The sequence below is a fragment of the Tiliqua scincoides genome, chromosome 4, assembly GCF_035046505.1.
Source record: "Tiliqua scincoides isolate rTilSci1 chromosome 4, rTilSci1.hap2, whole genome shotgun sequence".
NCBI lineage: Eukaryota > Metazoa > Chordata > Lepidosauria > Squamata > Scincidae > Tiliqua > Tiliqua scincoides.
Window position 1 is genome coordinate 10143608 of NC_089824.1, and position 543466 is coordinate 10687073.

General features: G+C 45.0%; 7 protein-coding genes and 3 pseudogenes across 14 annotated transcripts in view; 5 read left to right on the forward strand and 5 right to left on the reverse strand.

The window, feature by feature from the left end:
- Positions 1–25082: 25082 nt before the first annotated feature.
- Positions 25083–25201, reverse strand: LOC136650178 (5S ribosomal RNA; annotated as a pseudogene).
- A 14519-nt stretch (positions 25202–39720) lies between these two features.
- Positions 39721–89649, forward strand: NDRG1 (N-myc downstream regulated 1). 2 transcript variants are annotated; one of them, XM_066623106.1, is made up of 17 exons: positions 39805–39886; positions 57926–58004; positions 59199–59234; positions 68345–68450; positions 70271–70391; positions 72006–72068; positions 73050–73110; positions 73586–73672; positions 74824–74880; positions 75745–75848; positions 76434–76490; positions 83361–83412; positions 84734–84781; positions 86200–86235; positions 87125–87176; positions 87919–88074; positions 89477–89649. In XM_066623106.1, the coding sequence occupies exons 2-17, from the start codon at positions 57942–57944 to the stop codon at positions 89506–89508; spliced, it is 1131 nt and encodes a 376-aa protein (XP_066479203.1). In that variant the 5' UTR covers positions 39805–39886; positions 57926–57941; the 3' UTR covers positions 89509–89649. The 2 variants fall into 2 exon arrangements, with proteins under 2 accessions (XP_066479204.1, XP_066479203.1); XM_066623107.1 differs by having other exon boundaries at positions 39721–39886; positions 87919–89649.
- A 3562-nt stretch (positions 89650–93211) lies between these two features.
- Positions 93212–123646, reverse strand: CCN4 (cellular communication network factor 4). Its single transcript, XM_066625069.1, has 5 exons — positions 123570–123646; positions 100233–100545; positions 96444–96701; positions 94589–94782; positions 93212–93652 (listed from the first exon to the last, which is right to left on the reverse strand). The coding sequence occupies exons 1-5, from the start codon at positions 123615–123617 to the stop codon at positions 93353–93355; spliced, it is 1113 nt and encodes a 370-aa protein (XP_066481166.1). The 5' UTR covers positions 123618–123646; the 3' UTR covers positions 93212–93352.
- A 39663-nt stretch (positions 123647–163309) lies between these two features.
- TG (thyroglobulin) lies at positions 163310–328910 on the reverse strand. Its single transcript, XM_066623268.1, has 48 exons — positions 328847–328910; positions 327604–327712; positions 326157–326251; positions 324886–325089; positions 324301–324460; positions 317997–318103; positions 316438–316581; positions 315426–315611; positions 313224–314267; positions 310391–310978; positions 307879–308112; positions 305479–305604; positions 303571–303648; positions 302338–302450; positions 301419–301530; positions 300903–301103; positions 298331–298546; positions 295165–295319; positions 294292–294448; positions 290855–291079; positions 286649–286798; positions 285777–285947; positions 281434–281556; positions 280684–280799; positions 279330–279438; positions 278645–278842; positions 277456–277623; positions 276652–276717; positions 275626–275706; positions 274495–274632; positions 272949–273125; positions 270308–270419; positions 268550–268629; positions 266239–266382; positions 262244–262297; positions 252903–253037; positions 251613–251777; positions 250514–250736; positions 248269–248362; positions 246645–246804; positions 240970–241169; positions 201532–201696; positions 200060–200227; positions 189112–189293; positions 179634–179741; positions 169900–170040; positions 165300–165493; positions 163310–163652 (listed from the first exon to the last, which is right to left on the reverse strand). Exons 1-48 carry the CDS (start codon positions 328908–328910, stop codon positions 163540–163542), a joined length of 8253 nt encoding a protein of 2750 aa, XP_066479365.1. The 3' UTR covers positions 163310–163539.
- SLA (Src like adaptor) lies at positions 212274–238709 on the forward strand. Its single transcript, XM_066623124.1, has 8 exons — positions 212274–212365; positions 218816–218913; positions 224624–224723; positions 229041–229127; positions 230065–230168; positions 232074–232205; positions 234854–234986; positions 236238–238709. Exons 2-8 carry the CDS (start codon positions 218853–218855, stop codon positions 236446–236448), a joined length of 828 nt encoding a protein of 275 aa, XP_066479221.1. The 5' UTR covers positions 212274–212365; positions 218816–218852; the 3' UTR covers positions 236449–238709.
- LOC136649907 (5S ribosomal RNA) lies at positions 223464–223580 on the forward strand (annotated as a pseudogene).
- A 2527-nt stretch (positions 328911–331437) lies between the features above and the next one.
- Positions 331438–395011, reverse strand: PHF20L1 (PHD finger protein 20 like 1). 5 transcript variants are annotated; one of them, XM_066623220.1, is made up of 21 exons: positions 394896–395011; positions 391647–391760; positions 380582–380753; positions 380254–380338; positions 378997–379085; positions 374963–375025; positions 369403–369610; positions 366472–366591; positions 365653–365735; positions 359302–359554; positions 356222–356407; positions 355819–356025; positions 352001–352057; positions 350025–350126; positions 349001–349165; positions 346426–346607; positions 345976–346075; positions 344340–344535; positions 338360–338729; positions 334212–334377; positions 331438–333316 (listed from the first exon to the last, which is right to left on the reverse strand). In XM_066623220.1, exons 2-21 carry the CDS (start codon positions 391727–391729, stop codon positions 333174–333176), a joined length of 3030 nt encoding a protein of 1009 aa, XP_066479317.1. In that variant the 5' UTR covers positions 391730–391760; positions 394896–395011; the 3' UTR covers positions 331438–333173. The 5 variants fall into 5 exon arrangements, with proteins under 5 accessions (XP_066479317.1, XP_066479314.1, XP_066479315.1 ...); XM_066623217.1 differs by lacking the exon at positions 374963–375025 and having other exon boundaries at positions 369415–369610; XM_066623218.1 differs by lacking the exon at positions 374963–375025 and having other exon boundaries at positions 356330–356407.
- A 3097-nt stretch (positions 395012–398108) lies between these two features.
- LOC136648140 (dynein axonemal assembly factor 11-like) lies at positions 398109–456110 on the forward strand. 3 transcript variants are annotated; one of them, XM_066624168.1, is made up of 18 exons: positions 398109–398252; positions 400846–400936; positions 401713–401925; positions 403180–403352; positions 407030–407068; positions 409567–409642; positions 411020–411081; positions 421897–422064; positions 423791–423868; positions 428144–428316; positions 429938–430170; positions 430595–430780; positions 432660–432737; positions 435179–435244; positions 435597–435666; positions 437385–437480; positions 444541–444626; positions 455805–456110. In XM_066624168.1, the coding sequence occupies exons 1-18, from the start codon at positions 398240–398242 to the stop codon at positions 455989–455991; spliced, it is 2088 nt and encodes a 695-aa protein (XP_066480265.1). In that variant the 5' UTR covers positions 398109–398239; the 3' UTR covers positions 455992–456110. The 3 variants fall into 3 exon arrangements, with proteins under 3 accessions (XP_066480265.1, XP_066480264.1, XP_066480266.1); XM_066624167.1 differs by lacking the exon at positions 398109–398252 and adding an exon at positions 398259–398355; XM_066624169.1 differs by lacking the exons at positions 398109–398252; positions 444541–444626 and adding an exon at positions 398259–398355 and having other exon boundaries at positions 455805–455926.
- Positions 456111–488056: 31946 nt separating this feature from the next.
- On the reverse strand, positions 488057–488174 carry LOC136649875 (5S ribosomal RNA; annotated as a pseudogene).
- A 6183-nt stretch (positions 488175–494357) lies between these two features.
- Positions 494358–543466, forward strand: part of KCNQ3 (potassium voltage-gated channel subfamily Q member 3) — a 159068-nt gene continuing 109959 nt past the window's right edge. Inside the window, exon 1 of the mRNA XM_066623376.1 lies at positions 494358–494704. Within this exon, the coding sequence (XP_066479473.1) occupies positions 494358–494704 (347 nt within the window). The remainder of the gene's footprint in view (positions 494705–543466) is intronic.

Sequence of the window (543466 nt, forward strand, 5' to 3'; positions counted from 1 at the left end):
CCTCTGTTTTGCTCCCCCTGCCTGGAATGACTCCAAAGGGGGATAGGAGCTGCTTGCACACCGCGGTGAGACTCCCTGCAAAATTTAGTGCTTTGCACCCCTTCTAGCTACGCCACTGCACCACTGTATTAAAATCAAGTCATTAGTTCAGATTCCAAGTCATACAAGCTCCTTGTTCATTAGTCATTAGTTCAGATTCCAAGTCATACATAAACCCAACAAGGATTTAGATCAAAGATATCTCCTATTTGCCTTTCCAATAGTTTCTAATTAACTCCTAATTAGTCCATTAATTAGCTCCTTCCCCAGCAAGCTAAGTAGGAGATGTCTAGACTGAATTTATTCTGCTCTGTTTGCAAACTCTAATCTATTGTTCAGCCATAAAGAATGGCTAGGACAGCCACTTTTTTCCCCCCACCAGGCTTTATCTGCACCTCTGACAACTTTGTAACAGGAAGGAATTAATTTCTTTTTCTTGAAACTTTCCTTCCCTGGAACTCCCCAACTCACCTGACTGTGTAATAGAACTATTGAAAGGCATGGGAGCCCCAGCAAAGAAAAATGTGACAATCTTCACATCTTAAATGAAGTTGCTGTTAGTGCCAAGATAACGCAAGGCTGTCAACTTTTTATGAGCCCTGCTCTTGTGCCTGCAGCGGACCAGTGAGAAGCAGACACCCAGTCAGTGTGGCTTTTTTCCCACGCACTCACCAACACTGCTTCCCACATGTCTGGGCCTATTAAAGGCAGAGAAGCAGGACCAGTAAAAATGGTGGCATTCTTAATTGAGCGGCATGACATGAATGAGTCCAAATCTTTAGGCAGTCTGGATTTTGTGGAGGTCAGATGACTGCTATGACTTTCACAACTGTACAGAAAGCAGAAATTTTGCAGGTGCAGATCAAGCTGCTGGTAAGGGCTCAGGAGCAGAGCTTTGTAAAAAGTTGGCAATGCTTTTTCTTGTTTTATGTATGATGTCCAAAAGCGTGGATATTAGAAATCAGAAACAACCAGATTCCTATTCTTTTGAATGTTTAAATGGTGGCCAGGTGTTTGTACAGTATATTCATAAGTGGGAATTGATTTGCATTTGTTTTAGAAATGTGTCCCTGTAAATTTCTGTAGAAGAGCCCTTCAGTCTGGATTTTTCACTGTGCCTAGGGAAAAATTAAGGATAAAAGTTTATTCATACAACAAATGATGTAGAATCGGCACATGGGAATGGGACTGACCCTGACCTTTGAATGTTGATTGATTCCTCTGGTCCTCTGCAGACAACCTGGGCCAAACTGTCCCCGAGGATTACTGACAGGCAGACGTGGTATAGACGACACCCTGAATCCACTACCCTCTTGCCCTCCACAATGCGCAATGCATCGCCTCATGGATGGGCCTCCCCCATCTGTTGTCCAGTATCTCCATGCTCCTCCTATGCTCCCTGAATTGGTAAAAGAAGAGGAGAACACGGAAAAGAAAGTGTAGAGGAAGGGACACTGGTGAGCTAGAGCACCTGGGAGATGCATTTGCACACCATTCTCCTCTCCTCTACACATCTTATTCTACACTGTTCCCTTCATCCTTTCAAAGCCAGAAAGCACAGTGGCATTTGGTTCCCTGCCTCCGTGCCAGAAGTTCTTGGGGCTGGCCTTACAGACAGCCCCATTAATATATGGAGGTCAGAGGTCAGGTCAAGGACATGGCTCTTCTCCCCATCTGCATGCATAGATTCTACACATATTTACTAGCAAGCAAGGGCAACAATGAGAAAGGTGAACTACAAGGGCTGTAGGAAAGAACAAAACAGTGGGGTTTTAAAACCAATCAGGGGTGGTGGGATCTTGCCTGTATCCTTTCCCCTGCCTGGCCAGAGAGAGAAGCCACAAAACGACTTGACAGTGAGAGGCAGTCTCCGGGAGACTAGCTGCTGTCGCTGTCTGTACTTGTTTCAGAGCCCTGTAACACATCTGTCTGGATTTCCTGATGGTGACCCTGAAGAACAGGCAGTGGCCCACTTCTCCCTGCCAAGTGCTACTAGCGTTCTGCAGAGCGCCATCAAAGTGACCATGCGTGAGGTTTTCCAAAGCGACTCTTTTTCCAGACACACTGCCAAGCAGTTGCCCATGAAGCCGACTATTAATGGCACAGGTTCAGAGGCCAGTTGAAAAGTTGGCAACTTTTAACTTCGAGGCACTGTTGTGTGATGTTCCGTTCCACACTGTTCTCAACCTCACAGAAGACCTTGCATGAGTGGCTATTGTACCTAACAAAAATTGTTTGCTGTAATGTTATTTCTGATAATATCTGCAAGACGGTTACAGTAGCAGATGAAAGATGGACTTACAATAAATAGTAAAGCAGGTTTGTCTAAGCAAAGTGTACTTATAAAAATAATTTCAAAGAAGCAATTGATGGCATTACTTGTTGTTTCACTTACAAACTTCTGTTGAGAATGTCCCATCCCCATCTCAACCTTTCTTGCAGCCCCTTCTCAAAGCTTATCTCTTCCCCTTCCCACGTCTTTCTCATCACCATTCTTGATCTTTTCCCTGGTAATTGGTCTGTTGGGAAATGCTTGTAAAAAGAAGAGATTGTTCCTCTACCTTCAGTGCCCTCACAATTAAGGTGCACATGGATATTAACTGTACTCTTGTAATGTACTCTGGGTGATCCTAAGTAAATAAGGATGGCGGCAAGGGCAGGTAACAGTCTGCCTCAAGCTTGAAGTTCCCAGCTCTGCTTTGCTCTCCTCCTTCCTGTTCATACCTTCTAGAACATTCCTCCACTGTTGATGGAAGGGAGACATGACCATGGTCCGTGTTTGACGCCGAGAAGTGAAACAGTGGTGGGAAAATGAGGAAGGATATGGCCTTCCCAGGGGAGATTCCCTCTACCCACAGAATGACTAGCTACTAGAGTCTCTAGATAGTAATGGATTGAAAACAATAATTAAATGCTACCTAGTAAAGGTTATGAAGAAACTTGTTACCAGTTGTAGAAATGCTTAGAAACAGAGTTGGAAGTGATCCCGGGCCCAATCCTATCCAACTTTCCAGCGCCGGTGCAGCTGCAGTACAGCCTGGAGGTAAGGGGACATATGTTCCTTCACTTTGAGGACTCCTCCATAACTACCCTCCCACCACAGGGTGCACCACACACTGCATTGGCACAGCTACAACAGGACTGGAAAGTTGGATAGGATTTGACCCCCAGCGGTCTACCAGCTCACTACCATGGAGTAGGTAATTACGTGAAAAACTGAAAGGAGGAATTCTGTCTCCAGGCCTGGATTTCCATTAAATATACCAAACAGAACGTTCACCCTGTTTCGTATGTATGCCCATAATTCTCTGCATGATCAGTCTTGGGATGTGTCAATCAAATCCTGAATGGAATTTTGCTCCCAGTCATTCTGCGTCAGGAATTTTAGCACATACTTTGTATGACGTTACCCTTACTAACTGGGCAAAGTTGTACTTTTTCAAGTGGTGCTCCTCTTATATTTAGCAGGGGGAGAATAATTGTCCCTCTTCACTCTAGTGTAATTTTTTTCTAGTAGCTATTGCATTTTTTATTTTATTTTTTAGACTGTGAGTCCTTTTGGGACAGGGAACCATTTATTCGTATTGGGATTTTTCTATCAGCCGCTATATGAACTTTTTTTTTTGTTGAAAAGTGGTATATAAATATGTTGTTGTTCTGTTATTAAATCCCCCTGGGGGCTGGGGATAAGAATAGGCCCTCAGTTTGGCTGTACTTGTCGTAAGAGGCAACTAAACAGCCACCGGGTAGATGGGACTCGTCAGCCTGGGAAGGCAGCTCATCTGAGAGAAGGAAAACTCTGATCCCAAACCTCCACTGCCTTGTGGCTACATCCAGTTATGGAAAAGGCTCCAGGAGTCAACCTCGAGGCAAAATCTGGAGCCGGAGTCCCTGAGGCAGTTCATGGCTGAACACAGTCACGTTCTGGCAACTCCTGCGACGCCGCTGGAACCAACCGTATTGGCCTCTGCCTTTCCATTGGACCATTTCAGCGATGTGGAGAGGGGGGATTTGCTGCATGGGTAACAGCCTATCCTCCATACCTACTTTACCCAGGCTTCACGCACTGGAGAGGACACTCTGTTCCAGAACCACCATTCAGAGCGTGACACCATAGTCTTCCAAGACTGAAGGATGCCAACACACTGTTGTTAAGTCATGTCTGACTCTTCATGACCCAATGGACTACAGCACGCCAGGCCTCCCTGTCTACCACTAACTTCCGGAGTTTGTCCAAATTCATGTTCTTTGCCTCGGTAACACTATCTAACCATCTCATCCTCTGCCGTCCCCTTCTCCTTTTGCCTCCAATTTTTCCCAGTGTCAGGGTCTTTTCTAAAGAGTCCTCCCTTCTCATGAGATGACCAAAGTATTTAAGCTTCAGCTTCAGTATCTGTCCTTCCAATGAACAGTCAGGGTTGCTTTCCTGTAGGATTGACTGATTTGATCTCCCTGCAGTCCAGGGAACTCTCAAAAGTCTTCTCCAACACCATAATGCGAAAGAGTCTATTCTTCAGCGCTCAGCCATCCTTATGATCCAGCTCTCACAGCTATACATTACAACTGGGAAAACCATAGCTTTGACTATACGGACCTTTATTGGCATGGTGATGTCTCGGCTTTTCATTAAGTTGTCTAGGCTTACCATAGCTTTCCTCTCAAGAAGCAAACGTCTTTTAATTTCATGGCTGCAATCTCCATCTGCAGTGATCTTAGAACCCAAGAAGATAAACTCTGTCACGGCTTCCATTTCTTTCCCTTCTATTTACCATGAGGTGATGGGATTGGATGCCACGATCTTAGTTTATTTTAAGTTTCAAGTCGCATTTTGTGCTTTCCTCTTTCACCCTCATCAAGAGGTTCTTTAGTTCCTCTGCCCAGTGGGCCATCACACCAGAGGATTGGAAATTTTCAAACTGGTAAACGTTGATTCATTCTAATGGGCGGGTTTTCAGTCTTGACACCAAAGGTGACGTTGCAGGATTAGGAAAGATTACAGGTGGTGATTTGGCTTGAGCAGGATGAAAATATGATTGTAGCGATGTGGTGAGGCTGCAGGAACTCACTGCGGTAAGTGTAGCAACAAGGAAATGGTTGTGATCTGGGATTTGGGGCTTGGTGGAAGCAGGGCAGCAGGTATGACATGTCTGGCTGCTGTGGGTTCCCAGCGTCTGGTCTGAAGCTTTGCTGAAGCTAAGTGAGTGCTTGGGTGGAGACTGCCTACCAGCCCTACGTACACTCTCATGGCTGCAGCATGAAAATGAACATAAATATAATTGTTGAACCCAGGTTCAGAAATACCAGACAAGCCACAGTAATCTGTGCAAAGTATTTTTAACTTATTTTTATTTATCTTGTTGCATAACTAGGTGGCAATAAAAGCAAAAGAAGCATAATTGGAAGCAAAAATAAAAATGTGTAACTGGGAGACCAATCAGATATCAATAATTCCAAGAGAATACAATTGCATAATTCCAGTACAAGCAGCAACTGTTACCTTGCACATGCTTGATCTTGTCTGATCTTGGAAGCTAAGCAGGGTCAGGCCTGGGTAGAACTTGGATGGGAGACCGCCCAGGAATACCAGGTGCTGTGGGCTTATACCATAGTCTTTCAAGACTGAAGGTTGCCAAACAACCAAACAACAACAGTTCATATACATGTTTCAAGAGTGTGCATAAGACTAAACCACTCTCATTTTCCTCGAACGTTTGATGGTTACGTAGAGGTTAATGGTGTTGATGGTTAAGTGGAGATTGATGGGAATCACCATTATTATTTGGAAAAATAATTAAGGTTTTCCATAGCATAGAAAGGGCCTGGCCAAACTGTCCCTTTCGAAAGGCAAACTTGGCATGTGACTTTCTCTGAATGGTGCTGTTCCTGTATCTCTGTCATATCACATATCTATACAGCCCTTTGGAGCTTTTCACTGTGAAAGGCTATTCCCAACCTTGCTGCTGTTAAACATGCAACCATGGTCTAAAGATCCCCATGTGTTTCTTCAGGAAACACCAGTAGAGTATGTTTGCAAAACGTGTTGCTTAACTGTTTGGGGTATTTCTCCAGCTGTTGTACCATTTCAGTCGCACACAGATGGCAGGGACATGCGGTGGGTGGGGAGGCAGGTGAGACAGCACCTTCCCATCCGAGTCCTTTGAAAAGTGGGCCACCATGGGAGATGCTCAAGCACTCACAACCCACATGCTTGGACACCTCCCGTGGCAGCGGTGCTTTTCAAAGGACTCCGGAAGAGAGGCACTGCCTCACCTGCCTACAGGGATGGGAAAACCCAGCACAGCATGACTTGAGTTGAGCCTAGATTCTCTGCCCCCCCCCATGATTCGACTCAAAAACGAGTCATAAGGGGGCACTTTCTGACTCACCGAGTCATCCCTTCATAACTCTAAAGGATTCATGTCAAATCACCCCCCCCCTTTAAAAAACCTGCCGCTGCTCCACGAAGGGAAATGGGGCTGCTACAGGGCTGTATATGTGTGTGTCGGAGTTCTCTTTAAACATTCCCTTGCTGGCCCATCCCATCTGTAAACAGGGCAGGAGGTTTAGGAGGGACTGTGAGAGAGCGGGGACAGAAGTGGCAAGAGGGAGGAAGGTCGCAAGCAGCAGCTGCGAGGCTTACCAGGATGGCCCAATCCCTGGTGGCTCTGCTCAGAAGTAGTCCCACTATAGCCAGTCATTCGATGAGGCTTCCTCCTTCCAAGTAACAACAAGCCCATAGACCTGTTCATGAATGCTACAAACCAGCTCCCCCGCTTCCCTACCTCCTTTTCCCCCTCCAGCCAACCATAAGGCAAGAACCCCCTTGGGCTCCTCCTCCTGCCCTTCGTCAACCAAAGATCCAATGATCATCAGTTCCTTCCTTTCTATCAGAGACCTGCTCCTACCTCCCCCTTCCTATTCATTGAAAGAGGAAAACATTAACCTTTCCGTGCCTTGTGGCTAGAATCTCCCTGCTGCTCATTTGGTCAGAATTATGGCCCCACGAGGTTTTTCACACCATGAAAACAGTAAGCAAGCACGCCCAGACACAAGGAGGCTCAAGTCAGCACGTGTGGGGATGAGGGCCAAGTCAGGGGGGCCCTGACTCAAGTGCTTTTTCCAGTCTTCTATGTGTGCACAACTCACAAGTCAATGAGTCAGTGGAAAATGAGCATTTTTGCAACTTGAGTCTGTCATCCCAGTTGAGTTCCCAACCCTGCCTACCTCCCCACCCACTGCATGTCCCTGGCACAGGGCCTATTGGGGGGGGGTAAAGGGGGTAATTGGTACCCAGGCCCAGGTTCAGAAAGGGGGCCCAGGAGCCAAAGGAAGGGGCCCAGAAATTTCCTGGAATCTTTCAATTTCCAACCTCACCCAAACTCACTGTCCACCTGGGATGCTGGGAGCATTCCTGTGGGCACATGGCAGTGACTACTGCCACAGGCCATACACACCAGGCCCAGGAATGCATGCATTACTTAACAGTGTCACATCTGGGAGGAAACTGACCTGCTCCAGCTGCTGTTTGGCTTGTGGATCCACTTACCATGAAGAAGTGTAGAGGAACTCAGCGACACAGCTGTGGGACTGCAGCTGCTGCAGAAGTCAGTTTTGGTGTACGCAGGACACTTTCCATTCTAGTGTGAGCCTAAATACAATGCTGCTCATCTCCTGCAATGATTTTCTATATTTGAAAGATTTTAGAGAGATTTAGGAGTGTGTTTGGTTTTCCGTATTACTGTATCTAGCTACCAGTGCTGGGCAGGCAGGTAGAACCTGAGCTCTGCATTGGGTAGACAGGTAGACCTGGGCTCCAAAGATTATTCCAACTGTTACCACTTTCCCCCTGCCAGTTGTGCCCCCATTATGCCCACCCTCATCACCCTCCCCCACTCTGTTTCACCCGCTCCCACTTTGGGAAGGGTCCCAAAAGAAACTTTGTACCCCCTGGTAAAATTCCTCTCGGAGGCCCTGCCCTGGCAGATGGACACCTGTGGCCTAAAGCCACAGAAGTCAATCCTACTTCAATCAAAAGATTCCACTACCTCTTTTAAAAGTTTGCCCTGTAGTGGTGCTAATTTGGAAGCTTTTGCTAATGTTGGACTGAGACCTATCTGCCTGTAATGTAAACCATTTGCTTATTGGCACAAGATTGGATGGACAAATGTTTTCCTTTCTCCTAACTACTTTTTATCTGTCAACCTGTCTTCTTCCCTGCCGCTTGTGTGCCGCTCGGTCCTCTACCTATGTAATTAAAAAAAATAAGTCTCACTTGGAAGTGAATGGAGTTACTCCTAGTAAGGATGCATAGCATTTGGGATAATCATTTTCCCCCTGTCTTGACTGGTATTGATCCCAGTTACAGGCGATATCAACGGGGTATATGATAGTGCCTGCTTCCAAAAGAGAATCTCCTTCAAGTGATTTCTAACGAGTGTGATGTTTGAACCAAATACTGAATCCTTGGCAGCTGCGGTACTTAAACAGAAGTGTCGAATTTGGTTTGGCACCGAGATAGCGCAATGTGCTATGCAGAAGAGGGCCTTGACCTTTTATATAAACATCTTGCTTGTGGCAGAACGGAATTGGGTGGGAGAAGACTGAAATTCATTCCTTAAGTACTCATGTCCATCCTGCATCCTGAAATTCGTCCCGTGTCCTATTTAGGCCAAACAAGCTGAAGATTTTGTTTAGACTGTGTCATAGATAAGTTGACGGGTTAGTCAAGATCCAGAATATCTGGGGCAATATAAACTTCATGAACTTTGTCACACTTCCTGGGACTGTTGAAATCGGCACATGTTGCAACCTATATAACCTCCTGATATTACCAAGTAAAATCACCTTTTAGGAATCCTTGACTTGAACTTTTTAACTATTTTGCAGGTTTTTTTTTTATTTAACTTTTTTTTTTTTTACAATTTATAGAATACAAAAAGAACAAAAGATAGCATACATATGGCCTTCATTCCTGTGTCATGTTGTCAGAAAACAGCTTCCAAGTAAGAGACAAACAGGAGGCCAGAGAAAGGATATTGTTAACTAGGCAAAGTTTTAGCCACAACAGGAAGCCTATTTAGCCATTCCTGTTTAAGGGAGCCAGTAGCCAGCCTGGGAGAGCATAGGCAGTGGTGTAGCTACAGTGGGGCAGCACAGTAGTGCAGGTACCGAAATGCACCATGTAAGCAAACCCTCCCAATCACCATCTCTGCCTGGATTGGCTCTGACAGTGAGTGGGAGGGGCCGCCAGTCTTCATGGTGTTCTCTAGGAGCTGTTATGCATGGGTGAAAGAAACAAGATATTCAAAATTCAGTTATGGAATTTGGGAGCAAATGTCAAGACATACTTGGGCTTACTCCATCAGGAATCCACAAATCTGGGAACTGCTACCCTATGGGTGAGCCATTAAGAATTTGTGTATTGGCAACCTTCAGTCTCGAAAGACTATGGTATTGAGCACTGAATGGTGGTTCTGAAAAGGCTGATTCGGGAGTGACAATCCCTTCCACACTGGGAGCAAGTGCAGTCTGTCCCTGGTCTGTCTCCCTGGCCAAGGGCCTTCCTTCTTTGCCTCTTTGCCTCAGACTGTTGGCCAAGTGTCTTGTCAAACTGGGAAAGGCCATGCTGCACAGCCTGCCTCCAAGCGGGATGCTCAGAGGCCAGGGTTTCCCACCTGTTGCGGTCCACTCCTAAGGCCTTCAGATCCCTCTTGCAGATGTCCTTGTATCGCAGCTGTGGTCTACCTGTAGGGCGCTTTCCTTGCACGAGTTCTCCATAGAGGAGATCCTTTGGGATCCGGCCATCATCCATTCTCACGACATGACCAAGCCAACGCAGGCGTCTCTGTTTCAGCAGTGCATACATGCTAGGGATTCCAGCACGTTCCAGGACTGTGTTGTTTGCAACTTTGTCCTGCCAGGTGATGTCAAGGATGCGTCGGAGGCAGCACATGTGGAAATAAAAGGTTCCTGAACTTCAGAGTATCTCCCAGTGATGTATCTACTGTGGTACCCAAGGGCATTGCTACAGGGGGGCAGCATGGTAGGAGTACTTCAGGTACTGCAGTGCATGCATGGCACTGCAGGGACCGCAGTGTGCTGTGTAACAGCCCACTCCTATCCACACTTTCCTGGGAGTAAACCTCATTGACTCTAATGGGACTTACTTCTGAGCAGACATGCAGTTCCCAGATCTGTGGAATCCTGATGGAGTTAAGAACATAAGAACAGCCCCACTGGATCAGGCCACAGGCCCATCTAGTCCAGCTTCCTGTATCTCACAATGGCCCACCAAATGCCCCAGGGAGCACACCAGATAACAAGAGACCTGCAAGGCTTCCTGGGAATTGTAGTTAAGAACATAAGAACAGCCCCGCTGGATCAGGCCATAGGCCCATCTAGTCCAGCTTCCTGTATCTCACAGCGGCCCACCAAATGCCCCAGGGAGCACACCAGATAACAAGAGACCTCATCCTGGTGCCCTCCCTTGCAGTGGCGTAGCTATATGGGGTGCAAAGCACTAACAGGGAGCAGGGAGCCTCACGTTGGTGTGCAAGCAGCCCCTCCCCCTCAGAGCAATTTCCCTCTGTTTTGCTCCCCCGCCCGGAATGGCTCTGAAGGGGAGGGGCTGCTTGCAGGCCGCGGTGAGTCTTAGTGCTTTGCACCCCTTCTAGCTACGCCACTGCTCCCTTGCATCTGGCATTCTGACATAGCCCATTTCTAAAATCAGGAGTTGCACATGCACATCATGGCTTGTAACCCATAATGGATTTTTCCTCCAGAAACTTGTTCAATCCCCTTTTAAAGGTGTCCAGGCCAGATGCCGTCACCACATCCTGTGGCAAGGAGTTCCGCAGACCAACCACACGCTGAATAAAGAAATATTTTCTTTTGTCTGTCCTAACTCTCCCAACACTCAATTTTAGTGAATGTTCTCTGGTTCTGGTGTTATGTGAGAGTGTAAAGAGCATCTCCCTATCCACTCTGTCCATCCCCTGCATAATTTTGTATGTCTCAATCATGTCCCACCTCAGGTGTCTCTTTTCTGGACTGAAGAGGCCGAAACGCCGTAGCCTTTCCTCATAAGGAAGATGCCCCAGCCCAGTAATCATCTTAGTTGCTCTCTTTTGCACCTTTTCCATTTCCACTATGTCCTTTTTGAGATGTGGCAACCAGAACTGGACGCAATACTCCAGGTGTGGCCTTACCATCGATTTGTACAAGGGCATTACAATTTTAGCTGTTTTGTTTTCAATACCTATTCTAATGATCCCAAGCATAGAATTGGCCTTCTTTACGGCCACCACACATTGGGTTGACACTTTCATCGAGCTGTCCACCACCACCCCAAGATCTCTCTCCTGATCTGTCACAGACAGCTCAGAAACCATCCGCCTATACGTGAAGTTTTGATTTTTTGCCCCAATGTGCATGACTTTACACTTAGTGACATTGAAACGCATCTGCCATTTTGCTGCCCATGCTGCCAGTCTGGAGAGATCCTTCTGGAGCTCCTCACAATCACTTCTGGTCTTCACCACTTGGAAAAGTTTGGTGTCATCTGTAAACTTAGCCACCTCACTGCTCAACCCTGTCTCCAGGACATTTATGAAGAGATTGAAAAGCACCGGTCCCAGGACAGATCCTTGGGGCACACCGCTTTTTACCTCTCTCCATTGTGAAAATTGCCCATTGACACCCACTCTGTTTCCTGGTCTTCAACCAGGTCTCAATCCAGGAGAGGAACTTCCCTCTGACTGTGGAGTTTTCTCAGTAGCCTTTGGTGAGGGACCATGTTGAACGCCTTCTGAAAGTCCAGATATATAATGAACATGGGTTCTCCTACATCCACATGCCTGTTGTCCTTTTCAAAGAATTATATAAGGTTCGTGAGGCAAGACTTACCCTTACAGAAGCCATGCTGATTCTCTCTCAGCAAGGTTTGTTCGTCTATGTGTTTTGAGATTCTATCTTTGATGAGGCATTCCACCATCTTATGCTGGTTATGTTAGGCTGGTTTATGTTAGGTAAATGTTAGGCTGACCGGCCTATAGTTTCCCGGGTCCCCCCTCCTTCCCTTTTTAAAAATTGGTGTGACATTTGCTCTCCTCCAATCTTTTGGCACCGTGGCCATTTTGAGGGACAAGTTGCATATTTTAGTCAATAATAATAATAATAATAATAACAACAGTATTTATATATCGCTTTTCAACAAAAAGTTCCCAAAGCGGTTTACAGAAAAAAAATCAATAACTAATGGCTAATGGCTCCCTGTCCCAAAAGGGCTCACAATCTAAAAATATGCAACACCAGCAGATAGCCACTAGAAAAGACACTGCTGGGGGGGAGGTGGGCCAGTTACTCTCCCCCTGCTGAATAAAAGAGGAGCACCCACTTGAAAAAGTGCCTCTTACCAGTTAGCAGGGGTAAGTCAAGAGATCAGCAACTTCATTCCTTAATAACTCTTGGGTGGATGCCATCAGGGCCCGGTGACTTATTGATCTTTAATTTATCAATTAGGTCTGAAACATCTTCTCTTTTAACCTCTATCTGACTTAATTCCTTGGTCAGGAGGGGCCATTTGGGCAGTGGTATCTGCCCGAGGTCTTCTGCCGTGAAGACAGATGCAAAGAACTCATTTAATTTCTCTGCCATCTCTAAGTCTCCTTTTATCTCCCCTTTCCCTCCCTCACCATCCAGAGGGCCAACCGCTTCTCTGGCGGGTTTCCTGCTTCTAACATATTTGAAGAAGCTTTAATTGTTCCCCTTAATGTTGCTGGCCATGCGTTCCTCATAGTCTCGCTTGGCCTCCCATATCGCCTTCTTACATTTCTTTTGCCACAGTTCATGTTCCTTTTTATTCTCCTCATTAGGGAAAGACTTCCATTTATGGAAGGAAGCTTCCTTGCCCTTTATAGCCTCTCTAACTTGCCTGGTTAGCCATGCGGGCACTCTCCTGGACTTAGTCGAGCCCTTCTTTCTTTGCGGTATACACTTCCGCTGGGTCTCTATTACTGTTGTTTTAAGCAGCCTCCATGCACTCTGGAAAGATTTGACTTTTTTTACCTTCCCTTTCAACCTCCTTCTAACCAGACTCCTCATATGAGGGAAATCCACGCATCGGAAGTCAAGGGTTTTTGTGAGAGATTTACCTGGTGCTCTTCCCCCGACATGCATGTCAAAACGAATCGCAGCATGATCACTGTTCCCCAATGGCTCAGTAACATTGACATCTCTAACCAGTTCCTGAGTACTGCACAATATTAAATCCAGAGTCACCTATCCTCTGGTGGGCTCCATGACTAGCTGCTCTAAGCCACAGTCATTTAGGATGTCATTTAGTATCTCTTGACATTTGCTTCCAGATTCCATGACTGAATTTTTAATATCTTGTTTCTTTCACCCATGCATAACAGCTCCTAGAGAACACCATGAAGTTCACAAAAGATCTACACTGAGCAAGTGATAGACATCACATCATTGAATAAGGACTTACTGGGCCCATATCTGGCTGTACCAAGAAAACTATGTTAATTGATGTGGATATTCACATCAGGGTTGCATTTGAAGTATTGATGGGGGAAGGATACGCAGAAGTTCCTTTATCTGAGATCCATCTTCCTTTGGAGAAGCAAAGGCACATTTTTTTTTGGGGGGGGGGGGAAGAATATCTGTTTCACAAGGCAAGTGATGTTAGAAATAAACATGGGCATCCTCAGAACAAAAACTTTTGACTTTCAATTCACCCAGAAGCACTCCAGTTCCCTCCCCAGAGCTCTGATTTTGCAGTAGCATTTTCTCCCAGGCATAATTCTGTCAACACACAAATGAGAGAAGACCTCACTTCTCTCCCAAGAAGGAAGAATGGGGACGGAATGGTGGCAACTGGGGACAGTTATTTTCCCCCTGCAGAATAGAAAAGGAGCACCATTTGAAAAAGTGCCACTTTACCCAGTTAGCAGGGGTTAACTGTATTATGATACATGGAAATGAGAGCTGACTCATATTAACACCTTATTGGTTCCCTGCTGTATCATAATAACACCTAATTGGCTCTCAGAACAATCAATCTCTTTGGTCAGTTTTGAGTTAAGAAAATCCAGTTTTTGTTACATAATGCAGTTGTGTTTTTATTCTCTGGTTATTTGGCTATAACTTTTGATTGAATAGAGATATTTTGACGTGGTTTGTTTCATTGCATTCTGCATTAAATTCTGGATCGAGTGGTGTATAACATGATGGCGTTATTTGAAAATACCAAGGTTTTCACAATTTTGGCCACAAGTGTCAAGCTGAGGTTGTTGCCCCCTAAAGCTTGTTGCCCAGTGCAATTGCTACCCCCTCCTCTTAGCTACACCACTGACTACAAATAATGGCCAAGGTCCAATTTGTGGAATTAACTGGTGTTTTTGTTTTGTTGTTGTTGTTTTTTTTAAAAAAAGGTTTAAAGCTTGAAGGCACAATCTACAACCTTGGCTTTGTTGATTAACTCTTGCGCACTATTCCTAAGCACTGATTTGTCCCTGCAGTCTCATCCCTCTGCTGTGGTACCTCCATTGATCTGATTGTGGTCCATATGCTCCCCTTATATCTATTTACAGTACTGGGGCCAGTCCCTAATTTTTGTTACTTGTCCCTGGTAAACATCATTCTGATTTGGTCCACATTTTTGTCTTTTAAGGATGCCTTGTTAAAATGTTGTTTGTCTCTAGAAAGTAAAACTACGAGTAGCTGGGTGGGTGCATTTTGAATGCGTTTTGACATTAAGAATGCAATCCTATGTATTTACTTCTACTCAGAAGTAAGTCTCACTGTGTTCAATAGAGCATATTCCCAGGAAAATGTGTGTTTCAATCTGTTGGTCATGGCCCCAATGGGGTCGCAAAACCTCATTGGGGGGTTGCAATCACCTTTCAAAGCCTGTGCAATACAGGACTTGGATTCAATCCAATAATAGTATTTTCTTATCAAAACTGAGTTCTACACATATAATTGTGCACAGCCTCTTCTCACTGTCTTGCCCGTCAGCTCCTAAGGCTGACTATCCATACTCAGGTTGCTATCAAGCAGGGTTGTTGCGAAGACACAAGAAGTATGGGGAAATGGGGCAGGCTGGGGTGGGGTGGAGTGGGTGGATCAGTCCTGGGAGGGGGGGCAGGATCAGTGGTGGTTACTTGAGGAATGGGGTCCACAGACCTACCATCTCTGGCTGATAGCTGTTGCCTTCATAGTAGTTGTATTTGACTTGACAGAGGTTGCTCACCTAATGGTAAATCATGTAGCATTTTGGAAACAGGCTGCAATGCATGCTGGCAGTTTGCTAAAGCTCAACTGGCTGTGCTGATATGGGACTGCTGTTCAGTCCCATGCAGGAGAAGGTCAGAGTTGGCATAGTTGGCACAGTCACAGATTTGTGAATCTTACTGTTAACTGATTAATCACATAGATTGTTCAGTTAAAGCCATGCAGCTGAGCCTCATTATGCCAGCTTGCAAAAACAGAGGTGAATTCTTGACCTATTGAAATCAATAACAGAATTCTTATTGACTCCAGCAGGGTCAGAATTCCACCCCAGTCATGAAAGTAGTTGGAATCTTTATTAGATAAGCCCAGGACAAAGTAAACATCGATTGCAAATGATTAGCCAGATTGACCCCAGGTTTGACTACAACAATGTCTTTTATTTGGAATACTTTCAAAGGGCCATGAAAATTCAAGTGTGTGACTGCAATTAACATTTATTGTATGGCACTTTGTTCTCGGTGTGCTCTCTTAAAGGAAAAGGCTGGTTATAAAACGTGGTTACTCTTCAAGCTTTCCGACCGAGCTGGATTGCCAAGCGAAGACACATGATGACAAGCCAAGGGTGCCACAATCCAGCTATGCTTAAGTAAGTCAAAGTCCACGTGGATAAACGGGACTCAGAAGGCAGTCAAATCTGTACCACCTAAACCAGCAGCTATGGGGCTTTGTTTTGACTGGATCATATTCTAGCACCCCAGCCTGAAAGACGTTTACTCGGACACGTCCTACTGGTTTCCATAGGGCTTAGGACTGATCTATATCTGCAGAAAAACCAGGCGGTACAAAATTCCTGGAACCCTACCAGGCGGTACAAAGTTCCTGGGACCCTACCGTTTCAGAGCACGGATGGGGGGGATTTTTAAACATTTCGTTCCACATCAAAAGCTCTCTAGAAAACTGAAAAGCCAAAGGTCACTTTCCTTTTCCATGATGTGCTCAGGTTTGGGAACATTTTGGGTTTCAAACAGGAAGTCACCTGCAATCGTTTATAGACCCACACATTCTGTACAGTACGTGATGTTCTGTGTCAGTAAATGCCTCATCTCCAGATGCATACCAATGAGGTGGTGGAGACATGAAATTGTAGAATGGGTGGCACCACTTCAGCTACAATTCAGGACTCATACTTAAAAACAAAACAAAAAAACTTTCCCAGAAAAAAAAAACAAATTCACAAACCCCCTAGTGCATGAATAAATGGTAGTAAAAAGTAAAACAAACAAGCAACAAAAGAGTAGCAGGCTATTCCAGCAGGGAAGAGCTGGCCTGGAACCTTTCCCCCTGATGTGCTAGATTTTTACTTTCAGGGATTTCATTTTAACAGAGAGAAGCACGAAATATGACATCTCCCCACCTGTAGCCTGAAGTAGTTCAGTCCATTCTACCACCTCAGGCTTTTTACTGCCACAGTCAATTGCATTTGAATTGAGGCTTTGTTCATACTACCACAAAAGCATGCATGAATGAGACTTACAGCACAGTCCAATGCATGTCTCCTCAGAAGTAAGTTCTATTTTGTTCCATGGAACTTACTTCCAGGAAAGTGTGCATAGGATCACAGCCTTAAATTCTTGTTATCTACTTTATTTCCTTATTTATTAGTCACCTTTCTACCCTATGACATCCATAACAGCAGATAATATAAAAAATGCATGAAACTATTATTGCTGCAGCACGACAGAATGCATTAAACATTTCTCTATCTTCAAACAAACTTTTGCCTTCTTCATTATTATTATTTTTATGATGATGATGCAGGTGCAAATTCCTTCACTGGCATTCCAAAAATCTGGAATTTCTGCTGACATTCAAATGAAGCAAAACTAAAGAGATAATGAAATGTTGGGACAATCATGAAGTGAAAGGGTCCTGCCTCCTGTCAATATCAGAGCATAAGACCAGCATGGAAACCCCCACAATCACATGCACAGCCTGTCTTTTCAAGTTCCCTCAATTGTTGTTTTGATTTCGCATCAAAAAACATAAGCAGAAACATCTAGCTTTGCAAATGCTCAGAGCAGCAGTGCTGGAGTTCATTCTGGCCAGTACCGGGCCTTGGAATGGACTTTGGCTCTCAGTGTGTTTTGTACCTTCTAGATCCATCCCTTGCAAACACAAAGGCTTGGTTTGGCTTGGAAAGGGGGGAAAAAATGGCCCATTGCAAATGGTGAGGTTAGCCAACAGCGCTTGCTTTACAGTCCAAATTAGCAGGGGCTCTGTTGATGATTCCAGGAAGCCTACAGACATGAGAGAGCATTAATAAAAAGAATGTTCCTTTTTTTTATTTTAAAGAACTTATGCTAATAAAACAGGAGTAAAACTAGTAAAACTCCTGTTTATGTCTCAATTTCCCCCAAGACTTCGGAGGCACTGACAAATGAATCACAAATTAAGAAATCATTGCCAGCGAGAAAAACAATGCTTCCATTTAGAAAATCCCAGCGAGGCTGGCATGTGCTGTAGTTGCTGTTTAGAAGTCACTAAGAATCCGAGGGCTGATGTGCAAACTATATGGATCTATACACTTGCTACCCAAAAAGCCAGAATCTGGTTTCTGCTGCACAAGGCAGCATTCATCTCAAACGTTTAACAAAAATGTTTCTAGCCCTCAAGGATACACACTGAAGACTGAAAGTAAATATGCGGGTGGTGTCAGCTGATGGCCCCCTAGACTACAGGGGATGTGCAACTGGACAAAGCTTTCAGTAATGCATAAGAAATGCACATTCCACTTTGCCTAAATAGTGCCAATAAGCACTAAGTAGGGCAAATACTGACATGTGATCTGGGCTGGAAGGAAGATAGCACAGTCCTCCCCAAAGAGTCTTCAAATAAAGAGGACGCTTAAGACTTTTCACATGGTGGGAGGGGAGAGCATAGCAGTGGGACAGCTCAGCTCCAAGCTGGACTGGGAGACAGAAGGCTTGTTGGCAGATCTAGTATAAGAACTCTGGTTGCCTTTCGAGTTATCAAACTCCAAAAAAGAATGACTTAAGGGTATGGTTATATATATAAACATATATATATATATATATGTTATATATGTTATATATATGTTAACATAAATATATATGTTATATATATGTTAATAAATACAGCCTGCATTTGGAACAGATACATTCTGTACAGATCTCATCTAATGTAGGCCTGCTGGTCCTAATCCAGGAAGTGATACCTGTTCACATGGCTGCTCCTGTTTGCAGGTCTCCTTAGCTGGATCAGACAAGAAAGCATGGTGGGGTTTGAAAAGGATAAAAGCCTGGCAAATCTCTTTGTCGTCTCCCCTTCTTTGGAGACTGTAGGTTACCCCTCCCCCCCCCCCAAAAAAATGGTACAAGCAAAGTGCACAAATCTCACACATTTTTTTATAGGTCTACCCTTGAGAATGAAAGAATTCAAGAAAAACACATAAAACATTTTTCTATAATTCCCACTGACTTTCGGTTTGACAATTTGACCTTAAAATCCCACCTGGAATTTGGGAAACATTTTTCAAGTTCTTCTCTCACTTTCTCTGTAGTTGGTGGTCTTTCTCTTTGGGAGGCAGTGCTCTGAAACTCTTTGTGTTAAAGCATTTAAAGCAGGCGGTGTTTTGCTCTTCTGAGTTCCTCCCAGGCCCTATTTTTTTGGATCTGACACACTGCAAATAACTCACTACTGTTAGGTTGACTTCCACCGCAAAGATGATGAGTCACTGTTGCCTCCCTGCTTTCAGATGTCTTTGTGATGTGCCAGTGGATTCCAGATAACTTGGAGAACTTCCTATGTTGCTCATGAGAGACTCATACAACTGCACTGGAGAAACAGTTCAGAAACAGTTGCCTTGAGTGTCTACGGAAGGATCAGGGGAAGATTTTTTTTGAGGGTCTTTTTAGAGTGATATGGTTGAAAATGATCTTTTCTCTCTCAAATCTGAATCTGATTTAACTGATTTGCAGGAGCGTTGGGTGGTCTTAATAATATTGGATAGCATTTTAAAATAAATTAGCTTGGAGACAGGAGATATAGCATATTTGCAGCCCAGTCCTATCCTCCACCATGCTATAGCATGCACTTTATCAAATGATGGGCTGGGGACAATTGATCAGCCTGCCCTAGTTTTTACTTACTGGCAAGGCACCAGGAAAAGACAGCATCCCTGCTGAAGTCCTAAAGTGCTGCAAAGAGATCATCGTCACTGAGCTGCATGAAATCCTCTGTCTTTGCTGGAGAGAAGGTGGAGTACCTCAAGACATGAGGGATGCAAACATCATCACGCTGTACAAGAACAAAGGCGACAGGGGTGACTGCAACAACTACCGTGGCATCTCTCTCCTTAGCGTTGTAGGAAAGTTGTTTGCCCGAGTTGCACTAAAGAGGCTCCAGGTACTTGCAGAGAGCGTTTATCCAGAATCACAGTGTGGAATCCGAGCCAACAGGTCCACCACTGATATGGTATTCTCCCTTAGACAACTGCAGGAGAAATGCAGGGAACAACGACAGCCACTCTTTATAGCCTTCATAGATCCCACGAAGGCTTTCGACCTGGTCAGCAGGGATGGCCTCTTCAAGATTCTCCCCAAGATCGGATGTCCACCCAGGCTCCTCAGCATCATCAGATCCTTCCACAAGGACATGAAGGGCACTGTTGTCTTTGATGGCTCCACATCAGACCCCTTTGACATCCGAAGCGGCATGAAGCAGGGCTGTGTTCTTGCACCAACCTTGTTTGGGATCTTCTTCTCTGTCCTGCTGAAGCAGGCCTTTGGAACTACAACAGAAGGCATCTATCTCCGGACCAGATCAGATGGAAAGCTCTTCAACCTCTCCAGACTGAGAGCAAAGTCCAAAGTCCAGCTGAAATGTCTGCGTGACTTCCTCTTTGCCGACGATGCAGCTATCACTACCCACTCTGCCAAAGATCTCCAGCAGCTCATGGATCGTTTTAGCAAGGCCTGCCAAGATTTTGGACTGACAATCAGCCTGAAGAAAACACAGGTCATGGTTCAGGATGTGGACTCACCTCCCTGCATTACAATCTCTGCACATGAACTGGAGGTTGTCCATGACTTTGTGTACCTTGGCTCAACGATCTCCGACACTCTTTCTCTCGATACTGAGCTAAACAAGCGCATCGGTAAAGCAGCTACCACATTTTCCAGACTCACAAAGAGAGCCTGGTCCAACAAGAAGCTGACGGAACATACCAAGATCCAGGTCTACAGAGCTTGCGTCCTGAGTACACTTCTGTACTGCAGCGAGTCATGGACTCGTCACTCACAGCAGGAGAGGGAACTGAATGCTTTCCACATGCGCTGCCTCCGACGTATTCTCGGCATCACCTGGCAGGACAAAGTTCCATATAAACACAGTCCTGGAACGTGCTGGAATCCCTAGCGTGTATGCACTACTGAAACAGAGACGCCTGCATTGGCTCGGTCATGTCGTGAGAATGGATGATGGCCGGATCCCAAAGGATCTCCTCTATGGAGAACTCGTGCAAGGAAAGCGCCCTACAGGTAGACCACAGCTGCGATACAAGGACATCTGCAAGAGGGATCTGAAGGCCTTAGGAGTGGACCTCAACAAGTGGGAAACCCTGGCCTCTGAGCGGCCCGCTTGGAGGCAGGCTGTGCAACATGGCCTTTCCCAGTTTGAAGAGACACTTGGCCAACAGTCTGAGGCTAAGAGGCAAAGAAGGAAGGCCCATAGCCAGGGAGACAGACCAGGGACAGACTGCACTTGCTCCCAGTGTGGAAGGGATTGTCACTCCCGAATTGGCCTTTTCAGCCACACTAGACACTGTTCCAGAACCACTTTTCAGAGCGCGATATCATAGTCTTTCGAGACTGAAGGTTGCCAACTAGTTTTTACTTACTTTCTGTTAGGCTGCCCAATCATCTATGAGTCTCCTTAGGCCAGGGGCAGATCCACTGTTGGGGGTGGGTGGGCATGAGCACTACCTTCACTCCAGAGCCAGTGTCAACAGGCAGGTAGACATGGGCTCCTATTTGAACTTTGGCCTCCATGACCGAGGTTTGCTGGGTGGGTAGACTTGGGCTCCCACCTGGACTCAGAGCCCAGATCTAGACCTGGACTTCCATTCCGACTGCCCTCTGGACAGGGCCGGGGGGGGGTAAAGGGGGTAATTTGTACCCGGGCCTAGGGTCTAAAGGGGGGCCCTGGAGCCAAAGGAGGGGGCCCAGAAATGTCCTGGGATCTTATCATTTCCTATCTACTCAGACATGTTGCCTGCACATGATGCGAGGGACACTACTGATGCCACATGGGTTGGAAAATGGGGATAAGTCCAGTGAAAGTCACTGCTGCTGGATCCACCCCCTCCTGCTCTTGACATGCCCCCAGTTCCTCCCCCTCCACAACCAGTTGCTCCCCCTCCCCCATGCCCTGGCACGGTCTGGTGTCTGTGGTGGTGGGAATCTTCTGCAGCAACTACCAAGGGACAACAGCCTCAAACAGCCCTGCAGCGGCGGGATACTTGTGCTGTTGCAGGGCTTTTTACACCAGTGGGACACTACCTGCTACTTTTTTGATGATAAAAGGGCCATATGATTGGAACTCTGAATAAATACGTACATTGCTGCCAGGGTAGTGGTGGACTGGGCAGCTTTATAGATCAGCTTTACAGATCAGGCTGGGCAACTTTATAGATCAGGTAGGTCTTAGAGATAGCTGGGTGGATATTTAAATTATGCTGGCAATTTTCAGTCTCGGAAGACTATGGTATCGCGCTCTGAAAGGTGGTTCTGGCACAGCGTCTAGTGTGGCTGAAAAGGCCAATTCGGGAGTGACAATCCCTTCCACACCGGGACAAAGTGCAGTCTGTCCCTGGTCTGTCTCCCTGGCTATGGGCCTTCCTTCTTTGCCTCTTTGCCTCAGACTGTTGGCCAAGTGTCTCTTCAAACTGGGAAAGGCCATGCTGCACAGCCTGCCTCCAAGCGGGCCGCTCAGAGGCCAGGGTTTCCCACTTGTTGAGGTCCATCCCTAAGGCCTTCAGATCCCTCTTGCAGATGTCCTTGTATTGCAGCTGTGGTCTACCTGTAGGGCGCTTTCCTTGCACGAGTTCTCCATAGAGGAGATCCTTTGGGATCCGGCCATCATCCATTAAATTATGAGCACTATGATAACACAAGGGCACCACTGAGGTTACTGAAAAAGGCATGGGAGAGGCATGCTTGGAATACTGCAGGTTGTAAGAGAAAAATGGGGTGTCCATGCCTCTTGAACTAATCTCCAGGCAGCACCCAAACAGTCTGGTGTATTTCTGGTAGCATTTACAGAAAAATAGGGGCAATGAACTGAAATAAATGTTAGTTTCTATCCACAGTAAATCCTTGCTATCTGCTGTTTCCACTCCCGTTTGTAACCCATTTCGCTGGACCCACGGTCTCTAGCGACTAAGATGATTACGGGGCTGGGGCACCTTCCTTATGAGGAAAGGCTATGGCGTTTGGGCCTCTTCAGTCTAGAAAAGAAGCGCCTGAGGGGGGACACAATTGAGACATGCAAAGTTATGCAGGGGATGGACAGAGTGGATAGGGAGATGCTCTTTACACTCTCACATAACACCAGAACCAGGGGACATCCACTAAAATTGAGTGTTGGGAGAGTTAGAACAGACAAAAGAAAATATTTCTTTACTCAGCGTGTGGTTGGTCTGTGGAACTCTTTGCCACAGGATGTGGTGATAGCGACTGCCCTGGACGCCTTTAAAAGGGGATTGGACAAAAATCCATTACGGAAAAATCCATTACGGGTTACAAGCCATGATGTGTATGCGCAACCTCCTGATTTTAGAAATGGGCTATGTCAGAATGCCAGTGCAAGGGAGGGCACCAGGATGCAGGTCTCTTGTTGTCTTGTGTGCTCCTTGAGGCATTTGGTGGGCCGCTGTGAGATACAGGAAGCTGGACTAGATGGGCCTATGGCCTGAGCCAGTGGGGCTGTTCTTATGTTCTTAACTACAATTCCCAGGAAATCTTGCAGGTCTCTTGTTATCTGGTGTGCTCCCTGGGGCATTTGGTGGGCCGCTGTGAGATACAGGAAGCTGGACTAGATGGGCCTATGGCCTGAGCCAGTGGGGCTGTTCTTATGTTCTTAACTACAATTCCCAGGAAATCTTGCAGGTCTCTTGTTATCAGGTGTGCTCCCTGGGGCATTTGGTGGGCCGCTGTGAGATACAGGAAGCTGGACTAGATGGGCCTATGGCCTGAGCCAGTGGGGCTGTTCTTACGTTCTTATGTTCTTATTTGTGGCCAGGCATAGTAGCTCTTTCACCACAGTGCATACCTTATATACCGTCCTGGCCTCCTTGGAGAATGGGTAAGGGAAATTAATAAAATTCTTTGAGTGTTGGACTTGGGTTCAAATTTCCACTTTGTCATAAAGCTCACTGGGCGCCCTTGAGCTGGTCACTGTCTCTCAGTCCACTTCAAGACATTGTAGGATCAATTTGAGAGGGAGGAAGTGAAGCATGTACGTGCCACTCTGGAATTCTTGGAGCAAATAATGAACAGTGGTTATGAGGAGGACAGAGATGGGTGACGATCTTCTCTAGCATAGGCTGACAATACACAGTTGTACAGACCTTCTCTCGCCAACCACAGCACAGCAAAATTCTAGATTCTACCAAGCCCTAGCATCATCTCAGTGGATTCTGTCAGGATTTGACTTCAAACTGGTCTCAGGCTCTGCCTTGGTCCTTCCCTGCACCATTAGATTCCTTCAGGGTGTGCCCCTGGCTTTAGGTCCACCCTGCCCAGAGGGATGGAACTATTGGCAACTATGGTAAAAAAGAATGGGGCAGCTGCCTGTGTCAGCCTGTGCCAAAGGCTGAATTCTTTTCCCTTTTGTTACAGATACTTAACAGAACACAAGGGGAGGGTTAGGGGAACAGAACTGGGTTCAAAAGAGTTTTGACAAGAGGAAAGGGTATGTTTTGTTCTGGAGTTTCCAAAAGCTCATTTCAGAAAATGCACCCATACAAAAGGCCTTCAGCACCATACAGGAATGGCCTTCAGGTCAATGTTTGCTTCCTGAAATGAAATACCAGTCTTGGGAACTGAACTTTTACTGCGGCACCTAGCAAATTAGAAGTTGAAATAATGAAGGTTTTTTTTTTTTACAGACCACTGGCTTCTATCTTTGTATGCTACAGTTGTAAGGCTTTGATTCGCATTTCCTTAAGCTCAACTGGAGTTGAGATTAATTAGCCAGTCAAGAGAGTCCAGAAAACTATTGCTTTCTTCGACCAAGCAATACTTTACAGGAGTTTAAAGCTCAAGCGAGGTACAAATGGGACTACATTCACAAACACACATACACACCAGGGATGTGCAGTGGGTGGGGCGGCAGGTGAGGCAGAGTCTGCCCACTGCGGTTTTTCCAATAGCACCTCACATAATGGTGGCGATGCTTTTCAAAGGACTACGGTGAGGAGGCTCTGCCTCACCTGCCTCTCCATCCACTGCATGTCCCTGATGCACAGAGGTGACATTACTGAGTTAGGCCATTGGTCCGTCCAGTTGATGGTGTTGAAGAACTTCCCTATTCATTTCAATTGAAGTTCAATGTACCAGGTACAAACTTTTGAAATGGTTCAAGAACAACCAAATTCTTAGAGCACAGTCCTATGCATTTCTACTTAGAAGAAAGGCTCATTGACTAGGTTCAGCCTAGTCTTTATATTAACTGGGGAGTTGGTTGGCTGGCAATCTTCAGTCTCGAAAGACTATGGAATAAGCCTATAGCACCCAGTACTCCCAGGCAGTCTCCCATCCAAGTACTAACCAGGCCTGACCCTGCTTAGCTTCCGAGATCAGACGAGATCGGGCATGTGCAGGGTAAAGTGCAAACATACTGTTAGAACTATGTACACAGGCCTATTAATGTTTTATTATTACTTTTAATGTTGTAAGTCATCTTGATTGTCTAGAATATAAATCCCTTAAATAAAGAAATAATAAATAATATGCCTAGTAATTAGCATTATTTAGTATTTCCTACTTCAGTTATTTTCAACATTTTTCTTCTCATCATTGTACACTGACCTCTATGGTCTTCTCTATGGTCTTCGTCTCTTATGATATCACTTCCGGCTTCTGGGAGACTCTTCCCAGTTCTGTGGCTCTGTTTCTAGGGTAACTATCCATAGTAATGAATTGTTTGTGCGGAGCCAGCAGGGGAAGAGGAACAGGCAATATGTTACTACAGACACCTGCCCTAGAAAGAAACTGTAGAACCTGGAAGAGTTTTTCCAGCAATTTGCAACTGCTGTGCTCCAAACTCCCCTGGAACACGTAAAGACCTTACGTGTACATCAGGGTACAAGCCATGATGTGTATGTGCAACCTACTGATTTTAGAAATGGGTTATGTCAGAATGCCAGATGCAAGGGAGGGCACCAGGATGAGGTCTCTTGTTATGTGGTGTGCTCCCTGGGGCATTTGGTGGGCCGCTGTGAGATACAGGAAGCTGGACTAGATGGGCCTATGGCCTGATCCAGTGGGGCTGTTCTTATGTTCTTATGACCTTTCATGGCACACCAATGTGCCATGGCACAACAGCTGAAAAACGCTGGCCTATTTGGACTGAGAGCAGCTATCCAGGGTCTCAGCCTCAGTGTCTTTCTTAGCAGTTGTTTCTGGTCCTTGAAGTGAAGACACAAGGGATTGAACCCAAGACCTCCTATATGGAAAACATGTTCTCCCCAACTTAGTTCTGACCCTTCCATCAAGTACAGCTAGTGTGAAGAATTCTGCCATAAAGCACCACTTTCCAAAGTGTGAGCACATGAATTGGTGGAGGGCATGACATTGCCACTGACAGCTTTGAAAAAGCAAGATTCTGTGAGTTTACAGAGCTCCGTCCCTTTCCAAGACAGACAAAAGATGGTTGCGAGTTATGCACAGGGCCAGCTCATCCACGAGGCTGATTGAGGGGGATTGCTGCGAGGGTTTGTGTGTGTGTGTGTGTGTGTGTGTGACCTCCAGTCACTCAATCTGCTCCCTCCACTGCTTGGCTCCTTCTCCCATTGCCGGGATTGTAAAAGGAAGAAGGGGGTAGAGTGGAAGAGGAAGGATGGGGGAAGGCTCTAGCCTACCACTCTATTCTCTTCCTGATTCACCCCCACTTCCTTTTCCAGTCCAGATTGTGAAAGGAGCAGAGACCGTCACATCTCCAGGTAATGGGGGAGAGCATTTGACATGCCATTTTAGGCACCAGGAGACCTTGGACCAGCCCTTGAATGCAGATGGATAAATTACCCAGAGCGCAGCAAACCAGCCTGTTTTGAACTTTCCATTCCATCTGAGGTCAGCTTCACTCTTTTCCGCAACACATAAGAGTGCTTATTTGTTCCTTACTTTTGTTTCTGAACAGAAATAGGCTTTAACACTGCACAACTTTCCAAGTTCAGAAGTAGATGGTGGCCTTGCTGAATGAAACTGAAGGCTATTCAACACACTGTGTTCAGGAAAAGCACACACCACAGTCCCCTTGGGCAGTTCAGAAAGCAGGTGAAGGACTGTCTAGCTGCCTAGCTCCCTGCACCAAAAACTCTCTTCCTATCAGTGTCAGGAAGGAGGTTCTAGCTTGATCCTCTCCTACTAGGCTAGTTTTCTAGGAGCATGGACTTTTTTTTCCTTTTCAATGTGACGTAGCATTCAAAAATGTGATCTTTTTGCCTGCAGTTCTGAAATGGTACTTGTTATCTCTTTAAGTGAAAAGCCTAGAAGGCCTCAGGATGAGAAGTCCATGTGAGAGAACGGGAAGGATGTTATTTTCAGTTTTGCCGCAGAAGTCTATATGACCACCTGGGCCGATTTCCTCAAGAATCTGGTCAGTCCTTGGACCAATTAGACAGAAACTAGGGACATATAGACATTCTGCATATAAGTTGTACAGTGCTTGTTTATCCACTGGGCACTCCTAGTGAGTCGTTATTTCAGTTACTTTTTGTTTTCAGAAGAGCTCTGCAGGGAGCTGCCTTGTTCACATATTTAAATGTGCTGTCTAAGGAGGGCTTATGCCTTATGACTTTTCTAAATGCATCCATGGGCTTTTATGGAGCAACCCATGCTGATCTGATTTAGGGGACTGGTAATAATGACTCAAGAAGCTTTCCGCTGTTACTAGGAAACAGCTTGAAACACTCTTTTTTCAAATCTCCAGAGGACCAGAGGCTCATTGAGAGGCCTCGAGGGCCGCAAGTGGCCCCAGGGCCTGGGTTTGGGCACCCGTGCTGTACACCAATGGTTCTCACACATTTAGCACTGGGACCCACTTTTTAGAATGAGAATCTGGCAGAACCCACCGGAAGTGATGTCATAACTGGCAGTGACATCATCAAACAGGGCCATTTTGAACAATCCTAGGCTGCAATGCTAACCACACTTACCCAGGAGTAAGTCCCATTGAATCTTATTGTTAAAAGAATATACATAGTAGCTTGTTAAAAGTACAGGTCTGTAGCATTTTCCCAAATGCAGTCACATACAATGGTAGCATCAAGTCTAATATATTAAAAATAAAATATTGAAATGAATGGGGATCCACCTGAAATTGACTCATGACCCACTTAGTGGGTCCCAACCCACAGTTTGAGAAACACTGTGGTACACACTTACCCTGTACATCCTCTGCAGAAGAGCTAATCTGATTTTGAATTGGAAAAGTGATACATTTTATTCATTATCTGTCCTCAGGGACTTTTCTATCTAATGGGACAAGAATGAAACTCCCTCAGTACCACTGGCTGGGATGCACACCCCCTCTGCATTGTTTCCGCCCAGTTTCTTCATGTCTTCGTTCAGTAATCTGAGTGAATCATCGGTGTCTGCAAGTCTTAACTCTTCTAAAGCTGAGGCAATCTGGTGCACAGCCGTTCTTTAAAACATGATGATTCAAGACCTCATGACTGGCTTACAAATTGCAAAAAGGAGCAAACTGCAGTGACCTAAACACAGTTCACAAGAGCAAAGGGAACTTAATGCACTGGGCAGCTTGGCTTGACCTCAGCTGGACACATGGACAGGGAGGATGTAATACGGGGCTTGGCATGTCCCTGGATACGACTGTGGCTTCCCAGGGTTAATCTCCCAGATGCAATGATGTCTCTTCAAGCAAAGCCCTGTGCATGTGGGAATCACCACTAGGAAAGTCACAGCCATATTTAGTTGGTTGATTTCTATTGTGCCTTTCAAACCAAAAGGATTCACCAGATGCTCTCGAGTAGCATATCCAAACCCCACCCCATTCCACCCAACCAAGATTTCAATAGGTCGTCCTGGCTGTCTATATCTTCTTTTAGCCCATCAGTGTCTCAGGACTGTTGGTAGTGTGTGACCCATTGCCTGGCTGTACGTGCCTTACTCCTTTAGCCCCAGAACAGCAGTCTTTGTCCAAGGCAGCGAGGGAGGAAACAGGTGGGAGATGGCAGTTAGATGCTCCATTGCCTGGCTGTTGAAGGCTGCTGTGTGTCCCCAGGGATGCAGCCAGCTCACACATTCCATCCTCTGTGTGACTTTGACCCTGGCGACACATAGAGTGGAATAGCTTTCTTTAGATTGCATGAATTGGCCCCTAGCCAAGAGCCGGGGAGGGTACATAGACTTTCTTCTGGCTTTCATTTGTCTTAGGTAGTGATTCCCAACCTTTAGGAGCTCACGAACCACTGAAGCAAAAATTGGAATAATTGTGGATTAGGTGTAAACCCCCCCTCCCCCACGCACAAAAAGTACAATTAAATTTGTAATAATTCAAGAAGATTTATTATAGTTTTATTGGATTATTTACAGAGAAGATTTGTGGGTTGCTGCTTTTGTTGCCATTTGTGGGCGGTATGTTCTCCACCCTCTCTGGTGGTCTGTGGGGAAACATCTCCCAAGCGCATCTCCTGAGCAAGTGCCGCTCAGAGGCCAGGTTTTCCCACCTGTTGAGGTCCACTCCTAAGGCCTTCAGATCCCTCTTGCAGATGTCCTTGTATCGCAGCTGTGGTCTACCTGTAGGGCGCTTTCCTTGCACGAGTTTTCCATAGAGGAGATCCTTTGGGATCCGGCCATCATCCATTCTCACAACATGACCAAGCCAACGCAGGCGTCTCTGTTTCAGCAGTGCATACATGCCAGGGATTCCAGCTCGTTCCAGGACTGTGTTGTTTGGAACTTTGTCCTGCCAGGTGATGCCGAGAATGCATCGGAGGCAGCGCATGTGGAAAGCGTTCAGTTTCCTCTCCTGTTGTGAGTGAAGAGTCCATGACTTGCTGCAGTACAGAAGTGTACTCAGGACACAAGCTCTGTAGACCTGGATCTTGGTATGTTCCGTCAGCTTCTTGTTGGACCAGACTCTCTTTGTGAGTCTGGAAAATGTGGTAGCTGCTTTACCGCTGCGCTTGTTTAGCTCGGTATCGAGAGAAAGAGTGTCGGCGATCGTTGAGCCAAGGTACACAAAGTCATGGACAACCTCCAGGTATCCAGGTAGTCTTCAGGTATCAAAAGTAGTTAGTCTCAGTACCACTTAATTTCAGTCTTCAGTGGTCTACTTTTTAAATGAAATTCACTAATGGGGGCCTTGTGGCTTTTAATAGTTATCCAGGCTGTTTGTTAATTAGCCTTGTTAATATATGACTTGATTTTGGGGGGTTTCCTTATTAACTGCCCACTGTTATTTTCCTTTCCTCCACACTTCCTCCATCCCTCTACTCCGTCCCTCTCTTCTGATTCAGGCCATGGAGCAAGGAGGAACAACAAAAGTGGAGGGAAGTGGGTGGTTGGAGGTGGGCACCCCCCCCATTTGCTTCCTGAGGCAATTGATGGCAACTGATCAACCTAGTCAGATCAGAATAGAAAGGGGAAAAGGAAGAGGGGGCGGAGCCGATGAGGAAGTGTGGAGGAAAGGAAAGCAGTAGAGCACTGGAGACTCTCTAGTCCACCACTCTCTTCTCTTGCACACTTCCTGTTCCAATCCAATCCCCTCTTCCTTTTCCAAACTAGGGTGTGGAAGGAGCAGACTGGCATATTGCCAGGTAAGGGGAGGGCAGCATTTGGCACACTGCCTCAGGCTCCAGGTCTTGAGCCAAACCTACATCCGTTCATTTCAACCAGACTTACAAAAAACAGTTCTAGCGGATTCTAGTCCCAGAGCTGCACCTGCAGGGCTTGTCGTTTAGTGGCGAATAAAACAGACCACTTATTCCTTGAAGGAGTCATCTCCCTTCCCCAAATTGTATGTCCCTCTTTCTAAATGCAGAACATAATAAGCTCAACAAAGAAACTAAAACATGGTGTAATTAGTCTGTGGAACTAACATGGTGTAATTAGTCTGTGGAACATGCTGTGGAACAGCGTGTAATTGGTCTTTGGAACTCCTTGCCATGGGAGGTGGTGATGGCGTCTTGCCTGGATGCCTTGGAGAGGGGATTGGTCAAATTTCTGGAGGAAAAGTTCATCACGGGTTACAAGTCCTGATAGGTGTGTGCAGGCTCCTGGTTTTAGAGTTAGGCTACCTCAGATTGTCAGATGCAGGGGAGGGTACCAGGAAGCAGGTTGTGTCTTGTTGTCTTGAGTACTCCCGGAAGCATTTGATGGGCCACTGTGAGATACAGGAAGCTGGACTAGATGGGCCTTTGGCCTGATCCAGCTCTTCTTATGGTGCATTTATTGTTGCTTATAGAGTAATTACCTTTTGACTCCAGGGCATGCATTCTGCTTGATTAAGACAGCAAGCCTATACATACACATCTGGGAGTAAGCCTCTCTAAACACAGTGAGACTTCTGAGTAAATATACAAAGAATTGTGCTGTAAGGGCATATGATTTCATCTCTTATTTCGGGGGGGGGGGGGAGGGAAGACTACAGTGAAATGGCACTGTTGCCTTATGTGTACGTGCTCAACCTATCATCAAACAGTTGAAAATGCTGCCTGTGAATTTAGGCACAGGGCCTGATCCACCCAGGTGCCGATCCCATCCAACTTCCAAAGAAGGAAAGTTAACCAATCTAAGCAGACTTTCTTCCCTTCCTTCCTCCTTTCTCTCCTCCCCCATACACCACCTTGGCATGGAAGAAAATAAGCCAGTGACGGCTCCTCCTAGAAATCATTTCCTCAACTAATCAGAAGAACCTGCGCAAAGCAGTTCTAGGTGGGAACTTCTGCAGGGACGTGAGTAAGCTCAGGTGAGCCTCTGACTCAACGGCAAAGCAAAAACTGTAAATGCAGCCCCAGCAGGCAGAAAGTGTTTGGCTGGGCACTTCCTTGAAAAAGTGGAATTACATACTTTGATTCTAGTAATTGTGGGCAGCACCCTCAATGCAACTCTGCAGTAGATGTTTGCTAGAGGGTCACCTGGTCCAATAAGTACATGCTGGCTTCTTCATGGGGGAGGGGGAGCTATAATGATGGTAAGAGTAAAACCAAACAAACTGTGACATGGGAGATGAGTAAACAGGATCTTCCATGGTTTAGGAGAGGAGGAAATTGGATCAGGCCCATGGAGCTGATAAAAAGTGATATTAGATATACACCAGCCCTCATCTAGCAACTGCAGTATTTATGGCCTTCTAGAAAAGCCCACTGCGTACATCTCAGATCGCTTTTTGAAAACTAGCAGAATTAGCACAATTTATCAGGAGAAGGTTTTTAATTTCCAGCAATCCATCTGGGACTATTCAGGCCCCAGTTGAGATCATGTTGGCTCCAATGGCTCCCAGTTGGCTCCAATGGGAACTTCCCTTCTAGGCAAGTTGCAGGGGCACAGTCTAGATTGGAGCCATGGCAAGTGCAGTTAAAACCACCTCCTCCTTCATGCCATGGTCCTGATCTGGACCACAAGTTCCACAAGGCTGCTGCTTAAGAAACAAAGAGCATCAGGGCCAAGGACATGCTGAATGCAACACATCATTTGACCCTGACATCCCAGGAACACTGGAGACCGGTGCTGCCAATAGGATTTACAGGTCACATCAGATATGGGAGAACATGATGCGTGAGGCCTCTGGCCTCCAGCATGCATGAAAGACTTAGCACAAGGGTGGGCAACTTTTCAACTTTAAGATTCCTGGACCTTTAACAATTGTGTAGAGGAGGGAATTTCAGCTCTTCTGAATTGTGTAGAATTCCCTCTTCTACACAATTGTTAAAGGTCCAGGAATCTTAAAGTTGAAAAGTTGGCTACCCTTGCCCTAACACTTGATCCCAGGGACAGAGAGCAATGTTCAGAAGTGTCACTCATGTTTACTTACTGCACTGGAAATGTGCTTTACCCACTCCCCATATATCTGAAATGTAACTTCTAGACAACCTGGGGGAAAAGCTGAATTCAGCTACGTGAGCAACTCACACTAAAGTCATTTGAACAAGGCACCCCTCAAACCCTAAACCCAGGTCACAACTGGGAGAGAGATTTGTTAGGGGCAAGGACCAGAAAACCAGCACTGTCTCGGATACTTATGGACAGCTGGACCACTTGCAGCTCTATTATGAGAAGCAGTCCCGTTTCATCAGTGGCAGAGAGTTCTGTAAACGGAAGGGACCCCACAAAAGGGTTGTTTCACTCCAATGTGGCTGGGCAAACATTTGATCCAGTTTTTAATATGCTGTGTGTATAGCACAATTGCTTTTGACATCATGGCAGCAGCATTGTGGTGGGGAATAAACAAATGGAAAGCCCCAGAGTTACTCGTGCAGAGAGAGCACATCACTGGGATGTAAACAGTGCGTAGCAGACAGCTGAAAGTAAAAAAAGCTCACGGTATTCCAACTAGAAAAAACCACTCTGCTGTTCTGCTTTTATGGACGGCTTCTTTGAAACTAATGGTGGTAGTATATTTACAACCCAGTTCCATCTGATTTCATTTAGCTTAGTAAGGGCTTTCTATTTATTGAATGGGTCCCCTCCCCCAACACCTTAGGGCAGAGGCTTTCAAACTTTCTGGGAGACTTGGGACCTGTGGAAGTTGGTATGGGGGCAGGGCAATGGTGGTGATGGCACCTCCAGGATTGCACATCCATCACACCAAAGTTACCAGGGGTACCACCAGCCCTCAGGAAGGGTGCAGGCCCCCCACAGACCCCACTGCGGTCCTCCCTGCGCCTCAAAATGGCTCCATAATGTGATCACGACCCATGTCTGGTTTTTGTCTGAAACCTGAGTCATGATCGCATTACGGAGCCTTTTTGAGGCATGGGAAGGTTCACAGAAGGATCCATGGACCCCCTGCCCCCTGCAGAGGGCCGGTGCTACTCCCACTAAGCTTTTTTCTTTTAAAACCCTTTTTCACAGCGACAGCACAATCCTGGAGGTGCTGCCACTGCTGCTGCAACAGCACTATGGGGGGTAGTTAAGGGGTTAGCAACCGGGTTCACCTGGTTGGGGCATCGCAGTGCCCCAGTTTGGGAACCTCTGCCTTAGGGACTGAGGTTGCCAACACTTGAAATTAAAAATTTATGGGAATGGTGCTTCTGGAAACAGTGGTGGAGTCTGGAGTGGGTTCAGGGGCAGAATCTGGGAATGGATCCCATTTTTTGATACTCAAGGACACAGCCCAGCAGTTCTGGACTGCTCCAAGGTCAGAGTTTGGAGGATTTCAGCTGGTCTGATGGGAGATCCAAGCTCAAAAACTGCCCGTTGCCTGGTGTTGCACAGCTGAGGAGGAAAATAGCCTTGCCACTTGTTTTTCTGGCAGTGGATCCAAAAGTCAAACAGTAACAAGTGAAAATGTTTCACCTGCTGATATCTGCAGATCAAATTGCTATGACAGGCACCGGAGCAAGACTAGCCAGGTTTTCTTCGGTTCAACTGGCAGCCCTACACATTCTTAAGGTAGTTCTTCTATTGCAGAGATACCACATTTTGCAGAGTCTCAAACAGCAATGTTTTGTCAATAGAAAATGCAGCATGTATAGATGTAACCCTTTTAAAAAAAAAATTGAACAATGCTCTCTGGTAGCCCTAAGTCCTTCTAAAGAGAATCACTGCCAGTCACACTGAGCCAGATACACGTTGGTCCAAGGTGCATTCATATGTTCACATCGTTTTTGCAGATCAAGCCTAAGTAGCACCAAAGGGGGCAAATAATCCCCCCCCCCCAAACAAGTGGCCACCCCACTCCATTCCAGTGTGGGACCCACTGCTGAATCATGAACTGGAAATTAAAATAAGGCTGCAGTCCTACACATTTATGCTTGAAAAGTAACTTCATGACTTATTTCAGAGAAATAAAGTTGAGATCTGTGTGTCCCTGTAAAATGTAACTTTATTTTTGATGTGGAACAGAGTTTGCCTCCCGATAACACACTTTATTTTTCACATTTTTACACCACTGTTCCTGATCTCAGGGTGGTGTACATGGTTCCTTCCCTCTTCCCTTTTATCCTCACAACAACCCTGTGAGGTAGGAGAGACTGATAGTGACTGGCCGAAGGTCATATAGGCAGCTTCATGGCTGAGCAGGAATTTGATCTTCCAGGTCTAAGTCCAACACCAGAACCAGTATATTATCCTGCAATATTTTGCCTACTGCTGCCACTGAGATCAAATTGCTGTTAAAAGGCCACACTGAGTTGTTTTTTTGCCCCTGCTGAGCTGGCTCCCCAAATCTGAAAGGACATGGTTCCCCATTTTGTTGCATCTACTTGCAAGTTAACTTACTCAACAGAAAAAATTGAAATGAGGCCTCTTTCTTTCCAGCTCAACTTGAAAAGAACTCTCACTGACCCTAATTAGTAAATACACAATACCCCAAACCAAGAGTCTTGTTTTTCATTGCAAAAGTTTGTATTCCAGCTGTGGGTTATAAACAGTGATTCTTTCCCAGGGCTCATTCCCAGGGAAGATGAACAAAGTTCACATTTGGTTTTTTTTCAATCTTACCTGCAAAGCTGCTTCCATACAATCAGATTTGTGACAATGATCACCATTTTATTATTATTTTATTACATTTATATTCCATTTTTTCCGTTGTAGAATGCAGGGCAGCTCACATGGAACTTCCAGGTAGTAAGCAGGTCTAGATGCGCTTTGCTTTAGCAAGTATATGCCCTCAGATTGCATCCTTTGTTAGTGTAACTTGAGATCTTGCACTGATGGATGAGAAGAAGGTATATAGCTAGAGATATTTTGACCTTTTTTAAATTGCAGCTGATCACCTAGCGGAGCAAGCAAGCTTATTTTGAAATCAATGCTAAAATTACAGTGGGGGGAAAGGGTCTGTTCCCCAACCTTTACCTGATCCATTTCCCCATATTTTAAAAGACTATGAGGAGCAAGATTTGGCTAAAATGGAAAGGTTTTGGGGATGGGGTTTGTGAATTTCCTTAATGACCTCCTGTCTTTCTCCTCATAATTTAAATATGGGCTTACACAGGGGTGTGCAAACCCTGTCCCGGAGCCATTTGCAGCCCTCAGGTACCCCCAATCCAGCCCGCAGGGAGCCCCCAGTCTCCAGTGAGCCTCTGGCCCATCAGAAACTGTTGGAGCCCACGCTGGCCCGTGACTGCCGGTTGAGACTGCCAGACGCAAGCTGCGGGCCAAGTTGGAGCAAGGCCTTTTATAGTCTCCATGTGTTTACTGCTTTTCCCTGGCCATTATGTATATTTTCACTGTGCAAGAGGTGTGTCGCAAACAGTTCATCGTTCTCATGTGGTTCTACATGCCTATATTATAGTTCTCATGTGTATTATAAATAAGCTCAGTAAAATTCATTCATTTATATAAGTTCCATCTTTAATGTATTCATTTATGTAAATTTGAAATGTAAATTAATTCTTTTTTTTTCTGCCCCCCCCCCCCCACAGTGTCAAAGAGATGATGTGGCCCTCCTGCCAAATTATTTGCCCATCCCTGGTTTAGGTTTACACAGAAAAGCAGTTTGTGAGTGAAAACAATCAGTTGTGCTTGTTCTTCTCCCATGTTGCCTTGGCTGCGGCCTATATTCACAAATTGAAGGGCCATAAAGTAGCTTTATAAAAGAATTTTCCAGATGCTTAAGAATTCAGCATCCAGTACCAAAACTCTGCACTGTGCAAAAGTATAGGATACAAACACAGCCCTGAACTGGTTGTCATACCACATATGTCTTTACCATATGTGTCTTTACCAAATGTCTTTACCAAAGACACATATGTCTTTACCACATATGTCATAGAACAGACAAGAGAAAATATTTCTTTACTCAGCGTGTGGTTGGTCTGTGGAACTCCTTGCCACAGTATGTGGTGACGGCATCTGGCCTGGACACCTTTAAAAGGGGATTGGGCAAGTTTCTGGAGGAAAAATCCATTACTGGGTACAAGCCATGATGTGTATGCGCAACCTCCTGATTTTAGAAATGGGCTATGTCAGAATGCCAGATGCAAGGGAGGGCACCAGGATGAGGTCTCTTGTTATCTGGTGTGCTCCCTGGGGCATTTGGTGGGCCGCTGTGAGATACAGGAAGCTGGACTAGATGGGCCTAGTGCAAGAGACCTGCATGCTGGTGCCCTCCCTTGCATTTGGCATTCTGACACAGCCCATTTCTAAAATCAGGAGGTTGCATAAACACATCATGGCTTGCCTACCACTACCACTGACACTGACCACTGACACCTGCCCTTGCTGAAAAATGGCATTGATCTTGAGAAAGTCTGTATTCATTGCTAATAAGTGCTCAGGAATAAGACTGTCACCTTTAAGTTAACACTGATACAAGGGACCCCTCCCCATCCTCACCCATTTGGTTGTTAGCCAAGTTAGCCAAAGGGACCCTCCACACACAGAATCAGTGTACTTTACCGAGATGCTGTACTGTACCAGGAAAGTGAGATGATCCAGCAAGGCCATGCTTACTTTTACTTCCTTCCTCCCCAGTTAATAGATTTTAATTGGGGCACAGCCTGTTCTGAATACAAGGACTCACTGCTGGGCTATGTCAACAACACAACTGCTACAGGTGATACTTTCCCTCTTGCTGCCCAGACACTAGAATGCTGCAACAACAGGCCTTATGGTGGACTAGATGCACCATCAGGCTTGCAGTTCCCATCCTTTGTACCAGAGGTGTAACTAGGGTGGGGCCTCAGGGGCACCTGCACCAGTGCTACATGGCGAGGGGGTGCAACATGCAAGGCAGTCACTTCTGGGTTCTTTCTGGAAGAGGAAGTGCTGGCAGCGTTGCACTCTCCGTTCCGTCTCCTGTGGAAAGCCTCCTGTGGCAAAGGGGAGCATCCACAGGAGAAGGAACGGAGGGGGCGCAAACCCCCAGCGCCTTCTACTCCTCTGGGGAAAACCCAGAAGTGACATCCCAATGTCATGTGACATCATGACATCACTGCCCCAGGTGCTGGGGCATCTAGTTACACTTCTGCTTTGTACATTTTTCTGCTGGAAGGCTACATTTCCCTCAAGTTACACTGAACTTGCTGCTGATTCTCGAACAGATGCTCACAAGAATTGCCATAAGAACCTAAGAAGAGCCCAGCTGGATCAGACCAAAGGCTCATCTAGTTCAGCTTACTGTATCTCACAAAGGCCCCACCAGACAGGGCCTATGAGAGGAATTTTATTGCGGGGTACAAAGTTTCTTTTGGGCCCCTACACAAAGGGGGGTGGGTAGAACAAGGGGCAAAACTGGGCAGGGGGAGGGTACTGACAGCCACGATAGTCTTTGGAGCCCAGGTCTACCAGGCTTTTTGGTGTAGAGCCCAGGTCTACCTGACCATGGGGCATTGGCAGCCCGATAAAATAATATGGAAAACCAAACACTCTCTAAAATCTTTGAAATACAGAAAATCATTGCACAAAAACAGCATCATCGTATTTAGGCTCACACTAGAATGGACCAAAAAAAACTTCTGCAGCAGCTATAGCCCTGCAGCTGGGTCCCTGAGCTTCTATTATACTTCTTCACAGTTATGGAATCAACAAGCCAGAGAGCTACTGCAGGAGACCAGTTTCCTCCCAGATCTGACACTGTATTAAGGAGGGTCATGGATGCATTCCTGGGCCCAGTGTGCATGGCTTGTAGCAGCAGTTAACACTGCATGCACTGCACCTGGTTGTGCCCCAGCATCATGCGCAGGAAGTGGGTTCAGGTGAAAAAGGAAAAGATAAGATCCCAGGACATTTCTGTGCCCCCTCCTTTGGCTCCAGGGTCCCCCTTTAGACCCTAGGCCCAGGTACAAATTACCCCCTTTACCCCCCTCTCCTAGGCCCTGCCACCAGATGCCTCTGGGAGCACATAAGACCTGCATCCTGGTGCCCTCCCTTGCATCTGGCATTCTGAGGTAGTCTACTTCTGAAATCAGGAGGTTGCACATACTCATCAGGGTTTGCAACCTACGTATGATGGACTTTTCCTCCAGAGATCTGTCCAATCCCCTTTTAAAGGCATCCAGGCCAGATGCCATCCCACATCCTGTGGCAAGGAGTTCCACAGACGAATTACATGCATACACCTGTCATGGCTTGTAACCTGTTATGACTTTTCATCCAGAAATCTGTCCAATCCCCATTTAAAGGAATCCAGGTCAGGTGCCATCACCACAACCTGGGGCAAGGAGTTTCACAGATTAATTACATGCATACAGCCATCATGGCTTGTGACCTGTGATGGAATTTCCCTCCAGAAATTTGTTCAATTCCCTTTTAAAGGCAACCAGGCCAAATACAATCCCCACATCCTGTGGCAAGGAGTTCCACAGATTAATTACATGCATACAGCCATCATGGCTTGTGACCTGTGATGGACTTTTCCTCCAGAAATTTGTCCACTTCCCATTTAAAGGAATCCAGGTCAGATGCCATCACCACAACCTGTGGCAAGGAGTTCCACAGATTAATTACATGCACACACCAGTCATGACTTGTGACCTGTGATGGACTTTTCCTCCGGAAATTTGTCCAATCCCCTTTTCAAGGCATCCAGGCTGGATGCCACCCCCACATCCTGTGGCAAGGAGTTCCACAGGTTAATTACATGCATACACCCGTCGTGCCTTGTAACCTGTGATGGGCTTTTCCTCCAGAAATGTGTCCAGTCCCCTTCGCAAGGCCAGCCCTTTTGGCCTCCAGTGGCCCCTGCAGAAGGAAGTTTACCCAGGGAACTTCCTCCTGAGTGAGGAGAGCAGGCGGGATCGGGCTCTCGCGAGCCACAGAACAGCTTGCAAAGCAAGCAGCGAAGACTCCCCTTCCTCTCCATGCGCATCTGTGCGCGCGCCAGGGAAGGACGCTGCGCAACAGCTGGTTTCCTCGACAGGGGCGGAGGAGAGAGGCGAGAGGGCGGGGCGTGGAAGGAGGAGTGTGGGGCAGCCCCCCCCGAGAGCGGGGAGAGGGCGTGACCGGGCGAGCCTATAAAAGCTCCTCCAGCGGGGACACGCGCTTGGATATCAACAAAGCTCGTGAGACAGCAGCAGCTGGAGCGCTGTGGGGATTCCCTGGCTGGAGCGCGCTGTGGGCGGTTGGAGAGGAGACGTTGCGAGGGACGGGAGGAAGGAAGGAGGCGGTGCTGCCTGTGTGAGGGGGAGAGGCGGAGGCTGCTCGGCTCCGGTGCCTATCTGTCGCTCCCTGCCCAGGTAAGGGACTCCCCACCCCAGCCTTCCTCCCCCTCTGCGCAGGCTGCGGGCGGGTGTCCTCTTTCCCCTGCCAGCCTGCTGGAGGCATCCAAAGTCACTCGGGATGGAGAGGGTGGCTGGAGGGATGCTCTTTTCCCTCTCGCCCAACACCAGTACTAGGGGACAGCCACGGGCAGTGAGTGCCTGTGGCACTGTTTGCCACAGGGGAGAGTGACTGGAGAGATGCTCTTCTCCCTCTCTCAGCCCCTCACGGTGAGTGTCTGTGGAACTCCTTGCCACAGGGGAGAGTGACTGGAGAGATGCTCTTCTCCCTCTCAGCCCCGAACAGTGAGTGTCTGTGGAACTCCTTGCCACAGGAGAGAGTGGCTGGAGGGATGCTCTTCTCCCTCTCAGCCACTAACAGTGTCTGTGAAACTCCTTGCCACAGGATATGGTGAGAGAGTGGATAGAGAGATTTTCTTTCCCCTCTCACTGAACACCAGAACCAGGGGACAGCCACTAATAGTGAGTGTCTGTTGAACTCCTTCCCACTGGATATGGTGAGAGTGTGGATGGAAGAATGCTGTTTTTTCTCTCACACAGCATCAGTACCAGGGGACAGCCACTCAAATTGGGTGTCTGTGAAACTTCTTGCCACATGATATGGTGAGATAGTGAATAGAGAGATGCTTTTCTCCCTCTCATACAGCACCAGAACCAGGGAGAGCTGCTATAATTTGAGTGTTGGTAGAGTTAGAACAGACAAAAGAAAATATTCCTTTACCCAGTGTGTAGTTAGTCTTGTGGGATTCCTTGCCACAGGATGTGGGGATGGCATCTGACCTGGATGCCTTAGGATGGAGAGAGTGGTTGGAGAGATGCTCTTCTCCCTCTCACCCAACACCAGCACCAGGGGACAGCCACTAACAGTGAGTGTCTGTGGAACTCATTGCTACAAGATATGGTGAGAGATAGAGTGGATAGAGAGATTTTCTTCTCCCTCTCACACAATTCCAGTACCAGGGGACATCTGCTAAAATTGAGTGTCGGGAGAGCTAGGACAGACAAAATAAAATATTTCTTTACCCAGCATGTAATTAGTCTGTGGAACCTCTTGTCACAGGATGTGGTGATGGCATCTGGCCTAGATGCCTTATAAAGGGAATTGGACAGATTTCTGGAGGAAAAATCCATCATGGTTTACAAGCCATGATGTGTGTGTGCAACCTCCTGATTTTAGGAGTGGGGCTGCATCAGAATGCCAGATGCAAGGGAGGTCATCAGGATGCAGGTCTCTTGTTGGCTTGTGTGCTCCCTGAGGCATCTGGTGAAGCCACTGTGAGATACAGGAAGTTGGACTAGATGGGCATTTACCCTGATCCAGTGGGGCTTTTTTTAATGACAGGGTGCCTGCCTGTCAAATGAGAATGTGCACTCTGTACTTGCTCCAAAACACTCTTGCCACAACAGCAAAGTCTCCTGTGATCTTGTGTGCTCCCTGGTGGGCCATGTGAGGTATAGGAAGCTGGACTGGGTGGGCTTTTGGTGTGATCCAGTGGGGCTCTTTTTATATTCTTGTGTTCTTAGGAGGTGAATTCTTTGAACAGTTTTCTCTCAAGGAGGGAATTAAATGGGTCTCTTTTTGTACCTGCTGTACCCACCTGTTTGTCCTCCCCAGTGCTTCATTATGGATTTTTGCCCTGTTTGTTTTTCTGCATGCCCAGCCAATTCCGCTCTCCCCCACTTCCAGTTGTCTCTCCTTTTGTATCTTCTCTTGTCTCCCTCCCTCCCCCCCCCCACCAAAAAGTGTGGGGGAACCTTTGATGCAGCTTAAAATTTTCTGGTTTCTCAAACAATCCTTAAAAAAAAATTTTTTTAATTGCACAGGTCCTAGCAAGTGAGAAAAATCTAGTAAAGGGTATTTGCAAAGAAACCGAGAGTGCTCATTTTAAAATGAAAATGCATCCAGTGAGAGGATCAGGAAAATCTGTTGTTGTTTATGTCTTTTTGCTTGATCTACAGTTCGGTGATCATGAGATTCTCCATAACAGTGACCCACATTCAGCTTTACAAATCCTCCCTGACCACATGTCCAATAATGGAGCTTGTATCTCCCCCTACCAATCTTTTTATTGGGGGTGGGGGTGGGCTGAGAGGAAGAAAAGAGGTGCTTTTCCTGGCCCTCAAGTTGCGTTGGAAGAATAGGATTGAACATCTTTTGAAAAGCTGTTTTTTTCCCCTCTGCCCCTCCCTTTCATGTTTTGTAATGGTCTGCCCTCCTTCAGTTGTAAAGGATGGAAGAAGTACCCTGCAGGATCAGACCAATGGCCATTTAGCCTAGCATCCTGTTTTTCAGCAACAGCCAGCCAGATGTTTCTGGGATGACAGCAAGCAGGGTGCAAAGGCAGCAGCCCCTCCCCTCTTGGTCTACTGTATCTGATATTCAGAGATATCCTGCCTATTTTGTTCTTGTAGTAGTTAGATGTTAATCTGAGAAGACTGCCTTGGATCTGACCACCTTGTTTGCAAATGTGTGTGAGGATCAGGAAGTGTTCAGCATTTGTTTTCTTAGTGGGAGAAGGAAAAGATCTTGTGTTTGGGACAGTTGAAACTTTCACTCCAAAATAAGGGGACAAGACAAGCATCACTTTCATGTGATGAGGAATCTGGCTGGCAAATTCTGGCAAACAGACAGAATGCTGGACTGGATGGACACTTTAATTCAGCACAACAACACTTGCATACTGGAGTTCATCTCAGGGCACTTAAAAAAAACTGGATTTTAAGCACCATTTATTCTCTCCTAAGACAAGACTATAGACATGTTCAATCCCTTCACACTTTAGCACTAAGACCCTTTTCTTATCTTAAGGGGGATGGTTAGTGCTGTGCCAGTCAGGAAGCAAAAGGAAGTGTCAGTGAGGAAGCTGGTGTCATGGTTGTACTGGAAAATGTAGGCTGCAAGCAGCTGGTGTTGAGGCTCCCTTGAAATGCATGCCTTTGGGAAGAAATAAAGAGTGGGGGCCCTATCCATGGCTCTGGGCTGCACTGACTGTACCATCTCTTGACAGTGGTTGTTCCAGCTGTGATGCAGGGGCAGGAAGCTTGACATGTGAAGCTTTTTCTTCTCTGAAGTATGATGACAGAAACTAGATTCACACTTTAGATGTTAAATTCCATAGAGGTGCCTGTTTTCACTGCAGAGTCCTGCGGCACACACAGTCACAGTCCACTTCCTTAACTGGATCATCTTGTCCACAAAGTTTTACAGCACAGTAATCCTGTTACTCTTTAAAGTGACACAGGACTCTTTGCAGTTTTTAAAGTCATTATTAATAATGGCCCTTTCAGTCAGTTTCTGTTGCTTGCCTAATTTTTGTGGGCGTGGCTTGATTTTTAGTAGGATGATAAGTAGAGTGATTGCTTCTTGTTGTAGAGTAATTAAACTGGTGGCAACCACAAACATGGGCGTTCACAATGCTTGAAACGTCTACTGTCTTGTTGGCTATCAGCTGGTGCTTAATAGAGTGTCCTAACATGGGATAAGGCTAACAGTGCAAATCCTGTTCATGGCTGCTTAGAAGTAAGCCCTATTGAATTAACAAGATTTGTTCCAGGTAATAATAATAATAATAATAATTAATAACAACAACAAGTATTTATATACCGCCTTTCTTGGTCTTTATTCAAGACTTTATTCAAGGCGGTTTACATAGGCAGGCTTTTTATTTAAATCCCTTATTAAATAGGAATTTTTACAATTTGAAAGAAGGTTCTTTCTTTCAAGAACCACTACATTCAAGGTGTTTCGTTCCAATCTGGCTTCACATTCTGGCCTCCATCCTCCCACGCTCAGAGCAGATGGAATAGCTCGGCTTCAGCTTGTCAGCTGCTTCAAGGTCGCATGGTGCTGGTGGCCTCGAACTGGCGACCTTGTGGATGTTATCTTGTGTGTGTGTAAGTGTGTGTAGGATTGTAGTCCATGTGTGCTAACTTGTTGGATGTTAGGTTAAATTGTATTCACAAAGACTTTTCAAGCATCCATGCTATTTGTTCAGAGCATGAATGTAGCAACTGATTAAGCATCCGGACACTCATGGTTGGAAAAAGGCGGTACCCGTTTTCTATTTTGGGCTCTGTGCATTTACAGTAAATAGATGTGTGTAGTTACAAATGGGAGTGTTATTTTGGTGGATAGGGGATCTGGTTAGTGGAGTGTGGGGGACCATGAAGATAAAATGTGTGCCCTGAGTGAATAGCTGAAGTTGACTAAAGGAAACGTATTTTTTTAAAGGAGGGCTGTTAATTGTTCTACTTGGGAAATGAAAGCGGCATCCCTGCTGGATCATATTTGGTTAGCAAATTCTCCAGAACTCTTTCTTTGCTCCTTTTGGAAAACAGTAGAAATGACTGGAATACTATAGAAGCTTGCTAAACAGGGACTGGGCTTGGAGCAGGAAAGTGGTTTTGTCTCTGCAGGAAGGCGGCGGCAGACACTGTAATGACATCTAGCAAGTTAGGAACACTTCCAAGCAGAGCTGCTTCCTGTGATTGCGACAAATTCCACCAGGCAGTTACTCGTTGGCTTTTACCAGCTCATTTGTTGCTCTTGCAGTTTAATGGAGAATATCTGCTGTAGGGATATAAGCCCCGGTGTCCAACACAAAGGAGAAGGAGGTCACCTATTAGGACACCCTCAGTTCTGCCTTTTAGACTGTACAGCTTCTCCTTATTTCTGTGCACTGTTGGAAGAAAGAAGTCTAGAGAACATTTTGTCTTATTCCTACTAGATAATATGAAGAAAAACACAGTTTATCTAATTAAAGTATTTTTATCCTATCTTCCCTTCCAGTCAAAAGATGCTCAAGGTCGCTTACAGTCACTCGTAAATGAACAAAATGCAATAGGAAACAGTCAGAATTCAAAGCTTAGTGACAGATAAGACATTTTCTGTTGCTGAACACTTAACCATTTCGAAGTCTTGAGTTTGGTATACAGGCGTGCACCACATGACAAAGGACCGTGGTCAAAGCACAACAAAGATGTTCTTAATGAGGCGATCAGGTGTCCTATAGCCTTCAGCAGAGTGTTTACTGACCAAAGAGGCTCTTAATGCAAAGAGGCTGTTCTTCTCCAGTAGCCTGCACAGCCAGCAAGTGTCTGGCAGGGAGTGTAGGTTTACACAATGAAGGCTCTAGATTGGGTGGAATGTTCGCTTAATGACCTAATTGCATAATAAAGCATCGGAGAACATATCCCCATTGTTAAGTGGGTCACACCTGTAGTTTGTATTGGTTACCATAAACAGCAGATCATTGGGGAATTTTCTGCTACAGCTGAAGACTTGAGTGCTATACTCAAGAACTGTAAGAACCAATTTACTCCAAACATTCCTCCAAATAAGAATTTTTCCTCCTTGGTTCGGTTGTTGCTTATTCTATGCATAACAAAAGCATAACTGAAGAACTGCCTTGCAAGATTACCCAGAGGTCCAGCACATTGTTTTCTAGTAATGGCTGACCAGGTGTCTTAATGTCTTGCTTAGAATCTTCAGAGACAAGTATCTTCCTCTGTTCGCAAAGGAATACATGGAAGTATTTTGCCAAACTCCATAGGGGCTCAATTACCTGTAATGAATAAATAGGCAATGTGTAGTCATGCAATTCTGTACATGCATTTAAAATATTTATATTCCACTTTTCTGCCTGAGATGGGTCTCCAAGGCAGTCACATGATTAAAAGCAATCCATTGAAATGGATTAAAAAACTGCAAATAGAACACAGTCATAATCGCTTGGCTAAATCACATTCTGCGAAAGACTGAGCAAGCGGGAAGGCTTTTAACTGGCACTGAAGTTGTAATATAGATGGCCTGATGAATGATAGAAGGGGGAGGAGGTATTTCAGATCTAGGCACCATGACTGAAAAGGCCCTGTTCCCGCAGGCATTCTTCTGATCTCCAAAGCCAGGAATGTACTGAGCAGGGCCTCACTAGAAAAATCTTAATGCAAAAGACAGGTATGAATGTAGGATGTGTGTCTGGAGAAAGGGACTAATTGTTTTTAATATACATTGTATTTATGTTTCGCATTGTTAGCTACCTTGAGTCCCCTGTGATGTGGGAGAAAGGCAGGATAAAAATACTTCAAATAAATAATGGCCTGGGTGGTGTAATGATTAGAAAGTTGGACTTGGCACCAGAAAATCCAGGTTCAAATCCCTGCTTAGTAACAGAGTTTCCTGGGTGAGCTTGGGCCAGTCACTGTCTCTCAGCCTAACCTTACAGGGTCATTGTGAGAACAAAAGTTGGGAATAATCTGTGTACACCTCCCTGAGTTCCTTGGAGGAAGGGCAGTATCAAAATGTGATCAGTAACTAATATGTTGGCACCATAAGGTATTGCGCAGTATTTATTGATCTAGAAAGTTCAATTTAAAATATTTGATTAAAAGTTCAGATGTTAAAGTAGGAAAACAAGGCGTTTTGTGGAATATAGATAATGTCTTCCATGGGAAAGTTTGCAGATTTCGCTTGTAAGTCTGAAACTCGTGTCATTATTAATAATGTTCACAAAGTGCCTTGTTTTTAGGTGCTTAATGCTATTTCTTACACTTGACCTGATGAAATGTGCTGGACTGGAAAAGTCTCAAGCTCATGAAACATCACTTCTGGTTCTTTGAACTTTGTTCGGGCACCCAAGAGCACCCAAGCAACTGATGCAGAGGGCCTGTGCATCACTGTAAAGGAGAGTGTTTACTTGTTAAAAACAACATACAGGAAGGATCATGTTTGAAATAATATGAGCTGCCATGTGGCAAAGTAGTAAACAGTTGGAGGAATGGTGGAACTCTGCCAAGCTTCTGGTGAGCAACGTTGGCCATTCCTAAACAGTCCCTACTTTCAGCTAGATTTAGCTATGGTAAGCTGACTTTAGCAACTTGAACAAGAAATGGACAGCTACCAAGTAAATAGTTGAATTTTAAAAGGTAACTTGACCTTTGCAGCACTTTCTTCAAGTGAATTTGAAGTTCAGCAAATGAATACACTTGTTTCTTTTATCCATTAAAACAACCACCTTGAAGTTACTGTTAGTATTTTAGTTAGAACAGTGTTTCTCAAACTGTGGGTCAAAACCCACTAGGTGGGTTGTGAGCCAATTTCAGGTGGGCCCCCTTTCATTTCAATATTTTATTTTTAATATATTAGACTTGATGCTACCATGGTATGTGATTGCATTTGGGGAAATGTTACAGACCTGTAACAAGCTACTGCGTATATTCTTTTAACAATGATAGTAAATGGGACTTACGTCTGGGTAAGTGGATAGGATTGCTGCCTAGGATTGTTAAAAATTTTTCCTGCTCGATGACATCACTTCTGGTTATGACATCACTTCCGGTGGGTACTGACAGATTCTCATTCTAAAAAGCGGGTCCTGGTGCTAAATGTGTGAGAACCACTGAGTTAGAAAGTAATAAAGGAGCACCGTCACATGACTGACAGATCCAGTTGTGTTTTCTCAAGTGGACTAGAGAGCTAGTGTAACATGAGTGAGGGCACCACTACATAATGTAACATAATGACTCACCTAGTTGCTGGGAGAAGTATTTCCTTATATTCACTGAATCTTGCAAGAGAGATGGAAAATATCCTCTCTCTATTTCACACCTTTCTTGATAGAGGAGAATTGGTCGCTATGGGCCTTCAGCAGGCAGTTCAAAACCCAAGTTGTGATCTCATCTGTTGCCACCACCATTTCATTTTGAGGTTCAAGTTGAACAGTGGTCAGGCTAGAGGTCCAAGATGGAATTGATCCTTCAGGAGACTTGGTTGTACTTGCCTAAGCCCTGCCATCTTCAGTAGGACCTCAGTCTCCTACCCATTGGCCTGCTTCGCCTTTCTGCAACACTTCTGTTTTTCCACCTTGCCTCCTCTTTTACTCATTCCACCTTTTAAAACTGGCAGGGTAACAGTGTATGCTCTTCTTTCCTTCTAATTGACCTGAAAGGAAGGAAGGGTAGGCCAATATAGTAGCAGTGTGTGCTTATTGGCGACTACTGGGCAGGATGGAACCATGGCCACTCATTCTTCATCTGCTGGGCTCTTGGAGGAAGGTGCCTTGTTGGAGCTTTGGCTTGAGATGGGTCCCAACTCCTGACAAGTTTCTCTGCTGACAGTGATTTAAACAATGTGGAAGTTTCTCTGACATAATATGTGCTGGTAGAGCATCAGCACTTGCTCATGTGCAGAGTAGTCTGGCCTTGTTTTGGGTTTTGAGTCCTATTTGCTGCTCACGTATATGTGTTCAGCATTGCACTGTTTTAAGGCTGCTGGTTCTGTTGGCATGGATAGAAATGTGCACTGTACTGTTCATTTCTGTCCTGCCTTGTTGACACTTCCCTTACAACATGTCGTCTTACTTATGCATTGATTGTATAACATTACTGTACTGATGCTACACTTTAAGATAACTGGAGTGCAAATAGAGATGGATCTCCTGTTCACTTTATCTTGCACATTTGACCATAAAGTTAGGTCACTAATATTTTGCACTTTCCCAGCCATACAAAGAATCCTGTTGGCTGTAGTGCTCCAGAATGCAAACCTACACATGTCTAAACATGGAGGATAGCTCCCATGGTGTATAGAAAATAAACTTATGTAACAGTGCAGCTTCTACTGATGGTATTCTAATGAGGCTTTGAAGCTGGAATGTGGATTTCATGAAGTCATGCAGAAGATGCCTGATAATTAGTTGGAGGTCTTTAAATGTTGACAGTTTTGCATGTGTTTAGTGTATCTCTCCTGCTCCCCTTTTGTTGGTTCCTGTTCCTGAAGTGACACCCCATTGATTTTGACTGATACCTCTTGTGATCCTGCTTCCTGTTATTGCTTGTCCTTAACTTTTAGTTCTGGGAAAGGGCTTAGAAAAGACAAACACTCGTGTTGAACTTTGGTACAGATGGATATGTTCTAGTTATTCCCATTACTGCTTGTTAATATTGGCTTCCAGATCACTGCAGCCTTGGAGCATAGAAACCCAGTTTAGTTCCTAAAAGCCTCTAGCAAGCAGCCACAGAAGACAAATGGTGGCCTCTGCTGTGCTGTTGTAGAGCAGGATGTAAAAAGTACGTGCCTTTACTAGGTAGTTGTATTGCAAAAATGAAAGGTTTCCTCACAGGGAAATCTGTGCATGGCAGAACTAAAATCCTATAAAACTTAACACTAAAGGGAATGCTCTTCTCAGATATTGTTGCCTGCAAATGTGCTGCTGAATTAAAATCTGGGTTAATCTGCTTTGGGGATCCATGGTTAGCAGTATCATTCAGTAGAAATTCTTAGTAGTAGCATCCTCACTGCTACAAGAAGGGTAGAATATACTATAAAGCAATCGGAAGTTTGCATTATGGACTGATGTACAAGATAAAAGCACATACTTGTTTAATTAGCTGATGAGAAAATAGCAGTAAACAGAATCGTACCTTGAACACAGATTGAACTTAACTTCAGTAAGTTTTTAATATACTGTATATAAAACCCTGGTTATGCTGGATTGGCTGCTTTCAGATTAACTGGCACTCATAGCTTGTAATGCAAGGACAATCAGATGGTCATGTGGCTGCATGACCACGGCACAGTGCAAACTGTCTCAAGCCTGTTTAGTAAAGTATGCAGAAGCCTGGAGGGTCTACCCTGGTTCCTGTGTTCTGACACTCTGTATCCAAGAAATAGAACAGAAAAAGAAGCTATGTGGATGAAGGTCTAGGGCTGTGCAGCTGAGTGTCAAGCTTGATTGTATTGCTATGTTGGCAACCTTCAGTCTCGAAAGACTCTGGTATCGCGATCTGAAAGGTGGTTCTGGAACAGCATCTAGTGTGGCTGAAAAGGCCGATTCGGGAGTGACTATCCCTTCCACACTGGGAGCAAGTGCAGTCTGTCCCCGGTCTGTCTCCCTGGCTATGGGCCTTCCTTCTTTGCCGCGGTCTGTTGGCCAAGTGTTTCTTCAAACTGGGAAAGGCCTTGCTGCACAGCCTGCCTCCAAGTGGCCCACTCAGAGGCCAGGGTTTCCCACCTGTTGAGGTCCACTCCTAAGGCCTTCAGATCCCTCTTGCAGATGTCCTTGTATTGTATTGTAATACCCATTGTATTACAATGGCTTCAATTGGAGATACCACTTAGGGGACATAAAACCTGCTTCGCTTCAGGCATTTGGAGCCCTAGGGCCAGAGATCAGGTTTAGTGTTCTTTACAGTAGAGTCTCCTCAGGCATTGCTTGACTGAATGCATGCACCCGGTATGTACATCTCTTGGCTCTTTCCACCATAAAAGTGGAAAGTCTCATCTCCTTCTGCAGGAAGAAGTAAAGGCCAGCATTTGTGCAGCTGAGGTGGAGTCGCTGCACTGGGTCCACCCAGAAGACAATGTGAAGTGTTTGTGTGCCTCTCCTGTGTGTGCTGTGCTGATTTCAAATGAGTTGGGCTTCTTAGTTGTGCTGAAAAATTTGCCCAACCCAGCCGACAAACGAAGTGAGGAATGAATAAAATCAAAACCGTCCATAACGGAAAAGTGCTCTGCATGTAATTTCTGTCTTCAGCGCTTTGATTATGCAGTGGCATTAGTTTGCAAAACAAACTTATGAAAGTCTTCCCATTGACATCTCAGGATTTGGGAGTCATTGCGGTGGTTTGGGATTTTTTCTTGAAGTGGAATTCTAGGCCACCTTTCCATAGCTGGTATTTCTTTCTGTCTGATAACAGGTCAGAATTTGTCCCAGAACTTCTGCAGTCTAAGCAGAAATTCCTTAGAATGAAGAAATGTGCACCTGAGTCTTGCTCATAGCTGTTATGCCCTGAAAATACAGCCAGAATTCTCGAAGGTGGTGTCTGAATTGATTTGAAACTGAAGGCACTGAATTTAGTGAGGGACTAGGGGGACCCAATTCCAAACTGAGGGGTTATTTTGTTGCAGCCTTCAAGCTTCACTGCAATCTCCTTGGAACTCCATGGCCTTGGTTTCCAGGCTAGATTCCAGGCTAGAATCTTTATCTTCCAGTATTGGCTGTGCTGTTCACAGGCTATCTCCAATCCAGGGGTTTACTGACTTGGTCAGTACAGACCATTTGTGCAGCTTGATGGCTGAGATGAGAAGCTTAAAAACAGAACTGCATGAATCGGAACTGGATAAAGAAGGTTGCGTTTGAATTTACGATACCTGCTTACCCAGTGATGAGAACATTTTTGCAACTCTGAAGTTCCGGGATCTGGATGGCCTTTTAACTTGCAGTTCAAGAAACTCCAAAGCAGCCTTGTACATAGTTGCTGCTTGATCATGTATGCTGTGTGGAGAGTTGGGCTGATAGATGTAAAGAGCAGGAGGATTTTTGAAGTTCCTATCAATTGCTTGAACTGCTGAATTAATTCACTTCGGCGGTAAAAGCAACTGCAGTGCAAACATTAAATAAATGTTAGTTCCATGCACAGTTGCCCATCCTTCCCTCACCCCACCCCCAATGTGGCACATATTTCAATATGGCTGCTATAATTCTTTTTTTAAAGTGAGTTTTCTTATGACATGCCAGTGATTTCTAGCTCTGAACTATGGAAATCTTGAGTGAATAGAACAGTTGATTTAGCTTTATCATTTGAAGGCCAGTATAGTCTGACTCCACTAAGCAACATATAAACATGTGACTGACCAAAGTCCTTAATTTCATCATATTTATAAGCTTTGTTCAAAGAACAAAGCTATCTGATAAAGTAGTCAGTTGCAGGAATTACAGTATGATATTTGAGCATGTCAAAATACTGCAGCCTACATCTAGGTCAGGGGTGCCCAAACCCCAGCCCTGGGGCCACATGCGGCCCTCGAGGCCTCTCAATGAGGCCCTCAGGGAGCCCCCAGTCTCCAATGAGCCTCTGGCCCTCTGGAGGTTTGTTGGAGCCCGCACTGGCCTGACACAACTGCTCTCAGCATGAGGACGACTGTTTGACCTCTCGCGTGAGCTGTGGGATGAGGGCTTCCTCCACTGCTTGCTGTTTCATGTCTGTGATGCAGTAGCGACAGCAAAGGAAAGGCCAGTCTTGCTTTGTGCAAGGCCTTTTATAGGCCTTGAGCTATTGCAAAACCTTCATTCATTCATATAAGTTCATCTTTAATATATTAATTTATGTAAACTTATGCAAATTTATTCAAATTTTAAATGTAAATTAATTCTTTTTTCCCCCGGCCTCCGGCACTGTCAGAGAAATGATGTGGCCCTCCTGCCAAAAACCATGGACACCCCTGATCTACGCCATGTTTACAAAGAGGAAAAGAAATGTTGGGCATCAGTGGCACAGAAAAGGGCTTGCAGAATATAAAGTTAACTTCCAAAGTCATTCTGCTGCTAAGAGGATTTTCCTGTCTTTGCAGGGAAATTCAAGCCTAAAATGGAAAGAAGCATTTTTAGACTGCCAAGTGCAGTCTCTGGATTATTCTGAATGTTGCCATCCAAGATGATGAAGTTGCCAACTTGTCAGCACACGTAATTGGCTGCACAACTGAGAAGTGTGCCCACTTGCGCAACTGCCACATGCTGAGGTGCAACATTGATCCCAAGAGCTGCTAGGGTGGCCCTCTGGGTAATGCAAAAGTTGGACTGGGATGCTCTGAACTGCATTGCTGGGAAGGTCTGCAGGAGTCTTTGATCATGCGGTGTGAACGTTTTGTTTTCGTGGGGTTTGCTGACCCACCCATAACTGAGGCAAAAACCCAACTTATTATCGATCTAAATATATAAAGGACGAGAAGGAAGTGAAACAGTTTGCTTTCTTCAACTCAAATGTCAGCTGCAGTCTGGTTGGAGCTGACAGGGCAGCACATCTAGTTTTCCCTCCTCATACATAATGTAATGAAATGTGTGGGGTAATGTGCGTTTTCCGGTTCCATGTCATTGACAATCTCAGATCAAGGAAATGGACGATGAGTTTCATTACGATTGTATGCGTTAGGGTGGGAAAGAAAACTAGGCACATGTAACTTCCTCCTTGAATAGTTTACTGCAGTGTCACTCAAACTGTGGATCGGGATCCACTACATGGGTCACGAACCAATTTCAGGTGGGTTCCCGTTCATTTCAGTATTTTCTTTTTAGTGTATTAGACTTGCTGCCAACATGGTAGGTGACTGCATTAGGGAAATCTGTACTTTTAAAAGGCTGCAATGTATATAACAATGATAGTCAATGGGGCTTACTCCTAAGTAAGTGTGGATAGGATTGCAGCCTAGGACTGTTAAACATTTTTCCTTGATGATGTCACTTCCTGCCATGACATCACTTCTAGTGGGTTCTCTCATTCTAAAAAGTGGGTCCTGGTGCTAATTGTGTGAGAACCACTGGTTTACTGCAAGCATGGTTTGAGTACTGAACCTGAGTCCCACTGCCAGTGTAAGAGCTAGGAGGAGTGATCCACCGCTGTAGAAGAATTAGCTTTTTAACTTGTTGGGTAGAACTTAATGTGGAGATAGGCAGCAATCTTATTAAAGTCAAGTCTTTCCATGGTGTCCACACACCTCTTTTCATGTCACTGTTGGCTATGATCAAACAGTTTATTGTTTTGTTCCAGGGGCAAAAGTGGACGGGACTACACACTGCAGGCAGCAATCCCATTCCCAAACTGCATTCAGCTCCTTACAAAAATCTTGCCTTCTAAGAAGCTGTTTTCAAACAGTTCCTTTATTTAGGCTGTTGCTGTGACTTCCTGGAGCACTGCTTGTGTAGCAAGCTAATACCCCACCAGTCACTCAAAACAAACAAAAAGGAGCCACCTAAACACAGTGCAGTGTGGAGTTGGTGTCTTGCCAGTAAGATGAAAGCATTATCAAGCAATAAAACCTTGTTGCAAAGATCCTTGAGGGAGCCACCCACCACATGGTAGATAGCAAAAGCAAACCAAATTAAAGCATAGCAACCTGAAACAAGCTGTTCCTTGCTCTGAACAGTAACAAAGTCCTGAAGAACATAGCTGAACATTACACTGGTGAGGAAGACCTGAAGGGGGGAGAGTTACAAAGGCAGTGACACCAGAGTTCAAGATTGGTAGGGATGACTAAAGTACCTTCCGTGGGTACCAAAGATCACAAAGTGGTTTTCAAGTTAGAAATTGCATTGTCTGGAGTCCTATAACACTTTCCTGGGAGTAAGCCCCACTGAAAAAAATGGAATTTACTTCTGAGTAGACGTGCAAAGGATTGTGCTACTAGGGTTATTTATGGTGATGATTCTGGGAAAGGGCATGATGGTAGAAAAGCTAAAATTGAGGCTTGCTGATTGATGATATTTCTCTGAGCAGATCCAGCTTAATATCAGAGTTTACTTTTATGTTAAGGTTCTCCAGTGACTGTAGGTGCTCCTCTTGCTGTGCTTCTGTTCATGTTGTTCTCTGTCACAAAACTTTGAGATGTGGTGATTTTTCTCTGTATGGAGACATACATATGTAGTTTCTAATGTGATTCAGAAAAGCATTTTAAAATTGGCAAGGATAAAAATTATTTTCTACCACCTCTGTATTCTCAGAACTTGCCTTGCAAAGTGCATCATAAATGGTCAATCAACAAGAGGTGTAGGGGAGTTGAGATGATGGAGCAAAGCAGTATTCTTTGGGGTGTGATGAAGGATCTATTCTAACTAATAAATTAGTTAATGATTAGGAGGAGTGGCTGAAAAACTCTCAGCCCAAGACTTTATTTCTTTACATACTTGGGAGCAAAGGCTCACTGGATTCAGTGGGTTTCCACATGCAACTGAGATAGGATAGGGCTTTGAGGTTTTACGTTAAGCCCCTTGGACCTCTTTTGATACAATAGCATTCTTCTCCCTGTATTCTTTAGGTCAAATTTCCAGTAGTAATTGTTGCAACTGCTCATCGGCCACTGAGGCTTTACTCTTCTGTAAGAGTGGCTATGGGTAGTAGTTACAAGTCTGATCCAACGTATTGGCATTGCACTGTGTCTCTTGCAAGTTAGTGATCGTTATAAAAAACATTTAAAGAAATAGTTTGTCAGTGAAAGTAAACTTTGAACAAGAAACCACAGTATTTTCCAAAGCAGTGTGAAGCTTAAATATCTTGTAAGTGATGTCTGCCTCCCCCACACCCACCAGATCTAAGGGAGTATCAGGCCTAACTTTTCCTGGGGAGTTGAATTGAGCACCTGGGCTGTTCACCTCAGACTGCAAGGGGGCTTTGCCTCCATTCAAAAATGCCTTGTACATAGAAAACTAGCACGTTAGGAGAGAGGTTCTCTCCTAGCCTTCCCTTCTCCTACCTGGAGCAAGAATCTAGGGCATGTTGATTTACCAAAGTGGAAAAACATTGACCTGGCAATACCTTTTAGTAAAGATAAGTCAGAATTATGTTTGTTTGCCAGTAGTCTACCATTCCAATCTCTGTGCTGACTTACAGCTTCTGCTGTACCAATAATATTAACACTGTGGTTTCTGCCCTTTTGGGGTCAAATCGGATTATTTTCTAGGAAATGTTAATTGTATGACCGTGTACTGTTCCAGAGATCATATGGGGTGCGCTAGATGTTTTGACTCAGTGTTTTCTTGAAATTGTGCTGCTAAAAGAAGGTAGGTAAATGTGGGCTAGTGAGGTTAAACTATTGTAAAAATCCCTATGGGGGTTTAGAACAGCCTGCCTATGTAAACCGCCTTGGATTAAAGTCTGAGGAGAAATCTGATGACCAAAGAAAGGCGGTATATAAATACTTGTATAAATAAAGTCGGATCTCCTCTGGATAAAATGGCTTAACACAGGTGTCTGTCCTGTGAAAGTTTTGGACTGTGGCTAATAAGGAAGATACAGTTGAATGACTAGAACAAGTAGAGAATAAGAGCTGCCTATTATTCCCTGTAATTGCCAGGCTATGAGGAATCGCATTCCAAAATGTTTCTTCAAGGCTTTTAATGCCTTCCAAAAAAGGTTTTAGAGGCTTTTATCCAAGAAGTGAGTTTTTCTTAAGTTTTAGTCACGGTTGCATTTATGAACTCATTCTCCTGAAACACTGATGTACACTTTGTACGAACAGTGCATAATTGGTGATTGTGCTTCATGCAGTGAGACTGGGAAGGGGGTAGAGATCTGCAGACCAGATGGATGGAAGCACCCATCAACTTGGGCTCTCCATGTGCATGTCCTTAAGTGAAGAGAGATGTCCGTGACCCAAAGGTGTACATGCTATTTACAGTCATGGTAAATCAAATACCATTGATGCCATGATCATTGTGCACTTGTGATGCTCCATCACTCTGTATGGTTGTGTATTTGCTCCTTCCTCATCCTTTCCATTTTTGCAAATTTATGTAATCTGTTTGAAAAGAATTAGCTACACAATTAAGCTCCATCAGCTCTAACAAGTATGACAGGGTTCAGCCTTAATCCATAACTAAATTGCCAGACTTGTGTTTAATGAGACTGAGGTTGATGGGAACCTAACTAGGACTACGTAAACAGGCTATTCTGTTATGAGGCCTTGTGACCTCTGAATGCTGAATTGGCAAAAGGGGGAGAGATAAGGGGAGAGCCTTGTTTAACACTCAGCTGTAAATTTGCAAGCACTAACTGCTTCAGATATAAACCAAGCTTTGTATTTTGACGACTTGAATGTGGGAGCAGTTGTCAAATATACAGTACGTGTAGAAACCACTGTTATGTAGTTCAGCTACTCAAAGATTGCAGTTCAATGTGGGGGGAAATTTGTGCATGGTGGATAATTCAGTTCAGGGGTAGGACACACTGCCACTAATCACCATTCACTACTCTTTAGATTAATCACTAACCACTACTTGTAGTGATCTCTCTTAGAAATGGCAATATAACCTATTGATTTGTAGATGCCTGGTGTATTTGCATGGGCAGGGGTCCTATTGTGTGCCTGGAGCTGAGACACTCATCATAATACAACCCTCCAACCAGTTAAACAGTAGTTTGAGCCTCTGCTTTGTAGGCTGCATGCAATTATAAATGATTTCTGGTAGTTTTAAGGGTGCAACACTTGCTCTCAGTGCATTCAATGTCTTTGGGTGGTGCACAAGCTTTCCATGTTGGAGGGAGTTTGGCTCATGTCATGGGTGTAACAGTTGCTATTTGAAATGGCTTATGGAAAGTTGTATGAACTTTCTTTATGAAAAAACCTGCCAGGTGATCTGGTACATTATACGTATAAACTTTTGAAGCTATCTTTAATAGTTCATTGGTTCCTGTAGCTCAACAGTATATTCTGACTGGCAATAATTCTCCAGGGACTCGGGCATAGATTCTTCCATTCCTGCTGCCTGATATTCCTTTAACTGGAGATTGAACCTGCATGCAAAGCCTGTGTCCTATCTGTGACTAACAATTACTAAACTTTTCAAACTGGCATGGTGAAAATCAGAACAACATGGAAAACTGCTTAAACATTAAGCCACACAAAGTAACTTGCATCTTTTCTCTGCTTGATTTTTTTAAAAAGCATTTGGCATCCTCTTCCATCTTCATCTGACTAATAAAAATGCTCCCAATATTTCTGGTGTAAGATAGATTTGCGGAATTATTCACATGATTTTTATAACTCAGTATGCAGTTCTTGGCTACTGTGAAGAAGCAGGAGCTCAGAATAGGTTGCATTCATGTGTTTTTAACTCCCTCTTGAGGCGGGAACTGGATAGGCAGTCACCGGCATTAAAGTTGTTTCTCATTAGAATTGACATAAGAGGCTGCCCCAGCTTTTGTTTGTGTTTTGCTGTTGCTGTTCACTCTATTATCAAACAATCCAATATTTGCCTTAATCCATTTTCCTTCTATTTATCAACTTGAAAAACTTAGATAATTAACATGATCAAATCTTTAAAAACTCAGCAGCTATATAAAAATCTTATTTGCCGAACGTTTGTTGTTTGTTGATCACTGCAGCAGTTTGAGCCATTAAACATTTTTCTCTTTAAGCTTAAGCTTGTATGCATAAACCTACAGAAATTTTTGTGTGAGGGAAGTATATGCAATTGAGGCTAATGTATATTTGTGTTTTCTTTTCTACAGGTATCAACTACTGACAATGTCGGGAGACCCCCAAGACCCTCGTATCACAGAGGTGAAACCACTGGTTGACAGAGAAGAGGTAAGCATGAATTGTGGCACTGGATCAGGAATTCTCATGCCTTGGTGAGAGGCTGGTAGCCAAGCACTCCACAGTGGTGGTGATGGCTGGGTGGAAAGCGACATGCTGGATTTTTAATCTGTTGTCTCTTCCCTGTGCCCTCACCCATCAAATAGTTCACTACGGGATTGTACATGGGGCAGATAGATTCACTTCATCTGTCATGGTGCTTTTTTGAATTTTTAGTGCCTAGAGCAGGGGTGCCCAAACCCCAGCCCGGGGGCCACTTGCGGCCCTCGGGGACTCCCAATCTGGCCCGCAGGGAACTTCCAGTCTCTAATGAACCTCTGGCCCTCCGGAGACTTTCTGGAGCCCGCACTGGACCGACGCAACTGTTCTCAGCATGAGGGTGACTGTTTGACCTCTCGCATGAGCTGCACAGCAAGGGCTTCTTGCTGTTTGACATCTGTGGTGGAGCAGCAGAAGCAAAGGAAACACTGGGCTTGCTTTGTGCAAGGCTTTTTATAGGCCTTGCGCGATTGCAAGACCTTCATTCAATCATATAAGTTCCATCTCTAATATATTCATTTATGTAAATGTATTCATATTTTATTTCTGGCCCCCCAGCACAGTGTCAGAGAGATGATGTGGCCCTCCTGCCAAAAAATTTGGACACCCCTGGCCTAGAGGGATGCAGCAGTGGTCTAGAAGACCATCGTCTTGGCTCTGGAATTGGAGTACCACAGGTGGAGGAGACAATATAAATCAATGACTCCTTTATGGTATATCACTGAACTATGGCTTAGAGCTGTATTAATGAATGTATGTTTGCTGTGATATTCTCTCCCACCATATTCCTTGTTGTCTGTGTTAGAAGAGGGGAAGCATCCTCTTCCTTGAATTGATGTGTTGCATTTGAACACAAGAAACTGTGGTTTAGCCAGCTTCAGTTAGAACCAGTCAGGTTCCAATCAGACAAATGCTTTAACTTTTCTTTTAATTTATGAGAGAAGAGAAGGAGAAGGGTGAGCTTTTGATCCCCCAACTCCTTGGTCTTGTTCACATAGCACAAAACTGGACCACTGCAATGAGAGTGTAAATTTCACAAAGCATAGGTCTAAAATGTAATTCTTTCACACAGTGTCTTCAATCCATACAACATTTACATTTTAGAACTGGAAAAACTTCCCTGAATTACTTCTCTGATTTTTCTAGGCGATCACACGTCTCCTGCCTGACTTTGATGTTCAAGTAAGTGCCTTTTCAGTTTGCTAAAACAAAATTCCAAATTATTAAATTTGGCGCACTTCTAATCTCATGTATGCATTAAAATGAAGCAGTCAACTACACTTAGGGTGCCATCCAGACTGGCAGATGGGCAGGCGCCAGGGCCAGCCCATTGTCGTCACAAAAGTGCCATAAAGCACTTTCGTGTCCGCATAGGGGGAGATAGGCCAGTGCTCAGATATGCGCTGGCCTCCCCATGCCAATGCGGGTCCCAGGCAGGATGAGTTTGTGTTGGCCAAGCTTGGCCCGTGCGGGGGGCAGGAGGGAGGCATTTTGGGGCAGAAGAGAGCAGGCAGCAGGCTTCCCGCGAATGGGGAGCGGGAGGTTTTGCTGCATCCTGCCCCCCTTTTCGGACAGCCTGGGACAGTCCCAGGCTACTCAGATTTGTGACACCAATTTAGGCAGTGCAGATCCAAGTAGACCCCTTGAGGCTGCTGCGGCTCTCCCCAGAGTGAGGGGAAAAGTTTCCTCTTGCCTCAGACTAAGCCTCAGACAGTCCCAAACTTGTGCTGAATACAGTTCAGGCTCACCGGCCTGTCTGTTCCAGTACAAGATAGGATTGGGCTGTTAACTATGTTGCCACTTTCTATAATAAGCTTGTTGACATGAAACTTCTCTTGAGCATCACATAGAAGATGAGCTCTTTTTGTGCCTGCTTAGAGTGTACTTTTGTTTGGGATTTTCTTCGCTGTCCTGCTGAAGCAGGACATCCCTAGCATGTATTCACTGCTGAAACAGACGCCTGCGTTGGCTTGGTCATGTCGTGAGAATGGATGATGGCCGGATCCCAAAGGATCTCCTCTATGGAGAACTCGTGCAAGGAAAGCGCCCTACAGGTAGACCACAGCTGCGATACAAGGACATCTGCAAGAGAGATCTGAAGGCCTTAGGGATGGACCTCAACAAGTGGGAAACCCTGGCCTCTGAGTGTCCCACTTGGAGGCAGGCTGTGCAGCATGGCCTTTCCCAGTTTGAAGAGACACTTTGCCAACAGTCTGAGGCTAAGAGGCAAAGAAGGAAGGCCCACAGCCAGGGAGACAGACCAGGGACAGACTGCACTTGCTCCCGGTGTGGAAGGGATTGTCACTCCCGGATTGGCCTTTTCAGCCACACTAGACGCTGTGCCAGAACCACCTTTCAGAGCGCGATACCATAGTCTTTCGAGACTGAAGGTTGCCAATACATAGAGTGTACTTGCCAGGTTACTCAAACCTCATGACCAGCTGGACTGGAAATCTTTCAGAGGTTTGTTGGCAACACAAAAAGTCTAATCCTGTGCTTTTGACAAGATAATTACTGACATGGTGCACTTTGGCACAAGGTAGAAGTTTTCAGTGCTAACTAGCAGTACCACACCACAACATTTACAGGAGAACATGCAATGGCAGCAACAAATCAGTACATAGCTAAGTCTTAGCACAAACCCTAGTACCACGGCAGAGCAGGCAATCCTTGAGATGACACCAAGGCCTAATGGTATGAATTGTTAAATAGAATGCAGAAGCGGTAGAGCCAATGCACTTACCAGGCATCCAGAACCCAGGCGTCATGTTTGGACCATCCTACCCATATACTTGCATTCCGGTTAATAATTTTCAGTTCCTGTGCATTCCATTGGGCATATTTTCTGTCTTAAGGTGTGCCCAGCAAATACAAGCTGCTTGTTCACTATGTGTTTCTTTGTTTGCAAACTACTATGGAGATGGGGACACAGCTGTATTACTTAAATGCCGTATTGCCAGCATTTGTCAGTGGTGGATATGCTGGACGCATTAAAGCACAGGTCAGGTGGTACAACATTGCAGTCCTCCAGCAAGGTTCCAGCTAGGGAGCCTTGTCCAGTTCTGCAAGTGATAGAAGGCTGAATGCCTTATCTTGAGATGGAAAATATATACGTAATATTGGTGTGTAACTTGATAGTTCTGAAATTGTTGCAGTGAATGCAAGTGCCTCCATTGGATGCTGTGCTCTGTTTCTACACAGCCACCTTAACTTCACCGCATCTGTGCTAACCTTCTTCGAGGAGTTTGGTTTCAGTGGTTGAATCTCAGACCACCACTGACCAAACACTTGCATGTGATTTCTTGCAAGATCAGAGGGAATAAGGTTTGGATTACCCAGTGTTCTGGTCCGTTTCTTGCTCTCTGGCTGTGAAGGAAGAACACAGCAGGCGTGTGTATTTGGCGGGTGGTGGTTGACTTCTTGCTCAGAGCTGAGATTCTAAGGAGCTAATCTATAAAGTATGTGATATATATAATAAACTCATCCAATAGACTAATAGTTAGCTCAGCTGGTTGAGTGCCAGTGAGTTTGCATGTGAAACAGGGCTGTCCATGGTCATTGTGGTGATTTCTTCATACTCAAATTCCCTAGGCATGCAGAAGTAAATATATTTGTAAATAAAAGAGAGAAAAAACAGCCCAGGTTAACCTGAGCATGCTCAGTACCTTCCCCCAGAAAACAAGTCGAATGTTGAATTGTTTGGGGGGGACGGGGGGGCACTGTTCTGGGAGAGGGGTTTGACCCAATTCAGCCAGTTGGACTCTGGGGTTGGGAAGGTGCTCAGGTCTCTCTTGTGTCTAGAATAAAGATAACCAGGAAGCCAATCTGTCAGGGGGTGTGTAAGTTTGAGCAGAGAGAGCTCTGATCTCATTATTTAAATGTTGATAAATTTGGTGTTGCAACTTTCTCTAAACATTTTTTTAATTTGAAATTCTGGTATCCACTTCCCCATCAATTGTTGAAAATCATTCTTATATAGTAGTGGAACTGGGAAAAGCATTAAAACACAGCTTTCATTAAATCAGGATATCGCTGCACAAATACTGATGCAGCTCCTAACCCTGTAGTTATCTAAATAGAGGGCTGGGTATGAAGCCTTTTGAAATTTTTTGTTATGGTCTCAAGAGTTGCTACTGTTGACCTATATAGGGGCCCCCCTGTATCCATGGATCCTATATCTGCAGATTCACTTATCCATGGATTGGGTCCATGGGGACCCTCGCATGCCCCCATTGCTTGTGCCCCCTCCAGTGGCCAGCAGAGGCCTCAGATGTCTGCCCACAGCCTCTGCCAGGTTCAGACTGAAAGTTAAAAAAAGGCAACTTCTGGTTTCTCTGTGAAACCAGCTCCGGATGGAGAGGGGAGGCATTCGCCTGTATCCATGGTAGTTTCAGTTAATCATGAATTCCAGAACGGGGGCACACCTGTTTTTCAAAGAGGTCAAGCATATTTCCTGCTACACAACTGTAGGTGGCAGTGAAGAATCAAGTAGCTACTTCCAAGGACCATAGCTAAGGGGTAAGTCTCTGACCACTAGTTGAACTCTTCCTTATGCCATGTGTTTGGCATAAGGGTAAATAGCCACAAGGGTGAAGAGCCCTTGTGGTCAAAATGAATGCATTCTTTTCCATTGCAAAAATTGAATGTAAATCTCCTAATGGAGATGGGAGAAGTAAAAATGGGGGTGCTTTGACACTGAAAAAATTGTGCCCAATATTCCTGAAACTGTATATCTGCTAGTAAAGACTTAAAATGGAACACTAATGTTGCTCCTTGGCTGTGCCCTGAGCATATAAGAGCATTAAAAATGCCAGAAATAGCAGCTTGGAGGACAGTATGCTTCTACTATGCTAGTCAGGCTTGTGCTGGTGATCAAAATTCTTTTGTCCTAGTTTCTTGTTGTTTTTTTTCATAGAGGCAAGCTTGTGTCTGGGGTGATACAATAGGCAAAATCTTGCATGACAGACAATAAGCAAAATCTTGCATGACTGAGTATATCTTAATACAAGCATTCCCTCTATATAGAACATGAGCTTGTTGACCAGGTTAGAACCCTTTAAGCCCCTTCTTCCTGCCACATAGTTACCTCTGTAGGAGTCTGTTGTTGACGAACATTCGATCACGTGAACCCCCCCTGCAGCTTGAAGCAGCACAGTCTGACACAGATAACTCACCTTGGCGACAACTGGTCTGAGTTCTGGCGCACTCAAGTGTTGGATATGGCCAAGAGATTGTGCTTAACAAGTAGTGTCTGCTGGTTTAGAGGACAATGGATAGTGCAGAGTTCTGTAGCAACTCTGGCAGCAGCAGGTCCAGTTTTACATTCTTTTACAATTGAAAATAAAATAAAAAAACACGTTCTTTTAAATTAACCCATTTTTGCCTGGCCCACAGGTGTACACATTTAGTCCCTGTTGCATATATGCAAGATTGGGCAGAAATGGCTTGAGCCAGTTTTTTAGCATCAAGATCCACTTTTTAGAATGACGATCTGTTGGGACCCACCAGAGGTGATGTCATGGCTGGAACTGACAGCATTAAGCAGGAAAGGTTTTTGACTCTCTGAGGCTGCAATCCTACCCAAACTTCGCCAGGAGTAAGCCCCATTGACTATCATTGTTAAAAGCATATACACAGTAGCCTGTTAAAAGATCGGTAACATTTCCCTAAATGCAGACACATTCCATGGTAGCATCAAGTCTAATATATTAAAAATAACATATTGAAATGAATGGGGACCCACCTGAAATGGGCTCGCAACCCACAGTTTGTGAAACACTGGGTTAAACCAATCTAGTTGGAGTTCTCTATACACTGTGGTAGTCTGCCTAGTAACATGGACTTGAACTTTTTTTATTAACCAAATAGGACTGGACTGTAACTAAAAGCCATCAAATTGTAGCTTTGGCTATGACTGTTGTGAGATTTCTCAGCTTTGTGACATGCATGCACAACAGTGCGGTGTGTTGCCTTTAACACTGTGCAGAGAACAAACTGGTGGGCTGCATCACTTCCCAAATAAACTTGAGTAATAGTGGCATAGGCTTGATTAGGTTTATATTGAAATATTCCAGATAAGATAAATGTACAGTGCATGTTCTTCTGAGCAGCCAATTTTTTTTTAAAAAAAAATTCTGCTTTGGGCAGAACTTGAGAGAGGTTGAAAAGCTGCTGCTGCATCACCCATTTGTGGGGCTTGTGATGAGAAATCAAGTCTAATGGCCCATAGTGGAGACGGCAAACCAGATCCAAAAGTGTGTGCTTGAGTTAACATAGGATAACTAGATTCTGCCTGTGATGTCTGAACTGTAAAGGCAGTTCCTTGACACATGCAAGCCTTTACTTCCTTCATGTGAACTGTGTTGTCACTTTTATCCATAGAAGATCAAATGGAAGGCACCAAATGCGGGCACAAAAGTGGATGTGATTGGAAAGGTGCTCACAACATTTTGAGAACCTGCCTCTACTTCTTCCATGGAAAGCCTTGGAGTTCAGTGCACAAACTACCATAGCCTCTGCCTAGTTTTGTGGCACCCAGTTTCATGCCAAAAACCAAACAGGCCTCTAAAAGTACCGTGACCGTTTTTACGTACAGTATCTGCTGCTCACATGGCTGTTTCTTAGAAACTGGCATACAGATGTCTCTTCTAATGAAGACAACTATCAGTCAAGTTGTCCAACTGCCATAGTTCAGACTGATGGCTCCCCTCCAACTTGTGTCTAACGGTCACGTGCAGTTGTGTAGCCTCCTGAGCAGGAATGTGCCTTGTAAAAAGCTAGAGAGGCATGAACAGATGGCACGTTTGTCTTTATCCTTCTAGCGGATTAGTGTACCTTGGATTTTTTTTTTCCAAGATAGTGTTTTAATACAAATCGGTCAGTAAAGAGCCTCTTACTATAACGTTGACGTTGATTAGGATGTGCTACCATCTGTTTTCAGTGTGCCACATCTTTAGGGGAAAAAATTCTTCCTGGAATCACAGGGGTAGCAGACATTTAGGTCAGTTATGTGAAGCTGGGAGCTTTGTTGTGATGAAGGGGTGTTTGATTTGCCTTTGCAATTAACACTGTCTTGGATTCTTCTGCAAGTAATGCTTGCGGTTCACTGAGAAAGTATTCATTCTTTTTAATCTGGCAAAGTACATAAACAAGAATGATGGTGGTGACTTGGAAGGCAGCAGTTATAATCTCTGCCTAGGATTAATAACCATGTTTTCTGGAACAGAAACCAAAAAGTCAAGTGTGAAAGGAGATGCAGTTGAGAGCAATGAAGGGCCTTTTACATTACAGAATGTTTGTAGAGACACTGTTTGTTGAGTAACCACACCACCTGAAGGGGGCTGCATAGCTCCAGACTTTTGAACAGGTGCAGCAGGGCTTGCAGTTGGCTGTGGCTCCCTAACCTGTGTCCACTGTGTATGTCAGTGATTTTCAATCTTTTTCATCTCACGCCACACTGACAAGGTGCTTAAATTGTCAAGGCACACCATCAGTTTTTTGACCATTGTCAAGGCACACCATGCTGTTGGTGGGGGGCTCACACCCCCCAATGGCCCTACTAATCAATGACCTTTCCCCCAAATTTCCACAGCACACCTGCAGACCATTTGCGGCACACCAGTGTGCCACAGACCAGTGGTTGAAAATAGCTGGTGTGTGTTAAGATGCGCAGCTTCTATACCCTGCCCCTTCACTTCACACACATGCCACAACAAATATCATCAGTGCAAAGTGTTAACACTTAAGGGTTAGTTTTTACAATATGGGTGTTATGCAGGGTAGCCTAACACCTCTGCCTGCCTCATCACATGGTTCCTGTGTACCAGATCACAACCTAGACTTGCCCTAATTCTGCAGTGGCTTCCCTGCCAGTCGCTAATGTCCAACGGATAGAACTGTGGAATTGAGAGTCTGACACTGGATCAGAATTTGGGTGTCTGCAAACACGAACCATGCCAACAGCATGGGTCTTTTCCACCTGGTTGGCACCCTGCCATGTGGCTGCGATACACAGCGCAGTAGCACAAAAACAGCAGCTTTCATGTAGCCTGCATGTGAAAGGGCCCTAAGCCTGCTCTTCTGCTGGTTTTCTATTTTCAGATCAGCCCAACTGACCCCTGGGGCTTAGTAGGCTGTAGCAATTGATAATCCTGGGGTATAGCCTGACCTCCAGCGATTGACACACAATAACCTCTAGCTGGAAATGCCTCTAAATCACTTCCAGTACTGACTGCATTCTGACAGCCAGTAGTTGTTTGCACTGATTTTTCTGTGTCATTCACCCCATTTTCCTTCCTCTCCCCAAATGTCCAATTACTTTCTTTACCTAGCTTTGGTACTTGGAACACTTTACTGTCTTCTGTGCTTGTTGCCCCTTTCTTACCTCTCTGGGGCAATTAACTACCATTAGTTTTTTTTAATGATCAGCTCCTGAGTTACCCTTTCTGAGCTGCCCTCCTGACCCTGGCCTTTCTTCATCATAATATTTGGCATTTATATGTCATTTTTTGGTTGTGCAAGGTGCATCAAAGGGAACGACTTTCAGGAGGGTGAGCTCTGCAGCTCTGTCCAGAATAAACTGGAGGTTCTGCTGCCCAGTAGTAAGACTGTCTATCTACTTGGGAATCGCATATTATGTTAACAGTACTATATAGTACTAGGATGAGTGTAGATTCCTGCAGAGAGTATTGTCTAGAAAGGCCCTTGTGAGCTCCTCGCCTCTTTCCCTATCACTCCAGTTGTCTGAGCTGTGTGGTATGGGCTCTTGCGGTCAAACTTGTCCTAAATCCTACTTAAGAATGACGTCCTTCTGAACTAGTTTGTGTTAGTTCTTGTGCTGAGGCATGATGGGAGCCCTGGGCTTAGGCAGAGCAGCAGGTTGGCTATATAACCCAGCTTACCACAGAGACCAAGTAAAACCTGATCCTCATTTTCTCTGTGGACTCCTTGAGATTAATATCAAACTGCGCTGTCTAAAAATGGTGTTGGACGTGGAAGATACTGCTTATTTATTACATAATGCTGTAAGTATTTCACCAGGGCAGGCAAGGGAAAAATTGAATGTTTAATAATAAGGTCTGTTTTAGTATTGGGGAAAACTTAAGCTGACTTGGGTGTTAAGTGCCTGTATACAGAAGTACTTGTTAAAACTTGGAGTAAAAAGGAACCCTGATACTTTTTCTTGCAGGTTGGTCTTCTTGGCTGTTATTAATGGTTGATCTAGCAGGAGTGCATTCCTTAATTAGCTCTGCTTCAAAACTTGCTACATGCAATGCTATTTAAACATGCTGATATGTGCAGCATGATGCGGTGAAAGCCTTTGAATCCAGAGCAAGAGCTGCAACACCAGATTTTGACTTTTCATCCTTCATTGTGTAAGGGCGCATGTTGTAACCTGGACCATATTTGTTGATGGATACTGGGCTTGTGTAAAAAAATTGTTGATGCTGCAACTTGAAGGTCAGGCTTGCTGGCAGCAGTACTTGTACAGATGTAAGCAAGTAGATTTCTAGACATTGAAAATCATTTTCCCATATCCAAGTATCTGTTTACCTGTTCTGTTCAGGGGCTGTCCAATAGCACCTCAGAGGTACTACTGACAGTGCAGGAAATGTTTTTCTAATCTTGTATTGACAAATTTCAGGCAGTTTTAAAACTTTTTGTAAACCTTTAGAATTTTTGAGTAAACAGCAAACAAACTTATTGTGCAGAGATACGGTTGCCTAGCAGACTAGGATTGCTTTGTTTATATTCCACCTTCACCTATGGGAACTCAAGTTGATGTGGAGTGCATCAGGTTCCCAGAAGGTATCTTATCATGCAGATCCAGTGCTACAGAATATAAAGCAAGGTTGCTGTATCACTGTCATTCAGACCATCCCCTGAGCTTGCAGGCAGAAGATAACAGCTTAATATTCTTGGCGTAATGAAGTCATCATGGTAGAATTTTGCAGATTTTTAAAGCAGGCTTCCTTTTCCTAGTAAAACATTAAATGGGGGGTGAGTGGGAACCAAATGGTCAAATCACTTTATCCAATGCAAGGTATTTGCCAGGGCACAGATCACTGTGGATGCAGTGAACTGAAGCCCAAACAAAGTTTTCTTATTCTTGTTGCAAGGCAAGACTTTACTGCTGGGACTTAAGAGCAGTTGTAAACAGACACCTGCATGCAGTCTGTCTTTATTAGTAATATTCCACGATTAAAGAATTCAGGCATCCTTTGGTTGGAGGTAGGAACTTTTTCTCTGGCTGTTCTGTGCAGTGTTCATAAGGTTGTCATTCTCTTCCATAGGAGCAAGATGTTGAAACTGTGCATGGCTCTGTCCATGTCACCATGTGTGGGACTCCGAGAGGAAACAGGCCTGCCATTCTAACATACCATGATATCGGACTGAATCGTAAGTGTGATAATAAACTGTCTTAGTTAGGACACATCTTGATTCCTATCATAGTTTATTGTGCCTTAAGATCTGCATCTAATCTCAATTGCTTTACTGCCTTATGCATTACTCCATGCTTGCAACACACTGGGTAATCTTAATGTTCATGCAAGTGACCCCCATGGTAAGCAGAATCTTCCTAGCAGTTATCAAGTGTAGCCATTGGTAATATAGCTAGAGACACACCTAGGAATCCTACAGCAAGTTTTCATAGTGCCTTTTTTTTTTTGCTGCACTCTTCTGTACTGATCAGCTAAGAAAACAGAGTTGCCTTTGAAGTGGGGCTTGCTTTGTCAGTACAACAGACCATGCTTCCAAAGTTGACTGTAGAAGAATCCATTTATCCTATGCTCGGAGCTTAAGGCAGGTGTTGCAGTTCTTGAATCTGTGGTCCAGATTAGGGTGTCCAGCTTTTTGAAGTAGATTCTTCCAATTTGTTTTAAATTCCTTACCCTTTTTGCATCTCCTTTCTTTTTTCTCTCCCCTTAATTCCTTCTCTGCTTTATAAATGATTCACAGTTCAATATACAGTTGTCTCCGCTTTTGGTGCTTGGACAATTAATTTATTCTGTGGGGTGGGGAGGTAGGGCAGTTTCACTTACTAGTTATGAAAGGGGAATTATAAATTTAAAAAGAGTACTGGTTACCAAATGTCCATCTAAAAGGCCAAATCAAGTCCCCTCAACTTGAGGGGCTTTCTGGCTGTTGCCATCCCTCTCTACAGCAGGGGGCAGATCCAAGGGGGGCATGGGTGTGTGGCCCCCCCAAACTGTCACGCCAGCAGGAAAGGGCGCCCACTGGGATGGGGAGCAAAGTTGGGTGAAATAGGAACACCCTCTGGGGGGAGGGGTCTGATGAGCCAAGTTGGAATGGGGGCCCAGGTCTACCCAGGGAGTAGATCTGGGCTACAAGTCTGGGTGGGAGCCCTGATCTACCCATCTAGCAAACCTTAGCCAGAGAGGCCAATTCAACTGAGAGCCCTGGTCTACCTAGCAGGTAGATTTGGGCTTGAAGCCCTGGCGGGAGCCCGGGTCTACTTGCCCAGCAAACCACGGCCACAGAGGCCATGTTCTAGCAGGAGTCCAGGTCTACACAGCAGGTAGGTCTGGGCAGGAGTCCAGGGCTACCTGCCCAGCAAACAGCCGTGGAGGTCGTTAAGTTGAACTGGGAGCCAAGGTCTACCCAGTTAATGGAGTACTTATGGCCCCCGCCCCAGACACAAACACTGGATCTGCCCCTGCTCTGCAGGCATGAGCCCCAGTACCAGCTAAGTGCCTTCATAATGCCATCTGTGCACTGTATCAGGTCTGGTAGAGAATGCCCTCTGTTTCAAAACTATTCTCAACTGGAAACAAAGTGCTGTGCAGATTAGCATTTAGTGCCTGGAGCAACTGGAGCTTACAGACGCTTAAAGTTTACCTCTCCCAATTCTTGATGCAAAGCTTCTGTTGGACTGTGTATTGCAAAAGTGCTTGTAGTCCGTGGCTAGTTTGCTTAACTGAAAAGTGAGGTCTTGCAGAAGCAGACGAGCTTTTTGGAATTATACCTTGTCATCATAAGCTTCCTGTTTTGGCAGTATTTCTCAGGAAGCTACAAGTTGATGAAGACTGAGTGTCACTCTCACTTTCTTGCCAAAGAAAATCCTAACTGCTGCTACATATGTGGACATGTTATCAAACTCTAGGGTGGACAGGTGTGTGGGTGTGCACATGGGCTCAGAGTCTTCCTACTGCAGGGTCACACAAACATTTAACAGTTCTCCTCTTCTTCCCCCAAAGATAAAACTTGCTTCAACCCTCTCTTCAATTTTGAAGACATGCAGGAAATCACACATCACTTTGCAGTCTGCCACGTGGATGCCCCTGGGCAGCATGATGGAGCAGCCTCCTTTCCAGCTGGGTGAGTGGATTCTGCAGTTTAAGAACATAAGAACACCAGAAGAGCCCCACTGGATCAGGCCATAGGCCCATCTAGTCCAGCTTCCTGTATCTCACAGCAGCCCACCAAATGCCCCAGGGAGCACACCAGATAACAAGAGACCTCATCCTGGTGCCCTCCCTTGTATCTGGCATTCTGACAAAGTTTATGCAAAGCATTTTCATCATGTCTGCCTTGCTTTCTTTAAGCATTCAAGGTGACTTGCAATGAGCTCTTGCCTCTCTGTAAGGAAAAGGCTGTGATTTCACACCCTTGAGGCTTCCTTGGAATCCATCTGTTTTGGAATCCTTGAGCTGTTGCTCAATGTGCTTTCAGTCTAAACTTCAGATTCAGAAAAGTACACTTCAAGAAGTCTTTGCACATTAAAATGACAGCAAACATGGCTGCTTCAGGGGTGGCATCAGAACATAAGAACGGCCCCAGTGGATCAGGCCATAGGCCCATCTAGTCCAGCTTCCTGTATCTCACAGCGGCCCACCAAATGCCCCAGGGAGCACACCAGATAACAGGAGACCTCATCCTGGTGCCCTCCCTTGCATCTGGCACTCTGTCATAGCCCATTTCTAAAATCGGGAGGTTGCACATGCTCATCATGGCTTGTACCCCGTAATGGATTTTTCCTCCAGAAACTTGTCCAATCCCCTTTTAAAGGCATCCAGGCCAGATGCTGTCACCACATCCTGTGGCAAGGAGTTCCACAGACCAACCACACGCTGAGTAAAGAAATATTTTCTCTTGTCTGTTCTAACTCTCCCAACACTCAATTTTAGTGGATGTCCCCTGGTTCTGTTATTATGTGAGAGTGTAGAGAGCATCTCCCTATCCACTCTGTCCATCCCCTGCATAATTTTGTATGTCTCAATCATGTTCCCCCTCAGGCATCTCTTTTCTAGGCTGAAAACTTTTCTAGGCTGAAACCTAGAACTTGTCTGGGTGGGGTATTGCCTGAGGACCCATATCAGAAGGCTTGCCTAGCTGAACCCTTGGGTGCAATGACAGCTCCTAGAATGCATTGAGGGTAGGCAGGGCAGCACAGAGAATCCCTGGAGTTCATTGCACATTTGACCCTAGTCTGACAAATCCAACTCTCTGCCTTGTATAGTGTCTGTACCTGAAAACATAACTTGCTATGTGTATAGTATAGTTTTATATGAAAACTTTTTTCCACTACATGTCTGTATGCACACTCCTCCTGCAATGCTTCAGTGCAATTGAAGGAAGGCTATTCTTTGGTGGCCAGGCTAACCCTGACTATTCAACTCCCATAGTGGTAAATGGGATTATTGTCACCAGGTGCAGCCTCTGTTCAAAAACATGACAGTGAATAAGGTGCATGAAACTGTCACACCATGTAATGAAATATGAAAATTAAGCTAAGACATCCAAATGCTTTTCCTGACGAACATTTGTCTTATAGGATAGTCTCAGCCTAGTATACTGGCATAGTTTGAGGCAAGCAAGTTTGCACTGTATGAGCTTTTGTCTGTTTACATTAGCCTTTGTTCAGGATTTTGCATCCTAACCTTTAACTGAAGTTGAGAAAGAATTCTGACTATTCAGTCATGTTTCTTGTAGATACATGTATCCTTCCATGGATCAACTGGCTGAAATGCTTCCTGGGATCCTCAAACAATTTGGGTGAGTAGAGTTATTCCTTTATAGCTGAGTCGTTTAGGATTACCAGTGTCACTTCAGTCAAGCAATTGTTCCCATATTATAGCAAATCTCAGTTGCCTAAAGAGGTTTATTTTGACACCTGATGACTCTGTCACAAATGTTACATTCAAAGTGCAGCAGCCCTGGAGTTCATTGTACATTTGACCCTAGTCTATAGGGTCACAGTTCTATAGGTACTGTGCTAACTGCAGAAGTCACTAGATAATGGAGGCAATCCTGGCTGGCCCAACACAGTAAAAGAGGCCCTTTGCCTATCTAATGTCTCCGTTTTCAGACTTTGTTGGACACCCTAATTGTGAAACTTGATTACCTCTACTGCCTGCCTGGAATTATAGTTACCCTTGTCCAGGAACAGTGCTGCTTGTAAGGTGTAGCTATTGTATAGGAAATGCCTGTTGTCTGTCCATTTCGTGGCAAGGCTTAGCTTTTTGCAACTCTTTAAGCTGTTCAGTATGTAGACTTGCACCTCATTTGAAATGGATACAGTGCTATTGCTCAGCTAATTTAAGTTGGGCTTCAAGTGTCTTTCTTTCATTTTCAGCCACATGATCTCATATTTCCATACCAGTGTGGAAGAATTGGGCTCCAATCATAAATAAGACCAATTTATTATAAAGATGCTTTTTGCACATGTCTTAAGAGGCTGCGGTGACTTGGCTTTGGCACACCTTAGTGTCATATGAGGAGAAAAAAGTACATAAGAATGTAGCGTGCTTCTCTGTGGTTACTAGGGTAAAAGCTATGCAGGCCAAGTAAATGGAACTGATTTCACATGGCGGGGTGATATGTATGGGTCGTGTCCCACATGGCAGAATTGTTCCAGAGAAATATCTGTGTAAGGATTGCTGAAATGAAAATGGGAAAGAATTAGCACGCTAGCACAAGCTGTTTCTCAGATGTGCCTAGAGCGTATTTGACCACATCTGTAACTACCCTTCATAGGTTGAAGAGTGTGATCGGAATGGGAACTGGAGCTGGTGCCTACATCTTAACCAGATTTGCTGTAAGTGTTTTTTGGACGGTGGCTTTCTTACAAGTTTCTGCATGTTACAGTATGGGACTATATTCAACATGCTATCTGCAGCTTCTGTCATACCATTGCATGACACGTGTGCATCTGGCTATCATATGGCAGGCATAAAAATCATGGCTCATAGCTTTTTAACTGCATTCTTCTATATTAAAACCTGGGTAGGAAAAGTACAGTTTGAAGTGCTGGATAAATTCAGATGGAAATGCTTTATTTGTCCTTATCATAAGGTAGGCCACGGTTCATAAAGCAGTACTGGGAGTACTACCAGTTCAGGACTAGCGGATGTGTCATGCATTAATTTGTTCGTTTATGTGCCTTCAACATGAAGATGGCGGTGTACTCTGTATCTGACATGGAGTTGTTTAAGTCCTTTTAAAAATGAAATCTTCATGCTGCATTTTGTTTCTCCACTGGCCATTTTTTCACATGACTTCTCAATCTGCAGCTCAACCATCCTGACATGGTGGAGGGTCTGGTCCTTATTAATGTCAACCCATGTGCCGAAGGGTGGATGGACTGGGCAGCAACCAAGGTAAATATTGCATCTTTTTTAAAGCCTGTGAATTCTTCTATGCAATATCAAGCGTTGCTGAAGCACAGTTTTGGACTTTTCTAGCCCATTGTTCTTAAACACTGGGGGAGTCTTTTGCCAAGTACAGCATATCTCTCTTCAGACAAATACTTTAAGAGGAGCTGGGGGAGTGAATACGGTTTCAGGACATGTTGATGTTGGAGTGGGACTTTGATGCCCATTTCCTTCTATGGGCACTGTACCTGTGTACACCATCCAGAGGTTTATAATGTTTGAACAGTGCTTGGTTTATTTAAAAGATGTGTATCCTTGCCTTATGTATGTTGGTGGCATGATGGCAATAAGATATACTGGTTGTGGGAATTATTGTTCCTTGATTGTGACTGATCTCTCTGTTCAGGGGTAAATGACTCTCAACACCATGATTGTGATATACTGGTTTGTTTAGAATCTGACATATCAAATGTTCATGAAGAGGCCCTCTCACTATTTTGGTCTCCGTGCTTAATCAGGGTGTTGTCTTGCTTGCTGACAGTTGATGAATTGGCATTTGAATTTAACTAATGCCATAGTTTGTAGTCTCAGTAAAATATTTTGACCCATTTGACTTGTGTCTGTAGTACCTTAACATAAATCCTCAAGGACTATAGATCTTAAAGCAGTGATTTTCAACCACTGTGCCATGGCTAATTGGTGTTTCACGAAAGGTCGCCGAGTGTGCTATAGGAGTTTGGAGCACTGCGGTTCAAAATTGCTAAAAAACCAATTCTGGCTTTTGTTTCCCGGGCAGCTGACTGTAGTAATGAATTGTGTGCCCCTCTTCCTCCGTTGTCTCTGTTGGTGCAGGAAGAGGGACAGACAATTTGTTACTACACACAGTTGCCCTAAGAACAGAGCTGCAGAACCCAAAAGTGTTTTCCAGACATCACAAGATATGAGAACCACAGAGGTCAGTGTGCCATGAAAAGAAAAATGTTGAAAAGCATGAAGTTGAACTGCATTGTTCCGTACTTAAAGATCTCTTTAGCTTGGGGAGAGGGAGAGTGTAAATGGACTACAGTATGATTTTATGTTTGAAGAATTTAAGAATTTTATTTTTTGACCACCAGAGACTGTTTAAACTATCTTAAAACATGTTTTCTGAACTCTAGATTTCTGGGTGGGCTCATGCCCTACCAGATATGGTCATCTCTCATCTTTTTGGCAAGGTAAGCATTGCAAAGGATTCTTCTCTTAACGCCGTGTCTCCTTGTGTTTAAATTTCAAACATCTACAGATGAGTAGAATAGGTGATATGTAGTTAAACTCTTCAGAACATTAAGAACTGTCCAAGGTTCACTTTTTCCATATGCATAGGAGATGCTGGTAGCTTACATAAAACTATAGCTTGTCATGTCATGGATTCTAAGACTTAAGGACATAGTCTTGTATGATCACATGTCACTAAAATTAATAATGCAGTTCAGTCCCTAAGACTTCTGCGTGTAAATGCGGTGGCACTACAATAAATTTGGGAGACTGAGGTTGCAATCCTACCCCATGCTCCAGCACCAATATAAGGGCAATGCAGCTTTGAGGTAAGGGAACAAAGAGGCCTCAGTGACTGCCACCTAACTGCAGGATGCCCCATACATCCCATTAGCACAGCTATGCCAGTGCTGGAAAGTTGGTTAAGATTTGGGCCTGAGAACCAAGCCACTTGTGTAACAGTGCTGGTATGAATTCAGACGGACTGCTATCCATTATAAAACTTCTGCTGCATGAAATATTTGGTAGTCACCTAAGTATTGGGTTGCATAGGTTATTTGCCTTTCTGCAAAAGCTCTATGTCATGTATTTCTGTTGTCAGGTTTTGGCCTTCTGTCTTTGAGCGTATGGAAGAATTCCATTCTTACAGCACTGCATAGTATGTGTAGTGCTGGTCATAATGAATATGGGGGAGTATTTGATATTCAAGCAGCCTTCTGGCTCAACAACAGCTTATTTCCAATTAATGGAAGTCAGCATTGAGTTTCATTGGATTGTGTGGCCTCCTTGCTTGTTTTTTGACAGCTTCATTTTTGTAAATTCAGGAAGAGATTCACAACAACCATGACTTGATCCATACTTACCGCCAGCACATCATCAATGATATGAATCAAAACAATCTGCATCTCTTCGTCAACTCGTACAACAGGTAATCTACTATTGGTTTCTTCAGTTTTCTTAAAGAAAACATACTCTGCAATTAGTTTAGGAGAATCTGCTACAGAAACTCAGGCTTCCCTGCAGGTCTAATATATAGCACAAGCTTGGTGCTAAATTTTGGGTTTCCATTTATCAAACTGGCTTGCTGTACTACTTACAAAAGAACTGAAAGCTGAAGGTTCAAACCCGTATTCCAGGTTGCTTCAGCCATTCTGGTTCCTAAAATTGAGTCTTTGTTATTACTGCTCCCAAAACTCAAAACCTTGTTTTCAAGCCCTTGAAAAGCAGTAGAGAGAGGAGGGAGAACTTGGAGATCTTGGAATATAAATCACATGAAATTTGTATTTACCTTTTGGTGTGTGAACTTTTAAAACACCAGCCTTGTGTTCTCAAGTTTGAGTAACCTTGAGAGCTAGAAATATTGAAAAGCTTAACATTAACAAGTGTGCATGCACCTTGGGGGGTTGCACATGGCTCCCCAGCCATGTGTTGCCAACTCTGAACCATTTAAGGAAATAGTGCACAAAAGTTGCGAAAAGTCCTTGTGCTTAATGCTCTTCTGCTCATTTTTCAGCCGAAGAGACCTGGACATTGAGCGCCCTGTCCCTGGGACGCAAGTTGTTACTCTACAGTAAGTACTGATCATGTTTGAATGCTATGGGTATAAGAAGGGGCAGAGGAATAAATCCGTCTAGGTTCCTACTGCATGAATGACATAAGTCCTAGGATACGGTGAACATGTTACAATGCATTAGTAAGTTGATGCGAGTCTTTTAGGCTAGTAAGAGGTGGGCTGTATAGGCAGTGGCCTTGGCCCAGTACATAAGAACATAAGAACAGCCCCACTGGATCAGGCCATAGGCCCATCTAGTCCAGCTTCCTGTATCTCACAGCGGCCCACCAAATGCCCCAGGGAGCACACCAGATAACAAGAGACCTCATCCTGGTGCTCTCCCCTACATCTGGCATTCTGACTTAACCCATTTCTAAAATCAGGAGGTTGCGCATACACATCATCGCTTGTACCCCATAATGGATTTTTCCTCCAGAAACTCGTCCAATCCCCTTTTAAAGGCGTCTAGGCTAGACGCCAGCACCACATCCTGTGGCAAGGAGTTCCACAGACCGACCACGCGCCGAGTAAAGAAATATTTTCTTTTGTCTGTCCTAACCCGCCCAACACTCAATTTTAGTGGATGTCCCCTGGTTCTGGTATTATGTGAGAGTGTAAAGAGCATCTCCCTATCCACTCTGTCCATCCCCTGCATAATTTTGTATGTCTCAATCATGTCCCCCCTCAAGCGTCTCTTTTCTAGGCTGAAGAGGCCCAAACGCCGTAGCCTTTCCTCATAAGGAAGGTGCCCCAGCCCCGTAATCATCTTAGTCGCTCTCTTTTGCACCTTTTCCATTTCCACTATGTCTTTTTTGAGATGCGGCGACCAGAACTGGACACAATACTCCAGGTGTGGCCTTACCATCGATTTGTACAACGGCATTATAATACTAACCGTTTTGTTCTCAATACCCTTCCTAATGATCCCAAGCATAGAATTGGCCTTCTTCACTGCCGCCGCACATTGGGTCGACACTTTCATCGACCTGTCCACCACCACCCCAAGATCTCTCTCCTGATCTGTCACAGACAGCTCAGAACCCATCAGCCTATATCTAAAGTTTTGATTTTTTGCCCCAATGTGCATGACTTTACACTTACTGACATTGAAGCGCATCTGCCATTTTGCTGCCCATTCTGCCAGTCTGGAGAGATCCTTCTGGAGCTCCTCACAATCACTTCTGGTCTTTACCACTCGGAAAAGTTTGGTGTCATCTGCAAACTTTGCCACTTCACTGCTCAATCCTGTCTCCAGGTCATTTATGAAGAGGTTGAAAAGCACCGGTCCCAGGACAGATCCTTGGGGCACACCGCTTTTCACCTCTCTCCATTGTGAAAATTGCCCATTGACACCCACTCTCTGCTTCCTGGCCTCCAACCAGTTCTCAATCCAGGAGAGGACCTGTCCTCTAATTCCCTGACTGTGGAGTTTTTTCAGTAGCCTTTGGTGAGGGACCGTGTCAAACGCCTTCTGAAAGTCCAGATATATAATGTCCACGGGTTCTCCCGCATCCACATGCCTGTTGACCTTTTCAAAGAATTCTATAAGGTTTGTGAGGCAAGACTTACCCTTACAGAAGCCATGCTGACTCTCCCTCAGCAAGGCCTGTTCGTCTATGTGTTTTGAGATCCTATCTTTGATGAGGCATTCCACCATCTTACCCGGTATAGATGTTAGGCTGACCGGCCTATAGTTTCCCGGGTCCCCCCTCTTTCCCTTTTTAAAAATAGGCGTGACATTTGCTATCCTCCAGTCTTCTGGTACCGTGGCTGTTTTGAGGGACAAGTTGCATACCTTAGTCAAGAGATCTGCAACTTCATTCTTCAATTCCTTAATAACCCTTGGGTGGATGCCATCAGGGCCCGGTGACTTATTGATCTTTAATTTATCAATGAGGTCTGAAACATCTTCTCTTTTAACCTCTATCTGACTTAACTCCTCGGTTAGGAGGGGCCGTTCGGGCAGCGGTATCTGCCCGAGATCTTCTGCCGTGAAGACAGATGCAAAGAACTCATTTAATTTCTCTGCCATCTCTAAGTCTCCTTTTATCTGCCCTTTCCCTCCCTCACCATCCAGAGGGCCAACCGCTTCTCTGGCGGGTTTCCTGCTTCTAACATATTTGAAGAAGCTTTTATTATTCCCCTTAATGTTGCTGGCCATGCGTTCCTCATAGTCTCGCTTGGCCTCCCCTATCACCTTCTTACATTTCTTTTGCCACAGTTTATGTTCCTTTTTATTCTCTTCATTAGGGCAAGACTTCCATTTACGGAAGGAAGCTTCCTTGCCCTTCACAGCCTCTCTAACTTGGCTGGTTAGCCATGCGGGCACTCTCCTGGATTTAGTGGAACCCTTCTTTCTTTGCGGTATACACCTCTGCTGGGCCTCTATTACTGTTGTTTTAAGCAGCCTCCATGCACTCTGGAGAGACTGGACTCTTTTTACCCTCCCTTTCAACCTCCTTCTAACCAGCCTCCTCATTTGAGGGAAGTCTGCCCGTCGGAAGTCAAGGGTTTTTGTTAGAGATTTGCCTGGTATTCTTCCCCCAACGTGCACGTCAAAACGGATCGCAGCATGATCACTGTTCCCCAATGGCTCAGTAACGTTTACATCTCTAACCAGGTCCTGCGTACCACACAAAATTAAATCCAGAGTCACCTGTCCTCTGGTGGGCTCCGTGACTAGCTGCTCTAAGCCACAGTCATTTAGCATGTCAAGAAATCCGGTTTCCTTATCGTGACCAGAACACAAATTGACCCAGTCAATATGAGGATAATTGAAGTCCCCCATGATTACAACCCTGTCCTTCCTTGTCACCTCCCTGATCTGTTTCCTCATTTCAAGGTCCCCATCAGATTTCTGGTCTGGAGGACGATAGCACACCCCCAGTATTACATCGCTGCTCAAGCCTGGTAATTTAACCCACAGAGATTCTACGGTGGAGTCGGACCCACCTTCAGTCTCTACTTTGCTGGATTCTATCCCTTCCTTAACATAAAGGGCCACCCCACCTCCAACACGCCCCTGCCTGTCCCTCCTGTAGAGTTTATAGCCCGGGATTGCGGTATCCCACTGATTCTCCGCATTCCACCAGGTTTCCGTTATGCCCACTATGTCAATATTTTCCCTTGTCACCAGACATTCCAGTTCTCCCACCTTTGCTCGTAGACTTCGGGCATTCGCATAAAAGCATTTATACACGGAATGCCCCAGGATGGGCTGCTTATTCGCTCCTTTGTCCCCGCATCCTCTCATTGTGCCAAACCGTCTATCACATCCCATCACCCTACCTTTCCCAATTTCTTCTCCTACCCTGCCTTTGTCTTGTTGTTCTCTAACCTCCCCATCCTCATCCCATAGGGATGAGGAGTCCCGAACCGGATGCCCCTCGGCTCCTGTCGGCCTTCCCCCAGGGATCAGTTTAAAAGTTGCTCTGCCACCTTTTTAATGTTATGCGCCAGCAGTCTGGTTCCATTCTGGTTCAAATGGAGCCCGTCCCTCTTGTACAGGCCCCGCTTGTCCCAAAACGTTCCCCAGTGCCTAACGAATCTAAACCCCTCCTCCCTACACCACCGTCTCATCCACGCATTGAGACCCCTGATCTCCGCCTGCCTAGCTGGCCCTGCGCGTGGAACAGGTAGCACTTCAGAGAACGCTACCTTTGAGGTCCTGGCTTTCAGCTTCCTGCCTAAAAGCCTAAATTTGGCCTCCAGGACCTCCCAGCTACACTTGCCCACATCGTTGGTGCCGACATGCACCACAGCCGCTACCTCTCCCCCAGCACTGTCTACCAGCCTGTCTAGACGAGAAGTGATGTCCGCAACCTTCGCACCAGGCAGGCAAGTCACCATGCGGTCCTCACATCCGTCGCAAACCCCCCTCTCTATGTTTCTAATAATCGAATCCCCCACTACAAGAAGCCCCCGACCCCCCTCCCGCCGAGGAGTATCCCGAGTGCGCTCGGATACGGGCCCATCCCCTGGAGAAGGGATCCCCCCTAGGGGATTGTTTCCCTCCGCTCCAGGATGACGTCCTCCAGTCCCGAGACTTCCCACCCGGGCAGCCGAGGAGCTGCACGCCTGAGGTTGGGACGAAGCCTGATCGTCCCCGGAAGTCTCCCCACGGTCCTCCTCTGGCTGCCTGCGCTTCTCCAGGTCGGCCACCAAGGCTTCAAGGGAGCGGACGCGTTCCCTGAGAGCCTGGAGCTCCTTGCACCTAGGACACACCCATGACTTATGGCCCAGAGGCATATAATCATACATGTGGCACTCGATGCAGAACACTGGATAGCCCCCACCCTGCTGCTGGCTGTCTGACTGCATAGCTTTTTTGTTGTTGTTGTTGTTTTATTTAGGGGTCCTTTTGAAAACTGTACACTGGATAGCAGCCCTCTTCTCAAGGGAAGAGGAAGGGCAGTGTATGGGGCCCTGGCCTCCTCGCCCTGCTGCTGAACTCGCCCAGATGCTAAACTCTTGTGCCTTACCTGGCACTTAGTTCCCAGAGGCACTTGGTGTCCCAGAGGCCACACGTGTCTGCAGAGAGCCTCACGCGATGGCCTGCCTAGCTTTATACTCCTGGCTGGCTCCTCCCCCCTCCTTCCTTCCTGATTGAAAGGGGGCTGGCCTTCCCAGGTGAGTTTACAAAAGCTCAGGAAGGCAAATGGCTGCTGATGGGCGTGACCTACTCTGCAGGCTCCTGAATGGACTGCTTGGATTAGCCTAATGGGGCTCTTAATGGGTTGGGAATTGGCCCTTCCTAGGTCCTTTCCCTCCTAGTTCTGTTCTCTTAGGCTGGACTGTTTTTGTAACCTCAAGCTAGTTTTTATTTGGGTTTGTTTAATTATTTATTGCTCTCTAGATCCTGTGTCCCAATTTACTGACCTGTTTAGGTTATGTTCTAACTTAGATTAGGTTTAACCTGGGTTAAGTATAGGTTTAATTTAAACAAGTAGAAAAAAAAACCTGCTTTCCACTTTAGAAGTAGAAGTAGAAGTAACTGCCTGTATTCCTCTATTTCATTTTAGATTTTTCTCTCCAGTTTTCAGGTAGATTGCAAAGAGCTGTATTGGCAAATATGGCACTGTTGTAGAATAGGAAATGAAATTAAGGAAATTAAGTCTTGACATTTAGAGTTGCGTTGCATTAGTAAGTGGATCCTGAACCTACCATTATGACCTGACCTTATCTACATGGGTTTATCAGAGCTGAATCCTTGAACTGTACCTGTTTGAAGTTCTTCTCAGGCAGAAGTTTTATATTACGTGTGTGGGGAGGGGGGAGAGACGATAAAACTCTTGTCAGAATTATCTGTGAGATTCTAGGGGGAGGGGTTATACTAGAGTCAAAGGGCCACAGTGCCCTACTTTGAGAGACATATGAATAGACAGGCACCTGCAAAGGACAATTTATGGCTTTGTGCCCTGCCCTCCTTCTGATACTCAGGCAGTCTCTGTATCTCCCTATGCCCCCAAATGCTTCCTCTGATTCTTAAGATCTTAACTTCAACAGTAGACATGAGGAAGGGTGACATCGACTTGCTTTCTAATCTCATTTATTAAGAAGGTAATGGTAGGTAGATCTTAGTCTTTTACCTTTGATGGCTCAACAAACTGAAGCTTACGGGGTTTAAGTACTTAAAAACTGGAAGGTAACTGGCTTATTGTTGAGCTGTCCCAGTTACTGAGTCTCACAAATGTGTAGTGACTTGATAACTGTCATACCGTGAAGTTTATTACCTTAGTTTAAAATGAGTAGAAATAAAAATATAAAAAACATAGAAAGCAAAATACAGGTGGGGCCTCTTTATCCACACCTGCGCATTTGACTTGGCAAAGGTACCAGACCCCCGGTGGAGGGCCTCACCTGAACTACCAGATGTGACTGGATGTGTCTTCTGTGTGAGAGGCTTCCTGAAGTCCAGGGAGGCTACACGGCCTCTCTGGGCCGCTGAATACCACTAGATGCAACAGTCACACCCAGAGGTCCTTGGATGGATCCCACCTGCGGATTCTGAAGTCCATCTGTATAACCCTAGTTATTGTTGAATGATCAGCGCAGGGCTGGCCCATTCATTAGGCCAACTGAAGCAGTCATTTCAGGAAGCAGAGTGGTAGGTGCCTGTGTTTTATCTGCCTACTTATCTTCACTTTTCCTTTTCCTTCCATTCCCTTGATTGCAAAAAGAAGAGAGTCAGAGAGGAAAAAATATGGAGGGGAGGAGAGTGCTGAACATTGGAGGCTGGCACATCACTGGCTAAAGGGGGCAACATTTGGCTTGCTGTCTGGTGTCAGGAAGTCTTGTTCTGGTCCTGAATCAGGGAGGCTGAAGTTCAGAAGCCTCTTTGTTTGAATTGTGGAATGTGGGCAATGTTGACCTTTCTCTTCCACCCAGTCATAAGGCTGTTTTGGATAGAGAGATCTACTGAGGACCACTGTAGTGTTAGGTAGATGCATAGGCATTAAGGCCTGATATGGTTGCCTTGCCTACCTGCTCCTCTGATAAATACAGTTGTCGTCCCCCTAGCCACGAGGAAGATGTTCCTGCTGCTATCACAGATACTCAAAACTACAGATAGCTGCAAACCTTATACTGTTGCTCCGTGCCCATGCAAGCTCTCCAGACTGCTTCCTCTTCTCGCCTGCTTGTTAGTGCTTGCCCTACAAGTGGAGGGTGGTTTGTTGGGCAAGCAGTAACAAGCAGCTGTGAAGAGGAAGTTGTTTGGAGGGCTGCAAACAAGTGAATGAAACAAAAACAGATGAGAAGAGCTTGATGGGGCAACTTAATATTATTAAGACAACCCAAAACCTTCAGTGATGTCTTTCTAACGACTTTCATAAAATCATGAAGCCATTAAGATGAGGAGAAATGACTGTTTCAATTATTTGCTTCCAGGTGCCCTTCACTATTGGTGGTTGGAGACAGTTCTCCTGCGGTTGATGCTGTGGTATGTACAGTCAATTTGAGAAGATTCTGCTTTGTGTTTGCCACTTGTGCAAATCCAGCATGGGGATGGAGTACAGCAGTACTCTGTAGTACTGCCAGTGTTGCTTGCCATGAATTGCTCAGTTTTGTGTATACAGTAGTGTCCTAAAGTGCTTTACAATGTTGTCTTCAGCAACTCTATGATGCAACCCATCATTTTGAAGTTGCCAATAGTCAGGATTTGTTGCTTGCCCGGGGTTGATTTTTGAACCTGGATCAAGGCCACTGTTCTGCTAGCTCTCAGTGACTAACACTTATTTAAATTTCTACACTGCTTTTCTCCCATATGTTGGTGGCACCCAAGGCAGCTTACAACATAAAAACACAAAGTGAAAGATTAAAAGAGTACTAAAACATAAAACAATAAAGGAAATCAGACCCCAATAGAGCACGTAAAACTATTAAAATTCCATGCTTTAAGTGTCAACCTGTCATGTCAGCAGTGAAATACAAACTTGAATGAAAAGTCTTGATGCCCTACCAAAAGGTCTCCAGAGAGGGAGCCATTAATTCCAGTGGGAGAGAATTACACAAATGAGGAGCCACCACTGAGAAGGTCCTATTTCTATAATAAAGTTCTGAGTACCTTCAGTAATCTTTGATTCCCATCTGTAGCTTCACATTAGGAAAAGTGGCTAATTGAGATGCTAGTAGAAGGAAGGGCAAGTAGTTCACTGGGGTTGTCCCCTGCACTTCAGGTGGCAGCACTGACTCAATGCATAGCTACCTAGAAAATTCAACCCACTGTTTTGCTTGCAATCGGGTGCCTACTCAGTTGTCACTGACTAAAGCAGACTAAAATTGTCATCCTTGCATCTGGCATTCTGACATAATCCATTTCTAAAATCAGGAGGTTGCGCATACACATCATGGCTTGTACCCCGTAATGGATTTTTCCTCCAGAAACTTGTCCAATCCCCTTTTAAAGGCATCCAGGCCAGTCACCATCACCACATCCTGTGGCAGAGAATTCCACAGACCGACCACACGCTGAGTAAAGAAATATTTTCTTTTGTCTGTTCTAACTCTCCCAACACTCAATTTTAGTGGATGTCCCCTGGTTCTGGTGTTATGTGAGAGTGTAAAGAGCATCTCCCTATCCACTCTGTCCATCCCCTGCATAATTTTGTATGTCTCAATCATGTCCCCCCTGAGGCGCCTCTTTTCTAGGCTGAAGAGGCCCAAACGCCGTAGCCTTTTCTCATAAGGAAGGTGCCCCAGCCCAGTAATCATCTTAGTCGCTCTCTTTTTCACCTTTTCACCTTCTCCTTTTTTCCTCACAGGTTGACTGCAATGCTAAACTTGACCCAACAAAGACAACGCTTCTAAAGGTAATGTAAGAATTATGTCTGAAGCAGAGCTCTTTAGCTTTAATAAAAAACTAAGCCTTTCCCAATGGATTTTAACATAGTGATTAGTCCTAATGCAGGGACTTCCCTTGGGCAGGGATATACTGAGCAATAGCTCTAAAATCACCAGAGAGCACTGTGTGTGTATGTATGTGTAAGCAATACAGACTGAAGTCCATGAGTTACGAAGCTGCTCATGGCCTCCTTTCTCTTGCTCTACTGTATGCCAAGCGGCTGACCTATATTTTTGTACTCTCATTAGGACTCAAAGCATTGTTAGAGGTCAGAAGATAATGCTACATTTAGAAACTCATTCCATAATGGATTTTAATCCTGGCAAGACTTAGTTTCAGAATATCCTCTCCCGATTTTGTTCCAAGCTAGTGAAGGAGCATCCCCCCCCCCCCGGCTGTTTGGGCAAAAATCTACGGACTTTGATTTTTGATGGAGTTCTTCCAGTGTATGTTCATTTCAATGTCGTGTATGCAGTCATGCTGTTGCATTGCTCAAGCCAGTTATGCTAGAGATTCCTCTATAAAAGTCAGGTATTTTTACTTACTCAAATTAAAGCTGTACATTTTGAAATGGTAGATGATCAGCAGGGCTGAAGGCCAGACTCTGCACTTCTTTCCGTAATTCCAGAGCTCCGTTCTGTTGAAAATAAATTGAATCCTGCCTCTTTGTTTACAAACTTCTCTGTCTTGGGTGGTTATATTCTAGGAGGACAAAATGCATTTGTGGTAGGGAACTGATGAATGCTGGTCATCAACAGACACTTTCTTACTGTGTTTTTACCAAGGAGACCACCAGATTGTATTTGTATAATGACTTGCAGCAATTTTTGTTACTAATATTGCACCTGACCAAAGGAAATGGCAAGCTCCCTTTAACATGAATGCAAATTCAGCTGCTCTTGCTATCTGGCTACCTTTTTAATAATGCAGCCCCTCCAGGTTTGGGAACCTCGGAACTGACAGACATTTCTGCACTTTCCTTTTACACTCTCCCCTAATGAGGTGTCTGGGTGACATACTTTCTACACTTCTAGTGGGAACCAGGAGTCTATCTCATTGCATGAGTGTGTTATTTATTTATTTATTTATTTTTATTTTAATTTATTTAATTATTTATTTATTTAATTTATTTATTTAATTATTTATTTAATTATTTAATTATTTAATTATTTAATTATTATTATTATGGAAGCACCAAAACAAATCCAGGAGAAAATTGTGTTTTCTTCTGCATGATACACTTTCATGCATGAAGATCAAGAGTGTGAGCAGCAGTATTTTAGCACTGCCATGTAGCAAAACGTCTTGGGTGTAAATTGTAGGTGTATGTGACAAAACAGATTCCTTTTAAAATTGTTACAAAATCTTTTTTTTACTTTTTTGCAGATGGCCGACTGTGGTGGTCTTCCTCAGGTTTCCCAGGTAGGATCTGATTAAAGAGAATTGACTGTGGGGATGGTTTTTTCCTAGTGCTACAGCCTAATGTTTCCTCATTGGACCCAAGTACTCCTATCTCTGCAGTAACAGGTTTCTGAGGATCTCTGTTACAAGATGCCCGAGTGTCCTTGCAGCTTGTCTAAAATACGGCCATAAATTTCCATTCCAGTTGCAGTATACTTTTCTCTGAGGTGGTGCAGTGAACATCAAGACTCCTAATGGGTAGCGGCTTGTTTGCTTAAACTTTCTTTACCAGGCCCTAGTCATCCATTGTAGTTTCAGAGCAAAGCAAATGAATGAGCACGACTGCTACTTCCAGGCCTGTCAGAGATAATGGAACATATCCTAATTTATTTGGAATTGCTGCTAACTTCTTACTAAACTCTTCTGTCTGGGATATGGAAAAATAGCTGATATTTAATAGGCTCTTAACAGTCTTTGTACAGATGGAAAAAGAGACACTTTGTGGAAGGTCAGAGTCTCTATTAGCTGAGACCTACTAGTCTTGCTCAAATAGCAGAGTCCAAACACTCCATACCCCATTAGCTCACCTTCCACTAGGCTGGTGTGAATTTCCTGGCTACTGAGTCAAAAGTTGTTATTACGACATATTCGCATATTTACTCATGTAAATAAAAGCTCAGGATGCCTTACTTGGGGCGATTCCTGACTGTTCAGTAGCATAGTAGAATGTGGGATGTTACCACAGATGTCAGTTCTAGCCATCTTCCCTGATGGCTACTAAATCCTTGGTCATGTGGAGGTACTAAGGAAGTAAATATTGTTCAGAGGTATGGTGTCCAGAGCAGAGAAACTGTCTTCCATTGGCAATATAATGTGTGCAATAATGTCAAAATGTTTTGTTCTTTTGCAGCCTGCAAAGCTTGCTGAAGCTTTCAAATACTTTATACAGGGAATGGGATATAGTAAGTATGTTTTGAAGTGCACTAGCTTTATACTGTGGTAAGCTTGCTTTACAACAGTATAGGGGTATCTCTTGTCTGAGTTGCTGTAGATGCATTAAGCGCTGTGAGCATGTGGATTAGGTTCATTTTGCCTATAAGAAGTGTGGGGAAATGGAAACGGAAAGCCCCCAAGTGTCCCAGTAGTTCACATGGCACACTTTCCAGACCGAAACAAAATGCTGACCGTCTTGGTTCAGAAATTTGACTTGGAAAGTACAGTTGAACTGTAAATAGATACTCATGAAATCCTGCTTTGTGCCACATCTGACCACCTTGGCTGCGTGGGGTCCATTGTCCTTAAGTTTTCAAATCCCAGATGTCTACCTACTTCTTACCATAGCTCTTTCTCCTAAGCCCTAAGGATTATTCATTAGACAGACCTTTCCTCAACTCTGGGCTGCCTTGACCTCTTCCACTTAGGTCTTTGCAAGAGGTCAAGGCCTACTGTCTGCTTTCCTTCTGTCTCCCCGTTGCAAATGAATTTTGCAGCATCCTCGATACATCTTACTGGCATGCTATTGGTCTGTCCATCCCTTTCAGTATCCCCCCCCCCCCAAATCTTCTTGACTGGATCTTCTGAACACTTCTATATCCATAGATTTTGTATGCTGCATTTTATATCTGCTGAACTAGATAACTTTCATTTTTAAAAAGAACTACACAGATAGTCAATGCCCCTTTAACATGTAGATTTTCCTTGCAGTGCCTTCTGCAAGCATGACCAGGTTAATGAGATCCCGCACAGCATCTGGTTCCAGCGTAGCATCCCTCGAAGGGTCCCGGAGCAGATCCCACACTGGCGAAGGATCCCGGAGCAGATCCCACACTGGCGAAGGTGTCAGGAGCAGGTCCCATACAGGTGAAGGCTCCCGGAACCGTGCTCACACAGACACCCACATCGAGCTCACTCCTAACTCTGCAAACAACACTGAACAGCCAAGTCCCAAGTCAATGGAAGTTTCCTGTTAGATGGAAGGGGCTTAATTGAAATCCAGACTTACCAGTCACCCCCATGTATCACAATATTGGATATTTAACCTAAAGTGTTTTTTATAACACAAGGCTCTGTCCCCCACCCAGAGTTCAACAGGGGCCAATAAAGCAAACATCTCAGTCACTGTTTCCCTCATAGAGGTTGCTGCTATTCTTTCTTCCAACTAATTCTAGATCCTTTAATAAAATATGTTCAATGGCAAAACGTAACAGCACTTGTGTGCACCAAGAGTAAAACCTAACGTGCCCAAGGGTCTTGCTGAAAAACAGAATATCTGCTTCAATATCCTATTTCCTAACCCATATGATTTTTAAAGGGGAGGGCAAACTTTGCCCTATTTGAGTTTGCTTTGGGGAAAGCAAAGCACAATGAGATGCTTTTAAAGAAAAAAATTGCAGCCTCATTTTGAAGCTGGAGTTACTCAAATATGTACATATTTAAATCAAATGGTATTGTGTATTTTGGCCTTTTGAGTAGTGTTCAAGGCCTATTTTCTTACATTAATATGTGATTTAAAATAGGGAACTTAATGCAACTTTCAGGCAGACAAAATCTTAAGCCTTCTTTCATGTTATCTGAGACTTCGTTGCAGTGTTTCTCCTTTAGAATTTAAACTGCTTAACCAAGTTAAAGGCGAGGTTAAAATTGAATTAAACAGCGACCTAGCATTTGGTCTTGTATCTCAGCAAGCATTTGGAAGAAGCTAAGCTAGATGGCATAATCATGCCTTTTAGGATTGCTGCCTGGGAAGTAGGCATGGCAGGTGAGGCTGCTGGGTTTCCTTGTTGGTTTTCTCTAATCTCTGCTGACTAAAGATTGTATGTGTTGCAATAGTTGCAACGAGGGTGCTCCAATCAAGGTTGCATGGTGTGCTCATCAAATTCAGCAGTAGGTTTGTCTTTGTCTGGGATAACTTGCATAATGCTTATACAGTACTACATATGCAGCTGCCATGTTGATCAGGCCCTAAAAGTGCTGGATAAGTATATGCTGTGGAGGGAAGGAGAGACAAGACTGTAATGGCAATAGATTTAATGACTGAAAATGTAGGCACATTGATTCTGCAACCTGATGTTATCCTCCTGATCTCAGCAGAGCTGTATTTTGGGAAGCAAAATACAAATTTGTATATGAAAATTTGTTGGGGAGCAAACCTGACAAATTTTCAGCATGGATGGGAACTTTAGTTCTTGCATACTATTTTTTTTTTTACCACTGGCTTCTATTTGGTACATCACAATTTGTAACATAGCTAATGATTTTTCAGATATCAAGCAACTACAGCATCAAATACCTTGACGCCTGAACATCTTGGGTAGTTCAAGAGAACCAAGCTCTAGTGTAGACTAATCAACCTCTTTGTAAAATGACTGAAGAGTTTCCCAGGTGGTTTGCAGGGAAGAACAGCAGACTATAACCGAGAGGATAAACTTGTCTATTTGGGGAAAGTTTATTAATGAATTATTTGTATTTATTTCAAAAACAAAATAAATTTGTAACTTTGCAGCGGTTTGTGTCTGTTCTGTGTCCTGGGCATGGTGGCAACCTTTTGGGAAAGAATTGGTTCTATTAGTATGAAAGGGCATGGCCCTCCCACTTTAGATGAGTCAGTGTAATTGATAGTTATACATGCAAATATAATCCAACCAGAGGTTGAAAATGCACCTTGCTGCTTAGGAGTTGTGTGGACTTCTGCAGGTGTTCACATTACAAGGGGTCAGAGGGGACCTGCCCTTAGTGAAACCACAAGTGTCCTACTTAAGTTTTCAAAAAAAAAAAAAGTAGCTGATTCTGTGTCATCCCATAATTTGAGCACTGGGTCTATTTTTGAGTCCCTGCAAATAAAGATTACGGACAGTCAGGAGCACTTCTGCATCTGTACCTAAATGATGTCATTGGTTCTTTAACAGTTCCTGACCAATGAAAAAGATAAGAGCCTCGCTGGATCAGGCCAAAGACCCTTCTAGCTTCCTATATCTCACAGTGGCCCACCAAATGTCCCAGGGAGCACATAAGACAACAGGCACAACCTGCGTCCTAGTGCCCTCCCCTGATTCAGTTAGGAGAAATGCCAGGGCACGAGACAGTGTTCTGAAGCTGTGCACATGCACTCTTATGATCATAAGATGTATCTAGCTGTTGCCATAATACTTCCAAGTCCCTGTAGCCTTACGAACTAGAAACTTGCCACTGACAGCTGGGACACCCAGAATGAGAAGTTCTACATCCAGAACCAATTTCTGCACAGCAAAACTGCAAATATGTCTGCATCATTTTTTGTCTAGAATGAATGGTTTGAGTTCTAGCTACCAGAAGAAATTGTTCCTGTTTACAGCAGTTAGTATCCTTCATTATTTCAATTAAATACTCATCTCCCTTTTTACATTACAGCTGTTAGGATTTGTTTTTTCTGCATTAACTTGATTTATTTTCCATAATACACCCATATAACTATAATAGTTTAGATCAGGTCGTACCTCACCAGCCTTTGAAAATCCTTCAGACTTAACCTGCCAACTAGCATGCACATAGGAGTGACCCAGTAGCTCTTTTCATCAAAAGGCTTTTATGAAACCTGAGTGTACATCAAATCTGTGGGGTGGGGTGAATCTGGCAGCAATGGTGCACACTAGATCCTCTCCCCTCTTTTTCAAGCCTCCCTATCTCCTTTGTCTCCTTGAACTTGCACCAGTGAAATTGCCGGCACAGGTTTGAAACAGGAGGCTTGCAGTGAGCAATAAGGGGATTTAAATCCCTTTCCCCTCCTGATCTGCCCTCCCCCTCCACTGGTTTCAGCATGCCTATTTTTAGGAAGGATAGAATTGGGCTCTTAACCAGTCAATTAATTAAGGGATGAGAGTTTAAGAAGTTAGCTTTGCTGGGTCTTTATCCAGGGCAGGACTGTTGATTTTACAAAAGTACATTGAAGCTGTAGAGGTAGCTGCCTTTAAAGAAAGGAACAGTTTGGGGGCAGCCTCATGTCTATGATCTCTGTTCAAGGCTGCAGCATGACCATTCTTTACAGACAGTCCTAGCGATGTTTGAATCCTGTCTCATAAATGGATATTTGTTCCATCCAGGAGTGACATCAGCCTGTCTTGTAGCATAAGCAGCTTAGGTTTAATATGGGCAGGAAGCAATCAAATGCTTCTTGAGATAACTGGCCACACCTGCTGCTGTGAACAGAACTGTGGGATAGAGAACATCAAGACACTGCTGTAAGAACTGTGTTTGACACAGATCACATTCCCTTTTAGCATCCAGCGTGAAGACAATTGGGATGAGTCAGAGCAGAAAATAGAGATCCAGGTCATGCAGAGAGAGGCAAAGGCTGGAGACTAGACCTGCATGCCCACAGCAGAGTTTCATGCAGATTGAAAGAGATCCCTGTGCAGTGTCTCTATTCATGTCTTATTGCTCCTGGAAGGAAATGGTGTAGAGAAGGGGTGTCAAACTCGTTTCATACAGAGGGCCGAATAGCATTCATCATGCCTGCTGAGGGCCAGTAGTGATGTCATTAGGCAAGAAGTGATGTCATTAAACAGGTCATAACCAAAAATAAGCACTTTTTTTTCTCACTTAAGAACTCATTAGCTGCAAATGACAGAAGAGAAAATACACAAATCTGGATCATATTTCAAGATATGGGAGAACCCACTTCTCATGTGGGCTGCCCTTTCAGCAGCAACATCTCGGCACTGCTCAGCAGCTGAGATCCTGAGGGCCAGATAAAAAGCTTCTGCAGGCTGCATCTGGCCCCCAGGCCTTATGCTTGACACCCCTGGTGTAGAGGGTTGTACTGTTTCAAGAACTTGTAACAGCTGTTTGGGCAGGGGCAAAAGTGAAGCAAAAGGTGTGCTCGATGTAGGAAGCGATCCATCTGTCAAACCATTTTCTCCTCTTAGAAAAATGCTATCTGTTTACAATATAATAGGAGAGAAGAATTTCTTACTCAATTTCACCAAATATCCAATCCAAGAGCAACTGTTTGGAATATAGATTTTTCAAAAATCCTGAAGGAATACTTTGTCTTCTGGACATAAACTGCACAACAAGGCATCATGTGCCACTTAACAGTGGTGGCTTTCAGTACTCAGTGAATAGCAAATGTGCTCTGCCTAGTGTCTTGTTATGATGCCCGTGTAGCATGAGCCAATTGTGCTGTCATCAGATTTCTCCTGCATAACAGTGTGCTCTGTGTCCTAAGGTACTACATGGAGCACCACACCCATCCCACCAGCCTCCTGCTGCAGTCCAGGTCTCCAGGCATTCAGAAAGCTCTCTGGCATATTGACATTATTTGATTTCCTTCCATTTGATTACTACTACATCAGTTACACGTATGGACCGACTGTGCGATGGGCTATAGCTCAATGGAGCAGTATATATTTTGCATGCAGAAAATCCCAGCTCAATCCCTGGTATCTTAAGGGTTTCAGATAGCCTTCTGCCAGAGGCCTTGGAGAGGAGCTACCATTTGGTACATGGAACCTAGTCTGCTCTGCAGTTACCAAAGTAATTTCTGGTTTCTTCAAAAGGCTGTAAGGGAGAGTGATTTGTATTGGGGCCATGCTGGTGGAGGGTCAATCTACCCTTCCCATACGGTGAATTTGATCCAGCTGTCTGCCTCAGAAGTGCTCTTAGCCATGGAGAAGGAAAACTGATGGGTTTAACTTAAACTGTATTTCCAACTCTACTTCTCTATGCCAGACCACTGTAGATAGTGCATTTACTTATGTGCTAGCTCTGTTGAACTGATTGGAGGCACTGCAACAGCCCAAGTGTGCCCAAGAGCTACTATAGAGAGTAGGCACACACCACTGGAGACCAACATGCACTGAGTGGGTTGTCACTGATTTCTATGGCAGTCATTCTGTTCGACATAGTGAAACACAAATGTTTAAAAATTGGGACCTCCCCAGCTAAAAGATCTACACCAGGCAGAAAATCTTGTTTATTGAAAAGACCCTAAAAATATTCTGATGAACCAGGTTTCACCACCACCATTCCATCTAATACAATGAGGTCCAAATAGTTTCTCTCATGTGTACTGATCAAAAGACTCTTTTTTTTTATTGGGGTCCTCTGTAAAATCAGAGTAATAAAGTGTAGGAACTCCCTCTCCCTCCAGCGTTTGGCCCACTTAATTAGCTATTTCAGAATAATCGTAATAATGAGCCAAGTCAGCAAAGATGTCATTGGGGTTCTTGCAGTTCAGGTTGCAGAAGCAGGCATTGATCCACATGATTTTCCTGGAAAACTCAGTCCCATCCGGACACACAAAGCTCACTTCAATGGTCTTTGACTTGTAGGGTGCACAGCACCGATTGTCCACACAGATTCCACAGAATTTTGGCCTGTAGGTGGTCTTGCTCACACATCCAGACAGAGTATAATTCATTGGCTCATCTCTCCTGTACACTGCGAGGCACTTCTTCCCAGGCTATAAGGTACAGGGAGCAAATTAAAACAGAGAAAAATAAAATAAAATGCTGTATTCTAGTACCCTTGGCCAGGGTGTACACTTAAGGCTTGGATGAAAGTCCTCCATTGAGAACTTTTAATGTGAGATCTTGGGTTTGGCAAAGGGGGAGCTGAAACTGGGCTCTGGCTGATCTTTTATTCAACCACTGCCACCCATTCTACAGCAACACTACCAAATTGTGGAGGTTAGCATTTGTGGATAACACTAAATGTAACACAGAATTTCCCTCAACTTGCAGAGAGTGGGAATGGCTGTAGCCTGGGGCCCCATGAACCTCACATCTGCAGTTGATGGGATATAAAATGAAGTGTCTCTTGCTGATCTGAATGGACCAGTGATTTTCAACCAGTGTGCCACGGCACATTGGTGTGCCGTTAAAGGTCCACAGGTGTGCCACGGGAGTTTGGAGCACAGTGTTGAAAATAACTGAAAAACTCATCTGGGTTCTGTGGCTCTGTTTCTAGGGCAATTGTCAGTAGTAATGAATTGTCTGTCCCTTTTCCTCCACCAGCCAGACAATTAGTTGCTACAGTCACCCTAGAAACAGAGCCACAAGACCGGGATAAGTCTTCCAGAAGCCGAAAGTGACATCACCATAGAGAAGACCATAGAGGTCAGTGTGCCATGAGCAGAAATACATTGGAAAGCATTGGTATAGGCAAAGGCATTTCTGAAGATACGCTGGTTCCAAGCCAGATAGGATCTGATAGGAGCTTAAGTCAGGCTGGAACACCACAGAATGCCAGTGCACATAAGATATGAGCACCCATGCTCTCACCCTGCCTGCTCTCACCCAGAGGTGAATTCAACTAGCTGCAGTCTCCCAACCATCAAAATGTGTGTGGAGGAAGCAATCTTGTGACTCAGAATGGCAGCGGTCTATCTTGTCCATACCTTGATGTGCTCGGCTATGTCTGCCTCGCATGGCCGCATGTTGCAGAGCCGGCTCTCTTTCACGAAGCGACACTGGTCATTGTTATTGGAGATCCTTGTGGAGATGCCCATGTCACAGGTCTTGGAACAGGGACTCCAGGAAGATGTGTGCAAGATGCAGTTTTTCTGCCACACCTCCACCTCACCTTCATACACTGTAAAGCACAAGGACACACTGAATTAGGGAAGATTCAAGCCTAGTGTCCAGGATTGAGGAGTGCTGTGTTTGCTGTTAGGAAGCAGTTCTGATGTCTGTTGAACCTTGCCTGTTGGGTTCAGGCTCTCCACAGGTATTGGCAATTATGGGTGAGCAGGGGTTTGCCTAGTTCCCTGGCAGCTCTCCAGGTACAGACCTGCAACAGGTTGTCTCCTAGGTTGAAAGAAGAGAGGGGAGATGGAAGCTGAGTTGGGATTCAGGGCAGAGTGCAGTCAATTCATTCTGTCTGTATACAACACAGTTGCATCTTCTATTTTCTCTTCTGGTCATGAAGGATTTTATGTTGTGGTGGGGACAGAGAACTAAATTGGATTAGGGAGGATAATGGCATATTGAGTTAATGGTTTGCTATGGACTATGATGGCTATAACTAACCATTATATCTACAATCATAGTTCCAAACAGTTTCTTTCTTTTAAAAAAGCTGGGCTGGGGTGGTGGCACTGGAAAAAGCATTTTTAACCTGTCCCTGAATGAGGATCAAATCCTATCCAACTTTCCAACCCACATGCAGATTCTGGATGACAATGAAAGGTGACCAATTACACAGGCCAACACACATTTGCTTCCTTAAACGTTAAACCAATTCCTGGGTATATTTGGGGTGCTGATTCCAAAAATGGCATCCGTTTTGCCCTATCACATCTAGTATTGGAGACATGACATAGCCTCTTTAGTGAAGCTAGTGCCTGCCACCATGTGAGCCTCTCTGCAGAAGCGCATGTGGCCTCTGGGACACCAAGTGCCTCGGGAACAAAGTGCCAGGTAAGGACTAGATGGGCCTATGACCTGATCCAGTGGGGCTGTTCTTATGTGAATGGTTCAAACAGCTTCCTCATGAGAAAGCCTACACCATGACTTCCTCATGAGGAAGCTGCTTGAACCATTCACTAATGCGGCTATACTGTATCTCCAAAACTAGACGTGATAGGGCAAAACGGATGCCATTTTTGGAATCAGCGCCCCAAATTCATATCAGACCACCATAAAGTTTGGGGGAAAACTTTTCTGACCCTCAATTTTGTAGGCCTATGTTATCAATTGTTTGATGCCTTTTTACATTTTTGACCATCTGGGGTTGGTATGTCCAGAGAGCTTTCATCTGCCTCAGATACCAACATGTTTTTGGCTCCCCTGACTATGGACTTCATCCACAGCCCAATAGAGCATCTTTCATATTCCTGGTTCCTGATCCTTTTAACTGGTGAGGACAAAAATTGAACCTGGGACAAATGGTTGCATAATGACCAGGAAGAGTTTTCACTGCAGGAGGTGGTTGCGGGAGGGAGGCAGGGACAGAATCACCAGGTGGAACAGTTGCAATTGGTCCAAACCACTGATTGATATGATGCTACACTATCCCTGATGGAGGTACCTCCTGCCATGTTCTACTGGGAGAACACATCCAGGGTTTGAACCTGTACTGCCCCTCTGGGCACAGCTCCATTTAGAGCCCAATGGCAAATGAGCTGATGATATACGTAGTGCATTTACATGCAAGAAGGACTTAATGGGTCACTGGCATCCCAAGCTGTTTTTCTACCTTCCCCTGGACAGCTGACCTGACTCAACATTCTCCCACAGCACCATCACCCATACCTGCTGAGGAGATGTGTCGTGGGGACGTCTTCCTGATTTTCTTGGAATAGTCGCAGACCCACTCTTCACAGCACTGACCCCTCATCTTAATCTGCTTGGGGTTGGGGCACCAGACAAGGGGCGGCTTGGAGTCTGTGCACATGGGGGTGCAGCCCACATCCCCATTGAGGCACGTGCAGTTGTATTTGCAATTGGGCTGAAATGTCTCTCCATTCTTGTACCTGATCCCATTGAGGAGGCAGCCCACGCCCACGATTTCTACAAAAGAAACAGGAAGAATTAAGGAAAAAGGAAAAGCACATGAAAAGTGTGCACAGGGTTATATGCTTGGCTCACTCCAGTGGAAGCTCAGCCTCAGCTCTTCCCAGTGCCCGAATTATGGGGGGGGGGGGGGAGAACAGGAAGCCCTTAATGAAGTCCAGCAGCACAATCCCCTGACTTCCACCAACTTTAGCCAAATCAAGGTCTCCTTGAAGCCTTCAACAAACAGCAGCTAAGGGAGCCGCAACACCGTGTACAGAGCTGGGCCAACTCAGCACTCCTGCAATTCAATCAGTGGGTCTTCCAGAATCTAGTTTATTTAATTTTCTAATTTGTATTTTAATTTACAATCTAAGCACAAATAACTAAAAATAATGTTAACTTCTACATTAATGTTCACCCTGCTCATGGCACACTGAGCTCTATGGTCCTCTCTATGGTCTTTGCTTCTTATGATGTCACTTTGAGCTTCCAAGAGACTTTTCTTGGTCCTGTGGCTCTGTTTCGTCTGAAGTAGTGAATTGTCTGTCCCTCTGCTGGCTCTTTAGACCAGTGGTTCTCACTCCTTTAGCAACGGAACCCACTTATTAGAATGAGAATCTGTCAGGACCCACAAGAAGTGACGTCATGACTGGAAGTGACATCATCAAGCAGGAAAATTTTAACAATCCTAGACTGCAATCCTACCCACACTTACCTAGGAATAAGTCCCATTTACTATCATTGTTAAAAGCATCTTCATAGTAGCCTGTTAAACGTACAGATCTGTGACATTTCCCCAAATTCAGTCACTTACCAGGGTAGCATCAAGTCTAATATATTCAAAATAAAATATTGAAATGAATGGGAACCCACCTGAAATTGGCTCGCAACCCACCTAGTGGGTCCCGACCCACAGTTTCAGAAACACTGCTTTAGACAATTTGTTACTACACACAGTTATCCTAGAAACAAAGCCACAGAACCTGGGTGAATTTTTCAGCAAAGTTCAATCTTTGTGCTTTAAACTCTGGCGCACCTGTGGATGCTGCGCGACTCACCAGTGTGCCACAGCACACCAGTTGAAAATTGCTGCTTTACTTTGACATTGTGACAATTCTGTAAGAATAAATGGGGAAGCACTGCAATATGTGGGTCACATCCTGATGATCAGCTTGCCCATGCTCCTTGACCATCCTTGCCCATCCCATGCTCCTTGCCCATGACCTCCTTGCCCATCCAAGAACCCCATGGCATGATATTCCTTATAACACATCCGCAACGTACTATACTGTTGGCGTATGGATATTGCGAGCAATTTCTCTGCAGACGTGTGCCATTTTTCCAAGAACCTAATTGCTATCTGATGGATATTTTCATGGAACGTCCAGTTAATGTCCCATCCACATCATGGCTAGCTTTGGCCCTAAGATAAATCCTAGGATAGGGCAAAACTTGACTTTTTTTATACTGAGGTATGAAACCTGCATGTAAAATATAACTCTTCTATGAAATGCTATTCATTTATCCCTTTGAAATGCAGGTGTCACCTGCATTACTAGAGAGAAGCAAAAACGGGGAAAGGAACACTTCCTTTTTCTCCACAATGAGAAGGGCACCAGCCCCCCCTGGGTGATGTATAAGTTGGGCCAGGGAGCTATTATTATCCAATTGTGAGGCCACACATGACATATCGTCAAGCATCGCAAATGGCCAGATCAACAAAATGGGGTGAAGTGTATAAGAATGTAATAAACTAAAATTTTCACGTGAAATCACCTTCTATCAAGCCAGACCCTTTGTCTTTCAGTTCAGTTTTGTCTCTACTCTTTGGCACATTCCATGGGGGACCGTACCTCAGTTCTTCCAGAAGGAGCCAAGAATTGCTCCTGGCAGTGATGTAGCTAAAGGGGGTGCAAAGCACTAAGTTTTGCAGGGAGCCTCACTGCAGCATGCAAGCAGCCCCTCCTACTACCCTTCAGAGCCAGGCATATGCCTCTGTTTTGCTAACATTCCATGGAATGTCTCCAAAGGGGAGGGGCTGCTTGTACTCTGCTTGTACTCTGTGGAGAGGCTCCCTGCAAAACTTAGTGCTTTGCACCCCCTCTAGCTACGCTACTCGCTCCTGGTTCCTTCCATTTGTTTTGCTATTGAGCTGTGGTGTGGCCCCTTCAAAGGGATGGGCCAGTTTTGTTTCATGTTCTCAGAAGTTTATGCAAATGTATACAGTGCGGATCTCACAGTTCATTATTTTTTTCCCATGAAACACTCACACAACCTGGACATTTTGTTTGCATGACAAAAATGCTAGCTTAGCCTGCAATTTCTGGACTGAATTCCTCAAATTGGAGGTGGATGGTGGGGGAAGATGGAGAGTGATGTTTAGTTTTAAAATAAGACTAGGGAAAAATGCAAACCCCCCCCCCCTTAAAGGGCCAGTCACAACCAGCTCCACATTTCCCCCCCTGGGTTTTCATAGATGTTATTTATGGCTCTGAAGCAAAAGCAAGTTCTCAAAACACTGGTGGTGAACCTTTTTTGACACAGTGGTGAGTTTACAGTGAAATTTCAGACAGGACACATTGTGTGTGAACCTGAATCCTAGAACACATAATTATAAAGGCTTTGGCCTGAATTAACCATGGGCTACAAAGAACACTGGGTGGTCGAATAACTATCCAGGAAGATATTTTACCCTGTTTTCAAAAACACAATTGCTTTTTTAAAGCAAGAGCGAAAGATAATTGAGGTTATCCAAGGTTGTTGCAGGTAATAAACCATTCAGGTTTCTGCTCCTGACTCTGCAGTCCTTGCTCACAAGGGCAAGACAATTCCATTGTTCCGTTCGAGCTCAGGGCACTCCACGCTAGGGATCATTAGGAAAGAGATTGAACATAAAGCTGCCTGTATTATAATGTCCTCATACAAATCTGGAATCCTCCCTATCATTCTGGTTGCCACATCTCACACAGAGCTGGAAGAGGTGCAGAGGAGAACAACCAAAGGCTACAACATGAAGCTGCCATCTTTTTTTCATCAGAGCCTCCGGGATCGGTCATGGGCCCTTTGATAGATCTGGGCCCTTGACCAGTGTCCCAACTGGCTGCCCCATGAAGCTTCCCCAATTTGGTTGATCGCTATGGGAAGCCAGACATTGGGCTAGATGGACTGATGATCCAGCAACCCTTCTTTTTTCTTTTTATCCTGGGTTCTCAAGTGTACAAAAAGAGCCCGACACATTTGGGAACCACATGTGGAGGTCACCTGGGGACACAGTGAACACCATTCTACTAAATCTTCCACGTGTTCAGTGTAATGTGTGTTAATGTGTGGAAACCTCTCCTGCTAAGGAAACAAATATAGCATTGATCACAAACAAGGCAAGCAGAAAGGATGGAGATGAGCTTTAAAATCAGAAGTGTCCCTGCATGCAAAGGGGGAGAATCATTAGCAGATTCAACTTTGCATATTTAAAGAGAGAAGTCTCAGAGAGATGGGAGCTGCCAAAGTTCTGCATCTAGGGCAAAAATATATATGTACATCACTTACGTGCACACACTCCTATTTCGTACCTCGGTCTGTCTCTGCTATAGTCACAGTACAGGGCCCTATGAGTGTCACAGATGTCGGCTTCGGTGCAATTCTCCCCAACCTGCTTGGCACACATTTTACAGCACTCGCAGCCATCCGTGAGCAGGCTGACTCCTGCTGGACAGAGAGGGGCCCTCTTTGGGCACTCACAAGGCCACTTGCAGTACTGAGTCCGTGTGTAAGCCTCGGTCGTGGAGGAAGTGGCCGGAGGCATCGTGGTGGTGGGGGTCGTGGTGGTAGTGATGAGGATGGTGGAGTTCTGGGAAAAGGCCTTCAAGAAAAGCAAAAGCAAACAAAAAAAAAAACAGCAATTAAGTCAGCAGAAGGAAGCCAGTGGCCAGTTCCCAGATCTATCCTGTCCCCATCAATGATGACAAATCCAATACATGCTCTGTATAAGAACATAAGAACAGCCCCGCTGGATCAGGCCATAGGCCCATCTAGTCCAGCTTCCTGTATCTCACAGCGGCCCACTAAATGCCCCAGGGAGCACAAAAGATAACAAGAGACCTGCAAGGCTTCCTGGGAATTGTAGTTTAGAACATAAGAACAGCCCCACTGGAGCAGGCCAAAGGCCCATCTAGTCCAGCTTCCTGTATCTCACAGCGGCCCATCAAATGCCCCAGGGAGCACACCAGATAACAAGAGACCTGCAAGGCTTCCTGGGAATTGTAGTTTAGAACATAAGAACAGCCCCACTGGAGCAGGCCATAGGCCCATCTAGTCCAGCTTCCTGTATCTCACAGCGGCCCATCAAATGCCCCAGGGAGCACACCAGATAACAAGAGACCTGCATCCTGGTGCCCTCCCTTGCATCTGACATAGCCCATTTCTAAAATCAGGAGGTTGCACATACACATCATGGCTTGTAATTATATCACATGGCTTGTATATTATAACATAAAACTCTATACTATTTTATACTGTACACTATAATGCTATATATGCTTTGTACCTCTTTAGTAGTATTACTAGAATGTTACTCATCAATATTTAAGCAGGATATACGCAACACTAGGTACTAAATGCTACAATATTAAACACTACTTTTCTAAAGACTTTTTCTAAAACATTCTAGAAGTGTTTCCATCAAAGCAAATGTCAGGGGAGAACAAACCAGCATTCACAAAAGGTTGAATTCCTACTGAAATTGGACTCTGTTAATTTCATACCTTCCAATACAGTATATGCCATCCAATCCCCAGTAATTAGGCCATGTCCTAAGTACTGATTTTCACACCAGGTGCCTTCTGTGTCAGCAAGGACAGCACCTAATGAGCTTAATCTGTTTTTTCCCCCCCTCTGGATTATTTCCAGCACAATTTGCAACACATCCACAGAACATCAAAACAGTTAATCAGGATCCAGTTTTCCCATAATTCGTCATTCTCCTAGGCTTCTGGTCTCCAGATCGCCAGAGCTCAGGTCACAAGGCACAGTTGTAGTATACAGGGCATGAATGAAGCCCACCCAGATATACCTTGGACAGTTTGACTGGGACATGCCTCAATCATGGCCACCATAGAGCCTTGGCCTCCAGACCCTGGTGCATGGTGTTGACATCATTGCCTTGTGTTAAGGATAAGCACTCCCTAGTAGAACCAGTCATGTGACAAATGTGTCTTCTGCCAGATCAGACTCCAAACCATCTGTACTGTGGGATAAACTGTGTCCATAAAGTACAGCCAAACTACACATTGCAAAGCACATTTTATTTGGCCCTTGCTTTTATGGTTTTCCCTTGTAAGTTAGCACAAAGGGACTCTGCAGTGGTTCCAGCTCTTAGTCCCCAGTTGTGCACCCTTCCCATGCACAATCTGTATTTGAAGAAAAGCTTCCATTGACTTTCAGTGGAATCTTTTTTCAGACTACAAAGAGCATGTAAGAAGTGGGCAATGGGAAGTTGGAGCTACCATGGGAGGCCAAAAGTTAAAGCCCCCATATCTCCCCACTGTCATTTCGGACCATTTTGCAAACCCGCCCTGTACCCCATACTAGTTTAAATAAATAAAATAAAACTAAGGACCATTCTCTCACATTCTTTGTCATGTGTGGGTTGGCCAGTGGCCCAGCAAGAGGTTTTGCAGGGAGCCTCACCGCAGGGTGCAAGGGGTCTCTCCCCCTCCCCTTTGGAGCCACTCCAGACTGTGGGAGCAAAACGGAGGTGTATGCCTGACTCTGAAAGGGAGGGGCCGTTTACATGCTGTGGTGAGGCTCCTTGCAAAACCTCTGCGTTGCACCCCCTCTAGCTATGCCACTGGGTTTGGCCCAAGGAGACTCTCAGTACTCAGCCCAAGTCTGGATTTTGTGGGGTCCACTAATGACTCTATTTCAGTGCCAGATTGGAGGTGGACATCAGTATGACTGCATGGCTTTTGGTATGATGGGTGTCCTGCAGGAATGGTCACTATGCTCCTGGTTTCTCTGCTCCGATGTAGTGTGCTATGGGGCACATTCTTAGTCTGTGCTGAAAGCAGCACTGCTCCTCACTCCACAGTGCCCACATATTCAGAGGGTATGTCGCTTGCCAGATTCAGACTGTAAAGTTGCACACTGGACATTCTACATCTATGGAGCTACAAGGAGTCCTGCATTTCCCAGGATGCAATTTTCATCATACAGAACATGGTTGGCCACCTTCAGTCTCGAAAGACTATGGTATAAGCCTACAGCACCCGGTATTCCCAAGCAGTCTCCCATCCAAGTACTAACCAGGCCTGACCCTGCTTAGCTTCCAAGATCAGACAAGATCAGGCATGTGCAGGGTAACAGTTGCTACATACAGAACAACCCCTATGCAAAAACAGCTGAACATATATAGGCTTCTTCTGGATGATCAGCCAACACTGTGTAGAACACAAGCAGTGCTAGATGCTGACATTCTGCTCCACAATCTCTGCATGAAGTCCCTCCAGGAACCAAAAAACTAGGACTTGCTGCAATGATGCATTATTTTATTCATTCCTTCTGTGTCCCACCTGTCTTCCATTGGGGAACTCAGTGCAAATCCAGGCTGCAGTAATTTTATTTTGTTTTGTACAGTGGTGTCATGTAAACTGAGAATTCATCCTCTTGGGCACTCAAGAAACTACAATGTCATGATTGCTTGTTAGCGGCTAAATCATTCTAATTGCCTGTTTCCCAGGTCACCAGCTTGCTGTCTTGGGATCAGTCCAAGGTTTGACCTGGTTCAGCCACTTGTTCCTCTGAAAAGAGGACTCTAGACCTATGTTTGGCTGACACCCAAAGGGATTTCATTCTGCACCTGTGAACCCGACAATCTCAGCTGAATAGCCAGCTGCTTTTTGTGTAGCAGTTTCAAGGAGTGGGTGCCCAAAACAGGAGCGGTCATAACCATGGGACTGAGAAGAGCCAGGCATTCTTGCGAGCAATTTTAAACAAATCCATTAATTAGCTCCCATTGATGTGCCATACATCCTTGTACAGGGATCCACAGTTGCAAAGGGTGCTTTGTTTTCTACTCTTTTCTTTCTCCTCTAAAGGTCTCCACCATAATGGCAACATTACAATCCAAGCATGTTTCAAGCAAGGAGCGGCCTTAATAGTTTTACTTTTATGTGCATTCAAAGGAAGCGTCAGCCTAATTGCTTTGGAGACAACAGTTCCCAGCACCTCAGCAACTGCATTTTTTTCAATGCCCTTTGTTAATGGCATTTAAAATCAATTTACTGTAGTTTATGGGTTTCCCCAAACTTTCTTTCAGGCCACTGAAGACTAGGAAGTCAAGCCTGAGGAAGTCTCATTTGACATTTATTTTGAGTATTGTAGATCACCCAAAGCTACTTTTAGTACATAGTTTCCCCTTTCTTGTACTTAATGGAAATTATAGCACCCCAATGTTACCTCCAAGCAGTGGCATAACTAGACGGGGTGCAAAGCACTATGTTTTGCAAAGAGCCTCACCACAGCGTGTGAGCCCTTCACCATGGCATGCAAGCAGCCCCTCTCCTTTGGAGCCATTCCAGGCAACGGGAGCAAAACTGAGGCATAGGCCTAGCTCCAAAGCGGAGGGGAGGGGCCGCTTGCATGCCATGGTGAGGCGCTCTGCAAAACTTAGTACTTTGCACCCCATCTAACTACACCACTGCCTCCAAGCTGCTTGATGTGAGATGAGGAAAAACAGAACCACCATTTTTGTTGTATAGTGGGCTATACTGAGAGATACTAGGGCTACTCGCGTGTGATGCTGTATGCATGCATGAACAGGCATATGTGAATGACTATGGACCACATACATTCACTTTAAACATATGTATGGGACTGAACACTGCAAAAATGTAGAGTACACATTGGGCGTACTGCTCTGTGACAAATGAACATGTAGGTGCATACCGATCAGGCATGCGTTCATTGTGCTGCAGACCAATGTATGGTGAATGTCATCTCGGAATGGGGCCAGTGACTTGCCCAAGGCTACTCATTCAGTGTCCTTCATGGCTGGCTGGGAATTGGAACACAGATTCAAGTCCAGCACTCTTCATCATGTTCATGTTTTGTTTTGTGTTTAAGTCCCATTATGTTTTTATGTTGTTGTGCATTAAATATGTTTATTTATTTATTTACTTACTTATTTTCAGACCATGTGCAGATAACAGGTCTCCTTACCCATAATGGCTTGAAGCAGTTCTTGCTTCATTTGGCTTGGAATGGGAAGGTAAAACCTGGCCCTTCAAGAATGTGCATTTGCATTACAAATGCCTCTCGTCCTCCCCTCCATTCAGAATGATCAGACATTTGCACAGATAGCACAAGAGAAGATTACAGCTAAAGGAACAGCCCAGTCCTATCCATGCTGTTTGTGCTGCAGGACAGCAGCAACCTAAATGGCCATTGCAGTATCCCACAGGGCAAGAGAAGCATTTGTTACCTTACCTTGTGTCAAACCCCACTATGACACTATGGCAGCCGCTATGGATCTGCTAGGATCTGGTCCAGCTCAATCACGGATGCAGATCTGAGTCAACCCATTAGGACTTTCAGGTGCAGATGGGGGAATAGGATAGCAGATGGGGGATAGGATAGCCTCTGCTGCCATCCCCGCTCGCCTCCCTGGCCTGAATCATCCTCCTCTCCGCTCTTCCCCACCCAGTTCACCATAAGTCAATGCAGGTTCAGAAATGGAAGAGGGGAGAGCAGATTTCTAGGAACGCTGGTCATCATGCTATATTTATACTTATTTATAATTAAGAGCAGGATTTCAGATGACTCCTAGCAAAGCACGTGTTTTCTAAACCACTGTCTGTCCAGTTAATGCTAATACAGGGCTGAGGATTGGCATTTGTAGGGCAGAATTGGTGGGCAGAGGTGTTAAATTATTCTCACACCTGTTGATTCTCTCCTACAATTCCCACTAAGCTGTATCCCCCCCCCCCCCCAGAGGGGCTCCAAGACTGGAAACAAACCTGTCAGAGAGGGAGAAGGATTAATATCAGACCGGAGCAGTTGGGTGTGTGTGTGTGCACGAGAGCATTGGTGACTGGGTAAAGAGTTATATAACTTCTGTTGATTTTTCACGGCAAATGCCTTCCCACCTTAGACTCTCCGTCCTTATTTTTCCCCCACACAAGAAGCATGATTGCAGAAAGTTGCCTTCTACCTGTTGTGGTAGTAATAGAGCTCCTGTCTCTTTTGGAGTTGTACTGCTAAAAATTCAGCACATAGGCAGACATTCAACAGGTGGTTCTTTCCCAATGCAGCACCTCCATGTCAGGAAAAGCTATACCTGTGGGATTTTTGCTGGTCACACAACTGTGAGAGGTTCAAGAATCTTTCCAGAGCAGAATCAAGACTAATTCATATGACTCTTGGGTCTGGGTAGGCACCTCATGGTCCTCATATGAGCTTCCTGCCTTTACAGAAGAACCTAAGAACAGCCCCACTGGATCAGGCCATAGGCCCATCTAGTCCAGCTTCCTGTATCTCACAGTGGCCCACCAAATGCCCCAGGGAGCACACCAGATAACAAGAGACCTGCAAGGCTTCCTGGGAATTGTAGTTAAGAACATAAGAACAGCCCCACCAGATCAGGCCATAGGCCCATCTAGTCCAGCTTCCTGTATCTCACAGTGGCCCACCAAATGCCCCAGGGAGCACACCAGATAACAAGAGACCTGCAAGGCTTCCTGGGAATTGTAGTTAAGAACATAAGAACAGCCCCACCGGATCAGGCCATAGGCCCATCTAGTCCAGCTTCCTGTATCTCACAGCGGCCCACCAAATGCCCCAGGGAGCACACCAGATAACAAGAGACCTGCAAGGCTTCCTGGGAATTGTAGTTAAGAACATAAGAACAGCCCCACTGGATCAGGCCATAGGCCCATCTAGTCCAGCTTCCTGTATCTCACAGCGGCCCACCAAATGCCCCAGGGAGCACAACAGATAACAAGAGACCTGCAAGGCTTCCTGGGAATTGTAGTTAAGAACATAAGAACAGCCCCACTGGATCAGGCCACAGGCCCATCTAGTCCAGCTTCCTGTATCTCACAGCGGCCCCACCAAACGCCCCAGGGAGCACACCTGATAACAAGAGACCTGCATCCTGGTGCAAGGATAGGAAGTAGCAAAATAAATTCAGTTTTTTTCTCTTTGCACCTTTCCCCTTTCTTGTGGCTCCCCCTAGTGGGATAAATAGTTGCTGCACTACAGTGTCAATTTCTATATATTATAGTAATTTTACAGGCAGTCAAAGAAATAATATAATAGAAAGACAATAAGTCCACCATTATGCTACAAGCACAAAAATAACAGTAAAACAGGGCTCATCTGATCAAGAAACAACTGAAAATACTCACATTGGATATTAAATGCTATACCCGGTATCAGTTCCGGAATCCCTCGTGGTTAACTGAAACCATAGATAACAGGGTATCCCCCCCACCCTCTGGAGGCAAGAGGACCTCTGCTCCCTTTGCCTCCAGAGGGTCCTCTGAGCCCAGCAAAGTCCTCACATGTCTGTCCATGGCCTCTGCTGGGCTCAGACTGAGCCTTACAACAAAAAAAAAACTCTGACTTTTTCCATAAAACTGGAATTAACTTTTTAATGCCTAATACTATAAGGCATTAGGAGGCCCTCCAACTGGCTGTTGGAGCCATAGCAGGCAGTGCTAGCATCACAGTTTGCTCTGATGGAGAGTGGAAGGGGTCACTCACACAGCACATTGTGGCACCTGCAATACTTACTACTGCTATACTCAGCCGCTTTGAGTCCCTTCGGGGAGAAAGGCAAGGTAAAAATAAAGTATAATAAAGTATAATAATACACTACTGGCTGCCATAAGATGTGGAGATGGTCACTAGCTTGGAGCTTTTTAATGGAGATTAGTATGGAGCCCTGTAGGTTTACAGGAAGGAGCAACTGAAAACCAGTTGCTGAATACCAGAGCAACAATGTGAGAGGACTATACTTGCCTCACTCTGTACTTCCCGGGGCATTCAGTCACTATGAAAGCTAGATGCTGTACTAGGTGGGACTCTGCTCTGAGCCTTATGTTCTCAGAAGTCTAGAGAAGTAGTCCGCTTTCCACTCATCCCAACAGCACTCCAACATTTTGAAAGCATGGCTAACAGTCTGGATAACGGGTGTCAAACAAAAGGCCTGTGGGGTGGATATAGCCCACGGAAGCTCTTTATCCAGCCCCCATGATAACTGGGGTCTGCCAGCACCACCATCAACTGATCTGAGCTGCGGGCACATAGGCAGAAGTGACACTGCTCAAAGGGTAGTGCTGGGAGAAGCCAGTTATCATGGGGTGCTACTTTGGTGTCACTGCTAAAAGGGCAGCTCACATGATAATTGGGCTCTTCCAGTGCCATCCCATCAGCAGTGCCAGTTCTGCCAAGGGGCTGGGAGGGAGAGATGGAAGGGGGCCTCAGATGGCTGGAAATGTTATGAAGGAAGAGACAGACCAAGAGGGGGTGTAAAGGGGAGACGGGAGAAGCTGTCAAAACTTTGGGAGAGCCCAAGCATCACATGGGCCACTCTTTCAGCAGCACCACTTCTGCTGAGGCATTATTTCACAGACCACCTCTCAGCTGCTGAGCTGTGAAGTGATGATACTTCTGCAGACGTGGTGCTCCTGAAAGGGTGGCCCACATGATAATTGGGCTCTCCTATACCTTGAGAAAATGATCAAGATGTGCCTATTTTCTCTTCTGCCATTTGCAGCTAATGAGTTCCTAAGCGAGAAAAAATGCTTATTTCTATTCATCACCTGCTTGATGATGTCGGTTCCTGCTTCATGACATCACTTCTGGCCCTCAGCGGGCTCCACGGCCTGCTAAATGAAACAGATTTGACACCCCTGGTCTGGATAGATAAGAGCAAGTTCATTCCATTGTGACTTCTTAAGAATTTGGGGTGGCCAACATTCTCATCCAGCCCACAGTATAGAACAGAAGTATCAAGAAAAATGCTAAAACAAATGGAAAAACTCAATGCAATTTATGAATTGACCTATAGGGACTTATATGTGAATGAAACAGGGCAGTTATTTTTAAGCGAGATACAAGATTGATTGTCACTTCCATCATGTGAGAAAGCATGTCTGTGGGAAATTCCCCGACAAGTCTTTAGGTTACAGATTCCCACATACCGCTAATAAAAATGAGAAGTGAAGGCCCACATATGTTCCTCTTTCCCAAAATGTTGCTTAGATTGGCACCAGCCCTATAGCCTCAACATTCTTGCACATTTTCCCATAAGAGTCACCAGTGGTTTTTTTCTCTGTTTGGTCAGGCAGAAAGAATTCACATTACGAGAGAGAGAGAGAGAGAGAGAGAGAGAGAGAGAGAGAGTGTTTGGGGCTTCTTCATCAGTTGATTTAAGATGTGACTACTGTTCCATGCAAAAGTATTGTTCTGTATTATCCACTTCCCCAAATGGTAGCACATTCTAGAACCACTGTTAGGTTCACTTCCTTTTCCAGAGGACCAAGGACTGAAGGTCATATATCCTAGCCCTATTTACCAGAAACAGTTTCTATTTTATGGCCCTTGTCTCCAGAAAACCACTGTCCGTATTATCACCTTTCAAACATTTTGTAGTCTTGTTAAAAATATTGTTACTGGAAGTTGCTGAGCTTGTCGTTCTCCAGGGTTCAGCTCCGCGATCTCAGAGTTTCTGTAAGAACATGAGCTTGCTGGAACAGGGCAAAGGCCCACCTAGTCCAGCTTTCTGTACCTTACAGTGACCCACCAGATACCTCAAGAGGCATACAAGACAAGAGATCTGCATCCTGTTGGCACTTCCTTGCAGGGAGGAGATAGGATTGGGCCATCACTTGTACTCAGGCTTAATTATAGTGAACTGGCAAGGATCTCCTCTATGGAGAACTCGTGAAAGGAAAGCGCCCTACAGGTAGACCACAGCTGCGATACAAGGACATCTGCAAGAGGGATCTGAAGGCCTTAGGAGTGGACCTCAACAAGTGGGAAACCCTGGCCTCTGAGCGGCCCGCTTGGAGGCAGGCTGTGCAGCATGGCCTTTCCCAGTTTGAAGAGACACTTGGCCAGCAGTCTGAGGCTAAGAGGCAAAGAAGGAAGGCCCATAGCCAGGGAGACAGACCAGGGACACACTGCACTTGCTCCCAGTGTGTAAGGGATTGTCACTGCCAGATTGGCCTTTTCAGCCACACTAGACGCTGTTCCAGAACCACCTTTCAGAGCGCGATACCAGAGTCTTTCGAGACTGAAGGTTGCCAACATAGTTACATAGGCAGTCCAATCTTATCCACACTTTTCTGGGAGTAAGCCCCATTGACTCTAATGGGACTGACTTCTGAGTAGACATGCATAGGATTGGGCTGTAAATCTGCAATCTGATGCACACTTACATGGGGAGTAAGCCCCATTGAGACCAGTGGGGCTTACGTCTGAGTAGACATGAATAGGATTGCACTATAAGACATTGTGCCTTATGGACCTTGTGGAAAGGGGGGTGTTAAGAAGAGATTAGAAAGAATGCAGCATTGCATGGGAAGTCCAGGAGACTGAAACATTGTTGGTGTACACAGAGGCACACAAGAGTAGGATTCATCTCTCTTCCTCAAACCGGGGCAGGGTGAGGGTGGAAGAGCATCATGAAGTAACTGCATGTACAAAAAGGAGATGTTGCAAATAGGTCTCCTGTCTCACATGTTGTATGTGTGGGAAGGAGGGAAGGGTCACATTTGTGGAGGAACTTCAGCTTCTGGGTAAGTGGCATGAACTGGCCTTTGGAGGAGGGTCCAGTAGCATAGCTGGAGGAGTGACGCAGTAAGTACTGCAGGCACTGTAATGTGCCATATAAGTGGCCCCTCCCCCTTGCTGTCAAAGCCATTTTGGGCAGCAATGTGCAAGTGCTCACTGGGTGCCTGCGTATTGCCGTTACTGCTCGGAATAGCTCAGACAGCAAGTGGGAGAGGCCACTTAATCGGTGCATTGTGGTGCCTGCAATACTTATCGTGCCACCCCCCAGCTATGCTACTGGGAGGGCCTCACTGCTCTGATCTTAAAAGGCAAAGTTTCTCCCTGAAGATCAGATGCCATGAGTTTCATCTTGCCCAGTGTGACTTCAGCATGGCGTGTAGATGAAAAGCAGGAGACTTTTAATTAAGAACTGTTCTCTTACTGCACTGTTTTTAGTTAAGCTATTCAGGAGGAGCACACGCAGCTGTAACAACAAGAAAGTAGCTCTTGTAATCAAATACATTTTAGAACTGTCCTTTTTTTCACCTCTTTGGAACACAGAATGGAGGAGATCTGGGCAAACAGAGTAACCACTGGAAAGTCAGCAGCGATATTGGCATCATGGCTGAGGACGCACTCGAGGGACGATGGAAAAGGGCTCAGAACTGTGGCTCTCGGATTGCCCTCCTTAGCACTGAACTCCGTGCTCTCCAAAGAAACAGTGGGAAGAGCGTCCGCACACTCTTCACAGCTGAGGTTTCAATCAGCTCTGTTTTAGATCTGTTCCTAGTGCAACTGTAAAACTGACATTAGCTGCCGAGCGCACGGTTTGATTTCTTTTCCAGATTCTGTTCGGCAGTGCAAAGACTGGTAAGTAGCACAAAAAGTGAGAGAGATGCTGAAATGTGTTGCTTTTGGCGTCAGCATTGAAAATGACTTTACAAGACCCATCCGCTTAATTTGCAGGCCCAAGAATAGATGCCACATGGCAGGGCATGCAGTAGCGTAGCTAGGGGGGGTACAAAGCACTAAGTTTCGCAGGGAGCCTCAAAGCCTTCATTTTGAGGTTGTGGCCCGGAATGGCTCAGGAGGGAAGAGGCAGGGGCTGCTTGCACACCACAGTGAAGCTCTCTGCAAAGCTTAGTGCTTTGCACCCCCTCTAGCTATACCACTGGGGTATGCATGTTACATTTCCTTGGATAGGTCAAAGAGCAGTGGGGGGGGGATTTCCATTAAGAAATGCAGGGAGGGGGAGATTAACAACCCCTCTCCCAAAACTGCAGTACCACTTTGACCACTGCTATTTTTGGCCGAGGGGACTAGAGATCCAGTGGTGGACCTAGTTTAGCCCTCAGTGTGGGTTAAAAAAACAGACCAGAACCATTTAACCACAGCCACACATGCAACACACACCCACAGAGTATAAGATTACACAGATCCTTTTAAATATAAACCAGTTTAAATTTCAGGTGCCCCCAGCACTGTTATCCTGGCATAGAAGACCCCTGGACTACATATGATGCCAAGGGGCTAGAGATAAGTGCAGACTAGTATTTAAACACTGGCTCATCTATCAATTAGTCAAGTTATCCTGGACTTTTTTTTTCTTAGCTACAGATGCTCATGATTTAAAATGTAATTTTGAAAAAGTATTATATGATAATTGCAGAATAACATGAAACTGCCTGCAGCCTATGGTTTCTACCAGCAACTGCAGTATTTTTTCACATACAGAGAACCTCAAACCAGACGTCAAGTAAATGAATCCTTCTGTGGATTGTTCCAAGTCCAAAGGGACTTGGAGGATCAGCACTCAGTAAACACCCACCTTGCAAATCCAGCGTCACTGATTGAAACCGCCACCGCCCTACCTCTCAGGATAGCAGGTAGATTTTTTTCAGCTCTCTGTGCTTCAGGAGAAGCTTTTGCAGCTCCTGCCACTTCAGAAGCCAAAGTCTGGAACCCACCCTAAGCGCACGATGTGCACCACAACTAACAGCCCCCATTCATGTGACAGGCTGCTGTGCAAAGCAGTAGTTTTCTCTGGGAAAAGCTAAAGTTACATCCCAGTCCCACCATGTGGAATAAGGCAAGGTAAAACAGCAACCCCAACCAAAAGCCAAGCCCAACCAGTGAATCCCCCTCAGACAGCCAGTCAGCCCCACCCAGCTTGAAAGAAGCACATCAGCTCATCCTCAAGGTTTGCTGGAGAAGCTGTGATTTTATCTGATGCCTGACGGAACGGAGCGAGGGGGTCACGCGTGCCATGACAGCTTCAGCCATGACATTTCACTTGCTGTATGAAAAATATGCATGCCATAAGAACATAAGAACAGCCCCACTGGGTCAGGCCATAGGCCCATCTAGACCAGCTTCCTGTATCTCATAGCGGCCCACCAAACGCCCCAGGGAGCACACCAGATAACAAGAGACCTGCATCCTGGTGCCCCCGCCCCCAAACCCTCTGCTACATACATTCAAACCACACCCAGACTCAGATATCTGCTCTTTGTACATTCTGGAACCATAAATTGGTTGAATCGCAGCTATATACATATCTTAACATCTATTTTGTAATATACTGGGCCAAGCAACAGGTGATGTTTCCATGTTCTTAGCCTGACAGGCTTAGCTTTACAGTAATTAATAGCATCTGGACTGGTTTTCACAGCTCAGAACTGGACTGCAGTTGTGGGCAGGAGACCCCAACTCAGTCTTCCCACCAGGTCACAGCGAGGGCACCCAATGCAGCTGCTGTTGTCAAAAGAAAAACTAAGCCAATCAAAGCGAAAGAATTGAGCCTCACACACACACTTTGTTGCACACCCTTGATCTAACTGCAGGTGTCATGTGCAAGCACTTATACTTTGGGCTTAAGCCAGGCAAAAGTTTACTTTAAACCAATGCATTAACCGGAATAACAGCACAATCCTAGACATGTCTGCTCAGAAGTCAACCCAACTGTGTTCAATGGGTAAGTGTGTATAGGGTTGTAGGCCTATTGCACAATCCTGCCATGCAGTTACAACAGCAGAACTCGTGTAACGTTTTGGATTTACCTCTCGCTGGCCAGGTGATCAACCCCCCCTTCCCATAGCATGCAGTGCACACGCCATCAGCAGGGCTGCATGCTATGGAGTGGTGGGGCATAGAATTGGGTGGCAAGTCTTGTGCACTCCAAAGCTAAGCTAAGTATTTATTACATTATGTATGATCTGATACCCCATAGATTCTCTGGGGTTGGGAAATGACAAGTTAATCAGACCTACTAACATAGAACATTCTTCATTCGTTTCTTCCACACAGAAAGAAATGTTTATCGAGGGAAAGCATGAATGCACTGGCAAAACCAGTGGTGTAGCTTGAGGGGGGTGCAAAGCACTATGTTTTGCAGGGAGCCTCACTGTGGCGTGCAAGCGACCACTCCCCTTCCCCTTTGGAGGCATTCCCAGTGGTGGGAGCAAAACAGAGGCAAATACACCCCCTCTAGCTACACACCTGGGCAAAACCAACTCTACTTCATAGCCATGCTCCTTATTCCCCTATATAAGGAGATGCAAGGGAGGGCACCAGGAGGCAGGTCTCTTGTTATCTGGTGTACTCCCTGGGGCATTTGGTGAGCCGCTGTGAGATACAGGAAGCTGGACTAGATGGGCCTATGGCCTGATCCAGTGGGGCTGTTCTTATGTTCTTAACTACAATTCCCAGGAAGCCTTGCAGGTCTCTCGTTATCTGGTGTGCTCCCTGGGGCATTTGGTGGGCCGCTGTGAGATACAGGAAGCTGGACTAGATGGGCCTATGGCCTGAACCAGTGGGGCTGTTCTTATGTTCTTATGACAATGTTTGTCTGCATAGGCAAAGTCATGATTACAGTCAATCGCAAGTGTTCACAATCCCAGGGAGAAACTCTCCCCATGGACAGCATTTACCTGTGCAGACAAATGCTCTGCACAGGTGAAAGGGGGGGGCAGTCTACGGAGCATGGGAGTAGGCATGCTTCTAGCATTTTGTAAGCATGAACACTCACAGTGCTGAACAGGGCTACATTCATTTCATTTTGTTATTTCGACTGTTACTTATCTAAGCTTTGAGAACCTGATCACTTGAGAAGCAGACTAGAAACTGCTTGTACTTCTGTCTTCCTACAAAGAGAAAAACAAAGTCTAACTCTGAGGTTCATCAGTTTCTGACGATAATCTTGAAATTGCTTTAAAAAAAAGGTTTCAAATTTTCATACATTGACAATACTGCGTCTAAACATAAGGGGGCAGCATTCAGGCAAGAATAAAGCCAAGCCTCATTAGAGCCGCTGCCTGAGAAGGGAGAATAGTTTACACCACTCTTTCAAAAGCTAAAAGCAAAACAAACAACAACAGCGACATTGACTATCTTTTTAAAGATCTTGTTCGTTTTTTGCTGTTTCTTTTCTGCTATTTTACAGTTTTTATGGATTGCTTTTGCTGTGTTTTCTGATTCAATGCCTTTTTTACTTTGTCAACTATAGGTGCGTGCCCCATAACAACCGTTCATTTAACAATAGACCACATATATGACGGTGGTCAAAGCACAGTAAAAATGCTCCTAATGAGGCAATCGTGTCTCCCATAGCCTGCAGCAGTGTCTGTTTACACAATAGAGGGGCTCAATGCAAAGAAGAGGCGGTCTATCCCCAGTAGCCTATGCAGCCAGCTAGTGTCTGACAGGGAGTGGCCGTTGTCTCAACAAAGGCAATAGATTGGACTGGATGTTCGTTTATTGACGTAATCGCATAACAATGGGGATCAGAGAATGTATCTCGGTCATTAAGTGGTGCACACCTGTACTTTGAACATTCATGCACGTGAAAAGCAACCTACATACTTGTAAAATAGATGAATGGATATCTGCAACATTCATCTCTGAGAGAACATGATAGAGGTGTATAAAATTAAGCATGCTGTGGAGCAACAATTTTCAACATTTTTCTAATCCCGGCACACTGACCTCTATGATTTTCTCTATCGTCTTTGCCTCTTGAGATGTCACATCCGGCTTCTGGGAGACTGTTCCAGGTTCAGCAGCTCTATCTCTAGGGCAACTGTCTGTAATAACAAATTGTCCCCCTTCCTCTGCCAGCAGAGACAGGGAAGTGCTTTGCAACAATGCAAGGCCCAGGCTTGCTGGCAGGAAGGCCAGAGCCTTCCTGCACACAACGGCGGCCATCAGGATGCCTGCCAGAAGAGGTTAATCCAGCACAGGGGTAGGGGTTGGGGTGGAATGGGGAGGGAATGGGGATGGGGATGGGCGGATTGGGCCCAGGAGGGGGTGATATTGCTGGCTCAGGTCCAAGTTTACCCATTGCAACTGCTGGGGCTTACTTACTTACCCTGGGGCAAAGGGACAAATGTCCCCTTTTCCTGAGGAGATGCCCTGCAGCCAAAATTCCCCCACATAGTACAGCAGTACCACGCTGGCACCTTTGCATTGCCATGCAGGGATTTAGATAGGACTGGGCTGTGAATCTTACCTCCTTTCCCACACTAGTGAACATGTGTGATCTGAAGACTTTAAGTGCTTCATCCATATTTGCTACCTTCCTCCAGCAGATTCACACTGTCCTTACAGCAGTCAAGAGGTGTCAGCGATGGACATCTCGTCTCCCAAGACCAGCCAAGATCAAAATCTATCTCTAAGAGATCTCACCAGGCAGGTGTTATTGATCATTCTTAATACACTGTTTGAGCCAAATACAGCGGGAGCCCTCTTTTTTCTGTGGATTAGCACTAGCTTGCTGGGAAAGGCTCACAGCTTAGCGGTAGGACACATGTTTTACATTTCAAGGCTCCATCTCAGGCAGTCCCAATCACCAGTGGCAGGACTGGGGGAAACCCTTTTCAGAAACCTTGGAGAGCTGCTGCCAATCAGAGAAAACAATACTCTTCTGGATGGATAAATCAGTTGGACTATTAATGCGCTGTGCCATATGCATTTTTATGGAATGATTGTGCATGCATTCATTGTAAAAGTGAGCCAAGAGACTGGAAACCTTGGAAATGTAGAGCACCTATTGTCTATATTGCTCTACTTGCACTGAACCCAGTATGTGAAGAACTGGGTAAAGTCATATGGACCTACAAACTATGTACACTGTACATGCATAAAACTTATGTGACTAGCTGGCAGCCCAATCCTAACTTTGGACTATGCTGCCCTTTGCAACAGTGGGACACTACCCTGCTTTCATAAATGGCCATTTGAGGTCTGCTACCACAAATGGTGATGGTGTCACTACCTCCGGCAGCGAAGGCACGTCAGCCACAGTGAGTAGCAGGGATGGGCAGAACAGGGCAGGGTAAGGCAACTATTTGCCCCCCACCAGTGGTTTTTTTTGCAGCATAAAGGAACTGATCTTTGGTATGAGAGTCAAGATCTCCCTATTTTCATCTGTCAAATGTTGGCAGGTGTGCAGGTCCTCGAGAGTATTTTCTGTTGACATTGCTCAGTCTGCAAAATGACAGAGGTTCCAGAGGCAACCTCTGCATGTTTTCCCAGGATCCTCCATGACAAGCACTGACATGCTCCAGTGGGTTCAGTAAATCATTTAAGAAAGATAATAAATACTATGTACCTTGGAGCTGTGTACAGTTTAGCTCAGTGGAATTCCTGAGCTCGTTCTCCCCTCACTTTATTAGGACATATTAGAAGAGTTCACCAAAAATAAAAGAATACTAGCATGGAGCTTCAGATGCAAAGCAAAACTTGAGTGCGCCGTGAGACCCTTATGACAACAACATGGTTCCATTTTCATGTTCTTCAAGTTGGTTTGCAAAGAATTTTCGTTTCCGTGCCATGGAACTTAGATTGTTCTTTGAGATACTAAATTAACATGCCCTACCTATGGAGATCTGACCCTGAACATCTGTGTTGCACAATAAGGAACTTCAATTATTGTGTTATATAGAGAAGGGATGCTTTGTAATATGAAACCATCTTAAGGGCCAAGAGATGCATTATATTCAGCTCATCATTTACTGATGGACTTAAAGCTGAACGTGAACAAGGAATGGTTCAGTTTTGATAAACAGCAGCTGTGGGCTCCCAATTCAGATCAGAATCATGAAATGTATGTGTGTGTGTGGGGGGGGGGATGTTCATCCTGGACAATTTCCCACTTACAATTACACCCAGAGACAACTATTTGCCCCCCCCCCAAGTTGGCTATTTGCAGCAAGCAGGAACTGATCTTTGTATGAGAATCAGGGTCTTCCTATTTTTATTTGTCAAATATTGGAGGGTGTGCTGGTGGGCTGCCATGCGTCAGTGGTGTAGCTAGAGGGAGTGCAAAGCATTAAGTTTTGCAGGGAGCCTCACCACAGCATGCAAGAGGACCCTCCCCCTCCACTTTGGAGCCATTCCGGGTGGGGGGGAGAGCAAAACAAAGGCCTCTGTTTTGCTCCCCCCTGCCTGGAATGGCTCCAAAGGGAGGTGGAGGGGCCACCTGCATACTGCGGTGAGGCTCCCTACAAAACTGAGTGCTTTGCACCCCCTCTAACTACACCACTGCCATACATGACTGTTGGCTACATTCAGCTTGGTGAAGGCCTCCTGTTCTGTGCCACAGCAAGTTCTGTCTTGGGCCCTGCTGCTTTTCTCCAGGCAAGCTACAACTCCATGCTGAGAGTTTCATCTCTGCAGGTATGACTAAATGGGAACAGATTTAAGAACAGAAGAGCTAGACAGCAGGATGCCAAAGAAAGCAATATCAGGGGAGCAACAGCTCTTGAGTTCCCCACTTGCTGGCCCAGTCACTCAACCACTTTCTCTGCTCGCAGGGAGCAGGGGGTACGTATCTGAGTGGGATTCGGAGGTAGCATTTGAAGCCTGGCTAGAACCACCATGTTTTGGGCTGCTCCTGCTACCCATTCAGGATGTCCATCTAAGCAGCATCCTGGCTAACAAGATGCAAAGTCGCAAGCAAGGTAGGAAGGCAAGAGTTCTCACTCTCACACACCACCTTTCTGGTGGTTCCACATAGCTAGCGTCATTCATAGCTGTTGATGGACCTCACTTATATGGATCTGTCTAATCTCCTTTTAAAGGCATCAAAGCTTCTGAGCCTACTATAAGACATCCTTCAGTGGTGGTTGGCAACCTTCAGTCTCGAAAGACTATGGTATAAGCCTACAGCACCCGGTATTCCAAGGCAGTCTCCCATCCAAGTACTAACCAGGCCTGACTCTGCTTAGCTTCCGAGATCAGACATGTGCGAGGTAACAGTTGTTACTGTGACACAATCTTCAGTACAGAGTCAGAATGTCTGTTCCCCTGTTCTCCCCTCTCCCACTCCACTCCCCATCTTATTTCCTCCACCTTTTTCTTTTTCCTATTAAGATGAGTATAATGACAGCCTCAGACTAGAAAACAGAAGGGATCTTGTGAAACAGCACAGGGAACAGTTGAGAAAAGAGAAAAAAAAATGTACAAATGAGTAGTTGGTGGAATTTACTAGCAAATCAAGTATTAGAAATTGAGGTTGGGGAAAACTGTGATAACTAGATAAAAACAAGTAACACCACTTCCTGCACTTCTAATTTTTGTAAAAAATGAAAATGAAAATGAAAAAACTCAAAATCTGTAAAAATCTGGTACCAAGAATGGACCCCTGATAGGAGTACAGCCCAGTGCAGAAGCTGCCTGTTGCCCTTAGAGCACTGCTGACCCATTCATGAGGCCCCCTGATAGGGGCTGTGTCACCTGATAAGGGCTGCATCAGTGGCAGATTGTGAGGGGTCCAAGGGGGGACAGATTTGGGGTGCCTTTCATCCTGAATCTGCCACCCCTTCTTCCCTCCAACCTGCTGTCGATGCAAGCCACCATGATCTGCTCCTTACCATGCTTCTTACGCACTTCCGTGAAACCCTGAAGTGTGGGAGTTCTGGTTTCATTTACAGGGACAGTGCAACAGCCGCATTTCTGAGTTTTATGGAAGTGCGAGAGGAGCACAGTAAGGGTCTTGGAGGTTTTTTGGTAGCACAGAAGTGGAGGAATTGGGGAGGGGGGGAATCAAGCAATGTTTCAGGTTGTAGCACCCCTACCCTAGCTTTGTTCTCTTCTTCCAGACCTCTGCCACCAAGCAATGCCATTCACATTGCACCAGGCTTCTGAATGATGCTCCCAGCATCATTCAGACTGCAACTGTGTCACAAAGCAGGAAGCAGGAAGATTAAGTAGGGAGAAAGCAAGTTACTCAGGACAGTGAGGCAAGCTATACACCCTGGCCACACCACACAAGCATTGCATATGGTTATACAATTAGAGACAGTGGTTCTCACACATTTAGCACTGGGACCCACATTTTGGAATGAGAATCTGTCAGGAAGCCACCGGAAGTGATGTCATGACCGGAAGTGACATCATCAAGCAGGAAAGTTTTTGACAATCCTAGGCTGAAATCCTACACCCATGCACCCAAGAGTAAGTTCCATTTACTATCGTTGTTAAAAAAATATACATAGTAGCTTGTTAAAAGTACAGGTCTGTAACATTTCTCCAAATGCAGTCACATGCCATGGTAGCATCAAGTGTAATATATTAAAATAAAATATTGAAATGAATGGAGACCCACCTGAAATTGGCTCATGACCCACCTAGTGGGTCCTGAGTCACAGTTTGAGAAACACTGCCATAGACAGTTACCTTATAAACAGATCTACACTCAAACAAGTCTCCCAGAAGATGGAAGTGACATTACAAGAGGCAATGACTATGGAAAATTCAGTGTGCCATGAGATGAAAAACACAGAAAATTGCTTCACCTGCAAGCAATAGGGATGGGGGGCATCGCGGGGCATGCTCCTTCCAGGGTATGGGTATCTGGTACATGCCTGACCAGGCTCCACCAGTGATGTAGAAAACAGGCCCAACATTTAAGTAACTGTATGCACATAAGACTGGAACACACACTTATGTTTGAACTAGGGCTCCTGTACATGCCGGATCTCACCTGATCTCAGAAGCTAAGCAGGGTCAGGCCTGGTTAGTACTTGGATGGGAGACTGCCTGGGAATACCAGGTGCTGTAGGCTTATACCATAGTCTTTCGAGACTGAAGGTTGCCAACCAACCGGAGGGTCCAACATTTAAGTAACTGTATGCACATAAGACTGGAACACACACTTATGTTTGAACTAGGGCTCCTGTACATGCCGGATTGAAACAAACAGTGTTGAATTATCTGTATTCTACCAATTAATCAGAAAAAAGAAAACACAACTGCCTTATGTAACAAAAATGTAGATTTCCTTAACTCGAAACCTACCAATGAGACTGATTGTTCTGAGAGCCAATGAGGTGCTATTATGATACAGCAGGGAACCAATAAGGAGTTAGTATCTATAGATAAGATCAATTGATAGATAGTCTATAAAGTGTTAGCATTTCCACGTATCAGAGTTAATACTAGAACATTTATCCCATTGTGTGAGTGTCATTAAGTTGACCACTGGTTTTTTTGGTGGTTACTGATTTGTTGGGTGACCTGTTATATATTAAAATAAATAATTAAAATCAATGGGGGTGACACCAACCCTAGTGATGCCACTGCATTTAGGCTGCACATACAATATTGTAATTAATCCTGTAGGATCTGACACAGGAGGAGGTCCATCGTGGACCGTGCACCTTCCTCCTTCCTTTCAGAACTGGAAGCGCTTGTGCTGATTACTTGTGCTTCCATTCCACAACTGCTTGTGGACATCCCAAGGGACTCCTAAGATCTCTCCACCAGAATTAAAACAAGAGGGTGTGGAAGATCACAGCAAAAGGTATATGGTTTAAAATGTAAATTGTTGCTTCAGTAACAGCCCAATCCTATAAAATACCCCCCCATCAATGCAGCTGTACCGCTGGAGTGCATGTTGCATCCTGCGGGGAGGGGCAGTCCCGAAGGTCTTCTCTGGGTAAGGGAATATTTCCCTTGTTCCCTTGCCTGGAGGTAAGCCTCCACTGCCTTCATGGGTCTACTTGAACCTGAGCCTGTGATTTAGCTGCCTCAAGCCCGAATTGACCCAGGAAGGTAGATTGCAGCTGGGAAGGGGGATAGAATATTGTTGGAGTGGCTGTAGCCAACACCATCCCCTTCCCAGCCTCAATCTGTTCTTGTCCCCACCCCTATCTCAGACCCAGTCTTGCCTTTCCCATCCAGTTCCTTCCCCTACTCGCCCTGTTCCACCCAACTCCACCTCCTGCCCACCCCCTGCACTGACTTACTGGTGCTGAAAGACCTCTAGTGTGCTACCATGACTGCTCATCACTCATGGTGATGGCACGGCTGTGTGAAACAGCATGTTACATTTTGTGACAGCTGTATAGAAACTTACACTTCTGGAACTCTAGTTTTGGCAGCGTAAGACCCTCATAGGATTGGGTTGTAAAGATCCAAATGCAGACAGAAATACAGGTGCAAAAAGGATCTGCCTTCCAAATCCCAAATACAATGTTCTGTAACTCCTTGTCTCTGTGATTTGGCAGATCAGATCCTTCAAATCCCGATACCCACATTCATAGAGACTGTCTTATCTGTTGTGTGTTTGTGCGTGTATAATGTAAAATAGGACATAGCCTTAGACTGGTCCTTGTATGAAGTGATGAGTATAATCAAGAATAGTTCAAGCGTGATTCAAACGCTGCTTTTAAGTTCTTAGTGCTAAGATAAACTGCTCCTGCAGCTTGCCGCTCTATGAATCAGCTCGGAAACTGTGGTTCAAAAACTTACTGACCACTGCTGTTCATCAACAAAAGCTGTCCAAAACATGTCTCCTTTCCTTCCACCAGCCGTGGTATTCAATGGCTGTGTGTGCTTTACTGTACAGAGTAACGAGAAGCTAAGATGCTACTCGGCTTTCTCTGCCATGCTTGTTAAATCTCTCAGGGAGCTGATATTTGGTATTTAACCTTCGACTGTGAAACCATGTATAATTATTCCAAACACCAAAATAAAGTGATCAATAGTTTAACATTGTTTTAATAAGCTAACTCATGCTATGTAACCTTTCTGATACATTTGACATCAGTGTCCAGTTTTTGAGTGGCACAGGTGCCCCATTGCCCCCCCAAGTCATACACCACTGTGGGGGGGGGACCAAAATCCGCAAAAGCAGATAGCCCATGAAGTGGCATAGCTAGAGAGGGTGCAAAGCACTGAGTTTTGCAGGGAGCCTCACTGCGGCATGCAAGCAATCCCTCTCCCTCCCTTATGCCTCTGTTTTACTCCCACTGCCCAGAATGGCTCCAAAGGGGAGGGGGCCAATTGAATGCTGTAGTGAGGCTCCCTGCAAACCTTAGTGCTTTGCACCCTCTCTAGCTACACTACTGAGCCATGTAGTACGTATCAGCCCTCTCGAGATGAGCAAAATGCAACCTGGAATCTGTGCCTTTCAAAACGTTACAATGTCTTGCAAAGTCTCAAGCTGGGTCTGTTTGCCACACACATTTGTCTGCCACAAACCATTTGCCCTTTCCGGATCCCCTCCCTTACATTTCTTGGGCTGCCTCAGACCAAGAATGATTGCCACGTGTGGCATGTCCAAAAGTCACTGTTTCACTCCTCAGCGCCTGATGTGACCAGTCTCCTCCTTTAAATGTGGCTGTGTTTCCCCCCCCCCCAGCGTCCTTTACTGCATTCCCAGTGGGGGCTTTTAAACAGTGGGGAGCTCTCAATAAGCACGACTGCATCTGAAAATTCACCTGGCTGTACAGAGAAGATCTACATGTGTCCCAAAGGTTCATTTCAATTCAAGTCCCATTCACCTCCTTCCCTAGCACATCACTTGATCTCATTGAAACTGTCAAAATAGATTCCATCTGGGTCAAAAGGTGAAATAGCTGGCAGTCTACAAGGAGGGGCGGTGGGCGTTCTAGTTCCTTACCCGTCCAGACATCTCCCCTATTTGCTCTGCTCGGTGCCTCACACTCATTTCCAACAGTCCCATCTGGCTGGCTAGACGCTTCTGTTCTAGCTTGCCCAGTACAGGAAAATTGGCATTTTGCAATTTTTTTTTTTTTTGCAACCAGTTTACAAAAGCAAACAAAAAAAAAAAGGGGGGGGGGTGAATGAAAAGAAAATGGTACCCACCTGCAAAATGCTGTTTGTTGCTAGAATCCAGGGCAGAAGCCACCTCATCACTGGAAGCCAGGATGAAATACATTGATTGAACCCAGATCTTTGAATAAAACCAAGAAAACTCCCTTAGAACAAATATACAACTTTGGGGAATGCAGAAGCGTCCTTTCACAAGCAGCCTGGTTGACACAGATCTGACTTTTCCCTTTTGGCTCTTGGGAGGTTTTATTAAAGACAGATCTGACGTCAGGGTAAAGGACGAGCCCTGCATTTTTCCTCGGGAGTAACTTTTCCTGCCTTCATGTCTTTTTTTTTGTTTTTTTGTTTTTGGGTGATTCGTCCTGTCCCCACCTCCTGCTTTTCACTGTATTGCCTTTAGCCAGAAGATTCTTAAAGGAAAACTCACAGTACACACCAGCACCGCAAGCTATAATTTTAACACCATGCTCACATGCTCAGGGTTCATCCGTAATTATTTGTATTTATTATTCCCCCCCACACCAGTCTTGCAGACTTCGTGGCATGGAAATAAAGACTTAGGAGAAATTTCAACATGTGACTTCTTCAAGAAGAAGAGTCCTGTGCAGTTCTAAGGAAGGCTACTCTGTCCTAGGACTGTCATGGCAACAGAAGCATTGCTTTGCTGGATCAGAAAGAAAGTCCATCTATTTCAGTATTCTGTTTCCAACAGCAGCCTGTCAGGTACCTGTGAGGGAGATCACACTGGAGAAAGCCATTCCACATGGTTCAACCATAGCATCCAGTTCATCTGTCTAAACCAGGGGTGCCCAAACCCCGGCCCGGGGGCCACTTGTGGCCCTCAGGGACTCCCAATCCGGCCCGTGGGCAGCCCCTAGTCTCCAATGAGTCTCTGGCCCTCCAGAGACTTGCTAGAGCCCATGCTTGCCCAATGAGAGTGCTCTCGGCATGAGGGTGATTGATTAACCTCTTGTGTGAGGTGTGGGATGAGGTCTCCCTCCACTGCTTGCCATTTCACATTTGTGATGCAGCAGCGGCAGCAAAGGAAAGACCGGCCTTGCTTTGTGCAAGGCCTTTTATAGGCCTTGAGCCATTGCAAGACCTTCATTCATTCATATAAGTTCCATCTCTAATATATTCATTTATATAAACTTATGTAAATTTACTCAAATTTGAAATGTAAATTAATTCTTTTTTTTCCTGGCCCCCCCCCCCACGCGCACAGTGTCAGAGAGATGATGTGGCCCTCCTGCCAAAAAGTTTGGACATCCCTGGTCTAAACCGTAGCATCACCGCAGTACTGTCTAAACCAGTGATTTTCAACCTTTTTCATCTCACAGCACACTGACAAGGTACTGAAATTGTCAAGGCACACCATCAGTCTTTTGATCATTGACAAGGCACACTGCACTTCCAGCAGGGGACTCACATCCCTCAGTGGCCCTACTAATAAATGACCTCTCCTCTAAACTCCCGTGGCACACCTATAGACCATTCACGGCACACCAGTGTGCCATGGTGCAGTGGTTGAAAGTGGCTGGTCTAAACTGTGGCTATATCCAAATCATGAAACCCCATTCCTAGTTTTTGCCTGGGGCCATCTTTGTTATCTTCCAGGTGCCAAGGAAAGTCCATTTCTCTCGTGCTCTGAATGCTATTTTTAGCTGCTGTCTTTGCTGTTTTTCTCCTTGTGCTTTGACTGCTGTTTCAAATTTATTGTAAATTGGATTTCACTGTTTTTGCTCTTGTTGTGGACCGCATGGTGCCGCTTGTAGCACATGGCAAATGACAAATGTCATAAATAAGGAAACAAACACACTTTGCTGGAGTCAACCATGGGGGTCAACATAGAATCACATGTTGCCTTGACAGTTTGCATGTTGTATCTGGGGTCACTTCTCCTGCCCAGACGTCCCATCTTTGACTTGACATAGCAATAAGCGCTTGCAAGTCAGACCTGGGTCTCTGCACCAAGAATGCTTTGCTTCAGGCCTTGTCTGATTGCCTCACTGCTCTCTTGCAGGCACTTCCTGTGTGTTGCCGTCACGGCTCCAATGGCAAGTGGGAGGGACTGTGCCGCCCCCCCTATAGCTACACTACTGCATCAGCCTGATCAAAGATAACACGAGTCTGGCCTGGATTACATTCTCTTTTCGTGAGCACTCAGGACCATACACATATATTGACCTCTCTGTTGCGCAACTCTGCAGCCTCCTTTTCAGACACAGGTTTGCCACCTCTGTGAAAACATTTGTTTACACTGGACTGAGGGCCCAGTCCTATCCAACTTTCCACCACCGAAGCAGCCACAATGAAACCCCAAGGTACAAGACAAATGTTCTGTTACCTTGAGGAGGCCTCTGTGACCTGTTCAGTACTTCCCCACTGCAGGATGCAGCACACGCCCTACCAACAAGTTGCATTGGTGCTGGAAAGTTGGACAGGACTGGACCCTCAAATCTTGTCATAAACTGAGACTGGCATGCAGGATGCAACCTAAACTTTCTCCTTGGAGATGAAAACTCAATGCAGGGTGAGAACTGGAAAGCATTAACCATGCCAGACAACTTAAACCTGCCTGCTCTGAGCCAGGAGAGCACTGCCAAGCCACTGTGGAGTCATGCTCTCCGCTCCTTGAGAAACAGGATCTCAGTCAAGTGCTCTCTCAAGGATGACTTCATGCACATTACCGAATGCGTACTCCTTGGTCTTCAGCAAACACCAAGGAAAATGGCCAACAACATACACTTGGTAGGCCAGTAACCACAGGGGTCAATAAACACACAGTCTTTTCCATTTCCAAAAGGATATGACTATTTATTTTAGACCAAGTGTGGAGAAATATTTGCAGCCCCTTGATCCATGTTAGGAAGACCTTCCTGAGCTGGAACGTGACTGGTAATTTGCACTTCGCAGACATGTGCTTTTGCACCAACCCCAAAAAGGATAGATGTGAATTTCATTGCTGAAGGTTATGATGAGTTTCTCCTGTGCTATAGCTCATTTCGAAAGACAAATTTGCCGCAGAGTGCCAAGAAGACTGTATGGAGGCTGAACGAATGGGATGTTGTGATCCTAGAGATGGACCAAAATGCATCTCAGAATAAACATAAGGGAATATAAGCTGCCAGGCTGGGCCCTAACTCAGTATCATCTCCGCTAGCTGACGAAGGCACCCCAAAATACTCTCACATAGTGCTTTCCTGAGATTCTTTGGAACTGGAGATGCTGAGGCTTAGGTCTGAGCAGAAGCACAAATAGGGCAGAGCCTGAGGATCACCTGCCCTGGACACTACACCAAGGGAGTGCGAAGCCACCAGTGCTTCCTCCTCGGGGGAGAACATGGAAGGGATTGCCTTGCACCTCAGCGTGTGGTTGGTCTGTGGAACTCTTTGCCACAGGATGTGGTGATGGCGACTGGCCTGGACGCCTTTAAAAGGGGATTGGACAAGTTTCTGGAGGAAAAATCCATTATGGGGTACAAGCCATGATGTGTATGCGCAACCTCCTGATTTTAGAAATGGATTATGTCAGAATGCCAGATGCAAGGGAGGGCACCAGGATGCAGGTCTCTTGCTATCTGGTGTGCTCCCTGGGGCATTTGGTGGGCTGCTGTGAGATACAGGAAGCTGGACTAGATGGGCCTATGGCCTGATCCAGTGGCGCTGTTCTTATGTTCTTATGCACCGCTTACAGTTCTCCCAGAGGAAGGAATGCTTGTGCAGTGGCTTTGTACCCCCATTCCTTTTCCTTTGGAGGCTCACCTTTGAAGGGGGCACCCTCCACAGGAGAAGGAACAGAGATGCAAAGCCACCAGCATCTCCTCCTCAGGGGACAACCCTGAAGTGACGTCATGATGTCATGTGATCTCTTGACCTCACTGCTCGAAGTGCCAGGGCTTCTAATTACACCTCAGGGTCTGAGACTGTCTAGCAGGGGGGACTCCAGTTTAAGAGCATCTGCTTTGCATCCAGAGGTTTTCAGCTCCAATCCCTTGCACTTGCATGTTCGGTAGAGAGAAGATCCTGCCTGAGACTTGGAGAGCTGCTGCCTGTCAGTGGCACTACCTTGTTGTTAATAATAATAATAATAATAATAATAATAATAATAATAATAATAATAATAATAAATGTATTTATATACCGCCTTTCTTGGTCGTCAGATTTCTCCTCAGACTTTATTCAAGGCGGTTTACACAGGCAGGCTGTTCTAAATCCCTGAAGGGATTTTTACAATTGAATAGTTCTAGTCTTTCATAGAACTCCTCATTCCAGCTGGATTCCTTCCCAGTCTGGCCTCTCTCTGGCCCTTTGCCTCCCACACTCCACTTGATGGCAACTCCTCTCTGCCACCAAGGGTCAGCTCATCAGTATATCAGCCTATCAGTTCTCGGGTACTTCCGGTTGTTTCGAACTGGCAGATCTTCAGGCATACAAGGTGGCAGCTCTACCAACTGAGCCAGACCTCCTGCGCTTTCCTAGGTGACTTCCTAGGTCAGCTTCCTAGGTGACTTTGGGCCAGTCACTTTTTCTCAGCTTCACCTACCTCACAGGGTTGTTGTGAGGTCAAAAAAGGAGGAAAGGAACAATGTACAGCACCCTGAGCCAGTGGCATAGCTAGAAGGGGTGCAAAGCAACTAAGGCAGTTTACATGGGCAGGCTGTTCTAAATCCCTGTAGGCATTTTTACAATCGAAGAAAGGTTCTATCTTTCAAGAACCACAACATGGATCAACATGGATGGATCTTTCTGATCTGGTATCACATTCTGCCCTCCGATTTCCTCCCACGCAAGCTGACAAGCAGCTCCTTCATCTCTCACATGGCGGGCAGCCAAGACACTTCTTCACTCACACAGAAGGGCAGGTGGAATAACTCGGCTCAGTTTGTCAGCTGCTTCAAGGTCTCACCATTCGGGGTGCCGGTGGCCTCGAACTGGCGACCTGCAGATGTTATCTTCAGGCAAACAGAGGCTCTACCCTCTAGACCAGGCCTCCTGCCCATGTTAGATGGACCAGAGATCTTACTTGGTGTAAGGCAGTTTCCTGTGCTCTGATTTCATGTCTGAAACGCGTATACCCCATTAGTGAGAGGCCCTCCTTTCCTGTCACCTCCAATGGTTGGTTGAATAAGATAGCTGTTTTCCTTCCTAGGTTATGAGTCATTGCAGGAATTTCAACGCTGTAGAGTTCTCCATTTGGTACTAAAACTTCTGGCATGTTCTGTAACAAAGGCTGCAATGAGAATTTGCTGATGAAACATATCTCATTGGTGCTTCAGAGTCTGCCTTGGCTCCCCATTGCCTTCCAGGTTCAGCTCAACAAGCAGGTGGTAACTCTCTAGTACCTGGGAATGCTTTATGGCTGAACAAGATGCTCCAACATGTAGCCCTGGTGACAGCTGTGCATAGAAGCAGGGACTCACAATGACTCTTTCCCCAGCAGCTTTGGACACAGTGTAACCACAGCAAAAGAAGAGACTCAGAATAAAACCCTGTCTGATATTCCCAGAGCATCTAGCATGGGGCTGTCAGTGTTGAAACCAGTGATTCCCAAACTTTTTCAACTGGTGGCTCTCATGGCCTATTGGGCCATTGGCCGCGGTTGCCCATTGGGGCTACAATCCTATACATTGTATAGGGCAGTAGATTTTTTGCAGGATTCCGTGGCACCCCTGGTTGGTTTCTGCAGGTTCCCTCAGGGTTTGGGGACCACAGGTTAAGAACATAAGAATAGCCCCGCTGGATCAGGCCATAGGCCCATCTAGTCCAGCTTCCTGTATCTCACAGTGGCCCATCAAATGCCCCAGGGAGCACACCAGATAACAAGAGACCTGGATCCTGGTGCCCTCCCTTGCATCTGACATAGCCCATTTCTAAAATCAGGAGGTTGCACATATGCATCATGGCTTGTAACCCGTAATGGATTTTTCCTCCAGAAATTTGTCCAATCCCCTTTTAAAGGCATCCAGGTCAGATGCCACCACCACATCCTGTGGCAAGGAGTTCCACAGACCAACCACGCGCTGAGAAAAGAAATATTTTCTTTTGTCTGGCTTCAACAGAAGATGAGCCCTAAGAAAGTCAAACCCCTGCTATTTCACTCCTGACAAATTGTTTGACTCTGGTAAACTGCAGACACCCAAGCAGAGCTCCAAAGTCATGTTCCAAAGTATGATTGGCAAAGTAGACCTTGCGCCCAGCTGTTTTCTCTGTGTGTTCTTCATGAAAACACCCTCTGTTCATCATCTCCCCTCATTGGAAGCAGTCTCATAAGCATTTTCCTTCTGCAAAATAATTTGTCTTTTGCTAAACCTCTTCCTGGTATGTGAAGAAAATAACACCAAAACAAAGGAGCCTCTTTTTCATGTCCTGACTTTGTAGGGAAATAATTTTTAACAGGATAAAGACATCCCACCAACACAAACAAGTCAAGTCTCTGAGTGGAATATAACTTGGCAAAGCTTGTATGTTCTTCTAGTGCTGGATTGTCCTTAATACACAGGGATAAATGAGGTTACATGAACAGAGGAAATTGTTCAACTAATAGTCTGCCAAGGTCAGTAATGTCTACACTGATGATAGCAGCACTCTGGAGCTTCGGACAGCCATCCTTCCCAGTCTACCTTAGATGGAACCTAGGCCTCTGCCTGCAAAGCACATTCCCTGCTATCGAACTACAGCCTTTTAAATCAACTCTCCTATACCTGCACAAGCTCATAGGATTGCGTGATTCCTGCTCTAGACTCTGATTTTGCAGTTCTAGAGTTTTCTGATAACAGGTGACAAAATAAATATGTGGAGCTATTCTAGTAGTGGGACAGATTCTAACTCATGATCACTCTGTTCATACAACATATCCATGTATGTTAACACATGGAGGGGAGAACAGGATCATGCCCACTGGTCTTGCCCTCAATCTTTATGTGTTTATCCAAATGAACATGTGGAGAATGGAGGCAGAGTGAGCAGACATCACCTTCCTCCCCATGAACAAGCCTAGTGATATCTGATTAAATGTTTTCAATCCAAAACGATCCAATTTAACATTCCACAAAATTTCAAAATGTTGAGATCTGAACATGGGTGTGTTGAGTTTTATTGCTAAAAATCTTTCTGTCATTGAAGTTTGTACCATCAGAAGGATAGGTTTATATTTACTACTAAAGTTAGTTGAGCAAGGAAGGAGACTGGACAGATTGTCATTTGTGAATTGCTTCCTCCCAAATATATTTTAACTCTGATGTTGAGAAAGTAGTGATATGCAGTGACTCTGGGACCATGATGTGCAGTGCAGGACCGGGGAGGCCTTTCCTATCTTGACCACATGTCCTTTCGAGAAACAAACACAAACCTAGAGCAGAGGTTATCTGCATCAAGTGGGACCACTCAGCTGATTGCCACCACCCCCTCCCAACCTTTTCTTCTTCTTGACACTCCTTTTCTTTTTAACCATCACCCTCAGTGAAGTTAGTTCAATATCCCTTTTTGCAGGTATACATCTCTGGTGGAAAGATCTCTGAACATGCCCGTCATAACTCACTTCACAAAACTATACACTTGGAGGGGAAAAAACCTCTCAAATGGAAAGAAAAGCTGAGGGACTTTGGTTGTCCTGGATCTAGGTCAGCTTGGCTATCTTCCTTTCATCCCTCTCACTTTCCTCTGCCCCCTTTTAAGCCTCTAATGTGTTTCCCTGGCATTGCGTCCCTGGCGTGGTCCTTGGAGTTGGAGTCTAAAGAAGCATCTGGCTGTACTCCCAGCACCTTGCAGCTCCTCTGTTAAAAAGAAAAGCAATCCTTCCAACACAGGCTGCAGTATTACTGGTAGCGAGAGATGAAAGTGCAGATCCCTGAAGTGATACCAAGTCACCCCAAGGATGGTGGCACTTACTTGTGCTTCTGGCATTGGGTTACTTCTCGATCCATTAGATTATTTCCATGGGCATAAGAACTACAGAGGCTTGCAGGGAACTTGTCCTCTGTCCAACGACACCATGGGAAGTAATTCCCACTCCATTTTCCCACCTAAGGAGGGGAGGAAATTCAGGACTGGGGGGAGATTCGCAGCCAGGCTCAAAAACCTTCTCCAGCATCCTTTCAGTGCTGAAGGGAAAACAAAACAAAACAGGATTTGTTATCATCACTTGTTATATTCTTCATAATAGCCAGATAGAAGGCTTCTATCTCGGGGTCTCTGTTTTTTTTTAATGGTTCACTGGTTCATAAGAAAGAAAGAAAGAAAGAAAGAAAGAAAGAAAGAAAGAAAGAAAGAAAGAAAGAAAGAAAGAAAGAAAGAAAGAAAGAAAGAAAGAAAGAAAGAAAGAAAGAAAGAAAGAAAGAAAGAAAGAAAGAAAGAAAGAAAGAAAGAAAGAAAGAAAGAAAGAAAGAAAGAAAGAAAGAAAGAAAGAATACAGTAACAAAAGCAATGCACAGAGACATGCAAAAATAGTCAGCGTGTGATTCCATTAAGACTTCATGCACACCTGTAAAAACACACAACATATACCAGAGACATGTGATAATACAGATAATCAGATAAGTAACACCATCAATACCTGCCAAAAGTCATGGTTGGAATCCAAGACCAACTTGTGGACTGAAATTATTTGACCCCATAGCCACCTGAAGGTAATGAACTGCCTGAAACCGCACCCAGCTCTGCTGCCCTCCCCCCCAGGTTTACAACCCCTCCCCTTACTTGGTTACTTATTTTGTGTGGAGTCTTGCATCAAAACAGGAAAGGTGAAGCACACCTGGATCACTCCCAGTGTGCTTTGCATTTCCTCCTTTGTTTAATCTGAAATCTCGCTCCTTCCCCCACCGGGCTCCAGGTGAGGGAGCCAAATTGCCTGACTCTGGGAATCGGAACACAGCAGGGATCTCATGCTTTCCTCCACATGGGCCCATGACATCAACCAGGCAATACACTTCCTGGTCTGATTAGAGAACCATGCAGAGGAAGAGGCTAATAAGGAGGCCGACTCTGTTTGTGGCGATGGAGTGGGAGGAGGTGTCAGCTGCAGGGACATGTGATGTGGGGGCAGCAGGTAAGCAAGTTCTCCAAATATCACCCCAACCTAACCCAGCAATCGCGCACACATTCACAAAACCCTGTCCTGGTTTGCTGCCCCTCTGCTCAGGCCCCAGTCTACCAACTAATACAGACGAGTTCATTTGTATCATGGATGGGCTGGCCGTAGTCACTCTTGCACTGGTTGAAAGCAGCAAAATGTTCTTCTGGCAAAAGTCACTCTTTCTCATGTTCCAGAGCAGGGGTGTCCAAAGTTTTTGGCAGGAGGGCCACATCATCTCTCTGACACTGTGTCAGGGGCCGGGGAAAAAAAGAATGAATTTACATTTAAAATTTGAATACATTTACATAAATGAATATATTAAAGATGAACTTATATGAATGAATGAAGGTCTTGCAATAGCTCAAGACCTATAAAAGGCCTTGCGCAAAGCAAGGCTGGCCTTTCCTTTGTTGCCTCTGCTGCATCACAGATGTGAAACTGCAAGCAGTGGCGGGAGCCCTCGTCCCACAGCTCACGCAAGAGGTCAAACAGTTGCCCTCACGCTAAGAGCAGCTGCATCAGGCCAGTGGGGGCTCCAAAAAATCTCTGGAGGGCCGGAGGCTCATTGGAGACTGGGGGCTCCCTGAGGGCCGCATTGAGAGTCCTCGAGGGCCGCAAGTGGCCCCAGGGCCGGGGTTTGGGCACCCCTGTTCCAGAGCATTCACCATTGTGGGGCTTTGGAGGAGGATATGGGGAAATGACATTTCAAAAAAGAGCTTAAAAGCCTCCATGGGTGAATAGAGCACCCACATGTGCCTGTTTGGAATAGTAAAGTCCCATGAGCCTGCCCCCAAAGAATACCTTGTTTAGATATCATACTTTCCTTTCCATGTATGCAGGGTGGTCCACCAGTATTTCACCTTAATTTCAGCTTACAGGCACAAGTCTTCCTCGCCACTGGCTTTCTGTGCCTTTTAACTGGGAGATCAAATCTGGACCTTCCTGCAGTGGCATCGCTAGAGGGGTGCAGGGGTGTGGACTGCACCAGGTGACACCACTACTCACCAAAAAATTTTAAATCTTGGTATCTTTGAATAATGCCATCCATGTTATACATCAATCAATGCATAATTTTGTGCAGGATGCAATGAAACAAACCATGTTGACATATCTCTGTCCTATCAAACGTTGTAGCCAAAAAACCAGAGGGTGTGGAACTATGGTACATCACCATGCCCACAACTTGGAGCATTGCCCTGCCCACTGCATGGGAGGAGGCCCATCGTGGGGGTGACGCACTGGCCTCCCACACCAGGTGACGCCACTGCCTTCCTGCATACAAAGCATATGAGCTGTGGCCTCACCGATCAGAATCAGAAGTTCATGACCTTTCCTGGAATCAATTTGTGCAATAAAGAAGCAGTACTCGTGCCTAAGCCCGTATCTCTGGCTTCTCTAGATGTGACCATTTCCCCCAATATTGAAAAAAAATGCTCTCCCTTGCACTTGGAGGTCTGCATCTTTTTTCTGTGCAATTCTTCAGAGAATTAAAAAAAAAAGTGCAAGAAAATTGACTCCCATCTCATGTTTCTGGTTGTTCGTTTAGCAGCCACTTCAAACGCATTTTTCCGGAAGCTGTGGTAAGTCGTTCCTGTGCACCGTCACCATTTTTTGACAGTTTGTGGCAACATCAGCCTTGTGCAGAAGTTCTCCCTCCACGCACACACCAGGCACATGGACTTGCAAGCAAGACCACAGCAGCCGAAGACATCTCCAGCGCCAGTGCAGCCATGAGCACAATCGGCGCTGACCTAGTATGGTGTAGTGGTTAGAGCACTAGGCTAGCAGTGGGGCGAGGAGAGTACAAATCCCAGCTCCATCATGAAGCTCTCTGGGTGATCCCTGGTCAGCTGCCAGGTCTGCCAATCTACTTTACAGGGTTGCTGTGAAGGTACAACAAGGGAAAAGGAACCTTGTGTTGCTCTGAGCTCCCTGGAGGAGGGTGGGGTGAAAACATAACCAACAGTAATTTTTTCCCCCAAAAAGGAGTCCTGTGTGTATAAGGCCCCCTTGCACGCAAAGTGCAGTTGCCAGAGGGCATACTCTACAGGGGTGGCATTGCTCCCTGCACATACATTTGGTGTGCATATGAAGGGGAACTTTGGCTTGCAAATATAGCACAAAGCCATTATATTTACTTGGCACAAGCTGTGGCATGCAATGATTTTCCCCAGGGCACTGCTATCTTCCCTGTGGTGGCATTTCAGGCTCAGCACACTGCTGTCTGTAGTGATGGCTGTCTGTAGTGATGGCAAGTAGTGATGGCATCTTGCCCGGATGCCTTTAAGAGGGGATTGGACACATTTCTGGAGGAAAAGTTCATTACGGGTCACAAGTCATAGCAGGTATGTGCAAGCTCTTGGTTTTAGAGGCAGGCTGCCTCTGATTGCCAGATGCAGGAGAGGGCACCGGGATGCAGGTTGTGTCTGTTGTCTTGTGTTCTCCCTCAGGCATTTGGTGGGTCACTGTGAGATACAGGAAGCTGGACTAAATGGGCCTTTGGCCTGATCCAGCGGGGCTCTTCTTATGTTCTTATATCTGCCTCTTGAGAATCTCATTAAAGTGGTGCTTAAGCTGGGACCATGGCCAAGATGAGGGACTTAACACATTTGTCCAAATGTGTTAAGTCCCTCATCTTGGCCATGGTCCCAGCACCCCCCTCTGCATTACTTGAAAACCTTAATTTTAGATTAGATTAGATTACTTTATTGTCATTGTACTTAATGCACAATCCCCTGGGGGCTGGGGATAAGAATAGGCCCTCAGTTTGGCTGTACTTGTCGTAAGAAGCGACTAAACAGCCGCCGGGTAGATGGGACTCGTCAGCCTGGGAAGGCAGCTCATCTGAGAGAAGGAAAGCTCTGATCCCAAACTTCCACTGCCTTGTGGCTACATCCAGTTATGGAAAAGGCTTCAGGAGTCAACCTCGAGGCAAAATCCGGAGCCGGAGTCCCTGAGGCAGTTCATGGCTGAACACAGTCACGTTCTGGCAACTCCTGCGACGCCGCTGGAACCAACCGTATTGGCCTCTGCCTTTCTATTGGACCATTTCAGCGACGTGGAGAGGGGGGATTTGCTGCATGGGTAACAGCCTATCCTCCATCCCTACTTTACCCAGGCTTCGCGCACTGGAGAGGACACTCTGTTCCAGAACCACCATTCAGAGCGTGACACCATAGTCTTCCGAGACTGAAGGATGCCAACATCATAATGCACAACGAAATTTGCTGCACCATCGAGATACGGACATAAGAAACTATACATCAGTCACACTTCACAGACTCACCTACACATTCAATACAACTTGCATCGTATAACATAAAAACAATATTAAACAAAACCATATTGCCCAAGAGCATGATAACAAACTATGTCACCTCTTTGGTGGTAATTTTAAGTTCCTAATTCAATGTAATTATAGCTGTAGGATAAAAACTGTTCAAGAATCCTGTGGTGTGTGCTCTAATAGTTCTGTATCGTCCACCCGAAGGCAACAATTCAAAAAAATTATGAGCTGGATGAAAGGAATCTCTAAGGATACTGTATGAGTTCTGCAGACAGCGAGATGCAAAGATGTCCTTCAAACCTGGTAAATGTAGGCTGATGATGTTCTGCTCAGTCTTAATAATTCTCGGCATTTTTGTTTTTAGTTTTTAAAATCAAGCTGATTTTGTACAAAGCTGTCAGTTCTGATCCCACTCCCCACCCCTGCTAGAGAGGCTCAGTTGCATGCCAGAAAAACAGACCAAATGTAACGATCGATGCCAGGAAGGAACCAAAGCCACAATGAAGTGACATTCAGGTCACAACAGAGGAGTGTGTTGGGTAAGGGAGCCAGACAAAGGTAGAGACAAATGTGTGAAGAATAAAAGCTGGCAAGCCACGTGCAAGGCAAGATGCTATCACTACTTCTTGTGGCAAAGAGTTCCACAAACTAATTACACACTGGATAAAGAAATATTTTCTTTGTCTGTCCGAACTCTCCCAACACTCAACTTTCGTGGCTGTCCCCTGGTTCTGGTGTTATGTGACAGGGAAAAGAGCATCTCTCTAACCACTCTGTCCATCCCCTGCATGATTTTGTATGTCTCAATCATGACCCCCCTCAGGCGCCTCTTTTCTAGACTGAAGAGCAACTTATCTAGGGAGAAAGTCTCATTGAACACAGATTTACTTCTGAGTAAACATATTTAGGATCATGCTGCACACTCGTGGCCATCACCACATCCTGTGGGAGTGAGCTCTATCTCTATGCGCTATGTGAAACAGTACACCTTTCCTTCTGTTCCAAATCTATTGCAAAGCAATTTCATTCTAGCATTATGAGAGTCATGTCTTGATTCAATTCCACACCATGCAAATATCTATAAACCTTGATTATGTCTCTCCAGGGTTATCTTTATTCTTAAAATTAATGCTCAAAATACCATAGCATTTCCTTCTATGGAAACCCCCTTTCAGTTCCTGATTCATTGTAGTAGGTTTCTCCAATGCTTTATCTCCTGTGTACAGCATTCCAAATTCATCTGCTCCAGAGATTTACATCAAGGCATGAGGATATTAGCAAGTTTATTTTCTATCCCTTTCTTAATAATTCTTCACTCCAAGTTGGCCTTTTTAAAAACCTCCTTGACTCCCACGTTGTTTTTGTTTTTCAGTGTGCGCCCACCCTGACCACAAGATTTCCTTCCTGGGTGATCACAAGCAAGTCAGATGCCATCCGAATATTTACATGAAGTTGGGATTTTTTGGGGGCTCCAGCATGTATTGCTTTTATTTTTCCTTTTAAGTATATATCTTACTTTTCAACAAAATTTCACAAAGTGGTTTACATAGCACTTTGCTTACTTTGGAATTACTTATGTTGGATCTCAATTGCTATTTTCTTGGTCAGCTTCTCACTGACACTTGATGTGATGCTTTACCTGCCCCTGATGGAGACTCCCTCCTCCTGTCTGGAACATAGATCAAGGCCAGTATGGTGCTTTCCTACCACCCAGGTTGGAAATGGGGGAGCCATGGATGTATGTGGTGGCTTGATTCAGACAATAGTTTGAGCCAGAGGAGTAATCAAGGGTCCCAGTGTCCAGAGCAGCAATGCTGTGATGTCACTTCCAGGTTCTGCCACAGCGAGTGTGGCAGAGCATGCTCTGGTCACTTCCCGAGTCAGTCTGAAGAAACACTTAGAGTGGGCGGCAACAGGTGTGTGATCTCACTGCTGCCACCCCCTTCCTGTTTGAAAAACAATTCGATGGCTGCTGCCACCATCTTGCGGCCTCTCCTGGCACCCCCTGTAGCCTGGCACCTGGGATGGCCCATCCCCCTGTTCCTCGCTTGCCATACCACTGATTTGATTCATGGCTTAGGTTATCAAGGACAAGCCTACATGAGCCTTGAACTTGTACATGCCTCTTTTTTATGCACTAGAGGCAGGATTGAGAAGCTTCCCCTTTGAACTAACCACAAACCCCTGATACTTCCAAGCTCATGGAACTATGACTTGTTCAAACAGTACTTAGGCAAAACAAAAACCCTGGTGATTAGGTAACTATCCACTGCAGCCCTACATGTAACAAGCAGGACTGCCGCAGGGATTGGGAACTTTTTTGCACCCACCAAAGGTCCAGGATCCTCAGAAGGGGCCACTCCTGATTCCTGAGAGATCTCTGTGTTCATAACCACCATGGGATAGTGGTGGAGCAATTCTTGAGTGCCACCAGAAGAACAGAAGCTCATGGAGGGTGATTTGCCAAGGCCCCCCTGGAACTAGTCTTGGGAACAGGGAATTATGCTAGATTTTTTTGAGACTTTAGATGGTGTGAAATGGGCCTGCCCAGCTTTCCTCTGCTATTGACCTGGGTTAATTCAGTCCTATTGGGGAGAGTTCTTGTTTTGGATATGAAGGCGCTTCAGGTAGGCAGCTGGAACTGTGAACTATCTTAAGAAGCAGAAGCAATAGCATAAAAAACTTCCATTTGTCTCTGCTGAGTGCTGATATGCTGAGGGATATGAGAACCTCAGTGAATACTTTCCCCCCCCCAAAAAAAAAACCCCACAAGCAGTGCCTTATTGGAATTATGGGGCATGCAAAAATGAAAGGTGGAACACCTAAAGGAGAAGGAGAGAAAGAGTGTACAAGCCTGTTGGCTCATTCTTTTCGGTTTATCCTGACTTTTGAACTGGCCAATGCGGACTACTTCACCATCGGATTTTTGGTTCAGCTAGTGCACAGATTCACATACACACAGTGGCATAGCTAGAAGGGGTGCAAAGCATTAAGTTTTGCAGGGAACCTCACCATGGCGTGCAAGCGGCCCCTCCCCCTCCCCTTCAAAGCCATTCCAGGCAGGAGAAGCAAAACAGAGGCGTATGCAAACAAATGGCTCCGAAGGGGAGAGGCTGCTTGCACACCACAGTGAGGTACCCTGCAAAACTTAGTGCTTTGCACCCCTTCTAGCTATGCCACTGTATACACATATTAGAACTGCCAACTCTGACCAAGGCTATTCCTGGGGGGGGGGGATTCCAGCCAGATTTACAATTGGAAATTCCTGGAGGCCCTGTTAAAATCTCCAGGTCTGTGAAAATCTAAGACAGTTGGCAACCCTCACTCATGTCTGTGTGTGTGTGTGTGTGTGTGTGTGTGTGTGTGTGTGTGATGGAGGAGAGCCTGTAAACAAGCCATTTTCAACCACTGTGCCTTGACACACTGGTGTGCCGCAAATGGTCCCCAGGTGCGCTGTGGGAATTTGGGAAATGGTCATTTATCAATAGGACCAGTGGGGGATGTGATCCCCCATTGATAGCACAGTGTGCCTTGTCAAGTGTCAAAAAGCTGATGCTGTGCCTTGACCATTTTAGTGGCTTGTCAGTGTGCCGCGAGATGAAAAAAGGTTGAAAATCACTGCTGTAGACTGTACTCAAGGAAAGAATTAAGGATCTATGAAGAGTAGGAATGCCAACTGGTCAGAAAAAGGGACCTTGGCTTGATCCTGTGCCTTTAACAGAGGTCTGCTCTTCAGAAATCAGCAGGTGATACTTTCCACGTCCTTGACCAAAAGATCATTATCTCCAGCTGCAGAACAAACTGCTCTTAAAAAGACAAGCACATGTGCTTGTTCAAAAGTCGACACTACTGCTGCAGAGCATCCAATCCTCTTCCTGTAAACACTAGAAGGCTTGATCAGATCCCCTCTGGCTTCTGAGATTTCATTTTTTTGTATGCTGGCCATGGCACTTATCTGCCAAGCGATGTGGTGTAAAATGTTTTTCTTAACTGACAGCAGATATCCTGATTCAGAAAGTTTTATGCTTGTGTAAGCACAGGCTCACAGTGCCTTAGGAAAAGCTGGCCATCCAAAAAGCAAGAGCTCACATAGCTAATTGCCCTTAGGTATCACAAATCTGAGTTTTCTTGATAGACCTTTAATTCTGGAGCTAGAATGATATTAACACATTTTTGCCCAGCCCACAGGTGCACACATTTGGTCCCTGCTGCGTTTACACAACATTGGGCAGAAACTGCTTAATTCAAGGGACTTTTCCCATATGAAGCTAAAATCACCTTTAAGCCCATCCCATCATGCTTTATCTGTGAGCTTGCAATTGTTGTTGATGCAGAAAAAAAAGCAAGCAAGGAGCATTTGTCATGCAAGTGAACCTCTTGGCCAATCAATCTTATAGCCACATTAAAAACAGCCTGGAAAGCAAACTAGTGTGAAAATGCAGTAAGAATCAGCAGTCTCAAAAGACTGGACTCCAGCAATTCTTGTGGATCAGCACATATAACAGCTTTTGATGTTAGCTTCAGACAAGCATGGCTTGGAATTTTTCCCCACCTGCATTCCCCCTCCTCTCAATCTTCCTTTAAAATTGAATCAATTATGATTTGATCTTTGGAGAGCTGAATGTTGGAGGGTTCCTTAGGAAACAGTAAAGAAGAGAGGTTTTTGGAACAGCATATCTGCTGTTGCAGCTGCTGGCTTGCTTTGACAGCACATAAAATGATTGTAAACAGGATTCAATTGGAAACTCCCACCCCTCCCACTCCCCAAATAAAATATGCACCGGGGATCCTATCCAGCAGCTGGGAGCCTAAAGTCATCTGCTTACAATCCCTTTCCTTTCTTTCTGATTTACAAACAGGCCACTTCATTCTTCATACACCATGACATGGTTAAGTCCCTCTTGGGAACCTGCCCAGGAGCATATGGATGAAGCAATCCACTGCCACGTGGCTCTGGGAATATTTCTGGAGTTCCATGTGCAGGACAAACTGCTATTTTGCAGAGGCCGTCACTACTTTTCACAACATACTTGGCATTTTTTTCCCCCTTCCTGCCTCTTCAGAGAGGCTAGCGGGTCTAATGCATTTGGTATTTAGAGCTGCAATCTTAAACACACTGCCTGGAGAGTAAACCCTACTGGATACAGTGGAATTTATGTCTGAGTAAAATATACAGAGGCTTGTGCCATTGATTTTTTTTTTTATTAATTTCATTATAACCACTAAATTTTCCTGTCTCTGAATTTTATCATCTCAGCACATTTTCCCATTTTTTGTCAATGCTTCTCGGATTGTAGGAGCTGGTAAAAGCAACCAGAAGCAACTGAAAGATTGATTGATTGATTGATTGATTGATGTTAACAAATTCTAATAACACTGGATATTCTTCAAGGTCTAATGCATTTCAGTGGTGCCTTTTGTCAACGTATCTCAACTCTTTCTTCCAAGTATCTCAGCTGAATTTGGTTTATGGTTGAAAAAAGAACATCAGAACTCCGTCCAGTGCTGTAACCACTGTACATGCTGGCTCTCGTTAATCAGGGAGAGAGCCTGTCAGTGTGTAGTGCTGGTTCTCTTTCTGTGCTTTCGTTCTACATTATGCAGCAGAAACCCCTGGAGCATTTTATACTTTTTTAAGAAAAAGGTATAAAGATTAGCACCTGTTTCCCTGGAAAATGGAGATTTTAGTTTTTCTGGCTCAAGACCCTTCTGGGGCAAGATGATATGAGGCAGATGATATGACAGGTGATGGGGTCAGGGACCTCTTGTGTCCTCTGGCAAGGTTAACAATCCTGCTCTCTCTGGGTCTGATGACCCATGTACCTCATCAGAGAGGTGAGGCCACTCTAAAGCCTCCAGCCTGACTCGTCTGTTGGTGCTCAGAGGATGGGTTCTGTATGTAGGTTCAGGGTTGACCTACTGATGAAGCTGCAAGAGGTGGCAGGTGGAGGCAGTGGTGTAGCTACCTGGAGGGTGCAATAAATATTGCAATGTGCCATGTAAGCTCTGACGGCGAGTAGGAGGGGCCTGCTTACACAGCATGTTGCAGCCCCTGCAATACTTCACCATGCCACTCCCTGTAGATTTGATACAGGATATTGCTGTATCCACTGCTGTTGCTCATCTTCCTCGTCTCACACTCTAAACTGGAAAAGCACGAAGTACACCAAACAAAAGGGGAAAGTGATGGTCTGTCTTCCTATTCTGCTTCACCTGGCCTCCTCCTTTTTCCCTACACAAGCAAGGAGCAAAGAGGCACAGATAAGGGAGGTCAGCATTTGGCATGCCCTCTCAGATGCCTGGGGGTCATGAGTTGGCCTTGTGTCGGTTGCAATGTGGCCATAGCAAGGAAGTCTTGAAATGAAAACTTCTGGTACCAGGGGTGAGGTAGGTAAAGCTCAATGCAAAATCTATCCAAGACATACTGCTAAAAAAAATTGGTTGATTGGGGGAGGGGGGGTAAAAAGCTTGGCTGCCTGTTTTGTTTGTTTGGGAGGGCAATTACTCCCAAAGGAAGACATTTAAAAAAAACAAACAGGTAGGTTGTTTATTTTTGGGGTCAATGGCAGTCCTTGCTGATCTTTGCTGTTAGAAGCACCGAGAGCGAAAGGGTAAAAAAGGATTAGTGCCACTCTCATTTTGCAACTTCAGATTTTCAGAAAATTATAGCTGCTGCAACTGCAGAGCACACCCTCCCTGCTGCCATGAAACACTTCAGTGGACCTGCACCTTGTGTCTGCACATGTAAAACAGCTGGAGAACAATGAGCGAATGCTACCTGAGCACCCCTGGAATAGCCTCTCTTTTTTATTATTGGAACAACATTAAATTCCCTTATATAACAGTGATGCACATAATCAATGCTATATAAACGGCACACTGAATCCTATATTTAAATAGCAATAAGATTTGCTGGCACATTTTGATTGGTTTGCATGTTCTAGTATATTAGACATTGTTTTCAATTTGTACTGTAATTCCTCAACCCTTTCTCTCCCTTCTCAAAATCTCACCAGATGGGTGAGCTGAACCAGGTGATGTTTTCCATGCTTCATGTTAACCCATGAATAGCCTCATGCAATGGTCCCTTACTTTCAAATTCTCTTGTTGCAAAGAAACAGTGCTGGCTTCAATTGCTCATTTCCTCCCATGATTTTTCTTTTCACTTTTATCTAGTGAAATAGATATTCTCCTGGAATCAACAAAATGGGCTGAACCTGGAAACAGGAAGCTTTTAATGAACATTGGAAGGGACCTTTGCAGGATAGGACACATGAGTAAACATTATAAAAGGATTTCGCTTATGGAAGACAGGATAATATAGCACTATACTGGGCTGTATGAAACCAGTGTTTTAATACTGCTGTCAGCTTATTGCAAAATAATAATAGCCTGTAGCAGGTCTCTAGAACAGAATCAATCACAGTGATATTTGATGCCAGTGTTTGATACCTGACTGTTGACATGCGATGTATTCAGTATTTAACCATTCTGAAAGCTGAACTACACAATGATACGTCATAAGGTTTTCTATCTACAGGGTACATTTTTCACCTAGAAGGTTCCCCTGCACCAAGCTGCCCATTTTGCTCCACTTCTGTGCCACCTCACCCCAGGGGTCACAGTGCATCTGACTTCCTTGGTTGAGTTGGCATAAGCATGCCTCAATGATTTTGAGCATGCTGACAAGGTATTAAAATTGTTAAGGCACACCATGCTATTGGCGAGGAGCTCACCTCCCCCAATAGCCCTACTAATAAATGACCTTTCCCAAACTCCTGCGGCACACCTGAAGACCATTCATGGCATACCAGTGTGCCACAGTCCAGTGGCTGAAAACAGCTGCCTTACGCTATGCTGGCCAGTGGCCATGACCAAGGTCATTTTGTGTCATGTCAGCACTCAAAAAAAGTTCGGGATTTCGGAGCATTTTGGTTTTTGGAATTCTGGATAAGGGGTAATCAAATAGACTTGTTAGCCTTCATCACTCAAGCATCATACTCAAAATGTGAATGTGTTTATATACTCAAAATGAGAAGTTTATCTTTCAAAAACAGAGTGCCCAAATTTTTTTGGAATGCTTCAATGTTGTTTACCACAAGATCAATTGTCAGGCAAAGCAGTAGAATGATTTGCTTGTTTTCCATTCAAGTATAAAATTTCTCCACAATTAAAAACACTACTGTATTTCCAAGTAGTACACTTACGTAACTCTTATTTCTGGTGGGAAAGCAAAATATTGTTGCTTTCGGGAAGGAGTTGTAAACTGCTCCAATCTTCTACCAAGATTAGACACAAGACAACTTCTTTGGAGGGAGAGAGGGAAAATCTAATATTTCTTAGGTTTGGATGGGGAACTTGGCAGCTCACCCCCCAGATCTCAAAGTTTACCAGATTTCTAACATAAGCAGCATTTTGTTTTACCTCCAAATGCTGATCTCTGTGGCCTGAAAATCTATGGACAGAGCAGGGTCTTCTGGGCTTCCTAGGCCAGAATGGGAAGAGAGGTGCTTCCAAAGAGGCAACAGAAAAGGAACCAAAATAACTGAAGCACATCAGGGTTGCCCAATTTTAGGGCAACACAATTAATCCTCATCTTGATGAATGGAATCTGAATTTTACTGGCTACACTTTTCTCACTTGGCAGCAAAAAGGCAGCAGAAAATTAACGGCTGTTGTACAGCCCTGCTTCTCAATTACTCTGAACTACATAATTAGGTTTACATGTCACATTTTGCATTTTCAATGGTATTTTTGTTAGAATTCCCAAAAATGTTTCAGTCTGTCTGCTGACTTTATACCTATTTGATCCAGGAATCTCTTTCCTGGAATTGCCTTCTCCCCCTTGCCTCCTGCAATAGTGCTATAGTCTTGGGCAGGGGTGCCCAAACCCTGGCCTGGGGGCCATTTGCAGCCCTCAGGGACCACCAATCCAACCAGCGGGGAGCCTCCAGTCTCCAATAACCCTCTGGCCCTCCAGAGACTTGCTGCAGCCCACGCTGACCCGACGTGACTACTCTCAGCATGAAGGCCAACTGTTTGACCTCTCATATGAACTGAGGCTGAGAGCCCCTTCTGCTGCTTGATGTTTCAATTCTGTGAAGCTGCAGTGGCAGTAAAAGATGGCCTTGCTTTGTGCAAGGTCTTTTGTAGGCCTTGAGCTATTGCAAGACCTTCATTCATTCCTAGAAGTTCCATCTCTCATATTTCATTATCTAAATTTATGTAAAATTTATTCAAATTTTAAATTAATTTTTTTTTCCCTGGCCCCCAACACAGTGTCAGAGAGATGATGTGACCCTCCTGCCATAAAGTTTGGACGCTCCGGATCTTGGGAGTTGTAACAAGATAGCCTGAAGGAGCCAGTCTTGCATGTTCTCCGCGAACTGAATTCAAAGCAATATCTTGTGCCTCTTTATATGTGCTATCGTCATTACAATCTCAGATACGGTGGTCCCAAAATAGCCAACATTCATAACTGCTGCCAAAAGCAAGAATCTTAGTAAATTTCTATAGGTGGGAGAGCTGACTGGAGACATTCTGCAATACCCCCTTTGGGCACCTCAGTGTACTCTTTGGGAACCAATCTCCTAGAGGAATCTGGCTGCCTCTGTGAGAAACACAGTGCGGGTCTGCACTGGCATACCTGGAGGGAGGGCAAGGGAGGCAAATGCCCCAGGGTGCCATGCCTGCAGGGACAGTGCCGACATTGTCACCTCCAGCTGTGTTTCTTGCCCAGTTTGGAAGAGTGGCCTCTGTGGCCCTCCAAAGGCTTTTGGAGGCCTCTGGTGGACCTTTAAAGCAGACGTCTGGTTTTCAGTCTAACGGAAGTGACATTTATGGCTTTCCAGAGGCCTCTGGCCCTCAGAAGGCACTTGGTGGGCAGAGGGCATTCTACTTTTTGGGGCAAGTGACCTTCTGCAGTCCTGGCTCTGGATGGCACAGGGACTAGAATCGCCAGTGCTGGTCTGATCCAGCCAGGTCCTTCTCATATTCTGATGGATTACGCATGCACACATAACAGAGGAGCATTTTCCATGCCCTGCTTGTAGGCCTCCTGCAGTCATCAGGTTGGTCATTGAAAAAAAACAGGATAATGCACTTGATATGCTGGTTCAGCAGGGCACTTCTTTGTCCTTGTCCCAAAAATCGAAGAGCTGACCCTTTCAGAGTCACATAATAATAACAACAACAACAACAACAACTTTATTTTTACCCCGCCTTTCTCCCCAAAGGGACGCAAGGCAGTTTACAACAGGTTAAAACAGATTAAAAACATAATTTAAAAACAGATAAAAGCATATTAATGCATATCATAAAAAACAGTAGTCCAATAAAAAGTAGTAAAAAGATAAAAAGAGCATGGAGCAGCAAATCATAAAAGAATCAGGCCTGTAAAAAATTAAAAGATGTTGAAAAGATGTTAAAAAGGCCAAGAACTCAGAAGGCTTGTTTAAACAGAAGGGTCTACAGGCCTCGCCGAAAAGTCTCAAGAGAGGGAGCCATTCTTAAGTCAAGGGGAAAGGAATTCCATAGCGTTGGTGCCACTACTGAGAAGGCCCTATTTCTTGCCGCCGCCCCATGTACCTCCCTAGGCGGCGGCACTTGTAAAAAGGCCTTCTCTGATGACCTAAGAGGACGGGCCGGATTGTACGGAAGTAGGCGAGCTCTAAGATAACCTGGCCCAGAGCAGTATAGGGCTTTAAAGGTCAAAACCAGCACCTTGAATTGGGCCCGGAAACGAATGGGCAGCCAATGCAGCCACCGGAGAAGCGGACTGACAGAGTCAAACCGCCTACCTCCAGTAACTACACGGGCCGCCGCATTCTGCACTAGTTGCAGTTTCTGAACCGTCTTCAAGGGCAGCCCCACATAGAGCGTGTTACAATAATCTAACCTCAATGTCACCATGGCATGGATCACCGTGGCCAGGTCTGCACGATCCAAGTACGGCCATAGCTGGGCGCACCAGCCGAAGCTGAGCGAAGGCACCCCCTAGCCACAGCCGCCACCTGGGAATCCAGGAACAGCTGCAAGTCCAGGTGGACCCCCAAGCTGTGGACCTGCAACTTCAGGGGGAGTGCAACCCCGTTCAGCGCAAGCCGATAGTCCAGCACCTGCATTGAGGATTTCTGAACCAGGAGAGCCTCTGTCTTATCCGGATTTAATTTCAGCTTGTTAGCCCCCATCCAGATCCTTACTGCCTCCAGACAGTGCTCCCATGCCACATATGGCTCTGGTGGCAGCAACCATTTCATTGATCCACCCCCAGCCATGAGCCTTGATGCTTCTTCGGTGTCACAGCACCTGTACCAAACACTTGAGGGTACAGCAGTTCAAGGTTTGAAAAGACCTTGGGGTCACGCACAAAAATACTAGAGACATTGGTAATCCAGAAAGCCAACGACTCTTTTGACTCAACTGGTGGATTCAATAAGATGTTCTGAAAATAGCAAGTCCAGATGCACTGGTTTCTAGGAGCAGATGTGTCCTCTAATGTGACATTTGAGGAAATCTCACAAGTATATATTTACATTCTTCCTTCACACCACCCAACCTCAGCCTAATTACAGAGCTTTTTCATTTCTCTTTCCGTCTTTAACATGAGAGGGATGGGGACTTGCTCCAGAGGCTATTTAGGGTATGATGGTTCTTGCGGTGAGAGGACTAAGCATTTGGCACAGGTTGGCTGGTAGAATCGAAATGAAACTGCTGTCTTTCAGCATCCTGCAGAAGGATTACTGTCTGATGCAATTTCCCTGTTGGACACTAATATGTCCAACAGCACTGCACGATTGACAGCTATGCTATGTGATTGACCGCTGCGTGTCGGGAGAGTTAGAACAGATAAAAGAAAATATTTCTTTACCAAAAGTGTAATTAATCTGTGGAACTCCTTGCCACAGGATGTGGTGATGGCATCTGGCCTAGATGCCTTTAAAAGGGTATTGGACCGATTTCTGGAGGAAAAGTCCATCACGTGTTGCAAGCCATGATGGATATGTGCAACCTCCCAGTTTTAGATCAGCTATGGAGGCCCGGTCTGCATTCCGCAGGTTATGTTGTTAGCTTTTTAAATTGACACCATTTTATCACGCATCTACAAATTAATCTTTCCACAGTTCAGTACAATTTAAAAAAAATACACACTCTCACTCAGCTGTACTTACTACAGACATTCCAGAGATGCCCTGCATTTTAAAAGATATACGCATGAGGACTGCCGGGTGGGGCCCAGATGGTGTGCCTTCTTGGAAACATGACCACAAAATTTCACAACTTCCATGCATGTGTTCATTTGCTAAGCTTTCTTAACATTTTCGTCTTCAACAGTGTGGTTGTCTCCTCTCCTGTCCCACTGTTAGATTTACAAAAAATATTACTTATCTGTAAGGGCCAAACTGCACATTATTCAGGAGCTTCAGGACTGTAATTCTCAATGAAATATTCCTGTTGCAAAAGCCCCCATGAACATAAGAACAAAAGAACATAAGAACAGCCCCACTGGATCAGGCCATAGGCCCTTCTAGTCCAGCTTCCTGTATCTCACAGTGGCCCCACCAAATGCCCCAGGGAGCACACCAGATAACAAGAGACCTCATCCTGGTGCCCTCCCTTGCATCTGGCATTCTGACATAACCCATTTCTAAAATCAGGAGGTTGCGCATACACATCATGGCTTGTACCCCATAATGGATTTTTCCTCCAGAAACTTGTCCAATCCCCTTTTAAAGGCGTCCAGGCCAGATGCCATCACCACATGCTGTGGCAAGGAGTTCCACAGACCAACCACACGCTGAGTAAAGAAATATTTTCTTTTGTCTGTTCTAACCCTCCCAACACTCAATTTTAGTGGATGTCCCCTGGTTCTGGTGTTATGTGAGAGTGTAAAGATCATCTCCCTATCCACTCTGTCCATCCCCTGCATAATTTTGTATGTCTCAATCATGTCCCCCCTCAAGCGTCTCTTTTCTAGGCTGAAGAGGCCCAAACGCCGTAGCCTTTCCTCATAAGGAAGGTGCCCCAGCCCAGCAATCATCTTAGTCGCTCTCTTTTGCACCTTTTCCATTTCCACTGTCTTTTTTGAGATGCGGTGACCAGAACTGGACACAATACTCCAGGTGTGGCCTTACCATCGATTTGTACAACAGCATTATAATATAAGCTGTTTTGTTCTCAATACCCTTCCTAATGATCCCAAGCATAGAATTGGCCTTCTTCTCTATCGCCGCACATTGGGTCGACACTTTCATCGACCTCTCCACCACCACCCCAAGATCTCTCTCCTGATCTGTCACAGACAGCTCAGAACCCATCAGCTTATATCTAAAGCTTTGATTTTTTTGCCCCAATGTGCATGACTTTACACTTACTGACATTGAAGCGCACCTGCCATTTTGTTGCCCATTCTGCCAGTCTGGAGAGATCCTTCTGGAGCTCCTCACAATCACTTCTGGTCACAATCACTTGGAAAAGTTTGGTGTCGTCTGCAACTTTGCAACCTCACTGCTCACCCCTGTCTCTGGGTTATTTATGAAGAGGTTGAAAAGCACCGGGCCTGCAGGAGAGGTGAATGGGATGCCCAATTTTTCCCTTACAAAAGCTCTGATCTCCAGGCACTACTATCCGTGGAGTGGACAATTTAAGGCCACACCAGTTCACACTAATGCAGAGTGTGTGGCCACCAGCAGTGGTGTGGGTACGGGGGGGCTGGCACGGTGAGTATTACAGGCGCCACAAAGCTCTGTGTGAGCCGCCCCTCCTACTCGCTGTTGAAGCCTTTCCGAACAGCGATAGCACTGAGCAGGCATGCTGATCACCAGGAGGTGTGGAAAGAAACTATTTTGTTGAACAACATATTCTGTTGAAATGTGTGGCCAGCAGACCCATCCCTGCTTCACTGAATGCCCAAGGGAGGGGGGCAAGAGAACAGAGCTCAACCTAGAGCAGAGCAGTCCCACTTTTCATATCAGGTGCGCTGCAAGAATACTTTGGCACAGAACCTCTGGTCCACACACTGAATTAAATCTCCATATCATAATTTATGCAGAGACGCCTGCGTTGGCTCGGTCATGTCGTGAGAATGGATGATGGCCGGATCCCAAAGGATCTCCTCTATGGAGAATTCGTGCAAGGAAAGCGCCCTACAGGTAGACCACAGCTGCGATACAAGGACATCTGCAAGAAGGATCTGAAGGCCTTAGGAGTGGACCTCAACAGGTGGGAAACCCTGGCCTCTGAGCGGCCGGCTTGGAGGCAGGCTGTGCAGCATGGCCTTTCCCAGTTTGAACAGACACTTGGCCAACAGTCTGAGGCTAAGAGGCAAAAAAGGAAGGCCCATAGCCAGGGAGACAGACCAGGGACAGACTGCACTTGCTCCCAGTGTGGAAGGGATTGTCTCTCCTGAATCAGCCTTTTCAGCCACACTAGACGCTGTTCCAGAACTACCATTCAGAGCGCGATACCATAGTCTTTCAAGACTGAAGGTTGCCAACAGTGATCATAAATTAAAGTGTTTACAATATATTTAATATTTAATATACACAATTAATAAATTTAATATATTTAAATATTAAGAAAATCTAATACAAAAACAGATGTATGCGCTTTCGTTAACAATGCATGACAGTAAGCCCAAATTGTGCTCCCCCATCGCTCTAGTCTGCCCTCCAGCTGCCCTCTCCATCTGGTCATTAGCCTCTGTAGTTTCTGCCCCTGAAGATATTCCCCTTTGCTACCTGGTTGTCCTGCCTCCCACAGACGGGAGTCTGTGGTTGGATCACTCTGCCCTATAGATTCCTAACTCCCCATCAAAGAATTACATTTCCCATGGTTCCTTGGAGTGAGAAAATGCCTACTAACCTGGTTTGAAAAAGCATGCTCAAGGTGTACAGGGAGGCCCCAAATCTGCAGATCCCATATTCATGGATTTGGTTATTTGCGCATTGGATCCGCGAGGTCCCCCATGTGTGCCCCTTCCTGAGGGGAGGGGAGCTCCACACCCCTTGTCTCTGGAGGGTGCTCTGAGCCCAGCCGAGGCCGTGGACATCTGCCAGTTCTGGTCACCGCATCTCAAGAAAGACATAGTGAAAATGGAAAAGGTGCAAAAGAGAGCGACTAAGATGATTACGGGGCTGGGGCACCTTCCTTACAAGGAAAGGCTACGGCGTTTGGGCCTCTTCAGCCTAGAAAAGAGACGCTTGAGGGGGGACATGATTGAGACATACAAAATTATGCAGGGGATGGACAGAGTGGATAGGGAGATGATCTTTACACTCTCACATAACACCAGAACCAGGGGACATCCACTAAAATTGAGTGTAGGGAGAGTTAGAACAGAAAAGAGAAAATATTTCTTTACTCAGCGTGTAGTTGGTCTGTGGAACTCCTTGCCACAGCATGTGGTGATGGCATCTGGCCTGGACGCCTTTAAAAGGGGATTGGACAAGTTTCTGGAGGAAAAATCCATTATGGGTTACAAGCCATGATGTGTATGTGCAACCTCCTGATTTTAGAAATGGGCTATGTCAGAAGGCTAGATGCAAGGGAGGGCACCAGGATGAGGTCTCCTGTTATCTGGTGTGCTCCCTGGGGCATTTGGTGGGCCGCTGTGAGATACAGGAAGCTGGACTAGATGGGCCTATGGCCTGATCCAGTGGGGCTGTTCTTATGTTCTTATGGCCTCTGCCGGGCTCAGTTTGAGCTTGACAATCAAAATAATGCAACTTCTAGATTCAAGGAGAAACCAGAAGTGACAATTTTAATGCCTTTTAAAGTATTAAAAATGTTACTTCTGGTTTCTCCATGAAACTAGAAGTTGCATTATTTTGACTGCCAAGCTCGGTCTGAGCCTCTGCCAGGCTCAGAGGACCCTCTGAAGGGGAACCAGGCTCCCTCCACTTTCAGAGGGTCCAAGTTTCAGGGACAGGCATCCACGCGTATCTGTGGTTTCAGCTATCCACGGTGGAACCACTGCAGATAAGGGGGCACTACTGTATATCATGGGGGAGTGACCCTGTTTTAGAAACACAAGCTGAAACTCCTGTGGGCACCGAACTTGTTGTTAGCTACTTTGAAGCCATGCTGGAAAGGAGGTAGACATTTAAAATAATCAAATAAAATAGTTTTTTGAAAGCTTCCAAAAGTCTGCAGCTTAGATATGCCTTCTGGCCCCATACAGACTTTAAGAACATAAGAACATAAGAACAGCCCCACTGGATCAGGCCATAGGCCCATCTAGTCCAGCTTCCTGTATCTCACAGTGGCCCACCAAATGCCCCAGAGAGCACACCAGATAACAAGAGACCTCATCCTGGTGCCCTCCCTTGCATCTGGCATTCTGACATAACCCATTTCTACAATCAGGAGGTTGTGCATACACATCATGGCTTGTACCCCATAATGGATTTTTCCTCCAGAAACTTGTCCAATCCCCTTTTAAAGGCGTCTAGGCTAGACGCCAGCACCACATCCTGTGGCAAGGAGTTCCACAGACCGACCACACGCTGAGTAAAGAAATATTTTCTTTTGTCTGTCTTTAGCCATGCCATGTATGAATAGGCCATTAAATATGTCACTACATCAGTGTGAATATGGCTGGAAATGGGCCTAAGTGCACCTGGGAATGTTTTTCCCATTCACAGCAAGCAGGGCAGAAAGATAAACATATATTTGGATAGCCGTTTTTGAATGCACACCTCCCACCTACCCTTCATGCTCTAGCAAGTAATTCCAGAAAAAAAAATGTTCTCAAAGTGATGTCTCAAAAGAAGAAATTTTTAGACACCTTTTCTGGGCTTGAAGGTGTTGATGACCCAAGCGGATCTCCTTCGTTGGATGTAGAGGCCAGCTTTTTCTCTCTGGCTTGGCTGCAAAAATGTAAGGTCTGATTTGCCATTAATGGAAAGTCCAGCCTGCTCACTCCACTCTTGAATCTAGCAAAGTATAGTCTTTCGAGAGCTTGCCGATATTGATTTTCCTGACAAATTTGGATGACCAAGATTTATGCCGGACCATCAGCAAGCCAAAAGGGCTTTTGAATTTTACCTAAGTAGTATTCATTTCTTCCAATGTGTCTAACGTAACCTAGAAACCTGGAACCCACAGCTTTTCTTAAATCCAAAATTGTTTAGCCAGGTTTCATTACTTCATCCTTGTTTTATCCTTCCTTTTCAAAAACTGGTTCCATGGTTTCTAGTATTTACTTGGCCAGATGAAATAAGTCATCTGAAAAAATAATACAGCAGCATGAAAGCTGTTCAGCTTAAATTCAACACTTTTTAAAATTTCCGTTTAAAGGTGCAGTCGCAAAATCACAGTTGTTGCGTCAAAAAGTACATTAAGAATAACTGCTGCTGATTCTGTATGAACAACTCACACCTCTAGAGTGGTCTAGAGCAGGGGTCTCCAAACTTTTTGGCCAGAGGGCCGTATCAAATATCTGGCGTGGTGTGGAGGGCTGGAAAATAAAAATTTAAATATAAAATTTAAATAAATAAATTAGAGATGGAACTTAGATGAGTGAATAAATGGGCTCATTCATTCAACCTCTCTGGCCCTCAGAACACCCTCCAGAGACAATCAGAGCACAGTTCTGGTTATGTTCAATTGAGTGGGCCAGAGGCTTTCAGGGGACAAGAGGTTGGCCTCGGGCTGGAAAGAGGCTTGCTGTGGGCTGCATCTGGCCCCCAGGTCAGGGTTTGGAGACCCCTGGTCTAGAACTACAACCAAACTCATTATGATGCAGTAATAATTACTCTCCCAATCACTAAATACAATGGGTCCAATATACATAAAACCAAAAGTATATTATATAAGTAAGCCTTATTCAATTTGTTGTGAAGATCAGCAGGGCCATGCCCAAGGCCAGGGCAGGGCAGACCAGGAGGTCTGGTCTAGAGGGGAGAGTCTCTGTTAACCCGAAGAAAACATCAGAAGGTCGCCAGTTCAAGGACACTGGCAGCTCCCTGAATGGCTGAGAATGGCGAGACCTTGAAGCAGCTGACAAGCCCAGTTGAGTGATTCCACCTGCTCTTGGTGTGAGCAAGAAGCGTCTTGGCTGCCCTCCATGTGAGAGATGGAGCTGCTTGTCAGCCTGCCTGGGAGAACCGGAGGCCAGAAGTGAGACCAAACCAGGAAGATCCATTCTGAAATGTTGTTGGTTCTTGAAAGAGAGAACGTCTATGATTGTAAAAATCCCCTTGAGGGATTTAGAAACGCCTGCCTATGTAAACTGCCTTGAATGAAGTCAGAGAAGTAACCCAATGACCAGAAAGGCGGTATATAAATACCGAGTTATTCTTATTATTCTGTGGGGGGCCCTCTCTGGGTTCCAGTGCCAATAGACCTCCCATGCCTGCAGCAGCAGGCCAAAAGTTACCTCTCACCTGGTAACGTGGCAGCGTCCACCCACCCCCACTCCCAGAACTGGAAATGGAAGAGGTGGATGGAGCAGGAGAGGAAGAGTGGTGGACTAGTGGTGGAGAGTGGTTCCAATCCAGGAAATGAGCAGGGGGAGGAAGAGCAGTGGAGGTGAGTGGGCAGGTGGAAGTGGGCACCAACAGAAGTGAGCACCTTCTGTTCATCTGCTGCCTGAGGCAACTTTCTCAGCCAGCCTCATTGATGGGCCATCCCTGCATGGGGCAACTGGGTGAGGACAACAGCAGATGAGAGCTATTGTTTTCATGCTCTACTTCTGGACTTCCAAGAGGCATCTGGTTAGTCACTGAGGGAAGGAGGGTACTGATTGGCCTAGATAGGCCTTTGGTTGAATCCAACTAGGCTCTTCTTATGTTCTCCTGCATTATCTAAGCAAGGGCAGATCCAGTCAAGGATACTTGTTTTAAAACCCCATTCATTTCATGAAGAGGTAAGCATGTGCTTGAGCCAGTAGCATAGCTAGAGGGGGTGCAAAGCACTAAGTTTTGCAGGGAGTAAGTTTGCATATGCCTCTGTTTTACTCCCTCTACCTGGAATGGCTCCAAAGAGGAAAGGGAGGGGCTGCTTTTATGCCGTGGTGAGGTTCCCTGCAAAACTTAGTGCTTTGCACCCCCTCTAGCTACACCACTGACTTAAGCCTCTCTCCTGCAGACGTGCTGCACGGTGCTTTACTAAAAGCTACATTGTGCCCTCAGGCTTTGTTTCCCTTCCTTGCCTTATTTATCACTTTGCGGTTTCTGCTCCCTGATGGACAAGGCATTAATGTGGAATGACTGTAATGAAGTCGCTCCAGGCTTCGCAGACATTTAGATGTCTGGATTTCTTATGCAAAGGAGAAAAAATAAATAAATGGAAGAGAACCGTATGACCAGATCTTCATTTAAAGGTTCTGACTCACCAATTACTGGAGAAGAATCTGGAAAGTTTTAAGCTCTCCTGGCTGTTTCGGGTATTCAGACTCGAGGGGGTGGAGAGTTCCTTCCAGTTGCATTGGAAGCCAGCATCCCTGATCTTTGACTCCAGGCAGAATTTTATGAATGATTTTTGGGCCACTTAGCTGCTCACTAACAAAAAATGAATTGCTGTTCAATTGGTGTGGTACACATCACCCAGTTCTCCATTTGTTCACCCCCCACCCCCCAATTCTGATCTTGGTCTTAAAATGAAAGAGGGTTAAATCACTTCTACCCCTTTCTCCCCAGGCTCTTGCCTCTGCTCATCCTGTCCTCTTGGCTTGCTGGAGTGCCCTAGGGTTTATCCTGCCTGGTGGGCTGATGAACAGCCAGAGACAAGCTTGGCAGGAACCCCACTACAGATCACTCCCCCACCCCCGGCCCATCTTGGCTTCTGGTGGGAGAGGAAATCTCAAGACAGTCGTTGTTTCCCAGTTATCTTGCTCTCCCTCTTGGCAAACCTGGGGTTTGGCACTGCTGCTGCTGAGGCAACCAAGCAAGCAGGGCTTTATTGGGCCATTTGGCCCAACACACAAGCTTATCATGGCATGCCAGTGGACAGCCTAATGATTGGCATGCAAGGGATGTTGCCAGAGGACCCTGATAAAGTGAAATGTAGATGCCTGCAGACTCACAGAATTCTTGCTTTGGAAAGAGCACCCAAGGCTTGTAGTCAAGATCATTACACCACACCCGGATGTGATATTAGTGCCTCTGGATCAATGGCATAGCTAGAGGGGGTGCAAAGCACTAAGTTTTGCAGGCACCTGAATACGCCTTTCCCCACAGCTGACATTTGCCCTGGGCAGAAAGCCTCTGTGGATGCTAATGAGAGCTTCCCATCTGGGAAATAACAGCTGCAGGAATCTGGACTAGGACTACAGCAGGAGCAAAGGCTTAAAGCCTCCCCCCTCCCCCACTGCCCCATGCCATGGTCCTGATCCAGCTCAGTCCTCCATACCTGGTTAATGTAACATCTAGTTTGACCACAGTAACCTTAAGGTGAAATGTCAGAGGCATAAGACCAAATATGGCGCAATCCTAAGCATGTCTACTCAAAGTAAGTCTGATTGTGTTCAATGAAACGTACTCCCAGGAAAACATGAATAGGATCACGGCCTTAATTACACAAAGCTCTACTAGGTGTAGAACAGATCCCAATTGCTTGTACTTCTCTGGATCCAACCCAAAAAAAAAACAGTTGCCTGAACTGATTAGAAAATATTTCTCCCAATCCCTGCTGTGAAGAGTGTAGGTAAAGTCAGGATGTTGGATTGGGCTTGACCCAAGAAGAACCAAGTTCAAATCCCAGCTCAGCCATGAAGCTTACTGGGTGACCTTCAGACAGTCAGCATCTCTCAGCCTAATACACACACTCCCCAGAGTGAATGTGAGGATGAAAGGAGGGGGAAGAGCCATGCCCCCAAACACCTTGTAGGGAGTGGAACATAAAGGTAAAAAATAAGTACTGAAAGGCAGGGCATTCTGGAGGCCAGTGCCATGCTTGGGAGATGGCGGAAAGAGGTTCAAACTCTGGTAAGCTATCACAGATGGATGGCTTCTCCAAATTCAAAATGTCTCTGAACATAGAAAACTAGATGCAGGGGAATCAGGTCTGAATTTAACTTTTCACAGTCATGCTAGTTCTTTATGTGAAGACTTTTCATTTTTATTTTTTTTCATTCAAACATGCATTTTCCACATGCCTGCAATCTGAAGTGGTACAGTCCAGTGTTGGTTTCTGTTAATTTCCTTTCAGCCAAAGAGTGCAGGAGACATGCAACGAAACACGTGTTTTATATTTTCGCAGCAGTCCATGACTAGCAATAGGGGTCCTTCTGATACAGGCAGGCCATCTAAGAGTCCCATAGGATCTATGGGGCAAAACCCAATCAAAACTCTTGGCTACAGTTCCATGGTGGCTGTCTCCCTGTCTGTTGTTCTACTGTGATGTCCTTTCATCCTTCCCACTGTACCGTCCAGCACTCAGGACAGCAGCATCCCATAACCCCAATTCCTTGACAGCCTTCTCTCCTTCTGTCTCTTTGAGTGCTACTGAAGCTGCTGAGTCAGCACAGGGCGGTCATTTCACCTCTTGGTCCCCTTCTCTCCATCAGCATCCCTTCTTTTATCCCTGCCAATCTTCAGCTCCCTTACCCTGCAAGGCTACTACTGCCTCTAGTGCATGTTCAGGGCTTCCTCTCCATCACTGAGACCTTACTTTGACCACAGAGAATCACATGGTTGGCCCATTACTGCCATGATCTCTAACTCAACTCCCCGCAGTCTCACAGAAACAGGACAGGTCACCTTGGTCTACAATACAGCCTTGCCAAAGACCCACCAAATCCCTGCTGTCTTTCCTTGTCATCGTCTCATGTGAGGTCTCACGCTGACAGCTTGGGATCATTAGGAAGGGTATTGAGAACAAAACGGCTAATATTATAATGCCGTTGTACAAATCTATGGTAAGGCCACACCTGGAGTATTGTGTCCAGTTTTGGTCGCCGCATCTCAAAAAAGACATAGTGGAAGTGGAAAAGGTGCAAAAGAGAGCGACTAAGATGATTACGGGGCTGGGGCACCTTCCTTATGAGGAAAGGCTACGGCGTTTGGGCCTCTTCAGCCTAGAAAAGAGACGCCTGAGGGGGGACATGATTGGGACATACAAAATTATGCAGGGGATGGACAGAGTGGATAGGGAGATGCTCTTTACACTCTCACATAACACCAGAACCAGGGGACATCCACTAAAATTGAGTGTTGGGAGAGTTAGAACAGACAAGAGAAAATATTTCTTTACTCAGCGTGTGGTTGGTCTGTGGAACTCCTTGTCGCAGGATGTGGTGATGGCGTCTAGCCTGGACGCCTTTAAAAGGGGATTGGACAAGTTTCTGGAGGAAAAATCCATTACGGGGTACAAGCCATGATGTGGATGCACAACCTCCTGATTTTAGAAATGGGCTATGTCAGAAGGCCAGATGCAAGGGAGGGCACCAGGATGCGGTCTCTTGTTATCTGGTGTGCTCCCTGGGGCATTTGGTGGGCTGCTGTGAGATACTGGAAGCTGGACTAGGTGGGCCTATGGCCTGATCCAGTGGGGCAGTTCTTATGTTCTTAAACTACAATTCCCAGGAGGCTTTGCAGGTCTCCTGTTATCTGGTGTGCTCCCTGGGGCATTTGGTGGGCCGCTGTGAGATGCAGGAGGCTGGACTAGATGGGCCTATGGCCTGATCCAGTGGGGCTGTTCTTATGTTCACACTCAGTGTTGTTTACTTTTCCCCATGTTTATCGAGTGTGTGAATGAAAGTTTTTACTACTTTTTGTACTGTTGTTCTGCCCCTTTCCCCAAACAACTCCCTTGACTGATCTAGCAAGTCCTTGCAACAAGGAGAATCTCGCTGGCCTCTTGCGATCTCCTTATGAAGCTTGGAGTATAGATCAAAAGTGTTTAGTCAGTGGGAGAGACCTGCTCCCCACACCACAAGTGGGTGAAACACATCCATAGCCTGTTTCTAGGCTCAAACCCTTGCCCATAGCTCTTGGTTCAAGCTTCAGGGAAGCATTCCAGTCAGTCTTTTTCAGTGGCCTGAATAGCCTAAACCAGTCGTTCTCAAACTGTGGATCTGGGCTGTGACCCAATTTTTGGTGGTTTGCAAAACGAACAGGGCGGATCAAGGGTTAAAAATCTGCCTGGGGGGGGAGCACTACTGTCCAAATCACAAATTATAGCCACACTCCTTGGCATTTATAAATCAGGCGGCAGCCTCTAGGGTAGCAGTTTTCAACCACTGCGCCATGGGTGTTTGGGGAAGGGTCATTGATCAGTAAGGCCATTGGAGTTGTGAGCCCCCCACTCACAACATGGTGCGCCTTGTCAATTGTCCAAAAAACTGATTGTGTGCCTTGACAATTTTACTGCCTTGCCAGTGTGCCATGAGATGAAGCTGAAAATCACTGCTCCTGGGCCTCTAAGAAGTTTGAGAACCACTGGCCTAAACCCCTCTCTCCCTCCCCCCCAATCTTCCATCCATTCTCCCTTTCTCTCCCTTTTTCTTAACTCTGAAACCTTGCCATTCTTCACCCTCTGGGAAGCCCTGCTAATCTCTCTTGGTTCTTGTCCCATGTTTCCCCCTCCCCACTTCTCTCTGCACTTTCTCCTTCTAAGAACTCCCCCCCCCTCCTTATTTCTCTTCCTTCTAACTACTTTTCCAGGGCTCTGTTCTTGGGGTGAATGTTAGCTGTAGATTCCCTGAATCGGGTAAGTAGGAATGAGCTAATTCAGTTAGACCCAATTTGATTCTTCTTTTAATAAACCTTTGTGCACATTCATCCATGTCTCTGTTTTCCTTTCAACACCAAAATAGATCACATCACTGACCATGACATTGGGTACATGATCCCCCCCCCCCACATGCACATTAGATGGATTTTAAAAAGCACTGCTGGTTAGCTCTAGGAAAAGTTTCTCTGCTTGACTGTTTAAACTGAGCCTAACACTGTATTACATCTTTCTTACTTCTTCTCTCTCTTCCCTGCAGCCTGGAGACCAAAATCAATCAGAGTGGGAGAAACCCTTATCAGCAATTATTATTATTAGGAATATTGATATGCTGCTTTCCAACAAATTTAGTTCACAGAGCTGCCAAAACAAACAAACAAAATCAGATCCTCTAGTACTGCAAGCCAGTGTGGGGTTGGTTTTCTTGGTAAGGATGTCTCATTGCCAACTCATTGACCCAGAACAGACAATCATCAAAACAAACAAATTATCTGCTCTCCCAGTTTCTTAACACGGTGAGAAGAGCAAAACTCTTTCCTGAGTTCAGACAAAACAGGAAACGGGTTTGTTCAAAAGTGATGAAGGTTTCCATCTCTTCCTCTTTGCTTGCAAAAGTGAAAAGTGAAAAGGAGACATAAGCCCAGGGCTCACCACAGTAATCATCTATGGTTTAAACCAGGGGTCTCCAAACCCCGGCCCAGGGGACAGATGTGGCCCGCAGAGTGCCCCTATCCAGCCCGTGGCCAGGCTCTGGTCCCCTGAGAGCCCCTGGCCCAGTTGACCAAACACAACCAGAGTTGTGCTTGTGGGGTGGGGGAATGGGGGTCCAGTTAAGTGTATGTGCTTTATTTCTTGGGCTGGGTTGGTGCTTGGACAAATGCTGGACATTTGAGCCCATTCATTCATTCATTTCAGTCATTTATCTAAGTCCCATCTCTAATGTATTTATTTAAATTGTATGTTTAATTTTTTTTTCTGGCCCTCGACACCACGTCAGATATTTGATGCGGCCCTTCAGTCAAAAAGTTTAGAGACCCCTGGTTTAACCATCATCTGAACTAGGGCACCGTCAACTTTTGATTACCTATGAGTCTTTCTTGCCTGCCTCTCTTCCCAGGCTTTTTTTTCCACATGGGTGGTTACTAATCCAAAATTTGTACTTTGGATCTTCTTACCCAAGTAGAGGATCTTGCCCTTGCCATATCTTTATGCAATTTCCCCCATTTATTGAGACACATTTTTTCCCCAGCATGCTAACTATTCTGAACTATGATTGTGTACTCGGAGAGACTCAAAAGTCACTTAGAGAATGGTGAAGCTAGAAATGGGAAATGGAGGTTGCTCACAAGAGTCATGCATCGCAGGAAACCACTCTGTGCCCTTTGCACATGTTAAAGCATACATTGCCTGAGTCATGCTTCAGCTCTGAACTGTAGTTACACCTCCTGAGTTCCTGATTTTGTAGCTGACATAGAATCTTGGCTTCACGTTCTATGTCAGCTGCTAAATCCAATTTTCAAGAACTGTTACTACAGCTCAGAGCTGTAGTGTGTCTCTGCCAACGGAGGTTTTAGCATGCATGAAGGGTTTGCTGGCTTTCTTTTCCTGGCAAACTTGCAGAGGGGAACAGACCTTGTGTCTAATACTTCAGGGCCAGACTCTTCTCACTCCTTGTGCTAACCTCCTGAACTTGAATTTCAAGTGCACTGTAGTTCCACGGGGCAGCAGGTTTGTGTGTGCTCAAGAGCAGGATAGTGTTGCATTCTGGATGAAAGCATAATACAGCAGCGGCAACCTGTGCTGACTTTTCAACCTGTTGGACTGGTGAAGGAGAAAACTGTGGGCCTGAATGTTAGGCATTCCCTTAGGCATTCTTCTCTGAGTTGCCTCCCTTAGTCCGAAGATAACATCTGAAGGTCGCCAGTTCGAGGCCACCGGCAGCTCCGTGAATGGCGAGTCCTTGAAGCAGCTGACAAGCTGAGCCGAGTTATTCCACCTGCTCTTTGGTGTGAGCGAAGAAGCGTCTTGGCTGCCCTTTGAGTGAGAGATGAAGGAGCTGCTTGTCAGCCAGCGTGGGAGGCAACTGGGGGCCAGAAGTGATACCAGACTGTGAAAGATCCATCTGAAATGTGCGGTACTTGAAAAATAGAACCTTTCTATTGTAAAAATCCCCTCAGGGGTTTAGAGATAGCCTGCCTATGTGAACCGCCTTAAATAAAGTCAGAGGAGTAATCCGATGACCAGAAAGGCGGTATGTAAATACCGATATTATTATTATTATTATTATTAATAATAATAATAATAAACAAGACCATACATGGTCAGCAGTGTTCAGCAGATCAGGTGTTCAAAGCCACCTCCTTTGAAGATACGTGCTCAGTTATTTGAGGTTAAGCTCTTCTTGATATTCTCACTGTGAAACTATGATTCTGTTCAGTCTTCATCTCCCCATGGCTGGGTGGTCTGGCCATGTAGTACTGTGAAGATCTTGCAAAGTGCTTTATCTCTAGAGCACGCCAATGACATCCGTACATAGCCTCTGCGCTCCCCGTGGTCATTCCTGAAATATTCCAGGGCGGCATTCATGGGGAGAAGCTCGCCCCATGTATGGCATTTGTCACTGCAGACAAACACTGATCTCGGGGAGGGCAGAGCTGCAGTGAGCATCAAAGCCAGCTACTTTGTGAGCATGATGTGCACAGAAGTTTGTTTTAATGCAGACTCTCACTGGCTGCTGTATACTTGCAGTACAGCACAGTGAGTACTGTGCTTACCTGGGACTAGACCCAGCAGCTGAACCACAATTATATGATTCAGGAAGTGGGCTTGGCCCTCCTTCCTCCTTGGAAGCTGCAGGCATGGAGGGGAGAAGCCTACTCAGGCACAATGTAACAAATTTGTCCTGAAAGAGGAAGAGGTCGGATAGCCAAAAAGGAGCTGCATCCAAGGCAAATGTGTTCTCTGTGGGTTTTGTTTCTGTTCTTGTTTGGCTGCTATTACTCCTTTCACAGATATGTGCATAGTTATGAAAACTACTGGAGGTGCAACCAATGCACTTATTTGACTCGGCAAATTCTGACTGATGTTAAATCCAGTGTAACTGCAGGCTTTTTAAAATACATGCCACATTACCAGACTACCCAGCCAAGCAGCTTTCTTCTTTGGTGAGTGGATCTTCCTTATTAGAAGTAGTCAGTTCTCACATTTCCCCCCCCCCCCCTTCTATAATATTTATATGATAGTCGTCTGGCTTTTGAGTCTAAATCTTTTTGTTCCCAAACTTGGAGGTAGTATAGCTGGAGTTCCAGGTGCTGCAGCTGCTACACTGAGAGTCACTGGCTGGTGAAACTACACTACAGCTTCCAGAAGGCAATGCAATAATACTCATGGCCATAAAGGGAAGCAATTGTACCTCAGTGGTAGGACAACTGCTTGGCTGCAGTTCTAGGTCCCAGGTTCAATCCCAGGCTGAGAACGTCCCCCACCTGAAACCCTAGAGAGTTACTGCCAGTCAGTGTAGACACTTATGACATAGATGCATCTATGCTCCAACTTTTATGCTTCCTATGTTCACCAACATTACACTACAAACAAGGAGAGGACAGATGAACAGATGAGATAATCTCATAATTACAGAGGTGATTCTAAAGAAAATTCACTCAGTTTATAGATATGCCATTTTGACTGATGCAAGATAGAAACCTTTTTTTTTTAAGTTATTGTTGCTTTATTTAGTGCTATGCTTATAATTTGATGCCTTGTTACCAAAACATGTTTGATCCATTGAACGGTATCCTGTTTCTACCATTTAAGCTCTTGCTTGTCTTGAATGGAGGCACAGTTGAAATTGTAGTAATCCTGATACATACTGCAGTAAGACAGAACAAAACTATTTTCTCTCTCTCTCTCTCTCTCTCTCTCTCTCTTATGTTGATTATCCAATCAGTCAAAATGAGACAGGAGTGTTATATTCTATTTGCTGTAAGCCACCTTGTCGTCCAGTGGCTTCGTTTGGGTGGTTCTCGAAATGGATGCCACAGCCAGTTCATCTCTAGGCCCATCTGTAGCTAGCGGTTCTCTCCTACCTGAAACCATAACACAGACAAGGTATGTCATTCAAGGAAAAGCTCGTGCAATCATTATTCCTATTTGAACTAATGTCTCCTACCCACTACACTTCACTAATTATTCTTTCCAATTATTCTGTTATACAGTTGTCTGCAAACAATTATCTAATGACCTACCCGCAGATTCCATTGCAGGACAGAGATATCATTTTGTACTAATTAAATTATTTGCAAGCTTTGCTTGCTGTAAATTCCAAACAAAACATTCCATTACAATAAGACAGTCTTGATGCAGCTGGGAGATTTCAGAAAGTACGGTTTTAAAAGTTCCAAAATCAAAGTTGGCGTGCTTAAGACGAAGTTCCCATAAGGAACCTTCGGGGTTCTAAAGCTGGCAAGGATTTTTAAGCACCTGCCTGGGACTCTAAGTAGTCTGGTCAGTTGGAGAAGAACAAACAATAAGCAACAGAAGGGCAAATATGCGATTGTTTTAAATGATTCAGTAACCCATTCAGAACATTGATTTCAATCCAGGAGCTTCATATATGAGAGGAAAGGGCAAAGCAGGAAAAAAATCTGGGGGAAAATTAGAATTTTCACCAGAACAATCCATCCTGTTCCATGCACACAATTCATATAGCGGCATGCCTGAGAAAGAATCTCCATTGGAAATTACATTTATTTGAAAAATTGTAAACTGCTTTTTACACACAGGTAGGAACCAAGATGGTCAATGGGATGCCCATTAAAAATGGTTAAAAAAAATACAGTACGGAATGCCAAAGGATTAAAAAAAAACATGAATAATGATTAAATTACCCACCAAAGGACTTTATAAACAGGACAGTCTGCATAAAAAGCAGTGTACAATTTTTGGAGGCCTTCTAGAGGCCCAGGGAGGCTGCGCATACCATCCCTGACCCTCCGAAGGCCTTGGACCCTTTTAAAGGCCTCAGAGGGCTGAAAAACATGACTTCTGGTTTCAAGGAGGAAACCTGAGATGATGTTTTTGGCCCTTAGAAGGCATTCTGAGGGCCAGGAAAGCCTCCCTAGTCCTCAGAAAGCCTTCAAGGGCTTGAAAATGTCATAGTTTCCTCCGTCTTTACAGGCAGCATGCTGCTTCCCCAGCCCTCAGAATGCCTCTGGGCCCCAGGTGCCTGAGTGGCATGAGGGGAGGTGCTGCAGGGGTGGGTGGCAATGTGGCACCGCCCCTAGCCTGGCACCCGGGGGCATTTGTCCCCCTTGCCCCCCTTAGGTACACCACTGTGTGGAAGTTCCATAATTGCTGCTCATAAAAAGAAAAAGCTATTTCTCCAGTTACCACCCAGCACACCCAGAAGGACTTCCAATCACAGCTGCCCAGCAGGGTGGTTCATCAGGAATGCTGGTCCCAAACAAATTGTGTTGTTAAGTGGTGCATTGTAGTTGGGCGTGACTTGCAGTAGAAGTCCTTTGCATTGTGAGTGCATTTGGAGGAAGGATGAAGCAGCCCTGTTCTCCCCATAGTCATGCTAACCATTTGTGCCCACCTAACAGTCAGGGTGGGAGGGGGGAAGGGCAGTGTCTGCAGGAGGGGGTGGATGGACCACACCATATAACTTCAGATATATGGTCATCCTTGTGAGCATCACAGTTTGAATAGTAGCACTATAGTTATACACTTACGACTCGCAGAAGCTTTGAGTGTTTTGATGTAATTGCCCCAGAACGAACACTCAGCATTTTTCAGGCCTTTACGGTTCTCCAAGGCAGTGGTAAATTCCTTGTAATTGTCTCCATCAAGGTCTGCTCGGAACGTAGGCCAGGGTGAAGTAAGACCGATCATTCTTCTTGTGAATTGATAAGGGCTGTTTGGATTTCTACAGAAACAGGAACAATTTATAGCTAAAAAGCCTACAGCATGAACAACAACTTGCGCAATAGCTATTAAGACACAAGAATATCATGTGCACAATTTTTTTCTTCTCCTCTATACTACTAGTTGATCTAGGGGCATGATTTTTTATTTGGTTGCGTGAAGTTCTGGGTTCAAATCCAACAGAGCTTATAATGGAGGCAAAGTAGGGAAGCAGACAGTGTGCTAAGAAAAAAAAAGACAGTCATGGAGGAGAGTGCCTATAGATAACTAGGAGCTATGACTGCTGCATAGAACCTCTAGGTCTTATCCAACCAAGGAACACATATATGTGTTCCATTCAATATTACCATAATGGGTTTGAAGCACATTGTTTTACAAAAATGTTCCCTAGCATGTATGCACTGCTGAAACAGAGACGCCTGCGTTGGCTCGGTCATGTCGTGAGAATGGATGATGGCCAGATCCCAAAGGATCTCCTCTATGGAGAACTCGTGCAAGGAAAGCGCCCTACAGGTAGACCACAGCTGCGATACAAGGACATCTGCAAGAGGGATCTGAAGGCCTTAGGAGTGGACCTCAACAGGTGGGAAACCCTGGCCTCTGAGCGGCCCGCTTGGAGGCAGGCTGTGCAGCATGGCCTTTCCCAGTTTGAAGAGACACTTTGCCAGCAGTCCGAGGCAAAGAGGCAAAGAAGGAAGGCCCATAGCCAGGGAGACAGGCCAGGGACAGACTGCACTTGCTCCCAGTGTGGAAGGGATTGTCACTCCCGAATCGGCCTTTTCAGCCACACTAGACGCTGTTCCAGAACAACCATTCAGAGCGGGATACCATAGTCTTTCGAGACTGAAGATTGCCAACAATCTCTGTCCTTGCAGCAATGGCTTCAGGTGAGTCATAATGACAATCATTTTCCAAGTGGGGAAGAGTGGATCATCTGGTGAATCCATAGCTGAGCTATGGTTTGAGGTCCGTCCTCCCCAATCATCAAAACATCCATACCAGTGCTCGGTGTGCTTCCAGACAGAGTCAGCACGACCTGGGGTCAAGCAGAGCCAGGTTGTGAAACAAACTGAATACTAAAAGGTCACAAGAACATGAAGCAACGAATCTCTCCCATTCCCATGATGATGGTGCTGTAATAAGGAAATTCAGAAATAACTGGCCACATGCCCATTCAAGTGATCTGGGGGACAATGTGGAAAGGGACCTTCCTTCCTTCTTTCCTTCCTCTCTTTTCTGATCAAGTCAAGAAAAATTATAGAACAGGTAGGCCTGATTCAGAGTGCGTTGGTACAAAGTGAAGCACCTTCAGTTCTTTCAAGGCAGCAACTCTGTTCACAAGGGATTAACAAGACAGTACCTGATGGGGAAGAGGCTATAGTTCAGTGGTAAAGCACATGCCTGAGCCACTGTGAGGCCATGATGGCACACTGAGCAAAAGGATTCACTCAGCAAAAGGCAGCCTCCCGTGTCCCTATCATGTAATAAGCAGTAGATCTAAAAAGAATATTGGAAAAATCCAACATCCACTATGATTCCATGCAGACAAATCTGAAAAAAAATAGGGTTATGCAAGCATTATGTTATATGTACATACACATCTGTACATGTTTTTGTGTGAATTGTACACGTGTTCCTTTTAAAAGGACAGGGCTACTCAATGATAGGGGATAGATCAGCGATTTTCAACCACTGTGCCTGTGTGCCACAGGACTTTGAGGAGAGTCATTCCTTAGTAGGGCAATTGGGGGATTTAAGCCCCTTACCAGCAGCATGGTGTGCCTTGTCAAATGTCAAAAAAACTAATGGTGTGCCTTGACAATTTTAGCACCTTGTCAGTGTGTCATGAGATGAAAAAGACTGAAAATTGCTGGGATAGACTGCGCATTCGGCTGTACATGCTGGAACGTTACGTGTGAATAAGTGTACACATGTACAGATCAACAACCTGTACACTAAGCAGGCTACAGTATAGCAAACATTGTATGTGCAAACAAATACACGCACATACAATGAACTTGTGACTATTCCTAATGCGTTTTTGAAATTCGCAAGTGAAATGCAGTTCAAACACATTTGAATTAGAAGGGATGTTTCTTCTTAGGCTGGGCCTGGTCAACAGCTTCAGGGGGTGCTTATTTTCTTTGTTAACTCTCTTCCATCTGGATTTCATTTGTTCCACTTCCTGGAAACTCACCAAAAGTGTTTGATACACTTCACCAGCATTTAGCAGCAGCACAGGTTTAAGCGTAATGATCTTAATTTTCTTTTCTTTATTTGCAAATTATTTCAGTGTCTGAATTATGAGGGAAAGGGTAAACAGGAGCCCATAATGAAAACCACACACCCCCTCCTCTTCCATTTACCAAATCACAGCCACCCCATAGCCAGGACGGTGCAGTGATTCTGGTACTAGATGGGCAGCCCAATCCGCACTCCCAGTGTCCAGATCTTCAGCAGCGGCAAAAATGGCTGCAGCTGCATCCTGCGCACTCTGCTGGCAGCGCCAGCAGCTCCTCAGGAGAAGGGAACTTTTGTCCCACCTCCCTCCCGCCCCGCTCCCTCCCCCCCGGCATGCCTTCCCTCCAACCTCTCCCCACCCCCTGCCACGGAACACCTCCTCCCCACCTTCCCCCAAGCCCCAATCTACCTCTCCAGTGCCCAGAAGTCCATGTGACTGCCAAGCAGCGGAGCTTCAGTGCTTGCCCGGCACTAGCCCAGCACAGGCCAGCACTGGGCTAGCACCAGCGCTAGGGCCCACAAACATGCCTTATGGCACATTTGCAACAGTGTGTGCCAGCGGTGAGCCAGTGCACACTGTATAAGACCCAGGATTGGATGATCCAGGTTCAAATCCCTGGTTAGACATGAATCTTCCTGGGTGACTGCACTAAGGGTGAATCGCTATCTCTCAGCCTAACCCAGGGATGTTGTGAGAACAAAAGGAGGGAAGGAATCACGTACATCAACTTGAGCTTCTTGGAAGAAGGGTAGTACAAAAATGTGGAAAAAATAGATAAAATAGTCTTCTAAAAACAACAGCTGGGGGGAAAGCTCCAAAATTTGAAGACCACAATGCCTCCCTCCCCATAATGGGGTCACCACCAGTCTCGCAAAGCCTGAAAAGAACTTGAGATGTCTTGCAAAGCAGGGTATATCGATGTTGTCAGCTCACTTCTTGGGAAAATTTTTCTCAATTTCAGTTAAGCAGAAACTGAACAAAGGCTAAGAGCCCAATCCTGTGGTCCTTGGCGCACCACTGTGGCTTGGACCACAGTCACAAACGTGCCGTAAGGCACATTTGCAGGGCTTACCACTGGGCTCCTGCCAGAGGTGGCTCATCGCCGGCCGGCACTGAGCCACCGCCCGGCGGGTGCCTGAGTTCCGCAGCTCGGCAGTGCCTGCGACCGCCAGGCTGCAGAACAGGGAATGGGGGTGTTCCCGGGGGTGTGGGGGAGGCGTTCCCAGGGGCAGGGGAGAGGCGGATCCATCCCAGGCGCTCATGGAGGGCTGTGCGCTCTACATGAGCACCTTCACTTTAGCGGCGACCAAACAGTCGCCTCTAAAGTGAGTAGTCCCATTGCGGGACTGCTTCCCTTACTTGGGGGAAGGGAAAGAATGTCCCCTTCTCCTGAGGAGCCTCCCGCGGTAGTGCAGGAGGCTTGGGATCCGGCGGGAGCCCTTTGTGGAGCCGCCAGGTCCCGCAGCTCCGGGCAGCTCAGGATTGGGCTGTAAGTCAGGAGATCAGATTTTAAATGAGAATTACTCAGCATGTGGTTGGTCTGTGGAACTCCTTGCCACAGCATGTGGTGATGACATTTGGCCTAGATGCCTTTAAAAGGGGATTGGACAAGTCTCTGGAGGAAAAATCCATTACGGGGTACAAGCCATGATGTGTATGCGCAACCTCCTGATTTTAGAAATGGGCTATGTCAGAAGGCCAGATGCAAGGGAGGGCACCAGAATGAGGTCTCTTGTTATCTGGTGTGCTCCCTAGGGCATTTGGTGGGCCGCTGTGAGATACAGGAAGCTGGACTAGATGGGCCTATGGCCTGAGCCAGTGGGGCTGTTCTTATGTTCTTAAACTACAATTCCCAGGAGGCCTTGCAGGTCTCTTGTTATCTGGTGCGCTCCCTGGGGCATTTGGTGGGCCACTGTGAGATACAGGAAGCTGGACTTATGTTCTTATGGAGTCTGACTGTAATATTATATTATTTATTACTTAAATATTTCCAAGTTTCTGAACTGCAGGCTACATCTAAGGTTTCCCCATATTAGGGAGCAGCTTCCTGGGAGACCCAAAGGTGCTTTTAGAAAAGAGAGTCCAGAGGTTTTGTTGTGCAAGCAGAAGCCCGTCATTCAATGCAATGCTTTGGGTTACAAGACATACACACACTTACTACGCACCCAGATTTGATGAAGTTGGCCAGGTACTGCATAATGGCTAAGGAAAGAGTCTTCTCTTCTTGAGTATACTGGTTTTCAAAACGTGGATCAAAGGGCAGCCCAAATGCATACTGCACGTCTGGCAAGAACTCCAAGCTTGAACTGAAAACACAGAGAGATTTTTAAAAGTAATGAGGATCTTTAGTGTACTGTATTTATTTGGTGGAGGAAAGAACACAGGTTGACTAGAAGTACAGCTATAGAAGAAGAGATGAGAATATCAAGTATTTGGGAATTTTAATTCCCAGTGATATAGCGCAGCTGATTCAACTGAATTTTGATTAATTAATTACTGATATTTCATTAGATTTGGATAGGTGGTCACCACTTCATATGTCCCTATGGGGAAAAGTAAATACCCTTAAAATGAATATTCTACCACATATAATATAGAGTGGAATCTTTTCAGATATTCTCCTTAGATATATTAACCGTTCATATTTATTGTTTAGAAAATTTTTGTGGGGATAATAATAATCAGTATTTATATACCGCTTTTCAACTAAAAGTTCACAAAGCGGTTTACAGAGAAAAATCAGATAACTAAATGGCTCCCTGTCCCAAAAGGGCTCACAATCTAAAAAGATGCAACACCAAGGATTTTGTCAAAGCGGATGCAATTGCCATTGAGAGATGGTGAGTTTGGGTTGCCTGATTGGCAGACATACTTACTTTCCTCTTGTATTTATTGGGATAACTTAGGGCCCAATCCTATCCAACTTTCCAGTGCCGGTGCAGCTGCAATGAAGTCCCCAAGGCAAGGGGACAAATGTTCTCTTACCTTGAGGAGGCCTCTGTAACTACTCTCCTTTCACATGATGCAGCGCAGAGCTCATTGGCATGGATACACCAGGGATGGAAAGTTGGGTAGGATTTGGCCCTTGGTTTGTTAAACCATTGTGGATGATTTTGGAAGAAGATATTGTTGCCCCATTGTGGAAATGGACGGCTTTAGGATCCACACACTCTAATACAAACCAGAGCCAATTGGCATTATCCTCAACACGATTGGTGTGGAAAATGTTGGCCCATAAATACGAACTTGATCCTTATTCACATTGTAAACTTACATTATGGAAGAACCCTGAATTAAGGCTAGGAAAAGAACCCTTTTTGTGGAGGTCATGTGCTGATAAAGATACTGCAACTCTGGATCAACTAATAGATCAAAATAATGAATTTATCTCCTTTTCTAATTTAAAAAAACAAAATATGCATTACCTGAGTCTGTGAATTGGCAATATCTACAATTGATACATTTGTTAGCAAAAAAAAACTATGGTCCATCTGCCTTGTCTGCTGCAGAGTCTCCATTATTATTAGAAAAGATTATAGAGTTAAATGACAAGAAGAAATCTACAAGTTTTTTGGTATAAATATTTGTTGGTATTTAATAAACGTGACACAATGGTACTACATGAAAAATGGAATTAGGAGCTTACCAGACCAATTCAATATAATCAATGGATTAGCGTATTACAAAATATTTCTTTGATATCTAAGATTGTAATTAATCCAACAGAAGATTATTTTCCAGATATATTGGACCCCTCAACAGTTATATAATAAAGGACTGATTGCTGAACCGAGATGTTGGAGGTGTAATGTACTGACTTATGACTCATATGCTATGGTCCAGCCCAGCAATATGTGGCTTTTGGGACAAAGCTGTCAACAATATTAATATTGTAACTGGACAAAAACCGATATTTACTGATGCACATGTTGTGTTGAACTACATACCCATAATTTGCAGATTAAATGGATTCCTTACGCTCTAAGGACAGCTCAAAGGTTGATTATGAAAAATTGGAGGGATAAATGCCCTCCATACATTGGACTGATAGCCTATTGAAAAGTGCTACGTATGAACGAATGGCTTATAGACACCAATTTCGGATGGATTTATTTGAAAACATTTGGAAACCATTTCTTGATTTATATATACAGCCAGTATCTATCCATTGCTGTATTACTATTTGTATGTATGGCATATTAGACTAAGTGAATGCAGTAATTCTGACAAAAGTTTTTTGTGCATGGGTTTGTGTTTCTATATGGTTTGCAGTTTCTTTTTTTCAAAACGTTATAAAAATAAAGTTAAAAAAAAAAAAGAAGAGATAAGGGAAAAGCAGAACTTGGTCACAGATTTCATAAGAAACCCTCAGGATGCACATACAGGGTGAGGTGGAAAAGGAAGAATTCATGTGGCAGGTTTGCATTTCTTTCTCAAGAAATACACATGCGCTGTTTTGGCAAGATTGCAACAGCCTTTGATCCAGACCACACTCCATGGCAGTTAACTCCAGAACCATGCAGTGCTAACAGTGGGGAAATCCATACACCAGATAAATAGGTCAGCTGGACCCACAGTCCCATGCTACCTCAATGATGCATTAAAGGCCACCTGCATGGTTCTCCTTCCCAAAAGTGCCCCCTCAAAAAAAAGAAAATCTGCCATCATTTCTCCCATACTGCGGACAGAACATGGAGAGGCTGCAGAAGAACCTTCTTGAGTGGGTACAGGAGAGGCTGACCTCATGTAATGGAACAAAGCAACATGGGAAAGGGGCATAATCAAAGAACGATGCCCTTTGGTGACATCTGCCTGGGTTGTTCCTGAGTGAAGCAAGGACAGGCCAACTGCAACTATAATCAACCCACTATATTGAGGAAGGATTGTTCAGTGGTTTGTATGCAGAAAGTCCTGGGTTTGATCCCTGCCATCTGCAGGCAGGGCTGGAAAAGTCGACCCTGGAGTACTGCTACCAGTTCAGCACAGATAGAAATGAGGTAGATGAACCAAAGGTCTGACTCAGAGTAAAGCAGTTTCGTACATTCACATGTACATCATCTGATAGGAAGCAGTTGCCGAGCCAATAAAGATTACATGCACATCAAGAGCAGAAGTCATCCAGTTACAGACAGTTATCCACTAGAGAGTTAAGTTCCTGAAAAACCTAGTGGATACCGAATTAGCGGATAGTGAATCATTGAGCTTAAGGGGAAAATGGAGTTGGGTTCCAGGGGACCTCTTTCACTATATACTCTATGAACCTGATTCTTAACTTGAAGTCTATGGGGCTGGGCAGTACTGAGGGCTTATCAACATCTCCAACATCTGATGCTTTCTTCTCCGTGTTGGACACCCCTAGATATGTTGAAGGTTGTAGTGATGATGATTTCTCTCTGCTGGTTATCCCTCCTCTCACTGAAGGTTGCTGACCCAACAATGAGGCCTCAGAGTTTAGCAGTGGGGAGGAGGTTGTTTCACCTGTCCTCCTCTTCCTCCTCCACCTGTCTCTTGACTTGCCCCAGAACAGCCCTCTGGGAACCTTCCAGAGTCCTCTCATCATCGCCAGGGTTGTGAAGGTTCCACTGGAATCCCCAAGATGCTGCCCAAGATGGTGAGGCAAGTCTGGAAGCAGTCACAAATGTGTCCGACAATTCTCTATGGGCCAATACCAATGTCCATTTGATGTGGCATTGGCACAGATTTCGTAGATGATGAGAACAGAATCACAGATAGGTGGCATTTCTGCCCCTTGTGCGTAAGTGAGTTCACTGATTGGCATACAAAAAGAACTGAGTGTTTTGTCGCTAGCGTTTTTGCTGCCCTCCAACGAATAGCAGCACCCCCTTGCCTCCAGTAAAAATAAATTATATATTCACACGCACATTTTCCATAAAATGCAAGAAAACGTGGGCCTTTCTTGCCTTAGTGGTCCCATCCTAAAACCTCAATAATGCTTTGCATCTGGAAACTGAATTATTTACCAGCACTTCACAACAGAGACAGAGGGAACTGAAACCAGATTAAAGCATATTTTTCCATCTGAAAATATTTAGACAAGGATTAGGCTGGATCAGAGCTCCATAATTCTGCTTTAACAATACTGTGCTTGTTTATTCTGCATTAGGCAAAGTTGCCATAAATATTGCTTTTAAAGTGGTAGGGGCATAAAGGGAAGACGGAAAGGGGTAGAAATGTGCCCCTTGGCAATGGGACAGTTAAGTTCACCCACGGTCTAATTCTAGCCTATGAAATAGCAGCGACTCCAATATCATTGGAACTGACTTGCTGAATAAGATCGAGAGCTTGGGAAAGCTCACAAGAAGCGCATGAAAGTTATGGTTCCCTGCTTTTATCCCTGGGTTGGTTATTCAGAGTTTTCCCACGCATGGAGTGATAGCCTGTTTGTTTCCTTGTAATGACAGCAGGGATGCTTCTGCAGATCATCTGCATGCACCATCTCAAAAATCCAGTGTGGTACAGTGGCCAGAGTGCTGGACTTTGGCCAAGGATATCTACATTCCCAGCCCTACTCATTCTCTCCCACAAAGCTTCCTGGGTGACCCTGGTCCATCTAGTAGCCTGGTCTTCCTCAGAAAAGTGTTGTCAGGGTTCTGAGCTCATTAAAGGAATGGAAGCATAAAAATCTGAATAAAATGGAAAGCGTTTACACAAAGAAGTCTTTTTAAGAATGGCGCATGTGAGGAGACTCTTTATATGTGCTATTCAGGGACCTGGTGTAGGGGAGGTGTGTGGAGGTGTGACACCTCTGAAGAGGTGTGACAGAACGTTAACATGTCGTACGAAGGCCCGGTTTAAACCTCAGAAGCCTCAGACTCGCTAGGTAGCCGCTATCTAAGCCAACAATTTTCAACATTTTAATTCTCACAACACACTGTCCTCTTTGCTTCTAATGATGTCACATCTGGAAGACTCTTCTGGGTTCTATGGCCCTTTTTCTAGAGCAACTGTCTGCAGTAACAAATTGTCTGTTCCTCTGCTGCAAATTCTTTCCTCATTTGTTACTACAGGCAACTGCCTTCAAAAACAGGGTGCAGAACTTAGAAGCAATTTGCAACTGCTCCAAACTCCTGTGGCATACCTGTGGAACTTTTGTGGCACACCGATGTACCACGGCACACTGGTTGAGAACAGATTATCTAAGTCACTCACTTTCAGTGTCCTACGTGTATCATGACGGAAACAATAATGCCATCTTATAGGATTGCTGAATGGTTTACACTTAAGAAAATCACAGTCTAAACATCCTGCAAGTTAGTTTCTTCCTCCTGAGGGCTATTTCCTCCAAGTAGCCACTATAGGGGCAATCAGCTGCTGGTGGGGGTGTATTTAGAGGACAAAAATGCTCCCTCCACCTCTGTATTTGGATAGAAAAGGGCCATTCTCTTATGCTTCCTGATTTAAGCCTGTCTGTGGGTTTACATCACGTGGAGTTTAGCCCTCAGTGAGCGTGACTCAGAATTTTACTTCACCCTGGGGATCATTCTATAGATATCAGTGGTCAACATTTTTCAGTGAATAATAGCAAACCCAAAACCAAAGCGCTTTTTCCTCAGCTCCATAAAACATTTCCAAACCTCATTGTCTAAGACTGCATGATCTCATCTTAAGATATTTTAGCTGCCCTAGTGAATAGTTTTGGTCTGTCATGTTAACAAAGAAATCAAAGACATCGGGGCACATCATCATCTGATGAAGGTCATGTCACCATTCACAGGAAGCAAGCTGCAGACTTTGGTTTGCAGTCACTTAAGATTTTTAAAGGCGAGCATCGTTCTTGGGGATGATTTGAATAAAAGCTGGGGTGGAATTAATGGATCTGCCACATGGAGGTATGGGTGATTGTACGGGGAAGAGTGAGTCCTGGAGGCCATATCAGGAGGTTCAACCAGTCTGGAATTAATGAAATCAATCAACAGGAAATCAGCAGAATGGAGATGAAGCAAGGAGACAGAAGAACCATGGGGAATCAAACAGTGGATTGTCACTACAGAGTCACAGCCCAATCCTAAACAATTTTCCAGTGCTGATGCAGCCACAGTGCATCTCTGAGGTAAGGGAACAAACATTCCCTTCCCTTGTGGAGGCCTCTGTGACTGTCTCCCACCACATAATGCAGTATGCCCTGTTGACACAACTGCATCAGCACTGGAAAGTTAGTTAGGATTGGGCTGTCAGTCTGTAGACAGTGCAAGAAGGGAGCCAAAGGTGGACATTTTTGGCTCAAAGAGATCTCTGCTTTTAAAAAATTAATTCCTTGCAGTGCAGTAGGGGTTATCTTATGACATGTGAAAGTGTCCTGGGCCAGGGTTTGGGAAGTGCTGCCTTATGTGGTTTCCTTAAAAATCCCTGCAGTATAAAGTAACTGATGGAGCAGGAGAGAGAGAGAGGGTGGACCTTGCACCAGAATGTATGCTGTGGGAAGGGGTTAGGGATGTATAGCCTTTTCCAGGTTGAGATCATGCTCTGAAGGGACTGAAGCTGAGCAACTGTAGCTTGCTTGAAGCTAAGAAATTGTGGCTTGCTACCGATGCTTGAGGAGTGAAGGAGGGAGTTCACAGTTCAGTCTCTTCAACCCTGCGCTGTTACTAAAAGAGCTCTCATATATGTGAACATATGTGCTGTGTCACAGGAAATGTAAGGCTTAATGGACACATTCTTTTCTTTCAGCTGTACTGGGGAAAAAGATGACAACATCTAAAATATTTAAATCTTAGCTAAATCAGAGGCAAGACCCATCAAATCCAGTGTTCTGCTCTGCATAGCGGCCAACAAAGTGAGGGCAATTGCCCTATCCTGCTATTGCTCCCAATCAAATGCTAACCAGTGGCATATTGCATCTGGTTACGGAGGCTCCACTAAGCTATCATTGGTAATAGCCATTAATAGACTTCACCACCATAAATTCAAGAGCAGCGAGGGGGGCAGGTCATGCAGGGGTGAGGGTTTATACCCATCAGACAGCCCACCTAGTCAGGCTGACCCCTAAGAGGATAGGAGGAGACATGTAGAACTTTGTTCCAGGGCCTCCAACTAGTGCCAGCACTATATGGATTTGTCTAACCCAGTGGTTCCCAAACCTTCCTGGGTCATGACACCCCTGCAGCCTCTTCTTTCCAGCTCAGCCAGACATCAGTATCTTGAATCTCACAAAATCTTGCGAGATCCAAAATGGTGGCACCCAAATCTCATGAGATTTCATGAGAACCACGATAGTACCACTTGGGGGGGAACAGGTACGGGGGGTCACTGGGGACATCCTGCGACACCCCTGTGAGTGTGCCATAATGCCCTAAGGCACTGCAACACATAGTTTGGGAACCCCTGTTCTAAACCCTTTTAAAGTTATCTAAGCTTGCAACTATCATCTACCTCGGAACAGTGAATGCCATAATTAATTTTGCGTTAGTGAAGAAGGATTTGAAGAGCTAAGATGACGTTATTGTGTCATCTGGTCAGAATTAGACACTCACTTGCATTCCACTGATTTCTAAGTGGCTTCAGTGCATAGTTATATGCATGGCTTTTTTATTTCAGTGAGCCAAATTGTCTCCAGATTGCACTCGGTGAGCTCATATACAGCTCCTATTCTCCAAAATAAGAAACTATAAACAACCAGATGCTCCGTCAGTGCATGCTGTGGCCAAATCCAGCTATTAATATAATATCCCCATTACATCTTCATGATGATTTAAAACCCATCCACACATATCTCTATGTGTGGAATCCACTTCCCTGTGCCAATGTCACGTGCTTTCATTTTTATGAATACTGAAATTATCTGGACAAGGCCAACTGGGTGGGAAGGAACAACAAGGTAAGTTGATCCATTCAAATGGTTCCAAGATTTATATACATACTATGGTGGCCAGGAATCCCACTATAGGAAAGTAAGATATGCAAATGGGGACTTCACATCTCGCACATAAGACGAGAAATTTCTACCAATAAATCAAGCATAGATTGACACCTTGTCTTATCTGTGGGTCACTTGGGGGGGTCAGAACTGTTCAGGCTATTACGACAGCCAGGAGAAGCTTGGAGGAGCTTTAAAAGTGCCTTCGGAGGGTCTGCAAAGTGTCTGAGGAACATTTTGAGTGATTGCATATAGCTTACAAACAGGCAGCTTTGTTTTCATTTGTCGAAGCTCTGCTGTAGAGTCTTCTGAGCTGGCTCCTTAACTCCAAACTCAGAAGTGCCTCTTATACCAAGAGTGAACAGTCTAAAAAGTTGCCAGCAATTATATCATGAGAAAAGCCTCGCTGGATCAGGCCAAAGGCCCATCTAGTCCAGCTTCCCGTATCTCACAGTGGCCCACCAAAACCTTCAGGGAGCACACAAGACAACAGACACAAACTGCGTCCTGGTGCCCTCCCCTGCATCTGGCAGCCTACTTCTAAAACTAGGAGCTTGCACATACCTACCATGACTTGCAACCCATGATGAACTTTTTCTCCAGAAATTTGGATGGTTTTTAAACTGCAAACAGCTTTTCTGCTGTTTCAAACTTGGATTTTTTTTTTTTAAAGCAATTCAATGCAATGTTCAATTCCGTTGCTTTGGGTGGGGAATAACACACAGCGCTACATAAGCACCTTGTTAATATCTTCCAAGACAATGGCATGGCTCAGACTCATTCCCCCCTTTCAATCAGGCTCCAGGGCAATCAGGATCTGCAGCTTCTCCTCACAAGCACCATTCCCCAAGTTTTACCCTGGACTTATTTGAAGTTCATGGAACATTCCATGATTTGGGGCTGAAAACCTGCCCTCACCTTATCCGTGAGATCGACTCATAGGAGAGTGTCTACAGTAAGTTTTCTGAGGTTGAATTCTAGTAAAAGGGCACTGTGGAGGAGCTTTGGAAGCAAGCAGCTGATTTCTGTATTTGTGCAAAAGTTGGCTAGATGTTTTGTTCCCTCATTCAGAGAGAACTTCAAACTAAGAAGAAACTTGGTCAAGGTCAAGTTTGAAAGAATTTTCCCATACGCAATGCAACATTACTTGGTTCGCTTAGATTTTTGCGGTTACTTTTTTTTCTTTTCTTCAAAAGAAGCATTCATATTTAAAAAGTAGTAGTATTTAAAGTGGCTTTCAAAGAATGATTCAACAATTATGGAGACAAGACCAAGGGCATGCATCTTTTCCTGAAAGGATATGCCCTTCAGGTCCTCTGTGTTCACTTGCAGCTGACAGTGCTGACATGTAGCACTTTGTGGAAACCGTAAAGGATTCTTTCTGTTATGTTTGCAGGAGAATGGGCTACTAGCAGCCACAGGAAGCAAGGAACGAGGCCCATCTCCATCCCCCAGAACTTGAGTACCTGCAGTGCAAGCAGAGATACCAGGCTCAGTCCCTACTCTCTCCAGCTAAAGCATCTCATGATCCGACTGGGGAAGGATTCACAGCCTGCAGCCTACCAAGCAGAAAAGGCAGTGGTATGACTTGGTAGAAGGCAGCTTCATATGTAAACACCCGCGAGGGAATGAGGAGGGTGCGAGTGTTTTTACTGTTTTATACACAGGAAGTAATAGAAAGGGAAACCAGAAAGGCTCTATTTTAGCTCAGTTATTTTTTGCTCAAGTTTTAGTTGAGTTCCTCCACAGCACTCATTTAAGTACAGTCACAATGCTGAGCACAGAAGCTGCAACACACCTTGTTCCTTCCGGCACCTTCTGCTGGTGGCACAATGCCATCTGGGTGATGTTAGTTAAGTCATAAAGACAGAAAATGCCCTGGAATATGAAAGCCAGAGAAATGCAACAGAAAGAAAGACTGGACCAGATAACCCATGGCATTTGATCTGAAGGAGGATTTGTGACCTCACATGGTCTATTTTTGTAAACGACATTCACCAAAGACAGTTCCATCCATCCTCTTACCTTCTCAGGGAAGAGCTTTCTGGTACATGGTACATGAAGACCTTTCCTCTGTTGTTAGCAGCCCAGTGCTTAGCCATGTCTATTGTTGGGCAAATGATGAAATGATCTCTGAAAAACAGCAAACAATCTGATTGATTGATTGATTGATTACGTTTTGTAGCAACTGGGTAGAGGAAGGGGGAAACCCTGTTACCAGGGCCTCCCACTGTTGCCCAGATATACTCCTTGCCAGGGCTTTTTTTGTAATGGAAAGCATTGGAACGGCGTTCCGGCACCTTTTTTCCCCCTCATCCTGGCCCCCACCTTTTTCCCCCTCCTCCTGGCCCCTCCTCCTGGCCCCCACCACCTTTTTTCCCTCCCTGCGCCACCCAGCACTGCTGGCTAAGGAGGGATTTGAACTTCCAACCTTGTGCTCCACAGTCCAGCACTCTCTCCATTAGCCTATAGGAAAGCCTAGAGTTACAGTGTTCAGAACTAATATATAAGGTCCTGAGCCCAGCTGGTGGCCATCAGCACCTCAAGTATTAGTTCCAAACACTTTGAGCTTAAGACTTCCAATGGCTCAGTTACTAGAGTGCTGGTCTGTGGAGCCAGAGGTTGGGGGTTCAAGTCCCCGTAAGGAATAATTTTTTTCTTCTTTTTTTTTTTTTAGGTAGGGAAGTAAATAAATAAAAGATTACACTTGTTAATCTTAAACTTGTTCTTGTAAGTGGGTTCCTGCACCTTTTATTTTTTTTTACAAAAAAAACACTGCCCCTGCCTCACCGCACTCATAGCTTTCGCCTGAGCCCAGCCTGCCTTTCCTCTCCCCGCGCTCTGCTTCCCGCACAGCTACCAAGCCAGTGAGGGAGTGGGGACATGTGCTGAGGAGGAGGAAGAGGAGGACGACGATGACGAGGGACAGCCAGCCAGGGAGACGGGTTGCAGCACCCAGGTACTGGCTTGGCAAGAGGAGGGGGGGAAGGAAGCTGGCTGGTGCAGCCCCTGCACCTGAGACAGCCTAGGCATGTCTACTGAGAAGTAAGTCCCCTTGTGTTCAGTCGGGCTTACTCCCAGGAAAATGTGGATGGGATTGCAGCCCAAGCCTATGCAGGTCTACTGAGAAGTAAGTCCCCTTGTGTTCAGTGGGGCTTACTCCCAGGAAAATGTGGATGGGATTGCAGCCCAACCCCATGCAGGTCTACTCAGAAGCAAGTAATTCATTCATTTTTATAGTTATTAATATAAGGCTTGGCTGATCTAAATTAATTAAGCAAAAATTATTACTAATAATATAGTAGCTTTGTAATGTCATCAACAGGAGATTTAGGTTTTTAACTATAAATGGGGAAGCTTAAGTGTCCTTGCTGCTTTATAATAACACTTAGGAAATATGTATTCCTCTGTGCAGTAGGTCAGATCATTGTTGTCTATTAATTTTTGGTTTTTTTTAGACTATATTTAATAATCACTATTATTATAATGGGGAATGGGGACATAGTACACAGGGGAAAGGGGGGAACCACAAAAGATGGGTTAATGAATTGATTAAGTTATGAAGTTATGAATCAAAAATCATGTGGTCACACACCCTCTATTGGTTCAAGATGAGTTGTAAAATAGATTATATTCCGGTATTATATAATTTATCTATTTTACAACTCATCTTTTGTGTTTATTCTTCTGCTCCCCCCCTTGTGTGTTTATATTGCGCATTCATTGTTATCTGATCACATATTTCTCTTTTTTTTTTTTTTGCACCAATCATGTTTCAATGTCTTGAGCCAATAGAGGGTGTGTGACCACATGATTTTTGATCCATAACTTGTTTATTAACCAATTAATTAATCCATCTTTTGTGCCCCCTCTCCCCTGTGTGCTATTTGATTTGGGTTCAAACAAATCTGTAGAGTAATTCTATGTAATCTTTTTTTAATTTTTAGTGTAAAAGTGTGATCCGCAAATTTAAAAATGAAAAAAATTACCAATTTCTTCTCAACCACCAGTCCTGCTAATAAAAAGGCTAGAATGACAGACACAACGACAGTCACAGAACACACAAACATAACAACACCTGTTCATAGTTCTGAATCTGATCTTGAGAAGCAAAGCCAAACTACAAAGGACTGGCCGGACTGCTGGACCTATGATCAAAAAAATGATTTTTGCTTGAAAAATGAATGGCTCTGTGTTTGCAGAATGAAACTTGGCTGTACGGCTTGTAGAAAAGTTGGACCTCTTGGAGTTGAAACAAAAATGGGAATGAAAGTTTCCAAAGAATGGGCCAAGAATGAGATAACCTATTGTGGCAAAGATAGGAAGCAACAGTTGACCTCACTTCGAAAAAAAATATTTGAGCACAGAGAATCTGCTGCACATAAAGCAGCATTAAAAATAGTTGCTGAAAGTGAAAAAAAACTCTTGAGAATGTTTTTTTAGCATCCTTAGCTCACGAAAAAATAATAACTGCAAAAAATTTTCGAACTGCATATAAAGTAGCAAAGGAAAATCAATCATTCCATCATTTTGAAACTGAAATTGATCTGCAAAAACTGAACGGAGTTGAAATTCTTCATTCTACAAATGCATGTATTAACATTGTCAATCATATAAGTGAAGAAATGAGGAAAACTGTGGTTAAAAAAAATTGTTCAATCCAATAATAAAATTTCATTGATAATTGATGAATCAACCACAATAAGCAAAATAACTACCCTCATAGTATATGTTCGATGCTGTATTGAAGGTGTTGGAATGAATGCACCAATAAACTTGTTTTTGGACATGGTAGAACTTGAAAAAGTATTGGCAGAAGGAGTATTTGATTCCTTACTCCAATGTCTTCAATCTTATGGGATGACAGAAGATTATTTAAAAAAATATTTGGTTTCTCTGGCGTGCGACGGCGCTGCTGTGATGTTAGGGTGTAAAAGTGGAGTGAAAAAATTGCTTTCAGAACATTTTCCTTCTATTATAGTTTGGCATTGTGCTAATCACAGACTAGAATTATCAGTAGGTGATGCTGTCAAGGAAACTTCAGGAATAAATAGATTCAAATCATTTATTGATAAACTTTATGTCATATACCATGCCTCAGCAAAGAATAGTAGAGAGCTGCATTTATGTGCAGAATTACTGGGGGCTAAGCTGCTGAAAATTGGAAGAATTTTAAGTACCCGATGGGTATCATCTAGTTTGTGTAGTTTTGGCTGTGTGGAATAATTTTGAATCCCTTGTGTGTCATTTTGAACAAGCAATGCATGATCCCACAAGAGATAAAAATGATAAATGCACTTATGATGGCTTGAAAAGAAAAATCACATCTACAGAATTTTTATTGGACCTAGGATTGATGTGTGACGCTCTCCAAGAATTATCGGAATTAAGTTTGGACCTACAGGACCGCAACATAGACCTGTACAAGGCAAATAAGAAAATAAAAATACTGGTACAAGTTTTTGAAGAAAGAAGACAGAACCCTGGGCCCTATTATAAATGCGCTGTTGCTGCTGTACATGATCTTCACTTTCATGGAGTTTTACTTCACGCTAAAGATTCAAGAAAGGATCCTCCCATTGACCCAAATACATTTTATACAAAGTTGAAAGAGTCAATCGAAAAAAGATTGCTTGATAGCAAAGATGATGAGTTGGCGTATTGGTCTCACGTACTTGATCAAAAACATTGGCCTGAAGATGTTAATACTCAACTGACATTTGGAGAAGTGGAAATTAGAAACTTGTCAATCAGACTGCAACTAAATGAAAGAGAAATGATTCGTGGATTCCGTGAATACATTCTTGAAAAGACATATCCTGAAAAACTGTTGCATTTGATATGGACTCTGAATACCATTCCCATTTCTTCAAGTGAATGTGAACGCGGGTTTTCACAGATGAATCTAATTGTCACCCCAACAAGAGCTTCATTAAAGACTAAGACAATTTCAGCACTTTTGTTCATCAAACTTGTCGGACCACCTCTGAGACTTTTCGATCCTTCAAAATACGTTGATCTGTGGTTACTCAGAGGACGACATTCGGCCATAGATACTAACAGCAAGGAAAGGAGTCGAGAAGATTTGTCGGATGAGAATTGGACAAAACTTTGGAATTTATTATGAACATTTGCATAATACAATAAATTCAATATGTCTCAATAGTGTTGAATGCCTTTTTGTTATCCTCTCTGTACGTGTTAATCACGTGTTGTCTAGTTGTATCTTATTACTTATTTCTCCAATAAAAAATGGATTATAAATAAATAAATAAATAAATAAATAAACAAGTTGTGAGTTCCTGCACCTTTTTTTTTTTTTTTTTTTTTTACAAAAAAAGCACTGCTCCTTGCCCAGGGCGAAACTGGTAGGCTCCACTGCCACCACAAAGACAAAGACAGGGACAAAGAGATCATCTTCAAAAGCCTTCCTTCCAATTGTGTGAAAGGTCTCCAAAACCTCTAATGCAGCTTGTGGTCCAGGAGGGCTAGGGCAAAGGTCTGACTGAGTTTACTCAATGACAAGAAGATGAAGAGTTTAAAAAATAATTTATTAGAGGAATGATTCAGGGGGCAGGGAGGAAACTATTAAGTAGGCTTGGCGGAGCCTACAAAATGACTTTGGGGATCTTGGGTGCAGAATTTCACAAAGCAGCCAATTACTGACAAATCTGAAAGTAAACTAAAAATTCCCTATGTGACTATCTCACTGACCTCTAACTGTACTTACCCTACCTTGCAAATTCCATTACACCTCTTCGATGCATGCTCTTAGGGAACCAGGTCAGAATACACCCAAGCACCTTGGTCTTCGTCCTAACTAACCTAAATTTGATGGCGTGACTGCCTCACTTGGACATCCCACTCGACTCCCAGAGCTAACCAGGCAGGCTTGGATGGACACCCAGTGAGCACAAGCTAGGGACCATTGTTTTTGCTGAACCCAGGAAATGAGGTTCCTCAGTTCACAAAGCGACTTGTCTACCTGGCCTTGCCATTCTTCTGCAATGGTGAGAGTTCCAAGGTTCCTCAGAGAAGCCCCTTTCCTAGTGAACTTTACAAGAAGGCTTTCCTTCATGGAGAGAGATGTGAGGAAAGAGGGGGGCACAATAATCACACATTTGTATCCTGCCTTTCAATTTAAGAATATCCCCTTTACACATATTTGCATGTAACATGCGGTTGGGCCTTTAAATTGCTGGATCTTGAATCCCAAGCCGATCTCAGTGGGTGGCCTTTGACGAGCCTTTGCAGTATCATCTTTGCTTTTCTTCTATAAGGTGGGACAGAACTGCTCAGTCACTTAATTTTTTTACATCTTAAAATACAGGCTGTTTACCAAGAATTCCTGTGAGGCTATTTTGGGCTCTGAAAATTGTCATTTAGTGGAGACTACAAAACCGCAGGTTGACTGACCACCCCGTGATATGCAGCAGCCACAGTAAACAACCATCACACTGAAAGCTGCTGCTCCTGTTCTCTACAACCCTGAAATCAAGCAGGCCCATGTTTGTTAATGCTAAAATTAACATGTGGCGCTTGAGGTTTCAGAGATGCAGAGAAAGATCTTCAAGTCACCATTTTAGAAGCTAACCTTCTGAGCCGTTCAAATGGTTATGAAAGGAAAAGGGGGAGACCTTTTAATTTTGTTTCCAAGAAAGCAACAGCAGTGGTTTAAATGGCATTTCTCTAAATACACTGTCCACAATCCAATGCAAGCATGCTGAGGTCCATTTACTTCAATAGCTACGCATTCACAACTAACTCCCCTCTGAAATAGAGTAATAGTCAAGGAGGGCTGTAATGGGAGAAAGGCTTTGCACACAGCTGAGACACTCAGAGATCAATCACTTGAAATGTATACAACTGCACGCAGAAGCGTTTCTGCCAAAATCTGCTTCAAGCAAAATTTGGGGATGACTTTGGGTGGGCTCTGCATAGGCTTGAGGGGAATTTTCAGTAATCTGCCTTCCTCTTTCATCATCAAAAGTTTCATCATCAAACTCTGAAAAGCCAGCACTAAATTGCTGCCTGCAGCAGCAATGGCAACACAAGAGGACTAGATTCCACAACAGCTGGGCTAGGGTAGTGCCATCAAGGGAAAGGGTCAGAGGACAACGGAACCTGACATGCTTACCCTTTCTAGTTAAAAATATCTTAGGTAGCACGGCTAGGCAAGACTTCTGCCAGGCAAGACACCAGCTATCTTCAAATGTTACAAAATGAGGAATTGGTTTCTGGTGTGTGCTGGGCATGGTTTGAGGCACAGATTCGACCTTGAAAACCCCAGGCAGCTTGGGACTTAAGTACTGTACTCAAAAGACATCCATCTCCCATCAGAACCTGCTCCAAATCTAAGAACTATTTCAGAGGTCCTTCTCCAAATGATCCCCTTCAGCGTTAAGCAGAGGGTGGCCAAGGACAGGGACTTATGAATGTTGTGTCCGGGTGGGTCGAGCTGGGACTCTTGCCACTTGACAGGTGAAGCCCATTACATTCTCCAAAACAGGGCGCTTTTATTGACTTGTCCTCTCTGATTTCATTCACGTGGTATTGTGAATGGTTTTGTGAATTTTAGACTGCATTTCATAACAGGTGGGTTTAAATCATATTATGGTATTTTTGTATTCTTTCACCTGAAAGTTGTTAGAAACCACTTTGGAAGTTTTAACAGATATGCAGCATGCTACACTTTTTGAATAAAAGAATAAAATGGATAAAAGAAGGAACGCCTGTTTTCACTGCTGTTCTTTTCCTGACTTCTGCAGGAAGAATCCAAGATATATCCATTCCCTCTCTCCCCAGCCCCTTCTTACAGACAGAGTTCCGATGTTACAGGCAGAGAATCCTTGAAATCTGTCAGCCAAAACCTCTTGCAGTCGGGGCAGTGCAACCTGGACCGCTTCTTGATGCAATCTCAGGTCTGCTACAAACCTCGGTGCTACAAAACAAAACCACTCCAAAATCCCTACCATGCTCCTTGCATATTGATGAGGAAGTTCTGCACAGTCCTGTCCCTGTAAATAAAACCAGAAGTCCCACACTTCCAGTTTTCACAGCAGTGCGCAAGGAGGGGAATGACATGCTTTTTGGTCAAGCTGGTGGGCAGCAGTTCATGGTGGCTTGCGTTGGCGAAAGGTTGGAGGAAGGTGACGGTGGTAGACTCAGGGCAGAAGGCACTGCGGATCCGGTGCACTCCCCATACTTCTGAAAATTATGGGAGGTATGCCCCAGATTTGCAGCCTGTCATACTGGTAGCCCAATCCTATGGGCTGAAGCCGCCAGAGGAACACATGTTCCACCGGCGGCAGTGGCTGCTGCTGAAAAGCAGTCATAAAGCGCACTCCAGCAGTGCGCTGAGTCGTTTGATCGCTGGCCACCCACTGAAGCAGGTAATCGGTGAGTGGGCAAGGGAGGGCAGACCAGGGGCAAGGAGGGGGAGAAACTGATCTGGAAGGGGGCTGAACTGGGCTGAAGGAGGCTGTGGGAGGGGGTGGATCCAGCAGCAATGGTGTGTGCTGGATCCTATCCCCTCTGAACACAGCCTCTGCTCCCCCTTTCTCTCCTCACACTTGCGCTAGCAAAACCACCAGGAGAAACACAGAGATGCATTGTGGAGCGGGAGGCTTGCAGAGAGGTAAGGGGATTGAAATCCCCTTTCCCTTCCAAAGTCTCCTTATCCACTGCCCCTGCTTGAAACAGCCCTCCCCCCACCCTGTTTTGAGAGCAGCTGCACCAGCAGGGGGAGATGGGAAGGGTAGAATTGGGCTATAAGGGAACTTAACATTTCTTTGTGCCTTTTGCTTATCTAAAGCATGCAGCTGTTGACTGTGTTTACATTTTCCCCTCCAGTAAGCCTCCTATCTCAACAAACCTCAATTCATGTTTGAAACTGGAATGATATTTATAAGGTCATTTACTTATTTGGGGGGGGGGCAAATGGTGCACACTGGGGGTTTCTGGAATGAAACAGTCAGCAGTGCATAGGTGTGGAACTTTGAACAAGCATGCAGTAAGGAACCTCTCCATGCCAGCTGCTTTTTTTAAAAATTGGAGAACAATATCACTAGAGAGAAAGGGTAAGTGCAAACATTCCTGTGAGTATCTGTGTGCCCACAAGTATGTGTGTGGCCCATATGGTGACTAAATGGAGACTGTGTCAGGCTGTGCGGGTACACTATCCTAGCTACATAAAGGGGCATATGGACATACATAAACATAACAGTCATTGCACTCTGGAAGTGGGTTCATCAAATTCTTGTGGGTTCTCCATAGCAGAAGTAAAAAAAAAAAAAAAGTGCCTATCAATAGCACTGTACCTGTACTATCACAAAGCCTCTTCTCTCCAGGGGTGAATCCTGTGTTTGTGTTTGAGGGGGGCCATGAGCTCTCCCTTAACTCCAAAGCCCAGGTCAACCGGATGGTTACACCTGGGATACAGCCCAGACTTGGAGCCCAGATCCTCCTGTGGGGTAGACCTGGGCTCCGGTTGAGCTTATGGCCTCCGTGGCCATTTGCTGGGTGGGTAGACCTGGGCTCCCGCCTGGACATGAAGCCCAGATCTACCTGTCAGGTAGACCTGTGCCCCCATTCCAACTCAACTCCTTCAGCCACCAATGTCCTGCCCAATGGGCATTCCCCTGGCTCCCGACTTTGTTCCCCACTAGTGGACAGTTTGGGGGGGCCATGCACCCATGGCCCCCCTTAGATCCACCCATGCTTCTCTCTCACCTTAAAAAAAAGCAGCATTTTAAAACTCTATTTTTTAAAATGAAGGTCCTGAATGAACTTGCATATTGCTGAAATATATAAAAGCAGCAGTTTGAAAAATTAAAAAACATGGATAGCTGCCTGGACTGGGGCAGGAGGGGGAAGACTGGTGCCTTAATCAGAGGTGGGATTGGTAAGTGTGTAGAGCATTGTAAAAGCAAGGGAAGCCAGGCTCACTTCACAGGAGTAAAAAAAAACTAATAGGCGCCCCCCCCCCCCAAACACATATACACACCCAGTTACATACATCACAAGTGACCTATCAAAGTAAATACACCAACCACATAGACCAGGCATAAAAGAATAATTACTTGTTCGGTGAAAACATCTTTTCCTTTTTCTTCCTTTGATCCTATTTTTAAATAGGAATGGTAACCAGTTAGAACAGCAATTTTCATAGGGCCGTGGCACTCTGGTCTGCCAAGAAAGTTCTGCAGGTGAGCTGCAGGAGTTTGGGGCACAGTGCTTGAAAATCACTGAAAAACTCTTCTGAGTTCTGCAGCTGTTTTTAGGGAAACTGTCTGCAGAGCTGGCAGAAAAAGAGGAACAGACAATTCATTACTACAGACTGTTGTCCTAAAAACAGAGCCACAGAACCCAGAAGAGCCTCCTGGAAGCTGGAAGTGACATCACAAGAGGCTAAGACCATAGAGAAGACTATAGAGGTCAGTGGGCTGTGAGAATTAAAATGCTGAAAATGGCTGAATTAACATAATGTACCAGACTTGCTTACCGAGTGGCATTCTCCAAAGCCCTGGAGAATGAGGCATACTCGTCTGATGAGTGCTGCAGGGAATAAAACCAGGTGGCTGCATCTTGCACCAAAGGATTGGAGTCTTCTCCCCCCAAAGAGTTTTGGAGAGCCTTGTAGAAGGCTGTTTTGCTGTCGGCACGGCCTTGGCTTGCTTCAAATCGCTGTTGGAAAAAGGGACGTCATTCGGAGGATCACAGAAACCTAAGTTCACACACTCCAAAAGGAAAGCCAGTGCATTTCTTAGTTTACTGAACCCTAACTGTGCACTGGAAGAATCATTGATGGACTGAAGTATACTTTTATTTTTCCATGCATGCACTGCTCTACTACAGGATATTTCAAAGAATAAGCAGTTAGGTTCTGGTATTTAAGAGAAGAGAGAGTGTTGACTGGAAGTACCAGAAATTGAAACCAGTATGAGATATTACATTTTGAATGAGATTCCAAACACCAGGCTTGATCTATCATGAACTGTGTCAGATCCACCATGATCCACCTTCTCTGTGGAGCTACTCAGAATTAGGGGCAAAGTTATTATGGAAAATGCATAGTTTGGTTCAGCATTTTTCACTCTCAGAAGTTAAATAGCAGCTGGTGGGAGAATCTGATTAGGATTGCAGCAATATGGGGAGGGAGGGGCTTTAATCCTTTCCCACCATCCTCCAGTATTGATTAAACTTGTGCCCCAAAAGCTGCTGTTAGTCCTGGAAGTAAAACTCCTACTGGTGCAACAAGTTTAACAGCTGGAATCTTGCTTTTAAAGAAAAAAAAAATCGAAGTTCTCTGCTATCCTCAGTATCAGTTTCTGCTCTTGTAAAATGAAAACAACCCTTGCGTACTGTTAGGTTGTTGGCGGGGAGGGGGGGCTGCAGAGATTCTGTGAGGTTGTTGAGGGGGGGCTGCATCAGTCCACCTCTTTCCAGGAACTACACATAGCTCATGAATCCAGCCTGCAAGAATGAAAGTTGGCCATCCACCCCCATTGGCACGGAGCCAAGAATTTTTGGAGACTTGTTCTATCTTTTAAGGAAAAGAATGCCTTGGAAACAATTCCTTTTCCCTTCTGTTTTTTTCCTTTTTTTAGAGGTGGCGTCTCCCACGTCTGAACTGGATCTAGAGCCATTTCCTGACAATCTGGTAACCTGAGCATTCTTGCTGCAATGTCTTATTGGCAGAGTGGCTGAAGAATTTGGTTGAATGATCACTTTCTAAATGGTTCCAGAGACTGACAGCTCAGAATAAACCATCTCTATTTCATATCCTACGCCTGAATCAAATGAAACAGATCTTGGCTTACACGCTCAGAGTTGCTGTCGACACTTAGGCGTAACTGTTCACAAATGGCTGCTCACAGGGAGAAGCTGTAGCTAAGTGAGTGCATGCTTTGCATCTCTTGGCATCTCCGGTTCGCATATTCAAAATATTTTCCCTTAAAAACGTTCAAAACAATGAAATACAAATTCACAGCAACAAAATAAGAGAGAACAGATGAAATAATTCAAGCCATAATGTTAGGAAAATTAAAAAAAAAAAAAATTAAGATCTCAACAGGCCAAATGCTTGCCATGAAGCAACCTGAAGCGGTTGAGTGGCGGTGAGTAGACAAGCTCCCAGGCCATCTGTCTGCCACCGTATCCAGCCTGTTGCTCCAGGGAGGCTCTGATTCTTTTCTGACTTACAGAAGAAGATCATGGCAATAGCTGCCCCCTTCTCCCTCCAAAGGGTCACTCAGACCCGGCCACGGTGACCCACGTCCTAGTGACATCCAGATTAGATTACTGCAATGTGCTCTACATGGGGCTGCCTCTGAAGATGGTCCGGAAACTGCAACTAGTGCAGAACGGGGCTGCTGGGGCTCAGCGGTTCGACTCCGTCGGGCCGCTGCTTTGGCAGTTATACTGGCTGCCAGTTCACTTCCGGGCTGAATTCAAAGTGTTAGTTTTAACTTTTAAAGCCCTACATGGCTCGGGTCCAGGGTATTTGAGGGATCGCCTCCTTCCATACAATCCAACCCGTCCTCTCAAGTCATCAGAGGGGGCCTTTCTGACTGTGCCTTCACTAGCGGAGATGAGGGGGGTGGCAGCAAGAAAGAGGGCCTTCTAGGTGGTGGCTCCCCATCCGTGGAACTCCCTCCCCCTGGAATTGAGAACAGCTCCCTCTTTAGAGTCCTTTTGGTGGGGGCTTAAGACCTTTTTATTTAGAGAGGCCTTTACGCTGACACCAAGGGGCATGGCGCTTTTTGAATGCATTTTAATTTGCAGTCCAGGTTTTTATTGCATTTTATTGTTTTTAATGTCTTATATATATATATATTGTGAGCCACCTTGAGTGTCCTTCATTGGGTAGAAAGGCAGGATATAAATTTCTAAAATAAAATAAATAAAATAAAAGCTGTTGGAGGGGAAAAAACTGCCATGGCTCCACATGACACCCACTTGGTGCTTATGAATCATCCAGTAGGCAAGGAGAAACAATCTGTAGCTCACCCCCTTCCATCCCTTTACTTGTGGGAGTCAAGTGCGCATCCTCTCTCTTCCACACCTTGGGTGCTTGCTGCCCCCCCCACCGGTTGAACACTGGCCTGCTCATCCGCCTGACCACCACTCCATCCACAGGGGTGTGAGTGCACCAGCCAGCACAAGGGTGGGAAAACTGAGGAGCATTCAGATCACGCAGGGGCATGGGCCACCACTGAGACAGTATGTAATTCATGTTATATTAAGGATACTATTCTATGTATGATCTCTTTGCAGCATTTTAGGACTTCAGCAGGGATGCTGTCTTTTCCAGGTGCCTTGCCAAAGGCAAGGGAGTCCAGGGCCATGTGAAGTTCTTCTAGGGTTGGTTCACTGTCAAGCTCTTCCAGCACAGGCAGGCACTCAATGTTGTTCAGTGCTTCTTCGGTGACTACATTTTCTCTGGAATATAGCTCAGAGTAGTGCTGCACCCAGCGTTCCATCTGCTGCGCCCGATCCTGGATGACCTCGCCTGTGGCAGACTTCAGAGGGGCAATTTTCTTCTGTGTTGGACCTAGGGCCTGCTTGATACCATCATACATCCCCTTGATGTTGCCCGTGTCAGCTGCTATCTGTATCTCGGAACAGAGCTGGAGCCAGTAGTCGTTAGCACATCTCCTGGCAGTCTGTTGGACTTTGCTGCGAGCAGTTCGGAGGACCTGCAGGTTGCGCTCACTGGGACAGGCCTTGTATGCTGCTTGAGCTCTCCTCTTTTCCTCAATGACTGGTGTCAACTCCTCAGAGTGGGCTTCAAACCAGTCTGCCGCCTTGTTGGTCTTCTTGCCGAATATGGACAAGGCGGTGTTGTAAACGGTATTCTTGAAATGTTCCCATCTGTTGGATGCATTTGCGTCGGCCGGGCCTGGAAGAGATTCCTCAAGCGCTTGTGCAAATTCCTCCACTTTTCTCTGATCCCGGGTCTTGCTGGTATCAATGCGAGGTCTTCCTTCCTTTTTCGTGTGATACAGTCGCTTTGTTTGCAGTTTCACTCTGCTGCACACCAGGGAGTGGTCAGTGTCGCAGGCAGCACCATGATAACTGCGTGTGATCTTGATGCTGGGAAGGCTGGAGCGTCTGGTGAGGATCAGGTCAAGCTGGTGCCTGTGCTTTGATCTTGGATGTCTCCAAGAGACTCTATGTTGGGGCTTTGTGTTGAAGAACGTGTTGCTGACACAGAGACCGTGATGACAGCAAAACTCTAGCAGGTGTTGGCCATTTTCGTTCATCCTCCCAGTGCCAAACTGACCTAAGCAAGTGGGCCATGAACTGTTATCAGCACCAACTCTAGCATTGAAATCGCCGAAGATGAACAATGGCTCTTTTACAGGGATTTTCTTGACAGTGGTGGCCAGGTCATCATAGAATTTGTCTTTGGCTTCTGCTGGAGACGACAGAGTCGGTGCATAAGCACTGATGAGAGTGATAGGTCCTGCTGATGACTGGAGCTGCAGGGACAAAATTCTTTCACTTCCCACAGTAGGTGGGATGATGGATTTCAGCAGGGTATTTCTGACCGCAAAGACAACGCCATGTTCCCTGGTTTCGTTTGGTGGTTTTCCCTGCCAGAAAAATGAGAAATTTCTCTCCTTGACAGATCCGGAATCTGGCAGCCTAGTCTCTTGAAGGGCGACGATGTCCATCTGCAGTCTGCTCAGCTCCATGTCGATGACAGCTGTTTTGCGTTCGTCGTCTATTTCTTGCAGGTCATCAGAGAAGCCAGGTGTCATTGTCCTAACGTTCCAGGTGCCCAGCTTTAGGGCAGTAGTTTTCTGTTTTCTGTTGCATGGTGCAGAGTTGTCGATCCGCTTGTCGGTTTTCACCCTAAACCCCACGCACCCCATGAGGTTAACGGACCGTGGCGAGGCAACACCTTACTGGCTGGGGACTGCCCAGCTTAAGGCGAGCGGTAGCTGCCCAATGAGATGCAATGATCTCTCCCACCGTCGGAAGCAGCCCCTGGCGTCATGCTCTACGCCAATCGAGCAAAGACTTATAACCGGTAAACTGCTGCTTCCCGTGTTGTGCCGACGCCGTATGGCGAAGTTGGAGTGTCCTCTCCAGTGCGCGAAGCCTGGGTAAAGAAGGTATGGAGGATAGGCTGTTACCCATGCAGCCAATCCCCCCTCTCCACGTCGCTGGAATGGTCCAATGGAAAGGCAGAAGCCAATACGGTTGGTTCCAGCGGCGTCGCAGGAGTTGCCAGAACGTGACTGTGTTCAGCCATGAACTGCCTAAGGGACTCCGGCTCCTGATTTTGCCTCGAGGTTGACTCCTGAAGCCTTTTCCAGAACTGGATGTAGCCACAAGGCAGTGGAGGTTTGAGGTCAGAGTTTCCTTCTCTTAGATGAGCTGCCTTCCTAGAAATGCTAAAATGCTGCAAAGAGATCATCATCACTGAGCTGCATGAAATCCTCTGTCTCTGCTGGAGAGAAGGTGGAGTACCTCAAGACATGAGGGATGCAAACATCATCACGCTATACAAGAACAAAGGTGACAGGGGTGACTGCAACAACTACCGCGGCATCTCTCTCCTTAGCGTTGTAGGAAAGCTGTTTGCCCGAGTTGTACTAAAGAGGCTCCAGGTACTTGCAGAGAGCATCTATCCAGAATCGCAGTGTGGATTCCGAGCCAACAGGTCCACCACTGATATGGTATTCTCCCTTAGACAACTGCAGGAGAAATGCAGGGAACAACGACAGCCACTCTTTATAGCCTTCATAGATCTCACAAAGGCTTTCGACCTGGTCAGCAGAGACGGCCTCTTCAAGATTCTCCCCAAGATTGGATGTCCACCCAGGCTCCTCAGCATCATCAGATCTTTCCACAAGGACATGAAGGGCACTGTTGTCTTCGATGGCTCCACATCAGACCCTTTTGACATCCGAAGCGGAGTGAAGCAGGGCTGTGTTCTTGCACCAACCTTGTTTGGGATTTTCTTCGCTGTCCTGCTGAAGCAGGCCTTTGGAACTGCAACAGAAGGCATCTATCTCCGGACCAGATCAGACGGAAAGCTCTTCAACCTCTCCAGACTGAGAGCAAAATCCAAAGTCCATCTGAAATGTCTGCGTGACTTCCTCTTTGCCGACGATGCAGCTGTCACTACCCACTCTGCCAAAGATCTCCAGCAGCTCATGGATCGTTTTAGCAAGGCCTGCCAAGATTTTGGACTGACAATCAGCCTGAAGAAAACACAGGTCATGGTTCAGGATGTGGACTCACCTCCCTGCATTACAATCTCTGAGCATGAACTGGAGGTTGTCCATGACTTTGCGTACCTTGGCTCAACGATCTCCGACACTCTTTCTCTCGATACCGAGCTAAACAAGCGCATCGGTAAAGCAGCTACCACGTTTTCCAGACTCACAAAGAGAGTCTGGTCCAACAAGAAGCTGACGGAACATACCAAGATCCAGGTCTACAGAGCTTGCGTCCTGAGTACACTTCTGTACTGCAGCGAGTCATGGACTCTTCGCTCACAACAGGAAAGGAAACTGAGCGCTTTCCACATGCGCTGCCACCGACGCATCCTCGGCATCACCTGGCAGGACAAAGTTCCAAACAACACAGTCCTGGAACGTGCTGGAATCCCTAGCATGTATTCACTGCTGAAACAGAGACGCCTGCGTTGGCTTGGTCATGTCGTGAGAATGGATGATGGCCGGATCCCAAAGGATCTCCTCTATGGAGAACTCGTGCAAGGAAAGCGCCCTACAGGTAGACCACAGCTGCGATACAAGGACATCTGCAAGAGGGATCTGAAGGCCTTAGGGATGGACCTCAACAGGTGGGAAACCCTGGCCTCTGAGCGGCCCGCTTGGAGGCAGGCTGTGCAGCATGGCCTTTCCCAGTTTGAAGAGACACTTGGCCAACAGTCTGAGGCTAAGAGGCAAAGAAGGAAGGCCCATAGCCAGGGAGACAGACCAGGGACAGACTGCACTTGCTCCCGGTGTGGAAGGGATTGTCACTCCCGGATTGGCCTTTTCAGCCACACTAGACGCTGTGCCAGAACCACCTTTCAGAGCGCGATACCATAGTCTTTCGAGACTGAAGGTTGCCAATACAAATTCTATGTATATTTGCAAATGACCCAAGGGGGGACATGATTGAGACATACAAAATTATGCAGGGGATGGACAGTGAGATGCTCTTTACACTCTCACATAACACCAGAACCAGGGGACATTCACTAAAATTGAGTGTTGGGAGAGTTAGGGCAGACAAAAGAAAATATTTCTTTACTCAGCGTGTGGTTGGTCTGTGGAACTCTTTGCCACAGGATGTGGTGATGGCTTCTGACCTGGATGCCTTTAAAAGGGGATTGGACATGTTTCTGGAGGAAAAATCCATTACGTGTTACAATCCATGATGTGTATGCGCAACCTCCTGATTTTAGACATGGGCTATGTCAGAATGCCAATGCAAGGGAGGGCACCAGGATGCAGGTCTCTTGTTATCTGGTATGCTCCCTGGGGCATTTGGTGGGCTGCTGAGAGATACAGGAAGCTGGACTACATGGGCCTATGGCCTGATCCAGTGAGGCTGTTCTTGTGTTCTTATGACCAGATGTCACAACCACAAAAAAGGACAAGGTATCCCAAAACCTAGGACATCCAAGAAAAATGTGGGACATGACAAAATAAAGGCTAAAAACTTTTGTATATCGATTCCATGTGGTTAATTTAAACACTATATTATTTATTATTAAATTTAAAACTATATTACATATAATTCATTGCATATAATTTGTTTTTTACAAAAATGCTATGCACTGCCCGCTCACAGGGAAAAGGAGGACATTTAAGTTCTTCTCCAGGACACAAGGCTAAAAAAAGAGGACCTGTCCGGGAAAAGACGACATCTGGTCACCCTGATATTGCCTGGGAGTAAGTCCTAATGAACACAGCAGTGCTTGCTTTTGAGGAAAAATGTATTTCCTTGCTTTTGTAACTCATTTGGGATTTTTAAAAATCTCATTTCCCTACATATGTTTTAAAATTACTGCAAACCAGAAGAGTTTGAGATTAAATTAACGAGATCTTGAACTGAAGTCTAATATGCTTCAAAGCAGAAATAAGTGGCAGGAGAAGAAAATGCTCAATTGAAGACATGACAAATTGAGATGTGATGGGTGATGGGAAGGGAGGTCATGACCAGCCCCTGCACTTCAAAAATTGCCACTATGCCTTTGACTGGAGACCCATTTTAAAGGCATCTAGGCCAGGTGCCATCACCACATCCTGTGGCAAAGAGATCCACAGGCTAATTACATGCTGAGTAAAGAAATATTTTCTTTTGTCTGTCCTAACTCTCCCAACACACAATTTTAGTGGATGTCCCCTAGTTCTGGTGTTATGTGAGAGAGAAAAGACCATCTCTCTATTCACTCTATCCATCCCCTGCATGATTTTGTATGTCTCAATCATGTCCCCCCTCAGGCGCCTCTTTTCTGTGCTGAAGAGGCCCAAATGCTATAGCCTTTCCTCATAAGGAAGGTGCCCCAGCCCAGTAATCATTTTAGTTGCTCTCTTCTGCACCTTCTCCATTATCACTATATCCTTTTTGAGTTGTGGCAACCAGAACTGGACCAGAACTGCATAGGTGAGCACTGATAGGAAACTCCAACAGCAGATTGAAATAATAGAATTTAGTCATATTTTGCTACGTCACCTGCTGTTTGTGAGAATGAAGGCTTCTTCTGGATTGGTTATTTTCAATGTATTGTATCTGGTTTGCATCAGAAGAGCTTGAAAAATATTTCCACAATTCAGCATAGGAAGCAAATGGGGGGAGGCACAGAGATACAAGGAATAGAAGTAATGGCTTTCCCAAAAGATTTGTAGGTGGGGGTCCTTTTTGTGAAATGGTTCACCCTTTGCAAAAAGAGTCCATGAATCAGGGTGTTTGAACAGGGGTGAAAATGTTCACCTCTTTAGCAGCGGCAACTACAGCTTTGCAGCTGCAGAATCTCTCTTCCCATACCCTGGCAAGAGATTCACAAGCAGATGGGGGAGAGTTCCTCCTGTGGTTCCAAGCTGCAGATCAGCAGTCTTTTAAAGTGCCACTTCAAAGGAGCACCTGCCACCTCAAAGAAGACAATTTGCAGCACAGTCTACGTGCAAATCTCCCACCACCCCCCCTTTGGCAAAGCACTTGCCTGGAGGGTGGGTGGGAGAAATGATGCCATGCATCAACCACTGTTGCAAGAAGCAGATTTTGTTGCAGGGAATGGCTTGTCTTTTGCAGGAAGCTTCAACCTCTCCTCCAAACAACAATCCTTGCACAGAAAATCAAGCCAAACAAAAATTCAGCAGCATTAGACAGAGGCCTTCTCTGCTTGCCAGCAAAGGATGGCTTCAAATGTGCATTTCAGTAAATGAGTCCTTGTCAGGTCTTCAGTTTGCAGAGCTCCTGACCAAGCTAATCAGAAGGATGTGAGGCAGGGGTTCAGCCCGTGAACCTCCATTCAGTTGTATGGTTTCTAGCAGAAGCTGGCTGCAAACAGCACCGATTGGCTGGTGTTTTTAAGGTCACCAAAAAACCGTCCTTTTTACATTTTAGGAAATGTCTTGCACTTTCGTTCATTTCTTTCTTTTTAAGATTTTTTTTTAAAGGGCAACAAATGAACAGATAAACATGCTTTTGAAATTTAAAAAAAAGGATGTTCAGTAAGACAGGGGACATCCACTAAAATTGAGTGTTGGGAGAGTTAGGACAGACAAAAGAAAATATTTCTTTACTCAGCGTGTAGTTGGTCTGTGGAACTCCTTGCTACAGGATGTGGTGGTGGCATCTTGCCTAGGTGCCTTTAAAAGGAGACTGGACAAATTTCCGGAGGAAAAATTCATCACGGGTTACAAGCCATGATGTGTATGTGCAACCTCCTGATTATGTCGGAATGCAAGATGCAAGGGAGGGCACCAGGATGCAGGACTCTTGTTGTCTTGTGTGTTCCCTGGGGCATTTGGTGGGCCACTGTGAGATACAGGAAGCTGGACTAGATGGGCGTATTGCCTGATCCAGCAGGGCTGTTCTTACGTTCTTAAGATGAGAGAGCAAGACAGATGACTGAAACAAAACAGCTTTGCAGGTATGTATACAGGTTGCAAAGCCAAGAGGATGCCCAGCTCACACCATGGCTGGGAGATCTATTATTAACTCTTCTATACTCGTCTTCACCTAAGGACAATCAGTGATGGATCACGAAACAAGGTGTGAATAGGCTCAACTTTCAGCGACAGGTGCCATGATATCAAACTGGTACAGACATAATCTATAAAGTAGCTTTGAATTCTAAACCCACCGAAGACTGTTCTGTACAGAAATAAATTCATCACTCTATGAGTAATTTCTGATATCTAATGTTAACCATTCACTGGAAAAAGGGAGAACCTAGAAGAAGTTACAAAAGTGATTTTTGGTGACCTTTCTGAACAACCAGGAGACATTTTTTGTGTCTGCCATTTCAGAGGCAATAAAACCGGTGATGATTAGCAACAGGTCAGCACAAAGCACCTAAGAGAAAACCAAAGGCTGGAATAAAGGAAAGGTCTGGATGCTGAGATGAAAGGACCAGAGAAAAAGGAACGGTTGCTGGTCTTTCGGGGGTGGGGGGGCACATGGTCAGAACCATCTGGCTCCTAAATATTTCAGCAAGTGGCAGACATTTTGCCTCTTGTTATCTTAATTTGAAAAGTATGGTTTCCCACTCTACAGTCATAAAGAAGAAACCACAGAACTCTCAGTTACACCATCCATGTCTCTTGAGAGAAGATTTAGGATCACAGTCCTTTGATAAAGAATGAATCCTCATACATGTGCTGCCCTGAACATTTAAAACACAAACTACACATTACATGCAAACATGTGCAGTGGTAGCACTTGAGCCTTTCCCCCCCACACCCCCATGGCTTCCCCTGCTCAAAATGGCCTCCTGGGCAGCTCTTCATTTTTCAGGGTTTCAAACGCATGTCAGCAAAACTGTTTTCATGTAACATGTATATTAACTTGATCTTGAATACCATGTACTTACCATCAAAAGGACAATTCAGGTGCAATTCAGGATCACAAGGACTGAAAACAGGTAATGCTAGTGATGGGTATGTAATGGTTTTGTGAATTTGGAAGTTTCATTCTAATTCTAAATCTAGAACTTCATGTGGAGTTTGTTGCCAGCAAATATGGCAGCCCTCATGTCAAGTTTTTCCCTCTCTGAGTCATATTTATCCATGTGGTAAATGATGCCAATGATGCGGGCAAGGAACCACCGGGAAAAGGCATTGCTTGACACCAATATTTGGATGTCTATCAATGGAACTCAGATATCCTGCTTCCCCAACAAGGCCTTGCCTCTCTTTTCTCAATTGACTTATCTCTGTTATTACAACCACAATTTACCTCTAATGACCTCTCACCTTAATTGCCTTTGCTCTGCTGATCAAGCCATCTTGTTGAGCACTTCCAATGAGCAGATCTACCTTCGGAGGTCGGGAACACTGTGGGTTTGCTGGAAGAGGCTCCTGGAGGCAAAATTCATCAGTCACTGGGCTCCAGTACTGAAATGGCCCACTTATAGCTAGTAGCTACATTAGGAGCAGAGAGAGAGAGAGAGAGAGAGAGAGAGAGAGAGAGAGAGAGAGAGAGAGAGAGTGTGTGAGTCAGCGTTAGAATAAAGGACATGGAGAACAGAAAATATAGTAGCTGCCAATCTCCACTGGTGCAGCTTTACCATCCCACGTACTCCCATATCCTTCCTCCTGTCTACATTTTTAGAGACAGTGCTACTGGTCCTGTCATCTCTAAAGCATCCTGCATAGCACTGAGCGAAGGCTTTCTCAGAAGCAGCACCCTCTCTAGATAGACTTGATTAGTCAGCTTCCACTTCCATTTTCTGGAGGTTAAGAACATACAAAGAGGATCAAACCAAATGTCCAGCTAGTCCAACATCCTGTATAGGGGCCAGCAAGCAGCTTCCAGGAAATTGCAAGCAGGGCAAGCTCCTCTCTGCACACCCCTCTTCATTGGTTTGTTCCCAAGCAACTGGTAGCTATTGTTCGAAAAATTTCATGTTAAAACTATCTATGCCAGTGACTGCCCGCGACCACATCTTGTGGCACTGAGTTCCACAAGTTAGTGATGCCTTCTGTAAAGAAGTTGACAAAGACCTTCCTTCTTCTTCATTAGATCATTAATTGGTGCTGCCTCCTTGCAGCTATGAACATAAGAATGTAAGACGAGCCCCGCTGGATCAGGCCAAAGGCCCATCTAGTCCAGCTTCCTGTATCTCACAGTGGCCCACCAAATGCCCCAGGGAGCACACAAGACAACAGGCACAACCTGCGTCCCTGTGCCCTCCCCTGCATCTGGCAATCAGAGGCAGCCTGCCTCTAAAACCAAGAGCTTACACATACCTACTATGACTTGTAACCCATAATCAACTTCTCCTCCAGAAATGTGTCCAATCCCCTCTTAAAGGCATCCAGGCAAGATGCCATCACTACATCCTGTGGCAAGGAGTTCCACAAACTAATTACACGCTGGGTAAAGAAATATTTTTTTCTGTCTGTCCTAACTCTCCCAACACTCTTGATTTTTATGGTGTTTTAATATTCCTGATGGTTTTAATTGTAGCGTTCTTTGTTTTTAGAATATTTTATTGCTTATCGTAAGATTATTGCAAGCCCCTTTAGAAGAACCAGTACTGGATAAGAAGGGAGCAGAAGCTTACACAGCTTCCTTTCAAGCTAATAATAGTCACCAAACAGCAGTGCAAGCAACATGATGGTCAAGATATCCAGCAGTTTTTTTTTTTTTCAAAACAGGCTTGAAAATCCCTGCAGCCTTCTCAACTGTAACGTGCTATCAAAACCAGGAAAAAAAGGCACACCCTGGTCTGTGCATCATTGAGAGCTTTGGCTGGCAACTGGCGGAGGCAGGATACAATTTCTTCGCTGCTGGCTGAACGGCAGCCAAATTCTCGAGCCAAAACAGCAGCTTGCACCTGTGCTCTCTGCTTGCTGATTGCTGACGCTGGAGAAAAAGCAGATCCTCCCTAAAAAGAGAAAGCAGAAACCCCGTCAAATTGGCTTTGGATCCATGAGCTTCCCCGATACATGTTGTTTTAAAATGATATTAAAACGCTGGAGAGAAAAATCATTAGCCCGAGAAGTCCAGTACTTGTCCGGACAACTGATGAAAAACATCATGCGCTGAGTGTGATTCAGGACTGTGCTTCCAATCCCACTTATCTGTAATATGGAGATTATAATAGTGCCTTTAGCAGAATAGTGTGTTAAAACATTTCGACTTAGATGAGTCACTTAGACATTAGTGAGTCTGAAAGGGATGCTTGGGTACAATATGACTCCACTTGTCAGTAAGCCTCATCAGCATTCAGTTTAATTCTGACAACCGTATTTGTCACAGGGAAGCCTCACTCTTCCTAGGACCTAGTTAATGGGAAAGTATGAGAAATTGCCTTGTGTAAGTGGAACCAAGATACCTTTCAGTTGCTTTACTCCCTCTGGATGCTCTACTACTTCAGATGTAGGATTTTTCAAAGACTGAGCAACACTCTTAAATTCAAAATCAGAGATACACAACTGTTTCATTTTTAGAGTGTATAACAGTAGCAACTCCCTGTGGTTCACTGGACAAAGATACGCTCAGACCAGCAAATCAAGCAGAGATACAATGGGCAGTCTCAACTGAGGGTGAGGATTTCTGCTATGGGTTGTGCATTCACAACCCTATTTTAGAATCAGACTCAGAATAACCTTTATTGGCATACATCCCAAAAACAACAAGCCAGTGAAAAGCATTGCTGGAAAGGTAACAGTCTCTTATAACTATGTCAGGTGATAGGGTTAAATAAAGCCTAAAAGTTATCCTTAATAACAACAAAACATAAAATAGAAGAAAAAGGTAGTTTAAGCCAAAACCCGAAAATTTCTATCATATGTTGCCTAACAATTTGCATTAAATTTAGCTAGCTATTTCCAAACCACCAAAGAACTTTAAATCCCTATCCAATACTTGTTTGTTATAGTTTGTTGTGTACTGCATTTTTACTTGTCACCACCTAAGGGTTTTTAGAATTACTATATGATATTATTTGCTGTGCTAGCTTTCAGTGATGTTCTAGATTTTTACTGCTCAATTTCTAATTTGATGCTGTATTTTAGGTATTAATTTTTGTAAGCCACCTTGAGCTTTGGGAACAGCAGGGTAAAAATAGTTTAAATAAATAAACAATAAATGGGTCTGCATCAGGAATGGCTAAACAACCTAGTCTTGTACTATAGAAGCAGCAGCAAAATTATCATTCCACCCCTAGCAGTACATGCTGATCAGAAGTTGGAAGGTCTTAAGAGTAAATCACACAGTGACACAATGGGAGAACTCCTTGACTGGCTCTCTCTCTCTCTCTCTCTCTCAGAAGGATTATGTTCTGGGATTTATGTGAAGAAGTATCTATTGCCTGTCTGCCTAAAAACCCCTGGGTCAGAGGTGATATCACACTCTGCTCACATTTTCCATAGAGGTGAAACCTGCAAAGTGGAATCAGTCACTTATGATTCAATGTGGTATACCTCTGTTTTTCCCCCTGGTTCTAATCTGACACCATTTCTGAACTGACATCTCACAGGCTCTGGATCTCCTAGTTTCTGAATCCAAGAAACCCTTCCTCACAACCTGGATCTCTCACATCTTCCTTTCCTGAGATTACAACAATGTTTTGTAAGACGTTGTATTGAAAAGAAGTGGTGTAAGAAAGCCTTTTTCAACTCAGAACAATAGTATTTGATAGCTGCAAAATGTATTGACTTGAAGACAACAGAGGACAACTAGATAGCATCTGACCTATAATAAGAAAGCACAATTACCAAAAACTTGCTTTCACAAATGACTCATTCTACATTCTGAACACTGGTTAACACTCACAGTTGTTGAAACTATTTTTTTTTAATTGCAAAGTATGTAAAAGAAATGCACAAGAACATGCCTGCCTTTGCTTGGAAAACATCTGTTACACTGGTGATGTTACCAAGAAACTTAACTGACACAACTGTCCATAAATAAACTGATGAAAAAAATCAAACATTTAAGGAGAGAGGTGCATGGAAGTACAACTGCACAGTATGAACAGCCTCTTGTCTGGACTTTTAAAATGTTGGATGCGTACAAAGATTCTGTAAAATGGTACCTGAGCGAACAACCATTAAGGATGGTTTAGCTGTGTTCAAATCCCACTAAGAGTAGGGAGAAGACATAGGAGCCCTACCAGTCGCTGAACCTATCAGTCAATGAATTCTGCCTTTTTAAAAGGCAGAAGGCCTCAGAATGAGGTGGCCATGTGAGTGAACTGGAAGAAACAGTTTCTGTTTCTTTCAGTTCAGAAAGCCTGTGTGATCCCATCAAGGACTTGATAGTCCCAAGACCAGATGGACTAGGAACTACAGATGGTCTGCAGACCATAAGAAGAGCCCTGCTGGATCAGGCCAAAGGCCCATCTAGTCTAGCTTCCTGTATCTCACAGTGGCCCACCAAATCAGATCAAAGATCTGTTGCACTTATTTTGCTTCCATCAGTCTATGAGTTGTCAGAAGGCTGATGTGTTTTCCTTAACAAGGGAAACTAATACACATAGAGCATTTTTTGCTGGATGTGGATCATATTGGCTGCAGATCTAATGAGAAAGGGTTGTTGAGTCAATCCTGCACTCTGCAAGACTCTCACTGGGTCTCTGACTATGCTGCACATGAGTGTCGTTCTTTTCACTGCCTGTCTTAGGAGAAAACCATTTCAGGAATCTGGAAAGAAATCAGTGCTGTTTAGGTTTCCTAATTAATGCTGCAAGCCAGAGAAAATTAGGCCTCACCAAGGTCCAGCCTACCTGTTCAGTTATCAGATCCTACAGATGCAAGGTAGGGCACCAGCATGCAGGTCTCTTGTTGTCTTGTGTGCTCCTTGGGATATTTGGTGGGCCACTGTGAGATACAGGAAGCTGGACTAGATGGGCCTATGCCTGATCCAGCAGGGTTGTTCTTATATTCAGGATGTTTAGGCTCCATTGTTGTAACATGTAGCAGCACCACTTGTGTAATTCTTCTGCCTAGTACAGAGTTTCCATGCCAGGAGGAAATACTGTATCCCACTGGAAGAAGCACTGCAGCAGAAACAGGCTCTGATGCCAGGTTGTTTTAAGCTGCAGTTAGACCCTTCCAGGGGCCCTCACTAGAGTGCCCACCTACACCAGTGATGCTCACCTTGGCATTGGGAGAGTTTCTCTCTCCTTTGTTGCTTCTGATAATTCTGGAGGTGGCAGCAATGTCCCATTGCCTCATGAAGGTGCGCATGTCAGGGATCAGAAGCAGGGCCCTCAGCAACTCCCCACGCCTTTGCTGTTAGTGGTTGGCAACCTTCAGTCTCGAAAGACTATGGTATAAGCCTACAGCACCCTGTATTCCCAGGCGGTCTCCCATCCAAGTACTAACCAGGCCTGACCCTGCTTAGCTTCCAAGATCATACGAGATCGGGCATGCATACTCATTTCATGTGATGGCAAAGACACACTGTCCAAAGTTGCTTATGTCTCTTGGTCATGCTGTAGTGACCAAGAGACTTTGCCTTTGATAAACAGGTAAGGCAGTTTTCATCGATGCAGCTACAGTCCATTTCTGAAAAGAAATATTCCACAGGTGGAATGTCTGCTTTCTTCATATCCTCCTAGTTCCTCATGGAGAAATTATAACACTTGCTTTTGTATTAGAGAAATGGTTGGTTAGCAACCTTCAGTCTCGAAAGACTATGGAATAAGCCTACAGCACCTGGTATTCCCAGGCGGTCTCCCATCCAAGTACTAACCAGGCCTGACCCTGCTTAGCTTCTGAGATCAGACAAGATTGGGCATGTGCAGGGTAACTGTTAGTGCACTTACATAAAAAAATCCACATGCATGAACACTGAAGCCAACATGCAGTGCCCAGCCTGCCACTTCTCCTACTGCACATGCCAAGATACATTTTGAACCACAGTTGCGTATTATCAGATAATTATATTTTCCCCCCAATATTATTTATTTTCACATTTTTGTTCTGCCCTTATGCCAGGGAGATCAGTGTGGTGTACATGGTTGCTCCCCTCCTTTTGTCTTCACAACAACCCTGTGAGGTAGGTGATGCTGACAGAAAGTGACTGGCCCAAGGTCACCCAAGAACCTTCATGGCAGAGCCATGAACCTGGCTTTGAACGAGATTTGAACCTGGATCTTCCAGGTCTAAAATTCAACTCCCAAACCACTACACCATCCTCTCAGTACATCTTTACCCAAAGGTACAAACACCTTAAACTCTAAAAAGTTTAAGACATATTTAACCAGATAATGTCGAATAAATGAAAACAGACAATAACAGACAAAGCAGAGACTTTGCAAAATGTTTTCTTTTTCCTAATCAGAAGTGGGCGGAGTGCCTTCTGCAAGCAGAAGAAAGCATTAAAAATTGGTAAAAATCTATTGTACCTGGTGAATATTTCAAGTGATGACATCTTGTCATTGTTTGCTATCACATGCTTGATTTTCTATTGGTTCTATTGGTTCTTTTCTATTGGTTAGAAAAAGGAGCCTGTAATAGTAAACAATGACATGATGTCATATAGAGACTTGGGGTACTTAATGAGTAGTATCTTCAGTGTTCATCTTTTTAATGTCCAGCAGAGATGTTTGGGGAGAACTGGAATCTGAGGGGAGGGTAAGTGAAGCCTTTAGCTGATTTCCTGAAAGTACTTACATTATAAGACTGGGCATTACTTACATTACTTTGTTGGGCCGGGGAGCAGAATTTTAAAATTCTGTTCCCTTTTTCCTAACAAAACGCCTGGCGGAAGGAGAAGAATTTGGGGCCGTGCTACAGGATAATCCAAGTCACACCCTGGCGGAGAGAGAAGAATTTGGGGTCCTACTACAGGATGATCCAGGTCACACCCTGGCAAAAGTAGAAGAATTTCAGGCTATGCTACAGGATAATCCAAGTCACGCCCTGGCGAAGTGAGAAGAATTGGGAGCCATGTTACAGGGTGATCCAAGTCACGCCCTGGCGGAGCGAGAAGAATTGGGAGCCGTGTTACAGGATGATCCAGGTCATGCCCTGGCAAAGTGAGAAGAAGTCAAGCGTCACATCATGAGTACCCACTGGAGTTAAGGAGAACATGTTGAACAGACCAGAATCCAGCCGAGACAGGACGCCTTTTATAGTCTTTTTTTAGGTTATCAGAGAGCCCAAATTACCAGCTTGGGTATGTGGGGCCAGTCAGGTCTGGTCCATCAATGAGGCCAACTGAAGCGGTCACCTAAGGCGTCAGATGGGGGGAGGAATCCATCTCTGTCCACCTGCTTGCCCCCACTGCTCCGCCTTCTCCTTCCTCCGGATGGATTGAAAAGCAGGAGGGGGACACAGAGAGAAGAATAAATGTGACGGGGAGAAGAGTGCTGAGCTAGAACATTGGGGTGTGGGAGGAGCAGAGATAGGCACATCATCATGGACTAGAGGTCCATCATGGGCAGGAGGTCTGGTCTAGAGGGTAGAGCCTCCATTTGCCTGAAGATTAACATCCACAAGGTCGCCAGTTCGAGGCCACCGGCACCGTGCGACCTTGAAGCAGCTGGCAAGCTGCAGCTGAGCTGTTCCATCTGCTCGGAGCGTGGGAGGATGGAGGCCAGAATGTTAAACCAGATCGGAGTGTAACACCTTGAATATGTAGTGGTTCTTGAAAGAAAGAACCTTCTTTCAATTTGTAAAAATCCCTGCGTGGATTTAATAAGCCTGCCTATGTAAACCGCCTTGAATAAAGTCTTGAATAAAGACCAAGAAAGGCGGTATATAAATACTGTATATTATATTATATTATTATTATGGACTGCTTTCATGGTCTGTGACCCTGACTCCCTGTTGGCCATGCTTTTTGCGTACTGTTGTGGATTCCAGTTCCATGTCTCCCCAGGAGTCCTCTCCTGTGTTGAGCTGGCTGAGCTATCTGGAGTTGAAGTCCTGCAAAGAGCTTCCTAGGAATTACACCTGACAGTGGCCAAGCACACGCTGCTGAAGCAGTAGTAGTCCTAATAAGATTATAGGGTAAGTCAACCTGCTAGAATTTTACCAGCTGAGACAGTTTAATCTTGCTGGTCAGTGGACCCAAAGGATGTAAATGCCAGTAAAGTATGTGGTCTGTGTTTTTATTTGCATATGAGATGCTTCCTTTTAAAAAAGAGAAGGTGCCCATCACAAGGAGCACAGAGGATATTTTAAAATCTGTTTTGATTAAAAACAAACAAACAAAACAAGGGGGATTCTGGACATGCCCAGAAGCACTTTGCATTAGGTACTTAACAAAAAAATACATGATTCAAACAAATGGGGTCAGGAAGTATTTTGGTTCTGCTCAGAGACACTCGCCTTGGAAAGCAGAATTGAAAACAAAAGGTGGTCAGTCTAAATGTCACTCATCCACCAGCCAACAAAGCAGAGTTTGAAGGTACAAACCACATTTCAGACCATTTGCCAAGGGGACCATTTTGCACCCGTTCGTTCCTTCCAGTGGTAATTTTGCAATGTGTTCAGCGTTGAGAGTGTTCTTCTGGTTTCTATATTACAGGCCACTTCCTCAAAGTGCATTTTTTGATAACGCTTGTGTCCAGGAAAGTTTCGGCTCAGTCTTCAAATTTGCGTCAGGTCAAGAGAAGTGGATTGTGTTTGTTTATCCTCTTTTTTTCAAAGTTGAAACCAAAAATCTAGTTACATTATGAAGCTTTCCATTCTGTTTCATGACTTTGGCTGAGCTCTGATGGGAAGGGAGCTAAACACTTACAAAAACAAATATGTGCAGGCTGTGTGGGTTTTTTAAAATCCATATCCATTTATTAGCATTTCCATTCTCTTCTCCTGGTGACCTCAGACTTCTGATGGTGAAAACAGAAGTTGGAAACTGCCTGAAATGAAGGTATTTCCACACGTAGGAAGCTGTTTCAAACAGAATACCTGTTTTGTCTCAGGTTTCTTCACTGGGGAGTGTGGGGGAGATATGACATTTGGCAGCCATCCAGAGTTGGCCCAGGGGCCTCTGAGATACCAACCCCTAGAAGAGACACTGTAGCACTAGACCAGGGTTCTCCAAACTTTTTGGCCAGAGGGCTGCATCAAATATCTGGCATGGTGTGGAGGGCCGGGAAAAAAATTTAACTATAAAATTTAAATAAATAAATTAGAGATGGAACTTAGATGAGTGAATAAATGAATGAATGGGCTCATTCATTCAACCTCTCTGGCCCTCAGAACACCCTCCAGACACAATTAGAGCACAGTTCTGCTCATCTTCAATTGAGTGAGCCAGAGGCTTTCAGGGGACAAGAGGTTGGCCGCAGGCTGGAAAGAGGTATGCTGTGGGCCGCTTCTGGCCCCCGGGCCGGAGTTTGGAGACTACTGCACTAGACTGATCCAGTGACAATAGACTGAATGTTCTGACAATAGATGGCAGTTTACTTCAAAGATTTGTAACTCAGCTTTTTTTACAGGTCAAGGTGGCTTACAAAACAACAGCAGGGAAAAAAGTTAGAAGGCATCTTAAATGACATAGCTCTTCATTTACTAAATTTCTAAATGAGCAGCTAGAATGTACCCTTAGAAAGAACACGTCATATGCCCATAAAGGTAAATGAAATGAAATGAAAAAAAAAAACAGGTTCCAGTGGTCTAGAGGCACCAGATATAGCCACCTCGCTGAAGCTAAGCAGTTCTAGGCCTGGCCAGTGACTAGACAGGTATCTGCTTCAGAGCCTGATGTAGACAAACTTGAGTTCCATGATGGAAGACAACAAGATATCAATGGAATAAATAAAGTAAGCTTAGAACATAAGCTGGATCAGGCCAAGGGCCCATCTAGTCCAACTTCCTGTATCTCACAGTGGCCGACCAGGAAGCACTCAAGAAAACAAGACACCCACATCCTGTTGCCACTCCCTTGTATCTGGCATGCAGAGATAGGCTACATCTGAAACTCAGAGGTTGCACATAGTCACCACGGCTTGTAACCTAATTCTCCCTCCACTCAGTTTTAGTGGATGTCTTGATTCTGATTTATGGGATGCCCTGATTATGGTGTTGCATGAGGAAAAAGAACTTCCCTCTATCCACTCTATGTTCTATCAACACAAGATATTGTGCCTCTATCCACAATGTTCATGTCCATGTTGTTACCAACCACACCTGCCAAACGCCATTTGGAAGCATGTGTTATTTCTGATAGCATCAAAATCCACCTTGCAGCAATGTGTTATCTGAGACCAGAAATAAGAGACGTAGAAAAGAAGTCAATCTCGTTTGATTATGTTATCTATGCAAAGCACCATGTATACAGTAAAAGTATTGTAAAAATTCATGCAAACTAGCACAGAAATTGGCTGTTTGGTATAGAAGCCCCCACACAGGCCCATGGCCTATTGTGACCCCACCAGAAAAGAAGAAGGACCACAAAAATCTCATCTTCCTGAAAATGAATTGCTCCATTCAAGTGACGCAATTCTGGTACCGTCCCGGCACTCGCATCAGACATAAGAAGACAGTGAATTATGCAACCATATGCAGTGTCATGAATGAATGTTCTTTGGAAAGACACCTCCCAAGCATTTGCCATAGTGCTGTGTCTCATGGGTAAGGAACACAGTGGTCCCTCTGCCTTCTTTCCCCATACCCAGGAACAAGAACATAAGAACAGCCCCACTAGATTAGGCCATCGGCCGATCTAGTCCAGCTTCCTGTATCTCACAGCGGCCCACCAAATGCCCCAAGGAGCACACCAGACAACAAGAGACTTGCATCCTGGTGCCCTCCCCTGCATCTGGCATTCCTTCTTATACATCACTATCCCATCTCATCAGCAGCATGAAAATGACCTTGATCTAAAAACGGCCTTTCCCTGCTTCAAAGGCATGATCAGTCAAATCAGAGACAGTATTAGAGAAACAGCTGTGGTTTCATAGCAAGGGTAAATAAATGATATATTCTTCATCATGGCTTTCATAAATTCTCAGCTGTCATATCTGGGCAGGTCTGGAATATCTAACTGAAAGCCGGAGTGCTAGCATCTGCCACAAACTTTCCTGCTATTACCATATGCTTCTCTTCTACCCAGGACTGCTAATTTCTTAACTTTCTGAGAACATGATAGGATAGGCGCTGGCCCAAGCACTGAGGGCAGTCCTGCATTGTCAGAAGTACGCTGGGTGGACAGAGGGACAGGGCCTTCTCTCTTCTGGCCCTGAGACTATGGAACGCCCTCCCAAGAGAGATTTGCTAGGCTCCATCTCCACTTGTCTTTCAGAAGGCAGTTCAAACGCTGCTCTTTCTGCAAGCTTTTTAGATGCTGCTTTTAATGGTGCACTGAGGTATTCTGCTAGTTTAATCTGCTGAGTGTCTGTATAGTGTGCAGACTAAACAGACAGAAAGATGCAACTTCATTATATTCTGTAATTGTGCAGTATTTCTAAATAACTTGTCCTCCAGCTTACCTCCCCACAAACCTTTCCACCAAAGTGCTTTCCTTCCACACAGGTCCACTTCTGTATGCAAACTTGACTGAGAAGGAAAGTCTTTGGGGCACCAGACCAAGGGAGAGTTTAGCACCCCACTTGTGTGCCTTTTTTTTTTTTTTTGCTTTAAATATCTGCCCCCCTTTGCCCCTTGATTTAAATCAGGCTGGGGGGATCTGAGTAGATGCAAGCTGCTCTGCTGCTGTTACATCTCATTTGAACCTTCACTGGGCAACTGACTTTCGAGCAAATGGGCACATCAGAGGGCAACGTTTATTACGGCAACACCATTCTTAGGCAACAACCTTCATCAGATACATGTAATGAAACAGGTCAAGCAAAGGATCATCTCCTTGATAGTTTCCACTGACAAGTGAGTGCAGGAATGGCTCCAGAGACCAGGCTGGAGGAGACCACCAGGATGTACCCTCAGAAGAAGTAGATAAAATGTGCATTTATCACACAAACGGCTCTTTGTTTTTCCCCTAACCAGGAATAAAAAGCTGTCAGACCTTTGCACAACTGGGTCTCAGGCCTTGCCTCTGCTCCCCTGGTTGCTAGACCTGGCTCCTGTGCAAATGAAAACTTGCTCCCCTGCCTACCCAATCAAGCCTTGCTAAATACTTGGCCCCGCTGGCTCTATGGATTGTTTGTGTCCCAGCACCACAACACTGTGTCATATCGAGTTCTTTGGAGGAAAGGCACAAGACAATTGCACAACGGTGATACAAAGTGATATCTGTAGGCCATTCATCATGCACCAGGGAGCTGTTTGCAAAGACGGCCCTGGGCACTGCCTATCTTGCAGCAGATCTGTCCTTAGCACAACCATTAAAAACCCAACATTAAAACAACCCATATGGAAAAAAGTGCCACCAAGACGACCCCCCAGCCCAGCTAATCACTCACTGGCAACAGGAACTTCATCTTATGCAAGCGCATTGAGCCCTTCCTTATTTCTCACAGAGGAAGTATGTGGCTTATTTAGCAAGTACTGTGCTACATGATAGGGTGAACTTCCCAAAAGCCTCATTCAGCCAGCTGCCTCTCAACCTGCTTTCCCTTAACCCTGTCATGCAGCATGAAAGTCAGAACCTGCCAGTGAAAAAGAGGGGCAAGATGCTTGGAAACTGAAGTCAAGGTAAGCTTTGCTCTTTAGGCACCCAGACAGAGTGATGTTCTCACTGTCTGAGAGCGTTAGAGCTCTTGCTCAATCCAAGGAAGTTAGAAAGGTGCCGTGCTTGGCAAATAGACTTCAGGGCTCAGTCTTTGAGCAGGTCTACCCAAAGGTGCTTCTCAGTGGTGCAAGAGGGATGGATGTGATGGGGTCAGCCAGGTTCAGACACCCTGTGCACATCTAAAATGGAAGTAGGAGTGGGGAGTACTTTTTATGGCAAAAGAGGTGGACAGGTGAGGGGAAGTAGACTCCTCACCACTCCATCACCTCAAGCACCTTTCTCACAAGTTGGATCACTTTGGGCATCGGAGTTGGGCCAGAAGAAAATTGGCCTGCAGCAATCTATTGCAGGAGCATAAGGTGGGGTATAGGCAGAGTTCAGTTCCCCTCACCTCTGCACCCCTTTTATTGTAAATAGCAGACTTCCCCTATTGCTCCTATTTTGGTGAAAGGCTATAGCTCAGAGGAAAAGCACATGAGCTGCACATAGAAGGGTTCAATCCCTGGCTGCATACCCAGGTAGGACTGGAGAAGAAGACCTCTGCCTGAAATGTGAAAGCATTTCTGCCAGTCAGTGTAGACAACACAGAGCTAGACCAAGGGTCTGACTTGAGTGAAGACAGCTTCATTTGCACTGTCCACTCATGGTACAGGGGCCCTGCAACTGGAGATGGACAATAGGTTGGGCTTTGTAAGAGTGCATCCCTTTTCTCACACGCACATTTCTTTTGCTCTGCTGTTGTCTCTATCAAACAGATGTTTGGAACACAACTCCCCTATCCAAACTCATAAGACCGGCTTATCAAAAGTAAAGGGCGGGTGTACACACTACAAGCAACATCAGACCACGTTAACACTCTGCAGAAAGCTACTATCTGGTCTAACGCAGGAAGCCTAGCTACATAGAAGGGAATAGAAAGCAAGGGCTTTAAAATCATGAATTTTAAATTTTAGACAATCATTTATTAAAATGTAATTTGAAAGATGTTTGTGTGTGAGAGAAACAAACTCTCTTATGCACAGGGAGAAAATCAAACACATTAACTTTCTTCGCTGAACCAGAATAAGAAAGGCTTTGGTGAAGGTTGAACAAATGAACACCTGCATTTCACAAAATACTCTGCATGTTCTGACAGGGCCACGGAAACAATGAAAGGCAATTTCTCTCCAGTGTCTTCATTTAAAAAAAAAAAAAGTTTCTCTCAGATTTTTCTTCCTTTCTTATTTTCTTGCCTTTTTTTCCTTTGCAATAATATTTGAAGACTTCTGCCCAGAATCGTTTTTTTTTAAAACATGCAGAAAGGAAAAAGAAAACTGGATACTAATTACAAGGCTGGTTTGATCCAAGACATGGTCCCATGTTACTTTCAATGTGCAGCTTGAGCATTCAGTGCCTGCTTTAAAAATAAAAATATCATGTGGGGATCCCAATCCAGATTGGGAACCCAGGTGCCAGGGAAAGGAACTTTACTCTTTCCTCTGCCATAGTCCAGCTTTAGATTGCTGCCTGTGTGCGCTATTTGCTCCAGGAGGAAGCAAAACCAGCTCAGAAGATTCTCAAAATTCACTTTGAAAGTGAAATGAAGTTAGGCCCTTAATGTCTACATTGCAGTGATTTGAGACCTATGCTCCAGGAACCCTTGAAACATCTCTGAGAGTGCTGGGTAGGAACTCTGAGAGGAATTTTATCCAGGGGTAAAAAGTTTATTTTGGATCCCCTCCCTTCTCCATTGCATCATAATTTCATATGATAATTGGATCATAATTCCTATGAATTACGATATATAAAACTATGGAGGCATGCACAAAACGTAAATGCTAGTCTTCACAAAACATATTAAAACATTTTCTGAGATCCCAGGAAATTTCCGGCTTTCCTCCTTCGGCTCCCGGGCTGCTTTTTAACCCCAAGCCCAGGTACTATGTCCTCCTTGAAACCCCCCCCCCCCATGGGCCTTGGTGAGATTAGAAAATCTACGATTTTAGGAAATTTTTGAGCCCCCTGACTTCCTTTTTGATCCTGCGTCAAGTACAATTTAGCCCCTGCACTCCCTTCTCAAGGGCCCAGGTGCTGGGGAGGGTTTCTAGGCTGCAGACAACTGCACTGGCAGCTCAAGAAATACTATTGCCCTCTAAACCCATGTATCTGCACCCACTTTGCTTTGATGTGCAGTTAGACTATTCTTGTTACGCAGCAGATTTCCTAAAGCCTGATGTCTATTTTTGTATTATGGAGAATAACATACACAACCATTTGGCCTTCCACATCGGAAGCCCCTGGAACTTTGTGTTTGCCAGACGCTTTATCTGGTAGCCAATAAAAGTAGACATGTGAAAAGAGCATATGAGCTCAACAGATAACACTTTACTGGATCAGCATGTCTGCCAACCCAATGACAAGAGTTTTATTAATTTATTAATTATGCCTATTTATATACTACTTATATACAATAAGTAGTTCACAAAGCAGTTCCCATGACAAAATAAATCAATAAATGGTTGCCTGTCCCCAAAAGCTGACCAAAAAAAATGCAAAGGAGACACCAGCAGCAGCCACTAGAAAAGGTGCCAACCTGGGGTGAAGAGTGAAAGTTGTTTCCCCTGCACTAAATATAAGAGGTCACCACTTTGGGATTTTTCTACCTATCTTTTCTATCACATCTGCATCCCACCCCTTCTCTGGGCATCCCTCCCACTGCAAAAACCAACCAGCGAAAAAGGTAACCCCTTTTCTTTTTGGAAGTGGGGTGCTCTCCTATTTCAAGACACAGAATGACAAGGAAGAAGAAATATGGGGGCAAAGGGAGGCAAAAGGAGACAGCTGTGAAGGTGGCCAGTGGACGCAGGGCAGGGCTGGCATTAGGGCAATTACCAATTGGGCCAAATTGGGCCCCATGCCTGGAGTGGCCCTGCACTTGGGCAGTGAGCGGAGAGCCCTCAGATGCAGCTAGCACCTTGCTCAGTAGCTGATGCTCTGGCATGAAATCTTCCATGCCGAGGTGTCACAAGCAGAGCATGGCAGGCAGAGCATTGCCATTAAACAGCCTTCCCTCTCGTCCACACTTGGTTCCGATTGGCTTGAAATTGCCCCCCTGAAGTGATGCTACTGCCACTCAACCTGGTGAGTGGGGAGCCCTGCTGGTCCCCCACAACAAAAATGTTTTGTATTGAGACCCATAACGCCTAAGGCCAGTCCTGACATGGGGCACTGCTTGCGCCCATCCACCATTTGAAACAGCTGCTTCATGGGCTGGCCTGCTCTGCCAAAGGGGTGCAGTGGTTAGGACATCAGTCTAGGAGTAGGGAGACTCGGGTTCAAATCCTCCCGTGCCACAAAGCTCACTGCCTAACCTTGGGCCAACTACTGCCTAACTACTTTGGCCTGGCTCACTCACAGGGCTGTTGCAAGAACAAAACAAAGGCTGTATCACGACTCTGTGAAGTTGCCTTGCATGGAATTAGGCAACTGTCTACATACACTGATTGGCAGTGGGTCTCCGGAGTTTCAGGTGGAAACTTTTTCAGCTGCACCTGGAGAGTTGCACATGCAGAGGCGTTTGGGCCTCTTCAGCCTAGAAAAGAGACGCCTGAGAGGGGACATGATTGAGTCATACAAAATTATGCAGGGGATGGACAGAGTGCATAGGGAGATGCTCTTTACACTCTCACATAACACCAGAACCAGGGGACATCTACTAAAATTGAGTGTTGGGAGAGTTAGAACAGACAAGAGAAAATATTTCTTTACTCAGCGTGTGGTTGGTCTGTGGAACTCCTTGCCACAGGATGTGGTGACGGCATCTGGCCTGGACGCCTTTAAAAGGGGATTGGACAAGTTTCTGGAGGAAAAATCCATTACCGGGTACAAGCCATGATGTGTATGCGCAACCTCCTGATTTTAGAAATGGGCTATGTCAGAATGCCAGATGCAAGGGAGGGCACCAGGATGAGGTCTTTTGTTATCTGGTGTGCTCCCTGGGGCATTTGGTGGGCCGCTGTGAGATACAGGAAGCTGGACTAGATGGGCCTATGGCCTGATCCAGTGGGGCTGTTCTTATGTTCTTAGAGTGCGGGCTCCCCTCAGCAATAACTACATCACCAGCACACAGCTTATATTCCTTCCTATGCTCCTTGGAGGAAGGCTGGGGTAGAAATCTAATAATAATTAATTAATAGAAATAAATAACATAGGCCAACAATACACATTTTGCTGTCTCAGGGCCCAATCCTATCCAATTTTCCAGTGCCAGTGCAGCTGTGCCAATGGGTCATGCACTTCATCTTGTGGTGGGGTAGCAGTCACAGATGCTCCCTTAAGGTATGGGAACATTTGTTCCTTTAACTTGGGGCTGCATTGCAGCTGCACGGTGCTGGAAAATTGGATAGGATTGGGCCCTTAAACATTAGACCTATTCCTAGGAATATTTGGGGTGTTGATTCCAAACATGGCCTCGGTTTTGTTCGATCATGTCTTTTCGTATATTTTTATTCATTTATTTAAGACATTTATATCTTGTCTTTCCAGAAGCCCAAGGTGGTTAACAGACCCCAATGTGTAAATAAAATACAGTATAAAATTTAAAAATAAAATAAAAATATTTAAAAGCATTTAAAATCTAGTACATAATTTAAAAACCAGCAAGGCAAATGATAAAACAGTTCTAAAAACCCAAAAGGTGGTAAAAATAAAAAGCAATACACAACAAGTTACAGCACAGTCGTATGCCATAGCCTCATTAGTGAATACGGAGGAGAAACAGCATAGCCTTGGTATTGATGGCCTACACCAGGGTCTCCAAACTCCAGCCCATGGGCTTGATCCATTACAAGCAATGATTGTATCCAGGTGCACCATGGTGGTGCTGGAGTCTTACCATTCTGGCATAAAACAACCCATTTTTGAACCATGACTTCGGACAGCTTTGTGTCGGGCCGCCACTTCTGCTAGGAAATTGGGGCGCAGAGCCTCCTGGGTTGATTGGCAACAAAAATGGCTACCCAGCGCAACACTCTGCAAAGTCAGAGCGCAAAAATGGGTCGCTTTGCACCAGAACGGTAAGAGCCACCACACTGAGCCCAGACAAAATCATCAGGTGCGTTGCTGGCCTACAGCATGGCTTCCTCACGAGAAAGCTGCTCGAACCATTCACTAACAAGGCTATGCCATATCTCCGAAACTGGAAGCGATAAGGCAAACTAATGCCATTTTTTGAATCAGCACCTCAAATTCATATAAAACCACCATAAACTTTGAGCATTAAAAAATAGTTCTTAAGACCCTTGATTTTGCAGGCCTGTGGAAGGGATTGTCCTGTTTTCCCATTGCAATAACACTGTGAGCAGGGGCAGCTCTGCAGTTGGAGCCTGGTAGGGTACATGCCAGGGTCTCACACCCATGAGACAGGGTGGGTCCACTGCTACTGCCACTGCTGGACTCCCCAAAAGGTTGAGCTGACACTGGCTGTGAGGTGGATTTGATACAGCAAGAACAGATTTGCTCTTGTAGAACTACAGAGCATACCTATGACAGGTATGCTCAAATGTTTGACTCAAATGTTTGACATTACAGGAAAAAATGTATGTTTTTCTATGTTAACACTGGAACCAAGCTTGGGAAGTCATACAACTGTAGCCTTCATTTTCACCTGACCGTCTGAAGTCAGTGAAAGATGACTGGACCAGACCTGAGGCAGTCATGATACTTTGAAGATAAGCTGATAGGTAGGAATAGCGGTGTAGCTACAAGGTGCTGCAGTGTGCCATGTAAGTACCCCCTCCCACTCACTGTTGCCGTCAATGCCCACAATGGCTCCGATGGTGTGGAAGGGGCTGCTGACATGTTGTTGCGCCTGCAGTACTTACCTCGCGACCCCTCCTGTAGCTACACTGCAGGTAGGAAGCACTGAGTTCCTTTGCACAGCCAGAAAGGAAAGGAGAGAAAGCGCAGGGGGAAAAGCAAACCAGGGCAAAGAGGCTGATTCAGGGACAAAGAGGTTAGCATGTATCTCTCTTTGGGGAGAGGTTTCTGTCCCTTGTTGTGCTCAGTGTCCAGAACTGCTCTTAAGGGGCCACTCTGCATGTGTGTGGGTGTGTCTATTTTTTTCATGGTTCGATTGCAACTTCCTATTATGCTAAGTCAGGGGTAGTGGAAAATGTTGCTGCCTACAGCGATTCTTAGCACCGTCTCGGGCTGTGGTTTGCTTGCGACCGCTGCAACAACCTGAGAGAAGCTGTGTGCATTTTAACAAGGGCATGCAGCCCTCAGACGCACGGCAAAAAATCGAAGTTCAAAAACCCGAGACAAGGTAGATCTTTCTCCCTCCTCCAATGAGCTCTTGTATGTGGGACAGCTTGACATCTCGGCATGGCAGGTGCTAACCCGAGGTTTTGTATCTGCCTTTCCTGCTGCTTTAGTTCTGAAGTTAGTGCTTTGAAGAAAGGAGAGAGAAGAATGGGGAACACTATGAAAGCAACCAGACCCGCACCTGCAGTACACACACCCTGGCAATCTGGTAAGTGCACTTAAACATCAGTTTGGAAGTGGGGTGGGAGGGTGAAGAGCACAGTGCAAATACATGAATTGTTTACATTCATTCTACATGAGCAGAAATGATAGGATTTGCAATCCCAAAATAAGGTTATTATTATTTTTTTTGTGCCACTCATCTACATGGCATTTTTCAAAGAATGAAAGGTCCTTGTGCTGAGAGACTTATAGCTAGACGATTTTATAGCTAGGCTATAGCGATTTTCAACCGATGTGCCGTGGCACGTTGGTGTGCTCTGAGAGGTCTACAGAGGTGTTGTAGGAGTTTGGAGCACAGTGCTTGAACATCACTGAAGGGGAAAAAAAAACTCTTCTGGGTCCTACAGAGAGCTAGTGGAGGAAGAGGGACAGACAGTTGGTTGGTTGGTTGGTTGGTTGGCAACCTTCAGTCTCGAAAGACCATGGTATAAGCCTACAGCAGCTGGTATTCCCAGGCGGTCTCCCATCCAAGTACTAACCAGGCCTGACCCTGCTTAGCTTCCGAGATCATGGTATAAGCCTACAGCAGCTGGTATTCCCAGGCGGTCTCCCATCCAAGTACTAACCAGGCCTGACCCTGCTTAGCTTCCGAGATCATGGTATAAGCCTACAGCAGCTAGTATTCCTAGGCAGTCTCCCATCCAAGTACTAACCAGGCCTGACCCTGCTTAGCTTCCGAGATCAGGCATGTGCAGGGTAACAGTATTACTAAAGGTATTCGCCCTAGAAAGAGTTGCAGAAGCTGGAAGAGTCTCCCAGAAGTTGGAAGTGACATCACAAGAGCCAAAGAGGTCAATGTTTCATGAGAAGAAAAGCATTGACAGTATCTGATCTAGACATTATTGACAAGGGAGAAACAGAGGAAGAGGAGGAAGGAAACAGAGGCAGGTTAAACAGGGAAGACTCTGCAATTATTTCAGCTACAGGTACCATGGGTTCACTGCATTCAAGTATGGGGGACTAAAGTATGGTGCAAAAGTCTTTGTGGGAAAGGGAAATTTTCAGAAGAGACCAGAAAGAAGTAAAACAGGGACACTGCACAGATATTCCAGGAGGTTGTTCCAAGCAGAAGAGCTTCTGGAGGCAAGGGAATCACATCTTCCTTTGCCTCCAAAGGGGGTGCAGGGGGCACATGGCCTTCTGCGGATCCACATACACAGAGCCCCCCATACATATATCTCTATACACCAAACAGGCCTGTGCAACAAGAGAAGTTTTTGCTGCTGATGTCGGCAACAGACTCCCTCTCCCTTGCCCTCTCCTCTCCCTGACAAAAGCAAGAAGAGTAAAGGGCTACTACCTGCTATTCTTATCCCCCAACCAATGCTTCCTGCCTTCTTTCCCTGATGCAATCTCCCTACTCTTGTCTTTCCTGTGGCCGAACCAATTTGAGCCAACTGTTGCATTGACAATCTGGATAGCCCACAACCATCCTTATTTACCAGGGACACTTTCGCTTGTATCCAGGTATCTGGCCCTGATTTTATCTTGATGAGTTTTGTGGCTGCTTGTGAAGCATCTTTGGACAAGTATGTTCAAGCATGCACTAGAGCAGCCATTCTTCACACTCCCAGGCCTCAACTAGTTGGCTTTCTGAATGGGGGGGGGGGATCCTGCATGCTCTTACCATGTGTGTATCTGTTGCCCACTCTATCATTTTGCATACTTCAGCTGATGAGGTTTGAACTTTTAAATATATGATAACATGTTACAGAACAATTACGGGTGTTTTTCCAAAATATACCTTGAACCAAAAGAACAAAGATTCCCTTCAGATCTTATGGGCAGACCTGGGCTGTGGTTAAATGGTTCCTTTCTCAATTGTCTAAATACATAATGCCAGGGCTGTTTCCCTTCCAACCCGCCCACAAATAACCACCTATCCAGGTAGCACATGTTAATGAATATGTTTGATTTCCAGCTATTCCATATTGCGGCCACATTCATTTTGGCATTAAGGATGGGAGTAGGCTCTTTTCACACACAAAGCTGCCTTATACTGAGACACAACATTGGTTTTTCTCATTCAGCATTATCTACACTGACTGACAATAGCTCTCTGGGGTTTCCAATAGGGATCTTTCCCAGCCCTATTTGAAAATGCAAGAGATTGAACTTGGGACCTGCTCCATGCAGAGCACACGTGTCGAGCTATAGCTCTTCCCCTCAAACTATAAGCTTTTCACTATGAACCACCTGGCTCCACCTTTTTTCGATGGAACAGCTCTCCATATCTCCCATAGTTCTGACCACCTAACTTATGTTGATTTTTAAACTTAAGTCAGTCTGATACTATGCACCATGTCTAGTTCTACAGGACTCTGATCTGAAGCATTTGAGTAGCATTTCCTTGACTCCAAGTACCAGTGTTCTGTTGAGCCAAAACTAACTGGGATGTGGGGCTGACATTCAGTGGAAGATCACACAATTTATATGTACCAAGTCCCAGGTTCAACCCCTGGCATCTTCAGGTAGATCTGGAAAAGACCCCTGTCTGAAATGCTGAAGAGCCATGGTCTGTCAAGTGTTGACAAATAGTGAGCTAGATGGACCAAGCATCCATTATGACGCACAATAGAAGGCAGTTTCTTATGTTCCCAACAGCATTAAAATAAAGCAACAGATTCAGTTTCCAAAGAACTGTGGTGCTTGCCATCAGACAATGTTATTTTGGGGCCTGCATGGTCTAATGAGGAAGTAACAGGAGAATCCATTATACTCAGTCATATGATTTCAGCTAAAATCCATATCAAGGATGGAAGTTGAAATGCTCAAAAAAAGGGTCTAGCAGTCTAGGGTAATTTGCCAACTCTAGAGGAGAGTGGGCAAGCAGAGATGCTGTAGTGACTGGCTCTCTTAGTCCAGTCCATATGGAACCCCAACAGATACGTTCTAAATACAGTAGGCATGGACATCGGATTCACAACATCCTTTCCATACATTGGCAGATTGTTTTCGTTTGAACCAAACCTGACTCCATGTAAACTGTGTTCATATATGCCTGCTGCAAATTCTTACAAAGTGGGCCAAGGAAATTCTTCCTGTCCAACCTGCCAGGCCCTTGAGCTCCAATTTCCCATTTGTCAAGGATCAAATCTGGGGGAAACTGCATGGAAAACATGTGCCCTCCCACTAAGCTAATAGATCACTACAACATACAGACCTGTCTTATACAGTTCCAAATTTGTTCCTCTAGTTCCTACTCTATCACTTTGAGAATTTTTATTTTGACGAAAAGTGGTATATAAACAATAATTAACAATGCCAGTGATTTTCCAAGGACTCAGTCAGAAGTCTTTCCTATCACCTGATCCTTTTATCTGGAGATGCTGGGATTGAACCTTGGACCTTCTGCATGCCAAGCATGTGCCCTGTGCTGAGTGAATAAACATTTCTTTGGAGATGCCCACAACCTAACTCTAAAGCTTCTGCAGGCAAAGTCCTCAGCATAAGCCCAGGGCCCAGATGTGGCCCATGGAAGCTCTTTATCTGGCCCCCATGATAATTGGGCTCTGCCCTTGCTGCCCTTTCAGCAGCGCCACATCTGTTGAGGCTCTGGGAGAGAGAGATGGAAGGAGGTCTCAGAAGGCAAGGAATGCTGTGGGAGAAGGGACAGACCGAGATGGGTGAGGGAGAAGCTGCCAAGGTGCTAAGACAGCCCAGTTGTCATGTGGGCTGCCTTTTCAGCAGCACTGCTTCTACTGAGGGATCATTTCACAGACCCCCTCTCTGCTGCTAGGCTGCAAAGTGATGCTTCGGCAGAAGTAGCGCTGTTGAAAGGGCACTCACCCCCCCCCCCCGGCGTGATATTTGGGCTCTCTCATATCTTGAAAATATGATCAAGATTTGCACATTTTCTGTTCTGCCATTTGCAGCTAATGAGTTTCTATGTGAGAACAAAGGTCTTCTTCCTGGCCATCATCTGCTTATGACACTACTTCCTGCTTAATGACATCACTTCTGGCCCTCCACAGGCTTCCTGAATGATATTCAGTCTGCTATGTGAAATGAGTTTGACACCCTTGTCCAAAGCTGTGCTGTCTCCCTTTGGTTTCACTTGATATCCCCCCCCCCCCAAAAAAAAAAAACTATTTATGCATGAACAGATAAGACATTTAAATGTATTTTTCTTCTTTATGTCTAAAAGTGTCCCTACTTTCATGCTCAGAGCAGTTGTAATTCTGATACACTTGAACTAGTCAAGCCAGGAGGCACCCATCCTAACAGCTAATCATAAACTAACTGAACAGGAAGGTGACCTTGATTTTTCTGACTTCCTGTGGTTTTATATTTCCGCCTCATGCTATATTTAAGTCTAAAGCTATTTTTGTCCTATTGGGAAGATAAAGATAGACTGTTTATGCGATATAAAGAAATCATCAGGTTATTTTTTGATATAGTTTAGAAGGCTAGACAAGAAAGTGTCTACTCTCCAGTCCCTTTTTTTCACGGGCAGAAGCACAGAAGCCGTGACCTTCCCATCCCCACAGCTGGCTTCTTCTTCAAAACTGGCTGGCTGGGAGCTCTTAGGATTCTCCTTGCAACTGTTACCCTGCAGATGCCTGATCTCGTCTGATCTTGGAAGCTAAGCAGGGTCGGGCCTGGTTAGTACTTGGATGGGAGACCGCCTGGGAATACCGGGTGCTGTAGGCTTATACCATAGTCTTTCGAGACTGAAGGTTGCTAACCAACCTTGCCATGCTTTCTTTTAAGTAGGAGCACCAATGGAGAAGGGAGTAAACCAGGCCCCATCTTCCTCTTGCTCCCTCTCCTTGGAGCAGCCAGCATATGGGCCAGCAGGTAGGGGTGCAGGGCCACTCCTGCCAGTTTACCACCTCCCCCAGCTTGCTGCTTCATGGGTGGAGTAGTCATGAGGCTAGGGCAAAGCTCCAACTGGAATGTGTTACAGGCACCTGAGCTTAATTTGCATTGGACCCCAGACCTTGAAACCTGATCCCACATGTGTTGGCAACCTTCAGTCTCGAAAGACTCTGGTATCGCGCTCTGAAAGGTGGTTCTGGAACAGCGTCTAGTGTGGCTGAAAAGGCCAATTCGGGAGTGACAATCCCTTCCACACTGGGAGCAAGTGCAGTCAGTCCCTGGTCTGTCTCCCTGGCTATGGGCCTTCCTTCTTTGCCTCTTTGCCTCAGACTGTTGGCCAAGTGTCTCTTCAAACTGGGAAAGGCCATGCTGCACAGCCTGGCTCCAAGCGGGCCGCTCAGAGGCCAGGGTTGATCCCACAAAGGGGTCGGTAACTATACAAGTTCATTTAAAGGATCGCATACAGCTCCCTAGCAGGGTTCTTAAAGCAGGCCTGCAGCCAAGTTTCTCCTTGTCTGAGAGAGAGAATGTAGAAGGTGGTGTGCTTAAGTGGACTGCACAGTTAATTCACCGTGCCCAAACAGAACACAGTCCTGGCATCTTGACTTTGGTTATAATGCCAGGGCTCAACCTCAGAACATATGAAATAAGAGTAAATGTAAAGTGTCTCTGAGCAAGTGCAGAAGCTCAAGGATTAGAAGAATGGCTTCCAGACGAACTTCAGGCCTGGCATCTTTTTTACTAGAAATTAACATACAATTTGCCCCATGTGTTCTTAAACACATCATAGTGTGATGCATAGGGCTACAGCAAGATTTCACTGAACTTCTAGATCAGCCTGCAGTCTACATTTTAAACCTTTCATTCATTCTTAGGTCTCAGGAGTGACTTTCTTGCTGTCCTTTACGACTACCCCGCTCCAGACATAAGCCAGCCGATATTTCAAGTTGGGGAGAAACTACGTGTGATATCAGAGTGAGTGTGTTCCTACTTTTTAAACATAAAATGTTTAAGAGCCACTTGTGTTAAGTTGTGGAGTGACTCTAAATTCCTGTTCTCTTGCATCTGGCTTCCACTATGATTTTATTCTTGGGTGTTGATTTTCCTTCTGGATGAGCTGATCTACAAAAAGCAGCTACCCTTTCGCTTTCTAGCTGACATCCACATTCTTCCCCTTATGGATGTTTAATGGGGCTGTTTTATACATGCAAGCTGGCCATGTGTTTTCTTCATGCACTTCTCCTCTCCATGAACAAGATCACATGGAGAACTGTCAACGTGACCTGGGCTGTGCAGAGAGAGTGTCAAATAACGCTTTCCATGACCACAGCAGCACGTTTTGCAACTGTGGGCTCTTCTTGTGTACAGATCAATTCATTCTGAGGCTTCTCTGTACAAGATTGGGGGGGGGGGGAGAGAGAGAGAAACAGTCTGGCTTGACATGTGAACTGCCTGAGAAGTTTTGCAGGACCCTAAATAATTAGCCTGTCCAGTTCCATCTAGAAATGAAAACCAGCTCACAGAATCAGAGACTTTGAGCAACCCAAAAGGCTCACAACTATCTAAGTAATCCACCAGGCTGCAATATCTACAGCAGTGTTATTTACACTTTCTGGCTTTGGGGAACTTTTGTACATAAATTTGTCTGCCGCAGAGCCCTTCTATGTCCCCGATGACTCTGGGAAGTGCTAAAAGGCACACACTGGGTTTAGTCCTGTCTTGGGGTACTAAATCTGGGTCTGGGCTTCAAATTGCAGTCGCTTCAGATTGCAAGTGGGGACCCACATAACTATTTATGTGCAGAAACAGTTAGTTACCATAATGTGCACAGCCTGCCTTTTAGCACACTGCACTGGTATTTGGAAATGTGGGTAATAGATTGACAATGAATTTGTTTCTACCATATCAACATTCTGTCTCACACACACACATATAACCAGCTCCTTCTTGATTTCTCAAACCAGTTTAGAAGGGGCTATGGCATAGTAAATAAATACAGTGTACAATAGAGAGAGTAGAGCTTCCAAAAATACAGAAGGGAGGAGGGGATTTGGGGCAATTATACGAGTAATGGAGTGAGTGAACAGAGAGAGGTCTTTCTTCCACTCTCACAACACTAGAAGTAGGAGTACAACTGATTGGTGGGAGATTTAGAATTGGCTAATGGAAGAATTCATTTACACCACTCATGATCTATGGAACTCATAACCACAAGATGTGATGGCATATATCTTAGATCGTTTTAGAATGGGATTAGACGCATTTATGATCTTCTCACCAAAGAACCTCCGATAAGCTTCTATGGAACAAAAGGGTTCTCTGGAATAGTCTAAAAGCCACTACTCTACACTTAAGTCACAGTACATAGGTTTAGCACTGAAAATGAAATTAGAAGCAACTTTTAGGATTCTTCCCTAAGAATTTTCAAGACTTTCTACAAGACAAGTGACATTTCTCAGGGGCCTATGCACATCCCTAATACATTCCATCAAAGGCCAGGACACTGAAGAAGATGCATGGATTAAAACACTGACAGGAACAGAAGTACAAAAAAAAACAAACCTGAAAGGGGTAATAAACATGAAAATTAGGAGACCGTAATTCCTTTTATTAAAAAAATATTTTGCCTCCTCCTGCTACTGTTGTTAGTGGGTGAAAGAGAACAGAGCAAGAGAAAGTGGCGGTCCCACCTGTCACTTGTAAACCTGTCACGAGCCCATGCATGGCACCTATGGCACTTATGGGTAGGTCTTAGTACCAACATTTGTGGGCTTTTGTTCTAGAAGGGTCTAAATGATGTGCTGTATAGGCGTAGAACCCACACACGTTCCTGTTCAGAGGCCACAAAGAAGTAGCCAACAGGACAGCAGATAGTTCCCAGATCAATCGAGGCCAAGGATGAGCCCAAATCTCTCAGATGCTCTAACCAACCTGCTCTGGATGGAAATTTCTTTTTCCTAATGCCATATACAGCAATTAGCAAGAGCGGTTTCCAACAAATTCCCCTCCCCTCCTTCCCCGCATGTGAAAATGAGGGGGTGAAGTCACTTTTCCAATACGTAGGCATGTAAGAAAAAGCCCAAACTCTTAAAACAAAAAAAAGAATTGGTAAGGAAAGATAGCTACTGCACTGAATGATTCATATTGCAAGGTACTTTGCACAGTTCCAATATTTTGAAGAGGGTTTCTTATAATACATAGAGGTGTTTTAAGTCAGACAGCAAAATACGGTTCTGTTCCTATATTTATCTGTTGTGTACCAGTCACGCATTGGAGCCCTCCATTGCCAATTATGAAAGTTAGCACTGAGTGGAACTTTCCTCTTCCTGTTATGATTCGGCTGTGAAACATTAAAAGCACTTACAGCCCCTGCTAACAGCCATAACTCTCTTAAATGTAGGTCAAGCTATAGCATGAATATCACCTTTAGTGAGCTTAGAATAGGATATTCCCCAGGAGCTCAGGTCTTCCTGCTGAATTTAGTGATTTGAGGAAGACAACTACAAATTTTCTGTGGAAAATTTTCCTTTCTAAAAATTTGCTTCCTCAATTAAACTGAAAACATTATTAGGGCTGAGTTGGAATGTTCTTCGACCCCACAACCAAGTTGTCATTGCATTTAAAGTTGGCAAAACTGGGAGGGCAAATTTTGCCTACCACTACCTGACAGGAAGAAAAATCCCCTCAGAGGTTGGCTGGACTTATAGTCAGTTTCAGCATATGCGTTATGCCACAGTCACAAGCACATACCCCCAATATGAAAGACATGTGGTAGAAACCACAGGCCTGTTAGAAACTCCATCTATTAGCTGTATGCATCTATTCGCTATATATAGCTAAAGCTGATATGGGCTATCCAATCAGTTCCCCATTTTTCCCCCCTAAGCCAGTGGTTCTCACACATTTAGCACAAGGACCCACTTTTAAAACGAGAATCTGTCAGGACCCACCGGAAGTGATGTCAATACCGGACGTGACATCATCAAGCAGGAAAATTCTTAACAATCCTAGGTTGGAGTCCTACCCGCAAGTACCCAGGAGTATGTCCCATTTACTGTCATTGTTTAAAAAAATATACATAGTAGCCTGTTAAAAGTATAGGTCTGTCACACATAGGTCTGTTACCATTTCCATGGTAGCATCAAGCCTAATATACTAAAAATGAAATAATGAAATGAATGGGGACGCACCTGAAATTGGCTCGCGACCCACCTAGTGGGTCCCAACCCACCGTCTGAGAAACACTGCCCTAAGCTGATAGCTTTTTGGATTTTCCACCAGTTGAGCCACCATCAAAGTTCATTCTTTCTTCCACCTTATCATATTGACATATCATCAGGGATGTGCCGGAGCCCCAGCCCCGAGACTTGAGTTGAGCCCCGAGTATCCGCCCCTTGACTCAAGTCGCCCTTGAGCCATAACGGGCTGCCATCGCAACTCTTCCAGAGCCATTTTTCAAGTCATTTTGACTCGAGGCCAAGTGTCTTTGAAAAGCACGTCAAGCCCCAGAAGTGGCAAAAAAAAAAAAAAAAAAAAAGCAAGCACACACACTAAACAGAGTCGCAAGCACACACAAAAGTGAATCTTGACTCAAGTCTAGTCAAGTCTTTCTTTTTAGGTTAAAACCCCTGAGTCCCAAATCAGTGCCCACGTTTTTGACACGTGTGACTCGAGTCTGTACAGGTAGCAAAAAACACATGTTTTCGCAACTTGAGTCCAAGTCATCCGAATCTCGGCCCATCAAATTAGTGGGTCGTATCTGAGTCTGGGCTCTGCATATCATATTAGATAATACTATCCTGAAACGTCTGACATCCAAAATAACGGCCGTGCAGTTACGACTGCAGAAGCCCAAGATCAGCTGAACAAGCTAAGATACAATCATCATAAAAAAAAAAAACCATCTGAGCTCTCATAAAAGCACCCTCCTTTTGAGAACAGAAACCAGGTGGGCTTTCCAAGCTCATGAAACAACCGCTCCTTGTGATTCACTGGGACAACAGCCAGATGAATAGCCAACATACCATGGGGGGGGGGAGACATTACCTCATCTGGAAACAGGAAGTCTCATTAACTTTACTGTTCAGAGGATTTTTTAAGAAAAAAAAATTAGGTGGAAAGAGGAAGTTCAGTAATTTCACCTTTATCCTTCGTACATACATATGCTAAGTTTTGCAACCCAAACAGTTTTATTTTAGACCATTTTCTGCCTTGGCTGGTTCACTTCAGTGAAGTCGGGTAACGGATTTTCTCACGGGTGTTTTATGGCTTTTTCTCTTTTTGCTTTCACAGCGAAGGTGGCTGGTGGAGAGCACGATCTCTCGCTACAGGACAAGAAAACTATATCCCAGAAAAATGCGTAGCAAAAGTTTTCCATGGGTGAGGAAATTCCCAATATTATATTTTTGTTGGCAACCTTCAGTCTCAAAAGACTATGGTATCACGCTCTGAATGGTGGTTCTGGAACAGCGTCTAGTGTGGCTGAAAAGGCCGATTCGGGAGTGACAATCCCTTCCACACTGGGAGCAAGTGCAGTCTGTCCCTGGTCTGTCTCCCTGGCTATGGGCCTTCCTTCTTTGCCTCTTTGCCTCAGACTGTTGGTCAAGTGTCTCTTCAAACTGGGAAAGGCCATGCTGCACAGCCTGCCTCCAAGCGAGCCGCTCAGAGGCCAGGGTTTCCCACCTGTTGAGGTCCACTCCTAAGGCCTTCAGATCCCTCTTGCAGATGTCCTTGTATCGCAGCTGTGGTCTACCTGTAGGGCGCTTTCCCTGCACGAGTTCTCCATAGAGGAGATCCTTTGGGATCCGGCCCTCATCCATTCTCACGATATGACTGAGCCAACGCAGGCGTCTCTGTTTCAGCAGTGCATACATGCTAGGGATTCCAGCTCGTTCTAGGACTGTGTTGTTTGGAACTTTGTCCTGCCAGGTGATGCCGAGGATGCATCAGAGGCAGCGCATGTGGAATATTATATACCACTGAGCTAATCCAAAAGGCACCACTATTAGTTGGCTTTGGTGCGAGATCTCTGGACACACATGGTGTCTCTTAGCCCTATACTCACATTCGCTCAAAGCACATATAGCCAAAGCATGGAGGGGGACTGCAATACGCCACCGCCATTTTTATGAACTGCTGTCTAGTCATTCATAATAGCTAATTTTCCAGCTATTCAGGGAATCTAGAAACAGAAAACATTTCCACGAACATGTTAAATGGGATTTTCCTTGCTAATTCTGCACTTCAGAGGGCAAAATGGGTTTCTGTTTTCCCCTGAATAATTCTGATCTCTCCCCCCCCCCATTGTATCCCACAGTTGGTTATTTGAAGGTCTGGGAAGAGAAAAAGCTGAAGAACTTCTGCAGCTGCCCAACACCAAGATTGGCTCTTTCATGATTAGAAAGAGCGAGACGACGAAAGGTGAGAAAAAGAGACGTCTCTGCTTTGACTTTTCCCGTTCTGTCCTAGACGTTTCATTTCAGGAGGCATTTAAATATTCTCAGCAGATGGTTCTCTGTAGCTTATATAAAACTTCCCATTCTCTCCAACAGATGATTGTTTCATGCACGCAGTTCCAAATGCGGTATTGTCCTCATACAAGGACTATACCGCCCAGGAGTGGCGTGACACAGAACACCACCTGATGCAGTCTCAAGTCTGTCGCCTTTGCTCTACAGAAAAAACCAAAATCCTTACCATCTCCTTGTGCACTTCCATAAAAATGGAAGTGCGGGACTTCTAGTTTCATTTACAGGGAGAGCATGTTCACACAGTGGTAGGCTCAGTATAAAAGGCACCCTAAATCTGCCACTCACACACTTTACAATTTGGTGTGTCCTAAACCATGGATGGGCTGACAGTGACACTCCCTTATTTTTACAAGAGACATTTCTCTGAAATTGTCCCTATGGAAAAAAAAAATTGTGTATTATGTCAGGGAGACTAGTTTTCAAGCCTAGACTAGTCTAGTTTCATCTAGTTTTGGAGCCTGATCTCAGAGAAAATTGTATGACTTCCATGTGGAGATAAGTCAGGCATGTGCCTTGCCAAAAGAATCGTATACATGGACAGGACCATGTCAAAAATGCACTGGGCAATCAGCAGGTATTTGCAACAGCTGCCTACAAACATTTTGCTGCCCCCCCCCCACACACACACAAAATCACCAAATAGTCCTTTACTGATTCTGCACCTCTCCATTTCAGCAAAGCCACAACTGTGTTTCAAACAATGTACCACCTCTTCCCCATTTCTAGTCCTCCATGAGTTATTGAGTCTTCAGATCAGTGGCATAGGCAGTGGGGGTGCAAAACACTAAGACTTGCTGAGACCTCACCACAGTGTGCAAGGGGCCACTCCCACTTGCAGCCATTCCAGGTGGTGGGAGTAAAATGGAGGCACACATCTCCGTTTTGCTCCCACCACCTGGAACGGTTTCGAAGGGGCGGGGCATGCTGTGGTAAGGTTCCCAACACGTTTGCACCCTCCGGTGAGGCTCTCAACAAGACTTAGTGCTTTGTATCCTTGTCTGGATGTTAAGCAGCCTAGGACGGTTTAAGCCTAGGATATGTTAACAGTCACTACATCATCACAGCGGACCTCCTGTAATGTTAGATCTCTCTACCCAGGAACTCTTAGCATCTTTAGCAAACTACAATTCCCAGACTTCATTGGTGGATATTGATACAACAGCTGTAGTGGTCTAAAACTGAGCGTCCAATCCTAACTAAGCATTACACCAGCATAAGTGCCACCATGATAGCCTGCACACTGAGGCCACCAGCACACATGGCTGGCCACGCTGTTGACACCGCTGCATCAATGGGAGGAGAGCTTTAGTGAGGTTTGGGCTGCAAGATAAGTCTGTAGCAGCAATATTCCCTTAAACATATCAACAGTCCTAGGCTGCTTAACATCCAGACAAGGCATAGCCATTTCTACTATATAACTGCATGCAGATATAATTTATATCAGTGTTTCTCAACTAGTGGTATGGGTACTACCTGTGGTACTTAAGGTGATGTCTGGTGGTACTCATGGGAACCCTGGACAACGAGACCAGAAACAAGACACAACAACAAACATAGGAAGCTCCAAAGCATGCTTTTCCATGCTCGAAAAAGCCCCTCCCCCCATTCACACTGAGTTTCTTACTGGTGTCGGTTGCGTCACATTTGGCCTTCCAACCCAGAAGGAACTAGCAATGATGTCATCGCCAGTTCCTTCCTGTGGTACTTCGAACAGGTGGACCATTCAAAGTGGTGCAGCAGAGGGCAAATGTTGAGAAACACTGATTTATATCATTTGACCTTCCTGTTTTTCCAGGCTTATATTCCTTGTCAGTCCGGCATGTACAGGTGAAACATTACAGAATTTTCCGCCTGCCGAACAATTGGTACTACATCTCTCCTCGGCAAACGTTCCAGTGCCTTGAAGACCTCGTAAATCACTACTCTGGTAAGCGATAGCCAAAACGCACTATTTCCATGATTTCAGAAATATGCAATTGAGAACATCTTTCTGCTTTAATTTACACCAATAGTCACGCTTTTGAATGGGGAATAAGATGGATTATTGCAGGTGACAGTGCGCATGAAATGCTCAACTATTCTTGTGCCATGTTTTGCAATTCAATTTGGAAGATAAATGCCCTGAACATGTGCACATGAAACTGCCTTCTACTGGGCTGTTTGTTAGCTCAGTAGTGTCTACACTGACTGACAACAATCTCTAGGGTTTCAGACAGGTTCCTTTCCCAGCAGGCTTGGCTGGCCTCTGCCGTGCTGTACTCATGAATATTTGCAAGCATTATATCTGTGCTCTGATATAAGCCATGGTCTCAGTTAGGACACCATAAGTGTGGTGTGTGCGTGTGTGTGTGCCTGCCTGCAAACCCTTGTGATCGGAAGCCAAGATAAGTTTAAGTGGTAAAATGACGTCTGCCTTTCAGAATGATGACAAGGAAAGAGGGAGGCAGGTCAGAAGGAGCCTTTCGCAAAACATCTGCAGAGGAAATACAACGCAGCCCTTTGTCAATTAATGCCAATATCCTGAGCATTTTAAATGGTGTGAAGCCACAACATTTGCCTAAAAGCCAAGCCATTTCTCAGAACTCGGTGCTAGCTGAGAAAAGGCAGGAAGGAAAACGGGGCACACCAGTGCCTGCATTTAGAGCATCTGAGGATAAAAACGTCAACAGCCCCACAAAAACAGAACAATAATTATCTTGCCATCACTCGTTGCACAAATGTCTGCTTCTTGCAAATTTGCAACAGAGAATGTGAAAGGCACATTACGTTCAGCAACACAGCTAGCTTACCCGTTTTCTCGGCTTTTTCTACGCAAACAAAAATTACCAAATAAGCTGCTGTTTATCACAAACAAAGCTGAATCAAAATAAAACATGGGATGGTACAATGCTTTTCAAAACCAGGGCTTGGGTGGTATTCTAACTGCTGATGCGCTGACAAAATAATGAAGCATGTCAATGTAAGGCAGAGGCTTTGGCTCCCTGCACCCATATACACAGCTCCATTCTGTGCATGGATAGGGAAGACAGGAGAATGAAGAAACCTTCAGCCCAATCCTAACTAACATCCTATGGTGGGGGGTGGTAAACAGTCATGGAGGTCTTTTCATGGTAAGGGAATGCAAGTTCCTTTACCTTGGGGCAGGACTCCACTAACTGAATGTGTCTCCTTGGATCTCTGCCAGAAACTTTCAAGAACAAGGGACACGGGATGGGGATAGAAACCTGGTGCATGCTGATGCAGCAGGATCCATTACCTCCTTCCCCTGTTCTGGTTCCTGCTCCTCCCTCCTTGTCCAGACACTCCCCTGTTCCTCCTTCTCCCCACCCCATTCCTTCCACCTCCCACCGCACAAACTAGCTTGTGCATACTAGCACATACTACCTTCGCTACAGCAGGTAGCCAGTAGCAGCGGTAGGCCCCCAACACTGCTGCTGTTTCTGGTGGGGGTTCCAAAGTGGCTGTCGGCAGCAAGCACAGCACGCCACCAGATGGACATTTATGACAGTGGAACCTCTGTTCCGTGGTGATAATTCTTAGTTAGGGCTGGGCTGCTCAGCTGCAATCCTATACACACTTACCTGGGAGTAAGAATCCAATCCTAACCTCCCCCACTCTGATGCAGCCTTGCCGAAAAGGGGAATTATTCCCCCTTACCTCTCCATAAGCCTCCCACTCCAAAATGGTTCTCCTCAGAACTACACCCGCTCTTTAGTTCACACAAGTCTGAAGAGAAGAAAAGGGCAAGGAGGTTTCAAAAAGAGGGGATAGGATATGGCATGTGACATTGCCACCAGATCCATCCCCTCCCACTGCCTCCTTCTTCCCCCTCCTTGCCCCATTTTGCCCTCCCCCACCCCATTGTCACCTTCTTTTATCATCCCCCGCTCCTGTTCTACCGTCCCCCAACCCGTCCCACCTCCTCTGCCACTTTATCTTTGTGGGCGGGACCTGACAGAGCCACTGCTGCACACAGCAAGGCAGTGGCCTTCCTGCTGGCACATTGGCAGTGCACTGTCAGTGTGTGGAACTCCTTGCCACAGGATGTGGTAACGGCATCTGGCCTGGACGCCTTTAAAAGGGGATTGGACAAGTTTCTGGAGGAAAAATGCATTACGGGGTACAAGCCATGATGTGTATGCGCAACCTCCTGATTTTAGAAATGGGCTATGTCAGAATGCCAGATGCAAGGGAGGGCGCCAGGATGAGGTCTCTTGTTATCTGGTGTGCTCCCTGGGGCATTTGGTGGGCCGCTGTGAGATACAGGAAGCTGGACTAGATGGGCCTATGGCCTGATCCAGGGGGCTGTTCTTATGTTCTTATGTTCTTATGTCTTTTGTGACTGTCTAAAGGTAGTTGACATTGGTGTAAGGATTGGGCTGTAAGTGTCGTTGAATGCAATAGAATTTACTTCTGAGTAGTCCTGCACAGAATTGTGCTGCTAGTTTCTTTCCACCCTGTCTAGTTTGGCTCTAAGTACACCTTCACCGACGCTTAGAAGTAGTAACAGGGGAAGAGCAACAGCAGCAGATAACTTTGCCTTGCCGCTCATTTTGTGCTCACTTCTTCATTCAGAAGTAGCTGACGGTCTCTGTTGTGTACTCACGACTCCCTGCCTCACCCAACACACTAGCAACAACGAAGTAAAGAACCAAGAGTCACCTGTGGTCATGCGAAACAAAAACTTCACATGGAAGGATAAGCAAAGGTACTATTTGCTTGTAGCAAACCTCACTAATGAAAGGTTATTTCAGTCCAGAAGAAAGAGACCTGGGAGTCTTTTGCCCTAGAATCCCAGTTCTGCAACTGGTATAAATTACGCATTTACCTCTGCTTTGCTAATGTTTGGCTGGTTAGGTTGTGTGGATCACATTAATTATTGTTATTATTAAGAATATTCTATTCTAAATATTGCATTAACACCGTATCTAGAGATGATATTTTGGGAATTGGGAATGCTGGTTCAGTACCTCTGAGATCCACGAGGCCCAAGAGCTGTGCCAAACCCTATGTTGATTCTCTTGGTCCAAAAGCCACAGGGGAATCTTAGCAAGGCCAGCCTCAATGATATAAGCCAAAAATGGCCTTGTTGCAAAGCTGAGCCAAACCTTCTCACTTGAAAACTTTCAGCACACATTTTTGTGGTTTCCCCTTTATTCTGTTGCCTGCAAATGGGGTGGAGATTTTGGCTTATTGTAATAAACTAAATGACATTAAATGAATTTATTAAACAAGCAAGGCAGGTAGTTTGTGGAACTCTTTGCCACAAAACTCTTTTGCCACAAAATTAGTTTGTGGAACTCTTTGCCACAGGAAGTAGTGATGGCATCTTGCCCGGATGCCTTTAAAAGGGGATTAAACAAATTTCTGGAGGAGAAGTTAATTACAGGTTACAAGTCATATGGGGTATGTGGAAGCTCTTGGTTTTAGAGGCAGGCTGCTTCTTATTGCCAGATGCAGGGGAGGACACCAGGCCGCAGGTTGTGTCTGTTGTCTTGTGTGCTCCCTAAAGCATTTGGTGGGCCACTGTGAGATACAGGAAGCTGGACTAGATGGGCCTATGGCCTGATCCAGTGGGGCTGTTCTTATGTTCTTAACTACAATTCCCAGGAAGCCTTGCAGGTCTCTTGTTATCTGGTGTGCTCCCTGGGGCATTTGGTGGGCCGCTGTGAGATACAGGAAGCTGGACTAGATGGGCCTCTGGCCTGATCCAGTGGGGCTGTTCTTATGTTCTTAACTACAATTCCCAGGAAGCCTTGCAGGTCTCTTGTTATCTGGTGTGCTCCCTGGGGCATTTGGTGGGCCACTGTGAGATACAGGAAGCTGGACTAGATGGGCCTTTGGTCTGATCCAGCGGGGCTCTTCTTATGTTCTTAGGTAGCTGCCCTGTGGACGTGTCCTATTTTGAATCAATAAAGAAAACACTAACCAACCTTTATTTGTTTATTTTTTAAACAAGATCGAAGGAGAGTAATGACGACATTGTAGACGCGCTTGGGATGGAGGACACTGAACTCAGCTATGGGTTACGAGACAGCATCGCTTCTTATCTCGCCTTAACTACAGGAGCAGACGCTTCTTATGCAGGCAGCAAGAAAAAGAAATCCCGGTCTCTCATATACCGAAGCAAGTACAAATCGCAAACACCCTTAATTTATCACGAGGACTGAACCAGAGAAAAAGGAGGACAGCCAAGAAGGGACTGAGATGCTCCGTGGTCAGCCATACTCACGAAAGTACCACGACCACCACTTACTAGAGAGGCTCCACCAGCAGGAAGAAAACCTGGTATCTAGCATTGAACAAAAACTAGTTGCTAAGACAAGACTTTTAAAAAGACAACCTCTGTTTACAGCAACATCAAAAAATGCGTCCTGCCCAAGCCATTCAATTTCTAACAGCCACATTTCTGTGGACTGTTATTCAAATGAAAGCTTAATATCCTTCCCTCCACTCCACATTTCACAAGGTATCGTAAGCACACAATACTTTTGTTAAAAAATGTATTCTTTTTACACCACACCCACCTGCCCAACGTTCTCATTTACATTCATTTCTGCAAGACCCATTTATTAATTTTCAGCTCCATTTGGGACCTGCAAGGACTAGGAAATTGCCGTCCTGAACCTTCTCTCTTCTCAGCCTCCTATTTCCCTCAAAGGATCCCCACTTTTGGAACTCATTCATCCATTAACAAGAAAGGCACCTGTCCTTCCTACATAGTTGCACCTCTGGAATGAAGCTCAAAAATCTTTGCTCGCCCCTCTCAGGGCTCAGGTCAGTGGTGCACAAGCCACAATTCCTGCAGGTACAGCCCACCACTGGGAAAATTATGGGACTTTGCCATCATAGCTGATTCTGGGTAGCATGAATAATAAGACTGGAAGATCACCAGGTCTTCCTTAAGAAAGATACGATCCTTTGCAAAGCTTACCATTTGCTCTACCTACAGAGGCAATGCAGACACCTGGGACAGTCAGAGTTCACCACATTATATTTGTGGAGTACGCAGCTATTTGCCATCAGCTGCCTGGAATGGTGCCAACAGCAGGTGGAAGAGACTGCTTACACGGCAGCTCACTTACCATGCTGCTGCCCCCCTCCTGCCCCCTCCCCGGCTACACTTCTAAGTGCTACACTTTGAAGGACTTCTGACTGCCAGTGGGGGGATATTGGTTCTCAAGCTCCCTCACATAAAACTTCCCTTATATGTATTAAGAACAGCCCCACTGGATCAGGCCATAGGCCCATCTAGTCCAGCTTCCTGTATCTCACAGTGGCCCACCAAATGCCCCAGGGAGCACACCAGATAACAAGAGACCTGCAAGGCCTCCTGGGAATTGTAGTTAAGAACATAAGAACAGCCCCACTGGATCAGGCCATAGGCCCATCTAGTCCAGCTTCCTGTATCTCACAGCAGCCCACCAAATGCCCCAGGGAGCACACCAGATAACAAGAGACCTGCATCCTGGTGCCCTCCCTTGCATCTGGCATTCTGACATAGCCCATTTCTAAAATCAGGAGGTTGCACATGCACATCATGACTTGTAACCCGTAATGGATTTTTCCTCCAGTAACTTGTCTAATCCCCTTTTAAAGGAATCCAGGCCAGATGCTATCACCACATCCTGTGGCAAGGAGTTCCACAGACCAACCACACGCTGAGTAAAGAAATTTTTTCTTTTGTCTGTTCTAACTCTCCCAACTCTCCTTTTCTTATTGAAAAGAAACACAGAGAATGGATGCTTTTAGATTACCTGTGGCTGACCAGACATCATTATCAATCTCACAGAGGCTTCCGATATGTATATAAAATTATTTATACGTTGATGACCTTGTAAGATATCAATTGTATTACAGTGTATGAGCCTTTGGTGAAACTGTGTTCTGAAAAGTTGTATAAAAGTGTAAAAACTTAAATAATAAAACATTATAAAGCAAAGAGAAGCCAGCAGATAACGATTACCTCAGCAACAGCTGCTGTGAGAAACTTTGTGTCTGCTTGCATCTTCTCAAAGTACGTGCAGTATAAAGACAATTTGATGTTCCATATCACAGTACCCAAACTTAAGAGTGGTATCAACTGTTACCCTGCACATGCCCAATCTCATCTGATCTCAGAAGCTAAGCAGGGTCAGGCCTGGTTAGTACTTGGATGGGAGACCACCTGGGAATACCGGGTGCTGTAGGCTTATACCTTAGTCTTTCGAGGCTGAAGGTTGCCAACCAACCATTTTCCAAAAGACACTGTGGGCCCAATCCTATCCAACTTTCCAGCACCGGTGCAGCCGCAATGCAGCCCCTAGGTAACGGAACAAATGTTCCCATACCTTGAGGAGGCCTCTGTGACTGTCTCCCCACTGCAGGACGCAGCGCATGCGCCATTACCACAGTTGCATTGACACTGGAAAATTGGATAGGATTGGGCCCTGAGTCAACAAAGGTCTTGTTACCCAATCTAGTAAAACTGCCAAGTATTGCGATTGGTGGGAGATTAACAGGACATTTTTAAGAATAAATTGCAAAAGCAAAAAAAAAAGTGCATTGTTTGAAGCCTGCTTTTGTGCTTAGTTTTTTATACCTTCTAACACCCTGAAAGCAGAACTAGGACCAATTGATCCAAACTGTAAGAGAGGAGATTTCAATTAGACATCAGGAAAAAATTCCTGATAGTAAGGGCGGTTCGGCAGTGGAATAGATTGCCGAAAGAGGTGGTGGACTCTCCGTCACTAGAGATATTCAAAGGCTCGACAAGCACCTGTTGGAGGCGCTCTATGAGGATTTCCTGCCTTAGGCAGGGGCTTGGACTAGATGACCTATTAGGCTCCTTCCAATTCCATGATTCTATGATCACCCAGAGATGCAAGTAAGGAACCATCCACATGCAGCGTATAACATGAAGGGTGGCTGCCCTTCTGTCCACTCTGAACAGCCTCTGATTCTATCACATTCTGAATCAACACCACTGCAGCTTAAGTCCTAACTAACTTTCCAGCACTGGCACAGCTAGGCCAATGGAGCGTGTGCTGCATCCTGCAGTTGGGTGGCACTCACAGAGACTTCCTCAGAGTAAGGGAATGCTTGTTCCCTTGCCTCAGAGTTGCATTACCCTTATGTCGGTGCTAGAAAGTGGGTTAGGATTGCGTCCTGAGACCCTCAGCACTGAAATGTGAACAAAACACAGGTCATGGTTCAGGATGTGGACTCACCTCCCTGCATGACAATCTCTGCACATGAACTGGAGGTTGTCCATGACTTTGTGTACCTTGGCTCAACGATCTCCGACACTCTTTCTCTCGATACCGAGCTAAACAAACGCATGGGTAAAGCAGCTACCACGTTTTCCAGACTCACAAAGAGAGTCTGGTCCAACAAGAAGCTGACGGAACATACCAAGATCCAGGTCTACAGAGCTTGCGTCCTGAGTACACTTCTGTACTGCAGCGAGTCATGGACTCTTCACTCACAACAGGAGAGGAAACTGAATGCTTTCCACATGCGCTGCCTCCGACATATTCTCGGCATCACCTGGCAGGACAAAGTTCCTAACAACACAGTCCTGGAACGTGCTGGAATCCCTAGCATGTATGCACTACTGAAACAGAGACGCCTGCGTTGGCTCGGTCATGTTGTGAGAATGGATGATGGCCGGATCCCAAAGGATCTCCTCTATGGAGAACTCGTGCAAGGAAAGCGCCCTACAGGTAGACCACAGCTGCGATACAAGGACATCTGCAAGAGGGATCTGAAGGCCTTAGGAGTGGACCTCAACAAGTGGGAAACCCTGGCCTCTGAGCGGCCCACTTGGAGGCAGGCTGTGCAACATGGCCTTTCCCAGTTTGAAGAGACACTTGGCCAACAGTCTGAGGCTAAGAGGCAAAGAAGGAAGGCCCATAGCCAGGGAGACAGGCCAGGGACAGACTGCACTTGCTCCCAGTATGGAAGGGATTGTCACTCCCGAATCGGCCTTTTCAGCCACACTAGACGCTGTTCCAGAACCACCTTTCAGAGTGCGATACCATAGTCTTTCGAGACTGAAGGTTGCCAACTACTAGTTTTCAACCTTTTCAGACTGGGGATTCATCTTTAATCCAGACCTGCAACATGGAAACCCAGCTTTCTTTTATTTATTTATTTATTTATTTTTTACAATGTATATGGCCTTGTTTCTCTTTATTCTCTAGGGATCTCTAGGGAGGTACTAGGGATCAGATGATTTTTCGTGCCCTCACCAAACTACAATTCCCAAGAATTGTAAGGGGAAACCATGTAACAGAAACCCATTGGGGGAGCTATGCCAGTTAAACTAGTATAGAACCAGTATAAATGTGTGTTGTAGACATTGTTCCACCCTCTCTCCTCCTCTTATTTTAAAAAGCAAGCATTCTAGCGCGACTAGTGGAACCCACCTTAAGTCAGGCTCTGGCTTCTTGGTGGGTCTCAACCTTCTGTAGCTATACAGCAGTGCATTGGAATGTTCTCTGAAACACTTTTGGAGAAATCAAAACTTGGACTTTCCTTCTCATTTGTCTTCCAATCAGTTGTTACCCTGCATCATTCAATTTAGGCACTGACCTGCCACTAGTATTGTACTGTATCCATGCCAGAGAAGCAGACTAGTAGTAATTCCAGATTGAAACTATTTGTGAAGTGCTGATGTGCACCTATGCTCTAAAAGAAATTGTACTCACCATCAGTAATGCTCTCTTGAAGATCCCTGAATCTATAGTCCAATCAAACAGGTGAATGCTGGCAACATCTGCTCCACTGCGATCAGATGCAATTGTAATCTCAGCAGGATCCCCTCCAAAACTTGCAATGCTTTTCTGTACCCATTTCAGAGCTGCTTCCTGGTCTAGAAGGCCCCAGTTTCCACTCGCCACACTGGAACCTATCAAAAAAGAACCAGAGGAAAAAGACTGAATGTCATAGTGCTACACAAAGGTGATAGAAGCAATCCTGAATGGATAAACTCAGCAATGCTTCCAAATATCAATTGCCTACATTAATTATTATCTTTATAATTATACTCCACGTGCTGGAACTCATAGCAAGGCACACAGAAGTCCAAGATGGTCTGCCATCTAGGCATTGAAAAAGAATCCCAGACCTGCTTAGATTCAGCAAGGTCAGGGAATCATTTGTTTATTGACTTAAGACATGTCTGTCCTGCCTTTTGCCTAAGGATCCAACTAGTTCCCAAAGTAACATAATAACAATAAAACAATAAAGGCAATTAACAATTAAACCAGGTGATAAAAACAACCATGAGCAGTGAATATTAAAAAGGGACCAAATATGGCCATGGATGATTTACAAGTCCATTTTCCATTTTTTTTTTCCTAGTTTAAAATTAAAGAGCACTTTAGCCACCAAGGATGGAGATGTCTTTACATCCTGGGAAGACCCTGGAATTATCGGCCATTCTGGAATCCTCTTCAGACCTATCCAGTGCAAGATGTGGTGAAGTGCCGGAACACAAGAGCTTCACCACAAACTCTTCTTTAAAAGCCACCAGAAAGCAATGTCAATGAACCATTGCACAGTACTTGACTAGATGGGTTTATGAAGGAAGGAGAATATGGAGTTGGCAGAGAACTGACAGGTCATGAGTCAGGCCCAAGGAAAAAGCTGAGGGAAGAAGGGTGAAAACAGCTGCCTCCCCAATGCTTTCACATTTGCTTCCTTCACAGCCCTTCTTAAACCCATCTTTTCCATGAACCCTATGCCAGCACAAATTGCACCCTTATTGCAGCTAAGCTGAGGTACTGTGGGCCCTCGGTATCAACAGAGTATCTAGGTTTCCGCAGATAATCAAATCCATGAGAGGGCCCTGTTGGTAAACAAGAAATGCTTCTTAGAATCCTTCGGGAGGTCTTCTGAGAAGCACTTCTGGTCAACCTGGGAAGTCCTGTGAAGCCCTCCAGCCATAGGGTGGGATCTGTGTTGAGACAAATCTGCAGATCCCAAGCCCATGGACAAGGAGGGCCCACTGAATATGTCACTGAAGTACATGTCATTTGCATCTGCTTCCCCTGTTTTCGTTTCCCTTTCTCCTGTGCTGTTTCCCTTGTATCAATATCTAGACCAGGGGTGTCCAAATATTTTGGCAGGAGGGCCACATCAATTCTCTGACACTGTGTGGGGGGCCAGGAAAAAAAAAAAGAATTAATTTACATTTCAAATTTGAATAAATTTACAAAAATGAATTTATTAGCGATGGAACTTATATGAATGAATGAAGGTCTCGTAGTAGCTCAAGGCTATAAAAGGCCTGCACAAAGCAAGGCCAGCCTTTCCTTTGCTGGCTCTGCTGCATCACAGATGTGAAACAGCAAGTAGTGGAGGGAGCACTCATCCCACAGCTCAGGTGAGAGGTTGAACAGTCACCCTCACGCTGAGAGCAGTTGTGTAGGGCCAGTGCGGGCTCCAGCAAGTCTCTGGAGGGCCAGAGGCTCATTGGAGATTGGGGGCTCCCCATGGGCCGGATTGAGAGCCCCCAAGGTCTGCATGTGGCCCCCAAGCTGGGATTTGGGCACCCCTGATCTAGACTGTAAGAGGGACCAGGAACCCATCTTTGTCATCACTCTGGGTGATGAACCATGCACATTAATGATGCTATATAGATTAATAGTAATACCTCACACAGGGTTAGGTATGAGAGATGCTGTAAGCTGTTGGTGATGTAGAAAGGTGGGGAGGCGAGAGAGAGCGAGAGAGAGCAGTTAAGAAATGAATTTCCAGCCTGGATTTGAAAACAACTACAACTGGTAGCACATCTCTAAAAATAACATCATACTTGAAGTATTTGCTGCCATCATCAGAACAGAAGCAGCATAATTATCAGCAGGCAATAAAGAAGCATTTTTATTTTAATGGATGGAAATCCTTTGGAGTAACATGCTATTATACTGTATTCATGCCAATATGCTGAAGTGGGGGCAGAAATTTCAGCTTTTGACTGCATACTTAGATACATGTTAAATGACTTTATTTTAATGCAGCTTTGCACATACTTTATATAGTCTGTTAACCATTTTTCCTGTTATGTCATTTTTCTTTTTCTGGACTCCTGACTGCAGTTTACAGCCCGTTAGAACTCATATGCTTCATGTTGATTTTTTTTCTCCAAATAGGATGTATATTAAATATTATATCATGAGCTACCTGATTTCACGCTCTGTGGACTGGACACACACACCCACTTTTTACAATGGGGAAAGCTGAAGTATCCAACATTATATATTATCCATCTGCACCAGTCATGGAGATTGTCTACATTGGTGGAAAAAACTGCTGCAAATTTCTTTTATGCTATGAACTGCAATGTAAGGCCTTACCAATGTTTGCAGGGGACTGTTTCTGTCTTCTGGTGTCTCCCCTACATTGAAATTTCAGGAGATTTGGGGGGTCTCCATCATTAATAGTCCAATCCTATCCTTCCTCACCTCCACCCCAATGCAGCAACTCCAAAATGGCTACCATGGCATCCTGCTTCACAAAGGGTGTAGGTATGGGGAACATCTTTTTGATAAGGGAACAGCCTCTGTGGCATGGACAAGTCTACTTGAAATAACTGGCGCAGGTCTGCATGGACCCGTACTGAGGGATTGGGCTTGGGAAGGGGTTTTAAGATTGGGTGGCCACCAATGCGGCTGAACCCACCCACTTCACATACCTGATTCACTATCTCCCACCCTTCCAATTCCATTCTGCCTTCCCCCATCTTGGCCCACATCCCCTGCCATCTTACCTGTGATGGCGGGTCTTCACGGATCTGCCAGCATGCAGGAGAATGCTCTGGCCTCCCCGCAAGGGCTCTAAATACATTACTCCTTATGCACCAGGAGAGTTTTTGCGACTGCCATAAGGCGGTCTATGCTGGCAGAACGTTTATTCTGCCTGTGCATGAGCCCAATAGGATTGGACTCCAAATCTGTGTGTGCAGGAAGTGGAGTTGCATCCTACCTTACAAATACCTGAGCATACCCACAAGTACGGGGGGTGGTGGAAATTAATTTTTGATGTTAATAGCCCCCCAAATTGGATTATGTTTACAAATACATTTTTCTAGCCACACTTGCTAGGCTATTGGCCCAAGCCTGTGTGTGTTTACTCAAAAGTAGGTCACGTTGCATAGCTATGTTTCTCAGAAGGACTTGGAACTTAATGCAGAAAAGAAGAAATAAGAGATTTGTCAGAAGGTCTTGAAAAGGAAGAGAAACTAACAAAGATTTGCTGTGATCTGACTAAGCTACCCTGACTGTGGTCTTCCATTTCACTAGAAACTTTGCACATGGAGTTTGGTGCACCGCAGAGGTAGATGAACACAACAGCAGTGAGGGCTACAGAGGACATTCTACAAAATGTTCACTGAAATAGGATGGACGTGGCCAAAAATAGCCCACTGTGGCTCGAGGAGAGGAACTGGGGAAACATGCTTGCTTAGCTCCACCATTTCCTTCCTTCATTTTGACTTTCACAAAACTATCAAGCAAACTAAGTTTTAAGTTCATCACATTCAAACATTTAGCAAGCAAGTGGGAATTTGTACATTAATCAAGGCATGTTTGTGGCAAATAAAGAACACATGCAATTTAAAAAAAATCCCCTGAATTCAAAGACAAGGGGAGGACTGATGACAATCACCTTGCAAGTATATAATCTTGCACAAATCTCTTCAACAAAAAATATATATACAGGCAGAGTTCCCCTTGCAAGCTTCCTTGGCCGATCCACTGGCAGTCGCATCTCCCTGAGCCATCTTGTTTCCCATCAACCAGTGGCATAGCTAGGGGGGTGCACTAAGTTTTTCAGGGAGTCTCGCTGTAGCATGCAAGGGGGCCCTCCCCTTTGGAGCCACTCTAAGCAGTGGGGTCAAAACAGAGGCATACGCCTAACTCTGTAGGGGAGGGGGACGGCCCCCTTGCATGCTGCATTGAGGTTCCCTGCAAAACTTAGTGACTTGCGCCCTCTCTAGCTATGCCACTGCCATCAACCATAATTTAAAAATCCTCTACCGTGGCTGGCCTTGTGCTAGTCACCTATCTCCCCGATTCAGCGTTCCTAACCAGTAAAATATGATTATTAATTGATTGCTTTGACCAGGGAATTATGAACCTGCTGCCCAGATTTAGAGTTGTGTTCGAATCCCTGATCTGTACTCACTCAGATATAGAGCTGTACTTGTGTAGGCAGGTACTCCCAGTGAATGCCTCATGGGGATCAGACCAGTTGGTAGGTCCCTCCGTGCCCCCCCCGAGCCACCCCCGAGCCATTTTGGGTTTGGTTCCAGTTTGGTGGACTTAAATGGTACTAGTTTAAAAAAAAAAATTCAATCCCCAAGTCTGAAGTCTGCCCTCTCCTGCTCTCTTCCATAATGAACTGGAAGCCCTGGGAGGAGGAAGCAAAACTGCTCCATCAGGTGGGCAAGTATACACCCTACACAAAAGTGCATTTTCCCAAAGTCTTGGTTTTACCTCCTGCTCTCATGGACTACAAGCTGCAGCCACACCTGAGTCAGGCTGATCTGGCCATCGTGGTTCATGCCTTGGTGACAGCACACTTGGGCTACTTTAACACACTCTGGGGCTGCCTTTAAAAATTGAAAATTGTTCAGAAGTTGCAACTGGTGCAGAATGTGGTTGTTGGAGTCCAGTGGATTGACTTGGTCAGGCTGCTGCTCCAGCGGTTTTATTGGTTACCTATTTGATTTCAAGCCCAATTCAAGGTGCTGGTTTTGACCTTTAAAAACCCATAACGGCTAGGGAGCTAGATACCTTAGGAAGCTTCTACTCCCATAATTCCAATTCCTCCCCTAGGATCTTCCGAGGGCATCCTGCTTCATGTGCCAACCTTGACAGAAGTTAAAGGAGTGGAGCTAGAAGCAGGGCCTTTTCTGTGGTGGTGCCTCTTATGTGGAACCCTCTCCCTTTTACATTAAGGACTGAGCCATCTCTGGAGGGGTTCCAGTGAGGCTAAAGAAATTTATGCCAACTATAATGTTGGTGGGACTGCTGTCTGATTTCTCTCTACTCTGCTGGGTTTTTAAACTATATGCACTGGTTTATTTATTGTTCAGTACTGTTTAACTACCTATTTAATGTGCTTGTTTTCATGTATCTTACAATGGCTGAAATCCTATCCACACTATCCTGGGAGTAAGCCCGATTGACTATAATGGGGCATACTTCTGAGTAGACATGCATAGGATAGGACTCAAAAGTTACTTATCTCTTCTTTACTATGTTTTTAGTTTTTATGTTATATCTTATTTATTTTACTATTGTAGGCTGCTTTCATCTTTTTTTTTTTAAGGTAAAGCAGGATATAAATCTTTTAAAATAAGTAAAATAAATAAACTTACCTGTGCTAAAAAAGCCAAAGATTCCAACCCGGTAACTTGCGGTTACAACAATGATGTTGCCGGCTGCAGCTAAGAACGAGCCATCAATAATTGTCCTGGGTTGGTCAACATCTCCACTCACACCATTGTGAAAGAAAACCAGCACAGGTAGATTTCCACCCTTTAACAGTAACAGACAGAATAATGGAGAAGTTAACCAGCACCAGAATCCTTGCTAGAATGACTGAAGAATTTGAATCAACTACAAGCAGCCACAGAGCACATCCCATATATCTTGTTGTCTTGCATGCTGTTACCCTGCACATTTACTGTTACCCTGCACATACCTGATCTCGTCTGATCTCTTGGAAGCTAAGCAAGGTCAGGCCTGGTTAGTACTTGGATGGGAGACCACCTGGGAATACCGGGTGCTGTAGGCTTATACCATAGTCTTTCGAGACTGAAGGTTGCCAACCATTTGCATGCTCCCTAAAGGGGGCGGTAGCATGGTAAGTACCGCAGGTACCACAATGCACCATGTAAGTGGCACCTCCCACTTGCCTTCAGAACCATTCTGGGCAGCAAGGCCATGCATGAGCACCTGTGTGTTGCCATCTCAGCCTGGAATGGTTCCAAGGGCCACTTACCTGGTGTGCTGGGATGCCTGCTGTATTTATTGCGCTGCCCTGGTAGCTATGCCACTGTTCCCCGAGGAATCAGGTGGGCCACTGTAAGATACAGAAAGATGGGCTTTTGGCCTGAGCCAGCAGGGCTCTTCCTATGTTCTTATGCTCACATTATGGTATGCAATGTGTGTTCCATTGACGACACTGAATGCTATGAGCTGGCATTTGCGAAACAGAGGCAATGCTTCCTTTTTGCCCTTAACATAAGAACATAAGAACAGCCCCACTGGATCAGGCCATAGGCCCATCTAGTCCAGCTTCCTGTATCTCACAGCGGCCCACCAAATGCCCCAGGGAGCACACCAGATAACAAGAGACCTCATCCTGGTGCCCTCCCTTGCATCTGGCATTCTGACATAGCCCATTTCTAAAATCAGGAGGTTGCGCATACACATCATGGCTTGTAACCCATAATGGATTTTTCCTCCAGAAACTTGTCCAATCCCCTTTTAAAGGCGTCCAGGCCAGATGCCATCACCACATCCTGTGGCAAGGAGTTCCACAGACCGACCACACGCTGAGTAAAGAAATATTTTCTCTTGTCTGTTCTAACTCTCCCAACACTCAATTTTAGTGGATGTCCCCTGGTTCTGGTGTTCTGTGAGAGTGTAAAGAGCATCTCCCTATCCACTCTGTCCATCCCCTGCAGAGGGGGAAGGGTCACTTGTGTGGAGCGGTGAGGCTCCCTGCAACACTTAGTGCTTTTCACCCCCTCTAGCTACACCACTGATACGAGCTGAAATTCAATTTTCAGCTTCTAAATATTTGCAATATAAAAGGCATTTTAAAAAAAAAAAATTGGCATGATCGCTCAAAATATACATACCTAGAAGTATGACAAACATACTTCGCTGTGAAACAAATACTTTCCATTTGTCTTTGGGTCTGTATCTTTAGACTGGTTAACCTTACTAAGGAATGTATCATCGGGTTATGTGTTTTGCTCATTCAGTACTTACAGTATTATCTGGGACATAAATATTCAAATATAGGCAATCTTCACTGACAGACGAAGAACTGATCTCACCGTCCCCTGGTTGCCAGCAGCTAGCCCTATAGATACAATGATAAACTTTGCCTAGTCAAATAATTACAGTATATGAATTTTCATCTTTTTAACCTAATCTGAATATGGAAATAAAGCAAGAACGTTTTGCATTAATACCAAATAAATATTAAGCTACCATCCTGCTCTTGTGGTAAGGACAGTACACCAAAGAGCTCTTCTCCATGTGCCTGCGGCAATGAGAAAATTTAGCATATTGGCGGAAAGTCCCTGTTTCTCTCCAGGGTACAACAATTGTTACAACAATTCTCTCACTTTGCAGTGGCGAAGTGCCACAGCACTGATGTCCTGTGCTGTCTGTGCTGTGCGGTTCCTGTACTGTCAAACATCCATTTCAGCAAAAGGTGCCTGTTGTCTTCACCTGCCCACCACTGTCTCATGTTTAGATTGTAAGCTCCTCAGGGCAGAGGACCAAGGAGACCACTTTATCATTGATATACTTTAGACTCATGTACGTTAGTCATTTGTTCATTCATTCTCAGTCTTGAACTCAATCACCCGTAAATCTCAAATTGTCTTGCCATCATTGCCATCACTTAATTTGCCCCTGCTAATCAGACAAAATGGCATCTTTAAAAGTGGTACCCTTAAATGTAGTGGGTGGAGAGCGCCTACTCCTCTCTCTTCATTCTAACAAATTGCATTTCTCAGTGGCTGTTTGCTGGTACTACCCTTGTGTTTCTTTTTAGATTGTGAGTCCTTGCTGAGCAGAGAACTATCTCCTTATTCCTTTGCCATGTAAACCATTTTGAGAACCTTCTGTTAAAAACTGGTATTTCAAAATATACGAAATGAATACATAATAGTGACAACCAGGCTAAGAGACATTCAGGGTAGAATCAGCTCTTGCAGGAAGTGCGACATTTGTTTGAGGAGAGGAAATATTTAAGCATTACATCATTCACCCAAATATTTGAGGGTTAACCGTTCCATAAAAGCATTTTCCATGGGGGATTTTCTGTACCGGCCAAAGATTGGTTCAGAACGGGGCCGCTGACAAAGGAAGGTTGCAGTTCATGTCAAATGTACACAGATCACAGCTATGTAACATTTTCTTAGGTACAGAAATGACTTTGTCTTTACAAAGGCAGGGAGGGCCGATGTAGGTAATGCAGCAACACTTTGGATGCTTTTGTGCACCTGGATAAACAAGGCGCCTCATTTCTTATGTTTGGCAAAGCTGCAAGTTTGATGTGGCTAAGTCACCGACACCCACACGACTCAGGTGCACAAGAAATGAGGTCGCTGAAGACCAGGTTCCATCAACCAGCCAACCACACTGCACAAGAGGAGCAAGACTGTGTGGTGTAGAGGATCACCACATTTTTGAACCCCTCCTCTCCCGGTAAAGAACCATTTATGAAAGGTCAGTTCACTCTAAGGGTGAATTTATATGACTAGCTTTTCACACAAACAGACAAAGCATCCCTGTAGCTCTTACATGCTGACTTCCTAATCCAATGGTTCTCAGACTTTTTAGACTGGCAGCTCTCTTGACATCCTAGGCCAGAGATTTTCAATCTTTTTCATCTCATGGCACACTGAAAAGGCACTAAAATGGTCAAGGCACACCACCAGGTTTTTGACAATTGACAAGGCACACCATGCTGCCAGTGGGGGGCTCACATCTCCCATTGGCCCTATTAATAAATGACCTTCCCCCAAATTCCTGTGTCACACCTGTGGACCACTCGCGGCACACCAGTGTGCCACGGCACAGTGGTTGAAAATGGCTGTCCTAGGCCATTGATTGTGGCTCCCCATTAGGGCTACAATCTTATACATCGTATAGGGCAGCGGGGATTCTGCGAGGATTCCACGGCTCCCCTGGTTGGTTTCCATTGCTCCCCAGAGAGCCACAGACTGGGAATCACTACCCTAATTAAATATCATCTCTTGAAGACTTTTTCATTCCAGCAGACATTCAACCTGACCAAAAGTTGAATACTTGTTTGGCTGACCTCTAGGGATGAATTTATCTTCTATCTACCATAAATCATTTGTTTTCTAAGGTTTTTTTAATTGCTTTTGTTTTTTTTTTAAATTGTTCACTGCTTGCCATCTTGAGTGCTTCTGTGAGAGATCAAAAAGGAGGTATAGAAATACCTAAAGAAATCAACATGAATATATCTTCTCACCGAATTGTGGTGGCATTCCAGGATTCCACCCAGGTGAAAGCCTGTGGAGGACTGAACCGGTTCTCTGCCAGGGGGGCTGCTGCATATGGAATCCCAAGGAACTGGCTGACACTCTTCCAGTTGGAACCTATCTGAATAACTTTAGAAGCACCAAACAAAGCTCCTTGTGATGGGATGGTCACAGAAGGGGTGTCGCCCATTTCCATAAAGGTCAAGGATGTATCTGTGCAGAGGGACAGGAGAATTAACTGAAAAGAATCTGCTGGCCTGAGTAAAGACTCCTAGTAAGGCTGGGTTCTCTGTCAGACAGCTCTACTGGTATTTAAGTCAAGGTCAGGATTTGGCAAGTCAATGGGAAAAAAACCAAAACACTACCTAAACTCCACAGATGTAGTAACCTCAAACCATTTACAGGGGTCAATCCCCAGAAGCTGCTTTGAGATAATTCCAGCTTTGAAAATTCTGCACCCCTTGGGTAGCTGCTAGTTTTGCTGGAGGGGCATTTAGAAATGAAGATTAATAAACCACCCTTTGACCACCACCTAAAAACGTCCTTGGGTGATCCAACCGCAACAGCAAGCTATTTTTTCTCACATCTGTTTCATCCCTGGGTTGCAATGGAGGGGCGGTTTTAGCACCATAGAGAACAGTTGCCAATTCCTGACATATGCTGTTGCTAGAAAGTGTGTTAAAAATGCTGTATCAAGTGGAAAAATGGATGATGGAAGCAATTCATCAGCACCATTTCCATTTTTTTTTTTTTAAAACTCTGCCATTTATTTTGAAAGTCAAAACGAATACAACCACTGGCAAGATTTTGCATTTGGCAACCAACACGTTGTGTCACCAAATGTAAACCCACCCACCCACATCAAACAACCTCACGGAGTAATACTTCATACTTCATAATACTCTTCATAATACTGCTGCTGTTTAGTTCCTGCCCAAACCTGGGATTGCTCTAACTCTGTTAACATCATTGTCAACCATGCTGGTTTGCTCCAGCCAAATACTCTGCTCCAGCCAAATACTCCAGCCAAATACTAGACAAATACTAGACAAATTGTAAATTGTACCCTTCTAGTCCTCCTGCACTGACCTTGCCTACGATAGATATACGTAGCTGGTTCCTTGAGCAAAAGTTGGCAGTGGTGGCCTTGGAGGTCAAGTACGCAGCTCTGTGTTTCTGGGTAGAACATACACCGTGTTGCCAAAGGCTGTGTTTCCAGAGTAGTCACCAAGCAGAATTTATCCTTTGAGCAGACTGTGAGGAGAGGGAGAGAGAGAGAGAGAAGGGCTCTGAATTAGAGATATATATATAGAGAGAGAGAGACAAGCAATGAGAGGCAGAAACATATTCTGGTAGATCAACAGAGGGACAAATCAGTAGGACAGGCAGAAGGAAAGGAAGATTGAGGGACACAGGGCTGGTGATGATACCCAACAAGAATGGGCAGCTCCACTAGTACTCCTCTTCCAGTACTTGGGCAAGTCTTTAGAAAGGGTGATGATCAGAATCTCAGAAGCAAATAGGAAGTGTCCTCTTGATGAGGGATATATGTATTGCCTGAAGAAGGGGACTCCTAGCAAATCTTGTACCCTGAGGATCTATTCCAAATGTCCTCTTTGGGGACTTACAAAAACCTGGAGATTGTTTTTTGACCAAGGAGAGAATGAAAAATGCTTGGACTTTTAATGATGCAATAGCATTGGCTCCTCTGATAAGAAGTGCCAGAGGAAGGTAGATATTGAGAAATCTTACTCCTTATTATCGAGAAATCCTACTATAGAAAATATACAGAAGATCTTTACAATAGGTCGCTTGGTGCCCCTCTACAAATACATTGGAGTCACTGGTACTGTGGGTCTAAGCCACGGGTGCCCAAACCCCAGCCCTGGGGCCACTTGCGGCCCTCGAAGCCTCTCAATGCGGCCCTCAGGGAAACCCCAGTCTCCAATGAGCCTCTGGCCTTCCGGAGATTTGTTGGAGCCCGCACTGGCCCGACGCAACTGCTCTCAGAGGGAGGGCAACTGTTTGACCTCTCGCGTGAGCTGTGGGATGAGGGCTCCCTCCACTGCTTGCTTTTTCATGTCTGTGATGCAGTAGTGGCAGCAAAGAAAAGGCCAGCCTTGCTTTGTGCAAGGCCTTTTATAGGCCTTGAGCTATTGCAAGACCTTCATTCATTCATATAAGTTCATCTTTTATACATTTATGTAAGCATATGTTAATTTATTCAAATTTTAAATGTAAATTAATTCTTTTTTTCCCCAGCACCCAACATAGTGTCAGAGAGCTGATGTGGCCCTCCTGCCAAAAACTTTGGACACCCCTGGTCTAAGCAAAAAGACAAGTAATTTTGCTTAAAAAAAAAAAAAAAGACATTCTCACCTGAGAGGCAAAAGTCTCGGACAGCAGAAAAATCATTGGAAACATCTCTGCTGATGTGCAGAACATCAAATTTGGAAATCGAAACATCAATGAAAACAGATGTCACATCAACAGGTTGCCACTTGTCCAATGTCACTATGAAAAAAAATACAGAGGAACCAGAATTCCAGAAGGCTTTAATTGCTATTTGCTGGAACAATATCAAGTAATTTCATTTATCCTGGTAGCCCAAATTTTACATCCATAAAAGGACACATCAGAGATACTCAGAAAGCCCATTTAGCACACCAACATCACTGAAAACAATCAGCTCAGGTTGACTTTACCTTAAAAACATAAAAACAGAAGACTCTTCTATTTATAGTGAAACAGACCAGTGTTCACGTCTAATCTCATGTGCCATTTTTTCACCCAGGCGTCCAATATGAAAAGCCCTTTCTAAACACTGAACGTGTGAATGGGACTAGAAAACTCCAGTCTTAGGAATTGTTAATCATCACCTATACTGCAGCCAATCCCATTGTCTCCAGTACGATCATATCAGTAAATAATCGTCAAACTATATTTTTGGATTTATTTCTAGTGTGAACTTGTGTGGGCTTGCTTTAAAAAAAAAATCATATCAATTTTATTTGTTTTTTTCTAAAGAATTATACCACTGCATGTGTTTTTCTTTTGTTGGAAGAAAAATAGAGCCTTTTCACTAACATGAGTTTAAGTTACACAATTTAAACAATAATTACACATGAATTTTCTACAGGCTGCCACTGAGCTGCTGAGGTCTGCTGAGGTCTGACACAGTGGAAGCGGTATGTCTAGCTCCAGACACAAAGCTGCAAATGACTAGTTACGCTCTTTAAAAAAAAATGAAAAAGGCTTTGTCTGGATTCCATTGTAGGCCAACGTGTCTGGTTTATCTTGCTGATTTTCAGAGTTATTTTCACAGAGATCATTTTCCACTCGACAATTTCAAGTAATGAAATCTCTTGAGTGCTGCTGTATTAGTCAACCTAGAGCTACTGCAGATTAAAAAATTCAGACACTGTCATCAGGAATAATTTCATGCAAGTTAACATGCTGATGACAAAATGGCTAAAAGTACAATTAAGCTTACTCATGTCTGTTTCAACAAAGTGTAGTGGATCTTACTTCCAACTAATGGGACTTCTTGAGAATTCATGAGCAAGTATCTATATAAGGACAAAATGTGCTTAATACTAACTTTGCAATGTGAGAATGGAACTGTAGTTATTTTAAAATAATGATGGCACAGGGAAGTTCCCAGCACAATCTAGCCAAGGGAATTTTGACTACACTTGCTCCCACTGTGGAAGGGATTGTCACTCCCGAATTGGCCTTTTCAGTCACACTAGATGCTGTTCCAGGACCACCATTCAGAGCACGATATCGTAGTCTTTTGAGACTGAGGGTTGCCTACACAACACCCCTCCCCATTTTTTTGTAATTATTGTCAATCTACAGCCATCAGTATACTTACTTGCAAGTATTATTTATGTATGGCTCTTGATCTCCGCATTTGCTTAACTGACAAATGATTTGCCTTTTGTAAGCCATGTTGGGTTCCCATATAGGGAGAAAAGCAGGATAAAAATACAGTAAATGAATATTGGATAAGGCTGCATTTGAAATTTCTGCAAAATTTCAGAATTTGTATACCCCAGACTCAGATTTTCAAATGTGCACACCCTCGCGCAAAATTTGACCTCTTTTTTTCCAAATAAAAATTAATGTTCCACACTTCATGTGTTGCGCTACAGAATCCAAATAGCCAATTGGAAACATTCACATTCGCACTTGAAAATCCAAGATACAAGTGGAGCATCGGTATCCGCGGGGGATCCGTACTTGGAAACCCCACTAATACAAAAAATTGTGGATAATCAAATCTAACTGTTACCCTGCACATGCCTGATCTTGTCTGATCTTGGAAGCTAAGCAGGGTCAGGCCTGGTTAGTACTTGGATGGGAGACCACCTGGGAATAACTGGTGCTATAGGCTTATACCATAGTCTTTTGAGACTGAAGGTTGCCAACCATAGTAATCAAATCTGCGATCTTCAGCCCCGCAATGGCAGTGTGCATCCACCCACTGCCTCTGCAGGCTTCAGAATGGCTGTTTTGGTCACTTTTGGTCAAAAGTGGTGTTTTTATGCATTTTAAAGCATTCTGAGGCCTGGGGAAGCTCCTGGGAGGCTGGAAGAGGCCTCAGGAAATTGGAACTAGCATTTTTTTGTTGTTGAAACAGCCATTCTGAAGCCTGCAGAGGTAGCGGGCGGATACACACTGGCCCTGCAGGCTTCAGAAAGTCCTCCAGGGGCAACTACAGCACAGCTCCATTTGCCTCTGGAAGGCTCAGGTGGGGACAAGTCTGGCTCAACATGGGTTCAGTGAACCCATATTGAGCCAGATCCGGAGATATGGAGGCCCCACTTGTATCTGGAATTTGTTTCTGACCTAAGAACTGCTGCTGGCCCATAAGATGTTATTGGCATTTTTATCGCATTTACCATCATGGCGAAAGTCCAAGGCACCTGTCTGCAGTGGCGTCGCTAGGGGGGTGCGGGCCACACCTGTTGACGCATCGGAGGGGGTGACGCACCCTGGCGGGTGACGCACTAAAATCGTGGCATTAAGAGCTACCCCATCATGCCATACACTGTTGGATGCCGAATGTCCAGCAGAATGCAATGCAAAAAACCCGAATGAACTTTCCTTTAAAAGTTATGGCCAAAAAACCAGAAGGAAAAAATGCATGGATCCCTATGGAAAGTGAAACCGAGCCGTATCGCATGCTTACTCATGAGTAGGCATACTTGCCATAGTCCATCAGAAAGGGCAGGCTGAGAGGAATCCAACAAAACCTGAATGGTCCCAACCCAATGAATGCAGCCCCCCAAAAACACTCAAGAATGTCCCTCCCTCCCAGCTGCAAGTCTGAGCCTGAAACAAAGTCACGTGGCTGCGTTTACTCTCAAGTAGGCAAATTTGCCTTAGTCCGTTGGAAAGGACAGGCTGAGAGGACTCCAAGGACATCAGAATGGTCCTGATCCAATCAGTGCAGCCCCCAAAAACACAAAAGAAGGAGGTCTCTCCCTCCCAGCTGCGAGTCTATTGAGCCCCTATGGAAAGCGAAGCAGCCTCACGATTGCGTTTACTCACGAGTAGGCAGACGTGCCTTGGCTGGTGGTCAGGCCAGGCAAAGGGGAATGTGAGGACACCAGAATGGTCCTGATCCGAAGGAGCTGAAGCACAACAAATGCTCCAGAAGGCAGCCTCCCCCCCCCCCCACTAAAAAGGACAAAAAAAGAGGCTTGAACTGATAAGGGAAAGTTTTCTATTTTACACTTGCAAAGCCAGGAGGGTCTTTATCTTGATATGCCTGAAATAGAAGAACTTTAAACGGGGCACCGGGGAGGACTGAAAATCTCACTGATTCTTTGGGGGGGGGGGGTTATTGCAGGCAGACTACAGAATAAGCTCCATTGACCACTATGGGACTTACTTCTGAGTAGACATGCATCGGTTTGAGCTCACAGGCTGCAATCCTACCCACACTTCCCTGATAGTAAGCCCCATTGACCACATTAGGACTTACTTCAGAGTAGATTCACTTGGTGGAACAGGACTGGCTTCCCCTTATTTAATTATTTCTTTTATTTTAATTTAATTATTTATAATTATTTATTTTAATTTGCTTGATGATGTCACTTCTGGCCATGGCGTCACTTCCAATGGGTCCTGCACAGACTGTCATTCTAAAAAGTGGGGCCCAGTGCTAAAAGTTTGAGAACTGCTGCAATAAGGTGTTAGCAAGTTGACACGGGGTGTGTGCGTGTGAGACTCTACAAGTTTTCAAAATCACTACGATCAGAATTTGGAGGACTAATACCATCATGTTATATATCAACCAATGCGTAATTTCATGCAGAATGCAATGAAACAAACCACATTGAAATATCTGTGTTCTAACAAAAGGTACAGCCAAAAAACCAGTGGGGGCGGGGTGATGGCACATCACCACGCCCACCACCTAGGGTGTTGCCCCGCCCACTGCATGGGGTGACGCACAGGCCTCCCACACCAAGTGGTGCGAATCCTAGTGATGCCACTTCCTGTCTGATGTCACCTTTTTCTCTTAGTGGGGCAGATGCCACAGTATTTCAAGGTCATCGTTTATACAACGTGCAAAAGCTTTGTAGACAGACTCCTATGGTATCCTTGCAGACAGGTGCCTCAGATCTATACAGCTTTCACATTGCTAAGAAGACTCCTTTTTTCTGTTCAAACCAGACCATCCTCATAGTAAACCCACTTTGGTAAAAACTTTCATTGCATAATTATAGCTGCTTGAATCCAACCAGTTCTGTAACTTTTATTGTAAAATTACAGGCAGCCTATGAGAATGGTTTCTGTCTTCCAGATGTTCTTTTTGCTCAGATACGGGCAATGTATCAACGTATAACCACTGGAGTCTATTGTTAGCTTCACAAAGATCAATAATAGAGTTACTGCTTCAAAGTGGTGGACAACAGGAGTTAGCACTTATTTTCACAGCCCATCCGGTTCAATTTCCATGCATTCCAAAACAAGCAAGCATGATGTGTTTAATGGGCATTACTGTGATTCATTTTTGAACACCCATTCGCCACTCATTTGTTTGTGCCCCAGAACAACATGGGTATTTAAGATGGCACATTGCAGCTCCTGCTGTAACCAGCATAAACCGTGGTTAAAAAACCAACCACGTGGTAACTCTAAGATTTTAAAAATTATTGTTACATTACATTATCATATTATCTTAAAGCAAAAAAACGAATTGTGGAGACGGGGTGGAATAGTTTCAAAAAGGAGTTGGGTCCCTCCAAATGGACCACAAAACAAACAGAATTGAACCCAAATAATCCCAAAGTGAATCCAAATGATCCAATGAGGTTTCAAAATGAAAAGAGAGAAAATTCTATGTATATCCCCAGCGGACCACAGAAGTTCTGCTGATTGACACAACCTTCTGGTTACCCTTGTTCCCCACTCCTCCTTTTCCTCTGTTGGTTCCCCTTAACTCAAATTTTAGAATGTCAACGCTCAAAGCAAGGGTTTTTCTTAGTACTGTGCTCACTGATGGCGCCAAGTTAATAAATCAAGGGTCCAATCCTACCCAATTTTCCAGCACAAATACAGCTGCAACGCAGCCCCAAGGTAACAAACATTCCTTATCTTGATGAGGCCTCTGTGACTGCTTCCCATCACAGGGTGCAGTGCGTGCCCCATGGTGCAGCTGCATCAGCACTGGAAAGTTGGATAGGATTGGGCCCTAAATCAACAAAATCATGCTATAAGCTGCCAGCACAAACTCAAACTGTTGAGCACAAACTCAGATGCAACGTTTACTTCATCATGTTAGTCTTAGGCAAATTTGTCCACATGCAATTGCAGCTTTGGTAGGAGGCATGGGTTATGTTGGGCAAACAGCACAGGAGCAAAGGGTTAGATCAGCTCCCTTCTGTACTATGTTCCTATTCCAGGTGTTCTCACATGGTGCATCACAATTACTTAAGGTATCGCAGCACACTCACAGGGGCACCACGGGATGTCCCACGGGACACCACGGGATGCCCATGGTCTCCTACCTGTTCCCCTGGGTACCATCATCTTGAAGCTTGCGAGATTTCATGAGATCAAGATGGTGGTGCCCACATCTCATTAGACTTGCACGCTACCATCTTGGATCTCACAAAATCTCATGACACACCCTGCTCAGCCAGGCTGTAGGGACATTGTGACCCAATACAAATCATACACATATCCCAAGCTGCTAGTAGTTGGCAACCTTCAGTCTCAAAAGACTATGGTATCGCGCTCTGAATGGTGGTTCTGGAACAGCGTCTAGTATGGATGAAAAGGCCAATTCAGGAGTGACAATCCCTTCCACACTGGGAGCAAGTGCAGTCTGTCCCCAGTCTGTCTCCCTGGCTATGGGCCTTCCTTCTTTGCCTCTTTGCCTCAGTCTGTTGGCCAAGTGTCTTTTCAAACTGGAAGAGGCCATGCTGCACAGCCTGCCTCCAAGTGGATCGCTTAGAGGCCAGGGTTTCCCACTTGTTGAGGTCCACTCCTAAGGCCTTCAGATCCCTCTTGCAGATGTCCTTGTATCGCAGCCATGGTCTACCTGTAGGACACTTTCCCTGCACAAGTTCTCCATAGAGGAGATCCAAGCTGCTAGTTTGATCCAAGTGCAAGTGTGAATCTAGCAGCACACTGCTCTGAGTCTCTTGTAATAAAAATTATGTTACTGCCACACTAAAGCCTCTGAAGCAGGGGACAATTCACAGTGAATGAAGTTTATTTCAAGATATTTCAAGAATGTGTGGTGCACTCACATGTTTTTGCCAGCCTAGCTGGAGAGGAATACAGGAACATGTGCCATTTTCCCCAAACTTTCTCATATAATAACTATAATCATGCCCTGGGGACTACTACTTTTCTCTGCCCACAAAGCTGTTATTTGATGGCACGAAGAAGCTTTTCGGACAGGAAATGGAAGCCTCCGGCATTCTTTTGACAGTGCCTATTATGGTATGGCACATCGGACAAAGCAGAAAGCAAGCACACCAGATGTTTATCTAGATTCTGAAATAGGCTTCTTATAAATAGGCTCAACCAAACAAGCCACTACAAGCCCACAGCGCCACTGTCACAAGTCTTGCGTGTTCTGGATTGCCTTGGTCCATTGAGACAGAGTACCTGTGCAACACCAGTCAAATCGTTTTGAAGTCTGCCTCAAGAGGAGCCCGAGAAAAGGAAAGCAACGCTTGAGGTCCCGGAAGCCCCTGAGAGCCGTTCTGTACACTTCGCTACCGCAAGATAAGATTTGTTCCAGCTTCGGAATCTCTCTCTCGACCGATGACTTCAGCCAAAGTCGGATGAGAGGAAAGAAAACAGAGCCCCAAGATCACAAAGGGCACTGATTAGCTGCTGTTGCAGCCCAGGAGAACAGTGTGTGTAAACATGACTGAAGCCTTTATCTTTTGTATGAGGGAATGGATATCAGGAGCAGGAATAAGGACAGGATGATCTAGTCCACAGACTCTGAAAGTGATACCGCAGAACCGCTAATGCCCTCATTTCTTATGTACTACATTCATAATGCATTCATTTCTTTTATCCTCTTATTGCCAAACACGACAAAAATGTAGAAAACCTGTCTGACCAGAGGTGATGGTGAGGGTGATTAAGGAGTGCACAGTAAAGGCTCCAGCATGCTACTTTTAACTCTCTGGGAAAGAAAAAGGCAACACACCAGCCTGATTGTGTGCGGCGGTGAAAGGCGGCCCCTTCTGGCTGGGAAGGAGGACTCTCTCATCAGCAGTGTCCTGCTTGTTAATTAGAAACTCATACTGAATCATCTGGCTCAGGGGTGTCAAACATAAGGCCCTGGGGCCGGATGTGGCCCGTGGAAGCTTTTTATCTGGCCCTCAGGCTCTCAGCTGCTGAGCAGTGCTGAGGTGTTACTGCTGAAAGGGAAACCCACATGAAAATTGGGCTCTCCCATATCTTGAAATATGATCCAGATTTGCATATTTTCTCTTCTGTCATTTGCAGCTAATGAGTTCCTAAGTGAATAAAACTGCTTATTTTTGGTTATAAGAACATAAGAACAGCCCCACTGGATCAGGCCATAGGCCCATCTAGTCCAGCTTCCTGTATCTCACAGCGGCCCACCAAATGCCCCAGGGAGCACACCAGATAACAAGAGACCTCATCCTGGTGCCCTCCCCTGCATCTGGCATTCTGATATAACCCATTTCTAAAATCAGGAGGTTGTACACACACATCATGGCTTGTAACCCGTAATGGATTTTGTGAGAGTGTAAAGAGCATCTCCCTATCCACTCTGTCCATCCCCTCTGTCCATCCACTCTGTCCAACCCCTGCATAATTTTGTATGTCTCAATCATGTCCCCCCTCAGGCGTCTCTTTTCTAGGCTGAAGAGGCCCAAACGCCTTAGCCTTTCCTCATAAGGAAGGTGCCCCAGCCCCGTAATCATCTTAGTCACTCTCTTTTGCACCTTTTCCATTTCCACTATGTCTTTTTTGAGATGCGGCGACCAGAACTGGACACAGTACTCTAGGTGTGGCCTTACCATAGATTTGTACAACGGCATTATAATATTAGCCGACCTGCTTAATAACATCACTTCCTGCCTAATGCCATCACTTCCGGCCCGTAGCAGGCATAATGAATGCTATTCTGTCCTTGGTATGAAACAAGTTTGACACCCCTAATCTAGCTTAATTACTACATGTATTAATTATCTATCTAACTTAATTATAACACAACACACAACTCATACACTTTCATGATCTTTGGATTGCTGGGAAGATTTCTCCTGCAGAAAACCTTAAAAAGTGGTCCTACACTGAGAAAAATCCAAGGTTGGGTATTTATAGGTTGAAAGTGGGCTCCTGCATATCCCTCATCTCCTGTCACATGCTCCATCCAAAACTGGAGGCTCCAACCTTCATGCTTCTTCCAGTTGAGGATCAGATCATGTCCACAAGGAGCAGGACCTTTTTAGTTATGGCACCAGCTTTGTAGAATTCCTTCCACATGTCCCAACACTCTTCTTCAAGACCTAGGTAAGGGCTAGCTTTTCAGGAAAGTCAATGAGGCAATTTTGTTTTCCTGTCCTGTTGCTTATTTTATTTTATATCTCAAAATTGAGTAACACTATAGGCTTTTGTTTATATGGTTTGTTTAGGTTAAGTTACTGCCTTTTTTATAACTTATCTATGCCATTTTAGTTTAGTTTCAATTGGATTTTTTTTTTTTAAATAAATAAATGCAAAATAAAATACACACAAACTTGTTAGGAGAGACTTTGGAGACCAGACGTGATGTGTTCAGAACACAAAGTGCATTCCTAAAAATGGTGGACCACAGGACCAGTCCATCCATGAGACTGGCTGAAGTGGTTGCCTTCGGCAGCAGCCTGGAAGGGGGCACCCACTTCCACCGATCCTATGCACCTGCACCACTCCTCCTCTCTTCCCACATCCTCGTTCGAAAGAGGGGGTTGGAGCAGAAGAGGGTGTTCTAGCCCACCCTTTCCTCTTCCCCACCCTTCCTCTTCTTGTCTATGCTGCTATTCCTTTCCAATGCAGGGAGTAGGAGGACCAAAGGCTGGCACATTGCCAGGTAAGGGGTGGCAAGATTTGGCATGCCACCTCAGTGTCAGGAGGTCTTGGGTCAACACTGGTGAACTGGCTATGTACAAAAGGGAAAACCTTGATTTCAGTGTATCACCATCTCTATTATTTCTTACCGTTTTCTTGCATTCCAGGTAGAAGAACAGGTGGGCACACACTGGGGACACTTCCTGTTCGGAAAAAAAAAATATGAAGTTTGAGGTAGGGTCATAAACTCAGGTGTTCGACAACAACATAAATGAACTCAAGGTCCTTTATTTATAACAGATTTCAGGAGCGATGCGTCCCATCCATTTAAACATTCCACAAATCTCTTCACAAATGAAAATATTTATAATCTATTTTTATACTGCCTCCAGCATTTTTTTAGCAGTCGTCATTGACAAGATTCGACTTGGTGAGCTGAGGCCTCCGATAGGCTGCTCTGGAGTAATGGTGTGTGAGAGAACAGTCCTTCCTTTCAGCAGTGAAATGGAGTTGGGGACCAGCAGTTCTGCCCTACCCATGTCAATGGACTCCTGAGAAATGATAAACGTCTATGCATGAACCAGCTCTCCACTGAACCACGCTACTTCCTTGGCGCTGTGGAATCTCCAAGGGATGGGGATCAGGGGTTTGGCACTGGTCAAGGCCTCATGCCCATCAGAAGTCCTATGTGGTTGGTATGTGATCTGAACCCTCAGAGCTGGTTGCAGAACCCAATGCACCATCGGGGGTAGACAGGAGGCATCATGGGTTGCCTACTGCAAGATTTTTGCCTCAAGACCCACAGTAACCTGGTGGTGGAACTAGCCACTCCTTTTTCCTCCTTCCTTTGCCATTTCCCCACACTGTGAGGTCCTCAAGTCTGGGACCTGGTGCATCTCCTTGATTTGCTGATGTTACCACCATGTACATGGATAGAATTCTATAAAGGTAAATGCATGCATAAATAAAAGCATTTCTTTCAGATATTGCTTGAGAAAAAGAGGCAGGATTTCTCATGCTCTTCCATTTGCTTTTAAGTAAAGCAGGGGTGTCCAAAGTTTTTGGCAGGAGGGCCACATTGTCTCTCTGACACTGTGTTGGGGGCCGGGGGGGAAAAGAATTAATTTACACTTAAAATTTGAATAAATTTACATATGCTTACATAAATGAATATATTAAAGATGAACTTATATGGATGAATGAAGGTCTTGCAATAGCTCAAGGCCTATAAAAGGCCTTGCACAAAGCAAGGCTGGCCTTTCCTTTGCTGCCACTGCTGCATCACAGATGTGAAACAGCAAGCAGTGGAGGGAGCCCTCATCCCACAGCTCGTGCGAAAGGTCAAACAGTTGGCTGTCATGCTGAGAGCAGTTGCATCGGGCCAGTGTGGGCTCCAACAAATCTCCGGAGGGCCAGAGGCTCACTGGAGACTGGGAGTTCCCTGAGGGCTGCATTGAGAGGCCTCGAGGGCCGCAAGTGGCCCCAGGGATGGGGTTTGGGCACCCCTGAAGTAAAGCTTAGAAACTCCACCCATGCACATAGGATAACACTGTGCTTAACTACTTATACAGAAGAAAGTTTTGTTATGCAAAAAGTTTAACGGTGAGCAAGAAGATGAAGGCAACATAAACGGCATTTGCACTGAAGCATGGGTGCCTACTATAAGAAACACCATCTAAAGGCAAGAGGTGACCCAACTTATAAAAAGAAGGCCAAAAGTTCAAGTTTGACTAGGAATTTGGCTAGGAACATTTAAAGTGTTTTAAATTCCAGGTGGCAGATGTCCTTGAGTCTTTAAGTCAGAGCTATTCAAATTGAGGTGGGCACAACACCCCAGCTTGAAGGCCCTGGCCACTTTCCCCTTAAGAGGCGGGGCAGGGGGAAGCAGCACACAACCCCCAGGATATCATTGCTAAGGGGGCTGTAGGGACTGGCATGTACTGGCATATACTGGCAGTCCCTGCAGCAGCCTCCTGGGGTGCAGAGAGCCCTACAAAACCCTCCACAGGGCTCCCCAAAGCTTAAAAAGTGAAAGCACAGCGATCACGCTCCACCTCCGCAAAACCGGAAGTGAAGTGCTTTTTAAACCTCGGGGAGCCCTGCAGACAGTCGCACAGAGCTCCCCACACCCTCAGGAGGCTGCTGTAGGGACTAGTGAGTACACGCCAGTCCCTGCAGCCCCCTTAGCGACGCAATCCTGGGGATCATGTCGCTGCCTTCCCCCCTCCCCTGCAAGGACTTACTGCGGTCCTCAAACTCCCTGAGAGTTTGAGAACCACAGCTTTAAGTTATGAAAGAGAAGCTTAACTGTCCCAGGTTTCAATAATCATTTGCTAACGTGCTTAGTCAATGTGCAATAAATAGTATAAGACAGGAATGGGTAGGATCAGCAGGTAGGCTAACATTTCACATTTGGGGGGATATCCTTAAAGAGCAGCAGAGTGAACACAAAAGTAGTGTCCTAACATCTAGTGGAAGGAGGTTCCCCTGCTTCAGACTTGTCACTGTGAAAACCCTGTTCTGAGCTGTTAGGGTTTCTTCTTCCTATAAGGATGGCACATACAACAAAGCAAACTGACTAAACTCCAGCAGATGAGTGAAGAAAGTCACATAGGGGGAGACAAGGTATGAAAATGCCAGATCATGCAAGCCTCCAGAGCAGGGGTGCCCAAACCCTGGCCCTGGGGCCACATGCCTCTCAATGTGGCCCTCAGGAAGCACCCAGTCGGAACTGCTCGCAGCGTGAGGGCAACTGTTTGACCTCTCACATGAGCTGTGGGATGAGGGCTCCCTCCACTGCTTGCTGTTTCATGTCTGTGATGCAGTAGTAGCGGCAGCAAAGGAAAGGCCAGCCTTGCTTTGTGCAAGACCTTGTATATGAGCTATTGCAAGACCTTCATTCATTCATACAAGTTTGTCTTTAATATATTAACTTATGTAAATTTATTCAAATTTTAATTCTTTTTTCCCCCGGCCCCCGAACACAGTGTCAGAGAGCTGATGCAGCCCTCCTGCCCAAAACTTTGGACACCCCTGCTCCAGAAGAACGCCTGGAAAAAGAACCAGCAAGAAGCTGCTGGCCGGTTGTTGTCATCAGCCCTGGCATAGAGCTGCTTGATAGTTCTGCTGTGCTTTGTCTCTGAACTCATCTGGTTTTGCACTTTTGGTCGTGTTTCCACTGAGGCTGCAAACCACTTTTTCCAACTGTACCAAAAGACTATAGGAGGAGCTTCAACTGACTGGACGCTTTTCCATAGAATATCTGCCCTTCATGCAGAAATCTAGCTGGGAGACAGTTCTGAGCCCAACTTTCTTCCTGATGTGTTACTTTTCAAACATGCACAGTTGAAAACAGGGAAGTTTTCATATATGGGCGCATTCAATAACACTCGTTTCTAGTTCTTTATTACATTGATAATTTGTCTTTCTTTCATCATGGAAATCAAGGCAGCGCACATGAGATTCTCAAGCAGTCATCTATGCAGGTCTAGACCTGCTCCGCTTCAGCAAGATGCTGAATCATGAGTTTGCAAGCCCCCATCCTGAAGTGGTACACCTCAGGCTCAGTAACCACCAGGGGCTGGGTTTGGACTATGTTTTAGTGCCTGAACTGGCCTCACAACATGCATGCTCAAGCTGCACACATGACCTAGCATCTCCCTTCCCTTCTCAGTCACTTCTGCTAATTACACAAGGCTTAAAAGTAGGTTTAGCCACACTCAGAGGGGCAGTGCAGACAAACCATCAATTCCCCACATGTTTAGGTGTGGTCTGAGGGAAGAGTTAAGGAGGAACAAAAGTAGTCTCATTCTGGATGGGAGCTGGAATGCCAGGCTGATAAGCTGCTGCTATCTATTCTAGAAGGATGAAATCACTGCTGAGTTGATGAGACACCAGAATGAGAGAGTGAGGAAGTGTGTGAGAAGGTCGGCTGTCAATGAACAGGGAACAGCCTTGAGGACCTATCCAGCCCTCTTCTGCATTTTCTGGTCTTGCTTGCCTGTCATGGTGCACTTGTTCCTGCTAAAATTTTGCTCTCCAAGCTCTCTGCTCCAACGCCAGCCAACCAACCCTTAACATTTAAATACAAAGTTGTAATCAGAAATAACTCAAATGCTGGCAAACCACCAGACCCGCTACCCACCTGTTTTTTGATACCAGCCAAAGGGATGGATCCTGTCTCCTGTCTCCAAGGATGCACAATTGGAAACCTGCCAGTCACTTTTTAACTTCTCACTGCATGTCTGGATTCCCAAACTGTTCAGTATCAAGCACAAGATCTTGCCACCTGCAGGGAGAACATAAATTATGGCAGTCATCTTCTCTGTAGATCTCTCTAGGTGCTCAATATATGATCATTTGGTGGTACAGTGGGGGTCCCATTTGCTGCCCTAGACTGGGTTTCTGAGAATGCATGGATATAATGTCAAAAATAGATCTTGGAAAAGCTTCTGATATGGTAAGAATTTAGATCTCAGAAGGCAGAAGAGGGCTGTTTCAGGGTGGCTTTGTACTTTGGAAACCTGTAAAGCTTTCTGATGAGTGTAGATACTCCTTCTCTGTGCCAACATTCTGAAAGCAAACATGGTGCAAGGAGACATATTGTTTGGGACGCAGACTAAGGACTCACCAGCTACCCCACATTCAAACTGAAAAGGGTCACATTTTGTATACCTTCAAAGATGTGCAAAAACTTAAGGCCTTTGTAAGAGGCTGATTAGACTGAGTGAAGAAGGATTGAAGGCACATGCAACAACTTTTCCTGCCCCCAAATCCTTGGGGAAGGTGGAGGCAGAGGCAGTGCACTTCTAGAGTTCCAGTGCAGCAGAATCTCTTAGCAGGGACTGACACTACCAGAGTCATAATCTGTAGCTGAAAATTGATGCACTTTCTGTCTTTTCCACCATACAGAAAGGCCATAAGCATGGCTGACCCATCCATGGAGTGAGCAATGTGGCTTGCTACTAGCAACAAGTTGCAAGAAGCAGCAAAGAGATGGGATGCTTTCCATCCCAAGTCTGCCACTGCCTTCCCCCAGCCCACCATGGACATAGCCATTCTGATTCTCTTTTCTGTCCACTCATCTCACTCCTTTTAAATGAAACAGAAAGAGCAAGATACCCTGGGTGTGCTGCCAACACATTCTGCAGTTCCCAATTTGTTTAAAAGGACTGTGCAAGGAAGAAGTGAAGTAAGGGGGTAGGAAAGTGGATTGCCTCTGCACAGCCCCCCCCCAAAAAAACCATATTGAAGCAGTGATCCAGCCACCTACTCTCTTATCTTGCTCCCTCCTTTAAACCAGTGGCCCTCAAACTTTTTAGAACCAGGACCCACTTTTTAGAATGGTAATCCGTCAGGTGACCCATCAGAAGTGATGTCATTCACCGGGAAGTGATGTCATGGCTGGACGTGACATTATCAAGCAGGAAAAATTTTAACACCCCCCATACGACAAAATCAAATCAATTAATTAAGCAAGTAAGGGCGCAGTCCTAACCCCTCATGTCAGTACTTTCCAGCACTGTCATAGCTGTGCCAATGGGACATGTGCTGCATCCTGCAGTTGATTGTCACTCACGGAGGCCTCCTCAAAGTAAGGGAATGTTTGTTCCCTTACCTCAGAGCTGCATTGCCCTTATGTCAGTGCTGGAAAGCTCTGACGTAAAGGTTTAGGATTGTGCCCTAAGTAAATTAAAAGTTTACAATAAAAAGTTTACAATAAAAGTTTACAAAAATAAAATTTAAACTTTGAGTTATCCAAAAGTTTACAATAAAAGTTTACAAAAAATAAAATTAAAAGTTTACAATAACCTTATGTTATTGTAAACTTTAAGTTATCCAAAAGTTTACAATAACTTTATGTTTAAAATTTATTCAAAATAAAGAAGATCCCTCCTAAGCAGTTGCTTAAAAAAATTCCTCAAACATCCCAAAGGGTGTAATCCTATCCACACTTACCCAGGAGTAAGTCCCATTGACTATCATTGTTAAAAACATACATAGTAGCCTGTAAAAGGATATATCTGTAACATTTCCCCAGATGCAGTCACATACCATGGTAACATCAAGTGTAATAGATTAAAAATAAAATGCACATTGAAATGAATGGGGACCCACCTGAAATTGGTTCACAACCCACCCCAGCTCACAGTTTGAGAAACACTGCTTTAAACAAAAACAGGAAGTGCCAAACAGGCTGGATGCCCCGTCAGTCCATTCCATGTTTCCTGTTTTGTTTGACGGTAGGAATTCCTGAGGAAGGCATGAGGGGAGTATGTGGCAGGATCACTGCCTTCCATGAGGTTTTATTTTGTTATTGGGGGGAAGGGGTGCAAAGCCATGACTTTTGTGCCAGCTTTAAGGGCGCATGGACTCAGACCGGGCCTGCCTTTGGGGGGTCCTCTCTCACAGAAATAATGTGAATAGTGTCTGCTTGAGTTGAATAACAACAGTACCTGTTGCTTGGGAAGCATTTATAAATTGAAACCCTGTGCAGCAAGGATCAGCATCACAAAGGCGTTCACAGTCAAAAAACCTGAAAAAAAACACCACATTATATATATATATTTTTAAAAACCTTGGCCGGTTGCACATCTCACTTTTTTCTTATTTAGAAATATGCAACTCATTCCCATGCCTGACAAACATAAATATCTGAATGAGACTAGCTTTCGGAACCACATGCAAGCGACAGAGGCAGGCTGCACTGCAGGCCAAAGGATGTTTACCCACCTGTGGGTGGCACAGTTAATTTGTTTAGCCCCCAGCATGGATGAAAGAGAAGGCAGGCCGGAGCACTACTTCAGCTGAGCAGGCGGAAATGTCATCTAGCCTTGACTGATAGGCATTTTGCCTTTGCTTAAGCTCCACGCCCACGCCCACGCCCACACACACACACACACACACACACACACACACACACAGAGCTTTGAATTCCTTAATATTATTCTCAACTCTTATTACCAAAATATTTAGTAGCTGCTCATAGAGGCTCTCAATGTTCCCATTTAAATGTGTTTATTTAATGCATTTTTATCCCATAAAGGATAAAGGATATTTCTCCAGGTAAGGGCAGGCCACTGACCTACTTACACTTCCATACTGATTAATTGAATATAAAATTGATGTAAGTGTGTGCAGAATACAGTGAAGAGACCCTTCCCTAAATACTATAAAAAGGGGGGGCTGTCTGGGTCTTTCTTTGGAGTTTTGGACCCCAGAATGCTTTTACCATCCAGACTGATGCATTTAACCAACTTTTGAAATACAGTGGACCCTCCTTAACCATCGGTTTGGCCCCCGGAGGATTTGACTCAATGTGGGTGCCAGCCCCACAGCTGGAGGGCCTCAAGGACATCCCAGATGCGACCAGAAGTGCTTTCCAAATGCATTCGGGAGACCTTGAGGCCCAGGGAGTCTGTGCGTGGCCTCCCCAAGCCTCAGAACACTTCCAGTTGCAACTGGGAGGTCCTGGGAGGTTTGACTGCTAATGTGATTATCCACTGAAATCAGTATCTGCCCGGGGCCCTGGAATGGTTCTTCAAGGATACCGAGCAACCACTGTATGCAGGAACCGTTCACTTGGGAATAAACCTTACCTTGTTGGCAACCTTCAGTCTCGAAAGACTCTGGTATCGTGCTCTGAATGGTGGTTCTGGAACAGTGTCTAGTGTGGCTGAAAAGGTCGATTCGGGAGTGACAATCCCTTTCACACTGAGAGCAAGTGCAGTCTGTCCCTGGTCTGTCTCCCTGGCTATGGGCCTTCCTTCTTTGCCTCTTTGCCTCAGTCTGTTGGCCAAGTGTCTCTTCAAACTGGGAAAGGCCATGCTGCACAGCCTGCCTCCAAGCGGGCCGCTCAGAGGCCAGTTCAGTCATAAAGCATACACTTTGCATTGAGAAGCTTCTCAGTCACTGGTGTGAGGACCCAGTCACTCACCATTTACAGTGGTGGTCAGGCCACACTGAATGGCGTGTCATGTTTTGCGACAGCTGTAAAGGTCCCTACACAACTGGACCACTTGGGACAAGGAACCATTCAGTTATCTGATTTTGTCTGTAAACTGCTTTGTGAACATTTTTGCTGAAAAGTGGTATATAAATACTCTTAAGAAGGAGGAGGGGGAGGCCCTAACAGGATTGAACTGTTAAGCTGCTCAGATGAAGACAGAAAGACCCACAGCATATTCTTCAACCTGAACAGGAAGAAATCATACCCGTTTGACACTGTTTTCCCAGACATGTCCATTTTGTTTGTCACAGAGGTTCTTGAAATTTTACGAAAAGGTAAGCGGGTGTAGAAGTTCTTTACGCTCCCTTCTAGAAAGACTGCAAAACCAACAGCAACAACGAGGAATGAAATTTGTGAGGAAAACATTTTAGCACACATTGATTAAAACAGGTACATCCAAAGTTTTTGGCAGGAGGGCCACATCATCTGTCTGACACTATGTCGGGGGCTGGGGAAAAAAGAATTAATTTACATTGAATAAGGGCGCAATCCTAACCCTCTTATGTCAGTGCTTTCCAGCACTGGCATAGCAGTGCCAATGGGACGTGTGCGGCATCCTGCAGTTGGGTGTCACTCATGGAGGCCTCCTCAAAGTAAGGGAATGATTGTTCCCTGACCTCAGAGCTGCATTGCCCTTATGTCAGTGCTGGAAAGCACTGACATAAGGGGTTAAGATTACGCCCTACATTTACAAAAATTTACATAAATGAATATATTAGAGATGAAATTTATATGACTGAATGAAGGTCTTAAAATAGCTCAAAGTCTATAAAAGGCCTTGCACAAAGCAAGGTCAGCCTTTTCTTTGCTGCCACTGCTGCATCACAGATGTGAAACAGGAAGCAGTGGAGAGAGCCCTTGGCCTGCAGTTCATACAAGAGGTCAAATAGTTGCCCTCACGCTGAGAGCAGTTGCGTCGGGCCAGTGTGGACTCCAGCAAGTCCTGGAGGGCCAGAAGCTCTTTGGAGACTGGGGGCTCGCCACAGGCCAGATTGGGAGTCCCTGAGGACCACAAATGGCCTCCGGGCCAGGATTTGGGCACCCCTGGATTAAAATATAGCAGGATGATTAAAATACACCAAGATGCAGACAAAGTAAATTTAGGGGACAGACTCAGTCCACAGTTTGCTAGCTGGCCTGGACTGGTTGGCTTTGGCCCCCTTCCTTACAATCTATGATAGAACAAGGAAAGACAATTTCATAATTCTATGAAGAATTCTATGAAGAGATTCCCCACTCTCACCTCATCCCCTCACACTATACAGCAGCAATCTTCAACCAGTGCGCCATGGCACATTGGTGCGCTGCGAAAGGTCCACAGGTATGCCATAAGAACATAAGAACAGCCCCACTGGATCAGGCCACAGGCCCATCTAGTCCAGCTTCCTGTATCTCACAGCGGCCCCACCAAATGCCCCAGGGTGCACACCAGATAACAAGAAACCTCATCCTGGTGTCCTCCCTTGCATCTGGCATTCTGACACAACCCATTTCTAAAATCAGGAGGTTGCGCATACACATCATGGCTTGTAACCCATAATGGATTTTTCCTCCAGAAACTTGTCCAATCCACTTTTAAAGGCGTCCAAGCCAGAAGCCATCACCACATCCTGTGGCAAAGAGTTCCACAGATCAACCTCACGCTGAGTAAAGAAATATTTTCTTTTGTCTGTTCTAATTCTCCCAACACTCAATTTTAGTGGATGTCCCCTGGTTCTGGTGTTATGTGAGAGTGTACAGAGCATCTCCCTATCCACTCTGTCCATCCCCTGCATAATTTTGTATGTCTCAATCACGTCCCCCCTCAGGCGTCTCTTTTCTAGGCTGAGGAGGCCCAAACGCCGTAGCCTTTCCTCATAAGGAAGGTGCCCCAGCCCCATCTTAGTCGATCTCTTTTGCACCTTTTCCATTTCCACTATGTCTTTTTTGAGATGCGGCGACCAGAACTGGACACAATACTCCAGGTGTGGCCTTACCATAGATTTGTACAACGGCATTATAATATTAGCCGTTTTGTTCTCAATACCTTTTCTAATGATCCCAAGCATAGAATTGGCCTTCTTCACTGCCGCCGCACATTGGGTCGACACTTTCATCGACCTGTCCACCACCACCCCAAGATCTCTCTCCTGATCTGTCACAGACAGCTCAGAATCTATCAGCCTATATCTAAAGTTTTGATTTTTTGCCTCAATGTGCATGAGTTTACACTTACTGACATTGAAGCGCATCTGCCATTTTGTTGCCCATTCTGCCAGTCTGGAGAGATCCTTCTGGAGCTCCTCACAATCACTTCTGGTCTTCACCACTCTGAAAAGTTCGGTGTCGTCCGCAAACTTTGCAACCTCACTGCTCAACCCTGTCTCCAGGTCATTTATGAAGAGGTTGAAAAGCACCGGTCCCAGGACAGATCCTTGGGGCACACCGCTTTTCACTTCTCTCCATTGTGAAAATTGCCCATTGACACCCACCCTCTGTTTCCTGGCCTTCAAACAGTTCTCAATCCATGAGAGGACCTGTCCTCTAATTCCCTGACTGTGGAGTTTTTTCAGTAGCCATAGGAGTTTAGGGGAACGTCATTTATTAATAGGGCCATTGGGGGATGTGATTCCCATGCCAGCAACACAGCATGCCATGTCAATTGTAAAAGAACTGATGGTGTGACTTGACAATTTTTACACCTTGTCAATGTGCCGTGAGATGAAAAATGCTGAAAATTGCTGCTATGCAGTTTCCTTGTTATGGTTCATAGAATCAATGACTCCACTGTGACATCCTTCTTAGCACAGCTGAGATGCTGATTTCACCCTGCTGGGTGCAAGACGAGAATGTAGCTGCTTTCTCACCTGTCTTTTGGTACAAAAGGTGTGGCTTCTGAGGTAACACAACAGGGCACTTCTCAGGAACATTGTTGACGATATTGTCACAGACCTGGGCCCCCAGATAGAGGGTGCAGGGGAAGTACGTTGCAATCGTAACATTTGGGATGTCTACCAGCTGACAGAACTCCTCTTCCATACAACCTAGAAAGAATAAGTAATCCTGGCAATCCTTGTCCACACATCCTGTGCTGCCTCCCCACCAGAACTCCCCATCCCCTGATGCCACTGATTCTGGTCAACTCTTTGTCAGAAGCCACTAGGTCTAAACCACAGCTCTTTGTGCAGCTGCCTATACAGGGCAACCCATCATGTCTGGGTAATGGATCACCACCCTGGGTAATAAAGAGTTCACAGGGAATTCCACCAACCCAGGCTGGCTATTGCATATCATCATCAAGAACTATAAAGGTTCCCTGACCAGCACTGGATTTTGCCTGGGCAGTGGTACTTTCTACTGTAGCCAGTTTCAACCACTGTGCCGTGGCATACAGGTGTGCCATGAATAGTCTACAGGTGTGCCACAGGAGTTTGGGGGAGGGTCATTTATTAGTAGGGCCATTGGGGATGTGAGCCCCCCCCCCCAGCAACAGCTTGGCATGCCTTGTCTATTGTCAAAAGAACAGATAGTGTGCCTTGACAATTTTAGCACCTTGTCAGTGTGCCATGAGACAAAAAAGGTTGAAAATCACCATTCTACAGGCTCTTGACGAGTCGATTCTGACCTCCCCGTCTCCAGCTCTGACCCTTTGCTTGCCTCATCCCTTCTTCTACACTGCCAATGGCTCAGCTATGATGCTCTTGCTAATACAGGTCCAGCCTATTTATACACAGATTTTTTATACATGGATTTGACTCAACACGAATGGCCCCTGCAAATGAGAAGGAATGTGCTGATCCCTGGAGAAGGGGAAAAATGCATCCCTTTAAAATCAGTTTTAAAAACTGAACAGTCCTTTAACAACAGCCTCCTTAATGAGAGAGAAAGAGGGCAGCAGGCTAACAATTCATCAATCCTTCTCTCTCCTTCAGACCCCTCCCTTCCCCCAGCGTGAAAGAAAGGGATCATTTTGCATTGGTGAAGGGAGGGGCTGAGTGATGGATTGTCTTCTTAATGACTCTTATCTTTGAGTCAAAATGTCATTAAGGCTGTTTTTCAATCACTGGAGCAAAGAAACTTTGTTTTTTAAATTGATTTGCTATAGTGCGTTTTGTTTTTTTAATCCAGGTGAGTGCTTAGAACCCATTCAAATTAGTCTCAACCTGTACTTCAGGTTCTAACTAGGGCTGAATCAAATTTTGGAGAAGGGCATTCTCAACTTCCCAAGTTTACCAAGCATTCAATTAATGGGAACTTTTTATATGAGGTCAATCGCATGCAGCTTCTGGGTTTTCTCTTCTCTCTTGGTATTCTAACTGGAAAGTTGCAAGCATTCTTCAGGATTAGGGAATGTCTGGATCATTGACTAATTAATGATGCAGTCACATTTCCCCAAGAGCTGAAATGTCTTACGTGCAAGACACCAGAGAAAGGCTTGCTCTGCCGAATATCTGTGTTTGAAGAGCCAGGACTCTTGGGATGGTAAGGAACGGTTTTGGTCAACCCGGATCAGGCTGCTGTCCAACAGGGAGAAGAGTTCCATGGCAGGATCTGATCAATGCAACGTGGAAAAAAATCAGAAGCATTAATGACAGGGTAACAGAGAATGAAATGCCCGAGTCTTTATTCTGGAATGGTTGCCATCCAATCAAAACATGTGTTCAAAATAAGGTTAGTGCTGGTTAATAGTGCAAGGAAGTGACCTGACTGGATTGGAGCAAAATCTGAAATTCATCTATCTATGCAGCAGAATGAGGGTTGAGGTCTGATGATCAAATGGACAGCATCATTTAAGACTTCAGGTGAGTGTTCAGTTATGCTGACAGTGATCTGCAAAGAGAAAAGCAGCATAGCAGACAAACAACTGAACCAGACCCTTTTTCCTCGACCTCCTAATTTTCTGTTAGCAGGGAGCCCTTTTTTGTTTTGATTCAGCAAGTAAGGTAGCTTTCCAGCCTGTAGTCTGAAACTGTGCAATTCAAACACTTCATTCTGCTGCATGTGTAGACCACACCTCTGCAACACAGCAAGACAATCATGTGTTGTCCAATCATATGATGGCATCACAGTGCACACAACCCCCATGATGGACCTCCTCCTATGCAGTGGGCGGGTCAACACCTTCGGCAATGGGCACAGTGATGCACCATCGTCCCACCCCCACTGGTTTTTGGCTATAACTTTTGGTAGTATAAAAATATTTTGACACAGTTTGTTGCATTGCATTTTGAATGAAATTACGCATCAAATGATATATAACATGATGGCATTATTCAAAAATATCAATATTTTAAAAATTTTGGCTAGTATTGGTGTCGCCCTCCCCCCGTGTGTGTCACTCAATGTGGCCCACACCTCCCACACCCCTCTAGCAACACCACTGGCTACATTAACCCATATAGTCTGACACAGTATAAGTTCATAAGTACCAACCATGAGGACAAAGAAAGGAAAGGGGGAGCACATGGATACATGGCACATTCTCAGTCTTTTGGACTGGCGGAAGACAATGTTCAAATTGAGTCCACCTTTACATAGCAGTACCTGGCAGTAGTGGCTCTGTCTGTGTAGGAGCAACAGCGACATTACACACACTGGATCTTATTCGGGTCAGCATATCAGAATCTAGAAGGCAAGCAAGACAAAGCTTAAATATATATTATATTTAACAGAATAGCAATTTTGTTGGCATCCTTCAGCCTTGGAAGACTATGGTATCACGCTCTGAATAGTGTTCTGGAACAGAGTGTCCTCTCCAGTGTGCGAAGCCTGGGTAAAGTAGGTATGGAGGATAGGCTGTTACCCATGCAGCAAATCCCCCTCTCCACGTCGCTGAAATGGTCCAATGGAAAGGCAGAAGCCAATACGGTTGGTTCCAGCAGTATCGCAGGAGTTACCAGAATGTGACTGTGTTCAGCCATGAACTGCCTCAGGGACTCCGGCTCCGGATTTTGCCTCGAGGTTGACTCCTGAAGCCTTTTCCATAACTGGATGTAGCCACAAGGCAGTGGAGGTTTGGGATCAGAGTTTTCCAGAATAGCAAAAGGAGCAATGAAACTTGCAATCAAAGCACAAAGCCTCAGACTATACACTACAGTTTGAACAAATGTTTTCAAGGAATAGTCTGGTATGTACAGCTCATTAAACCATTTCTGTTCAACATTGCATATACGCAACAGGGCCAAATATGTACAACTGAGGCTGGGCAAAAATGGGTTAATCAAGGCTCCAGGTGAGTTTCCCTGGAGAGCTGGGATATCATCATAGAAAATGTCTCTTCCCAGTCACCACCCACCCACCATAATTTGAGATGGTAGAATGTCTGCAGAAGAGCTTAACCAACAGGCATGTTGACATAAGAGCAGGTGGTCCCTTACATACCTAATCCCCAAGTCATTTGGGTGCTGGGGCTGCATATGGATAATTGCAGAGATACATTCAATTTTGCACTAAAACCAGCAGCGCAGGAAACTGATGTTCTAATCATAATGTGTCCCAGTTTACAACAGTTACAATTTTTTTTTTTAATGGACTACATTCTGCTGACTCAGGAGAACAAATAGCACTCACCTCTCCATAGGTAAACACGCTGAAAGCTGGCAAAGGAACTTGCTGTTTCTTTTACGTCCTCAGATGCTGATGACAAAAGGAAAACCATGTTAATTTCCATTGTGCAAATGGCCAGCACAGTGACCACCGTCTACAGAATCCGTTTTTCATACTGGAGAGAGACACATATAAACTCATAGCCCAATACAACCCCCTTCATCCCAAAGGACAGAGTGTTGCCAACAGAATGTGTGCTGCATGCTGGGAGGGAATCAGATGGCCCAGGAGAGGTAAATAAACAGATCTACAGGGATGTAAGTTTTTTTTTTTAACACTATTTTTTGCTTACTTCCCGGTAGGCCACCTGGCCTCCACTGGGTCTCCTCAGACCTGCTCACCTATTTAGCTGGCATAAGTTCAATGAGCTTCAGGGAGCGTGTCAGGCCAGGAAAAGGAGGATAGGATCTTGGTGTGTGCTACTGCTGTTGAGATCCTCCCCTACCACCTCTTTTTCAGCCTTCTCCCACCATGATCCTCTCCTGAAGCACCCTGGGAGTATCTTACCTGATCCTGTGGGGTGACTGAGCCTTTCTGTTCAGATTGCACACATGCAAGGTCTCCAGCCAATTGCATTGGTGGCCCCGGCCACCGGTCCATCAGAGTGGCATTTGTGTCACTGGCCCAGAACTTAGAGCAGAAGATCACGAAAGGGTGGGTTACACTGTATTGTTTTCAAGTAATTATGGGGAATTGTACTACATAAGACTAGGAAATACATATGCACTAACAATAAAGAAGTATGATATTGAAAACTGGTGAACTTACTTCCTGTGAGGACTTGGCCTCCCAAATGGAATGTGTACTGCTTATTCTCCTCATTATAATTCACTTTTTGACATGCATCTCTTCTCCCACTCCTTGAGGTTCTTTCCCAGTCCTTAATGTTGCAGATTAGAACATCTGGGTAGCTCATGAGTCCGCATATGATACTACCTGGATGTAGCCAAGGAAAGAATTACAGCGTTTAAGTTCTATTTTCTTGTTGCATGATCTCATGTGGATGATTTTCATGATGAGGAGGAGGATGAGTTTGACACAGGCAGGTCAACCCCACAGAAAGGCTCCATTATAGACCTGGGCCAGCTGCTACTTGGATGCCTACAAAGGGGCCATAAAAGGACTTCCTACCTCTGCACGGAGAGTAAAGAGGCTGTCCTCGCCAATCCCAGCACAGGAGAATTTGGGCTAAGTGTTGGGAAAGAAACTGACACAATCCCAGGACTTTACAGTGTTCCACTCCAAAGAAACAAACAAAACACTTCCACCCCATCACACTCCACACCAGATATAGTCCCTTATCCTAAACATTAAAACAACCTTGCTATTCAATGGAAAAGTCAACTAGTTATGAATGCGGATGGGGGAGCCTCTCCCTTGCAGGGTCTACTCTAAACATTTTTACTCACCTCTAGGTTTCTGCAATAGGACTGGGCTGTAGAAGGGCTCTAGAAAGGGCTCTAGAAAGTGCTACCTTTCGAATATCAGGTGTGGAAAAAACTCAGTTCACGGAATGCAGCAGGGCCCCATATGATGATATCATCACTTGATAGCCATTTTGAAAGGAAAAGCTGCTGGCACAGGCGGCCAACAGCTTTTGAACCAAGTACATCCAATTAGCATGTTGAAATTTGGGGGAGGAGGAAAGATGCAGTTCAACTATTTTCCTGGTAATTACACCCTTCTTTGTAATCAGGAGACCCCTTGCATACTTACTCCTGCCAAAAAGATATGGCAGTCTGCTGATTGCCATTAATGACTGTAAATACAAAAGATAACAAGTTGTCCTAAGTGGAGATAAATCACACTGACTTAAAAACCTAATCCTTACATGGGATGACATCAACAAGAATGCATTTCTCTGTTCTCTGTTGCTTTCCTAAAATACAGTTCTTCAACTGGATCAATGCCTGGCTGAACTTCCTCCTCTACATCTGTAGTCTGAGCACTGAGTTACCTCCATCAAGTATGATCTGGCTCAAGATGAAGCCATCACAGCAAGCTTCTTGGCCACAAGCCTGGCGGCAGAAGAGATGAACATCGGTCAAAGATGTACCAGCTGCTGAGAAAATCACATTCCTGAACACGCCAGAAACAACATCCTGGAACTCAGTCTTCTCAAAGGTCTTGACTCCAGCTGTCGTGAGTTCTTGTCCTGGGAAGGAGGAGGAGAAGAACATCCCAATGGAGCACTGCAACATGAACTTCAGCATAGGGTGAGGTGACAAGTTGCCTCTTCAGGCTGTAGAGAGGACTAATCTCTGACCCAGATGTTCTCACTTGTCAGAATGCTGAAGCCATGGGTAAGTCAATGACAGAGAAATCAGGGACTGTGGGAAATCGGTGGGGAAAGACAATGCAATTCGGTGCCTCTCACATTAAATGCCTGTGTTCGGTCTGATTTTGAGGCACTTCCAGTTTTTGTCTGACACCTCCAGGGGATGTTCTGAGGCCCAGAGAGGCTGCGCATGGCCTCCCTCGGCCTCAGAAAGCTTCCCAGACATGAGTGGAACACGCTTCTGGTTATGTCCAGGAGGTCAGGTGGACCCTCCACCATGGGTTCGGAACCCACAGTGAGTCTAATACACAGGTTCCGAACCCACGGGCACAAAGGGCCCACTTGTAAGGTATTTGGAACATACCTTTTTTCAGGAAAACTCTCACTACATCCTTATCTTGGCTTCTCACTCTAATCAGGCAGCTGAGATGGGTAATACGAGTGGTGGCAGGGTTGTCCCAAGCACCCTGAACCTGAGAGAGAGAGAGAGAGAGAGAGAGAGAGAGAGAGAGAGAGAGAATATTGCTATTAATGGTCGCAAGTTAAATGCAGTCTATTGAATTGTCATTCTTCAATGCAATATAACTAACTTTAGTCAAGAAAGGTAAAGGTTTAATCAGTAAAGAACTAGTCAATCTGCACATAAGATTTATAGTGATCATCACTTATGCTCCACATTGCACATTGGTGCAAGAGCCAAGTTTTTGGTGTCCTCAGGAGGAACTGTGCTCTTCTCTACACATTTGGCCACACAGCCCACCCCTTCCGATTTGGTCAGGTTCATCAGTGGCCTCACATAGGACATGCACTGGGGGTACATCCGGGGCTTTACAGACAAAATATACAGGACTCATTTGTGGTTACTTGCCTTCCACAAAATACTCAAACTTTTGTTGACTAATTTCTTTTTAATTGGATGGCAATCCATCTTATTCCATCCTAAAAGAACTGTTAAGTCCAAAGTAGTGTTCCCAGAAGCCTGTGATAAGCTGGTCCTAAGGGTGGAAACTCCAAAAACCCTAGGAAGAAACTAATTCTTGTAATGCCTTCCACAGGATACAAGACTCCACATCATGGGGACAGACCTCATCTTGACAATCTTGATTAAAATTTAGTAGAGCCACTGGTGGATCAGATGGAAAGATTGAAAACCACATTGTTGTCAAAACTACCGGCCTTTGGGTCACTGATTGACCTATTCCCAATATAATCAAGGGCTGACCTCCAGATGCCTTTTTCTGTTCCACTGACACATTCACATGCAATGAACATAGAGAGGGTTAGCTCTATGATTTTGGGAGGGCATGAAACAAAAATGAAGATGAATTCATTGCTGCTGGTGGGATTCCTCTGGATATTGGCAGCTGGTGGCCATCATTTCAATATTCCATAAGTCTCTTGAGACTGATGCAACAACATCATGTGATGTCGCTCCCGGGGGACTGGATTAAAATTGATTAAAATGGCAGCCATCAGCTGATCAGAGGACCACCACCACACTTGCACTATCAGTGGTAAAAAGATGAGTGGAAGCATTTTGGTGGTAGCTTTCACACAGTGAAAGCCTTTGCCCCCAGTCCTAAAGGGAAAATTCTCCAAAGAGAACTATCAGTAAACCTGCCAGCTCTTGAAAATCCCAAAGATGGCCAATGTCTATCCAAATCCCATCCCTTTTCCCTCACCATCATTATCACCCCAAAGTAATTGTGTTTGGTTACCAGTCCAGAAGCAGAACAATTGTAGTTGCTTTCCTGGGCACTGTACAGCTCACACAGTGTTTCTGTTCCCACAGCTGACAATGTGAGATGTCCGCAAGACTCATCCTTCTCGCACTCTGAAAGCAAATAAGGCACAGGAAGCCCTGAGCATGTCTTAATATAAACACTTCACATAGGCATTGAAAATAAACATCCTTCCAATTCCCAGTTGAAATATCTCTGATAAAGCTGCCTCTTTTCAGAGCTGCTTCATTACAGAGGTCTTCACCCCAGGTAGACTGAGCCATTATAGCCAATGGGAGCAGTGTGTTCTAGGTAGGGCAAGGTCAATCAGCTCCCATTTCCTTCAATGGTGTCTCCTTTAGTGCTGTTTCATGCAGCACTTAGCTTGTGAGGAATGGACCTCTGGTGATGTCAAAGATATTCCTATACCACACTAAGGATGCTAAATGAAAGCACATTATTCTAGCAGCTCCTTACAGTCTTTGGTCCACCAATGTTGGCCAAAGTTCTTCAAGAAGAACTTCCAACAGAATAGGGAGGGAGGGTCAGGGAAAAAAATTGTCTGCCTTTTCAACCACCCTTTTGTTAGTCTGACCATGGAAAGACCCTAAGCATTGACCCTCTCCACTGAACTTGTGGGATGAGCACATACACTGTGGACAATAATGCATCTCCGGGTTTCCAGATTGCCTTTTACACAGAAGGCTGTCCTCTTTGGCAAAGAGGAAACCAAAAGCCCCTTGGTACCTGCAACGCACTGCTGGAGCACACTTCCAGGCTCTCCTCGGATGGTCTGCGATCCAACAATCTCTGTTGCCTCAGTTGTGAAGGAAAGTTTGGAAGGAGGAACACTCTCAAAACGTCTGAGAACTGAAATGATAAAATTTTCAGGACCGGTCATGTTTTATAATCATCCGTCAATTAAAAAAAACAACACCTGCAACTGGTGCAGTTTTCTCATTTTATCAAGAATGCTTCTGTGCTGCACGCTGGGCACAGGACCTGATCAACACATGCATAACAGTTGAGTATGAAGATATATGCCCAGACCCCTCTCAGCAGTTTTTTGGTCACCAACCCAACACTAGAGTGAGGACTCTAAAATCATGCTCCCTTGAAAACGTACAGAGATGGATCAATGCTATTCAAGGTGCCCAGGGCAGCCATAGGTGCTTGAAAGAAGGCATTTACATTATGTGTGATGCATTTTGCACACCCTCTGTCCTTGCTCCTGTCCTGGGATGACAAAAACAGGGGTGAGTTGAGAAGCACACAGCAGACAGCACTACCTGCCTCGTGGACTGTGTTCTGCTACTTTGTTAGCTTTCCATTCTGCCTGACAAAGTGACACTCGATATGACACTCAGGGATCTGCACCTCTTGGAGCCCCACATGCACTGTGGCTTGCAATGTTTTGCAGTTCCAAGCAGGTAGCAAAACCAGGAGTGTTATTGAGCTCTTAGCACATTGCTGAGCTCTGCTATCCTTGGTTGATGGTCAGTATTCAGTTTGGTGAATAACAATGTGTGTAGTCTATTTGATGCTGGTTCACTATTCTACCTACTCTGCAACTCGAGTGATGGAATTACACCTCCATTACTTGAACAAATTTTCCTGCACTATAGTCCTTTGAGTCACCTACTGCTTTAATCCTTTGAGACCTGACAGTAATGAACATAAGAACATAAGAACAGCCCCACTGGATCAGGCCATAGGCCCATCTAGTCCAGCTTCCTGTATCTCACAGCCGCCCACCAAATGCCCCAGGGAGCACACCAGATAACAAGAGACCTGCAAGGCTTCCTGGGAATTGTAGTTTAAGAACCTAAGAACAGCCCCACTGGGTCAGGCCATAGGCCCATCTAGTCCAGCTTCTTATATCTCACAGCGGCCCACCAAATGCCCCAGGGAGCACACCAGATAACAAGAAGACCTGCAAGGCCTCCTGGGAATTGTAGTTAAGAACAGCCCCACTGGATCAGGCCATAGGCCCATCTAGTCCAGCTTCCTGTATCTCACAGCGGCCCACCAAATGCCCCAGGGAGCACACAAGACAACAAGAAGACATGCAAGGCCTCCTGGGAATTGTAGTTAAGAACATAAGAACAGCCCCACTGGATCAGGCTGTAGCAGGATTTGGGCAGAAGTGCTTAGATGTTGCCTGACAGTGTCATTCTTGCTGATACTGCCAGGAAGCATAATGAATGATGCCGCTAGTTGCTGGCAGCCACATGGGCTTGCCAGTGACAAAGACACTGTCTACCAGTGTCAGGTAAGGCAGCAGTCAGAGCAGGTGGTGGGAGGAACAGTAGAGTTTCTGGACAGGAAGGGGAATGGGGGAAGGAGGCAGAATGGGGAAGGGGATGGGATCTGTGGCATAAGCATGCGACCAGATCCTCTCCATTGCTCTTAGAGCCCTTGGTTCTGCACCAACAAATTAGTTGGCACAGAACCAAGGAGACCCAAGGAAACCAAGGAACCATAGAACCAAGGAAAGCAGAGGCTTTCCCCAAGATAAGGGGGAAAAAGTTCTCTTATGCTGAGGAGACCTCCGCTACTGTCCCACCATAGGATAATAATAATAATAACAGGTATTTATATACCGCCTTTCTTGGTCTTTATTCAAGACTTTATTCAAGGCGGTTTACATAGGCAGGCTTTTATTTAAATCCCTTACTAAATAGGGATTTTTACAATTGAAAGAAGGTTCTTTCTTTCAAGAACCACTACATTCAGGTGTTTCATTCCGATCTGGCTTCACATTCTGGCCTCCATCCTCCCACGCTCAGAGCAGATGGAATAGCTCGGCTTCAGCTTGTCAGCTGCTTCAAGGTCGCACGGTGCCGGTGGCCTCGAACTGGTGACCCTTGTGGATGTTATCTTCAGGCAGACGGAGGCTCTACCCTCTAGACCAGACCTCCTGCTCTACCCTCTAGATGCACCTCCTTGGCACCAAGCATCAGTGGGGGGGGGGGAGGATTTAGTTTGGATTGGGGCTTTAGTCTTCTGCATGCACACCAGTTCCATTCCATATGGAACATATGTAGCTCAAAACAGCTGGTGCTACTGAGCCTGTGCCTGCATGAAAGTTCTGATGCACCCACCCGTAACTCGTGTCCATAACCTTGGGGAACCAATGTATCCCTGCCTGAAACCTCAGAGCTCTGCCCAGCAATTAGTCAATGGAGACAACACTGAGTAAGATGGATAAATGGTCCGACTCATTAGAAGGGGTTTTCCTCCTGTCATGTCCATCCGTGTGGCACATATCAGAGATTTGTGGTAAGATCCATCATAAGGACCGTGGAGCAATGTTAGCCTCTATACACAACCACAAAATAAAAGTCAGAGATCAACCCTTAAAACGATTATTTGTTCTCGCAAAGCAAAACCAGCCTGCGCTAATCAGAAACAAATGCTTGTTGTCAGCTCTGCAGGTGCCTTTGATCAAACCATCGTTTCAGCTTGGCAAAGGGACATGGGGCTGAGCCAGGAATCGGAGAGAAAGAAATATCCCCACATCTTAGGGCAGCCAGAAAGAGGGTTGCAAGAGGCAATTGGAATACAGTGGTGATCACCACCATCTGTATCAATCATGTGCAGTGAACTCTGGACCTGGGGAGGCAATAACACACACTCCCGCTCCCTTGACCCTTAAGCTCAGTCTCTGAAACACACACCATCTCTTCCCCCACCGCCTGGGAATTTGTTTCTTAAACTCACTTCTTCTTCTCCCACTGGGAGCTAGGGAGAGCTCAGCAGTACAAGCCCACTGAGGCAACTGATAAACTGCCTCTCCTGGAGCTTTTGAGAGCAGGTCATTTGTGCAGGCTCCCTGCTTTTTTGTGGATTTTTTTTTTAAACTGAAGCAACTCTTCCTGCTGCCTCCCCAGAGCTTTCTGATGTAGGGGTCCTGCTATTTTTTGTTTAGAAACCAGCCACCCTGCTTTTTTATTAAGTGGAAGACACATAAGAACATAAGAACAGCCCCACTGGATCAGGCCATAGGCCCATCTAGTACAGCTTCCTGTATCACACAGTGGCCCACCAAATGTCCCAGGGAGCACACAAGATAACAAGAGACCTCATTCCGGCACCCTCCCTTGCATCTGGCATTCTGACATAGCCCATTTCTAAAATCAGGTGGTTGCACATACACATCATGGCTTGTAACCCATAATGGATTTTTCCTCCAGAAACTTGTCCAATCCCCTTTTAAAGGCATCCAGGCCAGATGCCATCACCACATCCTGTGGCAAGGAGTTCGACAGACCAACCACACATTGACACCCATGATTATAGCCTAACCTGCTGGAGGCAACTCTTCCTTCTGCCTCCCCAGAGACTGATGACACAAGATTAGGTGAGGCTCTCTACCTACCCTGACTGCATATCACTGACCTATACAGCATTTTAAATTTGCAAAGAATCTTATCATTCTTGTTGTGCTTTACAACCACCCAGCCAGGGAAGCTCCAAAACATCAGCCTTATAAGCAAAGGGGATGTATATCAGGGTATGATCCAAGTTCAAAAAAAAAGGTTCAGGACAGGCAAGGAAAGATCCAGGCAAGGAAAGAGCAAACATACGGAAAGACCAGAAACGGGTAAGTGGGCCTGGCTTGCATTGGACCACACAGGAAATAAACCAAGCAGTTTTACAAAAAACAAGACAAGAGGCTTGGCTTATTTCAGATCCAACTTCATCTTCTACACCCCCAATCTCCTCCTCCTGCCTCTTTTAGGCAAAACTCACTTGTCTGGGTTTGGGGCAGCCACCACTGAAAGAGGGAATGAGAGAGATCCTAACTCTTCCTCCCCTTTCTCTGGCACACTGCACATGTTATTTGGGAAATTTGGAGTTAATAGCCCTTGGGAAGACTACATTACCCAAGAGTGAAGGGAAGGAAGAAAAGATTGGATTTCTTCACCACAGCATCCTGTATCCCTGGAGAACACAGATACCCACTTCTGAATAATCTGAGCTGGTGGTGATAATAATTTCAGTGGTGACTGCCAGGCTGGCTGAATCCATCCTGCAGCTCATTCATGGATGCAACTGTTTGTATTGTCCTTGCCCAGCCTGCTCACCTAAGCACTGGGAGTCCGTAAGAGGGCCACTGGTTTCCGTCCAGTCCAATATTTCCCCACTCTTATCAACACAGAATGATCTCTCGGTGGTTGGATCTTCGTAGGAGGGTCTATACCGGCCATTGCGATCACACTGTACACCTTGTTCATTCATTTGGCAGTCAGTAAAACCTATTACATGAAAACCACAAGGAAAAACCTTGAATGGCACCTGAAAGCATACTTGATGCAGATGATGAAGCACAGATGATGATATACTATGATATATAATAACTGTTAATAATATACCTTGTGCCCGCCAGTCAATAATTGTGGAGCCGCATTCTTTACTAGCTGAGGTTTCCAAACAGTCTGGGAGGGCAGCCCCACATAGAGTACATTACAATAATCCAAGTGAGATGTGCCAATACTGAGTATAACTATGGTAAGTTCCAATTGGCCAGGAAAGGACACAACTGGTGCACCAGCCTAATTGGGCAAATGCTTGCCAGATCACAGCTGACACCTGGGCAACCAGGTGCAAAGTCAGGTCCAATATTATTCCTAAGCTGCAAATCTGCTCTTTGAAGGGAACTTCTACCTTGACCAGAATATAAAGACAATCCATCCTTTGGGTCACAGGTCTTCCCTCTCAACAGTGTACAAGTTCCATATATTACATGCAAAGAGCTTCTTACAAGGGCAAACATTCAAAAATATCACACACAACCTGCAAATTAACTTAATACAGTCCAGAATCCAATGGCTTCATTTTTTTGGAACTTGTAAAACCATGAGCATTCTAAAAAAAGGACCTGTCTGTCTCTATCTAAGCTATCCACTCTTCAGTTTGCAGCAGAAGATACAGAGTACCATTTTTTCAGAACCCTTACACTGCTCCGCTCTGAACGCGCCGGTGGAGACAGTCGTTTTCTCAGAAGGACATTGGATGCAAGAGAGGCTTCCTGCCTGGTCTTGATAGAATCCGGCAGGACACGGAATGCAAAGGCCATTCTGGAAGAAGGCACCTGGAGGACAGGCGACTGCAAAGGGGGAAAAACTGCCATGTATTAGTGGGACTGAGCGAAAACAGGAAGGAAGCACACTTTTTGGAAAAATAATTGCCCTCTGCAAAAATCACCCATTTCAGGGGAAGAGTGGAACTGGGAGTGAAACTGTTCTCCCAGTCACACCGACTGAGGCTGGAGCATTTGGAAATGAGAAGAAACCAAGGCACTCTTTAAGCCCAGTTCTCATAGTCTTTTCCACACGTTCAGTCAATACACAGAGGGGAGCGGGATTGCGCTGGCTAGGTCCCACCCTGATCAGTGCAAATCCACAGGCCCAAATCTGACTGGCTCCATAATATTAAGATGCCCTCACACTGACTACATCCAGTAGCCAGAAAAGAGGAGGCTCTTTTTGGAGCAAAAACAAAAAACAACTGCCCCAAAGCAGCTGCTGAAAAGCAAAATGGTGCATAAAGAAAAGGTATTTGGGAGTCTTCTGAAGATTTTGAACACTTCCCTCCCCTCCTCCCCCCCAAAAAAAATCCTTTTCTCACACCAAAAATGTTCATGGACAAAAGTTGACTCAGCCCTACTTTATGTCTCCACTTAATTCAATTCCATTCACCAAATATGTGAACTGGATTTGTTTTCCTTTTAGATCTCTTTCATATGTTAATGAGTGGAGGGGGGAAAACAAACACAAAGCCGCTATGAGGTCATTTCCAGATGGAAGGGATTTAAATGTCTACCTGGCAAGACATTCTCACTTTATACGTGCATTCCGTGCCGCAAAACCTTGAGGACTGAATGTTCTGAAGGCAACATTGATGCCCAGAGTTGACAAAGGGGCAGGCAGTGGAAGGCAGTGGTGTAGCTAGAGGGGGTGCAAAGCCCTAAGTTTTACAAGGCACCTCACCGCAGCATGCAAGCGGCCCCTCCCCCTCCCCTTCAGAGCTATTCCGGGTGGTGGGAGCAAAACGGAGGCATATACCCAGAAGGCCTTCCTGGAATGCTCCAGAAGGCGTACGCCTCCATTCTACTCCCACCCCTGGGAATGGCTCCTAAGGGGAGGGGGACAGGCCTCTTGAATGCCACAGTGAGGTGCCTTGCAAAACTTAGCGCTTTGCACCCCCTCTAGCTACACCACTGGTAGAAGGGTCCCGTCTCAACTTACATTTATTTTTCACATTTTTATACCACCCTTCCTCCAAATTGCTCGGGGCAATTTACACAGCCGCTCCTCCCCTCCTTTTTGTCCTCACAACAACCCTGTGAGATAGGTCAGGGTGAGAGAAAGCGACTGGCCCAAGGTCACCCAGGAAGCTGTGTGGCTGAGGGGGGATTCGAACCTGGATCATCCAGGTCTAAGTCCACTTCCCAAACAACTACACCAGCCTGGCTCTCACTTACATGCAGGGCAAAGCATACCGCCCATAACATTATCCTAAGGAAGACTTGGAGTTTTCCACCATGTTGATACAAATAGGGGAAGCAGGCTGCAAAGAGCCTGCAGCAAATCTTGAACTCAAGCCCTGAGGGATATTGGACAGGGGCTGAACCTACACCACTGCTCAGCCCTGCATGAGTGAGAAAACTGCAGTGAGGGAGTCCCCACCATCTTCCTCTGCAATCTGTTGCACTATCTGATGGGACCTAGCTGCACAAGTGGTTAATAAATACTTTGTTGTTCCTCTTTTTCTTAATTATCCCCATCATAAACTTGTATTGTTGCAGCTTTCACCCTCACCTCTCTCATCAGAGCTGGACCACTGGCCACTACACAGCAGTGAAACTCCCCCCCCCCCCGTGAACATGTTAACAAGCACACCTGGTAACAGGTGTCAGAACAATGAGGACTTTTTTATTTGCTCAGGCTTTTCATTGACTGGCTTTTGATGTGTTTTAGATTGGAGGTATCTGTGCTTTATTTTGTAATGGTGTGATTATTTGTGTTTTTAAACTGCAAACCATTCTGGAGGTCTTATGACTGGCAGGCAGTGTCCGTAAATGTGTCATTGGAGCACAAGACTTTTTCAGCAAGCTCTCGATTTCGGTTCAGCGATGTTTAAAAAATTGTTTGTAACTTTTTCACCAATCATTTTCCCCCAGTTAATTTCACTTTATTTTGAACCATTGGTGGGGTTTTGGTATTTTTGTGCGCAATTGAATTTTAGGGCACAATCCTAACCGGGTCTACTCAGAAGTAAGTCCTATTTTGTTCATTGGGGCTTACTCTCAGGAAAGTGTGGTTAGGATTGCAGCTTCAGTTATGTAAGACACATTGAGCTTTTTTCCCCCCTCCCTTTTTGAATTTGAAATGGAAGGTAAACATTCTCAAACAAGCAAGTAGACAGTTTGTACTAGAAAATACATCTGTCTCCACTCAGATATTTAACTATTGGGGTCAAACTAGATGTGCGCCAAATTATGCCACATGGCCCGATGGGGAGGGTATTTTTATTTACACAGAGCTTGTGGAGTGGGGGAGCAAACCAAGGAAAATCCCCAGTGGGACAGGGTTAGGAGGGCTTCAGAAATTTGACCCCACTGGGGCTGGGATCCCAATTGCCCCTCTCTGCCTTGCCATAGGTTATTTTTTTAGTTGAGAAAAGTCTGCCATTGAAAACCAAGGTGGTATCGTACAATCTCGAACTTTAGGTATATTGACAAAAGATAATATTTTTGAATATTTTTGAATTAACCAAATAGGAAATCTTCTCTCATCAACTGGCCTACTAGCCTATTGGCTTCTGGTACTGATTGATTATATTGGGAGGAAAGAAACTAATGGAATGTTGGTAGTATTTTTATCCAGACATGAATTGGTGTCATTTCCACTGATTTTCTCCAAAGCAATTTATGTGTTTGTCTGGATAATTGAATGCTTGCCTGTCCACTCCCTAAGAGGGCCTGAAGGTGACTCACAATGTCTGTGTTGGCTTGCCTAATGAATGAATAATGAATGAACGCATAATGAATGCAACTTAACTTGCCTGTCTTTAATGTTTTACATATTTTCCCCTTGCTAAAATTGTGTCGTAAAAAGCAACACATAGTTCAGATTGTAAGCTTAGGCACAAAGCAGTCCAGGGAAGATCCACCTATGCACTGTGTATACTGTCTTGAGTGGTTTGGGAGCTCAATGCGTGGAGGTAATGGTTTAACCTCTATTTTCCTCAGCATTATGCTCCTGATCCAGAACAGAACCCCAACAGCTGTATTCAGTGCTTAAAAAAAAAATACATGGGAGATCTGATCATGGCTCTCTTGTCGTCTTGCCCAGTTCCTTCCTTGTTTCTCTCCTGTTTGTCTAGATTAGGGTGATTCAACACACAGCCCTTGAAAAGCCCCGCTGCAGCCACCTTCAGCTTCAGTGGCTTTTTGATCTCCCTGCCACACTGTTCTGGCTTCTCCTGATCAAACAGGTACAAACTGCAAGGCAGGAGATTCTGGTTGGATATAAGGAATTATTAACAGTAAGGGCAGTTCAGCAGTAGAACAGATTGCCAATGGAGGTGGGGGATTCTTCATCATTAGCAATCTTCAAGCAGAGGTTCACCTGCTGGAGATGCACTAGGAGAATTTCCTGCTACAGGCAAGGGGTTGACTATATCACCTTGGGTCCCTTCCAGTTCTATGATATGATCCATGTCTCAGGCTCTCTACTTGTTCAGTAGCAAATTTTTCAGATGGGCTTGCATATTTATGAGGACACCTAGTAGTTTCGATATTCATGTCACACCCTCATTCTTTTGCAGTTCAGAGAATGGGATAAGGAGCATAAGAACATAAGAACAGCCCCACTGCACCAGGCCACAGGCCCATCTAGTCCAGCTTCCTGTATCTCACAGTGGCCCGCCAAATGCCCCAGGGAGCACACCAGATAACAAGAGACCTCATCCTGGTGCCCTCCCTTGCATCTGGCATTCTGACATAGCCCATTTCTAAAATTAGGAGGTTGCACATACACATCATGGCTTGTAACCCGTACTGGATTTTTCCTCCAGAAACTTGTCCAATCAAGCAGGCAGGCCGAGGTACAATAAACACCGCCAGGCCAAAACCTGGTCAGGACAAGATGGCACGTACCACATCCTTGTAGATTTGTGGTTGATCCTCCAGCAGCTGAAACTTTTCGGAAACCATTCCTGCATCCAAGGTAAACTCCAGGAGTTATGTTGAAATCAAGATCTCTGAGGAAATGAATGGAAGGACCTGCCTGAAATTGCTTGGAGTCCAAATGGAGAACAAAATCACCGCTCCTTATCAGTGCCTCAAAGCGTCCAATGAGATTTTCACCCACCATTGCTTTTTCTGTAAATAAATAAATACAGCACAGGATTGCAGGGAGGAAATCAGAGCTTGATAAACTTTATCTACTAACATAATCTGATTAACCAGGTGGTAAAATGTATTGATCATGCTCAGCTTTCCTTTTTTTGTTTGTTTTTTTTGAGGAAAAAAAACTTCCTAGTCCTCATGATAGTGATAAAAATGGAAAATATGAACAGACTGGATTAAATGCAATTATTAAATTGCAACAATGCTGTCGCACCTCTATTCAGATGTTTGAATTGCAGACATTCCAGTACACACATGGAGCTCCTATGCCTTAAGAACATAAGAATAGCCCCCCTGGATCAGGCCATAGGCCCATCTAGGTCTTCAATGGTTTCTTCATTCAGTCCAGTAGAAGTAGGCTAAAATGCACATTCTTCTTGCACAAGCAAATTGAAATGAATGGGGTAGGCTGTTGACACATACCTGGCCCAGTCCGACTGAGCTGCTGTGCTTCTGGAATGCATGTCCTAATAGCACAGTGTGCTTCATGGTGGTCACAAAACACGACCAGCCATTCTGTGCAGCCAGGACACTACCACAAGTGGCTTCCAGAGAACCCCCGAAACCAGTAAGTCAATGCAGGGGTGGGAGGAAAAGCGAGGGAAGGGAATGGGGTGGAGACCAGGGCAGGGAGAAGGGTATGTTGAGGCTGGGAAGGGGTGTTAATGTTGGCAATAGCTCTGCCACAGTATCCTATCCCCCTTCTGGGTCTCGATCTGCCTTCCCAGGTCCACTCGGACTTGTGGCAGCAAAATGTTCCTTTACCCATGGGGGACCTCCGGGACTTTCCTCATAGAGTAGCAACTGATGTGTCGCCAAACTTGTGACTGCTGTGCAGCATAAATCAGTCCCTGTTTGGACCAGTGCACGGCTCAGCAGGAGCCCCTCCATCTCTGTGGCACAATGCTCTGGGCAGTCACGTCTGTAGCCCACTGTCCCAGAAGGCGTTGCGCCTGCATTTCAGAACGGATGTGACTGCCTGGTTGCTTGAACAACAGTAATGGAGGGAAGTCTTGTGAGCAGCACCCTGGAACAGCAAGTGCTTCTCACACAGGGGAGAGATGCAGCATTGTGCTGGATCCAGCCTGTGGGTCGTGGTTTGGCAAGCACTATCTTACAGGTTGGAGCGTGTGCTCAAAGGGTATAACTGCATCAGTGGTGAGTGCAAGGTTTAGATAGGATTGGGCTGTAAGTCTACTGGGCTGAAGTCCTACTTTTATCCTGGCAGAAAGAGACAAGAATAACATGTGTACTGGAATTTTCTGTCTCTCTGCCTGCATTCTCATGGGCCATTCACAAGTATCACAAGGGGCATGCATTTTCTACTCAGGTTTCTACAGGCGAGTACATGCATTGCAAGGAGAGACCCTTAGATCTGAAATAGAGTCTCAATGTAAGGCCTTTAGATAAGAAAAAGAAGAAACCTAATCAGCAGTTGAGTTTCATGCACCTTGAAACTATTAAATTGCATGGCAGTCTGGGACATTTTACATCCACTGAGGTTTAATTCCTACATTTTCCGTTTATCATACAGTCGATGATCACTCCTTGTCAAGGAACAGACCCAATATGTTCTCTGGATGGTCCAGAGAGCCTTCTAAATCACAATGTTCTTACTACACATCTAAATACAACTTCTCCGTTGATCCAATGCACATATGAGTCAGTTAATATTGCAACTTTCCCACATAATCAAGCCCAGGTGCATAGTTGTAAACACAAATACGTTGCAGAACTGGTCATCAGACAAGCACACCACCCACAGCCAGCTCCTGGAGATGTTTACATTTGGTCCTTGTTAAAGAAAACAGACAGACAGACAGACAGACAGACAGACAGACAGACAGACAGACAGACAGACAGACAGAGAAACATCCAATTGGAAAAATGAATGCATGCAAGATCACTGGGAACAGAATTAAACAACTAGGGAGTTGGAATGGAACCTTATCCAGAGATAGAACAGTAGCCGTAGTATGAAGTATGAAAGAAACCTAAACTTGGAATTCAAAGTGTGCCTCTTGTCTTTTGAATGACAGGAAAGTGGCAGAAGGAGCCTTCCTAGTTTGTGCAAGAAAACAAGATTTCATACATTGGATCAGAATGCCAGCTGATGGTCAATGTTCCTTTTTATATTAGGAGCAGAACTACTGCTGATGACCATCCATGCCAGCTCCCACCCTGTCCCCATTGCTTCTTGGGGTGCAGAGCTAGAACATTTGGGGGGGGGGGAAAGAGCAGAGACTGGGAACTCTCTTTGATAGTCTTTAACCTTTCCTTTCTGGAAATTTCCTTAAAGATTCCTTTCTATACTCTAGTCCAGAGATTTTCAACAATTTTCTTTTCATGGCACACTGACCTCTATGGTCTTCTCTATGGTCTTTGCCTTTTGTAATGTCAATTCCAAATTCCGGGAGATTTTTCTGGGTTCTGTGGCTCTGATTCTAAGGCAAGTGTCTGTAGTAACGAATTGTTACTACAATGGAGATGGTGGAGGAAGGAGGCAGGTAATTTGTTACTATAGACCAGTGGTTCCCAAACTTTTTAGCACTGGAATCCGCTTTTTAAAATAACACTCTCCTGGGACCCACCTAGGTTTACCAGACTTAAAAAAAAAAACTAGAAGGAAATACTATTTATTTATTTACTATAACCAGGAAAAAGACCCTCAAACTTTTATCTCCCTATATTTATACATGCTTGCAAACTGCTAGAGCTGAGCTCTTTGCAGGGTAATCAGTATCTGATTTTTGAACAGCCATAGGGCTTGAGGCAATTATCTGATCTTTCCATTACCCTTTGGGGACCCACCAAAAATCAGGTCACAACCCACCAGTGGGTCCCCGACCAACAGAGTCACAGAACCCAGTCAGGTTTTCAGCGATTTTTGACTGCTGCGCTCTGAACGCTGTGGCACACCTGGAGTATTTCACAGCATGCCAATGTGCCACAGTACTACAGTTGCACATTGCTGCTCTAGTCAAACCAGAATGTTCTTTGCAGTGCCAAGACTCTGAAAGCTCCAAGATTCCTTCATTTGTGTGTAGGGGGGTTGGGGAGGATTTCTTCATGAATCACTCACAACTTCCCTGGCAGATGCCTAGCACACCATGATCTTCCAAGAATGGACAGAGAAGAACAGATTTGGAAGAACATAGCAGACAAATGGAAATGCTGAATGATACCAATGCTGTGCAAATCAGGAAATGAAGCTGCCGGGACATCCTCAAGCAATGCTCTCCACGTGATATTCACTCCCAGGCGATCCACAGCCAAACACTCCACGCGCACAGCAGAATCGCCACAGACAGGAGCAGATTCCAGGTGCCCAAAAGCATTTCCCTGAAAAGAAAGAAACCAGACTTTCCCCACATCCAAATCGGTTGACATGCTTGACTGCCTGGAACATTGCACATGGTCCTGTGGATGTGGTTTTGCAATGCTAAATACTAAGGGCTGATGAAAGGCTTAACAGAAGGCGTTTAACAGCTCTTAATGTCCTCCAGTCTCTGGAATGTTTCACCCATCAGTGTTTGGGACAGAGAGATGGAAGCAGTCTGCATCCATCTTTGGGACACAGGGGGGTGAGAGAATTTCAGCTGGAGGTGGATGAGAGGTGTTCTGTTGACTGAAGCACTTTTCTCCCAAGCCTGGCTCATTCCTGATATCAGAGTCAAGCTGGGGTATGAATTGCAGTATCAGAATGCCAGAAGCCCAACCCCTACTTTATACATATATAGAACAAAAATGGCTACTTGCATCACATCTAGTTTGGCTTTTCTAACTATTTTGTTTTGTGCTTTTCTTTGATAAATACGATTCCCTTTTTACGTCACCAAACAATGGAAATAAAGAGCTGCTCTATCATCCGTTATGGTCCACCAGGTGTTGAACTAGTGACTGCAAGGCTCATAATATTCTTCAGTCAACCCAATTCTAGTTTAATCAATCAGAACTGGGGCTGCAGTCAAAGCCCAATGGAGAAGTAAAAAAACAAAACCCTGATTTTCTGAATCAAGAAAATATTTATTCGCTTGGCAGAGGGAAACAGACGGTACCTGAATATGACACAAACCACGGGCATTCATCTCATCCAGAATAAAAATCTGGAATGCCTCTAGCAAACCAGAGTAGTCCAGACTGCAGGCCTTCTCAGGGGGCAACAAGAACTGGAACTGACTTTGAGTTTCAACACTCTGGAATGGCTGGAGCTCTAGAAATAGAATTAAGGAAAGAGGTGTTAAATGAAAGATACAGACATATCCACTTTTCCCTCTGAGGGTCACTCTTTATACATTTAACAGAATCATGCCGCAGGAGTACAGTTAAAGTCTCCTACTTCCCTACTGCAACCTGGTCCATGGGGGGCTTAAGTCAGCTGCTACTTGTCAAAGAAAATAGGAGGATATCAAAGGAAAGTGATGCATTTAATGTCTCATGTAGTTTGACCTTACGTGTGATGAGTGTGGTGCTTATTACCAATTAAGTTATATTACAGTTGGCCCTCGATGTCCACAAAGGGATTCATTCCCAAACTCACACCCCTCCCCCGTAGATACAGAAACCTACAGTTAAGCGAATCTGTGGGTCTGGAACATCAGAGGACCTCTGGAGGCAACCAGAATCACCTTCCAATTGTGTTGAGAGGTGTTCTGAGGTTCGGAGAGGCAGCACACGCAGCCTCTAAGAGGCTCAGAAAGCCACACACACTGGAGGTGTTGGAAAGGCACTTTTGGTTTCCACTGGCCTCAGAAAGCCTCCTGGACACAACTAGAATGAGCTTCTGGTCACATCATGAAGGTCAGGTGAGGCCCTCCAGTAGGGGTTTAGAACCCACACTGAGTCAAATCTGCAGGTTCCAAACCTGTGGATAAAGAGACATCATCATCTCATTATCATCAATGGTGTCACAGCCCACCAGCTATTTGGGCTAGGATTTTTGGGTGCTCACTAGTTCAAACTCTATCCAAGAGTTTAAGCAATGGTGAGATATTAACATGTAATGTTCAGTGTTCCTAGTAGCATGACAAACTATTACTTGTCAACGCCTATATTGGCCAGATATTTCTTAAGAGCCTTGGGGTTTGCACCTAGTGCATCAATGACAAAAGGGAGGCTGCTTTCTTTCCCCAAAGGCACTGTATTTCAGTTTCCAGATCTTTGTATTTTGTGATCTTTTCCAATTGTTTCTATCATCATCATCTATTCATCCTCTGTCATTCCATCTGTTAAATGGGTGGGATGAGAAGCAAGCACAAAGTGACTACTCTCCAACTGTACACTATAAAGAATCCACAAATGATAGCAACAGGTGTGGTTTGCTTTTAAATATATATAAAAAAAAATTATGGGCACAAATCCATTCCCAATTAAGCAGCCTCATTGCTTTAGCAAGTACCTACTTAACTCTCCCCGCTTGACATCATTAGGACTCAAAAGTGTGAAACGCTGGCTAAATGGTCCTGAAATCTGTTTGAGGTCATTTTATATTACTTTTAAAGAAAAACACCCAAAACGCCAAGCGGGGAAAAACAGGGAACAGTAGTATAATTTGAGATACTGATTTAAAACGTATGTTCCCCACTGTTTGGCAGTGCTCAGACCTTATATGTAGGTCACCGCTCCTCTCTACTCACATCTACTGACAAGCCAAGCTGTCGAATTATGTGAATGCAGAAGAGAGAGCGAGAGATGCATGCCAAGATTCAGAAGATTTTCTTTCATTATTGTTGTTAGTTTTCCCTCCCCCATTTAAAACGTTTTTCTCAAAATGCCAGAAGGCAAGGCAGTAAACATTGGAAATAAACTTAGAGAACTGATTGCTGCAGAGAAAAAAAAAGGCAGAAGTAACAAAATCCAGTGATTGTGTGAACCGGCTTTAAGCATCTGGCACTCATCAGTTCAGCTCGGAGTAAGCGCCTGTGGTAGCAAGTACAGATGGGTGAAGGGCACAGAGCCCAGTAACTGCCACCCACTGCCAGGCTTCCTGTCCTGAACTGGGTTAAAAACTGGGACAGTAGAGTGTTGCCTTTGGCCTGATCCAGCAGGGCTCTTCTTATGCCACCATGCAGAACCAGGGGAAATCAGATGGGAGGAGGCTGCTTTGGGGAAACCTCCCTCCTAGAAGAATGGAGATACTCAATCCCCATTGGGGGGGGAGAGTTGCTGTAAAAGCCAGGCATCGCAAACGTGAGCAGTCTGTAAAGACGGGGTAAAGCAGTTCACTCTTGAGTAAACAGAAAAGCAAAAAGAATGTTCCGATAAGGGGTTACACAAAAAGATGGAAGGCCCACTCTAAGGACCTCCAAGTGCCTCAGAACACCTCCCATATGCAACCAGAAGTCAAGAATGTGCACTGCCAGTGGCTTTTAGTTGCATCCTAGAGGACTTCTGAGGAGGTGGAGAGGAACGTTGAATAGGAGACAGACCCAGTGAGGCCTCTTGAGGGCCTGCTGTGGCTTTAACATGAGTAATTGTGGTGCCACGACTCTGCTGCCCTCCCTGTGGACTCCAGCATCTGTGGATTTCAGTATCTGCAAGGGGAGGAGCCCTGGAATGGATCCCCCATTCCAGATAGTGAGGGCCCAATGTAATGCCAAAGGCTGATCCAGAGTTATTTATCACATCTGAGTTCCCCCAAGAAGCCCAAGGCAACAAACATGAAATTATGTCCCTAACAAATTTGCCCATGGCCACTCAGGGCCAAAACAGACAATAAATAGATCACATTGTTGGGATGTGCATTTTTTAAACACTCACAGCAACTGTGTGGGTCTCTAATTTGGAAATGAACCCTGGTAAGGGGGTAGGGAGGCTTTAATTCAGCAGTCCTGATCAGGGTAGCATCCCCCACACCACAGGTACTATTTTATAGAGGGGAAAGCTTCCATTTCTACCAATGGGAGCTTCTTCCCTTAAAAACAGCACCTGCAAGGAGGCCAAATCTGGGTCAGGACCACAACGGGTGCAAAGAATTAATGGCCCCATCCCCTACTCCTTCTATGATTACAATCCAAATTGGGGGCCCTTTTATTTGCATTTATTTGTACTTTTATTTGCATATATAAGCAAAGACATGCAGAACTCAAAATGCACAATCTACAGTTGTCTAGATGGGTTCCTATCTTCATAGAGAGTTTCCCCCAGTCAAACCCGAGTCTCTACCAGTCACAATATGACACGGTCTCCTTGCAACCCAAGCAGCTGCTTAACTCCTGTGCTTACTTTGACAGGTCTGAGGATGGGGAGGCTCCCCTAGCCAAAGGCGACTCTCCGTATTGCAGAGCAGCATCTCTGTACTGGAAACTGCACTGTGGAACCCTGGAGCACAAATCACTTTGCACCTCTGAGTCTTTGGAATGTCCGGAGAAGAGGCATTGTTGCAAAAAAGACCTCCATTGATTACATCGGGGTTGTCGAAAGGCAAGCGACACTGGGGACCTAAGAAGATGATGTAGAAGGTCAAGCAAATGAGATTAGAAAGGATACCTAAGTACAAACTCAAGTCTCTCTTGGAAACATTTAGAGCAGGAGGGAGACTCGATCAAATAAATAAGTAAAGCTGTTTCACTTCAAAGAAGTGTCTTGAACATGCCCACTGTATTTCCAAGCAAATTCTTACAACAAGCTTCAGTGACCTTGGTCCCAAGCCTAATGTAAAGCACACCAAATCTAATTTAAAGGGGCAGAGGATCTCCTAGTCTCTGCTCTCTTGGGAGGGGGGAAACCTTCATCTTTTCAACTGATGAAAAGCTCGGGTGGCATAGTGGTTAGGGAGTTGGACTTAGACCTGGAAGAGCCAGTTCAAATCCCTGCTCAGCCATTCTGATGTATCTAAAAGGAGAAGGGATGCAAGCAGTGGGAAGCAGTAAGATACGTGGCATTAAACATCTCTGACATGCATGTCGACAAGCAAATACTGGATCCCACCCAGCTATCCTAGATGGAAGCTGCAAATGACCTCAGGAGAGACTCTCTCATATGGAACCGATTAGTTTGGATGGAAACCTCACTGGATGCAATGGGCATTCCAAAGTTACTACTTGCCTGTATAAACTGTCTCTTGTGATCAGGAGGATGGATTTATTGTTCTTTCCCACCCTCCCATCTGCTGACGGGCCATGTTCCTGCCTTCCAGCTATGCCCCAAATTGTGGGAAACTTCCCCACCTAGTTGCTGGCTTTCTCTAACAGTCAACGAGATGGCTAAAGCACTCTAAAGAAGAGGAAGCATCTCCCATGCTGCGGGGATGAGACCTTGCCATGTGAGGTCTTGTAGAAGGTCTCGGCGCTTGACTTAAGTACCATCATATGCTGTCTGGAAGCAGTTTTTATTAAGGTATTTATTCAGATTCAGCCCATCGGTTTTTCAACTGGCAGACAGCGTAGGCAACAGCTTTTCAAGGTTTCAAGACCTTTACTGGCAGTGGTGTAGCTACAGGAGTAAGCCCAGCAGGCAGGTTGTTTGGCAACCTTCAGTCTCGAAAGACTATGGTATAAGCCTGCAGCACCCAGTATTCCCAGGCGGTTTCCCATTCAAGTATTAACCAGGCCTGACCCTGCTTAGCTTCTGAGATCAGACAAGATCCAGCAGGCAGGAGGGGCTGTTTATATGGTGTGTTGTGGTGCCTGCAATACTTATCCCCTTCCCATAGCTACACCACTGCTTCCTGATTATCTTTTTTGCACTCAATGAGTGGGTGAATAGTGGCCTGAGTTCACATTCAAACATGACAGTTCAGGACCAGATACGTTAAGCCCCACCTGCCTCTTGAGACTGGGAGAAAAAGGCAGGTTTCAGCTTCCATTGCATTGAGAGTCATTGCATTGCAGGCAATGAACACAGATTGGAAACACACATTAGATATCACCGCAGTAAATGAGATCATCTTCCAAAGATTATTTCCCCAGTGACAAAACAGCAAACGGCAACTTTTGCAATAAAACCTGGAACACCAAACAGCTTCTAAACATGCAATTCAATTAATGACGAAATTTAAAAATGTCTGCCACTTTAAATGAAAAGGAGAGTTGGCATCACATTTTAAAGGTATTTTAATTCTGCCAGTTATGTGAGTGGGGGGCACTCATTGGTGTTGGAAATGGTACAAACCAGGACAAACTACCAGCTGATGCTCAAACTGGCCCTAAGAATGATCAACTGAGACAGCTCCCAATATGCCTCTGGATACCAGTTGCAGGGAAGTAACAGCAGTGGAGGTATCACCTCCGGCTTGCGGGCTTCCCAAAGGCATCTAATCCCTCCATTGGGCCCTAGGAGTGTTATGTGACAGCTTTCTGCCCAACTGGCAACTTTCAGGGTCAGGAGACAACTTCTTTGCTGCAGGTGTGGTGACTGTAAGTACAGATTCATGCTCTCTGGAACTAGGAAATACTATCACTTTGGTAGACTGCATGTGTAACCCTAGATTTGCACCATGTTATCCCCACAACAATTCTACAGGAAATTAGGCAGCAAGACCATCACTTGTCCAAGGTCATACAGAGTTTTGTTGTTGAGCCAAAATCTGAGCCCCGGTCTATCCAGCCTTTAAGTGGCTCAATTAACCTTTCAGTCTCAAAGGTGCAGGCAGAAAAATCACATTTGCAAGAGCACCTCCAGGATCCTGAGAGTTGCAATCCCAGATTTAAGGATTTTTGTTTGCGGCCTTTTTAAAAAAGCTCTAAATTCTCAGGATTGCCAAACCAAGCCTTGTAATGAAAAACAGCATCTCCTGCTTGGCTGGGATCATTTTAAACCAGTGAAAAATTGTTCATAGACTTCAGGGGTGACTCACGTTCACATGCAGGCCTCTTGCCATGGACTCGTGTCCCAGGAGCCTCCTCTCCATTTACAAAGACACACCAACAGCTTTCCTGGGCCTCGTCGCATTGCACGGTTGAGAAGGTCCCACTGTCAATCTCACACTGAGGGATGTAGCCTGGACCACTCTCCCGTAAGAGAGCTCGGGACTTCAGCATGCTGCAGTAACCAGGACCTTCAAAATAAGGGGGTGAATGAGAGACCCTGACCAGTGGTACCAATGGCAGCTTCACACCTATCCACCCCCCCCCCAGATAACTGCTTTGGGGGACATTTTTGTCAGGAGTCCATCACAAGGGGAAAGACCCTCCCTGCAAGCTGTGGTCCTGATGTCACAACAGCTACAAAGCAGACATGCAGGGCCAAACTATGAGTTTCATGGGATGTATCATTTGGCCCTGATCTTCCTAGCATGTTGTTTGCAGGACCAAACACTGGCCAGGTGACAGCAGCAACAGGTGAGGCAGAAAAAAAAATCGTAAGCACTTACAACGAGCTGTGCCGTCTGAATCTATGCTACTCTGCTGAAGGACTTCTCCTGACACAGGATCGACGCACCAGGCCTGCGTGCCAGATTTCTGTAGCACAGAGTAGGTACCAGCCTAGGCAAAAGGAGTGGCAAAGTCATGGTAGAATGTTTGGCTTTCTCCAGGGCTGCTATTGAGAAAGGCATGATCTAGAAAGCAGTGGGGCATTTGTTCAGATTGACAGAACCATTTTCCACATGGTGATGCTACGTTTGGGAGCCAAGGACAATATTGTGGGGTTTACTCAGACTGTGAGTAATTTAGACAAATCAGGATTTCAGACCCTGGTTTGTTAACTGACCAGATGTAGAATCAAGAATTCACATTGCCTGAGTTTGGACGCCAGGGAAACTCAGTCTTGAGCACACCACAAGTTGAACCTTTGAATTGCCTTTCCTTGCACACCAAAGAAAAGGGGCGAGGGAGTGTACATGAGACCAAGGCTCACTATGGCTCATTCACAAACATGTCAATCATGATTTAGTGAATCACCTGAATCAGCCTCTGTTTCTAGTCTGGTCACATTCCCCCCCCCCCCCCAATTGGGGTATTCCTGTAAATGTTCCCATAATACTTTTGGAAATGTGCTGTGGGAATGATGCAGATGAATGAACTGCAACCCCAACATCCTTGAGACTTAGGGCATATCTGCCAGCTGTTCAGGATTACCATGGCCCAGTATGCCATATTGCTGCACAGCCAACACCTGGATTCTGTCCCAGATTGCCGTATTCTCATGTTTCATCTTTGGACCATGAATGGCAGAATGCGTTGTTTTTTTTTAATCCAGAAAAATTTGAATGTTCTGAAATTCAGACTGCAAATGGACAGTTTGGATTACAGTTTAATAATCCAAATCTGTTTCAATACTAAACAGCTTGCCTTTTGGCAGGAGGGAGCAAACAGGTCTGCTGAAGTAGCATTTTGTTTCGATCCAGTCCTTCTCCAGCTGGAAATCAATGTGTTTGTTTGAGAGCGCTGACATGATGTCTGACCTGTTTGAAACCAGAAACTTCCTTAGTATGCAAATCCCAGACAGTTAGTGCCTTACTGACCCAGTCATCTATTCCCCTGTGCTGTCCACCCAATAGTTCTAGGTATTAGAAAAGCCAAGCTACTGAACATGCCTAGGACTGCATCCAGTTAAAATCATCAAAGAATGGTGGCAATCTCTTGCCTAGCCTGGGTGAAGGGGTCATGGACTAAGTCCATCGCCAGAATAATTTCAGTGTCTTTAAATGAGTTAGCCAAGGGTGGATGTGTCCTAGAAATCTTCAATGAAACTTGGCTTGGAGAGCAAAGAAGAGGTTACAAACTCTTTCACGGAGCTGCCCAAGAAACAAAATGGCATCAAGTAGGTTTCTGAAGAATTCAAAGCCATGCGCAGGCCAAGCATGGCACACAACTTCACTGATTAATGCCTTTTTTCCCCTTCCCCCTGCCCAACCGGCAGGGCCCAAGGGCTCCCAACCAAGCCCAATAGCAGTATATAACAGGAAGAGGGAAAAATCTCTCTTCTGGATGGAAGAGCCACAGGTAAAACATAATACACACTCATACACACTACTTGCCTTTCACAAGTAGTGCCAAAGTGGTTCATCTGTTTCCCACCTTCCTTCCATGATAGAACTTAACAGTTAGATGCCACTTGCCCATCTAAGCACAGACCTAGACCTGCTGAGTTTCAGCCAGGTCTCTTCATTGCATGCCCTCAGACCACCCCCTGGGTCATAATAGCCCCACTTCCTCACCACCACTGCATCAATGGAGGAAGCAAGATCAAACCCCCTAACCGAGCTCCAGAACTCTTTGTGTTCAGGGAAAGGTGTGAAAAGGATGCTACACAAATGCAGCTGTCTATGCTAAGGTTCTTCCATGTGATTGGGTAGGGCCCCATGTCTCCTGCACACTTCATGCACCTCCAGCAGCAGGAAACACAGAATAGAACCTCTGCAGTGGAAAAGAGTTCCCAGGATGATTTGCATGGGAGAAAGCAGTTCCTGACTTATCCTAGTTCTAGGCCATTTTGTAACAGACTTTATTTTTAATAAGCCTTATGCTAGTCACCTGACCTGGTCTGCACTGCTTATTAACAGACGAGGAAAAGTAACTCACACTGGGGCAGCTGAGCTGAGCGGGTCACCAGAGAATTGGATATGTACCGTCCTCTCCCATCTACACACCAACAGTGCCCTGGAATGCAAGAAAAGGCATATGGAAGACTTGCAGAAATGGGCAGCCCTTTGCCAGGAGATGTTCTACAGAAGAACCAGACCTTGCTAAGGCAGCACAGCTTTCCCAACAATTGGGAGATGGAGACCTCAACAGGTGGGAAACCCTGGCCTCTGAGCGGCCCACTTGGAGGCAGGCTGTGCAGCATGGCCTTTCCCAGTTTGAAGAGACACTTGGCCAACAAACTGAGGCAAAGAGGCAAAGAAGGAAGGCCCATAGCCAGGGAGACAGACCAGGGACAGACTGCACTTGCTCCCAGTGTGGAAGGGATTGTCACTCCCGAATTGGCCTTTTCAGCCACACTAGACGCTGTGCCAGAACCACCTTTCAGAGCGCGATACCATAGTCTTTTTTAAAGGGACCCTGGGTCCCTTTAGGGAGAAGGGCGGGATATAAATAAAGTTTATTATTATTATTATAGTCTTTCGAGACTGAAGGTTGCCAACAACAACTCATGACCACTCAAGTGGAAGGAGGTTCCACAGACAGGTTTTGACAGGATATCTTCTTTCGTGTTGGTGGTGTGGTTGATGCAATGACTGTTTACAAACGTATATGCTGAGCAGATACGATTAGATCAGGGGTGCCCAAACCCCGGCCCGGGGGCCACTTGCAGCCCTCGAGGCCTCTCAATGCGGCCCTCAGGGAGCCCCCAGTCTCCAATGAGCCTCTGGTCCTCCGGAGATTTATTGAAGCCTGCACTGGCCTGACGCAACTTCTCTCAGCGTGAGGGTGACTGTTTGACCTCTCATGTGAGCTGTGGGATGAGAGCTTCCTCCACTGCTTGCTTTTTCATGTCTGTGATGCAGCAGCGGCAGCAAAGGCCAGGCTTGCTTTGTGCAAGGCCTTTTATAGGCATTGAGCTATTGCAAGACCTTCATTCATTCGTCTAAGTTCATCTTTAATATATTCATTTATGTAAACTTATTCAAATTTTAAATGTAAATTAATTCTTTTTTCCCCCGGCCCCCGACACAGTGTCAGAGAGCTGATGTGGCTCTCCTGCCAAAAACTTTGGACACCCCTGGATTAGATGAACACTCCAAATTCAGAATGAAGTCTCCTTTACTGAGTACATGTATATTGCAACCGTCAGCCCACATCCTGAGCACAAGAGGAGTTACACTAACTAGTAGCCACCAGCTACCAAAGACCATCAATGCTCACTTGAAAAGGCACTTTTTAGCTACTATGTGGTCAGTAAAACCATATTAGCTGTTAATTATGCAAAAGCCTAGAGGGAAAGGTCATCTCCTCACCTGATGGATATAAGACAGAGGGGGCAATATTCACAGATTCCCTATCTACGGATTCAAGTCTGCACCCCCCACCTCTGGAGGGTCCTTTGAGACCAGCAGTGGACTCAGTGGACTCACCTCTGGACTGGTCCTTTGAGACCAGTCTGCAGCCTCTGCTGGGTTTGGACTGAGTCCTAGAGCTGAAAAAAAAAAAATCACTTCCAGTTTCTCCGTGAAACCAGAAGTGATGTTTATAATGCCTTGTAAGGCATTAGGAGTCCTGGGGAAGCTCTGAAGGGGAGAAAATGAGTAGAACTTTGCTGAAGTTGACAAAAAGAAATTCAGTAGTACTACTCAAAGGAAGGAAATTATCCCATTCTGATAAATATTTTCATTTAGTTTCAATCTTGCTCATGCCAAGTTAAAACCATCAATTAAAAAACTTATTTGAAACTGTAGCAAAATCTGGTTTGTTGGAAAATTTAGAACGGGAGGGGCCAATCAAGCATCTTGCCCCAGGCCCAGTGGCAGCTCTCAGTGGCCCTGCTCTCACCTGAACTTCCGTAACACTGGACAGGGTCCCAGTACCCCAGCCCATCACACTGGGGGATGTAAGGTTGGAATGCCAAGCCTGCAGAATCACGGGATGCCAAAAGATTCTGCCAGTAGAAACGCAAAGCTGAAAAAAAGGACACACAACCAAAGCAAAGCATTAGGCGTAGAAATGTAGACAAATGAACTACCTTCCTGCAGGCTTCATAAAGAGCTGCGAACGATATACCACAGTTGCGACTTGCATTTCCTTCAAGGAGTTCAAGGCCAGACTACATGTTACATGCAAGCATGGATTTTCTTCTAGAGCTGGCTCAATTGCCCCTTGAAATTTGGTGCAAACGGGCCCCCCCTTTTGCTCCAATTTTTGTGGGTGGGTACACTCACTCCCTACTGTGAGTCATGGGGAGGCATGGGGAGGCATGGGGAGGCATTCTGGGGCATAAAGATAGCTGTCACCAGCTGGCTGGAATGAGTGCCGCCTTGAAGCAGGCAGCAAAGAAAACAGATTTAGGGCCCAATTGTTTTGATCCCCCCTCTTTATGCTACCCCAAGTTCCATCCACAAACTGAAGCTCAGATCTGCCTTAGTTTTAATCCTTGTGGCTGTCTCTCCCCCGTCCCCCGTCCCCGGAATAGCACTACACCACCTGCAGTGGCATAGCTAGAAGGAGTGCAAAGCACTCAGTGGCATAGCTAGAAGGAGTGCAAAGCACTAAGTTTTGCAGGGAGCCTCGCCGCAGTGTTCAAGGGGCCCCTTCCCCTCCCCTTCGGAGCCATTCCAGGCGGAGGAAGCAAAACAGAGGCGTACGCAATACTTAGTGCTTTGTACCCCCTTTAGCTACATCCTGGGGTAGCAGAAGCTTCACCACATCCTATTGGCACAGGCCAATTCTATGCTTGAGATCATTAGGAAAGGTATTGAGAATAAAACGGCTAATATCATAATGCCGTTGTACAAATCTATGGTAAGGCCACACCTGGAGTATTGTGTACAGTTCTGGTTGCCGCATCTCAAAAAAGACATAGTGGAAATGGAAAAGGTGCAAAAGAGAGCGACTAAGATGATTACGGGGCTGCGGCACCTTCCTTATGAGGAATGGCTACGGCGTTTGGGCCTTTTCAGCCTAGAATAGAGATGCCTGAGGGGGGACATGATTGAGGCATACAAAATTATGCAGGGGATGGACAGAGTGGATAGGGAGATGCTCTTTACACTCTCACATAACACCAGAACCAGGGGACATCCACTAAAATTGAGTGTTGGGAGAGTTAAAACAGACAAAAGAAAATATTTCTTTACTCAGCGTGTGGTTGGTCTGTGGAACTCTTTGCCACAGGATGTGGTGATGGCGACTGGCCTGGATGCCTTTAAAAGGGGATTGGACAAGTTTCTGGAGGAAAAATCCATTACGGGTTACAAGTCATGATGTGCATGTGCAACCTCCTGATTTTAGAAATGGGTTATGTCAGAATGCCAGATGCAAGGGAGGGCACCAGGATGCAGGTCTCTTGTTATCTGGTGTGCTCCTCGGGGCATTTGGTGGGCCGCTGTGAGATACAGGAAGCTGGACTAGATGGGCCTATGGCCTGATCCAGTGGGGCTGTTCTTATGTTCTTATGATGAGGTGGGAGAATGTGCTGACCCACCACTGACCAAGGTCATGCTGAGGGGAGGAGCTTGTTTAATCACTGCATTCACTCTCAACACAAGCACCATTCCTGCCGTGTCTTCTGGCTCAGAGGACAGGTCTTGATAGCACTTGTGGCTTTGGAGACAACACAGGACTTCATGGGACAGGTGGCAAGAACTAATGAATTCATTACGTGCACGCACGCACACGTACAGGGTGGTTGGGGAAAGGCCATTCCAGTGGTTCAGTATGTGTAGAGCAGTGTAGAGCAGAGAGATGACTTGTGGGGACAGGAGAAATTGCAGAAGAAAAGCTTCAGGCAGGAAAAGATTGAAGCATACATGCTCCACCCTGCTTCTCCACTGAAAATGTCTCCCTCCCCACAGCCGCTTCCCAAGGAATGAGGGGCGCAGAAAGAGTTGTGCCTCTGTCAATGAGAAATACCAGCAGTCTCGCTGCCAGAGACCAAGGGTTGCCAGAGACCGTTGCCCTGAGGCCAAGGGTTCATCAGCGAATGATACAAGGGAAATCCCAGACCCTGCAGTAGAAACATTTGATCAAGAGCCTCATCTGAGCATCCCCCATATTTTCCGCCCATCATGGAAAGCCCCAGTGAACTGTGGGGAAGACAGAACCAATTCCTTTAAGACTATGCCCGACACATACGTTCCTTTCCGTTATTTCATCAAAGAGCCCACCAAAGTTGATTGTTCTGATAACCACTCTGTTTCACCAGATGAACAGAAACTGTCCTCCTCGCAAACATACTTGATTGTGCAGCCAACTGGATGGCATAGGTGCTGCCGGTTAGCAGCTTTTCTGACAATGTGGTCCCCAGCTGAGAAAAACTCAGGAGTTCATCATCCGTCAACAGGACTCCTTTGGCCAACAGAAAACTCTGTCCAAAGGGAAAGTGGGAGGTGTTTGATGCCCTGGTGAGTTGTTCAACTTCCTTGGCAAACTGCATGGCTTCTTGTTTGGCAGCATCACATGGTCTAGGACCTGCAGGGAGAGGAGAGGTGTATTCAATAGCCTTTTGCACTTTGGACAAAATCAGCACTTCTCTGCTAGGAACATTTCCAATTTTCTCCCATGTTTCCTTCTTTTCCCACTGTTCCCAAAATACACTTGTGTGTGCGCATCTACTATTGGCCATCATGCCTTGTTCAAAAGCTTCCCAGAGGAGACCAACCTAAGAAACACCTTATTGTACATATTGTTACAGCGGCAAGAATATTGTTTGAGCAAAAATGGAAATCCATAGATGTGCCAACTAAAGAAGATTTAATAGATAAAATCTATGAAGTAGCAGAAATGGAAGTTTTAACAGAAAGAATGAAAGAGAGAGATTTAGATAGAGTAAGAAAATATTGGAAGTTTTTTTATGACTGGGTAGATAAATTTAGTTAGATAAAATTTCGTGTTTCGTAAAAATCAATTTTTTATATTGATAAATATGCGAACCTTTGTATTGATGATTATTGTGTTTTTTCCTGTGTTAACTGAATGATGTATGTTGGAATCTGGGGCCAAACCTTATGTGTAATCTGTGCTGTACCCTACCGAAAGTTAAACCTATTTCCTTTCCTGTATCTGTAATGAATAAATAAAATATATTTTTTTTAAAAAAAAAAAGCTTCCCAGAGGAATGTGGTTGGCCTCTGTGAGAAGCCCAACTGCCGATGCATCTTTTGGTCTGATCCTGTAGGGCTCTTCATGTGCATGTTCAGAATTAATTTTAGACGCTCTTCTAATTAAACTGGAATTCAGAGGAGTAGAACTCAAGGCAGAGTAAAGCCACAGAACAACAAAGGAATGAAACCGCCTACTTCCATACAATCTGGTTCATACCCTTAGGTCATCAGAGAAGGTCTTCTTATGAGTGCCACCACCAGAGGGGTGGCACCGATGCAGGTGCAATGCAGCTCTGAAGTAAGGGAATAAATATTCCCATACTTTGCGGAGGCCTCCATGACTGCCCCCCCCCAACTGCAGGATGCACTGCACGCCCCATTAGCACAGGTGTACCAGGGCTGGAAATTGGATAGGACTGGGTCCTAAGAAAGTAAATGAATGAATGAATGAATGAATGAATGAATGAATGAATGAATGAAAATCTGCTTGACTCAAATTTCTCATTCTATTCTACCTATTCCCTTTTATCCCCACTGTTCTGATAACATTAGTTTTTGTGCTCACAGGGAAGTTGGAGACTTTGTAACTCAGCATCATTCTGATGTGTAGCCCTTGGGACCCAGCAGCCACATGTATGGTGTCAGAGCAGTGTGTCAGCAGTTTCCAGTGGTCACAGACACACAAACATACAAACATATAACATACATTTAGGAGTGCTAAATACCATATACCATTACTAATTAATCATACTATTATGTCCAAGAATAATTCTGGATTTTAGTTCACACCCAAGTTATATAATAATGTTGGCAACCTTCAGTCTCGAAAGACTATGGTATCGCGCTCTGAAAGGTGGTTTTGGAACAGCATCTAGTGTGGCTGAAAAGGCCGATTCGGGAGTGACAATCCCTTCCACACTGGGAGCAAAGTTATAGTTGTAATTATAATCCACCACCAATTTATTCCACGACAGAGAAAAAGAGCACTTTCAACCTCCTTAAAAAGTCTCTCGTTAACGCCTCCAATATATCCAGGGCTTTTAACCAAATCAGTCAATCAGAGCCACAGACAATATTAACACTTGCTTATCTTAAATTTCCAGCTTAAACTTTACACTTCACGCTTTTTTCCCCCCTCCATATGGCATCTCAGCACACAGCCAGCAGCTTGATTGCAGATCACTGCAGCTCTCCCAATACTGTCACAAATGGTTAGATTCCTCTGAGAAGAAAGCCCCTCTCGGTCAGGCTTTCAGTTTCCCATATACCTACACCGATGAAGATCTTGACTCTCCTAACAAAGATCTTCAGGTTCTCTTCAGACCTGCAGTATTTGGGGGAAAACAAACTGTCTCCCAGGAGCTCCTGGGGACATGTCTGTTCATCCACTGTTGGCACCTCCTCCTCTCAGATTTAAGTGTTCTAACCCTTTCTTTCTTCTCTCCATCATGAGAAAGCTGAGCCTCCTCAACTTCTTGAATTGCTTGAGGCCTACTCCAGTGAGTACCTAATTCTTAAGACTTTAATTTTAACATGAAAACAACACACTCCAGCAAGGATATGTCTAGTGGTGCTGGATCCCATAAAAATATACAACACAGTTCAGTGTCAAGTATAAGATCAAATGACAGGGGTGAATTACTTACAGTCTGGAACCTTGTTCACATCTGCTTCACTTCCTTGGATTTGTCCCTTTTCATCTACACACCAACAATTGCGAAGGTCAAAATGTCTTAGTGGAGCACTGAAATCACCATAAGATCCTGGGTAATGGATGAGGCGTCCATGAAGAAGCTGCCAGAAAGTGAATGGCTCCAGTAAAATGTTCTCTTGAGAACCTACTGTGGTGTTTCCCACCAGCACATCTTGAGGAACAGAATCAAAAGAATGGTACTTGGAGAACTCTGGGAAGATATTCTGGTGGCCAGCTTCATAAAGGATTTTGATGAAGACTTCAAAGCTTTGCTGAGATCTCTCTTTATAGTCAAGGAGTATGTTCATAATACTTGTGAAGGGAAGAGTATTGCCATTATTGTTGTGGGTGATCCACCTTTGGTACCATTCAAAAGCTTGTTCAGGGGGACCATTGCATTGGACCTGCCTCCACTGACCATCAAGGCTGCACTGTGGGATGTAAACGCTGGAGAGCTGAGGCAGGGAAGTAGGGTCCAATAGTAGTTCCTGCACAGTTCTTAAAAATGCCTGGCCACCTGCCAGTTGGCAGCCACTTGGACCTAAAGGAGAAGAAAGCACACATAAGACAAGATTTCAAAGTATAGCTGAAATATTTAGGGCCCAATTCTAACTAAATCGTTCCCTGTTATGCAGCCACACCAGTGGAGCACCTACTGTATCCTAGATGAGGGGCAGTCGCAGAACTCCGTTCGAGGTAAGGGAATTTTCATTCCCTTACCTGGAGGCAACCCTCTGCTGCCCAGTTCTTTTGCTGGCACAAGTAAGGAAAACAGAAAGGGAACTTGCGCACTGCAGTGCCACTGAGATTCACCCCTCCCTCTGCCTCCCTCCCATCCCTCCCTGCCCAGAAACTGCCCCGTTCCTCCCCCTCCCTAACCTGTCCCACCCAACCCAGCTGCCCCCTGCCCCTGCTGACTTATCTTCACTGCCAGATGTAGCTGGCAGCAACAGTGGGCCTCCAGCATAGTTGCCATTTGCAGCACTGGCCCCAAAATGATTGTCAGTGATGCACGGTGCACACTACCATATGGCCATGTACGACAACGCAACTGTGTTCCACTGTCACCATGGACAGCACAATCCCAGTTAGAATTGGGCCGCCCATTGATTAATCCATTAAAACCTTTGGGTTGACTAAAAGAAGTGGTCTGGATTAACTGGACAGTAGATTTCTTCTTAATTCAAACTTTTGTTTTTATATAAAGTTCTGTCAAAAACTCTGGGCAGTAGACACCAGCTGGGAAGAGGCTTTTCCCATCTGTCACTCCAGATGGAATACCTCTTCTAAAATTATTACTGGCATGACACGTGTGTACATCAGCTACAAAGAAAAAAGTGCCATTTTCTTCAAAATAAGTATCACTAGCATACATGTTTATATAAATAAAATCAACCAACAGTCCTGCTTTAAAGTGATTACTCTATTTCTGAAAAGGTGTCTAAAGAAACTTTTTCTCAAACTCAATGACCCAAATCGTACAATTACGACAAGTTATTCCATTTAGGACGCAATCCTAACCCCTTATGTCAGTGCTTTCCAGCACTGACATAGCGGTGCCAATGGGACATGTGCTGCATCCTGTAGTTGGGTGTCACTCACAGAGGCCTCCTCAACGTAAGGAAATGTTTGTTCCCTTACCTCTGAGCTGCACTACCCTTATGTCAGTGCTGGAAAGCACTGACATAAGGGGTTAGGATTGTGTCCATAACGGTATATTTACAGTAGCATCTTTTGTCAGCGTACATTGCATCCAAAGCTGTTGGCATTCACACCAGGGTGGAGTCACTAGGTAGTGCTTCTGGGCTTGACATTCCAAAGATTGACTAAGCACATAAATGAATTGAGCCCAAGAGCCAGGAGCCTGGCTATATACTGCAAGTATCCCTTCTGATAGCTACGAAAAATATGATTTATGGATAAAGGTTTTCTGAACTTGGCATTTATCAGACCCAAACAACCAGTCCAATATACATGAATGTATGAACCTGACTTGTACTGAACCAGACCATTGGGTCATACAACTCAGTATGGTCTATACCAGTGTTTCTCGAACTATGTATCAGGATCCACTAGGAGGGTCACGAGCCAATTTCAGGTGGGTCCCCATTCATTTCAGTATTTTATTTTTAATAGGTTAGACTTGATGCTCCCATGGTATGTGACTGCATTTGGGGAAATGTTACAGATCTGTTCTTTTAACAGGTTCCTGGTTGGCAACCTTCAGTCTCGAAAGACTATGGTATAAGCCTACAGCACCTGGTATTCCCATGCGGTCTCCCATCCAAATACTAACCAGGCCTGACTCTGTTTAGCTTCCAAGATCAGACAAGATCAGGCACATGCAGGGATACAGCCGGTTCCTATGTATATGCTTTTAACAATGATAGTAAATGGGACTTACTCCAGGGTAGGATTGCAGCCTAGGATTGTTAAGAATGTTCCTGCTTGGTGATGTCACTTCCTGTCATGACATCACTTCCAGTGGGTCCTGACAGATTCTGACATTTAGCTCCCGGTGCTAAATGTGTGAGAATCACTGGTATATACTGACCAGCTGCTGCTCTCCAAGATTTTAGGCAGGAATTCTTTCCCAGATTTACCTGCAGATGCCAGGAATTGAACCTGGGACCTTCTGCACAGAAAACATATTTATTTATAAACTTATTGCCACTGAGCAATAGACCCTCTCCATTACCATCATTCAACATTAAAGACATCTCACAAAAGAAGAAACAGGAATTTCAAAATCATAAACCAAAATTTAAAATATATATATAACTTACATTGTACAGGCTGTTCAAGATTGGCATTTATTCCAGGAATAGCCCTGCCTTCCAAATTGACACAGAAACAATTTATTCCATGGCATTGAACTGGCAAGAATTTTCCTTCCTGGGTACACGAGGGAACAAACAGCTCAGAACCTGCAGGCTGGCTCCTTTTCAACCGCTGCAGACTTTCCCGTTGCTTTTCACACACTGTGGGACACCTCGGCCGGGCGCTGTGTACTCTGGATCCAGGGATTTCTTTACCTCTCCGGTCCACGCACCAGCAATCCCCTGCATAACACTGTATTTCCTGGTACCTCCCATCTTTGGTACATGATGGGACAAAAAAATCTCTGTCCTGCTCCTGGCAGTCTTTGGATTTCAATACTATCCTTGCGACATCACTTAAATCTTCAGAGAAACTTTCAGGGACAGAAATCACTGATCCCAGAAAAGTGAAAAACTCTGGCATTTCAAGGATTGAAGCAAGAAATCTGATCGTGTTCTGGTTGTCCTGTAAATTGACGTTGCGACCAAAACTGTCCTCAATAGGCTGGCTCAGGTTGAACTTCTCTGGGATGTCCGACGAGAGCTGCTGGGCCAGTTCAGCAAATCCACCACTCAACCCTACCTGCTGGGAATACCGATTCAAATTAAACTTGCTGTTAGCACCCAAGGCTCCTGTGAAGTTAAACTGGATTAAATTCTTCAGGAACTTCCCCCCAAAAAGATTCTCTTGGAACTGTTTGGGGTTGCTGGTGAACTGAAGGGCAATACGGGCGAGTTCTCTTGAAGCAAACATCCCTCCAATAGCTTCACCAAGGATGGATTCAAGTGTAAGTCGGTAAGAAGAACTTGCTTTTTCTAGGATGGGAGACAGCACATCAGAATCCACAAAGAGTTCTTTAAATGAAGGAGAACAAGGATTTGAGAATCTGGCTGTTTTCTGCATCTGCTGGGAAGCAGAGAATAAACTGTGCCGGCTAAAGTGTCCAACGGGACCATGAAAAAGTCTGGAGAGTGACCGTTGTCGCTCAGAGACACAAGCGTGTTCCTCACCTAGGCAGAAGATAAAATAAATCTAGTAATTATTCAAACTGAATTACCTTTAAAAAAAAAAAAAATAGCTTTTCCAGTTCAAAACACAGGGAATATGTTACATAAAAATAGGCATACATTTAAAAAAATGTTTAAACAGATTAAGACAGGTGAATTAAGCAGAAGGAAAGCATGAGGGGGAAAAAAATCACATATCAGTCCTAATTTACAGGTACAAGAACAAGACTGTGAGGGAAGGCACCAGGATGCAGGTCTCTTGTTGTCTGTAGACTCCCTGAGGCGTCTGGTGGGCCACTGGGAGATACAGGAGGATGGACTAGATGGGCCTTTGGCTTGATCCAGCAGGACTCTTCTAATGTTCTTAAGGTGTAGGGGCGTGGCTGATCAGGACTGACAGCGGCCTACTTGATCAAGTCACCCCAGAACTTTCAGGATTGGTGCCAGTAATGTCCAACACATCTTTCAGAAGAAATCAGAAGTACCTTTCTTCCAAGGGCCAAAGAGGCTGATTGTCATAGCCTTTCTGGCCCTCCAAAAACCTCAGGACACAACTGGTGGGAGGCAGCATTTCCTTCGGCGTGGGGGCATTTCCAGGCTCACCCCTGGGTAGTACAGGGGCCAGGATCACCCTTGCAGGGAGCATCATGGGAGATGCAGGGAAGGGCCCAGACTAGTGCCACAACATGGCACCAGCACCCAAGGCATACAACTGAAAAGTTATCATTGTTGTTTCATTCTAACAAAAACAAATAAGGCCCATTGCTCTATAGACTCCAGAGGCAGTGCCAGAGTCTTAGGGCACAATCCTAACCCCTTATGTCAGGGCTTTCCAGCACTGACATAAGGGCAATGCAACTCTGAGGTGAAGGAACAAACATTCCCTTACTTTGAGGAGGCCTCCGTGAGTGACACCCAACTGCAGGATGCAGCACATGTCCCATCTGCACTGCTATGCCACTGCTTGAAAGCACTGACATAAGAGGTTAGGATTGCACCCTTAGTCATCTGGAGGCTGAACAGATAGTTATAAGAAGTGTAAGTGAGCCTTGAGATGGCTGTCTATCATTTTTCCAGATTCCTTATCTTCTGATAGAAGATCTGTACTGGAGTGTAGCCCTTTTCTCAACAGATCCATTCCAAGCCTCCAATTATACATACCACAGGATGGAAGCTGCTCTCGCCTCCTTGTTCCAACAAGCTCCTGTCCCTTGGTGTCCACACACCAACACTGCCCATCCAGCTGGCATTGTGTTGCCTTGTAGGCTCCAGTATCATCACAGGAAGGTTTATAATGGTGCTTGAAATGAATGGCAGTGGATCTCTCCATTTCGCATTTGGAGGGGCCTGCAAGAAAAACGTATGCAGTCAACAAGGAAAACACTGAGGTCCTGGGAAAGGTGTTTGTTCACTTCTGTCATTGTCTACCACCATGCATGTGTGGGATGGCATGGAATGTGGTCTGAGCCAAGCATCATTCAATAGAAATAAAGGCCATTTCCTAGGGCTAGTCATTTACATTAGAACTCAGTAGAGTAGGACTTGCCAGCATGATTTTTGTGCCATAGTAGCGGAACGGCCATTCAGGCAGACATGTCAATTCTGGTTGTACCCCAATACAGCCCTCTTTTTGTAGTTTTGTCTTCCAGGTAATGATGTTCACGCCAGCCATATTTGACATCTGGCACTTGTTACTATTAATATCTCATTTATAGAAATAATATTCTTCTGGCTCTTTTGGTCACCTGAACCCTGCTGGGTTAGAAGCTTCAGTACCATCTTCTGGCCACCAGCCATGGTGGTGCTGCAGTGGTCAGGCCTAGAGCTGGATCCAGAATTTAAAGGCCCTTCAAATAATGTCCCCTTTCCCTGGAAGGGATGGGTTAAGGAAGCTGATAATTCTCTCATGTAGTGTCTGTTCTTCCGGGTTGTTCTTTGCAAAGGGTGAATGGTTACCTGGTTGGGGCAATGGGTCCATCTACTGACCTTGGGGCCCAGCATAAATTTGGAATTAACCCTGATGAGGCCATCAGTTCCTGAGGCCTGTGCACTGTTGTGGTGGTCCAAGAGTAATGCACGTGCAACCAGTGACCATGGTCCAAGACCCATTGTATCCTACAGGTACCCTAAAGGGTTACAATGTTTTCTAAGCCTTTGGCTTTATGCTACATACATCTGAACCTGCCAGACAGAGCCAGCTGTATTCCCAGAAAACGCCTCTGGAGGATTCGATACATGGTGGTGTCGGTAAAGGTGCGAGCGGGCTCTTGCAACGCAAAAACTGTATCATAGACGTTCTCAAGCAACATTTCCAGACCTGAGAAAGAAGAGAGCATTTCAGCAAAGGGTCCTATAAAGCTTGAGCCATTTTTTCCCCCTTGATCTGAACTGTAATCTGTCTTACCCCTGCTGATTGGGTAAGAGGCACTTTTTCAAGTGGGTGCTCATCTTTTTTTAGCAGAGGGAGAGTAACTGGCCCACCTCACCCCAGCACTGTCTGTTCTAGTGGCTGTCTGCTGGTATTCTTTTGCATCTTTTTAGATTGTGAGCCCTTTTGGGACAGGGAGCCACTAGTTGTTTGATTTTTCTCTGTAAACCGCTTTGTGAACTTTTAGTTGAAAAGCGGTATATAAATACTGTTAATAATAATTAATAATAAAATATAAAATCCATATTCATACATTTCAAAAGCATCTATGGAATCGTAAGACAGACAGTTTCAAACATAATTTCTGAGACAAACATCTTGAATTTTTTTTTTTTCGTTTTTTGTAACTGATGTATTGGGGGGGAGGGGGGCCTGTGGTGTCAAAATCTCCAGGGTAAGATTTGAGTTTTGCAACCACAAAAATGTTGATTTTGAAACGCAAACGTTTGTCTCGCAATTTTGAAAAAAAAGGAAGTCGTACTGTTTCAAATATGGTGCGAATTTTTATTTTGAAAGGCCATATCAAAAACACAACTGAGAATTCCTTTTAAGAATAGCACAGAGATATTCATTTCGGAACTGTTGTCCTAAATAGTAGCTGATCTGCTATTCAGGGCTTAGCCTTTCAGCTCTCTCAGAGCTGTTTCACAAAGGGGCTCCTTTCAACAATAGTTGTTATGCTTCTCTCCTTCCCCATTTTCCCCTCTGTGAGGCATTCTTATGAATGAACAAAAGAGGTAAAAACAGTTGTTGCCATGAATGAATACCACAGATTTCTAGGTATCATCCCAGCTAGCAAAAAGCAATGTATTATAATTGGCAAACTATTAATACCATTTGTTAACATTGTTATGGTGATCATTAAAATGGCAATGTTTAGTCAAGATGGATTAAAAGTTTTACTGGATTAAAAAGCTGCTCCAATTAATCAGAGAGCAGATTTGATTTTTTTTAAACTGTTAATTCTTTTTCTTTCAAGTTCCCAAACTGACTACCTGGTTCACAGAGCTTTTCAGATTAATCAGATGAGTCTTGAACCTGCATACATTTGCACAGGAATAAAGCAAGGGCTTCCCAGGAATAGCATTCCTCCAATGTGAGGGAGAAAAGGGGCCGTGTCTCACCTCAAACACCTGGCATGTTTAGACTTGAAAATGCATACAATAATTCTTTAACAGTTTTTATAAGGTACCTGCAGCAGGCTCTCATTCTAAGTTCTGCAAAACAAAATTCTATATGCTCTTCTAAACCCACATATATAGCCAGCCTTAGGATAGATCCCCCGGGATTTGATCGACACCAACCTGTCTCCTCTATTTCGCGCCCTAGACTGTCAGCACAGTAACAGTACCCAGAGACCTCTGGAAAAGACCTTCTGAAGGAACTAAATGTCAGGAACAGTTTTGGAAATCTATAAAGGAAAATCAGTTCATTAAGGAGTACAGTACTGACTGTGACCCATTGTGACCAGCTATGCTCTAACAATACATAACTTAAGAGAAGTGTATTTGTACATGTGTATAGAAGAACTTGTACATGTGCAGCATTTATTTATTTTAAAAATTTATATCCTGCCTTTCTCATGCCGAAACAATGCCCAAGGCGGCTTACAAAGTTCCGTAATAAAATGTACAATTGTATAAAAACAATAAGTAAAACCATTAATAAAAATTATAAATCTCTGGGGGGGGTGGCAACTGTTTGGTCCAGAGAGAGGCAGCAGAACCAAAACACTATTACAGAGGTACAGAAGGCAGACATCATCCCAATACACCAAACACCAGAAGAAGCAGAAATGTTTTGAGCCCTCACTGAAAAACCATGAGGGAGGGGATAGATCTTGATTCCCCGGGTAGGGAATTCCATAATTGTGGTGCCACTACAGACAAGGCTTGCCCTCACACCACCATCCCTGCAACATGAATAAAGGCAGCACTTGTAGGCAGGGATGAACTGGAGTCACAGCGCCAAGTCTGGAGTCGAGTCCCAAGTCAGCAACCCCACTACTCGAGTCAAGTCACAGATCATAGCTCCTGCCGTCACAACTCAACTCGTGGAAAATTTCCAAGTCATATTGACTCTCGTCTTGAGACATTTTGAGAAACAATCAAGTCCTTGATTTGAAAACAAAAAAACTTAAGCCTTCCTCCTCCCTTCCACCACCCCGCACCCCTGCTTCCTGGAGCCCTGGTCTGAAGGATGGTTTCCAGATTGCCTACGAGGTCTTTTGGGGCAATGTGGAAGCAATGGTAAAAAAGGAAGTAGGTACACATATGCTATAGTGAGACAGGACTCAAGTCAAATTTGAGTCATGACTCTTTTCAGGTAAAAATCCTGAGTCGTGAGTCCAAGTCAGTGACACAAAATGACTGGAGTCTTCACGACTCGTGAAAAGCACGGGTTGGTGACTTGAGTCATGACTGTGAGTCTCAAGTGCCCATCCCTGCTTGTAGTAGAGTCTACTCAGATGACCAAAGAGGGTAAGCCGGAATGTATAGGAGGATGATACTTGGCTAGTATCCACTAATACTCCACTTGGCTAGTTTACCAAGTCACAGTGACCTCTTGCTTCAAAGGTGGCAGAAAGGGCAGAAAGGGGTTTGCATTAAGCTGCTTAATCTTCCAGGGTACAGTGACAATCACAACATGAACACCTGCAGGCTGGTTTGATGCACCAAGCACACCAAAAAGCTGGTGGCTGTGTGACTTACGCCGTAAACGTTAATAAATAAGCGTAAATGCTTGGCAATTTCAGAAAAAAAAGATCCCAGAAAGAAGTTGGTGTGTTGAGATTCACACAACCCCAATCAATGGGCTATGGGACTGTGTTCCATGCTTCTTTGCTCACTTGTCTCTGTCTTTCACCCTCCTGGCCATGAGTCATGCTTTAACAGTAGTGACAAGGTAGCAGCAGGGTTTGCTGTTAGCAGTGGTGTACGGGGGTGTGTGTCCAGGGGTCACTTGACCCTGGGTGGCATGTGTGGGGGAGGGCAGCACCCCCAAGTCTTGCTGCCCCCCAACCATGCCACCCCTCGCCACGGTCCCACCTGCTGCCTCCCTTCTGGAGGCTTTTAGAGGACCAGAGAGGCCGTGCACAGCCTCCTCAAACCTCCAAAGGTCTTGTAAGGCCCCCAGTGATCTAAAAAACATCACTTCCAGTTCTCTGTGAAGCCGGAGGTGATTTTTTCAGCCTACTGAGGGCCTTATTAGGCCTTCAGAGGCTCAGGAAGGCTGCATGTGGCCTCTCCAGCCCTCTAAAGGCCTCCAGAAGGGAGGCAGCAGACTGAACCAATGGGGAGGGGGTGGTAGCCCAGCCAGGGGGCAGCAGCTTGCAGTTGTGGCCTTGGGCAGCATCAGGGCCAGGACTGCCCCTGCCTGTAAGCTGCACAGCAGTGTGGCCTCACAGCTCTGAGCCGCATTCCACACAGCCTGGAGCTTGGCAGTTCAGAAGCTTGATGATGACACATGACAGCAATTTTGAGCATCTCAGGATGGTGACATGACTTCATCTCAATGTTATGCGCCTGAAGAAGGGGTCCATGTTCCAACTCAGACTGTTTAGAGAGAAAAGTGGGTAGGAGAAACAGACAGTCCAGTTCAGGAAGCTGGCAAGATACTTGTGGAGCTAATTAGGAGAAACCAGATGTGCTCTGGACTGAGAACTTTCAAAACAAGCAAGTAGACCTTTTCTGAAGCCACCTGACGTGTTTTCTTTACTTGATGGGGCAGCTGCTAGGTGGGGTTTCAAATCCAGGAAGCAGAAATTACTGAGTTCTTCAGAACTTACACAACAGGCTATGAGAAAGTTGATAGGGGATGTGCAGTAACTCTGGGGCACTTGAAGCCTGAATGAAGCCTGGGGGCACAGCAGATAACTGGATTGTGGATAACGTTTCTAGTCCTCCTCTCGGCTTTTGCCCCTGCCCTGAGTCACTTTAAGTTACTTTAAGTTAACATACCCTTGTCTACTCGGTATCATGATGGCTAACACAAAGGTCTTGGCTTTTGCAAATACTGGGGGCGATTCTGATTATGAAAAATCCACCCTGAGCCAGGGGAAATCCGGAGAAAGGAAAACAACGTAGGTCTGGTGGATTGTGTTTAGAGATCTACTCAGTGGTGTAGCTACCAGGGGGTGCGGTAAGTACTGCAGATGTTGCAATGTGCCTGTGGCCCCTCCCACTCATCATCAAAGACATTCTGGACAACTATGGCAATGCTCAGGAGTGCTCCTACATGTTGTGCCATCACGGTTCGGGATTGCTCTGATGGTGCTTATAAGGCACATTGAGGCACTGCAGTACTTACTGCACTCCCCCTGCAAAAACATCACCGGCTCTACTGCACTTTTAGGGGGAGCACCAGTTGCTGCATATATATATATATTTAACCTACAATTGCTCCTGTTCCTAAAATAAGCTCTCATTCTTTAAAAAGAGGCTGCCACGTCATAAATTATAGAGACAATTCCCCTCACCCCAAACCCTGGTGGGGTGAATAAGTACTCCAGGAGAGGCAGTGCACCCAGTGACACTATCCTGGCTACAGTCGTGTCAGCTTCGAGCCCTTATCTCAACAAAGGCAAAGATTCCAACACCTGTAACATCTTTTGGAATAGTAACCTCCTTCTAGTCTGAAAATAAAGTTATCGTTTGAAAAACCACCGTGCAATTTGCTGTCTCCAAGAGCCAATTCTTAAACTGGGTCAACACAAATCAGCCACCGGAAATCCTCCTGGTGGCGTCTCTGCACCCATGCCCTCAACACGCTCATTATGTGAATTGTTCCAGTTGGGCACAGAGTGTTTAAGGCGGTGCCAACTGTCCCCAGAAGCTGAGGTGCCAATGTGGACCTTCTCCATTTCATTCGGACAATCCACGCGGCAAGCATTTCTCAGGCTCTGGGCACCTTGTGGGACCACAGCCACACAGAAGCATTGTTAGCAACTCAGATGGCGGCTGTAGGATGAGAAAGATACATTTTTGGCAGGTCATCCATCATGACAACAAAACAGCCCCCCCCCAAGAGTGTTGATAGGTTTGTTCTGTTACAACATTTGAAACCTCCAAGGCCATAAGAATGTGTGTCAGCTAAGCTTCCTTGTGGGAATTATCTCCACCCATTAACTGCTTTCAACACGTCCATGCAAGGTGGCAAACAGCCTAAACGAAATGACTGCTTCTCCCTCATGCCTCTGATTTCTGCCTCTTTAAACTACTACTCCTGAAGTCCAGCACGACTCAACAGATTTAAACGAACATTTATTTCAAGGCAAATGAGACAAGCCAAAGTAAGGCTTTCCAAACTCCTCAAGGCCTGATGCCAGCCCAGTTCCCCCAGTGGAAAAGTTAAGCAGGAAACATGATTGGACCAAAAAAAAGAATCACATAATAAAAGGCAATAGTTTGGACTGAATGTTCACTTAATGACCTAATCGCATAACAACAGAGATCAGATAGTGTATCCCCGTCGTTAAGAGGTGCACACTTCTATAAACAAAGTTCAATAAAAGAAAATGTCCACTGTCTGTACTTCTTCTCTGGCCTTCATTATTCTTCATTACTGAAAATAATTTTGTCATGGTGGGGTGCCAAAAATTTATTGGACCCAGGTGCCAATTGGCCTTGGTATGCCACTGTACAGCATCTAATACAAAGGACAACACAATAGCCATGAAAGCTGCCTGCAATTCAGGCCTGGCAGCAAACTGGCTTATGTGATGATGGAAATGGGTGGTTTTGCTTCCTCCCTTTGCCCAACCCCTTCTGCCCATAGCAAATTATTGAGGGTCCTCCTCATTTGCAAATAAGTATCTGGGTCACAGAATCACTAATCAATCATTAGCAACCTCCTCCAAATGCCATGGTTTTTGTTTTTACTTTAGGGAACTATCCCATAAGCAACTTGGAGCTTACCAGCTCCAATCATCATATTCCCGGACACTGCAGCTGATGCACTGGAAGATTTTATTTGCCAACTATTTAAACTCATTATTTAAGCTCGTTAAGATATAGTGTTTTACCATACTGGTTGCAAGCACAGATTTGCCAAAAGAACAGCAGAAAATTTATCCCTCCCCCACCCCCAGCCTCAACTGGAATTCACTGATTGGAGAAATAGGTCTCATTCAAGCAGACATTGTGGCATTAAATACTTTCCTGCCCTCTAGTGGCATAAATTAATTCTGAATTCTCATTGTACCCACAGATGATTTATACCAATATATAACCATATCCTCCAGTGCTAAGTTGAAAATTCCAAGGCAGGAAGTCTCCCCCCTTCTTATGGATCAGAAGTGACAACAGGGAGCCCATCCAGAAACTGCACTGGGGAACCGTGTTCCTGTATCCAATCAGGCTTGTGGACAACTAAGGCCAGCGATGGGTTGATTGCAGTCTTGTGTGATCTACTCTGCCTACCCCAAATTGCTGTGGTCCATTACTGTTCTGAAGTAAGAGTGCATACTCACGCTTTGCAACACTTAAGGAATAACTAGCCTGTGTAGAATGATTCAGGATGTGCCATGCTTAAGAAGTACCTTTTTGGGTCATAAGAACATAAAAAGAACCCTGCCGGATCAGACCAAAGGCCCATCTAGTTCAGCTTCCTGTATATCACAGTGGCCCACCTGATGCTTCAGGGAGCACACAAGATGATACCTGCATCTTGTTGACACTCCCTTGCACCTGGCCTTCTGAGTAGCCTATTTCTAAAACCAGGAGGTTGCACAAACCCATCACAACTCGTAACCTGTGATGGACTTTTCTTCTAGAAATCTGCCCAGTGTCCTTTTAAAGGTGCCATCACCACATCCCGTGGCAAGGAGTTCCACAGACTAATTACACACTGGGTAAAGAAATATTTCTTTTGTCTGTTCTGACTCTCCTGGTTCTGATGCTGTGTGAGAGAGAAAAGAACATAATTTTGTACATGTCAATCATGTACCCCCCAGGCGCCTTTTTTTCTAGACTGAAGAGTCCAAACACTGTAGCTTGTCCTCATAAGGGAGGTGCCCCAATCCAGTAATCATCTTGATCACTCTCTTCTGCAGATTTTCCATTTCTACTATGACCTTTTTGAGATGTGGCAACCAGAACTTTTGAAGAGACACTTGGCCAACAGTCTGAGGCAAAGAGGCAAAGAAGCAAGGCCCATAGCCAGGGAGACAGACCAGGGACAGACTGCACTTGCTCCTCGTGTGGAAGGGATTGTCACTCCCGGATTGGCCTTTTCAGCCACACTAGACGCTGTGCCAGAACCACCATTCAGAGCACGATACCATAGTCTTTCGAGACTGAAGGTTGCCAATATAACCAGAACTGCATTCCAATACCTCAGATGCAGCCTTAGCATTGATTTGTACAATGGCATACTCAGAACAAGGTCAGAACAAGACCCAATAGTACTAGTACTTGGGATTAGATGGCCCAACAGACCAAAAGGGGACTGTGCCTTTTCCCCATCCATGCCCAAAGCACAGCGTACCATCTCCTTAAAAGCACTCAGGCTCTCTCAAGCTCCATGACTTTCCCCGTCTATTTTCAATGGAATCACCCACAAATAAATTGCAGCAACCCGCCACCACTCATAAAAGTGCGCACCTCATACCTGTTAAAATTGTGAAGAAGATCAAAAACCATCCTGTCGGTCGTGTTGACGAACTTGCACTGGATGGGCAGAAATTCCCCATCAGCGGAACATTGCGGCGGGCTCTTTTCTCCAACACCATGCAGAATACGACGGTCTCGAACCTCACATTTCCCAGGGCCTGACAGGTAAACATACAACATTTGCGATGATATCACCGCACACAGGTCTTGCAAGGATTTCAGACACGCTGTCTCAGAACTAGTGTAGCATAGTGCTATTGTTGTTTTTGTAAAGATGCTGAGAAAATGCCTGTAGAGCTTCCTAGTCCCTTTACAGAATAATGGTTGGCAACCTTCAGTCTCAAAAGACTATGGTATAAGCCTACAGCACCTGGTATGCCCAGGTGGTCTCCCATCCAAGTACTAACCAGGCCTGACCCTGCTTAGTTTCCAAGATCAGATGTGATCAGGCATGTGCAGGGTAACAGTTGCTTTACAGAATGGCAACTCCCAATTTTTGGGTGTGGAGAACCATGAAAGAAGGAAGTCACTGCAGCTAAAATGGGTTCAAATTTATAATCACTTTATATACAGCATGACTTACATTGCACGGGCTTCCCTCTCTGCCTTGTGCCATAAATTTCCATCCCTTCAGCATCCACACACCAGCACTGCCCAAGACCCATGTCACACTGTACTGGGTCAAAGTCACCAGAATCCAGACATTGTGGGAGGTAAGAAATGGTGGTGCTGTTGATGTAACGACTGACCAGGATCCGCTGCTTTTGAAGTTGGCAGAAGGACAAGCCTATGGCAAGAAGAGGCAGTGTTAAACAGTGAGATGTTTCAACACATTGTGAAATCATCACCAGGATAGCTTTACACTGAAGTGCTTTGAGATGATTTGTGGTGCAATGGAAGCTTTCATCTTCTACAAGTACTTGGGGGTGAGGGTGTAATCAAGTAGATAAGTTCTACTAAGTTCAAAGATAAGTCTCCCCCCCCCCCAACTCCCACCATGGTTCCACTCTGTTTCACATATTCCCATCTGTGCTCTTATTAAAAAAACAACAACAGATAAATCAGGTTAACCAGATAAATCATGTTGTTATAGTTATTAAAGTGAAAGATTTATATATCATTTTCCAACAATAACAAGAAGCTCATGATCTAAGAAAGACACAAAAGAGACACCAGCAAATGGCCACTAGAAAAGATGTGGTGAATAAAGACAAGTTGCTCTCCTTCTGTGAAATATAAGAAAGTCATTGTTTCAAAATGTGCTTCTTAACCCAGCCAGCATGTTGCATGATCAGAGGCATTTCTAACTGAGCTCTAAGGGCCCAATCCTATCCAACTTTCCAGCACTGGTGCAGCCACAATGTACCCCTGAAATTAGAGGACAGATGGTCCCTTACCTTGAGAAGGTCTCTGGGACTGCCTCCCCACCACAGGATGCAGCGCATGCCCCATTGGCACAGCTGCACCAGCACTGGAAAATCAGATCGGATTGAGCACCAAGTCAGTGATTTTCAACTGGTATGCCACGGCACATTGGTGTGCCACAGAAGGTCTACAGGCGTGCCGAGCGGGTTTAAAGCACAGCAGTTGAAAAACTCTTCTGGGTTCTTCTGCAGCTCCTTTTTCTGTAGTAACATATTGGAGCGAATGGACTATAGACAATTGCCCTAGAAACAGAGCTGCAGAACCCAGAAGAGTCTCCCAGAAGCTGGAAGTGACATCAAAAGAGGAGAAGACCATAGGGGTCAGTGTGCCATGCTCTTTAGTGTCCCACCTGTAACAAACAAAAATGTGCTTCCAACATCCAAAATGGTTTATGCTCCTAAACGCGAGGTGCAACAATGGTGGACTTACAGGCTATGGCAGATCCAGTCTGCTTGCTACCGGGTACCTCAACTCCTTTGTCATCTACACACCAGCAGGAAAGATTGTTATCACACTGTACATTCCTAGGGGACAAAACAGAAATTTCCAGAATTATCAGGTGTGTATCTCAGAGATATAAACCAGAGGTTCTTAAGCAGTATCACTGCAAATGTCCCTGAAGGCCATTATTGTACACCTTTAAAACTGACACTATTAATCCTTGCAGAGCTACCTCCTATGAGTGAATGGGGCAAGGGCCAAGAGAGTGAGTCCTGATAGTATGCAGCAGTAGAAGTGTCTGAGGTCCTAGAATGGATTGCACCATTTCTGATTGCAGGTGGGACCACATTTTTGAATGCTCTTTTGTGTGTAAAGAAAACAATTTTCTGTTAGAACATTAACACAGCAAGGGGGGAAATAGCTTCCCCCTAATGTATTGGGGAAGGTGTGAGGAGGGGGGGAACATGGAGGAACATTCAAAAATAGCATCTCCCACAACAGATAGGACAGTCATTTTTAAAGTGCTACAGTCCTCTCTACAAGCTCAGGATTAGGTTACACTCACTTCATTCTGCTGTACGTGTGAATTAGGTGTAAGCAACACACCCAGGAATGCCAAGTTGCAATCTGGAGGAACCACCTGTCTTTTTTCATAGCTCCTCAGCTGAAGAAGAGGATGAAGGCAAGGCTTCTTCCATCCTGCTCCTTCACCTACTTGGATGGCTGTCCCTACAATGTTTGGTCTGCCCAATAAACACCCATTCATTCAGGTCATCAACACTGAGATCTGAAATGTCAGTAGACCTACAGCTTGGCCAGGGACCACCTGTGGTCCTAGATATTCCAGCTGGGCTCCACCCCTGGCCCACCAGATCCCTGGAGGCTCTGCCTCTGAACCTTCACATTCTGCCCCCTGCTCAGGCTGGTTATACAACCAATCATTTCGGTGAAGACTTTGACACACATCTGATGTACAGTCAAGTTCTCCTTCCCATTTGTCAGGATCATAGTGATGAACAACCTGCCCAGGAATGAGAAGCTGTTGGCCACCTCGGTGTACCCATCCTTCTTGCCCTAGTCCCACCCCTTTTCTTTTTAATTAAAAACGGACAATCCCTACAACATCAACTTATCTGCCTTGGGACAAAATAAATTCTTGTTGCTATAGCAGGAGAATGTTGATTCCCCCCTAATATTTGTTTCCAAGATTGCCTTTTTAAAGTGGCACATGTTGAATTTTGCAGTCCTGTTTTCTTTGCTGCTTGGGAAAAGTGTGTGTTTTATGCACCCCATGGCTGAGGACAAACTGTACAGTGAGAACTGAGATTGCCTGAGATTGCCCAGGAAAAACGGGAAAAGACTGCAAGAGGAGAGCCACTTTAGTGCTATGGTCTTCTTTCCTGAAATGTCTCATCATGATATTGGGTTATGTTACCTGAACTGGCCATCTTCCAGACACTGAGGGACGTAGTTTTCACCTCTTTGGAAGGCCTTCTCCCTCTGGAGTTCACATGGCCGGAGAGGCTGGGTTTCTGCCTGGTATTCTGAAGGCCACAAGAATATACATTTGTTTGAAAAGATGCTTTTGACCCCCTCTCCAAGATACCTTTTGGAAGATTTTAGCCCCCCATTATAATCCTCAAGGCTGCCTTGATCCAGTCTGGGACACAGTTTCTACACCTTTAAGATGAAATAATTCTGCAGTGGGAGAAATCTGGTAGGTATTATCTTCTCCACATGATGCAGTCATGTGCTGATGTTCTACAGAACTGAAGGGACAGGAGTTTTACCCTATAATACGGGATAGGACTCCTGCTTTTTTGTTCTCTAGAAGGCAAAAATGCCACCTTCCTGATTTCAGTGTTTGCCCAACTGTTGTTTAGCACAGGAGGCAGCGGTGAAAATACTGGTAACCCTATGACCCAACGTGTAAGTACATACAGGATTAGACCCCCTGATCCAACAAGCCCAGAATTATTTACTGTCTGTGGCAGCAGCTCTCCAGGATACTGGGACCAGGGCCAAACTACATACTACCAGAATCACATTAATTGTCCATCATAAGCTTGCAGGGCCTAGGAGAGGGGCTAAAGGGGATAATTTGTACCCAGGCCCAGGATCAAAAGGGGGGCCCAGGAGCCAAAGGAGGGGGCCCAGAAAGTTCCTGGGATCTTACATTTTCCTACCTAATCAGACTTGTTGCCTGCACAGGATGCTGGCAACACTATCACAATTGGGGATGCTGTAGACACTACTGATGCCATATGGATTGGTAGACCTGGGCTCCAAAGACTTTTCTAGCTGTCTCTACCATCCCCCACCTTGTTTCACCTCCCCTGCTCTGTTTCAACCTCCCCCTTTGCACAGGGGCCCAAAAGAAACTTTGTACCCCCTGATAAAATTCCTCTGAGACCCTGTATGCTTGTCCCCCATCCCCATAGACGCAGAGGGAGGAGGGGTGATGCACACTGAATTAATTTCTATACCACACTTAAAAACAAGGGATGTATTGCAAACTGAAAGACACTCTAAAGCATCACCTGAGAAGGCGTCTTTCTCATTGACACCAAATGGTATATTTCCCTTTGAACTGGGAGAGGCAAAGCCTTTGTGGGTCCTGGAGTACATCAATCTAAGCCAGAAGAAGCTGCAAATCAGAGAAAGAGGACTTCACTTACCAAATATGTTGGCTGCCACTGTACCAATCAAGCAAAGAATGGTACTGAGAAGCAAGGGATCCATGCTGACATGAAGACTGACCCCCTTGCCAGCAGGCAGAAAGATCAGACCCACGCATTCCAGATTCCTCTTGACCACAGCTTTTATAGTCTGTGATCACTTGAATAGCTTCAGATCTGAAATGGAAGACTGGGCACTGAAGGGGGCAAATGACGCAGGTTTTAGTTCTGAGAAAGTCACAAGGGCTGTTGACTTGGCTCATCCCCACTGTGGATTTCTTCGTTGCTTGTCTTCTGTTTGCCTTCCAAGTCATGCAGGTACAACAAGCCACTCAAAAGGCAACAGAAGAGGAGAAGCAACAAGGGTGAACTGCTCAAGGGTTGGAGATCTCCATTGAATCAACAATCAAAAGAAAGGATACGAAAAGGGAAATGGTAATATCGACATAGTTTGAGTATACATACCAGCTGGGTTCAGATATAACTCAAAACCAAAGCTTATTTAGCTCAATCATTGCTTAATCTATGTCTAAACCCACAAATAAAGGTTTGTTTGGGACCAACAAACCAGTATCTGACACCACACCACCAACTGTGCTTCGCTATCATGTCAGAATTGACTGACTACTGACAAGCCAGTGAGGGCCAATACTTCATCTCAAGATAGCTACTGCACTGAGTCTTGAGCAGATGAAAAACCAAAGCACCTCTACATGACAGCTTGCCTGTTTGACATCCGAAAGCTAACACAAGGATGGGAATTCTTCACTACTGTCAGCACAAACCATGGTTTTGTGTTGCATCTGAACTTAGTCACTGACCAGGAACCAGGAACATGATGCAAGGGCTTCTGAAAGGAGGTTTATTTACACCAGTGCAGCTGACACACGGTGCCTAATTAGAACCAGTGAACTTGCACCATTTGCTGTATTAAAGCTAAGTATGCGTGTGTGTGGAAAGTGAGCGGCTTCTGACCCCAGACTTGGGCTCCTTCCCCACTTAGTGCCCAATTTCGTATTTGTATGCCAAAAGAAACAGGAGGCATGACTGCAGCTGCAGGAGAATTTAGGATGGTTTCCTGCTTAACTTGATCTGAAGGTTGCCATGGCATATTGTGTCTATGTTCCTGCATCAGTACCAGCTATGACAAAGATATAGGCCTGGTTCTCACTGAAATGAGAAAACTTAGGTGTCTAGGAGAGACTTAGAAGGTTGAATGCTCCGTATCATACACAACTCCCACCACAGAGAACTAGATACATAGAAAGCTAGTGCTGGAACCTTTCACTCTCACAGACTAGCTTGCTATGCAAATTTAATTCTAACTGTAGGCATATTTAATCAGGAATTCCCACCCAGCCCCTGAGGAGCAGGCACAGCTTCATCATCTTAAGGAGAAGTAGGCCAGGCATTCAGTTACTATCATCCATCTCTGACCCAGTTCTTAGGCCATTGTGAGCAGACACTTTCTCCTCTCATTGCTCTGTTCTGGTCATTCGGAAATATGTGCAGTTCTACTTTCACAGTATCCGCTTTACTGGCCCACACAGCAAAACTATAGTCTTGCACTTTTCCACTTAAAAGCACTATATATATATTTTAAGCTCATTTGTCACCAACAAGCAAACCAAGTGAATGTGGAGGTCAACTGGTAGTGCCTGTAAACCTCCTTAGACCAGTGTTTCTCAAACTGTGGGTCGGAACCCACTAGGTAGGTTGCGAGCCAATTTCAGGTGGGTCCCCCTTCATTTCGATAATTTAATATATTAAGACTTGATGATGCCATGGTATGTGACTACATATGGGGAAATGTGACAGACCTGCACTCTTAACAAGCTACTCTGTATATTCTTTGAACAATGATAGTAAATGGGATTTACTCCAGGGTAAGTGTGGGTAGGATTGCAGCCTAGGATATTTAAAAATTTTCCTGCTTGATAATGTCACTTCCAGACATGACATCACTTCCAGTGGGTCCTGACAGGTTCTCATTCTAAAAAAGTGGGCCCCAGTGCTAAATGTGTGAAAACCACTGCCTTAGACTGTTTGCACCCCACAATCCCCCATTAAAAAAACCAAGGCTGGTTGAAAATGAGAGTCCATGGGTCAGATTCTGAATTCTAGATTCAGCACATTAGAGTGCGACTGGAACTGTATGACGATGTCCTCTAATGTCACGTCTCCTCTATCACTCCGAAGTACCTTCTGAAGAACTTGAAACCGTTGCCCTGGAGGCAAAGCCAACAGACTCAAAACACATTGGGTTGATGAACAAACCATCTTCTGTGCACCTTGGAAGGTCTCCTCAATTTGTTCCTGCTTCTTAGAAAGGGAAACTTCCTGTCTAAGCCCAAAATGCTACATCCACAAGCTTAGTTTAAGAAGCTGTTTGGGTATTTTTTTCCCCCAACATTATGAAAGGCATTTATCCCATTTTTCGCCCACAGGTGTACACATTTGGTGCCTGTTGTGTGTACACAACGTTGGGCAGAAATGGCTTAACCAAATCTGGTAGTCTGTGATTTTTAATAGGTAGGTGAACAAGGAAAGGAAAAGAATGCAGAGTATGCAGAATAGTTTAATAAACAGCTTTACATACAGTACCTTACATATAGAACAGTGTATCTGCAAATTTAAATACAGGTAATATACAGTGGCTTGTACTCTCATCCCAGGGGAACTTCAAGTTTGCTGCCCATCAGGCAGTTCTCGGATGCTTCTATACACATCACCAGCACTGGAACAGTCGGGGAGGCATCAAGAGTTCAAGTATCATGCTGCCATCAGTTACACAGTCTCTCTGAACAGTCAGTATTTTTTAATTTTAATTTTATTTTTTTTACAAATTTCAAAACCTGTACATACATTATTTTCATTTGCTGTTTTAGAAACTGCTTGTTAAAAGGTAACATTTTAAATACTTTGTCACCAAGGTCTCAGTCTATTGTAAGAAAACTAGACGTGTCAATATAAATATGTCTCTAGTGTGCAATATGTATATGGATGTGTGTGTGTGTATATAAAACATATACAGACAGACAGACACATATACATATTCCAGCATGTATATTGTAGCACTGGGTGCAGCAACAATGAAGATGAGCGAAGGTCAAGTGAAGGCTCTGGACTTGGTCCAGAAATAATTAAAAACAGCAACCAGAGGCTGGCTTTGGTTTCAGGATGCTTTGCCAATTTGTAACTCAATACTTCTGATAGATGACAGATTTTCATCATATCCAATCCCAAGAGGCAACTACCAACATTGGGATTTGATTCTCAGCACATCCCCCTGCAGGTCACACTCCAGTGTTTCCAATAAAGTGGGAAAAGTGACACAGGTACCGCTGCCCCATCCCCAGATTCTTGGCATACAACTGGTCTATTAGACAGAGAACCTGCATGAACGTCTCCCATGCTGATCCAAGTGAGGAGATGGTCCTGTGACGCACCCAGTCACCACCACTTTGAATGCTCCGGTCATTCCCCAATCCAGCTGAGGAAGACAAAGAGAGCTACCCAGGATAAAGAAATTTAAAATTGTACTGTGAGCCCCAATACTTGCTGTTACAGCTGACAGGACAAACTACATATAGCTCCAGGCGGTTTGCTGGCACCATGGAGGATGAGGAAGAAGAGATCCTTTGAATGACCACTCTTTTGTTCCAGTGGTTTTCAAACATGCTATTATTTGGCACATCTGACCAGCATCCTCTCACACTTTTGTTTCTAAGAAGGAGCATAAGGTCACTGCAAGGAGGGTTATGCTTAAAAAAATTATATTCATAAAGAGACCACCTTAAGAAAAAAAATCTAGCCTCTTTCTAAAAGGGAAGCTAGTAGCTTTCATTCTCTTGGATAAAAACTATCAGTCAAGGGAAAATGGACATTGGCTTGATTTTTCCATCCTCCAAGATACTGATGGGTACAAATCTCCTTGTCCTGCTAGCAACGCTGAAAGAAAACATACCAAATTCATTCCTCCTTCCAACGTAGTTTGATTTAAGGTGGCTTAATGTTTCCCCCCACTACTGCCTGTAAAAACATATAAAATATTTGTAGAGATTTCTACACCCTTGTATAAGGAGAGAAGAAATTATCTTGACATTGATTCGTCACCTTGCAGATTGTTTTGATGAGCGTTTCTGAATTATTTTGACTTTCTTTTATCCCCTTCTCTTGATCTCAAGGATAACAAAAGAATCCGCACAGAATAAGGAACAGTGTTCAGGCTTCTGCTTTTTAAATTATCCTTCCATAAAGTCTTGTAGATCTTAAGAAATTTATTGTAAGAGCCTATTTTTTAATTAAGCTTCTCACGTTCCTTTTGTCATACTGAACAAAGAGTTGCTATTTGCTGGACTTTCCCCATGTCGGATATGAGCTGTTTGATCCGGCGCTTGAGCTGAGGCAGTCGTGCAAGGGGATCTGGGGGCTCCAGTTCTCCAGTGAAGTCCAGCCAGCTTTCTAAAACTACATAAGAGACATGTCAGATTGATCAATATATTAACCACTGCAACCCTCTACCAGTATTATGAAAGCTACTCCAGGAGATAATGGGGCTCATGGTTGAGACAAGATGTGACCTAGAGACGTATGAGCTAGACTCTAGTGTTTCTCAACCAGTGGTACTCATACCACTGGTGATACTTGAGGTACATGTCTTGTGGTACACGTGGGACCCTTAGACCCCACTGCCTGGCAGTGAAAACAGCAATGCAATGCGACAAGCAGCAGCAGGGGGAAACACTCACGGGTAGAGCTCCAGCATGTGCTGAAAAAAGCCCTCCCATCCACCCTGAGCCTCTTACCAGTGTTTGCTGTATTGCATCTGGCCTCCCTATCTAGAAGTAACTGGTCATGGCATCATCGCTAGTAACTTCCAGTGGTACTTCCAAGAGGTGGACCACGCAAAGCGGTACAGTGGGGGACAAACACTGAGAAAAGCTCTACTTTATTTCCAGCAGAGGGCACAAAGAACAGAGGAATAGCCATCTAGCAAATTGGTTATTGTCTTGACTATCTGTCATAACAAAACAGGCATACACTGTACAGCACAACAATCAAATTCTCCTGAAATGGTCACTACACAAGTATCCAGATAAATTTAGGAGCAGAAGTCATTTATTCTTGGTTGAACTGATATTGTGAACTGCACAGAAGTACTTTAGCACTTCAATTAACATGGAATTGGCAGTTCATGTTGGAGGACAGCCTTTGTTCAGGCTGCCATTTCAGCATGCCCGGGATGAACCATTAGATTCACGTTAAAAATGGTACCTTACCTATTTCTAAACAAGCTGCCTGCCTTTGGGCTAGAAACAACCCCCAATTTCAATATATGCTCTTATTTCATTAAGATAGTTACCGTCCACTTCCTTTTCAATCAGGTCCATTCTGCTACTGACTTCGTTCTGCACATTCTCTATATGAGTGAGGAGATTTAGCTGCCACTGAAGACGGGAGTCCACATGTTCTTCAGCTCCTCTTTTTTCATTAAATACAAACACTGTGTTTCCTTCAGCCAAATGCCTCTGTGAAAAGCAGATAAAAAAGTTAACAAAAAGCTTAGTCACTATTTAAGGCAGAAGTCCATCTAAGGCTGTCATTTCACACCACTTGCCCACAGAAGAGGCTCAACTCAAGCACCTTTCCTGTAGTTGAAGGAGAAAGATTAAGATCAACCTGTCATAATGACACAGCAGAATCAGAGACAACAATGGTGATTGATTTGTTTCTGAGGGTTAATGCGACTTAGGCTGCAATCCTAACCACACTTTCGAGAGTAAGCCCCATTGAACAAACTAGGACTTACTTCTGAGTAGACCAGGTTAGGATTGTGCACTTAGCTTGCCTATGGAAGCAAGTTTTGGTATGAATTGTGAGGGGAAGTGGGCAAGAAGCAAAGCTTGGCTACTCCAATTTTGTGTCGCTTTTAAATCTTGCAAAGGGTGTTACTTGCTGCTTTAATGTGATGTCTTTTACTGTTTTCTTATGCTTTTATATGCAGGGTAGTTTGCTTTTTATATTTTTTTAAAAAGTGAGAGAAAGGCATGATATAAATATATTAAATAGAGGCAGAAAGGCAACTGCTACTTTTCTCTCCTAGAATGTCCATGCAATGATGCTACAACGTGACACAGCACCATTCTACGGCATTCTTGGTGGCGGGTGAGATTGGCAGCCACTGCTGACACTGTAGTGGCAAAAGACAAAGGAGAAAAGACTAAAAAGCCACTGTCATTGTCACCCAGACATGCCCTCTCCTCAAAAAATGTCTGGCAAATTTTGCCTGGTCCACAAGAAAAATGGCTAACATGGCTTCAATGCTCACCCCAGCAAATGAGGTCCTGAAAATGGGGGGGGGGGGGAGAGAGAGAGAGTTGCCACAGTCCTCAAATAACCACATACAAATGTAATATCCATGATTTGTCACCACAATTTTGATTCTTTAATGAAGAGCCTGGATTTTCCTTCTATACAGGCAGCCCAGATTACATGCTTGATAATACTAACCCGACATAGGACACTTTAAATCATGAATACTATGAAACAAGCTACGTAGAAGAAAAAAAGCACTGCTGAGAAAATGTATTTCAGTGCACTGAGTTACACCAAAATTAGTGAGCTGAAACTACGAGATGGGTATATCTGGAGGCCTCCAGCAGCATTAGAGAGCTTGCCATGCCCACTTTATGCCACTACAGGTAGGACCTTAGTATCCACTGATTTGACTTACCATTGATACTGAGGTTCACTTTTAAATGCCTTGTAACAAGGAAAAACAAGCACCAAAATCTAATTTCCTACTTTCACACTGTTAAATAATTAGAATTTTATTCCATTAGATTCCATTATTCACCCCATCTAGTGGCTGAATGCGGTATAGTGTCTATACCAATGCACTCTGGGGCGACAATGGAAGAGCAAGACAATGGAAGGTTTTGGAAGAGTAAAACCTGGAAATGGGTCTTTAAAGCGATTTTTCCAATGATTTGGTATCCACTGATATTTTTTAATCCACTGGGGGTTCCAGAACAGAACCCCCATGGATAACAAGGCACGACCTGTATTCTAAAAAAAGTTTCATCATGATTTTAGTTTTTGTTCAGTGATTTCCTAAACACGCATCATTTCTAAGTAAGAAAACTGTGGGCTAGGTCACACAAAAGGACATGGTCAGAATCCTTCATGTGGCTGTGGAAGATCTTGGCTTTGACAACCACAACTGCCCTGCAGGGAACCCCTTCCCACCCACACCGAGACACCTCCTTGCTCACCCCTCCAGGAGCACCTGTCATCTTCTTATAGCAGCAGAGGGGATCCAAAAAGGTGATGCACTTCCTTTGCCCTACCTGCTGTGCTGCAAGAAGCAGAAAGGCACTGCTGAAAGTCAAGTTGGCAAGTGAGGGCCCAAAGTGAGAGAGGACTGGAAAGCTGTTTGAACCGATAGTTGCGACAGTCACCCAGAAGCTTCTGACCGTACAGTAATAACACCACATTGTGTTTTCACACATTCAGATGCTTCACTGGTATCACCTTCGTGTAACCTTTACAACCACAATTTAAAGTTATTACACATTATCACCTCTGTATGGCAGATAGAGGCTTGCCTAAGGCCAATTTCTGAATTCATAGCAGGGGGAACATTTGAGCCAATGTAGTTCAGATCCATAGCTCAAGCTCTCAGCTGCTATGCTAACCCATCTTTCTGGTGAAAAAAATTTGTTCATGGGCTCCTATGAGGACTAGAGCCTTATGTGTGTGACACCCCATGTGCTACTATGTGCTTCACCCCAGAAGTGTATCGGTGTAGAAAGACTTTGCACCTAATGTCCTTCATACTGAATGCATCACTGAACAGTGGGAGAAAAGATAAACAAGTCCAGGGTTTTGCTGATTCAGGGAACCAAATGAAGCAAAAACAACAGTGGAAGAATTTTCAGAACGTCAAGGTTCACCTATTGTTCCACCTCAATCTTCTAGGCACACACACGGTGGGGCTCCAACTGCACAGCAGTGCTGAGCTCCCAAAAGGGCTCTGTGCTGCACAATCAGAAATGCAGAACAGTCTCTAGGAAAGGCATGTTGTTTTTTAATCCCCAAATACTCTGCAAAGACAGTGGGAAGTCTGCCATCAGATGACAGTCCATCAGTTGAGTAGATGGACAGGCAACCAGAGGCTGAGCTGAAGAGAATGCAAGAGCAACATTATCTGCATCCAGTCCTTGATCCTGAAGAACCCTGCAGAGTAGGCGGAGTATGAACACAGCCAAACACATGCAGGGAAACCAGAATTTAAGAAAGGAATGTGGAACTATCTGCACTCTGGGTAAGTTTTCAGCAACACAAAAGGCAGGAGTACCCAAGTGAAATGGAACAGATTGAAAAGAGATGCTTTCTTCAAATACCTGAATGCCTCAAAAGAGGGGAACCGTGTGCTTTAAGAACTCTTTTTGACACCCTGAATGCCATCGCCCAAAATAATACCAGAAAAACCATGAGCAGTCATGTAGAAAATGTGATTGTCCCCCTTAAGAGGGCACCTGTGAAATTAGGTTTTTCTTTCTTGGCTGTTTCCCCAGCAGAAAAGTAAGGCATGTGGCAAAGAAGAGCAAAAGTCTGCATACTGAAATTTTCCATGTAAAATCATGGAATTTATGACTGGCTAATGGGCAGGGGAGGGGGGAAGTAGCCAGTAAAGCAAGTAGTGAGGTTCTGTGGCATTCCTGGACTGGAGCAGGATGGCCTGGCTGTGACCAACTCAGGCAATCATTTTGTTGCTAAACTACGTGGGATAAAGCCATCCCAAAACACAGGGGGACTGCACAGAAAGACCAGACAGAGTCACTATTTCATACTTTGGACTTTTCTAGCAACACACATGCAAAAAAGATTGCCCACTTCTGATGTCACAGGAAGGGGTCCAACAGATGATCTTCAACCTCCTCCCCTGAGGCAAGTCTACAGCACAGGTACAGGGCCCAGTGCTGTGGTTTTGCTTTTGTCTCGAGCAGTCTCTTGCGTTGAGGAGCAAGCAGAAATGTAGTGCAACAGAGACAGGCTAAGGTGCAGGTCTGACTACGCCGCTTCAAGTTGAAGTGTGTCTGCTGCTTCTGCTCAGAAATGACACAATCCCCTCCCCCACTGAGTCTTTCTTGCAGTATTCGCGGTGCACACAAAGCACTCCCAAGCTGTTTCTGAAAGCCTCTGTGGCAAAGGCTCCCCAGCATCCAAATGAGTCCACTGCAAATCTGCTTCTATAACTAGGAAGTGGTTTCTAGGATCCTAACTCAAACGCACCCCATTCAGCTTAAAAGCTGTGTTTCTAGTTCTATCCTGGCATTGTTTCCATGATCCTTCTAAGTATCACAAAACTGCCAGGATATTTCTCCTCCTCCCCACCCCCAATCCTCTTTACTCCTGGCTGAAGACACTGCAGGACTTTAATCAGAAGACAATTTTTCCGTCATAATTGAATTCTGGAAAGTTACACAGGTGATTGGATAGTTTTACCTGGTGGCGAAAACCATCTTGTTTAGATGAGTATTGTAAACAGTTTTTATCCTCTAAGAGAAGTTCCTGATCGTCCTCAAAACTGCTAGCGCCATCGTCGTCTGAGCTTAAGGGATCCGTCATCGATTTGCAGTCCTGACCAAAACTCTGTGGTTTCTGGTAGCTGTGCTCACTTGTAATATAGGTTTCCTCCATCTTCGGGGGTAAATTAGGGGGCTCTTTATGGTTTTGACCATGACACGTCCTTTCAGGGGGGTTAAAGGTATCTGGCACAGCCAATACCCTTCTTTCCACTTCAAGAGTTATCTGGTCTTGATCCTTCCGCATGCCTGTACAAGCCCACAGGTGAAGGTCAGGGTGATGCTTATTCCTAGAAAGCAGAAAAATACTACAGGGTCATGTTGATATAGAGAAGTCGTCATTTATTCACAATCTTGACAGGTGGAACAGACCTAAACATTTTTTTAAAATTACTCAGATAATTTTTTTAAATAAAATCTCTAAAGAAGAGTTTCGGGTGAGCAGTTGCCCAGCCTGCAGGCACAATGCATTATCTAATGGGACCGGTTTGTCTCATGATTGAGGCCAGGGATGCACATGGAAAGACTGTGGGGGAAATGAAGTAGCAGAATGAACTGGGCCACGACAGATTGCAAATCACAATTGTGACATAGTCCCCACACAAATTTCTCCCTACAAGTAGAAAACATGCACAACAGGGAGAGGAACAGGCCATAATCATTAGAATATAAGAACATAAGAACAGCCCCACTGGATCAGGCCATAGGCCCATCTAGTCCAGCTTCCTGTATCTCACAGCGGCCCACCAAATGCCCCAGGGAGCACACCAGATAACAAGAGACCTGCATCCTGGTGCCCTCCCTTGCATCTGGCATTCTGACATAACCCATTTCTAAAATCAGGAGGTTGCGCATACACATCATGGCTTGTACCCCTTAATGGATTTTTCCTCCAGAAACTTGTCCAATCCCCTTTTAAAGGCATCCAGGCCAGTCGCCATCACCACATCCTGTGGCAAAGAGTTCCACAGACCAACCACATGCTGAGTAAAGAAATATTTTCTTTTGTCTGTTTTAACTCTCCCAACACTCAATTTTAGTGGATGTCCCCTGGTTCTGGTATTATGTGAGAGTGTAAAGAGCATCTCCATATCCACTCTGTCCATCCCCTGCATAATTTTGTATGTCTCAATCATGTCCCCCCTCTTGGCACCTCCAATCTTCTGGCACCCCTCCAATCTTCTGGCACCGTGGCCGTTTTGAGGGACAAGTTGCATACCTTAGTCAAGAGATCTGCAACTTCATTCTTCAATTCCTTAATAACTCTTGGGTGGATGCCATCAGGGCCCGGTGACTTATTGATCTTTAATTTATCAATGAGGTCTGAAACATCTTCTCTTTTAACCTCTATCTGACTTAACTCCTCGGTCAGGAGGGGCCGTTCGGGCAGCGGTATCTGCCCAAGGTCTTCTGCCGTGAAGACAGATGCAAAGAACTCATTTAATTTCTCTGCCATCTCTAAGTCTCCTTTTATCTCCCCTTTCCCTCCCTCACCATCCAGAGGGCCAACCGCTTCTCTGGCGGGTTTCCTGCTTCTAACATATTTGAAGAAGCTTTTATTATTCCCCTTAATGTTGCTGGCCATGCGTTCCTTATAGTCTTGCTTGGCCTCCCATATCACCTTCTTACATTTCTTTTGCCACAGTTTATGTTCCTTTTTATTCTCCTCATTAGGGCAAGACTTCCATTTACGGAAGGAAGCTTCCTTGCCCTTCACAGCCTCTCTAACTTGGCTGGTTAGCCATGCGGGCACCCTCCTGGATTTAGTGGAACCCTTCTTTCTTTGCGGTATACACCTCTGCTGGGCCTCTATTACTGTTAAGCAGCCTCCATGCACTCTGGAGAGATTGGACTCTTTTTACCCTCCCTTTCAACCTCCTTCTAACCAGCCTCCTCATTTGAGAGAAGTCCGCCCGTCGGAAATCAAGGGTTTTTGTGAGAGATTTGCCTGGTATTCTTCCCCCAACGTGCATGTCAAAACGGATCGCAGCATGATCACTGTTCCCCAATGGCTCAGTAACATTGACATCCCTAACCAGGTCCTGTGTACTGCACAATATTAAATCCAGAGTCACCTGCACTCTGGTGACTAGCTGTTCTAAGCCACAGTCATTTAGCACGTCAAGAAATCTGGTCTCATCGTGACCAGAACACAAATTGACCCAGTCTATATGAGGATACGAGGGTCGCCCAGAAAGTAATGCACCACATTTTTTTTTCCTCAGCCTACAGTAATGGTACAAATGCGAAACTTTAGATATACATTATTTGAATTTTCAGGAGTGCGCACACAAATTTTTGGTTTCTTCAGATAGATAGCGTAGCTGCAGCAGTGTTTCGAAATGGCATCTGTATGTGATGTACGTTACAAGCAGCGTGTCGTCATTGAATTTCTCACTGCAGAGAAAGAAACTGTTGGGAACATTCACAAACGTTTGTGTACAGTTTATGGAGAATCTGCAGTCAACAGAAGTACGGTTAGTCGCTGGGTGAGGCCATTAGAAGGCAGTTCGGCAGAGCTCCAAGATTTGCAGCATTCGGGGCGGCCATCGACGGCTGTCACACCTGACAAGACGCAGCTTGCTGATGTGCTCATTCGCAAGGACCGACGCATAATGACTAGGCAGTTGGCGCTGAAGCTGTCATAACAACCCAGGTGAATGTTTGATTCAACATGAATAATGCTAGGCCTCACACAAGTTTGAGGACTTCGGAACCCTAAACAGGGTTGGACTGTGTTACCCCATCCACCCTACAGCCCTGACCTAGCTCCCTCAGACTTCCACTTGTTTGGGCCATTAAAGGATGCCATTCGCGGAAGACATTTTGAGGATGACGAAGAGGTGATTCGCACAGTGCAGAAATGGCTTCGTGACCAGAACAAGGAGTGGTACCGACAGGGCATACATGCCCTTGTGTCTCGCTGGAGGAAGGCCATAGAACTGGACGGAGATTACGTGGAAAAATAGGGAGTGTAGAAGAAACATCATTCTTTCTTGTGTGTAAGTTTCATTGTGTTCAATAAATAATTGTTGAAGAAAAAAATGTGGTGCATTACTTTCTGGGCGACCCTCGTAATTGAAGTTCCCAATGATTACAACCCTGTCCCTCCTTGTCACCTCCCTGATCTGTTTCCTCATTTCAAGGTCCCCTTCCGATTTCTGGTCTGGAGGACGATAGCACGCCCCCAGTAATTACATCGCTGCACAAGCCTGGTAATTTAACCCACAGAGATTCTACGGTGGAGTCAGACCCACCTTCAATCTCTATTTTGCTGGATTCTATCCCTTCCTTAACATAAAGGGCCACCCCACCTCCAACACACCCCTGCCTGTCCCTTCTGTAGAGTTTATAGCCCGGGATTGCGGTATCCCACTGATTCTCCGCATTCCACCAGGTTTCCGTTATGCCCACTATGTCAATATTTTCCCTTGTCACCAGACATTCCAGTTCTCCCACCTTTGCTCGTAGACTTCGGGCATTCGCATAAAAGCATTTGTACACGGAATGCCCCAGGATGCGCTGCTTATTCGCTCCTTTGTCCCCGCATCCTCTCATTGTGCCAAACCGCACTACCTTTCCCAATTTCTTCTCCTACTCTGCCTTTTCCTTGCTGTTCTCTAACCTCTCCATCCTCATCCCATAGGGATGAGGAGTCCTGAACCGGATGCCCCTCGGCTCCTGTCGGCCTTCCTCCAGGGATCAGTTTAAAAGCTGCTCTGCCACATTTTTAATGTTATGCGCCAGCAGTCTGGTTCCATTCTGGTTCAAGTGGAGCCGGTCCCTCTTGTACAGGCCCCGCTTGTCCCAAAACCTTCCCCAGTGCCTAACGAATCTAAACCCCTCCTCCCTACACCACCGTCTCATCCACGCATTGAGACCCCTGATCTCCGCCTGCCTAGCTGGCCCTGCACGTGGAACAGGTAGCACTTCAGAGAACGCTAACTTTGAGGTCCTGGCTTTCAGCTTCCTGCCTAAAAGCCTAAATTTGGCCTCCAGGACCTCCCAGCTACACTTGTCCACATCGTTGGTGCCGACATGCACCACAACCACTACCTCTCTCCCAGCACTGTCTACCAGCCTGTCTAGACGAGAAGTGATGTCCGCAACCTTCGCACCAGGCAGGCAAGTCACCATGCAGTCCTCACATCCGTCGCAAACCCCCCTCTCTATGTTTCTAATAATTGAATCCCCCACTACAAGAAGCCCCCGACCCCCCTCCCACTGAGGAGTATCCTGAGTACGTTCGGATACGGGCCCGTCCCCTGGAGAAGGGGTCCCCCCGCCAGGGAATTGTTTCCCTCCTCTCCAGGATTATGTCCTCCAGCCCCGAGACTTCCCACCCAGGCAGCTAAGGAGCTGCACGCCTGAGGTTGGGACGAAGCCTGATCGTCCCCGGAAGTCTCCCCACGGTCCTTCTCTGCCTGGCTGCGCTTCTCCAGGTCGCCCACCAAGGTTTCAAGGGAGCGGACACGTTCCCTGAGACCCTGGAGCTCCTTGCACTGAGGACACACCCATGACTTATGCCCCAGAGGCATATACTCATACACGTGGCACTCAATGCAGAACACTGGATAGCCCCCACCCTGCTGCTGGCTGTCTGACTGCATAGCTTTTTTTTTGTTGTTGTTGTTTTATTTAGGGGTACTTTTAAAAACCCTACACTGGTTAGCAGCCCTCTTCTCAAGGGAAGAGGAAGGGCAGTGTATGGGGCCCTGCCCTCCTCACCCTGCTGCTGAACTCGCCCAGATGCTAAACTCTCGGTGTCTTACCTGGCACTTAGTTCCCAGAGGCACTTGGGTTCCCAGAGGCCACACGCATCTGCAGAGAGCCTCACGAGATGGCAGTCCCTAGCTTTAAACTCCTGGCTGGCTCCTCCTCCCTCCTTCCTTGCTGATTAAAAGGGGGGCTGGCCTTCCCAGGTGAGCTTACAAAAGCTCAGGAAGACAAAAGGCTGCTGATGGGTGTAATCTACTCTGCAGGCTCCTGAATGGAGTGCTTGGATTAGCCTAATGGGGCTCTTATCACCTCCTAAAGGTGGTGATGCTGAATTTCTAAAATGGAATATGCCTGGGTGGTTGGGAACTGGTCCTTCCTAGGTTCTTTCCCTCCTAGTTCTGTTCTCTTAGGCTGCACTGTTTTTGTGACCTCAAGCTAGTTTTTATTTGAGTTTGTTTAATTATTTATTGCTCTCTAGATCCTGTGTCCCAATTTACTGAACTGTTTAGGTTATGTTCTAACTTGGATTAAGTTTAACTTGGGTTAAGTATAGGTTTAATTTAAAACAAAGTAGAAAAACCTGCTTTCCACTTTATCCTCCTCCCTTCCTTCGGTTAGATTAGGTGCTAACTTAGGTGCAGCTAACTTTCAATTTTGATTTAAGTGCCTGACCCTTAGGCTCTTACTCACAAGTAGGACTCTGCTCCTGCTCAGAGTAGACCTATGTACCTCCCTTAGGTGCTAACTTTCAATTTTGATTCTGCCTGATGTGCCAGGGTTTTTTTATCCCCTTGCAGAGAGTTTCAACCTGCTGTCTGAAGTGGTGCAGTCCAGTCTAACACCTCATTCTGCTGCACGATTCTCATTTCTCTGGGCAGAAGAATGCCACTTTTTTTGTTTTGTGTACCTTGTACTGATTAAACAAATATTTAAACAGCTGGTGAAGACAACAACAGCACAAAAGTAACACATCCACAAAGAAAACAAGGCTAAAAAGACAAAGAAATGTTCACATCAGAATGTGCCACAGTGTCCCCCAAACAGCTCACCATCTATGCCATAGTGATGACAAGATTCTTAGTAAGTATTTCACTGATCTATCGAGTAAGAGAATAAAATAACCAGATAGCACCTTTGCTGAGCGGTGATGAGAGAAAATGAACTGTAACATTAGAACTTACTTTAGTATCCCAATCTTCAGCTGCAGTCCACGCAGAATTTCCGTCACACCATACACGTCAGCCAGGAGGTGGTGTGTTGATACTATCTTTTTGGCATTTAAGTGAGAGTAGTTCTCTTTTAAAAATGACAGGCCACACATGTGGCCGTTATTCAGCCAGTCTTTATCATAGAGATATTTGGCACTCCATCTCTGACCTAGGGACAATGTGAAAATCAGATTTTATTATGTCATGCAGTCAAGGAAACTCCTCCCATAATCTTTCTTCCATTGCACAGTGAATAGATGCATAAGAAAAGCTTGTAAAGCGGTAAGTGCCTGGCTTCAGAAGCAGGGACAGAGAAACCACTGGATGAATTTATCAGGAACTGAGCAGATGCCAATGAGACATTCACAAACCATGTTTGTTTGTTTAACCCAGGTATTAATCTCATTATCAGAAAGAAGACTGTGTGAACAGTCTTCATTCCATCTGCTGTTTTCCTGTAGAGCCTAGTGTGGCATAATGTCTATACTGCTGCTGAAGTACAGTACAGGTTCAAATACCTATTCAGTCATGAAGCCCACTGGATGATCTTGGGCCAATCACCATTGCTCAGCCTAATCCATCTCAATGAGTTACTATGAAGATTCGGGGGGGGGGGGGGAGAGAGACCATGCATGCTGCCCTTAGCTCTCTATAGGAAGGAACATCATCATCCGAGCCAGGTCTGTAACTTGGGTAGGTTTGCTTGAGACGCTTGTCACAGAAGTGGTTTACCCCCTTATCACACAACTTTGAATTCCTGAAGTATTATTCCTAGAACTGCAGCTACACCCAGAAGCCCAGTTCGAGACAGCTGGGCCAGTGATGCTTTCTTCATCTTCAATGGGAAAGACCACCATGCCCCTCTCTATCAAGTGTAAATCTTGTGACGTTCATGACTTCTTACCAGCATGTGTCATAAGTCCTGGATACATCAAAAGGTGGAGATTTTGATCTAAAAATTGTTAAGTAGTTTGGCCAAACACATCTAAGATACTTTATCCTTTGTCCTGTTGTAATCCAAGCTCAACCAATGGACACTCCCCCAACAAAACTATCTGGATGCAAGGAGAAGTTTCTCACTTATTGACATGCCCCTCCCTCAAGTTTATGGGATTCCTTCACACTGGAGATTTGTTAAAATTGGACCCTGAACATTTTGAGAAGAGTTATTAGACTAGGCTGGGACAGATCAATATTAAGCTGGGAGGCAAGTCCTTTTTATTTAGTCTTGCTGAATCCTATTCTGTTTTAGTGGGATTTTTACAACTTAAAAAACTTGTTCTTGCACAGAGCTTTTGGAATAGGGTAGGACAAATCAATCATATATGTATACAACAGAAGGTAGCAGCATCACTATATTGGTGGAATACAGTATTACACCATCACTGAGGTGGAGCAGGAAAAGGATGTAAATTTCAACTATTGACCACATAAACCAGCAGGCATACCCCAGAAACCACCACTGTGACAAGCCACGAATGAAGACTGTGTAAACCCACCCTTGATCACTGTAAGAATGGAACTGAGCGGTGGTCACTATGTCAATTAATTAACATGATGACATACAGGGCTTAAAGTATTTGGATTTAGTTTGCAAATTTACTCATACCAGGCGGGTCCCGGCAAACGTAACAGATGTACTGCTCTGGAATGCTGTCTTCCAACAACCCCATGCACACGCTGTGCTGCCAACACAGGCACTCTTCACACTGTGGTGACAAAAGAGAGAGAAGACAAAACATATATAAGCACAGTTCTATTTTGTGCTTGATTAATACACAAGGAATAAGCCTTCTCAAGTTACCATTTAGGGACAGGGTGACTCCTAAATCACTCCTTAATCACTGGTACTTTGTTCAGAGAAAGCAAGTGCTTCACCTGAGAACATGAGCGACATTTCATTTATCTCTACAAGACAGGACTATAAATACTGAATGAAGACACACGGGTTGTGCAAAAGTATACTGATGGCACAGTATAAGTTCCTTACAATGCCTCAATAGCAGCAAGTCTGTAGCTGAATGTCCATAGAAAATCTGACTGCAAACTGATTGCTTACTTGAATCATGAAGCCATTTTCCTCATCCATTTCACAGATACACCTGACAATTTCATTGAGACTATCTTCTTCATCCTGAGATTCTTCAAAGTTGGTTGAATCAAAGTCCTGATTGTACTCATCGCCACTTAGCAGCAAGCTCTCAGTAGACGAGTCATCCAAGAACTCCATATCAGAGAGGTCTGAAATTTGAAAAAAGTATATTATAGATAAGGTGTTTGACAAGCAGATGGCAAAGGAACTTAAGAGAATGGCCTACTTCCAACGTAACACTAAATTATTATCTTGAGTCTTTCTGCTCCCCTCCTCTCTCATGTGCTAGAAGAAGAAATTGAAAGCTTCTGCTTTCACTTTACTAAGAACAAAGCACAATTCCCAAACATACATAACACGTATGTATCACAGAACTGCAACTGCTTTTAATGTGAAAGCTTTAATCTCCTACTTTAGCATGTGAGAGGCAGGACACTGACACTCAATGGGGCTCATTTGCATAGCGCCAACCACGGTTTAACATTGTGTTTGAACTGGGCTAATTAGCTAGATTATATACATTGTTCAAAACACATATGTACTCTTTAGATGACATTTTTCTTGCTAAAAAAAGAAAAAAGAGCAGCCACTTTACTTATTTAGTTACTGAAAAAGATTTAACACTCCACTTTTTAGTTCAAAAAATATCCAGAGCTTATAATAGAACAGAAAACAGTCTTTAAAAAGATACAAAACAGCAACACGGTCTGTAAGAAGTAGCATAATCAGACTAGAAGAACTGGGTAAATAAAAATAGGGCAAATAAAAGTTTTCAATCTCAGATGTTGCAAGTCTGAAAGGGCACGCGTCCCTAAGGAGAGCATTCCACACCACAGCCCCCAAAGCCCTCTCTCTGGTCACTACCCATCTGATGATGCAGACAACCAGAGAAGATCTGTAACCATTATACGGCTTTGTGTAGGACCAAGTGATCCTGGAACACCAAGTGAAAATCTAGTTTTCAGAGTGCTTGTTTCGTGATTTTTTTTTAAAAGCTGATATGCCTACACCACAAAAGAAATTATACATATCTATGAAGTGTACATGTTTTTGGCATTCTCAATAGAACTGCACAATTTTCAGCGCTTTCACAACCTACAATTGAAAACAATAAGTGAAGAGCAAGCAGTTATAAATCACAGAGTAAGAAAGTGCAGAAGAAATACAAGAAAAACATACTGCAGTTAAACATTCAGACCTATCATAGCACAGTGGCCAAGAGCATAAGCACAGTGTGCACACTCAGGCACGCCATGTCACCAGATGCACTGAAGGCCACCAGCTTAGGTGACTTTAAAAAAATTAGGCAGATTGATGGGTGACAGGCTATTAAACATGACAGCAATATTGAATTTCCATTTTTAAATGCAAAATCTCTCCAGTTACTAGATACTGGGGATACAGTTACTAGATGACCAACACAGGATGCTCATCGCCAACATGCCTTGCTTGTGCATTTCAAGAGGGCTGGCTGCTGTTGCAAACCAAATGCTAACAAGACAACCTTAGAGAGCTGCTGCAAGGATTATTGAGACAATGTATGTGAGGTATTTTGAAATGCTCTTTATGCTGTGCAAGTGTACACAAGTTGGATATACTCTACTATTTTTAGTATACATACTGGATTAAATCCAGAGAATCGTGAGCAGAGTTCCACTAATGCAACAAGACTTACCTACCCCCTTCCCACTGTAGCCCTCTGAAAAACCACCCTTAAGAGTTAGAGGGCCTTCTTAGAATGGTAGAGGCACTCAGCAGAAGTGGGGATGTGGGCGGGCAGGAAGAGAGAAGCCATACAAGCTGAAGTGCCTTTCTGCTCAAGCAAGGCACCTTCGGATCCAACCTGTAGTAATTAGTGCAGAAGCACAAGCGCTGGGCTTGGCTTTAGTAACATGGCCACCGGCAGGCAGGCAAACCTGCTGTCCCCCCACTCAGGCAAACCGGAGTGGGCCAGTTACGAAGGCTGAAGCCCAGTGCAAGTAAACAAGATGAGCTAGCTTTGAAGATGTTATGAAGAAACGAAGTTAGCTAGGAATGTGTATTGCAGTTAGCCAGGCCAGCTCAGAGCTGTTAGCATACAGTATTATAACGCATGTTTAAGGATGAATAAAGCTAGCAAGAGACGGGGCGAAACACAGACGGAGAACTCAGATCTGTTCCAGCCTCAGCCTCTCTGCACCTCTGAAATCTGTCTCCCGGCTCATTCATTTTGCTTTGTTCCTCGCTGTTCTGATTCCTTGCTATTTCAGTTCCTACTAACCCTTCAGTGCATCTGCTTTCTGTACTCCCAGCAAGCCACAAGGCCCTAGGCCTTGTGGGCTTCCCAAGCAGTGTCAAACTGCGACATCTTTCAGTGCTCTGCACTCCCAACAAACAACAAGGCCCCAAAAGCCTTGGTTGTTTCCCAAAGCAGCATCTTGCGCTGCTACACAACCCAGTGTGGTTGCTAAAGTGATAAATTTGGTTTTTTCATCATTTTCTCAGAGTGAAAAATGGAATTTATTTTTACTAAGCAGAATTTCACATAGTACAGCAAACTTACTTTCACCACTAAGGTCGACAGACAGAATAGCTCTTGGGTACTGGTACGATGTATTCTTCTCTGTTGTCATGCTCCGTAGTGTCAACGAGCTCCCAGAAGATCTGGTGAACGGAGAAGAGCACCTGTCCAAGTACTCAAGAGAACTATCTTCAAAATCAGAATAATCTGCAAGTGATAACAAAACATGGTTACATAGTATTGAGCAAGAATCAAGATACCCTATTTTCTTTAAAAAAAATTTGAACATAAACATAAGAGATTTAAAGAGCAATCAACTCATGTTCTCCTTCTAAAGCTTTTTTTACAGACTCTTTACTGGCAAAAAGCAAAGTAGCTACCTTAAACAGAGTTACATGCTGCTTCAGTTGGCCCTGCAGCAACTTAGAAAATAAATCTTGCACCAAGGCCAGGTTTGCAGTATACCAGTAACCACCAACAATCGGTGCAACTCTGGGTGACTTCACATACTCAGAGAAGCAACAAGACATTGGCTGCATGAGGGACCCGCCCCTCCTTTTCCAGGCTTTCAAATTAACAGGCAGAGGAAGACCTTACATCTTACTGCCTCAGCAAGATGCACAAGCTTCAGATCTATGCACAAGTTGTGATTCTTTTTACAGCGCAGATGTGCAAGTTCTCCTTTACCACACTACCCAGAAGTATGGGTGACTCAGGCAACAACTTTTCACTTCTGCACATGCAAAGTGAGTCTCTCACAAGGTGTTTGGTTCTTAATGAGAAGTAAAATGGCTAATTAACAAGAAGCAGTCCCTAAAGGGTGAACAACACTGGACCAATGTTGTATATATAAATACATTGCGTACACTGAAATATGATGCAAGAACAATTCTTGTCAGTGATAAGCAGGTGCTGAGGGAACACTGGAGGAATTTATAATTTTATTTTTAAAAAGAGAGTTACATTTAAAACTTGTAATGCAATGAACACCTTCTCTTTACTACCAACAGCCTGAAACAATAAATACAGAATTCTCTGGGCTTAATCTCTTGTATTCTGACTCTACCATGCTGCTTGGATTTCTTCTTTTTCTTTTTCTTCTTCTTCTGTTTTGATTTATGATCCTTTTCTTTCTTCTCTTTTCTTTCTTTATCCTTCTCCTTTTTACCTACATTGCAAATGGGAAGGATCTTGGTTAATCAAATGATAATGATCTAAAACACACATACACCCGTTTCCAAAGTTAGGTCAACTTGCTCCAGTTACCAATCTAAGAGTGGAACTCTACAGTTAAATAATTAAGTGACTAAAACACACATACACAAAAACCCATCCTGCTTTTCTCTTTCAATGGGTAGAGGGATCAGGAAGGAGATGTTTTTTTTAGAAAAGAAACATTGGAACACACACTGAGATGTGACCCCTTCCCCCCAAAAAGGTAACAAGAACTATTTCAGAATTGAAAAGTTTGCCTTAGCTTTGTCTTTTTCAAATTAGAATGGCTATAGACAGGCAAATTAATTTTCTAACTTCTGATGAAGTTAGAAGGAATGAAAAGTGAATTAAGGGGAAAATTATATCCAGTACCAACATGTTATTAAAGAAGTTTAATTTTTCTTCATTTTCTTTTATTGTACCAGAAAAATACAAAATGTATTATAAACTGACTTGACACTTAACAAAAAGCTTTATTTCCAATACTTGAGTCAAAATTTTAATGCACAGGAACTTCTATCATGTATGCTTGAAAAAAAAGGGATCGGCTTACCACTGAAGCTCAGCAGTATTTCCTACACAACCCACCAAGGACGCAGTTACTAAGTACACTTTTACAAATGGGAGAGACTGAGCCAAACATCTCAAAGACATATCCTAGCTCAGTCAGCCATGGTGTAACTCAGATCAACCTTCAAATACAATGTTCCTTTAATCACACCTCATACTGCTGCTTTTGAAACATTAGGTCTTTCCCTCAAGGAAGCTGTTGGTTAATTCTGACAAAAACAGTGGTGTAATATTTCTAGAAATTGTGAAGTGGGTGGTGTTAGCTTTCTGCTCAGTCAAAGCCAGAGACAAAGCTAATAAGTTTGGTTCAAGGAAAGTTGCAGGCAGCTGAGTCAGCAGAATAACACTGCACCTGTGCCTGCCACACCCTAGTTAGCAGAGCAGACTCTAATTGGGTGCTCAGACTACTTAAACCTCAGTCTTCAGCTCCACCAGTGCAGTAGGTGTAAACTGTGAAACTGCTGCAGGAGACTTTGACGATTGAATATCTGTGTATGTATATATTGTTACTGACCTTGGACTGACTGACTGTGTTTTGTGGATACTGAATTGGATACGGTACTGCTGGACTGCTTTACTCTACGTGTATGACCTGGGCTGTATTGACTACTCTGTCTAACTCCTTGCTCAAAAATACAACAGCAAATTTAAAGACTGTGCTGTGTCTGCTGGTTTCTGTGCACCCTGAACTACACTGGGACACACCCAAGGTTCCTATCAAACCTTAACGGGGGGATTGGGGGAGATTGGAATGAATTTCTCACCTTTGAATCACTTTGAGGAAATTTTTTCATTACATCCCTTTTATTTTTGTGGCTTTGGAGCCACCTGGAAGTTCACCAATGACAAATTTTTATGAACTGCAATCTTAACATCAGTAAGGCCATGAGTGCCTGGTGAACAGTCAGCACACACAAGAGGAAAAGAGTACAATGGAATTATTTTAACCACCCCCCTATTGTGCTTGTAATTGAAGAACATGACATTCATTTTTTGCCGGTTTGGTACCTCTGCCCTTAACATTTGTTTTTTTTTTCCTTGCTGCCTTTGGGACTGAAACTAGTAAGCACAAACACACCTCACAGAAGACCAGTCAAACCAAAAACAATAAAAGCCTGATTGCCTGCCACTGATTAAGAACAGATTACAACATGCACCCACGAAGTCTACTAACAAGGAAAACAAAATGCAAGAGGCAGGCTCTGCTCTTGTTCTTGCTCAAGATGTAGACTTTTTGCTGAAGTGTCTTATTCATACCAAGTGATGATGAGCATCTGTCTTCCAATTTCACTTTTTTCTCAGTTTTCAGCATTCCTGTGGATGGAAGAAAGGAACAGAAACTTAGCAGATCACAGCTGGAACCAGAACTATAGTTCTCTTTCTAACAATCATTCTAGTCCAGTGTTTCTCAATCAGTGGTACAGGTACCACCAGTGGTACTTAAGGTGGTGTCTGGTAGTACTTGCGGAACCACCTGACATCTGCTGCCCAGCAGCAAGATGAGCAAGCAATGTGACACAACGAACATCAGTAGGAAGCTTGGCGGACTGAGCTCCAAAGCATACTTTTCATGTAAAAAGCCCTTCTGTCCAGCCTGAGCCTCTTACTGGTTTTTGTCATGTTATATCTGGCCTCTCAACCAGACATAACTGGCAATGAAATCATCACCAGTTACTTCTGGCGGTACTTCATGGATCATGGTGGTACTAGGTGGATCATGCAAAGTGGTAGTGTTGGACAAACGTTGAGAAGCACTGTTCTAGTCAATCCTTTAGTAGAAAAGGATGGCTTTAGAGGGTGAATGTCAAAGGGATACTTTAGAAAGACAGTTTTCTGATGAGCAAACCAAGAATAATTTGACCCAAACAACCTAAATGCAATTGTTGCTCCAATATGCTCACAGAACCAATAACAAGGATTTCCAACTAGTTCAACATCGTGGACAATTCCACGGGCATGATAGAGCTATGTGTACATGGAATGCACACCAGCTTGAAGTGACCATAGAAGCTTTTGTCATTCAAGGAGCACCACATGTGTGTCATGAGAAGGATTATGTGGATGGGACCACTGATATGCAGTCACCTCAAACACTTTCTTCTGAAGCCTCGCAAAACCTACCCTCTACAGGCTCAGAAATGGATTTCTATCCTTCAAGGCCTTGATGGCTCTTTTTAGTTAACTTGCTTTGGTAATCCCTAGTCCATGTGAGAAAAATGTATACTTTCACATGGCCAACTGAGCACACCTTTGCGTAGCTCACGTAGGAATCTCACTAGAATGCTTAGAAATTCCATCTCTCTTTTTGAAATGTGAGTTTCTTGCTTTCACCTTTAGAGGAATTTATTTGAAAAAGTAAAAGATCTGAAACAGAAGCTAGCATTCATTGTTCATATCTTCTCCAACACTGTATTCTCTGGGTTAACAAGGAGGGGTGATGGTTTATGTTGCCCTGAAATTGACACTTGCGAATATATCAACACTACCGTTATCTATTTTGGATGTGGTCTTTGACATTAAATTGCTGGCAATTGCTTTCTATAGGTACTCTGCTCAGAAGACCTCACAAAAAAGTTGCTGAGGGCAAGATGAGATGTTTGCCAGACACCCAAGAAGAGCTAAATTCCTCAAACTAGCATTGTACTCATATTCCTTCCTGACTTCCAAAAGCTCAAGCAACAGAGGTGTCTTATTCTTGGCTGTACTGTTTCCAAGAATATTGTTACTCTCTTTGAAATCGTGATGGCTTGGACAAAAAAAAAGGTCAGTGGAAGATGACGTATTAATGTCACAGATGACTATGAACTCTTGTGCTAATGAATGATTCCTTACATTACAAGAAATAGTGATGAGAAGGAAGATACAGGGCTGCTGGTATACAAACTCTAGTACGTAGGCCGTATAAATATTTTGAAAAGAGCTCCTGAATACAGGTGCAGCCTATTTATCCACGGATTTTTTTATCTGCGGATTTGTCTCAAAGAGAATGGGGTGGAGGAACCAAAAGTCACACGCACACCTTTGCCTCCTTTGCCCTGTGCTGGCGTCTTGCTCCATTTCCAGGCAGCACAAAACACTGCAAAAAGGCTCTGCCTCGCCCAGGCAGGGAAATAATCCTGGAGCCCTGGAAGAGGTTCCCCTTGCAAAGGAACAGTAACACTCCTGGAACCCCTGAGTCAGCAAAGAGGCTGAAGGGGGAAGGAGGGGCCAAAAATCTCTGTAGCCAGAACACGTGCAGCAAGATGGAGCTCTAGCTCTCTCTCTCTCTCTCTCTCTCTCTCACACACACACACACACACACACACACACACACACACACACACACACAGGGGCAGGTGTGGTAGCAACAGAGGGATTGCTTTAAAAAATCCAGGGAGTGTTTGCCAAATTCCCCCCCCCAATTGAGATGGTGCAGGCAATCACTGACACAAGCAAACCCCCCCCCCCCAATGGTGTAGGCAATCACCTACACAAGCAAGCCTTCCCACCAAGCAAAGCATGAGATATACCCTACAATCCTCTCCACACTTTCCTGGGAGTAAGCCCCATTGACTGGAATAGGGCTTACTTCTGAGTAGAAACGCATAGGGCTGGACTCTTAAAAGATCAGCAACCCAACTGTGAAAGAAGTCAGGCAGCTGGCAACGGGGAGGGCTGAGTACGGAGGGGAAGGGATTGATAACAGCTGCCTTAGCTTCCTTCCATCCAGAAGTGTCAGGCTGCAGTCTGTTTGCTTAACTCTATGAAATTTAGCACAACGCATTTTTTGTTAATTGTGCTGAGTCACGGAACGGAACTAACGTGGATAAATAGGCTCCACCTGTAGTCTTGTTGCAATTGAAAGAACCACTGATTTAGGATCTCTTTTCACATACCATGTTGTTCCTATAGGTTAAAAAATAAGACTTCCAGGATCATAAGAGATTGTGTGTGTGTTCGGTGTTAAGTTATTTCACTTCTTGGCCATGAAAGACTAACTACATGGTTAGAGTAGAGCAACATTATAGGTTTAAAGCAGGTTGCAAGACTGCTACTCCCAAGGTAACTGAATATGTAAACACAATCATGGATTCATTACTTACTAAAAAGTGTAATTACTGACCTACAGCCCAATCCTGAACTGCCCACAGCGCCCAGGCTCGGCAGCTCTGCAGAGGGCTGCCACTGAATCCTGCGTCTCCCACGCTACCGCAGGAGGCTTCTGGGGAGAAGGGGGCATTCGTCCCCTTACCCCAAGTAAGGGAAGCAGCCCCGCAATGGGGCTACTTTCTTTAGTGCCGACCAAAAGGTCAGCGCTAAAGTAAAGGCACTCGCGTAGGGCACACAGCCCTCCATGGGTACCCTGGATCCTGCGGAGCATAGCTCCATGGATCCGCCTCTCTCCCTCCCCTGACATGTCTCCCACCCGCCCCCGCTGGTCTCCTCCCTCCCCGGAACGCCTCCCCCATGCCCCGTTATGCAGCCTGGCGGTCTGGGACACCGCCAAGCCGCGGAACCTGGGTCACCGCCCAGCGGGCTAGCACCAGTGGGAGGCCAGCAGTGCGTCCTGCAAACGTGCCTTACGGCACGTTTGCAACTATGGTCCACGGCATGGAGCCGTGCCGTGGACCACAGGACTGGCCTCCTAATCACAAAAACAACAACATCTACAATTAAGGGATGCTTTCATTTACTGTATGGCACTAAACCCAGGACTGCTGTTAAGTACAGGCATACCTTGCACTTTCATCCGGTTAGGGACCAAAGCATGGATGAAAGTAAAAAGTGGATGAATGACAAAGCATTTAATTGAAAGTGGCTGAAAGAGCAAAGCAATGCAAGCCAAGTGGATGAAAGTCAAGGTATGCCTGTCCACATCCTTCAGAGAAGTTTATTCAACCCCTTCTCTCTGATAAGTGTACTATGACCCAGCTATTTACAAACACAGACCTGTCACATTCATACTGCATTTTCAAGCACTATTTGGGAGTAAGTTACACAGCTATGCCCAGATATGGAGTAGTCCAAACCACCTTTAGTATGAGCCAAAATATACTTTTCAAATATATGAGCGGAGTGGTCAACAAACATTTTACCTGATGCTGGTAGGGTTAGTCTGCCATCAGTTACTGGTTTAGATGAATGACATATAACCATCTGATTATCTTCCTTCTCTTTACTGGGATGTTCACTACGGAAAGGGGACTCCGCAGTTAACAATGCTGAAACATCCAAGTTACGGCTTAAGTCAAGAGGGAGACACAGTCCGCGCTTCTCAAGTGAGACATGAGCAACATTGGGAACTATATAAAAAAAAGAACGTAATATTAACAACAGACAAGCATCGCATATCTTGGGATTTTTGAGTTACACTCCTAAAGTAGCACAGGTCTCATCTATTAGTCAGAAGCTCTCATTAGGTGGGCAATGTCTTGCGAAGGCCTTATTTTTAAGTAGTTGATTTCTCTCTGGGTCTTTAGTTAGATTGAAATACATTACCCTCCAGGAATGCTGGCAGTTGATTTGGGACATTGATGGAGAACACTTTTCCATCAGTGACAGGAGAGGGAGAAGGAACTGTTTCTAGAGAATCATGAGGCAACGAACCAGTTGCTAAGCGCTGTGATCTTCTTCTCCGCTGGCTATTTTTGGAGGATCTAAGGGCACTCACTGGTTGTGATGGACCTAAAAAGAGACCTTGCAATGTTCATGAAGCAGACACAGGTCACCGTCTTACTCGAATATTTTTTAAGACTGTCATAAGGCACTTGTCTTAAGTAGTTCCCATCTGGCACAGTGTCACTTATTAAAACAAAAGCAAGACTAGAGGACTATTGGAAGTGTTTGGTGTTTTGAGGTGATGAATTTGTGGGTCTAGCCTTTTTTTTAGTAGAAATGTGCTTTAACTGAAAATGTGTTGAAAAGAGATCCTTGTGTGGGAACAGGTCTGACACAAAAGGTCACAGGCAGTACCAAAAACCTAACTTCAACGGTTCACTTAATTTCTGAATTGCACTTTTCCCTCATCTTATGAGTTAATGCAATAGGATGTAGCAAATATCAGTCTAAAAGTCCACCATATCTCAACATGTCCAGTGAAGTTTATCATTCTTTCTTTGATCTAAAAGATCTATTGCCTTTTGTGTACAGGTGTTGTGTCCATTGAATGCCTGTCCCAGGAGAGCACAAAGTCTCTGGGAACTTTCTAGAGACTAATAAAAACTTGTTTGTTCTGTTGAGCTTTTGGTTAGTTCTTTGTTAAGATGAATGATGTGTCAATTAGTATACATAGCTCAATTTCATAATTTTATTTACTTAAATTGTTTTCCCCTATTCTTCACTGTTCAATGTCAATTAATTGTAATTCAACGTGAGAGTCCCTCTTTCACAACTGAACAGGGTAGAGAGTTATATGATAACAATATATAAATAAAATTGAGGTACTGTACCTGCTTGCAATGCTGTTATAAAATTCTTCACACACAAAAACATTATGTTTTGTGATGTTGGTCCTGGCAAGCATCTCACTAGCTAGGCATGTCCTTATAATTAGGCCTTTATACAGCTTCAAAAATGTGTTTTGTTCTACAGGCTATTAATGCAACATTTGCTGCTTACTGGATAACATTTTGAAGTGATCCCCATTATGCTGTATATAATTTATCTATACAATTGTTCACAGATAAGATTCCTAAACCAAGGAAGCATCCTTTAGTATCTTTTGCTACATTAAAAGACTATCTCTTTGGGAAGAAAGTTATAGTAGTGATTACAATGGGCTTAATTCAGCCAAAGGTCAGTACTTCTAAATCCCATCAACTCCAAGAGAAAAGGTACATGCTTAACTCTCCCACTGAAGGCAATGGGACCTCAAAGTTTTAGAAGGTTTGAGTCCAATGTAGTTCTCACACGCATGCATTATGAGAAGCACTTCAAAAGTTCACACTATAAATGCTACTATAAATGCTAAACACCTTGGTAATTTAAATAAGTCCTTTTGCCTCCAAATCAAAATTTGAGGAAGGCGAAGACTTCAGAAAACAATTCTGAAGATGGGCCTAAGAAAGATGGGCACCATCTTATACCAATGTAAGGCAACAGTGGTAGATTTATTTGCTTTACATTGCTAACTCTCAATACTAAAAAAAGACAACTCATCCTCAGTGAAGGTTACTTACCGCATCAGGTGCTATTGCAACAAGCGTGGATGGTAACATTTAATGAGGGAAGATTTTAGAATGTTATTGGCAATAAGAATTAGAAAACTGAATTTGGGCCAGGTGAATATCCCACTGGTCCCTCAAAAATCCTCTTTTGCTTCATCAAAATACTAGTGGCATGATCCAGTCAAATTTAAGCACATTTAGGTAGTCTTGATTTCAGTGGGAAACTAAAGCACAAGCTCAACTCCCTCATTGAAATCAAAGACTCAATAGTAATTGAGCCATTTAGTTATTTGATTTTTTTCTGTAAACCGCTTTGTGAACTTTTAGTTGAAAAGCGGTATATAAATACTGTTAATAATAATAATAATAATAATAAGCTATGAATGGAAGGTGCCCTAAGTCTTCCAGTGACTATCAACCATGGATGCAAGAAAGCAGCATTCCTCATTTGACTACAGACCAAATAAACATAGGCTAGTGCTTTGCAGAAATCCACACTCTAGGCTACTCTGGAGCAAGGACTAAGGAAACATAGTAAGTGGTGGAGTCTGTAAGAAAGTGGGGAAGAAAAAAAAAGACAAGATCCCTCTCCATCTTCCTGTTAAGAGTTTAAATATCTTCTAAAGCTGCAGGCATTTCACTGCCTAAATATTTCTTGCTGCTTTTTACATTTCCCAGGCCTTATCTAAGCCTACCTCCTTCGGTCCCTTAGCCAAGAGGGTGAAACTCAGTTTACTTTTGCTTATTGTGCCAGAAATAGAGGAATCCTTCCATTGAATAAGAAACAGCAAGTTCAGCAGATGTTTTACGCCACTAGAATTCCTTGGCGATGGGAGAGAAGCAACACATATGAACATGGCTCATCCTCTCTTTTTTGAAGAATCAGGCCCTCTGAGCAGACAGGCGGTACCCTTTTGTTGTTCCAGGTCGTATGAGGAGCTGTTCTCTTGTCAGGACTTTCCACCACTACCACAGAAGGGCCATTCTATACTGCAATTTCATGTGACACCTTGTGTGCGTAATATGAAATAACTCAGGACAACAGTTGGTCCCTTAGGGCACATGAAAAATAGCCACCGGGAGATCTTGCAGGAAAACGTTTGCAAACTGAAAGAAGAGGTGGCTGGGTTTTGGTTTGCTTTCTTCCTCCTTTACAGTAGCCAATGTGCAGGAAACTGCTAACACAGGACACTAAGTACTTTTATAGTAATTCTGTACCTTCCAAGGCTTAATTGTAATGCTGTACTACCCCATGACACATTTTACTTGCAATTCAAATTCTTTTCTCAAAACCCAGCTAGGTATAAACAAGCCACAGTCAAATGAAACAAAAAAATAAAACCCCAATGATTATTATTTCCCAATATGACTGTAATAAGTAATTATGGTATGTTTTAAAATGTCTGTGCTCACTAGTTTTATTTATCACAGAAGAAGGAAGCTGGGAGACCAGGGTCAAATCCTCCACTTGTATTAATTCTGGGGAAATTGGTGGCTTAAGGGGCTTTATACACCCTGCAGAATCTCCAGATTCTTGTTTGCATTTCTTGCTGCGAGCCTTTCCTGAAGACAAAGTTGAGGGCAACAGTGCAGATTTCTGAATGTTGGCAGAACAGCTAATATCAGCTTCATTTTTTTTCTGACTTTGAGGTTTAGGTGATATCTCCTGAATAAATAATAAGAAATTGATACTTTTATTGCAGTTTCTTCATTGCAGCACTTGTATTCTACTTTGATTTCTTAAAAATCAGTTTAGTATTCAAACACAAGCATTTATTTTGAGAACAAATTAAAAATGTTGTTAACTAAGCAAACTAAAAAAGGGACACAGCCAAAGACCTTCATCCCAATCCAGCAATCTGCTCCAGGGCACAAGGGCTATGTGCCACCCTTGCGGCTTTCCTTCCTAGAACAGATTCCCCACTCCCTTCAGAGAAGAAAGACTGATCCACATACGCCTTATTTTGCATGTGCAGGCTGGTTTACTCCATGGAAAGGAAGGAGGACCTCACTTTGCACGCAAAAAAATCTGTATCTGCCCTTCCAACACATGGATCTCTGGATCAGAGTATGAAATTTTAAACATCTCTTCGGTTCTCATAAATTGAAAACAGCAATTGTTTAACTAAAATGAAGAGCCTACTAATGGAATTAAATAAAGCTTTAGGCGTTAAAAGTACCAGCCGATGCTATTTCATGGCCGTAAGTCTTTAAGTTTATCAATGTTCCACAAATTTAGTACAATTTGAATATAAGACATGAAGAGGCTGGCAGTGTCCCTTTATAATTTTGTAAAATCAACAATGATTAAATAATATTTTAGTGTAGTAATCTGAATGTCACCAAATGTCTTTGCATTAGGAAATCACAAGTGCCAAAATTGTTAATAATAATGTTAGCAGCAACAAGAACAAAACCAAAAGAACAAACGTTGTAGGCTAATAAGCTTGGAAAAATCAAAGCATACGGCATTTTCTACTATGTGATTGACTGTGCAATACTTTTGCCTAATACACATAACAGAACATTATTAAAAAACAGGTTTAAAGATACTGGCATTTAGGTATATAGCTGCAAAATTCTACTTTCCCACACAATGTATAACATGGTTTCATATAGTATGCAAGACCATTGTTCCAAATCATCGAAGAAATTCAGGAACTTGTTCCCACTTTTGGTAAAAAAACACACACCACACCACGCAACAAAGACCACCATGTTCATAACCTGAGTGTGCTCTCTGGATTTCAGACTTCTGTATATAAGAAATGCATTTTGGGTATTGATTGCTAGTTTTCATTCCCAGTGGTTCCAGACATTCAAAGTAACAGATCAGGAGAGGACAACCTGACAACTGAGCCATTATAGCTAGCCTTCCTAAACCAGACACACACGCACACACGCACGCACACACCACTTCACCATGGGAATAGTACACTGGCCAGATAAATATGTGAACCAGTCTCCTGCATGGGGTACAGAACAAGCATATGAACTACTACCATAAGCATAGTAAGATTAATGTTGCGTTTGGCATTAGGACTACACAACAGGATATGCTGGATTTGCATCTGACACACAGCCCTTAAGTTTCCACTCATGTTCTAGATACTAAAAAGTCACACAATGTTATGCTGGAAGTACCAAGCAAAGGTCTGGTGATGTGAAACGTTCCATTCAGCTGTGGTCCACTTCTACCTTTGTACCAGATTCCCATGCATACAGAGGAAGATTTATTCAAGTCAAACAAACATTTGAAGGATGGTAGCATACATCTATACTGATCGAGAAACTTATTACCAGAAATTAATTAGAGCCGTAACTTGTAAATAAATGATTTTATTGTTTATCTTCACATGTGTGAAAGACATCACTACAGCAACCATTATTTTCAAAGTTACAAAATTATTTAAAACAAGGTTTTTAAAACTTGTTCTAATAAGGTGCTTAACCTCTTAACAAGGACAAAATGAAACATTAGAAAAACCTTAACGAATGTTATTAATTCATCTAAGCAGATCTTGCTCAAAAGGAATACAACATGGCCCAACCCTAATACAGTTAAATAGACTACTGTACCTGCATCCATATAACCTGAGGATTTAGGTTTAGAACAGCTGTAAACTGGAAGGGGGGAGAAATCAGCAGCAGCTAACTGCTGCACTGAATTCCTCATTTGCATTACAATGTTCAAAAAATCTGAGAGACATTTTAACCGTATCATAGCTGCAGTCAGCTTAGCCACGATTAAGCCATTCTAGCCTAGTGCAGACATAATGTCGGCTCTCAGCATGCATGCTCCCTTGCCATCTTTTCCTCTTCTGAATGATTCTCTTCCCAGTGTTAACCCATTTAGAGTTATAGGTGACCCGATACTAACCATGGCTAACAAACTAACCCAGTTCTCATACGATTATATGAAAACCCACTTCAAACCATGGTTACAATAACTGGTTTAAAAAGAAACCATGGTTTGCACCTGTGCATACGCAACTTTAGAGCATGGTTAATATTGGGAGGGGTGTGTGGAGAAGGAAGAATTGCTTTGAACTGTGGAAAAGGAAGTACATGTTCACACTTATGTTTCCCAATTTAATTCCATGGTTTGCTGGGAGATAGCATTATATATGCTCTGGGCCTCTCAGGTTTCACTACTTGGCCATTATTCATTTCATCTGAGCTAGTAACTAGTTGTTGTTTTTTTTAAAAAGACCCGTAAATGCAAATTCAGAATTTTTTTTTCTACCAAAAAAAGGGAAAAGCTCACATTTTGTTCCCCAATTGGGAAACTGTTTCCTAGTAACTAAATGCTTTTCAAAAACAAGTCCACATAACCAAATGTTTATAGAGACACATTTTGTAGGTTGCTAATGCTGACTACAATCTGTGGATTTTGTTTCTATAGAAAGTTAACAAACAGCAAGCTTAGTTCAAAATATGCAACATGCTCTCTTCCATGTTGCTTACAGAACATAAAGGAAGTCTGCAAAACTGACAACTGCAGTGATGGTTCTGCTTGAAAACCAAAGGGTAGCATGGCATTGTTTGTGGAAGAGTCATCAGGTTGTCAATCATTCCATAATTTCCTTTTTGCATGTCTGACAGCAGCGCACTGTGGAAAAACTGGCTGCAATGCCCCAAGCCATTGACTAGGCTGCAAATTGTTTGAGAGTTGGCAGGCACATTTGGTGAGGAATATTCTGTCTGCTCCTCGTTGTTTCTGGCACACTGTGGTTTGCACGATGTGGATTAATCTGTAGAATCAAACCTGGGTATTTTGTGAGGAAGGGGAAAGATAATTGCCCATTTCAAGGGCAGTGGTTTCACATTTCAAGTATCTTCCAGCCTCTATGGTTTTATGAGGCCTACAACTATCTCTGATTGTACAGTTACTGGGCTGCAGCCTGCATCCCTAATATGCAAAAAGATAAGGACAGAACACCTATGACAAAAAGCACAGGGCTGCCACTCAAAAATACTGAGCACCCCACTCCACGTTTAGTTCAATTTACCATATGTGGACGCCACAGTGATGTGCATTTTTCTGCTTCTGTCATCAACAGCCAATGCTGTGGGAGCAGGAGCTGGGAAAAGCACACCATAATGGCATCAGGACGCAGGCCAAGTTGAACTAGACCAGTGGCCTGCAGCTGATGGGTGGTGACCCCATAAGTGGGCTGGACCACCACATCCAGTTTTTATAAGCAAAAGAAAAAGTGTGATCGGGATGGAGAAGTTGAAGGAAGGGGACGTAAAAAGAATTAGTAGTTGGACCCATGTTGCAGGCTGAGGCTAAAGGTGGGTTCTGAATCAGAAAAGACTGAAGACTACTTGACATACAAAGATGGTGGAGGGAGCAATTCAACATGAGGTTGCCATTTTTGGCAGCCAACCTGTATTCATTGCAACATGTAACTGCCCTAAGAAGCTGCATAGCATAGCAATACATTATCAACTCTTATGCAAAAATATTATGACAACGCATTGACACCACAGTGACTCAGAAATGGCCATTAAAGCCCAGTCAAGACTTACAACTGAACCCAAGCTTAGAGATCATGAGCAAGTTGCAGGATTTCTCTCTCACTCACACACACTCACAATCTCCGAAGATTTGCAAACTGCCTCCTCACCAAGACATACAGTACGGTTTTAAGAACTTTAAAATGAATCCAGATCCTCCAAAGAGAATACCCAGCTCCATTTTAAACTGGTTAGCAGTCACACAACATCAAAACTAGTTACAGGAGGACAGAAGGATTTCATGTGGGATCTCTATGCACAATCTCTAAACTCAGGTTCAGTTGTTAAATCTGAAACTACACACACCATAAACAATGTGTGCTCCCAGAACCAGCACGGGGTCAAGGAAGTAAAAGGAAAAAAATATTATTAACAGAGTAGCTTGTATGGGGTCTTTAAACCTGTTCATGTATAACAGTATGAAGGAAATTTTTAGAAAAGGGTTGGTCAGAAAAAAAAGTGGCAGAAGAAGCTCTTCTTGAAAAGGGGAAAAAATTTTTAAATCCTACTCACTACAGATCCAAGTCAACAAAAAAGCCACATTAAAAGCTATATTAAGGCTCTGATTCAAATAAATAAATGTACTGATTTTAAGACTCTTTAACTAGCCTTTGGGCAGAATTTACCAGAACAAGAACACTTCCACAAGTCACTCATAACTAAAAAGTGCTAAATATGTTGAAGGTTTGACCATATGGCTGTTTTGAGGGGAGATGGATTCCAATGCACGCCCAATATGCACATGCATGCCAAATATGCACGTGAAATATGCACATGCTATTTCACCTTATGGCTGTCTCCACCCACCCACACCACAGGGGGAATGGTCTATATGGCAGAAGTTACTAGCACCCAAATACATGTACTTACCTGTATTTTATTTTATTTTACTTCCTGTGCTTCCTGTTTAGAACACAAACATCAGAACGCAGCAGGAAGCCGTTACCTACATCATGCAATGAGTCTGCAAGTGACTCAAATATGGCTTTTAATTCAGAGGTTCTGTCCAAGTAAGGGGTGGGATACAGACACCCAAGCATTTTTCCTGACAACATATTGGAAAACGCCTGACTCTATTTGCAACAAATTCAAGGCAGCAGGATTGTTTTCAGCACCACATTTGCAGGTTGGACTGTAGGCAAAGCAAGTCCCTCCATAGAGATGAACACTGCTCTCCAGAATTTCTGAACAGATACCTGAGAAAGGCCTCCTGCCAGACAAACAGAAGCCACAACTGCAAAGGAACTTTGCTTCAAATGGGAGATCAGAGCCCTTCCTGACAGTATGCCTACTTATGAATGAAAAGCCCAGACTGTTATTCCCATGGCAGACTAAACTACTTCAATCGTGACACTATTTCCTTAGAATGCCAAATGTACCCCATCAAACAGAAACTGGGGTGGGAAGATGATAATGAGTCCTGCCTGGTGCACACACATCTATAGACCAACATATTTAGCACTTATTTTCACTCTTGAGATTGACTTCTGGGAATGAGCCTGTGTATCAACTGAAGCATAAGCAGCAGCTCTTAGTATGGTTAGTGAGCTAGCCCTGTTATTAGTAGGCACGGTCATGCACAAAACATGAGAGGCAGAGCAAGCTAGACAGAACATGGCCATCTCCACTTTAGAAGTGGGCTCAACCAGACCCCTAAAATGTTTTTAATGTCTCTTTTTCATATTTATTAAAAATATACATCCTAGCAAAAAAACGTATGGCTCATTGAACAGTTTCATAACACACAAACAGGTTTACAACACCAATTCTTACAATAGAAAGGAAACTTCTTACAAAAGAAGTTCTGCTGGATGTCAAAAACCCTGTGTCAAAAGCACAAACTGAACTTGTGTCACGGGTCTTCTAAGCCACTGGGGGTACAATTCCTGCTATACTGAAACAGTACCTGGGGACAGTCATCTGAGGTGTTGATGCTCACAAAAGTTTCAGTTTGCTTTTGAAAATAAAGGTAGCCATGATTTGGGACACAAAGCTTTCTGATCCAAAGCGCATACTGTGGAAGTCAAGTCCAACAGGCTTAACATTTGAACCTGCTTCCATGTTATGCATTCTTAGGATTGCAGAATTACTTCCATTAACTCCAGTTATGCAGAGATGTAAACATACAAACAATTCTTTAGTCCCCCATTACTTTCTGTCTGGCAGGGCAATGTTAATGTCATGGACCTGATATTTCCCATGGTACTTTCCAGTAGGACCCTCGCAAAAGAAATTTCATACCTGCTCCAAGACTGGAGCTGCTTCTTTGTTGCCTTCCTTTTTTTCAGCACCATCAGCACCGACAGCTTTGGATGCCAACAATCCTGCAAAAAATCAGAACACAGCAATAAGAACATTTCAAAACGATTCAAGCGCAACAAGTATAATCTTGCAGATGAGTCTGGGTAGAAACTATTTTATGGCAACACTGCTTCACAGAAACCTCCCTGACATCTCTAGAGAACTTGAAGGGTGTGTTGTTTTTTTTAAACAAAGTTATGAATGCAGAGCCAGGGTCACTGAACAGTCACCACACTGCATGTTATATTACACTCTGTAAAGTGACCTGAGAGACAAAGAGACGGTCCACAATAACATTAAGCTTTTATTAAGCAATTAGCATCAATTTGCAAGAGTGGTATATTTTGCTTTGCTGCTTGTAAAACTAGAGAAAAAGTACTTTATTAGAGTTTCAGTTTAATGAATTGTGGTTTCTATCGAAATGACCTGTGGCTTTTGTACTTTGCTACTTCATTAGATGCATTCTGGGGTAACCCTGGGAGGAACCAGGAACCTCTGCATGACCCAGAAGTGGGTCATTAGTGCTATTTTTAGCCAAGAACTGCACAGGAACTGAAGGTAAGAGGGTTACTTTGCAGGAACCACTTGAAGGTAAGAGATGTGATTTTAGTGCTTTTCTTTTAAAAGAGCACAAATGGCGAACCAGGCATCTGCTGGCATCCTCCGTGTGTTAAATTCACGGATGTTGGATCCGTGGATACCGAGGTTGCAGCTGTCAATGAAAAAGCACACAATATCAACTCTTCAATGAGAGCTTACCCGTGATCTTGTTAAGACGAGCCCGCTTTGCCTGAAATGAGTTGCCTAGATTATTTTTCCTCTTGTGTGCATTCTCTGCTTGCACAAAGGCAATCTTTGGGACATCCACTAGAGGGAATCCTGTTTGGATGTAAAAAGAAGAAATCATGTACTAAGTCCATACTTCAAAAATATGCTTAAAAACAAGTACTTAGAAAATATTCTAGGAGTTTAATTCCACCCACTAAAACAAGGAGAGTACAAATGTTTTTCTTTAATGAACTGAAATAAAACTGCCACATACTTCTGAACAGTATTAGATTTTTACACTGCTTCACAGCAATGTTTTCTGGGTGGTGTACGACTTAAGGAAATAACAAGGCTACAATAATCAATACTGGCAGGCATTTAACCTCTGTAAACAAAGTAAAACGGTTTCCATAAAAGTCAGTGGGAACCCGGAGACAAGTTTTCCATATTAATTTGCTTGATTGCAATCAACCTACACCCTGCTCCACAAAATACCACAGAGCCCCCAAACAGAGGTCCCTTAACCAATGCAAAACTTTAGCAACCAAGCAGTAGACCCCACCTAAGGAAAATTTACTGGCATGGATTCCTAGAGATACCATCCTCTGTGGCTTTACATTCCCTTCTACCAGACCGATCTCTAAAGATACACTTGGAGAGGAGGCACATGGAAGAGGTACTGAGTGTGGTGCCACAGAACTCTGTGTTGTGCCTTGTGCTGTTCAAAAGTAAGAAATGCCTTGGATAAGTGGACAGAGGGATGTGAGGTCAGGGGAGACAGCTAACATTCTGGAAGGTTGAATATTCAAAACAATATTTTCAGGCTCGATGATTGGACCTATATACCAATAAGCTGAAGTTCAATGGAAACAAATGTAAAGCACTGCATATAGGAACAAAAAAAAAATCAAGAGCACAAGTGGGGAGACATGGAGGAGGCATGGCTTGGCAGCAGCACACGTATAAAAGAAGTAGGCGTCTTAGTAGACCACAAGCTGAAATGAGCCAGTAATGTGACGTCATTGCAAAAAAAGCTCATGCAATGCTGGACTGCTGCAGATTATGAAAAGCAATAGATATACTCTATTCTGTACCACTCAGATCTCATTGATTTGTTTTGTCACCACATCTTAAGGAAGACATTATCAAGTTGGAAAGGGTCCAGAGAGGGTAACTAAGGTGAAGTGAAAATCAAGTCCTATGAAGGACAGTTAAAAGAGCTTGACAAGTTTAGGCTGGATAAAAGAAGGTTATGGGGAGATACAGTAGCAGTCTTCAGGTTTCTAACTGTCACACAAAAGAAGGGGGAAATTTATCTTTCTAGCTCTTGAGAGTAGGACTTGAAGCAAAGGGTTAAAAATACAAGGAAACAGATTTCGGGTGGACAAAAGGAAGAATTGCTTAACTGCAATTACTACCAAGCACTGAAACACTCTGCCTCATGTAATGTTGGGCAATCCTTCATTGGAGGTTTTCAAGCAAAGGCTGGACAGCCATCTGTCAGAGATGCTGCAACAGTTGCCTGCAATAAACAGGGGAGTAGACTAGATGACCTCTAAGATCCTTCTGACTAACATGTTATGATACAGGGTATTCAAAAAGTTCTACTTTGGATCCGTCTACGTCGCATGACCAGGCACCAAAATGACAGAGGAGATTCAACATTAGTGGACAATAATTCTAGAAAATAGACACAAACCAGTTAACTACTCATAAAATCTCAATAGGATTACACAGTGAAAGCATCAAGTAATACCAGTAAAAAAAACCCAGAGTGGCAGCAATAGCCAGGCAATGACATGTGGTCCTAAGCTACTGCACCCAGTGTTCCCTGTAAGGGGTCCATGTATTACCCATAATCACTGAATTGCCAGCTTGCCAATCTCCGAGCTGCACGGAGCTTGGTTTCAAGCTGTGTGCCTGCACAGGTGAGAGGGAACAGTGACTGCACCTTGCTTATCAGCCCCTTGTGGTTTTTCCAAGGTCTCTCATTTTAGCCTTTGACTAAAGAATGGTGGCACACTAAAAGAACAGCTACAACGCCACAGCGCCATTTTTAAACAGAAGTTAAGGCAGGTGTGGCAGAATTGCCATATTCTCACTGGGCACTAAATTTATCTTTTGGCCCAAGGATATCTGTCAGAAGACAATCAAGCCATGGAAAGCCCTCTCATTTCTCAAGTCTTTTCTCATTTCTCTTTATTCCTCTTAATGGAAAAGCCACTCGGAAGAAGTGCCTACAGCTTATGCTGATACTCTCTCAGCATATCCAATCAGCACGGCAAGGAAATTAGAACACATTTAAATAAAGTCAAGTTGGATAAACAAAGGACCCTAACCTCAGGGTTGTGTCCACCAACTCAAGACCTCGTATTGCCACATCCTTGTCTATGTTTCATTTACTACAGCAATTGACACTCTATCCATGTTCCAGACATCCATCATCTCCCCAATCGACAACCTTTGTCTCCTCTCACCCAAGAATTTAGTAAACAGGCAGAGCCAATCAGGAGTTCTGGAGTTTGGTTCTTGAAACAGACACAACAATGAGTCTAAAATTCTATACCTTGAAGGGGTGGGCATAAACCCCGTAGCCAATCAGGACACATTCCCTACAAACACACTTTCAAAAAGACTATAGTTGCCCTGATATGGAGATTCCATTTTGAATTCTTACTTCACCTTGGCCCCTGCAATGAAGGGAGTGTGGTTCCCTCTGTTCTGTGTTAAAGCACCTGCAGAAAAATTCAGTAACTCAGCAGGCTGCTTTAAGTTTGAACTGTCCTCCTGTGACGTGCGTCAAGAGAAGTAGAGATACTTGGTGCCTAATGCCACCTGCACTTGATGTTAACATGCAGAGATAAACACCCCCTCACACACTACACTTGGGGGGGGGAGAATGTATAACAATTTAGTTTGTACCAAATGTCTCACTGGATGCAGGCTGCTCTTCCTTCTTTTGGACATCCTGGACAATTGTGGAGGTTGAGGTTTCTTCTTTCTTTGAAGGTACTTTAAACCACTTTCGTTCCTCTTTGTCTTTATTGCTGTTCGCACTGGTTCGTGGTTTAACCCCTGCTTTGTTTTTGGCTGCTGCCACAGCTGCAGCTTTGACCAAAGCTATCCAGTCCTTCAAAGAGGAAAACAGAAAGGAAAATGGAGAGTAACTGTTAGATCAAATAAAGTCAAGCTATAAGAGAAATATAAAGGGACTGGTAGGAAAAGGAACAGTGTTCCAGTTCATATTATGAAGACTTGAACATAAATCTCTAAAGTATTTCTAACATGAACTACAAAACAGATCCTTTCCCCATCACTCTCGATTTGCTGTTTTTCATTCAAAAAGGTACACAGAGATATCAGCTGTATCCTGCTGAACATTTTAGAGGATGTTTTTCTCACATACACCCCCCCCAATGCTATTCAAAATTAGTTTGCATGTGTGAAGGCAGAACTGCAACAACCCTGAAGTTCTGTTGCAATAGTGCCAGCAGGCATAGAAGCAAATTTAGTTTAAAGTCATTTTGTGGCTTTGGAAGTTTGTGGCTAACTATATCTGCTAAGTGCCTACAGATACAGCGGATATGAATCTAGTTTCTTTGGAACACAGCCATGTCATTTACCCACTTTAGTTACAAGTAATTCACCTATGCATAGCACAGAAATTACAGAATTATAAGAATGTAAAGATGATGAAGTAATGACAAGTCCTACACTCTGACAACCATTCAACTGAGGGGGGAAAAAAGATGCTGATACACCAGGTGTTTCTTCTCAGTTAACAGGAGATTATTAAAGACCATGACAACAACCAATTCTTACGCAAGCTTGGGTTCTTTGAAGAAAAATGTTGAACAGAAAGTGAAATTCTGGTCACTCCCTGTGCTTTGCACCACCAATGCTAGTGCAAACAGCTGAAGTGGAAACCCAACATCAGACATTGTTCAAACACCGCAGAGATTCAAGAATTGAACTACAGTATTAAGTCAACATAGGCTATGTTAAGCCTGCATGAACGAACATGGCTTGCACACTGAAAGACACACAGGCCACTACACCAAGGAAAGTCTTGTTTTTAGTTCTGGTAGACGACATTATTTCATGTGAATGTCAACCTGCAAAATCCCCCCTTATGCATCTTTACAATACACACTGAAAGACAGGCATTAATTTTGCATACTTTACCATTACAATCAAAACTGCAAACAGACGCACAAAAAAGCAAACATCCCAGTTCTGAGCCTTATACAAACTCTTATTCCCCGACTAAAGATGCAAATATCACAAAGAAAAGTTACATTGCAGAAAGACAACTTATGAATTGATGTAGCACATATGCGACATGTATTTATCCTATCATACTGTCTGAGGTGAGCACCTTCAGGACAGGCACCTCCTCTGCAGCCAACTCTGCAGCCAACCTTCACAATACTTGGTGCCACCTCAATACAATCTCTGCAATCAGCATAGCCAGCTCTGCCTCGTGCCTCTGTTCAAGACTGAAGGGGTCATGGCAGCTGGAACTGGCGACAGAAGAACTGTCTACACTAGTAGTTTCCAAAATCCTCTGTGGGAGACAGTAACCACTTGAGTCTTTGTGGGGCAGAGCTACACTGCAATGTGGATCACACTGCTGCTGGGGCAGAAGGGGCGACAGAAGGGGGGTTTACCTTCCAGCAGGACCAGCTGGCTTACAGGGGGTGCGAGGAACCCCTCCAGGGGACTCCCTAAGCCTCTGATTCATTTAAAACAGCCATCAGAAACCACTTCCGGTTTCACAAGTGAAAACTGGAAGTGGTTTCCGAACACTATTTTTAGTGAATTGGAGTCTTGGGGACTGCTGTGGAGTGCTCCACAGTACTCCCCGCACTCCCCAGAAGCCAGCCAGACATGCTAGAAGGTAAAACCTCCCCCTTCTGTCGCAGCAGCAGCATGATCATGTTGCTGCCTTCCCCCCCCCTCCCCAACCATTAAATGGGCAGCCACTGCTTCCCAGGCTGGTGGGTCATAACCCACCAGTTTGGGAACCGCTGGTCTATGCCAACAGGACTCCGCCTCAATAACAATGGGGAATGGAGCAACTGACAAAGTTTTCATAGAAGGCAGAGCCAACTGGCATATCATGGGGCTTCCTGCTAGGTTTCTGCTGATGTGTCTTTTGCCAAGATGATACAGGCATTTAGAAAAAATGTGTGGGAGGGAGAAGACTGACAAGCATGGCTGTGTGTGTGTTAAGTTCTGATCAGTGTTCTCATTAAGGTGAGGTAGAGCCACAGAGCCACAATTGTTTAAAAGCAGAATGGACTAAACTCCTGGCTAAATTTTTAACCAGGTTCAATTCTTGAGACAAGAGGATTAACCGAATGACTTCCTAAGGCTTTTTCCAGCTAGTTCTTGCATGTGAGTACAGACATACTCTGTCTTTCTCTCTCTCTCCATGAATGCCAAATGAAGCCTACCCTGCTTAACCCAATTTAATGGTTATATTGATTTTTTTCATGCTGCCTTTAGACGGTTGACCATATTGTAGCTGTATTTTCGATTTCAATTTTTGTAAACTCCTTTGAGCACTATTTTAGGGAAACAGCAAGACTCCTAAATTAGTTCATCCATACATATCAAAGGGTGCCCATTTCTGAAGTTAAAGGTACATAGCCCATTTGACAAAGGTCGTTTTGCACAGTAAATCCAGGCACAATATAGCTGGACCAGAGATGGTCCTTGCTCATCTTGGGTGGGGAACCAGGTTTATGTTCAATGGCAAACCTAAAACCATGTTAAAGTGATGCTTGACAATGTCCTTTTTTTTAGTTGTGATGATGAGGTTCCCCTGCTCCTCCCTTTTCTCATCTAAGGCTTCACTGTGACTTCACACTGTGACTTTCTCATCTAAGGCTTCACTAAGCTAAATCTACCTAATGCTGCATATAAGGATTTGTGTGTAGTGAGATCCAATCGCCTCCCTAGGTTGGAGAGGCATAATGGTGTTCATAAGCTGAGACCCGAGAACATACAGCTAGAAATCAATGAGATGAGACACACAAGGTACCTTATTTTGCTTTAAGGGTTGTATGCAATTGCCTTCATGTACCTTTTGCCAAGTTCTACGCTTTGGCAGTCCAATATCCAAGCCGTTTTGTAAGCCCACTTCTTATTCATCCTCCTTGTTATTACCGTGCCCCCTTTTGATTTTTAATAAGCTTTTTTTTCTGTTTTAAATCTTCAACACCTGCCTGCTGTTGGTTGAACTGCATCAGTTTTGCCCCAGACCTTCTACACTGCTGACTACACATTATTGTATAGGTTTTTTTGATTCTTCACACTACACTTTCAAAGACTGCCTCTTTCAGACTTGTGTATGTCTTTATAGTGACAGTCTACTGTTTAATACTATAGCAAAATATCCCAAGTCTCATTAGAAAGCAACACCACAAATGGACAACCTGTCTGGTTGTTTTGAGTGATCAAAGGAACACAATAAAGCTATACAGTGAGATGTGGCCCAGTGGTTACACTACAGGTAAGTCAAAGATTGATGAAGGTTGAAGTCTCACACTGAAACATGCCTGATACACTTTGAAACATGAAGGTTCAAATAAATCTTTACAAAATACAATCACTATTTTCCTTTAAGGCTAGCCTAAATAGGGATTTTTATAACCCTGTACAAGAGTGGTTATTTTAATTACAACTTCAATTCAAAGTTGTTCCATGTTGATCTGGCTGACCTAGCATAATGCAGTCTTATGCTAGGTCAGCCCAGAGAACCTCATATTACTTTTGACAATAGTGTACACTGATAGTAAGAGGTCATCTGTTCTGAGCCTTCTTAGGGTCCATAACCTTCCAGTGACAACATTCACTTAATCACTTTGGCTTCCTCTATTCATAAGATATACATTCTGAATAAGGTAAACTGGAATACATACTAGGTATGTATACATACACTACATAAACAATCAATCCATAAAAGCTCCAATGTACATTTTAGTGCTACAGCACTGGTAACACTTGTCACAGATTTTTGATTCTACTCCAAAGGCAGCAAAAAAATATTTTAGGTTGCATTCTGAACACACTTTGATAAAGTTGCCTTGCCTAAGGCTACTCAGACCAAAGGTGGGCTACGGCTTTGAGTCAAAAATTTTACCTACTAGGTCATACTGCTTCCATATAATCTTCTCCATATACATACAGAAATCTTTCTATGTAAAAGAAAATGAGTTTTCACAATCTAGTGGTGACTGGTTCAAAAGACACGATTATCTTTGCTTCTCCTGTCATAAGCATTTGGTCTGTAAAACTACTAACATTACAAAGATAAGCAGTTTGGAATAAGAATAATTTTTCCCCTACATTAAATCGACACCTTCATATGCATTTTGGAGAGTTCTGTTGCAAACAAAAAGATTTTCTATTATTCTGCACTTTCAAGTCACTGGCATTTGTGATGAGCACAAATGTTTTCATCTACGCATCAAAGACCAGTGCGTGAAGGGCAAAATTAATTAACGCACTTCTCAACACTTCCCTTGAATATTACTATAATAATGGAAGGGTTTTGCTGCACTGGAATTCAAGATGGAACACACACACAAAAGGCAAAGCGATACCTTTAGGGGAACCAACTTCTGTCGAGTATGACCAAGACATCAAGCTTCACTATTATTTTCCTAAGAAGAATACTTTAATGAATTGAACTTGACACAATAAAGGCATCAACTCTCCTTCTGCGAGGTAACCTGTTATTACAATTATTTTAGTTATATTTGCAGGACATCTCTTTCCTATCCATTTTGCTGAGGGTCCTACAAACCTAATCTCAACACCTTCCAAGTAATTCCACAGTTTTACAATCAAGAACTTATTAAGCATCTCAAAACCTGAACTGTTTCCCCTTGCAATGGTCACCATCCCAGGGCTTCTCATTACGCAGACAGCTAACCCACTGCTATATTTCAAGTTTGCAAAGAAGTACAAAGTCAATGGTATATCGGAGAACTGCTTCCCTAAATCAGAGCACAGGAAACATAACAAACACCACACAGTAACAACACTAAAAACTACCTCCAAAACCTCAATGTCCCTAGAGAATTCTTTGTTTTGGATACAGCAATTTTTCTACAGTTATTTCATAATCTTTCAGCTCTGAGTGGGAAAGCAAACCAGGAGCAGTATTTCACCAACATCTAGGTTCTCCAGTAATGGCAAGCACCCACACTTCTGATTTGAATCCACTACAAGATCTTTCATTCCCTACTGAACATTATATCCTTCCAACTCCAACAGAAATCTTCACAGTTCATCAATCATTTGCTTGAAGTATTAGGCCACTACTTCCCCCTCCCCTCAACTCCTGTTTTCCACCTACTGCCACCTCCTTCTGTTACTTCTTGCTGAACTGGTTTTTGATGATTCCTCCTCTGCTTCCATTTCCTGTGCGCCAAAGCCCTCCCTCTCCTTCAAATCCCTCAAAACTCACTTCATATGGTTCGTTATCCATCACTAATCTCAGCTCCGGCGCTATCTGCTCCCTCTCGCACGCCTAATTATATCGAAGATAAAACAAACACGGAAACACAAAGTTATCATAAGTGCAGCTCCACCAGATGACTCCAGTCAAACACCTTTTATCATTTTCACCAATCTTCAATCACATATTTCTCCAATTCAACAGCTGAAGTTATTTCAGATGGCAACATGGCCTTCAAAATTGACATAGCTAATCAAGATGGGTATAGATTTTTGCCTTGCCTCTCTCAGAGACATGGCTTATGTTCAGTCAAATATTAAAAAACGGCAGCATTAACAGAATCCCAGCGCTGGACAAATAGTTGGTCAACAGAACAGCTGTTACTTCTACAAAACTGAACTAATTACAAGCTCTAAGGTAAGTGAAATAGGAAGAATAAATATCACTGACAATTTTTAAGATGTTTCTCTGTATATGTCGTAACATCATGTCTGTCACCTAGTAGCACTTCATGCATGAAGAATTCAAAGATATAGATGAGAAAGAACACTTAAGGAAATTTAAAGGAATCTCATACTGCATAAACATGACATGTCAGAACCTCAAATACACACCTTTATGATAGAAAAGCCTTTCACAAGAACAGAACAACTTGTGTTACCAGATCATTCAAATTAAACCAATACTTTCTAGGAGTTCTCATTTGAACTAAAAGAGGCCTATGTTACAAGTCAATCATGTGTCACCCAGAATGGTGTCCATTCCCATGGCTGTTGCTGGTACCTCTTTTGCATCTTTTTTTGTTAGTCCTTCTGGGGACATGAAACCATTAATTTGTTTTGCTATGGAAATCTCTTTGGAAGTTTTTTGTTGAAAAGCAATAGATAAATATTCATGCTAGAAAAAAATTAAGAGAATAAACATAATAATCCAAATAATTGGATGACTTGAGAAAGAACCCAGTCCATCAAACCTATGGCCCATAAACCAGAGTTACCTTGGCTCACCTTTCCAGACATTAAATAATGGAATGTGTCTAGAAATGCTCTTAAAACTATAGTTATATATCTAAAGACCACTGTCTCTTCCAAGAAAAGCTCAAATTCTGGAATGTTCTTCAGAATCTTCCACTAGACACAACTTCTGAGATTAACGTAAGCAATACGTAATGATACAAATTTTCAAAAACAAAAAAACTTTCCTTTTTCGCAGCACAACTGTCAAGACCAGTAAAAAAAAAAAATCTCAAGTGTTTCCACTAGCACCTAAAAGGCTCCGTGGTCAAAACAGTTATGTGCATGCTGCTATAAAGAGCATACTGGAAAAAAAGACCTAAAATGTTCCCAGCAGAAATGCATTTAAGTTGCCATTGCAATTCCATCCAAAGCAAAATTTAGAGGAATTTCTAGGGAAGCCAAATGAGCTTTGATAAAACCAACATTTCTCAAGCAGATTCCACAAAGAGAACTTAAAGGTGCCTTCTCATCTGAAGACACAGGAAGTACTTTTTGAGAAGTCAGAAGTTTTGATAAGATTAGCAACATTTCTGGGAGGAGAGCTGTATATATTTTCAATTCATTCCACACTAGACTTAAAATTAAGCCAGTCTTGCTGAAATAAGAGGTCCTGCATCTCACATGCCACTAGTCACCTGGCAGTTTTGTACTATAATGCTTAAGAATGGATACAACTCTGCAATGAAGGACAGGCTGCAAGTAAAAACCCTCTTAAAACAGCTCTTTTGAAAAGAAGAAGATTCTCAATAGCATTGCATTGGAAAAGTTAGTGAAAATTCCTTCTTGATCCACTCAGAAGTTTGTAATACACAAGGTGAACTCTTTCTGTAGTCATTACTGACAATTATTTGTTGTACCAGCACACAAGTTGTTTTGAAAAAATAATAAATGGTCTTCCTGTTCAAACCATGTGTTCAAGAAAGGCACATTTTTTTCGAAAGCTCAGTTGCTGATATGACATATCGGTCATAGCACCAGGACCCTCTTTTTAGAATGAGAATCTGTCAGGACCCACCAGAAGTGACATCATCAAGCAGGAACATTTTTAACAGTCCTAGGCTGCAATCCTACCCACCCTTATTCAGGAGTAAGTCCCATTTGCTATCATTGTTAAAAGCATATACATAGTAGCCTGTTCAGAGTACAGATCTGTAACATTTCCCCAAATGCAGTCACATACCATGATAGCATCGAATCGAATAAATTAAAAATAAAATATTGAAATGAATGGGGACCCACCTAAAATTGGTTCATAACCCACCTAGTGGGTCCTGATCCACGGTTTGAAAAATACTGACTTATACAACATGATCACTTTAGACAAATGTGTTACTTCCAACACACATCTTACAGAGACACAGTGACACTTTGTTCATTTCTAAGGTGCCACTCAAATAACTCCCACCCCTCCTATAAGTTCTCCATCCCAGAAGTGGCTGTGGTAACTCTCATCTTTCCTTTTACTATATCTGGACTGCTTGGAAAAATAACTGCTCTTTTAGCTACTAAGATACCATGTCTCTGTTACAGCTTCAAAAAATGTTAGCAGACAACTTCTTTCCTGTGCAAAAACTCAGCTTTCAAAACATGGCAGATATTTATTTTGAAATCCATAAGAACGATCTAGTGGTTCCCAAACTAGTGGGTTGCGACCTAACAACCAGGGGAAAAACTCTGTGTCTGCCCCCTTAAGGGACAGAGAGGGCAGCAACACAATTGCCAAGATCATGCTGATGCCAAGCACAGAAGAAGGTGCTTTCAACTTACCAGGAGCAGAGCTGGCCTCCTGCAGATGCCTTTGCAGGGCTCTCCAAGCCGCATTTAAAAAAGCAATTGTGACCCACTTCCAGTTTTGCAATCACAAACTGGAAATAGATCATGATAGCTTTTTAAAACATTCTGTAGCTTGGGGAGCCCTGCAGAGGTGTCTACCGAAAGATAGCTGCACAGGTGCCCATGGGCTCTCCGCAGCCCCAGGAAGCCAGGACTGCCCTGTTAAGTTGAAAAGACCCCTTCCATCCCTGGCAGTGGCACAATTGTGTTGCTGCCTTCACCTCTCTCCTGCAAAAATTTATGTGGTTCTCAGCTTGCCTGTAGAAGGTTGGGAATCACTGATCTAGATGGAGATAACAAAGAAAAGAAGATACCTCATACCACTGGCCTACTAGTCCATCCAGCCCGCTTTTATCTCCCCTGAATAGCAGCAGCTCTTCCCTTCTCTCTCTGGTAGAGTCTCTCTCTAGTCCAAACATCTATGATCCTTTAACTTGCAACAACAGGAATTGAAACACGGATTTCTGTATTCAAAAGACATGCCCTATCACTGACACATGGCTAATCTAGACCAAGATGCCATTTCACACAATTGTTTCCATCTCCTGGTGGAGGTAGCATTTCGCAACATGTGGTTTTATATAGGTAGACCGCATATCTGCCATCACAGCTAACACAGTTTCTGCTGAGATCTAGCACAGAAGATAAAAGCAAACCCCAAGAAGGCAAACAAGCTAAAGGAAGATACTGTGTACATGTGCAACTTGTGATAAGTACTTGAGTAAAAGCTCTCAAAATATTCACTCTGCTTCTCCCTAAACTGCAACCAAATGCAATCCTCTCTTCAAGATCAGCTATTAGGATCCACAGCAGTTAACAGGTTGGCTGAAAAGCAACTGCTAACTCCAAGAGGACAGTATGACAGGAACAAGAACAGTATGCCAGGAATTGCTTGGGAAACACTGAATGCTAGGCAATTGTTTTTCCAAGGAGCACAAGAAAAGGACAGTTTTGCTTCAAAGGCTGAAGTCTTGGTGTGGTATTGCTGACCACATTATGCAGTCTGACCAACAAATAAATTAAAGAAGAAAAAAAAGAGCAGTTAACAAGGAACAAATAAGTATTTACCCACTCAGTGAAATATGGAGGCAAAAAGTATAAATAATTACAATTAAAGAGCCTGGACAATGCAATTATTCTGAATAATCAGAAGCTGAGAGGAGCCCTATAGAAGTTAATTGAAACTTCACTTACCTGCCCTTTGGCATCTTCTGGCATAGATTTGATATGCATCCTTTTAAGACACCGAATCACTCCATCGTAAAACTGTACAGTGAAAGTTCCTAGAACAAGATTTATCCACTGTTAAAAATAAGCCATTACAAGTCATGTCACACAATCATGTGTCAAAATTCCCCTAAATCCTATTCACATTGGAAAGGTACAATACAAAACTGAATTCCTTGATGGACAATTGCTTTTTAAACCTTTTTACTCATGTATCTTGCTCAAAATTTCATCATGTTTAAAAATAAGAACTAAGATCTACTTTTCTAAAGCTCAACATTGAAAAATTCACTAAATTGGTCCATCACTTTAAAAGTCACTTTCCAATTAACAGGCATTTCTGGCACAGAAGGAAGCTTCCTCCATTCACAGAAGTAGTAGTTCGCTCATGGAAGCCCCTCTTCCATCAGCAGAATGCTCCTTCCATGAACAGAGAACACTGCCAACAGCAGCAGCACAGACACAGGACAGCTCCTGCAAGTCACTCACATGCCCCAAAAACTTATTGTGAGATGGATTTATAGTCACAACTATTTCTAAGAAAGATAAAAGTACAGCAAAAAATTCCTGGACTTCCTGGAGATCATACATAAATGACACAGAATGAAATCACATATTCTTTGCACATTACATTCATTTATGAAAATAGGAATTTGCATGCTCTTTTAAGGGTGTTGTTCTTAACCATTAAAATGTGACATAGAAGGTCAGCAAATTGAGACAACAGTTACTCAAAGGTTGGAGAAGATAAGCTAAGAAACATTCTCCATCCTCACACATAGGAGAGGGTTGTAAATCTGAATAATAAAATAAGGACTCACTGTGTGTTGAAGACAGCGAGTTGATTTGAAACAAATGGAAATGCTTTTATTGAAGAGCCACAGATATATCTGTGTGTGACTAAGAAACCTTGAAAACTTGGGCAAATGTGCTGCTTAACTTAGTTGACAGCCACATGCTCAATCATATGATTTTATAAAAGGCCTGGAAGAATTCATTCATTGAGAATAGCTCTCTGAACATCACCATAATAATGATTAGCAGAATCTCCTTGTTTAAAGGAAAAAAGCCTATAAGCACCAAATGCAAAATAAGAGAGAGTAATTGCCTTAACACCCTCTTTGTAAACTTCCCAGAAACATGTCTTGTCACTGTTATAAACAGATTGCTGGGCCCTTGGACTGCTCCAACAAGTGAGATCTTACTTTACTGATTCATACGTACCTTCTTTGTTAATTGCTTCAATCTTTGCAGGATAGTATCGACAATCTGTCCAACGAGCTAGAACCTCTTCACCAGGTTTAAAATCCTGTTTTACAAGAAAATTTATATATTTCAGTTAACATGATTAACAATCATTTAGTACCAGAAAAACTCAGCAAGAGCTTTCAATATACGTAGTACCAAACCCTGAATGTGCTACAGGAAGACTGACTTTTTCTACAGATTTGGCTTCCATGCAAGCATGTGTATGATTCTGGTCCAAAATGCCTGTATGAAGAGATTCATATGGAAGAGGAGAAGGGGGCAGGCAAAAGGAATGAACACTTACAATGAATTCATCATCATCTTTTAGACCTTCTTTCCTCAGGGATGGCCGTTCCAAGGGTCGCAATCGATTGCTGTCCCAGTAAATCCATTCGTCATAACGATGACTCCAACGTTCAAAATGGACAAGCATCTTCCCCTCTTCATAGTCTATCTTCTCAATACGTGAAGGATACCTTCCAAAAGCAAGATGGAAAGGCACTATTTCAGCATACTGCTCTCTGCATTACAATATACAAAAGACCAAAGGAACTGTTTGGCTCTGTTCACAGCATTCTTGTAAACTGTTAACAGAGTTGATATTTAAACTTCAGTTATGCAAGTTGGATGGTCTTTTTACATATCCCAGATGTACACAACCAGTTTATCCCAAAGCGTACTTCCACCTAAGATTGTTGCCAAAAAGTAGTCAGAAAATTTACTTATTTCCGCAAGTGGCATTCAAAGATCTAAAGTCACAGATACCAGTGCCACTTAAAACACGCTATTTAACTAGACTTGTTATCGCTGTACAAGCTCATGTGCCTGATAGGCTCTCTCACCCACTTTTGGTGGCTACCATAAAAGCGATATTCAATTAAACTGAAAAGTAGTATATACATATTCTTAATAAAAGTGAGCGTAATCACAAGACTCGTGATATAGCCAGAAATAACAGCCTATTAATTCAATCCCAAATATGAATACAAAGATCCATATCATTTCAGATACAACACTTCTCAACAGTCAGTTCACTCACTCAGCTGCCAATCGAGTATATTAATCAAGTAAAAAATGAATAGATGTACATTACTAAAAATTAGCATCTCTCCATCCCTTACAGAATAATGCAAAGCTTGCCTATACTTGCTGGCTGAAAAAAATTAGAAGTAGAGAGGTTCTAAAACTGTATTATTGTAAAATGTATTTGGAGACAAATGCTTTCACAGTTGTTATCCAGGTCTTGTTAACACAAAATCACAATTTGCTCTTGAACCATTTGAAAACAATTTCTGAAACACAGCAACACATTCCTCTACAACGCATTAACATACATTTGGGTAACATTATCCCTCTTGCAGAAGTAACACTTGCTACCTAGTCTAAAGGCACTTACTAAGAAAACTTTTGCTGTTACAGTTAACTCTGACTCAGAATGGTGCTGATATTATACATCAGTGATTTTTGACCTTTTTCATCTTGCAGCACACTGGCAAGGCACTAAAATGGTCAAGGCACACCATCAGCTTGTTGACAATTGACAAGGCACACTGTGCTGTCAATGGGGGCTCACATCCCCAGTGGTCCTATGTCCCTGTCCCAAATTCCCTGTCCCAAATGACCCTGTCCCAAATTCCCGAGGCACACCTGGGGACCATTCGCAGCACACCAGTGTGCCATGGCACAGTGGTTGAAAATGGCTGTTGTAGATACTGCATATAAAACCTTAAGTTATGTCCTGCTTATAAGACCAATGAGCACATTCCATAAACATATGGATCAAGTTATATAACATATTTCTATTATGCTACCTGTGAGTGGAACACCTGCTTGACAGTAGCACTAAAGTAAGTGGGACATATTGTAGACAGACCATTACAAAGTTATAACCCACAATCAGAATTATATCTTTAAAATTCTAGATAAATATACTGAGCCTGGAGTTCATCATACAGAGGACACTGTAATACACAATGTCCTCCTCATCTGTCACATAGTAATATTTATACTGCACCTAAGATATATATATATGCTGTAGTCAAGATTCTTCTGTACTAAGAAATGAAGGATGAACACAAGCAAAGCAACAAAGACCTAAAATTTTTTAAAGTACATGTGCTAGGATTTGTCTCAAAAAGCTGGTAAACCATGAAGACATTCACTGTACCATATATCTTTATGTCAGTCATGCATGGCTTGAAAGAGAACATTCTTCCAGTTTTCAAAAGTTTCTCTGCCTGGCTGCATAGAAGCAACTCCAACTCACCACAAGCAAACAGGTGAGTAGCTTTTGACAAGTCTAACACATAATAAGACTTCATGCACATAGCAGATGTTATTCCAAGAGGCTATTTAAAATTCAGTGGTGCTTCATTCACTCTACAAACAGTGAATGAGGGGTTCACTTCTAGCTCTTTCAGTACAGGTTGAGACTAATTATTCGCATGGGTTCCCATTCCAAGCACTCACCTGGATAAAAAAACAAAACCTACACTATGGCAAATCAATTTAAAAAACAAAGTTTCTTTGCTCCAGTGATTGAAAAACAGCCTTGCTGACCTTTTGACTCTAAGAGTCATTAAGAAGACAATCCATCAGTACTTCACTCAGACCCTCCCTTCACCAATGCAAAACTTTCTTTCACATGCTGGGGGAAGGCATGCATCTGCAGGAGAAAGAAGGATTGATGGATTTTTAGCCTGCTGCCCTCCCTCCCTCCCTCTCATTAAGGAGGCTGTTGTTAAGGGACTGTTCAGTTTTTAAAACTGATTTTAAAGAGATGCATTTTTCCCCTTCTCCAGGGATCAGCACATTCTTTCTCATTTGCAGGGGGCCATTCCTGTTGAGTCAAATCCATGTATAAATAGGCTAGACCTGTATATAAAATCCTCCCTGCCTGCCATTCGAACAACCACCCAGTAGCAGAAGTCACTTCATTTTATAGATAGAAAACTAAGGTTGAAAGAATCTCACCCAGAAGAGGTCATAACTGAGCTCAGATTTGAAAACACATCTTCCAAGTCTAAACTTAACACACTATTAGTGAGCCGGTGATAAGATTATGTACATCTCTGCTGTTGTCAACTCAATCCCAACTCCCATAGTACGGTACAGACTTCCATCACACCTTTCTCAATCTACAACTCTCACCCTACTTCATTAAACCTCTCCCAACCATATCAAAAAGCCTACGTTCATGGTAGCGCAGGCAGCTACTAGAATGGGACATGGACCTTTTTCTCCCCAAAAGAATCAGACAAGTTCAGCTAGCTCACATGTACATGTTTTAGCATAAGCACCTGAATAGAAACACTTGGAATAGAGAGGGAAGTTGTAACACAGTAAAAGTTTTGATGAGTGCAAAATCTCCTTTTATTTTATGTCAGAACAATCATTTTAGCCACAGCAGGATGAAGAGTTGAGTCTTAAAATTCATGTAATTTTGATAACTTTCTAGTATTTTTTTGGCTTGGAAGTGCAGAACAGTGAAATGTAATTACTGAATGTGACAGTGTGCAAAATATTATAAAATACTGGCTAAGGCTTTAAATAGGGATTTAAGCCATTTCTGCCCAACATTGAATATACGCAACAGGGATCAAACGTGTACACATGTGGGCTGGGCAAAAATGGGTTTTAATCACAGTGCAAACATTACTATATTATTTTGCGACCAACTAATATATACAGTATTATGCATACTTGCGTCACATTTTCTGTATAAGAAATTTTTAAATTTTACTCAATTAACAAATTTTTTAAAAAAATTAAAAAGAATTCCATCCCACCCTTCCTTCTTCAAGGTGACTGCCCAAAAAACTAGGCTCAATTGGGTTAGCCAGCCTCCCATGACTTTGGCTCACAGAAATGTCCTGCAACTCACTGCTATGAAAAGAAAAATGTAGGAGAAAGATTTATATTTGTGGCTACTCACAAATCACACTGGCTTTGCCAAGAATCTGGGAGCAGCCTGACATATCCATGTATATGCTTAGAGCACAGCTATAAACAGTTCCTATTTTATGAAGCTCATTATGGGAGGAAACTATCAGAACAGTTCTTAGTGGGCAGTTTTGAGTAAATAATTTTGTCACGCTTTGGTGACCCCTTATGAAATATGGATGGAAATTGGAAAGCACATTACTCCAGTGCACAAGATACTACACTGGTTGCCTACATGTCTATTAGGAACAACTCCGGGCATGTCTGGTCTACAACTCCAAAGGTCTTGCATAAAAACTAGCTGTTGCTTCACTCTAAGAATCAACGTACAGCCTATAAGTGTAGAATCAATACAACAGAACAAAAGCTTCAAGTGTTAAGGAGCTTTTTCTCTTCTTTCCAGCTGAGATTTATGTTAGGCTTCCACTACATTTTGCAAAACTGTGGCATAATATGGTCAAAACAAACTTCAGAACTTAAAGGTGTAATCCTAACCAACTTTCCAGCCCTAACCTAGCCGCAATGCAGCCCCCAAGGTAAGGAAAAACACATGCTCTTACCTTGAGGATGCCCCCTTGACTGCCTCCCCACTGCAGGATGCAGTGCACACTGCATTGGCACAGCTATGTCAGTGCTGGAAAGTTGGTTAGGATTGCGCCCTATGTTACCTACTCTTAACTAACTAAAATTGATACCTTTTTTCATGGGCCAGGTTTCTGTGTCTTTATAGAAAGCCCAACACAGAAATTTGACAAGGAAAGCTTTCTTGGCAAGGAGGTAAAAAGTCAAGAAAGGCCTAACTGCTAAATTTCTGCATTTAAGGCCAGTCATAAAAAAAAGTGGCATGCTTGAAAAAAGTGGCTATGACTAGCTTGAATTGCTCAACAAAGTCATTCCTGTAACAGAGCAAGCTACAAGTCATATAAGTAACACTTTGGTGTCCACAACAGAACAGCGAAAAGAGTGTTTACAGCAAAAGCACAAAAGACAGGACTGGGAATCTCCACCTATATTAAAATTTTGATTCATATTTGGCCTGAAACCTTAAATAGGAACAATACATTAACAGCTGTGGAGAACAAGACTGTCCTAAGATGTGGATAATACTTTGCCAGGAAATGATACTAGAGACCAGCCTGAAGTATCCAAGTGTTCATGTCCAACCACTTACGGCCCAATCCTATGCCAACCTGCGTCAATAGACTGGGCACATGTAAGGTTGCAAACATGCCAAAAACCACACTGTGGTCTTGCGGAGACCAGTAACGCCAGTGGAGAGGTCTGCGCTGGAGCTGCATCCACCAACTGGTGTAAGTGAACTGCCAGGTGGTGGATAGGCAGGAGAGGGCAGAATAGGGGCAAGGAAGAGGTCTAACTGGGTAGGAGGAGGGCAGCTCATGGGGCAGTTCAGGTCCAGGAGGAGATGGTGATAGCAGCAGAGGCTGCTGCTGCGTCCTATTGCCCCTCCAGGGCCTCAAAGCCCTAAACAGGTTTCCTTGGTTCTATGCCAGTTAGCAACCAAGTAGACCCACAGGGGCTGCCTGGGCCCAACACTAGATAAGGGAATTGATACTTTCTTGCCCTGAGGAGACACACAGTTATCTCCTTGGCCTGTGGGACACAGCAGCAACAGTTTTAGTGCCACTGTACTGCGGGGTGGTAGCCTCCCTAGGACTGAACGACTGCCTATCTTGAAGTAGAATCCTCAACAGGATTGCTTCACTGAAACAATTTACATTACCAATTGTATCCCAACTTAGTATTCTCACCTGTTATCTGTTATACTGACCTTTTCATTCATGGTGGCTACACCAATACCTCAGTCCTAGATGACATGATATTAGGTATGCATCCATCTGACTAGAAGAAAACACAGAAACTAAGGTTCTTGCTTGCCAGCAAGCAAGCACCAGACGGTACAGATCAGCTGTCTCCAAACCACAGGACCACTGCACACTGAAAAGCCTTTCCCTGTCCCACATGGCACTCACCATTCCACACAGCAGCCTCTGGCCTCCCCCAGAACCTCATGCCGGGCAACTGAGTCTGCCTGGAAATCCAGGCAAAGGGCCAGCTTTGGTGATGGACAGTAGAAGTGTCTGCCCGGTGTGAAGTTCTGGGGCAACTGGAGGCAAAGATATGAGGCTACCACATGGAATGGTAAGCACCATGCAGAACGAGAAAGGGTAAAAACTATAATTACTTCAGTATAATACCTGACAATAATAACTAATATACACATTACAATACTTTTTAAATAAATTATTAAGTACAGGGGGTCCCTGTATCTGTGAATTCCATGTCCAGGGATTCACTTATCTGCAGATCGGGTCCACGGGGTCCCTGCGCATGCCCCCGTGCATGCTCCATCTGGAAGCCAGAGGAGCTCTACTCCCCTCGCCTCCAGAGGGTCCTCTGAGCCCAGCAGAGGCCAAACTCATCCGTTCATGGTCACTGCTGGGCTTAAACTGAGTTTTAGAATAAAAAAAGTCACTTCTAGTTTTTCATAAAACCAGAAGAGACTTTTTTAATGCCTTATAACACCTTTTAATGCCTCCAGGAGGTGGGGGGGGGGGGTTTTCCTGGTATATGCAGTTTCAGTTAACCACAAGGGATTCTGGAATGGAACCCCTGTGGATACCAGGGCACACCGGTACAATTAGACACAATCTTCTCATCTACAGTAACGGGCTGCAAAGGCATATACTGATTGCAACCTTAATTAAATATTCCAAGTCTTCTTGCAAAGCATGGTTTATAATTTAACCTCCACTCACCTTTCAGTCAAACAATGTAACCACCCTGTACAATTTACGATTACAAGATTGTCACTAGGGCCACGCCACTTCTACAATTACCACCCACCCACAGCTGTATTGAGAAGGATATGTACAAGACACTCAGTCCTTGATATTTACATATCAGCAGACTACAGTTACTGGGAAGCTTAACTGATTTTACTTTTTAAAAAAACACCACTACTCCCTATCTTCCAAGAATATTCCAACTAGAGCATTATTGGTCTCAAACAAGGAACATTCCTTTTCTTCAGATAGTCAGGAAGCACATTAAAAATTTGTCTTTTCACCAATAAGAATTGGTTCTCTGGTTGGTGTTCCACAATATCAAAAGCCAAATGCACAACCTGGAATGAAACTTTAGGGTGCTAATATTCTGCCTCCACTCAGGAAAAAATTATTGAAAAAGATGGCCACATCCATAGCAAAATCAATGGTCTGATTTTGCCAGAGCTCATGGTGATATTGAATACATAATGGGTACCTTAGGCTGCAATCCTATACACACTTTTCTGGGAGTAAGCCCTATTGAACACAGTGGAACTGACTTCTGAGCAATCGTGCATAGGATTGCCTTGTTAGTCAATCATCAAAAGGCTGAACCATGAACTCCTTTGGGTGCAATGAATACTAATTTAGGTCAAGGAAAATTCCAAAATCATCAGTTTCGTTACTGCATAAACAACTATTTTTTTCCCTATCCCCCTACCTCGACTTACAGCAAGACGCTCAGAAGAAATTCACTGATTATTCTCATATTCTATCAAATTATTGAGGCAGCTCAATAGTTTTTAATCAATCCATTTCTGTACAGAGAAAAAAAATGTTTGAGCATCCATATGACACCCCTTCAGGTATTTGACAGCACTCTTCAAATATCTGAAGGACTGTCATATAGAAGAAGGGACAAATTTGTTCTTAGCTGCCTTTGAGAGTAGAATTAGATTCAATAAATAGACTGCAAGAAAAGAGATTCCGACTGGACAGCAGGAAAAAATTTCTGACGATAAGGGTGGGTCAGCAGTGGAACAAATTGCCAAGGGAGCTGCTGGACTCTCCCTCACTAGAGATCTTCAAGCAGAGGCTCAACACCAACTGGGGATGGTCTAGGACAGTGATTTTCAACCTTTTTTAACTCACAACACGCTGACAAGGTGCTAAAATTTCAATACCCCCATTTCAATACTCCTCGCTGCTGCAGTTTCACCAAAATATGGAGTCCTGCCTTTTGGGCAGGTTGCTGATGCATTCCTTCAAGGCGTATAACTAGTAAGTTGCTCCCTGACTGCTTGATCTTATGGGTAATGTTGTGGGTCTTATTACTGATAGTGCTGCTGTTTAAGATACTGCATTGTTTTAATTTGCATTTGAGCATTGTCCTGAATCCTTGGAGCTAGGCCAGGGCACAGAATCTTTAAAATGAACATACGGCTACTTCAAAAGAGCTAGTCCCCGACAAATATTTTCATGTAATAATGAAACAAATATCATAAACCTGTCACATTTATGTTAGATCACTGGGTGTGCATTGAAGTTATGACCATAACACATTTTAAACTCATGTTTTACAGCATACACAAAATTGATAGCTTCCTTTTTTATATATCAGAATTTACCTTATATAACGTTTTCTCTTTAATGCCCCTTTACTCTACGGATCAGCTATGTCATATGCATATCCGACCTATCCAAAGACAATATGAGCAACCTGCCCAACCAGTTTGCATATGCTCTCAACACTGCAAAAAACTTGACAACATGCACATATTCACTGCACAAGGAAAAAAGGCTCTAGGGAGAGGTGCCTTTCTAGTCCTATGGCCCTTAGGAGCTCTTCTCAGGTTCCAGGGTTCCCCAGTCAAACAGTTTTCAGTCTGTGACCCCCTTCATATGTGCCAAGGCTCCCCAGGGATACATCTGTCTCTCATTGAGAATGGCTGAATGGCCAACACCCAATCAAGTATCTGTTAAAAAAAGGTTGTCTCCTAAGGTAGGTTGATGAGCATACTAGTGTCTGGAATTCTGGATGGAGATGGTCACTGAATACATTTTATTTAACACATTTACAGTTGGCTCTTGGTATTGGTTGGAGATCTGTTGCTGGACAACCCCCCCCCCCCCCCAATACTGAAACCTGCACATAAACTGAATCCACAGGTCAGGGCCATCAGAGGACCTTTGTGTGCAACCAGAAGTGTCTTCTGGTCATGTCTGGAGGTGTTCTCCAGACTTCTGTTTTCCAGAGGTGCAGAGGAGCTGTGCACGGCCTTCCCACACCTCAGAAGGCCTGCTGGAGCCTTCTGAGATGCACTTCCAGTTTTTCACTAAACCAGAAGTGTATCTTAGAAGGCTCCGGCAGGACTTCTGAGGCACAGGGAGGTCACACAGGCTCCCCATGCTACTTTGGGAGGCCTACCTCCCAAAGTGACTGGAAGACTCTTCAGGTTGCATCCAGGAGGCACAGTGAGGCCCTCCTGACTGGCACAGGGTCAAACCCAAGGGTCCTAAACCCACAGATATGGAGGGCTCACCTGTATATCCTGCTTGTCCATTAACTCAAACAAAATTTACTAGAACCAAAAAATCTACTATTCAATCAAAATAAAACTAATCCATAACAATTAAGACAGTTAACCAAAATAGCCTCTATTCCCAATTACAACAAAAGAACTTAGCAGAACATAACATAAAACAGAAAAAAGTCTGCAACCTTTACTAATGGCAAATAGAGTGGAATTAGTCTTTCATAGCCTCACAACATCCCCTATAAAAATCTCATTTCTATCAGCAGCTGTCGTAACCTTACATAGTGAAGCAGATCCTGGTATGAAGAATGCTGCTAACACAGGGACTGATGTATGGAAAGTGCTATCTGAGGTGTGCATGTCCTAGAACAGGGGTGTCCAAAGTTTTTGGCAGGAGGGCCACATCATCTCTCTGACACCGTGTCGGGGGCCGAATCAATTTACATTTCAAATTTGAATAAATTGACATAAATGAATATATTAAAGATGAACGTATATGAATGAATGAAGGTCTTGGAATAGCTCAAGGCCTATAAAAGGCCTTGCACAAAGCTAGGATGGCCTTTCCTTTGCTGCTGCTACTGCATCACAGATGTGAAACAACAAGCAGTGGAGGAAACCCTCATTCACAGCTCACATGAGACGTCAAACAGCTGCCCTCATGCTGAGAGCAGTTGCGTCAGGCCAGTGTGGGCTCCAACAAATCTCCAGAGGGCCAGAGGCTCATTGGAGACTAGGGGCTCCCTGAGGGCCGCATAGAGAGGCCTTGAGGGCTGCAAGTGGCCCCAGGGCCGGGGTTTGGGCACCCCTGTCCTAGAACATGAGGAGCTTCAAAGACTTAAAACCATCACTGCATTTTGAGTTCCAAAGCAAACAGGAAGCCAGGGCCACAGGCACAGCCCAAGACGGTTACATTCACACCTTTCGACATCCATCAGATATGAACAGCATTTTCATATTCAGTGGTATTCAAACTGGAGCATCGCGACACCCCAGCCTGAGGGTCCTGGTCCCTTTCCCCTTAAGGGGCGGAGGCAGCCAGGAGGCAGGGAGGAGGCAGCGGCGTGATTCCCAGGATCACGTGGCTCAGGGGGGCTGCAGGGGCTTGGGTACACTTGCCCAAGCGTGACCTTCAGCAGGGCCCCCCAGGTCAGGGAAAGTGAAAGCAGAGCAACAGCACCCTGCTCCGCTAAACCAGAAGCAGAGCGTGATCTCTCCACTTTCCCTTCTAATGGGGCTGCAGGGACTGGGGTACACTCTCCAGTCCCTGCAGAAGCCGCCCCTGGGTGCAGGGAGCCATGCGTGAGCGCCTGCAGAGCTCCCCAGGTCAGGGAAAGTGAGAGTGGAGACATCGCGTTCTGCTTCCGGTTTTGCCTCCTCCCTGCCTCTGCTGCATCTCTCCCCCCCCCCACCAAGACTTACTGGGGGTTTCAAACTCCCTGAGAGTTTGAAAACTGCAGCACCAGCTGAACATTCCAGGTTGCCTTCAAGGACAGCTCCATGTCTCACAGTGTACATCATTCCAGGCAACTTTCACCCCACTTTTATCTAATGATCCTAGATGCAACCTTAGCAAATGCCCTCTTCCATGTCCCAAAATATACTTCATCCTCTAAAGCAGCACTTCTCAAAGTGTGCTCCTAGGAGCCCTGGCACACCATCTACTCAGCCCTGTGACACTCTGCGTGTGCTCTGGCGCTTTAGGGCTCTTGTTTAGGAATGTAAAGTTCTCCATAGACCAAAATGTTTGAAACCCACTACTGTTAAGTATCCTGGAAGAAAGGGTATTTCTTGTATAGCTATTAACAGAAACACTACAGGAAAGATAAAGCCTATTCCTTTGCCATCAGGAATCAGAATACCATAAATGCACTCAAAACAACTCAACAGACATGCAAACCTGCAACTTAATTTAGTCATAAACATTTTACGTGAAAATTATTTCACCAATCCTTTTCACTACTTTAATCGCTTCTTCAGAGAAAATGACCACATCTGAAACTAAGTATATAAACGAAGAGTGAAAATACATTTAATGTAAAACAATGTTTAATTTAGGACTGTCATATATGGTGTATATGGCCATGGGCACCAGTTTCCATACCATTTCTGTAAGTAATCCAATGCTTCCAAACGAGCACCAATTTCAAAAGTGATCCCAGGACGATTTGGAGGCTTTCTGCTCATCTTGACAGGGTACTATTCCTCTTTTTCAGGTCTAAAAAGAAAAAAAAAAGTATAACCATCAAAAAAGAAGCCATTAATAGGCTCTTCTTAAATTTATTTTTTAAACTATAAAAAAGAAGGGAGCATAGTTAAACTTTACTTATTAAAGGACTTGAGAAACACAGATTTCAGAGTCACTGTTCGATAACCACAGCACTGGAAAGTTGCTGAATGTTCACAGTTACCAACAGGGTAGTTGCATCAAGTTCACTTCATCTTCGTGACCTCAACAGCAGTAGCCAGAAAAATATTTGCCTTGATCGCAAACTAGAAGTGGGGTGCAATCACTCCACTTTCAATTTCTAAAGCTCAGGGAACCCTGTGGAGGGTCACGCAGGGTTCCCCACACCCCTGGGAGGCTGCTGCAGGGACTGGTAAGTACATGCCAGCCCCTGCGCCCCCTTAGTGACACAATCCTGGGGATTGCATCGCTGCTTTCCCCCTACCCCAGCCCCTTAAGGGGGCAGAGTCCAGGGCCCTCTGGCTGGGGTGTCGCGATGCCTCAGTTTGAGAACCACTACCCTGACTGATTGTAAGGATAGGAAATGATTATTTACCTGGGGAAAAACTCTCCAGTTACCACAGAGACTACAGACCCACTCCGTGTTAAGGTATAAAAAAATTATTACTATTGTCTGGATTCGAGATGCAAGAGCAAAAATCCCAGAACCCTAATGCAACCCACACCTCAACCTTACACCATCAGTAGCAGAAAAGGTACAAAGAATCAAGTCAAAGTTGGGGCAACAGCATCTGCCACAAAAATTGGGGGCAAAAATATTAGTAATTAGGGTCCTTCACTGTCTGTGCCCTTCCTTGGGAGATATCCACGTAAACTGCCACATTTTCATATTATATAGCAGCATCCGTGTACAAGGTGCTTTATAAGGAATGAGAAACCAAGGTGGATGCTCTGAGAGGCTTACAGTCTAGAAGTTCTTCTACATTCTTTCTTGTAGTGACATCGAGGTTAGAACATAAGAACAAAGGAACAGCCCCACTGGATCAGGCCATAGGCCCACCTAGTCCAGCTTCCTGTATCTCACAGTGGCCCACCAAATGCCCCAGGGAGCACACTAGATAACAAGAGACCTGCATCCTGGTGCCCTCCCTTGCATCTGACATAGCCCATTTCTAAAATCAGGAGGTTGCACATACACATCATAGCTTGTAACCCGGAATGGATTTTTCCTCCAGAAACTTGTCCAATCCCCTTTTAAAGGCATCCTGGCCAGATGCTGTCACCACATCCTGTGGCAAGGAGTTCCACAGACACCGCAATTAGATGGGTTTAGATGGTGCAATACAGGAAGCAGATTGATCCAAATTTTTCACGAAAAAGGTGGGCTCTGAGGAAGGATTGGAAGAAAGAGGCAACAGAGGTTGCTCTGGGAGGCGCCATTAACAAGGGAGAATGGGTGGTGTGAGGGAAGCAGTGCTAATAAAGAAAAAAGTTGGGTTTTGAGAGGGAATTTAAAAGGTACCCTTCTTTACCTCAATCCTTTCTCTGCCAAAAGAATGTAGGAAACCCCCTTCCACTGAGTGAGGTCAGGGGTCACAGCTTGCTGGCAGCATCTCTCTCCAGGCTTTCAGGCAGGAATCTATTCTCTGCCCTACTGGGAGATGCTGCCAGGGCCACAGCCCAGGACCCACTGCAAGAAACAAACAGGGCTGCTCTGCAAACATAAGAAGAGCAGGATGCAGTGTGTGTCCCGTTAGCATGGCTGCATCAGTGCTGGGAAACTGGACAGGACTGGATCTTCAACTCCACTGAACCCAGGAACTTGTTCTGAGAGGAGAGCTACATTCTTCGGGTTGGCGCTGCAAGGTGAGGGGAGTGAGAACACAATCTTATAAAAGGATGAGAAGAACCCTGCTGGATCAGGCCAAAGGGAGCCCATCCAATCCAGCTTCCTGTATCTCACAGTGGCCCACCAGATGCCTCAAGAAGCACCAAAGACAACAGGAGACCTGCACCTGGTGCCGTCCCTTGCATCTGGCATGCTGAGGTAGCCTACTTTTAAAATCAAGAGGTTGCACATACCCATCACGGCTTGTAACCTGTTATGGACTTTACTTCTAGAAATCTGTCCAATCCCCTTATAAAGGCATCTAGGCCAGAGGCCATCCCCACCTCCTGGGGCAATGAGTTCCACAGATCAATTACATGCTGAGTAAAGAGCTCATCACTCTCCTCCACTCTGCATTTCCTCTCTGCTCCCTTCTTCCTTTTCCAATCCAAGGAGTAGAATGAGAAAAAGGAGCAGTGAAGGCCAATAGGCGGACACCATTCTGCTGTCTGATAAAATTGAACTCATCTGGGCCAGGTACCACCCCCGCATCCCGTGGCAAGGAGTTCCACAGATGAACTACACCCGTTAAAGAAATATTTTCTTTTGTCTGTCCTAACTCTCATAACATACAATTTTAGTGGGTGTCCCCTGGTTCTGGTGTCGTGTGGGAGGAGAAAGAACACCCCTCCATCCACTCTCTCCATCCCAAAGCATCTAGGCCAGATGCCATCACTACATACTGTGGCAATGAGTTCCACAAACTACCTACATGCTAGTAAAGAAATATTTTCTTTTGTCTGTCCTAACTCTCCCAACACTCAATTTGAGGGGCTGTCCGATGGTTCTGGTGTTATATGGAAAAAACATCTCTCTATCCATCACCATACTCTGTGGCAAAGAGTTCAAAAGACACTCAGTTTGAGTGGACATCCCCTGGTTCTGGTGCTGTGTGGGAGGGAAAAAGAAAACCTCTCTCTATCCACTCTATCTATCACCATATCCTGTGGTAAGGAGTTCCACAGACACTCACTTTCAGTGGCTGTCCTTGGTTCTGGTGTTGTGTGGGAGGGGAATGAACACCCCCCTATCCACTCCTCCCACCAACCACATGATGCCTGACCCCGTATCATGTGGCAAGGAGTTCCACCGACTAACACTTCCTTGAGCCTGTCCCACCCTGTACCTGTACTGGTGCTGCGGGAGGGCAAAGGCCGCCTTAGCCCCCAGGGCCTGGACCGGGAGAAGGCCCAGGAGCCCCCCGGCCGAGGGAGGCCTGGAAGACGGGGCAGGCCTGCAGCGCCGAGGGTCGGGATGCCCCGCCCGGCCTTCCTTACCCGCCGCCGACCGCCCGGGCCTGAGAGGGCAGGGCGGGGACGTCCCGCTTGCCGCTCCGCCGGGAAGGTCAGCCGCGCCGCCGCCCGCGCCCCCCCTTCGCCTTCTCAGCGAGCCCCATCGCCTCTCCTCCGCGCAGCCCCGCCTCTCGCCCCCGCGCCCACACCGACGTCACTTCCCCGCGACGCTCGCCGCCGGCGGCGTCCGCGAGGCCGCCACAGGCGGCGCCACGCTCCCTCCTGGCGTCCTCCCCCGCCACGTGACAAGGGAGCGGGCTGGAACGCCGTCGCCGGGCACGGGCGCCGACTGCGCATGCGCGAACTGCGCTCCAAAGGGCTCGAGAGAAAGAGCACCTCCGGCTCCTAATAGACACTTCCGGGCGCCAGGCGACCGTGCGGGGAACCAGGGAAGTGGCTTCATGCAGAGCTTCGAGTGCTTTCGCAGGGAAGAATGAAGGCTGGGAGGGAGACACCCTTTGCCTCTATGGTCCTGCACTGAAAAATGCAGAGGGAGAAAAGACAAAAACTATAATATACAGTATTTTATTTTTTTAATTATATTGTATTTTAAGAGTATTTATATACCTTTGCATATAAATGCATTGTGCATTAATTATATTGTTGTTGGCATCCTTCAGTCTCGGAAGACGATGGTATCGCACTCTGAATGGTGGTTCTGGAACAGGGTGTCCTCTCCAGTGCGCGAAGCCTGGATAAAGTAGGTATGGAAGATAGGCTGTTACCCATGCAGCAAATCCCCCCTCTCCACGTCGCTGAAATGGTCCAATGGAAAGGCAGAGGCCAATACGGTTGGTTCCAGCGGCATCGGAGGAGTTGCCAGAACGTGACTGTGTTCAGCCATGAACTGCCTCAGGGACTCCGGCTCCGGATTTTGCCTCGAGGTTGACTCCTGAAGCCTTAAAGCTTAAGGCTGACGAGTCCCATCTACCCGGTGGCTGTCGCCTCTTACGACAAGTACAGCCAAACTGAGGGCCACGAACACGGCCTCCGGGATGCCCAGGTGCGCCCGCTTGTGGGGCCGTCCCCACAAACCGTCTCACCGCTTGCGGCCGCCGCCATCTTGGGGAGGAGGAGGGGAACGAAGGAGGGGAAATAATTATATTATTATGCAATATATGTTATTAAGAGTATTTATATACTGTTGCATATAAATGCATTGTGCATTAAAAGCAAAAACTGCTAGTCGTTACTGTTATTAAGAGTATTTATATATTGCATATCAATGCATTGTACATAAATTATATTATTATGCATTATTATTATGCAACATATGCATTATATTATTAAGGGTATTTATATACCTTTGCACATAAATACATTTTGCATTAAAAGCAAAAAAATGCAAAAGTCATTACTATATAATCAAGAGCACAATCCTATCCATATCTACTCGCAGGTAAATCCCATTTTAGTCAATGGGGCTTACTCCCAGGTAAAAGTGGATAGGATTGTAGCCTAAAAGCCGAATCCTATCCAACTTTCCAGCTCCAGTGTAGCCACAATGCAGCCCCATGGTAATGGAACACATGTTCCCATACCTTGAGAAGGCCGCAGGGACTGCCCCTCCACCACAGGATGCAGCGCACACCCTATGAGCACAACTGCACTAGCACTGAAAAATTGGATAGGGTTGGGCCCTAAGAGTATTTATATACCGTTGCATGTAAATGTATTTTGTATACCATGCAAAAAAAATGCAAAAGTTATTGCTATATTATTAAGAGTATTTATATACTGCTTTTCAACAAAAACAAAAGTTCACAAAGTGATTTACAGATAAAATCAAATAACTAAATGCCTCCCTGTCCTAAAAGGGCTCACAATCAGTAGCGTAGCCAGAGGGGGTGCAAAGCACTAAGTTTTGCACGGCGCTTCACCACAGTGTGCAAGTGGCCCCTCTTGTTTGGGGTCATTCTGGGCCTCCAGAGCAAAACGGAGGGCAGGAGGTGTGGTCTAGAGGGTAGAGCCTCCATTTGCCTGAAGATTAACATCCACAAGGTCGCCAGTTCGCACCGGCACCGTGCGACCTTGAAGCAGCTGGCAAGCTGCAGCTGAACTGTTCCATCTGCTCGGAGCATGGGAGGATGGAGGCCAGAATGTTAAACCAGTTCGGAGTGCAACACCTTGAATGTAGTGGTTCTTGAAAGAAAGAACCTTCTTTCAATTTGTAAAAATCCCTGCGTGGATTTAATAAGCCTGCCTTTGTAAACCGCCTTGAATAAAGTCTTGAATAAAGACCAAGAAAGGCGGTATATAAATACTGTATATTATTATATTATTATTATTATTACCCCGCCAGCAATGGCCAGCAATGTGAATAACACACAATACCACAAGGTAAAAACCACACAAGTACATCATGAAGAAAAGTTCCAACACGGCCTTCTCTCTGTTGTCTGCATTTTCTTCTTTCAGGGAGAGGTGTTGTTTTGTGTATGTGTGTTTTAAGTACACAAACATTCAAAATTTTGATCTGAAACCAGTTGTGGTTCAGTCCAACTCAGATCTGTACCACCTCAATAGTTACAATTTGTATTTCAAAAGATGGACTTTGCAGCATGAGAATGTTGGCTACTAGGGTGTGCATGTGGTGCAGCAGCCAGATGCCCATGTGCACATATTCTACCCTTTTGCCTTTTTTCAGTGGTGTCCAGATCGTATATGAACACATTACACTGCCAAGTCAGATGGACCATTGGTCCATCCAGTTCTACACTGGCTGGTAGCCACTGTCCCAGGTAAAAGACAAGGTTCTTTCCCAAACCTACCTGTAGATGCCAGGGATCAAATCTAGATCCTTCTGCATGCTTCACAGGTGCTCCACCACTAAGCTAAGGTCCTTTCCATAAGATCCATTTCCCCCCAGATCTTAATGCAATCTAGTCTCCCTTTCTTGATGGGCAGTTTCTGTTCATCCACCGCCCACACCTTTTTCCTGGACAGAGGGGATACCTTGTCCACCACCACGCATTGTGGCTGGGGTGTCTTGCCAATTTCCTGGCCCTTCAGCACCAGGAACAATGGAAAAAGAATGACTCTTTTATTTATAGCTGAACATATCTTAATAAGTTGCAGCCCAGCTCTTCAGGGGGCTAATCTTTGACAGGCTCTTCAAAATGAAGGCTTGTGTGATGTGAGAGGCTACTTAACAGGAAATATGACCTCATTCTGTCTCTGTTTCCTATTGCACAGCCTGTTTTCAAAAGGAAACAAGCAAGCTTTCAGTGTTCCTTCTGTCCTTTTGCTTCTGCTATTTGAACAGTTACGACCCTTGGTCTCTGCTGTTGGATGGATAAACTGCTGGTGTGCTTTTTGTGACAATCAACATGGCTTTTCCAGGTCTGTGAGGTTTTACTCCGTATAATGTTTTCTGGACAGAGTTGTCATCAGATCTCTGAAGAAAAAATTTCTCCACTCATTGTCAAGATGGGAATTTCTATGGGTGCAGTACAAATTCCATTGAACTTCTTTTCATTCCAAAGCGATTCAAAGCCAATGAGAGATGAATGCAAACTAAATCTGTTATGATTCTTTGTGTAACTATGTGTAATGATGTGACAAATGATCAATATTTGAATGACTCAGATTAAGATATTTTATTTTGTTAGTTGTCTCTTTGACAGGCTATCTTTTTTGTTTTTGCTTGCTTAATCCCAGATTTCTACTGGGATTTTCTACCTCTCTGCCTCCACACATTTTGACAGGCATATTCACAAATGTTGACTGGGCAAATAATATGATGAAAAGAAAATAGTGAGATATCCATTTAGGCAGAGTTGCTGATTTAAAGATGACTGCACATTCTTAGACATGTCTATTCAAAATAAATTCCATTATGTACCATGGGGCTTAATCCCAGTAAAGTGTGTATATATCCTAAACACAGTTTCAAGGAAGTAATCCCCATTGATTGGTGAGACTTACTTCTGTAAAATCATAGGTTTGCACTATTATGAGGAAAAATGATCAGAATGCCTTGGCTTCCAAAGTGTTTTAATAGTTTGAGGCCACAATACTAAATATACTGATTTAGGGCACAATCCTATGTAGGCCTACTAAGAAGTAAGTCCTATTGAGTTCAATGGGACTTACTTACAGGTTAGGATTGCAGCCTGAGAAGCAAACCCTGTTTAAGTCAACAAACTTTCCTTCCGAGTAAATCAAGACTTCCAACTCTGATTAGGATTGGGCTGATTATATGTTTGCTCACTTTGTATACCAGCTTGTGATGTGTACTGAACATGTAACGTTAAAGTTTTGCTAGCTTAGCAAAGTGGCTAAGGCTGGAATTATGCTCATAGCCTTTTGCTGAGATCTTTGCCTACCCAAGAGTTTACATCGACTATAAGCACCAAACAGGACACAAACCCAGGATTCTGAATTTAAGTTAAGCCCCATGCCACATAAAGTGTACATGATTTCCCTCGGGCTTGCAAATGAACCTCACTGATTTCCTTCTGGCTGCCTTGGCTTCAGTCATTAAAAATCAAAGGTCTGTAAATGTTTGAAAGGTAATACTACTGCACAGTAAAGCAGATCAAAGATGTAACCCATCAAATGATTTGCCCATAATGCAGCTGTAAATTGAAAGCTGATATTGCTAATAACCTTTTTATTTGGCTTTTGTCCACAGGTTTTTTAAATTAATCTGACGCTCACCTTGTGTACAGTCTCCCCACTGGTGGCCTGAGTTCACCAGTCGAATCAGTGATTACATTGCTGATGTAATCCTAGGACTAGACACCTGTGACTGGCTCATATGTACATACTAACATACATGCCTAGGTGTTTGTAGGTGCTTCTGTGTATGTGTTTATGTATACCTTTTGAAATGCAGGGTTGGTGGATAGGTGACAAGCTAAAGTTCATTTATTGTATGAGAAGTTTTTAAATGCCAGATTTCATTAATTAACCTATTGCAATTCATACACTGGGAGATGGGCAGGAATGAATTGTGTAGAGGTCTATCAATGGCTACTACTCATGATGTACTTCCAAGCAGAGGGGCAGTAATGCCTTTGAATACCAGTTGCAGGGTAGCAATGGAGGGACAAAAGTGTGCCTTTCCCTACTGCTTGTGGGCTTTCCAAAGGCAGCTGATAGACCACAATGGGAAACAGGATGCTGGACTAGTTGGGCCTTTGGTCTGATCCAAAAGAGTCTGGTCTTCACATGTGTTTCAAAAATAACAATATCTTTTAATATATATTTTCAGGGTGTTATCAGTATGGTGGTTTCCAAAATACAAGAGACTAGGTTTCCGCCCCAAAGAGCATACAGTGCAAATGTTGACACAGGAGTGTGATAGAGGAAGGGAAGGCATATAGAGGTGGGGTAAACAGAGGAAGAATATGCACAGATTGCAATTATACATTGTTACAGTGGCATGTCTGGACCAGGGGATTATGTCAAAGGCTTACTGTGGCTTTCAAGAGTCAATAAGAGATTCTTTTCATAGAAGGAAATGCTGCAGGCAGGCTTTTAAGAGTGTTTTTTGGGGGGGGATTAAACAAATAGAGAATTGAATATTTTACTTGCTACTATGGCTGTCACAAAAAGTGGGTCCTGTCAGGTTCAGGGCGAGGTGATGTGTGTGCAGGATGCAGCCCTGGCTCTTCAAGATCAAAGGTTACGGTATAAAAGCCCAGAAGCAGTTCCTGAGAAGATATGGAAAAATGAAAGGAAACAGGAAGCGGGGGGGGGGGAGCCTAATCGTGGAATCAAGTTCTAGCATGATTTAATTCTGGAAGGAGAGGTTGGATTTTGATGCATTTATGTGTTAGGCATCCCTGAAGTTCGGCATCTGAGAGAACTATCTTTATCCAATATTTGTGTTGCACCTGACAGCAGCTATTGACTTCAGATAAGTGCCTTGACCCTAAGCAATGAGTCAGTGTTGGAACATGTGATAATCTGTTGTCTGCTTCAACAGGTCCTGCGCTGTTTGAAAAGGAGCCTAGGAAGAGTCTGCTGTTTGAAAAGGAGCCTAGGAAGAGTCTGGCATTGGAATACATTTTCCCCAGGTAATCCATTAATGAATTAGAGTACATCACGTTTCTACAACAACACTAGGGGAAGTGTACTAAATCTATGCATTGATCCTGTATTTATTTAATTCAGTTCTCCAGAGTTGAATCAAACCTATGCCACTGTAAAGCCCTTGCTAATGTTAGAGATCCAGGTGTGCAGAAGTAAAGTTTCGAGCACTCCTTTCTTTCACGCGCATGCCAGCGCTGTGTCTTTCATGCATTAATGGGGGATTTCTAGGTAAGTTGGCCAGTGTGGGGCTGGTTACAGCAACTTGGTGTACTTCAGGCATACAAAAAACACACCAGCTCCAATCACAGGCTGAAAGTCATGTGGCATTTGAGCCCGGAAACAAGGTTGATAAGTTATTTTAATGAAATGATGATCCCCTGCCAGATCTCTGTGGGACTCCAGATATTCTGTGGAATTTAGTCTGTGGAACTCCTTGCCACAGGATGTGGTGATGGCATTAGGCTTGGATGCCTTTAAAAGGGGATTGGACAAATTTGTGGAGGAAAAGTCCATTACAGGTTAAAAGCTGTGATGGGTATGTGCAACCTCCTGATTTTAGAAGTGGACTTCCTCAGAATGCCAGGTGCAAGGGAGGGCACCAGGATGCAGGTCTCCTGTTGTCTTGTGTGCTCCCTGGAGCATCTGGTAGGCCACTGTGAGATACAAGAAGCTGTGCTAGGTGTGCTTTTGGCATGATCCAGAGAGGCTTTTCTTATGCTCTTATATGTGAAGAACAATATTTTGTTTCTGGTCATTTCAGTTACACAGATGCCTTCCTGGATCACAAGGGCTCCTACAAACTTTGTTCCATCGACCCCTGGACAGACTGTGTCATCGCATGCCGTCGGAGCCCTCGGCTTCTCACTAATGGCTACTACACATTCACAGAGGACAGTTTTCTGTCTGATGAAGATGGCAACATCACACTGAGCCCATCACAGACAAGTATTACCTATAAAGAAAAATCAGTAAAGTAAGTGCAGGCGCTTGAATATGGTTTATTTTTTGCATGAATACTCCTCCTACATTTTGTACAGTTACTTTTATGCTCCTTTTTAATTAATCTGTTCTGGAGATCTACAACTCTCAATCCAATGATCCCCAAAATCGATGTGAAACTGTTGTGTACTGAGTCAGAGCATTAGTCCCTCTAACTTAGAAATATGTACACCGACTAGGAAAGTCTGTTCTGGACTTTGGCCAACCTGGAGATATTAGACACCGAACCTGGGACCTTCTGCATGCAAAGCATTTGCTGTGCCACTGAGCTATGGCATCATCCTAAAAGGTGGTTTATAACAGATTGCTATAATACAAAAAAAAGCAACAAGGAAATCTCACGTATACCCATGAACCTTGTGACTGATAGCAGAGACCAGAATAATCTTCTCTCCTCACTACAGCAGTCCCAGGGCAACTAGCAGTTGAAGCTGAGGTGTTTTTGGCCAGGGTGAGAAAAGCAAGTATTTTGCAGCTGCTTCTTCTCTGTCTAAAGATTGGGCTAGCCTTGGCTTCCACTTGCTGTGACGTTCTCCTTGAAAGACAAGGGACGCCGCCTCCCTGTTGTCCCTGGTCCTTCATAGCTTCTGCCTCCAACATGTTTTGAGCTACGTCTGTGGTTGTAGCCACATATTCACACGCGCTTTCAATTTCCATTCATTCTTCCTAACTATAAGAAGATTAAGGGTGCAGTCCTAACCCCTTCAGTCAGTGCTTTCCAGTGCTTTCCAGTGCTTTCCCATGCCAATGGGACATGTGCCGCATCCTGCAGTTGGGTGTCACTCATGGAGGCCTCCTCAAAGTAAGGGAATGTTTGTTCCCTTACTTCAGAGCCGCATTGCCCTTATGTCAGTATTGGAAAGCACAGACATAAGGGGTTAGGATTGTGCCCTAAGGCTGCAATCCTATCCACACTTACCTAGGAGTAAGACCCATTGACTATAATGGGACTTACTTCTGAGTAGACATGCATAGGCTTGGGCTAGAAGTGCTGTTCATGTAGTCCTGAGCAAGATGTTTTAGCTTTTTGCCTCTGATACTGCCAAGGAATAAGTAAAAGGTTTTTTTACATACCTGTTGTTGGTCACTTCTCTGTTGGTATGACTGCCTGCTATGGAGAAGCAGGGGATAGGATCAGGCTGTTAAGCAGTAAACAAGCTGTATATCTTGACCATTAAAGGCCACTTTTATGGTGTTCTCTTTTATTTTTCTCTTTTTACACCACCAGAATATTCAGGAGGAGAAAGAAAATCCGCCGGTCCCTTGTTGGGCTGTTCAATGTTAGTGCCTCGAATTTGTGGCTGAACAGCACTGCTTGTAATGATATAGAGTCACTGCATGGAGAGGATGCCTGGCTTGAAGGTGGCAGTAAGGTGGATGCCAGTCAGTACTATGGCAATGGTGAGCAGTAACTTTACTTCATTGTACTGCTGGTATAATAGGATTTGCTTCTGTAAAAGTAAGGCCTACAAGCAGAGGAGCAATGCACTGCCCCAAAGCCTGACATCAGTCACTTCTGAGTGCTTCCCAGAGGAGGTGGTGCTTGCAGCGATGGCTTTGTGCCCCTATTCTGTCTTCTGTGCAAGCCTCCAGTGCCTCTTCTGTAACTAGGGTGAAGCCTGAGGGGCAGTCATATGCCCCCCCTTGGTGTAGCACCTGTGGCAGGCACCCCACAGCCTCTGCCCTAGTTATGCCGCTGCCAACAGCTGACCATATTTATAGGAATATGATAGGAGCCAAGGATGTAAACAAGATATAAGGAACCTATATCAGTCAAGTTTTCTAGCTTCAAGAAGTCTTTCCATGTCAACTTCTCAGAGGAGTAATATTTGCCAATCTGTGTGCTGCAGAGGATTCTGGGACATATTCTAGTATGAACACTGAGTTCATGCAGGGTACCATCCAGACCTGTTAGGCCCCATATACCTGCATGTGAACTGATAGTTCCCCCACAATGCCCCTTTATGTACCCAGTGATTCTCAGTGGCTATAGGGCATTGGTTCCCAAACTGTGGCTCACTGGGGAGCCACAGAAACCAGTCAGGAGAGCCATGGAACCCTCATAAAAAACCTGTCACCCTATACAATGTATAGGATTGTAGCCCTAATGGGGAGCCATCCCCAGTAGGTCAAGGGACCCACCAGTCAAAAACATTTGGGAACCACTACTGTAGGGGAATATTAGTAGAGGAGAACACTGCTTTCAAGGACTTGTTTATGGCACTACTGATCACAGAGGCATTACCAATCTCATTGCCTGGTGGCGCTTTAGAACTAACAGAGAATCAGCGATTTCCTCATAACTAACAGAAATTTTCCTCCTCTTGTTGCCAAGCTCAAGTGTCTGTGAACTGATAACATTGGAAACCTATGGCCTGAATAAGAACAATTATTTTTTTAAATTAAGAAACTAGAATTAATACCTTCTTGAATTAATAACATCCTTATATTACCCCTAATCCCCTTAAAGCACTTTGCTGTGCTCACGGTCAGGGTACCTAAAGGCAGTTAAATGTTATGTAAGTCATAGCAATCTTGAATATCCACCTCCAGCTAAGGAAAGTCTTGGATGGGCAGAGCTGAGTGGGTCAGCTGAGTGGAGTTTGGAGCACTGCCTCATAGGGATGATGCCCACCAACAATAATTTTTTTTTAAACCATGTTGTGGCCCACAGGGAGACCGTGGAGCCTTAGCAGGAGTCCAGGTAGAGAAATAGGACCATGGACAGCTCACCATGGAGCTGGGTAGATTCAAGCTTAAAACTGTGTTCTTTTTTTTAACTTGAAAAAATCAACAAGTGACATTTCTAGCAGGTTGCAACGCGGTTATTTTAAAAACCACAAACTGTTGTCCCCTCACTGAAATCAATTGTATGGGTGTTGCCATGTTGTCACCATACACTCTGTGGTGGCACTGTGGAGGCCACCATGTTTCCGACAGGTTCCTGCATTCATTTTGAGTGAAAATAGGCGGAAGTGACATAAGCATGGTGGCAGTCATCTTTTCTAGCTCCGAGTTCGCTAGGAAAATTTCTAGCATGGCTAGCACACTAGAATCTAAAAAAAGAATGTGACCTGAGTGTGCTGGAAGCTTTAGAAAACAAACAAAAAAAAAACAAAACCACTCTCTAGTGCAGTGGTTCTCACTCCTTTAGTGCCAAGACCCACTTTTTAGAATGAGAATCTTTCAGGACCCACTAGAAGTGATGTCATGACTGGAAGTGACATCATCAAACAAGAAAATTTTTAACACTCCTAGACTGCAATTCTACCCACGTTTACCCAGGAGTAAGTCCCATTAACTATTGTTAAAAGCATCTTCATAGCAGCCTGTTAAACATACAGCTATGTTACATTTCCTCAAATGCAGTCACTTACCAGGGTAGCATCAAGTCTAATATGTTAAAAATATAATATTGAAATGAATGGGGACCCACCTGAAATTGGTTCGCAACCCACCTAGTGGGTCCCGACCCACAGTTTGAGAAACACTGCTCTAGTGCTTCTAGCTCTAGAAGCTAAAAAAAGAATGCATGCAGATACAAGGCACCCATGAGCCACAAGCAATAATCTGGAGCTAACCAAAGGTCTAAAATAATTCTATTGTCCCATTGGCATTTCCACCTTTTCTGCATTTGAAGACATGGTTGGATGGTTGGTGTTTAAAGGGGCCATGTCCTGTTTCTCAGACATGATATCTCAGAGAGCTGGGGAGCTTTTTGTCTTGCGAAGGAGATCTGAAGAGTCTTCAGTTATAAGAGAGGGACAGGCTATCTCTTTAGATTGCATCAGTGAAGGCATTGCAGTCACCGGGGGGGGGGGGCCTAACTTCTGGTATGATTTTTCTGGGGATGAATCTGGCACCACTCTTCCCTGTGTGTTCTCAGATCCCTCCTCTGAAAGTAGAGTGTCTCACCAGTGGTCACATCCTGGCTGTGGCCATTTCTGATCATAGAAGTTGGGAGTAACTTCAGCTCATCTAGCCCAGTCACCTCCTCAGCGCAAGCAATTTCAGCATCCCGAACAGATGGCCATCCAGACTCTGCTTGAAAATCTCCAATGAGGGAAAGCCCAGCACTGCATGAAGCAGATGGGCTCTTTCTTCATGTCACTGAAGAATTCCTGATAAGCTTTCACAGAATTCTGAATCACAGATTAAGAACCACTTATATAATACATCCAGACAAAGTTTTGCCAAATTCCCTTTCCAAACTGGGTCTAGAGGACTTATGCCCACTTTGAGCTAATTAAGTCCCCCTGGCTCAAACACAGCTAGCTATAGCGGTGCACAAAACTACTATTGAACCCCAGCACCAGTTGGAAGGTAACCAGTAGATACTCCTTCCCTCTCCAGCTGCAACAACACATTGGGTCTCAGTAGCTCTTGGCCATGGCAGCCACATACCAGTCTCCAGCAGTATCTGTTTCTCCAGTCTCCGGTCGGTCAGCAAGCCAACCCATTGGTCAGTCCTCTTTCCTCCAAACTCCTTCCTTTTACACTCGCACACTCTCCTTTCTCCAGATGCTGCTTTTATCCCCAAAAGCCCTGCTGTCTCCAAGTGGCTGCAGTTTTGCAGTACACTCACTGCTGTCTAATGCTCTGGTGTTAACACCATGCTTCTCACACCTGCCAGAGCAAGCGCCACTGTTGACACCACAACCTAGCTCCTTGAGGGATCTTGTGCATTAAAACATTTTAAAAGTTTTTACAGTATTTGTTCAGCAGTTTCCTCTGTATCAATCTCTGAAAGCTGTTTTAATTTTAACTATCAGCATAATTTGCAAAAGCTTTCCTGTGTAAACATCTACAGTCCATTGTTATCAGTTAACATTTTTGTGTCATCCTTGGCTAATATATTTATAGACTTTTGAAGTACGGTACTGGATACAAGTACTGGATACAAGTACAAGTTTTATACATTTTTTTTACAGACACCATTGGTGTTTCTTTGGAATGCACAACCCAAACAGCAGAAATATATAATTTAGCACGCAACAAACCTACTTCTTTAACAGATGTAATTTTCATAAAATCAGGACAATAGATGCGTTCAGCTCCTTTCCCCTTTCTCTTGGCAGAACAAGAGTACTTCCATGAAAAATCTCTGGCGTCATCAAGTGAGTTAAATTATTTTCCTAATTACAGGAAATAATATATCTTTACTTGCTTATTAAAGGTATGTTCTCATACTGTTCAGCATGCCAGCAAGGTTCTATCAGTCCTTGGATGGAAGCCTCCTGCAGCCCAGAATAAGCTGCAGAGAATCTTGGGATTGCATGTTACCCCTCCCCTTCTCTCCCTCTCCCTCATGAGCAAAGAAAGGACATTCAAAGCTTCCATTTCCACTTGTGTTCCAAACTAGAACTTCCTGCTTCATCCAAATATGAGGAAAATATGGTTTACACAAACCAGAGTTAGCCAACAAACCAGGATATCAAACAGGGAAAAGATGTGTGAATGTGCAAGCTCAATGCCTACCATAGCACATTCTCAGGATGGTAAACCATGGTGTAAAGTTATGGTAATGTAGTGCATATGGTATAGTAGTGCATTCTCAGGATGGTAAACCATGGTGAATTGGCCTTCATGCTCTGCCTTGAATCTGAACTTTAATGACTGGGAAAAACCTAATCCTACATAACTAGCCTATCATTTCAAGGAAAATGGATGTTGAATTTTGAAATGCCCCTGAACATTTTGGCCAACAATTGTTACCCTGAATGTTTTTTAGAACCAGTTATTTGTTTATTAGAACCAGTTTATTAGTTCCAGCCCAGTGGCAAAGCTAGAAGGGGGTGCAAAGCACTAAGTTTTGCAGGGAGCCATTCTGGACAGGGGAGCAAAATGCCTGTTTTGCTCCCCTGATTGGAATGGCTCTGAAGGGGAGGGGGAGGGACTGCTTGCATGCTGTGGTGAGGCTCCCTGCAAAATGTATTGCTTTGCACCCCTCTAGCTATGCCACTGGCTCTAGAATGAGTGCCGGAATATTTTTTCAGGACCTTCTGTGTGCTACAGTTTGTTTCACATGTTTTCTGATAGATTTCAGAAGAAAACTGTTTATGGAAGAATTTTATAGCAAGCAAAAAAAAAAAAAAAGTCCTGAAGGCTGTTTGGGGAAAAAAAAAATACAGAAATAAGATTCAAAACAATACTAACACTAGTAAGATAAATGCTTTTCTAACACCTCTGGTAGGGTTGAAGCAACACTTGTCCTTGGTAGGGTTGAAAAGAACAACAACAACAGGGAGATTAGATCAGTTGATGACCTAATTCCCCTCTTGGCCAGCATCAATGCTTTAGAGTCCTAGATGGCGTCACCTCAATGATATGACTGTGTTGCTTCACTGTTCATTCCTCCTCAGCCTTGCCTGCATTAGAAACTTTCTGCATTGCCAGTTGAGATGGCTGGATGAATGAACATGCAGTCTGCTGGATTAACAATGCACTGCCCCAATTATTATTTGCAGGGGGTTTATGGGGAAAGCTTTACTTTTCCTCAGACAATATAGCTTGTAGAGGAGCAAGATGAAGTGGAGAAGAAGTGGGCGGCATGGGGGGGGATTGTTTAACCATTTCCACATCCACTACCTCATCACTCCAAACCATCTCCCTGAACCAGTTCTTCCCCTTCCCAAATGCACAACCAAGCCATCACGCAATAGTCACTGCTATAATCATGTTAAAAACAAGATGGTGCAAAGCAGTTCTTTAGCTGAATTCAATCTCCAAGGGCAGCAGTTCCCAAACTTTCCCGGGTAATATAGTCCAAAGCCTCTTCTTCCCAGCTCTCCTGAGCACTGCCATCTTGGATTGTACGCGATCTTGCCCGATTCGCGTGAGATTTTGTGAGATCCAAGACAGCAGCACCCAGGAGAGCAGAAGAAGAGGCCACTGGAGACATCTCGCAGTGCCCCCATGAGTTCATCATGGGGCCTGAGGGCACTTCGGCACTCAGTTTGGGAACCACTGTCCTAGGGGCAAGAAACATGTCAATGAGTGAATGATTGACTGCCAGGCAGCAGAGAGGTAGGTGAGGGCGTGGAGCGAGGCAGGGAGGATGAGAGCAGTCTTCCAAAGCTGATCCTGAAACAAATGGGTTAGTCTTTAGGGTGCTACAACTGTCTTTGTTGGTTTTGCTGCAACAGACTAACAGCCTAGTTCTGAGCTTCCCGGCGCCCGCTGGAGTAGTGGTGCCAAAGTGGCTACTGCTGTATCCAATGGGCGCAGGGAAGCAACCAACCGTCTCCTTTCCCCCTTCTCTCCCCCTGGGGAGAGCCCCAAATGGGGCTTCTCAAGTCTCTGCTGGTTATTTTGCTGGTACAGAGTTGAGAGATTCAGGATCCGGTGAAGCTGAGTTCTGCCAATCCTGCACCCTCCTACCCCGGATTTTATGTGCTTTACGGCATTTACTGCACCCAGCACCAGTGCTAGGGCTCAGCACCGGCACTAACCAGGTTCAGGATTGGACCCTAACATGACTACTGGAAAGTCATTATTTAGTAGCTCAGCATTCATATGTTAAATAGGCAAATGTACCGTTTCAAAACAGAGACATTGGTAGGAAAGTATGATTTTTCCATGTATATTAACAATAACTTTGTTCTGTTTATGTTAGAAACTTTTCCAGTGAAAAATAACCTTTCTCAAATGGTCATGCTGTCTGCATGTTTCATCATTTCTCTGTTTGCAAGGTAAGTTTAATAACTTTTGATTTAATGATGTTGGAGCCCTTTTTACGCCATCCTGCCGGTCCATTTATTGATCCCCTTTTCGTTCTGCTTAGTGATAATCAAGCAAACATTACTATAGCAGTTGCTAGTTTTTTATCCCAAATTATTAAAATATCCCCCCCTTCCTAAAAAATTTCCTTTTACTTTTTCTTTCTTCCTCTTCTATTTTTGGATTATTTCCCTCCTCCCTGCCTCATTATGTTTATCCTTTTAGTGATTGTTATAATTTTGTTTTGTTTTATTTTGTTTATTTGTTATATGCCAATAAAGGTTGTGAAGTGAAGATGATGATTTAATGATGCTTTAATATAAAACTGCCTTGAGTCCCTTCCAGGAGAAAGGTGGGGTAACAAAGTTATTATTATTATTTAAAACATTTAAAAATTTGCAAATCTGACATACAGCACAATCCTTGACAGGTGACTAGCCATTTGCCCCCGGAATGGTTTTGAATTACCAGCAAACCCTCCGTGCTGGCTTCATGGCACATTGTAATTCAAACTTGTGATATTATTGATATTTTAAAAATGTGTATCTTTATCTTTTATTAACAAATAACTCAAAGCTGCTAAGAAAGGTTTTGTAAAAATTAAACAGCCACACACCAAAACCAAATCAGATTTATATAGCAAAACTTAGGTTTTAACAAAAATAAACCAAAATGTAGCCTATAGGGACTATAAAATTGCTAACAGGGACTATAAAATTGATCACAGCCATGGTGTTGGGAGAAGGGAGTGTCTAATCCAGCCATTTTCAACCACTGTGCACATTGGTGTGCCGTGAGTGGTCCGCAGGTGTGCCACAGGAATTTGGAGGAAGGTAATTTATTAATAGGGCCAAGGGGGGATGTGAACCCCACTGGCAGCATAGCGTGCCTTGTTAATTGTTAAAAACCTGATGGTGTACCTTGACAATTTTAGTGCCTTGTCAATGTGCCATGAGATGAAAAAGGTTGAAAATTGCTGGTCTAACGATTCCTCAGGCCGTTTTTGTGATCAACATTACCTCCTGCCCTCTGCGTTCCTACTTGGGAACCAAAAAAGGGGGGGGGGAATTTGGGCCAGAGCTGGGGTCAGGGGTTGGGGAGACAGGATTGAGGTATCTTGTCACTCTTCAATTTGATACGAGCAGCTGTATCAAAGAGACCTCACTACTCTGGGAGAGGTCACAGCGGACCTCCAGCATGTTAGGAAAAATAGCAAGGACATGTAGAGCACATGTGTATTGTTTGAATATAACGCAGGTTCCATGTGAGTTGCAGCTGGTGTCAACTGGAATTGAATAGCTTGCATAGGCTTGACCTTCAGTAAATGGGAATGATTTTTGTGGTTTCAGATTCTTTCTGGATGGACTCCTCACCACTCTGCTGAGCTCCTTGTTGTTGATCATATTAATCTGTAAGCAAAAACTTTTTCTTATGCTCACTCTCCCTCACACAGTCGTTCAAAGGATCCTGATGAACCTAAAAATGAGCAATATTCAATATTATTACGGCCAAATCAGTTATAAAATATGATGCAGGTAGAAACTGAGAGAGGAAATGAAATCAGGCAAATTGTGCAGCCAGGATCTAAATATTCATGGGTGACCTGCTTTTTTCTTTCTTTCTTCATCTTGGGTAAATCCGTTACTTAAGATACTAAAGGTATAACTTCATTTTGTTCAACACAGGTGATATTTTATGGCTCTTTTAAGTAAGGTAAGCTTGCTTTGCAACAAAATAACCCTTGACAAAGCAGCTCTTGTTGGGGAAAATCAGTTGCATGTGTTCTGTGAATCAAGAGTTGTAGGAGATTGTCTCATGGTGGGAATCATTTTTGCCAAAAGGTGGGTATAAATCTTTAAAATTTATGTAGTTTGGCCCTCAGTTAAAACTGTCCTGAGATGCTAGCTCTATTTGAGGGCCAAACTACATAAATGCATGCAACTTTACCCTACTACACCCTTTTTTTTAAAGATAAAACACTCTCAACAGTTTGAGTTGAGGTGTTTGAAAATGGTGTTATTTACCTTACTTAGAAGTAAGCCCATTGGGTTCAATAAGGCTGTAATGCTATCTTACTCACTGGAAACAAACACCTCTACGTATGAGCCATTGCTTTAGGGAAATTGGATACTGTTGTATCTTAACAAATGTGTTACTTCCTGTTTTTTGGTCCTGAAGTATGCTCTGTTGAAAAAGATTAGTACTTAGGTGATTTTAAGTGCCATAATTTCACTTTTCCTTTTTTGAAGCAGGTCTGCTGGCACTTTTGCACTAGCCACCTCTTGATGCCATCTTCTGTCCACTATAGAACTGTCCTCATCGGTTCAGCATTACTTCTGAGATACATGTATGAGTGTCTGTAGGAACATCTGTAAACTTGCTTTTTTAAATCACATGCCTTTAAGGAGTATCTGAGAAGTCAGAGCGACATGGAATGCTGTTAAACCCCTTCAGGTTCTTCTGACATCGCATCAAAATGATAATTTGCAGGACGATGGGGCAGGTGGGCAGGACTGGTACGGAGTACAAATCATATCCTTGAGTGGACCTCCTCCTCTCAGCTGTTGTAGTTCCTAAAAGGACCAAGTTTCACAAGGGATGGATGCTGCTTGTAGACTAATTTCGCTCTCTAGAAGTGTGTGCCTACTGCCCAGTGAATCCAACTGAAACACTGTGGCCAAACCGATCCCTCTCAGAAGCTCACAAAAGAAACTGTTCTCTCCCACTGTTGTTCCCCAGCAAATGATATTCAGTGTCAGTACTGTACAGCCTTTGAACATGTCAGTGCCATGAAGCCATCATGACTAACAGCCATTTGTAGACTTCTCTGCCATGAATACACCCCCTCTGTTCTGTTTCTGCATTACAGGGGAAAACAGTAGTCATGAATAATTCTTTTCTGGAATATTTGCCCACTATTATTGATCTCCTCCTTGAAGAGCCCCCCCCCCCAACAGTGTTTTCTAAGAAAGCCTAAGATTCCCTAGAATACAGTTGGAAAACTACTGCCCGTCCATCTAATGCAGTGATTTTCAAACCTTTTAGCACTGGGACCTGCTTTTTAGAATGACAATGACAATCTGTTGGCACCCACCAGAAGTGATGTCAATGACCTGGAAATGATGTCAAGGCCGTAAGTGACATCGTCAAGCAGAAAAATTTTTAACACCCCCATGAGGCAAAAATCAAATTTAATTAATTAAATTAAGTAAGAGAGTAAATTGGTAAACGGTTGGCAACCTTCAGTCTCGAAAGACTATGGTATAAGCCTACAGCACCTGGTATTCGCAGGCAGTCTCCCATCCAAGTACTAACCAGGCCTGACCCTGCTTAGCTTCCAAGATCAGATGAGAGAGAGTAAATTAAAAGTTTACAATAAATACATGTTTAAGAATTTATTTAAAATAAAGAAGAACCTAACCCTCCCAAGCAGTTGCTGATCTGTTTTTTAAAAAATTCCTCAAACATCTAAAAGGCTGCAATCCTATCCACACTTACCCAGGAGTAAGCCCCACTGACTATCATTGTTAAAAGCATATGCATAGTAGCCTGTTCACATTTTCCCAAATGCAGTCACAATCCATGGTAGCTTCAAGTCTAATATAATTAAAAATAAAATACACACTGAAATGAATGGGGACCCACCTAGTGGGCCCCAGCCCATAGTTTGAAAAACACTGAGCTAAAGCATGAGAGTTCAGCATGTTATATATATACCTATATGGACTCACCATGTTCAGTGGAGAGGCTTATACCCAAGTTACAGCCCAATCTACTCAGATTGGGTCTACTCAGAAGTAAGTCTCATTAGTGTCGATGATGCTTACTCCCAGGAAAGTGTGGATAGGATTGGGCAGTTAGAGTCCAAACCCATGAATCCGTGCACACGCAAGGCAGGTTTGCGGGGCTCACCGCCGGGCTCCCGCCAGTGCCAGCCCAGCGCTGGCCGGTGCTGGGCTAGCACAGGGCGGTCGCCCAGGTTCCACGGCTCGGTGGTTTCCCGGACTGCAGAGCAGTGGAACGGGAGGTGGGGCATGGACAGGGGTGGGGAGAAAGCGATCCAGGGAGGGGGGAGGCTGGCGGGGGGCGGAGAGAGGCGTGCCGGGGGATGGGCAGGAGGAGGATCCACAGAACTGCTCTGCAGGATCCAGGGCACTGGTGGAGGGCTGTGCGCCCTACACAAGCACCTTTTCCTTACCACCGACCTTTTGGTCAGTGGTAAAGTGAGTAGCCCCATTCCAGAGCTGCTTACCTTACTCGGGGAAAGGGGACAAACGTCCCCTTCTCCTGAGGCGCCTCCTGCGGTAGCACGGGAGGCACAGGATTCAGTGGCAGCCCTGCTCGGTGCCGCCAAGCCTGGGCGCTCCGGGCAGCTCAGGATTGGGCTGCCCTTGTGTGTAGGATTGCCACCTTTATTCACAATGGCTGCTTCGGATGATACATATTGAACAGCCCATCTTTGCAAATTTTCATTGGGAAAGTACTGTGAAAGTGCATGCTCTTCTTACTCCCAGGCATGCTGAGTCTTTTTATGGACAGCACTGACTGGACAAATGACCTCTCCCATGTTCATTTAAATGGTCATCCCCCTATGTGATTAAGCAAAAATGCTTAGTGGTCCAGGAAGTGGGCAGGGCGTGCATGCACACAGAGTGCTCACCCTGCAAATGCACAAAGAGGGGCTGGTATCAGGCCTTCACCACTAGCTTATCCAAAGGCAGTGTCCATCAAAGGTATCCTTGTGCCAAGGGCCCAGCACCCTGGGGATTCCCTCTGCTGATGCCTATCCTGGCTCCTGAGGAGGACTGGGCCTTGTCAGAAACCAACAGCTGTCAGATCCCCTCCCCTGACCTCAGTGGCCTTGTCTTGATCACCTTGCCATGGTCCCCATCACTGTCAAAGGGCAGGATAAATACATAGAGAGATGAATATTATGAGAGCACAGGATTAGACTGGACATTTCCTTTAGAAGCAAAAAAATCAGGTTCCCATTCAGTTATTGGACAAATCACCATCTCTCAGGGTAAACCTACCTCACAAGGTTGTTGTGAGGATAAAGCATCACTCTGAATACTTGGCACAGAGTTACTTGGAATAAGGACATAATATAAATAAAACATCAGCATAAGTGATACCGAGCTCTCTGTCTGACTTTGCCAGAGTAAATCTCTGAACTGCAAATTTCTTGGGGTTTGTCTTATTTGCATACAAGCATCATCTTGCATAGCTGTGGAACACTGTAATAAGCTATTCTAAGAGCACTTTGCTGAGTTTAACCAGCACGTAACATAAAGAAGCCTAACCCTAAAAGCTTGGCATACACCTGTACTGTACTGTGTTTGTAGCACCTTTTTTACAATAAAGGTATCCATTTATAACATGAATAAAGCACAAGCATTTTTTTCAGGTTGTGGAGATATTTGCTATTCTGAATTGTTGGGAGTTGTTGGGAACTGTGGTGTAGCTAGAGCAAAGCACTAAGTTTTTGCTAAGGATGTTTGAACAAATTTAGGATATTTTGGGGGTGCAGAATCCAAAAATGGCATTGGTTTTGCCTGGTTGTCTCTAGTTTAGGGGGGTATGGCATAACCACCTTATATGCTGATTCAAGCAGCTTCCTCATGAGAAAGACTTGGCTTCAGCTTCCTCACAAGGAAGTTGCTTGAAGCAGTGTATAAGGTGGCTATGCCATACCCCCCTAAACTAGAGACAACCAGGCAAATCTGATACCATTTTTGGATTCAGGACCTCAAATATACCTAAGAATAGATTATGTTTTATGACAATAAATGTGGTACACTTGTGTAATAACTGGTGGAACAGTGTCCTTGTCTTTTGTGCACTGTGGCAGGCTACAGGAAGGAAGCAAGAACCCACAACAACAAAAAATAAACCATTTAGAGGAAAAGGGTTGCATTTGACCAATTTCCTTTTTATTGCCAGGACCAAGCCACCAGATGGTGCCGTATTACAACTGAATGTGTTCATTTTTCCTACAAGGGGCACTTGAAAAGACCAGCCCTCCTTTGTGCACAGAGGTGGTGTCAGGAAAACAATGATTTCTGTTATCTCCCACTTTCCCCTTCATCTCACAGGCTGGGATCAGAAGTTATGACTTATTTCCAAGATCATTCACAGACCCACATTTCTGTTTCAGTAACTGGATCAGTCAAAATGGATTACACGAGAATAAAACCAGTCCCAAAACAAATTAAACTCAGGACACAATGACCAATAAATTCCAAGGCAATAAAATATAATAATAAATAAACTAGATCATGGGAGAGCAAATACAAACACCCAATCATCAGACCAAAGGCTCCTCTGCTAAGGGCCATGAGGGGGTGTAGTACCCAGGCTCAGGATCAAAAAGGGGGCTTGAGATCCAAGGGAAGAGAGCCAGAAATTCCCTGGGATCTCAGAAAATGTTTGCATATACTGTGTCAAGACTAGCTTTCTCATTTTGCGTTAGCCTACATAGTTCTATACAATTTTGTAATTTGTCATGATCCAGTGATTGTATGAAATGATGATCCAATGGAGAAGGGAAGGGGCTGAAAGAAAACTTTGTACCCCCTGTTAAAATTCCTTTCCTCTGTTTCTGCTGTTTCATCCTATTGAAACTGCAGTGAGGGAAAAGCTTTCATCCTCCCTTCTGACACTGGCTGTCCCAATGGATCCCTCAGGCTGGACTAAGCTCCCCATAAACACCCCACCCAATGCAATGTGTTCTTCTCTAATAAATACAAGCAAGAGTGAGATTAACTAGTTACAAGTGCAGAGGAGAGGGTCTCTGCCTTTCTTTGGGAAATGCTGCAGGAGAAGAAAGGAGAAAGGGAAGTGCTCTCTCCCTGTACATTTTTCCGGTTCAGAAAATGTACTTGCACATGCTTTTCACTTGGGGCGTGCCCCCTCCACAAAAGAGCATAAGAAGAGCCCCGCTGGATCAGGCCCATCTAGTCCAGCCTCCTGTATGTCACGGTGGCCCACCAGATGTCTCAGGGAGCACACCAGACAACAAGAGACCTGCATCTTGGTGCCCTCCACTTCATCTGACATTCTGAGGTATGTGCAACCTCCTTGTAAAACCAGGAGGTTGCACATACACATCATGGCTTGTAAACCATGATAGACTTTAATCTGTCCAATCCACTTTTGGCCTGACTGCATGTCCACATCGGGTGGCAAAGGGGTTCCAGAGACTTACAACACTCTGGGTAAAGAAGTGTTTTCTTTTGTCTGTCCTAGCTCTCCCAACACTCACTGTTACTGGCTGTCCCCTGGTTCTGGTGTTGTAAGGGAGGGAGAAGAGCATCTCTCCTTATCCACTCTATCACCATATCCTGTGGCAAGGCGTTCCACAGAGGATGTCCCCTGGTTCTGGTGTTGTGTGAGAGGGAAAAGAGCATATCTCTACCCACTCTATCACCATATCCTGTGGCAAGGAGTTCCACAGACACTCACAGTTAGTGGCTGTCCCCTGGTTGCGGTGTTGTATGAGAGGGAAAAGAGCATATCTCTACCCACTTTATCACCATATCCTGTGGCAAGGAGTTCCACAGACACTCAATTTGAGTGACCATCCTCTGGTTCTGGTGTTGGGTGAGAGGGAGAACAGCATCCCTCCATCCGCTCTATCACCATATCCTGTGGCAGGGAGTTCCACAGAAACACAATTTTAGAACATGTCTCTGGTTCTGGTGTTGTGTGACAGGGAGAAGAGCATCCCCCCATCCACTCTATCTGTTACCATTACCTGTGGCAGAGAGTTCCACAGAGGAACAATTTTAGAGGATGTCCCTGGTTCTGGTGCTGGGTGAGAGGCAGAAGCGCACCCCCCCGTCCACTCTATTACCCTATCCTGTGGCAGGGAGTTCCACAGAGACAGAATTTTAGAGGATGTTCCTGGTTCTGGTGTCATGTGAGATTGTAAAGAGCATATCCTGTGGCAGGCAGTTCCACAGACACTCGCTGTCAGTGGCTGTCCCCTGGTTCAGGTGCTGGGTGAGAGGGAGAAGAGTACCCCCCATTCACCCCCTGCATCCCTGTGTGCCCCTCATGCTTTTGCCTTGGGAAAGGCTCCCTCTGCACAACTCCTACCCCGAGTGGAGGGAAACAGAAGCACTGGGGGGAACGCTCTGCAGCCCTCCTCCAAGGGAAGTGGGGTCCAGAGCACCCTCATTCTCGCCTGCAGAATGAAACCGAGCTGGCCCTTCAGCCTCCTTCCCAATGCAAAGTGATGCAGTCGGGGGGGGGGGGAGCACAAGGCGCTGAGTGCAGAGCCTTTCCAATGCAATGGCCTCTCTAGCGACGCCCCTCGGCCACCGGGGGAATCGCAGCTCGCAGAGGCTGCCAATCCGGCGCCGGCAGTCGCTGCCTGCCTGACTCTCGCTTACCTCTAGAACCCTCCCTCCTCTGGAACGCCGGGCCCCGCCCCCGTTGCCTTGGCGACGGCGGCGTCCGTTAATGGTCCCTGGGAAGGGCTGGAAGGGGCAATCATGGTGCGGGGTGAGTGTCTGGGCGGGGGGGCTTTTCCCTCCCTCTTTCTTGGGGGGGGGTCTTTGGGTCATGCTTTCCTGGGAGTAAGCCCCATTGGCTGCACTGGGGCTTGCTTCTGAGTAGACACGCACAGGATGGGGGCTCTGAGGCTGCCACCCTAGTCACACTTTCCTGGGAGTCAGCCCCATTGGCCAGCATGGGACTTACTTCTTAGTAGACATGCCCAGCATTGGGCTCTCAGGCTGTTCCTGTGGCAGGCTGACCCGGCTCATCCAGGTGGCCAACTGGGCTGGTGCCTCAGGGCTGAGCCCGGTCCGACTTTCTGACACCGATGAAGCTTTGAGGTTAGGGAACAAAGGCCCCCTTATCTTGGGGGGGGGGCTCCATGATTGCCCCCACCCAGTGGCATAGCTAGGGGGGCAAAGCACTAAGTTCTGCAGGGAGCCTCACCTTGGTATGCAAGTGTTCCTGCCCCTTCAGAGCCATTCCAGGCAGCGGGGGCAAAACAGGGTGGGAAAGGCTTGAAGGGGCAGTCATGGTGCGGAGTGAGTAGGGGGCAAAGTCTTTCCTCCCAAAGTCTTTGTTTACCTGGGTAACAATATATACCTGAGAATTATATATACACACACACTCACGTGGGTAGCATATATGTATATGTATTTATATGTGTATATATCTATATCTATATAAGGTTGGGCCCTGAGGCACCCAGCCCAGTAGGCCACCTGAGTGAGCCGGATCCACTTGCCACACCACCAGGCACACTCACGGTACCTCAGATGGTATCAGATATCAGATACCAGGTATCAGATATCTGAAATGGGACTGACTTTCCAATAGGTAAGTGTGTCTGTTGCTGTGGCAGGTGGATCCGGCTCACTCAGGTGGCCAACTGGGCTGGGTGCCTCAGGGCCCAGCCTTATCCGACTTTCCAACATCAATGCAACCCAGAGGTAAGGGAAAAAAGGTTCCCTTACCTTGGGGAGGTCTCCATGGTTGCCCCCACCCAGTGACATAGCTTAAAGGGGGGGCAAAGCACTAAGTTCTGTGGGCAGCCTCACCATGGTGTGTAAGCGGTCTCTCCCCCTCCCCTTCAGAGTCATTCCGGGTAGGGGGAGCAAAATAGAGGCATTCGCCTCTTTCCTGGGTCTACTGTGGCATTCATCTCTGTTTTGGTCCCCCTGTGTGGAATGGCTCCCTCTGAGGGGGAGGGGCCACTTGCATGCAGTGTTGAGGCTCCCTGCAAAACTTAGTGCTTTGCACCCCTCTATGCCACTGGGTGGAGGGCAATCATGGAGGCCATCCCCCATAGGGTAAGGCAATCTTTGTTCCCTTACCTGAAGGCTGCAGGATGCATTGCTTGACAGTAGGCAAAACAGCAGGGAATTGCAATGTAAGGCTGGATCCCCTGGATCAGGTCTTGCAATTTTAAGTGCTGGGATAATACACTGATGGCAGCTTGGAGGAACACACCTGGATGCTGCAAAACAAATGACAAGTGGTAGCTAAAAAGAGGCACTTTTGGGATTGTTGGTTCTCTTTAGACTTAGCAGAGGGAGAGCAACTGGCTGTATTTATTTCAGCATGGCACCTTCTCAGTGACTGTTGCTGGTGTGTCCCTGGGATTTCTTCCTAGATTGTGAGCCTCTTTGGAACCAGCCACCCTTTTCTTCTGCTGTGCAAAGCGCTGTGCAAAGCCCTCCTGTGAAACTGAGGGTCAGAAAAACTGTTCTCTCAAAACTTATGGTGGTTGTATATGAATTTGGGGTGCTGATTCTACAAATGGCATCAGTTTTGCCCTTTCGTATCTAGTTTTGGAGATACTGCAGAGCATCTTCATGAGGAATCTGCTTGAACCATTAATAACTAGGCAATGCCATATCTCCAAAACTATATATGATAGAACAAAACTGATGCCATTTTTAAAATCAGCACCCCAAAAATAGTCAGGGATAGGTCTGACTTTTAAGACAGCAAAATATGGGTTGGCCTGTGCTCTTCCTTAATTTGTGCCTAAAATTTTTTATTCAAAAACAGCATACCTGTATAAATATCTTTAATTTCTTGTGCAACAAATCATTGTTGCAAATGATTTGTAACAAATCTGTTACAGGCTAAGAGAGGACTTCTATTGGCTCCTTTCCCAAGAATTCTGGGAATTGTAGTTTATGAACAGGCAAATCTACCATACTTCTAGCAGCCGTCAGAGATCTATACAGTAGTTTCCATATGGAGAGGAAATCGTTTGAACCAGTTCAAACTGGCACATATACATTCTAGCATTCGCTGCTCTTCCTTAATTTGTGTCTAAAATATAGCATCTCATACACAATCTGAAAATTCCTTAAGGTGAATATGATGATGATGATGATGATGATAATAATAATTAATACAAGGCTTTTGCAGTCTGTACAAATCTCACAGCAAATCCCTAGTTTTTCTGCCAAGGAACTGTTTACATTTCTTGTTTTTCATCTTTATTAACATATTTATCTTTTTTCTGATCCAAGGAAGGCGGGGGTTTGTATAAAAACAAGTTTAATAAACCAAAGATGCTGCCCAAAATATTTCCCATCTCATCCACAGTTGTGTTTTTGGTTTTCCGAATGCCTTTGCTTTTCAAATAAAAGAAGCATAACATCATTTATGCAGCATAATTTCAAAGCTTAAATAAATGTCAGCCATCCAAATCATTCTGTGTAAAGTATTAATATTGGAATGTGTTGCTGTCTTGGGTTTAATGCATATATTTGACACAAAATATGATTGTATTGTAATTCATGGACCACTGTGAGATTTGGTTTTTGGAGATGAGATTTTCTAATGTAGATCATCTAGGCATTAGCAGAGTCTGTCCATCGCATTGGTACTTTGCTCTTATTTTTCTGCCTACTTTTCTACTTTCAGAGCTACTAAGCTGCATACTCCAATGAGGTCAAACCAGTTGTTTTCAAAATTACTGCCTTCAGGAATTCTTTTGAGATCAACTTCTGGGGGAGCGAAATAGGAGTGACATGAAATGCTCTGTCATATTTCTGGTTTTTTTTCAAATATTTTTTTAAACAGCTGAGAGAGCCTAATCCAATTAGGGATTGAAGCATAGGTTAACCCCTCTCCCCACACCATGTTCCCTATCCATGTGGGGGGGGGATGCAAAGCTGCTGTTTGGTCCTTGAGGGAAGCTGCTCTTTGCATCCCCCCCCCCCGTATCATGGTTCTGATTGGGCCCTCACCCAAAGTGGCTGCTCACCCCAGGAAGGAAGATGCTATTTGCACCCCATAATAGCTTCCTTTTTGAAGCAAGGATCAGTATTGGAGACCCAGTGTCCAATCCGATCCAACTTCCGAGCACTAATGTAGCTATGCCAACAGGGCTTGTACTGCATCCTGCAGTGGGGGGGGGGGTGTGAAGAGTACAGAGGCCTCCTCAAGGTAAGGGCTGTACTGCAGCTACATCAGCCCTGAAAAGTTAGATAGGATTGGGCCCCATCAGGACCATGGTATGAGAGTAGAAGTGTTAATCACCTCTACCCTCATACTATGGTCCTCAGCCGAATGGCATTGATATATCTAAGAAGTGCCTTACTGTTATAGACTCCCTTTGTGTTACAAAGAATTTGGGGTTATGTTGTAATGTAGAGTGCAAACATAGGTGATTTTCTGAAGAAATGAATGTGACCTTACTTTATAAAAGAAATCTGTCCATGTCCTCTGATATTTCTTTCAGTCACGGAAGAACTCATTAGACAACGGGCAGAGCACAACAATTGTGAAATCTTTTCCTTGGAAGAAATTTCCTTACACCAACAGAATATAGAGAAACTGGAACATATTGACAAATGGTGCAGGGATTTAAAAATTCTATATCTTCAGTTCAACTTGATTCCCAAAATTGGTAAGTATACTTGTTTGTTGCAACTGTTTCAAGAAGCTAAAATGGTCTGTGATTACCTACAGAGGAAAGAGAGTTAGCAATAGGATAATGTTCATTCTTCCATATATTTGAATGCCATCATCAATTATTGTAAATCAGATAAAGTAGGAGTATTATCCCACACACCCAGGCCTTACAAATCCTTACGAATTATTATTAATTTGAATTTCAATTCCACTCTCATCTACAAATTATACTTTATGATATATTTCAGACCAGCAACAAAGTATTTCTAAGATACAATACACAGATCCTTAAAGTAAAACATTGCAAAGTCTGAGAAGACGAAAAGCCTTCTTTTCCCGCTCAGCTCATAAAAGCATAGTTGTTGGCATTGTTCAGTCTCGGGAGATGATGGTATTGTGCTCTGAATGGTGGTTCTGGAACAGAGTGTCCTCTCCAGTGCATAAAGCCTGGGTAGAGTAGATATGGAGGATAGACTGTTTCCCATGCAGCAAATCTCCCCTCTCCACGTCGCTGAAATGGTCCAATGGAAAGGCAGAAGCCAATACGGTTGGTTCCAGCGGCGTCGCAGGAGTTGCCAGAATATGACTGCGTTCAGCCATGAACTGCCTCAGGGACTCCGGCTCCATATTTTGTCTCGAGGTTGACTCCTGTAGCCTTTTTCGTAACTGGATATATGGAGTTGCAGTGGAGGCAGTGGAGGTTGCATAAAAGCATATGTCATATTAAAAAGACTCAAAATGGTTTGACAAGATGCTATTCTTAGGCTGCTTTGTGGAAACAGGAGGGAATAACCATCAAAAACTTCTTTCTTCTTTATTTTAAGATTTATATGCCACCTTTCCACCCACAAAATATGATGTGTCCAAGGAGGTTTGCAACTTAATACAAGACATAAAAATAATACCTACAGTTAGTTAAAATAGATAAAGAGATCCTCCAGAAACAGTAGCAGCATAAAACAGCAACAATGAAACATGAGAAAGATGCCAAAGCACGAACCGCTAGATAGAAAAATATCAAATGAAAAAGAATTTTAGCCCCCACTGAAAGGTCAACAGTGAGGGGGAAGTACAGGTACTTGGCTCCAATGGGAGGGAGTTCCAGAATTCTTTTTCACACCCTCAAGCTATAAACATAGTGAAAGCTACAGCCAAGAGAAGTTTGCAAGCAATAGGAAAGTGAGGCATTGAGAAGGCCATCCAGGCAAAATCTTCTTCTCAGGCTCTTCCCCCCCCCCCAAAATGCTTATGTGATCTGGCTCGTTTATAAGGGGCATAGTGCTGGTTCTGCCATCCATCCTCATTCCTAGTATAGCCATTGCTACCAGCAATCTCCACTTATTCTTTGAACTGTCACAACTTCTCCAAGTTTTAAGGCTGTAGAGCTGGTTAGTGTGTGTTAAGCTGCTGAATTCCTGAAATGAACAGACAACTCCATCTCTTATTGACTTTTTGGATAAGAAGATCCTTAATTATGTCTTTATTTCATTTCATTGTATTTTTCTTTTTCCAGCATAGGACGTTTGCATGATTAATTCACAAGCTATAAGTTCTCTGCATAAAATAGTAATGGCTTATTCTTTGGATTTTTGTTGAGGATCTTTTTGCTGTGTTTAATTTTTGTCGGTTTGGTAGTTTTAAGAAGTATTATCTGCTGTACAAAGTAGGACATGTTAAGCTGATCCTTGCATTGACATACAATGTAATAAATTCTGTTTCAGAAAATGTTAGCAAATTGAAGAAGCTGGAATACTTAAATTTGGCTTTGAATAACATTGAGAAAATTGAAAATCTAGAAGGTAGGACCTTTGCTTTTTAAAAACTCTTCTATAATAATACTTGTTAGTGTAGGAATAGTTTCTCAACATTTGTGTCTCTGAGTGAGATAATGGTACTGTTGAACATTTCTGAACTTTTGGCACACATCCTTTTCATTAGAAACAAATGTATTTAACTTGTCTCATGCTGTGTTTATACCCACTGGAACGACCCATGAAAACACTTCTGTGTCAAAACACTTAGTGGGTTTTGAACCAGTGATCTGAAGGATATTGGGTAGAGATGTCACTCTATTTCGAGAACAAATTATCTGGTCACTATACCTCAAGAAGGAAATATTGTAGAGTTGGAAAAGGTGCAAAAGAGGGCAACTAAAGATGTCTCCCAGCTCTTTCTCTTGAACAAACTTCATTTTGACTTTTCCATCTGATTTGTTTCCTCTAATTTAAGCTAAATTTGCCCACCTTGAATTCAGTGGGACTTACTTCCATGTAAGTGTGTATAGGATTGTAGCCCTGGCCAAGGGCTTTGTCTGAAGATATACTGCATCCGCACTATCTGAGCAGCAAGTGAAATACTTCATAGCTATCCCCATCTCTCCTTGAGCATTAGAGGGACCCCGATGAAGAGGCTAGCTGGGTTTGTGATGTCCTCATCATAGAAGGGCTTACAGATGGCCTTGTGTTATCAGGTATACTCTGTTCCTTCTAGTTTGAGCTTTGACATGGACTCATGGCTATCTCCACTTCTGAGATCCTGGTGTATTTTGGGAGAGGGGCTTGAAATGGTAGTTGTGTCCAGTTGGAGTGCATCACATCCCCCAACTCTGTAGATTGCTCTTGTGTTCTTCAGCTAGTGGGGCCTTTTGTCCACAGCAAAGACTGAAGAATCTATACTAGGAGACAAGGATTGTGACAATTCAGCCTCCCTCTATGAAGATGTATATTCAGTCTCTGGTTGGAGGGACATAACAAGTACTACCAAATTGTGAATGTTGGGTGTACAGGTGTTACTTGTTGGGTGTCACCTAACTATGGGGATATGTTCTCCAATCCCTGTTGTAAGGTGATTAGGTCGTTAAGCAAACATTCAACCCAATCTAGTGCCTTTGTTGTGTAAACGGATACTCACCTCCAGACGATCACTGGGCTGGCTACTACAGACTGCATCTTCTTTGCATTAAGAGTCTCTTTGTTGTGTAAACAGACACTCTGCTGCAGGCCATGGGAGACTGGACTGCCTCATTAAGAGCCTCTTTGTTGCACATTAATCACCATTATATATGTGGTCAGTCATTAAGCAGTTTGTCATTAAGCGGTGTGCCCCTGTAATCTAGTAGCACTTGAATTACAGTACAGTTCTAGTCTACAGCACACAGTTAAATGCTGAACATCACAATCCTATGCATATATTTAGCAAAGTAAACTCCATTGATTTCATTGGGTCTCCCTCCCAGGTAAGTTACTCCTATTTACTTGGAACTAAACTCCATTACTCAGCAGAATGTACTTTTGGTTAAACAGGCATAGGATTGTGTTGTCCCATGCAAGTCTCTTTGATTGGATCTCAGGAACATCTAACTTTTGCTTGCATCTAGAGCACTGGTTTCCAAACTTTTTAGCATCAGGATCACCTAAAAAAAGTTTCACTTTACCAGCTGCTCAAGCCCCTGTGTCTATAGTGGTGGTTGGGCAGCAGTCCTCCCCACAAGTAGCAGGTTGTTTAACCCTCGATACACATAACCTAAGCTACCCTGTCAGTTTCATAAACCACCCAAAATTGGGTCGTGGCCTACTGGTGGGCCACCGACCCACAGTTTGGGAACTGCTGAGAGACATGCAATAAAAGTCCAACGTACGTCTTGAAATACGGTACTTCATTTCGACTTTTCCATCTGATTTGTTTCCTCTAATTTGAGCAAAATTTGACCATGCTAGAATGAGACCTCAGGGCCAGTTTATCCAATTCATGAACAAAGCTATTCCTGTGCCATTAAATTTTAAAGGGCAAGTGTGATTTATGTCATCTGTCACCTACTTCGAAATCAGTCCCTCTGGGATAGTGCCTTATAAAATCACAACTATTTAAATCCTCTACTGTAAATGACCCAGAAAGATTTACCACTTTCACCCAATCATTCCATAAAAATGTTTGCTAAATGACAAGCCACTAAGGAGGCATTAATTGTTCCATTTAGTTAGGGTTATAGTGGTATTGGTATTGGCAACCTTCAGTCTCGAAAGACTATGGTATCGCGCTCTGAAAGGTGGTTCTGACACAGCGTCTAGTGTGGCTGAAAAGGCCAATCCGGGAGTGACAATCCCTTCCACACCGGGAGCAAGTGCAGTCTGTCCCTGGTCTGTCTCCCTGGCAATGGGCCTTCCTTCTTTGCCTCTTAGCCTCAGACTGTTGGCAAAGTGTCTCTTCAAACTGGGAAAGGCCATGCTGCACAGCCTGCCTCCAAGCGGGCCGCTCAGAGGCCAGGGTTTCCCACTTGTTGAGGTCCATCCCTAAGGCCTTCAGATCCCTCTTGCAGATGTCCTTGTATCGCAGCTGTGGTCTACCTGTAGGGCGCTTTCCTTGCACGAGTTCTCCATAGAGGAGATCCTTTGGGATCCGGCCATCATCCATTCTCACGACATGACCAAGCCAACGCAGGCGTCTGTTTCAGCAGTGAATACATGCTAGGGATTCCAGCACGTTCCAGGACTGTGTTGTTTGGAACTTTGTCCTGCCAGGTGATGCCGAGGATGCGTCGGAGGCAGCGCATGTGGAAAGCGCTCAGTTTCCTCTCCTGTTGTGAGCGAAGAGTCCATGACTCGCTGCAGTACAGAAGTGTACTCAGGACGCAAGCTCTGTAGACTTGGATCTTGGTATGTTCCGTCAGCTTCTTGTTGGACCAGACTCTCTTTGTGAGTCTGGAAAACGTGGTAGCTGCTTTACCGATGCGCTTGTTTAGCTCGGTATCGAGAGAATGAGTGTCGGAGATCGTTGAGCCAAGGTACACAAAGTCATGGACAACCTCCAGTTCATGCTCAGAGATTGTAATGCAGGGAGGTGAGTCCACATCCTGAACCATGACCTGTGTTTTCTTCAGGCTGATTGTCAGTCCAAAATCTTGGCAGGCCTTGCTAAAACGATCCATGAGCTGCTGGAGATCTTTGGCAGAGTGGGTAGTGACAGCTGCATCGTCGGCAAAGAGGAAGTCACGCAGACATTTCAGCTGGACTTTGGATTTTGCTCTCAGTCTGGAGAGGTTGAAGAGCTTTCCGTCTGATCTGGTCCGGAGATAGATGCCTTCTGTTGCAGTTCCAAAGGCCTGCTTCAGCAGGACAGCGAAGAAAATCCCAAACAAGGTTGGTGCAAGAACACAGCCCTGCTTCACTCCGCTTCGGATGTCAAAAGGGTCTGATGTGGAGCCATCGAAGACAACAGTGCCCTTCATGTCCTTGTGGAAAGATCTGATGATGCTGAGGAGCCTGGGTGGACATCCAATCTTGGGGAGAATCTTGAAGAGGCCGTCTCTGCTGACCAGGTCGAAAGCCTTTGTGAGATCTATGAAGGCTATAAAGAGTGGCTGTCGTTGTTATAGTGATATAACTATAGTGTTATAGTGTTATAGTGTTATAACTATAACCCAGTATAGGGTTATAGTGACGTGTACATTAAATGTACTTTTATTTCAGTCTTTATTAGGCATTGCTGTGATTCTATCTTGCAGAAATATATAATGGAAAAAGCCTGAAATAATTTTGAATGTGTTGGCAGAATAGTCAGTCTGATTTAGAATACAAATAAGTTTCTATATTATTACCGTGATCCATATGCTCTACAAAGGGAACCTTCTGACCTGCTAGCAGTGTGCAGAATGCATTGGAATTGTGCAAAGCTACTTTTTTAAAATTACTGTTTCCCTTGAAACACATGCTCTGTTTACATAATTCACTTTTCAATCCATGATAAATAAATGTTTTCCTTGGTCTCTGAGATTTCTTTTCTGTATTTAAGCACGTCCAAGGAGCACTATTGGGGCTGTGATGGCTTACCTGGGGGTAAGGGGAAAGTTTCCCCTTGCCTCTGGTTGACCCACTTCTGGCCCCAATCTTGCACTGGATATATTGCAGGCCTATTCCAGTGCAAGATAGGATTGCGCTGCACTCCTCTCAGGAAGCACATGTGGAAAGGGCTTTCTGTTACAGCCATTAACCACATGGATCAGATTCAGACATGGCTTTGGAGTGATCTGAACAAATTGTTCGATGATGATAAAGCTATTCCTTATGTTTTCCAAGCAGGTTGTGAAGACTTGCAGAAGCTTGATTTGACTGCAAATTTCATTGGTGAATTATCCAGTATTAAGGTCCTGAAAAGCAACATACATCTTAAAGAACTCTTCCTCACTGGGAACCCATGCACTGATTTTGAAGGTTATAGGATGTTTGTGGTTGCCACTCTTCATCAACTGCAAGTATGTTTTACTTACTATATCACTAGTAATCCCCTTCCTCTATGCCAGGATACAGAAATAGTTAATCCAGCATGCTGTTGAAAAATGCAGATAAGTCCTTTTAGCATGCGGTGAAATTATTCATGAATTTGCTTAGCATGAGATGCAAAAGCAGTACATGAAGGCAGATTTTTATAATTTTCTGGAAGACAAATGGCCAGCTTGCATTTAATTTTTCCTGGAACAAATGTTGCAGTGAGGTGGCTCAGACTTAAAACCAAACCATGTGTGACATGAATGAGCTGTGGGGAACTTTGGGCTCACATGCTCCACCTTCTTCCCTTCTGTCTTCATGTGGAGTGATTCCCTCTTTTCCGTCTTTGTTTATGGCAAATCATCATCATTCATTGTTGGCAACCTTTATTCTCGAAAGACTATGGTATCACGCTCTGAATGGTGGTTCTGGAACAGCGTCTAGTGTGGCTGAAAAGGCCGATTCGGGAGTGACAATCCCTTCCACACCGGGAGCAAGTGCAGTCTGTCCCTGGTCTGTCTCCCTGGCTATGGGCCTTCCTTCTTTGCCTCTTTGCCTCAGTCTGTTGGCCAAGTGTCTCTTCAAACTGGGAAAGACCATGCTGCACAGCCTGCCTCCAAGCGGGCCGCTCAGAGGCCAGGGTTTCCCACCTGTTGAGGTCCACTCCTAAGGCCTTCAGATCCCTCTTGCAGATGTCCTTGTATCGCAGCTGTGGTCTACCTGTAGGGCGCTTTCCTTGCACGAGTTCTCCATAGAGGAGAACACTTGGCCAACAGACTGAGGCAAAGAGGCAAAGAAGGAAGGCCCATAGCCAGGGAGACAGACCAGGGACAGACTGCACTTGCTCCCAGTGTGGAAGGGATTGACACTCCCGAATCAGCCTTTTCAGCCACACTAGATGCTGTTCCAGAACCACCATTCAGAGCGCGATACCATAGTCTTTCATAAGAACATAAGAACAGCCCCACTGGATCAGGCCATAGGCCCATCTAGTCCAGCTTCCTGTATCTCACAGTGGCCCACCAAATGCCCCAGGGAGCACACCAGATAACAAGAGACCTCATCCTGGTGCCCTCCCCTAGTCCCCTTTCGAGACTGAAGGTTGCCAACTAATAAGCACAACTCAGGTTGTGTTTGTTCAGTTGGGCCAGAGGCTCTCAGGGGATCAGAGGCTGATCATGGGCCAGATAGAGGCTCTCTGTGGGCCACATCTGGCCCCCAGGCGGGGGTTTGGAGACCCCTGGTCTATTTCAAAGATTTCATAAAAATGCAGTAAAAGCATAATCATTCAGTTATGACACACAGACTAAGGGCCAAATCCTATCCAGTTTTCCAGTGTGGGTGCAGCTGTGCCAGTGGGATGAGTATTGTATCCTGTGGTGGGGAAGCAGTCACAGAGGCCTCCTCAGGGTCTGGGAATATTTGTTCCCTTATCTCGAGGCTGCATTACAGCTGCACTGGTGCTGGAAAGTTAGATAGGATTGTACCCTAAGGCAGTGCCAAATGGTTTCTGGAACTTGTGATTCCACTTTCATGAAACTTGAACAGAAAGTGAGATTGATTTCTTGATTATGTAAATAATTTTATATTTTTGCCCCTCTCTTTCAGTTTCTGGATGGGAAAGAGATCACACGTTCAGAGAGGACTCGGGCTGTACAGAACTATCCTGAGGTGGTAAAACAAATCCAAGAACAGGAGCAGGCCTACCTTCTTAAAAGGTCCACTGAAAGAGAAGAAAAAGCAGAAAGGCAAAGACAAGAAAAATGGAAGAAAGAGGAGGCAGAGATGGAATATCAGCTGGGATTTGATGTACAACACTCCGCAGACATTAACCCCACTATGTATGTGCATGGACCTCTTTTTTGTTTCCTTCTTGTTATATGGATATTTTTCTGTCTTGGACAGTCTTAAATACTTGGCATATACCATATGTAACGTAAGGACTCGGAGACATACATATCTCTTGGTCACATGACGGGGGGCCCAGGGGTAGAACATATGTCTGAAACTCTGGACAAAGCTGCTTCCTGCCAGTCAGCTTAGAGTCAGTATTGAGCTATATGGACCAATGGTCAAGCTCTATAGAAGGTACTTCAAACATAGGTATACGTTCACTTTTGGTTCTTGGAAGCTCTTGGAAGCCCCTGATTTTCTCAACTTCCACTTTCAGAAAGTGAAATTATTAGATGCTATGGCCAGCATTTAGTTGGCACTCTCTCCTATTATTAGAGTGTTTTTAAAACTGTTTCATGCATTACTTTCCAGCCCTTACTCTGTGGAAGAGGGAGAAAACCACCAGAAAACTGAGGAAAAGAATGAATATTGTAAATTGCTGACAGAGGAAGATAAAGAAGAGAGAGACTTTTGGGAGACTCCCGTGCCTCACACTCCAGAGGCAAGGTTAGAGGCTCACAAATATATTGAAAAGAAGAAGAAAGGAAAAGAAAACAGGTATATGTAATTCTGGCATGTATTTCCCAAACTAATGGTAAATGTTTTAATGATAAACAAGTGTGCACTGATTTTTCTTTATTCACAATATCAGATTTTTGTCTTTAAATGGCTTTTTTGATTTTTCCTTCCCTATCAAAGCTGCATTTACTATGTTTGTGTTCGCTAATCTACATGGCAAGTTTATTGGTGCCGGCTTTCACTTTCCTGCTGTAGAATGTATCTGCAGGGGATGATGCCATGAGACCTGATAAAAATAAGAGGAAGTGGGGTACAGCTACTAGAAAAGGAAATGACTGGGAGGTCAGGGGGTAGCAGCAAACTGACAGCCCAGTCCTGAGCTGCCCAGAGTGTGGTGTTGCTGCGGCAGCAAAAACAGCTGCTGCAGCATCCAGTGCCCGGGCAGCCGCCTCCTTGGGCAAGAACAGGGCTCTGGAGCTGCTGCAGAATTAGATAGCTCTGTGTCGGGCTGTAGGGCCTGACACGGAGCTCGGGATCTGGTGGAGCCCTCCCTCCCCACTCCATCTCCCTGGCATGCATCCTCCCTGCCTTCTCGCCCCACCCCAGAATGCCTCCTCCCTGACTCCCCTATGCCTTCACCTACCACTCTGCCGCCTGGCAGCTTGGGCAACTGCCAAGCAGCGGAGCACCAGTTTTCCACCAGCACTCGTACAGTGCTGGCTGGTGCTGGGCTAGTTCCAGTGCTGGGCAGTGCTGGGAGCTCACAAACATGCTTTACAGCACTTTTGCAACAGTACGTGCTGGTGGTGAGCCAGCGCACACTGTTTACAATTGGGCTCTGAGTCAGGTGCCCCTTAGATGTCTTCCAGTGGTATGGAAACCCCTTATTCATGAGCAGCTCCTGCACTACTGAAAGTGCATTTAAATGGGTGCTGGCTCTCACAGTGGTCCTTGGATGGCAGCTGGAATGGGAGTAGATTGACACAACACTAACTTTCCACAGGCCAACAGCAGGGAAGAATATTATGGGCAAAGGAAAAATGAAGAGCAGAAGGCTCTGAAGCCCGGGGTTTTTATAGGATTTTTTCTCCCATAGAATCCTATGAGATTTTAGGTGGCCTGACTTGGTCAGGCAAATTTAAAAGCTGAACAGCATCTTAGTTCACAGATTCCTCTCTGTACTTATTCCTTGGCTTTGGCTTTCTGGACAGCATTGCACCTCTCTGACCCCCAAGGAGGTTGGTGAAAACTTGACTAACACATGCCTTCTCTGAAGGAGCCAAGCTTCACAAGTGTCTCTGGGCTTGCCCTTTAGAAAGCATTGGTCCATCCAATGACCATCTTATGACCAGCTGGACATCTCTACTTGCCCTCTCACCTAGTTAAGTGTAGTTGGATGCCCACTTGGCTTAGACATGCCAATCCAGCAAGTGGGTATTAATCTTATGACAACCAGACAAAGGAGACATGGGATTCACACTGGATGCAACAGGTTTGCTTGGCCATGCAATCTTTCTGCAGTGTTGCCAATTTCAAAGTATCTCAGGGAAACTTCTGTTCTAAACCTTGTGCTGAAGCTTCCTTAAGGGAAAACTAGGGGGAAAGAGAACGTAGTAAGGGAAACTCGGTTACCATGAGGTATTCTAGTAGCTGGTTTTCATGTAAAATGGCCTTCTGGAAGGTTGTCACAGCACTAGTCAGATGTAATTTATTTGCTTATCTAATATGAAACAACACATCTAGGATCAGATATTAAAATGAATGTGTTTTTATTGCTTTAATCAAACATTAGCTCACTCTTGACTGACAGGCTTCCACTTGTCTTTCCAGTTCTTTCTTTGTTACCTAGCAGAAGGAATACAAGAATAACAAAACTCAAAAGCCCTGCTTTTGTACTCTGTTGTTTTTTTTTAAATAGAGATCAAAAGAAGAAAATGAAGCCTCCGAGGACTTTGATCACTCCAGAAGGAAAAGTTCTGAATGTAAATGAACCCAAGTATGTATGGAGGGACAGTCACCTGGGAAGGATGAGCAATTTCTTAGTGATAGGATTAATCGTGTGATTCAGGATTTTAATTGGGCCGCATTTGGTGGGCTGCTGTGAGATACAGGAAGCTGGACCAGATGGGCCTATGGCCTGATCCAGTGGGGCTGTTCTTATGTTCTTAATAGTTTAGTCAGATTCTAAAAATACATGTGTTCTGCTTTATACAGATTAATAAGTGTAGCTATCACCAAAGCTAGGGAATTACTGTATATTTAGTTGGTTCTGCAACTGTTGAGAGGGGAAGATCTTCTAGGAAGTTGCCTCCTTCTCAGTTTGCCAGAAAGGTTCACACACTGCTACAGATGCCGCCCCTCCCCCAAATAGTTTGGAGGGGGTAACTCCATAAACCCTTGAAGGCAATGTGAGATAGAAATATAACCACAGCAACAATAATAATAATGTTACAATTACTCCCTAAAAGCTTTCACAAGAGACTGGTAGGTTGTATTGACTTCATAACATCTGGGCAGTGCGACCTTTATTCCAACCTTTTCCACTACCAAAAAACAATTTTTGTGGCTTTTTACCTTGTTCTACTACATAATGATGATCTCTTTCTTTTTGCCATTCTGAACATCAGTCAACAAATAAACTATATGCTTCAAAAAATGAAAAAATCCCTAACTGTGGGAGAAAAAGTTTAACAAATAGTTTTTTGTGTAAAAGAGAATAGGAAAACATTCCTCCTAACACTGCATAAACACAACATTAATTTAAAATTATTTGTCCAATTTTTCTGGTTGAAATGAGTGAATGACAATAAAAGATATTGGTGTGTGCCTACATTCTCTGCCAAATGTAGGGCAGACCGGACATCAAGAGTTGCTGCATGAGCTTTTCTCATCCTTTGGGTAGAATTTTCCATATGGAGCATGATATGGTCTCTCTTTTTAAAACAGACCAGAGCAGTTATTTTAGAAAACTTTCACCAATGTTAATAGCATTTTATTTACCTAAGGAGAACATTGTGTTTTTGCAACACCCTTGAGTACTGGGCAGAGAGAGAAGAACAGTGGCAGGAAAGAAATATTGGTGTCTCATAGGAAACCCACCATTCTATCAATGTCTCTCTTTAGCTGTAAAAATGTGTTGACAGATGTACAAAAGTAAGAGTAGCTTTCTTGTGCAAGGATGTCGAGCATGTAATATCTTCAAGTGTTGTATTGACAGATGAAAATTATGGTACTGGAGCTACAGAGGTATTGAAGAAAGCTCTAGAGCCCCAGAGACTTGCCTTGTCAATAGTTACTGAATGGTATGCTACAGTATAATCTCTATGCAGTAGATGCATGATTACACGTCTTGGTGAGGAACACAGACCCCAGTTTCGCATTGTGATTTATTGTGATATAATGGTGATATATCTCACCATTACAAGACAAGCTGGAAACTTCAGTCTCTTTCTTTGGAATATTTATGCCTTTCAATCTAATAATCTCCAAGGCAATTTATAGCACACTAAAATAATGCAAAAAAAAATAAACATTCTTGTACCTCTGGCTGTTGGCAGGGTGTTTTCTGCTATCCCAGGGCATCTGACAGTTAGTAAAGGTAAAGGTCTTTCTGTAAAGAGTAAAGGTCTTTCTGGAAGGGAGGGGAGAAGCAAGCCCCTTGTAGCTCAGTGTTCTCTGTTTTCCCCCCTGGGAGGCCGAGGCTACGACTTCCTAATGACAAAGTCCAGAATGTCATCTTCCTCACTTTTGCAGTCTCAGGGCACTTCAGTGGGATTCTGAGAATCCTAATAGCTTTTTTTTCCAAATCACAGGAAGTTTTGCTTCTAATTTAAAAATCCACAAGAGTTTCTGTCCCTTTACTTTTTCTTGTCTAATCTTACAGTCTCCATGATGATATTCCCGTGCATGCCCGCTGAGATCAAAAGAAAAGCCCTGCTGGATCAGGTCTATGGAGACCGGTCTATTTCAGCAACCTGTTTCCCACAATTGCCCCTGGAAAGACATAAGGAGGAGAGCATGGCCCATTTCTCTTGCACCCATTGCTTCTCTGCAGCTGATATTCAGAGGCACATTGCTAGTGAACCAGGAGGTAGAACATAGCTCTTGTAATTAGTGGCCCTTGATGGACCTGTCCTCCATGAATTTGTCCAAACCCCTTTTAAAGCCACTCAAGTTTTTTTTGCCAGTGAGTGTCTCTGTGCCGTCACTCCAGCTTTGAACTAGACTGACTTTATGTCATGCCTATGTTTGTATTTCTAACTGTAAACTGGAACACATATTTATACAGGATTCAACTGATATTTTGAGAGAAGAATGTGTATCTTGTTAACTAAACCATGTTGGCATGAACGTAACACCACTAGTAGCTGACCTTGGAATACTGAACTTCATTCTGTTCTGGTTATGCTACATAAGTCATTTTGCTTTTCTTGCTAGGCTTGATTTCTCTTTGAAAGATGATGAAGAAAACAACCAATTCATCCTAGATATTGCTGTTTACAGGTCAGAATAATTTGTTTTATTTCCACTCTTGCTTTGCCTGCAGAATGTCACTGGATACTGATCAATTGGCTTTTAATTAACATTTTCCTGCATATAGCAGTCTGCAGACATGGATCACCTGTCATGATCAAGATCAAATTTTCTAGATCTTTTCTGGTATACCTGTAAGTTTTCCCTAGCAAGGAAAATATCTTTGGGGAAGGAGGGGGTGATTTATATCAGGTAAATGGCTTGGATGGAGGGCTTTGATCTCCAAATTTGTTGCAGTTCCAATACAATCCACACCTCCCACAGTTCCTTTTTAAAAAAGGGGAAAAAAAAGGAAAAACAGACTTTCTTTTTCATTCTAAAGGCATCTGGACACCTCTCTGCTTGATGTTGATGTTCAGCCTACTTACGTTAAAGTACTGATCAAGGGGAAGGTTAGTACTCTTTGGTGGTTGCTTTGATTTCAGAATGGCAGTTTAATTTTTATTCATTTTCAACTTCTAATTTTGACTCTGTTAGCATGCAAAACTTGACTCACTCCACTGATGGGTCTTCAGGAAAGACAAAGGAAAATGGCACATGAATTGAGAGGGAAAGGCTGTTTAAGGACTAGGGAGTCACATGGGAGGACATGACACATGGTGGAGTGAAAGGCAAGTGAAATTCTGTGACATGAAGGGAGTGAGAGTCAGTTCGTGTGCAGAAAAAACATGTGGTGTAGTTTACCACTGCACTGTGCCATTTGGGAAACTATGTGGTTAAGTACCCTCCCCAAAGTAATTGAATGCCAGAAACACTTGCCTATGGAAAGCTAGCTTGTCAGGGAGAAGTATTCCAGCCTAATATTCCTGACGTGTTACGTTTCCTTTTGTATGGAGTTTTTCTACATGGGTGAACATAAAATATGTGAAACCTCATGCAATCTAATACTGTACCAGCTCAAGAAGGCCTGTGCTATGTGCTTTCTGTACACATAAATCAGCCCATGCATAGAAGGTGTGTGAGAAGAGATAAGGCAGAATAGAAGACACCTTTAAAAGTGAGGCCTAGACACTTGAAGTTGATGTAGAAAGTAACCTGAAGCAAAAGTAAGTCCTTCCCCCTGCACCTTCTTGCAGGTAGCCACTTGTAGATCATCTAGTTGCAAGTCTACTGAATTGTACTAGTGCTCATTTACTCTATAATTATATCTGTAAACCTGAGATGGGATCATTTGCACAAAGCAGCTGTAGCAAGAAATGTTGAAAATCACATGGGGAAAAAGGTGAATGCATTTATCGTTGGTAGTATACCATCTGCACATCTCTTCTCTTTGCAGTTTTGTGTGCTACCTTCTACACTGGCTTGTGCTTCTAGCCAGTTTTTAAATGGAGCCTTTGCTGCACCATAGCTGTTGCCTGCAAAATGGTGGAATATCTTGCTTTGTTTAAAAAGAGTAGTTGTGGAATGGTTGTGCAAAGGCTAAATTTAGTCAAAATGTACTTTTGACTGATGGTGCCAAAAGGCTCCAAAATGTTGAATCAAGTTCTCTCTTCATGACATTTTTCTTTTCCTGCTACAGCCTTTTTAAATTGAGGTAATGTTAAGGTAAATCTTTATAAGTGAAAAGATGATTAGCCCTAAGAGCTGTAATTTACACTGAGCAGAGAGAGCTGAACATAGTCCCCTCCCCTTCATTTTTGGTTTTAAAAATGCCATAGTGCTATCAAGTTAAGCTAAAAACGAGAGTCCCTATTTGTAACCATGTTACTAAATGCAGATTTAAAATGACTTTAAGTCTAAAATAGATTAGCATAATTCTCGTTTAGTTGCCAGTATAACATGCAGCATGTCATAACCTTCTTTAGAAACGCCACATTTTTCAGTGACAACTATATATAGAGACACATGCATGCATACCATACTTGCAATATAGATGAAGACTGTTTAAGATGCAAATTACCCATTAGGACTGGATTTAACTTGATAAATCCTCCCAGATCAAAGTCGTGGTAGTCATATTATTGCATTTTTCTATCTGGGTCACAACTATTCCATCATCTTCATATTTCATCTCAGCATAAACTCACAGAAATAAGTCTGGTAAACTAAAATGTTTTTGAATTACTTGCATGCCACGTGACGTAGACAAGAAACTATTTCTTTTCTGAAGCCATTTCAGCTTGTGCTCCCTGAAGAAGTGAAACCAGACAGCAGCACCGCCAAAAGGTCTCAGACAACTGGACACTTGGTTATTAGTCTGCCTAAGGTAAGCCAAGAAGTGATATAGGGTTGTGAAAATGCACCGTCTGATCAGATTTTATGTACATTCTACCCTTCTAAGCATGCAAAGCTATTGGTAAAACGTCCCTTGTAGTGCCCCTACTTCATGAACATCAAGACCGTGAACCACATCAAACATGAAAGGCTGTAAACAACTCAGCTTAACAGGAAAAACACTTTGAGCTGGGTTGCCAGGATATGGTCATCTCCTTAGTGGTTTTTTCTTTATCACAGAGTTTTAAAACTGATTTTAAAGATTAAAGGTAAGCTGAAATTGCTGAAGTGGAAAGTCCTGTGTCAAGTAGCAGATACCCGAGCTGCATGGTGGCCTCCACTCGAGACACCCACAGATGCAAAGGTTGAGTTGACTATGTTGCATTTCAGTCATTTCCTTACGTGAAAGAACTCCTCATCTGCCTTCAGGATATTTTATCTTCTTTTTTAATCCCTGGTTCATTGCAAAGATGATGCATTTAGATGTTGGCTTTCTGCCCTCTCCCACCTCCTCTTTTGTTATGGATGGGGGTGCAGGAGAAGGCAAACTAACATAATATTTTCCTTCTCTGCATTTATCTCTTGTTCAGCACAATCCTATCTTGTGCTGGAACAGGCAGGCCTCTGTTTCAGTTGATGCTTCCAATAGGAAAGATACAAAGTTGATGTCCGTCGTGGTCCATTATTTAAAGTGAGTAAGCAAACATTTTAGATTTCACCTCTGATGCTGCAGAAGTCTCTGCCTTACTTTTGGAGAATTACATTAAGCCCTGGCAAAGTACAATCTACAAGAAAAAGTGATTAGATTTTGTGTTGACAGCACAAACGTCAACTTTGGGGGAAAGGTCAGAGCAAGACAAAATGTCCTCTTCTGCCAGCTCAACCAAGCAATCCCTGACAGTAACATGGTTGGAGTGGGGTGTGCAGCACACTTTGTCGGCAACAGAGTACAAACTGCTGCTGACAGGCTGCCCCTTGACACTGAGGCATTTGTTGTGAAGATCTACAAACGCTTCCATATCTACACTGTTTGGTTCTAACAATTGAAGGAATTCTTTGTGCTTGCTGATGTGGAATATCAGTAGTCTCTGGGTGCTAGTGGTGCTCTTTGGCATTCTTTGATACCTGCAATTGACAGGGTGCTGAAGCTGTTCTCAGTTCTGAATTCCCACTTTTGCTGTGAAAACAAACCTCCAAGAGCAGTTGGAGACTGTTGGCAAAACCTGACTTTGGTTTTTGCACAACCATCTCTTCAATAACAGCAATGGAAAAGCAAAATGCAAATGGAACTGATGTGACACTGCAGCTCTTGAACCTGAAAGAAAACCGCGTCCAAGTAAGCGATTCATGCTTGATGGAGGTAAACACAAGGGGCCGTCTTAACTCCCCAGAGCAAAGAAGATTGTAATTCAGTAAATCTGTTCATTCTGTGACAGCTGCATTGCTTACCTGGATGAGTGGAGGCCCAATTGTGCTGAACTGAAAACTTTTTTCTAGATACTTCTAAACAATGTGCCACTTTCAGTAGAAGTGGAAATTTCTGTAGAGCTTGTAATGTTAAAGATGAGAAAAAGGTGACATCAGTAAAAACAGGCCATTTGACAAACTGACCAGCATAACACACAAGAACATACACAGGTGAGAGAATTGCACAATGGAATTAGAAGAAAAAGCCAGCAGAGTAACAACAAGTAGAGATTGACACTCATTTTAAGAACAAGGTTATTACATTGTCATTCAGTGTGTGGTATGTCTATGAGGAAGTAATGAATCTTTCCCATCGCAATCAACACCTGGATGGATGAAAGAAACAGCATGGAACTGGCAAGTATTGCTTGTATTGAGAATCAATGTTATCCAAAGCCACACTGAATTCCATAATTAACTTTAGGAAAACAAAAGCATGCTGCAAAAAAATTCATTCCTGGGCAAAGTACCTTGTCCATCAAGAATAGAGGTATCCCCTTACAATAATGGATTGGTGGAAAAAGCTGTGGGACACAGCAGTACTGATAAAATTAACCAACCTAATAAAATTCAGGAAAGGGAGACAGATGGATAAGTTCATCTTTCACTGGAGACTGTGTGCATTATTGGAACAGCAACACTGAGGACATAAACCATTTTTTCTCTTTTTGGAGTAATCTGGTTCAAATACATGGTCAGAATATCATTATTAATGAACACTGAAAAAAATGACAATTGGTTTTGGAGAACATAAGAACAACCCCACTGGATCAGGCCATAGGACCATCTAGTCCAGCTTCCTGTATCTCACAGCGGCCCACCAAATGCCCCAGGGAGCACACCAGATAGCAAGAGACCTGCATCCTTGTGTCCACCCTTGCATCTGGCATTCTGACATAACCCATTTCTAAAATCAGGAGGTTGCGCATACACATCATGGCTTGTACATGGTTTGTAACCTGTAATGGATTTTTCCTCCAGAAACTTGTCCAATCCCCTTTTAAAGGCATCCAGGCCAGATGCCATCACCACACCATGCGGCAAGGATTTCCACAGAACAACCACACGCTGTGTAAAGAAATATTTTCTTTTGTCTGTCCTAACTCTCCCAACACTCAACTTTAGTGGATGTCCCCTGGTTCTGGTGTGTGAAAGTGTAAAGAGCATCTCTCTATCCACTCTGTCCATTCCCTGCATAATTTTGTATGTCTCAATCGTGTCCCCCCTCAGGCATCTCTTTTCTAGACTGAAGAGGCCCAAACGCCATAGCCTTTCCTCATAAAGAAGATGCTCCAGCCCAGTAATCATCTTAGTCACTCTCTTTTGCACCCTTTCCATTTCCACTATATCATTTTTGAGATGTGCAAAACCAGCACTGGACACAATACTCCAGGTGTGGCCTTACCATCGATTTGTACAATGGTATTATAATATTAGTCGTTTTGTTCTCAGTACCTTTCCTATTGATCCCAAGCATAGAATTGGCCTTCTTCACTGCCGCCGCACATTGGGTCGACACTTTCATTGACCTGTCCACCACCACCCCAAGATCTCTCTCCTGATCTGTCTCAGACAGCTCAGAACCCATCAGCCTACATGTGAAGTTTTGATTTTTTTGCCTCAATGTGCATGACTGTACACTTACTTACATTGAAATGCATCTGCCATTTTGCTGCCCATTCTGTCAGTTTGGAGAGATCCTTCTGGAGCTCCTCACAATCACTTCTGGTCTTCACCACTTGGAAAAGTTTGGTGTCATCTGCAAACTTAGCCACCTCACTGCTCACCCCTGTCTCCAGGTCATTTATGATGAGGTTGAAAAGCACCCGTCCCAGGACAGATCCTTGGGGCACACCGCTTTTCACCTCTCTCCGTTGTGAAAATTGCCAATTGACACCCACTCTCTGTTTCCTGATCTTTAACCAGTTCTCAATCCATGAGAGGACCTGTCCTCTAATTCCCTGACTGTGGAATTTTTTCAGTAGCCTTTGGTGAGGGACCGTGTCAAACGCCTTCTGAAAGTCCAGATATATAATGTCCACAGGTTCTCCTGCATCCACATGCCTGTTGACCTTTTCAAAGAATTCTAAAAGGTTCGTGAGGCAAGACTTACTCTTACAGAAGCCATGCTGATTCTCCCTCAGCAAGGCCTGTTCATCTATGTGTTTTGAGATTCTATCTTTGATGAGGCATTCCACCATCTTACCCGGTATAGATGTTAGGCTGACTGGCCTATAGTTTCCAGGGTCCCCCTCCTTCCCTTTTTAAAAATCGGTGTGACATTTGCTATCCGCCAATCTTCTGGCACCGTGGCTGTTTTGAGGGACAAGTTGCATATAAAGGGAATTTACATCTCATACATTGGTTGGATTTACAAAATTCTGCATTTGGTTTATAAATAGTATAAATCTAACAGGTTGCTTAAACATAACAGGGTTCTTTTTTGTTTCCAGGTAACTTAGGGCCCAAGCCTTAACATGCTTGGTGCCGGTGCTGATCTCCAGTGTGGGTGTCACAACCATGCTGTAATTATTAAATACACGTGGTCAAATTATTATAAATAGATTTCGTTGGGTAATTCTACCTAGAAATAGTTCTGTGTTATTATGAATGGAGAGTGGGATTTTTAGGATCTGGATGTTTGTGGCAAGAGAGGTTACTGTAAACCTGTTTTGATATCAAGGATAGCTCCTGTATAGTTTGATATCAAGTAAGTAGGTGCTGTTTATGGACTTTATGCTATGTTTTTAAATTTGAGAACTATTCAGCTTGGTGTTTGTTCTTCACTCATATGTGTGAACATGTAGTTATAATTGTGAATTATGAATATTTTGAAGACATATCATAATGTAATCATATGTAATCATATTTTTTTTAAAAAAAGCAAATAAATAATAGAGGTAAAACAGCACCAATGAATTAAGTATCTCTTCTCTCTCTCAGCTATGTAAACAGTACCTCTGCTTGTTGGTAGTTGAAGGTGCCACCTCACTGTGCTATGTATGCTGGTTTGGGGTTCTGCATATCTGGTCACCCATTGTATACATCTAGTCTCCTTCAAGTTCAGACCATCTGTCTTGCCTTGCCAGGGCTCTCATTAATTCAGATGGTGCATCTGGAATGTCAAGTTTGCAGCCTCATCAATAGTTGGCCTTGTGCCTGCAGTTTTATTCATTTGACCAAAGATTCACTTCTCTGAACATTCAAAATTCACATAAATAAATATCTATTATGTTTCTAAATTGATGTCTCTGAAACCGCTGTGAACATTTAGAAAGCTTTGCAGATGGCTGTTCAAAATGTGTGCATCAGCAGAAATGAATTTTGGATACATTCACTCGTGTTCTTGCTTTTGCACTTAAAGTGTGTATGTTTGTTCGAGGGGGAAGAGAAATCCTCTCTTTGCCCACCATTCTGGGATGTAGCTCCTCTTCTTAATATATTGTTTTGCAAAATACTGTGGATAGCATCCCCTTGAGGACCCGCAAGTACCCACAATTCCATACAGTCCCTGATGTTCAGATGCTGTGATGTTTGGTTGGGAGGGGGGCCCTGCAGCCAGCACCCAGGACTTCCTTCCCGTATTCTTTCAAAGGAAATTTTGCTGTTGCTCTGGCCTCGGGCCTTTTGCCCACTTCCCTGTGGGGAGGGAGGATTCACATGATTCATTTTGCAAGATACCGTTCGGTGGAACCTTGGGCAAGTCACAACTTCCTGTGCTAAATCTCCATTGGGTGGAGCAACCAGTATGAAGCAACCAGTTCCCATCCTTGTAATCTTTGTTCTTGTACCCAGAGGTGGTTGTCTAATTAGAATGGAGGGGTGGCACTGAATATTTACATTTTAAAGAAATATTACCTGGTTGGAATGCACTGCAGCCAGGATAGTGGAGAGGTGGATGGTGATAGAAAAGAGTGAAATTACATCCCTGGAGTTTAGTCTCTCTCTCCCCCCCCCCTGTTTTTGTTGACATGGAGTAAAACCATCAGAGACTTGTCTGTACTTGCTAGACAGATTGGGATTAGGACTCCAAGTCTATGGTAGCCCAAACTAAGTGAGATGCTTATATAGTGCTGAGTTAATTTCCCATTGCTTTACTCTAGCACTGGTCGAAATAAACACTGTTCTGAGATCACTGAGGTTCAGTATGAACTTTTCATTGGATCGGATTCTTAACTCTGGAAAAGTGATCATCCTTCCATCTTTTCTGAGCGATGGATTCCTTTAAAAGACTTTTTAAATATCCATTTCTTGCCCTTCTGATGCCCTTGTGCTAGCAAAGGTCCTGGAGAGACTGAATTTCTACAGCAAGTAAATGAAAGCATTTCATGTGTCCAGGCACACATCTATTACACCTGAAAATTAATGTCCTCCCCTTTTTCAAAGCAAGTAACAAGGGCAGGAAGGGGGTTTGAATTGAAGGAAGTAGACATTTTTCATGCAGTGAACCAAAAGCAAAACTTTGATGTTTCATGATTAGTAGGTTCTCTCCTCCCTTGTCTGCTTGGGTTTTTTGTTGTTTTTTTTTAACTAGAGACGTCAAGAGGGGTCCAATACAGGGCTTTGTCCCAGATCTTCCAGCTAGTGAGCTAAATGGGCCAGTAGTCTGACTTGGTACAAGGAAGCTTCATGGGTTCAAAGCTGGCAAAGTGATTAAACTTAGGATGCCATTAGTAAACTTGCACATTTAAACTTTATGAGCCCTAACCTGTGTTTTCTAATTATATATAATATCTACCGTAAATTTGAATTGTGGTGTTACATTAGCATACATGGATACTGTATACTCCTGGTAACAGCATGTACAAACATTTTTAGTATCTCCATAAAATTTTGAAGTCCATGTCCACTTTTGCACTGGATTAAAAAATCCAAACATATATTTTTTAAGGGGTCAGCAACCTACAGCTTGCCGACAGCATCCGGCCCACCATCCGAAGTCATCTGCTGTTCAGAGCTTGGTTTACACAGTGAAACCCCCTGCCCAGTTTGCCACCTGCCAGATGGGGAATGTTGGAGCTGTCAGTGAACTGAGCTGACATGCAGCCGCTTCCAGGTGCTTTGACAACCTGAAAGTCTGGCTATGATATGATGACGTCACCACTGAAAGTCTGGCCCCTTTAAATAAAAATGTTGCTGACCTTCGTCATGGATACAATCCCACCAAAGTGAAGCACTTTAAGGTCCTTTGATTTTAGCAAGACAGAATTGACCATCTGTGTATTTCTCCCATTGAAGTCAGTGGAACTAACAAGGACTTCTCTTTGGCAAAATTGTGTCTGATTTGTGTGATGGGATGGAAAGTTAAGTTTAAAAAAAAAAATAAAAATCATGTTTTGATATACATTATAAGCATAAGTGTACATTACAGGCATGTGAACATTCATTTCATTTAGAAGTTCTTCAAGACCTTTATTTTTTTTTTCATGCCTGAAGCTAATCCAAGATGACAATTCTGATATACAAATTCAATTTTTGCTTCCTAGCCTGAAAATGCAGAATGTGGTTAACTTTAATCTTACATGAAGCACTTCCATTTTTTTAAACTCTCATGTAGTAATGAAATTCATGTGTTGTTCATTCAGGCTAAAGAGATGATCACGGCTAACCCAAAAGTAGGCACGTCAGAGAAACCCTTAGATGCCAATAAACTGTCAACACATATAAGAAGGTAACTGGGTTTTTTTTTTTTTGTTTCTCATCTTATACAGCATCTCAATTTCATATGGGTTGTTTATTTGCCAGCACATTGCTGCTCAACGAGTATATAATTGTACAAAATAAAAAAAAATATTGATTTGTACCAAGGAAAGCTTTACATGAAGGTAGCTGACAACTCATAGCTTGTTGTTGTTGCTTATAAACCTGTCTGCTTCCCTGACAGAGCCAAGAAGGCTTTTATATCTGCATATAAGTTGTACTTCTCACTGAGCCTCTTTACCATGATATGGATTAGAACTCAGATTTTTCATCAAGAGTAGCCTCTCCAGATTTTGTGTTCTGCACAGCGGTGTTTTCTGAATACCAAAACAGCTGTGGAAGAAAGAACTCATTGGTTTTAATTTCCTTGCCTCTTGTCTTGTCTAGGCTTTCTTTAAAGGGCTGATCTTACTCAGATTTTTCAACATGATTTATAGATCAAGGACACAGAGCAGAGTAAGTTGCACTGAGATCAGTGGAGGGAGGCAAGGGTGACATCTGTCTCCCAAAGGACTGAAATGTATGTTTTGAACAAAGGCAGCGTTCCACTCATGGGCTTCTTTTAATGTGAAGGAAGCTCTGTGCTAGATTATGTGGTACCATCCATTTCCATATTTTGTGTTAGACTTTTTTGAGAACGAGTTGTTTTCAGTTTCTTTCCACATAGATGTATCTGTTGCCATCTTCCCATCTGCTGCCATCTTCCCATCTTGCCTCGGCAAGCTAGGCAACCGACTTTGGCCCACTTGTAGTTCATCTATAGGGAAAAATATCATAACCCACAGAATTTTTAATTCTGGGGGAGGTAGAGGTGTCCTGTCCAGGATGTGTTTTCTCTTGAATAGTTCTTCATCCCACAGGGTTGGAGTGGGGCCAAGTCTGGTTCAAGCTTTCCCAGTGCCTGAAGGGCAGTCTCTGATGCTCTAACCCAAACCCACCAATCTCGTTTCCTTCACACCACCCCTTCTGCTCCACCCTCTCTTCATTTCCCAATTCAGAGAACAGGAAGAAAAGCAGTGAAGACAAGTGGATGAATAGAGATGGATACTCTTCCCCCTCTGAGGAGACTGCCTCAGTTGGCCTCATAAATGGTCCTGTGCATGGAGGGCCAATATCGCTGAGCACAAACCTGCCAAGATATATTTGGAGGGTCTTCTTCCTCAGACAAAGTCACCAAATTTTAAACAATAAATCCACACCTCAAGTGGGGATGCAGGATTAGTCACAAAATACATGGATTTCAAAGAGGAAAGAACAGACATTTTAAGGTGCTTTTAAAAAAAATAATGCATAACACCCCAGAACAGAAGTCAAACCAGATGAGAAGCAGGATAGGAATATGCTTGTTTCAAGGCAGTTGTTTTTTTATGTCGGTAGAAACATTAGTTTCAGCCTCTGGCTGCTTGGCACAATAGGAAAAAAGGCTGTTGAAAAAAGCATCAGGGCTGCCAGATGCTTGATGTATAACACCTCAGAAGTGCTGATGTTAGACTGGACTGTTCCTGCGGATTGTCAGCACTTGCAATGAGGCAGAAAATTCAGGCTGGTTTGGAGAATAGGAGAGGCATGCTGTGGAGTGAGGATTTGTGGCAATTCAGCAGTGGTCTGATTTTGAAGTCTTGGGGTGCAATCCTAACCCACTTTCCAGCACCAGCATAAAGGCAATGCAGCTCCTAGGTAAGGAAACAAACATTCCCTTACTATGAGGAGGACTCTGTGAGTGCCCCCCAACCACAGGATGCAGCACACGTCCCATTGGCATAGGTATGCCAGTGCTGGAAAGTGGGTTAGGATTTGGGCCTAAATTCGATAGCCTGACTGTTTTGTCTTTTGGGCATTTTGCAGACCTGCTGCAACATGTGTGCCCCAGACAATTATGTTGCAGTATGTTTGCGTCGAGAACTTTCTTGGGAGTTGGCAAGGGTAAGCTTGATTGACTGCACGCTTCTTCCATGAGACTTCTTCTTGGAAATGTTGTGGCATGATAATCTTCACATCACAAAAGAGGTGGCCAGTTTGCATGAGCCGGTTCAGAGCTCAAGAGCATCTTAAGCCATTTTTGCCCAACATTGCATATACACAACAGGGTCCAAATGTGTACACCTGTGGGCCAGGCAAAAATGGGTTAAAGCTGCAGAATAGTTTTTCTGACTGAAAACATTTCGGACTTGAATTCTGACCAGTAACTGGCAATGGACAGGTCAACTTTTCTTCATGTCTACTTTGATAATATGTCCAACTTTTAGTATTCTGAGAGCTTTATGAATAGATGATGTCAGAGTGAAGTATCTGGGAGCAAACTAAGAGTCTACCTACAAAGTGAAGATCCCTGTTCCATTTCCCAAAGTGAAGCTTTGTGTGATTCTGAAAATAATATTGCCCTTTGTACTACCATCTTCTAGTTCAACTTATAGATGATGTACTTTCCATTACGGTGTTATATAAGAGCCATTAAGGAGAAAGTGCAGGTGATAGTTTTTGTTTTGTTCTTGGATCATATATAATATAAAATGTTCAGCATTAGCATTGCCTATATGAGAGTGGAGAATAGGGGAAGGAGAAGGATAGATGTCCATGTTGTTTTACAGCTATGTCCCTCATAAGGTTGGTATTCCATCATTGTGGGATGGAGCCCACAGATAAATCAGAAGAACACAGGTCTAGCAAGATCTCTAGGTCAGAGGGAGAGGGCAGGTAGAGTTAAGACCTAAAGCAGGACTTCTAGAAAGAAAGGTGATAGGCTCTGGAACTTTCAGGACCCTGGACAGAGCCCAGATAACGTTTTTGACAAGAGGTTGGTCTCTCATCTGAGCACTTTTATACTTAGCAGGCCAGACTACTATTCAGTCTCCACCCCCTTTCTGGGGGATTCAGAGCCTTAAATGGACAGGCATCTTTCTGTCACCTCTCCATGACTTTTGACTGGTTTTGCTATCCATGGTGAACAGGCTTAGTGCAGCCCTTGGGTGAGGCCCTTAGTTAGGCCCTTGGCTAGCCCCTTGTTAAAATGTTGCTTGAAGGCTATAGTTTCTGGAGACTCTAGATCACAAGTCTTTCATTGTTTGGGGGTTCCTCACTGTACTTGGCTGAGTGTCAGGGCTAAAGCCCAGTGCTGCATCCTCCTGTTGGTAGCTCTGGCTAGTTGCCCTGTGTCTGGGTCACTGCTGGAAGTCGGGTCATGACAGCTCATTCATTTTGGAGTTTTTTGTTCTGTCTTGCAGTTTCCAATGATGCGTTCGAGTCAGCTCACATAGAAAGTCTACGAATTCAGCGATAACAAACTCTTAAGGCATTAATATGCTACCTTTTTAATTGGATGCAGTTTGCAAGATAGCTTATACTAACAATTTTTTTAAAAAACCCAAGAAAATATGCATAAATCAAATGTCAATTAAACTAATAAAATCAGAAGCATAAAACAGCAACAGCAAACGTTGCATCGAAATGAAACATCTCTTCTATGCTGACTGGGAGCAACTATCCAGGGTTTCGCACAAGGCTCTTACCTAGCAATACTTAGAGATATTTGGAATTGAACCTGGGCTCTTCTACATACAAAGCATGCACTCCATAAGTGAGTTACAATCCCTTTCCCTCATTCATTAAAAGCCATTTTAACCTGGCACCAAAATCTCAAAAGAGTGGATGCCAAGCAGACTTCTGGAGAGGAAGTTCCATAAGAGGAGCACCACTCCAGAAAAGGACCCATCCCTAACCACTATCCTTCTGACCCCTGGAAGAAGGCCTCAGAATATGTCAGTGAGAATGTCAGATTTGTTGCCCTTCCAGGACTTCCAGAAAGAAAGGTGTGTTGCCCTGCGCATTTAACATCCATTTTCTCTTCCATTACTTTGTCCCTGACTTTGTGTTTCATGGGGCTCTAATGAAGTAGAATAATGAATCTCAAGTTGATATCACTCCTGAATTCAGTTGCTGATGGCAAAATAGATTACAGATTACATGTATGTTCCTCTTGTGCAGCCATGACAACTTTTAGATTCAAGGCCCTGAGTACCTCATACTGACTCTTTATCGCTTCTTACTTTTGCTCATTGCCCTGTTCCATGAAGTGCTTGCTGATGTAATAGAAGATATGCTTGTTCTGTTCTTAACTCTGTGGGATATCAGTGGTTTTCTTTTGCCTGTATCTAGAATCCTAACCAGTGCTATTATGATGTGTACTTAGAGAATAACCAGCATGTTCTGAGCATGGAGAATTGAACAGGAGTTTAGTGTATGCAGAGAAGATAGGCTTACCCTCCATAACATTTATTTAATTCTCTCAATAGCTATACTACACAAAGGGCTGCTGTTTGATAGAAGGATTCCCGCTGTCTAAGCATACTGTGGTGTTTTGCATCCACAGTGTCTTCAAGTGAAACGCACCATAGAATACCTGGCAGATCCTTAAGGTTCCTCTTTCTTTAGCAGCTCTGCTATGCACCCTTAATGGAAAGAGGCATTTGCAACTGCCCCCAAAATGAATCTGGACTCTTTGATGATCTAGTAATCCAGGATGTGGAAGGACCTGGGGGTACATGCAATTGTGCACACTTGCTTAAGCAGTTTGTCTGCATCCTGGGGTGAAACAAGCTGGAAGTAATCCTGGTTGTTGCAGTGGGAAGATGTTGAGGGCATCTCTCTCTCTCTCTCTCTCTCTCTCTCTCTCTCTCTCTCTCTCTCTCTCTCTCTCTCTCAGAATCTACTGTAATTATGCCATCCATTTTAGAACAGATGTGAGCAACTGGACAGAAAAGTGCTTTGCAAATAAATCAAAGGAAATAGTGGAGGTGGATTGAGCAAAGCTGTCAGAGCCACCACTGCCACCAATTCTCCTGAACCAAATACATAGACAGAGAGGTGACAAAGAATAGAGCTGTATTGACTATCAGCATGGCAAAGGAATAGCCCTTTAGCTGAATCTGTAATATGTTCAGTTGGCTTCTGGGCTTCCTGGAGCCATCTGGTTGGGCACTGTGGGATGCAGGATGCTGGGCTTGTCCTAATTCAGCTGGGCTGTTCATGTGTTCTGTCGTCAACAGCCCTCTGTTGCTTCCACTCAAGCCATCTTTCCTGAAGAAAGACTACTCAAACATAAGGTGTGCATACTATATAGAAGGAATTTTCCACCTTTTGGGGGAACAAGTGCCACTTTTCCAAATATCCAATTCCAGTTTTGCAAAATGCCATCACTGCCACCAAAGGTGGTAATTACACCCCGGAGTGGGTGGCTTGCCTAACAGTTGGGGCTTCACTCTTTAAACTGCTTCCCCAAACAACACTTCTGTTGAACGGCCAGACAACTTCACAGCCACATCTTGCCTGCTGGTGCGTCACTGTCCCCCTAGCTATCTCCATTTCCAGTGGGGTGTGGTCAGGCAGAGCAATGCCTTGTGGTCACCCTGGCAGTGAAGCCAAGCGCCACCTTCCATACTGTGACATACCAGTTGTGGTACAAGTATTGCTAATTGAAAAGCATTGGTATGTATTAATGGAACTGATATGAGTGTTTCTTGTGATGGCTGATAATTTTTCTTCTGTCTACCCTTTGAGGTTTTCTGTGGGGTGGGAGATAGCCTGGAACATTACGTTACATAAGTGCAGAGGTAACAGTGTCAAGCAAGTGTCTTTGAAGCCAACCCCAAAGTGACTAATAATCTGAGTCAAAGTCATGATACATTTTTAGAAATGAATTAGGGAGACAACAATTGGTTGTCTTTCAGGGCTGACCATTATAGAGCATCTTCTGTACTATGAAATTCAGTTCAATTTCATGGAATGTTTTAACATGAAAAATCTGCAGCAGAAGCCTATGCATGTCCCCTCAGAAGTAAGCTCCATTGTGTTCAATGGGGCTTACTCCGAGGAAAGTGTGCACAGGATTTCAGCCCTAGTTGTACAATATTCATCAAAAAATCATTTGCCACCCCTTTCCCTTACTGAAAAGCATTTCAAATACTGCATGTGCGCATGGTACTATCTCACTAGCTTTCGCAATGGCAGGATAGAGTTACACAACCCAGAAACCTAAACGTGATGCACACCTATTCTAAGACAACTAGAAACAGATAACTAGATACTGATAACAGATAACCTGATAACTGGAAACAGCGAACATGAAGTGTTCTCTCAAATGGTCCGGACTAGATTAGCCATGACAGTTAAGAAAGGTACTGCTCGACACTCTCAGGCAACACTGATGTCAGTATATGGGCAAGTCACCAGTGACTTCGTTTTTAGTGAAGCTAGCCAGTGATGGGTTATGATATGTAACCCAGCTGTAAGCAGTGACCTGGATGTTGACAGAGAGGAAGATGGGTGATCTGGGTTCGGAGTGTCAGTTGTGTGGACTGCAGAGGGACCCAGATCCTGATACTGAGTCCAAACCTAATAGCTGAAAACTCCCTAAGACAAAAACCCTCAAGCCAAATTTCCTTGAAGGGCTAGTAATCTTGGCACCAAGGGCCATTCGCTATCCATGGGCTGCTTGATAAAGCAGGCAGTGTACCCAGAGGACAGTAGCAGAGACATGATGGAGTGCTAGGCTCTGGACTAGAGGACTTTCCCTTTAAGGCTTTCTGCTCCGGAAGGGGTCCCCTAGAATGGGTAGTCAGACCCAGATAGTATTTAAGTTCAGCTATCCATTTTGCTAGCGCTTTATAGTTATTTTTAAAGTGTGTAGCACACTCTCTCTTAAACAAGGTTAACTCAAAGTAGCCATCAAGCCAAACATTAAAATATACCAAACATCAGAATAAACAAGCAAAAGCAAAACCTTAATGAAAAATAGAAGCATCCATCACCAGCAGGGAATCCAGGCAGTAATTTGCAAAACTAGCAATGAACACAATAAGTCCAACCCCTATAAAGCAGGATCAATTAAACCCAAAGTCTTTCTGAAAGAGCCAAGTCTGACTTGGGGTGCAATCCTAACCCCTTATGCCAGTGCTTTCCAGCACTGTGTAATTTTCCAGCACTGTATAACTTTCCAGCACTGACATAAGGGCAATGCAGCTCTGAGAAACAAACATTCCCTTACTTTGAGGGGGCCTCATTGTGTGCCACCCAACTGCAGGATGCAGCACATGTCCCATTGGCACTGCTATGTCAGTGCTGGAAAGCGCTGACATAAGGGGTTAGGATTGCGCCCTTGGTGTCCGAAAATTATACAGTGTTGTGGCCTGGCTTGTCTCCCAGGGGGAGGACAAAAGAGGCCACTTCTGAAAAGGTCCTCCTAGCAGACATCTGTCAAAAGTCATTCAGTGGAAGCACCCAGAGCATGATTTGAACAGAACCAACAAGGTGGTCCAAGCCACTTAGGGCTTGATAGGTAAAAAGCAGCACCCTGAATTGAACCCAGAAACATACTGTAGAATAAAAAGTTACATTCTGCAATCATGGATACTTGTTCCTGATTGCATTTGGAAATTCCCATCCACACTGTTTCAAGTGGTAAAGTGATTCACATGGGCAAAGGGAATTCTCACAGTCCAACATCTTGCCTTGTTCAGAAGCACCGAGACCAGATTAGGAGAACCAACAAGCCTTCTTGAGCTAAGGGCAATCATTATACAGGCACCACACACAGGCTTCAAGGCCCATCCAAACTCTAGAACCATAGATTGGCAAACAAGGGCATTCAGGCTGCAATCCTATACAAGCTTACCTGGGAGTCCACTGAACTTAGTGGGACTTCTGAGTAGATACAAATAGGATTGTGCTGTCAATGACAGATTTTTTTCAGGACGCTGGACAGATGACTGGAAGCAGGCAACTTGTTCCATTCAGTTCCGACTTCCAGCTGAGCCCTTGAAGGCTGGATTGCTCCCTTTGGATGCTGTACAGCAACTGTGCAAAATGTATGGCCAGGAGCTACATTCCCAGGCATCCTAGTTTTTCATTGACCTTTCCTGGATTGTGTAGCTGTTGGGGTTGGAAAACTCCTAAGCAGATGGTCATAAGAACATAAGAACATAAGAACAGCCCCACTGGATCAGGCCATAGGCCCATCTAGTCCAGCTTCCTGTATCTCACAGTGGCCCACCAAATGCCCCAGGGAGCACACCAGATAACAAGAGACCTCATCCTGGTGTTCTCCCCTACATCTGGCATTCTGACTTAACCCATTCCTAAAATCAGGAGGTTGCGCATACACATCATGGCTTGTACCCCAGAATGGATTTTTCCTCCAGAAACTCGTCCAATCCCCTTTTAAAGGCATCTAGGCTAGACGCCAGCACCACATCCTGTGGCAAGGAGTTCCACAGACTGACCACGCGCTGTGTAAAGAAATATTTTCTTTTGTCTGTCCTAACCCGCCCAAGTCATCTTGGCTTCCCAACAGTTTGAGGCTGGCAGCTAAACTTATGTGTGGTGGGGACTAGCTAGCTTTCCTGCTGTGGCTACTGCCTCTGCTGGCTAACTAGATGGTGGCCTTGGTCAGGTTAAGGGCCTCCACTGACAAGAAGCAGCATCGCTGCAGCCTGTTCTTAACAATAGTCCTAGCAGGGAACAGGCAAGAAGAGACACAGGTACCAAGAGGATGTGCTTTCCTAGTTCCTGTACAAGTTTCAACTATAATAGTGCGTGATTAGCAGCCTCATTCTCCTTCTGGTGTCTCCCTTCCATGCGGTCATCTCTGCCAATGGATGGCCCTCCAAAAAGAGAGAACAAGCAAATGTGAAGGGCCGCAGAGCAGCTGCTCAGAAAAGAATGAAATGCTGCCGTCTCTGGAAGGACATCTCTTGTTTATTGTTGCATTTCACTGGCAGCGATTTGGCAGGGAAAGTACCCCAGATGAACAATCTGTACTTCAAAGCCGGCTGCCAACTGATTAAGGGAGTTTTGGTTGCATCATCGTCTGTTTTTTACCCAGCAATCAATTGAATTCAACTGTATTTGCATATTACTGGAACCGCAGTGAAGGTGCTTTTTTTGAAGTAGGTTTTTAAGAAACAAAAGCAGCTGCTCTTTATTTGAAGGTCAGTATTTTCCTTTCTTCCCTTTTACACTAGTACCCCAGAGCAAAATACCACCAAAAGTCAAACATGGGCTTTTATGTATTCATTTCATTTTAAACTTTTCAAAGCTGATAGTTCCCAAGGCAAGGTGCATTTAACATTCATAACATAAATAAAGTCATCAAAAGTATAGAAGAATGCCAAAAAGTTGCTTAGCTTCATTGGATTGCAGATCTAATGTTTGCGTGGCTGAACCCATTTTCTGCCATGTCCCACCCCCAGAAATGACTGCTTATCAAGAGGGCAAGTGTCAGAAGGACATGGATGCCTTGCAATGGGACTGCAGTCATGGACTGAGTCTTAGGGGAGTTGAGGTGGATTCCTGAGGTGGAAAAGGGAGGAAATCTCATGTGAGAATACAGCTAAATGATCTCAAGAGATCTCAGAGTGTTCTTTAAATGATCTAAATGTAAATTATCGACTTAGCATGAGGAGAGTGTATCATTGACTCGGGCCAAGACGCTCCATCAGCATCTCCTGCTTGGTCTCCCTAATGTTACTTTGGACGGCTTTGAATTGTTGTGAGCAAGCATGATGTATGGCTAGAGTGTCTGATTTGGTGAAGGAAAGCCCATGTTCACATTCCTGCATCAGCCATGAAACTCACATGATGACCTTGACCCAGTCACTCTCTCAGACTAATCTCCTTCACCAGGTTGTTGTGTGGATAAAAGTACAGGGTGTGGGGGGGATCATGTACACAGTCTTGAGCTCCTTGAGGATGAGCAGGATAAAAATATAAGCCATATGATACAGTTTTGCAGTTCAGCTGTTTCATGATTCAGCATTTCTTGCCTGGAAGGGGCTCCAAGAAGCTCCCCTCTCTTTAAGATCTTCCCCATTTCAACGGAGGGAGTTCTGTCTGTGCATTCTGTTGTAGGTGCGGAACAGCCCCACTGTTGAGATGAACATGGAAACCTGTTTGCTCAGCAGCTTTGAATGTGCTGCCTTGGAAGGCACACAGGGCCCTGGATTGGGTTCTGAACATCCTGCTGCTATAACTTTGGCAAGGCAGGAAGTAAACAGAGGGGCTCCAAGGTACTGTTAATCTCAGAAAGCAGGAGCAGCACTGTATGGAAGAATTCCCTGAATTCTCATCGCTCCAGTGACAAAGTCAGTCTGCCATTTGGGATTCCTCTCTTAACTTTAGCTGGGAGATGGTATATAGTTGAAATCCTCTAGGGGCCATTATACATCAGCACTGGATATCTAAGGCAGGGGTCTCCAAACTTTTTGGCCAGAGAGCTGCACCAAATATCTGGCACAGCGTTGAGGGCCAGAAATTTTTTTTAAATATAAAATGTATATAAATAAATCAGAGATGGAACTTAGATGAGTGAATAAATGAGTGAATGGGCTCATTCATTCAACCTTTCTGACCCTTCAGACCAGACGCAATCCTCTAGACGCAACCAGAGCACAGTTCCAGTCATGTTCAGCCAAGTGGGCCAGAAGCTTTCATGGGACAAGAAGCTGGTCGCAGGCCGGATATAGGCTCACTGTGGGCCGCATCTGGCCTCTGGGCTGGGATTTGGAGACCCCTGATCTAAGGCATGAGAGATGAAAGAGGTCTGAGAAATTGCTTCTCATGGTGCATGTTTATTTCTTTAGTCCTGTTGCGGTACCGATACACACCCCTACAAAACTTGTTTACCGGAGGCAAAAGTTGGATAAATGTAACATATCACAATTCATTGTCCCTCTTTCAAATCATTTTCGGTTCACTTAAAAAAAATTGTTTTTCTCCAGCGTAAAAGGAAGGTTTAAAAAGGGAGATGACTTTTCGACATGGGTATTGGCAAGGAGCTCAAAAGCCAGCAGTTGGCTACCAGGAAATGTTTCAGCCAGCACAGATAAAATTCTGCCAACATAGATAAAACCTGAAGACCTTTTTGGCTGGTTGGTCCCAGGCACTGTGTCTGAAGATGCAAGGTATAGCAACCTTGCTGAAACTGCCAAGGTTCCTGCTTGGTTGAAACACTGCCTACGAATTCTGTGTCTTGGACCTTGAGTTTCATTTTTAAGATGCAGGGTCATAAGTAAATAACTCTGAAATTACTCCAGTTTCATTTCATGTTGAGGTTACATACATGTAACTAAGTCTTCCACTATTGTTTTTTAAATGACAGAAAGGAACAAACAGAGAAACTAGAAGTTGACCCGGACAAGTATTCATTTCCTGACGTGGCCAATATTGTCCTGGATAAAGAACGGATCGGACAAGGGCCCATGAGTCTTCGGCAGCAAAAAGTTGTGGATACAAGGAATGTGTCGGCAGCCTTTGTGGATGACCCAGATGTTCCACCCTTAATCTGAAAGACATCATTTTTTTTCGTTCGGAAGAGTGTAAACTGATAGATCTGACTCAGGGCAGACTCCATGGCATTTTGTCTGATTGATTGCCTTATTTTGTTGTATAAACAAGGGGACATGTTTTTCTAGAAACCTATTGCTCTTAGTGGTCTTTGTTGGTAATTGAAATCCCTGTCAAGACCGAAGTCCTGCTGTATTATACAGCATATCAGTTTGGGGATTACATGGGTCTTCTCTCACATGTCATGCTTTGCCAGGGTTTCTGTATTGGAGAGGCTGAGAATTGTTTTCAGGGTCAGAGGCAAGCCTTTCTCTCTCACATGCTAAAACTGCTGTATGCAGCAAAGCCAGGGTTCCTCTTGGCAGTTCTCCTCCAAAAATGTGTGAGAACCACTGCTATAAGTTGTTGTGACATTGTTATCTTTTTGTAGCCTGCTGGTTTAGGAGAGGGGGCTAGATGTGTGGAATACTGTCCCATTTTTCAGCTTCAGCTATTCCTTTTTGTTCTGCAAACCCAAATAATTCAGGTTAATAATAACAATTCGGGAAGTAATAATTTAATTCTGCAAACTAAAATAATTAGTATTCCTCGCTCAATATGCCTTGTGTTTTCATGAAAACTGCCTGCACTTTAAGATGCAAAGTTCCTTCTGTTTGCACAGGGCAGAAATTCACTCTCTAAGGAGCAGGCCCATTAGCTGTGAGCTGTTCTTTGTTGGTAAGAGACTGGCTGCAGGTAACCTTGGCATTGCTCTCTGTCAGAACACCTGCTGAAGACCAGCTGTTAGTTGTCAAAGCAAGGCAGAGGGTGAGACTGTAATTTCATTTCTCGATTTGTCTACTTTGAACTCTCTTCAGTGCAGCATACTTGCCATAAGACAGCATTTTCAACTGGTGGTGTATGTACCACTGGTAGTACTTGAAGTGTTGTCCAGTGGTATGCGTAGCTTCCAGGGGACACCCATCACATTGTAACAAGACTGTGACGTGATGCTGCAAACAATGGTAGGAGGTTATCTCCCAACTTGGAAGTAACTTGGAAATAACTCCCAATGTGGAAGATGATGTCCTTGTGAGGACCTCATCACAAGTTGCTTCCGGTGGTGCTTAAGATAATTACTAATTAGACCTTGAGAAGTAGTACATCGGGGTACAAAGGTTGAAAAGCACAGCTCTAGAGCATCAGACTCCAAACCGGGGACTGCTGCACTACAAAAAGCATCATGCATGGCACTTTCTGTTCCGCGCTGCTGCTTATCTTTCCAGCCAATCTTGTCAGAAAGTCACACTGGGCAGCTGCTTCCACCCCAAAAGCAGGGCACAGAGTCTGCTGGGGCAACAGGCAGTGGAAGTGCCTGCCTGGCATGACATTCTGACAAAAATGGCTGGAAAGTTAAGAAGAAGCAGCGTGGAATAGAAAGTGCTCCACACAATGGGGAAGGCTGTGTCAGATCCAGTCTGCTGGCCAGGGCTTGGCACCTGCTGCTCTAAGTCATGCTCTCAGGCTTTGCCCACAAAGCAAAGAGTCAACTGATGTTGTTCTGCATGGATCTCTACCAAATCATAGAGCTGGTCCTTCTCCATTCACCTTGACCACAAAATATTTTGAGATTGCTAGTCCTCTGGAACATTCATCTATAGGACTGTTCATATTTCAGGGCAGTGACTAAGGCGATGCTTCCCAACATCTTTTCCCCAGGCTGCCACAGTAACAATTGGAATCTAGAACCATAGAGCTGGTGCCTCCCCTTCCCTCCCTCTGCTTTCTCTATCTACCACAATCCAGCCCTCCCCCTCACTCCTCCATATCCCACAATTCACTGCAATCCTCTCCCTCCACAACCCCAGTTTGGCTGTACTTGTCATAAGAGGCGACTAAACAGCCACCGGGTAGATGGGACTCGTTAGCCAGGGAAGGCAGTTCATCTGAGAGAAGGAAACTCTGACCTCAAACCTCCACTGCCTTGTGGCTACATCCAGTTATGGAAAAGGCTTCAGGAGTCAACCTCGAGGCAAAATCAGGAGCCGGAGTCCCTGAGGCAGTTCATGGCTGAACACAGTCACGCTCTGGCAACTCCTGCGACGCTGCTGGAACAAACCATTCTGGCTTCTGCCTTTCCATTGGACCATTCCAGCAACGTGGAGAGGGGGGATTTGCTGCATAGATAACAGTCTATCCTCCATACCCACTTTATCCAGGCCTCACACACTGGAGAGGACACTCCAACTTCGCCATACAGCGTCGGCACAACACGGGAAGCAACAATCTTTGCTCGATTGGCGTAAAGCATGATGCCAGGGGCTGCTTCCGATGGTGGGAGAGATCATTGCATCTCATTGGGCAGCTACCGCCCGCCTTAAGCTGGGCAGTCCCCAGCCAGTAAGGTGCTGCCTCGCCACAGTCCGTTAACCTCACGGTGTGCAAGGGGTTTAGGGTGAAAACCAACAAGCGGATCGACAACTCTGCACCAGAAAACAGAAAACTCCTGCCTTAAAGCTGGGCACCTGGAACGTTAGGACAATGACACCTGGCTTCTCTGATGACCTGCAAGAAATAGACGATGCACACAAACCAGCTGTCATCGACATGGAACTGAGCAGACTGCAGATGGACATCGTCGCCCTTCAAGAGATGAGGTGCTGGATTCAGGATCTGTCAAGAAGAGAAATTTCTCATTTTTCTGGCAGGGAAAACCACCAAATGAGACCAGGGAACATGGCGTTGGCTTTGCCTGCTGGAAATACCCTGCTGGAATCCATCATCCCACCTTCAGCAGGAAGTGAAATAATTTTGTCCCTGCAGCTCCACTCATCAGCAGGACTTGTCACTCTCATCAGTGCATATGCACCAACTCTGCCATCTCCAACAGAAGCTAAAGACAAATTCTACGATGACCTGGCCACCACTATCAAGAAAATCCCCCCCAAAGAGCCATTGTTCATCCTCAGCGATTTCAATGCTAGAGTTGGTGCTGATCACAGTTCGTGGCCCACTTGCTTAGGCCAATTCAGCACTGGGAAGATGAAGGAAAATGGCCAACGCCTGCTAGAGCTTTGCTGTCATCACGGTCTCTGCATCAGCAACACATTCTTCAATGCGAAGCCCCAACATAGAGTCTCTTGGAGACACCCAAGATCAAAGCACTGGCACCAGCTAGACCTGATTCTCACCAAACGCTCCAGCCTACCCAGCGTCAAGATCACACGCAGTTATCAGGGTACTGCCTGCGACACTGACCACTCCCTGGTGTGCAGCAGAGTGAAACTGCAAACTAAGCAACTGTATCACATGAAAAAGAAAGGAAGACCTCGAATTGACACCAGCAAGACCCGGGATCAGGGAAAAGTGGAGGAATTTGCATGAGCGCTTGAGGGATCTCTTCCAGGCCTGGCCGATGTAGATGCATCCAACAGATGGGAACATTTCAAGAATGCCATTTACAACACCGCCTTGTCCATATTCGGCAAGAAGACCAGCAAGATGGCAGACTGGTTTGAAGCCCACTCTGAGGAGTTGACACCAGTCATTGAGGAAAAGAGGAGAGCTCTAGCAGCGTACAAAGCCCGTCCCAGTGAGCGCAACCTGCAGGTCCTCCGAGCTGCTCGCAGCAAAGTCCAGCAGACTGCCAGGAGATGTGCTAACGATTACTGGCTCCAATTCTGTTCCTAGATACAGATGCCAGCTGACACAGGCAACGTCAAGGGGATGTATGATGGTATCAAGCTGGCCCTAGGTCCAATCCAACACAGAAGAAAATTGCCCCTCTGAAGTCTGCCACAGGCAAGGTCATCCAGGACCGGATACAGCAGATGGAACGCTGGGTGCAGCACTACTCTGAGCTGTTTTCCCAAGAAAATGCAGTAACCGAGGAAGCACTGAACAGCATTGAGTGCCTGCATGTGTTGGAGGAGCTTGACAGTGAACCATCCCTAGCAGAACTTCACGTGGCCATGGACTCCCTCACCTCTGGCAAGATACCTGGGAGAGACAGCATCCCTGCGGAAGTCCTAAAGTGCTGCAGAGAGATCATTGCCACTGAGCTGCATGAAATCCTCTGCCTCTGCTGGAGAGAAGGTGGAGTTCCTCAAGACATGAGGGATGCAAACATCATCTATGTATTGGCAACCTTCAGTCTCGAAAGACTATGGTATCGCGCTCTGAAAGGTGGCTCTGGCACAGCGTCTAGTGTGGCTGAAAAGGCCAATCTGGGAGTGACAATCCCTTCCACACCAGGAGCAAGTGCAGTCTGTCCCTGGTCTGTCTCCCTGGCTATGGGCCTTCCTTCTTTGCCTCTTAGCCTCAGACTGTTGGCAAAGTGTCTCTTCAAACTGGGAAAGGCCATGCTGCACAGCCTGCCTCCAAGCGGGCCGCTCAGAGGCCAGGGTTTCCCACTTGTTGAGGTCCATCCCTAAGGCCTTCAGATCCCTCTTGCAGATGTCCTTGTATCGCAGCTGTGGTCTACCTGTAGGGCGCTTTCCTTGCACGAGTTCTCCATAGAGGAGATCCTTTGGGATCCGGCCATCATCCATTCTCACGACATGACCAAGCCAACGCAGGCGTCTCTGTTTCAGCAGTGAATACATGCTAGGGATTCCAGCACGTTCCAGGACTGTGTTGTTTGGAACTTTGTCCTGCCAGGTGATGCCGAGGATGCGTCGGAGGCAGCGCATGTGGAAAGCGCTCAGTTTCCTCTCCTGTTGTGGGCGAAGAGTCCATGACTCGCTGCAGTACAGAAGTGTACTCAGGACGCAAGCTCTGTAGACCTGGATCTTGGTATGTTCCGTCAGCTTCTTGTTGGACCAGACTCTCTTTGTGAGTCTGGAAAACGTGGTAGCTGCTTTACCGATGCGCCTGTTTAGCTCGGCATCGAGAGAATGAGTGTCGGAGATCGTTGAGCCAAGGTACACAAAGTCATGGACAACCTCCAGTTCATGCTCAGAGATTGTAATGCAGGGAGGGATTGTATGCAGGGAGGGATTGTATGCAGGGAGGGATTGTATGCATGCTCAGGGATTGTAATGCAGAGATTGTAATACATTGCATTACATTGTAATGCAATGTAATACAGTGTAATGCACACTGTACAATAATAATAATAATAACAGGTATTTATATACTGCCTTTCTTGGTCTTTGTTCAAGGCGGTTTACATAGGCAGGCTTATTTAAATCCCTTATTAAATAGGGATTTTTACAATTGAAAGAAGGTTCTTTCTTTCAAGAACCACTACATTCAGGTGTTTCATTCCGATCTGGCTTCACATTCTGACCTCCATCCTCCCACACTCAGAGCAGATGGAATAGCTCGGCTTCAGCTTGTCAGCTGCTTGAAGGTCTTACGGTGCCGGTGGCCTCGAATGGGCGACCTTGTGGATGTTATCTTCAGGCAGACGGAGGCTCTACCCTCTAGACCAGATCTCCTAGAAGAACAAAGGCGACAGGGGTGACTGCAATAACTACTGCGGCATCTCTCTTCTTAGTGCTGTAGGAAAGCTGTTTGCAGAGAGCGTCTATCCAGAATCGCAGTGCGGATTCCGAGCCTACAGGTCCACCACCGATATGGTATTCTCCCTTAGACAACTGCAGGAGAAATGCAGAGAACGACAGCCGCTCTTTATAGCCTTCATAGATCTCACGAAGGCTTTTGACCTGGTCAGCAGGGACGGCCTCTTCAAGATCCTCCCCAAGATCGGATGTCCACCCAGACTCCTCAGCATCATCAGGTCTTTCTATGAGGACATGAAGGGCATTGTAGTCTTTGATGGCTGAGCATCAGACCCCTTTGACATCCCAAGCGGAGTGAAGCAGGGCTGTGTTCTTGCGCCAACATTGTTTGGGATTTTCTTTGCTGTCCTGCTGAAGCAGGCCTTTGGAACTGCAACAGAAGGCATCTATCTCCAGACCAGAGCAGACGGAAAGCTCTTCAACCTCTCCAGACTGAGAGCAAAGTCCAAAGTCCAGCTGAAATGTCTGTGTGACTTCCTCTTTGCTGACAATGCAGCTGTCACTACCCACTCTGCCAAAGATCTCCAGCAGCTCATGAACTGTTTTAGCAAGGCCTGCCAAGACTTTGGACTGACAATCAGCCTGAAGAAAACACAGATCATGGTTCAGGATGTGAACTCACCTCCCTGCATTACATTGTCTGCACACGAACTGGAGGTTGTCCATGACTTTGGGTACCTTGGCTCAACCATCTCTGACACTCTTTCTCTCAATACTGAACTAAACAAATGCATCGGCAAAGCAGCTACCATGTTTTCCAGACTTGCAAAGAGAGTCTGGTCCAACAAGAAGCTGACGGAACATACCAAGATCCAGGCCTACAGAGCTTGCGTCCTGAGTACACTTCTGTACTGCAGCAAGTTATGGACTCTTTGCACACAACAGGAGAAGAAGCTGAATGCTTTCCACATGAGCTGCCTCCGACGCATCCTCAATATCACCTGGCAGGACAAAGTTCCAAACAACACAGTCCTGGAATGATCTGGAATCCCTAGCATGTATTCACTGCTGAAACAGAGACGCCTGCGTTGGCTCGGTCATGTCGTGAGACTGGGCAATGGTCGGATCCCAAAGGACCTCCTCTATGGAGAACTTGTGCGGGGAAAGTGCCCTATGGGTAGACCACAGCTGCGCTACAAAGATATCTGCAAGAAGGATCTGAAAGCCTTAGGAATGAACCTCAACAGATGGGAAACCTTGGCCTCTGAGCGTTCTGCTTGGAGACAGGCTGTGCAGCATGGCCTTTCCCAGTTTGAAGAGACACTTGGCCAACAGACTGAGGCAAAGAGGCAAAGAAGGAAGGCCCATAGCCAGGGAGACATACCAGGGACAGACTGCACTTGCTCCCAGTGTGGAAGGGATTGTCACTTCCGAATCGTTCTTTTTAGCCACAGTAGATGCTGTGCCAGAACCACCATTCAGAGTGCAATACCATAGTCTTTCGAGACTGAAGGTTGCCAACAAGAGCTGGTGCCAATTGTGTGTGTCCTTCCTAGTGAATTGCTCCCTTTCCATGTGACTAAGTGATGATCAGACATACTGGTCTCACTTATGTGATTTCCATCTCCAAGCATCCCTGAAGCAGTATGGGAAGGAGTCATAAGTGTCTTCCAGGTTTTAGAATTCACATCATGTTTCTACAACCTGACATTAAACTTAAAGATGCTACATGTGCTCTGCAGCAGGAGCAGGTAGACTTCAAGCTTCCAGGAACTACTTTGCCTTTTCCTAGAACACCAGAGGTAGGTCCATCAACCGGAGCAAGGTGCAAAATAGTGGCTGGGGGGAAGGGATGGGACAGACTAAAAATGAGGAAAAGCGTGCCTCTGAACACATGACACAGGCCTACAAAACTGAGGGTCAGAAAAGTTTTTTCCAAACTTTATGGTGGTTTGATATGAATTTGGGGTGTTGATTCCAAAAATGGCATCCATTTTGCCCTAACATGTGTAGTATAGCCTCATTAGCGAATGGTTCAAGCAGCTTCCTCATGAGGAACTTTTCCGAGCGGTGAAGACCAGAAGACCAAACTTTTCCAGGTGGTGAAGACCAGAAGTGATTGTGAGGAGCTCCAGAAGGATCTCTCCAAACTGGAAGAATGGGTAGCAAAATGGCATAATGCATTTCAATGTAAGTAAATGAACAGTCATGCACATTGGGACAAAAAATCAAAACTTCACATATAGGCTGATGGGTTCTGAGCTGTCTGTGACAGATCAGGAGAGAGATCTTGGGGTGGTGGTGGACAGGTCGATGAAAGTGTTGACCCAATGTGCGGCGGCAGTGAAGAAGATCAATTCTATGCTTGGGATCATTACAAAAGGTATTGAGAATAAAACAGCTAATATTATAATACCATTGTACAAATAGATGGTAAGGCCACACCTGGAGTATTGTGTCCAGTTCTGGTCATCACATCTCAAAAAGGATATAGTGGAAATGGAAAAGGTGCAAAAGAGAGCGACTAAGATGATTACTAGGCTGGAGCACCTTCCTTATGAGGAAAGGCTACAGCGTTTGGGCCTCTTCAGCCTAGAAAAGAGACACCTGAGGGGGGACATGATTGAGACATACAAAATTATGCATGGGAAGGATAAAGTGGATAGGGAGATGCTCTTTACACTCTCACACAACACCAGAACCGGGGACATCCACTAAAATTGAGTGTTGGGAGAGTTAGGACAGAGAAAAGAAAATATTTCTTTACTCAGCATGTGGTTGGTCTGTGGAACTCCTTGCCACAGGATGTGGTGATGGCATCTGGCCTCGATGCCTTTAAAAGGGGATTGGACAAGTTTCTGGAGGAAAAATCCATTGTTACAAGCTATGTACAAGCCGTGATGTGTATGTGCAACCTCCTGATTTTAGAAATGGGCTATTTCAGAATGCCAGATGCAAGGGAGGGCACCAGGATGAGGTCTCTTGTTATCTGGTGTGCTCCCTGGGGCATTTGGTGGGCCGCTGTGAGATACAGGAAGCTAGACTAGATGGGCAGGAGGTCTGGTCTAGAGGGTAGAGCCTCCATTTGCCTGAAGATAACATCCGAAGGTCGCCAGTTCGAGGCCACTGGCACTGTGCGACCTTGAAGCAGCTGACAAGCTGGGCTGAGTTATTCCATCTGCTCTGAGCATGGGAGGATAGAGGCCAGAATGTGAGACCAGATCAAGAAAGTAACACCTGAATGTTGTGGTTCTTGTGAGATAGAACATTCTTTCAAACTGTAAAAATCCCTACGGGGATTTAATAAGCCTGCCTATGTAAACCGCCTTGAATAAAGTCTTGAATAAAGACCAAGAAAGGCGGTATATAAATACCTGTATTATTATTATTATTATTATTATTATTATTATTATTATTATTATTAGATGGGCCTATGGCCTGATCCAGTGGGGCTGTTCTTATGTTCTTATGCTCTTATGCACAAATTCATTCCCATTGTTCCTCCCAAACATTCTTCATGGCATTTGCTGATTTAAACAAAAAGTTATATAGCACATGAGTAACTAGTCTGATCTCGGAAGCTAAGCAGGGTCAGGCCTGGTTAGTACTTGGATGGGAGACCGCTTGGGAATACCGGGTGCTGTAGGCTTATACCATAGTCTTTCGAGACTGAAGGTTGCCAACCAACTTAGGGCCGAATCCTATCCAACTTTCCAGCTCTGATGGAGCCATGGCAATGGAAGATGTGCTGCAACCTGCAGTGGGAGGATAGTCATGGACGCCTCCTCAAGGTAGGGGAACGTTTGTGGTTGCATTGATGCTGGAAAATTTGATAGAATTGGGCCCTTATGCTATGAAGTTTCAGAGACCCTTGCAAATCACTCAGAAGTCTATCAGTAAATCCAGTTTATCTCCTGCTCATCTTTTATCTTCAGAACTTAGAACAAAAACAGAATGAAGTTCTACCACTGTTTCATAAAGTGCAGGATCTCTTTAGTGGAAACTACCTTAGCATGGAATTCTGCACTTTGCAGAAAAAGTGATAAAATACATTTTAAAAAGTGTCCTATAAATTTGCATGTGCTTCAAGTTGTGGATAGGCTCTGTGTGATGTGACTTTTCTAGTAAGCATGAATAAAGGTCAACAAGGAATGATTTATCGTGTTTTTCAGTGGCCCTTCGGCAAGAAGCTGCTCAACAGCCTCCCACCAGATTTATTGCTGGCGGCCCAGGAGGTGACTCAAACCTCCTTGTTTGCCCTTGCAAGGGTAGCGCAGAAATATGGCATGTCATTTTTAAAAGTGCTTTTTAGCCAAGGAAACTTATGTGATTTTTATGTTAAAGGATATTGTAATCCCAAGATGATCTCACTTTCTAAAAATAGCAACTGTGGTAGAGCTGCGGGGTTTGATTAATGACGCTGAGAAGAACAAATTGGAGGAAGATACCATCTGAATACAGGCATTGAGGAATCTTGGGCCTGACCTGGAACTGTCGTTACAATTAGACAACCACCAGCAATTCATTAGAATGAGGAGTCCTTTGAAAATGCAACCAGTCCGAAACCAGTCCAAGCCACATGGCCTCCGCTGTGTCCAGTGCTATTTGGGAGCTGGTTGGAGGTCTCCTTGAGGTAAGAGAATATTTTTCCCCTTATCCTGAGTAACGCTCCAGTCTGCCCAATGGGGTTACTCAGATCTGCCCCAAGCCATTTTTCTGGCTGAGTCTGAGCAGCTGCACATAGGGTGTTCAGGCCCCAAGAGATAGGATAGGATATGGGGGAGGACTGCCCTGCCAATCCTGCCCACTTATGGGCCTGATCTGCCCCTTGTTTCACCCTCCCCTGCCCAGAAGACCCCTCTGCCTTTGTTTCACCCTCCCACCACCCCTGCCCAACATTTCTCTTACCTCTGTCGCAGCTGATCATCAGGATGCAGCATAGTGGGACAACATAGACCTCCCTACTGGTGCTGCTTTATGGCACATTTGTGACAGCACTGGTGCAGGGACTGTAGAATTGTGCTGTCAGTTTGTGGCATGTTATGTGTGTTATGCTGCTAATTTACCAGTCCTTTGTTAGGCAGATTACTAGTTAGGCAGATTAACTAGATTACTGCTTAATAATGTACTTATTTGCTTTTAAAATAGTATCCATTGCTCTCCTCCCTAAGGATCCACAGTGAGTTACCATGACCGCCACAACAAATGCCAACACCTAATACAAAAATGACAATAAAATATAAATAAAACGGTCCAAAACAACTTCTAAAAAGAAAATCAGGCAAGATATCGGGTGAGATGAGAGAGTACTAGTATAATCAATAACAGCCAGCATCAAAGACCTTCTTGGCCAATCACAGAAAGGTGTATAAAGTCTATCTGGCCTGCAGTGGGAAGGCATTCCACATGATTGGTACCACCATTAAAAAAGCCCTACCTCTTATGAATACCCATCAAGTCTCTGGCAACCCAGGACTGTTAATCAGGGCCTCTGTTGATGATGTGAGCCTATGGTGGGCACATAGCGGTGTAAGACAATCCTTCAAGTATTGTGGCCTCAGGCTGTGTAGGGCATTAAAGATTAAAATAAGCACCTCAATTTGAGCTCATACAAGCCAATGCAAACCTACCTAGCACAAGAGTTTCATCATTCCAGTGAGCTGTCCGGGTTACCAACCCCAAGCCCAACTAATGAGTTCATTAGTGAGATGGAGCTGGCCACCCACTGGCCGGAGGTATTTCTTGTAAGCTTGGAAAGACAGTCCGATGAGAGTTTGGAGAAGGCTGCCGACCTATTCTGCTGCCTAAGTGAGGATGAAGTATAAAAGTTTAGCCCCCCCTCCCCCCCCCGCATCCCACATCACTCTAATTCTGCTGCTACGTCATGGATTTCCAGACTTGGTCTGACATTCAAAGCCCTGAATGATCTGAGACCAGGTTGCTTTCAGGACCACCTCCTCCATCAAAGCCAACCTTCCTACTGGGGTCATTCTCAGAAGCCTATTTCAGACTCTCTTGCTTTCAGAGGTAGAGATGATGATGCAAAATGAGACAAAGACTCTTCAATGAAGTGATACCAAAACTCTCACCTCTCCAAGGAGCCTTGGCTTCCATAACCTCTGGTGGTCTTTAGATGCCAAGTTCTAGAGGCTTCGGAGATAAAGTGACTGCTTGAAAAGAACCTCAGAGTGTTTTTTACTGATCTTTTACACTCATTTTATTGTGCTCAGTTATTTGGTATAGTTTTTGTTTCTATAATTATGTTGTTTTTACTATAATATCGTAAGCTCTCTTATGGATCCTGACAGGTCAAAAGGCAGGATATAAAAGTCTGAAATTGGAAATCAACCCTTCACAGGGGGGCAGTTCTTTTCTGGGGCCCCCCTCCTACAGCATATGGAAAGAAACTCACTATCTAAGACATATCCAGGCAGCCCTCAGCACCTACTCTCTCCATGTTCAGGTGTGCATGCATGCATGTACAGTCCTGTTGCAGTTAAGAGACTAGTGAGAAATGCTAGGCTCTGTTCAAAATACCAACTGTACTATTTTAAGCCATTTCTGCCCAGTGTTGCATATACACAACAAGGACCAAATGTGTACACCTGTGAGCTGGGCAAACAATGGGTTAAGAACATAAGAACAGCCCCACTGGATCAGGCCATAGGCCCATCTAGTCCAGCTTCCTGTATCTCACAGCGGCCCACCAAATGCCCCAGGGAGCACACCAGATAACAAGAGACCTCATCCTGGTGCCCTCCCTTGCATCTGGCATTCTGACATAGCCCATTTCTAAAATCAGGAGGTTGCACATACACATCATGGCTTGTACCCCGTAATGGATTTTTCCTCCAGAAACTTGTCCAATCCCCTTTTAAAGGCGTCCAGGCCAGTCACCATCACCACATCCTGTGGCAAAGAGTTCCACAGACCAACCACAGGGTTGATATTAGGGCTGTAATATCACCCTAGGCACAAAGGCATTGCGAGACAACTGTTCTCTTGTAAATATAAAGCCAAGTGATGTGAGATCCTCTGTGCCCCAGAAAAGTTAATTCAGAGTGATCCATTTTCTACAAGAGAGGTCATCATTGCTCAGTGAAAGAGCACACCAAAGGTCCCAGTTTCAGTCCTGGATATCTTCAGGGCTGGGAGAGAACCTTCTCTGGAATCCTGGTGAGAATCCTGGATGCCAACTGAGCCAGGTGGACAAATAGTTTGATTTAGTGTAAATCAGCTTCCTGCATTCACTTGTACCCTGAGTCGTTCAGGAATCCAGAAGAGGCTGAGCAGCCCAGCAATGTGCCACAACCCTACACCCATAAAAAAATATTATAAAAACCAGCCGTCCCACACCTCGCAAGGAGACAAAGTGGGACATCAACTGTCAGGCATCACCTTCTGCAAGAATCCCGGCAATATATCCATTCACAGTAATCATACATTCCCAATGGTGTGATTGGATACAAAGATCAGAGACGTCTGACTTTTCCAGGGCATGATTGGGAAGCGTCGTTTCTCTTACAGCACTGTGTTAATTGACTTGACTTTTTCCTCCCCCTAAATTTCCGTTTAGCATATCTGGGCTCATTTCTGCCAATGTTATTTTGCTAATCTTAGGGTGGGACCGGCTGTCACTTCCTCTCTCTCTGGCTTCTTAGAACTTGACACTGCCTAAATGAATCGGAGCAGTCCTGGAAAGATATCCTGAAAAATTTGCATTTGCTGTTTGATCATAGCAGCAAAACTCTCTCTCTCTCTCTCTCTCCCCCCCCCCTTTTGCTTCTGGTGTTGTTTTCCTTCATCTCATGCTTCCCAATTCAGCAACAGGGACCATTTAGGAAAAATGGTAAAAATAGTTTCTCCCTTGCCTTTCAAACCCACATGGGGTTATTCCTCAGAGCCATCTATATCTCTGGTTACTGTGAAGCATAAAAAGTAGCCACCAAAGCGCCACACTTTCTAATTGTCCTGATTTATCAGAATCAATTCCTACTTTGGGGTTCCCATCCCTGGTAAGTAACGGCCGTTATTGTTCCTTTCCGAGATACCTTGTTGACATTTTGTTATGGTAAGTCATCAGTGTTGTTGTTCAGTGTTCAACCCCCTCCCCAGGATCTCGGGAAGTTAAATCACAGGGTGAGGTGTAGTCACAACTTGTCTCTAGTGCACATGCAAAAGTTGGTGCATGAACATCAAGGCACCATGCAATGCACATCATCAGCCTGCCATTTTCTATGCTGCAGCTGTGAAGACTATAGATAAATGTTCATAGGCAGAGTGACCAGGTATCCCCTTTTCCAGGACACGTCCTCTTTTTAGCCTCATGTCCTGGAAAAGAACTTAAACGCCCTCTTTTTTTGTTGGAGGAAATTAAAATAGTTTCCACTTTGGGGGGGGGGGAAGAGTAGCTTAAGCAGCTGACCCCCCCCCCTTTGGGTATCACCCCAGGGAATCTCCCTCACCCAGCTGACTGCTAATCAATAAAAGAGGACAAAGAGGCAATGGCTTGTTAAAGTTGCAAAAAAGAAGTTATTTACTTACAGTTCCATTGAGTGTATATGTACAGTATCTGATTAGGATCAGAGGTTCAGCTATTACTTAGAGATGGCAAGGCCCTGGAGCTGCCTTGCCCTGCATGCCTTGTTCTCAAGATGGCCTGGGCATCAGAGCCCTGGTGTGTGCATCTTAACAGGTCAGTGGTCAGAGGACAAGAGGAAGTGCTCAGAGGAGAAGGGAAGGATAAAGGGTTAGGGGCCACACCCCACAAGGATCACAGGTAGAAAGGTCAGAGTCACTGGGCCACAGCTTGACCCCTTCTGGACAGCAGTTGCACCAACTCCAACATTTTTCCCTGTGAGCATGCAGCACATAACCTTCTTGTAATTAATAAATTATATGTAATATAGTTTTAAATTTAACAATAAGTAATATAGTGTTTAAATTAACCACATGAAATAAATGTATGCGTGTTTTTAGCTTTATTTTGTCATGTCCTACATTTTTCTTGGATGTCCTACATTTTTGGGGTGCCTTGTCCTCTCTTGCAGTGATGACATCTGGTCACCCTGTTCACAGGACAAAATCAATGGTGACTGTTTTGGTCCATTTGAAGGGAAAACACTCACAACCCAAAGTCGGGCAATGCCTTTATTAGGACCAACAGAAACGTAACAGATTATCAAACAAACTTTCAAGACGTCTAAGTAGAGGTGTTCAAAAATGGCGCTGTTTATTTTACCCAGAAGCAGTGACGTAGAGGGGGTGCAAAGCACTAAGTTTTGCAGGCAGCCTCACCGCAGTGTGCAAGGGCTGCATCCTCCTCCCCTTCTGAGCCATTCTGGGTGGGTGGAACAAAATGGGGACATACACCTGGCTCTGAAGAGGAGGGGGAGGGGGTGCTTGCAGGCTGCAATGAGGCTCCCTGCAAAACCTAGTGCTTTGCACCCCCTCTAGCTACACCACTGCTCAGAAGTACGACCATTGTGTTCAGTAAGACTTAGGCTGTAGTCCTAAGTGTTACTCACCAGAAGCAAACATCTACCTACAGGCCTCTTCATCAGGCAGATGGGAAGAAAATGATAAGGGGAGGGGAATGATGAAGGCATTTTTAAGAGTCCCAAGAGTATGCAGTTTTAAAAGTTAAAGGCAGAGTTTATGGGTTACTTAAGCATGTCCCTATTTTCCAATGATGTTGCCTTTGTTAGAGGGTATGGTGCTCGTATCTTTTTTTCCGAGGGGCAACCATGTTAATCTGCAGCAGGAAAAATAACAGAGCCACCCAGCACATGCATTCACTGTAGCATCCAGGAGGTCTGGTCTAGAGGGTAGAGCCTCCATCTGCCTGAAGATAACATCCACAAGGTTGCCAGTTCGAGGCCACCGGCACCCTGCAACCTTGAAGCAGCTGACAAGCTGAAGCCGAGCTATTCCATCTGCTCTGAGCGTGGGAGGAGGGAGGCCAGAATGTGAAGCCAGATCGGAATGAAACACCTGAATGTAGTGGTTCTTGAAAGAAAGAACCTTCTTTCAAATTGTTAAAATCCCTATTTAATAAGGGATTTAAATGAAGCCTGCCTATGTAAACCGCCTTGAATAAAGTCTTGAATAAAGAGCAAGAAAGGCGGTATATAAATACCTGTTGTTGTTGTTGTTGTTGTTATTATTATCCACTTGTTCTAGCCCATGAAAACTTATGCTGAAGTACGAGTATAGTATAGTAAGGTGCTACAAGTCTCCTGGTGGTGATTGCTGCAACAAACTTAAGCAGACCGCCCCTCTGGTAGATTAGCGTGGTGACAGTTCCCAGCTGCAGTAACTGGTGATAATAGCAATCCCCCTAGCTCAGGGGTGCTCAATAGGTGGATCGCGATCTACCAGTAGATCGCGAAGCAAAATGAGTAGATCGTGGAGTGCCGACCCCCCCCTTCAGGTGCCTCTGGGAAGAAACGCCGGGAGTAAGGCCCATTGTACTCAATGGGTCTTACTCCCAGGTAAGTGTGGCTAGGATTGCAGCCTCACAGCCTAATCCTAGGCATGTCTACTCAGGAGTAAGTCCTATTATACTCAGTGGGGCTCAAGGTACACCAACATACATTGTACACATAAATGTTATATGTTATGATGGCGCGAACATTGTAAAAATAACTCTGGTAGATCTCCGGGCCTTGCTGGGTTTCAAAGTAGCTCTCGAGCCAAAAAAGTGTGAGCACCCCTGGACTAGCTGATATCCCCTTTAGGTGAGAGGAGGAGAGATAGAAGGTGCCACTGCGTTTTATTCATGTTTACATCAACATCCCATCTCTTCTGTTGTGGAACTTGAGGATATAGCTAGGGTTCCCAGTGGTCGCCTATCTGGAGCTGCTTGGCTTCAGCGAGACAGCAACAGTCGGTGCTCTCCAACCATGGGCTGGGACTCCCAGGGGAGCTGGAGTTTCAAGGGAGAGCAAAGCGAGAGGGCAGAGCTTTTCTAGCTGGAGTGAGCTGTTGGCCCTTAATAACCCCCTTTTTTCCATCTTGGCAAAAGTGGTGGCTTGTACAAGATGTGCCCGCTGCACCCAGGGATGTACAGGGGAGGGCTTGGGAGGATGTCTAAATTGGAGAAGGCAATTTAGTAGCGCAGCGTGACAGGCTGCTCTCTGGAGGGTGTTCACGGAGCCAGTCACCTTCTGTTACACAAGTCTTATAATGGCAAGAGGGAAAACAGAGTGGGAGGTGACTCGGGTGCCTCAGACAGGCAGGAAGCTTCCCAGTTCCCTCTGTAGGGCTTTTGAGAATCCTTTTGGATTTTTGTCCCCAATTCCTTCCTCCCCCTACCCTCTCATTCATTCAGAGACAGTGTCTATACACTCAGGAGAAGGAACTAAAACTCGAACCATAGAAGTGCTATACTAACACAGTGTTTACCAAAGGCTTTCCTCAAAATCTTTCCCCCAAGGCAAGATGGGGACAGTGATTTGCCAGGGACACATCCCGGAAACTGGAGATCGGCTCTGGTAAACAGGGACTGCCGGAGCATATGTGCTCTGTGACACTTTGGAGCGAAGATTTCAAGGGAGACAAGAATAGTTGTTTTTCATCTTTCGTGTTTCCTTCATCAAAGATGGTGCCAAGGCTTCCATATGCTGAGGTATATGCCTATTAATTTTTAGAGATGGTATTTAGAGCCTTGGCAGAATGCATGGGCACAATTTGATTTAATGGCTTCTCTGCTGTTTCCTTTAGACATCATGCATTAAACAGAGAAGTACCAGTCACTTTCCCTCCCAGTGCGGATTCGTCTTTGGCTATCGTTCCAATTAGACAGAGTTGCAAAAGAAAGCTACTTTTCATTGAAGGATCATACGGGTGTCCCAAACTATGCCATCTTATACTGATTCAAGCTACTGATCCACCAAGTAGTGCTGTCTGTTTGGACTGGCATTGACTCTGCAAGGACTTTTAGGACCCAGTTCTAAGAGGCCTAAGTGCTGGAGCTTAGCACTGGTGCTGGGTGTTGCAAATGTGCCATAAGGCACGTCCACAGCAACCGGGGAGGAGGGACTGCTGGCGCTGGGCCAGTACCAGTCAACAGTGGGCCACAGCACTGAGAGAAGGTGCTGCCAGGGTTCAAGGATACGTTGCACCGCCAGGCAGTGGTGTGTTTTTGGGGTGAGGAGAGGCATTCCAGGGTGGGGAGAAGGCAGGGCTAGGGGAGTGACTGGTCTGAAAGGAGACCAACGGAACCCTGCCCAGGCTGTAAAGCCTGATATAGAAGTTCTCCGGTCTGGGCCAGCAAAACAGCCAGCACAGACTCAAGTAGCCCCATTGCGGGGGCTGTACCCTTACTTGGGGGAAGGGGACGAATGAACTGAGATCCCAAGGGCACTTGCTTTGCCACAGTGAACACTTTGTGTACTGGGTATTTCTGCCTAGGGCTGGCCCATCCATGAGGGCAACTGGAGTGCTTGCCTCAAGCACCAGGTTGGTGTGGAGGGGTTTTCATCTCTATCTGCCTTATTGATTCCACTGTTTCTACTATTCTTTCCGCTCCCTGGATTGTAAAAGGAAGTGGGGGAAAGAACATTTAAAAGGGAGGAGAGTGCTGAGCTGGAACATTGGAGAGTGGGGAGAGCAGAGATTGGCACACCATCAAGTAAGGGGCACAGCATGTGTCAGGGTGTCCCAGGCTGTCCTCGTTTCCACCCTCTTAGGAAAAGTGGTGAATGTCTGAATCTGAGATGTTTCTGGTCATAAATCAGAATGCCAGATGTCTCCGTCTGCAGAGGGTCAGGTGGGCAACAACAGGAGAAATGACCCTTCCTGTAGTTGCACCCTGCATATGGAACTCTCTCCTGGAGTTCTTATGCATATGGAACTCTTCACCTGTTTTGTTTGCTTGGTCGCTTGGTGAGTACTTTAATTCATTGGTCTGTTTTGGTCTTGTTTGCCTCTAATATTGGTTTTAGCTGCTGCCTTAAGAAAGATCTTTTGCTGCTTCTGTTTGGTAACTATGTTGTTTTTTATGCTTTTAATGGCTGCTTTTATATTTCATTCATATGCTGCTAACTGCCATGGTTTTCCCTTTGTAGGAGAAAAGCAGCACATGTAATGTTCAAGCACATCCATAAGTATTGCATGGCATACCTCAGCATTCTGTGCAGGCTCAATGGCTTCAGCTGCCCTAAGGCTGCCCCCTAGCAGTGTGGTGGGCCCCAGCCAAATGTGAGGTCCTCTAGTAGCCATCACTGGGAGGGTGCATCTCATCTGCTCAGCCGGCAGGTCTGCACTTCAGAATGTAGGTCTTCTTAATTAAAAATAAAACGACGGCACCCGCTTCTCCCTCCCAAGCTCAGAGTCGGAAATAGCATCAGGGACCCGAGCTGAATACACTGAGGGTGTTAGCCAGACTGAACTGCTGTCGTCAAGTAGCGAGAGGCATTAGTAGCAAGGTCTGTTGCATTAGCATCGGAGAGCAACACAAGGGCCCTCCTTCATCCAACGTGCCGAGCAATCTCGAAGCACAAGAGAGAAAAAGAACAGAAAAGGTGTCGGAGCTGAGAGCCGGAATCACAAAGCGAAAGGGATGCAGCTCAGGTTCGCCATAATCCAGCGGCATCCATTTCCTTATGTATGTCCGGAATGCTTGATATCCCAGGCACGCGTCATCTGATAAGGAGATTAATGGGGTTGCTACCGCATGTCTTACTAAAGCCGTTTTCCACTCCCCAAAAGACTGTGCAAAATGGGTTTTCTGCACTGAACATTTGGACAAAGTTAGCATCCTGCAGTCACTCCCCCCCCCCCCAAATACTTTCATTTGATCCCTGAGCTTCAGCTGCCATCCTGTTGGCCCTCATTCATACCCTTCTAACATAAGAACATAAGAACAGCCCTACTGGATCAGGCCATAGGCCCATCTAGTCCAGCTTCCTGTATCTCACAGCGGCCCACCAAATGCCCCAGGGAGCACACCAGATAACAAGAGCCTGCATCCTGGTGCCCTCCCTTGCACCAGGATTCTTCTGATTCTGCTTGTGGCCCCAAGGCAGCTGCAGCCTCTGCTCCCTGATCGATGCACCCAGAATCTGATCCGCACTCTGTTATGTACACCAAAAATGAAGACTGCCCCTTATCCCAGCTTTATCCCATGATGCCAAAGGAGGGGGCACAGGAAGTGGGGCTGCAGATGGTTCTGGTTTACTAGGGGCAGGCCTGCATTTGATATCAATCACCAACCTACTGGGGATGTCTCAATCCAATGTGACTCCACTGGGGGGTGAAGCTGTGGCACCAACTTGGTGCCCACTGTACCCTGCAGGGGAGTTCTGGCCTCTTGCACCTGTGTTTGTGCACATATCTCATTTGGCCCTAATACTTCCCTTACCAGTGTGTTGTAAGGTTTGCAAGATAATACACTTTGACTGAAGTACTCTGCAAACTCAAAAAGTTACATTCATGCTCAGGATTCTTCCTGATGCCTCTTCAGCGCTGAGAAGATCCAGCAACCAACATATGCCAATGAATGTGTTCTTTGAATGTTGAAATATGATTTGTACTCCAATTTGTACCTTGGAGCCAGGCATCATTTTGCTACCAACCTCCCGGAATGACTCCAAAGGAGTGGGGCCGCTTGCACACTGCGGTGAGGCTCCCTGCAAAACCTAGAGTTTTGCACCCCCTCTAGCTACACCACTGACTCCAAGCAGCTGACTTGTTAAGCTAGAAAAGTGGAGAAGATATGGGATCAATGCATATGAAAATGCATCCATATCCCTTCGGGCTCTGCAGATCCCTGTGACTGTGGCTGTAGGAGAAGTATGGAAAGTATGTTCCCCTCTAGCTTTTATTGATAGAATTACATTGCTTGCATTCCTTCCTTTGTTTTCCTTTGAATTGGAAAGGATTTCTTTCCTAATGTATTTATTTTGCTTGTCTTTTGCCAGTGAAATCGATAGGCTTGTGGCTGTTCAAAAGGCAAAAAATGCATCTTGCAGAGAGATCCTGATTTAACCCCTTCTGGCAGAAGCTCAGCCTTTAGTGACGCTGTGCAAAAATACTTTCACACCTCCTGCTGGAGCTGGAGACAACAAGGTGGGTGAGGTGGGTGTGAAAAATCATCCAGACAGGCGCTAGCAGGGCGAGGCAGAGAGTCACCATCCGAGGTAAGGGGAGAATCTGTGGTTCTCTCTATGGTTTCTGTGGGGCAGATTGCTCAGCACATGCTTCCATGGGTATGTTGTATTTCTCTGGCCGCAGAGACAACTAGGTGGGGGCAATGGCTTTGAAATAAGCAGCAGGGCCCAGTTTGCCCACCTAAGGCTGCAATCTTATGCACACTTTCCTGAGAGTAAGCTCTGCTGAAAATAATGAGTCTTACTTCTGAGTAGACAAGGATAGGCTTGTGCCCTAAGCTTAAATATTACATCAATCATGTTGCTCAGCCATGAAACTCATTGGAAAAAGTTGCGCCAGCTTCTCTCTCTCTCCCCCCCCCCCCGGGCCAGTCCATCCATGAGACTGACGGGGCAGTCACCTCAGACAGCAGCTCGGCAGGCGGTGCTCACCTCCTTCTCCCTACTCACCTCCACTCCTCCATCACTGCACACTGCCCTGAGCACCTCAGATTGAGGGCAAGATACAAATGAATGAAATAAATTGGCTGCTGGTTGTCACTGCCACAACAGCCCTTGAGAGAGCTTTTCTTCCTAGAGGAATAGCCTGTTCCTTGTAGGGCATTTGGGAGATGTCTCTCTCTCTCTCTCTCAGGTGGAAAGATGCCAGTTTCCCAAACCTCATAATAATAATAATAATAATACAGGTATTTATATACCGCCTTTCTTGGTCTTTATTCAAGACTTTATTCAAGGCGGTTTACATAGGCAGGCTTATCTAAATCCCTTATTAAATAGGGATTTTTACAATTGAAAGAAGGTTCTTTCTTTCAAGAACCACTGCATTCAGGTGTTTCATTCCGATCTGGCTTCACATTCTGGCCTCCATCCTCCCACGCTCAGAGCAGATGGAATAGCTCGGCTTCAGCTTGTCGGCTGCTTCAAGGTGGCACGGTGCCGGTGGCCTCGAACTGGCGACCTTGTGGATGTTATCTTCAGGCAGAAGGAGGCTCTACCCTCTAGACCAGACCTCATCTGCTCTTGTCCCTTGTCTTTCAGCTTCCTGACAGTAGCTGTGTCAATGAGTCAGTCCTTCGCTGAACAAGGTCCAGGAGAGGGGGAACTGGCTGTCTTTGGGGGTATTTGACTGCCTTCTCCAGCTCCTGGGCTTTTATAACAGGACTCCTCCTTCCTTGCCCCACCCTCCCTCCTGAAGCTGCCACGTACGGAGTCAGTCCCTTGGCCTAGCTAGCTTAGCTTTATCCGCATTGACGGGTAGCAGCTTTTCTGGAGTTTCAGCCAGGGGCCTTTCTCAGCCCTATTTGGGGAAGGTGGACAAATACATTTGGTTGCAGACATTTGGAACATGAAACACGGGTCAAAGATCTCAATTTCCAGCTAGCTTTCCTACTCCACTTTGGAGGCACAGAATCATTCCCTTATAGCAGTGGTATTCAAACTGGGGCATCGCGACACTCCAGCCTGTGGGTCCTGGCCTCTGGGTGGGGGCAGCCAGGAGACAGGGGGAAGGCAGCGGCACGATCCGCAGGATCGCGCGGCTCAGGGGGGCTGCAGGGGCTTGGGTGCACTTGCCCAAGCCTCCTGCAGCCTCCCGGGGGTGCGGGGAGCCCTGTGCAACCTTCGGTGGGGCTCCCCAGGTCAGGAAAAGTGAAAGCGGAGCGATTGTGCCCCGTTCCGCAAAACTGGAAGCAGAGCACAATGGCTCCGCTTTCCCTTCGGACGGGGCTGCAGGGACTGGGGTGCACCCAGGGAGAGTGGGGCAATCGAGCTCTGCTTCCACTGCTCTCCCTTTCCCTGACCTCGGGCGCCCTGCAGGCGCTCGCACAGGGCTCCCCGCACACAGGGACGGCTGCTGCAGGGACTGGAATGTGCACCCCAGTCCCTGCAGCCTCCTGAGTGACGTAATCCTGGGGATCACGTCGCTGCCTTCCCCCTTCCCCCGCAAAGACTTACTGCTGGTTTCAAACTCCCAGAGCGTTTGAAAACCACAGCCTTATAGGCACACCCCAGACCATGCAGGCCCCACCGAACCACAGCACAAATGATCTTTCTCCATGTGGCTTTCACAACTTCATTGCCCACAGTGCAAATACATGATGGAAAAACTTGCAGAAGGCATTGCAGTACTTATGTAATGGACAAGTCAAAATATACTTGCAAGGACAGAATTCCAGAACTGCTTTCTATGAAGGACAATCTCCTGGCTTTTTTGTCATTGCACCTGAAATGTACGACACTCCAGAAAATCTCCAGCCATCATAGGACACCATACTGTCCTTAAAGAGCCACTAATCTGGGCCCGTGGCTGTTGTCGCTCAGTGGATGAACACTTACTTGCATGCAGAAGGTCTCAGGTTCAATCCCACCCCCTGGATGGCTGGGAAAGACCCCTGACTGAAGTTGGTGCCAGTCAGTGTAGACACATACAGCGCTAGGGATCTGACTCAGCTTCAAGAGGGAAGACAAGATATACCAGCAGGGGTATGGCTTAGGAAGGCAGCCCAAAGCCCCCAAATGCAGCCAGTTTCCCTTCTGCTGGAGCTTACTCAGAGAAGGGCAACAAGGTTTGTCAGGACTATAGAAAACAAGCCCTATGAGGCAAGGTTGGAAGGACACTGTATGTTTAGCTTGGTTACCCAGAATATAACAGAACATCCTTTTCCGAAGTTGCCATACATCAAGAAATGTCTATTGGCACAAATTTACTGTGGTCCTAATGACTCTGAATGGATGCTCCTGCAGTTGTAAATCATGCTCTGTTTTGATGTATGCCCACAGCAAGCGTGAGTGCCACAGAGGGTATTATTTTGAATTTTATACACTGTTCCTGGGAGGTCCACCATATATAATCATTAGCAGGCTGGCTTTGAATGACAGCCCCACTGGGGTCAAAGGATGTCTCCGAGTTGATTCAGTGAGCTTTTGCTCTATGTTCTCAGAGGAAAATAGAGGTAACATGACACCATGTGCATTCCTTGACACTGGACCATAACTGCTGTGGTTCACAGTGCCACTAATAGATGATCACCAGTTATTATCTTATAGGCTACTCTGCTTGATTATATGAGCATCCTCTAATCTTTTACTGCACATGACCTAACCCCAAAATTTGGTGTAAATATAAAGAGAGAAACACATTGAAACCTTCCCTGATCCCTTAAGAGAAGAAAGGGAATCAAGGCAAACAAGTAATTGTCTATGTTCTGGTTAAATCTGTGCAAGACAGCATGTGCTCTACACATCGTTGCATGTGAGCTGTGCATTCTTCACAATGAATATCTCAGTACTTGAGAGGATCTAGTCCCAGGGTTGGAGCTAGTCCAGTGTTTGGAGACCCAGTTGGTAACTTTGTTTGAAGGACCCCTTAATTGGCAAAGGGGAGGTAGAGGCACAGCCAGTAGGGGGGGGGAATGGCCAGTGCAAACTAAGGACATCGCCAAGATTATTCCATCTTCACAGATAACTCTGGAATATGTTAGGCCATGTTGGAGACAGGTCACATAGCTTGTGTGCTGGGTTTGGGCAGAGGCACGTGGCACCCAAAGCAGCAACATCATGATGTCATGCATTCTCATGATATCATGCAATGTCATGACATCACATGATGCCACTTTCCGGGTTCTCCAATCACTTCCTGAGTCAGGAAGCAACTGGAGATCATGGGCACTCACAGTGGCAGCTGGGGTGAAATTGCCCCAGCCACCACTGTGGGTGTCCAGGCAGCCGGAGCTCCAGTCTCTTCCCACTGAGTGTGTGCACACTCTCAGAGGCAGCTGATGCGAAATCACTCAACTGGCTGCTGAGAGGGTGCGCACGCTCCAATTGCTTCCCGACTGGAAAAGAAACTGGAGCACATGCGCTGGCTCCCCTCCAATTGGTGCCCAGGACACCTGCCCTGTCTTGCCCCAGGGCAGATACACTTCTGGGTTTGGTGTGTGGTCCTCAGCAATGGCTTGAGCCGGCCAATCTTATGTGCCAGATGTATCTAATCAGGATTGGCCCAAGGTCTCCTGGTGCACAAGGTAGCATGTCAGATGGCGCTCTCCCTTACTGGAAGTGTGCCAGCCTCTGCTCTTCCCAAACCCTGTATTAAAAAAAAGGAGCAGAATGACAGCGTAGAAGAGGAAATGTGGAAGAGAGGAGAATGGTGGTCTAGATCAGTGGTTCCCAACATTTTTTCACTTATGTACCCCTTGGCAGCCCCTTTCCATAAATTGTACACCTCATATTAGCCCCGCAAGGCATTCTAATACAGACCTGCCTTTTCCGCCAGGAAATTCAATTCTTTTTCAAGTACCTCTGAAGGTCCTGGTAAGTACCCCTGGGGGGTGCATGTACCCCAGGTTGGGAACCACTGGTCTAGAGCATTGGAGACTCTCTAACCCACTCCTCTCCTCTTCCTTTTCCAATTCAAGGACTGGGAGGAGGAGCAGTGGAGATGAGCGGGTGAAGGTGGGCACTCATGGATAGGGTGACCCTGTGTCAAAACCTTTGCTTCCACACTGTTGGGGCATTAGGGACTGTCACAAATAGGCAAGAAGAACTGGGAGGCATCTATAAGAACATAAGAACAGCCCCACTGGATCAGGCCATAGACCCATCTAGTCCAGCTTCCTGTATCTCACAGCGGCCCACCAAATGCCCCAGGGAGCACACCAGATAACAAGAGACCTGCATCCTGGTGCCCTCCCTTGCATCTGACATAGCCCATTTAGCCCATCTGACATAGCCCATCCATACAGCGGGAATATGATAGAATATGATAGAAGAGTATGGCCAGTAAGTTAAAACACTGGATGGTTCTTGGGGTCTAAAGAAAGGGAATAGTGAGCAACTAGAATTAGGCTGCAATCTTAGCCACACTTTCCTGAGAGTAAGCCCCACTAAACAAAATAGAACTTACCTCTGAGTAGACCTGGTTAGGATTGTGCCCTTAGGTAATTTTGTGCTAGGAAACACTTCAGGGAGTGTTTAGGAGTGTTAAGGAGCCACAAATCAAGATGTCTACTTGCCCTTCCAAGACCTGAGATTAAAAAAAAAAAAGGAATGAATAGCCAACAGCTTTCTCAAAGATGAGGCCGGAGAGGAAAGATATTGGTTCCTTTAACTGAATTTCAAGATAATCTTCATTTTATAAGACCTGAAATTGTTGTTTTACTTTCCTGGTAACAGTTATGAAACCGAAAGGATAATGAATCAATCAAGAGAGAAATATAAACTCAACGTCTTGCTTTGCTACTGTGAGCTGGGCCAACAAAATGAAACGTATAAATTTGGTGAGCTATATAAGGTCAAATAGCTGTGAGGGATCGATACTTGCTGAAATGACACATTATTGCAAGCAAGGATGCTGCAAAGAATTTGAACCGTCCTGTGCACCCAGCTCTCAGTAATAAGAACGTCTTGCATTTAGATCTGAAAAGCGCATTATTATAGCAGGCTGCACAGTGGCAGGGCTCACGGTTTGCATGCATTCTGGGTCCAATTTTTTTAAAAAAATAAAAAAGACCGGATGTTCTGACTCAGCAGACGGCAGTTTTGTATGCCAAAGTACGGCAATCCTTATATTCGCATTTCATACATTGAAGGACAGGCAGATGCCTCTAATATCTGTATAAGGGCAAGTAGAGATGGGGTGGCAGAAATTCAGTCTCGAAAGACTATGGTATAAGCCTACAGCACCAAGCGGTATTCCCAAACGGTCTCCCATCCAAGTACTAACCAGGCCTGACCCTGCTTAGCTTCTGAGATCAGACAAGTGCAGGGTAACAGTTGCTGTCGATACATCTGATGGGAATGCTCTAGGATGGATCGATAGATAGATAAGACATCTATAAGACATAAGATGGATAATTGGCATACATAACAAACACAAACACAAACACAACAACACAGCAAAAGTAGTGAGTACAAGTCTATGATATATAATACATAACAATTGAATAAGTCAGGTATATTTGTCCCATATAAAACATAGTGGCCTAATATATCAAATATACTGGATAACCTCTCTTGGGTCTACTTGCCACCATCAGCTGCAGATAGACTGCCACCCTCTCGGTGATAGGACTGAACACATCATTCAGCTGTTATGGCTTATCACTGCCATCATGAATTTTGAAACCTTTTTCAATTCTGAGGGTGAGCAATCATTTAATAATAACTTAATCTTTTCCATATCTGGAAGACCCACCTTATTAACCAGGATGGGCATTAGATAGGTAGAGCGGGCACTATTATGCTGAGGACGATAAAAAGTATACGTAGGAGAGATTCAACCGACCGCATGTTACAAGGGCGGAGACAATCTTGACAGGGAGTCTTGATACCTCCCAACTGTCACCCTTGAGGGAATAACGTTGAACCTTGCCAGGGTTATGGCACGACGTTCTGTGGGGTCTGTCAGTGAGGAGAGATAGATTGCCATTTTCCCTACATCCACTAAAATTGAATGTTGGGAGAATTAGGACAGACAAAAGAAAATATTTCTTTACCTGGCATGTGGTTGGTCTGTGGAACTCCTTGCCACAGGATGTTGTGATGGCATCTGGCCTAGATGCCTTTAAAAGGGGATTGGACAAGTTTCTGGAGGAAAAATCCATTACGGGTTACAAGCCATGATGTGTATGTGCAACCTCCTGATTTTAGAAATGGGCTATGTCAGATGTAAGGGAGGGCACCAGGATGCAGGTCTCTTGTTAGCTGGTGTGCTCCTTGGGGCATTTGGTGGGCCGCTGTGAGATACAGGAAGCTGGAGTAGACGGGCCTATGGCCTGATCCAGTGGGGCTGTTCTTATGGAATGGGATGGAATAATATAAGGGTGAGCAAACCTTTGTTGCCTGATCATTAAGATTTTGAAATTCAATATCCAACAGTCTGACTGTGATGCTCCGATAGGCCTCAGCATATGAACACATGTTCAGATGGTCTAGTGAGATCCCTGTTGTCTCAATTTTCTTCCTTATATAGGTTGACCATGAAGAAAGGTCAGACTCGCCAAGCATCAAATATAGAAGTCTGCCTGGGGGTGAATTGTAATGAATGTGCAACCAATATCGGATGGACAATAGCCAGACTCTGGTTAACAAGAGCTTTTGCCCTGTTTCCAAGCATGTGGCGGCATGGGGGCACACCTAGGTAACCCCAGGATTGCCCTAAAAATTTTTGCCTGAACTTGTTCCAGCTCATGGTTTACTGCCCTAATCCAATTGGAATGCCATATAGTAGTTGCCAACTGACTTGGCATTAAAGATCTTAACTGCCACAGGAATGAAACAATGACCTTTTTGATGGAAAAACCTAAGGATAGCTTGGGAAGTAGCGTGGGCTGAGTTAACTGCCAGTTTATGATGAGTGCACCAAGATAAATTATATTGGAAGTGTACCCCTAGATATTTAAAACTCTTGACCTGTTCGATTTTCTCACCATTTATATTCCAGGTAAGCGAGTTCCAGGATTTGGAGAACACTAATATCTTAGTCTTCTGGGTATTTATCTCCAGTCTATTTTTTGAAAGGTAGGCAGAGCTTCTTTTTTATAGTCTTTTGAGGCCAATTCATGTTTGAGAGATCAACACAGCATCGTCTACATATAAATAAAATGGGAATGTAGGTTGAACCTAGCTTGGGACACGGCCCGTCAACTTGATGAAGGAAGGAGGCCATATCTTTAAAAAAGAGTAAAGAGGAAAGGTGCCAGGATGCACCCCTGCTTCACACCCTTTTCCACCGAGATTCTGGGTGTCAACTTCCCGGATGACGTACATTTAACCTGACAAGTCGTCCCCATGTGGAGTTTTTTAATAAGGGCTAGAAGCCTGGGATCTAGCTCCTTTCTCCCACGGTGCCGTAAACGTGCTTGATGGTATGTTTACAAAAACTAGTGCCGGGAGCACCGGTGCCAGGCCAGGCCAGCACCCGGAAGAGGACATTGTGCAGCTGCTGGAGCAAGATGAGAGTGCCTGGTCTGGCCTTTTAGGGTGGGGGAGGCATTCTGGGGTGAGGGGATGGCAGAACAGGTGGGGGAGGAGCTGGGGGAAGGTGTAGGACTGGCAGAGGTCTCCTATTGGGGGGGGGGAAGCTCCGCCATTCTGTTGAAAGCCAACAGAAGGTTCTTTTCCCCCAAACCAAATAGCATATTGGGGCAATATTGAACAAGGGCAAAGACTTAAATACCCCTTTCAGGGCCCCTTTAAGGCACTATTTAGAGAAAATAAACCACTATTTGAGTGAATAAACCACTAAAATTTAGGGAAAATAAACCACTAGATAACTATTAATAAAGCACTATTTAGAGAAAATAAATGCCATTTCAGGGCCCTTTTAATGCACTATTTAGAGAAAACAAACCATAACCATGCTATGCATGCCTCGGAAGGTGTGGCTTTGGCCTAATTCTTAGTGGGATGCCATCTGTGTTTTGCTCCATCCTGTCATTATCGTTCTCTTTGATAAGATGAAAATGCATTTTTTGGTACAGGAGAGACAGACCCCTGAGCACTGGGCATCTAGGACAGAGTTGCAGCAGGTGGAACTTGCCACCAAATGTTGCAGAGTGTTTCGAGCACAAATTCCCCACCCCAGTTCTAACCTGTCCTCTGCAGTCATTTTTACAAGGAGCAGAGAAGATCAATCCCCCTTTCCCTCCCCTTCCCCTTGCAAGGCCAGTCCAAGACCTCCTGATGTGGCATGCTAGATGCTGCTATGTACTGTGTCTGCTCCTCCTATTCCCTGGTTTGGAAAAGGAAGCTGGGAATGGAGCAGAAGAGGAAGTGTAAAGGAGAAGAGAGAGGTGGGACGTCCTCTCCTCTGCACTTCCTCTTTCTCTTCATTTCCTTTCTGAATTTAGAGAGCAGGATGGAGGGGTGGCATGCAACTTTCACTAACCTGCTGCCAGATGCAACCGCTTCAGTCAGCCCCATATCCATGACTGGACCTAACCCTTGTCTCGAATCAGCGGATACCCTGGTTCAAGAGCCCGCAACATTCCACAAGTCCCGGAAGCTCCCCAGGCCAATGTGGGTCTTTCTAAACATATATTATTAATTCACAAACATATACATTCTGCATACCTAGGAGAACCCCCTTATATGTAGGAACCATAGTTGGCAACCTTCAGTCTTGAAAAACTATGGTATCGCGCTCTGAATGGTGGTTCTGGTACAGCGTCATTGTCTTATTCTTGAACAGTCCCATTTGCTTCCAGACTAGTAGGCACCTACCAGTTTGAATTTCCTCTTTGGGAGAATGGTGACAGTTGTGCTGCTTCAAGTCAATAAGCTTGCTTTGAGTCAGGGCATCAAGCGCACAGTGATGGCTGTTCTGGGTGGCTGCCTTACTATGCGGGAGGTATGCTTGGCAAAACAGCTGCTGGAGATGGGTTGGTCAGCAGGAAAAGGAGCAGAATTCAGTCACTGTAATGGAGCCATCTGGCAAGGAAGAAATGGACAGATGTGTATTATTCGCTCCTAGCTAGATCCTGCTCAATGCACCGTCACGATGAATAGCAGTTCGACTGGCTTTGATGTATTTCACCACCTTTCTTACTTGACTACTGATAATCAACTTTACTCTCAATAGTTTCCCTGATCACTACAGAAACCCTCCCCCCCCCCCCAAATAAAAGAACAGTGCTCTTAGTTCAGTGTCATACTTTCCATGTAGGAAGTCCAACATGAAATCTTTGGCATCTCCAGCCTACAAGATCCTAGGTGGGAAGGCTAGGCATGAAGTAACCTAATCCTATTCAGGATTCAGAGTTCTGCTGTTGTAAGATGGCTGCTGACGGTGCTTGTAGCGTTCTGTCGGGGGCCATTTTGCAAGTGCTACCGCTAGAGTTAGCAGTGCTGCAGCTGTGGCAACAGACCCTATCACACCAGCCAGACCATGGCGGGGGCAGAATGAAGTGGAGGGAGGGTGGAACAGTGGCATTTGGGGGGCATGAAGGAGGCCTCCTGACACACCCCCTTTCTCTCCTCTGACTTGGTCCAAGAAGACCCATTGGCAATTAGGAGGCTTATCCAAGAGGTAAGGGAAAACATTTGTGGCATGGCTGCATTGGCGGGGGGAGAGGATAGGATTGGGCTCTAAGTACCTAAAGAGCCACCCTGACAGCCAGAATACTGGGCTAGGTGGACCAGTGGAGTGCCCCTAACTCCAAGGCAGCTTCATATGTTCTTATTCTCGCATCATGTATACTAGATTGCAAAGCGTTCTCTGATACGTCTCATTTGATTTTTCATAGTGATTACAACACAGTTGTATCCTCTGTATCCTGCACTGTGTCATCAAGGACTTACTCATGACCTCAATCAATTGCACCAACAGTAAAATGCAATACAATGACCTAAACCGAAGATGAGCTTAAGCAAAGCAGAGCTGTTGAGCAGTCCCCATTCCCATAAGAGCCCAAGAAGAGCTCCGCTGGATCAGGCCAAAGGCCCATCTAGTCCAGCTTCCTGTATCTCACAGTGGCCCATCAAAGGCTTCAGGAAGCACACAGCCTGTTTATCCTGAGAACACACAACAGGGGGTTGATCATTCAATGCAGAACTTGGGTGTGGATGTACTCATCACCCTTCACTTCCATATCTATATATCCATTATTTCTTTTGTATTTTTTCAGCCCTGTCTTTGTCCAAAGTTAGCACAGATGGAATTGTGTTGTTGGTGTGCCCCCCATGTTTTGCTGCTACAAAGTAGATATTTCATTGTGTTGTGTCTGTGGTGGTTTTATTAGTTCAACATCATTTATCCTATTCCCCCTCTTACCTGATGACATGCCAGCCTCTGCTCGTCCTTCTTCCTGGAGTGGGAAAAGAAGAGGGGATGAAGAAATAAGCTTCTTCCTTATCTAACAAATGCTCCTTTGAGGCCTTTTTATCACCAAACCTATACAGCAAGCTCATCTTTTTTGGCATCCCTGCTGTCGTTTGTTATTTGGATGCTGAAACGGGTAAGGCAAATTAACAATTGGCTGACTGCATGCCGAAAGCCAACACTGTGCTATCTCCCATCTGGCAGCCATGAGAAGTGGCTGGCAATATATGGACCATCCATCTATTTTCAGATCAACAGTTCCTGATAGCTTTCTTTTCTCATTTCCAATCTATCCATTTGACCATTAAAGGCATTTGTTAGACACTGATATTGGCATTAGACACAAGTGCAGAGACACAGTCTAAGGCAGCCATTTTCTACCACTATGCCGTGGCACGCTGGTGTGCTGCAAATGGTCCACAGGTGTGCCGTGGGAGTTTGGGGGAGGGCCATTTATTTGTAGGGCCATTGGGGGATGTGAGCCCCCCCCCCCACTAACAGCATGGTGTGCTTCAATGGTCAAAAAACTGATGGTGTGCCTTGACAATTTTAGTTCAGTGTGCCATGAGACGAAAAAGGTTGAAAATCACTGGCCTAAAGAATGCTAGTTTACTCTGTGGCGGCCCAATCCATCCCCCCACAGGTTTACCCATATGGTTTGCAACCTTCAGTCTCGAAAGACTATGGTATAAGCCTACAGCACCTGGTATTCCCAGGCGGTCTCCCATCCAAGTACTAACCAGGTCTGACCCTGCTTAACTTCTGAGATCAGACAAGATCAGGCATGTGCAGGGTATGTTACCCTTATATTATTACAGAATGGCCATGGCCCACTGTAATGTCCATGGCGGGCAGAGACCCCGCCCCTTGGAGTGTGACTGAGCACGGGGAGCTTACTCTGTCAAGGCAAGTTGGTCGCCAGCGGAAAGAAGGATGGGAGGCAGACACAGCTGTTTTGCACAGACGGTTTACTCGCGTCAAACTCTTGACATTTATGGGGCCTGTGATGTCACAGGCCCCATTGCCTTACACAGACTCGTGGCGTCGGCGCACAATAGGCTCTTTCGCCGCTCCTTCCCGACCCCTTGAGGGTTCGGAGGCAGAGCTCTCTGGCTGGTGCCTGTCGGCCAGGGATATGGATTCCCGAGGGCTGCAGTGCTGTTGTCTGGGGTCAGCTTAGCTGTCCTCAGGAGGACCCCTGGTACCTCCGGGCTTGCCCCTTGATCAGCTGGCCTCCTCTGGAGGTAGTCGGTACCAGGTCCTTTGTTCTGCAACCTCACCTCTCCTGCTGTCACCCACCAGGGCCCGGTGGGCCTAGAATTGGGGAGCTCCCAGCCCCTCTCTCCAGGGTCAAGGTAGGCCAAGTTCCCTTGGGTCCTGGATCATCTGCATAAGGCTGGGATGGTTACCCCCTCTGGCCTTCCCTTTGACCCTGCTCCCAACTGGAAAGGAGCAACTTCTCTCTAGGCTGCCCAGCCTCCTTATGAAGCCAGCCTCGGGCTGAGCCAGCCCCACCCCTTTTCCCCACGTGGCTGCTGGCTGCTCCCAGGAGGCACTAGGTCCTACTCCCAGGGAGGTGTCTTGCCTGGGACCCCAGTCCTGACAGTGTTTAGGTCTTACTCCCGAGGAGGCCCCTACCCCTGAGGAGACCCCTGCTCCTGAGGAACTCCAGGCCACCCGGGCAGGGCCTAGGTGACACCCACCTATCCAGGAGGCTACCTGATGCAGGCTGTATCAGCAGCAGATTGGGAGGGGTCAGTGGATTTGGGGTGCCATTCACCTTGAATCTGCTGCTGCTGCCTCTCTTCAACTGCTTGCCATGGCATTGGTTGCAATTGCATTGGCTTGCAGCCCATGCAAGCTGCAATCATCTGCTTCCCACTTGCTCAAGCCAGAGGCAGATCATTCCCCTGTTCACCAGGCTCCTTGTGCACTGCCATCAAACCCAGGAGTGTGGGACTTTCTCCCCCAAAGCTGTAATTTGCCCGAGGAAAGAAGCTGCTTTTCATACCAGTAGCAGCTTCCTTTTCAGGGCAAAGGCAGCTCCAGTCACGGAAAGACAATGTGTTTCATGTCATGCCTAGGTTGATCCTCAGACTGAACCATTGGCATAGCTAGAGGGGGTGCAAAGCACTAAATTTTGCAGGGAAGCCTCACCAGATGGTGCAAGGGGTCCCTCCCCTACAGAGCCATTCCAGGGGGTAGGAACAAAACAGAGGCATCCATTTTGTTCCCACCGCCTGGAATGGCTCAGAAGGGGAGGGGCCCCTCGTACGCTGTGGTGAGACTCCCTGCAAAACTTAGTGCTTTGCACGGTGGTGTAGCTAATAGGGTGCAGGGGGTAGCAGTTGCACCAGGTAACAAGCTTTAGGGGTGCAGCAAGTTGAGCTTAACACTAGTGGCCAAAATTGTGAAAAAATTGGTATGTATAATACGATAATGTTATATATCATTGGAAAAGTAATGTAATGCAGAATGCAATGAAACAAACCTCTTTGAAATATCTGTATTCTATCAAAAGTTGTGGCAAATTAACCAGAAAATGAAAACACAACTGCCTTATGGAACAAAAAGTGGATTTTCCTAATTCCAAACTGACCTATGAGACTGATTGTTCTGAGAGCCAATGAGATGTTATTATGATACAGCATGGAACCAATAAGGTGTTAATATGAGTCAGCTTTCATTTCCATGTATCATAATACAGTTACCTCTGCTAACAGAGTAAAGAGGCACTTTTTCAAGTGGTGCTCCTCTTATATTTAGCAGGGAGAGAATAACAGTCCCTATTCACCCCAGAACAGAGTCTCTAACCAATAAGGGGCACACTTTTTATTTATTTATTTATTTATTTATTTAATTACATTTGATTTTGTTTGGGGGGGGGTGTTTACAAAATCTTTTTTGACCCCAGGTAGCAGATAGATGCCTTAACTATGTCACTGGCTGGGAGGAGACGTCAGAGCAACTGTGAGGTGAGCTTCTGGGGGCAGGAGGCAGGTTTTCCCCTTACTGTCACTTTTTTAAAAGCCTGGGCATGGCATTACTTCTGGTTGTGACATCACTTCTGGGGCATCGTTTTGAGCTCTGCACCGGACTACATGATCATTAGCTACACCATTGGCTTTGCACTTCCTCTAGCTACACCACTGCCTGGCATCTCCTCTTGATGAGAACTCAGGTATCATGGCTAAGGATTGCCCAGTGTATGAGCACTGGCCATGAGTAGCTGCACACACAGGAAGCTCAGCTGAAGCACCCCCCCCCCCCCCGCAGAGCTGGGACTAGCATTGGGCCTTCAGGAGGAGGTCTGAGCCAAGAGGTCTGTCCAAAGGGAGGCTGGAATGAGAAAAAGGGAAAACAGAGAGAACGAAGACAATGGGCCAAGCTGCATGTGGCAATGCAGAAGAGTCATTCCAGTCATTTATTTATTTTACTCAAAAGCAGTTATGGGAGGCTGTGAAATGAATTGGAGTCATGTCACCAGAACCCTTTTCCTTCCTGTGCCATTTCCCTGATCTATATCAAGCCTTCTAGAGAACAGGGGTTCCCAAACTGTGGGTTGGGACCTGCTGGTGTATCATGTCCTGATTTTTGGTAGATCACCAAAGGATGATGGAAAGATCTGATAACTAATTGCCTCAAGCCCTGAGGCTATTTAAAAATCAGATACTGTAGCTGCTAAGAGCTCAGCTCCCGCAGTTTGCAAGATAGCTGATAATTGCCCTGCAAGGAACTGAGCTCCTGAAGTTTGCAAGCATGTGTTAATATGGGGAGATAAATGTTTGAGTGTCTATTTTCCTGGTTATTATTACTAATAAATAAATAATATTTCTAGATCTTTTTTAAAAGTCTGGTAAACATAGGTGGGTCCTGATAAAGTGGGTCCTGGTGCTAAATGTATTTGGGAACTACTGTTCTAGAAGCTTCTGTTAGCTATACTGCAGGAAAAAATATATGGTACAGGTACTGTGAGTTTTCCTGAACAGGGTTAAAAGCAGCATGAAGGAAAGGGCTTTAGATTGGGGACACAGTGTGTGGTTGTGGGGGTGGGAGGGGGGGCACGTCCTCCTCAGATCACATTCACACCTCCCTGCATTTTCATTAACAACATCATGGGCAAGGAGATTCAGCCATAGAACCCTGCTTTGCTTTGGCCCTTAACTTTTGGATACACCTCAAAACAGACTGTATGGAGAGGCCTTGACAGGGGAGATGACATAAGGACACACCTGAGAAGGCCAGCATCCAAGACGAGATGCATGCATGTAAGGAAGTGATGGAGGCTTGAGATGGGTGTATCACCCAGTGATAATGCACAAGGGTTCTGCCCATCCTTGAGATGCTCCAGTGCAAAGCCAGAAGAGGGCACCCTGCCAATGATGCGATGCAGCTATTGCAAGGCAGGAAACTCCACTGGGGGTGGTGAATTCAGAAATGCACTCTGTACATGCTTTGAGACACCCCTCTGTCAAGATGAGCCAGGGCATTAAAAAAGAAAAACACACACATATGACACCACCATTTATTGCAGAAACAGGTCTGATGACTACAACTTCTTTAAGGATCTGGAACAGTGGTCCCCAAACTTTTTTTAGCATCCGGACCCACCTAAAAAAAAAAAAGGTTGACTTTACCAGCCACTCAAGCCTCTATGGCAGGGATGCTCACACTTTTTTGGCTCGAGAGCTACTTTGAAACCCAGCAAGGCCCGGAGATCTACCAGGGGGGAAGGAAGCGTCTGACAGACACCCCCTTTAATGTATGGAGCCCCTGCTGGAGTCTAGTCAGTTTCGTCAGTTTTGTTGCTGCATGCCTGAAGAGCAGCTAAAGTGTCAGTTTCAGTGTCAGTTTAGTGTCAGCTAAATATGTCTGTTTTGTCTAGTCACTAGACCAAACTGACATATTAACAGTTTGGAGAGACAGGGCTCTGCGATCTACTCATTTTGCCTTGTGATCTACCAGTAGATCGCGATCCACCTATTGAGCAGTGCTCCCCAACCCCCAGGTTGTAGGTTGTTTAACCCTTGATGCACTCAGCCTTTTAAGTTTCAGAACCACCAAAAATGGGGTCATGACCAACTTCTAGGCAATATATTCAGTTTGGGGACTGCTGATCTAGAGAAGATTCACCCTGGCTTTTTGAAAAAGGGCAACCCAAACCAGTGCTGGAAGGGGAGAGGGTAGGAGTGTGTGTGTGGCTGCAATCCTATACTGTATGTACCAGTGGCATAGCTAGAGGGGGTGCAAAGCTAGAGTAAATAGAGGGGGTAGCTAGAAGGGGTGCAAAGCTAGAGTAGGTAGAGGGGCTAGAAGGGGTGAAAAGCTAGATGGCATAGCTAGAGGGGTGCAAAGCCAGAGTAGGTAGTGGGAGTAGCTAGAAAGGGTGCAAAGCTAGAGAACCTAGAGGGCATAGCTAGAGGGGGTGCAAAGCTAGAGTAGCTAGAGGGGTAGCTAGAAGGGGTGCAAAGCTAGAGGAAGTGCAACGCTAGAGTAGATAGAGGGGGTAACTAAAAGGGGTGCAAAGCTAGAGTAGACAGAGGGGGTAGCTAGAAGGGGTGCAAAGCTAGAGTAGACAGAGGGGGTAGCTAGAAGGGGTGCAAAGCTAGAGCAGATAGAGGGGCTAGAAGGGGTGCAAAGCTAGAGGGCGTAGCTGGAGGGGTGCAAAGCTAGACTAGATAGTGGGCATAGCTAGAAGGGGTGCAAAGCCAGAGTAGCTAGAGGGGGTAGCTAGAGGGGGTGCAAAGCTAGAGTAGAGTAGAGGGGTAGGCAGAAGGGGTGCAAAGCTTAGAGTAGCTAGAGAGCGTAGCTAGAGGGGGTGCAATGCTAGAGTAGATAGTGGAAGTAGCTAGAAGAGGTGCAAAGCTAGAGTAAATAGAAGGGGAAGCTAGAATGGGTGCAAAGCTAGAGTAGGCAGAGGGGGTAGCTAGAAGGGGTGCAAAGGTAGCTAAAGTAGCATAGGTGCAAAGTTTGGCAGGGAGGCTCACCGCAGTGTGCAAGCAGCCCCACTTTGGACCAATTCGGGATGGTGGGGGAGGGAAACAGAGGCGTACGCCTGGCTCCAAAGGGGAGGGGCCGCTTGCACGCCGCGCTGAGACTCCCTGCAAAACGTCGTGCTTTGCCCCCCTCTAGCTACGCCACTGGTGCATCCCTTCCTGAGCTCCATGGAACTGAATCCCAAACCTGCACAGGGTTGTGCTGCTGTGTGTAGGTCACAATCCCCCCCCCCTTCTCCATCGCAGCCTCATTTTTCTCCCGACAACCTTCATTCACGCTTCCCTCCTCCCCCTCCCAGCAGGCAAGCAGCGGGGAGCCCCAGCCTGGCAGCTGGGGGGGGGGATCATCCTCCTCCTCTCCCTCCCTCCGTCCCTCCACCCCCGGATCAGGGCTGGCAAGGAGAGAGCAAGCCAGCAGCCTGCCTGGGCTGGAGCGAGAGGCGATCGCGGGGTGGCAGCCCTGCTTGGCCACTGCAGTCGCGAGGAGGAGGAGGAGGAGGAAGGCAGAAGGTGCCCCCCCCGCCTCGCGCCAGGCAGGCAGCCCCCGATCTGGCACGCCGGGCCCCCGGGGACTGCCAGCCAGCGCCGCTGGGAAGGAGGAGCTCGCTGGCCGCCCATACAATGGGCCACGCCTAGCGGTGGGGCTGGCAGCGGGCAGCAGGCGCTGGATGCGGGCGGAGAGGGGCTGCCGGGGCGCAGGGAGGACCCGCCAGCCCTGCGATGCGCGCGCCGCCTGCAGCAGCATCCCCGATGCCTCCCGCGCAGGGACGCGGCTGATGCTGCCCTCCCCGGCCGGCCGGGGATGCCCTGAGCGGGGAGGCGGTCGCCCTGCCCCGCCCCGCCGCGCCCTGCGGGGGATCTCCTCTCCGGAAGCCGAGGGTGGGCGCGGACCATGGCCCTGGGCTCCCCCCGCTGGGCTGCTGCTGCTGCTGCTCCCGCTCACCCCGCGCTCGCCTCTCCGGACCAGGGCAGCGGACCAGGAGGGACTGGCGCGAGATGGGGCTGAAAGCCAGGAAGGCGGCGGCGGCCCCGGCCCCGGCGGCGCCCGGGGCTGGTGATGGAGGGGGCCCGGCGGAGAAGAAAGCCGGGCTGGCGGCCGGCGACCTGGAGCAGGGGTCCCTGGCGCTGGGCGCCGGAGCGGACAAGGACGGGACCCTGCTGCTGGAGGGCGCGGGCCGGGAGGACGGGGGCCGGAGGGCCGCGCAGGGCATCGGGCTCCTGGCCAAGACGCCGCTCAGCCGGCCCGTCAAGAGGAACAACGTGAAGTACCGGAGGAGCCAAACTTTGATCTACGACGCCCTGGAGAGGCCGCGGGGCTGGGCGCTGCTCTACCACGCCTTCGTGTGAGTCCCCGGCCGCCGGGTCAGCTTGCTGGGCAGGGCCTTTCCTGAGTGGCCCCGTGGCAGTGGCGTAGCCGGAGGGGGGGTCAAAGCGCTGTGTTTTGCAGGTGCCTGAATGCGCCGTGCAAGGGGTCCCTCCCCTTCCCCTTTGGAACCAGGCGGGTGCCTCTTGCCGCCGGGAATGGCTCTGAAGGGCGGCGAAGGGGAGGAACCCCTTGCACTGCCTGGTGACCTGCCTGCCAGACTTAGTGCTTCGATGCCCCTCCAGCTATGTTCCTGGCACCATGAACTGTTCGGGTGATTGTTTGTCCAGGGAGGCTTCTACACACTCGCCTGTGGGGTGCCGTTCCTCAGCAGGGATCAGGGAGCAGGTTGGGGGTCCCATGGGTGAGCTGATGGAGCTGATGCTCCAGGTCAGGCGGGCAACACGTTCTCCCAAGCTGGTGAAGGCACAGATCGGGAAGTGGAGACTCTAACTGGTTGACAGCCCAATCCTATGCATGTCTGCTCAGAAGTAAGCCTCTTTGAGTTCAGTGGGACTTCCACCAATGGAATTTACAGTCTGTGCATAGGATTGCAGCCTTAAGACCAGTTCACACATTACATGGCAGCCAGCTTAGGTTTGCCAGGAGTCTACAGCCAACAGGGAGCTGTCATGCCTCTCAATTCCCTGACAAGTGCGCCTGTAAGATATCTGTACCTAGTGGTGTAGCTACAAGGGGTGTAAAGCACTAAGCTTTGCAGGGAGCCTCACCGCGGCCCCTCCCCTTCAGAACCTCTGTTTTGCTCCCCCCACCCAGAATGGGGGAGGGGCCGCTTGCACGCTGCAGTGAGGCTCCCTGCAAAACTTAGTGCTTTGAAGCCCCTCCAGCTACACCACTGCCTGTACCTGCAAATACATTTTTGTGGCATTTGTGCTGTACATGGAAACTGGATTGTACATGTACACCTAAAAACGTAATGTGTGAATGGGCCTTTGGGCAGACCTATCAGGCTATCAGGTATCCTGCCTCACAAATGTACTTGAATATGGTTCCAGGATCCTTACTCCAAAAGAGCTCTCTGTGGCTCTGGCTCCTGGGGCCTACTTCAGAGTAAGTGTTGCAGCCACCAAAACCCACCCAAAGCAGAACCTTTGCAGAGATTGCAATCTGCATGGTGGGAAGGCTCCCCCCCCAAAAAAAAGTTAGGAAAAGGTGCATGAGGAAATTGCTTTCTGCTCTCATAAGTAGGGTATGTTCAGATGTGTCGTTTGTGGCCCTAGGTGATGTGCTGTTCCAGAGCCCCCAAGCTCTCTTTTTCCTAGAAGATAAACGGCTGACAGGTTGATGGATGGGTGCCCTTTCCAATTGTCAAGTGTGGCTTTATTTGTCTCTTAAAAGCTCAGCCCTGGAGAAATTCACAGGCGCAAGATGTGCAGGCTATGATAACGTAATGTTATCTTGGTCACATGGAAGCGAACATGTTTTCCTGAAAGTCTCAGCCGCTCAAGGTGTTGTGGGGAATTTGCCATAGAAACGGGCTGTGTTTGATGATCCCAGCAGCCTTGCATTATCATTCTGGTCTAGGCAGAAGCCTCATAGAAACTTGTTGTCAACAGGAAAGAAATGTACTGGGAATTTCTCTGGGAGCTAGGCTTGGGCTTTGCAAAGAAATGCTTGGCTGCCTTCAGATTAAAAATGAAGAACATTGATGTGTTTCTCTGGGATCCTTGTGAGAAAGCATGTGTGGTGAAAACGTGTTTCTTTCCCTGGCTTCAGTTGTGCTGCCTAGTTGCTAAAGGTTTAGTTTTTAGAAAAGAAAGGTGATACCCATTGACATTTAGTTCTCGGTTTAATTATGGAGATGAATAACCTTTTAGAAAAGCAAGATCAATGACTGAATATAAGAATTGCCTCCATGGATCCCAGACAGGGTCCGTCTACTCCCATGTTCTCTGTCCAGTATAGCCAACCTGATGCCTCTAGGAAGTTCACAAGCAGGGCACCGGCTATTTATTCAGAGGTTGGCTGCCATTGCGCATGGAGATTCCTTGTAAGCGTTGTGGCTAACTGATAATTCTTCATTAATTTGTTTATTGTTCTGTTTGGGGGAAAAAAATGAATTCACACTAACCAACAGTTAAACCTTTTTGTGCGTTGCAGCAGTAAGAACACAGACACTGAAAAACAAGACTGTAGGTGAAATGGGATAGAGAAAAATGCAGTCATGATGCTAATCTGTAGCAACAGGTATTGTAGCACCTTAGAAGCTGATTGGCTTATTGTGGCATGAGCAAGAAGCAGGGAGGGCAAGAAAGTAGAAGGCCATTGCCTGCCTCCCATTCTGGTAACTGGGCAGCTTTCCTGTGCAAGCTCCATTGAAATGAAATCTGGCTGGGCAACAATCTGGGGCCTGTGTGCAGAAGTCAGTACAGGAACTGGCATGGTTCGTTGGCTGGAATGCTGAGTTTAGACTGGGAGGGACCCACATTCAAATCCCTACTAAGCTGTGAAATTTATTGGCTGCCCTTGAGCTGACCACTGTCTCTCAGCCTAGCCAAGCTTGCAGGGTTGTTGTGAGGATAAAAGGGGTGTGAGACCACTTTGAGTTCTTCGGAGGGAGGGTGGGATAATAATAATAATAGCCTTGCTGCAGTACCAGTACTGGCATATCTGGAGGTTAATGGTGTGTTGCATTAAGAGGGTTCTGGTAAGGACTGTTGGCCTAGAGATTGGTATAAGTAACGGTCGTCCTGCTGAAACAAAGGAAGTTTAGGGAACTGTCCATAAGCTATTCTGAGCTCCTTAGGATAAAATGCACATGCATTTCTTAGTGCTGTAAGCAGTGCTTATGAAATTGACCTCGGAGGAAGAGAAGGATTGCAGCAACCTTATGCATGCCTACCTGGGAGAGAGTAAGAATAAGTACTGCCTAACATAATGGGGCTTGCTTCTGTGTTAGCAACATAGGATTGCACCGTATGCCATCTAAAGAACTATCTAGTATGTCTGGGTATAGGAGTTGTTGTAGAACCTCCTATTAGGGGGAAGCTTCACACTTGCTAGGACTTTTTGTGTTATGCTGGACAGAGCATGATCGTGAAGGGCAGAGCATCTCACAGACCTGTCCCAGGTGATCTTCGATGGCAATCCAGGTCAATGATAATCATTCTGCAAATAGGAACATATGGGATTAGTTGTGTAGCCTTCAGTGTTCATATACCAAGGGAATACAATCAGTTACCATACCCTGAATGACACAGGTTAGGATGAGAATGTTGTTGAGTAACTACACCCCATGCCATGACCAGGGGTGTCATCCTTCAATTTTTTTCTGCTTGGGACTAGCAGGAGAGGTACAGATGTTCGTAAGTCACTTTTCTGACCCCTGCATCCCACTACCGTTTTAAAAATCAGTCAAGGATTCTCTGTTAAGTATATGTCACCCAGCATCTAACCTGAATTTACACATGCGATATGAGGTGGTGGATCCTGAGGTGGTAGAATGGGCTGCATCGCTTCAGGTTGTGATTGAGAATTGTTGGGGAAGAGTTTTAAATTGTGCTTTCCCACTCGGAATCTGAAGTGGTACAGTCCTCTCCAGAGCCCCAAGACTTGACAAATGCATTTGGCTACCTAACTAGATCCAGCCAAGTTGTGAAGAAAAAGAGAAGCAAAATCACGGCGTCTGCTTCTCCGTTTAGCTAACAGGTTCCGTTTAGCTAACAGGTTCTGTTTAGCTATCATGACTCGTAACGCGTCTCCCCCATAAATGTGTCTTTTGAAAGCTGTGTATCTCAGCACTGCCTATTTCCCCACTAAGCAGCCATGATTTCCACACCTTAATTATGCCATGTGTGAAGAAAGACTTCACAGCCTGTGGCAAAAAGTCAACAAATGCTCAAGACCCCCAGTTCTACTACCTTGATTGGAAAGCTTGTAGCTGCTTCTATGGGAAGAGCTACCCCTCTTTGGAAAGCTTCTAGCTGCTTCTATGGGACTCCCAGTGGCCTCCCCATACTGCATGCTCCTTGTATGTACCCCAAACATACAATCAAGGCCTTTCTGTTCTGCATAGAGCTTCTTGGCTTGCTCCTTAAACCTCTTAATGACACAGCAGGGTCCTTTTATTATTAGCAGGCATCGTTCCATAGAGTCAAGGGTTTTGATGTTGGTCTCTTGCAGATTTTTTCATACAGGAAGCTCAATTCAGGAAAAAGCTTGTTGCTAGAAACAGTTGGCAATTTCGAAGGGGCAGCCTGGAAACAGACAATTCCTGGGCAATTTATTTTGCGGCAGCACTTTCTTTCTCTGTGCATATGTGCTTATTTCCTCGACAGCTTCACACGTGTGATGTTGTCATTCTGCTTGCCCTTATTGTGACGATGGTGGGAAGTTAAGCATTTCCCTTGCACCTGGCTGAATCGTGAGCCCTGTTCCTATGTCACCTGTGTTTGGGTAACATGAAACAAGGAAATCACATGGGTGGGGATCATAGGAGAAGAAGGTTCCTGTGGCAACCTCTGCGCAAGCCATTGCTCTCAACAGTGAGCTTTTGAGATGATTAACTTTTGATGGTGATTGAGATGAGGCATGAGTTTCAAATAAATAAGGCTGAAATCCAGTCAGATGTTCCTAGAAGTATGTCCTGTTAAACGCAATGAGACTTTCTACTGCGTAGACATGCATCAGCTTGCTCAGCCTTGCATAATTACACTAATAGGCAACAGCACACAATCCTTCACTGACTGTCACACATTTTGAATGCACGTCGGAAATTTTATAACCTATAAAGTGGCTAATAGCACAGTAATACTGGTTTTGGCACATCCAGATAATTTGTTGGACCAGACTCTCTTTGTGAGTCTGGAAAACGTGGTATCCAGATAATACTTTGACTCAATAGACATTGGATGCTTTGATGAATAAATTAAAACAGTGGTTCCCAAACTGTGGGTCCCGACCCAATTTTTGGTGTGTCATGAAGCTGACATTTAAACTAGACTTAGATAGCTAGATTAGACTAAGTGCATCAAGGTTAAACAATGTGCTAGTCTGGGGGAGCACTATGGCCAAATAACATTTTTAGCCACTGAGGCTTAAGTGGTTGATAAAGCTTTCTTTTTTTTAGGTGGGTCCTGATGCTAAAACGTTTGGAAACCACTGAATTAAAAAGATTCATAGACTGTGAATATTATTGTAATATATTAGTAATATGTAAAGGATGTGATCTTCTCCTTTCAACATGTACAGAGCTGTGGGCTCTGTAGAAATGCAAACAATTTTAACATCAATTAAACCACATCTAAATATCAACGCAGCACAAAATGGTTCAAAGAGGTGCAGTTGAGGCAGGATGGACTCCTAAGTCTGAGATTTGTGCAGCAGCAAGAACAGGCACTAGGGAGCTAACAGGTTGGTATTTAGGGAGTGGAGCTGTTTAGGATAAGAACATAAGAACAGCCCCACTGGATCAGGCCATAGGCCCATTTACTCCAGCTTCCTGTATCTCACAGCGGCCCACCAAATGCCCCAGGGAGCACACCAGATAACAAGAGACCTGCATCCTGGTGCCCTCCCTTGCATCTGGCATTCTGACAGCCCATTTCTAAAGGCAGTGGTTCTCACTCCTTTAGCAACGGAACCTACTTTAGATTAGAATGAGCATCGTGACAGGACCAACCAGAAGTGATGTCATGACTGGAAGTGACATCATGAAGCAGGAAACTTTTTTAACACTCCTAGGCTGAAATCCTACCCACACTACCCAACGGGAGTAAGTCCCATTTGCTATCATTGTTAGAAGCATCTTCATAGTAGCCTGTTAAAAGTACAAATCTGTGACATTTCCCCAAATGCAGTCACATACCATCACATCACACCAAGTCCAATATATTAAAAATAAAATATTGAAATGAATGGGGACCCACCTGAAATTGGCTTGTGACCCACCTAGTGGGTCCTGACCCACAATCTGAGAAACACTAGGATAAGGGAAGGATGTAGTGGGATCTGAAGGCTCGGGGGGGAAAACCGAGTTGTGTCTCTTGCTTCACTGTGGAGCCTGATGCCTAGGTGCTGTGGTGAGACAAACAGCAGAAGCCCTTCAGCCAAGCAGAAAGGGTGTTTCACCCTAGCCTAGACGTTGGGCCCTTACTCTTAAGAGTTCACTCTTTCTTCTGGAAACCTTAGGAAGAAGACGAAAATCTGAATGCTTCAGGTCACACTCTGGAACTTGTCCACCCGAGCAGTAGCAGACTGAAATCAGCACCCCCTAAAGCCGAGGTATTCAATCTGTGCATCCCGCCTCCCTAGTGAGGTGTGGCTACCCTCCAGGGGGGTCGTGAGGCATCTGGGGAGAGAGGTGGCTGCGGCGTTGGCTGTGGCTGTAGCTGCACTGCTCTGTTCAGCTCAGCTGCATGTGCTGATTCCTGACTTGCTGCTTTTCTGCAGCTGTGAAGGAGGTGGGTGGGGCAGTGTGAGGTGGGGAGGGCGTGTGAAACATGGTGGGGAGAGGTGGGAGAGAAGGCTGGCTGGCCAGTGGCGGAGGTGCTGCATCTCATCAGCTCAGGGCGCCCTCCTGGCAGGCTTCAAACTGGGAGGGAAGAGTAAGTACAGGCAGCTCCGCGCTTTCCTCTGTTTGGGAAGGAAGGAGTCAGCCTGCTTTTAGTAGGGGGGTGTCCAAATGCCCCAGCCTGCATTCCTCCGTCTTACCTGGGGGGAATAGGTGTGGCATCTGCATCTGCTGGGGTGTATGTGTGAGAGCAGGCCCCTATCTACTTTGGGGTGAGTTGTAATCTTGCTCGGTGTGGCTGCAATCCTTTCCACACTTTCTTGGGAGTAAGCCCCATTGACTCAAATGGGACTTACTTCTGAGTAGACCTACATAGGCTTGAGGTCTGTGTCAGCTTAACCAAGGATCTTCACCTTTCTCTTTTTCCTCCCCCTTCAAAAAAGAGAAAAAAGCCACTCTTGATGGCTTTGTCTCCAAAAATTGATTAAAAATAAAAATACCCATTCCTTTTCAGCCACCCCCCTTTTTCCTCCTGCCTCCTTTATTTATTTTTTTTTTTTGGGGGGGGGGTACTCTGTTGGCTGCTATTGTAAGACAAAAGGCACAATCCTAGCTAGCTCTACTCAGGAGTAAGTCCTATTGTGTTCAGTGGGACTTACTCCCAGGTAAGTGTGGTTAGGATTGCAGCCTCAGAGTGCTGGCAGCTGTTTTTTTTTGTTTCTAGTGTATAATTCTAACACCTTCATCCCCATTTGGGGGGTAGGTGAGGTGTTGCAATGGGGAGCCCTGGCCAATGGCCACAAGGATCAGGGGAGCCACGGGCTGGAAAAGTTTGAGAACCACTGCCCTAAAGTCTTATCTAACCAAAAGGGGTTTTCTTTCCCTCCTCTGAATGTTAGAGGGATTATAGCTGGCAGGATCCTTATGAAGAGTGTTCCACAGAAAGCATGCCACCAGTGAGAAGGCCCTGTAACTGGTGCATGGAAGTGTCAATCAATTCATATAGTCCATCAGTTATAGCATTTGAAAGGAGCCTTTCCAGGTGATCTTAGGTTGTCCAGCATGCATGTATGAGGGACGTACGGTGCGAGGGCAGCAGGTGAGGCAGAACTGCCCCGTTGTTGTCCATGGAAAAACAATGCAGGCTAATGCAAAGTTTCCTGGCTTGTTAAACCGCAATTTAAACCACATCCTGCCAACTGAGCTCAAACATGGTTTGCAATCCTGGTTTGTAGGGAGAGCAGTCCTTGTTGCCCATCCCAGGAATTCATTCAAGTGCATGAAGGGAAGATGAATGCAAAGGCAGGAAGGTGGAAATGTGTGTACGCAGAGTTTGTTCTCACTCTAACAAACCGTGGTTTGCTGGATCACCTGACCTGAGCCTGTGCCACAGTGTCTTCAAGGAGCACAGCAATTATGTCTCCGTTCTGATCTTTCTTCTTGCACTCCCACGCAACATGCAAACATGGCACCATGTAGGCGAAGCAAGTGTGTGGTAGGATTATCTATGCTGCATGACTGCTCATTGTCTGACCACGAGACAGGCCAGGGCAGACCTTGACAAGTAGAAATCCGTTCAAGGTGAAAGTATTGGATGCTATCAAAATCTCTGATGTACCAAATAACTGGAGACAGAAAAGAAAACAGTGCCTGGACCTTAGAGCAGAATGAATAAAAATGAGAAATGATTTTAAACAGCAAAAGTGACTCATCCTCAGAATAGACAATTAAAAGGATGGTGTTGCTTCTCTGTTGCTTGTCTTCCCAGTCTTAGTTCAGCCTAGAGAGTGATGTTCGGCAGGAATCTTGTGTATTCCACATTTCTGCAGTTCCACCAGGCAAGTGCAGACCAAGAGGCAAAGTTCAGCACCCTGAAAATCTGTTCCCATAAGAAAGAAAGAAAGAAAGAAAGAAAGAACAGTGGCATAGCTAGGGGGGGTCAAAGCACTAAGTTTTGCAGGAGGTCTTACTGCAGCAAACAAGCAGCCCCCCCCTTCAGAGCCATTCCAGGTAGGGGGAGCAAAACAGAGGTGAATGCTTCCATTTTGCTCCCCCTTGCCCAGAATGGCTCCTAAGGGGAGGGGCTGCTTGAACACTGTGGAGAGGCTCCCTGCAAAACTTACTGCTTTGCACCCCCTCTAGCTACGCCACTGAGAAAGAAAGCTGTTTCTAGACTTTAAGGCTCTGGAGAAAGAGTTGAGAGTCTGTGGATAGTTCTGATTTTAATTTTTTGATGGGGTTATTAAATGGTGACTTTGCTCTTTCTGTGTTTTATATTGTTTTACTGATTCAATTTTACTGTATCCTTTAGAGCTGCAATCCTATTCACACTGACCTGGGAGTAAGCCCTATTGACTATAATGGGATTTGCTTCTGAGTAGACATGCCTAGGCTTTGGCTCTAACTGTACACCACTCTGGGAGCTGATTCTGAATAGCACTTTGATGCGGATGGGTGGCTCATAAATAATCTACATACATGAGTACATTGTGTCACTTGAGCATTCCGACTGTCCCATCCTCATGGTTTAATGTCCTTAATGGAGGTGGTAATGAGTAGTTTGTCTTTTTACATTTGAGCATATCTGTTTGTACTTGGCCATCCCTGTGCAAATATCTGGGAAAAGAGCAAGGCCCAGTGGCGTAGCTGGAGGGGGTGCAAAGCACCAAGTTTTGCATGGCGCCTCACCGCAGCCTGCAAGGGGCCCCTGTCCTTTGGAGACATTCCAGGTGGTGGTCCATTTTGCTCCCACCGCCTGGAATGGTTCTGAAGGGGAGGGGGATGGGTCGCTTGCAGGCTGTGGTGAGGCTCCCTGCAAAACTTAGTGCTTTGCACCCCTTCTAGCTACGCCACAACACAGGCCACCTGCTTCTATGCTCTGGGTGGTTTTGGAGAAGCTGAAGTTCCCTTTTGAGCTCTCACCCTTTTGGAGCTTTGCCTGGGCATCTCGCTCCAATTAACCTGCACAATCCTGCTGCATTTGCGGAGGCTGTTCTCGCTCGGTTTATTCAGTTCAATTTTAATTATTGATGCTAATACTTCATGGTGCACTAATAAATATTCGTCAGCACACTTTGTAAAAAGTAATGAAGTCTCGGCAATTTCTGTCCTCACCGCATCCTTTCTGCTGTTCAATCTTTGCTGCAAGCCGGAGGGAGACAGCCGGCCTGCTGCTCTGTGTGCGAGGGTCATATGATACATTCAGAAAATGCCTTCGTGTGATATACTCTACATGGGATCCAAGCTTCACTTCCTTGTAAAATGCTGTGGGTTGCTGCATTCTGCAGCTTGGCAGCATACATGCACGGTATATGCATGCAATGCGCTTCAGCGTTTCTAAGCAAATGAAATGGTCTTTGCTTGCTGTCTAATAGGGACTAAAGAAAGTGCCAGTCAGGGGTCTTTGGGGAGAATATTCCACAACTAGGGCACCCAGTAGCAGACCTGCCATGATCAGAAAGGGGCAAATGCCCTGGGCACAGAGCCTCATGCATCTCTCGGACTGCGCGGAAGCCTCACTGAGGCTCCCTACATGGTCAGAAACTGCTTCCGGTTTGCTGGAAGCGCAGACTGTGGAGATGGCTTCCTGGGCCCATCCTGGAGCCAGGTGATTCGCTCCAGGTGAGTCGGAGGTGGTGGAATTGTGCAGGGGGAAGGGCAGTGGTATCCTGCAGGGGCACCATCACAGGCTACAGGCTACAATACTATGCACACTTTCTTGGGAGCAAGCCCCATTGAACATACTGGGACTTACTTTTGAGGTGACTCACTTAAGAGTGGAATGAAAATCCCTAACTCCTTGGGGCTACAATCCTATACTGCACACACTTTCCTGGGAGTAAGCCCCATTCAACACAATGGAACTTACTTCTGAGTAGCCTTGAGCTCTAAATGCAGTAAACTAGAGAGCTAAGTTAAATGCTGCTCTTTGATGTACTGCTGTATTATGTGCTAATAACTTTTGCAAAGTCTTGACTCCCTCTTACTTGCAGGCTATAGTAGTACTTTCCAGAATCCTACCATCCCAGTCTAGGCAAACTTTTATTGGCAAGCCTCATTCTGCAGGGATGGAAAGATACACTGGGTGATCCAAATGATCCACAAAAGATCCAGATTCCAGGCGGTGAATGCTTTGGCATTTGTCTGCAATCTCCTTATGTGCGTTTCATCATTCTTTGTAGTAATTTGCATCAGTTAAACAAACTGTCTGGTTTATTCCTTGGACATCAAAAAGAATTTCTTGATGGTAAGGGAGGCTTAGCAGTGGAAGAGATTACTGGGGGAGGGGTGCATTCTCCCTCACTGGAGATCTTCAAGCAGAGGTTCGACTGGAACCTACTGGAGATGTCTAGGTCTAGGAGAATTTCCTGCTATAGGTAGGGGGTTGGACTAGATGACCTTGTGGTCACCTCCCAACTCCTTCTGTGATTCTGTTTTCTGTTTCTTAAATCTTAAGTTCTGATCCAGGAACTCATATAAACAGCAAAAATCCAGTGGCATGACTGATCTGACATCTTCCTTAGTGTAGTGATCTACTCAAGCTGTTTTAATTAGCAACCTTGATGCTAATTTATGCTCCCCCCCCCCTTTTTGAAGGTCCGGGTTTTGAGATCAGTTTCTGATGTTACATTTTTTGCCATTTCCCTACGGTCTACACAGAGAGGTGCGGGAAACAGCTCCTTTGTGACCTGTACTTCATGATATTGTACTTCATGAGTGTGTAAATGTACCCTACAGCTGAGAACTCATCTGCCATTCTCTCATTATTAAAGATATTGCTGTCACATCTCATGTAACCAGTCTGAAGTGTCTGTCAACCCATTTGTCCCTAACAGTGCTTTCACGGACATAACTGGAGTCTCCTGCCCAAGCGTGATTACTCTGAGCTGCCGAATACAAACTTGTAACACAGAACCCTGTCCCCCCCTGCAGTGCTGTAACTAGAGGGAGTGCAAAGCAATAAGTTTTGCAGGGAGCCTCATTGCAGCTTGCAACCAGCCCCTCCCTTTGGAGCCATTCTGGGCTGGGGGGCAAAATGGAGACACTGGCTCCCTGCAAAACTTAGTGCTTTGCACCCCTACTAGTTATACAACTGCCCCCCCTATTTTAGTGAAGAACAGATAAATTGGAAGATTGATTGATGTCCTTTTAGCTGCTTTAGGGTATAGGTTTTTATAAATTCTTTACATTTCTCCTGCATTATACAGGGAAATAACAAATAAATTTGCATAAACATCCACAAGCATCCAATTTAGCATCTTTATTTCCTGTAGGGTTAACAGGCCAGGAATCTGGACTAGATGAATAACAATAATAATAATAACAACAGTATTTATATACTGCTTTTCAACTAAGAGTTCACAAAGCGGTTTACAGAGAAAAATCAAACAACTAATGGCTCCCTGTCCCAAAAGGGCTCACAATCTAAAAAGATGCAAAAAGAACACCAGCAGACAGCCACTAGAACAGACAGTGCTGGGGTGAGGTGGGCCAGTTACTCTCCCCCTGCTAAAAAGAGGAGCACCCACTTGAAAAAGTGCCTCTTGCCCAATTAGCAGGGGTCATTGATGAGCTTTTGACCTGATCCAGCGGGGCTCTTCTTATGTTCTTATACTCCCCAGTAAGAGTGTTTTGGATCGCAGCCTTAAATGGCTTCCATGGGAGGTCATTTCAAAGTTCTGGGATTGCTCTGAGAAAAGGCCTTGATAAGCATTAATTTTGGAATGTACAGTATATTTTGTCATTACTCCAAGGAGGTCAGGGTGGCATACATTATTCTGTGCCCCTCACCTTACTTTCACAACAACCCTGTGAGGTAGGTTAGGAGGACAGGCTAGGCCTAAAGGCACTAGTGATCTTCATGGCGGATCAGGAATTTGAAACTCAGGTCTAGGTTCACTTCACACCTCATGTGCTGTCTCCACTAAGAAAGTCTTTGAGCATGCACGGAGTGTAATTCTAATAGTGAACTCAAACAGCATCTCTCAAAGCATTCCGGATTAGGGGGAAAGGACTTTCAGAGTAGAGGGTGTGTTCAGGTAGAGAGAGCTTCAAGCCATAATAAATTAATGTGTAGCTGCTTGGTTGCAGTCCCTGCTCATGAGGGATTTGTTTGCACATTCAGCCAGTTTTGTTAATCTTTCAATACATTTCTTAACAGTGTTCCAAGCTCTCCAGTGCTCTGCCCGTTCAGAAGCCACTGTCAAATAAACAGAGGCATTTCAGACAATATTCTTTCTACCAGCCTATCTTCACATCCTTGTGGAATATGACTGTCATGAGTGCACATGGGTCATACATTTGATGCACGGTAAGCCTGGTAGTTATGGTATAGGATGCTTACCTGAAATGTAAACAGCATGGTCCATCTCTGAATGTTCAACTTGAGTATGGTTCTCACAAACGGTTTGCTGAGATTTGGCTGCGTGCCGCAGTGTTGTCATTACAGCAGGACAATGTTGATACATTTGAATGAAGCCTTTGTCTTCAGACCACAGGAAAAAAAATCATTCTGCTTTTTAAAAAATCAATTTGTCTTGCTTTGTAACACACAGGCTCTATCATTATTTTAAGCTCAGAGATTGCATATATAGGCATATGTAGATAGCTACACAATATTATTAGAGCAACAGGCTGTATAGACACACGCTGGAACAGTATTATACACCAGAACCAGTTTTGGTGCATTAACACATGTGACTAGCAAATAGTAATATTTAAATGAGTTGTGATAGTCTAACTACATTCTAAGGTTTAAGATAACACAGCCAGTTCCGGTTCACGTCAAGGCTACTTCCAGGTTCATAGGTCAGATTTCCAGAGAAAACAATTTCGCAGCAGTTTTTAGATGAACACATACACTGTGACGTCAACGGCAAAGTAAGTTGCATTTCGAAGGCCAGAAAATCATACAATGATGAGATGAGGTCAGCTTTTGAACTAAGGAGTTGCAGTACCACCTACGGCCTGCTCAAATCTGTATAATGTATGAATGAGATGCAGGGAAGTGAACAACTGGTGATGGGTAACAAACCAATGAATTGTCTCCATGTGCGTGTCTCAAGGAGGGAACTCCAGATTGTAATAAAAGTCAGCTGAACGGGACGTTACACGCTTCTCTTCTCCCCACTTCTGGTGCAAGCAGTAATGCTTGCAGTCTCCTTTGGAGACATGGATGGATTTACCACCTTTGCTGATGGATTTACAATAAAGGCCTGGATTTGATCACTTTTGTCTATTGAGTTTGCTTTGGTACCTGGGATTACAGTGCAACATCTGAGATCTCTTGTAACATCTAGGATCCCTTGTAACATCTTGGTTTTTGCACCTTGCAACACATTTACTGGCATATTGGGGCTTTTTCCATTTATGTGTGTGTGTGATATCAAACTGTCCCCCTCCCACAATTAAGTGAAATCATCCAAACTGAGAGTAAGATGGGGGTGTGTGTGTTAAAGAATGGTGGTATGATCTTCAGTGTTTTTCAGCTGTGATTTTAGGAGGGGGGCATAATTTAGTTCAGGGGTCTCCAAACTTTCTGGCCAGAGGGCCGCATCAAATATGGCGTGGTGTGGAGGGCCATTAAATATATAATTAAAAAATTAAATGTAAAATTTAAATAAATAAATTAGTGAATAAATGAATGAATCGGCTCATTCATTCAACCTCTCTGGCCCTCAGAACACCCTCCAGATACAATCAGAGCACATGGTCATGTTCAGTTGAGTGAATCAGAGGCTTTCAGGGGACAAGAGGTTGGATGCGGACGGGAAAGAGGCTTGCTGCGGACTGCATCTGGACCCTGGGCCAGGGTTTGGAGACCCCTGATTTAGTTTAAAACAAAAATAACAAAATGTTTTCTTGGCCAAATTTGAGCTTGGAATTGTCTGTTTGGCTGATAACTTTGCTGAGTCATTTGATAGTCACAAATCGTATTTATTTGGGAGATTTCTAGCCCGCCTTACAATCAAATGATTTCTACTTACTATACAAACAATAAAACTAATGTAGTAAAATCAGTAATAATAATGTCTGCATCTGTGCCCAGTATCAGAGAGGGCCAATATTTGCTGTTGGGATATTTGCAAGGAAAGGATACTTGGAGGTTAATGGCGCAGTCACATTTTGGAGCAGTGGTTTTCAAATGTTTTACCTTTCGGGAAAACTTTTCTGCACCAATTTATCCCACGGGATTGCTGAATATGAACAGGAAGCCCCTGCACATCTCTGCCTTGGGACCTCTGTGGGTTAAAGGATTTGGGGGTCATAATTAGGGCATAGTCTCAGTCCATGCAGACTGGATCCCCAGGTCTGAGTTCATAAGGGTCTGAGCAAAATGCAGGCTCCACAGATTGACATTTAGGGGAATTTGCAGTGACCAGAAGCTATATCCTGCCCCAGGTGGTACCTACATGTGGCTCACATATGATGGGCAGAAAACCAAAACACACAGTGGTTTCCAGGTACTTATTATTATTATTATTATTAACAGTATTTATATACCGCTTTTCAACTAAAGTTCACAAAGCGGTTTACAGAGAAAAATCAAATAACTAAATGGCTCCCTGTCCCAAAAGGGCTCACAATCTAAAAAGATGCAAAGGAATACCAGCAGACAGCCACTAGAACAGACAGTGCTGGGGTGAGGTGGGCCAGTTACTCTCCCCCTGCTAAAAAAAGGAGCACCCACTTGAAAAAGTGCCTCTTACCCAATTAGCAGGGGTACTTCCATGCACTTTTTGAAGGTCACTTGGTCCTAAAATTCAAGACCAGTGTTTTGCCTGGAGAAGAGTAGAGGCAGTTATGATAACTGGTCTAAGGTAAGATTCTGGTCTTAAAATATTTGTTTCATTCTGGAGCTTATAGCTGCAAAACAGCACCTTGAATTCACTTGCTATGGCAACTAGCACTAGAATCATCCCCAGGTTTGAACATTTGCAGGATCAAGAAGCTCTGAATGGGTAGGAGTAGGAAGTTCTCCTGCTAAGAAGTAGGAAGTGTGAACACCATAGAATGTCAGGGATACAAACAAACCAGGTGACTCAGGAACCTCTGATGTCCTCCACTCTTTTCTGATGACTGGTCAGTGTTGGAAACAAAATGCTGGGCTGAATATCTTTGGCCTGATCCAGCAGGGCTCTTCTTGCATGCTTGCTTGTTGTGGGGTCCCCTTCTGATTTAACTAAGGAGTTGAACTTCATCCATCCATCACGTATCAGTTGTGATACATTCCAGTTCAACAGTATCCTTGACCTGGAATAAAACCAGCTGGGGCCTTAGTTACACAATCACATTAACAGCATAAAATTGAGCAGGGCTGGGAACTTGAGTCAGGTGACTCAAGTCTGAGTTGCAAAAACACGTGTTTTTTGCTGACTCGTGTACCCTCGAGTCAGGCATGTCACTGACTTGGGCACGAATTTGAGTTTGAGCCACTGACTCGGATATGGTCCCCATGTGTGCAGACTCGTCTGTCTGTGTCTGCATGTGCTTGCTTCCTTTCTTTCAATGTGTGAAACATCTTGTGGGGCCATAATTCAGACCAGGTGAGTAGCAGCAGGAAGGTTCCAGCCAGGAGGCAGGAAAGGGTTAATGTTTTGCATCGAGTAGGAGGCAGGAGCTCTCTTGTCCATCTCTGAAGGCACCAAGGATCATTGATGGGTGATTTTTTTTTCCTCCTTTGGATGCAAGAGGGCAGAAAGAGGAGCCCAAGGGGGTCCTTGCCTAAGGATTGACTGGAGGGGGAAAAAAGAGTTGGGGAAGCCAGGAGGTGGTTCCCCATGGCTCCAGTCATTGATGTTTGGGAGGAAGAAGTTGCTTCATTGAATGACAGGCAATGGGACTATTTCTGAGTAAAACTGCAAAGGATTGCGTCCTACTCTCAGCATAAACGTTTCAGCTATTGCTGTACAACTCTTCTCCTGCTTGCTGCTTTTGTCCCTTCCCACTGCTGGCTCGCCCCTCCAGCCTTGCCAAGCTCAGGTGCCTCTCAGTCCCTTGGTCTGTGCCCTGATCCTGGTGTGCCTGACCCAAAATGACACTGTCTCGAATCAAAATGACTCGGGGAATTTTTTTTGGGGGGGGAGGGGGGAGTCAGCAAAGCATGCCCATTAAGGCTCCTGCACAATCGAGTTGCAGGGAACAGAGACTTGGAACTCATCTCAAGTCTCGCCCCAGTCCCAAGTTCCCATCCCTGGCACTGAGATGCTACAGCGATCCAACTTTTGCAGGAATGCCTGTGAATAAATAAGCCCCTTGGTTTGCTTCTCTAGCAGTGCTTGTTAAGAGGAATTCATTGAGCCACAAGATCCAAGAGATATTTTCCATTAAAGGGATTTGACTAGCCTTGCAGACAGACACTTGCCTGGAGTGCGAAAGAATTGCCCCCCCTCCCCCAGTCAACTAGGCAGGGAAACTCAGAGAATTGGTGTGGTTCCTTGGCTTTGGTTGTTGATGTTCTGCAAATGACTGACAGATGTATGTCAGCAAGCAAGGAGGTACAGTTGCGTGGGTTGTGTTGTTTTTTTTTTTTAATTTCAGCAACTTTTGATGATTTATTTGCAAAACCAGATTGGACAAACTGCTGGAGGAGGCCTCTCTCCATGGATATTTGCTATCTATGAAATGAAACACTCAGACAGTATATGCCTGAAAGAGAGGGAATGGTAGCCGCCGCCACCACCACCAGCATACCCTGCGTGTGGGCTTTCCAGAAGGATCTGGCTTGGGCACAAGAGCAGAAATGCAACATTGTAGTTAACAGCATTTCTGTTCTTGCTTCTGGAGACAGAGATAAGATATCTTTATAGCTTGTGGATGTATTTCGATCCACATCGTCTGAAAACTTTGCAAATATGTTTCTTCTGGGGGTTTTATATTTGACTTGGTATAAATCAGCAAGTGTGTTTATGTTCTCTTGTTCCACATCATCATATGGTGAAGGAACTCCAATAACTCATTATTTACGCCACTGATGAAGACTACAGATTTGAGATCCATATGGCGCAGATCAATACCTGATCCGTTAGTCCTGAGCACATGAAGGTTGAAGCATAAAAGTGTCAGCCACAATGGTGTTGCTAGGGTTTGTGTCACATACATAAAAACATAAGAACAGCCCCACTGGATTAGGCCATAGGCTCATCTACTCCAGTTTCCTGTATCTCACAGCGGCCCACCAAATGCCCCAAGGAGCACACCAGATAACAAGAGACCTGCATCCTGGTGCCCTCCCTTGCATCTGGCATTCTGACATAGCCCATTTCTAAAATCAGGAGGTTGTACATGCACATCATGGCTTGTAACCCGTAATGGATTTTTCCTCCAGAAACTTGTCCAGTCCCCTTTTAAAGGCGTCCAGGCCAGATGCCATCACCACATCCTGTGGCAAGGAGTTCCACAGACCAACCACATGCTGAGTAAAGAAATATTTTCTTTTGTCTGTTTTAACTCTCCCAACACTCAATTTTAGTGGATGTCCCCTGGTTCTGGTGTTATGTGAGAGTGTAAAGAGCATCTCCCTATCCACTCTGTCCATCCCCTGCATAATTTTGTATGTCTCAATCATGTCCCCCCTCAGGCGCCTCTTTTCTAGGCTGAAGAGGCCCAAACGCCGTAGCCTTTCCTCGTAAGGAAGGTGCCCCAGCCCAGCAATCATCTTAGTCGCTCTCTTTTGCACCTTTTCCATTTCCACTAACCACTAAGTGGGAGACCAACATGTGACCCCTGTGATGGACCTTCTCCCATGCAGTGGGCAGGGAAATACCCCGGCAGCAGGTGCGGTGATGTGTCACCCCCCCCCGCCCCTGCTGGCTTTTTGGCTGTAACTTTTGATAGACTAGAGCTATCTCAGTGTGGTTTGTTTCATTGCATTCCGCATGAAATTACGCCTTGATTGATATATAACATGATGGTATTGTTCAAAAATACCAAGATTTAAAATTTTTTGGCATGTAACGGTGTCACCTGATGCGGCCCGCACCCCTTGCACCTCCTACCAATGTCATCTTTGGTACAAGATGTCAACCAATGTCAACCGAGCTAGTCACCACTTTGATAAGGAACAGAGTGTCTGTAGTAGATAAATGTGTAGTAGGTAAATGTGTCAAGAGAGAACTTCCCACCTGAACACCTGTTTTTGTGTTCCTTTATTCCTGGTGGAATTCCTGAAGCATCCTGCTGGACAGTGGTGCAGCGCCCATGGAACTTTATAAGGTGCACTCCTGCACATTGCCATTATGGCCTGGATTGGCTACGACGGTGAGTGGGAGGGGCCTCTTACAAGCATGTTGCAGCACATACAATACTTACCGGGCTGGCCCCCCCATAGCTACACCACTGGCACTTGCCACACATTCAGACTAATGGAAGTTTACTATAACTCTTAGGTGATGGTTGCATCACTACAATGTGCAAATCACCAATCTGTTGGGTTTGGCAGGCATCAGGCTTATGGGACCTTCTGTGGGCTCTTTTACACAGAAGAACCCAGTCCACCAACCGTGGGCTAGTGCAGCTCAGTGACTAGGAGGTCTGGAACATGTGGGGGAGTCGCATAAGAGAGCTTTTATCATTTTTTGTTTCCTGGACCTCATAAACTGCATCCCCATTGAGTTTCACGTGCTTCTGTTCAGCATTTTCTCTGAGCCACTTCCAGCCTGTCCCTGATCTCCTGATGGAAACACCCATCACAGATGCTCTGTTGTGTTATTCCAGAACTCCAGGATGTAATACAACACCTTTGCTTCTTAAATCCCCAGTTTCCTAACTATATTTTGCTGTCACATTACATTATGAACTCCTGCGGTATTTGCTGAATACTGATATTTGTAACTTTTCTGTAGTGGTTTTTTTTTTTCTTTTTTCCTGGTTCGGCTGTTTTCAAGGTCACACTCTCCCGTGTGGTCTAGCAAGGAAACATTTTGCATCCCCTGTAAAAAATAGGTCATTTGGTTGCAACTGGCAGGCATTAGGGCATGTGAGGTGGGGCAGAGATGGCGAGACTTCAGGCTCATGGGATCTACTTAAAAAAGAAAACAAAAGAAATGAGAACCCTGAGGTTAGAACCCTAAATATGGTGGAGTTGGGCAGAGAAAAATTGTGCTCAGGAGGCAGAGCCAATGACCTCCTGCATGCCATGAACCATCTACTGGGATAAATGGTGTATATAAGTACAGATCTATATTTAAGATACTGTTGTTGACAACCTTCAGTCTCGAAAGACTATGGTATCGCGCTCTGAAAGGTGGTTCTGGAACAGCGTCTAGTGTGGCTGAAAATGCCAATTTGGGAGTGACAATCCCTTCCACTTTGGGAGCAAATGCAGTCTGTCCCTGGTCTGTCTCCCTGGCTATGGGCCTTCCTTCTTTGCCTCTTAGCCTCAGACTGTTGGCAAAGTGTCTCTTCAAACTGGGAAAGGCCATGCTGCACAGCCTGCCTCCGAGCGGGCTGCTCAGAGGCCAGGGTTTCCCACTTGTTGAGGTCCACTTCTAAGGCCTTCAGATCCCTCTTGCAGATGTCCTTGTATCGCAATTTAAGATACTACAGATCAGGGATTATAACACACAACTTCTAAGGGCCAAACGTGATACTGATCAAGTTTAACCACGCTTTTTTAAGCATGTGGACTGGGGCTAGTGGGCTAGTGTACACTGGTAGCAAGATTACCAGCCAGTATAAGCAAGACCTGCAACCATGTCGTCTAGTCTGGGCATGACCAATTCCACAAATTGGGTAGGTTCCTTGAACTCAGTGGTACCTTGTTTGAGGGTGCTTCTGATACATAATTCTATTCAACTCTGTAATGTAATTAACCTGGGTCACTACTGATTGACCTTACACACAGATAAATGCGCTGTTAAGTATTGACCTTTATTTATGAAATGGGACCTTTTTATTATAAAAAGCAATATAGGCAGATCCTGAGCACCGCCAGTAGATTAGAAATCTCCTCATCTTCTCTAAGAAACGTTAGATTTGTAGGATTAAAAGTGGTTAAACTTGATCAGTATCAAGTTTGGGCTTTCTTCCCAATTCCCATGGAAACAGATATTGCTTCTTACATCACCAGTTTCTGAAGTTGCTTCTAGTAAACAGGAACCAAGGAGATAATAGACACTGCTCAGAGAATCTGAGCAGTCCGGGTACTTCAACAACATGGGAACCTCATTCCTGTGGCAAATTCAACTAGATTATGCATCACTTCAGATCTTTAATTTTTGAAGGCTTCCCCTTTATTTAAAAAAAAAAAAAGATCCCTGCATGTAGAACACTAGTTCATCAAGAACTACAGTAGTTGGATCCTTCCCTCTGTAATGTGGTAGTTTACTGGATGAAGCAGATAGATTTTTTTTTTTTTAACACGGGGGAGCATTTGAAAATATGACTCCATTCTGCGACTTGGTACAGGGCAGAATTCTACCATCTCATTCTATGCAACTTGCAAAACATTGCTAAGGAAACATCCAAATCCTGATGCATCTTTGCACCAGTGATGTAGCTAGAGGAGGTGCAAAACACTAAGTTTTGCAGGGAGCCTCACAGCAGCCTGCAAGCGCCCCCTCACCTTCAGAGCCAGGCGTACGACTCTGTTTTGTTCCCACCTCCCAGAATGGCTTTGAATGGAAGGGGCTGCTTGGTGAGGTCCCTGCAAAACTTAGTGCTTTCCACTGCCTCTGGCTATGCCACTACTGTGGAGCTCCAGTGATTTCCCCAATACTTTTGGCCAACAGGTCTGGTGCTTTTTCAGAACTAACACTTTTCAGAGCGAAGCGCTTTGACTCCTGGCCTTTGGCTTCTTGCGGGTTCTCTGGCTCAGACTTGATTCCCTACTTGCCAATGCCTAACCCATAAATTCTGAGTTACTTAAAAACTAATTACAGTGTAGTCACGGGCGTAAAGCTGTCAGCTGTGTCTGGGGAGATAGATTTTTCTAATAATGGATACTTTTGGCACTTTCCCACCAGTCCTTTGGCTCCTAGGCTCTTGTCGAGGACCTGTGCTGATGTTGCTACTGCTCTTGCTTTCAAGCAGCACACTCCTCTTTAGACCAGGGAATATGAGACCTGTGTTCCATGAGCAACAGGTTGGTGGCAAACAGTTGCGGTCCATGTGTGAGTTGGAAAGTGCTCTTTCTGATTGTCACAAGTGAACTGGAGGGGGTTCTGGAGTTGCAGTGAAGGCACTATACTGCAGCCAGTGTCATCACTGAGGCTTTGGGAGTGCTTAAGTGATGCACCGTCCCTTTAACTTGGAAGTCATAGTATTGCTGGGAAAGGCCTCTTTGAAAATATTGTTATGGTGCACTCATTTTTACTCATTATCTTATCTAGGGATTTATATTCTGCTTGTTGGCCTCCAAAGTACCTCCCAATAGATCAGCAGTCTTTCGTTGAACACCCTGAGCCTCCTGCTGAAGGAGACTTGGTTGGGTGTAATGCGGGGCAGGGCCTTTTTGGTTGTGCCCCCCCATTTTATCCTAGAGTCCTGGTTAGCCCCCTCGGTGTTGGTGTTTCGGTACCTGTTAAAGATGTTTTTATTTTGCTATACATTTCAGTTAAGAGAATTCTCCATGCGATGTTCTGTTGTCTTTTTCCCCCTGTTGCTTTTATAGCCCAAACCTATGCATGCTTACTCTGAAGTAAGTCCCACTGTGTTTGAGAAGGCTTGCTCCCATGAAAGTGTATATAGGATTGCAACTATACATTTGCTTTGGTGGACTTTGTTTTTGTTACATTAAATTTAATACTAGTTGCAATTAGTCAATTAGTTGCAATTGTTATTTTAATGGATTAATATTGAAATGGTATATTCCTTGGTACCCCTGGGGGCTGGGGATAAGAATAGGCCCTTGGTTTGGCTGTACTTGTCGTAAGAGGCGACTAAACAGCCACCCAGTAGATGGGACTCGTCAGCCTGGGAAGGCAGCTCATCTGAGAGAAGGAAAACTCTGATCCCAAACCTCCACTGCCTTGTGGCTACATCCAGTTATGGAAAAGGCTTCAGGAGTCAACCTCAAGGCAAAATCAGGAGCCGGAGTCCCTGGGACAGTTCATGGCTGAACACAGTCATGTTCTGGCAACTCCTGCGACGCCGCTGGAACCAACCGTATTGGCCTCTGCCTTTCCATTGGACCATTTCAGCGACGTGGAGAGGGGGGATTTGCTGCATGGGTAACAGCCTATCCTCCATACCTACTTTACCCAGGTTTCGCGCACTGGAGAGGACACTCTGTTCCAGAACCACCATTCAGAGCGTGACACCATAGTCTTCCGAGACTGAAGGATGCCTACAACATTGAAATGATATACAGGTCGTGCCTCATTGTCCATTGGGGTTCTATTCTGGAACGCCCAGTGAACAAAAAACAACAACAACAAAAAAACAGATACCAAATCAGTAAAAAAAAATAGCTTTCAAGACCCACTTCCAGGTTTCTTGCTCCTCTATAGTCATCACAAATGCATTATATAGACGCTATACCGCACTCAGCCACTAGATGGGGTGAATAATGGAATCTAGTGGAATGAAATTATAATTATTTAACAGTGCAAAGGTAGGAAATTGAATTTTGGTGCTTCCCCCCCCCCCTTGTTACAAGGCATTTAAAGGTGGACCTTGGTATCAGTGTTGAGTCAAATCGATGGATACCAAATCAGTGCATATCAAGGTCCCACCTATATTTTGTAGTGTGATGACCTGCCTTGGGGGCCAGAAGATATGATAAAAATACTTACATATCAAGACCATAAATAGGTGCGCAAAAGACAAGAGGCATCCCATTTCTTATTCAGATTTAACTCTATAGATTGGGGGGGGGGCTGAACCCTGAAGAATGAGAACTCCAGAGTTTTCACTAACAAACCTTTCAAAACGTTATCTTCTAAAAGAAAATGTAAGATTAGGGATTTACCAGGAACAGAAACCAGGGCACAGTTGAAGTCTGCGCATGGAGAGAAAAAGCAATTTACAGCAAATATTCCATTTCAGACGCTACCCTGTCTTGGGCTGTCACTGCTAAAACCTCCTATCTGGAGGGGGGAAATGGGGTATGGATTTTTAATATAAATAAATAATGAATAAATGTAGACAGCAAAGAACGGCAAGTATCCCAGTGTTGGGTTTGTCTTCCATAGTCCTCAAGCGCCAGGGAACTGTGCAGAATAAGATGTATCTCATTCCAGGCAAGCCATTTGTGCCCTGTGTTAGAAAAAAGAAATAAAGATTGTCTTCTGGAACTCCAGAGCCAGTGCTAAGGAAAGCCAGATTCTGTGACCTGCATAAACTGTGCAGATGGAACGCATGGTCAGCAATTTCTCTTGCAGCATATAATTTATTCATCTTTGGACTCTTTTGCCTAATTTTGATTTTGGTGGAGAGAGGTAAATAAGGAGTTATGGAGAGCACTGAAGTCCGGCCCCACAACCATCCCTTTGGCTTCTCAGCCTTTCCAGACATTGCCTACAAACTTCCGTGCATATATTCACATAGGGGCAGATCCAGTATTTGTGCTGGGGGGGGGCACGAGCACTACGTTAACTCCAGAGCCCAGGTCAACCAGGCAGATAGATCTGGGCTCCTAGTTGAACTTACTCCATGACCAAAGTTTGCTGGGTGGGTCCAACCTGCCTGGATTGGAGCCCGTATCTACTTGCTGGGTAGACCAGGGCTCCTGGTTGAACTTGACTCTATGGTTGAGATTTGCTAGGTGGGTAGACCTTGGCTCCCACCTGGACTTGAAGCTGGGTAGACCTGGGCTCCAGGTTGAACTTGGGCTCCATGGCCAAGGTTTGCTGGGTGGGTTGAGACAGTTTGGAAGGCCAGGCTCCTGTGGGCCCCCCCCCCTGAATCTGCCCCTGTGTTCCTGGGAGTAAAGACCATAAGGGTTTAAAACATGAAATCTGGGATTCCCAGGAAACTGGATTCTGTTCCAAATACAAAATAGTTTTCACTTTTTCTGTGCTCCTGCAGAATATATGATATTCTGCATCATATGCACAGCTTTGATTGTGTCCCTTTGTGTCTCTCATGCACTTCACCTCTATCAATCAATTCATTAGTCAGCTGCAAGTTTTGCCACCATAAAAGATGACTCTTCTACCAGTACTCTCCGTCATCTGCGTTTCAGCTGCAGCAATTGCTGCTGTCTGTTTTCATTCCCTTGATTATCACTTTCCGTATTTTGGTCGATGACCACCGACAGAGAAAGAAGCTGCGCACCTAAGTGATTCTGGAGGATTCAAATAGATTGACACCTTAGACAGCCAAGCAGACAGATGTGTGCAACCCAATACTTGGGTAAATAATGACAGTGTACAGTGGAGCTCCAGGTAGTACGTGAATGTATATAAAAAACTTGGTTTCACTCAGTGGCATAGCTAATGATCGTGTAGCCCAGTACTGGGCTCAAAATGATGACCTGGAAGTGATGTCACAACTGGAAGTGATGTCACGCCCGGACTTTTTAAAAAATGAAAATTGGGGGAAAACTCCTCCCCCCCAGCAGCATGCTGCCCACTTGCTCTGCTGCCTCCCCCCCACCCCAGCCAGTGACATAGCTAAGGCATCTATCTGCTACCTAGGCTCAAAGAAGATTCTGTAGGCCCCCACAACAAAATCAAGTTTAATTAATTAAACTAATTTATAAAGAATATGTCCCTTATTGGTTAGGGACACTGTGCTGGGGTGAAGAGGGACAGTTATTCTCCCCCCGCTAAATATAAGAGGAGCACCTCTGAAAACCCAATTAGCAGGGGTAACCGCATTATGATACATGAAAATGAGAGCTCTCATACCTTATTGGTTCCCTGCTGTATCATATTAACACCTAATTGGCTCTCAGAACAATCAGTCTCATTGGTCAGTAATGAGTTGAGAAAATCCACTTTTTGTTCCATATGGCAGTTGTGTTTTCATTTTCTGGTTAAAATGCCATAACATTTGATGGAATACAGATTTCCCAATGAAGTTCATTTCGTTGCATTCTGCATTAAATTACCTTTCCAATGATATATAACATGATGTTATTATTCGTGCATACCAAGATTTTCACAGTTTTGGCCACTAGTATCAAGCTCAGCTTGTTGCCCCCCTAAAGCGTGTTGCCTGGTGCAACTGCTACTCCCTGCACCCCATTAGCTTTGCCGCTGGAAAGGGAGGTGAAAGATTAGGTCTCTGTTTGGTCCAAGACTTCTCTGGTGATGAGGCACACGTATAAGAAATGTATGGTGCATCCACTTGCCTGTTGGATTGCCTTTACTTTTTCAGTAGGAAACTCCAAAACTGCCTTAACTCTGTATCTGGGCTTCATCACTTCAGACCACAGACATGATAGAAGCATGATGAAACGCTTCTCCATAAAACAAAAATTCTTGCAGGTAGAAAAGGAGAGACGGCTTGTCAGGGAGAAGGCTTGACTTCTCCTTGGTGCCTGTTTTACGTGTAGGATCTTGGTTTGCTTTTTGTTTGGAGAAGCATTCGAGTTCCCATCTGCAGGTTAAAGTGCTTACAGCCCAGAAACAGGTTTGCTTTGTCAGTGCCTTATTTTCCTGTATGAGAAGGAGGAATCCATATGAAGTTTCCAGAAGGCAATGTCTGGGGAATGCCCACTCTAAATCTCTTGCCCTGTGACAACTTGTCTATATGTTACTTTTATTGTGGTGCTTAGAATCCCCATGATGCATTTTTTATAACCACCATCTAACTGCATCATCTTGCAGAGCTCAGGGTGTGTATGGCACCATATTGCTGTAAGTTTCCCTGATCCAATTGCCCCCAGTGACAACCATTGACATTGAACAGGGGCTGCCTCAGTGAATGAGGGCCCCGGCTCATGCAGTAGTTCTTGTCAGTGCACAGACCTCAAACCTGAAGAGGCCTGTTCTGAGAAAGAGGATTAGGACCCTACTGTTACACTAGGCAGAGGCTGGGACCCTAGGAAACCCATAACATCTGAGAGACCTATGGAAGGGCCCCCTCAAGTGATTTCACCCTGAGGTGGCACCACTGTCAAGGGTCCTAGCATCCCTAACAGAATCCCTACCCCTACTGCAGACACTCCAATACTCCTGGGCTTAATGAGCATGGGTAACAGGCCTGTGCAGAAACCCAGAACCGGTTTGGTCTTCTAAGACCTTTCTTCCAGTATCTCCCTGCTTCCATCAGAGAACCGCAAATCCGTATGATCCTGGATGCTCTCTTTAGTAAACAGGAGAAGCCCTCCTTTAATGCGCAGCTGGTGCGCATGCAGGAGAGGGACTTTTCGATGTCATCCCCCAGAAGGATTCTCTTTCCTCTTCAATGTTTTGCTGTCAGCGTTGTCTAAAGATGCTTCTCCTCAAGACAGCTTTTGATTTGGACTGCTGGTTCTCATGCTGAAACTGAGATCTGTGATAAGACCTGAGGAGCTTCCAAGAATCTCCAGGGTTCCTCGGGGAACCATTTGAAAACGATGGCCATCCCACAATATGCACATGGAGTTCCCGTCAGTCTCCAGTTCGCAGCCATCATGTCCAAAGAACACATCTTTAGCCTCCTAAAGTCAAGTGATTCCTGGCTAGGCAGTCATGGGAAAGAATTGGTCTTAATTGGCCTGTAGGGGATTTAAATAGAATGTTCGCTGCAATTAAAGAGCTTTTAACTGAGAACAGATTTGGGGCATTTGTTTCTCTCTCTCTCTCTCTCTCTCTCTCTCTCTCTCTCTCTCTCGCTAATCTGGGGCGGTGGGGCTTAGCTATTTTTCTGTCTTAGCTGCTATTTTAAAGGTGAATTATGGTTCTGGTCTTCAGAGAGTGGAAATGAGATGGCAGGCCTTTTGCTGATAGAACCAGAGAAGTGGGACCAACAACAAAATGTTACCAGGTATCCAACCCAAGGATCTAGCCCACCTGGACCTGTGTTTGTATTGATGATTGGACCTCACTGCGGGAGGCTAGAAACATGCATCAGTTATTTCATGCAACCACATTCATGCTGTCCCCCATGGAGAGGTCCTGGTGCATAGATTGTCCACAACTGATATACGTTTCTAAAACAAATAACATAAGAGCCATGGTCTAGTCTTATGGTCATGCTGTGCTGCTGACCCTTGTGTTCTAGTGGTGCAGTATGCTTTACATGTGTCATGACATTTGCACAGTTGGGTCGCATGTCAACCACCTTCCACTGTGCCCTGGTGCTAGTAAATCAACTCAGGGGGCAAGTAGTAGGAGGTAGGGGCTGGGCATAGCAGAGAGGGGGAGGAACGGGGTGGAGATTGGCTTGGAAAGGAGGGCGGATTGAGACTGGGAAGGGGAGGTGGTATTGGTGGCAACCACGCTGTCAATATCCTATTCCCTTCCTGGCCTCAATCTGCCTTTACAGGTCTACTGGGACTTGCACCAGATTCAAGTGGATCCATTCAGGTAGCAGAGGCTTGCCCCAGTGCAAGGGAACAAATGTTCCCTTACCCAGAGGAGACCTCCAGGACTGCCCCCTGCAGGATTGGATTGTAATTGTCACTAAGTGAGAATTGCACAAAGCATTGATACTATGCTATAGGTAGCTGTCAGATTGAAGCCAAGAGCCATGACGAGAAGCAGGGATGAAAATGTCAAGCCAGGGAACAAGCTGTGGGTCACAACGGGGAAATAGTCAAGATCTAAGAAAGATTGTCATTGCCCAGGTGAAGTCCCAGTGTGAACACAAATCTACCTGGTAAGAAGATTCAGGGGGTGACCTGGGTGGGTAGAGCCGGTCCAGTATCTGGAAACTCTTCCCTGCTCAGAGATGGCCACATGGGAGGCAATTGTGTATTGAGTTGTGGGTTCCCAATGCCATTTTTATCACATTACAAATATTTAATTAGAGTTGCCACCAAATTAAATCTAAAGTGAAATTCAGATTGAATCAGGATGGTCATGGGGCAAAACAGCTGGGAGAGTTTTGAGGGAAGTAATCTCTGATGTGAAATTCCTTGCACCGGGCTGATTCCATGCGTCTCTGGCTAAACACTGCGCCATATAGTGGAATCTATATCAGCCATTAGTTCTATCTATCAGCCATTAGTTCTATCTATCTATCTATCTATCTATCTATCTATCTATCTATCTATCTATCTATCTATCTATCTATCTATCTATCTATCTATCTATCTATCTATCTATCTATCAGCCATTAGCCAATGGCTAATCTATCAGCCATTAGTTGTTTGATTTTTCTCTGTAAACCGCTTTGTGAACTTTTAGTTGAAAAGCGGTATATAAATACTGTTAATAATAATAATAATAATAATAATAATAATAATAATAATAATAATAATAATAATCATCATCATCATCATCTGGTATTGGCCACATGGTAGAGTCTCCTAAGCTGTCTGTATCAGCAGTGTCAAACATAAGTCCTGCAGATCAAGTGTGGCTCCTAGGAGCTCTTTATCCACCCTCCATAATAATTGAGCTCTCCCAGAGCTGCCCTTTCAGCAGCACCGCTTCTGCCAAAGATCTGGGAGAGAAAGAAGGAGACCTTGGAACACTTGGGGAAAAGGACAGACCCATAGGGGTGAAAGACGGAGTGGCTGCTTAGACACTGGGAGAACCCAATTAACATGTGGGCTGCCCTTTCAGCAGTGCCACCTCTGCCAAGGCATCACTTCACAGATCACCTCTCAGCTGCTGCGCTGCAAAGTGTTGCTACGGCAGAAGTGGCGCCGCTGAAAGGGCAGGCTGCATGCTAATTGGGCTGTCCCATATCTTGAAAATATCTTGGGAATCCTAGGAATTATAGTCTGACGAGAGTGCTAAGAAGTCTCTGTTAGCGATTACCATGCACTCCCCAAATAAATACATCCGACAACAGGTGTGGAATTAAAATGGGCCGCTTTTATTAAAATACCAAACATTGCAACAGGGCAACAAAAGGGGTTAAACAAACCCATCCCAAGTGTGGGGTTCTAGGCGGGGGAAACGGCCCTAGCCATCTATGTCCCCCAGTCTTGTAGGGCGTCCACCCGACTCCAGACGTAGCTCAATTGTTATTAAGCCCGCCTCTCAATGTCGCCCGAAGAGGGTAAGTCAGCAGAACTGCTATGCCTTCAGGTCACCCCTGCAAGGCCTCCAAGTTCGGACAAGGGGCTAGCCATCCTGCCTCCTCGAGCCGGTCAGGTGTCATGGGAGTGGTTCTGCTTCACCCAGCATCCATTGCTGACTTAGATTGGACATCGAGAAGGTCTTCTGCCTACCCACCCTGCACTTCTACCGCCACAAGGGAAGGTCAGCCTAGCGCTTGGCCTTCCCTGCACCAAAAAGGTTCTCAAGCCCTGTTGCAAGTTTGTTAAAAAGAGGCCATAAGCCATAGGGGAAAGATGCACTCACCACAGTAAAGAGCAGGCTGCCCAAAACAAATTCCATGGTGATGGATAGCTGCTCCCCCGAACTCTGTGACAACCCTGCCCAGGTAAGCATTAACTCTTTTGCGGGCAACGTCTATTCTTCTAATGCTGCGCGCCCATCTCCAAACCCTCCTAGGCAGCATATCAGACCACAGGATAGTAATCCCAGGGAACTGACTAAGGAGCATTGTAAAATCCCTGTGAGCCTGGAGCCTTAAGGACATAGATGTCCTCTGGCCCAAGTCATTCTCGCCTAAGTGGACAACGATTACCTGGGGCAGCTTCCAGTGAGAATGAATGGGTATTAAAGCCATTTACAGTGCCATTTACCGTGTTGCAGTGCACTTATGCCCTCAAGCTCTTTTTCAGATATGTGGATTTAGAGGTTTCTTCCTAAATTGGTGCCAGTGTAAAACTTATGCGCCTGTTTAGATTACAAATGCCTCCCCTGTGCTCTCTGTTTTGAATCTCATAGTTCTGTAGATAGCACAATAGAGGCTCCCAGGCAATTGGAGCATGATGTGTGAAAATGCCCTGATTTTTTTTTTCAGAGCCCACCCTGTTATTAGAGGCCATTCAGATTTGCAAGCTCGGCAATTTTCCCCCCCTCATTCTCTTCTTTTCCCCTTTGAAGCTCACAAATAGCAAGCCACCCAGTAGCTTCAATATGAGAAATGCATGGGCTGGAGGGAGGGCAAAGAGGTGATGGGGAAGAAGAGGTGATGGGGAAGAGTATATGGGCAAGGTTGGCTGGTCTTATACTCCCCTAACAAAGAATTCAAAAATTCATTCATTCATTCATTCATTCATTCATTCATTCGATCTGTAATCCACCTTTCTCTCCAAAGGGCACCCAAAGTGGCTTGCAGGAGACTTGCAGGGGAACAGGAGAAGCTTTGTATCACAATGTGACCATGGTGATTTCCTTTACAGATTTTGATCTTGGATTTCCACATTTTTGGCCACAGAATCACACTAGTTTGCTTACAACCCAATCTGATCCCTTGCCAGCACTGAGCATGCAGCACCACTGACATAGCACATGCTGCATGCCGTAGGCCAGCAGGAGACCAGATAGCCCAGGAGAGGCAAGTAGAGGACATTTTTATTTACCTCCCTTTAAATGAAGGTCCCCCATGGCACTGGTGTAGCTAGAGGGGGGGCAGGGCACTAAGTTTTGCAGGGAGCCTACCTGCAGCGTGCAAGTGGCCTCTCCCCCCTCCACTTGGGAGCCATTCGCCTCCGTTTTGCCCCCCCCCAAAGGCTCCAAAGGGCAGGGGAAGGGTCCGCTTGCATGCTGCGGGGAGGCTCCCTGCAAAACTTAGTGCTCTGCCCCCCTCTAGCTACTCCAGTGCCCCATGGCTCTTTAGCTGGCATAAGTCTGAGGAGACCCAGGGCATGGTCCTGCACTAGGAAGGGGGATAGGATCCAACATGCTTGGTTACCACTGAGAATCTCCCACCCTGAACTGCCCCCACCTCAGCCTGTTCCCTAACCCAATCCAATTCCTCTGCTGACTTCCTGGCAACAACAGAGGCTCTGCTGATCAGTTTCACCTGAGCATGGCCTCCAGGGATTTGTGCTGGTGGCAGCAGCAGCTTTTAGCACAGTAGAATGTTTGCCCCACTAGTGGCCTGGGCCTTATGGTGATGGATCACAAGATCCACTAGCATAAGGCCCATATAGGATCAGGCCATCAACATTGTCATTTTATCACCCATGTTAAAGTATAGGGCTGTTGATGTTAAGTTGGTTAATGAATCACCCATGTTGGGGTGTTGATGTTAAGTTGGTTAGTGAATCAATTGGTTAGTGAACTGAGACTTTGGATTACCCCCTTGATCCCCATTGCTGGCTCTTGCTGATGTCTTTGACTTGCCAGCCTACATAAAGTATTGTCTTTCTCTTGAAACAGCATGTTTCCTGCTGGTTTTTATAACATTCAATTTTTTTAAAAAAGAGCTTTGTTTGCTAACCTAATTTTTAAATCCTGTGCTGAGTATTTATATACAAAATGTCTGCCCCTCTTTATCTCCCAGGGACTCAAAGTAGCTTACTATGTTAATTGCAAAAAGAAAAGAAAAATCAATACAAACCAGAAATAAACTAGCTGCAATACAGTAATCAAAAACCATACAGAAACCGCAAAAGAGGGCAGGAGTGATGAGAGAGCTAAAAACCCACAATCTCAAAATATCAGGAAAGGCCTGTTGGAACAGCAGCATATTTAATCTCCTCTGAAACCCTGGAAGGGAGGTGTGCATATGGAAAGATCATCAGAGAGACAAGCCTCTATCAGTCAGTGGTATCACTAGGGGGTGCGTACCACACTCTCGGGGGAGTGACAGCACTAGTGGCCCAAATAATGAAAACTTTTGTTTTTATAATAATACCATCATGTTATATATCATTGGAAAGGTAATTTCATGCAGAATGTAGTGAAATAAACCGTGTTGAATTATCTGGATTCTATCAAAGGTTACGGCCAATTAACCAGAACAAAGAAAACACAACTGACTTATGTTTAAAAAAGTGGATTTGCATAACTCAAAACTGACCAATGAGACTGATTGTTCCAAGAGCCAATGAAGTGTTATGACACGGCAGAGAACCAATAAGGTGTTAGTATGAGTCAGCTCTCATTTGCATGTATCAGAGGTAATTCTAGGACACTTAAGTCCCAATCCTGTCCAACTTTCCAGCTCTGGTGTAGCTACACTGCAGCTCTCTGGTAAGGGAACACATGTTCCCATACCTTGAGAAGGTCCCAGGGACTGCTCCTTCACCACACGATGCAGCACACACCCCACTGGCATAACTACACCAGCACTGGAAAATTGGATGGGACTGGACCGTTATTCAGTTGTGTGTCATCAGCTTGACCACTGGTTTCTGTTGGTTACGGGTTTGTTGGGTGACCTGTACTGTTATATAATAAAATAAGGGTGCAATCCTAACCAATTTTCCAGCACCAACGCAATCCTAACCAATTTTCCAGCACTGAGGTAAGGGCAATGCAGCCCTTAGGTAAGGGAACAAATATCCCCTTACCTTGAGGAAGCCTCCATGACTGCCACCCAATTGCAGGATGCAGCACATGCCCTATTGGCACAGCTGTGCCAGTGCTGGAAAGTTGGTTAGGATTTGGGCCAAAGTAAGTTAATGGGGGTGATACCAACCCTTTGTGATGCGACTGTATTTAGCTTGCGTGTATGATATTGTAATGTATTCTCTATGGTTTGGTATGGGAAGAGGTTCGTTATGGTTGAGATGCAATGAGCTCTCGCACTGGGTGAGGCCTCTGCTATCAGTAGACATTCCTGTGCATAGTTGGCATGCTGGATCTCAGTGACAGACCTGTCATGCCCCATGTATATTTGAAGACATGATGGGAAATTTGGGCTAAGGAGAGAACCACATGTGTACTGTTGTACGTGTAAGGTTCATTAGACCTTCAAATGTTCATCATAGCTCAGGGCACGGGTAGAACCTCTCCATATTTGGTCTTTGAATGTGTCTCCCAATCCTCTAGTGATGCTTTTTATAATTTCTGAACCTGCATAGCTCTTTCCACCCTGCCATATTTTGGATGGTATTTTATTTGAGTCCCATTGAATTAAATGAGTTATGTATATAATATTTTAAACATTTGCTTCTCTGGTTCTGGTTAGTGTATTATTGTTCATTGTGTTTATTTTATTTTTCACATTTTTATACTACCCTTCCTTCCTCCAAACAGCTCAGGGTGGTGTTCCCCTCCTTCTGGACTCACAACAACCCTGTGAGGTAGGTGAGGCTGAGAGAAAGTGACTGGCCCAAGGTCACCCAGGAAGCTTCATGGCTAAAGGGGGATTTGAACCTGAATCGTCCAGGTCTAAGTCCACCTCCCAAACCACTACACCACCCTGGCTCTCTTGCATTGGCAAAAGGATTCTTTTAAAAGGTTGGTATACCAATGCGTTAATGGATAAATTTACCCTAGGTTTTGGCCCTATTGCTTTGTAACACAGTGTTGCTAAGATATGCCCTTGGCTGAGTCTGTTATGTCTTTACTCCTGTCTGTGGTGCATTCCCAAGTGTGAAATGGTTGTCAAATCCTATCCTGTCCTCCCATTCTGTCCCCATGTTTCACTGATGGCCCAATTGTCTGTGATCCTTTTGGTGGCGTAAGGCGGTTTTGGCCTTTGTAAAATGTGCTGGGCCAGTCTGCGCAGCCTGGCCCTGCCACAAGTAGTGAATGGTCGGCTCCACATGTGAATGGCCACACATGCTGGTGCTGGTAAGTTGGTGTAGTGGGTTGGAGAGAAGCAGGAAGGGGGCAGAACAGGGCAGTGATGTGGGCAAGGAGGATGGTAGGTCAGGACTGGGAAGGTGGCTTTATCACCAACAGCAGCACATTCCACTATCTTTTCCACCTTCCTGGTCTCGATCCCCCAACCCGGGTCTACATGAACTTGTACCGTCTATAGAGCTGATGCAGGTCCAAGTAGATCCAGTAGTGTGGATCAGGCTTACCCCAAGCAAGCTCAGAATCGCGGAAGATATTTTGAGGAGATAGGATGTGGGGTCTGTAGTGGCCCTTTGTTCTCATGAATCTGGGAAACATGGGGTTAAAGCCTGGGCTTTCAGCAATAGGTGCGCTGCACAGCTGCAGCCACTAGAGGCCGCCAGATCATTTTAAGGATAAAAGCAGCACCTGGAGCAGTGAGAGTTTGTGGGTTGTAGTTGGAGATTTGCTAACTGGCTTACTGACCAGTGGATTGACTCATGGACCTGTTAATTGACTGGCTAACTGTTTAATGGACCTGTGGAGTGATTGACTGGCAACCTGACCAGTGGTCTGGTGGACATACAACACACTGGTGGGCTGACTCACAGAATACCCAACTGACTAACGAACTGACTGCCTGGCAAGTTAGAGACTACCGGGTGGTGGAGAACTGAGGGGGTGCAGCTGCACCTGGGATTGCTGCTGCCTTAGGAACTGGACCCTGCAGGCAAGCTACCTTTTTTACTGGTGCTGGGGTACAGTGGTGGTTTTTGCATACTGCTTAACCACCTTAGCTATGGTTAAGGTGGGGGAACTAACTAGCATTAAAGTGGGCATGAGTTCTCTAGGCCAACTTTAGAGCAGGAATTTGGCAAGACAGGCTTCTTAATGCCTAAACTTCTCCATGGGATTCAGAAAGCACCACATTAACCCTGCTACATTGCCACACAGGGAGTTGTGTTGGATTGGGCTGCCCTCTAGTTATGTCATGATAATCCCTTGCTGTGCTTTTATCAACAGCCTGTTGTCTCTGGAAGGTACTCTTGGGGTTTTTCCTTGCCGCTCTTGGGGATTTTCCTTGCCACTCAAGTCTTCACTTGTTTTGCTCTCTTCTGTAATTGCGTAGTATTGCTGCCAGACCTGTACATGTCCCCCATTTTAAAAAATAGCAACATTCAAAAAACAGTGTGAAAGTAACCCAGTTTCTATACCATGGAAAACAGATTTATGCAGTCTGTATAGATGATGCAGTCTTAATCGTATTTACTGCCCATTAAACAGATCTGCAGAGGTGTGCTTCTTTGGTGTAGTGTACAATCCAAGCCTGTGCATGTTTACTCTAAAGTAAGTCTCATAAAGTTCAGTGGAGCTTATTGCCAAGCCAATATGACTAGAATTGATTTGTTAGTCAAGAATAAGGGTCTAGTTGCTTCAGGGCAGAGAGGTTCTGTCCCTTAACCTTGATTGAGAAGATGGTACATATAGGTACACAGTATTCTATATTGTAATACTTTATACGAGTATAAAGTAGGGCAGGAGGTCTGGTCTAGAGGGTAGAGCCTCCATTTGCCTGAAGATTAACATCCACAAGGTCGCCAGTTCGAGGCCACCGGCACCGTGCGACCTTGAAGCAGCTGGCAAGCTGCAGCTGAGCCGTTCCATCTGCTCGGAGCATGGGAGGATGGAGGCCAGAATGTTAAACCAGATCGGAGTGTAACACCTTGAATGTAGTGTTTCTTGAAAGAAAGAACCTTCTTTCAATTTGTAAAAATCCCTGCATGGATTTAATAAGCCTGCCTATGTAAACCGCCTTGAATAAAGTCTTGAATAAAGACCAAGAAAGGCGGTATATAAATACTGTATATTATTATTATTATAATCTATGGATTGGATGTAGCCTTGTGCAGTTCTGTTTTTCATTTCAAAAAATTGTAGCGTTGATAAAAGAGCTTTGAACGGGCTTTGAAAATGATCAAGGGAACAGAGCACTTTTACTATGAGCAAAGGGAGGCTGCTTTAGATTTTTTAAGCACAATTTTGCGCATGTCTACTTGTGAGTAATCCCCAAAGAGTTCAATAGGACTTACTCCCAGGTAAGTGGGTATAGGACTGTGGGAGTCCTTATTTTTGTCTTATATTTTCTCTCTCCAATAACTTGAAGTCATCCAGTGAAATGGATTGACAGTGATTTAGAGAAATCACTAGAGAAATACCTTTTTTTTTTATCCAATATATAAATGAATGCAATTCGCTGTTAGAAAGTATGATTCTACTGAAGTCTTCAGGTGCTACATGATTGAATCCTACTTTTCCCCAAAGAGAGAGAACCGGCTTGTCAAAGCTACTGTAGAACCTTTGTACCCTGACAATTATCTCTGTGGAGCTTTGGGGGGGGGGGGTATGGAGGTACAATTCACTTGCACAATATTCTGATCTGTAGATTGAAGTGGTACAGTACTGCAACCAAGTCCTTAATAATAACTGATTTAGTTTAGAACTTTTAGAAACCTTTGGGATGGCATTTAGGGAGTGCAGAAAGAGACTTTACTACCCCTTTCTATGTTGCGCTGTGAATTCGCAAGATATTTGCGAAACTTACTGCTTAACACCCCCCTCCAGCTACGCTACCAGTTACAGGTCAAAGATTAGAGTGGACAGATGACAGGGCATTGCCTCCCAGAGAGATGTCCCTGTTGTCTGTCTAACTTTTGCTTGTGTGCTGTTGCATTCCTGCTCACAAGCACTCTCTTAGGCCTCAGCCCCTTTTGTTGGTCTCCGTGAGTTCCGTGGAATCATTACCATTCCAGTCCATCAGACTTTCGTGACACGCTGACTGAGTGAGTTGGCAGGAGAATGGGCTGAGGCTGGGGACTGTCACGCCAAGCAGACACTGAGTGATTGCCTGATTCTCCGGTGTGGCAGTTGGACTGATGGTTTATGCAAGCTCTATGATTAGATTGGGACATCAAAAAATCCCCTGTAGGGTTAGCCACATAAATGGAGATAAGGTTCATTTAGAATCAACGCGTGATAGTGTACTCGCCTGACTCATGTAGAAATAGATCATTTGGTACACAGTTTCTAGAAACTTGGATGAGAATGTTCTAAGAATGACATGAGTTTATTAATGAGGTCAAGGCGCTGTACTCTGTTGCTTTCATTATTCCTCAAGGAGCAGAAAGCTCTAGGGACAGTTTTTTCTTGTCCAATTTCCTTCTGAGAAGAGAGTTCTGGAGATCCCATTTACTATGGGTGGATAGGCCTGGGAGGAGACTAGCATCAGTGGAGGAAGCCTCCACCTTATCCTAATCCCCTTTGGGCTCTTTAGTCTAGAAAAAAAGGCGCGGACATAATTGAGATATACAAAATGATGGTGGATATGGATAAAGTGGATAGAGGGATGTTCTTTTCCCTCTTGCACAACACCAGAACCGGGGACATCCACTAAAATTGAGTGTTGGGAGAGTTAGGACAGACAAAAGAAAATATTTCTTTACTCAGCGTGTGGTTGGTCTGTGGAACTCCTTTCCACAGGATGTGGTGACGGCATCTGGCTTGGATGCCTTTAAAAGGGGATTGGGCAAATTTCTGGAGGAAAGGTCCATCACAGTTTACAAACCATGAAGGGTTTATGCAACCTCCTAATTTCAGAAGTGGGCTACTTCGGGAGGCCAGGTGCAAGGGAGTGGCCACAGAATGCAGGTCTCTTGTTGTCTTGTGTGCTCTGTAAGGTTTCGATGGGCCACTGTGAGATACAGGAATCTGGACTGGAAGAGCCTTTGGCCTGATCCAGCAGGGGTCTTATGTTCCCAGGCCTGAAAGCCCTACACAAGGATTTTTTATATTTGTGCCGGTGATTTTGCTGGTACAGATCCAAGTAACCCCATTGGGCAGGCTGGAGTTCAAGACAGGGTAAGGGAACAATTGAATATATTAATAAAAGAACGACCTCCAAAAATCTTCCTCAAGACCAGTCATTTCTCTGTTTCCAAGAAGTTCTCCCTCAGGGTTGTAAGAGAATTAAAATTGTGCAAACCTCTTCTAAAAACCATCTACTGTGAACTAGCATCCATGAGCACATCTCGTGGCAGACAATACATTGTGGCAGACAATAAGTCAATACCTTGAGTTCAGTAGTGCCTTTGTACTGGGTCTAAGCCTGAGCACAACCATTGGTGTGCTTGGTTTGTGATGCATACCTAATGTAAACCCAATCTATGATGTGAGGTGGATCAGAGAAGGCAGATGTCCATAGCCACACAGCCAATACGCCCTCATTAGGACTGTCAGAAGTGACAAAGTATCAGACAGCAGGGCTGTCAAATCCTAACCTGGGAGGGAGCATAACTACATTGAGTCTCTCTACAGAAACAGAGCATCACTGCCCTTCCCTCCATCCTTCATGCAAAGAACACCAGCCATCTCTTATGGCTGCAAGTGCTAATTTAACTGTCGGTTCTGCTAGTCACCTAAATCAAGGCTCTGCGTGCCTCATACTAGACATTCAAGGCCATTTTTCAGCTGCTGCCCCCCTGTGTTTGCTGCCTGCCCACAGAAGTATTTCCTGCCTCCCAGCACTACTCTTCCAATTACTTGAGCAGTTTGTTATGTGGGTCGCTTGGGTTCTCCACCCCCTCTTTTTTTTTCTGCAAACACAGCAGTAAATTAGTCACCTGCGGGGACTTGAGAGAGCAGGGACACTTCCTGCAAGATACCTGGGGAGACTCAATTATAGTATGCATGATTAACAGAGGCCCAGGTAAACAGTCATTTGGAGGCTGAGTTGGCAGCTGACACCTTTCCCCCTGTGGGTCGGCAGGATAAAAAAAAAAAGTCAATGGCATGTTCCCCACAGACATCAGCTGAAAAGTGCTGAGCCTGGGTGCCTGGAAAGAAGGCCGTTGATCAGGGATACCCAGGTGACTTCATCAAAGAAGAGCGATAGAAACACGGGAACAGAAAGGAAAGTAAAACTTGCAGGCAACTTTCAGCAGTGTATAAGCAAATCTACATCCAGCTTCCAGTAAGAATACCAGATTCCTATTGGAGCAGACCCAGATTCCATATAGATCTGGAATTGTTTTTCCACTGCTGGGGCCGTTAGTTTCCTGCATTTAACTTTACTATTTTCAACTTACAAGCAAAAGCATGAACAAAGGAAGGGATATATGTTCCGTCCCTGCTAGTTTGTTTGTTCAAATCAATCAATCAATCAATCAATCAATCAATCAATCAATCAATCAATCAATCAATCAATCTTTTTAGCCCACCTTTCTGCCATACATTGGGGCACCTGAATTGGCTTTAAAAAAACAGTACAAGGTAAAAGATTAAAATAATGCTAAAACATTAAACCATATGAAAATTAAAGATCAGGCACTGATGAACCATGCTAAAATTACCTTCCTCAAAAAAGGACCAGCCTCTCCTGTCAGCTATTAAATGCTTCCTTAAATAATAAAAAAAGACCCTGCCGAAACCTCTCTAGAGAGGGAGCCGGTCTTATTCCCAGGAGGAGGGAATTCCTTCACCTTCTGAACCACATAACCATCTGAATGGAGAACATAAGCCCCCCTGGGTGATACCTCGTTCAAAGTTCTGTTTCTCATGGTGGCGAACCAGATGCTTCCAGAAAAACCAGAAGCAATGAAAGCAGGAGCACTCTTTCTCTGGTATTCTGGGGCGCACTGTTCCTGTAGATGGAGGTTCTAGAGAGCCATCATGACTAGTATTCAGTAGTAAAAATCTTGGTGCAGGAAACTTAAGAAATTTAATTTAATGAAGAAATCCTTTGTTTTCTCTGACCTGGATCTATGGTGAATCCATTTCATTGGATGAAATTGTTGCAACCAGTATATATATAAAGGCACTGGGGTTGCGGAGGCATGCTTTGCCTTTTTGAAATGTTATGAAAATTCAACATTTCGATTACATATAGAGATGAAACTTTAACGTATTAGCCTACTGTTATTTCAGCACAGGCAATTCCTTCCCTTCATATTTGCGTGTCTTTGAAAGTCAGATTTAAGTGAACTTCAGATTGCTCTTTTTTCCTCAGCGCACCCACTGTGCTGTGTGGGACCTTGATGGTGGGATTCAGGGTTCACACAGGTGTTGGTAACATAGCAAGGGCTTTACCCAGGGTCCTGTGCAGCTTCCTGGCAGCAGGGATGGTCAAGTTAGGAACTGGGCAGGTACCAAGAGCTAACTTGGCCATACCAACAACTGACCCTTTAGTACTGGTGACACCCCGTGTACTATCAAGTGAGTGTGCATTGAAGGCTCATAAGAACATAAGAACAGCCCCACTGGATCAGGCCATAGGCCCATCCAGTCCAGCTTCCTGTATCTCACAGCGGCCCAGCAAATGCCCCAGGGAGCACACCAGATAACAAGAGACCTCATTCTGGCACCCTCCCTTGCATCTGGCCTTCTGACATAGCCCATTTCTAAAATCAGGAGGTTGCGCATTCACATCATGGCTTGTACCCCGTAATGGATTTTTCCTCCAGAAACTTGTCCAATCCCCTTTTAAAGGCACCCAGGCCAGATGCCGTCACCACATCCTGTGGCAAGGAGTTCCACAGACCAACCACACGCTGAGTAAAGAAATATTTTCTCTTGTCTGTTCTAACTCTCCCAACACTCAATTTTAGTGGATGTCCCCTGGTTCTGGTGTTATGTGAGAGTGTAAAGAGCATCTTCCTATCCACTCTGTCCATCCCTGCATAATTTTGTTCAGCTCAGCTCAGGGCTTTCTGCAAGGGCCCCAGCAACCAGGTGCTAGCATTGCCTGGCAGTGTTCTCAGTGCTTGCCTGCAGGAGGTTCTCCCTACTTCAAGGGAGGGGGTGGGGTGGGGAGCCAGAATCTGGGCTGTGCTTAGGGGGACAGTGCAGTTAATTCACTGTGTCTGAGTATGATGAAACCATCACTGGTGCAGCTAGAGGGGGTGCAAAGTACCACGTTTTGCAGGGAGCCTCTCCACAGCTGCTAAGCACTAGGTTTTGTAGGAAGCCTCACCATAATGTGCAAGACACGATTCCCCCTCCCCTTCGGCGCCATTCCAGGTGGTGGGAGTAAAATATGCTTCTTTTTTGCTCCTACCCCCAGAATAGCTCCAAAGGGGAGGGGCCGCTTGCACACTGGGGCGAGGCTCCCTGCAAAACTTAGTGCTTTAGTTACGCCACTGGCAACCGTGACTGGCATTCACCTGCTGTTTTGGTGGCAGATGCTACCAGTGTGGTAAATAGCACTGAAATGTGAAACAGATTTTCAGTTACGTTTGAATGAAATATTGCCAGAGGACAGCCTGTATTTCTGATCTCCCACAATCTTAGAACTGCAGAATAGCTTCCCCCCCTTCCATATATAAGTCAACAAAGCATAACTGAGGCTCGCTTTAATGGAAGAGATAAGTATCAGTCTGAATCAGCTGAAACTGGATGCTAGCGCAAGCCTGGCACACCCCCAGATTTGCTTCCTCTCCCCGCCCCCTTCAAATAAGTGTCCTCAGGTTCAAAACCGGTAGCCAATCACAAGTCGCCTGATTTCATCCATCTGCTGTCATTTAACCAGACATCGAGCAGCAAAATGTTAAAACAAAGGCTTCAGTTATTTTCCCTTTGTGTGTCACTCAAGTCTGCCATCCATAAGGCTGAATGGGCTGTCATGGAAGTCGAGGGGTGCGGTCTGGTTTCTCCTGCCCCTAAACTGTTTCTCCCATCTGCCCCATCCATCAATCCCCTTTCATGTCGAATTACAACATCGGGGTCTGAATGTCCTATTCCGTGCTCCATGTAATTGGTGGAGGAGAACAAGACATGGGGGTTCCAGCCAGTGGTCCCCTGCTAATCCATTCCAATTTTTTTATGTATCCCCCCCAAAAAAATTGAGCTCCAAAATTGGAAATAAGACTTGCATGGGGAAAAATTGGTTGCAAAGGGGAGGGGGATTTACAGATGTTAGATGTCCCTCCCACCCTTGCATTTGTGTTACATCAGATGTGGGAAGCAAAGATGAATTTTTCAAGGCTGCATGTCATCCCTCACCGCCCAGGTATACAAGTTCAAGTAGGGCTTGAAAAGTTATTTGGTCAAGAAGGAACTTTGTGAATTTATGACAACTTTTAGAAGAGATTTTCCCAGCAGATGCCAGAGTACTTGTGTATGCAGAAAGTGAACGTATCTTCTTAATTCTGCCGTGTGATTAATTAGATTTGCTGCTCTGAAGAACACACTGGCTGTCCAGAATTGCTTCTGCTCCTTGTAAACAGCAGTCGTGCTTAGATCTGAATTTGGCTATGAAGACCGTGCGCTCATAAGTATGCTTGATTGTGTCCTGTATTTAGCTGATTGTGAGATAAGTATTTGCAGAAAACCCAGGAGCATAAATGAAGTGTATGCCCAAACTCTCCATTAAAAAACTAGGCAAGAGACTTTGCTCTCTGTTTGAATTGAACCTAAGGACTTCCCCTTCAAGGACAGATGTAAACTGACCACAAATCTCAGGTGGACAACTGGTCATTACTGAACAACTCGTAAGAAAACCCTCTTCTATCTGAAGTGCAATATAGGGCCCTTCAGTGGTGGAGTAGCTGGAGGGGGGGAGAGCACCCAGAGTGGGGAAGCGGCCCATCCCTTCAGAGCCATTCCCGGCGGGGGGAGCAAAACGGAGCCATATGGGCCGCTTGCCCACTCTGGTACTCTCCCCCCCCTCCAGCTACACTACCGCCCTTCAGGAATGTGGGGGAAGCACATGTGGGCCTCCAGGAGCCTATCACTACATCCACTATGTCCACTGAGTGCCGCTGAGAAATGGCCATGGGAGGCATTTTGCACAGGGCTTAGTGGAGTCTCTCCCCACTCTGGTGGCTATCAGATCTATGCAGTAGCGTAGCTACGGGGGGGCGCGGTAAGTATTGCAGGTGCGCATCACACTGTAAGTGCCCCCCCTCCCACTTGGCAACACATTGCCCTTGCTTCCCAGAGTGGCTTCAGTGGTGACTGGGAGTGGCCCCTTACATGGTGCATTGCATATCTGCAGTACTTACCGCACCACCCCCCTGTAGCTACGCAGATGTGCAGATGCTGTTCTCACATTACAGTGTGCTGACAATGATACTGAATGGCCTAGATTTACTATACTTTTCTTGTTCTGCCCCCCCCCCCGCCCCGGCTTACTACTGCCTCCTGCAAACAGGATGCCCAACATCACAGAGGTCAAGTCCTTGGGGGCTGATGCTCTTTCTCCTCCTCCCAGCTTCAGGCTCCTGCTCTCGATTTTGGAAACATTGGCCCAATCTACAACTGCTGGAGCCTTCTGCTCTCATCTCTACCCCACCATGCTTCCAGTCATGCATGGAGGGAAGAAAAAGGCAGTAAAAACTAGTGGTCACAGCAGCGGAATGGCCTTTGCCACTGTAAGGGGAGGCTGATGGGGGCGTGCGAGGGTGGCAGAGGTCCAGTGATGTGGCCAGTTGAGGCAGTGGGCAGATACTGGGGTGGTTCCTCTGCTGTGGGGGTTGCAGTGGCAGGAAGTCAGGCAATGGAGCGTGCCTCCAGGTCACTGGAAGGATCAGGCTGAGACCCTCAGGCTCATCTTCTGGTCCCATGGCAGGTATGTCACTGATGACTAAACAGTGTGTGCTGGTGACCACTGTTCCCTCTCCTGTTGCCTCCATGCCCTGCCTCCCAGCAGAATGATTTGCCACCAGGTGAGGGCATGAAGGTGTTTGGAAGATATTTGCCCAGCAGATGCCAGAGAATCTGGATGCAGACAGTGAAAGCAGCGTCTTAATTCTGTCCCCTGATTAATTACAACTGTAGTTCAGAAGACTGTGTTGACGGTACTGACTCCTGCTGTTGGCGCCAGAACTTAGGTGAACAAGTTTGATCCAGCAGGGCTGTTAAGGTGACCCATAAGGTCTTCCTTTTCCTCTCGCCTTTCCTCCCTTTGTGACATCCTGAGACAGACTGATCCTTACTCTTTTCCTGCCCTTCATGCCTTGACCCCGCTTTGCACATTTCAGAACAGCGAGAGGCTCAGGCGGGCTGGTTCCACATCTCAAAGAAGCCCACATCTTCCAGCACAATTATGCAACCTGCTTACCAAGCAGCATTCTGACCGGTGGGACAAATGAAAGATTGTTGCTATAACCGCCTCGCTGTAATGAAAGGCAGTCGACTGGGAAGCGAGCAGAGATGCGCGAAAGCAAAGCAGCCAGCCCAGGAACTCAACTGCAGCCGTAATGCGTGGCTAATGCATACCCCCTGCACTTCATCATATTATGAAATGTTTCCAGATTCAGCAGAATAGAGTGGATGGGGAGAATTGCTGTGATCACCAGCCACTGACAAATGGAGATAACAGAAAACTTGTGTCAGTTCCGGTACATTTAGATGAGCTCCACCTAACGTAGCATTCTTTTTCTTTCAGATTTTTTATTAAATTTTTAAAAAATTTCTCGTATTCTAAAACAGTACAAAAAATTGAAACAGCACTGACAGATACCATTTACAACCATTGTGTTTCTTGGTGTCATGATTGTTCGGCCTGCACTGAAAAGTCTTGACCCACATATCTGACATAGGGGTGGGTGGGTGGGTTGATGGTGAGAGGGAAACTGGTCCCTTTAGCTTTGATTATTTTGCTGCCGTGCCCCACATTCTGCAGTGGTGTCTGTGGTGCTACTTCTAGAGCAGTGTTTCTCAAACTGTGGGTCGGGACGCACTAGGTGGGTCGCGAGCCAATTTCAGGTGGGTCCCCATTCATTTCGATATTTTATTTTTAATAGATTAGACTTGATGCTGCCGTGGTACGTGACTGCATTTGGGGAAATGTTACAGAGCTGTACTTTGAACAGGCTGCTGTGTGTATGCTTTTAATAATGATAGTACATGGGACTTACTCCTGGATAAGTGTGGGTAGGGATTGCTAAAAATTGTCCTGCTTGATGATGTCACTTCTGGTAATGACATCACTTCCGGTGGGTCCTGACAGATTCTCCTTTTAAAAAGTGGGTCCCAGTGCTAAAAGGGTGCGAACCACTGTTCTAGAGGCTATCGTTTTCTCCCAGAGCATCAGAGGTAGCTTTATCCTGAAAGGGGTTTACCTGATAACCTTATTTTAACTTCTTTGTTTGGATGCATGACATGTGACACACCCAGTGGTGTCACTAGAGCTTGTGTCACCCGGTAAGGGAAGACAGCGCGTCACCCCCATGATGGACCTCCTTCCATGCAGTGGGTGGGGCAGCAACCTGGTGGTGGGTATGGTGATGTATCATCGCCCTGCCCCGCTGATTTTTTGGCTATACCTTTTGATGGAACACAGATATTTCAACATGGTTTGTTTCATTGCATTCTGCTGTAAATGACACCTCAAATGGTAAATAACATGATGGTATTATTCCTACAAAACGCAATTTAGCGATTTTGGTCACTAGTGGTGTCACCCCCCCAGGTGCCACCTTAATAACATCTTGTTGGTTTCCTGCTATGTCATAATAACATCTTATTGGCTCTTCTAACAATCAGTCTCATTGGTCTGTTTTGAATTAAGGAAATGTACTTTTTTGTCACATAAGACAGTTGCAGTTACTTTGAAACAGGACTAAAGGCAAGAGGCCTGAGATACTACAGGCCTTGAGGAAGCCTTGTCCTGTTTGCACTTCCTGGAGAGTTCCAAGAATAGCCAGCACCTTGCTTGCGCAGCACATTTGGACCTGTGAACAAAAGCTATATCCTGGGAGCTTCCTGATTTAGAATAAGCAAGGTCATTCGTTAGTGACACCAAAGTAGGATCCCCAGCCCTCGCTGCCCTCATCTCTATGGCTGAAATTCAGTTAAGGAGTCCATATGAATTGGGGCCGGAGTCTCCAAAGCTAGCTAAAAGTTTGTTGCAGCACCTTTGGTGAATCATTCATTAGAGTAGAAAAACACCCATGTAGAGCTGACATTGAGCAATCAAAGGCCATCAAGTCATGAGTGTTGTGTTCAGTTCTGGTCACCGCATCTCAAAAAAGACATAGTGGAAATGGAAAAGGTGCAAAAGAGAGCGACTAAGATGATTACTGGGCTGGGGCACCTTCCTTATGAGGAAAGGCTATGGCGTTTGGGCCTCTTCAGCCTAGAAAAGAGGCGCCTGAGGGGGGACATGATTGAGACATACAAAATTATGCAGGGGATGGACAGAGTAGATAGAGAGATGCTCTTTACACTCTCACATAACACCAGAACCAGGGGACATTTGCTAAAATTGAGTGTTGGGAGAGTTAGAACAGACAAGAGAAAATATTTCTTTACTCAGCGTGTGGTCGGTCTGTGGAACTCCTTGCCACAGGATGTGGTGATGGCATCTGGCCTGGACGCCTTTAAAAGGGGATTGGACAAGTTTCTGGAGGAAAAATCCATTACTGGTTACAAGCCATGATGTGCATGTAGTAGTAGTTGGCAACCTTCAGTCTCGAAAGACTATGGTATCGCGCTCTGAAAGGTGGTTCTGGAACAGCATCTAGTGTGGCTGAAAAGGCCAATTCGGGAGTGACAATCCCTTCCACACCGGGAGCAGGTGCAGTCTGTCCCTGGTCTGTCTCCCTGGCTATGGGCCTTCCTTCTTTGCCTCTTAGCCTCAGACTGTTGGCCAAGTGTCTCTTCAAACTGGGAAAGGCCATGTTGCACAGCCTGCCTCCAAGCGGGCCGCTCAGAGGCCAGGGTTTCCCACTTGTTGAGGTCCACTCCTAAGGCCTTCAGATCCCTCTTGCAGATGTCCTTGTATCGCAGCTGTGGTCTACCTTTAGGGCGCTTTCCTTGCACGAGTTCTCCATAGAGGAGATCATTTGGGATCCGGCCATCATCCATTCTCACAACATGACCGAGCCAATGCAGGCGTCTCTGTTTCAGTAGTGCATACACGCTAGGGATTCCAGCACGTTTCAGGACTGTGTTGTTTGGAACTTTGTCCTGCCAGGTGATGCCGAGAATACGTCGGAGGCAGCGCATGTGGAAAGCATTCAGTTTCCTCTCCTGTTGTGAGTGAAGAGTCCATGACTCGCTGCAGTACAGAAGTGTACTCAGGACGCAAGCTCTGTAGACCTGGATCTTGGTATGTTCCGTCAGCTTCTTGTTGGACCAGACTCTCTTTGTGAGTCTGGAAAACGTGGTAGCTGCTTTACCGACGCGTTTGTTTAGTTCGGTATCGAGAGAAAGAGTGTCGGAGATCGTTGAGCCAAGGTACACAAAGTCATGGACAACCTCCAGTTCATGTGCAGAGATTGTAATGCAGGGAGGTGAGTCCACATCCTGAACCATGACCTGTGTTTTCTTCAGTCTGATTGTCAGTCCAAAATCTTGGCAGGCCTTGCTAAAACGATCCATGAGCTGCTGGAGATCTTTGGCAGAGTGGGTAGTGGTAGCTGCATCGTCGGCAAAGAGGAAGTCACGCAGACATTTCAGCTGGACTTTGGACTTTGCTCTCAGTCTGGAGAGGTTGAAGAGCTTTCCATCTGATCTGGTCCGGAGATAGATGCCTTCTGTTGTAGTTCCAAAGGCCTGCTTCAGCAGGACAGCGAAGAAGATCCCAAACAAGATGTGCATGTACAACCTCCTGATTCTAGAAATGGGCTATGTCAGATGCAAGGGAGGGCACCAGGATGAGGTCTCTTGTTATCTGGTGTGCTCCCTGGGGCATTTGGTGGGCCGCTGTGAGATACAGGAAGCTGGACTAGATGGGCCTATGGCCTGATCCAGTGGGCCTGTTCTTATGTTCTTAACTACAATTCCCAGGAGGCCTTGCAGGTCTTCTTGTTATCTGGTGTGCTCCCTGGGGCATTTGGTGGGCCGCTGTGAGATACAGGAAGCTGGACTAGATGGGCCTATGGCCTGATCCAGTGGGGCTGTTCATGAGCTCACCTCCCAAAAGGTCCTATACATTTCTTGGAAACTTATGGGATAAGAAGGTGGGTCACAGATACCTTGTTCTCATTCCATGTCCTGCCTTTCTGTTGGTATTGTTCATGGTCCCTCTGGTGCAGCATTCAGCACCCCCCACTCCATCCAGCACCCAAGAAGCACTGTGCCAAGTTGGCACCCAGGATTGATAACTGACTGCTCCCTTTCTCTTCCAGCCTTCTCCTCCTGCTTTCCTTCCCTTAACACAACTGAGAAACTCCTGCTCTAGCACCACTGATCAAGCACAAGTTTGCTGGGCCAGTGCTTGCTGGGCAGCCATCCTCCAAGGATAAGGTCTTGGCACCGAGGCCTTCTGCACCCCACCACAGGATCCCCAGTGGGGTTTGGGGCTCTGCTTGCTTGGGGCTGTGACAGCCCAGAAGTACAGGGAGACCCTTGGAGGCTGGGGGTGTACTAGGTCTCTCTACAGAGACCCCCTGGCCTCCATCTCAAGGCCACTGTGCCTTCCCCCATCTTCTAGGACTCCTCCTCTTCTTCTTTCAGTGAGTCTTTGCCTTCATCCTTCTGCCCTTCCTCTTTCTTTCTTTCTTGCATGCTTCTCTGCCTTCCTTTGCCTCTCATCATCCTTGCCATGCTCTCTACTCCTCCTGCTTGTCCTCTCCTACAAAATTATGCACTGGAAGGATAGAGTGGATAGAGAGATGCTCTTTTCCCTCTCACACAACAC

Excerpts from the sequence above, each read along its gene's own strand:
- CCN4 (XM_066625069.1), bottom strand. The coding sequence starts at position 123,617 with ATGAGGTGGCTTCTGCCCTGGATTCTAGCAACAAACAGCATTTTGCAG. Across the intron at positions 94,783-96,443 it reads ACGACACATCTCCTCAGCAG|TGTATGAAGGTGAGGTGGAG; the intron begins GTATGGGTGATG and ends TGTGCTTTACAG. Across the intron at positions 93,653-94,588 it reads ACATAGCCGAGCACATCAAG|CCTGGGAAGAAGTGCCTCGC; the intron begins GTATGGACAAGA and ends TGTACCTTATAG.
- TG (XM_066623268.1), bottom strand. The coding sequence starts at position 328,910 with ATGGATCCCTTGCTTCTCAGTACCATTCTTTGCTTGATTGGTACAGTG. Across the intron at positions 303,649-305,478 it reads CCAGTGTTACGGAAGTTCAG|GGCACTGTTGGTGTGTAGAT; the intron begins GTGAGAGCAGGG and ends CTTGCATTCCAG. Across the intron at positions 165,494-169,899 it reads GCCAACTTCATCAAATCTGG|AAATCCAAACAGCCCTTATC; the intron begins GTGCGTAGTAAG and ends CTGTTTCTGTAG.
- SLA (XM_066623124.1), top strand. The coding sequence starts at position 218,853 with ATGGGGAACACTATGAAAGCAACCAGACCCGCACCTGCAGTACACACA. Across the intron at positions 232,206-234,853 it reads CCTCGTAAATCACTACTCTG|AAGTAGCTGACGGTCTCTGT; the intron begins GTAAGCGATAGC and ends TTCTTCATTCAG. Across the intron at positions 234,987-236,237 it reads ACATGGAAGGATAAGCAAAG|ATCGAAGGAGAGTAATGACG; the intron begins GTACTATTTGCT and ends TTTTTAAACAAG.
- NDRG1 (XM_066623107.1), top strand. The coding sequence starts at position 57,942 with ATGTCGGGAGACCCCCAAGACCCTCGTATCACAGAGGTGAAACCACTG. Across the intron at positions 73,111-73,585 it reads ACATCTTAACCAGATTTGCT|CTCAACCATCCTGACATGGT; the intron begins GTAAGTGTTTTT and ends CTCAATCTGCAG. Across the intron at positions 74,881-75,744 it reads TCTCTCATCTTTTTGGCAAG|GAAGAGATTCACAACAACCA; the intron begins GTAAGCATTGCA and ends TTGTAAATTCAG.
- LOC136648140 (XM_066624167.1), top strand. The coding sequence starts at position 398,277 with ATGTTTTCTGGACAGAGTTGTCATCAGATCTCTGAAGAAAAAATTTCT. Across the intron at positions 398,356-400,845 it reads CAAGATGGGAATTTCTATGG|GTCCTGCGCTGTTTGAAAAG; the intron begins GTGCAGTACAAA and ends CTGCTTCAACAG. Across the intron at positions 411,082-421,896 it reads GTTGTTGATCATATTAATCT|TCACGGAAGAACTCATTAGA; the intron begins GTAAGCAAAAAC and ends TATTTCTTTCAG.
- PHF20L1 (XM_066623220.1), bottom strand. The coding sequence starts at position 391,729 with ATGAGCAGAAAGCCTCCAAATCGTCCTGGGATCACTTTTGAAATTGGT. Across the intron at positions 359,555-365,652 it reads CAGCTCCAGTCTTGGAGCAG|GAGATATCACCTAAACCTCA; the intron begins GTATGAAATTTC and ends TTATTTATTCAG. Across the intron at positions 356,026-356,221 it reads ACTGCCAGCATTCCTGGAGG|TTCCCAATGTTGCTCATGTC; the intron begins GTAATGTATTTC and ends TTTTTTATATAG.